Genomic DNA, 552,701 nt, shown 5'->3' with positions numbered 1-552,701 from the left:
CCCAAATCAGTTGACCCAAAATAAGGAAATCACCCATAGGGGGCCTGACCTAATCAGGTGAGATCTTAAAAAGCGTAGGGCTCTTCCTGGTGAAAGAGTTTTAAATATGGGAATTTGATGTGAGTGATATCCTTCATTGCTGGCTTTAAAGATAGAGGGGCTATGTTACAAAGAATGTGGTCATTCTTTAGGAACTGAGAGCATATTGTGGCTGACAGCTAGCAGAAAACCAGATACCTCAGTTCTATAACTTCAAGGAACTGAATTTTTCTAACAAGTTGAGTGAGTTTGGAAATTGATTCTTCCCCAGTCTCCATACAACACTCAACTCAGTTGACTCCTTGATTTCAAACTTCGAAACCTGAGCAGAGAATCCATCATGCCATGCTTGAACATCTGATCTACAGAACAGTAAGCTAATAAATAGTTGTTGTTTTAAGCTATTGTTTGCATTAATGTGGTATGTAGCAGTAGAAAACAAATCCACATGATATAGCTCTTTTTCATTCTTTTCTTTCAACTTATCTGTGTCCATATATTTAAAATGTGTCTCTTATAAACAGTACATATTTGGGTCTTATTTTTATCTAGTCTGACAATCTTTGTATTTAATTGGAGTATTTAATCCATTTATCTTTATTGTAATTACTTATATATTTAGGTGTATCTGCCATTTTATTTATTTTTATTTGTTTTATCTGTTTCTTTTATTTTTCTTTTCTTGCTTTTCTTTGGACTAGTCGAATACATTTCATTATCTCATTTTCACCCTATCTGATTTAGTTGTAAATTCCTTTATTATTTTGGTGACTACCCTAGAGCAGTGTTTCTCATAACTATTTTCATAATAATTCTAAGACATTATTTACCTTTATTACTCTCATTTTTCTCATGAGAGAAATATCATGCATGACATGATATTACAAATGACTTAATGCAAAAAGAGATCTGAGAAATTGGCTATCCTCTATTAAGCCATTGTTATTGACTGAATTGTGTGCCCCCAAAATTTGTGTATTGAAGTCCTAACACCCAGTACCTAAAAATGTGACTGTATTTTGAAATATGGTCTTTAAAGAGGTGATAAGTTAAGGTGAGGTTGTTAAGGAGGGCCCTAATCACATCTCACTGGGGTTCTTATAAGAAGAGGAAATTTGGATTCACAGAGACACCAGGGGTTCACATATACAGAGGGACAGCTATGCAAAGAGGCAACAAGAGACTGGCTACCAGCAAACCAAGGAGAGAGGAGTCAGGAGAAATCACGCCTGCAGACACCCTGATCCTGGACTTCTTACCTCCAGAACTGTGAGAAAATTAATATCTCTTGTTAAAACCACCTCTGGTATTTTGTTATAGCAGTTCTAACAAACTAATACAGTCAAGCATTAAAGAGATTTGCAAAAATGTAAAACCATGCTACTCTGCACCAATTTTTTGTCTTTGAAAATATTGTTTTTAGGGGCGCTTGGATGGCACAGTCATTGGGCGTCTGCCTTTGGCTCAGGGCGTGATCCCGGCGTTCTGGGATCGAGCCCCACATTGGGCTTCTCTGATGGGAGCCTGCTTCTTCCTCTCCCACTCCCCTGCTGTGCTCCCTCTCTTGCTGGCTGTCTCTCTCTCTGTCAAAATAAATAAATAAAATCTTTAAAAAAAAAAGAAAATATTGTTTTTATTAGAATATGATTTTTTCAATATCATGTCATTGTTTATTGCCAATTTTAATACATTAATCAATAGTTTTTATTTTTCCTACTTTAATTTCAAATGTGGTAAATATCAATAGATATAACCTACATAAATAAAAGCCCTTTGGTTTCCTCAATAATTTTTAAAATTGTAAGAGTATCCTGAGACTGAAATGTTTGAAAATCATTGCCCTTAAAATTCCCTATGAATCTTTGACTCAATAGAGCACTCTTGAAATTAATATTTTAACATGTCAAAGCAATGAGAAAACTAAATTTAATTCTATTTACTCCTTGACACTTGTTCCATCATTACATATTTTATTTCTGCATATGTTTTAAACTCCAAAAGATATTATTACTGTTACTGTGTAAGCAATGCTTATTGATATTTAATCACATATTTACCTAGTTTTCTTCATTCTTTCCTGAAGTTCCTTGTTCCAGGGAGGATCATTTCCCTTCTGTCTGGTTAATTTCTTTTGACATTTATTATAGCTTTCCAGTGGGTTATCTTAGTTTTTGTCTGAAATATTTTTATTTTGCATTAATTTAGAAAGGATATTTTCCCTTGGAATTGGAATCATAGGTTGGCATTTTGTTTTCTGTTGTCTTTTTTTTTTTTCTTTTATCACCTAAAATAAAATGACATTGCTGTCGTCTGGCTTCCACGGTTCTTATTAAAAGGTCAATTATACATTCTGTTCTTGCTTTTATCTTTCTATAGCTGCTTTTAAGATTTTTACCTTTGCCCTTGGTTTTTATAAGTTTTTTTAAAGAACACTTTAATTTTAAGTAAACACTACACCCAACGTGGGGCTCAAACTCATGACCCCAAGATCAAGAGCTGCATGCTTTCCTGACTGAGCCAGCCAGGTGTCCCCATTTTTATAAGTTTGAAAGTGATGTGCCTAGGTGGGAAGGTCTTTTGGTTTATGTTTACATCCCATTTACTGTTTGTAGAGCTTCCTGAGACTGCTATGATGTCTTTCATCAGTGTGAGGAAATTCCCAGCCAGTGATTCCTTAAATATTGCTTCTGCCCCATTTTCTCTCTCCCTCATTCTAAGATTCCAGTTATATATAAATTAGACCTTTCACGTGTTCCAGACGCCTTTTAAGGTTTTCTGTATTTCCTAACCTTTTTTTTTCTCTCTGTGCGTCAAACTGATTACTTTCCACTGACTTTCCTTTCCATTAACTAATATCTATTCTATTTTTATTTTGTTTTTATTTTTAAAATTTTATTCTATTTAAATTCAATTAACATACAGTGTTTCGTTAGTTTCAGAGGTAGAGTTCAGTGATTCATCAGTTGCATATAACACCCAGTGCTCATTACATGACGTGCCCTCCTTAATGTCCATCACCCAGCTACTCCATCCCCCCACCTACCTCTGCTCCAGGAACCCTCAGTTTGTTTCCTATAAAGTCTCTAATGGTTTTTCTCCATCTCTGATTTCATCTTATTTTACTTTTCCCTCCATCCCCTATGATCCTCTGTTTTCTTTCTTAAATTCCACATATGAGCGAAATCGTATGATAATTGTCTTTCTCTGACTGACTTATTTTGCTTAGCATAGTACCCTCTAGTTCCATCCACATCATTGCAAATGGTAAGATTTCATTTTTTGAAGGCTGAGTAAGATTCCATTGCATTATTCTATTTTTAATCTTACATTAAACCCGTCTCTTAAATTCTTAGTTTTTGTCAAATTTTTTGTTTCTGGAAATTTTTTTCTGTCTTTATATGGATTCTGGGTATCTGCTGAAATTTTCCATTCTTTCTCAAATTTCTTAAGTCTATTAAAAATGTTTACTTTAAAGTCCCTGACTATTAACTGCAATAGGTGAATCCCTTCTGGGTATGCTCCTATGTCTGTTGTTTGTCTTGCTATCTGGTCAGCTGATCCTTCTCTCTCTCTCTCTCTCTCTTTTTAGCATGCCTTCTAATATTCCATTTGATGCCAGACATTATAGATGACAAAAATTCTATAGATTTCTGATTTCTCTTTTTCTAAAGAGGGAGGGTCATATTTTAGTGTAGCAGACAGCTAGAGCACTAATGCATAACCTGACCCCATTTATGATTGACTCCAGGCTTTATTAAAGCTGATCTATTTCAGGGGTGCCCGGGTGGCTCAGTTGTTAAGCGTCTGCCTTCGGCTCAGTGTTCTGGGATCGAGCCCCACATCAGGCTTCTCTGCTAGGAGCCTGCTTCTTCCTCTCCCATTCCCCCTGCCTGTGTTCCCTCTCTCGCTGGCTGTCTCTATCTCTGTTGAATAAATAAATAAAATATTTTTAAAAATAAATAAACAAATAAATAAAGTTGATCTATTTCAGTTTTGCCCCTTACTTCTAGAGTCCCTCACTTCCAGTCTCAGTGGAAAGTCCAAGGTGTTTACTTGGTAGGGCTTGATCTTGAACAATAATCTCTGTCTTTCCAGTATCGGACAGATGTTGAAATCTGTGCTCATTCATTTGGCCTCTCCGGTGCTGCTCTTTTATAGGGTTTCTCTTCTTTTCCACCATGCACAGCTCAGGACTCAACTAAATATTCCAGGAAAATTGTAAGTTTTAGGGCTCTCTCCCGTAATATATTGCCCCTTATCTTCCAGTGACACACCCCTGAACTCTGACAGTAGAAGGGTGATTTTCTCAGACCCTTGGCAGCAAGTCAGCTCTGTTGGACCCCTTCTATTCTGGATAGCATATGCAGCAATGCACATGACTGGACTCAACCCATACTGTAGGTATATGTTTGCCTCTCCTGTTCTCAAGGCCTCCGACAAAAGCTCTGACTATTTGGGGGGTTATAGAGTGCTTGATTCCCTGGCATGGGGTCCCATATAACTTCACACCAAACCAAGGAACCGCCTTTATCACAGAGGAGGTAAAGGAATGTGCATACCGTCATGGGATCCACTGATCTTACCACAAACCACATCCCCCAAAAGCTGCCAGGCTGATAGAGTGATGGAGATGGAATGGCTGTGAAAGACACACCTGAGGTGCCAGCCCAAGGCAAGGATGGGACACTGTCTTCAGAGTTCAGTGTATATTTTAAATCCACTACCTGTTTATGGTTCTGATTCCATAGAGAGAATACATAGACTGGGAACCAAGGAGTAGAAGCAGGAGACACTTGGCTCACCCTCACTTCCAGTGACGCAGTTGAGGAATAGGTTTCAATTTCTCAAACCTGGGTGCTGTAAGCTTGGAAGGTTTGTTCCCCAAGGCAGAACAATTTGTTCAGAAAACACATCAACTCTGAGCTCTACACTGTGGCTACTACCAAGAGACCAGCCAGCAAGAAGAAGAGTCACCATTATGACAGGGATATTTGATCCTGATCCTTGGCAAATGGTAGGGCCATTGTTACACGGCAGGAGAAGGGAAGCATATGTTTGGCACCCAGATCACCCGCTAGAACACCGCTTGGTACTATCGTATCCACTTTCGTAGTAAACAGGTAGGGACACAAAGCCTGAGAAACACACTGGTGACCAAGGCCTCAGAGATGAGAATCTGAGTATCCTGCCATCTGCGAAGCCACCAAGACCAGCGTGAGGAGCATCAGAATGGATGTTAGAGAAGAGCAACAACGAATATAGTTGGCAGCCCTAGGACCAGTGCAGGGGGAGGGGAGGCTGGAGTTCCATCCTCTTATAAGATTCTTCCAGGAGAAGAGGCCCACCAGAATCCTGGAGTTGCTTCTCCAAAAACTAAGTCCAAGCTGTGAAAGGTGAGGGCTGCTGGGGAGCCTGGGTGGCTCGGTCGCTTAAGCGTCTGCCTTCAATTGGGGTCATGATCCCAGGGTCCTGAGATGGAGCCCCGGGTTGGGATCCCTGCTCAGGGAGCCTGCTTCTCCCTCTCCTCCCCACTCAATGCTCTCTCTCACTATCTCTGTCTCTCTCTCAAATAAATAATAAATAAAATCTTAAGAAAAAGAACGGTGAGGGCTGTGGTGGATGCTGCCTGGGGCCCCCCTTCAGAACTGAAGAATTTCTTCTCCAGGGGCTGGGAGTGTTACTGGCATGCAGCGCTCAGCTTAAGAGAGCTCCCTCCCCCCCCCCCCCGCCCCCAAATCACAGCCCATTCTTGGGACAGCCCACACCGAGGGCCGAGGGCCGGCTAACATTGGAACAAAGAACTGGCTCTTCTACACAATGCTGGGGCAGTTTTGAGGGACCAGCTCAGCCTCGGGGCATGTCGCAGGGTCAGCTGATACCTTAGCTGAGATGGCATGGTAGCCCAACTTCTCTGTCTACCCAGGCCTGCTTCCTACTCTTTTGCGTACGTGAGCCTCCGCGCGAATGGCCACCTCAGAGTTGGCTTCCTGGGCCACCCAACCTGGGACGTCTCCTTCCCTGCCTCTCATATTTATTTTGAAAATCTAGACTGTAATTATGGAACAAGAGCAGCTAAGATTTCTACTTTTTCACTATTACAAACACAATTTGGGTAACCCTACAGGAAAACCCTTCCAAACATCCTTGTTTTCATGGGGCCATAAAAGCCAAATTTCTGGGGCAAAGTACACGTATTGATAAGGCCTTTTAATACATAGGTCATATGCCTTCCAACAGCTTTGGACTCTCCCCAGTTGTGTATGAGAGTGCTTCCTGCCCACACATGTTTGCCAACATAGGGCAATCACATCCTTTTTAATAATTGCTAATTCAACATTGCCTTCTCTAAGTTTGGGGATTTTGTATCCCATAGAAATTGGGAGAGGAACCTTCTTCTTTCCATAGGGAAATGAGTTTGGGGGGAATATCAAAATTACTGAGGTGAGCAGGATTCAAATTTTTGAGAGGAAACTTTCAACTCCTGCCATCCCATCTGCACCTGGAGTTTCTCCAAATCTGTTCATATAAGCAGAACTCCACGCTGTCATTTGAGGTGATATTATTGCCATAGAAAACCCTGATGTTTCATATCCCCAGGCAGTAGGTATCTTAGGGAAACCCATATAGAAATTTGAGAATTTGGTGCGACAATATTACTCTTCTTTTCCTCAGGTGGGAAACTGGACTCTGGACTCATGTTTTCTGAGGGAAAAGTTGTCTCTCCCAAAGTGGCTTTTCTGCGAGGCCGATGCTCATGGCTTTACAAGGTTGAAGGGAAGGAAGTTAGAGGAGAGCAATGAATATAGTTTGCAGCCCTAGGTTTCAAGACTTGTGGTCCTTTATCCCTTTCTTATTCTCTGGGAGCTCTCTATGCAGTGAGGATAAGTGACCAGTGAAGCCAGGGTCAGCGCAGAGCGAAAGCAATGAGAAGATGATACGTCTGTAACCACTCTGTCCAAGGTGATGAGAGCTCGCTCCTGGGAGGGTCCCCCCAGCACATTCCTGGAATCCCCACTGTCCTGGAGCTCTGTCTCTGAAGTGGATGGTGACAGTGAGATCACCACTTTCAAATCCACAGGAGCCCTTTGGAGAAGAAAGACACCTTGATGAATCAAGGGATTCTAATCTAATGGCAGGATTTCAGACACAGGGTTTTTTTGATGTACGAAATACTTGAGGAAAGAGGCTTCTTCCTCTCAACCTCTTAAATTTCCTTCTCGGGCCACCATCTATCACACCGTTGGACATGCTTGACTTGTAAGACAAGGTCAGCATGGATGGCATGTTCTTCCCGCTGAAGTCATAAGACTGGAAACAGCGGAGAAGCTTGGCCATTCCCAAGAGAAATCCAGTAGCTTTTCTGTGCTAATACAGCATGACAAGATGACAAGGCCTTTGGTGATATAAATAAGAACACAGGAGGCATAGACCAATTGACTGGCAGACCCTCAGATGACGCAGTTGGCCACGTGATCCTCCCTATGTCATGGGAATTAGGTAATGTCCCAGATCCAACCCGACTCAGAGTTATAAAGATTTTATGACTCCAAATATAACTTCCCACGTCCTCTCTCCATTCCACTCCCCCTCAATCAGTGCCGTGACCAACCACATTCCCACAATACTGCGCCTTCTCTCCTTTTACCATCTGGGTATGACCTTCTTAGCAGGAGTGTGCTAGTGAGTCCGAGGTGATAGGCAGGCTTATTTAAGAGGCTTTAGGACTCCCTGAGCTGGTACAAAAGACACAAAGGGACCCCCCCACACACACATTGTGCACATATATGATCATTTGAGGCTGTCCATTAACACCCTCAGAATGAACTCAATAGAACAGACTCTGGTCTACCTGCCCTGTACCCTAGAACTGCATTTCTAACCAGGTCCTGTGCTCAGCTACATTTTCTCTCTGAGGACAAGAATCAAGCTTCTGGCTCTCCTCCTCCTCCCCCCTCCTCCTCCCCCTCCTCCTCCCCCTCCTCCCCCTCCTCCTCCTCCCCCACCCTCCTCCTCCTCCCCCCCCTCCTCCTCCTCCTCCTCCTTCTTCAAGCTTCTGGCTCTTCTTCTTCTTCTTCCTCTTCTTCTTCTTCTTCTTCTTCTTCAAGCTTCTGGCTCTTCTTCTTCCTCTTCTTCCTCTTCCTCTTCCTCTTCCCCTCCTTCTCCTCCTTCTCCTCTCCCCAACCCTAGCGGCCCATTCTTGTTTTTCTTTTGGCAAAAGAGTGGGTCACTCTACAGCTCTACCCATAGGGGATGGCAAATAAGAAAACAACCTGGGGACAAGTGGGACCACATTCATGTCTAACAAGACAGAAGCCAGCACTGGGTGTTACACTTAACTAATGAATCATTGAACACTACATCAGAAACTAATGATGCACTATACAGTAGCTAACTGAACATAATATAAATAAATAAACAAACAAACAAACAAGCTCTGGCATGGAAGGAAGTGTAGGGAGAGTGTTACCACCCACGGCCTCAGACAGAACCTGTGTTTTCTTCTGCATGGCCTGAGCCTGGTCCTGGATTCTTCTTCCACCAAAGCTCTTCCAGCCCAGCTCTGCTCCACTCTCCTGGGGCAAATAGGAAACCTATTGGATTTCAGTAACTTTTTAATTTATTTTATTTTTAAATGATGATTAAATGGATTGATTCCTATTTGTCAAAAACAGTTGAGACTATAATTATTTTTTAAATTTTTTGATTTAAATTCAATTTAATTAACATGTACTGTTATTATTGGTTTTATAGGCAGAATTTAGTGATTCATCAGTTGCATATAACACCCAGTGCTCATTACATCAAGTGTCCTCCTTAATGCCCATCACCCAGTTACTCCATTCCCCACCCGCCACCCCTTCAGCAACCCTCAGTGTTTCCTAGAGTTAAGAGTCTCTTATGGTTTGTCTCCCTCTGTTTTCATCCTTCTTTATTTTTCCTTCCCTTCCCCATGTTCACCTGCTTTGTTTCTTAAATTCAACATATGTGTGAAATCATGTGATATCTGTCTTTCTCTGACAGACTTATCTCACTTAGCATAATGCCCTCTAGTTCTGTCCACATCGTTGCAAATGGCAAGATTTCATTCTTTTTGATGGCTGAGTAAGTCTCTACACCCAGCGTGGGGCTTGAACTCATGACCCCGAGATCAAGGGTAGGCTGTTCTACTGACTGAGTCAGCCAGGCCCCCCAGAAGATTTTACTTTTGATAAGGATCAATTGATAATTTTTTTTCTCTTATTGCTTTCTGTGACCTACAAAACCTTCCCCTATGCCCAAACCATGAAGATGTTCTCTAATATTTCCCTCTAAATATTCCAGGGTTTTTGCTTTTGTTTCCCTCAGAGTTTTAGCTTTTATAGTTAGATGTATAATACGTATCAAATCAATTTTTTCAGTAGGGTGTGAGGTGATAGCCAATATTCACTTTTACTTCCATAGGAACATCTACTATCCCAATAGTGTTTAAGAAATTCCTTTCCCCCATTAAATGACTTCGTATCTTTGTTGAAAATCAAATGACCACAGGAGCACCTGGGCAGCTCAGTTTTTTGGGCAACCAACTCTTTTTTTTTTTTTTTTAAGATTTTATTTATTTATTCGACAAAGATAGAGACAGCCAGCGAGAGAGGGAACACAAGCAGGGGAGTGGGAGAGGAAGAAGCAGGCTCATAGCGGAAGAGCCTGATGTGGGGCTCGATCCCATAACGCCGGGATCACGCCCTGAGCCGAAGGCAGACGCTTAACCGCTGTGCCACCCAGGAGCCCCAGGGCAACCAACTCTTGATCTCAGCTCCGGTCATGATCTCAGGATCATGGGCTCAAGCCCCACATCAGACTCCACACTCAGCATGGAATCTGTTTGTCCCTCTACCTCTTCTCCTCCCCTGGATCATGTTCTCTCTCTCAAATAAATAAAATATTTCTTTAAAAAAAGAAAATCAAAAGACCATGTAAGTTTGGGTGTGTTTCTGTTCCATGACTGTATTCTGTTCCATTGATCTATTTGCCATCCTTATAACAGTATAACTTGGTTTGATTCTACAAAGTTTCCATCAGTAGGAGAATCAATAATCTATAGTATATTCATACCATAAAACATTAATGAGCAATAAAAAGGGGCAAACTACTAACATGGATGAAAACATACTGTGTGAAAGAAACCTTACCCAAAGAAAAGAACACATATTGTATGATTTCATTTGTTTGAAACTCTAGAATAGGCAAAAATAATCTATGGTGGGGGCCGCCCAGGTGGCTCAGTCTTAAGCATCCAACTCTTGATTTCAGCTCAGGTCATGAACTCCGGGTCTCGGGATCAAGCCCTGCATCAGGCTCCCCACTCAACGGGGAGTCTGCTTCTCTCCCTCCCCTGCTACCAAGCACATGTGCTCTCTCTGTATTTAAAATAGATAAATACATCTTTTTAAAAAATAATCTATGGTGGGGAAAAAATAAGAATAGTCATTCTACCTAGGAGTTGGGGTTGGGAATTGACTGGAAAGAACCATGAGGGAACTTTCTAGAGTAATGCCAAAGTTCTATAGCTTGATAAGGCTTGGGTTGCACAATGATACACATTTGTTAAAACTCCATCAATTTACACTTAAGATTTGTGCATTTTCTGTTATAAATTTAACCTAAAAGGGAAAAGAAGTTTAAAATGTTAGACTCTCCAAGAACAGGAAACAGGACTCCTTGGACAAATGGTTGATTCAAGGACACGCATAGGAATAGTACGGGATGAACCTGGCACATCTTGCCAGAAAGTAAGGAAATGCTGAAAAGAAGATGGTAGCATGTCGAAAAAACCCAAGCGCCAACCTGAAGGAGCTCATAATGGCCAAAGCTGGAACAATTTTGGAAACAATATAAGAAATGGTATTTTATGGATTAAATCCATAGAAATAAAAAGTACCCAGGAGAGGGGCACCTGGGTGGCTCAGTCGGTTAAGCATCGGACTCTTGATTTCAGCTCAGGTCATGATCTTGGCGGTCATGGGATGGAGCCCAGTGTCAGGCTCCGGGAGCAGAGTGGTGTCTGCTTGAGATTCTCTCTCTCCCTCTCTCTCTGCCCCTCCCCACGCTCGTGCTCTCTCTCTAAAATAAATAATAATCTAAAAAGAAAGAAAGAGAAAGAAAGAATGAAAGAAAGAGAGAGAGAGAAAGGAGAAAGAAAGAAAGAAAGAAAGAAAGAAAGAAAGAAAGAAAGAAAGAAAGAAAGGGAAAGAAAGAAGAAATGATATTCTATGGATTAAATCCATAGAATTTAAAAATACCTAAATCTGTATTGAAGCAAATGAGTAACTGAATATGTAATATATAAATAAATGGGAAGGAAAGCCAGCTCTTTCTTATAGAAGGATCACGATGATAAATGTAGAAGGAAAAAGGAAGTCGAAAATCACCATCAGTAATAGTTGCCGCAGGCACGATAGATGCTAAAATTAGTGGGTGCAAGCTTGAGGAGAAATACGGTATTTGCCTGGTTTCAAAGCATTTACCCCCAAATATTTATTAATTACAAAGCAGGAAACAGCAGGACAATGGAGAAACAGCAGAAACCATGTTAACTAAATGATCTAAGCTAACATCACCGGTCAGAAGACCTCCGAGCTAGGGACTGGGAAGGTCAGAACATCATTTCAGGGAGTTGGGGGGCGCTCTGAAGGCAAAAGGGAGGGATGGGGAACCCCATGAAAAGTGACTTTTACAAAAGGAAACTATAGTGTTATGGATGCACGTTTGAATGATAAAACTATAAAGAAAGGCAGTGGGGGGCGCCTGGGTGGCTCAGTCCGTTGAGCGATGCACTCTTGATCTCAGCTCAGGTGTTGATTTCAGAATCCCGAGTTCAAGACCCCGCGGGGCTACACGCTGGGCGAAGCCGACTTAAAAAAAAAGGGGGGGGGGAGAAAAGCAGGTAAGTAATTACCCTAAAGGTGGAGAGTGGTTGTGGACCCTCCAGAGGCTTTTGGGGGTGAGTGGTGGGCAGGTTCTGCTTCTTGACCTGGCTGGCGGTGGCCAGGGTGTTTGCTCCCTTGGTGATGACTCATTAAGCGATACCTTTGTTGTGTGCAGTTTTCTGAAACTCTGCGGTTCTTCGCAGTCACGCGATCATTGGACACTTGTGAGTACCTGGGAAGAAGGAAATGTGGAAATACATCAAAAAGCAATCAAAGAACTCACTGATTTCAAGTTTTATTACACTCTTCTATAATACCCAATTTTCAAAAATGAGTTTTGGTTTTATAACTGGGGGTGGGGCGGGGAGGAGGGGCTCACGACCATTGTTCCAAAGTCACTTGGATTTTTTTCCCTTTACTCCTGTCCGTGGGACGAGCGGGCTCCCAACCTTCGCTTCCTGGCGCCGAGTGGGTTGCGAGTTTCGCGGGCGCTACCTCCCAGCCGCCGGCCTCCCGGGGGCCGCACGCTGGTGGCCCCCGGAGACAGCAGCCCGGGCGGCTCCGGGGCCCCTGGGGCCGCCGCGCCCGGCCTGGAGCCAGACCGTCCCTGCGGAAGGCCGAGCGCCGCGTCCGGCAGGTGGTGGCGGCGGCGCCCGGGCATCGGCCCTGCGGCGGAGAGCCCCGGCCCTTGCGGGGTGCAGCCCCGCGTCCGCGCCTCGGTGCCGTCCGCCCTGCGGCTCACTCGGAAAGCGCAGGAGCGACGCGGGGACGCGACCGGGGAGGGGGGAGGTGTAGGAAGGAAGAGCCTTAAAGGATCAAAAGTCGTTCCTGTCCGCTGACCTCGTGGCGCAATGGTAGCGCGTCTGACTCCAGATCAGAAGGTTGCGTGTTCAAGTCACGTCGGGGTCACAAGCACCCATTTTCTCCCCCACGCAAGGAAATGGGGGGTTTAGGTCATTTGTCATTTCGTCCCTGCAAGGACGCCAAGGACCCTCCAGCCACTAACTCCTTCGCAGCAAGGAAGCCAGAGAACTGAACCTCAGGGGACGGGCCGTGTCGTTTTCCGAGCCCGCGGCGCTGATCTGAGCAACGCCAGGAGGCGCTGCCTCGAGCCTGGGCACCTCGGTGGGGACTCTCCGGACAAGGGACCCTGCCCACCTCCTCCTTCCCCCACCCCGTCACAAACCTTGCGACCAGAAGAACAAGTTTTTAAAAAGACCAACCACGCAATAGAAAACAGAAAATGAAACGTAAATCGTGTTGAAACGTGAAAAGAAACAACTCTCATCGTTAAAGCAATGCAAATGACAGGGTCAGCGAGATTTTCGCCTAGGAGACTGGTTAGCCTATGATCCAGGAATGGAGGAAACTGAAATAGTTCTAGAAGAATATTTTTCACTCGGCCTCTTTAGAAAAGTCTTCTGGTGTATTTTTCAATCTTGTTTCTGTTCTTTTTGTTCTAGCCTTTTTCCAGGAATGCCATTTACCCTTCCATACGGTGGATAAGCACCACCCAGTGATGGGTAATTGGGCTTCTCCGTACTCTGCATCTATCATCTCTCAAATTGTTGCCTGTGTTTTCCCATTTTCCGTGCATTTGAGGATATCTTTGTCCATCATCCGGGATCCCATTTTCTACAACTTCATCTCTGCTCTTTAAATAGAGGGCATTGTAGGCGCCTGGGTGGCTCAGCCCGTTAAGCGTCTGCCTTTGGCTCAGGTCGTGATCTCAAGGTCGTGGGAACGAGCCCGCTATCGGGCTCCCTGCTGAGCAGGGAGTCAGCTTCTCCCTCTCCCTCTGCTGCTCCCCCCGACCCCCACCCCCGCTTGTGCTCTCTTGCTCTCACTCTCTCTCAAGTAAATAAATAAAACTCTTTAAATAGAGGGCATCATAATCCTGCCACTGTCATTTTGAGTTCCTGCTGTAGTCTCCTCTCTTTTAAATTCAGCCACTTGCTCCATAAAGCTCTTCACGCCTCATTTCAAAGAGGCCGTATCTTGGAGGATGCCTCCTATTACTTTTCTGAAAAAAAAAAAAAAAAAAAAAAAATCTGAACCCTTTGATCATTTTCAGGGGTATGTTTTTCTTCTGCAGGGAATGATTCTCTTTTCCTGGCCCTGCAGAATTTAAAACAAAACAATATAAAAAACAAAGGAAACTTGCTTTTACCTCTTCCTCATCTGAAATTAGGCTCCGTGAGTCAGCTTGGTCACCGGAGGGCAAATCCTTTCTCAGATCTTAGTACTAAACACTGGAGATCCCACATTTCAGTGTGAGTTTCAACTTGAATGTCTGAAATGGATCTTACCTCCTTGGCTGGGACAGAAAACACCTTTCTATTAATTTAAATCTCCTTTTATTAACATTTTAATGTGATGCCAAACGAACACTTGGAAATCCCTTAGAGTTTTCCACCTTTCAAGAATTTTACAAAGAATCTGTTGTGTAGGTATTACAGCCTAAGAATTAGTTCCGTGCAAACTTTATTAGTTTTAAATTTTCAATAGTGTCCTTCAAGTCTCTTACATGAATTAATAAACTTCTCATTTTGTATATTTATAAACTAGATTTTAAAAGGGCTACATGTGGGGCACCTGGGTGGCTCCGCTGGTTAAGTGTCTGCCTTTGGCTCAGGTCATGATCTCAGGGTCCTGGGATCAAGTCCCCCAGTGGGGAGCCTGCTTCTCCCCCTTCCCTTTATCCCTCCCCCTGCTTGTGCTCACTCTCTCCCTGTCAAATAAATAAATAAATAAAACCTTTTAAAAAATAAAAAATAAATAAAAGGAAAGTAAACATTAAAGATGGCAGAGCCTTGCACACGATATTTGATACATTTTGTCTCCCCATTGTCCCTCCCAGTGTGGGCGCTTCCTTAGCTCCAGCCAACCTGGGCCTCGGGACCCGCTTCTCTAGCCAGACGGATGTTCTCGGGACAGAACCTGAGCCAACTGCTTCTTATCTCCAAGGAATTTGGATTGCAAACAATGGAACCCACTGTTTGCTTTGGAGGGCATTCTAAGCCAGTACACGTGTGAGATGAAATGGTAAAGTGACTTTGTTTCTTATCATTCCTTAAAATACGTATTGTTTGCTAGTTCTGCTTCTCCTGGAGGAGGGAGCTAAAGGGGGTGGGGGAGGGGAGAGAGGGAGGGACAGTTGCCATGACTTTCCGGGTCACTGTGATTACAGTGATTACAGCGTCCATCCTGTGTAATAGTCCCATCTCTGAACATGATTTTGCAGGAGGGCTTTTCTTTCCTCCTGCTCCCGTGTTTGTGTCCCTCTGCCCACAGCTTGCTAACTGTGTCTCTGATCCCTTCAGAGTCAGAGCTGGGGAGTAGGAGAAACAAGGGTAGGGAAAGTCTCCATGCTAGATAGTGTCATCAGCGGAAATCCAACTCTTGCAGACCCATGGAATTTTGAGCGAACCCCTCCCATATTGCACTTAGCCCTGCTGAATATATTTTTATTTCAGCTGGTTGCACTTTGCTGACTCAACATCTGACATCTAGGATTCTCCTCTAGGAGATCAGTCCACCTTCCAGGCAGCCCTGTGAATAGCTTCTTAAAGCCCACATGCACACAGATGGTGTCTAGACCATGCGAAGAACTCCTGCATCCCTTGTCCCCCAAGCCCCCTCCCCCAGTGGTCTGCAGATGCCTTCTTTCCACTTGACCATCTCTTGCTCTTAGGTTTGTTAAAGCAAAAATATGCATCAAGCCACTGAGCCTCCCAACTCCTGGAGACAAGTATCAAGCTGTCGGGGTAGCCTGTTAAAGCTTCTCTCACTAGGTCCGAACTCCAGGGCAGACATCCTCCTACCCCTTCCCTTTGTGAAGCTCTCCCCAGAAGTTCAGAAGCCATGTTCTTCTCAGAATTCTCTGATACTGTCAGAATGGGTGAGGACCTTAATCAGCTAACAGTTTCTCAGCCACTACTTTATTATTTTTTATTATTATTATTATTATTATTATTATTATTATTGCCAGCTCTGTGGTGGCTTGCTTCAGAACTCCCTTTAGCTATCTGTTATCTCTTGTTAGATCCTTAGCACAAAATTCCATTCCAGAAGCAGTGGAAAAGAAGGATTGAGGTGGAGGTGGGGACGACTCTCTTCTCTGCACAGCAGTGGGGTTCCCCCAAAGGATCCAGGCCCGGCGAGTGACTCCAGGATGGTTCTAAGAGGGTCAGAACTTGTCCACCATCCAGCACAGCAGGAGGCCCTCCGCGACCCCCCACCTCACCTCCCAGACCCAAGCTCTGGTAGAGGAGGTGAGGACACCTCTTTTTCGGGTGCTCGGTGCTGAGGCATCCGGGTTCTCTCGGCCCTTGAAGGAAGTGTAGCCTCTGCTGGCCCAGCCTCCGTTCCCATCTGGCCTGCAATCCAGACCTGGGCCACACAGGCCCAATTACCCGCGGTGATCCTCTCGGGCCTCAGCCCTTCTGACCACAGGGCCTTTGAACCAGAATCCCCTCGGGAGGTCGATCTTCCCTGGGGAGGCCCAGAGAGAGCCAATGGCTCAGTGAGAGACTCTCAGGGTGAGAAATGGAGGCAATCCCCAGTCCACCTTCCAGAACAGACCATGCTGGAAGGGTATCTTCACCAACCTCAGCCCTTTCTACCAGTTGTGAGAGAGGGCTGGGCCTGAGGGAGCTCCTCCCACTTTCTAGGGGCTCAACCCTTCCCAAAGGCCTCAAGAAAATTCCTAACTTCCTCGCATGCACCTTCCAAGCAGTAAAGACACCTCCCTCTCTAGTCCGAGCAACTGCCAGCTGCGGGGACATTCCCAGCCCCCACCCCCAAGTCCAGGTAGGGAGCTGCATTCAGGTGTCCTCAATGAAGGGCAGAGGAGCTCTGGGTCCAGACTCTGTCCTTGAGGTGTCCATGGCGAGGCTGCCCTGGGAAGTTTTGCAGAACCTGGATGGCAGTGATGTTGGGGAGCACAAGGAAGACCAGGACAGCTCCTAGAGGAAACAGCCAATTCAGAAAGGAAGGGCCTGTAGGAAGCCAGCATGGGCGCTGGTGGCCTCTACCGAGCCCCCCTCCCCCCATCCCCCGGTAATCACCAGCTCCCCTCTCCATGGCTGCCCCTGGAACCACCACCACCCCCCCGCCGCCCCGGTGCGGTAGCCCAGGCACCTCGCACCCCCTTAGCACCAGCCAGCGGTCAGTGTGGGACCAGGAGGGAGACGGGGGCGTGGTCGAGCAAAAAGGGTTTGGAGAGGGTGTCCCAGAGGAGACTGCATCGGGCTCTCAGGTGGCCAGGCCGAGGTCAATGTCCAGGCGGCGCCGGCAGCTCCAACCACCACCAGGTGGCGCTCCAGCCGGCGCTCCGACAGGTGCAAGCCGCGGCGCTCCGCTAGCCCCAGGATGAGATTTTGTAAGACGCGAGTATTGCGAAGCATGTTGCTGGACCCTCGCCGCCCGCACCCTTCTTTATCCAGGAGACCAGCTAGTGCGGAAAGAGGCGCTTCAGGAGTCCTAAGTCGGGGAGGCTGATACCAGCCCTACACGGGCAAAGAGGTCATTCAAGTCTTCACCCTCATCTATGTGGATCATATTCAGGACACGGGCTTCCTTACTCAAGCGGGCAAATCCTTTGTGGAGAAACACCTTGATATTCACCCATCGCCAGATGGTTATTTCGAAATGTATGATTTTGTTACACCTTAATATAGACGACTTTAGCAGTACACTTAAAGTTTTTAATTTAAAATTTTGTTTTTCTCGGCTCCATTGAGGTATCACTGATAAATCATTTAGCCATTTAGCCAAGTTTTTGACAGCAATTTTAGTGAAATGCTTGGCAATGGGATTCAGCAATTTCATGGCCAGGAATAATCATAGCATTTAAATAAAATTAACATATACCGGCATACCTTGGAGATATTGTGGGTTCTGTTCCAGACCACAGCAATAAAGTGAGTCAAATGAATTTTTTTGGCTTCCCAGTGCATATAAAAGTTATGTTTATGTTATACTATGGCCTATTAAGTGTATGATAGCATTATGTCATAAAAAACAAGGTACATACCTTAATTTTAAAATGCTTTATTGCTAGAGAATGCTAAGCATCATCTAAGCTTCCAACCAAGTCATAACCACTGATTACAGATCACCGTAACCAACAGAATAATGAAAACGTTTGAAATATTGCAAGAATTAGCGAAATGTCGGGGCGCCTGGGTGGCACAGCGGTTGGGCGTCTGCCTTCGGCTCAGGGCGTGATCCCGGCGTTATGGGATCGAGCCCCACGTCAGGCTCTTCAGCTGTGAGCCTGCTTCTTCCTCTCCCACTCCCCCTGCTTGTGTTCCCTCTCTCGCTGGCTGTCTCTATCTCTGTCGAATAAATAAATAAAATCTTTAACAAAAACAAAAGAATTAGCGAAATGTGACACTGAGACCCGAAGTGAGCAAATGCCGTTGGAAAAATGGTGTCGTTAGATTTGCTTGGACGCGGAGTTGCCACAAACCTTCAATTTGTAAAAAACACAATATCCACAAAGTGCAATGCAATGAACCATGCCTGTAGTGGTATTTCCATCACTGTCTGGTTTCCTTTTCCTTGGCTTATAAGGGTTTAAAAATTTGCAATGGCATTTAATAAATCAACACTTTACTAAGTACTAAGGTTTGGTTTCTTTACTTTTTAAAAGTATGTCTATTCCTTTCAAGCTGGCCTTGCCTGGTGTAATCATCCCCTCTGCACCCCAGATTTCTCTTGGGGTATCTGGAGGCACCCTTTTGTGGCAATAGGGTGCCTCAGGTGGGCAATACCATGTAACTCTGAGCTTGTACCTTGCATGCAGTGAGTTCACTGTGTCCCGATGTTTCTAGATCCTGGTATGTTAACTACCAACCCTGAAACCTATCAGTGCCTGGGTCTATAGATCGGAAACACCAGGCCAGGGGCACCTGGCTGGTTCAGTCAGTAGAGCATGTGACTCTTGATCTTGGGGTTGTGAGTTGAGCCCCACATTGGGTATAGAGATTACTTAAAAATAAAATCTTTTAAAAAAATGAAGAGAAAAGAAACACCAAGCCAACAGGTGCACTGACTTCACAGACCTGGCTAAGAGGTTGGAGCCAGAGATGGCACACGCATTCTTCATACGTGTGGGAATGGCTCGGCAGTCTGCAATGCTAGATGCTGATCTAAAGTTGTTGGTGCAACAGGTCTCAGCACATTTCAGTAGGTTTGTTTTGTGTAGTGTTATAGGTGAAGAAACTTCAAAACCATTTTAGGTGCAGTGAAGGATTGAGCAAATCGGTAAGGCAATTTTGTTGGGAGCCACGGGTGTCACTGAGAAGACAAATATGGAATGAACAGAGGCAAGGAAAGACTCTAGGGTGCAGAACATTTAGAAGAATTTCTATGGGGGACGCCTGGGTGGCTCAGTCGGTTAAGCGGCTGCCTTCAGCTCAGGTCATGATCTCAGGATCCTGGGATCGAGCCCTGCGTCGGGCTCCCCGCTCGGCAGGGAGTGTGCTTCTCCTTCTCCCTCTGCCCCCCCAACTCATGCTCTCTCACTGTCTTTCAAGTAAATAAATAAAATCTTTAATAACATGTATTTGTATGACTCTGACGTTAAAGAGGTAGACATACGTGTGTGTGCAGATACAACTGTACAAGTCTATGGAAATGCGCAGTTGACATATACATGTGTGCATCTACACAAATACACATATGCTTCAATGCGTGAATATCTGTATATGTGCATGCGTATGTATTTCCTAGCTCTGCCCACGCTCACTCTAAGGAAAGACACCCCACTGGCAATGAGCACACCTAGCGACCAGATTATGGTCTCTAATATTCCCCACGAATAAGTCAAGGCTCTTAGCTCAAGGGGCCAGCAGAATCGAATCTTCGAGTGCAGACTGTCTTCCTGGCTTTCTGACAACTGCCTTCTCATGTCCTCACATGGCCTTTCCTCTGTGCATGCACTGAGAGAGAGAGAAAAATCTGGTGTCTCTTCCTCTTCTTACGAGGACACCGCAAGGTCACCCTTATGACCTCATTTAACCTTCATTAGCTCCTTAAATATAGTCTCTCTGGGCTTAGGGCTTCAACCGTGAATTGGGGGGACAGGACTCAGTAATGCAGCAGGTGGCTAATTTCAGGACTGGATCACAGTAGATACTAGACAGCCCTGGAATGTCTTCTTCAGGGAAAAAGCAAAAAACTATAAGGAAAAAAAAACCACTGGGTAGGTCACAAGGAAGCCATCCAGCTTAAAGTGACAGGTAGTAGCCACAGCTAGAACAATCTGAACATAAAAATAATACTGATGATTATAAGATGATACATGATAGATAGATAGGAGATGTGGAGTGACTTCCACATAAAGGACAATACCAAAGGCCAACTTGTAAAGTCGAAGAGATTGCTAGTGTTGGAAAATTATCATTCTGCCATCATCATAGTAAACCTGGATCATGCAAGAATCATCCACGAATCTTAAACATCAGGGAACTAGGGGGAAATTATACTGAGGAGCAGGATATTTCTATCGTCTTGAAATATCTCCCCTGCACACTTCTTATTAGTTGTGGGTGAAAAGACATTATATCGTATAGATAGGGGATAAAACCTTCACTGGGTAATCAAAATTATGAGCACGAATTTTTTTTCTTTTTACCAACTACTGCGAGGGACAGAGGGACATATGGACATCTGTAGGGGAGGCAAAACTTTATCTCTGCCTTCTTAGGGTCTTTGGATAGGCCTGAGAATTAATTTTACACAAGACAGATTAATAGAGAAAAAAACCCCATAGATTCATGCAGCGTAAGTTTTGCATGGCCTCCGAGCTCTCATAAGGAAATGAAGACCCAAAGAAGGGGCAAAACCCAAGTCTTGTTTAACGAGGTTGAACAAAGCAATTGCGGAAAAGTAGCTAAAATATACTGGGAGGCTAAGGAAAGATAAGAATTGTAACAAAGTCTGTTTGCACAGAATTCTCTCAGCTTTGACTCCCAGTCTCTGGTGCTAAAAATGTTTCTTTCCTCCCCATGTAGGGAGGATATCTTTCACCTGGGATTTATCGCTTAATTCCAGGGAGAAAGGGAGAGGGGAGGTGTCAGTCTTTTACCTGCTGTTTTTTCGGTGTCTTAGCTCAAAATATGCCAAAGCAATCTATTTTGGGGGCGCAATCTGCCATCCTTCACCTCTGATTGTCAAACCCTGACAAAGTCATAGGGTCACCCCGTAGCCTTTCAACTAAGAATGAATAAACGGAATCAAATTATGAATGACATAAAATAAATCTTCTTTTAAAGAATGGGGAGAGGGCTGTGTGTTATTAAAATAGATCCATGTCCTCACTGACACCAAAAAGCTACGGAAATACTCCAGACTAAAGAAAACAAAAGACACTTAGTGGTTAAAAGTAGAGTAGGTCCTGTACTATAGAGAGGGGGCGAAAAGGTATCTGAAGTGATTTGATAAAATTACAGTATGGACAATAGGATTTATGAAACTGTTTCGTCAAGGTCAAATATGTGGTTAACAAGTCTATCAACCTCACATATTTACTGTGTGTGTGTGTGTGTGTGTGTGTGTGTGTGTGTGTGTGGACCCTTGGGTTATCTCGGCTCTTAGCAAAATTCAATTATATGATATAGTATTGTCAACTACAGTCACCATGTCATGGGGTAGATCCTGAGACCTTATTCACCTTATAACTGAAAATGTGTATCCTTTTACCAGCCTTTCCCTATTTCCCCACCTCCAGCCCAGCCACCACCATTCTATTCTTGGTTTCTCTGAGCACAATTGTTAGTTTGTAAAGATTCTGGGCGTAAGTGATACCAGGCAGTAGTCTTTGTCTTTCTCTGTCTGGCTAATTTCACTTACACTGATGCCCTCAAGTTTCATTTATATTGTTGCAAATGGCAGAATTCCCTTCTTTTTGAAGGCTGAATAGTGTTCCATGTCTGTGTATACACCACATTTCTTTCTCCATTCATCCATGAGTGGACACATGGCTGTCTCCGTTGGCTGTCTATTGCCGATAATGTCGTAATGAACATGAAAATGCAGGTATGTCATCAATACAGTGATTTTGTTTCCTTTGAATACATACCCAGAAGTGGGATTGCTGAATCTTATGATAGTTCCATTTTTAACTTTTTGAGGAACCTCCAGAGTGTTTTCCAGAATGACTGCACCAATTTGCTTTCTCTTTTCCCTACACTGCCACCAGCATTTGCTATCCTTTGTCTTTACGGTCATAGACATTCTAACAGGTGTAAAGCGATATCTCATTGTGGTTTTGATTTGCGTTTCCCTGAGGACTCTGACCATCTTTTCGGGACCCTGTTGGCCATTTGTATGTCTTCTTTGGAAAAATGTCTGTTCAGAACCTTTTGCCATTTATTTTTAGTATAGTTGGCACACGTTACAGGTGTACAACATAGTGATTCGACAGGCAATAATTTCTCTGACAGCGGCTGTAGCCACATTTTTCTAGCTATGTCTCCTAAGGCAAAGGAAAGTAAAGCAAAAATTAACTATTGGGACTACATCAAAATAAAAAGCTTTTGCACAGCAAAGGAAACCATCAAGAAAATGAAAAGGCAACCTGCTGGATGAGAGAAGATATTTGCAAATGATACATCCAATAAGGGGTTAATATCCAAAATGTGTAAAGTATTTATACAACTCAGCATCCATCCCCCGCAAATAATAATCTGATTTAAAAATGGGCAGAGGATCTGAATAGACATTTTTCCAAAGAAGACATACAGATGGTCAACAGATGCATGAAAAGATGTCTTCCCATTTTTTGAATTATTTGTTTTTCTGCAATTGAATTGTATGAGTTCCTTGTCTATTTCGGGTCCCTTATTGGATACACGGTTTGCAAACATTTTCTCCCATTCTGTACATTGCCTCTTCAGTTGTGGGTGGTTTCCTTTGCTGTGCAGAAGCTTCTTAGTTTAATGTAGTTCTGCTTGTGTATTTTTCCTTCTGTTGGTTTTGCTTTTGGCGTCAAATCCAAAAAAATCATCACCAAGATCAATGTCAAGGAGGTTACCCCCTATGTTTTCTTCTAGGAGTTTCATGGTTTCTGGTCTTATGTTCAAGTCTTTGATCCATGTTGTGTTGATTGTTGTGTATGGTGAAAGGTTAGGGTCCAGTGCCATTCTTTTGCATGGGGAGTTTTCATTTGTGTTTGGGCTTCTAGTCAAATCCATTTCTCCTGACCTGGCATCTGTCTTCCATACATAGTCACAGAGTTAGATATACTCTAAAATAAATTTTAGATACTCCGTATGAGGGGACTTACACAGTATTTTTCTGAAACTGGCTTATTCACTTAGTATAATGTTTTCGAGGTTCATTCATGTTGTCACAAATGATAGGATTTCCTTCTTTTTCAAGACTGAATAATATTCCCTTGTGTATCTACCCATGTTCTTTATGCATTGATCCGTTAATGGACATTTGGGTTGTTTCCATATCTGGGATATTGTGACTAGGCAAGTGGGACTATATCAACTACGAAACATCTGCACAGCAAAGGAAACCATCAGAAGAGTGACAAGGCAATCTACAGAATGGAGAAAATATTTGCAAACCACTTATCTGACAAGAGATAGACTCCTTCAACTCAAAAGCTTAAAGAAACCAAATGACCCAATTTAAAAAGCGCAAAGGAATTGAATAGCCATGTCTTTAAAAAGGAAAGAAAGAAAGAAAGAAAGAAAGAAAGAAAGAAAGAAAGAAAGAAAGAAAGAAGGGAGGGAAGGGAAGGGAAGGGAAAGGAAGGGAAGGAAAGAAAGAAAGAAAGAAAGAAAGAAAGAAAGAAAGAAAGAAAGAAAGAAAGAAAGAGAAAGAGGAGGGGAAGGAAGGGGAGGGAAGGGAAGGGAAGGGGAAAAAAAAGACATACAGGGGCGCCTGGCTGACTCAGTTGGTAGAGCACACAACTCTTGATCTCGGGGTCATGAGTTCAAGCCCCGCATAGAGCTTACTTAAAAAAAAGAGAGAGAGAGAGAGAAAGAGAGACATACAAATGGCCACAAGATACACAAAAAGGTGCCCTACATCACAAATCATCAAGAAAATGTAAATCAAACCTCAATATCACCTCACACCCGCCAGGGTGGATACTGACCCCCCAAAAAAGACAAAAAACAAGAGATAACATGTTGGCGAGAATGTGGAGAAACTGGAGCCCTCATTCGCTGTTAGCGAGAGTGTAAAATGGGGCAGCCTCTGAGGAAAACAGGATGGAGTCTCCTTTAAAAATTAAAAATAAAACTCCCATAAAAGCTAGCCATTCCCCCTCTGTGTGTATATGCAAAAGAATTGCAATCAAGATCTCAAAGAGCTATCTGCGTGCCCACATTCACGGCAGTGCTATTCGTAGTAGCTTAGGAGAATTCCATTTGTCTTTTTTATTTTTAGAGATTTCATAAGGATCATGTATATTCCAACAAAAGTGCAACACATTTAAAACTGGAAAAGAGGGGTGCCGGGTGGCTCAGTCGGTGAAGCGTCTGCCTTAGCCTCGGGTGATGATCCCAGGGTCCTGGGATCGAGACCCGCATCAGGCTCTCTGCTCATTGGGGAGCCTGCTTCTCCCTCTCCCTCTGCCTGCTGTTCCGCCTACCTGTGCTCTCTCTCTGTCAAATAAATAAATAAAATCTTTAAAAAATAAAATAAAATAAAATAAAATAAAATAAAATAAAATAGGAAAGAAATTCACGGTTGTCTTCTCCGGCCCCATCCTAGAGTCTCGCAGCTGCCCTCCCTGGAGCTCTCATTGCTCTCTCCCTACGGAAGACTCACGCCAGCACCTGACCCTGAGTTGGGCACTCCTGTAAGGTCACCTTCCCCACTAGACCCGGACACTCTCTTCACTCACCCCTGTCCCCTGCGTGTACCACACCCCTAGTCAATTGCACCCACAATTTGGTTACTTAAGGAAGTTTTCCCTCACCAAACCTGGTCTACGAGGCAAAAAGTCAACACTCTTAACCTTTCCTCTGTTCAAGACAGCCTTAATCGAGCTTGGAACAAAGCAGAGTCATGTGGGGAAGGAGACTGGTTTTTGATCGATGTTTGACCCATTATATATCCGAGGGTCCTGGGGAAACGTAACGGAACCTCAAATGCTTGAGCACTTCTAGGGGCCACTCTGAAGGCCAAGAGGAGAAACGTGCTCACCATTCACAACAGAGATGTCCTTTAGGAGCAAGAAAAGGTCCCCACTCACCTGGGGATTCACGGTCAGAAACTCAGCCACCAGTTGCCTTTCTCGGTCCTCACTTAGAGAAAGTTTGAGCTCTAAGAGAGCAAAGCTGAGCAAGGAGCCCCGTGAGAATCAGTCTTGCCCGCAGTGCCCAGACACGCCAACCAGGAATCCCCAAAGCTCCATCTGAGGGAGCCCCCCCTCCTTCTTAGGGTCAAAATTCAGAAGAGTTTGACAACTGCTGTTCGTAAAGAGCATATTAATATCCCCATTTTACAGATATGAGAATGAAAATCATAGTTTCGTGCTCTCACGTTCTCTGTTGTCAGAGGTATTATTCAATTCTCTCCCTGACCCCATATTCTAGGAGACCGTGACACATGTCCCCTATAGATACTGGCCTCCAGACACAAGAAACCATTCTCGAATTTCTCAGGTTTAACTGTTCCTGCTTTGGCCCATGAACACTGGTCCTCTAATGTCCTTCGGATGCTCCGGAGCCCCCCCATACCCCCCACCGTGGGCTGCTCCAGTCCTCTGAGCTCAACAGACCCCAGTCATCCTGGCTGCCCCCCCCATGAAGGAATCAGACAATAACAATGCCTGAGTCCCGACCCCCAGCTCTGCCCCCATGGATTAGAATTTCTGCCCAATAAGTGAAATAAGTCAAGCAGAGAAAGACAACTATCATATGATTTCTCTCATCTATGGAACATAAGAACTAGGATGATCGGTAGGGGAAGAAAGGGATAAAGAAAGGGGGGGTAATCAGAAGGGGGAATGAAGCATGAGAGACTATGGACTATGAGAAACAAACTGAGGACTTCAGAGGGGAGGGGGGTGGGGGAATGGGATAGACTGGTGATGGGTAGTAAGGAGGGCACGTATTGCATGGTGCACTGGGTGTTATACACAACTAATGAATCATCGAGCCTTACATCGGAAACCGGGGATGTACTGTATGGTGACTAACATAATATAATAAAAAATCATTTAAAAAATAAAAAATAAAAAAAAAAATAAAAATAAAAATAAAAAAAAAAAAAGAATTTCTGCCCAAGCCACAGTGGGATCTCCTTTAGGATTCATCCCGTGTCTCGGGATTCAGGGACTCCCGTAGGGCGAGCCTAGCTCCAGGATCCCTAGCACAGGAAAGTGGTACATAGATCCAGGTCACAATGCTTCTGGGGTGTTCCCGCAATCTCCAAATGGCAGCAAGTTCATAAATCACAGATTGAGGAAGGGGTTCGGGGGACATTAAGTGGCACCCCCTGATACCTTAGTAGTAGATGAAATCCTGCCCCATCAGCAGCAACACCCCACATTTCATGGTTTATATATGTGAAATATTTGCAAACTGCAGTCCCTCCCTAATACATTAAGAATGACCTAACCCAGGGAGCTTGGGTGGCCCAGTGGGTTAAGCAGTTAAGCGTCTGCCTCTGGCTCGGGTCATGATCTTGGGGTCCTGGGATCATCCTGCGTTGGGCTCCCTGCTCAGCGGGGTCTGCTTCTTCCTCTGCCCCTCCCCCCTCCCCCGCTCGGGCACGCGCTCTCTCTCAAAAATAAATAAATAAATAAATAAATAAATAAATAAATAAATAAAATCTTTAAAAAATCTTAAAAAAAGAAAGAGTTACAGAAACCACACAGGTGAACTGATAACCAGGTACCACAGTAAGAAGCAGGAAGGATTAAGTCAGCCCTTTGAAGCCGAGATGCACCAAAGTGGAGGAAAAAAAAAAAACAAAACGCTAACAATTCACATTAATTGAGACCATGTTCATGAAGATTTTATATGTATTTGTTTATTTAACCCTCAAAGTAAACCTGCCACTTAGGGATTCGCTGCTCATTTCCAAGTGACAAGAAGGACACAGTTCAGGGACGTTTAGTAACAGAATTACACGGCTAAATTATGACGAGGCTAGAGTTAGGATCTCACTCTGCCTTTCTCTGGGCTCAAATTCTTTTTTTTTTTTAAAGATTTTATTTATTTGACAGAGAGAGACAGCGAGAGAGGGAACACAAGCAGGGGGAGCGGGAGAGGGAGACGCAGACTTCCCGCTGAGCAGGGAGCCCTCTTCTGGGCTCGATGCCAGGACCTTGGGATCATGACCTGAGCCGAAGGCAGACGCTTAAAGACTGAGCCACCCAGGCGTCCCTGAGGCTCAAATTCTTAAACACCGGCGCCTTCACAGTGTACAGCTAACCCAGGTTATGCTGGGTTTTCACCTCTCCCATCAATCATCTTCGATCCCTTCTTCTTTCCATAACCTCCTTCCAGCTTATTCCCACAATCACAGGTTCTCTGACCACGTGGGAACTCCCAGGGCATTGAGCCCCCACCTCTCCTGGTGTTTTAAAAAAGATTTTATTTATTTATATGACAGAGGGAGAGAGAGAGAACAAGCAGGGGGAGCAGCAGAGGGAGAGAGAGAAACTGGATCTCTTCCAGCAGGGAGCCTGACGAAGGGCTCGATCCCAGGACCCCGGGACCAAGACCGGAGCCAAAGCAGACGCTTAACGGACTGAGTCGCTCAGGGGCCCCTCCGTGATTTCCTTTCGCGATCGTTCTATTTCCCAGGCTCCTCTGACATTGCAGGCTCCTGACCGTGTTCAAGCTACCATAAACACTTCCTGCCAGTGTCCTCCATGAGGTCGACCTCAGAAGGACTAGTTGAACCATTCCGAGATTGCCTCCCCCCCTGTGCTCTCCCCTGACCGAACAGGGTCTTGGAAATCTCGAGCATGTCTTCAATGGCTTAGTGTCTTGCATTGTTAGCTCTGTGCCGACAGTGTCTAAACACTCATGTCTCTGTTTCATTCCTGCGCTATTGTCTCCACTTGTATGTGCAACAGGAAGTAAAGAGGAAATGCATCTCAAACCGAAACCCTCAAACTTTCTCCGCAAATAAAAGTGACTTTTCCTCTTGTCTCCAATCTCAAGTAGTAGCTGCAAGAGGTCCAGTAAATTAATCCCTGACCAGCCTCTCAAAGTGCACAAACAAAGCGGCACTGCTGTTATGTCTACACAAAGCTCTGTTATCGGCAGTTCATTTCCACAAGGACACCCACACAGCACTCGCACCCCATACCCGCCTTGGCGTCAATGTCAATTCTTCGAACAATGCAACGGTTGGTATTGAAATGTAAAAGGAACTGTTTCAATCTCCAAACGCCAGCTGACAAATGTCGCTGACTTCTTTTTCCCATTAAGAAGTGGACTTAATAATGTAATTTCTAGGGGCGCCTGGCTGGCTCAGTTGGTTAAGTGTCTGCCTCCGGCTCAGGTCGTGATCCCAGCGTCCTGGGATCGAGTCTGGTCCTTCCTCTGCCTCTGCTGCTCCCCCTGCTTGTGCTCTTTCTCTCCCTCTCTCTGCCAAATAAATAAATAAATTAATTAAATCTTAAAAAAAAAAAAATCTAAATTCTACCCACCACCCGTCGCCTTGGGGCCCTGCAAGAGAGAAAGCTGAAATGAATGAACAAGCTTCTAAGACTGTTACGGGGTCATGAGCCTTTGTCAAACATGTCAATTATCTCAAGTGAAAACAAGATCAGGTGAGAAGCTGATTTTTAAAGTATTAATTGATGACTGTGCTTCCTTCCATTAAAGCCAGGAGGGTCCATTATATAATCCATTTTCTTTTGGTATAAGCTGAGCTGAACTTAAAATAATGTGATTTTTAACGCCCCGCCTTTGCAATGTTTCAATCCGTTTCCAACCACGGCAGCGTTCCACGGCCTGCTCCATTCCCCTCTGGCCCCGGGGCTCCCGCGGGACACGAAGGCACAGACACTTCGCCGGCTCCCTCCTCTGCATTCTGCAAACACTCCCTCACTTCAAATGCCTTGGTGAACCGCTGGCTATTGTAAAGCAAGACTTGCGAAACATTACACGGAAAAGTAAACAATAGGACGCATGGGGACACTCCGGACAATAAAAGCTTCTGCATTCGCTATTTAAGGAAAACGTCCCTGGAGACGCTGGGAACAAAGCCCCCAGCTGCGCCGCGGGGGTCGGGGACACCCGGCGCTTTCCTCCCCGCCACCCGGACCCCGCGCCAAGTCCCGGGCGGAACACGCAGGCCCTACGCCTATCAGAAAGGGCGGGTTCGCGCGCCCTCTTATGGCCATCAGGGCGCAGCGCACGGAGTTTTGTGGCGTTGACGTGTGCCCCCTGCTGGCCATCTGCCGAATCACTGGAACCGAATTTTTCATTTCTTCTAGATTACCTCATTTGTGGGTGTGCATTGGTCACACTATTCTCTAGATAATCCCTTTTCTTTTTGTAAGGTGGATAGCAGTGTTTCCACTTTCAATTCTAATTTTACTACTTTGTGTCTTCCCTCTTTTCGCTTTGGTCCGTCAAGGTAAATTTTGTCCATTTTGTTGAACTTTCCAAATGTTTGATTTTGTGGATTTTATCTACTGTTTTCCTATTCTCTATTTCATTTACCTGCCCTTTAATCTTTATTATTTCCTTCTTTCTTCTAACTGTGGGTTTAGTTCTTTTTCTAGTTCCTAAACGTGTAAATTAAGATGTTGATTTGAGGGGCGCCTGGGTGGCACAGCGGTTAAGCGTCTGCCTTTGGCTCAGGGCGTGATCCTGGCGTTATGGGATCGAGCCCCACATCAGGCTCCTCTGCTGTGAGCCTGCTTCTTCCTCTCCCACTCCCCCTGCTTGTGTTCCCTCTCTCGCTGGCTGTCTCTATCCTGTCGAATAAATAAATAAAATATTAAAAAAAAAAACACGTTGAGGATCATTAGCCATTAGGGACAAAATACAACAACAATAAGGTACCCCTGCACATCCATCCGAATGGCTAAAATTAGAAAGTCACCACTCCAAAAGCTGACAAAGAGGGAGAAAACCTGGATCACTGACACTTTGCTGGAGGGAATGTAAAATGGCGCAGCCGCTATGGGAAACAGCTTAGCAATTTCTCAAAAACGAAACATGCAACTATCATTTAACAGCTTCTGGAAGTTGTTCAGAGAAAAGGAGACATTAATGTTCACGGACAAAAAAAACTTATACTCAGTTTTTTTATATCAGCTTTATTTGTAGTAGCCAAGAACTGAAAACAACCCAAAGGTCCGTTTGTAGGGGATTACACAGATATCCATACTAATGGGACACTACTCAGCAATGAAAACAAATGAAAACTGACACAAGCAACAACCCTGGATGAATCTCCAGAGAATTATCCTGAGGGAAGAAAGGCCAATCACCAATGATTACATACCGCATGATTCAGTTGATGTAGAATTTATTAAATGATAGAGGCATGGCAATGGGAGAACAAATTAGTGGTTGGCAGCAGTGAAAGTGGGGGTGGTGGCAGGAAGGAAGGGGGTGTGGCTATGAAAGGACACAAGTGGGTTAATGTTCTATATCCTGATTGTATCAGTGTCAGTGTCCCTGCTGCCATATTGAACTATAGTTTTGGAGGACGTTCCCATTGGGGGGAACTGGGGAAAGGATGCATGGGATCTCTGTATTATTTTTCAGAACTGGGTGTGAAATAAAAGAACGCAAATAGAAACAACACAAATATCTAGCAGTAAGGTAAGCGCTTATTTACGTCACCTCAGTAAGGTGTGTTTTCTTGTGCATATACCTGAAAAATTCTAAAGGAAAATACATAAAAATAATGAGAATGGCATGGCTATAGGTGATTTCTTCTTTTTATTTCAATTTTTTTTTAAGTAAGCTCTATACAGGACTCGAACTCACAACTCCCAGATCAAGAGTCACTTGCTCTACAGACTGAGCCAGCCAGGCGCCCCTTGATTTCACTTTTTAAATTATCGCCAAATTTAGGGGGGCCTGGGTGGCTCAGTCGGTTAAGCATCTGCCTTTGGCTCAGGTCATGATCCAGGGTCCTGGGATTGAGGCCCACATCAGGCTTTCTGCTCAGCGGGGAGCCTGTTTCTCCCTCTCCCTCTGCTGCTCTCCCTGCCTGTGCTCTCTCTCACTCTCTCTCAAATAAATAAATTTTTTAAAAATTTAAGTTATCACCAAATTTAGTTTTATTAACACAAACAGCTTTTCCTCATTGTGATTTAAAAAAAAAAAAAGAAGAAGAAAATGCTGAAAATACAAACAGCAGGCATTAAGAATCCTCACCAAGGGAGCTGGATATCTCCCACGCTGTTGGTGGGAGTGCAAAATGATACAACCCCTTTGGGAAATGGTTTGACAGTGTCTTAAAAAGTTGAACATACACTTACTGTATGATCTGGCCATTCCAGACTGAGGTATTAACCAAGAGAAATGAAAGTGTGTCCCCACACAGTGACTTTTTCAGGAATGTCCATAGCAATTTTATTTCAAACACACAACAACTGGAAATAACCCAGACGTCTGTTGGTAGATGAATGAGTGAACAAACTGTAACATACAAGGCCATCAAGGCCAAACCAGTGACATAGGAACAAACATACATCTCAAAATGTTATGCTGAATGAAAGACGCTAGACATAGTACATGCTATATGGTTATATCTACTTTTTTACACCTGATCTTCACAAAAAGGCCAAGAAGCAATATATAGCTACTTTTTAAAATTCTAGTAAATGCAAGTTAATCAACAGTGTTGGAAGATGAGTGGTCTCTTGGGGAAGGGGGGAGGACACAGGGACAGAAAGAGACTACAAAAGACCCTTATATAAAAGATAAGTCAAATAATTATTCTCAAACAAAAAGCAAGATGAAGAAAGAGAATTTTATAGGATGCAGCCAATTCAGACCCCTGGGTGCCCTCCCCGGAGCCCCCGGGGCAGGCTGAACTCCCGACAGGCAGTTCCTTCTCCACAGCTGTGGGCACTTGGAGGGATTTTTCTATGAAGGAAGTGTTGCTATTTGAGCTGACTTCAGAACTTAGTCTTTATAAAGCAGCATAACGCAGCCTTTCTTAGGAAAACAAATTTCAACACCATCACTGCACAGACGGGGGCTGAGAGCACTAAGGATATCTTAATTCTTCTCCCTTTCCTGTTTCAGGCTGAACCTGTTAGCCCCAGGATCCTGGTTATCCAGGAACATCCCTGCCCCACGCCCCACACCCATGGCCGTACACAGCTGGAGAGGGACGATGGGTCCAGACACCCCCAGCCTAGATGCTGGCCTTGCCCCTGCTGCTGTGTGACTGTGGGAAAGTTCTCAACCTCTCTGGGCCTCCTGTATAAAATGGGGATCATTCCACCTACATTGTGGGGTTGATGTCAGAATAGAAAAAAACCTGAGTGAGGATTTGGTAAAGGCACACTGCCCCCAGGTTGATGCTGATTACCCAATATAATAAAACACATTTTTGTTTCTCAGTTTCCATTGACAGGGGCAGAGAAACTGGAGCTATAAAAGATGGGTCTCTCCCACAGTCGAGGGCAGGATGCCAAGCCTTGGGGTTCCTAGGAGCCTGACTGGTCCACTGACTTCCAGGGTTGGAATATTTCCATTTTCCATCACCACAGTTGGGAATTTTCCAGAGCCTCCTGGATTTTTAAAAATTTGCTATGTAAGTATCCTAGCATCTCCTCTGACCCTTCTTCTAATGAGTGCAATTAATTTACCTCCCCTTCCAGCAGAAGACATGATGGCCAGGTGTGAAGATTCCAAGGCCACCGTGTTTGTGGGTATGGGTACGCAAAAACAGAACAGGGCTATGCTCGGAGGTAGTACTGCGGGGTTCAAGGCTAGCCTCTGCCCCCCACCACTGGAGGCCTTGGCTAAGTCATATTCTCTCTCTGAGTGTCCCTTTCCTCATCTATAAATGGGACCAATGCCCTCAGCCTACAGCATGGAAGAAAATGCACGAACTGAACCAGTCCCATTACTGTGCAGACTTCACACCTCAGCAGAGGAGGGGAAAGGGTTTGTGTCCATGTATCCTCGCCCCCCTGCTCTCTCGCTTCCCGTCTGGGAGGTGGCCTTGGGTCCTGGTGCTCCTGGGAGGTTGGCTAAGGCTGCATCTCATTTCTACCGGACCTCCATCCAATCACATCGTATGAAGTATCTGCCGAAATACGTGCACATTATCCCTTAAGACAAACACTACAGAGCATAGGGACTGAAGACTTCCTACTGGGGAAACACTGCCGTCCTACTGAGACGGTTAGGGATCAGGGCAACGAGCACCAAGGGGTAAACATCAGGCACCGGGAGAGCTCTCCGCAGGCTGTTGCTAAACCGCGACCCTTACAGAGCAGAAGCCGATTGCGGTCAATGCTCTTCACACGCCGGACCTAAAACGGAGGACGAGGCTCCAAAAACCACCAATGAGCAGCCGGAGTGGCTTGGCAATCTCAACCAATCAGAGAGAGACCCTTCTGACCAATCAGGACGAGGCCCTTCCAGCCAATCAGGATGAGGCATTTTTTTCCCGTTCTCTTAGCAGCATATCGAACCCTTCGCGGGGACCTGAGCGGGGAACTTCGTTGTAAGCTGAGTCTCAAGTTTGTGCACGGGGGGTCAACTTTACTCTGTGTGAGTCCTGTGTCTCCTGCAGCTGTAGCCCCAATAAGGCCTTGCCTGCGCCTTTGATTTTGGGGTCCAGCCTCGTTTCAGTCGCTGGGCACAAGAACGTGACTCCGGTAACGCTACTCTAAAACTTTTATGTTTATATGTTTTATGCCTTTGTGTGAGGGTGGGAAGGTTTGGGTTATAATTTCTCTGTGTTGTTCTGATGAACTAAGGGGCTCATTAAAATACCATACAGGCTTTGCTCCCCATTATTTAGATAATCCTTTTTTTTTTCTCCAGATTTTATTTATTTAATTGAGCGAGAGAGAGCACGAGGTGGGAGGAGACGGAGAAGTAGGCTCCCACTGAGCAGGGAGCCCGATGGGGGACTCGATTCTGGGACACTTGAGACTCCGGGATCCCGGGGCCATGACCTGAGCGGAAGACAGACTTAACCGACTGAGCCACTCAGGCGCCCCTATTTAGATAATCTTTAATGTTTTTTAAAATCGTTGGCCAATTTTCTCCATTAAGTGTTTCCCCAGTGTTTCATTCATGTGTTCCTAGATTCCTGTTTTTGTTCTCATTCTTTAACTTTTTCTTTGACTATAAGATTGAAATTCTTTCCTAGGAAAAGATGAGAAAAAAAACATTGGAGTATCTAGGAATTCATTAGCAAGATATTATGCAGTGTAAAGTTTGCAAGAATAAGGATAGTACAAGGAATACTAGTATAATCTTTACCCGAATCCAATCATTTGTAATATTTTTATCTTTTTTCTTTTTAAATGTAAGCTTCACACCCAGCAGAGCCCAATGCAGGGCTTGAACTCCTGACCTGAGATCAAGACCTGAGCCCAGATCAAGAATTGGACACAACTGACTGAGCCACTCAGGTGCCCCTATTTTTCTCCTTTTTCTTTGTTATTTGTGTCTGTTTAATTTCTCCTTCCTGGATGTAAATACAGACACGCATGCAGTATTGTCCCCTGAATTATTTGAGGTTAAATTATATATGTTCTGGCCTTTAACCCCTAAATACTTAGGAGAGATTTTCCTAAGAGTTGAAATACTCTCTCACATAAAGTTCTGCAACTTTAGTCTCCATACAGTACTTTGATCTATTCCACAATCGCTCATGTAATTTGTCAAATGATTCGAACGTCCTTTTTGCCCCTCAGTTACAGATCGGGATTATAGTCACTTACACCAGTTAATTACAAAGTGACCTTTACCTTCCTTTAGTCTGGAACATTTTCATGCCTTTCTCTGGGGTTTATGATATTGGCATTTTGCTAGAATACCGATTCCCCACACACCTCATTTTGTAAAAGAACATTCCACGGTAATTTATCATTTTCTCACGCATAGATTCCAGTTATTCTCTCTCAGCTGAAATACCGGATAATCCTATGTCCTGTTCTGGATTTCATATTTGGAGGCACAGAATATCCGTCCATCCCCCACTGAATGTCAATTTTGGTTAATCGAGATTTGATCTGATTTCTCGAATGAGTAATCCCTGTTTGCCTCCCTGTAACTAGTAAGCTATCTATGGGAAACGCACAAACAGAGAACGGCCATCTGTGAGCCAGGAAGCAGGTTTTTCCTCAACAGGCACCCCATCTTCTGGTGCCTTGATCTTAGAATTCCAGCCTCCAGAGCTGTGAGAAATAAGTATGTTGCTTACAAGCCCCCCAGTGCTTGAGTTGGAAAACCAGCATTTGCCACCATCATAGTAAAGATACTATTGCCCGATCGGTCTTCACTGCGATGGTGGCTTCCAGCCCATCTACTCCCAATACTGCAAGATGGTCCCAGTGGCAGGGCTGTTGCTGAGCCTTTCCCCAGCCCCGGGCTCCACGCAGAGCTGACAGCCTTCCGTTCCATGTAGTAGATGGGTTGGAACAGCTTGCCCAGTGGGAACATTCTGCTTTCGGATCCCAGAGAGTCCTGTAGGTATTGTGTTTCCTGCTTAAGAGATGGGAGTGAGAGATAAAGTAGTCCGTCCTTACGTCGGAGGGAATTCCTGACATGCCCCATACCCCTGGACCCTGAAAAATTTTACCTCTGTGGCAGTCCCCTGAAACTTCAGGGATTCATCGCCACCTCCGTGGTGTGTGTCTCACCAAGGATCCAACGTGCCTGCCCATTCTTGCTCACATTTGCCAGAACCGTGGCTGAATGGCATCTTAATCCGCTCTAGCAAAGCAATCGGAGGGACTTTTTTACTGTATAAATGTATATTATGTATTTATAACAGATATATTTTAATAACCCACTGTCATCCTCTGAGATCCGTCCAGCTTTTGGAGGAGGGCTGATTGTTGAATTAAATGGGAACGTGATGAGGACCTCACCCTGTACCCTTTAGGTGATTAAGTGAGGCACAAATCTCTGCTGTTCCTTCTGGGAAGGGATGCTCTTTTTGATTTCTGTCTTAGCCAGGGATGGGGTAGGGAGGCAGTTTCAGAGCATTCCCCTTGGCCCTCCCAATTTGTAGAGCTCTTACCTACAAGCCAAGGCGTTCATTTCACTTGCCAACTACGAGAACATTTCCTGCAGTTACGCATTCAGTGCTTCGAGAACCTGTTGCCGGATGGGACAGTGAATCCTGCAGACCTGCTGTGAGGCGGACCTCATCATTATGCTCCAGGTCCCTAAATCTAGCCTTGAAACCTGTGGGAACTCCCCTTTTCCCAGTGTACCTGAGTAAATAGCCATAGGTCTGTTTGGGAGGAGGGCTGGAAAAATCATTACCAAACCTCTTCATCATGCACCTGTTATTTCATTTGATCGTGTGGATTGAGCACCAGCCCCTCTTATCTGCCCATACGTCTCACGCCTGTAGAGACACCACATCCCATTGTCTCCACAGCTCTCGGAAGATAGAGCACGCCCTCCACTCTTCCCCCTTCCTCCATCCGCTATGATCTCCCTGCTCATTGAGCTCACCGTGTTTCTGAAGGTCAGGTGAACTCTCTGGAAGCCCAGTTCTGTAACAAAGCCCCGACTGTCGGCCTCAGCCTGCACAGACAGCCACCACTGAGCTTCTCCATGCCCCCCTCCACCAGCACATTCTTTCTCTCCGCAGAGGCTCTTCCAGGCCTTCCAGTGAAGCAGTCAGCTGGCACGTTTTCCAGCCCTCCATAAACCCTTCGTGCACCTTTTGCCAAAGCAGTTCTGGCGTTTCTGCTCAGTGTGGAGCCATCTATTCTCCTACCCTCCCAAAGTCCTTCCAGCAGCGTGTGGGCACCATCTCCTTGCGTCCGTGCCAGGGTATTTCTTTTTCTTTCTTTCTTTTTTTAAATAACAAAACAGTATTTTTTTAAATTGAGATAGAATCTGCTTGAGATTGTCTCCCCCTCTGCACCTCCCAGCCCCTGTGTGTGCTGTCTCACTGTCTCTAAAATAAATAAATAAATCTTTAAAAGAAAAAAAAGTTGCTAAGAGAGCAGATCTTAAAATTTCTCATCACTAGAAAAAAAGTTGTAATGATGTGGTGATGGATATTAACTAGACTTATTATGTAGTCATTGTGAAATGATAACAAATAACGAATCATTATGTTGTACACCTGAAACTGATAAATCATTTTTTAATTTATTTTAGAGAGAGGGAGCGCGCACACACTAGGGCCTGGGAGGGGCAGAGGGAGAGAGAATCTCAAGCAGACTCCTTGCTGAGCGGGGCTCCAGTGTGGGGCTGGATCTCAGTACCCTGAGATCATGACCTGAGCCAAAATCAAGAGCCGGCTGATTAACCGACTGAGCCGCCCAGGTGCCCCTCTCTCAGCAACTATCAAATATACAACACAGTATTGTTAACCCCAGCCACCATGCTGTACTCTCATCCTCCCCAGGACGTATTTATTTTATAACTGGAAGTTTGTGCCTTTTGACCACCTTCACCCGTTTTGCCCATCCCCACCCCCACCCCCTACCCCGGCCACCACCAATCTGTCCTCTGTGTCTATGAGTTCAGATTTTTGTTTGTGGTTTTTTTTTTTTAGATTCCAAATATAAGTGAAATCGTACAGTAGTTGTCTTTCCCTGTCTGACTTATATCACTTAGCATAATGCCTTCAAGGTCCATTCAGCTTGTCGCAGATGGCAAGATTTCACTCTTTTGGTTTTTTTCACTCTTTTTAATGGCTGGAAAATATTCCATTGTTTTCTATGTATAGAATATATATATATACACACGTACGCATACACACCACAACTTATCTGTCCGTTCATCCACTGATGGACACAGGTCGCTCCCACGTCTTGGCTGTTGCAATGAATGCTGCAATGCACATGGGCGTGTATATATCTTTTTGAGTTAGTGTTTTCATTTCTGTCGGGTAAATACCTTCAAGTGGAATTGTTGGATCATGCAGTAGTTCTGTTTTTAACTTCTTGAGGAACCCGCATTCTGTTTTCCATAGTGACTACACGAGTTCACGTACCCACCAACAGGGCACAAAGGGTTCTCTTTTCTCCACATGCTCGCCAACGCTTATTTCTTGTCTATTTGATAATAGCCCTTCTTTGCCATTGAGTTGTATTAATTCCTCATATATTTTGGATATCAGTCCCTTATCGGGTATGTGATTTGCCAGTGTTTTCTCCCACTCACTACGTTGACTTCTCATTTTGCTGATGGTTTCCTTTCCTGCTGCAGAAGCTTCTTAGATCGACATCGTTCTGCTTGTTCATTTTTGCTTTTGTTGCCTTTATTTTGATATCAAATCCAAAAAAAAAAAAATCATTGCCAAGACCGATGTCAAAGGACTTAACTGTCTATGTTTTCTCCTAGCAGGTTTGTGGTTTCGGGTCTTATGTTCAGGTCTTTAATCCATTTTGAGTTAATTTTTGTGTATGGTGTGGGATAGTGGTTCCACTGCAATCCAGTTGTCCCAACACCATTTATTGAAGAGACTGCTGTGTCCCGGTTGTACATTCTTGGCTCCTTTGTTGAAAATTAATGGACCATATATGTGTGTGCTCCTTTCTGAGGAATTCTCCAGTACTCACTATATGTTCTGTCCTTCTTGATCCAGCATCCTCAGGATCCAGACCCATATACTCTCCTGTTCCCACAGATACAGGTGGTCGAGGGCCTGCAGCAAATGCAGGGAATAGTCCTTATCCTACCCCATCAGGACCAGCATTTGTCGTGTTAGGTTTTGTGATGATTTGACCCTGTTCATAATGGTCAGGAGGGAAGGAAAGACTAGCTCCTTAGAGGGACACGGGTTTTATTGCAAAGGAGAAGCGTCTGTGTGCATCATTTTCAAGCAAGACCAGAAGGAGTGGGCCACTTTGGCAGGCTCAGAGAAGTCAGAGGGATTATTGTTTCAAGCCGTTTGCCTGTTTCAGTCCAGAGGTCCCATCCTGAGTCTCGGGGTTCTACCGGGGTATTGTTAGGTAGTGTTCTCTAGAAAAATACCTGCAAAGGAGTGATGTAAGAAGGATTGGGCCCCAAGAAGAAGCTGAAATGCTATACGATTGCAACAGAGGCCTCGTATGATCCTACAGGGAACTCAAGCCAGGACAGCTCTTTAGAGAAGCTGCAAATTGAAGCAAGGGGTCCAAGGTCTTTGAATCCCTGCAGTGACACCCTTGGCTGTGGTCTGCTCTAGGGAGGAGAAGACATCTGTGAGAGGCAGCTCCCTTCAGCCAGGACAGTTCCCAGGGAGGTAGTCACTCACAAGCTGTCAGCCATGAAACACGCCCCCGAGGGAGCAGGTGCCCCAGCCCTGAAGGGGATCCCGGCAGCCCAGCACACTGTGCTCGAGAGGATGTGTGAAAGTTCCCAGCTTCAGTTGTTAATTTATGTGTTACCCCCTGCAGTTATCAGTTATTGCTTAGTATCTCTGGAGGCGTTACTGTTAGGGACATAGAGGAGGGGTGGATATATAGTCTGTCAGTGTTTCTATTTCTAAGTGGATACCATGCCATTCATTCCCTCGTGATTGTTTAAAGTTCCATTTTGTCAGTTATTAGGATTATTACCTGTACAGTCAGGGTTCAGCCAGAGAAGCAGAACATTTTTACAAGGAATTGGCTTAATTGTGGGGGCTGACTAGGCAAGATCAGAATCCATACGACAATGTCAGGAAGGGCAGGGGAGAAGCTTTGTTCACAGAGTTTCTTCTTCATCAGAGAAACCTCAGTTCTGCTTTTAAGGACTTTCAACTGATTGAATGAGGCCCACCCAAGTTTTCTAGGATAATCTTCCCAACTTAATTCAACTGGGTTTGTGGACTTTAATGATACCTACAAAATACCTTCACAGCAACACCTAAATTCGTGTCTCACTGAATGGCAGTAGACTGTAGCCTGGCCAGGTGGACACATCAAAGGCCATCACACTGCCCAATTTCTTTTTGTTCAAATGTGCCTATTATAGTAGTAGTAAGAGCCTCTGACACTACTCCCATCAAGAGATGGAGTCTACTTTTGCCTCTGTTGTTTGATCAAGTGTATGACGGTGTGATGCTATGTGACTTCCAAAGCTGTGTCATCATCAGCCATGAAGCTTCTTTCTCATGCACTAGAATATCTGCTCTTGAAGCCCAGAGATGCCATGGAAGAAGTCCAGCCAGCCTGAGTCCTTCACATGGAAAAGGCCACTGTGATCAAATCTGAGCTGAGCTCATCCTTCAGCCATCTCAGCCCACCCATTAAGACATGAGAGTGAGGAGGCCATCTTGGAAATGGACCCTCCCTGCTGTTAACTCATCTCAACTGGGCCCCCAGACACAGTCGAGCAGAGGAGAGCCATGCCCACTATTCCCCTTCCAAATTCCTGACCCACAGAATCCATGAGCATAACACAGTGGTTGTTCTTTAAGAACATGAAGTCTTGGATGGTTTGCCAACACGGCAGTAAATAACAGGAGCGCCTGGATTGTTTTTCTGTCCTTTTATTTTCAGGCGTTTTATGTGGGTTTGTTGTGTCTGTGTAAACAGCATGTTGTTGGATGTTATCCCTTTTTCCAATCAGAATCAGATTCCTGAGGAGGGACTCAGAACCTTTAACAGTGGATGTGTATGCACATTAAAGCCCGAAAACGCACTTTGGGTTGTTCTGCCTTTCGACCCACATCTTCCCTGCCCCTCCTTCCTCTAGAACTCTGGCACCAGGTTTTCTCCGGTTAATTAGGGCGGAGCTTTAACCGCTGCCCATCCGCACCCCCCTCCCCAAGATGCTAGTAGCTCCCGGACCTCCCAGTCATCTACCAGACCTGCTTCTGCCCGGGGAAACTTTAAAGTTCCCGTAGAACCTTGCAGGCTAAGAAGCAAGTCGCAGTGATGGGTGGAGGAGGTTACCATGGAGACAGGTCCACGGAATGAGGCTCGGGCGGGTGGGAGGGCCGGGACGCGCTTTCCGATTGGCTCAGCGGGCGCGCAGCGTTCTCCTTGGGCACATGCGCAGTGGCGCTGAGGCGAGGTCGCGGTGGAGCCGAGGCGCGGTGAGTTCCGGGCCAGGCTTCTGAGGACCGGGCTGGAAGGTGCGGCTCCTGGCCGAGACACGTCGTGCTTTCCGGGTTAGGGAAGCGGCGGAGCCAGAACCCCCTCCGCAGCGCGGGGCTGAGCTCGCCACGCAGGCGCCCGCGCCCCCGCCGCCATTGTTGCCCCGGGCCTCTCCGGCCGCTCCGGCTGCGCGTCCGCCGGGTCCCAGCGACAGGTAATGATGTCGAGGGCGCCCGGGGCGAGTGTCCGCGCGGTCAGGCCGGAGCCCTAGCCCGTCCCCGCGCGGCGTCCGCGCTCGCGGCCTGCGGAGAAGGCGAGCACGGGGTGGAGGCTGCTGCGGCGGCCCGGGTCCCCACTCCGCCGCTGCCCACGACCCTCCGGCTGAAGAGGAGTTAGGGAGACCCGAGCGGGCAGGGGAGGCGACGGTCGCGGCCGGCGCATATCCTCTGCAGGGCCTGTAAACAGTTGGCTTTGGTTACACGACTGAGCTTGAGGAGGGTTCAGAGCTGGAGCCCGTGGACAGGTGGTGTCAGGTCGCCGGGTCAGGCCTGTTCTGAGGTTTTCCTCGGGATCCTGGTTTCAAATTTATTCATGAGAAATTGTCTCCTGTAGAAGCATTTAAAAGGGCTTCAAGTCACACCAGCCTCTCTCCCACTTTTTTCCAGTCCGACCGGCTTGTCTCTTCAGCCCTTAGATAGGGAAAAGCTAGAAGAGACTGGCATTAATATGCAAAACAGGTAAATGGCTCGCCCTTTTTTCCTTGACAGTTTCCTTGGGAACGTTGAGCACTTTATTAGGAAGGATTCTCCCAGTTTGTTCTATAGATAAGCTCTGTTGTTACTGAGAGCCAGTTCAGTCCTTGATAGCTTCTGTAACATCAGAAAAATACCAAAGCTTTTCCCCCCTCTCTGTGAAAGTTTAAGTACTGTTTCAGCAAGTTAGAAGTTTGATCTATTGTTTTGCTCATGATTCAGGTCTTTGCTTCTGTTACCACCATTTGATAGCAGTCCCAAGCCCTGTCCCCAACAGATCGCATTTATCTCACAAGCCTGAGGAGGTAGGGGAGGAAGACCAAGGTAAAGTCTATGTGTGTTTATCTGTGCACACTGAACAGGCTATTACTGTTTGTGTGTGTGTATAGCAGAGAGCACCAGAATTCTTGACTTTATGGTCTATTCTTGTGTTTCAGGGTCTCTTAACCATCCCTGCAAGTTCTGGGCTCAGAATTTGTAACTAAGGCTGCTAACTGTACCTTGACCCTGTTCTGCCCTTGGCTGCAGCGGCCCTTGATCTAATGTCTTTGTGGCTCTAGCATGAGACTTCAAGCAGTTGGCTCACTACTGGAGATATAAAGGATATTGCCAGATTGACTCTCCCGTCTGTAGCCATGTTAGCCTCATGCAAGAGGATGACCAGTTCTTCACGCTCCCAAGTCTTTCTCATGTGGAAGCCAGACAAGGCTCAGAGTGGACCCCACAGTGTTGAGAAGGAAGCCCTTGCTTCAAGAATCTTGCGTGACACTGAGACCTGTCGACAGAATTTTAGGAATTTTCCATATCCAGACGTAGCGGGTCCTCGAAAGGCATTGAATCAACTCCGAGAGCTCTGCCTTAAATGGCTGAGACCTGAGATTCACTCAAAGGAACAAATCCTGGAGCTGCTGGTGCTGGAGCAATTCCTGACCATCCTGCCTGGGGAGGTTAGGACTTGGGTGAAGTCCCAATACCCAGAGAGCAGTGAGGAAGTGGTGACTCTGGTGGAGGATTTGACTCAGATTCTAGAAGAGGAGGAAGGTGAGAATTGTAGGGCAGAAAGGGGAGGAATCCTGGGTGGTTAGAGAAGTCAACCAGCCTATCACAGAGCAGCCCTTTAAAGAAATTGGGGGGAGCAAAGGGCAGTGAGTGAGAACAGGCTTTAACATGCACCCCATCCTGCGTGGTGTGCCCCTTCCCACTGCTTGAGACCAAACACTCATTGCCTAGTGTCCTAAAACAATGACCAGACACAGCCCAATTACCCGCTCATGAGCCCTCAGGAATTTTACCTGCAGAGGTTTGAGCCATTAAGTCATTGGCTTTGTGAATTGGATTTTATAATAACAGGCTTCCAAAAAGGTAGAAAAGGGTCCAGAGCACATTTCCGTATTAAGAGACAGCATACACAATTTACATCACACGAAGATTTAGTAGAAAATTGGGAATTTGGTACATATCCTTAGCAGTCCCAGAACAGACTTGTTTTTGAAGCCTGCATTGGTATCTTAGGACAAGTCATTAGTCCTTCCCTCAGATTCTTTGAAGTAGGGGTGTGTTTTTGGTTTCTTACTCATTTCTCACTTTAGGAAAGTATAGGCATCTGTTTGGTGAAGTTTCCTGGGCTGTTCAGATAGGACTAATCTCCATCATGGTCTCCCTTCCCTAGCTGCTCCTCAGAACTCTGCCCTTCCCCAAGAGATCCCAGAGGAAGACCCCAAAGGAAGACCTGCTTTCCAGGCAGGGTGGTTAAATGACTTGGTGACCAAAGTAAGTGTTAGTTTTTTCTGTGATTTTAAAATGGCTTCTTGGAGGTGTTTGTGTGAGGACGTTTTATGTCCTGGCCCTGTAACTTCTGTACCCCCAAAAGCCCAATCTAGGACTTAAACATCAGTTTCTGTCTTTAAATCCACCTTGGCCTGTTAAGATAAGTGACTGCCCTTTATAGGAAATAGGCTCTTGTTGCCTTCCCCTGATATGCCTTTCCTCAGTGTTTGATTTTAAGGCAGTAACATTGCATAGAGGTTAAGGGATTGACCTCCACGGCCAGATGAGTCAGGTCTGGTGCCTGATTCTGAACCTATAATTTGGGGCAAGATACTTCACCATGCTTAGCCTGAGTGATTAAATGCTAATAAATAGAATTTACTTCTTAGATTGTGAGGATTAAACATTATGAGACTCGGGGTAGCCTTGATTACAATAAATCATCAATAAGCAATAGTTCTAAAATTATTTTTCTCATTAACAAGTAATTAAAGGCCATGTGTTTTCTGGTGTTATTGTTGATTGTGAGTCTGTTCTATCAGGCCACCTTAAGAGAAAATTTTACTGTAAATAAATACATCTGAAATTGGTAGAGTAAAATTATTATTCTTGGACACTATGATTGTTTACCTGAAAACCCTAAGAAAATCAAGGGAAAAACTGGGAAACAGTAGAAAATTTGAGTAAGGCGATTACTACAGAAAACGGCATATGAGAATCATTTTCGTGGGTGGCTGGCTCAGTTGGTAGAGCTTGCGACTCTTGATCTCAGGGTCATGAGTTCCAGCCTCGTGCTGGACATAGGGCTTACTTTTTAAAAAGAAGAAAATTATTCACTTTCTTGCATATACATTAAAATCAGGCAGGTGATAAAATGAAAGAAAAGATGCTATGCATAGTTTTCCCCGCCCCCAAAATTTAAAATATCTAGGTCTAAACGTAGTATAAATTTTGTAGTACATCCAGGTCCTGTATCATACTGTAAGACATGAAGGAAGCTTTGAATGTTGTGAAATTGTCTCTTCTTCCTAAATTATTAACAGTGTAATTGTCAAAGCCCCAATACAATTTTTATAAGGAACTTACGAAGTTATTTGAAAAACATGTAAAAGGAATCGATTTTTTTTTTTTAACAGAAGGAAGAAAAAGAGAAAAGAGGGATACTAACCTTACCAGATTGTGAAATGTGTTAAAAGTATAACAGTTCAACAGTGTGGGTTTTGGTCCCAATTTTATTTTAAAAAGGAAGGAAGGAAGGGCTCTGCATTTTCATCCTAGAGCACACAAGTATATCTTAAAATTTCAGATTATAACACACTGAATTCTTAAGGCAGAGCTTGAAAAGCACCACCATTCAACTGCTAACCTGGGTAAAACCCTCCTTTAGGTTGGAGCCAATATATACACTCATACAGCTGAAAACATAATGACAAAGTCTCTATTTTCGGACTTCCCTGTAGGACCATTCGAGTGTGCTCATCTGTAACTTGGGTGAGGCTTTTAACTAGATCACCTTGAGGGTCTTACTAAAGGTCAAGATTCTGTGGTTCCCCCCCAGCACACACATCCCTGGTGTTCCCACTATCCTCCTCCTACCCGTTCTTGAACCAAGTTATATTGGCCGTTTCAGGAATCAATGACATTCAAAGATGTGGCTGTGGATATCACCCAGGAGGACTGGGAGATAATGCGTCCCGTACAGAAGGAATTGTACAAGACGGTGACATTACAAAACTACTGGAACATGGTTTCTCTGGGTAAGCATCCTCCGCGCCCGCTCTTGCCAGTGTATCCGCCATCTTTCTTTCCTCTGGTGTTAAAAATGAGTTGGCCTCTGAACACTTTGCCAAGAGTGGGACCTAGAGGTGAGTGTGCTCATCCCATTCGGGCATAGACAAAGCCATGTTCTCCCTTTTCCCAAATAAAAGGTTTCTAAGTGAAGGATCATGGAAAACTATGCCACACAGCTTCCCAGGGCTTCCACACAACACTGCACCTTGCCTACTCCATGCTTTTCCTGTGATCCTCCCGCCATGAGCTCTCTGCACATACCCTCCTGAGTAGTAGGACTTTGTTATCCCAGCACTAAAAAGCACAGTGATCTACTTCTCCCCCTAGATCACATCCATGAACCGTTGCTTTCCTGCAGAAGTCTGTCCTCACAGTTAAGTGGAAGTCAGGCAGTAAAATTCGAACAACTGTTTATCTCCAGGATAAAATTCCTTCTATTTCTCCTAAACAGGACTTACAGTGTACCGACCAACTGTGATTCCCATACTGGAAGAACCATGGATGGTGATAAAAGAAATCTTAGAAGGCCCTAGTCCAGGTGAGAGAATAACTGTCATGAGACTGTTTGCATTTAAAAACGTAAGTGCAGTGAGATCTGTTTTTTAAATATGGCCGAGTCACTCCGCAGAGACGTCCCGGCCTGTCAGAAACACTAAACTGTTTGGCATTGCTTCCTTGCAGAGGCCGCCTTCACTTCAGGAAGAGTTTCCAGACACCATTATTCTACTTTTCCCCAGTGTCTCTCACTTCATCCTTCCCTGTGACCCCTGCGTCCCATCCCCAGCTTTGTCTGGCACTTTCACTGTGCTGTTGTCTCCTCCCTCTTTTATAAGCATGTGTGAATGTCCCTAAAATTTTAAGTTTCAGACCTTCTTCTTTGTAAGTTTCTTTTATTCTGTTTACCAGCAAACCCCTGTAGCCTCCAGCCTCCACTTCCTAACTTCTTCTTTTCTTTATTTTCTAATTTTGAAAAAAAAATCTTCAAAAGATTCAAACATGTTCTCTTACTGTGTAGCGTAAGTTCCTGCATCTCCTAGCACCTAACCACTGATGCCTGTTTCTAGTTGTTTCTGTTCAGGTATTTTGTTTTTTTCCTGTTTGCATATAAAGTCAATATAAAAATGTTTTGGGGGCACCTGGGTAGCTCAGTCGGGTAGGTATCTGCCTTCAGCTCAGGTCACGATGTCAGGGTCCTGGGATCGAGCCCCACATCAGGCTCCCTGCTCAGCAGGGAGTCAGCTTCTCCCTCTGCTCCTTCTCCCTGCTCATGCTCTCTCGCTCTCTCTCAAATAAAATCTTTACTATGTACGTGTGTGTGTGTGTGTACATTTTTTCTTAAAAATCCTATATGTGGGATGCTTTCTTTATATCATTTGGGGGAAAAAATGTTTTTTCCTCCTTTTTAGATTTTATTTTTAAGTAATCTCTACCCCCAGTGTGAGGCTCGAACTCTTTTTTTTTTTTAAGATTTTATTTATTTATTCGACAGAGATAGAGACGCGAGCGAGAGAGGGAACACAAGCAGGGGGAGTGGGAGAGGAAGAAGCAGGCTCATAGCGGAGGAGCCTGATGTGGGGCTCGATCCCACAACGCCGGGATCACGCCCTGAGCCGAAGGCAGACGCTTAACCGCTGTGCCACCCAGGCGCCCCGTGAGGCTCGAACTCTTAACCCTGGATTGAGTCGCACACTCTACTAAGTCAGCCTTTTCCTCCATTTTCTAACAGAAATGGTAGCAAACTGTACACACGGTTTTGTACTTTGCTTTTGTTTTCTTAAAAGCATATCTTGAGAAGTGTTCCAAGTGAGGGTATAAAGAGCTTCCTCATTCTCTTTTTTTAAAGAGTTCATTTTATTGTGTGTCTCATAATTTATTGAATCTGTTCCTTGTTGGTGGGCTTTTTGGTTCTTCCCATTCCGTTCTTCCTCCAAAAGAGCTTCAAACCTACAGAAAAGTTGCAGAATCAGTGCATTGAACACCTGTGTAATTTTCACCTGGAACCACCAGCTACCATCATTTAGCCACTTTTGCTTTCTCTCTTTTTGGGAGGAGGGGGGGCAGAGGGAGAGAGAGAATCTCAGCAGACTCCCCACTGAGTGCGGAGTCTGACACAGGGCTCCATCCTGAGATCATGACCTGAGCTGAAATCAAGTCAAGTGCTTAACCGACTGAGCCACGCAGGTGCCCCTTTGCTTTATCTGTTTACACACACACACACACACACACACTTTGTTTTTGTTCTTTCCCCTTTCCTTCCCTTCTGCTTCCCTTCTGACATTTTTCTGAAGGATCCGGTCCAGGTGTTTTAGAATGACGCACAATCTGGATTTGTCCGGTTGTTTCCTTATATTTAGATTCAGACGAAATACGTTATCAAACAGACGACATAGGTGTGTGCTCTCCATTGCCATTTGTCTCATCATTGGTGATACTCATTTTAGTTAAGGTGCTGTTGAGCGGATCTCTCCATTTTAAAGGTGCATTTGTCTCTTCATAATCAATAAGTAATCTGCGGCGTGATACTTAGAGGCCAGGTGACTATTCCATTCCCTGGTACTGTTTTATTTAAGGATTTTTAGCATCCATTCTTGAGTCTTGCTTTATTACACTGCCGATTTCAAGATGCTGATTTTCTAATTCAGTCTTCACTTCTACAGGATTAATAGCTTTCTCCTGTAAAGATTCGTTTTTCCTTCCACCTCATTTTTGATGTGAACATGTCATTTTGGACTAATGGAATTTTTCCAGATTCAGCGTGTTATTAGTCCACTAATTCCAGTTTTGTTTTGTTTTGTTTTTCACGCTCAGTTGTCCCAAACTTGGGTAATACGACTTGAAAAGCTAATTCTTCATTCTTCTCATAATTTATAGCAGAATGACCTCTATGTACTTGTAGCACAGTAAATTCTCCGTGGGGTGATTTTGGCACACTCCAGCACTGAAGAAACACGCGCGACATAATGGAAACGGGCCTAGACTAGAGTCAGGATAGTCTCCTGGAAGGTACTGCCGGTCTGGGACCCCTTTAATTTGAGCCTGAGGGGTTTTTTAGATCATTCAGGCAGCATGCGTTGGGGCTGTCATCCCCAAGAGGGGGCATTTTATGGTTATTTTAGGGGGAGAATTTTCTCCCTCCAAAGAGCACCAGGGCTGAGAAAGTCAAGTTCCTTTTTGACTTCTGTAGAAGCGAGATTTTTTTTAGGTTTTGTGTTCTTTTTCTAGCCAGTCCTTAAGCAGAGTTTAACCCTGTATGCTCAGGAGTCCTGTCAGCCTCCCTTCCTTGTCAGGGCCCCAGGCTTTGTTTCTGGCCCCTGGACCCCTTGCACCCTCAAAATGGAAGTGTAAGGCCATTAACCAGAGTGAGGAGCTGTGTCAGTCAGCTCCTGCTGACCTCCATCTTCCTGCTTTTGCTTGATTTGTGGCCTCGGAGGATTTCCCTTTCTTCCCAGCATAGAGGCACATAACCAGTTGAACCTTTGGTTAGGATATCTAATTAGTCGTCCTTCGGGAAATGGAAACTTTGATAATTCACAAATCGTAGTAGTGGTCTTCGACGGCCATTCCTGTCTCCGGACTTTCACAGTTCTTTATTTAACCTAGCCATTCTTAAAGGTTCAACTCAAATCATACCTACCCTGAAGCTTTTTTGATTATCTGAGTCAATACCGATTTCATCTATGAGAAGTATTGTGCCACTCTTTGGCCCCGTTCACCAGTAGACACTTAACACTTCCCACCGGTCCATTCTGGTTAAATGCATATATTTATATGCTTAGTAATACTAACTTTTTGAATTACCAATAAACTGATTGGTTTAAAAAGGTGTATTTATTATAGCAATTTCTTCATTGTCATGGTTCACACTTGTTATTTTAAGCCTGTTATTCCTTTAGTGCTTTTACTTTTCAGGTGTATGGTACACTCTGCCATAGACTGATCCTGACTACATAGAATCAATTAATGGGGCACCTGGCTGGCTCAGTCAGTTGAGCGTCCAGCTCTTGATTTGCCTCAGGTCACATGATCTCAGGGTCGTGAGATGAGCCCTGAGTTAGGCTCTGCACTAAGTGTGGAGCCTGCTTAAGATTCCCTCTCTCCATCTCCCTCTGCCCCTCCCGCTCTCAAATGCTCGCTCTCATGCACTCACTCTCTCAAATAAATAAATAAATCTTTAAAAACAATTAAACTCAGCTTCCGGTACTATCTCATTTTGTGTGTGTGACACACACCCCTACCTATATAATCCATTAACATTCTCACTTTGTTCTTCTGGAAGGGACAGTAACAAATCCTGGTTTGAGAGAGTTGTTTTTAAATATTTTTCTTATGGAGCGCTTGGGTGGCTCGGTTGGGCATCTACCTTCGGCTCAGGTCATGATCTTGGGGTCCTGGTAATGAGCCCCGAATGGGGCTCCCTGCTCAGTGGGGATCCTGCTTCTCCATCTCCCTCTGCCTGCTGCTCCCCCTCCTTGTGCTCTCTCTGTCAAATGAATAAATAAAATCTTTTTAAAAACCTAAAAGCTATAATCCTCTTAGCTCTTTGATAATATTTTTCTAGTTCGAGTGCATTTTCATGCAAGCTATGGGATGACTTTTTTCATTTAACATACTCCCAAGCATTTTCTAATGTCAGCTCTAATTTTTGTATCTGAATCAAAGTACGTAAATCTACCTAGTTATTTTTACCAGTTATCAATATTCCAGTATTCCCTTACTCTAGTCCTTTATTGGCAAATGGCAGCTATCAATTTTAATGATCACATATGATTCTGTGGAATTGATATAAGGTTTTTCTATTTTGATCTCCATCTTAGAAAATTTCTGAACTATCCAGTACCATTTTCACTATATTATAAATTCCATATTTGATTATATTTCATTACGTAATTCATAATATTTGAAAGCCCTGTGTTTTTGATGTGATTTCAAGGGAGAAAGATATTATAATTTAAATTTGTTTTAAACCATCATACTGGAAACAGAATAGGCATGAATAAATACATATTTGATTGCTTTGCAGACAGATTTAAGGACAGGGATATTTTTTTGTTCACTTCGCTTTTATGTGTATGTGTGTGCTTTCATCTGGTTCACCTTTTTACAACAAATTATTGTCATTTATTTTACCAGTTCAGTTGAGTGGCCACCATATCCAGAGTCTTGGGCCATTTTCTGAAGGAAATGTGAAAGAATCATAGGCTGTTGTCAGAGTTTGCATCTAAGTTGGAAATACAAGAAGCACACAAAATGGTGAAGTAATAACGTAAGGCCATGTGCCGTCATGGCCCCTGGGTTGAATCACATGAGACTGCTGATACTTCAACCATGTTGACTTACAAAAAGGCAAGTTCATATGATTCAACCTAATCTGCACTTTAGGATTCTAAGAAAGAGGAAAACAGGAACTGGGTCATACATTTTTTTTTCTTAATAGATAGAGAAGTTATCTTAAGAGAATGCGTAAGTCTTGGGGTGCCAGGGTGGCTCAGTCAGTTGAGCTTCAACTCTTGGTTGTGGCTCAGATAATGATCTTGGGAACTGGGATCAAGCCCCATGTCTGTCTCCAAGCTCAGTGGGGAGTCTGCTTCTGCCTCTCCCTTTGCCCCTCCCCCTGCTCTTGCTCTCTCTGTCAAATAAATAAAATCTTTAAAAAAGAGAGAGAATGCCTAAGTCTGGAATTTGCATGGCACCCATAGAAGGCTATGAGGAGGTAGCTTGAAGTTATGTGGATAACTTTAAATTTTAAGCTAAATGTGAAGTTTGGCAGAAGATACAGTAGATTAGGAAAGGCTGGATTATTTGGGTACTAAATATGTCAAGTGGGGGTATTTTGAACTTTTAGCTTTTCTCCTTTAAGCCTTTGGTGCTCAAACTTCAGTGAACATCAGAACCACCTGGAGGGCTTTGTAAAACAGATTGCGTAGCCCTGTCTCCAAAGTTCCCTTCATTTATTTATTTATTTATTTATTTATTTGAGATTTTACTTAAGAGAGCATAAGCATGAGCGGGGAGTGGGAGGGCAGGGGGAGAGGGAGAAGCAGGCTCCCCGCTGAGCAGGGAACCCGACACAGGGCTCAATCCCAGGATGCTGGGATCATGACCTGAGCCAAAGGCAGTCGCTTAACTGACTGAGCCACTCAGGTGCCCCCAAAGTTTCTTTATTTTATTTTATTTACCCAGTTAATTAGCATATAATGTATTGTAAGTTTCAGAGGTAGAGTTCAGTGATTCATCAGTTGCATATAACACCCAGTGCTCATTACATCATGTGCCCTCCTTAATGCCCATCAGCCAATTACCCCATCTCCCCCACCCATCTCCCCTCCAGCAACCCTCAGTTTGTTTCCTGTAGCTAAGAGTCTCTTATGGTTGTCTCCCTCTTTAATTTCTTCTTATTTCATTTTTCCGTCCCTTCCCCTACGATCCTGTTTTGTTTCTTAAATCCCACATATGAGTGAAATCATGTAATTGTCTTTCCCTGACTGACTTATTTTGCTTAGCATAATACTCTCTAGTTCCATGCACGCCATTGCAAGTGGTAAGATTTTTTTTGATGGCCAAGTCATACTCCATTGTATATATATACCACATCTTTTTTTTTTTTTTTTTTAAGATTTATTTATTTATTTGAGAGGGAGATGGAGGGAGGGAGAGAACGAACAAGCAGGGGAAGCAGCAGAGGGAGAGGGAAAAGCAGACTCCCCTCTAATCAGGGAGCCTGACGTGGGTTTCGATCCCAGGACCCTGGGATTATGATCTGAGCCGAAGGCAGACGCTTAACCAACTGAGCCACCCAGGCGCCCCTTTACCACATCTTCTTTATCCATTCATCTGCTGATGGTCATCTGGGCATTTTCCATCATAGTTTGGCCGTTGTAGACATTACTGCTATAAACATTGGGGTGCAGGTAACCTTTCTGATCACTGTGTTTGTATCCTTTGGGTAAATACCCAGTAATGCAATTACTGGGTCGCAGGGTAGCTCAATTTTTAACTTTTTGAGGAACTTCCATACTGTTTTCCAGATTGGCTGTACCAGCTTGCATTCCCACCAGCAGCGTAAGACGGATCCCCTTTCTCCACATCCTCACCAACATCTGTTGTTTCCTGACTTGTTAATTTTAACCATTCTGACTGGTGTGAGGTGGTATCTCATTGTGGTTTTGATTGTATTTCCCTGATGCCAAGGGATATTGAACATTTTCTCATGTGTCTGTTGGGCATTTACGTGTCTTTGAACAAATGTCTATTCATGTCTTCTGCCCATTTCTTTTTTTTTTTTTTTAAAGATTTTATTTATTTATTCGACAGAGATAGAGACAGCCAGCGAGAGAGGGAACACAAGCAGGGGGAGTGGGAGAGGAAGAAGCAGGTTCATAGCGGAGGAGCCTGATGTGGGGCTCGATCCCATAACGCCGGGATCACGCCCTGAGCCGAAGGCAGACGCTTAACCGCTGTGCCACCCAGGCGCCCCTTCTGCCCATTTCTTGACTGGATTATTTGTGTTTTGGGTGTTGAGTTTGATATGTTCTTTATAGATCTGAAGACTAGCCCTTTATCTGGTAAGACATGTGCAGATATCTTCTCCCGTTCTGTGGGTTGTCTTGAGTTTTGTCGACTGTTTCCTTTGCCGTGCAAAAGCTTGTTATCTTGATGAAGTCCCAATAGTTCATTTTTGCTTTTGTTTCCCTTGCTTTTGGAGACGTGTCTAGTAAGGAGTTGCTGCGGCCGAGGTCGCATAGGCTGCTGCCTGTGTTCTCCTCTAGGATTTTGATGGATTCCTGTCTCACATTTAGGTCTTTCATCCATTTTGAGTCAATTTTTTGTGTTTGGTGTCAGGAAATGGTCCTGTTACATTCTTCTGCATGTGGCTGTCCAATTTTCCCAACACCATTTGTTGAAAAGACTTTTTTTTCCCATGGATGTTCTTTCCTGCTTTGTGAAAGATTAGTTGACTCTAGAGTTGACGGTTCATTTCTGGGCTCTCTGTTCTGTCCCATTGACCTGTGTGTCTGTTTTGTGCCAGTACCATACTGCCTTGGTGATCACAGCTTTGTCATAGAGCTTGAACCCCGGGAGTGTGATGCCACCAGCTTTGGTTTTCTTTTTCAACATTCCTTTGGCTGTTGGGGTCTTTTCTGGTTCCATAGCCCCCAAAGTTTCTGATTCAGCTTGTCTGGATGGGGACCAATAATGTAAAACATTCCCGAATGATAGTGTAGTTTATGCCACTGGTCTGGGGACTGTACTTTGAGAACTATTACTATGAGAGATTTACTAGAGCTATTTAAACATGGAGAACACTCCTTGAAATTGCTTTTGGAATATTATGTGGATCGTGAAGAGTAGGTTGGAAGGAGTCAATGAGAGTCCGTGTCTGCTTTATACAAATCAATCCATGAAGCCATCCCACGTTATCCCAGTCTTACCTGGTGTTCTCACATCTCTCCTTTTTTTTTTTTTTTTTAAGATTTTATTTATTTATTTGACAGAGCGAGAGCACATGCAGGAGGAGCAGCAGAGGGAGGAGGAGAAGCAGGCTCTCTGCTGAGCGGGGACCCCGATGTGGGGCTTGATCCCAGGACCCTGACTGGGATCATGACCTGAGCCAAAGGCAGCCGCTTAACCAACTGGGTCCCTGAGGTGCCCCTGTTTTCACATCTCTTAGCCTGGGCACTTGGCCTAACCTATTTTATTAATCTGTGCCTATGGTGAGTGGTGAGGAGCCTCTCCTTTTTCAGCAGTTTGGTCTTCTGGTTTTCTGCCCCTGTATTCTCTTTTTCCCAAGGTTTAAGTACCACGTTATGAGGTTGTCAGAGCCATGGTCTTTTTAAGCATTTTATTCATGTTCAGTATTTCGTTTCTGTTTTGGCAGTTTCCTTTCTCCAAATAGAGGAAAACTTTTTATATTGTATATTCTTTTTATCCCAGAATGGAAAACAGAAGCCCAAGAATGTACTCCAGTTACAAATACTTCTAAACTCACAAAGACTGGAACTCAGACCATCAAATTGGAAGAACCATATGACTACGATGAGAGATTAGGGAGGCAAGCATCAGATACCTTCAGGAAGATTCCCACTAATGAAAGAAATTTCGCTTTGAAGTCAGTCCTCTCGAAAGAAGATGACCCTATGGAAGAGTATCTTAGTAAATATGATATATATAGAAATAATTTTGAAAAGCATTCAAACCTAATTATTCAGTTTGGTACCCAATCAGATAATAAAACTATGTATGATGAAGGCAGGGCAACCTTCAGTCATGTCTCATATGGTATTGTACATAGAAAGATTTATCCCGGAGAGAAGCCTTATAAGTGTAATGTGTGTGGGAAAAAGTTTAGGAAGAACCCGTCCTTCGTGAAACACCAAAGTACCCATGCCAAAGAAAAATCTCATGAATGTGAAGAATGTGGGAAAGAGTTCAGGCATATCTCATCCCTCATCGCACATCAGAGAATGCATACTGGGGAAAAACCGTACGAATGCCACCAGTGTGGTAAAGCCTTCAGCCAGCGTGCACACCTTACTATACATCAGAGAATTCATACTGGAGAGAAACCCTACAAGTGTGATGACTGTGGGAAGGACTTCAGCCAGCGTGCACACCTTACTATACATCAGAGGACACATACTGGAGAGAAACCGTATAAATGCTTGGAATGTGGTAAAACCTTCAGCCACAGCTCATCGCTGATTAATCATCAGAGAGTTCATACCGGTGAGAAACCTTACATCTGCAATGAGTGTGGGAAGACGTTCAGTCAGAGTACACACCTCCTTCAACATCAAAAAATACATACCGGAAAGAAACCCTATAAATGCAATGAGTGCTGGAAAGTGTTCAGTCAGAGTACTTACCTCATTCGGCATCAGAGAATTCATTCTGGAGAGAAGTGTTATAAATGCAACGAGTGTGGAAAAGCCTTTGCTCATTCCTCAACTCTCATTCAGCATCAGACTACTCACACTGGGGAGAAATCCTATATATGTAAAATATGTGGAAAAGCCTTCAGCCAGAGTGCAAACCTTACTCAACATCACAGAACACACACTGGGGAGAAACCATACAAATGCAGTGTGTGTGGCAAAGCCTTCAGCCAGAGCGTCCACCTTACTCAGCATCAAAGGATTCATAATGGAGAGAAACCCTTCAAATGCAATATATGTGGGAAAGCGTATAGACAGGGTGCCAATCTTACTCAGCATCAAAGGATTCATACCGGAGAGAAGCCGTATAAATGCAATGAATGTGGGAAAGCTTTTATTTACTCCTCATCACTTAATCAACATCAGAGAACTCATACTGGAGAGAGACCCTATAAATGTAATGAATGTGATAAAGATTTTAGCCAGAGAACATGCCTTATTCAACACCAGAGAATTCACACAGGAGAGAAGCCGTATGCGTGCCGGATATGTGGTAAAACCTTCACCCAGAGTACGAACCTCATTCAGCATCAGCGTGTTCATACAGGTGCCAGACATCATAACTGATAGATACGGGAGACTTCAGTTTGGTTTCACGATTCATTCAAATTTTATTTTGTACTCCGTTACAACATTATTCAAAACAAGCCCAAAAGAAGTGCAATATATGTTAGATATCGTTCAGCAGAAGTATCGGAATTAGTAATGTGGATATAAGCTATTTAAATTTAATGTGACATTTAAAAAGAAAACTTCATTCACTTCTTAACCTTTATTTGATATCAGTTCAATTCATTCCAGAAAGAAATCCTGTAAAAGTAAGAGTACTCAAAAATCTGTAACTCCTCAACTTCGTATTTCAAGTACTTCTCAATGAGACCTTATGAATGTAACTTGGGAAAGCTTCCATCAAGTAGGGATTTCACGCCAGTGAGTAATCTTGGGATAATTGAAAAAGCTGCTTTCAGGCCTTTATTTCTTTCCAGCTTTGAAGCCTTAAATATGTAAAGGGTTCCCTTCCCTTTTCCTGTTATTGCCATAACTGCCATGTGGAGCCAGTAGGTTTGCAAAATATATGTAGTGGAAAGTATCTTAATTTTTATGTGACCACTGTTAATTACATTTTCCTTTAAATATTGAAATACTCAAGGAAGAGAGCTTTAGGAAAGATGATCTGTTAGGATAAACTAATGTATAAAGAACCCTTAGACATTTGTACAAATTTAGTTAAACAGGTATAAATTAAACACCCAACCTTAAATTCATCTTTAAAACATACTATCCTTAGTTTCTTTAGGTTTCGACATCTGTCCTCCTGAAGAAAGAAATAAGAATAAAATTCCCATTTTTTCCCCTGACTCCTAAATTCATAACTTAAGGTTCTCCCATGGCTGCTTTACCATAGAAAGCCCATTTCTGTTGAGACACGTTTCTTGAGTGCCTACTGTGCGCAGGGCCCAGACTTCCTAATTGGATCCTTTCAGGACTTCTTATCGTGCTGAAAACCACAGCTAATTTAAGCAACGGAAAGCTTCTAAAGTAGTGAAAGATGACAGAGGACATGTCACGGAATGAGCGTAAGAAGCCTACTAAACTGGGTTGCCAAATGTGAGCCTGTATCCCAAGACGAAGAAGTGGTGAAAGCAGCTATTTACAAAGTGAGGAAAAGATCAGTAATGGAAAATAGATGTAAAGTTCACTACAGAAAGTGGGTCAGGGAAACAAGGGTGAAGACTTAGCAGTTAAGACAGAATACACAGGTAACTTACAACCTGAACTGTTGTTAGACTTGCTTTACCGAAGAAAGTAAGAGAGTGAATAAGACCAGATTCAGCCTGTTGATAAGAAGGAACTAAAAGTGAAGTGACTGATTTTAAAGGAATAATTGGAATTGGTACTTTCTCATACATACAAGTAAAAATGGGAATTGCTCTTAAAATGTCAGAAAACATTGGAAAAAGCATTGATGCAGAAACTACCATTGATGCAGTAATTATTTAAACGGTAACTAAGTTTGTGGGGTCCCAAACATAAAAGGAAAACTGGCAGAAATGCAAATAGAAATAGGTAAAAATACTATTTTATTTAATATCCACAGCATTCCACTATCAGAATATGAGACCATATTGTGAAAGCTGAGATTTCATCCTGCTCTTAATTTGTTTCTTCAGTGCCTTGCATATGGAAAGTGGTCGGTATATGTTTGTTGAATTAATGAATAAGTAGGTAAGTTAGAGTTGAGTAATAAGGTGGAATTAACAGATACGGAGTGAAGTTGGTTGCATTGAAAATTCCTTTTTGTACATGTGTGCAAAGAAATACTAAACAAATAGTGGTTCTTTATTGGGTAATAGGAACTACTTAAATTGAAGAATCAGAAACAGTGGGGAATATTCCTAAACAAATTATGGGACATCTTTGCACAGGAAGTTTTCCTGAGCTGGATGAAGAAAAACTGATAGAAATTCCAGTGCCATAAATAGCAGTTTAAGCATATGTTGACCATGCAGCTTCACTTGGGTGTTACTGCTGATAGGAACACCCTACAAACAGGTGCCGAAGACACGGGGTGCTGGCATCTTCAAAGCTTTCTTGTTGAGTGTTTTCGTCAAGAAGTTATTGCTTTCCCTTGTCCTCACATCAGTTAACCCTGATGTCCTGGAATCCTTGACAAAGTGTAGGTTGTCTTCAGGTTGCATAATCAAGTTTATGCCGTAGTTACCATGTTAGAAAATAACCGTTGTATTTAAGATGCAATTTTTATTTATAATGCCACTTCATACCTTACACAACACTTTTTTTTCCCCCTCCTGGCATAAATGTATGGAGTGTTACAGTCCATAGCGCCTTTCTTTGCTTTAATTTGTATTTCCTGCCTTTGTGAGTTTTATGTAAATAATGCATTTATAAAGTCTTCCATTGATACACTGAGGCAGTTGATGCCCTTAAAAATAACAGAATGGTAGAGAACCATAAATCTTTGTGTATTTTTCCCACTTTGACAGTTGTCTGATCCACATGTAATCCAAGTTTTTTTTAAGTCTTATTTTCCACAACTTTTTTATTACAAAGGTGTTGAAATACACAGAAAATGTAATAAAGCGAACTGTATATCTACCACCTAGCTTTAAAAATTTAACATCTTTTACTGAACAATTGGAAAGTTAGATGTGGCATTTCACCCCTAAATATTTCAGCATGCATCTTATAAAAGTAAGGATGGATTTTCACATAACCACATACCATTACATACCTTGAAAAAGGAAAAATTTTCAAATATCTAATGCTTCATCCATGTTTAAATTTTCCCTATTGATGCTGTCGAGTTTCACACATGATGTTTACCTGTTAATCTGTTTCATCTATCAAGATGTCTCCCATCTCTGATTTTCTCCAGGACCTTTTTTTTTTTTACTATAGCAGGTCAGTTGTAGGATGTCTCACACTGAGGATGTAACTGATTCTATGGGGTTTATCTTGCCCCCGTCTCCCCTGCGTTTTCTGTAAACTACCATTTAGGGCCAAAGCCTTGGCTGGCTTCCAGTTCGACGTGTAACATGAACACTTCACAGGTGTGTTCCGTGTTGCACCACATCCAGTCTCACTAACATTTGGTTGACTGTCAGTGATGGGAAACCCGACCGCTTGGTTGACGTGGTAGCCACCATACCCTTCCAGTGTGAAGACAGGGTTTTCCTGTTGCGGTTCGTCTGTGGACTGACACTTCGGCAGCGTATGGATAGCCTGGTTGTCAGCAGCCCAGCAGCCGGTGGTTTAACACCCAGTGAGGATGATCACTCCCTGAATCAGCGGTTTCATTACGATTTGCAGAATGGCAATTCGTACGTTTACTGACGCATACTTCTGTAAGGCAGAGCTTTCTGTCATCCGCTGGGAACGCATGCGACGCAAGGTCATACTTACATTCTTCTCCTTGAGAGTTTTCAGAGTAAGGGCTTGGCAGTGACGACAGGCAGTTCCATGTATTGAAAATCGATTATGGCCATTGTTTCTGTTGCTCAGATTGTCCCAAATTTGAGGTGGAACCCTTCTAGTAGCGCTCATGTCTTTTGACAGTCCTTCTCTAGTGTTTCGGGACTTCATTTCCTTCTGACATCTCAGGTTCAATGCCCCAGATACGGAATGAGCCATTTCTCCAGGAATCTTGGGCTAAATAGGTGACTCTGGAAACAGATCTGGGCACAAGGCATTCCCGTTGCTGTGGGGGTAGCAGTAGCGAGTAGCCTTTGAGTCCTTCCAACCGTTCAACTCTAAGTCTCATAAAGGCACCTCTGCACTCATTTCGTCAGTTACACAATTCAGGAGACATGATTACATACTGGGACAAACTGGGGAGCAAAAAACTAAGCCTTATTAAGCATACGACTAAACTGGAGAGGACGGAAATGTTCGGTGTACCAGAAAGCAAGTGAACCACGCGAGGTCTTGTGCCCAGGCCAGCAGATGTTAAGGGAGCTTGGCAGGTAATCTGGCAGGCGGGTTAATTAGCAGTTAAGACAGCAGCTTAACATACGATACCTAGTGTGTTTTAACTATTACAAGTCTTGATAATTTACATATTTATAAGCCAATCCCTTCCCCCTCACATTGTTTAAAGCAGGCTTCTGATAAGATCTAAATTTGAATCCTGAGGATCTGTTTCATGCAAATCTAAGTGCTAATTTTTCTTGCTAAATTTTTTAATTTGGCCTTCAGAACTTGAAGAGTGTTAGGTTTCACTCTTCAACTTTATCTTCCGGTGACAATTCACTTGCACGTGCCTGTAAATGTACTTCGTCCTCTCTGTTATTCTCTTCATGGCTCTGTTTTTCACTGCAATTATTAGGCCCTTAGAACACTATAGCCATTAAAACTGGCAAGCATGTGCACTCTAGTGATATGTAGAAATACGTGTGTGAGCTTGCAAGCAACCCTGAGGTCTCCGTACGGATGCGGAAAGTGATGCCCGCGACGCCGAAGTGACTTGCCTGAGGTCCCGTAGTCCTATGGCGACAGAAGGAGGGTTGGAACCCATGGCTCCAGCACTTAGTGGGATTCTTCTTGTAGGATTAATGCCAATGGAAAATCAGAGCACAAACAGTATGTATCCGCGATTTTATAAAATTATGTATTTTGATGAGATTAGAGCATTGAAAGTTTGTTTTGTCTCCCTCCCTATATAGCTGCTTAAACTCAGATCTTTAGATGAGAACAGCCCGACGAAGAAGGTACTGCTTGCTGCCCCCACTGCAGTTGTGGTCTCCCACCCAGGTGATCTTCCCCCACGTTTCAGAGCCATATAGTCAATGTTACCACCTGTCTCAAAAGTACCTTCAGGGATTTGATCTAAAACAGAACTTTCACCCCCAAATCTTTTTTTTTTTTAATTCACAGTAACTTCGGCAGGGAGGCTAGAAGCCACTCTGTTCTTCACCTGTAGTTATAGTCCTATTGGTTTTACTGTCTGTATTTTCCAGTTTGATCTCTTCTAGATCCCCACTGCCACGACCTCATTCCAGGCTTTTAAAAAGCAGCTCTTGGTTAGATTATTTCATAACCAGGTAAGTGTTCACCCTGCCCCTGATCTCACCCTATTCAGTCATCTTCCACACTTTGGCTAAAGTCACATGAAAACATTAAGGCCACCACATATGGCGCTACAGGTTAAATAGAGCATTTGACTGTCGCCATTTGCCTGAAACCCTACAATATCTTCTCATTGTCAACAGCAGTGGATCTCGTTCTTAGCTGCAACTGGAATGACCTGGGAGCTCTTAAAATTACCAGTGCCGGGGCCCCACCTCAGGGGAAACGGAGTGATTTCATTTGGGATGGAGACTGGACATCGGTACTGCTTCCGTTCCCCAGGTGATTCTAATGTGCTACAGTGCAGCGAGGGCGGAAGCAGGAAGCTATTAGATTCAGAGGAGAAACGTGTTTGTGGCAGCAGGGGCGCTGAGAAGTGGTGTACATTTCAAAGGTAGAGTCTATAGGACTCGCTAATGATTTGGACTGGGTTGTGAGAGAGGCATCAAAAGAATGAGTATGAATAGGGGCGCGTGGCTGGCTCCGTTGATCGAGCATGCGGCCGGCTCTTGATCTCAGAGTTGGGAGTTTGAACCCCGTTGGGGGTAGAAGTTACTTTAAAAATAAAAGTTTAAAAAAAGAAAAAGACCTTCAGAAGAATGACCCTCTTTCATACTAAAGAATATGCTCCTAACAAGGGAGAGACTGTATTAGACTCACTTCTGTGTCTCCTGTACCAAGCACAGCACTTGGCACGTGGTAAATAGACCCCTCAATAAATGATTAGTACAACTCTGCAGGAACTTTTGCACAATAATCAACATTCTGTTTTCAGAGGGGGGAAAATTTTTTTTTGCATGTCCAGACTGTAAAGGTTCTCAGATTTTACCTTACAAGATGATAAACTAGCCTGTCGCTATTTCATAGATGGAGAAGCTGGGGCATAGACAAAGAAGTTCATTACTTACGGCAAAAGCAGCCCAATTACTCTTGACTCGCACCCCCACCCCAAGTTGCAAGATGGTGACCCTAAATGGGCCTAGATAAATTCCAACACCAACAGTGGGGTGCCTTATAGGAAAGCAACACTGAGCCCAGGGAAATCGCTACTTTTACAGTGAATTGTCAGCAAACATGCTCTTTGTCTCATCGCCACCACCCACCCGCGTGCGTGTTTGCTTCCTGTAAACACAAGGCTGAGAAATGGCCCAGGTGAGTAAAAAGACCTTGCATTCTCGGCATACCCAGCGGGAGCATGTAGGGATGCGCGGAGCCCTTAGCCTGTTGCCTCTCCCAACACTGACCTTTCCAGTGTAGAAGACTGGAAATCTCCCACCAAGAATTTGGGGGCCTTTACCGCTTCTATGTAGAGAAGGCAGAAACTCAAATGAAGTTGCCTAGTCCAAGCTTAGAGAGTAGAGGTGTTTCCCTGAAGAAAAATCTTAGGTCATTCCAACTCTGATTGATACCCAGAAGTGGAAAAGTAATCATCTCGCTCCACTCTACGCTGATTAAAAACTACACCTGGTGGGGGCGCCTGGGTGGCACAGCGGTTAAAGCGTCTGCTTTCGGCTCAGGGCGTGATCCCGGCGTTCCGGGTTCGAGCCCCACGTCAGGCTCCTCCTCTATGAGCCTGCTTCTTCCTCTCCCACTCCCCCTGCTTGTGTTCCCTCTCTCACTGGCTGTCTCTATCTCTGTCAAATAAATAAAAAATCTTTAAAAAAAAAAAAAAAAAAAAAAAAAAAAACTACACCTGGGATATTACATTCATATTTTACACTGCAGTAGAATACATTTAAATGGTTGGAAAAAATAAGACTTTCCTGATACATGAAATAAAAAATTCCAGTGTCAATAAAGTTTTATTGGAACACAGCCATATTCACTTAAGTATTCTCTTTGGCTGCTTTCCTGCTACAACCGCGAAGTTGTGAAACACAGAGACCGCAGAGCCTAAAATACTGACCCTTTGAACAAGCTAGCCAACTAAGCCCCTACACAGTGGTCTACTGGCTGAGCCGAACACCCGGCAAAACAATAAAAGGAGCAACGCTCACTGGATGTGTGGGAGGGGCGTGAGAGCGTCAGGAAGTAAGCGTCAGTCAGGGAGAGCTCCGAAGCATGAAAGTAAAGGGAAATGGAGGCACAAGGCCAGGAGTCCGGGTGAAGAAGGGCCGAACCCTGGTTCTGAGGAAGCAGGCGGTCGATGCGGAGAACGCTGCGCGAGCAATGGTGCCCTCTGCCGGCCACGCCGCGCCTGTACGCCGCCGTCCTAAATCCGTGGACACACCCCGCAGGCGGGAATGTGGATTGAGACGTTTACTTAAGCGGGTCCAGGAGGAGGTCTTCCCCTTCTGCAGTCGCCAGTGTTCGTGTACTCTGTTTTCCAGTCTTGTTTAAGGGAACGTGGCTTCAAGCTAGCGCTTTGTTCCTAACCACCGTGTGACTCGGGCATCCCCTTCCTCTTACTTCGCTCGATCACTCAAACAAGACCGCAGGGAGGGTAGCTTCTCGGAAAGGAGTCCTCTTTGAACTCCGTACTCCTCGTCGGCGTCCAACTTCCTCCCGCCTCAAGGGGCTGCAAGTCCACCCTTGTGGCGAGGTGAGTCCCCCTCGCCCGCCCCGGGGACGGCCCGCCCTCTGGAGTGGGAGGTGATAGCCAAAGGACCAAGCTCCCCTCCTGCGGACCTAAAACTCGTTCAGAAAGGGCCTTCGGTGCAAGAGCTGCACCTGCCTGAGCTAAGATTCGGAGCCAAGAGCACAGACAGCTCCACAGCCCACAGGAGGCCCAGGTATTAGCGCCTCGCTTGAAAGGAACTCTGGTGCATTGGGCGGGGCCGGACACGCCAGAGTGCCTGGGTAATGTGGCCCGCAGCCTCCGCGGCGCATGCGCAACTCGCCGTCACAGTGGCTCTGCTCCTGCGTATCTGAGCGCACCTGAGCGCCCTCCCCTGGAGAGGAAGAGGGGCGGCGGCGGGAGCTGAGGTCGGGAGCTGAGTGTTGGGAAGGTGTCCGCAAGCCGCTGTAGGTGCACACCAGGCCGCCTCCAAGTGAGCTGCTTTAGGAAGCTCAGCTTTCAGGGACAGAGGGACTTGTTGACGCGGCTTCTTCAGGTATCTGCGTTGGCTGCCATTATAGCAGCTACCATCATATCCCTCCAAGAAAGCCGCTGCTGTCTCGTTGGTCTCCACGTGTACCCTCGTACCTGTCCACCAGCTTCCACGGTCATCCTCTCTTTTCGGACCTGTAGCCCATCACACTTCCGCCACCGACACACACCGCCCCGTACGTGGAAGTACATCTCAGCGTGATATTATCTACGAACACTTCAGTGTGCGTTTCTACAGATGACTCTCTTTAAACACAGTGACACATCTTTATTGCCTTAAAAAAGTAAGTCCAGGGGCGCCTGGCTGGCTCAGTGGTAGAGAATAACGACTCTTGATCTCCTGGCCCTGAGTCCAAGCCCCATCTTGGTCCTAGAGCCTATTATAAATAAATAAATAAGCCCTAATATTATCAAAAATCAAGTGAATTGTTGAGATTTTTCCTGCCTGGTGTAAATTTCTTTGCACTTTTCCGTTTGAGTCAGGATCCAAATAAGTTTTACACTTTGAAGTTAATTGATATGTCACTTAAGTCTCTCTTTCAAAATCTCGAAATCCCCCTGACATTTCTCTTTTATTTCTTTCAATATATTTCTTGGAGAAACTGGGTCTTTTGTCCTGTAAAGTTTCCTACAATCCCGATTTTGCTCAGTAACTGGGGAGATATTTTAATGTTTGCTTTCATGTGTTTCCTATTAAATGATAACACAAGAGCCTTGATCCTATTCAAGTTCAATTTTGGGGCAAAAATTCTTCATAGGGGGTTTGTGTTCTTCTATCAGAAGGCACATAATATCTGGATTTTTCTTTTATGATGTAAGCACCTACTGATCATCCTTACCTAGATCTATTAATACATTAGGAGTTGCAAAATAGTAATATTCTATAATCTGCATTTCTTTCATTTACAAATTGGATTATTCCTATAAAAAGAAACTTCCCATCAACTCTTGGGCTACCCTGGGGTATGGTTTGTTCCCTAGGATACTCCAAAGGTGACCAGTGAGGTTTTTGTTCATTTGCTAAGTGTCATTGAGTTCATGCATTTAAACTGTTTAATGTGTTTCAAATTTATTACAGTGAGTATGGTTATTGATGTTCAAATTGTCCCACCTTTGACCTTCATAGGTTTTTCCTATAAAGTCTTTACAGGTTGGTTCCTGAGCCCTTTAACGTAACTATCTCTGATACACTTTGTATTCGGAAGTGGTAAGACGTACCAGGTTCATCTTGCCCACTTCCCGCCCCAGACCTGGATTTCACCATTTCTTCAAGGACCCCTGGTTCCTTTCAGTGGGAGCTGGTATTTAGAGACCACAGTCTGGGTACTAGGGAGTGTCAACTCCTCCCAAAAGGCTAACCATTTAAAAAGTTTTTTATTTACTCTTCCATTTTTTTAATATAAGGAAATGTGTGCTCATACTCCCCCACCCTCTTTCCAACAAGCTGTAGCATTCTATACATACACGCCTCACCACTCTTCCATATAAAAATATATCCTGGGGCGCCTGGGTGGCTTATTTGGTTAAGTGTCCAACGGAGATGATAGATAGATGATAGATAGGTAGATAATCTCCTGGAGATCACAGAGATGGTTCCCTTCTTTCTACAGTTGCATATACTCCATTGTTGGGAGGTACTTTAATGCATTCAACTAGTCCTTTAATGGTAGACATTTGGTTTGTTTCTAAAAGGGGGCAAGAAAGGAGAGAAAAAGAAATTCGGTGAGACAAGTAGAAAACAAATAGCAAGAAGGTAGATTTAAACCCACACACATCTATAAATACATCAATATATAAATGGAATAAATACTTCAAGTGAAAGCAAAAGATTATCGGGCTGGAATTTTTTAAAATTATTCTGTATTCAAGAGACACACTTTAAAATAAGGACACGGGGGTGCCTGGCTGGCTCAGTGGGTAGAGCATGCAACTCTTGATCCCGGGGGTCTTGAGTTCAAGCCCCAGGCTGGGGGTAGAGCTTACTTCATAAAAAAATAAATTAAATAAAATAAAAAATACGGACACAAAAAAGTAGAAAATAAAAGCATAGAAAGAGATGTACCATGCAAACACTAATCAAAAGAAAGCTGGGGTCACTGTATTAATATCAGATGAAAGAGATTTTAAGGCAGGAAGTATTACTAGAAATGAAGAGCGGGGGGCGCCTGGGTGGCACAACGATTGGACGTCTGCCTTCGGCTCAGGGCGTGATCCCGGCGTTACAGGATCGAGCCCCACATCAGGCTCCTCCGCTGGGAGCCTGCTTCTTCCTCTCCCACTCCCCCTGCTTGTGTTCCCTCTCTCGCTGGCTGTCTCTATCTCTGTTAAATAAATAAATAAAATCTTTAAAAAAATAATAAATTGAGTAAACTGTTTAAAAAAAGAAAGAAAGAGCGGTATTTCATAATGATATAAGGGCTAATTTACCAGAAAGATATAAAAACCGAATTTGAAATGAGGTTAACATAACCTCCAGATATATTAGGCAAAAACTCAAAACTGAAAAGAGAAACAAATTCTCAATCACAATGTGTCATAACATATGCCTCTAAGGAGCTAGTAAAATAAGCAGATAAAATAATCACTAATAATATAAACAATTTGAAGAATATTATACTACTGCTACAATTGCATAATTTGCAATGTCATTTAGACCCTTGTAAGCTGTTGGAATTTTTACTTCCACAGAAATGTATTTCTTTTATAAAAACAAAAGCTTTGAACAAACACATATAAATTACCCTATCAAATGTACAAAATCATTAACTTTTAATGCTCCTTTCAGTGAAATAAGGAATTCAGTATTTCCCCCCGACACCTCACAACTTCTCACTCCTGTTCAGTTCCCCCAGCCTTCACTGTTCTGAGAGAAAAAAACCTACCCTTTTCTTCCCCCAACATTAAAAAAAAAAAAAAAATCTTTAATCTCTACACCCAATGTGGGGCTTGAACTCATGACCCTTAGAGTCACATGGTCTAGCAACTGAGCCTGCCAAATGCCTCATCCCCCAACATTTTTTTTTAAGATTTTATTTATTTATTTGAGAGAGTGCGCGTGCGTGTGAGCAGGGGGAGGAGCAGAGGGGAAGGACAGAGGGGTGGGAAGAGGGAAAGAATCTCAAGCGGACTCTGCCCACTGAGTGCAGAGCCCCACGCTGGGCTCAGTCTCAGGACCCTGAGATCATGACCTCAGCCAAAACCAAGGGTCGGACCCATAACCAACTAATCCACCCAGCTGCTCCTCCCCCAACGTTTTTAAAAATTACGTTCTCTCTTGGATTTTTTAAGAGTTCAGAGCCCTGTGTGGGGCTCGATCTCACGACCCTGAAATCATGACCTGAGCCCAAACCAAGAGTCCAGTGCTCAACCTACTGAGCCGCCCAAGTGCCCCCGGTGGAAACGTGTTTAACCAATCATTCCTAAGAGAAAAGCGTAGCTTTAAGTCTGCAAAAAAAATTTTTCATCAAGTATAGGACATTCTGGGAAAACACCTCTGATAACTTTAAAAAGTCAGAGCAAATGAGAATCAGCAGCGTTCAGGAGTGGCTGCGTTCAGGTCTGTGACGTGGAGCGGGTGAAAAGTGCTGCTGCCAGGCTGTGAAAGAGAACCGGGAATACAGCTAATCGGACTGTTGATCTGGAACTTGAATTCAGCCTCACTTCCAAGGTTTGCGAACACCACTTGCACTGCAACAGTCCGGCCCCAGAATGGAGCTCATTCCCACTTCTTAGGGCGGCCATTCCTCTCCTACCCTTGCTGACCTGGCGGCGGGTGTGTCCACAGTGGCCTGGTGTCAGCCGGAATGTCATTGCGCTGATTGGCCCCTTGGCCAGAGGCAACAGTACAAAGTTACCCCTAAGGAGGGGGGGCGTTGGTTGCCAGAAGAACCAATCATGTGATTAGAGGGTTGGAATCTTCAGCTTCCCCCCCAGACCTCTGGGGAGGAGAGAGGCACGGGAAGTTGACTTTATCACCAGTGGCCGATGATTTAATCAATTCTGTGAGGGCTCCATAAAAACCTTGAACAACAGGGGTTCAGAGAGCCCCAACCCTGAGGTGCTGGGAGGGTAGCATGCCCGGAGAGGGCATGGAAGCTCTGTGCCCCATCTCCATACCTGGCCCCACGCATCTGTCTCTTCCATTTGGTTGTTCCTGGGTTGTATTCTTCATAACAAACCAGTGAACATGAGAAAATGTTTCCCTGTGTTTCTGTGAGCTGTTCTAGCAAATTATCAAATCCTGTGATTGTAATGAATGTGGAAAATACTTGTATTCGTATTTTATTCAACACTAGAAAACCTACTCTGCAGAAAAATCTTTTCAGCGCAAAATATGCAGAAATCTTTCAAGCAAAATACACACCTTATTCTGCATCACAGGACTTGAACAAGCAAGGATCCTTTTGAATAAAAGGAATGAGGGAATGCTTTCAGCCCAAGCTCAGCTCTCCGGCACTATCAGAGAAATCATGCTGGGACGTACGATCCTAAAACAAGTGTAAGAGTTGTGGGAATGGGGGCGCCTGGGTGGCTCAATCAGTTGGGTGTCTGACTTCATTTCCGCTCACGTCGTGATCTCAGGGTCGAGCTCTGTGCTCACGGGGAGTCTGCTTGACATTCTCTCTCTCTCCTTCTCCCTCTCCCCTCCCCTTGCTCTCTCTCAAATAAATAAATAAAATCTTAAAAAAAAAAAAAAAGAATTGAGGGAATGCCTCAGGCCTAGATCATCCTTACACTGACAGAGAATTTAGTACACAGGTAGCCTTTGTACTAAATACGGGGGGTGGTCTAAAAGGTCATCTCTTACTTTCCATCAGAGAATGCAAACTAGGGGAAAACTCTGAATACCATGAATGTAGGATGTCTCTCCATGTTTACAAAATCCTATTTGACCATTAGGAAACGTATAAGGGGGGAAGCCGTATGAACGCATCACATGTGAGCCAACCTTCACTTCGAGCATTGAATTCATTCTATGTTTGAGCGCTCACGCCAGAGAGAGACCTTATAAACGTAGTAACTGTGAAAAGCCTTAATTGTAGCTCCTCCCTCAGTGCCATCAGAGGAGTCCTAATACGGGAGGACAACCCTGTGGATGTCCTGAATGTGGGACAGTCGTCAGAATAGACATCTTATTAAAGACCGGAGCAGAGAGGGTGCAGCCATTGTAGAAACAGTACGGAGGGTCCTCAAAAAATTAAAAATGGAACTACCATATGACCCAGCAATTGCACTACTGGGGATTTACTGCAAGAAAATGAAAACACAGGGCGCCTGGGTGGCTCAGTTTTAAGCGTCTGCCTTCGGCTCAGGGCGTGATCCCGGCGTTCTGGGATCGAGCCCCACATCAGGCTCTTCCACTATGAGCCTGCTTCTTCCTCTCCCACTCCCCCTGCTTGTGTTCCCTCTCTCGCTGGCTGTCTCTATCTCTGTCAAATAAATAAATAAAATCTTTAAAAACGAAAGAAAGAAAAAAAAAAGAAAATGAAAACACTAATCTAAAAAGATATACACACCCCAGTGTTCACTGCAGCATTATTTACAATAGCCAAGATACGGAAGCAACCTAAGTGTCCATCCATAGAGGAATGGGTAGAGGCACCTGGGTGGCTCAGGTGGTTAAGCATCTGATTCTTTTGATTTCAGCTCAGGTCATGATCTCAGGGATCGAACCCTGAATTGGGCTCCACGCTCAGCAGGGAGTCTGCTTGAGATTCTCTCTCTCCCTCTGCCCCTCACTGCCCACTCGCACACTCACTCTCTCTCAAATAAAAGATAAAATCTTTTTTAAAAGTACAGGAATGGGGGCGCCTGAGTGGCTCAGTCAGTTAAGCATCTGCCTTCATCTCAGGTCATGATCCCGGGTCCTGGGATCGAGCCCCACGTGGGGCGCCCTGCTCAGCTGGGAGCCTGCTTCTCCCTCTCTCTCTCTGCCTCTGCCCTTGTGCTCGCTCACGCTCCCTGTTAAATAAATGAATAAAATCTTAAAAAAAAAAAAGTAGAGGAACGTATGAAGATGTGATATGTGTGTGCACGTGCATGCAGGGTCGCATAATGGAATATTACTCAACCACGAAAAAGATGGAAACCTTGCCATTTGCAACAACTTAGATGGACCCAGAAGTTATGCTAAATAAGTCTGACAGAGAAAGACGAATACCATGTGATTTCACTTATATGTGGAATCAACAAACGAACAAACAAACAAGAAAAGCAGAAACAGACCCATAAATTCAGAGAACAAACTGGTGGTTGCCGGGGGTGGGGGGGGTGCAAATTGGTGAAAGGATGTGGGAGGTCCAGGCTTTCAGTTACGTACTAAGTCATGGGGATGAAAGGCGCAGCATAGGGAATGTCGTCAATGGCATTGCAATGGCACCGTGCGGTGACGGCATAGGGCAGAGTTGTCCAATCACTATGTCGTACACCTGAGCCTAATGCAACATTCCGTCCAAGAATCACACTAGAAAAAGATCTCACCAACGTCAAAACTGTGAGGAAATCTTTCGACCAAAGTACACACCTTCCTAAAGGATCGGAAATTCATAGTAAAGAAAAATCGTACGTTTTTTTTTTCCTCCCTCTCACTCCCAGCCGCCACCTTGTGCAACGCCTCCAGCAAAATGACGGCGAAACCCACAACTAGGACCGCACACCAGCCGTGAGGTTCACCCACACACTCCACTCTCTGTTTATAGCTGCTTCCCTCTTCCTTCTCCGCTGCCCGACTCTTATCATAGATTTTTGTCTCCAGAAATAATATTTGGAGAGCAGCGCCAAAAGGATATGCATTCCATCTACTTCTCCGATGCTTGCTAATATCTGACGGTCTACCAGACACTTACATGCTTTGACCAAATTGCTTTGAGCCCTTGGGGGGTCGCTTTCACTGACCTGCGTTTGGCATCGTGCTCTCAGTGAGCATCCAGGAGGCAAGAAGCCGCGGTCGTAGGAAATGACCGTCGTTTTTATCGAAACCGTGTTCTTCTCTGCGTGGCTTATCAGTGTCGTCTTTAGGACTCCCCAAAGAGACATTTCTGGTAAGCTCAAGCCAGGAAAAATTGTCCTCCTGAGCAAGGAGTGTTTCTATCTTACAGACAGCAGGCATCTTGTAACTGCCAACTCAACAAATATTCAAATAAACACAATCTCTTGAAAGAAAAGAACCAGAATATGTGATTTTTACGTTACTGCCAATTATTTCATCAAATAAATGGGCTACAATTAATCTTGGAGTAAAACTGTTCTATTGCCGATCATGAAACCTTTCAGAGACTTTAAATGCTGTGGAGAAAATTCTTTGGTTTAAGCATTTCCATTCACAAGAGATATTTATGCTTCCAAGTCGATGAGGAGGATTTATTTTTAGGAAATTTTCCCACCTACTTTTCGTTTTCTAACCTACTCATATGATTTCAAAGATTTTTACTTTTAGTTAATTGATAAGAAACTGAAGGTGATGAGAGGTAAATAATGATTTAGAAATTCTGCTTGTGGTAAGGCAGAGCAATTTCTCAAATAAAGAAAATAAATCTCAGGGGCGCCTGGGTGGCTCAGTGGGCTAAGCAAGCGTCTGCCTTTGGCTCAGGTCATGATCTTAAGGTCCTGGGATCGAGCCCCCCATCGGGCTCCCTGCTCAGCGTGGAGCCTGCTTCTCCCTCTGCCTCTGCTCCTCCCCCGTTCTCGCTGTCTCTCCTGCTCTCTCTCAAGTAAATAAATAACATCTTAAAAAAAGAAAAAAGAAAAGAAATCTCAGGGACTATGAGGCTCCAGAGATTTTACTCTAAGTATTGAAATGTTAGTGGGCGGGACGCCTGAGTGGCTCAGTTCGTTGAGCGCCCCCTGCTTGTGCTCTCTCTGACAAATAAAAAAAAGAGAAGACAAGAGAAGAGAAGAGGAAAGGAAAAGGGAAAAAGGGAAAAAGAAAAAGGAAAAAGGAAACTTAGTTGGCTAATCTACTTTATATCAATAACAATTAATTAATGTGCAAAAACTGGCATGATCATTTATGCCCAGTTTGACCTCAGAAAATCTGTACTGGAGAGAAATCCCATGAAGTACATGCAAAAGCCTTCAGCCAAGATTCATATCTCACCGTGTATCTGAAGATTAATTCATATCCATTGCTTATTATCATATAATATATGGTGGAAGGAACTTTTAAAATGGTATTGAGGGGGGCACCTGGGTGGCATCTGCCTTCGGCTCAGGGCGTGATCCCAGAGTCCTGGGATCGAGCCCCACATCGGGCTCCTCCACTGGGAGCCGCTTCTTCCTCTCCCACTCCCCCTGCTCGTGTTCCCTCTCTTGCTAGCTGTGTCTCTGTCAATTAAATAAATAAAATCTTAAAAAAAAAAATGGTATTGAGGGACCTGGCTGGCTTAGTCAGTGAAGCATGTAACTTTTGATCTCAGGGTTGTCATTTTGAGCCCCACGTTCGGTGTAGAGTTTTTTAATTTAATTTTTTTAAAGGTTTTATTTATTTATTTGACAGAGAGAGAGCACAAGCAGGGGGAGTGGCAGGCAGAGGGAGAAGCAGACTCCCCGCTGAGCAGGGAGCCTGATGTAGGACTCAATCCCAGGACCCTGAGACCATGACGTGAGCTGAAGGCAGATGCTTAGCCAACTGAGCCACCCAGGTGCCCTGGGTGTAGAGATTACTAAAAAATAAAATCTTTAGGGGTGCCTGGGGGCTCAGTTGGTTAAGTGGTTAAGCATCCAACTCTTGATTTCTGCTCAGGTCATGATCTCAGGGTTGTGGGATCGAGCCCTGAGTAGGGCGCCACACTCCGTGGGGAGTCTGCTTGAGATTCTTTCCTTCTGTCCCTTCCCCAGCTCACACTGTCTTTCTCAAATAAATAAATCTTTAAAAAAATAAAATGAGGGGCGCCTGGGTGGCTCAGTCGTTAAGCGTCTGCCTTTGGCTCAGGGCGTGATCCCAGCGTTGTGGGATCGAGCCCCACATCAGGCTCCTCCGCTGGGAGCCTGCTTCTTCCTCTCCCACTCCCCCTGCTTGTGTTCCCTCTCTCGCTGGCTGTCTCTCTCTCTCTGTCAAATAAATACATAAAATCTTAATAAAATAAAATAAAATAAAATGAATAAAATATTTAAATTAAATTAAATTAAATGCTATCAAATGTGAGAAATCCTCAAAGATTTTCCTCGTCTGTAGCACCCAACACAAGCCAGCCACGTTGGGGAACACAAAGGCACATGCACACATCTCAAACAGTGCCCGCCCATCCATTCTTGATGTGACAACTGTCCGTCCAAGTTCAGATAACCCTCCCTCCACCACTTCACAACAATCAAAGCTGCACGCACCCTTTGGATGCCCAGTTCCACAAGCAAACTTTTGCAAGGTAAGGAGCACCACGTATTGTAGCGCTGACGTGTTTCCTAACCATTGAACACGTGTGAAACGGAGCTACCGCTGTTGCTATTGGATTCCTCTCCCCCTTTGCATCCGGCGCCGACGGGGTTTCAGAGTGCGGTCTCCCGCCCCATCTGCCCGCGCGCGATGTTGTGCCGCGCGGTGAGATTGAGGAACAGGAGTCAACGTTACAGCAAACCCGTGCTGTTACTGATGGCGCTAATAAAACTCACGGGCTTTCAAAGGATCTAGTCATCTGGATTCAACTTTTTGCGAGGCTGAAATGCAGGCCAAAACTTGAGTAGAATTAAACTTCTATAACGTCCTAAAACCAAAGGCGTTATTCTATCTTAGAGACTTATTTTCGCAATAGGATTCGCACATGCCCATCACGGGAACAAACGACCTGAAGGTGTAGCTCCTGACTGTCCCGCAGCCCCGTGCAGTGTCCACTTTCTCCTGGGAACAGATTTCATGGTGTGGAGTCATGCATTGCATGCTGGGCGGGAGGAAGAGAAACCAAAGAAGACCAGAAGAGGGCATCTTCCAACTGAATGCAATGAGCCACCACCTTAGTCCAATGTTTATAGAGAAGTGGTCTTAAGGCTGTTTCGAGCAGACTTTTCTATTAGTAAAAATAATTTCTGACCACTCACCTTCGATATGTGTCATATGTAGATTCTATTACGCGATACATTCATGCGCTCACACCTGCTTCCAGCCTTTGACTCTAGGAGGGATCTGGAATACGCATAGTGCTCCTCCTACCACGTCTCCTGGTACAAGAGGCGGAGCCCAAGAGCAGGAAGGAACTGGAAGTTACCTTATTTTTGCACACATATATTCGGAGGGTTTTCTCTCACTGAGATGAATTTCGGAAATCTCGCAGGCTACGCTATGTACACTGTTGAAGCAACAAGTTTAGGGAAAGACCAACAAACGCTCGTAATGTGCAGATGTTAAAAAAACAAACAAACAGTAGTGGGTTAAGCAGTGTGCTCAGACCCACACAGAAGATGAATCTGATCGGGGCACCTGGTGGCTCAGTCCGTTAAGCAGCCAACTCTTGGTTTCAGCTCAGGTCACAATTTCAGGGTCATGAGATCCAGCCCCGTATCAGGCTCCATGCTGGGCGTGGAGTCTGCTTGAGATTCTCTCCCTCCCTCTCCTCGTACCCCTCTCCCTGCTCACACTCTCTCTCTCTCTCTCTCTCTTAAATAAATAAATCTTAAAATTTAAAAAAAAAGGAATCTGATCAAAGATGTCAGACATCTCCCAAGTGCATTCATCATTGCATATCTACACTTTTTTTTAAACATCTGCCTTTATCTCTTTTTTAAAAGATTTTACTTATTTATTTGAGCAAGAGAGAACGAGTGGGGGGGAGGCAGAGGAAAAGGGGGAAGCAGACTCCCCCAGCCTCATGAGGCTCCATCCCAGGACCCTGGTGTCATGACCCGAGCTGAAGGCAGACGCTCAACCGACTGAGCCACTCAGGTGCTCTGCGTATCCACACTTCTTGAGGCCTCCTGCAGCCCGTGGCTTGTCCAGGAAACTGGCATGAACCCAAGGGACACTGTTCTGTAGAAAGGCTGGTGGTCCTAAGCCCGGCAAAGGTCCCACTAAGAAATGAGCAGGACTGTTGACCCTGAACATGAGATGGCCCAACCAAGGGATAAACAGGGATCTGAAGAGGGAGTCATCTACAGGGACTGTGAAAATCCAGGTAATGTGAGCATGTTGATTTTTTCCAAAAGGTACAAGCAATTCATCTCCTTGTCCATTTTTTTTTCTCTTCTTCAATTCACCACTTTTCTCTCTTCGTCTGCCAAATGTCAAGTTTACCCCATGTGTAATTTCTAAAATTTCAATGACTATTTTTCTTTCCAAGATTTGAAGATTTCAGTCTGTTTCTTTTTACTATCACCTGTTCCTGCTTTCTTTTTTTTTTTAATTTATTTTTTAAGATTTTTTATTTATTTATGTGACAGAGAGACAGCCAGCGAGAGAGGGAACACAAGCAGGGGGAGTGGGAGAGGAAGAAGCAGGCTCCTAGCCGAGGAGCCCGATGTGGGGCTCGATCCTGGAACGCCGGGATCACGCCCTGAGCCAAAGGCAGACGCTTAACGACTGCACTACCCAGGCGCCCCCCTGCTTTCTTTCTGATTACTTTTTTTAAGACTTTTTTTTTTTAAGATTTTATTTTTAAGTAATCTCTATACCCGACGTGGGGCTTGAACTCACAACCCCGAGATCAAGAGTCACATGCTCCACTGACTGAGCTGGCCAGGCACCCCTCTGATTGCTTTTTAAGTAATTTCTTGCTCTTTTTCAAAACAGAAGTTATTCCTTTCTGTATCTCTCTGAGCATGCCACACATTTATTTTGAAGTTTTTATCAGTCCGTTCCAGAGTGTGAATTCGGAGTGGACTCACATTCCAATTTTTTATTTTCTTGGAAAGTTTTTGTTTTTATTTTTTTTCTCTCTTATTCTGTGCTCACATCTCCACCCATCTCGTGGTTTTGCAGTTGCTTCCCTCCGCCCCCTGGCCAAGCCATAGTCTTACAAAGACATTTTCCGATCTCCTGCCCCATCATGGTCTTAGATTTACGCAAAATCAGGTAATATGCCAACGGATGACTTGGTTGTGAAACTCTTCTCCAACTTCCTACCTCCCCAGTCTTGCAGCTTATGAAATGCCATCCCTCCAGGTGGCGGTCAGCCCTCGCTGTTTACTTTTTCCCAACTTCCTCTCATGACCTATTCTGCCCCTCACTTCCAGCAGTGACCTTGTGTGGAATATTTTTAGTTCTCTTCATCCCATAGGATTCAAACTCCTGGTCATTCCCACTGACTTCCGACCAGAGCCCAAGAAACCCATGGCTGCATTTCACTCTCTGCTTTACCTTTCCGCTCTTGGAATAGTTCCTCTCTTTCCTGCTTGATCTTTTCTACCTTCAAGCATTCATCTTCCCTTTGAGTTTATCCCGGTATTTGGGGTTTTCTGTTGCAATACTTCGTGTGTCACTGCTGTATGTTTGGAGCAGAGAAGGGCTCAAAGCACGGGCTCTCTGTCTTCTCCCTTGCCTTTCTTCTCTGCCCTGGGTTTTCACGTCTAGTGGCTACTGTGCACGCGCAGTTGCGGCTGTATGGACGCAGGGGTCTATCTAAGTGTGAGCTGATAACCCTCCATTTACCGGATAGTTTAATGAGCTGCCAGATCTTTAACGAGATAGATGGGTAAGGCTTCTCACAGATAGATTCTTTCTGAATGATTTATTAGATTATGAACCGACTCTCTCTTTCATGCCTGGAACCACCACCAAGAGATCTTGGGTAAGAAAATCAGAGCGATCTCAACCAGATTTAACTGATCTCCCATATTAAGTCATGACTTCAGAGGAATGCACAGCAACCAAGTTGTTTTTGAGTGATTCCGTAATCACCAAACTCGATCATGAGTTCGTTAGGTCATCTTGTCCTAGGATACAGAACACCGAGATGCACGTTACAGCCTCCAAGCCTGCGAAGGACTGGGGTGAAGCTAGTCACAAACAGCTAATCTTGGTGACCACCTACAAGCAGGATGCCTCTTATTCACGAAGTTCCTTTTCCCCAACCCAAGGCAGGGCCTTCACCCACCAGAGCGAGACAGCCCACCACCCTTCTGGAGAAAAGCAAATGCGGCACAGGACTCAAAAGCATGAATTTGGGGGTCTAAGTGTCTGAGTCGCAATCCCAACTCTGCCACTGGTTGGCTTTATGAAACTGGGCAGTCGCTTTCATTTTTCTCATCTCTTGAGAAAGGAATAGTAATTGTTCTCCCTCCTAGACGCGCCACGAGCATGTAGCGAAATCATGTGTGCAAGCTGCTCGCCTGAAACAGCATGTCTGTTCCTTTAATAAATCAGTAAACACAGGTTTATCATAGGGTCCAGCAATTCCACGTCCAGGTACGTCCCCAATAAAACCGAACGCAGAGACTCAAACAGGTATTGGTACACTAATGTTTACAGCAGCATAATTCACAGCAGGCAAAAGGTGGGAGCAAGCCAGGTGTCCCTCGATGTATGGACGGATAAACACAATGTGGTATGTCCACACAGTGCAATATCATTCAGCCTTTAAAAGGAAGGAAATGCTGACACATGATACAACGCACATGAGCCCTGGGGACATTGTGCTCAGTGAAAGAAGCCACTCGCAAAGAGACAATAGAATATGATTCCACTTATACGAGGTACCTGGAATACGGATCTGTCAGATTCACAGAGACAAACAGTAGAAAGGTGGTTGCCAGAAGCTGAGAGGGGAGAGGAATGGGGGGTTTGTGCTCAAGGAGTGCAGAGTTTGGGTTTTACAAGATGAAAAGAGTTCTGGAGGCGGATGGTGACTAAGAGGGTAAATTGTATGTTATGTGTATTTCGCTACAATTAAAAAAAAAAGCCACATGACAGAAATTTCTGTTCATTTCTCTGTTCAATAAACTTGTATTGACCATTCTCGAGATCCTCTGTTAGGCACGCTTGCTCCCAGGAAGAGCTAGTTAGACACTGGCCCTGCCCTCAGAGGAGAGGCAAGTCAGACATCTACACAATGTGTGAAATCCAGGGCAAACAGATTCTGGGCGACAAAGGCCTATGGATGACGTGACTCGCACAGGGGAGCGAGTGGCCAATTCTTCTTGGGCGGCCGCAGTGAAAGTCAAGGAGGCTTTCTAGAAAGTGTAACATGTGACCTGAATCCTGAAACCCCAAAAAAGTAGCCATCAAGCTTTTGGGGTTTGGGAGGGAGACATCTGAGCAACGCTGGGGGCCTGACATGCCCTGATGTATTCCGTGGCCTTGCACTTGGCTCTGCTGGTTCTGGTGGCAGAGAAGGTCTGCACCAGCAGCCAGACAGGGCTCAGGAAGGAGCCACAGCGGGCTTCTGGGCCTGGAGAGGTGTTTGGACACTCACTTGTAGGCACTGGGAAGTGCCGAGCAGGAGACCTGCCGGATCACACTGGAATAAGAACAATCACGTAGCAACAGATCAGTGATCCTATTTGTTCATTGTTGTCTCCAGACTACCTAGCAACTGGTAAACAGCCAGAAGTCGCGTGCTTTCAGGCCTGCTCAGAAAGAATGATACACATGGGTCTGTGAATCTTCAAATGCTTTTTCAGACCCAGATTGCTTATCGTCGGAAGGAATACTTAGCTATTTGCGCACAAATCTCAGTCTGACATAAACCTGTTCCTTTGGGCCACTCCAGCCCCAGAGAACATTTCTCTATTCCTCTCTCTCACGGGGTTTCACATTGAGCTTTATTGATTACGGCCTTGTATCTCATCTTAACTGAGCAGCTTTGAAATTAAAAAGACATGACCATCGTCGCTTGGTGTTCAAGCACCTTGCACACTGCCAGCGAATCAGGAAATGAATACTTCATGCCGCCAGCTACACAAAAAGCTAGAGCTCACTGTCGGGGACTACAGCCCAAACCCTGAAGCTCGGCCCAAAGATCCCCATGGAATGTGAAGGAAGACCCATCAGCTGTAGCCAGAAAAGCTATTTCCCAAGAAGTCAGAACATCACTGTTGGGTTTCTAGAAGTAAAACAAACTATTGGTATATTGGCACCCTTAGTGCTTTGCTGGATGATAGTACTTCCTGTTTTTACCGGGCTGCAAGGAACTCTCACCAGTATTTCCAGGACGACCCATTTCGTGAAAACAAATATCCTTCTTGGGCATCTCCCTCTTGTTCGCCCTGTCCATACAGAACAAGAACTTGCCAGAAAGGGACGCCTGGGTGGCTCAGTCTGCCTTCGGCTCAGGTCATGATCCCAGGATCCTGGGATCAAGTCCCACATTGGGCTCCTTGCTCAGCAGGGAGCCTGCTTCTCCCTCTGCCTGCTGCTCTCTCACTCTCTTTCTGACAAATAAATAAAACCTTAAAAAAAAGAACTTTCTAGATGCTTACACACATTGTCTCATATTAGGCAAGATACCCCCCCAAAAAATAACCACAAAAAGCAACCAAACCCTATTTCTCACAGAAATTTCAGAGAATCTACACCAACTAACTCAGAAAGTGTGTTCTTGCAAACAAGCTGGTATGGTTTTGAGATCTGTATTGAGTGAAGTGAAGAGACTTAACAGAGCATGTCTCTGTGTGCGGGTGTGACAAGCACCTGCAGGATCTCCGGCATGATTCGCATCCTGGGCCCGGAGAGTCTGAGGGCTGGGGTTTGTATCGCTCAGTTCGCTCTGCAACTTCAAGTCAGCACCTCAGCTAAGCTTCTGTCAATTTTGTGAGCAAAATCTAGCAGCAACTCCATGAGCTTTCCAAGTGACAAAGTGTGGGCAGGTTATTTCGCTGCATTTCGTCCTGGTTGACAGAAGATTCTGACCCTTGCTCTCATTGTCTGGAACAATGGTTCTCAGTTGGGGATGATTTTTGCCCCAGAGATACTTGGCAATGTCTGGAGTTATTTTTGATATCATGATCGGGGCTGGGAGAAGTGGGGAAGGGGTGCTACGGGCATCAGGCGGGGAGAGGCCAGGAATGCTGCTGAACACCCTACGAAACATGGGGCAGCCTCCCTCCCACCCCCAAAGAATTATGCATTCTCAAACAGTGATGGTGTCAAAATTAAAAAATTTTGGTCTAGAATTAGAATCCAAACACTGGAATGCCTAGCATTTAGTCCTCTCAGAAAGTCAAACTTTTCTGCCCACCAAAATCATTCTCTCTTTTTGTAGTCATGGGGATTAGAGCAAAGTGCAAGGTTAGACTACACTTCCCAGCCTCCTTTGCAGTTCAGTAGGACCATGTGACTAGTTCTCACCAATAGAACGTGACCTGCGGAGATTGCAGGCTGAGGTTTCGAAGAATTGTCTTTCCCCTTCTGCCGGCAAGATGTAGATGACCACTAGGCTATGTTAGAACACATATTGGATCCTGGGTCCCCGAATCACCGTATGGGAAAGAGCCACCCATCAACTAAGAGCACACGCTGCAGCCTGTTATGTGAATGAGAAACTTTTCTTGTGTTTGAGCCAATACATATCTTTGGGTCTTTTTGTCATGGTTGCTTATTCAGCCTATCTAACAAACAGCCATTTCCCAAAAGCCCATTTTGGCCCTAGGTGGCCTGGGGAGCTGAGACCTCCGTAATGGGGCCAAAATGGTAGGGATCTTTGCCCCTAAAGTTAGCTTGGGGTTCCTCCTCTTCTAACTGGTAGGGCTGCATGTGTCAAAGCCCACTGTTGAGGGGCCCTTGCTTTGCTCGGTGCAGCACTGATTCTGGGAGTAAACTGTTATGATCCCAGCTCTGTGTGACTTCAGTTACGTTTGAAAAATCCCCCAGGAGGGATGTGGGTGGAGCATTCCTGCTGTGGCCCAGCAGAATGTTATCAGAAGTGAGGACTGGGTGTTGCTCTGACAGAAACCACAGCCATATGCACATTCTCTTGAATCGAAATCTTCCCAGTGGCGCATCTTGCCTCTGATCCCTGCTGCTCTGAGCCAGGGAATCAGGGTGTAGCCTCAGGGTGTGAGCATTTCACACAATTCTGTTCCCCCAATCCCTGCCCCACCACTCCTACCATTGGCAGCGAGGGTTGTCCAAAACATGACAGGAGAAATTTCTCTGTGCGAGACGTGACAAATCATAAAACATGATGGCTCCTGAAATCCTCTGTGTGTTAGAGTTGGGAATTTTTCAGCAAGATAAACCGACTACCATATATCTCAGTTAATTCCTCTCCACTTTCTACGGGCTCATCCTTGTTTATTTTGTTCCTGGCATTTATCGCACTTGCTTGTTGTCCATCTCTCCTACTAGAATGTAAGCTCCCTGAGGACCAGGATGGTATCTGTCTCGGTCCCCACCTTGTCCCTTACCTTCAGGACCGTGCCTGGTGTGACCCCTGCTGGTGATGTGTTTGAGAGAGAGCACCTTTTGCCAAAGCTTGCAGCATGCCGCGTTTCCCTGAGGGTCCCTTCCACTTTTTCTCCCCATGTGGTGACTTAAGCGTCTGTGGACACTTCTTTAAATATGTTCCTGCTTGTGTCAACCCTTGCAGAAGCTCCTTGAAGTCTCTGAGACCAATGCAGCTTTCTCCAAATTCCAGTGTGATTTCCCACTGTGTTTCGTTGTTTCAGTGATAACTGGAGAGAAGGGGATTCCTGGTAAAACAGGAGTCAAGAGTAGAGAGACATAAACTGATGACAGTGGCCCCTCTTCAGAGACGGTGTTCATAGTTTCTCCTCCCAAATTTCTTCCATACATTCCATAAATACTTATTTATGGGCAGGGGCTCAAGTCACTCTCTGAAAGCCAAAGTTCCAAGTCCTCTTGTTGACCTGTCAGCAGCATTTGCCACCAGTGACTGCTCTTTCCTATCTGGGACTTTCTCCTTTGTTGGCTTCCACAGAGCAATTGTCCTAATCCCTGCTTCTTCCTAATTTTGTTGCAGGGTAGACTGGGGAGACCCTGGGGTCCTGGGGCCTTGGCCCAGCCCATCCCAAAGGTGTCACTGAAGGTTCTCGGTCCAGTCACGAGAAAGAACTCAAGGACAGATGCACAACACAGCAGACAGGTGACAGAAGTGGGAAAGTTTATAAAAGCAAAAAGTACACTTTTGAGATGCGAGGACGAATGAGGGAGAGAGAGAGGAAGGAGAGAGAGAGATAGGAGAGAGAGAATGTGAGCTGTACACCCTGGGGACTGGGTTTCTATCTTTTATTGACATTTGTTAACTAGGGGGCAGAATATTCATTACTTAGGGTGGAGATGCAGGGTTTCATGCTTTTTCTTCCTTATTCGGTCAGCGGGTTCCTGTCAGGGCAGCCGCCATCTTGGGGCTGCCTGGGTTGATCTGGCTTCCTGTGGAGTGCTGCCCCTCCAGGTCTCTGACCTTCTGAAAGCTGGCCATGATTTCCTCATTGCTGGCCTCCAGGTATCCTGTTAGAACCTAACTAACTGCCTACCCTAACAGGTTTGCCGTTTTCCTCTTTGACATCGCCTTCAGATTCTCTTCAAAGCTTCCCCTTTCTCCTCCAGCACATGAAATGGCACAATGCCCCACTGACCTGTCCTTGTCCATTTTCTTATCTCAGATCACCTCATCCACTCACCTGTGTGTTCAGTTACTGCTAAATGTGGATGTTCTCGACTGCATGTGTCCAGTAAGATCGGGGTCCTGCACTTCTGCAAGATGTATCCCAAGCTCAACAGGTGTGGAACAGGAGCCATTTTCTCCCCACTCTTGCTTACTCCTCCAGCTTCTTCTCTTTCCCTTAACGATTCCCTGCCAACCATCTGACTTGTAACCAAGTCCTGCCAATTCTGCGTCCTCAGCACCTAACACTACCACTCCATCCTGACTACCCTTGCCTCGGTTCCAGCCTGCATCTCTATCTTCTTACCTCTAGTTCTGCACTCCCATTAGCTACCTCCATACCTCCTCTACAATTTTCTTCCCACAACACAGCACTGTCATTTCTCTCTCTGACTTGAACTTTTCAACACTTCCAATACCTTGACTGCAGGATTAAGTGCTAAATCCTTGTCACCTAAGGATTGGTGGCCAGGCCCCCATCCACCTCTCCAACCTCCCCTCCATCCCTTGCACTCATATTCCACTCCATGGGACCACTGCAGGTGCCTAAAGTGCCAAGCTACAGCATGTAGCTTCCTCATTGCAGAATGCCTCCCCTTAGCCAAACTGGAAAATTCCACCCATCTTCAAAGTTTTATTTTTTAAGTAATCTCTACCCCAACATGGGACTTGAACTCACAACCCTGAGATGAAGGGCTGTATGCTCCACCAACTGAGCCAGCCAGGCACCTGTCACCCATCTTTAAAAAGCAGTTCACTGGGGTGGGGGGCGCCTGGCTGGCTCAGCCGATTAAGCATCTGCCTTTGGCTCAGGTCATTATCTCAGGGTCCAGGGATTGAGCCCCACGTCGAGCCGCACATTGAGCCCTTCTCCCTCTCCCTCTGCTCTCCCCCCTTGCTGCTCCTGCTCTCTTTCTCAAATAAATAAAATCTTTTAAAAATTTAAATTAGACTAAAAATAAATAAACAAAAACCAGCTCATTGGAACACCTCTTCAGGCCCCTCTTCCTCCTTTGTGACTCACTGCACCCCACCCTGAGTTTATCTCCATCAGAGGCCCTGTGACACTTTATTTTATGTATCTGATTACAAGTCTGTCCGCCCTGCCAGACTATAAATTCCATGACACAGGGGCGCCTGGGTGACTCAGTCAGTTAAGTGGCTGCCTTCAGCTCTGGTCATGATCTCAGGGTCCTGGGATCGAGCCCCACATCGGGCTCCCTGCTCAGCAGGGAATCTGCTTCTCCCTCTGCCTCTCCCCCCACTCATGCTCTCTCTCTCTCAAATAAGTAAAATAAAATCTTTAAAAAAATAAATAAAATAAATTCCATGACACATAGTAGGCTTTCAATATGTGTCCCATGAATATTATACGCACATGAACTCCATGAAAGGGGGACCTTGTTTTCCAGAATGTCACTGTATCCTCAGGGCCTAAAACAACGTCTGCTACATAACAGCTATTCAACATATTTGTTGAATCTCTGAGTGAATACAAATAAAAATGTACACACCAAATGTATATCACAGACACAAATTCTAGAGATCGACTTTCCAGGAGGCTATGAACGCATGGAATTTTTTCTGCAAAGCAAGCCCAAGGAGACATCACTTCTCTTTCCGCTCAATGGCCAGATACCAGCCCAGCAACGTCAACTGCCTCCTGGGCCTCCCGGATGACTCACTGGAGAGCTTTCTTGGGGAGGAGTGGGAGGAGATGATGGTTGACAAAAATAACCACAAACACTTGAAACATCATCAAGCCTCTGTCTGTGGGGTGAACAACAGGGGTGGATCTCAAGGTTTCTCCCAGGCAGGGCAAGGCAGTATCCATCCTTCCAGCACAAGTGGTTATCAAACACTCACGTGGTCAGAGAGTCAGACAAACGTAGGGTCAATGAAATTAAATAGCCCTGCTCCTCAGCAGTCAGCCACTAGTGTCATATGTGCACATTCTTGTAAATTGTGAAGGAAACACACATGTGAACAGTGATTATTAAACATCATTCAGTTGATAATTCCCTCTTGTGTCTTTTTAAATTTTTACCAAGAGCTTTCCCATACATTATCGCATTTGAGGATCACATCAACCAGGAGAGAAGGGGAACTTTACCGATGAAGAAAAAGACTCAGGGAGAATCCATGACTTACATAGAGCATACTTCTCAAAGTGGTCCAAAGACCAGCAGCATCAGCATCACCTGGGAACTTGCTAGGCAGGTACCAAAAGCCCAGAGAGGTTAAACCACCTACTGGAGGTCACACAGCTGGTAAGTGGTTGAGCAGGAAGCTACAACCAGGCCTGTGTGATTCAAGCCCTGACTCATAACCCTGGAGCTCTCACCACCTGTACCACGATGGCAGGTTAAGAAGGAAGGTTGGGACAGGGCCCTGTGACAAGTCACATGGGTCTTTCCCCACACGCCCAGGCTTCTGGGAAGAATCCCAGGTTGGGGGTTAAGAGCCTAGGATCTGTTAGTCTCCAACTGGCTAGGGAGCTTCCAGCACAGTCACGCCATTGCACCCGGCCTCTGACAGCACTGAGAGTCAAGACAGATTACGGATGGGGAAGTGCCTTGGAAAATCATAACATACATCAGAAAGAAGTGAAGTGGTGTTTGGATTTTCAAGACTGGTGCATAGATCATGCCTTTGTCTCCCGGCACCTCAGAACTGGGATTGGCTCATAGAGGGTCTGGGGTGGTGGATGTCTTTCTGGAGGTACTTTCTGCTGTGTCACCTCAAACACCCACAGGTGCCCCACAGAGGGGGCAGGGAGTTGCAGCCCGGTGCAGGCCCCTTGTGGGGACTGGCCTCTATTGCCTGGTGGTGTTACCTGGCTCTTCTTATACCAATCCATGAGAAAGGACAGAGCGCAATGAGAGAGCACAGGCAGAAGAGTGGTCTCCCAAAGATGTCCACACCCCGTTCCCCAGAACTGCTCAGTATGTTACCTTACAGGACAAAGACACTGCAGATGGGATTAAGTTAAGGATCTTGAGATGGGGAGATTATCCTGGAATATCTGGGTGGGCCCGACGTAATCACAGGAGTCCTTGTAAGAGGGAAGTAGGAAGGTCAGAGAGCGAGGAGATAGGACAACAGAAACAGACGTCCAAGTGATGTGATTGCTGGAAGGGTGGCATGAGCCAGGGAATGTGGGCAGCCCCTAGAAGCTGCAAAAGGACACAGATACTCCTCCTAAGCCCCCCGAAGGAACACAGCTCTGCCAACACCTTGATTTTGCCCCGTAAGACCCATGTCAGACGTCTGACCTCCAGAATTGGAACTTAATAAAATTATGTTCTTTTAGGCCACCAAATTTGTGGTGATTCATTATAGTAAAAATAGGAAATGAATACAACAACCTAATAGAAAATGGACAAAACACATGAACAGGCGTTTAACAGAACAAGAAATGCATGGGCCCGTAAACCAATGAAGAGATAGTCAACAACACATCTTAGCTCGGGCTGCCATAACAAACTGCCATGGGCTGGGTGGCTCAGAATAGACGTCGCCATTCCAAAAGGGGGAAACAGGAAAAAGGGGCGGGGAGACAGGTCCTCAGCAAGTCCAAAACCTAGTCTAGGGTACTTTGTGATGGCAGCCTAAGCTGACTAGGACACCAGTTATTGAGGAGAGGCAAATGAAGGCACCAGCAAAATCCCATTTTAATTGGCAAAGTAATTGGGGGAAAAAATGCACATGCCTATCAATAACCAGCATGGGAGAGAAGAAGACACAGATCAGGGGAGGGATCTTTCATATGGTGCCGCGGGTAGGGCAGCACTTTGGCGGGAAACAAGCCAGCATTAATCCTAAAGCTAAACAGTTTCACTCGAAGGGCTATACCGGGTGTATGACAAGAACCCACAAGACCCGTTCATAAAAGCACTCTCCAGGGGCACCTGGGTGGCACAGCGGTTAAGCGTCTGCCTTCGGCTCAGGGCGTGATCCCGGCGTTGTGGGATCGAGCCCCACGTCAGGCTCCTCCGCTGTGAGCCTGCTTCTTCCTCTCCCACTCCCCCTGCTTGTGTTCCCTCTCTCGCTGGCTGTCTCTATCTCTGTCAAATAAATAAAATCTTAAAAAAAAAAAAAAAAACAAGGATGATGCTTACTATGTAACCGTAAGTGAAAATAGTAGCCCTGGGAATTACGTAGGGCTACATACTGTTTTATAAAGTTAAAGACAATGGAAATGAAAAATACCCCTTTAAGAACACATATAAATGCAGGGGCGCCTGGGTGGCACAGCGGTTGGGCGTCTGCCTTCGGCTCAGGGCGTGATCCCGGCGTTGTGGGATCGAGCCCCACGTCAGGCTCCTCCGCTGTGAGCCTGCTTCTTCCTCTCCCACTCCCCCTGCTTGTGTTCCCTCTCTCGCTGGCTGTCTCTCTCTCTGTCGAATAAATAAATAAAATTTAAAAAAAATCTTTAAGAACACATATAAATGCAATACAACCTCCTCCAGGATGTGGAAATAGAAGGAATGGGCAAAACAAGATTGGGCATGATTTGAAAAGTTAGAATCTGGACAACAGAGACATTTGGGTTCAGTATACTAGCCTCCCTCATTTCGTGTATGTTTGACATGGCCCATTATACAAGCAAAGTTTAAAATAATAAAAAGAGGGGGATGCCTGGGTGGCTCAATCAGTTAAGCATCTGCCTTCGGCTGGGGTCATGGTCCCAGGTTCCTGGGAGTGAGTCCCAAGGCATGCTCCCTGCTCATTGGGGGGAGCCTGCTTCTCCTTCTACCTGCCACTCCCCCTGCTTGTGCTCTCTCTCTAAAAAAAAAAAAAAAAATTTTTTTTTAATAATATAAATTGGAAAGCAGGGAATGATGAACACGGGAAATAGGAGTTGGGACAAAGGGCTGGAAAAGAAACCAATCATGAAATGGTTGGCTTGGTTTCCTTCTGTTTTGGGTTCACAGGCACTGATTACATAACTAACTAACTAGCTAGATTAAAGCAAACCATGCATGGGGCAACGGAAAAACAAAGAAGCAGAGGGAGAGGCACCTGGGTGGCTCAGTCGGTTAGGCGTCTGCCTTGGGCTCAGGTCATGATCTCAGGGTCCTAGGATCGAGCTCCAAGTCGTGCTCCCTGCTCCCTCTCCCACTCCCCCTGCTTGTGTTCCCTCTCTCTGTGTGTCAAATAAATAAATAAATAAATAAATAAAATCTTAATTAAAAGGGAAAAAAGCATGAAGTCAGCTTTGTACACAGTTCCCAGCGGCACAAGGTGGATGTGTCTCTCTGGTGTCCTGTTTGCATGGGGCTACTTGGAACTAACGGAGACCTGGCCCCTTGCCCCGCCGCGGGCTCTCCTCCTCGTCAGAGGCCACTTCTCTCATCTGCGTTCCTGACCGTCCAAGAGCATCCTTTCTGGAAAAGGGCCGGGCAAGGTGTCCCAGGGCTTCGAGGTTCCTAAGAAGAGCTCGTGGAATGTTTGGGATCTCACAGAGGTGGTTTCCGACAAACATGGAGGGGTTCACGTTCGTCCCCGGCCCGCGTCACCATCAGGGACTGGAACGCATTTACCTGGTCGCGGAAAGAAGGCACCGGGTGTCGGGAAAGCTGCTGAGAGAGAAGTAGGCTACCTGGGCCCCCTAGCAAGGACGAAGATCTTCCTTGGAAAGAAAATGAACGGAGACAGGGCCCCCTTTGGCGCATGCGTGTCGCCGCACATGCGTGTCGCCGCACATGCGTGTCGCCGCACATGCGTGGGTGCGTGGGTGCGTGCGTCCAGGGTTCCCCAGGGCCAGTTCTTTCAGAGACGCCCTAAATTCCTCAGAGTCAAGAAATGGTTCCGTCCCCTTTTGCAGCCTTAATGAGACCTCAGGAGAGAAAATTTTACTTCCTTCCTGCTGGCGCCCCAGCTCCTCCACCGCTTCTCAAAGTGCGGTCCCCAGATGCACACCTGACTGGCAGCATCCGTATCCCTGGGAGCTCATTTAAAATGCCCCTGGCCCTGATTTACTGAAGCGGAGACTCTGGGGGTGGCGCTCGGGGATCTGTGTTTTAACAAGCCCCCCGGGGCACTCGGATGGTTCCTCGAGGTTGAGGATTCCTGGTTGATGTATCCCATCCCTGGACTCCCAGCGTCTTCTCCTTCCCCGACAATATTCCAGAGGTCACTGCTTCCAGGACCTCCCATCACCTAACTCGCCCTAAGAAACCCCAACACCGGTCACTCTAATCCCTCCCTTCTTGGCTCTGGTGTTAAGCTGCCAGGAACTGCTGGAGCAAATCTCATGCAAGAAGGCTGCCGACCTGTCCATCCAGCCCCATGACTCTGCCTCCATCTGTCCCAGACAACTCCCTGACCCATTCCTGTCACTGCGGTCCCACCGCTGGTGCCCTGCCTTCTCCCCTGGCTTTTTACCAGGGAGTTTCTAGGTCACTGGGGAAAAAAAAAAAAAAAAAAAAAAAAAGAACACCCATTCTGTGTCACCTCCCACCCACCTTACCAGGGGTCTCGCACCTGCCCCCCCCACCCCTGCCTCCTGTCCCATGCTCCTACCTGCGTCCTCCCCCCAGATTCAAAGACAAAGAGCAACTACATGGCAACAACATTTTCAAACAGAAGTATTTAAAATATGTCTATATTCTCTAAAGCAGTGTGAACTCGGTTTTGAATTCCAGTTACTGTCAAGGACAAATTCACCAAATTCTTTATTTTATCTAAACTTCAGCTTCTCTTTAAAAGGGGGTATCATATGGGGAGCCTGGGTGGCTCAGTCGTTAAGCATCTGCCTTCAGCTCAGGGCGTGATCCTAGAGTCCTGGGATCGAGCCCCGCATCGGGCTCCTCTGCTGGGAGCCTGCTTCTTCCTCTCCCACTCCCCTTGCTTGTGTTCCCTCTTTTGCCGGCTGTCTTTCTCTCTGTCAAATAAATAAATAAAATCTTTTTTAAAAATAAATAAAAGAGGATGACCGAAAGGATAAATTCCATGATCTTCTCTTAATAAAGTGATCTCTCTCCCTTTAAAAAACAACAACAAACAGCAGTCCCGTTCACAAGTTTCTTGAAAGAACAAGCTCCTTGAGTCTCTGCAAACTGATTTCCTGAGGCTCATCAGTAGCTTCCGTGACAACAAATCCCACTGCATTTTAGTGCTCTTTGTGGTTCATCCAATCATTTTATTGAGCGCCTGCCATGTACAGACTTCCTGACGCTAGGCTAACACATTGGAGGCGGCCATGTGTACCTTTGTTTCATTCAACAAGTATTTTGTGAGCTCCTCCAATGTGCCCGGCTCTGTGCTCTGTAGGCACTGGTGGGCAACCTGCCCTTGGGGTGCTTATAGGTCACTACAGCGATGGCTGGCACAGGCAGTGGGACTTGAAGAACACGAAAGATGGACACCTAACTTTAGCTGGTGGGAGGCCAGAGAAACTCAGACGCCATCCCTGAGGAAGTGACGTCCAAGTTTAGTCTAAAGGATAAGACCAACGAGGAGATGAAGAAGGGTGCTCCAGACAGAACCGCACAGGTCAATGAACAGTAGAAACAAGGTACAAGATAGGCTGTGGTATTCGCAGGGAATTAGAATCACACAGAGGAGGGCATGGGAGGCATTCACACTGGATCTTCAGGGTGACTAGGCATCTCTTAAGGAGGTGAAGACGTCCCAGGAAGACGGTGCTGTATGTGCAAATGTGCAAAGTATAAGACATCTTTGGAGAGCTGTAAGTAATATGGGATGATGGCTGAAGCGAAGGGCATGAGGACCGCGTAGCACCTGGGGGACATGAACGCCATGGTCAGTAGTTTGGACTGAAAGTGACAGGAATGACTGAGGAGGGGAGAGAGGATGAGAGAGAGATAGAGTTAGTTTCCTTTTATAACGATGGCTCCAGCTACCGCATGGAAGACACATTAGAAAGAGCAACACTGGAGGTGGGGAGACAAGTGAGAAAGAAGACTCTTGTTATCCACTGATTGGGGTGGAAAATGACAGATCCTCAACAAGGCAGTGGCCGTAGGATGTCATGGTTAAACAGCTGGATCAATGACATAAAGTGATATTAACAACACAGGCTTCCGAGTCAGACAGACCTAAGCGTGAATCCCAGTCCTGCCCCGCACTATCTGTGAGCAATCGTAACCTGAGCTTCCACTGCCTCACCTGTGAGATCAGGACAATAAAATGGGCCTCACAGTTGTCGAAAGGGTGACATAGCATGATATACACAAGGAACACAGCCCGAGAACAAGCACACCGTGAATGTGCACAATGAGAGCCACCATCCTTGGCCTCATTAACTGGATGTGGTTGACCAGATGTAGATCTTGAGAGAGACCAGAGACCACAGTGACTCCAGGGTCTCTGGCTGGCCGCAACTAACAGAAAGCAGAGAGAGGAGTAGTAGGCAGGTGGGGAAGGAGACCTGGAAGAGGACGTGCTCATTTGTTGAGTACAAAGTGCCTACGGCTGGAAGAGCTAATCTTCCAGTGGTCTTTTTTTTTTTTTTTTTAAGAGTTTATTTATTTATTAGAGAGAGAAAGCACAAGCAGGGGGAGCAGCAGGCGGAGGGGGAAGCAGGCTCCCTGCCGAGCAAGGAGCCGGATGCAGGACTCGATCCCAGGACCCTGGGATCACAGGGCCCAAGCCGAAGGCAGACGCTCAGCTGACTGAGCCACCCAGGCGTCCCCTCCAGTGGTCTTCTGCACTCCGCATCTTGCTCTGTGTGCCAAGGGGGCAAGACCCTGACCCCTTTTGACCTGGGCCACTTCTCAGTGTTGTCTTTGTAGCGAGCAACGTTGAGAGATGAGCTGGTGTCTCTGTCTAGGCTTGCTTACTGCTTCCTGTATGAGCAGTGCATTCCCAAGCTTGGTGTTCCTCGGTGATACCAACCCACTGCCTGCAGAACATGCATCTGGGCCCACTGTGCTGCCCCCGTGGGACTCAGAGGCAAGGGGGATTGATGCAAACATGCTGCTGCTCATGCCATGTGCTGTGTGTGCCTGAGTATAAAGTCCGTGTCTCTGACCCTGGAGTCTCGTGTCTTCTGCCAGCATCAAGGAATCAGTGACAGGTTAACTTACGAGCTTCTGAGTCGGAAAGAGAAACTTGGGAGTCATCATCATGTGAGTGGCAGACAAAGCCGTGAGTATAGATAACACCACCTGGGAAGAGGTCAGGGGCGCACCCTGGGTAACACCAACAAGGAAAGGATGAGGGTAAGAAAAGGAGCTCCCAGATGACCTCAAGAAAGAAACTTAAGAGGGGAGTAATGCCTTACAAGCCAAGGGAGTAGTGTTTCAAAGAGGCAACAGGAAGAGATACTGCTTCAAAGTCGAATAAGGTGAAGACTGGGGGCTCTGGGGTGGCTCGGTCAGTTAAGCATCTGACTCTTGATATTGGCTCAGGTCATGATCTCAGGGTCATGGGATCAAGCCCTGCCTTGGGCTCAGGTCTGGGAAGGAGACTGCTTAAGATTCTCTCTCTCCAGATGCCTGGGTGGCTCAGTCGGTTGGGCGTCTGCCTTCAGCTTGGGTCATGATCCCAGAGTCTTGGGATGGAGCCCCGAGGTGGGGCTTCCACCTCATTCTCTGCCCCTGCCCCCCACTTGCTCTCATTCTCTCTCTCAAATAAAGAAATGATATCTTAAAAAAAAAAGAAAAAAAAAAAGATTCTCTCTCCCTCTGCCCTTCCCCCAACTCATGCTCTCTCTCAAATAAAGAAATGGAATCTTAAAAAAAGATTCTTTCTCCCCCTTTGCCCCTCCCCCCACTGCACATGCTCTCTCTCAAAAAAAAAAAAAGGTGGCCACTGAACTTAGCAACTAGGTCACTGGCAGAGACATTTCAATGACATAGTGCGGCCAGAGTGGGCGAGGTAAACATCTTAAATAAATATGTTTCCAAAAACCTTAGCTGAAAAGGAAAGAGGGAGGTGGGGCATTGGCGACCAGAGGGGATGGGGGCAAATGAAAGTTTTCTCCGTAAACAGACGGAAGAGATTTGAGCAGATTATACACTAAAGAGAACAAACCAGGAAGGAGGGCAATGTTGAGTAAAAAATGAAGAGGAAGGGGCGCCTGGGTGGCTCAGTCAGTGAAGCATCTGCCTTCGGCTCAGGTCATGATCCCGGGGTCCTGGGATCGAGCCCCACATCAGCTCCCCGTTCACTGGGGAGACTGTTTCTCCCTCTCCCTCTATGCCTTCCCCCTGCTCGTGCTCTCTCTTGCTCTCTCTCTCAAATAAATGAAATCTTTTAAGATTTTTTTTTTAATTAAGAGCAAGGAGAAGAAAGATGGAACCAAGTCTCTGCAGAAGAGGAAGAGCATGGCTTTCAGACCCCAGGTGAGGGACTGGCTGGGACCCTCCTCTACTGACATGGCATTTGCCCGAACCACACACCCTCAACCTGCCAACTCAGACTGTGGTCTGCCTCCAGGTGAGTGGAGCCTCCAGGGTCCCTAGGGAGGGGCCTGGGCCGCAAGTAGCCCTGGTGCCCCCCTTGCCTGGCAGTCCTGCAGGCATCCCCGTGTTTCCCAGCCTGGGCTCTTTGGAGAGGCCCACAGCTGTATCCTACACACAAAGGGTCCAGGCAAGTTGGGAAGGTGTTGCTCCCAGGCCTGTGAAGCCAGTTTCCAGAAAGACTGAGTGCTCTCTGCTGGCACAGATGGGCATTTGGGAGCGGGGCATCTGAAGGAGACGGAAGCCTCTGCAGATACAAGGCTTCATCCTCCAGGTACTTGGGGTTGGCGGCACAAACACCTATGGCAAGACCCAGGGCTGCTGACAGAGGGAAAAGAACCATCCTTTGCGCCATACCTGCACTCTGTTTGGAGTTTCTGCACCCCCTCATTGTACTCTCCCAATTCTCGACAGAGTGTTCTCGGCTCAAGAGGACAGAGGAAGGAGCTGAGGGCTTGCCCAGCGCTCACACTGTCCTCTCCAGGAAAGCATCAGCCAGCACCTGGGTCAGGGGCAAGCGCACACCACTCCTAGCCCTCCTGCACTCCACAGATGACACCAGGGCAGCGACCACCGCCTCCCAGCATGCTCTGTGCCCTGTGCCAGGGAAGGTCCCCCGAGTGCCCTAGCCTTCTCTCTGGCAGGGCCCTGGTTGGCTTCCCAAGCACCATCAGACGGCAGGGGGTCTGATCCCTGTGGGCTAGGCCTGGCAGGGGCAGGGTGGGGCCAGCAGCACTGTGCCGTGGGGCCTCCCTGCAGGCACGCCTCTGCTTTTTTGCACCTGATGACCACGAAGAACCTTCCGCAGAGGTGAGAGAGTAAGAAAAAGAGGAGACAGCAGTTCTCGACACCTTGATGGTCCAGACCGTTTAAGAGACTGAAGGAAGCACCAGACGGACTCCCTCCATAAAAGGGCACGCACACAACACACAACCTTGCACAGAGTTTCCGGCTTTGAACACCTCACCTCCAACCACGGCCGCCATCACCCGGCCCTCCCTCTGACCCCCGGGGCAGGTGAGGTGTCAAAGGAGCGTACATCAGAATCAGCCCAGAGCCTGGCGAAAAATGCAGATCTCCAGGCGCCACGTTGGAGATTCTCACTCAGGAGACTCTCAGGCCCCGGAGCCGGCGGTTTTAACCAGCACCTCAGATGACTTGGGCGCCCGATGCGCAGCGGAGCCCACTTTGAGAAACCCGACTCTGGAGCTGAGACCCACCCCCACCCCAAGCTCCAAAGTTTTCCCACCTCGTCCGGCGCACGGGCCGCCTCCCCTCCCCTCCCGCGGGCCTCACCCTCGCGCGCGGTCGTGGAAGCATCTGGGGAACCTGGCGGGGACCCAGAGCGAGCCCCCCCCCCCTCCCCGGGGTCAGCTCGCCGGGGTCGCCAGCGCACCACGGCCCCGGGGAGGCGCAGCGCGGCGGCCGGCAGGGGGCGCCGTGCGGGGGGGACGACGCCGGAGGGGTGCCCGGAGGCCCCAGCCCCGAGCCAAGCGGCGGGAGGGAGAGGGGCGGGGAGCGCAGGGGAGGCGGGGAGGGAGGTGCGCGGCGGCGCGGAGCCGGGAGCGGGCGCAGGGGCGGGGGCGGGAGCTGGAGCCCGAGCCGGGGGCGGGGCGGGCCGGGGCGGGGCCGACGGGCGGGCGGGCGGCGAGCGCCCGGGGAGCGCGCCCGGGGAGCGCGGAGGGAGGAGCGAGGGGAACGCGGGCAGCCGCTCGCCCCCGCCCCCGCGCCGCCCGCGCGCAACAGTTCCCCCAAAGTTGCCGCGCGAGAGGCGGGCGCGCCCGGGCGGCCGAGGGGCGGGCAGCGGGCCGGGGACGCGGCGTCGCGGCCGGGCGCGGGCAGGCGGGCGGCAGCGGCATGGGCACCCGGCAGACCAAGGGCAGCCTGGCCGAGAGAGCCAGCCCCGGCGCGGCGCCCGGCCCCCGCCGCGAACGGCCGGACTTCTGGGCGTCGCTGCTGCTGCGCGCCGGGGACAAGGCGGGGCGCGCGGGCGCCGTTGCGGGGCTGCCCCCCTACCACCGGCGCGTCGGCATGGTCCAGGAGCTGCTGCGGATGGTGCGCCAGGGCCGGCGGGAGGAGGCGGGGACGCTGCTGCAGCACCTGCGCCAGGTGAGCGCGGGGAGGGGGCGCGGGGGGCGCGCCGGACCCGGGAGCGCCCCGCCCCTTGCGGAGCAGGCCCGGAGCGCCGAGGGCACCGCCCAGGGCCCCCTCTCCCGGGGATGGAGCGGGTCTGGCAGCAGGTGCCTCGGAGCTCCCGCTGAATTTGAGGCCTCGGGGCGGGGCGGAGGAAGGCTGGCCGGGTGAGGCCCGGCGGAAGGGGACCTGTTGGAATAATGTCCCCGCTTGTCTCCTCCACAGGCAGACAGGGAGGCAGGTCCCAGGGATGGTCGGTGGGAGCGGATGCGGGGAGGGATGCCTGGTCTGGGCCAGGGCGCTTTTCTTCCTCTCTACCCGCTGGCAGTCACCAAGGGTCCTCAAGGACTGCGCAGTCGTCAGTTTCCCCAGGGGGAGGCCAAGGGCACAGCCCTGGGACTGGTGAGGTGCCAGTCCCGAGGTCATTTGCCCACCCGGGAGGCATCCTGGTTTGTGGTTGAGGCGGGAGGCATCCTGGTTTGTGGTTGAGGCGGGAGACAGCGTTTATCTCCCCTTGCTTACTTTGGCAGGTGCTCAGCCGGGAACCCCTGCTGAACAGTGGAGATGGGGGGGGGCGGGGGGCTGGCTTGGTTTCCTGTGTGAGTACCTGGCTGCAGGCACTTCAGGAGGCAGCCAGCACTCTGCCTTCAGCCTGTTCCTGTCCCTATCCCGTTGGTTAGGAACTGACTTTGCAGATCTGGCCAGTCCCCTTTGCTTTGGGGCTGGCCTGGGTGGATGCTGTTATCCCCGTCTCTGGCTTATTTTCCTCCTTCACTTTCTTTTGAGGGAAGGGGCCCCCTGTTCCATGGATTTCGTTGAGAGAGAGGCAGGAGGGTGTATCTCCTGGATCACCAAACAAGTTGTCTTGGCCCAGCTTTGGGGGTGTGTGACAGAGTTCAGGCCCCATACGCCTCCTCGATTGACCTCCAACAGTGGTAGAGTCTACTGCAGAGCCGGGAGGGGGGACCTCAGGTGGCCTTTCTGAAGTTTCTCTATCACTAGTGAAAGAGGCTGCAGGAGAGCCTTCCTTGTAGGCGCTTCCAAAATCTAATCAGACACACATCCCTCCAGGATTTTGTAGCACCCTTCCCCGCCCCCTCCCCCCCAGACACACACCTTTGGTGTCTGGTGGGCTGTTGCCGAGGAGTGTGTTCCCAAGGTGTGAGCTGCACAGGGAGAAGGAAGCAGGGGCTTGGGGACTTGGGAGGACGCGGGGCTGCTGCTCTTGCCTCCACTTTTCCAAACGGCATCCAGAATAGTGCCTGAGATGCTGCTGGATCCCTAGGTGTCTTCTCTGAATTCAGTCATTGAAGAAGGATGACATTGTGCACGACAGAACTTCAGCAGTGTATATTTCTCTGTCTTTTGAAAATTGGAAGCCAGCGGATGGCCTCTATGGAAACTCTGTTGCTTTCAAACAGAATGATGGATTTTCCAGACCATCCTATCCCATTGTGCACCCCAGACAGTAAGAAGGTTCTGCTGATCACGTGTTATTCCCCCAGCACTGGGGTGGGTACTTCAGGGGGTACAGAAGAGTGGAGAGGGCTGACAGGTGGGGGTCAAGGATAAAAGAACGGTCAGGCCAACATTCCCCAGGGCCGTTCGCGTAGGGCGCGCAGGTGTTGGCAGACACCGTGGGCCCCTCCAGTCCCTCTGAAACTGAGTGGGTTTCCACATCATGAGGCTGAACTTCTCCCTGGTGTTTAGAGGGTAGATAAGCTCCTGTGGCCTCACGGGGTCCTTGAGACAGGGAGCCTTTCCTGGGAAAGGTTGGTCTTGTTTGCCGTCTGACACCCTTCCTAGTGGCAGGACTGGGAGGGTTGATGGGGGCATGATGGGGGTTAATCAGAATCGCCCCTTTTCTGTGAAAGCAGCAGGATAACTTGCCTTCCAGCTCCTGTGTCAGGCTCCCTTGACCTCTGGCTTGTGGGTGAGGGCCTCGGGCCTCTCCGGAGTCAGCGATGGGCCTGCCCGAGGGGTCTGGAGAGCTGCCCAGTAGCCTGGAACATACAGATCAGGGCTCCTCCCAGAAATGGCCATGGGCCCTGAGCAGTGCGAGAGGAGAGCCCAGGTGTCCAAATGTCCGTGAGAGACACAGAGAGGCGGTTTTCTAGGACCTTGAGTTCCTTTAGAGGACTGTCAGGCTGGATCTGTGCAAAGAAGTGGCTCTTTCTCCCAAATTGTGTTTCCTTTCCAGTTGGCTCCTCTAGTCTGGGTAGGCCATGAGCTCTAGGGTTGGAGGGGACTTGGGTCTTCGACCCCTGTTGTTCTCTGCCTCAAGTCCCCGAGCATTTTGAGCCCTGAATGAGCGACGGACACTCTTCACAGACCAATGCACCAACATGTACAATCTTGTGAGAATTCCAGAGGGTTTGCAGACCCCCAGGTTCAAGATGTGCTCCAGTCTGGTACCACGCCTCCCCTGCTATGTGATTTGGAAACAGGGACCTCAGGACCTTGTGTGGCAGTTTGTGGCGGCCGCTGGTGTCACTTGCTTCTGATCGCCCCCCTTTCGCCTCTAAGATCTGGAGGGTTGTTTCCCTGATTGGAGGCTCTGAGGTCACTTGCTGGAGCGGTATCAGGAGGCTTTACTTAATGCTTACGATCCTGAGCTAGGGTTCAGGGGTTCAGGCAGAATACCAAGAAGCTGCCGGAAGGAGTACAGCAACCCTTCTTTCTGCAGGAGCAGTGGAATCGCGAGAAGAGCCTGGGGCCAAGGGTCGGCTCAGGCAGCTTGCCTCTCCGTCCTTAGTCCGCTTTGACCTTGGACCAAGCAGATAACCTCTCTGAATTCTATTTCCTCATTTCCCAAAGACTAGCTGGGGGCCTGAGCAGAGCAAACGCTACGAAGTACGTGAAGCTGAGTTGGCTGTGCAAGTCAAGATACACTCTCATGGCAGTGAATAAGGAACAGGAGACTCGGCCCTACTTAGGGGCCGGCCAAGGCTACGGGCAGGGTCTTGGTATCCTTTCTCAGGCCAGGCCCAAAGAGTTTTTGGATCTTGCCAACCTGGCCGGAGCTCCGTCTGGATCAAAAGCTCAGTGCAAGTTCAGAAGCAGTCTGGCGTGGGGAACGTGTGGGGACAAAAGAAGCCAGCTGTGGATAGAGGAGGCCACTCCTCTCCCCATCCCTGGGCTCCATTCCTGCAGGCCCGACCCTTCCCCAGACGCTTCTCCCTAAGCTTTGGGCTCAGGCCGCCATCTTTAAGGAGCTCTGGGAAAGAAGTGCCTTTAGGCATGGAGAGAGGGCAAATGCCAGGCTGTGTGGGAGATGGGCTGTCCCCTCTTGAGCCCAGCAGGCTCTCTGAGGCCCATAGATTGCCCACTGGGTTGCTGGCCAGCTTCATGGGACACTAGAATAAGGAGTTAGTTTCCCCGGGATGCACCAAGCTGAACAGGCCCGCCTCCTCATGTTTACCTGCCTCCCTGCTTTCCCCGAAAGACAATCTGATTAAGTCAGTTTATTGCCGTTCAATATGGCACAGCCCTGCTGGGCAGAGCTGTTCCAGGGTTGGCCTGTCCAGTCCCACCCAGTGGTGTGGCTTGGGCCTGGACGCCTGGTTCAGTCAGCTGGCTTCACTCTGTACCTGGGAAAATGAGCCATGTCAGATAACGCAAAAAACGAACCCCACGCCAGGGCCCAGGGAAAATAGCGGACAAGCACTGAGAGGCTCCCTGGGAACCTGGGCACTGGACAGGTGTTTCCTACCTGGAGTCAGAAAGATGAACAGAATGGCCTTGAAGGTCACCTTTTTCCTCTGACACCCCACCTAAGAAAATCTCTTTCAGTGAGTCGCTTGGAAGGCCACCAGACACCAAACAGGGAGCCCCCCCACCCCCACCCTTGGCCTCGATCTGAGTCTTCCCTGACCTGGAATGCCTTTCCTTGTTTTCAGTGAATGTTCCTTGCCTTTCCGAGGCCAGCTTCCATGTCAGCCCTTGGCTCTGAGATTCACTCGCCTTTTAGGTCCCGCGACACCAGGGAGCCATTAATCATCTGCATATAGTTTTTCACCTGACATAGATTTTGTTGGTCAGACTAAGTCATTGTGCTTCCTGAGCGCGGAGACCCCGCCACCACCGTTGTCCCTGGCACGGTAGTGAACACCCACAGGACTGTGACATTCTTTAATAAGTCTTTGCGCTGTGAAGCTATGCATCAGCCCCCACTGTCACCGTGTGTCCTCAGAAGGCTCTCGAATCCCCAGCCACAGCTGTACGTCTGGGGGCTTATTTACTAGGCCTTAGTAGGGTCGTGAGATCTGACACGTTTGCCTCCTGCATGGCGGGATGTCTGGGAGCAACGTCCTCGGGGCCTGGCTGTTCCTGGCAGCCTGCCAGGTGGTGGTGTTCTTGGAGAGAGGAGTGGCCCGGTGCCCAGGCCTCTGTGGGCACCCTGGAGATCCCGTCCTACAGGTGCAGTCCGGAGCCTCTGTCGAGGTCGCAGGAGGGGAGCCGAGCCAGGAGGGAGAGCCTGGCCTCCCCGTTCCTGATCTGGTGCTTATGCTGAATCATGTTCCTTTCGTCCACAAAAGAGAAAGCTTCCTTTTTAAAATCCACCGCTCTCTGACTGCGCTGGGTGCAGGCATTTCCAGTTTAGAAAGCTGCAGAAGGAATCCCTTGCCAGAGCCTGCTTTGCTGGTTTACAAGACGGGAGACGCGGCAGCCTCTACGGCCAGCCACCGCAGCAGGGCTGGGAGCTGGGCCAGAGAGCTCCTGCATTCTGGAACAAATGCCCACCTCCTCAGAGATAACCAGCCTCTGCTTTGCTGTTCATCTTCAGGGCTCCTAAAATACCCTGGGGTCCATCTGTGGACACCCCACCTTGGTGTCCCCCTCTTTGGTGCATGGCGACCACCCCCCTTCCCCAATGTCATTTCACTTCCCTTCACACTTTCCTGGGACAGGGGCCATAGATCGCCTACTGAGCACGGTGGGGTTTCAAGAAATCCTCATCGAATGGATTTTAAACTTCTTCTCGGGCACACGTCTGTGCCCCAGGCCACTGCCCCTGGAACTCTCTCTCAGGAGCCAGCATGGTCTGGCTCCGGCTTCTGGAGCGTTTCCACTCCAAGCATGGGGCCAGGTTATCCTTCCAGCAACCTGCAGAGTTGACACCGCCACTGCCCCCCCCCCCATTCACAGGCTGCCAGCGGCTCCTCTGCTCCCCCCCCAACACTCCTCCTGCAGGTGAGAGCCACCTTGCAAAAGAGTCACAGGGGTGATGAGGGCCTTTCTCTGGCTTCCGCACCAGGATGCTCAAGGGGTGGGGTCAATGGCGGAGGAGATCCCCTCCTTTACATGGGGATCTCCGCCAGCCATCTGCCCCCTCTTTCCCTCCAAGAGCAGCGCTGTGGGGGACCCGTGAGAAAAATGACACACACAGCCACACGCTCCATCCACCCCCCACCCCCGGCTGTACCACAGCCTCATTTATTAGGAGAAATGAGGGGTGGGAGAGGAGCCCAGCTGTCCAAACCAGACTCAATCACTGTGTCTTGGGCTCACTGTCACCAGGAGAGCTGGCTGTCCTGATGAGATCGGTGACCTTGGCACAGGGAGCAGGGGTTGGGGGGGCCCCCCTCGCTCCGTGCCTGTTCTCCTCCCCACCCCACCCACCGGCCCTGAGCTGTGCCCACGTGGCTCTCCGGGAGCATTTCCCAGCCTTTTTTTTTTTTTTTTTTTTTTTTTAACTTTTATTAGCTCCAACTCCTGGCTGCTGCAGCCATATGGAGTTCTGCTGACAGCCGCTGCTCAAAGGGATGTGGCATTTTGATGTTTCTAACTTTATCTTAAGCAGCATAGATGCAGGAGTCCGGCTGGGAGGGTGGGGTGGGGGGGGTGTCAGAGCGCGTCACCTGCAGAGGTGGCCTCACTTGGGGCCTGGGGTCGGTGCCCACCTCCAGGCTGTCCCCCTGCCCCTGCTCAGCCCTCGGCGTCCATCCCTAGCTTTCTGCCGGCGTCGGCTTCTCTTTGTGCTTGTGTGTTTCTCTCCGTGTCCTCGGGGCCGGGGAGCAGACTCTTCACCTCTTGTTAGCCCGCCGCCCCTGGTCAGCTTCCTTCTGCAGCTCGCCCCCAGCCTCCCTGGCAGGAGGACAGAAGGGCTGGTGGAGGTGGAGAGTGGGGTCCGGATCATTTCAGTCATCTGCTGGGCGCTCCGGTGCCTTGAGCCAGGGGGCAGGCAGCTGGAGACACCCCTCCTGTCTGCACGTCGCTTTCTAGTCCATACAGCGTTTTCCCGTGTTTATTTTGCTCCTTAAATAGTCTTGGGAGGTTGGCAGGATATTGCTTACAGTAAAAAAAAAAAAAAAAAGGCAGGGGTTTTTAATATTATGAAAGCACTGAATAATCATCGTAGCAAAAGATGAAAAGGCAGATGAGCAAAAAGAGAGCGGGAATTAATTCATCTCTTCCACAATCGCGGGCCCGTTCTTCCAGGCACTGTTCTAGGCACGGGGGAGGCAGCGGGCAACCAAACCGCAGTCATAATGCTTCTTCCTGGCGCTTGGAGGGATTGTGAGGACCCAGGAGGCTGGTGCTGGGGCAGCCACTTAGCATGGCCCAGAGGAAGGACTCTGCAAGGCTAGCCCCCTTCGCTGGCAACCAGGAGCCCTTGGTTCTGGTCCGAGCTCAGACCCTACCTTGCCCACTTCCTTCCCTTCTCTGGCCTGAGTGCCCCCATCTACAGAATGTTGGGGTGTGTGGTTGAGATGGCCCTGAGGTCTTCTGCCACCACACAGGTTCCAACCAGGCTCCCGAGGTTTCAGAGAGACCCGTTCATTCCCATCTGTGGTCACTTATTTCTTCCAGGCTCGGAGCCAGATTCACGTTCAGGCCCCAAGGTCACTCCCTTGTCCCCAACCAGTGCGAGCGAGAGCCGGGACACAGGGAGGGGCTTCTGGAGGGAAGAAGCCCCCTGGGGCTCTGGGGTCAACCCCTACACACACACACCCCCACGCTGGCCACGGCAGAGGCCGGCCTGTCATGCATACAGCAGTCTTAGCTGACCTACCCCTCCTCTGACAGAGGACAGTAGTCACACAGCATCGGGGGCAGAGGCGGAGCAGGGGACCCGCAGACCTTCACATAGCTCCCGGCCACAGTGCGTGAGCAATGACCAGTGTTGACAGAGGCCTGCGTTGTCCTGTGAGCCCTGCACCCGGGGTGTCAGGAAGGAGAACAAGGCCTGTCCCCAGGCTTGGCCAGGCCCTGCTGGGACCTGCTTCTTGGGGGAGTCATTCAGGCTTCCCCTCCCCCCCCACCTTGTCTGCCCCCAGGAGGCTGCCTGGGCCCCCCTCACATCTGCCTCTCTCCCCTCCCTCCCGCAGGCCCCTCCTTGGTGCCTGTGTGCTGCCCCCAGAGACCCAGAGTCCCAGCCCAGGCAGAGCAGGCGTGGGGGGGAGACTTGTCCTCGGGGCAGGACCCCCCCAGCCCCTTCTGCAACCTGGCCACGCTGCTGCTTGGTTCTTTGACCCAGCAGACTCCTCCTGAGCACCCACGGGGCGGGCGGCCCGGGAAGAAGTGGGAAAAGTCAGGCTGGCCACGGTGCTCATTTTAGAGGGATCAGAGGAGCCGCTATACCGCGGATGGTGGCGAGTGAGTGTAGAGCCAGCCGTAGCCGGTCAGATGCCCGCTCTGCCACTGACTCTGGCCACAGATGCAGGGAGGCTGCGCTGGGCAGAGAGCCAGAGGAGTGGCCTCAGGGGGCGGCAGTGGGGGCATCCAGAGGGGCAGGGCCCACAGCACTCCCGCAGGGCTCCTGCGTGGACGCCCGCCCCGAGCCTGAAGGCGCAGAAAGCCCAGCTCCCTGTCCGCTTCCTAGCTGGGGCTTTGCCTCACCTGCCCCGAGCGACCCTTCCCAGCAGCCCTGGTGCTTGGGCCTGGCCTGTGCATCCTGCCCTCCTCCCATGCCCTCAGCCTAGGTTCCCCATAGAGCGCACCAGTGCCCCCACAGGGAGCTCCGGCCCTCTCTGTGCCCCTCCAGGCACCCCAGCTCCCCACAGCTGCAGGCTGCCCAAGGAGGCTTGTGGGACACCGCGGGCCCACTGAGGACTGCTAGGCAGGGGGTAGGACCCCCAGGGGAGACGGGAAGCCCTCCCCACACAAGCGTACCATCCACCTCCAGGGAGCGGAGGCTCACAGCCTGGGAAAGCAGCCGTCTGTGAGCAACCCCCCGCTTCCTCCACAGCCCCTGCTGCCCTTAGTTCTGTCCGTGCAGTCACTGCCTCCTGGAGCTTCGGGCTCAGACCCCACACAGGCAGGAGGGGGGCAGGATTCGTCCCACGGGGCTGGGGGCTGACGGAGACTGGGAGAGTCCACCCCACCCTGGACGTCAACCTGTCTGGCGCAGCACACGCTGTACCGCAGCCAGCTGGGCCCGGCATGCCTGGCAGGGACACACACACACACACACACACACACGCACACACTGTGCAGACCAGACCCTGGGGAGGGCTGGAGGAAGAGAAGGACAGGAGCCACAGGGGCTGCTGGGGAGGGACGGCTCTGTGGTCAGCTGGGTGGTCCCCGAGGAATCCCAGCTGGGAACAGAACATGTCTTTCTGGTTTTCACTCCTGGTAAATGGTCAGACTGCAACTGTCCATCCCACTGTCCCGGAGGCCTGCACCCATAGCTGGGATACCGGACCAGGGCGGACATTCCCCTGCTGAACGCCAGCCTGCCTCGCCCTGCCCAGCCCTGTCCGTCCTGACAGTGTCACCACCCACTCACTGCCTGACTCTGCTCCCCTTCCCACCCCAGACCCCGCTCAGGCCCGCCACCCTGCGAGATGTCCTCCTTCACGCCTGCCAGGACCCAGGTGTTGATTCAAACTCCAGTGTCATACAGTAAACTCAGTGTGACTCTGACGGATTTGCCGAGATTGGTTTATATTCTCTCCTCTTTTTTAAAGATTTTATTTATTTATTTGACAGAGAGAGAGCACAGCAAGGGGGAGCGGCAGGCAGAGGGAGAGGGAGAAGCAGCCCCTCCACTGAACAGGGAGCCCAACCCGGGGCTTGATCCCAGGACCCTGGGATCATGACCTGAGCCGAAGGCAGTTGCTGAACTGACCTGGCCAGCCAGGCGCCCCAGGTTTATAATCTCTTACTTAGGGCTCCTGATGGCCTTCCCATGGGGCTGTCTCTTTCTCCCTGGGTAGGTGAGAGAGTGAGAGAAACAGGCTACAGAGGAAGAAGCATGGGAGGGGCTCTAGGCCCACCTGGCACCAGGCGCAGGGCCAGGCTGCTGGCCTTCTAATGGGCCACCTGACCATCTTGCCTACTGTGGTCCCGTTGGCTTACTCCTGGCTGTGATGCTGGGTCCCGGCCACCAGAGAACAGGAAGGGCTGGGGTTTGAATGTCCTTAGAGAATCAAGGGGCTTGGGTCTGCCCCTTCCCCCTCCCTGGAGGACTTGGACAGAGAGAAAGGGGTTCCTGTGGTTCCTCTGCTCCTGGCAGCCTAAGGAAAGCAAGGACTTTGTTGGTGTGGAGGCCATTCAGTGAATCCAGGGGACCCAGGGACACCTCATCACCTTGCAAGATGTAGGGCATCTCCTTGCCCATACAGTTCCTTTGTGAGAGGTAGAGGACACCCCCTGGTTGGCAGAGCCAGAGTCAAATCTTGGTGAGTTCAGCCCCACCGGGACACCTTTGTGCAGTACACGCCCTGCACAGCTGTACTCGGCAGCCTTGGCGAAAGTGCACAAAAGTTCAGTCTTTATCAGCTGAGGCCAGTCAGAAGCCTCACCCCTTTCCCATTCATGTCCTCAAAACAGCCTTCCCAAATCACCTAAGGCAGGGAGTAGTAAAGTGTCAGCCAGCATGTGATTTCTGACTCTGAGCCAGATGCTCGCCCTCTTCTTCCTAAACTGGGGAGTTAGAGCGGTTGGGCATCTTCTATAAGGTTCCGGCTCAACACTCCTGCCTCTCAAAGCGTGTCAGACAGAATCAAAAACATCCTGATGCAGGGGCATCACGGTGTCCTTCCTGGCTGGGCTCCCAGGGGCTCTGGCCCCTCCTGTGTCCCAGGGATCCAGGAATTCCCCTCCAGTTTCCCAGACTGTTTCCGTGCCTCCCCTAGTTCTAGGGGAAATAAGGCCTGGATGCCTCCCATCCCCTGTAAATATCCCCCACATCTCCCCATAAAATAATTCCATCCGATGTAGCTTGTCCTAGGATGTGCCGGTCTTCTGAACTTTTTGTTATTCTCGACTGCACTTATATCTTCCACTTCCTTCCAGAGTTGTGGAGTTTTGTGGTGGATACACTTTGAGGCAGGATCCTTGCCCTTGGGGTTTCCAGACTGCTGGTGGCCCAGAGACCATTGGCAGTGTGGGGGGCTACAGTTCCTGGATATGGAAACTCAGACACAAAAAAGGTTATGGGACACCTGGGTGGTTTAGTCAATTAAGCGTCTGCCTTTGCCTCAGGTGATGGTCCCCAGGTCCCGGGGTCCTGGGATCAAGTCCCCCATCGGGCTCCCGGGAGCCTGCTTCTCCCTCTGCCCCTCCCCCTGCTCATGCTCTCTCTCTGACAAATAAATAAATAAAATCTTAAGGGGAAAAAAAAAAAAGGTCCCAAGGTACCTGTTCCAAGAATTCCCATCTCTCCGGAATTCACCTGCTGGTAGAGAATCCACCACGCAGGGCGAGAAGAACAGAAATGTTTTTGGTCTATGACGTACCTCAAAGAGAGGCTGGTGCATGAGCGAGGACCCAAAAGTGGGCATTCTGGGGGCAATGGGGAGAACAGGGAAGGGGGAGGGGGCCATGCCCAAAAAGGAGAGGGGTGTTGGGATGGAAGTAGAGAGGCTGTTCTAGAAACTAGCGAGGGGCCGGCCAGGAAGCCCAGAGGAGCAAGAGAAGGGGTGCAGCACAGGGCTCCCAGGTGTCCCGCCTGGGCCACGGTCTGGAGGGAAAAGGTCCACCAAGGGAAATCCTGTGGGCAGAACGCAGGGATGTAGGATGGAAAGAGAGGCCTTGGACCCTGCTGGAGAGCTCTGAGCCCGCGCAGGGCCTGCGGCTCTGGGCCTCTCCCCTCCACCCGCTCCCCTCCCTCTCATGGTCCCAGGAAGCCGTGGACAAACTCAGTGACCTCCCAGAAACCATGCCAAGGCCCCTCCTTCCTTTTCAGCCTCTAAGTCCCACGGATTCCTTCTTGCTACTGCTGGTTGAGGCCCTGTTCCTTCCGTCCACCCTGAGGACCAGGGCCTCAGGCCAGGGAAGATTCTGTGTGGCTGGGGCCCCAGCTGGGGGAGCCACCGAGAGCACAGCGGTGGCTCCCTTCCCCAGGCCAGCGTCTGTCCTCCCCTCTGCCGGGGGGAATGACGTGCAGCTCCTTAGTGACAGGCCCTCGAAGTCACCGATTCTGAATGGAAAGTTCTTGGGAGAATTGGCTGATGCATTGGCTGATCGTGGAGGTGAAGGAAGGCCTCACACTGGGCCCTGGACCCTGGGGGATCTCCTCCTCCTCTCTCTGCGCCACTTCCTGCTTGGAGTTGGGAGCGAGCTGGATTCAGGCTGGATCCCTTCTCCAGCGTGACTCATCTCTGCTCAACCAGATTCTTGGAGGCTTTGCCTGGGCCTTGGCTCTGACCTAGAGACTTAAAGTGGTAGAGACCCTTAGTTTGTCGTGGTGGTTACTTTTACGTGTCAGCTTGGCCAGGCCATGGTACCCAGTGTTGGTCAAACAAGAGTCTAGATGTCACCACAAACGGGTTTTTAGATGAGATTAATAGACTTTGAGTAAGGCAGATGGCTCTCCAGAATGTGGGTGGGCCTTATCCAATCAGTTGAAGACCTTGAGAGACAAGGTGGGAAGGAATTCTGCCTCCAGATTGCCTTCAGACTCAAGACCACAACGTCAGCTGTTTCCTGGGTCCTCAGCATGCCAGCCTACCCTACAGACTTCAGATTTGCCAGATCCCACAATCACGTGAGGCAATTCCTTCTCTCTCTCTCTCACATACGCACACATACACACATACACCTTTATTGGTTCTGTTTCTCTGGAGAACCCTAATACCTTTGTCCTCTATGGGTTGGTGCTAAAGAGAAGAAGTTAGAAACTTCAAGGGACTCTGAGGCCCTCCCATCCCTGCAACTCATTCACTGTATGAGACAACCCTCCAATCCTCAGCTTCTCACTCTGAGAAATGGGCTGTTTCTGGGAAGGCTGTCCTACTTGGGAAGCAGGATGGTAGGAGCCAGAAGGAGGGTCTGACTCGTGCCTCCACCTCTTTGTCATTGCCTGCGGTTCCTTTGACAGTGGACCAGAACGTTCATCTCAAACTGACAAAATTGACCGCAGAGAGGGACAAATGCATTCACCGGAAAGCATAAACAACCCAGGCAGACTGTTTCCCAAGCAGAAAGATCAGGAAGGCACTGGGACGATGACAAAGTGCCGAGAATTCTGGAATGTAGAAAAGCTAGGGGCCCTGGGGGACCCTCTGGCCCCAGGCTTCCTGCAGAATCCCAGCCCCACAAGATATGGGGAAGTGGGGAGGGGCTCGGAAACTAAGTTTGGGAATTAGCGCAAATGCCACCTGCCTTTCAGAGAGTAAAGCTCAGTAGCTCACACGTTCCTCAGACAGGAGAAAGGAAATGGCTATTTGTTGAATTCCTGGTGTTCCAAACCTCTGGGGGCCAGGGCCCCCTTCCGCTCTCTCCCACTTTCTGCTCCCTCTTCTGGAAGTGCGGTCGTCCTTTGTAGGAGAGCTTGCTGCCCGGTGCAGGGGATGACTCGCCCGGAACCACACAGTGACTTAGGGTCTAACCCAGGACACGGACCTGCGGTGCCTCCTGTCCTACCCTGAGCAGAGTCTAGGTGGAGATGTGACCAGGGGGGAGCAGACCAAACCCATTTCAGGCCTGCTACACCTCCCAGCTGACTATATTTTTCTAAAGAAAAAGTATCTTTTTTAAATTGTTTTGAAGATTTTATTTATTCCTTTAGAGAATGTGAGCAGGGGGAGGGGCAGAGGGACAGAGAGAGGGGGAAGCAGACTCCCCACTGAGCTCGGAGCTTGACCAGGGGCTCGATCTCACAACCCCGAGATCATGACCTGAGCTGAAACCAAGAGCCAGACTTAACTGACTGAGCCACCCAGGCACCCCCAGAAAAAGTATCCTTTCCCTATTTATGTGTTGCTACTGCTGTTTCTTGGATTTTAATTAAATCACACTTGGCAACAGCCAGGCATCTGTTTCCACGGCCCTGTTTCATGCAGAGGGTCATTTTGAAAGACTTCGAAGTTAAAACACAAACACGCAGCCGGGAAACCCCTCACCAGGGGAAGGTCCGCCCAGCCCCTGCATCCCGGTGGGGAGGGCGGACGCAGCCGGACCACTGGTCAAGGTTAAGGAGGGCCAGCCGGCCAGGATGCTGGATTTCAAAACCCTGCAAGGGCCAGGTGGCCAAGGAGGAGCAGAAGAGTCACCAGCCACCCCTGCAGGGACCAGAGAACCCACTCCTTGCCCCTTGGCCCTCAGCCAGGCGGGCAAGCTGGGCAGGGAGCATGCGCGTGCATACGCACACACCACATACAGAGACGCACACACATGCATACACACCACATCTACACACGTACATGCATACACACACAACACACCACAGACGTATACACATTCCACGTGCATATACACGTATCACATACACGTACACACACATACACATATGTACATACAAACAGACTCAGCCTGGATGCTTGGGTTTTCTCAATTACTACTTAAAATATTGAAGTGGAAATTTTAAAGCCTGCCACGATTTTATGTTTAACTTACAAATAGCATTTTTCTGGGACACCTGAGCGGCTCAGTCGTTAAGCGTCTGCCTTCGGCTCAGGGCGTGATCCCGGTGTTCTGGGATCGAGTCCCGCATCGGGCTCCCTGCTCGGTGAGGAGCCTGCTTCTCTCTCTCCCTCTGCCCCTCCCGGCTGCTTGTGCTCACTCTGGTGCTCTCTGTCTCAGATAAATAAATAAATAAATAAATAAATAAATAAATAAATAAAATCTCTAAAAAAACCAAATACCATTATTCTGATGAATCTAGTAGATTTAAACCGCTGTATGTAAGGGTGTGGGACTTATAACTTCAGTAAGTCCATTTCTTTAGATATATCTTAGTGTTGTTACTGATTTAACACATTAAGCTTTCTTTTTTTTTTTTTTCTTAAGTTTATGCACAGCCTTCCTTAAAAGCAGGACTTGTCCCAAGTTCCTAAGCGGTTCTTAAAATTTAACAGATTAAGGTTAGGAACAGGGCGCGTATTAAGTTCTCTTGAACATTCTGTTTTAAGTAGGCTCCCCGTCCAACGTGGGGCTCGAATTTACAACCCCCAGATCAAGAGTCGCACACTTGGGGCGCCTGGGTGGCTCAGTCGTTAAGCATCTGCCTTCGGCTCAGGGCGTGATCCCAGAGTCCTGGGCTCGAGCCCCGCATCAGGCTCCTCTGCTGGGAGCCTGCTTCTTCCTCTCCCACCCCTGCTGCTTGGGTTCCCTCTCTCGCTGCCTGTCTGTCTCTGTGTCAAATAAATAAATAAAATCTTAAAAAAAAAAAAACACAAAAAAACAGTTGCACACTCCACCGACTGAGCCAGCCAGGTGCCCCAGAGATGGAGTTTTTCGTGTTTTGCAGTGTTTTTTTGTTGTTTTTGAGTAGGCCCTACACCCAAAGTGGGGCTTGAACTCGGTACTCTTGGAACCCCGAGATCAAGAGTCACATGCTCTCCGACTGAGCCCGCCAGGCGCCCCATAAGCTTTTCGAAACTGTCCCAAACTCGGCCAGGTCCTCGCTGAGCGTTCTGCTGGAAATCAGAAGCCTGAAGTCCCATTACTCATGGGTACATGGTAAATTGGAATCGCCAGGCTAATCTGTTAGGGGCTCTCGTGTATCTAATCCTTCTAAATATTGCAAATGTGTCAGATACGAGATGTGTACATACCTAAGGTTATCTGCTCGTGATTCGCTCCCGTATCGGTTTAATTCAGCCCTTTCTGGGTGAAGGACACTTTGTTGCCACGGAAACGGTTTTCCCCCTGGGAGCACAGGAGCCCGGGGTCTGGTTGCTGGGGCCGAGACACTTCAAGTGCCACCAGCAGGGGGTGGTCTGAGCCCCCTTGTTCCCTCTTTCTCCAGCGTCCTCCCCCAGCCCAGCCCCAAACCCCAGCTCCTCCGCTCTCTTGGATTGTACCTGTTGTTTCCTATAGTCTATCTTGTAGATTCTGCTTCACAGATTCTGAGTTTTTTCCCCATTCTTCCTGCCCTCGGGGCCCCACCTCTCGCAGCTATTCCTGGCAGCCTCTTGAATGGCGCACACTGTCACACCCTTGGCCCCTTGGCTCCTGGATTTCACGTGGGGGGCTGGTGGTCAAGCTAATGACAAGAGTCACAGGGAGCCAGAGGGAAGATTCCTTAATGGTTACCTTCCCTCAGGGCAGAAATCCTGCTATAGCAGTGCTGACTGATTATCTCTCTGCTTACATACCTCCAATGACTGTGAGCTCACCACTGTGGGTATTTTTTTTTTCAATTATTGTGGTAAAGCATACATAACGTAAAATTCACCATTTTAGGGGCGCCTGGCTGGCTTAGTTGGCAGAGCATGTGACTCTTGATCTCGGGGTGGTGGGTTCGAGCCCCACGTTGGGTGTACAGATAACTTAGAAATAAAATCTTTTTTAAAAAATCACTTCTTTTTTTAAAAGATTTTATTTATTTATTTAACAGAGAGAGAGACAGCCAGCGAGAGAGGGAACACAGGCAGGGGGAGTGGGAGAGGAAGAAGCAGGCTCCCAGCGGAAGAGCCTGATGTGGGGCTCGATCCCAGGACTCTGGGATCACGCCCTGAGCCAAAGGCAGACGCTTAACGACTGAGCCCCCCAGGCGCCTCCCAAAAATCACTACTTTTAAATGTTCTTTCTCACATGGAGCAGGGAATCATCCCAGTGCAGGTAGTCCTACAGGGAGCATCTCTGACCAGCCAGTCCCACCTCAGGAAGCAGACAGCAAAGAGTGTGTCAGGGATACACGCACCCAGAGAGGACCCAGGGCTGGTAGAAATAGGAAGTCGATTTCTGGGCACATGGTTCTGGGTTGCCCACAGCTGTGCTCCAGGCAGGGCTGGGTGAGGGGAGGGGTCCCAGCCCACTTGCCCTCCTTGGCACATCCCCTGGGGAAAAATGCCCCCTTGGTTTTGAATTGGGTGTATTAGTTTCCCGGGGCTGTCATAACAAAGGATCACCAACTTGGTAGCTTAGAACAACGGAACAACTCGGTGGCTTATTCTCACTGCTCTGAAGGTCAGAAGTCCAACGTCAAGACGTTGGCAGGGCCAGGCTCCCTCCTAAGGCTGTACAGGCGATTTCATGGTTTGCCTCTTCCAGCCCCTGGCGGTTAGGACTGCCTCACTCCAGTCTCTGCCTCTGCCTTCCTGTCACCTTCCTCTCTGTGACTCTTACAAGGACACCTGTCGTTGGATTTAGGGCCCACCTGAATAACCCCGGCTGATCTCATCTTGAGACCCGTGACTTAAGCACATCCGAAAGGACCCTTTTTTCATGTGAGCTAGCATTCGCAGGCTGCAGGGACTGGGAACGGGGACGTGTCTTCTCGGGAACCACCGTTGGGACAATGCATCCTCCATCACTTTCTCACACTCAGTGTGGACACCCACCCCAGGGGCCCCTTCCGTTCCCTGGGGCGCTTTTAAGACCCCTTCCTGCTTCCTCAGAGACTCTTGTCTTCCCTCAGCCAGCCGCCTGAAGTCTGCACCAGGCCCCCTCCCTGGCTCGGGAGAGCTTCTGGCTCCTCTCCCCCGCGGTTTCCTGGGGCCGCATTTCCCGAAGGGCACCTGATAGCTGCCTTCTCTCCCCTGGGAATCCCCTGGAAGGCCAGCCAGAATGTCATGGGGGAGGGCCCACAGAGGAGTTGGTTCAGCCGGGGAGGCCAGTATTCCCCGGACCCTGCCCATCCCCTCCCTCAGGAGGGGCTGCCTATGATGTTCTGGAGAGCCAGGGGGGTGGGGGGTGCCTGGCAAAGAGAAGCCAGCTCTGCTTCCTGCTTGCCCTCTGGACTCTAATTAATCTCCTTCTGGTGGACTGTGTTTGATTACAACCTCATTAAGCAGCTTTGCACATTCGGGCTCTGGTGGTTTCAATATTGAAGCTGTCTACCTTGGCTGGTTAATATTCAGGGCTTGCAGCCGGCCTCCCTCCCCTACTCTGCTGTCGCAGACGCGGTGGAGTCATGCCTGGAGGGGAGAGACAGAGGCAAGCTAATTTCCCGTGGGGCCTTCCTTCTGGGAATGGGTTTAGAACCTCCATTTAAAAGGGAAGGGGGGTGGCCGTGGTTTAAAATAGCGTGCGCCTGGCAGCCTCCTGTGTGGCTTCCCCCAGCCTTCCCCTAAAATACCTAAGAAGACATGCCAAAAAAAAAAAAAAAAAAAAGATGAAAAACGCTGAAAACAGAGACAGGTGGACAGTCTGGGAGGAACCTCCTCTCGCTCTGAGACAGACAGAGCTGGCCCCCAGCTTCCCATCAGGAATCTGGGGCCTCCCAAAGGAGGGAAGCCCCTTTCTTCCTCAGTCTGAGGATTTCATGAATCAGGAAGTCAGGCAGAGGCCCCTTTCCCACTCAAGCCGTGATTTGGGGGCAGAAAGAGTGGTGCTTACAGCCTCCCCGCGGCACACCCCTCCCCTGCACCCAGGAGGCACGGGCGGGGGGGGGGGGGGGGGGGGGGGGCTGGGTAGCCACCGGAAGTGCAATATGGCCAGCGGGCTGGGAAAGTGCTGGGACTCAGACACCACTGTAGATTTTCACAGACTCCCCTCGGAGGCCCAGGCTGTGGGGGTGGGGGAAGATGTCCCTTCCCAAGGTCAGAGTGACATTGGCTCAGCGTCCAAGGCTGGGCCCTGAGCTGGCTTCCTCAGCAAGCCAGAGCCTGAAAAGGTGGACTGGACTCTTACCCAGGAAGCGGCCATGGGACAAGGTCAAGATTCCGGTTATCAGTTCCAGTGTGTGGGTGCAGTTTTCCACCAACAGACAGTCCTCAGACACCAGCTGGCTGGGTGCTGTGCCACTCAACTCTTTTCTGACACTGTCTACCTGGAGAGAGCATCAGATCCCACAGGGTGAGGGCTTGGTCCTACAAGATAGCCCCCCATCCCCACTTAAGATGCCATTTGAAAGTCCGGATTGTCACCTGTGCTTCTGACCCATGGACTATAGGTTGAAGGTTCCCCTAATCCTCTCCTGGGGTTCAATTAACTTGCTAGTGCCACTCATATCGGGGGAAAACAGTTTACTTACTAGATGACCGTGTATTACAAAGGATTTAGCTCAGGAAGGGACCATAGGGCAGGGGATGGGGAGGGAGTCGGAGCTTCAGGGCTGAGCATGCCATTCTCCCCCATATGTCTTTGGGTTCCAACCCTGCAAGCTCTCCAAACCCCATCTGAGGTTTTCATGGAGGCTTCATTACGCAGTCATGATTGATTAAATCATTGGCTGTTGGCGACTGCCTCAACCTCCAGCCCCTGTCCCCTCCCCGGAGGGGGGGGGACTGAAAGTCACAACCCTCTAACCACAGCAACCAGCCCCCTTCACTAGGTGATCCAGGGGCTTTCCAAAAGTCACCTCATTAACATGACAAAAGACACTGTCACTTCCATCACTTAGGAAATTTCAAGGATTTTAAGAGCTCTGTGCCAGAAATGGGGACAAAGACCAAATATATATTTCTTATTATAAATCACAGTGTCACACGAGGCAGATGATAGACGCGGGTCTCACTAGATTGCGCCTCCTTCAAGGGTGAGCAAGTGAGGGGAAAAAAAAAATCCTGGGTGTAGGATACATAAATGCTATGGAAGCTGAACCTTGACCTCCGAAAAGGATCTACACCGCACGATCTGGAAGAAATGAACTTGGTGGGAAAAGAACAAAATGCCACCAAAAGAGGCCAAGCTGAGATGGAAAAAAAACAAGAGGGTGAGATGGAAAGCGAGATTAATGAGAAAAATAAGAATTGCTGGGATGTGAAATCCTAGCCCACTTGCGGTCCTTACTGGAGGCAGTGGAAGCCAAGCCTGGTGCTACGGAACAGGGGCTCAAGGCCAAGGACAAGGAAGGCAAACTTGAGACCCTCTGTGAGAGTGTATTGTGGAAAGGGGTGCCTGGCTGGCTCAGTCCGGAGAGCGTGTGACTCTTGATCTCGGGGTTGTGGGTTCGACCCCACACTCGGTGAGGAGATTACTTAGAAATAGAATCCTTAAAAAAATAAATAAACGATGAAATCAGAAGACGCTGGGAGCCAATGTTGGTTTTCCTGATGAAGAGACAGGCTGAGAAAAGGTTCTTGTTTGGAGATGGAAAGATGGACAGTGGACACACAGCAGCAGAAACTTTTAATAACCGAGTGTGATAGGGAAAAAAAGTGGCCAGATGTGCCTGTCCCCTTCTCCTGATGCCGCCTCCTATCTCTGGAAGACGTCTGTGTTTGTCTTCCTGGGTCTTTTCTTAAATTGTTGCAAAACACACAGAGCATAAAAAGTACCATCTTAACCATTTTTACAGGTCAGTGTCGTTGAGTGCATTCACATAGTTGTACGATCTGTCTCCGGAACTCTTGTCATCTTGCAAAGCTGAAACTCCGTACCCATTAAACACGAACTCCCCATTCCTTGTCCCCACAGCCCCTGGGAGCCACCATCCTACTTTCTGTCTCCGTGAATTTGGTGGCTCTTGGAACCTCGTATAAGTGGGACTATCCCTTTGTGACTGATGTATTTCACTTAGCATGATGTCCTCAAGGTTTATCCATGCTGTGGCATATATGGGATGTCATTCCCTTTTGTGACTGAAGAAGACTCCATTGTATGTGTCAACCACACTTGGCTTCTCCATTCATCTGTGGGTGGGCACTTGGGTTCTTTCCACCTTTCGGCGGTTGTGAATAATGCTGCTATGAACACAGATGTGCAAATATTGGCTTGAGTCCCTGCTTTCGGTTCTTTGGGGGCATATATGGTAATTCTATTTTTAATTTTTTGAGGAAGTGCCATACTGTTTTCCACAGTGACTGTACCATTTTACATTCTCATCAGCAAGCACGAGGGTTCCAATTTCCTCCCATCTTTGCTAACACTTGGTATTTTCCAGTTGGCGAGGGGGGTGATCTAAGATCTGGATCAGCCAGAGATGTTGATTTGTATCAGGAAGGGGAGGGCCGGGTGCTGAGAGGGTTGGCAGCTTGAAGATGTGACGCTGAGGGGCAGGTGGGGTCAGGGGAGAGATACTGGGAAGGGATTTTTGGAGTTTTGAGGGGTATCACGAAGGGAGGCCCCTTTGGTGACTTTGAGAGATTGTTACAAAGACATCAGTGAAGGGCACCTGGGTGGCTCTGTTGATTAAGCGTCTGCCTTCGGCTCAGGTCATGATCCCGGAGTCCCAGGATCGATCCCCATATTGGGCTCCCTGCTCGGCAGGGAATCTGCTTCTCCCTCTGCCGCTCTCATGTTCTCCCTCACTCTCTTTCTCTCTCAAATAAATAAATAAAATATTAAAATAAAATAAAGACATCAATGGCTTTGCAGGTCCCCCTGTATGTTGAACTGGTGTTCCCAGGAAAGGGACAGTGTGCTGGGGCTGTCTAGGAGAGGCAGCTAAAAGTTCGTGGCAGAACCATCCTGTGGACCTTGGGCAGAAAAAGCAGCGAAAGACAAACATCGGGTGACTCAGAGTCATTCGTGGCGCTGAATCCCAAGGGCGGCCAAGTGATGAGTAGTGACTGTGGCATTATCCAGCCAGATTGTCTGCAGGTGTGATTTCAATATAAAAAAGTTTTCGGGGACACCTGGGTGGCTCAGTTAGTTAAGCATCTGCCTTCCGCTCAGGTCATGATCGCAGGGTTCTGGAATCGAGCCCTGCATGGGGTTCCTTGCTCAGCAGGGAATCTGCTTCTCCCTCTCCCGCTCCCCCTGCTTGTGCTCTCTCTCTCTGACAAATAAAGAAATAAAATATTTTTAAAACATTTTTTTTTGGATAGGCTAGAGCTCAGAAAACAACCCCCCCTCCCGTATTCCGAGGGGAAAACTCCTCCAGCCCTGCAAGAACACAAAGGATGGATATGAGTCCAGTCATGGGGAAGTACTGAGGACAGGTAGCAAACACTCCAGCTCGGTCCCCAAATCCATTTCCAAACCTGAATGCAGAATGCCAAATCTTATTGTCAACAGAGTAGTTTTAACATTTAAAAAGAAAAAATGGAAGAGCAGAAATTGGATCTCCAGCTATACCCGCAAAGACCAAGCAGGGGTGGAGCTGGCGGGCTGGTAAGTTGAAATTCCCAGTGACCCTCCTCCCTCCCAGCCCCACAGTGCCAGTCCTCCAGAGCCATTCATCACTAGGTTGAAAGTCTGGAGCCAGATCCTTGAACTGAATGTCGCTCCTTCTCCCAGACACCAGCCGTGGGCATGTGAAAGCGTCCCTCTCCTGGACCCCTCAGCGTCAGCCCTCAAAGCTGCACCCACACAGAGAGCCTCACCAAGGGGTCAGGGTAACTCGAGAAAGAAGGAAATCTTGCTATGTACAGAGTAGGAGTTTTCCCTAGGACCCAAAGGGAGGGCCTTGGGCAGATAAACCCTTTTCAAAGGCTCCCCAGCATCTAACCTGGCTCCCCAGCCCTCAGGTTAGCCCATTTCTCCAGAGCACCCCGATATTCTAACCCTGAAGTTCTCAAATCCCTTTCGGTATCAGGATTCCTTTATACTCTCTGTTTTAATTTCTTTTTAAAACTGAGGGGTGCTTGGCTGGATCAGTCAGAAAAGCATGCGACTCTTGATCTCCGGGTCACGAGTTCGAGCCCCACGTTGGAGTAGAGATTAAATAAACCTTAAAAAAAAAACAAAACCAAAACCCTGAGATATAATTGATATTGTGTTATTTCATATATAATTATTGTGCTTATCATTGAAATACAATGTATGAAATTGAGATGTCATTGTCACTGTGTAAGTTTCAGATGTACAACTTGGCTTTGATACATTGATGTTACGGTATGGTTGCCTTCGCAAACACCTCTGGGCATCACATACTTGTCATTTCTTCTAGCAGTGGGAACAATTAAGATCTAGTCTCTCAGCGAGGTTAATGTTCGTAATAGTTTTGTTGTCTCCAGTCACGGTACTGTGTATTAGATCCCCAGGACTTTTTTTTTTTTTAAGATTTTACTTATTTATTTGATAGAGAAAGCAAGAAAGAGCATGAGCAGGGGCCGGGGAGAGGGAGAAGCAGGCTCCTCAAGGAGCAGGGAGCCCAATGCGGGACTCAATCCCAGGACCCCGGGATCATAACCGATCCCAGGACCCTGAGATCATGACCTGAGCCGAAGGCAGACACTTCACCGACTGAGCCACCCAGGCGTCCCTTCCCAGGACTTATGTATCTACTAGTTGCTAGTATGTACCCTTAAACCACATCTCCCATGCACCCACCCCCAGCCCCTGATCACCACCTTTCTACTCTGTGTTTCTCAGTTTGGTCCTTTCTAGAGTCCACATACTAAGTGAGATCATCCAGTATTTGTCTTTCTCTGTCTGACTTTTCTCACGTTGCATAATGCCCTCAGGGTCCATCCATGTTGTCGCAAATGGCAGGATTTCCTTTTTTCTCACGGCTGAATAGTATTGCATGGTACGTACCACATCTTCTTTGTCCGTTCATCCGTGGACAGACACTTGGTTGCTTCCGCCCCTTGGCTATTGGGAATAATGCTGCAGTGAACATGGGAGTGCGTATTAGCTCTCCGGTGGCCCGTTTTCATTTTCGTTGGGTATATATCCAGAAGTGGGATTGCTGGACTGCATGGTAGTTCTATTTTTAATGTTTTGAGGAAACTTTGTGCTCTTTAAAATTATTGAGGACCTCAAAGAGAGATTTTCTCTATGTGGCTTATATCTAGTGGACGCTAGCTACTATATGAGAAATCGAAACAAAGCTGTGTTAAAGATTTATGTATTCATTTTGGGGCGCCTGTCTGGCTCAGTCGGTAGAACATTCGAGTCTTGATCTCGAGGTCGTGAGTTCAAGCCCCACGTTGGGCGTAGAGCTCACTTAAAAATTTTTTTATTTATTCATTCTTTTAAAATTAATAATCTCGCATGTGAAAGAAACTTTCACAAAAATAACTACATTTTCCAAAAGAAAAACATTTTTTTCCCCCTGAAAGAAAAGCCTTTTAGTGAGGAGTGTGACACTGTTTCACACTTTTGCGAATCTCTTTAATGTGCGGCTTGAACAGAAGACAGCGGGATGCTCATACCTGCCCTTTCCACAGTGGGTCTCTGGCTCTGGGCTGTTTCGGTTGAAGTCTGCAAAGAACAAAGAAAATCTAGGTCGCGCAGATAGGTCATGGGTAAAGAGGAGCTCGCAGGGCCCCTGAAAGGGACTAGAGACCACACTTTGAAAAATGCCAATCTAAAGCTGATCTATGTGGGTCTCTGCTCACTTTTTGGAAAGCTATACCCCTAACCTCAAGCCCATCGTCTCCCCTCCCTCTGGAGTGAGTCCTTAAACCTGGTTCTTCACGCTCAAGTAACACGGGGACCCCACTTACACGGGGTGGAGTGGGCTGGCCCCCTCGGTTCCCTGCGGGTGGCACTGTCCAAGGAAAGTTGCCTCCAGCAGACACCCAGACACGGGGTCTGATGATCCCAGGTTTTCTGATGAGGAGAAACCCTACATGCAGAGTTCCCAGCGATGGTGCTGCTTAGACCATATTGAGGAAGTGCTTTTCCTCGCGGCCTGGTACTTTGCAAAGCGGACCAGCCCCTCCAAGGCCAAAGCCGTGCCCAGGGTGGCCTGGAGGAGCTCCGTGGATGCAGTGGGCTCTGCTCACCTGCCCCCCTGCTTTAGCCCTTCCTGGGAGCCAGGGCAGACTGGTGTTGGAGGTCCCTGTTGGACAGCATTAAGTGGGGCCATCTGGAGGCAAAGTTGTGACACAGTTGTCCCCAGTAAATTCGCCTTGGGGAGAGGGGTGGGGAGGCCACCTGGGAGGCTGGAAGTGCCGCGAGGTCCTCAGGACCCGTGAAATATCCTAGAGCAGGACAAGCATTCGTGGGCCTAGGTGGGGTCAGAACAAAGAAATACGGCAGCGGCATTCGGAGGCCGGTTTTCCCTGTTACAGCTTCTCGGTACCTCCAGCCCTGGGACCTTCGGGAGACCCACCCCGGCTGGAATTCACAGGGAGGGTGGTGGCCTGACTCACAGCCACCCAAAGTGCAGTGAGCAGGGCCACGTCTGCCTTCCTGGGGGGGACCCTCCTCCCCATCCCCCTCCTTCCTGCTCCCCGCCTGCCCCCACCCCAAGCAACAGCTGAATGAACCCTGACAACAGCAGCCCAGGGAGCTGGAGACACTGTCACCAGGCCCAGCACCCAGAGTGACCACGAGGACAGGAGGACAGGGAGCAGGGGCTCTGGGAAGAACATTCTGCATCTTCCCAGACCTGCCCCCCTAGCCTCTGGGGCTCACAACGAGGCTTTTCTTGGTCCTGTCCAGATGGAAGGGCCTCTACCGGCCTGGAGAGGAGGGGAATGGGAAGACAGGGCAGGGCTGGTAAGAGGGCAAGAGCCCAAGCAGTCAGCCAGGCCAGGGTTTTCAAACCTCGCTTTGGCCACAGAACTACTTTTGGGGGTTGTTTTGTTTTGTTGGGTTTTTTGTTTTTTGTTTCTGTTTTTGTTTTTTTAACCAAAGTGTAGCCAGCAGAGCTGCTCTGTCGAGAGCTGGGCCCAAAGCCCTGCGGACTCTTCTGGCTTCTCTCGTGTTTGCCATCAGCCCCAAGATCTTGAAAACACAGTTTGGTAACTACGAGTGTGGTTCATCGGCCCATTTCACAGATGGGTCAACAGAGCCCAGGAGGGAAGAAGTCTCTTGCCCACCGACTGACAGCGTGTCGGGGACTGGGTGGAACTGGAATGTGGTGCTTTCTGGAGGAGCCCTCAGGGACAGGGAGCAGAGACAACTGTAACAGGAGACCAGCATGGGATGGGGTGCATGCTGAGCATTGGGGTACACGGGGGCACGGCAGGGGAGGCAGAAGCTGGTGTTCAGGCAACAGCTCACAGAGGGGCAGCCCAGCGTGCGGGACAGACAGGAAAGGAAAGACAAACCTACCTTCTTTCCTTCTCCCGTGACCACAAATCCAGCCTCTGACCATGGCAGTCACCACCCCTCCATTTCCATCCATGGGACCCTGTCCTTCCCTTACCTCCCCGCCCCAGGAAAGGGGAGCCTCAGCCCTGTGACACATGGGACTTCTAAGACCCTAGAACAGAGGCCCTTTGACGCCCCTCCTTCCTACATTCCCAGCCTCTTCCTGACACAGGGAGGGTGGGCCGCACTTCTGCACATTCCTGAGAGTTTGTGTTCTGAGATCCCACGGGTCCGGGCCCTGCTGACCATGAGGCCTAACTCCCAGGTTTTCCAGAGAGGGAGGTCGTGGCTTTTGTCACATTCTTAAATGTGTCTGTGGTCCAAAAAAGGTCAGGAACCTCTGCGTGAGGAGAGGAGGGGTCTTGCAGAGGGGAGGGGATGGAGGGAAGGACTGTGGGGTGGGGAGAGCTGTGTCAGTGATATTCTCTCCTGCTGGAGGCTTAACGTGTTACTTGGTTTTATTTCTCTCACCTACCTGTGGTGGGGGGTCACTGGCTCCATTTTACAGATGAGGAAACTGAGACTCAGTGACCTGAGCTAGCTTGCCCAGGACGCAGCCGTCCTTTAGTTCCACAAAGGCCTTCAGCTCGGGAACCGGGCAAAGCCGGCACTTTAGAAGCCTCCCTTTGCCAGCATCCACACGAGACCTTGAGCCCCCGCATCTAGGTCCCCAGGAAATTATTTCAGCAGCCAGAGAACCCGACACAGGGTTTCTTGCCTCTGAGGGTCATTCCTGCTGAATGGAAAACAAGGCCCCCAAGACTGACCCTTGGTGTCCATTCCTTTCTAACAAGGAGGAGGGAGCAAAGTGTCCCTACCGTGGCAGGTAGGACCAGGCCGGAGGGCAGGTGCAGCAAGTCTCCTCACCGGGGCAGACGGCATGGCGCCCAGGCCCCTCCCGATCCCCCCAGCAAAGACCCTTTCTTTCTTCGGCCTTAGAAATGTCACCTGGGGCGCCTGGGTGGCACAGCAGTTAAGCGTCTGCCTTCAGCTCAGGGCGTGATCCCGGCGTTCTGGGATCGAGCCCCACATCAGGCTCTTCTGCTGTGAGCCTGCTTCTTCCTCTCCCACTCCCCCTGCTTGTGTTCCCTCTCTCGCTGGCTGTCTCTATATCTGTCAAATAAATAAAATCTTTAAAAAAAAAAAAAAAAAGAAATGTCAGCCACCAAACCTCAGGGCAGCATCTCTACCCTCCAGCCCACCTCCTGCCCCCCTCACTCCAGTGCTAAATCAGACCAGAGCAATCCCAAAACGGCCCCCCGGCTGAGGCATAGGCCCACCCCACCATTCCTGAAATTCTTCTTTAAAACACCTTTATTGGGGCACCTGGGTGGCTCAGTTGTTAAGCGTCTGCCTTTGGCTCAGGTCGTGATCCCAGGGTCCTGGGATCGAGCCCCTAGCCCCATATCACATCTGCTCTCTCTTAAATAAATAAAAATAAAATCTTTTTTAAAAGTTTAAAAATAGGGGCACCTGGGTGGCTCAGTCGGTTAAACGTCTGCCTTCAGCTCAGGTCATGGTCCCAGGGTCCTGGGATCAAGTCCCACATCGGGCTCCCCGCTCAGCAAGGAGCCTGCTTCTCCCTCTCCCTCTGCTGCTCCCCCTGCTTGTGCTCTCTCTCTGTCAAATTAATAAATATTTTTTTTAAATAAAATAAAAATAACAACATCTGTATTATATGTGATTTTTTTCTTTCACTGTTATTGGGCTATAAGTGAGTTAGAACACTGTTAAGTTTAAGGTCCGCAGCATAATGGTTGACTTACCCACGCTGTGAAATGATGACCACAATAAGTTAACATCTTCACCTCGTGTACTTGGGGGGCGGGGAGAAAAAAACATGTTTGTTTTTTTTTTGCGATGAGAACTTTTAGGACGTGTGCTGTCTTCGCATCTTTCAAATCTACTACACCGCAGTGTTAACTGTAGTCCTCGTGTCGTACGTTCCATTCCCGAAATCCTGGGCCTTAGTTTCTCCATCTGTAAATTGGGCATCATGATGCCCAGTCTACTTGCCTTACAGGGATTTCTGAGAACCACACAGGGAAAGTGTTTGGGAAACTTCAGGATTCCCCACCGACATGACAGGGAGCCAACCCCTGCTGGGACTCACCCATCAGCCACACATGTCGCGTCCCCGGGGTGCTGGATCCTGGCCACCCAGGCTGGGACCCTTCCTCTGGGCTGCGCTGGGGCAGCTCCGTGTGCAGCTTGGGTGCCTTGGGGCCCGGAGGGTGAGGGCAGCAAAAGTAGGTCGTCCTTGCTTTCCCTGCCCACGCTCAGTGGCTGCCTTGGTCCTCGGGGTGGGTGGGGGGCAGGAATGTTATTCCTATCACGGCCTGATCTGGGTCATGCGCCAAGCTGGGGACAGGAACCACAGCTCCCACCCGAGGACAACAGAACCAGGGGAGAGGTGTCTGAGAAAGGACACAGTGTTTACCCATGTTCTTTCACATCTGGAGGGTATAAAGTTTATTCCAACCCTGTAGGGTGGAAAACCATGTTTCTTTGCTTCTCTAAAGCGATTAATGCTGTTTCAGCTTGACCTGGTGGGGAATTCAAGCTTTGGTCATGTTTGGGGAGCCTGCTTTTTCCCTAGGGTTGTGCGAGAATCTTGGGGGGTCTTATACAGTCCAGAACGTTTGGAGTAGGGCCCCTAATCCACACTGCTGGGTCCTTCTCCACACTGGTGACTGTTCTTGACCAAGTCTGTGGGGTCCCTTGCTAGTGGGCTGGGGGTGTCTGCAGAAGCTCCCAGCTGGGGTGCTCAGTGTGTGGTGCCCCCCAAACCCTTGTCCCTCCTCAGGCTGGGGGAACCTACCCCATTCAGGGCCCCTTTCCCCCATCCTCCCTCCCACTTGATATCCTTTCTAAGGGAGCCCTGGTGGGGTTTTCTTCTAGGTGCCTGGCAGCTTTTCCTTTCAATCCCACAATCTAGAACCCCCGCCCCCTCTAAGGCAAAGGAACACTGAGGTTGGGTCATCTACAGAAGGAACAGTAAAAATGACCTCAGAAGCATGAAAAAAAACAAATAAATATCAGTAGATAGGACCCATCAGAGAGCAGGGATTTACGATGCGTGCCGTTTCCAAGGTTTGCTCTATGTGGAAAAGCAGCCTCTAGTACATGGCCAGCCTGCCTTTGGCTTCGTCCTGGGCTGGGGGTGGGGTGGGGGGAGGTCTTCATCCAGACGTTGGAGGGCCTGGAAGACATGCCCGCACTGGGAGGGCCGTCTCTACAGGAGTTTTCCTGGCCCTCTGGGGGAGGTTCTGAGCTGCTTTCTTGCAGCTGGGAAATCTTTTTGAAGCTGGGAGGGGGGAAGGTCTCCTCCCTGGCCAGGGTGCTGGAGGCGGGGGCGCTAAGCCACCTCCAGGGGGCTGTTCTGGGCATGTTGGGTGGGACTCAAGGGTAGGGCCGGGCCGCCCCTGACCTCTGGGCGTCCTTCACTCTTGCAGGACCTGGGCATGGAGTCGACCTCCCTGGACGACGTTCTGTACCGCTACGCCAGCTTCAGGAACCTGGTGGACCCCATCACACATGACCTCATCATCAGCCTGGCCCGCTACATTCACTGCCCCAAGCCGGTAGGGGAGGGAGCCGGCCACCTCTGGGGGTGTGAGGCAGGCGCCTTTCCCGCCAGAGCAGCTCGGTGTCCGGGGAGGGCTGGTCGATACTGCCCAGGGCCCAAGGAGGACAGGCCAGTGGGGACTGAGGTGCCCGCCCCGTCCTAAGTAAGGTCCAGCATCCATGGCGGGGGACTGCACATGGGCACTATCAGCCCAGGTTTTGTTTGCCCCCCCGGGGGTATTAAATCTGGACTCATTGCCCACATTTAAAACTCAGACTATTTCACACATTCTCCGTATTCGCTGCCCTTGAACAATGGGACGCTCCATCAAGCCCTCATTTCTGTGGGACTGGAGCTGAGTCGCCACCCCTGCAATGTGGGGGCAGGACTGCCCTGTACGGTTGTGTGTGTTGTACCTTGCACAAAGACAGGCAGACGCCGAGGTGGCAGGAGACAGGTCAGATCCAGCCCTCTCTCCGCCACCAAGTCACAGGAGCAAGGCTGTGTCCATCTAGACGTGGACTTTTTCCTATGTGCACAAGGGCCCCACGTAAATCCAGCAGTGACCCCGCGTGGTGCTCTCCAGAGTGCCTCAGCCCCCAGCACTCCCAATGGCCTTCCTCTCCGAGGCTGAATGTCCCTTTACACCCACTCACTTTGCTCATGCCCACGTCTGCCTGGCCTCCAGAGCTGAGAAGGAAAAGCTCCGTGGGCAGGCGCTGCTTAGCCAACTTCCGGATGGGAGGGCCTGCCCCCCTTCCTTGCGGGGTCCCGAGCCAGCTTACCCAGAGCTGCCCATCGTGATCCTGGCAGGGAAGGGGAGGGCCTGTGGGGGGCAGCTCCCCTCGGGAGCGTTTCTCTCCCATCCTGCCATTTCCAGCAGCTTCCAAAAGAAGGGCTTCCTCTTTGACGGGGCCAGGAAGCCAGAGCAGGACCCAGGAGAGCCTGAGGGAAGCTTCTGCTTGCAGAGTAGGACTGAGGATAAGAGGGAGGAGGTGGTGGTCAAACGCACCCCTCCCTCGGACCAAGTGCGGACATGAGCACGCAGCAGCATTGCTCAGGAGCTGAGCCTCCATCCGAGCCTTAGTTTAGGGCCTTCTCTCTGGCTCCTGGGGCCGGCTGTCGCCAAGGCTCTGAGGTGAGGAGCGAGCTCTGAAGGGCTGGGGGCCAGTCGGGGGCAGGCGTGGGGTAGGGGAAGGTTGGGGCTGGCGGTGGGATGCAGCAGAAAGCAGGGATGTTGGGCTCAAATAGGGGATGGTAGGAAAAAGTGGGTGGTGAGGGTTGGCAGACGGGGAGCCTCAGGGCCTGGGGAAGAGGGGCTGGCGCCAGCAGCCACAGGTGAGCCAGCTGGGTTTGGAATCACCTTCAGTCCTCATCCAGATTCTACCTTGCTCAGCCCGGGGATGCTGCTAGCAGGGTCTGTCCAAGGCCTTGCAGGGGCCAGACCGCTCTGCCTTTTCTGGAACATGACTTCAGATGCCCACAGGTGACGGGCTGACAGATCACAGGGCACTTGAAGCAGCTCCATAGGAGAGATGTTATTTTTGTGCCCATTTTAGAGTTGAGGAAGACCAGATTCAGGTAATGAAGCCATCTGATAAAGGGTACGGCGCAGGTGTGACGTGGGGCCGGTTCCAGGCAGAGTGCTCCCAGTGCTCTGGGGGAGGAAGGGGGCTTGTGGGGCTGCATCTGGCCTGGAGGAGGAGGGCCTGCCTCCCTCCACACAGGAAGGGCCTGCAGCTGGGTCACTGCCCTTGCCAAACCACAGGACACGGGAAGGAGAGGTGGCCCAAGGGGTTCTGGACTGACATCTATCCCCTCCATCTGGGTGGGACCTACAGAGGCCGTACGTGGGGGGCGGGGAGGGAGGGTCTGAACTCAGGCTCCTGCAACACATTACCCCTGGCTGGGTGGCTTAGAAACAACAGAAATGTGTTGCTCACAGGTCTGGAAGCCAGGAGTCCAAGATCAGGGTGCCAGCACGGTCCGGTTCTGACGAGAGCTCTCTTCGCAGTTTGCAGACGGCCACCCTCTCGTTGTGGCCCCACGTGGCAGAAAGCAAGCCAGCTAGCTCTCTGGCTTCTTCTTCTTTTTTTTTTTTTTTAAAGATTTTATTTATTTATTCGACAGAGATAGAGACAGCCAGCGAGAGAGGGAACACAAGCAGGAGGAGTAGGAGAGGAAGAAGCAGGCTCATAGCAGAGGAGCCTGATGTGGGGCTCGATCCCATAACGCCGGGATCACGCCCTGAGCCGAAGGCAGACGCTTAACCGCTGTGCCACCCAGGCGCCCCTCTGGCTTCTTCTTATAACCCTCATGACCTCATCTAATCCTACTTCCCCCCCTAAGGCCCCACCTCCAGACACCCCCCAAGTTGGGGGGTGGGGGACCAAACATTGGGTCCCCTGCATGGGTGTAGCGTTCTCAGGGCACTTCATTAGCTGAACTTCGTTTTCCTCAACTCCAAAGGCGCATAGCAATACCCTCCCCTAGAGAGCTCTTGGGAGAGTTCAGTGAACTGATTCTTGAGAACGTGCCTGGCACGGCTGAGCACGCTGTATACAGAAGCTAAGCTCTACCTAGTCCGCGAGCACCCACCGTGGGCCCAGCAGGGTCCTCAAACCCAGCGGGTCCGTGGTGGGACACTGAGGCAGGGAGTGAGCTCAGAGTCTTGGAGAACAAGGCGCCGGCCTCTGATTTCCCGATTTCCAGAGCGAGCCGGGGGTGTCAGCCCTGTGGGAGGCCCTGGGGCCTGGCTGGTTCCCCTAGCCATACCCGAGGCCATGTGGCAGGAGAGGCCAGGGAGGGGGGTCCTGGCTCTGGGGCCCCAAAGCTGATGATAAGGACAGCCCCTGATTGCACCCACCCCAAAACGTGAGCTGGCTTGGGGCTGGCCAGGACTTCCTAGTCTTAGCTCTGTGATCTGAGAACTTCAGATCAGAGATGTCAAGACCATCAGCCATGAGGGGCTGTCTCCCTCAGTGGTGAAGGGGGACAAAGGAAATAGCCCCTCCAGGTCCAATCTCGGTGAAGCATCCACCAAACCAAGAACCCCACCACTAAGATGACCCCTCAAATGAGTCCCAACCTACCCAAAGCCCTCTCCTGTATCCCAGCTGGGCATGGGCCTAGGCCCTAGAAAGGGGTGGGTCTGTGCGTGCCCCAAGAAGGAGGGGACAGGCAAAACCCCATCCCGCTCATGACTGTGTTGACTCATCCACAACCCAGCTTCCAACTCCAAAGTCCTCTTGGACATTTCTGCCTGGGTGTCCCCTCCCCCCCCAAAACTCATCCCACCATCAGCACCGATCACGTGGCGGGAAAAGTTCAGAGACCCCTTCCTTCCCTGGGCCCCAGCCCCGCACATGCCACCATGCCTCCCAGCCCTCTGCGCTCTGGGAGCAGCCAGGGAGCAATCTGCAAGGTGAATTGGTCACCTAAGTACCTCGCTGAGAAACCTTCCATGTGGGGTGACGTCGTGGTTTTACTAAAACCCAAACCCTGTACGTGGCCCCGCCTGGGTCTCTTATCTCCTCCTCCCCACTCTGCTCACTCAGCTCCAGCCACATGGGCCTCCAGATCCTCTCCTACCTCGGGGACCTTGCTGCCGCTTCTGCCTGGGCTCCCCTGCTCTTCCATTCAGACTCAGCCTCGCCGTCACCTCTCTAGAACCCTCTGTGACCGGCCTCGTTGACACAGCTCCCCCGGTTAGCCCATGCCCGGTTGACGGCTTCATTTCACTCCCTGGTCTCCCAAGTTATCTGGCTTATTTATTTGTCAGCTAACATATTGTCTGCCTTCCCCCCACGAGAATATCAGTTCCAAAGGGGCCGGAGGTGGCATCTGTCTAGTTCGCGGTTACATCTTGCATCAGGCAGGGCCCTGGCGGGAAGCAGGCCAATGCAATCCATTGTGAATTTTTGAGAGTCTAATAACGGGACTGTTTCCAGGGTTGTGGGCAGGAGGAAGGAAACCAACGGGGGATATTGAGACACCCAAGGACTAGTAGCAGCAGGAAGCCGTTACCACAGAAAGGGCCGTGGGTAGAAGCCGTGACCCGAGCCTGGCTGGAGCCGAGAACACCTTTTCCAGAGCCGTGCTGTATTTTTAGTTGCTGTGTAAGAAATGACCCCAGAACTCCGTGGCTTAAAACAGTCGACATTTATCCCTGTGCAGTCTCTGTAGGTGACTAGGTGATTGTAGCTTAGGGTCCCTCGAGACAGTGGCCGGGGCTGCAGGGATCTACAGGCGTGGCAGAGAGTGGCAGGCCCCCTTCCGGGCTGGCCCATTCCTTAGCTGCTGGCAGGAGGCCTCAGTTTCTTGCCACGTGGGTCTCTCCATAGGACCACTTGAGCTTTCTCCCGATGTGCCGCTGGAGCAGGTGATCCAGGAAAAGAGCAAGGCAGACACCACGGTATCTTTGTGACCTCGCCACATTCCATGCATCACCCAGACCAACCCTGAGGCCGTGCAGAAGGAGACTATGGGAGGGGACAATGACAGGAGGCCAGGATCCGTTGGGGGCCGTCCTGGAGGCTGGCTGTCACACGTGCTAAAGCTGGGAGGGTGAGAATGGGAAGGATCTTTCCTCCTGCCCTCTGATCTCACTCCCCTTGCCCTCATTAGCTGAACCCAACGGGAAGCCAGGGCAGGAGGGCCGGCGATGCTGTCTATAGAGCTCAGCGTTCCAGGCACCCTAAAAGAGCAGAGAATGGACTCAGGGCGGGGAGTAAAGGCCCAGCAAGTCTCACCGTATCTGGAGCAGCACTGAGCTTGTAGGAGGAAGGACAGTCGGTATCTGATGAATGAATGAACTTATGAATGAGGGAGGGAAGTTTGGGCACGCAGGAGTGGAGGGCTGTGCTTGCTTGGGGCCTGGGGGAGCCAAGATGGCAAGTGGGAGTCACCATCTGACAGGTGAGAGGTGGGGCAGCGTCCGGTGCTGTGGCCCCTCCTGGAGGGGACTGCGATCTGCCTGGAGCATCTTTCCTGACAAGTCAGGGAGAGTCCCTCAGGGTCCTCTCCAGGGCCCCGGTCCGAGGCAATGTGGGGCCCCAGTGCTGCGGGGCCCCTGCTCCACCCCAGACTTGCACCACGCTCTTCTCCTTCCTTTGCCACGGGCGGGAGGAAGAGCCGCAGAAGTGATTCCACAAACTGCCTTTGAGCCTCCGGTGTGCGTGAGGACTCTGTTGCGAGAAGCCCACTGGCGCTGCCTCAAGCTAGGAAGAGAATTGATCCCGATACCGAGGGGTCTCGTGGGGCGCATAGACAGCCAAGCTTGGAAGGAGGGGCTGAAAGTGCAGACATCCCTCCATCCCTCCTCTCGGCTCCGCCGGGCCTTACTCTCCATTCCCGGGGCTCCGAGTTTTTTACTCGGCGACGTGCAGCCCTGGGAGCAGACGGGGGGGGGGGGGGGGGAATGTCTCGTCCCCAGGAGAGGGCTGATTGGCTGCGCTCGGCCAGTGCGCGCGTCTGGACCAATCAGCGGCAGCTTGGGATGGGGTCTGGTTGCACAAAGGGGCTGCTGGGCCTCACCACCTTGAACAGCAGAGAGGGGCCCGCCGACCGCCGAGTGCTGGCCACGGGACGCACGGACCGGGTAACTTGCGGAGCCGGTGGTCATACCTCTCGGCCAAGGTTGCACGAGGGGCGCGTGGCTGCCGTTTCTGGAAACCACGCAGAAACGACACTTTCTCCTTCTCCTTCGCCGCCTCCCTCCCTTTCCAGCCTCTGCCTTCCCCACCCTCTCCTTCTCCAGCTCTGGGCCAGTCCTGCCTTGTCCTCTTCTCCGCGGAAGGGAGACCTGGAGGGGGCTTCGAACAATACACCGAGTTGGGGGGAAATTACATGGGCTTGCTTAAGGCTTTTGCGGGTGCAAATGATAGAAACACCTTGAACCCACCTGAGCAAGAGATTTATCACCGGGAGGGCAGCGCAGGGCGGGATGGCAGGTTTGGGGATGCCAGCCTCAAAGCCGGGCTTTGCGTCCTGATTCCATCTTACGGGTTGTGGGGCTTGCCAGTCTAGCCAGCTTCTTTGTCCCTCACTTCCCTCATTTGTAAAGTGGGGATAATAGTAGCGCAGGTTTCACAGGATGGTTGTGAGTTACAGGATTGTGGTGAGCTCGTGCGTGCGTGCAGCGCACGGTGGCGACGCCTAACATAGGAGAGGCGCGGTAAACGTTAGCTGTTGTTTATGGAGCCCAGACAAACGGAAGGGAGCTCTCACTTCTGTGAGGACACTAGCTCACGTTGAGTGTCAAATCGCCTGTGAGGTGACCCTATCTGTTGTCCTCGTCGGTGAGCAAACAGGCTTGCTCAGTCTCCCGGGCCGGGAACGGCCGTGTGCGGTCAAACCATAGCGGCGCCTTGCACACAGCTGCCCCCTTGTGGCATTACTGGCACTCTGCAGCGGCTACTTTGCCGCCTTTTCCTCTTTGTTTCAAGTTCACCGCCCAGCTGCTCAGGTCCGGAGGATGACAACCCCCCCCTCCCAAGTGGTTGAAAGGAGCCGCCGAAGCCGAAGGGCTCGGTGCTCGGTTTCGGAGAAGGTGCCGATGGGAGAGTGGCGATGCTCTGGCCCCTGGCCGCCCCAGGAGTGAAGCTGGACAGACCACCCAGTCCCACCCGGCCTTGGTCCTTGTTGTCTCTGAAGCTTTTGAGCTGGTGTTTCTGCAGCTTGGAGACACAGGAATTATCCGGGGAGCTTTAAAAAAAAAAAAAAATCCCTGCATGCAAGCTGCCCACCCATGCTGGGGGTGGGCCAGGCAGGTTTTTTTTTTAAAGCTCCTTGGTGATTCCAAGGTGCAAGGACCCCAAGTGAAGAACCACAGCTCTCAAAGCACCATCTCGGCTGTCACCTCCCATCCTCCCTTTGGCCTCCACAGTTGGCCTTCACCCAGGCCCCCACCGTGACCACCCCTGCCAACCCTTCTTCTCCATGGTGCCCATGGCTACACTGTGCCTTCTCCATCCCTTTGGGTCCGGTGTGTCCTCCCCATGCCTCCTGCTTTCCCCCTCAGCTCATTCCACGTCCGGTGGGGGGTGGGGTGGTTGATCAGAGGCTGATGAATGCGTCTTGAGCTCCAGGCTCATAAATCCAATCGCATCTCCCAGGAGGGGTGCATAGACCCCCTCAGGCTCCAAGTGGCTCCAAATGAGCCGCTCATTCCCCCGTCCTGCCTTTTCATCCCCTTCTCTCCCGGAGCCCCTTGCCTTCTACCCAGGTCCCAAGCCCAAAGCCTGGATCTTTCCCCATCCCCGCCCTGCCCACACCCTCGCCATCCTGAGTGCTGTCAGTCCAGTGTGGGGGCCTCCCGTCACTTTTGGGGCTTTCGCAGCCCTAGCAGGGCTGCCCCAAACCGCACAAAGCAGATGGGCCTGGCCCCAAACCACTCTCGGTCGAGGGACAGTCCCAAAATGCAAATGTGATCCTGCTGGTCTCCCTCGGTCAAGCCCCTGCCTGCTGCCCCTGCCTCCTCACTGAGGAGGGGCAGCAAGAAACTAAGTCTAGAATCAGAAATGGCAACCCAGGGGTGGCGAGTGTACTTGCCTGGGCGACAGGTGATGTTTCTCAGACAGGCAGGCTGGGGCAGGAAGAAGTGCGATTCTGGGAGAACCAGACACCAGAGGTGCTGTCTACACCGATCTCTTCCGTCTTGAGCCTCTGTCTCCCGGATCCCTGCCCAGATGCTTCACGTCTTCTGATCCTCAAAACCCCCTTTTCCTACCTCTTCTCTCTCTCGTCACCCACCCTCAGGGTCGTCTTCTCTTGCCTTTCCAACAGCTCCAGGCCTGCTCTCTGTGCCTCAGTTCCCTCCTCTGTAAAATGGGGATAACGAAAGCAGTTCTGCTCTGGGGTGTTGGGGGCATTCCATTAAGTCCTAGCGTAAGGTCCGCGTACAGCAATCCAGGTGACAGATGACAGTGGCTTGGACCAACGTGGTAGCCGTGGAGGTGGCAAGAAGTGACCAGACCCCAGATTGTCATCTGCTCCCGCGCCTGTAACACCCCTGCACAGCCAAACCTTTGCCCACGTTTTCTCCTCACTCAGGGATGCCTCTTGTCTCCTCTCCCCGTGCAAAAATCACGAACCCATCCATCCGCCCTGAAAACCCCAACTCACATCTGAGCCTTGGGAGGGGCCACCCCCTTTACCCTGCCGGAGTTTTGCATGTCTGTGTGGCTTTTCCAGTACGGGACGTTGTGGACGAAGTGAGCATTCCTGGAGAGCTTGCTGTGTGCTGGGCTGTAGTCACAGCCCTTGCAGATAGTGACTCGTTTCATCCTCACAAAATGCCCCGTGAGTTGGGTTCTGTTAGCCCTTCACAGAGGAGGAGTGAAGGTCAAGTGACTTGCCCAAGGTCACAGAAGAGGTAAGAAAGCAAGGGGTGAAATCCACACTGTTTGGCTCCAAGTTCATGCTCTTAAGTACTTAATACGTTGCGTCTCCATTAGCTTGATGGTAACAACCATCGAGCTGGCCTTTTACTGAGAGCCCACTGTGCGCCAGGCCCTGGACGTGGGTTCATAGTTGAACCTCACACAGTCTTGCCCCCCCCCCCCCGGGCTTGGGGACTGTCTGTGGAGGTGACTTCCTTGGGACAGAGGTGAAGTCTCTCCAGCATGTCTGCTGCACCTTTAACCCCACGTAAGTTTGTTAGGGCCACCATAACAAAATGCCACTTACACAACAGAAATTTAGTTTCTCGTATCTGTGAAGGCTGGAAGTCCGAGATCGGGGTGTTGGCAGGGCCGGTTTCTCCTGAGTCCTCGCCTGGGCTTGAAGATGGCTGGCTTCTCCGGGGTCCTCCTGTGGTCTTTCCTCTGTGCCTGTGACCTAATCTCTTTTCACAAGGACACCAGTCATATTGGATTAGGGCCCACCCCAAATGACCTCATGTTAACTGAATTGCTCTTTAGAGGCCCCATTTCCACATACAGTCACAGTCTGAGATACCTGGGTTTGGGACTTCAGTTTAAGGACTTGGGTGGGACACAATTCAGGACATAATACCCAGGGTTTCAGACTCAAATGCTGATGGGCCTGTAGCATGTGGCTCAGCCAGTAGAGTGTGTGACTCTTGTTCTCAGGGTCGTGAGTTCAAGTCCCACATCGGGTGTAGAGCTTATTTAAAAAAAAAAAAGTGCTAATGGGCCAGATTACAGTAGACGAATGAACTTCACTGGAAAAGACTTGGACTCCTTATTTTTTTATTTTCCCACTGTTGACATTTTCCCACTTGCGACATCATAAAAATATTTCCGTTTTCTTCTTGCCTAGAACAGCTGCCTGACACCTAGTGAGTGCTCAGTAAACCTTTGTTGAGCAAACGAGTGAGCAGAAGGGCCCTGGCCGCTGGGGAGAGGCAGGGACCACGGTGAATATTGGCTAAGGGGTCAGCCAGCACTCAGCTCCGGTCAGTTGTCAGATTGTGAATGTAGAGTTTTATGCAAATCTCAGTTTTGCCGCGATAGCAAGGACCTCACGGAAACTAGAGAGAGCCATTGCGTAGATCAGTTTGCAACCAACTGCTTTCTGCTAAGAGGGTCCTGGGGGTGCCGTGCTCATCGCGTGGACACCGGAAGCGGGAGGGGAGGGCCTGGTGTCCCCGGCCTTTTCCAGTGACTCAGGGCCTCCTGCCCGTGGTTGCTTCCGCAGGAAGGCGATGCGCTGGGCGCCATGGAGAAGCTGTGCCGACAGCTGACCTACCACCTGAGCCCCCACTCCCAGTGGAGGCGGCACCGGGGGCTGGTGAAGAGGAAGCCCCAGGCCTGGTGAGTCTCTGGCACCTGAGGCGGACCTGCCCTGCCCCCGCCCGGCCTCCTCCTACAAGGGCGGCCCAGAGCGAATCCGCGCCAGGCTGGGCTACCCAGTTCTCCCTCCCAGAGGTAAAGGGAGGCACTGGAACCAGAGGGTTTGCCTTGGAAGGTGCCCGAAGGAGGTGAGATTGAAGGAGAACTCAGCGTTAGAAAGAAGGGGTGGGTGGGGAGGAAGACATGCGGAGTTTCTAGTTCCTGGTGTGCCGAATGTGGGCACTCCCATTGGATCCCCAGTTCTCCTGGATGTCTCCTAGGGGGCCCCAGACCCCAGCCGTGCCCCTGGGCCACGCAGCAATGAGAAGCCTCGAGGGTTTTATGGCCCCCTGAAGAAGACTGAGGGGATTGGGGGTACATGGGGCACAGAACCTGTGGGCCGAGACAGGTAGCACCATTGGAAGCAAGTAAAGGGGAGCCCAGAAGTGAGGCCTTCTGGAGGGAGCACCCCTGCCTTTCTTGCAAATGACCATGGGGCAGAGTGGCTTGTGTCCTTCCCCTAGACTGGGTAGGGGCAGGACTGCCCTCCCTCACTGACAAGAGCTCTGGTTCCTCTTTCCCTTCTGGACTCTTCCACCCCAAAGCCAGGAGAGGAGCCGGATCCCGGAATGCCTTCCCAGGTGAAGGAAGAGAGTGAGTCAAGGATGGGGCTCCAACTGGGCTGCAGTCAGGGGCTGTACGTGGGGACAGAGCAGAGCAGGACCCGTGGGACCTGGAAAGCCATGAGGAGTGCGTGACCTGGGTCTTTGGGATGGAAAAGCTAGAAATGTGAGCTCTGCTGGAATCCAGGAGCCTCCTCTTCTGTCTCCCCAGCACACTCGCATGCTTCGCCCATTCTTCAATTCAAAAACCTCATTCCCCTCGGGTGGCTTCCCGTCACACTTGCATGAAGTCCAAACAGCGTCCTCCGTGATGAGCCCTCAGCCCCTGTCTGGTCTCTCGCCTCCCATTTCCCCTCGCTGCAACCATGCTGGGCTTCGTGCTGGCTCACAGACGCCTCAGGGCCTTTGTTCATGCCCTCCTTCTGCTGCAACTTTTACTGGACTCTTCTGAGGGCCCATTTTTTCTTCAAATGTCAGCTTGAATTAAGTCCTCAGAGAAGCCTTCCCTGAGTGGCCATGTCCAAGCTACTCTCACTTCAGTCTCTTGTTCGTGGTCTGTCTCGCCCCTCCCTGGTAGAGTGAAAACAGGGATCGTGTCTGTCTTCTCCATCCTGTCCACTACTAGGACCTCAGTGCCTAGGACAGTGCCGGGCACATAGTGGGAGCTTAAAGACACTTGCCGAAGGATTGAATGAAGTAGGGGATATTACTGTCGCCATTTGACTGGCCACGGTCACCCAGCTGCTAAATGGCAGGGCTGGATTCAAACCCCAGGCTCAGGTTGTTAACCACATGCTACCTATCTCCCAGGTGTACCGGGTCTGCTTTATTAGTATTAGTGACATTGACAACTGCCAGTCCTTCAGTCACCCGCAACAATTGCCAGGCAATGTTTCCAGTGCTTCGAGGTCACGCCCTGAGGGGCAAGATGAGGAAACTAAGCAGCCTTCCAGCTTCAGATCTCAAGGACAGAGACGGACATTGTTTTGCCAAGAGAAGGTCCAAGCCGTGATCCTTGGGCTGCTAATACTAACATATGCTCTTGAAACAGGCTGTAAGCCCCGTCTGCCTTCCTCCCTTTCCCACCATTGGGGCCCCACGGCTTGCCTGGGGTACCTGGAAGTGGGGAGCTCTGGCCACAGAGCAAGGAGTTGCAGATGGCAGGGAGTGGAAGGGGGTGCACAGCACTGAGCCTCCAGGAGTCTGCCGCTACCCACCCCCAGGCTCAGAGCCCCTGCGCGCTCCCCTGCCTGCTGCCCTACAGGGCTCTCCCTAAGGATTCCCCACCTGGTGGGCAAGCTTGTCTTGGAACCCAGGCCTCAAGGGACTTCGTGCTGCTCTTGGGGAAGCAGGAAGCTCAATCTAGGTGATTCATAAGGACAGCAGCAAATATTCGTTCGTCACTCTCATATACAAGGGACTGTTCTGCTCTGCCTCCATTACCTTATTTCAGGTAACAGTTCTGTGGTACTCAGTCAGCTCCACTGTTCAGGTAAATATCAGGCACAGAGAAGTTAAGGAAGTGACTAGAGCTCACCCGAGTAGGAAGAAGAGTTAAGAGGCAAACCCAGGCACCATGGCCCCAGAATGTACCCTTCATCACTGCAGAAACCTCTGGGCTTTTCCCCTGTGGTCCCTCAAGCTCTGGGCGGGTGGGCCCAGCCAGGCTGAGATATGAGGTAGTGCCAGGGGTCCAGGGGTCTTTGGTCTCTCCCACCCCTGGAGCCTGGTGGCGGCCGCTGGCTGCCTCCGGAAGGCCGGCCCCACTTGCTTGAACCTGGCTTGTCCCTTCTCCCCTGCAGCCTCAAGGCTGTGCTGGCTGGGAGCCCTCCGGACAACACCGTGGACCTGTCAGGCATCCCGCTGACGTCCCGTGACCTGGAGCGGGTGACCAGCTACCTGCAGCGCTGCGGGGAGCAGGTGGATAGCGTGGAGCTGGGCTTCACAGGCCTCACGGATGACATGGTCCTGCAGCTGCTGCCGGCACTCAGCACACTGCCCCGCCTCACCACACTAGCGCTCAACGGCAACCGGCTGACGCGGGCCCTGCTGCGTGACCTCACCGACACCCTCAAGGACCCCAGCAAGTTCCCCAACGTCACGTGGATCGACCTGGGCAACAACGTGGACATCTTTTCGTTGCCCCAGCCCTTCCTGCTCAGCCTGCGCAAGCGCTCTCCGAAGCAGGGCCACCTACCCACCATCCTGGAGCTGGGCGAGGGCCCGGGCAGCGGGGAGGAGGCCCGGGATGGGACAGTGGGCCAGGAGGACCCTGGGGGAGGCCCTCTGGATCCTGCCAAAGACCACGAGGGCGGGGAGACCGTAGGTGCAGTTCAGACCTGACACAGAAGTGGGGTCCTCACCAGGGAGTCCCGGTGGGGTAGGATGACTGAGGCAGGCTAGGGGACCCCCGCCAGGGGCCTCAGGCGATCACCCAAAATTGGCCTGGGCAGCCCCACTCACCGGAGCCAGATTGTAGCATCTGGGAAGGGGCCTGTGTAATACTTCTCTTCGGTCCTCTCCATTTCCCCCTCTTGTCCATCTCATCTGCCTTTTGGCTCCTGAGAAGTCATGTGTGGCTTGAGAGGCAGCAGCCCTCGACCTCCCCAGATTTGTGGGTGGTCTGTCTGGAGAAGAAAGCTTGAGCTAATGTAAGAACTTCTCCCCAGGAATGGAGTGTATTTCCAGCCGTACATCTAACCCAGTATTTCCTGATAGAACCTTTTTACTCTACCCCAACACCTGGCCGAAGGAGGTTGGGGTAGAGGAACTGACCAGCTCCCCAGACTCCCAAGAGCCTAGTCCCCAGAGAGGTGGTCTGCCTCCTCCCTGGGAAGCCCTGATGGCTCCAAGGAGCCACTTCCCAGGCTCAGCCTCCACTTAAGCCCACATGTCCACCTGGGATTTCAGGCCCCACTCCTGGGACCAGCCACCCTGTACTCTATTGAACTATTGAAGAGCATCCTAGAATGCCTACATAAACGGCATGCACCCAGAAACCCCCCCACCATCCCCCCCCAGCCTAAGACTACCGGACCTTCATGCACCCAGAAACACCCCCCCCCAGCCTAAGACTACCAGACCTTCACTAGGTTGCAGCGTTGCAAGTCAGAGTGCTTCAATGCCAAAGGATTTTAAAGACCTTCTTATAGTTTCTTGTGGAGTCCCCAAAGTCATCAAAGGTACTGGGCAAACTCCCAAAAACCTACTAAAAAACCCAAGACCATGAAAATGAGGTCGGATTAGAACTCTTGGCAGATCTAGTGCCTCCCAGCGAGATAGCTAGGAGATGGGGAGACACTGGAAGGTCCCAAGGAGAGTGAACAAGTGTTTTCACCCTGCCTTTCCCTTAAAACCTACCAGATGAAGATCCCTTCTAGGTCCCATAAGCCCTAGAACCAAGGCAAAGAGTTCAAGTCTGGGGAGACTGGAGACCAACCTTTCATCAACCTAAGAAAATTTACAAATGCCCACAGTGGTGACCAGACCATTCAGGCAAACAGCAGACAGCTGGGAAGCATGGCCTGTCAGGCCTCTAGCCCAGTGACAGGTAGGCGAGATCCCAACTCAGAAAGGCACCAAGACGGGTCAGGTGAAGAGCCATACTATGGGTACCTTGTCTGCCACTGCCCAGGTGTTTGGCCAAGCCTAGTGCAAAGCTTCAGGAGGTAGAAGGCTATGCAAAAGGACACAGCCCAGAAGCAAACAAATCAAAGGTGTGGATGCCTTAAATGCTTTGCAACTTTTAAGTCTAAAGTTGTTACAAAGGGGGACAGCTTAGACTGACCATGGAGAAATTGACAAGTGCTAATACTTGGACTGCTTATCTGACAGCAGTGACCAAATTTTTTTTCTTCAAATATACATTTTTAAAAACCAGTACTAAAGACCATCCTTTATTGCAGTTTGTGGTAATTGCACAGAGAAATATCAGTTCCAGGAAGAAATATATCTGCAGCTTTAAGAACTCAGACCCTCACCCAATAGAACAAATTTATACAAAATTTACAAGTATAGCAGCTCTTTGGGCAGGGGAGCTAAAAATACAGTTATTTGTAATACATTATTAGAAAACTCATGAATTCAACGACACCAACAGTGCCTATCCTAGAAAATTTGCCAAACACATTTGTTGGTTCTGTTGGTTAAGAGAATGGCCTTTGAATCTCCGCACAAGGTAAGCACTGCTTCCACACCCACTGTTGAGGCCTGGGTTTCCAGTCCAAACTGATGGCGACCACTGGTCCTCGAAACAAGTTCTTCCCCTGCTGTAGCGTGGCTGACCGTTCTCTGGGAAAACAGCCTGCAAAGAAACTAAGTATGAGTGTCACTTTCTACTCCAACCAACAGTTAATCACAGCATAAAAAGGTCATCTTCAGAAAACCATACGTTCACCACTATACAATCTGCCGGTAATTCCAGCTATTTTGGGTGATTTCATCATCTGATATCCTTTTTCTGAAAATCAATTTTAACAAAACTAGGTGCTTATTCATTCTACCACGGGGGGAGGTAAGGTGAAAGCTTACCGCTCCTTGGGCTGAGCCGCGGCCACCGGCTTTAAAACTGCACGCTGCACATCACCATTCTTCAGCACCTCAGCGCACAACCTGGGGGAATGAATTAAGGCACCCCTAGACAGGCAGCAGATGCCAAAGGCAGAAGAGCAATTCTGACTACAAATTCCAGTTCATCCTCAGAGGAGCCCTTAAGAACCTACTGAAGGTGGTTCTTTGGTAAATGAAGCCATGTTAAGCCCCCAAGTCCTAACTGGCTTCTTTGGGTGCTGCAACCTCATTTTATCCCATCATTTTAAACCTCACACACCTAAAGCTGTCATCTTCAAGGATGAGGAAAGGTACATCTCAGCCGATAGGCAATTTGTGCAGGATTTTACAGCAGTGAGGTAAAAAGAACTCCCGGGCTTCCTCTGCACTCTGCTTCACGGCCACCATGAGCCATAATCAGTATCTCTGGGATCCTGTCGATAAAGGTCAAGGGCTACACTGATACAAGTTATTAGGTTAACCAGATCAATGTGCTACTACTACCTAACCTAACCGGAACTTCGCATCACCTAACAGCTCCACAATCTGTCCCACACACCAAAGCTTACCTCAAGGCAGGCCAATGGCTCATCCCTCGAACACTTGGCTGCTGCTGATCTGATCACACTGGCGACCCCACGCTCATCTGCAACCTGGGCGAACAGACGAGAAAAGGTCACTGTTCCAACCGACCTACTCCAGGGCAGCAGCAGCTAGGGAGGACCTGCTGTTGACTGCAGTCAGCCAGGAATGGTTATCGTCAGTTATCGCATCTGACGGCACTTCCTATAAGAGATTTCATCAGAGCAGTCAACACCTCCCCGCTCCCCAGTACTGCTCCAGAAACCTGGAACGGTACCTGGGATTAAGCCGTAATTGCTTGAGAAATAAGCAGGACGCTGGGTTGTAAACGAGACATTTTAAGTGGGAGTTTATCTCTGGCTGTAACTGCGGTGGAAGTAGTTCCAGGTTAGGAGAACCTCCTCCAACTTCCACTTGAGGTTCCATGCCATGTATGCAGTGGGGCCGGGCACAATCATTGCCCATTGCCTAAAACTGTAAAGGAGCAGCCAATGCCAGTGCATTTAAGCTAACAAAGACGAAAGAACACAGTAAGGTGTTACAAGCGCTGCCTAGACTGGGTCCTACCTCAGGGTGGGAGGCCGTTCCCGGCTTGAAGGCGCTGCAAGGAGGCATCTGCCACCTGGAACACGGAGGGCGACACGCGTTAAGGGCAGGTTGCAGCAGTGATGTTCAACTACACCGTGGAGGCTTCGGCGACTGCGGTCAGGCAGGCATCAAAGTCGTCAGTTATCGCTTCTGACGGCACTTCCTAATCCCAGTATCATCAGCACAGCCGGGCAAGCCCTCCTCGCGGTCCGGTTCCCGACCTCCGCCGGGCCGCACTTACCCAGTCCTCCGGGGTTGGCGCACCTCCCACGCCGGGTCCGGGGAACGGGGGCCCGGCCTTCGGGGACCGCAGGGTCCTGAGACGGAGGCGGCGACCCTGCCGGACAGACACGCGCGCGGGCCTTGAGCCTCGGCCCTCTTAGGCCCCACGCGACTCTCCCCACCGCCGCCCCGAAGGCCGGAGACGCGCCACAGGGAGCCGCCTTGCGCCCCCCACTGAAGCTTCCCGAGAACTTCTTCCCAGGAATTAAGAAGCTTTTAGCTCCTTCGCCTTTGCCGCCTGCTACTGGTCCCCAACTACAAACACCACTTACCTCCATTATCATGATAATAGAAAGGTCGCTTCTGTGGCGTCCCGGGCCTTTAAGGACTCGGAACATTCCATTCCTCACAGAAGGGAGGGTAATCCTGGCAAAGACTCACGGGAACTTCCTGCCCGTTTGACGACACAGACTCCGCCCCACCACCCCGGGACGCCCCCCTCCGTTAGAGCCGATGGTCTCTCCCATGGCCCCGGGAATTCTGGGTCCCGCGGCGCCCCCGAGTGTTCCAGGGCGCATGCGCAGGGGCTGAAGCTGCGTTGCGAGCGCCGTCAGTCCTTAGCTGCGTGGTTTGGAGCAAATTGCTCAGCCTTTGTGAGCTTCCGATTGCTTATGTGGTAGATGAACACCGGAACCGCAGAGGTTCTGAGGATCACATGAGATATCACACTGGAAACCCTGCAGAGCTTTGGCAGGCAGCAAGCATTCATAAAATAGTGGCTGCTTCTAATTCTTGCTGCCAGTCTGCTCTCTCCCTACGGCTATTTCCGAATATCCACGGAGCCTTTCAGAACCTCTGCGCGCTGACAGCTCTCATCACTCCCCTTCAGAATGACCTCTAAGGAGCGAGCTGACGTCTTTGGGGATCCACTTCCATCCTTCCCTTCTTTCCTGATGCCTTAGGACTCCTGTATCCGTTCCCTAACACCGGCGATGGAAACCTCTCCCTCTCCGCAAATGCTTTCCTTTCAGCCTTTGCACATGCGTAGGTCTCTGCCACTTAAAAACTATTCGGTGCATACGCATTTTATAAACACTCATTACACCAAGGGAGAGCAATTCATCTGGACTGGAGAAAGCTGGAAAAGCTAACGCGGGACAATTTTTGAGCTGGCTTAGAATTTTAAGGATTTTAATGGTGGGGTGGGGGCTTCCAGCAAGAGCCAAGTCAGGGGGGTCAGATTACACAGGTTCATCAGTCTACCTGAAGAATTTGGTGAAAGTGCTAAGGAGAGCATGGGGGACAGCAGGGGTATTGGGGTTGAGGTGTCTGGAAATTCGGAGTTAAAACCGTGGAGGACTGGGGATGCCAGCTAGGGCGTCCTCTTAAGCCTTCAGGGCACAGAAACATCCTAATGTTTCTCTCCATTTTCCATCTTAGGAAGGTCCCTGTGGCTGCCCTGCAGAACAGTTTGGAGGGGTAGGAACTGAGCAGGCAGCCCAGAAGGGAAAGTAACCAAAAATCCAGAGCCTGAAGGAAGCCACAGATCTCAAAGGCCTTGAGAGAGATCTTGGAGGTGGCTTTAAGGGGTCTCCGGAAGCTGTGGGAGAGGGAGGAGTGGTGGCTGTGTTGCCTGTGTCCGCCACACACATCGTCATGACAGTGGGCACAGCACCCAGGAAAAGGACCACCCCGAGGCTGGGGCCAGCAGGGAAGGGTCCCCTGTGCCTGAGTGAGGCTGCAAGTAGCCCAGCCCCAGACAGAGAAATGCTCACAGAGACATGCAGATAATCTGTCAACCAGCCCAAGAGCCCACGAACTTTGCTTAAATAACATTTCCAGGAGAGTTAGTGATGAGAAAATATTTATTTACATTTGCCACCAAAGTTCCCTGGAGCCACATAGCCAGCAGGTAGGGCTGAGAAGATCACTGACTCTGTCCTGCATCCGGGCCATTATTGGGACTTTAGGAGCTGGAGGGGCAGTTGATCTTCCTCTGAGGCAGTGTCCTCCTCCAGTTGGGAGGCTGGGGCAGGATTCTTCAAGGTGCCTGTAGATAGGATGGAGAGCACTATGACTTGGCCCTTGGGCTGTGTCCCCAGGAGGCAGGCGCCAGGCAAACAGGAGGAGGCCACAGCCATGAAACCACATACTCTGGGTACAGTGGGTAATCCTGAAGTTCCCAGCAATCCCTCTCCCTCCCTCCCCCTTCCATAAGCATTTCCTGAACCCCATGCTTGGTGCCAGTCAGGGGCCTCCTCCCAGGAGCTCAATGTCCCTTGTGCTGGAAACCAGAACACCTGAGACTGGCTGATGGGCTGGAGGAAAGTGACAAGTGGGGTGCTCAGGGAGCTCTGAGGAGAGAGGGAACCCAACCGGTAAGGAAAGCAACAGATTTGGACCCCTGGAGGAGCAGGAATGACACTTCCATAGAGAGCCAAGGAAAGCAAAGAACAGGGGGCACTGTGGAGGGACCGGCCGTCGCATGGAGGGAGGTGTGGGAAAGGAGTCGGACTACGGCACTGGATCTTCACCTCCACCCTGAGGAGTGAGGCCTTCCAGGCAGTGGGAGGCGTAGAGAGTGGGCCTCGTGTAGTTTCTGTCTGCATCAGAGGGATAAGCCTGGAGCAGAAAGACTTGTCTAAAGGAGAGGGTGCAGACCGAGCCCTGCAGTGGTGCAGAAGGAGGAGAAATGAGGGGTGGGGGCAGAGGGGTGAGCGGATGGATGCCTGGGAGGTCCTGAGATCTTCAAGGCCTCCTGCCTGGGGGGAGGTGTGGGGTTGCACACACACTACCCACTAGGGCAACCCCGTGTTCGTTCCTGTTGGGGTGTCCAGTTGGGAAGCCCCAGCAGGCAATGGGTATGGGACTGGGGTGTGGAATGCTTGGGGCAAGATGAGGGGCAAGGTGACTTTCGGAGTCTTGGCATTGAAGTGATGGGGTGGCAGGACTCGGAGGAAGGGAGACTCAAAGAGGCCACGCAGAAAAGCTATGGGTTTGTGAGGGCCGTGGTCAGGGACCCAGAAGCCTGGGAGACCAGCAGGCTTTGGAGCTAGAGTCTGGAGGAGTGTCCCTACACAGGGGTCAGTGGTTATGCACATGCTGTCGTGGGGAGGGGACGGTGCCGCAGGCACAAGCAAGTGCCTTTTGGTGTTGGAAAGAGAAAGAGAAAGGAGAGGAGGAGAGCCAACTGCAGATGGAGTGGGAGTTACTGAAGATTCCAGAAAGGGCATGCTGTGGAGAAAGTTAAGCCTCGGAACGGGCCTCTAGGTGAGAGGAAGGAGCCAAAACCCATCTTGGTGGAAGGCAGCAGGGTAGAGACAGGAGGGGCTGTCCCCACAGTAGAACGTACAGGACGCAGCCCAAGACAGTGGGGAAAAGCATCGGAAATGACTTCTCGGGGCGATGGGGACTGGAGGCTCATGTAGTCGGGGAAAGGTGGGGATCGACAAGGCCGGCCTATCAGTGGGGGCTCAGGGAGATACCCCCAAAGCTGCGGGATAGGTAGGGGGCCCTCTCTAACCTGTTCCCCCACTGGGTCCCCAGGCTCAGCCCAGGCCTGGCACTGGAGGACCCACTGATCAGGCCAGGAGGCAGGAGGTGAGGGCAGGTTTAAGGCTGGAATAGCACGAACAGCCTCAGAGTGTCTCCCAGGTGACTGCCTGAGGCAGGCCAGTAAGGAGGTGGGGGTGGAGACGAAAGGTGGGAAGTGCTTTTTAGGGCAACCCTTGGACATGGAGGAGGTCCTGCCCCAGACTCTCCACGGCTGTGTGGCCGAGCAGACATACACACACACTCACTCTCTCTCTCTCTCTCTCTCTCTCTCTCTCTCTCCAGGGCAGGGGATCCAGCTACTCACCAGGGACGGCCGGCCCTGATGGCTCCTCACACACGGTGGGCAATGTCTGATCCCAGGCGGCCCAGTTCACTTCCTCCACCCTGAGGGCAATAGAGCGGCTCTGAGTCTCCAGGAAGCCACGTGTGCAGCGTGCTCTGGCCCAGGAGAGGGGCCCGCGTAGACACGGGTAGCCACAGGGACCGGGAGGAAGATGGGCTTTCACCACCCTTCTCACTGCACACTGGGCCACCACCGTCCCGCCCGGGCCGTCCTTGCGGCTATCACCCTGCTGCCCCCGGGCCACGTGTCCCCCCCAGCGGAGAAACAGGCATCTGTCTCCTCAGACTGTGCATGGTGACCCGGCTTGCCCTCGACATCCAGAGAAGGGTTTCGGTCAGGTGTGTCTTTGCGTTCCTGGCTCCGGAGCCCTTCTACGGCTGCTCCGCAGGCCGCAGACCCCTCTCCTGTCCCTGGTCAACTGCTATCTCATGACAGCGTGTTTCTGGCTGTGCATTTCTCACCAGGTTCTCTCTCCCATGGAAGACTTGTTTTCTGTGGGAGGGTTGTCGCCTCTGTGGTCAGGCTGGGGGAGTCGGGCGGGCAGAGCAGACCAGACAGGGCAAGGCTAGTGTGCTGTAACGTGAGGGTCCCTCTGGCTTCCTGGCCTCCTAACCAATTTCAGGCCAGAAGGTCAGGGACCACAGGGAGGGGACAGGAGGCTGGCCGGACAGGCAGTGAGTGGCAGGCCTGGGCCTATGAGATCCAGCATCCCTGGGGCACCTGGGTGGCTCAGTGCGTTAGCCATCTGCATTCGGCTCCAGTCATGATCCCAGGATCATGATCCCAGAATCCTGGGATCGAGCCCCACATCAGGCTCCTTGCTCAGCAGGGAACCTGCTTCTCCCTCTGCCTGCTGCTCCGCCTGCTTTTGCTTGCTCTCCCTCCCACCCCGCCCCTGTGTCAAATAAACAAATAAAGTCTTTAAAAAAAAAAGAGAGAGATCCAGCATCCCTGACCCCGCCTGCCCCAGGGCAGAGTGCAGAGTGCCTGGGGCGCCTAGGCCCTGCCTTTCCCACTAGACCTGACCTCCTGGCAGCTGTCTCCTGGCTTTTTTTTTTTTTTTTTTTAAGATTTTATTTATTTTATTCGACAGAGATAGAGACAGCCAGTGAGAGAGGGAACACAAGCAGGGGGAGTGGGAGAGGAAGAAGCAGGCTCATAGCGGAGGAGCCTGATGTGGGGCTCGATCCCATAACGCCGGGATCATGCCCTGAGCCGAAGGCAGACGCTTAACCGCTGTGCCACCCAGGCACCCCCTGTCTCCTGGCTTTTAAGAGAGTAAGGCTGGAAAAAAAAAAAAGATAGAGAGAGAAAGAAAGTAAGGATGGGGGCGCCTGGCTGGCTCAGTCAGAAGCGCATGTGACCATTGATCTCCAGGTCGTGAGTTCGAGCCCCACATTGGGTATAGAGATTACTTAAATAAAAATTAAAAAAAATAAAATAAAAAACAGAGTAAGGCTGGTCTGCCCCATGGCACCCTCCAGGGATCTCTGGGTCAGCAAGGCCCCCAGGCCGCCCTCCCCTGCCTCCCTCCCTCACCTGAAGCACCAGCGCTCGTCCGGGCTGCCATCCGGCCTGGTGCCAACAGTCAGCTTCACACCGGCCGGCTGCTTCTTCCTCCTGCACCACCAATAGCCATTCTCCATCTCCAGGACAGAGATGGCTTTCTGGGGACAAAGGACACATCAGACAGTAGGCAGGAAGATACCTCACAGCACCTGACAGCATAACCCAGAGTCTGCTAAACAGGTTGATGGAATGCTCTCAGCGCTCCCTGAATCTCAGTTTCCCCACTTTTCCCCACTTGCAGATGGACGTGTGTTGGGAAGGGGGCACATGACGTGTGCTCAACAATTACTTGTATAGTTACAGATTCCAGAATTCCACACTACCAGGTGCAGAAGCTTGTTTGCTCTGCCCACACATGCACCTGCCCACTGGCCCACGAGCAAATTAGGCGGGGCACGGAACTTGCCAGTGAGGACGCAGGCTCAGAGAAGTAAGGGGCTTGCCCAAGGTCAACGGTGAATCGGTAAGAGTCCAGCCTTCCCAGCAAGGCTCTCTGAGCACCAACGGCCCACCCCCACCCCAGACCCTCCTCTGGTCACGAAGCAGCTACTGCTTTCACGGTCGGCAGGCGTCCGTCCCATCAGCCCCCAGCTACAGGGGCCACTGCGCCCCGACTCCCCCAGGCTGGCCCAGTCCCAGGACTGCACACCCTGCCTCACCCACCAAGCCGACCCCATTGACTGAACACAGAAGGGGAACGGCACGCGGGCAAGGCTTCTATCTCGTGCTCCGCTGTGTGTTTCGCACCTAGAACCGAGCCGAGCTTCGTGGCAGGCTCCCAAGGAATACTTGATCATGATCGTGACCGTGATCAGGTTAATGCACTGAGCACCTACTATGTGCCAGGCACCGTCCCAAGGGCTCCCGATCCGTGAGCTTATCCGAGCCTCACAATAGCCCCAAGAAGGATAGAATGGATGGCGGGGGCCCAGCTTGGCTGGGTCCTGCACGCTCCCCACGGGGCCCAGACCGCGGCACCTGCAGCTTCCAGATGCTCCAGCTGTCGGTGGCGACGCTGTTGACGGTCTCGCTCATGAGGGCGATGAGCATGTTCAGCAGCAGGATGTAGGTGAGCAGCACGTAGGCCAGCAGCAGCAGCAGCACCACCCCGCGGAAGCGCAGCTGGTCCTGGAAGGCCAGCTCGCCCATGCCGATGGTGAACTTGAACAGCTCCAGGGAGGCGTCTAGGATGCCGCCGTAGGGGGGCGCGCTGCCCTCCTCATCCGTCTGTCCTGCCCCAGGCTGCGCTGCCTCCGTGACATTGGGGCCGGTGGGGACCCCGGGGGCCCGGGCTTCCCGGCTCAGGCTCACCAGGGCTGCGGGAGAGAGGAAGGGGATCCTCAGCCCGGGGAGGCCAGGGGGCGGCCTCCAGGGTGTGCAGAGCAGGCAAGGGAGAGGCAGGGGCTGGGGGGGGGGGCCTTACCTACAGCGAAGCCGAAAAGGAAGACTAAGTAGACGAGCAGGAAGCGGAGCAGGTCCCGCAGGATGACCTAGAACACATGCCCCCAGGAGCCAGGGTGGGCGGCTGGGCCGTCGGGCCTGACCCCCAACCCCTGCCGCAGCCCCGAGCACGGGTTCCCATGTCCGCACCTCACACATGCACGAATGTGTGCATACACGAGGCCCCGTGGAGCCACGCGGAGTGGATCAGTCTTCAAAAAAAATCTAATCAGGGGCACCTGGGTGGCTCAGTCAGTTAGGCGTCCAACTCTTGATTTCAGCTCAGATCGTGATCTCCGGGGTTGTGAGATCGAGCCCCCAGACTGCTTAAGATTCTCTCCCTCTGCTTCCTCTCACCCACTCTCTCTCTCAAAAAAATAGCAGATAGCAATCTGTAACGTTCTCATCTGTCTGTCTCGGTGTTTTCCTGTCCCCTCCGGGAATGCCACCTGCCGCAGAGTTGAGGCCTTGCCGAGTTTGTTAGCCACCAAAGCCGTGGATTCCAGCACTTAGAACAGGGCCTGGCCCGCAGGACACACTTCCTAAACTTCTGTTGAATAAATGAATGAATGCAGAAAAGTCCCTAGGCCCGGATGTCCCAGGGCACAGGCCCACAGATGAGCTTAAGGGCACGATGTATGCTCCTCCGTGGTGCGAGGACGCACGTACTCCCTGGGGGTCACGTGTTTGCTTATCCCTGCACAGCACAGACCCCGAGGGCAGATTCCTGCAGATATCTGCCTTTGTGGGCCCAGACAGACTTGCTCTCGCGTTCTCCTCCGGCCAGGCGAGCTGTGGAGGAGGGCGCCTGGCTGCTGAGGCCAAAAGGAGTCCTGCCGGAGGGTTGTACCCAGCTCTGTCTACACCGGGGCCACCCCCGTCTCTCACCTTCTGGATCATGACACTGTAGATGCCGGTGTGCTGCAGGCCACGGGTGTAGTAAAGCAGGTTCAGCCAGCCCAGCACCAGCGAGGACACCAGCAGGGGCAGGTACCACTCCACGGCCAGGAAGCACAGCACCTGGGACAGCACCGTGAGCAGGGCCTGCGCCAGGCTGTGGAGGGACAGAATTCGGGTCGGGTTGCAGGCCGCCTGGCAAGGCCCCCCAACCCCCACTGGCCAGCGCAGACTGACGCTGCCTGTCCCACCGCCGCCCGATGGATGAGAAGCTCCATCCATCTGGGACCGGACCCGATCAGGTGCACAGCGAGTGCTCAGTCCAGGGAACTCTCAGGGATGGGGGCGGAAGGGCCCTGGAGCCCCAGGCGAGGCAGCCCGGGCTTTGGTCCCAGGCCCCTGGCACTCCCTCCCTGGCTCCGGGTCCTCTCCTCTCAAGCCAGCCTGGCACCTTCTGCCACACCAGCCTCTGCCCGGGGCCTGAGCAGGGGAGGGGAGGGAGGGCACACGTACAAGAGCAGTTCAAAGTAGCTGTCCACGAAGGAGATCCAGATGAACAGACGGCGCCTCCAGAAGTACCACAGCTGTGGGACGAGGAGCACAGGGGGTATGAAATTTGAAATTTGCTCTCCAGGCCACCGAGCAGCCCTGCTGCCTTAGCCTGGGCTCCCCACTGTGCCCCGACTACTGGCCTGGCTCTGTGACCTCAGGGGCTCAAGCAGCCTCTTGGACTTTGGCGGGGGGAGCTCATGAATCCTGCTGATAGCTGAGAACGCTTGGAAGCCTGTTTCTAGAAAGCGTAGCCACCCACAGACACCCAGACAATGCCGGGGGGGGGGGCCTCTGAGTCCCCCCTGTGGATCCAGATGAAGAACTCACTCACCAGTCCTGGTGAGGGGAAGAGCTCTCTCCCCTCCCCAACCCCCACCCCCAGCCTCACAGGGACCCCCCTGTACTCTAGCCAACCTGGCTCTGGTCCCGAAGTTATGCCCACTCTGAGACAGGCTCAGTGTCACAGTGCCCAGCCTGTCTCCTGCGTTTTCACCTCAAAAGGCTCTGCTGGGGGAGTCGGCCTGAGCCTGCCTGCCCCAGCCTGTCTGTGGTCCCCAAGTGAGGGATGCCCCAGCCAAGGGACCTGGGGGTGGGGGCTTCCAGCTCCGTTCCAAGGGGAGCAGAGTCGGCACTGCCGAGGAACCACAAGAGTCATGTGCTACTCCACGGGCACCCCAGAAAGCACAGCAGGGAGGTACCAGCCCCAGAACCCAAGGCCCTCAGCTGCCCTGAGGCTGGGAGGAGTGGGACTGGGTACAGGATTTGGTTTCTGTGGTTTCCAGGAAAATGAAGGGATTGTGGTTAACTCACTCTAAGGCCCCTCCTGGAGGGATTCTACATTCGCTTCTGGGTGGTCTGGGAGCCCATAGAGTTGTGGAGTCATGGGGTGGGGGTCCGGGGAATGGGAGGAGCCTCACCTGGCCCACCAGGAGGTAGACCCCCCCAAGCAGGATCAGGATGTGGCCCAGCAGGAGCATGGAGTCTCCAGCAGTCACTTTCGGTGGGAAGAAGGCCTGCGGAAGAGACACTCTGGTAGGACCCAGGGCCTGGAGTCCAGCAGGGAGACTCTTCGCCAAGGGCCCGATCTGAGCATGCGCTGTGGCGAGGCCATGCAGAGCAACGCAAAGGAACATGGGCTCCGGGGCAGGACCCCCGGATTCTAGCCTATGATAGAGGCACACTGTTGTGGTTTTGAGGGTGGGTTCAAATCCCATCTCCCCCACTTACGGCCTGTGTGACCCTGGGTAAGTTACTTAACCTCTCTGTGCGTGCCTTCCCTCAACTCCCTTCATCTCCAACTGGAGATGGTAATATAGTTCATCACCTCAGAGGGCTGTTGTGAGCACTGAGTAAATAAATTATGGCGTGTCACTTCCTTCTCACAGACGGTGAGCATTCGGCCAATATCATCCTTGCTGTTTCTACGGTGCTGGCTCCCATACTCTCACCAGCTGTGGCAGAGCTCGGGCTTATCACTGAAGGGGTTCCTGCCCCATCTTCTTCCAGGAGGCCTCCCCCAGGATGCGCCCCTCCCGGGCCTTGCCTTCTCCAGGGCCGGCTGGTGGTAGGCAACAGCGGTGAAGAGAAGCATGTAGGTCAAGTAACACAGGAAGTTGAAGAAGAATTTGGGGATTAGCAGATCCCATTTCGCCTGCAGCAGCTGGTTCAGCGGCTCCAAAACCACCATTCGGTGTCGGTGCTGGGGGTGGGAATGCGGGAGGGGTGCATTCAGCAAGGGTATATAGGGGGCCGGCTCAGGTCAGGCTCAATGCAAGGGCTGAGGGAGATGGGGAGGGGAACCCCAAATGAGCCCTCCCCACCAACCTCCACCCCACCCGTATGGCTATGGGCTCACGGAGCGCCTCATTCTCCAGCCCAGAGCAGGTGCCAGTCAACAGAGAGGCCCTCAGTGATTGCCCCCGGGCCCCCTGCACGATCCCCAGGTCGGGGGGGCTGGTGTGTGGAATGAGCATGCGCCTGGCAGCCGGGGTTAGGACAGGCGGCCACATCCCCGCTGGCACAGTCCCGGGGCAGCTTTGGTCCCGCGGGCAGCCCTGAAGTAGGGAGCTCTGCCAGGTCCCCTCACACACCCCTGCCCCCGTGGGCTCACCAGGCTTCTGCAATGAAAGGCAATGATCTCCAGCACTGAGTTCTCCTCCCAGCTGTCCACGGAGGCCAGGTCATACAGTGACACCCGGACTGGCCCGTAGCACCACTCGGTAAACTTTCGGGAAAGGGACTGGCATGGCCCTGAGAACTCCCGCTGCAGGATATGCCTGAAAATCTGCAGGGTGGGTCCCATGAGCTTGGCCTGCAGGGCCACCTCCCAGCACTGACCTGGACGGGGGGTGCTGGGAAACACTCAGCACCCCGCAGAGCTGCCCACCACCCACAGAGCTGCAAGCAGACCCATGCACACACCCTGGACACAGGGGTCCTTGTGTGTATAAACGCTCACACATCCCACAGGCTCAGCCACGATATAAACACTCCCATCCACTCACAGACGTCCAGGTCTGCCAGTGAACCTGGCTCTTCCTTCCCCACCCCTGCCCCAAGGCCTCTTTCCTGGACTCCTTACATGGCAGCCCAGGGCTCCTGGAGGTCCCTTGAGATCCGAGCTACACGTATGTGGACACTTCTGCGGTCAGAGCGCAGAGCTTCCAACAGACTAGAAAGCTTCCCTAAGTGGAACAGGTTAAGAGGCAATTTGGTTTGGGCACACCTGGCTGGCTCACTCCGTGGAGCGTGCGGCTTTTGATCTTGGGGTCGTGAATTCGAGCCCCACGTTGGGTGTAGAGATTACTTAAAAAAAAAAAAAAGGAAGAAGAAGAGGGGCGCCTGGATGGCTCAGTCGGTTGGGCGTCTGCCTTCAGTTCAGGTCATCATCTCAGGGTCCTGGGATCGGCTTCTCCCTCTCCCTCTGCCCCTCCCCCTCACTTATCCTCTCTCTCAAATAAATAAGTTAAAATCTTTAAAAAAAAAAGAAGAAGAAGAAGAAGCAGCAATTTAGTTTTACAAATGAGGAATGGGGAAAGGAAAGGCCCCCCAGTCATGCCTCCAGACAACAAAGGGAGGTTCCCACACCCCAGGAACCTTGGGGAATAAAATAGTACAATTTCCGTTTATGTTCGTTTTTAGCTTAACCTTTAAAAAGGCCTGTGTTGTTTTTTGTTTTTAAGATTTTATTTATTTATTTGACAGAGAGAGAGCAGGAGAGCACAAGCAGGGGGAGCGGCAGAGGGAGAAGCGGGCTCCCTTGGGGCTCGATCCCAGGGCCCTGGGATCATGACCTGAGCCAAAGGCAGACGCTTAACCGACTGTACCACCCAGGTGCCCCAAGGCCTGTGTTTAAAAAGCCCGGGGCCCTGTGTGAAATGCCCCGGTCGCACACCAGGAAGACCCCTGATAATAAGGCTCAGACGACCAGTAAACCATTTGAAAAAAAAAGTACAGCTAGTCATGCTTACTGTTTATACCAAAATCCTTCCAGACAAATCAGCTTTAGGCATTAAAAATAAAACTGCAAAAGTCTGGAGGAAAGTATGGATGCAGAATACATATGTCTATGCACACACACAAGCCTAGATATACAACCTCACAGAAGGGATTAATCAACCGCGAAACCAAGGAACTCCAAAGGAAGAGATAATCACGGTTGTATGTAGTAAAACGTAAAAGTTCTGCAGGGCAAAAACATCCCATAAGAAATGTTTTTATGGGGCACCTGGATGGCTCTGTCGGTTAAGAGGCTGGCTCTTGATTTCGGCTCAGGTCATGATTTCAGGGTCCTGGGATCGAGCCCTGCTTCTGGCTCCGCGGTCAACAGGGAGTCTGCTTGAGATTCTTTCTCTCCCCCTCCCTCTGCCCCTCCCCCTGTTCTCTGTAAAATAAAAACCTAATAGCAAATCTAATTGCACAATAGGAAAAGATTATGAAAAGACCGTCTCCTAACCAAGGAACCCAAATGACTTAAAAATCCCAGTGTTTTATAATGTATCAGTTCGATCGTTCATATATAACATATCAATAAACACACATATATTAGAGATGCGTGCTGAACATGTTCTTACTACCAGGAGAGTTCAATCAAAAAGGGAGGACTCTGGGGGCGCCTGGGTAGCGCAGTCGTTAAAGCGGCTGACTTCGGCTCAGGGCGTGATCCCGGCGTACCGGGATCGAGTCCCACATCAGGCTCTTCCGCTATGAGCCTGCTTCTTCCTCTCCCACTCCCCCTGCTGTGTTCCCTCTCTCGCTGGCTGTCTCTCTGTCACATAAATAAATAAAATCTTTAAAAAAAAAAAAAAAAAAAAAGGGAGGACTCTGGGGCGCCCGGGTGGCTCAGTCGGTTAAGCGTCTGCCTTCGGCTCAGGTCATGATCTCAGGGTCCTGGGATCGAGCCCTGAGTGGGGCTCCCTGCTCAGCGGGGAGCCTGCTTCTCCCTCTGCCTCTCCCCCTGCTCGTGTGCATTCTCTCTCTCTCTCAAATAAATAAAAATCTTAAAAAAAAAAAAAAGTGGGGAGACCGGTGATCTAGAACACTGTTCCAGGCTCTTTCTGCAGCAAAATGAGAGCAAGTCCTGTTGCTTCCTGGAAAGGTGGGCGATGGAGGCTAGGTACTCACCTCGATTTTGCCCTCCTTGGCGGCCAGCTTCAGGGGTGTGAGGCCCTGCAGATTGGGGATGTCCTCGAGCTGCACGGTGGGACAGAGGCGGGCCCCGGCGCAGAGAAGCCCATCATACATGCGGATCACCAGGGCACTGTTCTCGGCTGAGTTGTCTGCGATCATCACCAAGGCGTGCAGCACCGTGTTGCCCAGGGAGTCGGCCGCCTGCAGGCTGGCGGGCTGATGCGGGTTCTCCAGGAGGTAGGTCACTACGTCCCACTGCTTGGTGCACGCGGCCAGAGAGAGGGGCAACTCACCTGGGGACCAAGGGGGGCAGCTTGAGCCTCAGGCCTCCTAGCTTGCACCTGCTGACTCCTCAAGCTCCTAGGACAGAAGGCCAGGCCTCCTTCAAGAGAGTCAGGTGTCCACAGGAGAGGAGGGAATGCTGCCCTGGGATCCCAGGCCCACCTAGGCCTGTGCTATGAGAGAAGATGGTCCCAGGCCCCATGGTAAAGGCAGCCCTGTCCAGCTCTTGACCCAAGGGAGAGGTGACCAAAGCTCTTTACCGTCCAAAGGAGCAGAACATGGGGCACTTGGGTGGCACAGTCAGCTAAGCTTTCAGCTCAGGTGGTGATCTCAGGGTCATGAGATCAAGCCCCGAGTCAGGCTCCACATTCAATGAAGAGTCTGCTTAAGATTCTCTCTACCTCTCCCTCTGCCCCTCCCCGGCCATGCTCACTGACTCTCTTTCTCTCTCTAAAATAAATAAATCTAAAGTAAAATTAAATTAAATTAAATTAATTAAAAAGGTCCTATCTGGTCAGGTTCCGCACACACCAGTTCTGCCAGCCTCTTCCCCTCCCCTGGTCTGGGTGTGGATGTGTGGGGAGCTTCCTTGCCCAGGCAAGGCTAAAACATCTCCTAAGACAAACTGCCCTTGCAGACAGCCCAGTGATTAGAAGCATGAGCCCCTGGGGTCAGACAGATCTGGGTTTAAGGGCCAGCTCTGCTGCACATTCACCGAGTGACCTTAAGCAAGGCCTTGTCCCCCCTGCACCTCAGTTTATCCAAGAAAGTCTCCTTACCAAAGTAGAAGCAAGTCCCTTGGCTCTTTTTTTGGAAGAAGTGGCCGCAGGCCCGGGCATGCACATTGGCCCCATTCTCCACCAAGAGCTTCACACACTGCAGGCTCCTCTTCTCGATGGCAATATGAAGGGCACTGTGGCCTCGGTAGTACTCATCTGTGCATTGGGCATTGACTAAGGGCTGGGGATTGCCAGAGTCCCGGTCGATCTGAAGCAATGGCAGGATGCAGGCGTTGGCCCCATCCCGAAGGTTCAACACGGCCTTCATCAGGCACGTCTTCCCGGTGGAGCCCTCTGTGGGAGAAGGGGAGGGGAAGGGGCACCAGGGTGCTCAGGCGTGGCTCAGGAGAGGCTGGGCTTCCCACCAGCCTGTACAGTGAGCCCAGGCTCCAAAGTACCCCTTGGGAGGATAAAAAAAGATTGTCAAACATGACTGGTAGAAGCAGAGTCATGCTGTAGGGTATGAAGCCTCCAGCCAACAGGTATTAAAATACCAACAGGTATGACTACAATTTCTGCCCTAGAAAATAAGTTTCTAAGACCTAATTTGTTGTACGTGCAACATGGCCCACACGAGAACATTCAGAGCCATGTTTGTTAAGTGTCTCCACCCCTTAATGGTTCTGTCTCCTTGGGCAGGTCATGTGGCTGGCATTAACCTCAGTTTTCCTGACTATAAAATGGGACTATTCCAGACTTGTTCTAAGGGCCAAGGGGAATTATATACAAAATTTTTAGCAGCCAGTGGGCCTGGCATACAGTATGTGGGGCCCAAAAACAACCCACAAACCTAAATGGCCATCATTAAGGAATTAGTTAATTAAATTGCGGTAAACGTACGCAACGGAAAACTCTGTGGTCGTCAAAGTGACTGACTTAGAGGTCTATGTACTGAAGTGGAAAGTACGAGATGTAATATACAGCACGACCCGTTACGTAAATATATACCTAATACATTTAAACACTTTGAAAAGATATACCCCAAATCATTAACAGGGATCCAGGATGTCCTGCCGTTTTTACCCTCCCCTTTATACACGTCATTACTACCTGAATCTTCTAGAATACACAAATGTTATTTTTCTAATCAGCCCAAATGATCAAGGTACTGCGATTTAGGGCAAAAAATGTTCTGAGATGGTTACATCTCAACAACACAGGTTAAGACGAAAAGAAAAGAAAAAGAAAATAATGGACTGAGGAAGCCAGTGAGTATCCATTTGGTAACTGAAATGGGCGGAGGACGGCTGAGGTAGGCCAGGAGCCCGTGGGGCGGGTGGACGTGGGAGGCACGGCCATGACCCAAGTGAGGCATTCGGGCCGGAGGGTTGCTGAGAACACTGGCCCCCTTGGCTCCTGACCGTGGTCAAGGGCACCCCGTCAGCCGAGTCTCAGTCCAGCGGGCAGGACGCTGTGGCTCCGGCCCACAGGGCAGGCCTACCTGTGTACTCCGAGTCGGTGAGGTACTTGCTGGTCCGGGACAGGTACTCTGGTAACCCAGCCAGATCCTCGGGGACACCCCGGGCAACCGCGGTGAAGAGCCGATCACGGTCAAAGCGGTTTGGGTCCGGTTGGCTGCGGGGGTGTGATTTCTGTCTGATGCTGTCAAAGAACCATGCCCCCCCCTCCAGGAAGCCTCCCATCCCGGGGAGCCCTTTCATGGAGTCCTGTGAGTACTGTGCACCTTGCAGGCTCAGGAGCCCCATGGGAACCTTTTTGAGGACCTCTGCCCTCCCAGGGCCAACCAAGCGCTGAGCCCCGGGAAAGGGAGGCCGCCTGTCCGGGGCACTAGCCTCCAGAATCCCCACAACTCCATGCAGTGCCTGTCTCAGTATCAGCGGCTTCTCATTTGCTAGGTGGCTTGGGGATCTCACAATAGGCTCCTGACCCCAGAGGGAGGATTTCAGCACAGGAACTTGTCCCGCTCTTGAGCTGGAATCCGGGCCAGGCTGGGACTACATGTGCAGAACTGGGGCTCACGTGGGTAGGGGGGTGTCTACCTAAGCCCAGACCCTGGCTGCTAACCCCCAGGGAGATTCTGGGGTAGCTGAGAGACGTTTCTCCGAGACACGGGGGCCTAGCGCTGAAGCCTATCTGATGCTCACCAGAATTTGATGGAGAAGCCACACTTTCGGGAAAGGCCTCGGAAGAGGTGCTGTAGCTTTTTAGCATCTAGCACTTTCTGGTGACAGGGAAGGGGAAGGAGCGTGGGGTATCCCTCCAGGGGATGCCCCCATTCACAGAGGCCAGCCCTCGCCTGGGGCTCCTCGAACCGGGGCCGGCAGATATGAAGGGACACACAAAGGTGGGGGGGCTCTTTGATGTTCCGGGGAGCCTCAGGTCCCAGCTTCACCAAGGAAGGCTTGGTGACTGTCTGATGAGTGGGGGATTGTCGGGCTCCGTCACGTGGGAAGCTGTAGCTGTGTGACTGATAGAGCCAGGCCCTGCCCCCTCCACCCCAGGAAGCTGCATGTCTGCCTGGCCTGGCCGGACACACCCTCCTCTGCCCAGGAGGCCACGTGGCCACAACATGACCGAGTGGGCCCTGCGGCTGACTAGGGAGCCCTATGGGCAGTCCGGCCAGGGGAAGTGGCCGTTTGGACAAAACACTTCCTGTCACAGGGTGGCATCACTGTCTTGGGGTAGGGCAGCCCAGCGAGAGCACAGGTTGGGCAGAGGGGGGCTATTCTGCCTGTCGGGCAGGCTACCCGGCTACCAGAAGCCTCACGGGCATCCTCTCCTGGCCTGCTCTGAATCTGACCATGGTCTTCCAACACCAACGATACGGGGTCTCTGGGCTGGGAAGCCAAGAGCTGGTACCATGTCTCAGGCATGAGGACGGAGGAAGGGGCTTTCCCGACAGAGTCCTGCCTCGTGCATCGGACTTCACACTGAGAGGGGGAGGCCGGGTGAACCCCATGCATGCCCGAAGGGGCACTGGGCCTGGGCCAGGCCACCAAGTCTGACTCAGGGTGCTCCACTGCAGGGGAGCGGCCCCCCGGGGCCCCACCCCCATTTGCTGCCTCACCTGACACCTGCTCGTTTGCGATAGTTGAGGTTCACCTTGATCTGAGGGGAGGAGTTCCGGTCCTCCCCCTGGAATGGTGACTCCATGGGGGGTGGCCCATCTCCACGGCCTCCTTTGTCCACCTCACCGCCATCTTGGCCTCCATCCGATGTCTGGAGCCTGAACGCCAGAGGGCTGGAGGGCGAGGCCATCCTAAGGGAATGAGGCTGCTTTGTCCAGCTCAAACCTCGGTGGACACAGAGCTGTCAGGGGCTCGTCCTTCTTCCCAGCCCTGGGTTGGGGTAGGAGGTCTGGCTGAGGACTGCAAAAAGAAGTTTAGAAGCTGAGTCCAAGGAGACCCACCCACCGAGTCCACCCAACAGGACGGGGAGCGAGCCATGAGGGAGGCAGGCAGAGGGTGAGAAGAGGGAGGGAGGCCCCTGGTGTGAGGATGGGAGGGGGAGGAACAGGGACCCAGTGGGTCTGCCTATTGACGTAGTCCCACAGGAAAGGTTGAGATTGTCCCTGACTTTCCCTCCAGGACTTCCTGATATCTGAGAGACCGCAACCGCTGATTCAGGGTAACAAACGTGTGAGTTCACAGCACGAACCTTTCTCTACATCACATCTTGTCCAGTGGCCAGTATTCGCAGCAGATAAAATGCTGTTGCAGCTAGAGGCGGGTCGTTCAGACCTCTTGCCACAGAACGGGAGCATGCTGGGGGAAACGGTTGGAAAACCGGTCTATCAAACCTCTCATTCTGCTACCAGGACAGCTAAGGCCCAAAAGGGGAAGTGACTTTCCCAAGGATGTCAGCAGTTGGCGGAGCCTGGTCTAAAACCACAGCACCCTACCATGACAATCTTCTTCAGCTTTCTAGATCTTTCAGGGCCCATCCCTGTTTTCAGTCTGACTCATCTCCAAAGGCATCAAATGCCACCTCTCTCTGTGCTTTAGGGTCTCTGGGGGCTTCAGAGTGGGGAGGGAGACCCCACGCTGTCGGCCCAAGCTCCTCCTGACAGGCAGCCCCACCTCAGCCCTAGGTGGGGCTCTGGGCCCTGACACCTCTTCACGGGGAATGGAAACCACAGCCCCCATTGCATGGCAACGAGTGGGGCCCCAGTCGGGTGGGGGGGTTGGAGGGGAGGCCCTGTGCCCCCCAGTGGATAGGGAGCAGAAAGAAGGAAAAGAGTTGGCAATGGGTGGGGGGGACAGCCGGGTGGCAGAAGGGGGCAGGGAGCAGAGAAGAGCATGGGAAAGGAAAAGAAGGGCCAGAAGTAGAGAGGGTGGATGGTGGCAGGGCTTGGGCTGTGTCCCCTCCAGCTTCAGACTCCCACAGCCCTCAGGGACCTAGGGGGGGCCCGGAAAGGAGGCATTTTCCCACAGAAGCAGGGGAGGCTGGGACCTGGCTGATTGCCTTGACATGCAGGGTTTTTTTGTTTGTTTTCGGTTTTTTACTTCAACGTAGGCCACCATCTTCCTGTCCAATCTGGGGCGTCCTCCCCAAGCCACACACCATTTAGCCTGGCATATGTCCTTAACCAGCCCCCCACCCCCCAATCTGCCTCCCCGGCTGCCCTCCAGCCCACTATTGCCAAGCGTCAGCAGCAACAGCTACCTGTCCGGCCCCCGCCCCCCTGTCCTGGAGCCTTGACCCGCACCGGCCGGGAGGAAGGGTCTGGCCGTCCAGGTGGAGGCTGGAGCCCCTTGAAGACCCTGGCTCTGGGCTGCAGAACCAGGGAGCCCCCGCCTTCGGGTTTCCCTGCCCTGATCAGCCACTGTCCGGCTCCGGGCCGCCCCCTCCCCAGACGTGCCCTGATCGCCCACCGACTTACCCCGCAGCAGGCCGAGGCTAGGGCGCGGCGGCCGGGGCCGCGGACCGCTGGGTTCCCGGGCCTCCGGGGCGGCGGGGGCTGCGGGAGGAAGTGAAGCCGGGAGGGCGGCGGGCGCTGACAGCCGGGAGCCGCAGAACCTCCCCACGCCTGCTCTGAGCTCAGCCAGCGGGCCGCGATCTCGGGGTGTTCCGCACCCTCAGCCCACCCGGCCCGCCGGCATGGTGGGGAGTAGGGGGAACTCTCCCGGGTCGGGACAGGCTGGCCATCAATGAGTGACCAGCGGGACCACTGGCCACACCCTGCTCTCCGGAGACACGCCCCGCCTCCCCACCCCCACTGTCTCGCCGAGGAGGGCCCAGGTGGGGGTGGGGACAATCAGAGGCAACCCTTGGGTGCTGGGGCCTTGCCTCAGGTGGGAGCCGGCATGGAGTGGGGGGGTTCTTGCCCCACTGTGCTGACATCTACGTCCTCCCTTGCCCCACCACAGGACTTCCAGGGGCCCTGTGGCTCCGACTGGGAACTGACAGACCCATACAGGGCAGATAGAGTTAATATGGACCGGCCCCAGGGAGAGGAAGAGACAGCCCAGCACGCGACCCTGGGAATGCACGCCACCAACCAGCTAGCAGTTTGAGGGGATTTTCCCACCTGCCCGGGCTTCCCCTAGCCCCCGAGCCGGGGTGGGGGGTGGGGGCCTGTCACTGGCACATTTTATTGAAAGGCTCTTCCAGCACCAACCAGCAGGGGGGGACAGGGAAGCTTCCAGGTACTGCCGAAGTCAAAACTCCCGGCCGCGCCCTGGTAGGGAGGGATTCCACCCTAAGGCTTAAGGACTCGGTCACCCTCCAAGTAGACCTAGGACACCTTCCTCTTCCTAGCTCCCTAAAATCCAATCCCTGCCCCAAACCTACCAAATTGTCTCTTTCTCCATTTGGTTGAAACAACTATCATCTCTCCCCTGGGAGACTGCAGCCACCCCCTAACTGGTCTCCCTGCTTCCCACCAACCCCACCCTAACCCTCCTAATCCATTCTTCGTACAGCAGCTAGAAGGATCTTTCGAAAGTGAAAACCAGATCACCCCCCTCCCCCGCTTAATCCCACCTCCCACCCCAACCGATCACTTCCCTTGGGGCTTCCAATAAAATGCAAACTCCATACCATAACCCTGTGCAGTCTAGATGCTTTTCTCCACCTTCATCTCTCATTGCAACCCTGTCTTGCACGTTACACTCTAGACCTGCGCTGTCAGTGTGGTAGTGACTACCACAGCGACTATTTAAATGTAAATCAGTTATAACAAAATACAATTAAACATTCAGTTCTACAGTCACGGTAGCCACATTTCGAATGCACAATAGCCACATGTCGTTAGTGGCTACCATATTGGACCACACCGATAGAGAACTTCTCCATCATTGTAGAGAATGCCATTGGACGGCACTGCTCTAGACATCGGAACACATCTCAGTCTCTCCAGCATGCCATGCTCCCTTCTGTTGCCTCCAGGCCTTTCACAAGTTGGTGCACCTGCCAGGAACAACCCTCCCCCACCCCCAAACACTGCCCTCGCTCTAGCCAACTCCTACTCATCTGTTGTCTCTCCATTTAAGCATCAGTTCCTCTGGGTAGCCTTTCCTAGACCCTGGACTGGGTTGGGGGTCCCTGCTCTGTGCTCCCATGACCCTTTGTACTTCTCCAATCATAACTCACTGCCCATTATTGTTAGCCTTTATTTGTCTGGCTTCACCTTTAACGATCACAAATGCCTACTAAGCGCTCAGCACGGGCCAGACACTGTGGGTAGTGCTTTACATGTAACTCTCAGAGCAACCTTATTTCCCAGACTGAAAGTGAGTCTGGGCGAGGTTAGGCACTTTGTCCAAAGCCACAGAGCTTGGGGGTGACAAAGCAAGGATTGAAATCCAGGGCCACACCCTTATGCGCCAAGCTCTACAAAGGGCAAGGGTTTGCCCTCCCCACACACCTTTTTTTCCCCTGTATCCTTAGGACCCAGCAGCCAGCTTGTGCTCAAGAAGACTCCCCCCCCCCCAAGAAGGCTTTGAATGATTGGGTGGCTAATGATAATGCAGAGGTCCTTACTGAGTTGTTGGGGAAAACTGAAGAGTAGGTGGACACGCTCATATCCTTCAGGGGCATTACCACATCAGGTGACAATGACAAATGGGCAGAAAACCCTAATTGCAAATGCAGTTTATAAAAAGTTCTCAGATCATCAGCCATCAGGGAAAGGCAAATAAAAACCACAATGAGATACTACTTCCCACCCACTGGCATGGCTCTAACCAAAAAAACAGATAATAACAAGTGTTGGTAAGCATATGGAGAAACTGGAACGCTCACATGCTACTGATGGATCTTAAAATGGTGCAGCCACTTTGGAAAACAGTCTCGCTGTTCCTGAAAAAATTAAACACATAGGGCGCCCGGCTGGCTCGGTTAGACAAGCATGCGACTCTTGATCTCCAGGTCCTGAGTTCAAGCCCCACGTTGGGCGCAGAGATTATGAATAAATAAATAAATAAACATGTAGTTACCATATGACCCAGCTATTCCACTCATTTCCAAAGGGTTGTAAATGTATGTCCACACAAGCCCTTGCACACAAATGTTTACAGCAGTGTTATTCATAATGGCCAAGTGGAAACAACCCAAACGTCCATCAACTGATGAATGGGTAAGTAACATGTGGTCTCTCCATACAATGGAATGTTATTCAGCCATAAAAGGGAAGGAAGCTGTTTCACATGCTACAACATGGATACACCTCGAAAAAAATTAGGCTAAGTGAAAGATGCCAGTCACAAAAGACCTCATATTGCATGATTCCATTTATGTGAAATGTCTCGAATAGAGAAATCTATGGAGACAGGAGATAGATTAGTGGTTGCTGAGGGCAACAGGGTTTGGGGGGATTAGGGGAGCTTAAATGTACAGGGCTTCTTTTGGGGGAAATGAAAATGTCCTCAATTTGACTGTGATGACAGTGGCACCACCCTGTGAATATACTAAAGACCATTGAATTGTATACTTTAAATCAGTGAGCTGTACGTGAATTCTTTTTTTTTTAAAAGATTTTATTTATTTGTTTGACACAGAGAGAGAGACAGCCAGTGAGAGAGGGAACACAAGCAGGGGGAGTGGGAGAGGAAGAAGCAGGCTCCCAGTGGAGGAGCCCGACGTGGGGCTCGATCCCAGAACGCCGGGATCACGCCCCAAGCCGAAGGCAGACGCTTAACGACTGAGCCACCCAGGCCCCCCCGTGAATTCTATCTTAGAAAGAAAGAAAGAAAGAAAGAAAGAAAGAAAGAAAGAAAGAAAGAAAGAAAGAAAAGAAAGAAATCCTCTGAGCAGGAAAGAATGCCTGTGTTTTTAGCGGAAGATGAATTAGGCAGAGAAGCAAGTCTTCCTCCATTCCAAGGTCATTGGACTTCTATTTCAAGAAACTTCCCCCAGTCCAGTCTCCATGTAAGGAAAATCTTCTCTAAGCAGCCTTTAGGCCTACGTGTTTCATTTCACCCTTAGCTACTTTTTATAAAGGCACGTTTCTTTTATTTGAATTTATTTTCATAATCGATTTTAACAAATGCAAGAGAAAGGTCACAAAAATGTGTAACAGAGGTAGCCTTTGGAGGAGGGAATTAAGTAAGGATCAATGATGGGGGACACCTGGTTGGCTCAGTGAGTAGAGCATGTGACTCTTGATCTCAAGATCCTCAGTTCAAGCCCCAGTTTGGGTGTAAAGCTTACTTAAAAAAAAAAAAGGGTCAAGGATGGGAAGGCAACTTCCTTTTACACTACTCGATTTTTTTTTTTTTTACCATTGGCTTTAAAAAAACCAAATATGGAATCTCTCGTAGAGTTAAAAGAGAATTCAACTCATATGTGCAAGATACAGCCAAACTCTGTGCATAATTAATGTAAATTCTAAAGAGAGGTGAGTAGAGGGGTTCAGAGTCTGGAAGGTGGGAATTCTTCTGGCCTTAGAGGGAAGGAAGGGTAGGACTAGGGGGAAGAAAGGTGGACAAGCCAGGGTCCGTGCCGAAAGCTTTTGCTTCTCCTTGTGCCAACCCCAAAACTTGGTCCAGAGGCCGACCTGGGCGATGTTTGCTGGCCAGATAGATGCAGCCTCCCTGACCAGCTCTGTATCTGGGACTGACAGAAAAGACATAGAAATAAGCCCATTTAAGGAGGCTGGCCAGGCTTCCGGAAAAAGGGAGACAGAGACTGGAGTTTAGCAAGCTCATAGTGGGAGAAAAAAACGCTAGGCAAGGTGACCCTGGTCTTCAGCGAGGCAGGGACCCTTACAGGGCCACCAAGGCCAAGGACTCCTCCCAGAGGAGAAGGGGACTGAAGTCCTGCTGGTGTGAGAACAGCCCGCTGGCCTGGGAGAATTCTCCCTCTCGCGAAAAGTGAGCCGCCCCTTCCCACACCGCCTCTGAGCCCCAGAGGCCACAGGTTGGCCAGACCCCGATGTGGGACTTCCCCCCCAGGACCCAGAACAGCCACATCCAGGCCCCGGGGCCAAATCTGGGAGCCCAGTCCCAGGCCCAGTCACCTCTGGGGAATTTCCCCAACCTTGGGCTGGAGCTGGGCCGGTTCTCAACAGGCTCTGCTATGAGCTAATGGATTTTTGATGTTACTAATGAAAAGATCACGAGAGGGCGATGTCATCTGGGAGACCAGAACTGAGAAAGGGGGGATGGGAGGGGAGCGGGAGGCTGAGTCTAGATAAAGATGGGGCAGAGAGAGGAAGCACGGGTCTTAGAGACAGGACGGAGAAGAGAGACATAGCCTGAGGCCGGACAGGCTAAAACCAGCGAGAGGGACGAGGCGAAAGAGCAGACGCAGGCAGGGTTGGTCTGGGCCGAGAAGCAAGAAGGCATCAGATAGGCTGACCGAGACCAAGGATGACACAGGCTGCGTAGGAGGCCGGCTCTAAAAGGCCGCGGTCGGTGGTGGATGAACGGATGCGGATCAGAAGACCGCACAGCCCCTCCGCCACCCGGGACTCCTCCCCCCGGGCCTCGGCCACGCCCCCGCGACAACTCCGGGTGCCGCAGGGACCCAGGCGGGGCCCCGCCCTCTTCCCTAAGTGAGCACGCGCCCCGCCCCGGACACGCCCCCCCGTGGCCCAGTCCCGCAGTCGGAGCTAGGTCTCCCCAGTACAGCATGGGGGCGCTGCGGAGCTTCCCTTTGGACGCGGGCGGCGGGCTCCTCAAGCCGCACTCCCTTCCCCAAGTCACAGCGCAGGACAGTGAGGGTGTCAGGGCCTCTGGCCTTTGCGTCCGTGAGGGAGCGGGTTCGTCCTAGAGGGACGCACCTTAGAGGTGGGAACACGAATAAGTAGCTTGGAGGGCGCTTGAGCCAGGAGCTTTATGGCATTTTCTTTCTTCCCCCCCCCCCCCCAGATTTTATTTTTAAGTGATTTTCCACACCCAGCATGGGGCTGGAACTCACAAGCCCGCGATCAAGAGTCCCACACTCCGCAGACTGAGCCAGCCAGGTGCCCCTGGGCATTTTCTTTCATAATCCTTATCTCCAGCCTGGAAGATAGATCTGTTGATAGTTCCGTTTGAGAGAGGGGGAAACAGAGTCAGAGATGAAGTCGCTTGCTTGCTCTAGATTATGGCACCGTTCTCAAGTGACCAATAGGATTTGAACCCAGACCTGCTAATCTCCCTTTGTCTTCCCATCTCTTTTCTCTTTTCCTTTTCAAAAGTCAGCTTTATTGTGGTATAATTTACATGCATTAAATTTTTAATTTACTTCGTAATTAATATATATATATACACACCCTTTTTAAACGGACAGTTTAAAAAATTTTGACAAAAGTGTGTAATCGTCTGACAACCGCAGGTATCAAGGTATAGAGCATTTTCATCATTCCGAAGTGGGTTCTGGTGCCCCTTCCCCCACCGCCATGCTCTGATAAGCACTGCTTTGATTTTTTGTCCCTATAGCTTTGGCATTTCCAGAATGTGAGGTGAATGGAATCTCACTGTACGTGTATCCCTGTGTGCCTAGCTTCCTGTTCCTGCTTCAGTTCCCCTTGGCAGTGTCTGCCCCTTCCAGAACCCTAGACTTGGAGGCAAGTTTGCTGCAGCTTCCTGGGGCTAATGCAGGCCAAGAAAAGGCAGGGCCAGCTTTTGAAGGTGTCTTAGTCCCTTCGGGGTAATATAACACAATACCACAGACTGGCTGGCTTATAAACAGCTGGAATTTTTTTATCCTAGTTCTGGGGCCTGGGGAGTCCAGGTCAAGGCCCCAGCATGGTTGCCTACTGCTCAGGGCCCTTGTCCTGGTTCATAGCCAGTGCCTTCTCCTCTGTGTCCTCACCTGATGGAAGAGGCAAGAGAATCTCTCTGGGTCTCTTTTATAAGGACACCAATGTCATTCATGAGGTCTCCACTCTCATGATCTAAGCACCTGCCAAAGGCCCCACCTCCTAAGACCATCACACTGGGCATTAGGAATCTGGGCGGGGGGGGGGGGGGACACAAACGTTCTGACCATAGCAAAGGGAATAACAGGTTGACTAAAGAACCAAGGGCAGGAGTTCAGAACAAGAGCTTAGGATCTGAGTGTTAGACCCTCCCTCAGAGCCTTAGGGTCCCAGGGGCTGCCTCATTGCTACAAAAGCCTATCTCTCTCTCTCTCTCTGTTGTTTTTTTTTAGAGTTGGGGGGAAGGGCAGAAAGAGAATCCCAAGCATATTCCATGCCCAGCATGGAGCCCAACATGGGGCTCAATCTCACAACCCCAAGATCATGACCTGAGCTGAAATCAAGAGTCAGAGGCTTAACCTCGTGAGCCACCCAGGCGCCCCTATAAAAGCCTATCTCAGAGGAGAAAAGTTGTCCAGACCTGGGTGTCCAGGCCGCACATTGCCAGAAAGTAGAACTTGGGGTCCAGAGAGTTAGCAAATGGTAAACATCTTCAGAGTTTCCTTTGAGTCTTCCTGTTGTCTCCTCTTATCCCTGTTTGTTTCGATAGGTTTCTGCCTTTCAGGGTAGAAGCTTTCCTCAAATGTCTGGTACCAGAAAGCCAGATGCATGGCTGGGGATTCACTAAGCTTCCCTCAAGGGTGAGGCTGTGGTTCCCAAAGTGTCCTATGTTGGGGCGCCTGGATGACTCAGCCGTTAAGCGTCTGCCTTCGGCTCAGGTCATGATCCCAGGATCCTGGGATCAAGCCCCACGTTGGACTTCCTGCTGGGCAGGAAGCCTGCTTCTCCCTCTCCCACTCCCCTTGCTTGTGTGCAGACCACCCTTTGGAGGTGTTTCATTATATAAGGAAGCAGTGAGGTCAGACACTAACAAGAAAGAGATGTGGGGTCAAGGTGGGGGCGGATTTTGTGTAAAGAAAAGAAAAGAAATTTCTCTTAGAGAAATCATATAGAATTGTAGGGCAGTGTTTTGTGTTTTTGAGTTGCGTGATTATGAATTTAAAATGAAGTTGAGTCCAGGCAGGGAGAAGGCCGGTGTGGGACTCACCCACACTTGGGTTTTTGCTAGGTGACTAGGAAAGAGCGGGAAGTGTATTTCCTTTTTTTTAGATTTTATTTATTTATCAGACATTGGCAGAGAGAGAGCGCACAAGCGGGGAGAGCAGGAGAGGGAGAAACAGGCTCCTCTCTGAGCAGGGAGCCTGATGTGGGACTCGATCCCACCATCCCCAGATCCTGACCTGAGGCGAAGGCAGACACTTAACCAACTGAGCCACCCAGGCGCCCCCCCCCTTAATTACTGGTTTTATGGATGTATTTCCTCTTTTTCTTTGATCTTAGCTATTTTTTAAAAAAGATTTTATTTATTTGAGAGAGAGAGAGCAAGAGAGCCCAAGCAGGGGGGGAAAGGCAGGGGGAGAAGCAGGCTCTCCACCGAGCAGGGAGCCCGATGCAAGGCTCCATCCCAAGACCCTGGGATCATGACCTGAGGCGAAATCAAGAGTCAGACGCTTAACCGACTGAGCCACCCCGGTGCCCCAACTGTCCTCACTCTGCCGTTTATTCAACAGAATATTTGAATATTGTTCTTTAGTCAATGACTATATATTCAACCTAGTATTTCTGGTTGGTTCTTTTTGATATCTTTGTGTTCTTGTGTTACAGTTCCAACATCTTCCTTGTATCTTTTCACATGCTTATTGGTCTAAAATTCTTATTCTGAAGAGAATACGGTTTATAGTTTTTCCTCTTCCAAGCGGTGATGCCCTTCCCCTGTGGGACCTGATGCTAACTCCTGTCAGATAGCATCAGACTTAAGTTCAATTGTAGGACAGCAGGCTGGTGTTTCGTTTCTTTTCTTTTAAGATTTTATTTATTTATTTGACAGAGAGACAGCCAGCGAGAGAGGGAACACAGGCAGGGGGAGTGGGAGAGGAAGAAGCAGGCTCCCAGCGGAGGAGCCCGATGTGGGGCTCGATCCCAGAACGCCGGGATCACGCTCTGAGCCAAAGGCAGACGCTTAACGACTGCGCCACCCAGGCGCCCCTAGGCTGGTGTTACTGAATTGGTAGGCACGGGAAGAAAAACCTGCATAGTTGGTGACCAGAAGTATCAGAAGTGAAGGACTGAGAGTAGAGGAGATGCCCCCCTTCTATAATAGCTCCTGGGAATATCCTATATGCGGAGTAGAGAATATCCAGAAATAGGCACCAGAAAAATACAGCCAGCCACTTCTCGCCCCACAAAGCAACTTTCAGGACACGTTTTCACGCTTTGCTCTCTGGGGAGAAGCAGCATTAGGACTCACCCCGAAAATGTCCTTCCCTGGATGTTTGGAGTGGGGGATGAGGAGGCAACCACCGGAAGTCAGTCGGTCCGCGCCTGTTTTTCTCGGCGTCTCCCAAACACTCCAGCCCTGATTTGACTCCGGGCACACCTGGAGCAGAGATCTGAGTCACTGCGGAGGTCGAGGCAGGGACTGTGGGTCCCCAGGTGATGGTGGGAGAGAAGCGATGGTGGGAGAGAAGCGATGGTGGGAGAGAAGCAAGAGCAGAACTCTGCTCTTTCGTTTTGTTTCCAGTTGCAAACAGCTCATCCCTCCCCAGGACCCCAAGGGATTTTCCACACCTTTCCCTGTCTTGGGGAGGAGGGGGCAGCTGCGTTTGACCCCGATCCAGCAGCATTCGGCATCCCAAATTACAAGTGTCTGTTGACTTGCCTGTTGCCCTCAGTGACTGACCGAGGGTATTTGTCTGGGTAGCCCTAGCACTTTGCACATGGTAAGAAAGACCAATCTTATTTCCTTTTTTTTTTTTTTTAAGACTTTATTTATTTATTTGAAAGAGAGAGAAAGGGAGAAGCAGACTCCCCACCAAGCAAGGAGCCTGATGTGGGACTCGATCCCATGACCCTGAGATCATGACCTGAGCAGAAAGCAGACGGTTCTCCGACTGAGCCACTCAGGTGCCCCTATTTCTATGAATATGAGGCTTTAGAGTAACTCTCAGAACAACAGTCTTGTTTCCTCAGGAGATGTTTCGGGGCCCAGATTCACACAAAGCTGTTTGGCCCCACCCTTCCAGAATGGAAGGGATGATAGTTATCTGTTTCCGGGCGTACCCAAACCATGCCCCACAGAAAGTTTATGTCTCTATCCCCTCCCCTTACATTCTGTGGTTTGGGGCCACCCGAGACAGCACGCTCAGATGTCCTATTTACTCTGTGGTATATCTTTAGACAGAAGCCCTTAATTTCATTAAAATTTCCTATGTTAAATTTTTTTTCTATGTCAGAAGACCTCTTTGAGGGGCACTTGGGTGGCTCAGTCATTAAGCGTTTGCCTTCAGCTCAGGGCATGATCCCAGCGTCCTGGGATCGAGCCCCACATCAGGCTCCCTGCTCTGTGGGGAGCCTGCTTCTCCCTCTCCAGCTCCCCCCCGCTTGTGTTCCCTCTCTCACTGTCTCTGTCAAATAAATAAATAAAATCTTAAAAAAAAAAAAAAAAAGAAGAAGAAGAAGAAGACCTCTTTGAGGCCATGCTCGCCTGAAACAGTGGACGGAGCTGGGAGTCTCTCTGTACTGCTCTGGCCTGAAATACAAGTGGGGAGGACAGAGTTGAAGGCAAAGCAAGTGAATCATTTTAGGCAGCTGCAGTCAGTCTGTAGGGCAGCAGCTACTTAGAGGAAATCATCAGCACATTACCGGAAGCCAGAGCATCCTCAGTTTGTGTTCTTGGAGAAAAGAGTAGACAGCTGACGCGTTGGCAGCTCCAGGAAGGCCGAGGCCCAGACACACCACTGAGCGCACCCTGCAGAATCTTCCAGCCCCCACTTGTGCCCCTTCAACCTCTGTATCCTTATCTCTGGAGGTCTCTGTTTTTCTAAGATCCTCTCGTCATGCCCTTGGATGGCTCCACGCCTCCTCCCTTCTCAAGGTCGTGGCTGGTGTGGGGACTGGAGCCATATTGTTCCAGTAAACCTTGCCAAGCAGCTTCCAGGAAAAGCTCAAGGGAGGAGGGAGGGCAGTAGGCTTACCTAAAAGGCCATGAGGGCTTCTGAATTAAAGCTTTGGCTGCTAAAGAGAGCAGGCTACCTCAGCTTCTAAAGGAAATTGCGTTCAGATCTGATGCTGGGAAAAACCACGTTCACAGGCGTGGGAGGGGCTGCGTCACCGGAAGTCAAGGGGAAGCAGAAGGTGTTGGAGCCTGCCAGCTGATCTGCAAAGTGAGAGGTGGTGACCTTGGTCTGCTGTCTGCTGGGCATGGTGGGAAGATGGCGTTCTCCCGTGGAAGTAAGGCCTTCCTCGGATAAGCCTGAAAGGTCCTTCTCTTCCCCAGGGATTTGCACATTCCCTTTGCTGAATGCTACCATCAGTGACTTCCACTCTGATTCAGGGTGAAAAGAGCAGGAAGGCCTGGACCACATATTGAAGGAGTCTAAAGGGTGGGCCTCTGTTCCCAGCAGAGCCACGTGGCCCCAGAGCTTCCCCCCACCCTCTTCCAGCAGGAAGTTCCCATCCATTCCTACAGCAGGCGGATGGATGCCTGGTTCTGCTCAGCCTGCCTTTCTTCAGGCTCCTTTGAATGCCAGCTGTCGACATGGAGTCTAGACCCTTGCTCCAGTGGCGGGAGCGGGAGGGAAGGGTGCAGCTCTGGGACCGGTAAATAAGACTTAATTATACAAATATCCGTTGGTGTGGATGGAAAACCATGTGCAAAGGTGGGATTGTGTCTTTAGGATCCTGGCAAACTGCCTGAAATGCCTCATAATTATGGGGAAATTCCTGAAATCCTAAAATGCAACCACTAAACAAAATTGTAATATCTGAAGCAAAGAGTAAATAATCTTTTTTTCAAAGATTTTATTTATTTATTTATTTGAGAGAGAGAGAGAGAGAGAATGAGTGGTGGGGAGGGGCAGAGGGAAAGAGAGAGAGAAGTGGACTCCCCACTGAGCAGGGAGCCCAACCCAGGGCTCAATCCCAGGACCCTGGGATCATGACCTGAACCGAAGGCAGACGCTTAACCGACTGAGCCACCCAGGCACCCCAAGAGTAAATATTCTCAACATTCAATGAGCTCTTACAAACCAATAAGACAGCAGAACAAAATTTTTAAAAAATTGAGGATATGAACACAGTTCACAGGAAAAAAAGGTGCTAAATCTCACTCATCAAATAAATGTGAACTTTTAAAAAAGATTTTATTTATTTATTTATTTATTTATTTATTTATTTAATAGAATGAGCACAAGCAGGGGGAGAGGCAGTGGGAGAGGGAGAAGCAGACTCCCCGCTGAGCAGGGAGCCCGATGTGGGGCTCAATCCCAGGACCCTCGGATCATGACCTGAGCCGGAAGCAGATGCTTAACCGACCGAGTCACCCAGGCATCCCATAAATGTGAACTTTTAATTATTTCTTCATTTGAATAGACAACATCTGCCCATGGTGAAAATATAAGCAGTTCAAAAGATACTACATATTGAAAAAGATGTATCCCTCCCCAATTCCCTTCTTGGAACTGACCATCATCAGCAATAACTTATGTATCCTTCTAGAATTATATTATGTGTATACAAAATCATTAAAGTATAAATATCCCCTTGTTCAGATACGTGGGAACACATTTACTCACTTCTATTCACATTTCGTGTGTTTTTAGTGTATTGCTATTATTAACAATACAGCAGGGGGGGCGCCTGGGTGGCACAGCGGTTAAAGCGTCTGCCTTCGGCTCAGGGCGTGATCCCGGCGTTATGGGATCGAGCCCCACATCAGGCTCCTCTGCTATGAGCCTGCTTCCTCCTCTCCCACTCCCCTTGCTGTGTTCCCTCTCTCACTGGCTGTCTCTATCTCTGTCAAATAAATAAATAAAATCTTAAAAAAAAAATTAACAATACAGCAGGGACCATCTGTGTTCATGCTCCTTTGTCCACATTTGTGAGAATATCAGTTCGATTCCTAGAAGTGGAATTGCATTTAGAGTGTATGTGCTTTTATTTTTATTTATTTTTTTAAAAAAAGATTTTATTTATTTATTTGACAGAGATAGAGACAGCCAGCGAGAGAGGGAACACAAGCAGGGGGAGTGGGAGAGGAAGAAGCAGGCTCATAGCAGAGGAGCCTGATGTGGGGCTCGATCCCAGAACACCAGGATCACGCCCTGAGCCGAAGGCAGGCACTTAACCGCTGTGCCACCCAGGCACCCCTAGAGTGTATGTGTTTTTAAAATACTCATATCTAGGGGCGCCTGGGTGGCTCAGTCAGTTAAGTGTCGGACTCTTGATTTCCGGCTCAGGTCATGATCTCAGGGTCGTGAGACTGAGCCCTGCACTGGGCTCCGCACTCAGCCCGGAGTCTGCTTGAGATTCTCTCTCTCCCTCTGCCCCTCTCCCCCACTGCTGGACCTCAGTCTCTCTCTGAAAACAAAATCTATGTTATCAATAGTTACTTCCAGGTGGTAGGAATTCAGGTACTTCAAGTCATTTTACTTTCTCCTTTTTGCCATTCCAGATTATCTCATTTTTTTATGATGAACATGTGTTGTGTTGTTCTCTTAATAAGATAACACATGTGAATCAGACTATTTCCATTTGGAAAAAAAAAAGTAGAAACTCAAACCCAAAAACATCAATAAGGACAAGGCAACAAATTCGTGCTATTTTTTAAAAAGGTTTTATTTATTTATTTGAGAGAGAGAGAACACAAGTAGGGAGGAGGGACAGAGGGAGAAGGAGAAGCAGACTCCCTACGGAGCAGGGAGCCCGATGTGGGGCTCGATCCCAGGACCCTGGGATCACGACCTGAGCCGAAGGCAGACGCTTAACCAACTGCACCACCCAGGCATCCCTAAAAAAAATGTGTGTTATAAATAGTTATTACAAGTCGTACACATTCACTTATTTTTCTGGCCCAGAAGTCATAAAGAAAAAGACTGCTAGATTCTTTTTCTTTTTTTTTTAAGATTTATTTATTTATTTTAGAGAGAGGGATCACAGATGGGGAGGGGCAAAGGAAGAGGGAGAGAGAGAATCTGGAGTAGATTCCCTGCTGGGCATGGAGCCAGAGGCAGGGCTTACACGACCCTGAAATCATGACCTGAGTCAAAATCACAGGTGGGGTGCTCAACCCCCTAAGCCACCCAGGAGCCCCACCAGATTCTTTTTCAAATTCAGAATTTCTGGGGGCACCTGGCTGGCTCGGTCGGTGGAGCATGCGACTCTTGATCTCAGGGTTCTGAGTTCAAACCCCATGTTGTGTGTACAGATTTCTTTAAAAAAATAAAACGGGGAAATGGGAAAGGTGGGTGAAGGGTTTTAAGGCAGGCACCTTTTGTGATGAGCACTGGGTGTTATGTAAGTGATGAATCAGTGAATTCTACTCCAGAAACCAATATTGGGCTGTCTGTTAACTGAGTAAAATTTAAATTGAAAAAAGAAAAGCTTAAAAAATTCAAAACTTCTGTTTTTACAAGACACCATAAGCAAAGGGTGAAAGAATAGTCCGAAAGACCCTGTTTACCATAATTATAATAGTTAAATTATTACTTTTTAGAATATATAAAGAGGTCCCAGAAATTAACAATAAGACTGGGCAAAGATGTGTACAGGTAATTCACAGTAAAAATTAATGTCAAAGGGGCGCCTGGGTGGCTCAGTCGTTAAGCGTCTGCCTTCGGCTCAGGGCGTGATCCCGGAGTTCTGGGATCAAGCCCCATGTCAGGCTCTTCCGCTGGGAGCCTGCTTCTTCCTCTCCCACTCCCCCTGCTTGTGTTCCCTCTCTCACTGGCTGTCTCTATCTCTGTCAAATAAATAAATAAAATCTTAAAAAAAATTAATGTCAAGAAACCGTATAAAAGGTGTCTACAGGGGCGCCTGGGTGGCTCAGTCAGTGAAGCATCTGCCTTTGGCTCAGGTCATGATGCCAGAGTTCTGGGATCGAGTCTTGCATCGGGCTCCCCGCTCTGCTAGGAAGGAGCCTGCTTCTCCCTCTCCCTCTGTCTCTCCCGCTGCTTGTGCTGTCAAATAAATAAATAAAATCTTTTTAAAAAAATTATGTGAATGTGGTCTCTCTCTCCCTCTTGCAATGTCGTATTGTGCTGTACCCACCCTTCTTCTGAGGATGTGAGGTGGTAAAACGCCTGTGTGATGAGATGAAGTGAGGTCAACGAGGTAGGTGTTGTGATGGAGAATTAGGCTACTATTTATCTCCTGTCTTCGCATCAGAAGGAGGTGTCTTCTTCCAGACTGAGGTTGACCAGAGGTAACTGACACCAAGGGAGAGCAAAACTTCAGATGGAGTTGGGGGGGGGGGGGCTACTGTAATCTCACAAATTTAATCAAGGACATGCAAATTAAAACAATAGAGCATCCTTTTTGCCCTTTAAATAATCCAAACTTGGAATGATTCATAATGTATATTAATGAGGGAATGGAGGACGAGCTACTCTTATGTAGTATTGGTGGAAATTTATATTGGTATGGTTTTTTATTGTGGTGAAAAACAATGTGAAATTTACTATTTTAACCCCCCCTTTTTTAAAAAAGATTTTATTTATTCATTTGACAGAGAGAGACAGCCAGCGAGAGAGGGAACACAAGCAGGGGGAGTGGGAGAGGAAGAAGCAGGTTCCCAGCGGAAGAGCCTGATGTGGGGCTCGATTCCAGAACTCCAGGATCACGCCCTGAGCCGAAGGCAGTTGCCCAACGACTGAGCCACCCAGGCGCCCCTGTTTTAACCCTTTTTAAGTGTACAAGGTGAATGGCATCATGTACACTCACATTGTTGTGCAAACATCACTACTATCGTCCACAGAACTTTTTCATCTCCCCAAACTGAAACTTCACACCCACTAAAAACGAATTCTTCTTTCCTTTCCCCCAAACCCCTGGCAACCACCATTCTACTCTGCGTCTATGAACTTGATGACTCTGAGTACTTCATACGTGTGGGGAATCATATAGGAGTTGCCCTTTTGTGAACAACTTATTTCGCTTAGCATAATGTCTCCACGTTTTATCCACACTGTAACATGTGTCAGAATTTCCTCCCCTTTGGGGGGCCTGGGTGGCTCAGTTGTTAAGCGTCTGCCTTCGGCTCAGGTCATGATGCCAGGATCCTGGGATCAAGTCCCGCATCGGGCTCCCTGCTCAGCAGGGAGTCTGCTTCTCTCTCTCCCTCTGCTGCTTTCTCGCTTTCTCGCTCTCAAATAAATAAATAAAATCTTTAAAAAAAATAATACTGGAACCAAGTACCATCAGCAATGCTAGTTACGGAGGCAGGGGAGAGGTCATGGCTTGAACTACGTTTCTCAAAGTGTAAGAATGTCAACTGATCAAAAAGGAAAGTGAAATTGGAAATTGGAAAACACTGGGTTAAACATTAAACCAGTTCTTCAAAGCAAAACTTCTTGGAGCCTTTAACACGCTAGGGCACATTCTAAGTCTCCAGGAGGGAGACAACCACCTCCTGAGCTCTTGTGACCACAGTCCTTTTCACAGTGGCCGTGGTTTGGAAGACAAAGTTTGGGAAACACTGAAACCAGAATTTTCTGAAGGTAAAAATATTCTGTAAAGTCCCGGTAGCTGTCGGGTGGTCAGAGGAGTAGATGCTGGAATAAATTCTAGGGGTTGGGAGAGACCTACTGGCTGGAGAGTGAACTTTACCACTCAGCTTCTGAGAACTCCCCCATCCCCCCAAATAGGAGGATAAGGATAGTGATGGGATCAAGAAAGTATGAAGAAGGGGTGCCTGGGTTAAGCGTCTGCCTTCAGCTCAGGTCATGATCTTGGGGTCTTAGGATCTAGCCCTGTGTCGGGCTCTCTGCTCAGCAGGGAGTCGGCCTCTCCCTCTCCCTCTGGTCCTCCTTAGCTTGTGCTCTGTCTCTGTCTCAAATAAATAAACAAAATCTTTAAAAAGTATGAAGAAAGAACACTTATTTTTGTTAATATTGTTGCTCGTTGCACTAAGCTTGTTGCACTAAGTTCAAGATCCTTCCCCCTATACCCCATTTGTCTAAAGCTTCCATTTGGAGTTGGCTGGGCCTGATTAAAGGGGAATCATGGCTTGTCCCTACAGACTGAGGAATGAGCATAGAACTAAAATGAAATGTGTCGAGGTTCAGGAAGTCTCATGAGATGTGGTTTCTAGAGGTCCTGGGGGATCCACAGAATGAAAGCAATTTGCGCAGTTTGACTTCAGAATTATATTGCTTTTTCAACAGGGGCTGCGTGTGAACAATGCTGTTGTGTGTAAATGACTTCAGTCTTCCCGAAAGCTGACAGGTGGCAGATTTGAAAACAGCTAGAAAGGAATTAAAATACATCCCCCTTTACACCTCTGAAGCAGCCAATGTTAAACAGGGGTCCACCTTTCCGCATGCATATGCACCCATACACATTATTCTCTAGAGCATTTTTTTTTTTTAAGATTTTATTTATTTATTCGACAGGATAGAGACAGCCAGCGAGAGAGGGAACACAAGCAGGGGGAGTGGGAGAGGAAGAAGCAGGCTCATAGCTGAAGAGCCTGATGTGGGGCTCGATCCCATCACGCCGGGATCACGCCCTGAGCCGAAGGCAGACGCTTAACCGCTGTGCCACCCAGGCGCCCCTCTCTAGAGCATTTTTCCCTTACTTGTTACTCCCTGTCAATTCCTACCTCCCGCATTCTTTACTGCATTTAATGTAACCACTCTCCTTTCATAGGCAATTAGGTCATTTCCAATTTTGTTATTGCAATACATAGCACTAGGCAAATTTTTGCATTGTTTTAAGCACTTCCACATGTAATGCTCCTAACTATTCTGAGGTAGGTCTAATTAACACCATTTTTATAGATGAGGAATCTGATGTACTGACAGGATAAATTAGTTGCCCAAGGTTACAAGCCAGTAGGTGACGAAGTGAACTGAGCTCAAGCAGTCTTGTCTCCAGAGCCACAGTCTGAATCAGTTCACTGCAACGTTTTTACACAGAGGGCATATAATTTTTTAAATTATATAAAATCCACTGTGCTTTTTCTTTTTTTTCCATTTCACCAAGAACTGGCAAAAACGATCTTGGAGTGGAATCAGGATAGACTAGCACCTGGGACCTACTGCCTTCAGTATACCAAGCAAGTATTTAGCACTGTTTTTTTTTTTTTTTTTTTTTTTTTGTCGTTGTTTTTTAAGGTTTTAAGTAATCTCTACACCCAACACGAGGCTCAAACTCACAACTCTCAAGAGTCACAAGGCTCTACTGACTGAACCAGCCAGGAGCTCCTCTTTTAGCACATCTTTGCACACAGGTATGAGCACTCTTTCAGGAAGAATGTATTAACAGAAACCCTTCTTTTATTGGATTCCTAAGTAGAAGAGAAACATTTCCTTAAAGGGCAGGTGGGGTACTTGCACCACAGGCTGTCAGCAGAAAATAGGTCTCTTCCTTCCCATGGGCTCTTTCGCGTCTGCACTAACACTGCAATTGAGAACTGTTACCTGTTAGATGGACTAACTCTGGGTGGACAAAGAACAGTTTGAACAGGTGATAAAAATGAGTTATCCTGGACTCAGGTTATCACCTCTCCCATCCCTTTCTAGAACATCCCAAAAGCAAAACTCCACTCCCAGTCACACTTCCCCCAGCATTGCTGGTACCTTACCAGTAGTCAAGAGAAGTGAACAGGAACCACGAACTACAATTGGCCTCAATTTCCTTCAGTGTGGAGCTAGGTTGGAGACCACGAGTGATCATTTCCCAAACTCAACTTACAGCAGAGGTTGTCGAAGACCAGACAGAGAGCATGCCCCTTGGTCAAATTTCCAGTTGTGGGCAGAGAGGATTTGCTAAACCCATGAATATGCAGGGGACCCTTACAGAAGAGACCCCGAGAGGATTAAACAGTGTAACGAGATTCACAAGACTACGAAGAGCTGCAAGCCTGTTGAGACAGTGCCATTTGGGAGAAATAATACAACTGTGCAAGTCCTATTGCCCAAACCACCAGCTTTTTATTCAGTGAAATACTTGGATTCTCAAGGTTTTCAAATCAAGGGTTTTATTAAGTGTAAAGCAAAGTGTGGGAAAGAACAAGACTCATCTTTGAAACCCAGGTTCACTAGCAAAAGGCCTGTTCTTTGAATATTCAGCAAAAAGCCTCCTTAAAAGCACTCGTTTGAGGACATGCTGAAGAGGGAAATACCTAAAAAAACACATGTGGATTTTATGAGGTACCTAACTCATAGCTGACAGGACACTTGGATTTGAGTTCCCGACTTGCTCGAACTAGAAATAGATGTTGAGCAAGTCAACTGTAAAATGTGGGGACTGGAAAGCAAGTCACTTCTCAATAGTGAAATCCTTCCCATCTAAGTGAATGGTGTGCCTTTAAATCTAAAAAAAGTATTTTTCATCACCACCTCCAAACATTTAATATAGCTTTTTTGCCCTTCCTGGCCCCAAGCATTTTATTACCACTCTAAGGAGTTGAAATATTAATTCACTAAAAACAGCCCATTAAATAGTAATTCCAGTGTCTAACTTAAAAAGAAACCCTTAGTTCAGTACTCCAACTTAGTATTTTATATTCAAATTTAAGTAATTTCTAGGGCAGAAACAAAACTACAGCTAAGAGTTCCGAAAATTACGCAAGCCAATGTCAGGTATACCTGGACTTTCAGACCTACTTCTAGACATGATGTACAGCTGCTTCTTTACGACACACCTCTGGTTGATTTAAGATGTTCTTACTCCCATGGGTGCCTGGGTGGCTCAGTTGGTTAAGCGTCTACCTTTGGCTGGGGTCATGATCCCAGGTAAGGATTCCCACCTCTGCCTCTCTCCCTGCTATGCTGTCAAATAAATCTTTAAAAAAAGGTCTACTCCTAACAGCACACTTGAAATCACGTTTCCACACCAGAAGTTACTTTCCTATAGTGTTAACTTGGGAAAAAGAGGGCTTCCAACTTCTCCCCCTTAACTGCACTCCCTACAACTTCCCATTCTGTCCCAAGTTGAAAACCGCATTCTCTATTTACTGAAGTTACATTACAAGAATCATGGAGAGAGCTAGAAAACTTAGGGTTATCATTAACAATAAAGGGTACCCTCCCATCCGAATAATTCTTATTCCTTCCAAAGTTTTAATATTGGAAATATACACCTAGTGTTTATTATAGTTGTTTAAAAACTGCTTGCGTCTGGCTCACAAGTCTCAGATATCTCATTTGCTGCGGCAATTTTACCTTTCTCCTTACAAAAATGTAAATCTATCCTTATCATTAAGCACCAATGGCAGGGGGGTGGGGGTGGGGGCAGACTGTTGGCAGAACATGCTACTTGATCTCAACAGCCTTGAGTTCAAGTCCCGTGTTGGTCAGAACTTACTTTTTAGAACCACCATCACTTGCTGCTTAAGACCAAAGTCAGCAAGTTGCCTTGAATCAGGACTCTTAAAACCTTTTCAGTTTTCAAACCTGTTGATTAGGACTCCACTTGATTCTTGGTTTGGAGCTCACGTACTGGAGAGAAGATTAGGGCTTCACAACCTATGGTCAGTACTTGTTATCGCTAAACAGCAAGAAGAGCAGTCAATCAATCACAATACTTGACAGCACAACCCAGAAGCCTCAACCTAAATTTCATTTCTATGACTGATTATAGTTTACCACTATTTGAGGGGAAAGAAGGCAAGTTTGCTTTCCCTCAGTAAGCCTATTAATTTTTAATTGTGCAATACATCTGAAATGATTTCCCATTACACCAGAATCATTAACTTATAAATAACCTTGAATGAAGGACAAATTTCCCACAACACCTTTTTCTTAACCAAAATGACAATGCTGATGAAATCGACAAACTAAATGCTAAGCCCCTTCCTTGAGTATGGTTTTAACCAGATTAAGAGTCCCCACACCACTACATAATTTCACGACAGACACCAAATATGCTACCATGCAACAAAACTTTTATTAACATTTTGAACAGCTATTGAGAAAACCAGTGATTCAGCTATTACTGAATCTGGTAATTTTGAAACTTAAATTGGGGCAAAAGGCTATAGTGCAGAGCAATGCCATCATTGGGCACTATGAATTCAAGACGAAGAATTAACAGCCACCCCTCAGACGGAGAACCAGGTGGAGAGTCGACTCTTTCTGGATGTTGTAATCAGAAAGAGTGCGGCCATCTTCCAGCTGCTTGCCAGCAAAAATCAGCCTCTGCTGGTCAGGGGGGATGCCCTCTTTATCTTGGATCTTGGCCTTCACATTTTCGATGGTGTCACTGGGCTCCACCTCCAGGGTGATGGTCTTGCCGGTCAGGGTCTTCACGAAGATCTGCATGCCACCTCTCAGGCGCAGGACCAGATGCAGGGTCGACTCTTTCTGAATGTTGTAATCAGAAAGAGTGCGGCCATCTTCCAGCTGCTTGCCTGCAAAGATGAGCCTCTGCTGGTCAGGGGGGATGCCCTCTTTATCCTGGATCTTGGCCTTCACATTTTCGATGGTGTCACTGGGCTCCACCTCCAAGGTGATGGTCTTGCCGGTCAGGGTTTTCACGAAGATCTGCATGCCACCTCTCAGGCGCAGGACCAGGTGCAGGGTTGACTCTTTCTGGATGTTGTAATCAGAAAGAGTGCGGCCATCTTCCAGCTGCTTACCAGCAAAGATGAGCCTCTGCTGGTCAGGGGGGATGCCCTCTTTATCTTGGATCTTGGCCTTCACATTTTCGATGGTATCACTGGGCTCCACCTCCAGGGTGATGGTCTTGCCGGTCAGGGTCTTCACGAAGATCTGCATGCCACCTCTCAGGCGCAGGACCAGGTGGAGAGTCGACTCTTTCTGGATGTTGTAATCAGAAAGAGTGCGGCCATCTTCCAGCTGCTTGCCTGCAAAGATGAGCCTCTGCTGGTCAGGGGGGATGCCCTCTTTATCTTGGATCTTGGCCTTCACATTTTCGATGGTGTCACTGGGCTCCACCTCCAGGGTGATGGTCTTGCCGGTCAGGGTCTTCACGAAGATCTGCATTTTGACCTAGATTTTAGGAAGAAAGTATTAGTACACCATCTCAAGATCTTTATATTACCGAGGGCGCCTGGGTGGCTCAGTGGGTTAAGTGCCTCACTAGATTTCAACTCAGGTCATGATCTCAGTGTCATGGGATGGAGCCCCGAGTCAGGTTCTGCGCTGAGCATAGAAGGAATCTTCAAAAAATATATATATTTGTATTACCTACACTTATAATCAATTCTCCAAAACAATTAACTTCAGCTTCCAAAGTGCTTTAACCCCATTAAAGTCCCTCACAAGCCCCCCCCATAACCTTAAATTAGCTGAGTACAAAATGTAGTCAAGGCTTCAACTTAAACGGGATAGAAGGACCAAAAAAAAAAAAAAAAAAAGCCGCGATGGATAATAACCAGAACCCTAATTATTCCAGACTCTTCGCCAAATCGTCTTCCCCCGCATCCCCGGGGTTTTCCCAAAACCTGAGAATACGTTAAATTAAAAAAAAAAAAAGCGCCCATGAAACTCGGTAAGTAAAACTGCCGTTTAAGCAAAGGTGAGGTGGGACCCTTTCACCGCGTCGGGATTCAAAATCCAGACCGTTTTCGGAATCGCACTGGACTACCTCTTTTCCGCCTTCCCCCTCTGAAGCAGACGCGATGGAATCTCCATTGGTTAAGTGTCGGTTAGTCTGTGTCGGCGCGCGCGCCAACCGCCCCCGCTCCCTACACGTAAACAAGGCCCACTCTTCCGGAAAGGCCCGGCGCCGCAGCGCCGCGTCACCTCGCCCGCCCCTCCCCCAACCCTTCTGCCTGAGGCGCCCCCCCGACCCCCAAATCCGCCAGCCAGGTCTCACTTAGAGCCCCTCTCCACTCCTGCTAGGTCGCGAAAGCCGCCGGCCAGTACCTGTTAGCGAACGCCAAGACACCGAATACAATCACGTCGAGTCACCAAGACGCTCAGACACCCACACCCGACAATGCCAGCCGCTCCTGAACGCTCGCCCCTCGGCGGGGCTGAAATTTATGCAGCGTCTGTTGCGTGACTCATCACTGCCGACGTAGCCGCCGTGTCCGTACGCTGCGGAAAGTAGTTCGCGCGGCCCCACCTCCCGCGGCCCAGTTAGACCCTCCCACGGAGCCCCCAAGTTCCTCACAGCTGAAGAAAGGACCCCCAAAAATCACTTCCCCTCTCTGCCAGGAGACTCTTCTCCTCCCTTAGGAAAAAGTGGGAAAATTATATGGCGGATGGATTTGAGTTAAGGGGACCTTCCTCGAAAGCTCTCGAAACTTCCTTGCGACGCCGGCGCTGATTGGTGAAGCGTGTGAAGGCGAGGCCAGCGCTGATTGGTGGGAGACGCGGCAGCTCGGTTGTTGCTGGGCTCCCAGCTGGGGTGGGTTAGCGCCGACGTTGCTAAGTAACTCAGTGCGCGTGCGCCACAAAGGCGCGCCTTTGAGAGAGAGGGGTACTTCCGGCCGGGGAGGGAGGAGGGGTACTTTGCTCCCGCCTCCGAAGTCCAAACCCCCCTAAGTCTTAGGTTTTTCCGGACTTAGGTGAGGAAAAAGGGTCCTCCGCGGCGAGTTTCCCGGGAAGGCCGCCCCGGTTCTGGTTCGGAGGCGCCCAGGAGCGGCGCGGCCCGCTGCTGTTTTTTGTCAGTGTTTGCCGTGGAAGCACACCCCCACCCCCATCTTTAACGCGAGCCCGTCCTGGCTGGTTTTATTTTTGCACTTGGTTATAGCAGGGCGAAGGAGCTCCAATGACACTTTTTTAGAGTCAGGAATGCTTTCGTCCTTTTCGATTCCCACAAGGGCTCCGAAAAGTCTGTCTTCGAGCTAGACTGGTGGCGGGATCGGGGTGGGGGGTGGGGGCTGGCCTCCGGCCGCGGAGGCCCAGAGAGGCGAGGCTCGTGCTCCCGGTGACGACGGTGGCGGGCTGAGGTCTGGCTCCCCGAACTCTGGTTGGGAAAAAAAGAGCTGCGGATCAGGAAGCCGAAAACCCGCTTTGGGAGACGAGAAATTCGTGTCCAAGAAAATAGTGTTTCTCCCATAAACGTGTTTGTTGTCCAAGCGACAGTAAAGGTGGAGTTTCCCAGCTACGACCCCTCTGGCTGGTTTCCCTACGCCCTGGGTGTGGCCCCCTGTCCCGCAAGGATGATAACCCCAGGAACGTGAGTAAGGCAGGGGCGTTGGGATCTCGGTGACACGTGGCCCAGAGTCTGAGTCATTGAGCCGGGGGTGTAAATAAACATGCAGACGGCTGTTTGTGGCGTAATACCAACCTTCCTAAGTAAGGAGTCGTCTGAAGATTAGCACGTTAATGCAAATCAGTTACGTACCACTTAGAAAAGGTCGTCAGCCATTAAAATTTAGCATTTCTAAGCATCGCATTAAAAAAAAACGATGTCAATGAGTTTATGTGTAAATGAACTAAAACGTGGTAAGATCTATTTACTTGAACAACAAAGAGATAAACGCAAGTTTCTTTAAGATAATTTTGGACTTGGAGGTTGCTGGTGAAAGGTTTCTTTTTATAAAGTATGAATTTTCATTTTTGTGAAACTAACAATGAGTCTGAGCTTGTGTCACCCAACTAGAGGTTGAGTAGTAGAATAATCTAGAATGGAGCTCTCCTGACGGATAGGATGACTTCAAACGGGGGTTCTAGCAACTGCCAGAACCACGTTAGTCATACAGTTTGCTGGTTTAATGTTTTCCCAAAGTGGGACGTTTGGTAACCTCAACAAAGCAAAATGTTTTCAGAAGGAAGACAAGTGCTGTCCTTGTAAAACAAGGTGAATTTTTTATGGTCTGTTTATAAGTGAACATTTTCATAATAACGTCATTTCTGGCAGTAAATTGTAAAAGATAATTTGAAAACAAATTAGAGAATAGAAAAACAAAATTCCAAAGACCAGGAATTTGGTAATTTAGTACAGTACTTGGAATTGTGTTCAATATCTGTTTGTTCATGAATGAAGTGCAATTTTACCTTTTGTTCAATTGAAAAAAGCACCCCAATTTCGTGACAGCTTCAGGTACCAAAATACAAAGCAAAAAGCCAGCATTTATTCTCCATAGGCAAATGTTTTTTGCCTAGGCAGTTCCTTTGAAAAAAAAACGAAGATTCTAAGTAATTTCACTTGTCTAGATGTCTTTTAATAAGAATCTGTGAGAAAACTGTGCTTCCAATGATAAATTCACAGTTGTTTTCGTGACATTATCTGATATTTAAAATATGGAGTTAGTCGGTGGTTCGTCATTTCCTCGTTTGGCTATTTATCGCGATAGAATTGTGAGCCTCCTGATTGATTACCAGCAAGTTAGAATCTTTAATACTGGATGTCCAAATGAACACAGGGAAAAATTCTGTATTGTCTTTACATTTGGGCCTTAAAATGATAAAATCTGTCCAATAAAACATAGCTATTTTATTTTATTTTATTTTTAAAGATTTTATTTATTTATGTGACAGAGAGACAGCCAGCGAGAGAGGGAACACAGCAGGCGAGTGAGAGAGAAAGAAGCAGGCTCCCAGCAGAGGAGCCCGATGTGGGGCTCGATCCCGGAACGCTGGGATCACGCCCTGAGCCGAAGGCAGACGCTTTAACGACTGCACTACCCAGGCGCCCCAAAACATAGCTATTTTAAAATGTTTATTATGGAATATTACATAAATGAAAGTTGGAGATAATATAACCAACACCATATAATCAACACCGAACTTTATTAAATCTGAAGATTTCATTATTTTGCTTCCGCTTTCTTTCTGGCAAAAAAAAATACTATAAAATTTATCATCTTTCCATTTTTTTTTTAAGATTTTATTTATTTATTTGACAGAGATAGAGACAGCCAGCGAGAGAGGGAACACAAGCAGGGGGAGTGGGAGAGGAAGAAGCAGGCTCATAGCGGAGGAGCCTGGTGTGGGGCTCGATCCCATAACGCTGGGATCACGCCCTGAGCCGAAGGCAGACGCTTAACCGCTGTGCCACCCAGGCACCCCTCATCTTTCCATTTTTAAGTGTACAGTAAGTGGTATTAATTATATCTCACATTATTGTGTTATAGATCTCTGGAAATTTTTCATTTTTTTAAAAAATATTTTATTCATTTATTTGACAGAGAGCACAAGCAGAGGGAGCCGCAGAGGGAGAGCAAGAAGCAGGCTCTCTGCTAAGCATGGAGCCCGTTTCGAGGCTTGAGCGGATCAAGACCTAGGCGGAAGGCAGACGCTCAACTGAGCGACCCAGGTGCCTCTAGAATTTTTTCATCCCGTAAAACGGAAACCCTATACCCACTTAACAACTACTCCCCATTTTTCCCCACCCCCAGGCTCTGGTAACCTCTATCCTACCTTCTATTTCTATGATTCTGACTTCTTTAGATACTTATAAAAGTGGATTCATACAGTATTTGTTTTTATTTGGCGACTGGCTTATTTCATTTAGTATAATGTCTTCAGGGTTCATCCAAACGTGACAGATGTCTTTGTTTTTTAAGGCTAATAGCCCATTGTATGTATGTACCACATTGTGTGTATCTATTTATTAGTCTAAGGAAATTTGGGTCTCTTCCACATTTTGGCTATTGTGAATAATGTCGCAATGACTATGGGTGTGCAAATATCTCTCTGAGATCCTGCTTTCAGTTCTTTTGGATATATACTCAGAAGGGGGATTGCCGTATAATTACTATTATATGGTAATAGTGTTTTTAATTTTTTGAGGAATCTCCATACCATTTTCCCTAATGGCTGCACCATTTTACATACCTACCAGCCATGTACAAGAGTTCTAGTTTCTCCATATCCTACCAATACTTGTTACTAATGGCTGTGAGGTGATATCTTATTGTGGTTTTGATGTGCATTTCCCTAATGATTTATTTTTTTATTTTTATTTTTTTAAGATTTTATTTATTTATTTGAGAGAGATTGAGAGAGAGCCTGAGAGGGGGGAGGGTCAAAGGGAGAAGCAGACTCCCCACTGAGCAGGGAGCCTGACGTGGGGCTCAATCCCGGGACTCTGGGATCATGACCTGAGCCGAAGGCAGACGCCCAACCGAGTGAGCCATCCAGGTGCCCCTATTTTTTTATTTTTAAATAATTATAGATCTACAGGAAGTTGCCAAAATAGTATAGAGAGGTCTTATTATACCCTTCATCTAATTTTCCCCAAAGATAATGATGTGGAAATGTTGGGGTTTGGAGCACACGGTCAAGAAAGAATTGTTGAGGCGTCTTTGGTGCAAAAAGATGGTTTTATTAAAGCATAGGGAAGAGACCCATGGGCAGAAAGAGCTGTGCTGGGGTTGTGACTGATTATAAACTTTCAAGTTTGGAGGGGGTTAGGGAAGCATACGTTTCTAAAGAATTTCGGAAGCAAGGTTTCCAAGACCTTGAGGGGGCTAGGTGTTGTTAGGAAAAGGTCCTTTATTACTGTTCAGTGAAATCTTTGTCATGAGACACTTCAGATGTGTATCAGGGGGCCACATGCTTGGAGGATGATTGCTAACATGTATCTCGGCGAGTGGACATCAAGGAAGTTTCCAAAGGCATTTCTGTCTGTTTAAAGTAGACTTACAGGACCCTGGAGGGTCAGGCTAAGATTGCTTTTCGCCCTTAGCAAAGGGTCAATACCGAGGCCGCTGAGCTCCCAGAGGAATGTTACTCTGCCTGTTTCAAGGACTTGTCAGTGGGCTGCAAGCGGTAAGGAAATTTAGTTTTTCTTTTGCCTTTGTTTGCCATATCAGTAGCACCTTCCATAACTCCAGCACAGTATCAAAAGCAGGAAAAGAACAGTACAATCTGCAGACCTCATTCAGATTTCAGCAGTTTTACATGTACTTCAGTGTCTGTGCAGTTTTATTACTTGGGTAGATTCATGTAACCATCACCAGGATCAAGACACAGAACCGTTTAGGGGCGCCTGGGTGGCTCAGTCGTTAAGCGTCTGCCTCTGGCTCAGGGCGTGATCCCGGTGTTCTGGGATCGAGCCCCACATCAGGCTCCCCTGCTGGAAGCCTGCGTCTTCCTCTCTCACTGCCCCTGCTTGGGTTCCCTCTCTCGCTGGCTGTCTCTCTCTCTCTGTCAAATAAATAAATAAAATCTTAAAAAAAAAAAAAAAGACACAGAACTGTTTCATCACAGTGATCCCTCCTTTCACTTCTTTATGGTCACAAGCTTCTCCCAACCCTTACCCCCAAGCCCAGGCAACCACCAATCTGTTCTGCATCTTTATTTTCCTTCCCTTATGTTCCTCTGTTTCGTTTCTTAAATTCCACGTATGAGTGAAATCATATGGTATTTCTTTCTCTATTTCACTTAGCATAATACTCTCTAGCTCCATCCATGTCATCCCAAATGGCAAGATATCGTTCTTTTTGATGGCTGAGTAGTATTCCATTGTATAGACATACCGCATCTTCTTTGTCCATTCATCAGTCTATGGACATTTGGGGTCTTCCCATAGTTTGGCTATTGTTGATAATGTTCTGCATCTTTGTAATGTTCTTATTCTGAGAATGATGGAATTGCTCAGTATGTAACTTTTTTTTTTTAAAGATTTTATTTATTTGACAGAGAGAAAGCACAAGCAGGCGGAGTGGCAGGGAGAGGGAGAGGGAGAAGCAGACTTCCCGCTGAGCAGGGAGCCCGATGCGGGGCTCAATCCCAGGACCTTGGGATCATGACCTGAGCTGAAGGCAGACGCTTAACCAACTGAGCCACCCAGGTGCCCCTCAATGACATTTTAAACTTTTATTTATTGTGTCTAGTAAGTGAAATTTATCTGCTATCAGTTCAAAGAGCAATAGCCAGACAAAAGGTGGAGATGGTTTTATAAGTTGATGTGTTGTTTTTGTGAGCTGTGGGAACATTCCAACATAGATTAGATTTATTGTGTGAGCTGTCTTGGAAGCAGCCCTTTGCCCCTTTTGGTTGGTTAGTACATCTTCTAATACATAATACAATCTCTGATACATAAAGGAATTTTCCTACCTCACATTGGAAATGCACCGAACATGCATGTGAAGTTAGCCTTTGTATTAATCAGTTCTCATTGGTATATATTTACTATAACAGATTTATATTCATTATAGTGATTTTCTCCAAGCAATTATTTCTGGGCACTGTATGCTCTTGAAGTTTGAGTCGTGAGGCAAGAAAAAAACACTGGGTCTGCTAGTTCATTCATTCACCCAGTAGACATTTGTTGAGCAATTTCTGGGTGTAGGAAGCATTGGGATTGCTGAGTGGGACAGGACATGGGCTGTACCCAAGAGAGTCCTGGTCTTAGTGCCACTAAAGGGGTTGTGATGAGGACTTAGAGTGTCTGCCTCAGAGAGCTGTAGGATTCAATGAGTTCATGTACATGAAGAGGTGAGAAGAAAGCCTAGCACATAGGGAGTGCTTGGTAAATGTTAGCTACGATTATCAATCTTGAAAGGCAAAAGGGGCTTAGTGGTTAAAATATAAACTGAACTGTCTGGGTTGAAATCCTGACTGCCATTTACTCATTGCATAACTGTGGACGAATTATGTGACTTCTCTGGGCCTCTGTTTCTTCATCTGTATTGTAGAGATAGTAAAAATCTCTTGCTCATAGAAGTTTCGAGGATTACAAATAGACCTGCCTCATAAAGTTGAGTATACCGGTGAAGTGCCCAAAATGGTGCCTGGCATGTAGAAAGCACTCAATAAATGCTAGCTGTATTAAAGAAAAGGGGAAGTACATACAGACTTCTGTGGAGGCACAGAGGAGGAAGGAGCAGTCTAGCGCTTGGCGGAGGGTGAGAGAGGAACCCAAAGTTTTCGATGGAGGTATTATTTAGAAACCCAATCACCAGGAGTAGGATGCTCGGGAGGGAGCAGGTGAAAAATGAGAAGGCATGACGTGTTGAAATAGTGGGGTAGCTGTGCATGTCTGGGATTTAGGGTGCCTCCATGTGGGTCTGTGTTTTGGGAAATGAGGCTGGAGAAGCAGGCAGAGCTCAACTGTCCAGCAACCTCTGTACCTTCCGCCAGACTGGCCATCCAAGCTTTTTCTCACCTCTGGACCTTGGTACTTGATGTTTCCCTTGCCTAGAACCCTTCCCATGGCCATTTCTTTGTCATAATTTAAGCAGTATAAACGTCACCTCCTCAGAAAGGCCGCCTCTGCCATCCACCCCTGCTCCCACAACTCAATCACAGCACCCTGGTTACTTAAGAACAATTTCATGTTTACCCAATTCATAATTACATTGCTCACATGTTTGTTTGTTTACTCTCTGTTTGTCTCCCTACTAGAATAGAAATCCATGAGGGTACAGGCCACCTCTCTCCAGTTTGTCACCATACCCCCACACTGAGCCAGCTCACATAGAGCCTGATACACAGTCAGAGCTCGGTAAATATCTGTTGAAAGAATGAGTGACTAATGACTTGCCTTATTATGCCAAGGACTTCAGATCCTTTGGGTAGGTGTTTTGTATGAGAAAGACATGATCGGATTTCTTCTGTAGAATGATAACCTGGTGACATCATAGCAGGTGGATAGAAGGGAGATGAGCTCAGAGACCCGGACCGTTGAGATGGTGGCAGCTGTCCAAGCAGAAAATGATAAGCATCTGTGAGTAGACCAAGTCAACACAGTCCTGCATCCCTAAAGAAAACAGGAAGAAAGAACTGATAAATTCAAATACAAACTGAGTGTTGTTTGGTTGTACTTTATCCTTGTTTCAGAAAAGAGCAGAGAGGACTGACTTAAATGTACGTTACAAAATTAACAGATAAGAAAATGTAGAAACTTACAACAAAAGAAGAAAGAGAAAATGAAGTTAGGAATGAGAGGAGCAACATGCTGGCGTTACAGTCTGTCTCTTTGCTAGAGGCGGGCTGTAGGATTAGTGTTTTGTTGGGTTTTTTTTCCCAGTGTGGAGAGAGATAATTACGTAAGTTCATGTGATTAGAAAAATTGTGGTATATCCATACAATGGAGTACTACTCAGAAATAAAAGGAAATGAGCCATCGAGACACATAACAACATGGATGAATCCCAAGATAATCCTAGAAAATGCAAACTAATCTATCGAGAGGGAAAACGGATCAATGGTCACTTCGGGATGGAGGCAGGAGGAAGGAATGGGGTGGGATGGGTTAACAAAGGCAGGAGAAACTCTGGGCGGGGGTGAGGGAAATGTTCCCTATCTTGATTTTGGTGCTTGTCTCATGGGTATAATCATATATCCAAACTTACCAATTTATGTAGTTTAAATATGTGCAATTGAACGTGCATTATTTGTACCTCAGTAAAATTAAATTAAGCAAACATCTGGCAAAGCAATCCCTGAGATAGCTCAGGTAAATCCTTGATGAGCATGAAGGTGTCTCAGGAAGGAAAGGAGACTGAGTCCAGCAGTAAAAAAAAGTTTAAAAATGGTTCTTAAAAAATAAATGTCAGCGTCTCCTTTTATAAAATTTAGTGACACCACAATAGATCCTCTCTGTTTGAACTTATTTGACCCCAAAAGGAAGCTAAAGAACAGGTTCCTTAATTACTTTGGAATTAAGAACTGCCCTTTGAATCCAAACAGATCTGTTGTCAGAGGACGCGTCACAAGACATTAATAGTAATGAACGTGTGATGACCAAAGGTCACCTTAAGTAATGAATGCCTGAAACAGGACATGCCCCTTTCCGTGTTTTCTTAATCCTGTGAGACATGTAAGATATGCTCCCTTGCATTGCTGTGTGTGTGTTGAGAGGGAGAACCTCCCATATGCACATTTAATGATCACATTTAATGTTCTGGAGACTCTTATCTATACCACCTCTAGAAAAGGGTATATATAGCAGATTTTTAAAAATAGCTAATCAAAATTGAAGTAATTTACACATTTCTGAGTGTGTGTATGTTTCTGCATCTTAGAGCACACAGAACTGCTTACCGTAAAGTGAAAATGATTACAATTTTGTTGATTGTTGTGCCAGGCCCTATGCTTAGCATTGTATCCCGTAATCTTACCGACAGAGTAGCTTCCCAAAGTAAATGCTGTGATTATGCCCATTTTTTATTTTATATATATATTTTAAAGATTTTATTTATTTATGTGACAGAGAGACAGCCAGCGAGAGAGGGAACACAAGCAGGGGGAGTGGGAGAGGAAGAAGCAGGCTCATAGCGGAGGAGCCTGATGTGGGGCTCGATCCCATAACGGCAGGATCACGCCCTGAGCCGAAGGCAGACGCTTAACCGCTGTGCCACCCAGGCGCCCCTCAAATAAATAAGATCTTCATTAAAAAAAAAAAAAAGTATACTCTGTGCTGAGTGGATAAAGCTCTCTGTTGGAGAGAATCAGAATTTTGCTGCACTAAGATGGATAAGTTCTGGAGTTCTGTCTAATGTGGAGCATGTTGACGAGAGTTAACAGTACTCTGTTGTACCCTTGAAAGTTGCTGAGAGTAGGTCTTAAATCATCTTAATCATCGTAAGTTATCATGTTCTATACCTTAAACTTATGCAATGTTGTTTGTGGATTACATCTCAGCTGGAGAGAAAAAAAGAATTTTACTACAGTGATTACCTGTCCTGGCCCTTGATAGAGACTTGGGCCCTGCTGACCCGTGAGGTTCCAACCCAGCTGGTCCAAAGTCTCAGATGGTGTGGCTTGGAACAAAGGAAACCTTTTATCTGGACGAAGCTGGGCCACGTATGCCCTGTGGTCAGTCCACCATCAATACTGTGTCAGAAGCAGTCTTTGTAAGGATGCGATAGCAAAGAATTGCTCCAGGAATAATCCAGATTTCCTCATATTTAAGGTTGTCTTCAATCACATCCCCCACGGATATTCGCCCAACCAGTCCTCTGTGACCCCAGCATACAACAGGGTTGAACAACTTGGTGTCTGTCCTCAAGTTGCTCAACATCCAGGTAAATAGAAAACATGTAAATGACTCTAATACCATATGAGAAACACTGTAATGGAGGAGCTTATGCAAAGGATCTACCAGCCACAGCTGGCGGGAATGAGGGAAGTTTTCCTTGGGCAGATGCATGAGTTGGATTCACCAGGATGTCAAGGTCAAGTTGAAACCTCCCAGTTCAGACACACAGCCCCAGTGCCGGCTGAGACCCGTATAAGTAGCCACAGGCTTTGAGGTCTCATTTATTGGGAGGCGTCCCCGATCTCACCATCATTGGACTCCCTAGCCCTGCAGGAGATGGTTTTTCTGATGCGTCTCCTGCGTTTCAGATCTCCCAGCCACAAGCCAAGCACTGTAACATCAGAATTGGCATGTTCCTTTGCTGGAGAATCCCAGAATTCCAATCACATCACTCACGGCCTGTCACTCCTCCGCTTCCTATTATACCTAGAGTAAACTCCAGATTCCTCACCATGGCCTACAGGCCCAGCACGGCCAATGCATACCTCCTTCTGCACCCCAACCACCGTCACATCCTCTTCAGTCACTTTAATCCTGCCATGACAACCTTCCTTCCATCTGGTGGACCCGCCAAGTTCATGCTCATTGTAGGGCGTGTGCTGTTCCTCGGGTTGGACTGCGTTGCCCTTTTTCTCACCTACTTGGGGAGGAAGAAATTTTCCTCTATCCAAGGCTATAGCTAGACTAAGAATTAAATTTACACGAGACAGATTAACAGGAGAAAATCAAATTTTGTTTTGCCCATATGGGGAATCCACATAGACATGTTTCCATTGCGAAAATAAAGACTTTATTTTTTTATTTTTAAAAGAGTTTATTTATTTGTCAGAGAGAGTGAGAGAGAGTGCACAAGCAGGGGGAACTGCAGGCAGAGGGAGAAACAGGAGCCGGTCGCTGGACTGGATCCCAGGGTCCTGGGATCATGACCTGAGGCAAGGACAGATGCTTAACCTGCTGAGCCACCCAGGTGTCCCATAAATAAAATCTTAAAAAAAAAAAAAAAGGATTGTTTTAAATGAATAGTGTTGGAGAAATTGAATATCCATAAGCAAACAAACAGACCTTGGCCTCACACCAGAATTAACTCAAGGCAGATCATAGACCTAAATGTAATGAATTACTTTAAATCTTCTGGAAGAAAACAAAAAACTTTTGTGACCCTGGGTTAGGTAAATTTCTTATAATACCACAAATGTAATCCATAAGATATTGGTGAATCAGAATTAATTAAATCAATCTGCCCATCTAAATATGGATGACATATTTGCAGATGGGACTCCAAAATCATTGGGTGGGGCACCTGGGTGGCTCAGCCAGTTAAGCAGCTGCTTTCAGCTCAGGTCATGATCTCAGGGCTCTGAGTTCGAGTCCTGCATTGGGCTCCCTGCTGAGCGGGGAGTCTGCTTCTCCGGTTCCCTCTGCCACCCCCCAACTCATGCTCTCTCTCTCTCTCAAAAAAAAAAAGTAAAATATTTTAAAAATAAAATCAGTGGGTGCTTAAATACTGTTTTTCCTGGGAAATCTTTAGGGATTGGGACAACTTGGATAGAGTTTTTATTAAAATGGATAAGCACTAGCCAAATATATTTTTTTAAGATTTTATTTGTTTATTTGAGAGAGAGACAGCCAGTGAGAGAGGGAACACAAGCAGGGAGAGTGGGAGAGGAAGAAGCAAGCTCCCAGCAGAGGAGCCTGATGCGGGGCTCGATCCCAGGACGCTGGGATAACGCCCTGAGCCGAAGGCAGACACTTAACGACTGAGCCACCCAGGTGCCCCTAGCCAAATATTTCCAACACTTTATTTTATTTTAAGATTTTATTTATTTGAGAGAGAGGGCTCGCGTGCGTGTGCTCAAGATGGGGGAGGGGCAGAAGGAGAAGCAGATTCCCCACTGAGCAGGGAGCCTGACACAGGGTTAGATTCCACAATCCTGAGATCGTGACCTGAGCTGCAATCAGGTCATGAGCTGAGCTGAAGGGAGACACTTAACCTACTGAGCCACCCAGGTGCCCATTTTCTTTTTTTTTTAACTGAAGATTTAATTAATTTATTTAAAGAACATCTGTGAGGGGGGTGGGGGGCAGAGTGAGACAGAATCTTAAGTAGACTCCTCTCTAAGCTCAGAGCCCTACGTGGGGCTTGATCTCAAGACCCTGAGGCCATGACTCCAGTGGAAACCAAGAGTCAGACACCCCAAGAGTCAGGCGCCCCATCAATTTATTTTTATTTTTTTAATTTTTATTTATTTAAGAGAGAGGGAGAGAGCGTGCGGGAGCAGGAGGGAAGGGCAGGCACCCCTTTAAAAAATTTATTTAAATTCAAGTTAGTTAACATACAGCGTAGTATTGGTTTCAGGAGTAGAATTTAGTGATTCATCACTTAAATAAACACCCACTGTTCATCCCAACAAGTGCCCTCTTTAATACCCATCACCCATTTAGTCCATTCCCCCACCCACCTCCCTGCCAGCAACCCTCAGTTTGTTCTCTATAGTTAAGAGTCTCTTATTACTCATTTATTTTTAAATCATATTTTAAAGATTAAAAAAATTTTTTTTTCATCTATTTGACAGAGCACCAGCTGGGGGAGGGACAGAGGGAGAGGGAGGAAGCAGGATCCCCGCTGAGCAGGGAGCCAGACTGGGTGCTCAATCCCAGGACCCCGGATCGTGACTTGAGCCAAAGGCAGACAGTTAACCAACTGAACCACCAGGAGCTGCGGGGGGCAGGCGATCTAGTTTTAATTGTGGTCACATATCGAAGGAGAGTTAGAAGAAAGGCAGGCAGGGACAAAGGTGTCCCCCGCCCTACGAGGAAACTACCCTTAAAAGGATTTTACACCACCCTGAAAGGAGCCCTCCACCCTTTCCCACGTGACAACCTGATTGGATGACAGGAGCAGGGAGGGTTAATCGGATTAAAATAGCCTGCCAACAAGCCCATAAAACCCCCTAGACACAGAAACTCCCTTGGCAACCCTCTTGGGTCCCCTCCCTGTTCAGGAACTTTGTACTATTGCTCAATCAACTTGGCTTTGTTGCCCACCACTCTTCGCCTGGGCTACCTCTTCATTCTTCAAAGAGGCGTGACCAAGAACCTTGGGCACTGAAGGAAAAGAAATCCAGTAACAATGTGACCAGCGGCTTCCATAATGGATGGCCCAGATCTAGGTGTAAATGACCGAAAAGAGGAAATAGGCTGGAATAAACACAAAAAGTCGCTCAATCAGATTGATAATCAGCAATACACCAGTTCAAACCATGACGAGATACCATGTGACAGCCTCCAAATGGACAGAAAATAAAAAGTCAGACAATATCCATTGTTGGGCAACAGGAACTCTCACCCACTGCGGTGAGGGCATAAATTGTTACAACCCCTTTGGAAAATAAAATAACACACGTGCATTTCCTACATCTGGCAACTCCACTTCTGTTAAAAAGAAAACCAAGGGTCCCAAATGGGGACGGTAATGCCAGGCCATGTCACCAAACTGGGGTTTAATACCCAACCCAACTACAGTCTCAACCTCCTCCAGAAATGTAGTCTTAGCTAGAAATTAGGAATTTTCAGGTCAGCACCAATGAGGTAATCTTGTCACATGTCAATCTTTCCACCCCCACCCACCCCAGGAAAGGAAGATGAAGGTAATCCACATAATGAGATCCCTGCCTTTCTTGCCAAGGGAAGGAGAACCTGCCTGAAATAATCCTTTCTTTTCTTTGGCCAATGGTCTCTTCCATTTTGTATAGCTCCTGGGAGCTGCCCTCCGCTTGCTAGATGGGATGCTGCCAGATTCCAGAATCGATTGATAAAGCCAATTAGATCTTTAAAATTTACTGGGTTGAATTTTTGTTATTTAACACTTAAATTATTAGAGAAGAAAAATTGTCTTAAACCTGGTATGTGGGGTGATGTTAATTCACCGCCCCCTCTGGGATGCCAGTAGCATTGCTGATAAAATAAGCAATTTTATGATAGATTATAATAAAATTACAATTTCTTCTGAGAAACTACCCATCTACTAAAGTTGACTGTCAGCTATCAGTCAGGGGTCTAAAGATTATTGATTGATTTAAAAGTAGGCTCCATGCCCAACGTGGGACTTGAACTCACAACCTTGAGATCAAGAGTCACATGTTCTATGATTGAGCCAGCCAGGTGCCCCCAAGAGTTTAAAGATCTTTAATGAGACATTTCTTTTGTATACAATCTAATGATGATTACTATGATGTGATCTATCACAGAAATTGGCCTTAGTCCCCATTCCTATCACAACTTTCCTAAAACCCTTGGAATTTTCTAAGTGGTCAGAGTGATAAAGATGTTAATGAGATTCAGGTAGGAAAGAACATTAGGGTTCGAAGCCAACAGCCAAGAAAGAATTCTTGAGACGTCTTTGGTGCAAAAAGGTGGTTTTATTAAAGCACGGGGACAGGACCCGTGGGCAGAAAGAGGTGCACCGGGGTCATGAGGAGTGGCCCATTATATACTTTCAAGTTGGGGGGGGATTAGGGATAGCATAAGTCTCTAAGGAATTTTGGAAGCAAGGTTTCCAAGGACCTTGAAGGGGCTAGGTATTGTTGGGAAAAGGGCATTTATTAACGTCTAATAAAACCTTAGTCGGGAGACCCTTCAGATGCATATCGGTGGGCCATATGCTTGAGGGATGATTGCCAACACGTATCTTGGGGGGTGGTTAGAGATAAAGGAAGTTTCTAAAGGAAGTTTATATGTTAAAGTAGACTTACAGGATCCGGGGGGCGGGGGGCGGGCGTTCAGGGGCCAGGATTGCCTAGTAACATTGAGGAGGTTGAGTTCCTAGAGGAACGTCACTCTGCTTGCTTCAAGGACTTGTCAGTGGGCTCTAGGTAGTAAGGAAATTTGATAATTTAATAATTTTTCTTCTGCCTTTGTTTCCCACATCAAGGTGACTTTTGGAAAACCCCTAAATTGGGGGGCTGATTGCATGGAAACCAACCATGTTGGAAGGTTGCAAATTTTAGCCCTACTTCCCCATCCCAGGGGAGGGGAGAGAGACTGGAGGTTGAATTAATCATTAATGGCCAATGACTTCATCGATCATACCTATGTAATGAAGCCTCTATAAAAATCCCTAAAGTCGGAGCGCCTGGGTGGCACAGCAGTTAAGCGTCTGCCTTCGGCTCAGGGCGTGATCCCGGCGTTCAGGGATCGAGCCCCACATCAGGCTCCTCTGCTAGGAGCCTGCTTCTTCCTCTCCCACTCCCCCTGCTTGTGTTCCCTCTTCCGCGGGCTGTCTCTATCTCTGTCATATAAATAAATAAAATCTTAAAAAAAAAAATCCCTAAAGTCATGGGGTTTGGAGACCACCTGGTTGGTGAACACTCAGAGGTGGGAGAGTGGTGTGCCCAGGGGGGGTCTCAGAAGTTCTGCACCTTTACCTACCTTGCCCAATGCATCTCTACCATTTGGCTATTCCTGAGTTATAATCCTTTGTAATGAACTGGTAATCTAGTAAATATATTGTTTTTTGTGGTTTTTTTTAAGTATACTGTTTTTCTGAGTTCTGAGAGCTGACCTAAGAAGTTAATCAAACCCCAGGAGGGGCTAGTGGGAACTTCTGATTTATAGCCAGTGGATCAGTACAGGCAACTTGCAGTTGGCATCTCACATGGGGGTGGGAAGCGGACTGTCTTGTGGCTGAGCTTTTTTTTTTTTCTTTTTAAGATTTATTTATTAGGGAGAGCACAAGCAGGGGGAGCGGCAGGCAGAGGGAATGGGAGGCTCCCTGTGGAGCAGGGAGCCCGATGCGGGGTTCAATCCCAGGAGCCTGGAATCATGACCTGAGCCGAAGGCAGACGCTTAACCGACTGAGCCACCCAGGGGCCCTGTTGTGGGCTAAGCTCTTAACCTATGGGATAACCCCAGTAGATGGTATCAGAATTGAGTTAAATTGTAGGACACCCAGCTGGTGTCAGGGAATTTCTTGGTATGGGAACCCCCACCCCATCTGGTGTCAGAAGCACTCAAGTAGTGAGAGTAAAGGAGAAACACAGAACACTTTTTTCCTTTATATTACCTAGTCATTTTTCTCCCTTTAGGTGTTTCTACTGAGAGAGAGATCTTTGACTTGGTTTGTCAGGAGTCTTTCTTATTACAGTAAGACCATAATAAAACCTTGACATGTGCTCATAATTAAATTGTGTGAAGAGATTTGTAAACGCTTTATATCCTAGAGAAGGCTTTGTGCACATGCATAAGGAGATATGAACAAGAATGTTTATATCGGGCGCCTGGGTGGCTCAGTCGGTTAAGCATCTGCCTTTGGCTCAGGTCATGATCCCAGAGTCCTGGGATCAAGCCCCATGTTGGGCTCCCTGCTCAGCTGGGAGTCTGCTTGTTCCTCTCCTTCTGCCCTACTTGTGCTCTCTTTCTCTCTCAGTCTCTCAGTCTCTCTGTCTCTCAAATAACTAAAATCAAAAAAAAAAGAAAAAAGAAATGGACATTGTGGAATGTTCGTACAATGGAATACCATACAACAAGGAACACATCAGTTCTAACTATACACATCACATGGAAGAATCGTGAAAGAATAGTCACAGAAGAATGCGCACCATGTCATTTCATTTCTACAGACTTCAAAATGAGACAAGACTAAACATCACATATATTTTTAATTTTTTTTTTTTTTAGAGAGAGCTCATGTGAGCAGGGAGAGGAGCAAAGGGAGAGGGGGTTAAACAGGCTCCTTGCTGGCTCGATCTCACGACCCCGAGATCATGACCTGAGCCGAAATCATGAGTCCGACCCTTAACTGATTGAGTCACCCAGGCGCCCCAAGACTAAATATAATATTATTTAGATATACACGTATGTGTGATAAAGATTAGCGAGTTTGAGCCCCACGTTGGGTGTAGAGATTTAAAAAACGAATCAGCACCAAAGTTGGGAGGGTAGTTACCTCTTAGGGGGCCAGGAGGGGGATGTGAGAGAACAGCAGGGAAACTGATACGGCTCCATTCCTTAAGCTAGTTGGACATTCTTTTTATTATTATTATCCGAACAGTACACATACATTATGTACATTCATTAGCATAACAATAAAGAGTTTTAAAAATCACTCTTGCTATAGTGAGGGGGTAAATCAGGAGGGGGCGGGGGAAGCAGAGAGTTCCTTTGGGAGCCTTTTGCCATAGCTGGGACTGCAGGAAGGGCAAGGGATGTGGGAAGAAGTTCAGGGCAACCAAGGCCGTTGCCCTTCCCTGTGGAGTGAGCTACACCTGCCAGTCGTGGGCTGCTTGCCTTCACACTCAGTTTCTCGTCAGAAAAACGTGGACAATAGTAGTGCTTGCCTCGTTGTGAGGATTATTAGACAAGATTAGACAAGCTGGGCAAAGTGCCTCTCAGGGTAGCCGGGGCGCAGGGGGTCCCAAACAGACCGGACTCCGCCGCTCGCTGCTGACAAAATCCAAAAGCAGAGAGTCAGGTGTGGGTGAAACAAGAAAGGGATTTATTTCAGCGAGGTCAGCGCCGCGAAGACAGCGGACTAGCCCCTCAAAGACTGTCTCCGAAGTGCTGAAAATACTTCCAGGTTCCACGTTGGTGGGGGGGTTATAGGTATTGAGGTAAGTGTCAGCAGAGGAAGAAATCAGGTCTGTACCACGAGCTGAGAAATCTGGGTGCTCCTCCTAGAGGTTCAGAGAGGACAGCATGGTCAGTCCACGCTAATCTCTGCCAAACGCATCTCCCACTTGAGGGTAGCTGGAGTGTCTGCGGGCCTCTGAAGCCTCAGGGTACAAAATGGTGCCCTCAGGAGCGTTCTTGTGGCCGCTCCCGTCCGATCTGTACCGCACAGGGACTCCTGCTCCCTGGTGGCCAATGTGGGTTCTGCACACTCCCAGGAGCTAAAGGACCCACACTTCTGTGGGCTGGGGAGCAGTACCGGGTACTACAGGGGAAGCTCAAGCAGAGACAAAGCATCCCTGAAAAATACGTTTGCATACAAGGGCACCGTTATTTACTCTCTTCTATATACTATGTCTTCCATATGCTTCTAGCAATTCTGTCCCAAATCATGGGAACGTATGCTTCAGAAAAAAGCAAATGAAATACACTATACTATTTTCAGATTCCGTTTATTTATTTTTACTATTTTTATTTTTTAAAGATTTTTATTTATTTATTTGAGAGAGAAAGAGAGAGAGGGAGCCCGATGCGGGACTTGATCCCCGGACCCCAAGATCAATGAGCTGAGTCGAAGGCAGAAGCTTAACTGAGCCACCCGGGCACCTCCAGATTTTTTTTTTTTTTAAATCCTGTACATATTTGCCCGGGTTATTTGTGTTTTCCCCTTGGAGCTGAGTGTTGTATGTGCTCTCCTTCTGTGAGCACATAACATACAGGATCTGTTTGTCCGCATCCTGAGTCACCAGAGACTTCATCATGTTTGAGAGGGCCTGAGCTAGAACCAAAAATGCCCACTTAAAACAACTTTTAAAAGTCATGGTAAAATATACAAACACAGGGGCGCCTGGGTGGCTCAGTCGTTAGGCGTCTGCCTTCGGCCCAGGCCGTGATCCCAGAGTCCTGGGATCGAGTCCCACATCAGGCTCCTCTGCTGGGAGCCTGCTTCTTCCTCTCCCACTCCCCCCTGCTTCTGTTCCCTCTCTTGCTGGCTGCCTCTCTCTCTATCAAATAAATAAATAAAAGCTTTAAAAAAAATATATATATATATATACACAAACATAAATTTTTATGGTTTTAGCCATTTTGGGGTGTCCAGTTCAGTGGCATTAAGTGACGTGGTTGTGAAAGCATCAGCACCATCCGTCTCCAGAACTCCTTCCATCTCCCCCAGCGGAAACTCTGTCCTCATTAAACTCATTTCCTAGCAACCACCATTCTGCCTTCTGACTCGATGAATTGGACGACTCTAGGCACAAAAATGCCCACTTCTGATTTTCACAGATGTGTTCTTGTATTGTGAATCTGCTCTCATATTTTGTATCCACCATGGGAAAATTCTGAGCTCCTCGCTTTATAGTTTTACTTGTGCTTTAAAAAATCTAAGAAGCATTTTTTCATTGCGGTAAAATATGCCTAAGATTTACCATTTTAACTCTTTTCAAGGGCCTAATTCAGTGGCAGAAGTACAATGTTGCACAACCGTCTCCACCGTCCATGACCAGAAGTTTCCCATCGTCCAGAGCGATACTCTGTCCCCATTACACAGTAAGACCCCATCTTCCCTGCCCCCCCAGCCCCTGGTAACCTCTATTCTACTTTCTGTTTCTATGAATTTGAATCCAGGAAGAACTTTAAGGTCATTTCTGTTCTGTTTTTTTTTTTTTTTAAGATTTTATTTATTTATTCGACAGAGATAGAGACAGCCAGCGAGAGAGGGAACACAAGCAGGGGGAGTGGGAGAGGAAGAAGCAGGCTCATAGCAGAAGAGCCTGATGTGGGGCTCGATCCCAGATCGCCAGGATCACGCCCTGAGCCGAAGGCAGAGGCTTAACCGCTGTGCCACCCAGGCGCCCCTCTGTTCTGTTTTTTTAAAAGGTTTTATTTATTTATTTGAGAGACAGAGAGAGAGAATGAGCAGGGGCAGAGGCAGAGGGAGAAGCAGGCTCCCCGCTGAATAAGGAGCCCAGTGCAGGACCCGATCCCAGAGTCCTGCCCAAAGGCAGATGCTTAACCCACTGAGTCACCCAGGCGTTCCATATTCTGTTCTTATTTTAAGTAAGTGCTATGCCCAATGTGGGGCTTGAACTCACGAAGCTGAGATCAAGAGTCACGTGCTCTACCGACTGAGCCCGCCAGGCGCCCCAGTGTCATTTCTGGTAGGGAAAGTTGCTCATGTTAGATTGGCTATAGGAGTGGCTAGGTTTCCCATTGTCTACATATGACGCTTTAGTTCAGGAAACAACCAATAATAAAAGTTATAATTTAGCAAGTCTTTTTTTTTTTTTTAAGATTTTATTTATTCGGCAGAGAGAGAGAGACAGCCAGCAAGAGAGGGAACACAAGCAGGGAGAGTGGGAGAGGAAGAAGCAGGCTCATAGCGGAGGAGCCTGATGTGGGGCTCGATCCCACAACGCCGGGATCACGCCCTGAGCCGAAGGCAGACGCCTAACCGCTGTGCCACCCAGGCGCCCCTATAATTTAGCAAGTCTTAACAAAGCCTACACAACCTCACAGATGCTACTAAAGGGTTCAATAGCCAGAGATGATGAAAATACTTTCCAGTTAAAAGCCTAAGAAGGGTCCTGGCTGGCTTAGTGGGTGGAGCATGTGACTCGATCTCCAGCTCGTGAGTTCAAGCCCCGCATTGGTCCCTGAGCTTTCTTTAAAAAAAAAAAAAAAAAAAAAAAAAAGAGCTTAAGAGAACATATAAGATCCTGTGATACGTCGTTCAGTTGTTTCTGTGGTTGTACATTTCTAATGTATAAATGTGTGCTTTGTTTTCTTTTTTTTTCTTTATCAGGCTTGATAAACTTTGTTTTTGTTTATCTTATTGACACCCAGATAATAATAATAATAATAATAATAATAATAATAATAAAAAAGACACACACATACACACATCCTGGCAAAATTCCTGAAGTTCATGGGTAACAGGAGAAGCGTACAAGTTTTCACACTGAAGGAAGAGGCTATTTTTAAAAAGGAAAGCAGGGGCGCCTGGGTCGCTCAGTTTGTTAAGCACCGGACTCTTGATTTGGGCTCAGATCATGATCTCAGGGTCGTGGTCTCAGGGTCCTGACATCAAGCCCTGGGTCAGGCTCCAAGCTGGGTGTGGGGCCTGCTTAAGATTCTCTCTCCTGGGGGCACCTGGGTGGTTCAGTCAGTTGAATGTCTGACTTTGGCTCAGGTCATGATCTCGGGGTCCTGGGATTGAGCCCCGCATTGGGCTCCCTGGTTAGCTGGGAGTCTACTTCTGGGAGTCTGCCTTTCCCTCTGCCCTACTCTACTCTCATGCTCTCTTTCTTTCTCTCTCTCTCTAAAAAAAAAAAAAAGGAAAGCAACTAAAACTAGCATGAGAAGTCTCATTTGCTGCACTGGAAACGGGAAGTAATATCTACAAACGGAAGGGAAACTGCAGCTCAGAGCCAAGAATCCTATACCAGGACTAAATGTCATTCATCTTTTGGGACACAAGAAAGACAATCTTAGATACTTAAGGGCTCGATATATTGCCCATGGATGTTAGCTGAGGAAAATACTCAAAGCTCTCTAATCAATTGATAATTATATTAGAAAAGAGATCTCAATATTGGGCAGATGAAGAGTACAGTACTTGTGAATAATTAATTTTGTAATGAATATCAGTATCTTTCTCCCCTTTTTTGACTTCTATTTTTCTTTATTTTTTTCCTTTAAAAATTTACTATTATTATTTCTTCAGTGGATAATTTATTCATCCAACAAACATTCTGAGTGCCAGGCTCGGTAGCAACTCTTGGCGCTGATGCTGTGGTTATGATATTAAAGAGATAAGGGATACATGGTGTAACTGTTAGGTAAGGATTTTTCACATAGATAATGCACGTAAGGGGAGTTGAGCATGAGAGTCGATGGGAAAATGAGGAAGTAAAATTGCAATTTCTAAACTTTTTAAGATTTATTTATTTGCTTAAGTAATCCCTATACCCAACGTGGGGCTCAAACTCATTACCTCAAGAGATCAAGAGTTCCATGCTCGGGGTGCCTGGGTGGCACAGCGGTTAAGCGTCTGCCTTCGGCTCAGGGCGTGATCCTGGCGTTCTGGGATCGAGCCCCACATCAGGCTCCTCTGCTAGGAGCCTGCTTCTTCCTCTCCCACTCCCCCTGCTTGTGTTCCCTCCCTCTCTCGCGGGCTGTCTCTCTCCGTCAAGTAAATAAATAAATATATCTTAAAAAAAAAAAAAGTTCCATGCTCTACGGACTGAGCCAGCCAGGTGCCCCTAAACTCTTAACCTAGGTGGAGAGGTGGGGGTGTGAGTGGGTAAAATGTTTTGGGAGCTATGTTCATTGATAAATTTTGAAATATTACTAGAGGAAGGCAGGTTTCATCATAATTACTACCTAAGGGAGGGAAACACCAGCATTATGCAGACGAACATTATAACTGTCAAATTAAGAAGAGGCAAACAGGGAAAGAAAATAAACTTTTCCAAGTCAATACAAAGAAAAAGAATCAACACAAGGTAAGATAAGGTTTAAAACCAATGTAAATTAATGGATAGAATAAGGCACAAAGATTCCAGCTTAGTAAGTGTAAATGAGTCCAATTCTCCTATTTAAAAAAACCCAAAACAACAGATTGAGTTGTTACAAACCCACCTGTTAATGATTTGCATTTAAAAGTGCTAAAAAGGGGGGCCTGGGTGGCTCAGTCAGTTAAGCTTCTGCCTTTGGCTCAGGTCATGATCCCAAGGTCCTGGGATGGAGCCTCGCATCGGCTCCCTGCTCGGTGGAGAGCCTGCTTCTCCCTCTCCCTCTGCTGCTCGCGCCCTGCTTATTCTGTCTCTCTTTGAAAACGAAGGCATGGACAGATACAGATCATAAAAATACAAATAAGAAGAGGTACCTGGGGGCGCCTGGGTGGCACGGCGGTTGGGCGTCTGCCTTCGGCTCAGGGCGTGATCCCGGCGTTCTGGGATCGAGCCCCACATCAGGCTCCTCTGCTATGAGCCTGCTTCTTCCTCTCCCACTCTCCCTGCTTGTGTTCCCTCTCTCGCTGGCTGTCTCTATCTCTGTCGAATAAATAAATAAAATCTTAAAAAGAAAAAAAAAAGAAGAGGTACCTGGGTGGCTCAGTTGGTTAAGCACCTGCCTTTGGCTCAGGTCCTGATCTCAGGATCCTGGGATCGAGCCCCACCTCAATCACTGAGTAGTGGGGAGTCTCCCCTGCTTGTACTCTTTTCCTCAAATAAATAAAATCTTTTTTAAAAATACAAACAAAAAGAAAGCAAGAATGAGATATTGTCATCAGATAAAATTTAAATTAAGACCAGATACATTAAAAAGTGCAAAAAGGCTATTTAATAAAAACACATAATACTGTATGTGTATGTATAACGTAACATAATATACATTTTTCATACTTGTAAGTAAAATTAATATATAATCTGTAAAGACAACCTATGAATCATAGATGTTTACTCACCAAACACCCATAAATGAATAAATAATATTCATTTTTACAATTCAACGGAATTTCATTTAATTTGGCAAACAAAGCAAATCATGGAGGAATTGAATTATACAGTTCGTAAGCTTAATTTAACACAAAGAGCACTTTCTAATCTACAGAGAACATATACTCTTTATGTCCATAGAAATCAATTATGTACCTGGCCGTAAAGAAAATGATGATAAATTTTAAAAAACCCAGGAGATTCTACAATTCAGAAACTTTAATTATACTATGACCCAGCCATTGCACTACTGGGTATTTACCCCAAAGATACAGACGTAGTGAAGAGAAGGGCCATATGCACCCCAATGTTCATAGCAGCAATGTCCACAATAGCTAAATTGTGGAAGGAGCCGAGATGCCCTTCAACAGATGACTGGATTAAGAAGTTGTGGTCCATATATACAATGGAATATTACTCAGCTATCAGAAAGAACGAGTTCTCAACATTTGCTACAACATGGACAGCACTGGAGGAGATAATGCTAAGTGAAATAAGTCAAGCAGAGAAAGACAACTATCATATGATTTCTCTCATCTATGGAACATAAGAACTAGGATGATCGGTGGGGGAAGAGAGGGATAAAGAAAGGGGGGGTAATCAGAAGGGGGAATGAAACATGAGAGACTATGGACTATGAGAAACAAACTGAGGACTTCAGAGGGGAGGGGGGTGGGGGAATGGGATAGACCGGTGATGGGTAGTAAGGAGGGCACGTATTGCATGGTGCACTGGGTGTTATACACAACTGATGAATCATCGAGCCTTACATCGGAAACTGGGGATGTACTGTATGGTGACTAACATAATATAATAAAAAAAATCATTAAAAAAAAAAAAAGAAACTTTAATTATAGCCCAATATAAATAGAAATCAACCACAGAGTGGTTTTCTAAAATTTTGCTTGGGAATTAAACAATTTCTCCGATCTAAGAGGAAATCAAAATTATTAGGACAAATACGTGAATTTAGCAAAGTCAGTGGATACAAAGTCAGTATACCAGAAACCAGTTGTTTTCTATATATTAGCAACAAACGGTTGGAGAATGAAACTTTCAAAAACCATTTATAATAGTATCAAAATATTTAGGAATAAATTTAGCGAAAGATGCATTTTTTAAAAAGATTTTATTTATTTGAGAGAGAGTGAGCGAGCAAGAACGCGAGCAGGGTGAAGGGCAGAGGGAGAAGCAGCCTCCTTGCTGATCAGGGAGCCCCATGCGGGACTCGATCCTGGGAAGTCCAGGATCATGACCTGAGCTGCAGGCAGACGCTTAAGCAACTGAGCCACCCAGGCGCCCCAGCAAAAGATGTACTAAATTTACTACAAAACATTGTTGACAGAAATTAAATTAAGTATCCTTATTCTCATAAATGGAGAGAGATATTTATGGGTTGGAAGACAGTATCGTTAAGAAGTCAGTTCCTTCCATGTTGATCTACAGATTCAACGCCACTTAACCCCAAATACTAGCAGGCTTTTCTCTCTCTTTTTTTTTTTAAGATTTTATTTTATTTCTCTCTCTCTCTCTTTTTTAAGATTTTTATTTATTTGAGAATGCAACTTAACCCCAAATACTAGCAGGCTTTTCTTTCTTTTTTTTTAAAGATTTTATTTTATTTCTCTCTCTCTTTTTTAAGATTTTTATTTATTTGAGAAAGAGAGAGCACAAGCGGGGAGGAGGGGCAGAGGGAGAGGGAGAAGCAGGAAGGGAGCCTGATGCAGGGCTCGATCCCAGGATCATGACCTGAGCCCAAGACAGATGTTTAACCGACTGAGCCACCAAGGTGCCCTTATTTATCTCTTTGATATAGAGAAAGAGCACAAGCAGGGGGAGCGGCAGGCAGAGGGAGAGGGAGAAGCAGACTCCCCGATGAACAGGGAGGCCGACAGGAGGCTTGATCCCAGGACCCTGGGATCATGACCTGAGCCAAAGGCAGACACTTAACCGTCTTAACCGCCACCCAGGTCCCCCTTTTCTTTTTTTGATGTAAAAATACATATAATATATATGCACACATATACATGAGCGGAGATACACACACACACACACACACACACACACACTCTCCCTGGTAGTTTCTACCTTGTACACTAGGTCTCTCACTTTTGGAGCTCTGGGCTGCCAAGTATAAAAAAATCTGAATTGTCTGAGGCTACCGTGTTATGAAGAGTCCAAGCCACATGGAGAGGCTGTGTGCTGATAGCCTAGTTGGTCTTCCAGCTATCAGCCAGCAGCCATGTGAGTAAAGCCATCTTTGATGTCCATTCTGGTTCAGCCATCAGACTTGACCCCAGTGGACATCTCCGTGAAATTGCATAAGGCACCCCAACCAAGAACTGTCCGGCCAAGTCCTCCCACAACTCCTGTATCATGAGATCTTGAGAAAAATAAAATGGTGGTTTTAAAAAAATTACAGAAGGGGCACCTGACTGGCTCAGTTGGAAGAGCGTGTGACTTGAGCTCTGGGTTGTGAGTGTGAGCTCATGTTGGGTGTAGAGATTACAAAGATTTTTTTATTTATTTTATTTTATTTATTTATTTATTTATTTATTTATTTATTTATTTATTATTTTTTATTTTTTATAAAGATTTTATTTATTTATTTGACAGAGAGAGAGCCAGCGAGAGAGGGAACACAAGCAGGGGGAGTGGGAGAGGAAGAAGCAGGCTCCCAGAGGAAGAGCCTGATGTGGAACTCGATCCCCGAACGCCAGGATCACGCCCTGAGCCGAAGGCAGACGCCTAACGACTGCGCTACCCAGGCGCCCCAAAGATTTTTTTTAAAAAATCACAGCAGCCTTATTATAAAAGCCCCAAACTGGAAACTAAATGTCTGTCAACAACAGAAAGAATAATAAATAAATAATAATAAATAAATATTAAATAAAATAATAAATAGATAAATAATAAATAAATAAAAGGTGGTACATTCCTATACTGGAATATTATATAACAATGAAAAATGAATGAACCATAGGTACATGGATGAAACTCACAGATAACAACACTGAATAAAAGAAGTCATAACACACGAGTACGTAGTGTGTGATTGCATTTACATGAAGTTCAAAATCATAGGGATGAAGCTAAGAGTAGTAAGAGTAGTGATTTTCTTTTCTTTTTTAAAGATTTTATTTATTTATTTGACAGAGATAGAGACAGCCAGCGAGAGAGGGAACACAAGCAGGGGGAGTGGGAGAGGAAGAAGCAGGCTCCTAGCGGAAGAGCCTGATGTGGGGCTCGATCCCATAATGCAGGGATCACGCCCTGAGCCGAAGGCAGATGCTTAACCGCTGTGCCACCCAGGCGCCCCTAGTAGTGATTTTCCTTAGGGAGGATTGACTGGGAAGGAGGACAAAGGACTGTTTTAAGATGCTGGGAATAGTTCATAATTTGGATCTGGGTGGTGGTGACAAAGCTGTGCATACATGTAAAAACACTTCAGGAGATGTAAGACTTAGCCCAATTTAAAAATCAAAAACACGAATAGGATTGATTGATTGATTGATTGATTTTTAAAGTAAATTCTATGCCCAAGATGGGGCTTGAACTCATGACCCCATGATCAAGAATCACATGCTCTGGGGCGCCTGGGTAGCGCAGTCGTTGGGCGTTCGCCTTCGGCTCAGAGCGTGATCCCGGCGTTTCGGGATCGAGTCCCACATCGGGCTCCTCCACTATGAGCCTGCTTCTTCCTCTCCCACTCCCCCTGCTTGTGTTCCCTCTCTCGCTGGCTGTCTCTCTGTCACATAAGTAAATAAAATCTTAAAAAAAAAAAAAAAAAAAAGAATCACATGCTCTAACGACGGAGCCAGCCAGGCGCCCCAGGATTTTATTTTCAAGACATCATAATATTATGTTGGCTTGAAGTGGAGAAAACAATTGAGAGTGATTGCACACCCAGAACTCAAGAAGGCAGTTAAAGAGGTGTGTGCCGGGGCACCTGGGGGCTCAGTCCATTGGGCGCCTGCCTTCAGTGCCGGTCATGATCTCACGGTCCTGGGATCAAGTCCCTCGACCGTCTCCCCACTCAGCGTGGAGTCTGCTTCTCCCTCTCCCTCTGCCTCCTTTTCCTTCTGCCCGCCTCTCCCTCTGACAAATAAAAATTAAAAAATAAAATCTGAAAAAGACTGACAGTGCCCGATGTTGTGAGGGTGTGGAGCAACCATTGCTAGTGGAGATAAAATGGTACAGCCGCTGTGCAAAACTGTTCGGCAGTTCTTATAAAAACATAATCCATGATCCAGCAACTCCACTCCCATGTGCCTACTGACATGGATTTACAGAAAGGCTTGTACACAAAAATAAATAGCAGCTTTATTCATTGTTGTCCCCAAATTGGAAACAACCCAAATGTCCATCAACAGGAGAATAAACTGTCATGTATTTATAAACCAAATATTATATGGCGGCTAAAAAAACCACAATCGATACACAAAACAGTACGGATGATTCTCAAGAAGATTATGCTGAGTGTAAGGTGTAAAACAAGCCGTTTTTATTTTTTTTTAAAGATGTTATTTTTATTTATTCATGAGACACAGAGAGAGAAGCAGAGGGAGAAGCAGGCTCCCCCTGGAGCAGAGCGCCCGTGGGAGGGGCTTGATCCCAGGACCACGGGATCGTGCCCCGAGCCAAAGGCAGACACTTAACCCACTTTGCCACCCAGGTGTCCCCACCCGGGCGCCCCCAAACAGGCTGTTTTTAAATGACAATAATAGGTAAAACCAATGTATGTGATAGAGGTCAGGATAGTGATCCCCTGTTTTCTCTGGAGCACTGGAAATGTTCTATCTTTGAATTGGTGGTGGTTACATAAGCTTTGCTTTCAAAATATGCATTTTGGGGCGCCTGGGTGGCTCAGGTCCTGATCTCCGGGTCCTGGGATAGAGACCTGCGTTGGGCTCTCTGCTCAGCGGGGAGTCGCCTTCGCCCTCTGCCCCTCCCCCCTGCTCGTGCACTCTCTCTGTCTCTCTCTCTCTCTCTCAAATTTTAAAAAAGTGCATTTTGCTTTATGTAAACTATATACACTTTCAATAAAGAAAACAGGAAAAACAAACTACAGACTGGAAATTTTTAAGAAAGAACATTTCATATGAAACACTAATGGGCCCAACTATAGCCATAATCCGGGGAAGAGCTAGAATCATTGATACTGTGATTACCCAAAAATACTAAAAATAAAGAAATTATTTAATTCAATAAACTATTAAAGTGTTAATGCAGAGGAAAGTTGAAATTAAGGAAGTAGAAAACAAAGCAGTCGAAAAGCAAGTAAAAGAAAATGTTATTTCTTTGAAGGTACCAGCAAAATAGAGCAGCGAATAGGTTTAGAAAATACCTGGGTTCCATCAGCGGTTCTTGTGATTTTTGTCTTGAAACTTTGGTGCTGTGTTCCCATAACAATGGAACTTCGTGCGGTTCACTCGCTTATTACATTTTAAAGAATCTGTTGCACATCGAAATTCTCAAGACACTATTTTATGATCTGGTAAGAGAGACCAAAAGGTACAGCGGATTTCAGCTGGTATTTGCCTAGCAGACAGCGGGTGCCTGGCCATTTACGCACGTTAGCTCATTTCAGGTGCACGATGGCTCCCGCAAGGTAGGTACTGCACTCATCTTGGAGACGAAGTTACCCCAGTCTGGCCGCTGGGGTGTGGGTGTGAATTCAGGGCTGCCCATTGACTCCCCAGGTCAGGAAGGTCGGAAGAAGCCCTCTGGATTCAGAGGCGACGGAAGCGCCTCCGCAGGTGCCTGTGGGCTCTGGGTTTCGGGAGCGGAGGCCGGAGGCGCGGTCGCGTTAGGCCTGCGGGATGGAGCGAGCAGGTGCAGGCCCCAAGGCGTGCGGCCGAGCTGGGGCTGTAATTTGCAGCCCGGCGGCAGCCAGGTGCAGCGGTCCGGGTCGCGGCCGCGGGTGCAGCGCCCCCTGGGCGAGCCGGTTGCCTGGCGGGCGGGGGCGCGCGCGGGGCGGCGCGGGGGCGCGCGCGGGGCGGCGGGGACGCGCGGGCGCTGAGGCCTGCGCGCCCGGCTGCGGGAGCCATGCGGCGGGCGAGGAGCGGTGCGGCCGCCAAGCCACGCGGGCAGAAGCGGCCGGGAGCCTCCGGGACCCCCGCGGCCACCCCCGCGGCCCCCAGCGCCAGCCGCGCCCGGCGCTCCACGGGTCAGGCCGGGGGCGACAGCCGGGCGGCGGCGAGGCAGCCGTCGGCGAAGCGGCGGCCGAGGCAGTCGTCGCCGCGGGCCCAGGAGGCGGGCCCGGGACAGCCGCCGCCGGAGCTGCCGCTGCTCCCGCCGCCGCCGCCGCCACCGCCACCGCCGCCGACCCCCGCCACCCCGGCTGCCACTCTGCCCGACCTGGGCGACCAGCGGGAGCGCTGGGAGACGTTCCAGAAGCGACAGAGGCTCACCTTCGAGGGCGCCGCCAAGCTGCTGCTGGACACCTTGTGAGTGGGGCCGGGCGCGGGAGCCGGCGCCACGCGGAGCCCCTCGGTGCGGGAGCGGCTGTCGCGGCCCGGGCAGCTTTTCCGCCCTGCGTCTTTCCCGCACGGTGACCGACGCGTGGCCCGGTGTTAGCACCGGGCGCGTCCCTCATTCGCACGGCCGCGTGCCTTGGCTTTGGTGCCGGCGTGCGGCCCGGGACCGGACACGGCGCTGCGCCCCCGGAGCGCGTGGAGAGCCGCGCCGCGTCCTGGGACACAAAGGGTCTTTCTTGGGGACAGCCATCGTGCTCGGGACGCCGTCTCTCGTCTTGCGCGCCGAGGGCGCGGGGGCTTTCCCAGTGAGGAGAAGATAAACCCCGAGACTTTGCTCCTACCTGACTCGCTTTTTATATTTGCGCACGTGTTTTTTGGAGAGTGGGTGGGAGGGAGAAGTGGCGAGGGGGGAGAGAAGCTTGAATAGTTTTGAAGGCATCGGGAGGCAAGATTCCGTTATTGTTCCTGGCGCTCCCTGGGAGGGAGCGGAGTGCGGGGGAGGGGGTATTGATCCCGGGGAGAAGCGCGCGCAAAGAGATGCTGGGTATTCTGAACAGCCGCGGGTACCCACGAGGAGGGGGGAGAGGGGGAGGCCTTGATCTCCGCCGACTAACGCTCCCGGGTGGCTCGCTTTCGCGCTCCCCCAGCTTTGCTCCTGCAGGAGAAGCACCTCCATCCAGGTCCTTAGATGGCCAGGGGAAGATTTCAGAGTGTCCGGGATGTTCGAAATGAGCTGTTAACTCTGGCAGGGGCTGGCTTGTTTTTTCTCCAAATGTGATAGCAGCTAGATCCCTGTCCTGTAGAACACTTGTGCTACGGGGAAATATTTCAGTACCCCCATCATCTAGCTCTGCGTCCAATATTTTGTGAATTACAAAGAGCGATCAAGACTACAGGCAAAAACAAGGATAACCCAACACTTGCATAACAACCTGAGGGCTGGTTACTCCTTTTCTTGAACAAAAATGTTCTTTTGTCCTTAATCCCAAAATTCTCTTAGTTAGGATGAGTCTTCTCAGAGATAAAATACTTGGTTTCCTGTGTGATTCACTTTCTGATGTATCATCTTGGATTACGGGCTGAACATTTTTTTATATTCATCATTCAACATTTTTGAGCCCCTGTGGTGAGCCACCAGTTGCTAAGCGTAGGGAATATAAAGATTCTCAGAGATGTAAAACTCAAATTTGAACTGAATTTTTACTTTAAAACAAACTTGATAAATGCTCAAGAAAAAAGATTTTTAAATGTTGATAAAAGACAAGATTTTTTTTTTTTTACCTATCGGATTGGCGTGGATGCGTGCATTTATTTAAATAACCAAAACTCAGTCACTCAACTTATATGCAAAAAGAATATACAACTGCACTGTTTTTGTTAAAATATTATCGTACAGAAAGAAATCTGGAGGAATAAATAGCAAATAGTTAACTGTGGATCCCTCCGGGTGTGCAGATTATCGGAGACTTTGCTTTTTAACATTATCAAGTGTTGTAATGTCTTCATTGTTTTACAACGAGCACTATTTGTGTACGCAGAAAGGATTTTAAATACATCAAGTGAACCGATTCAACTTGTAAGGAAACAGGGAAAAACATTCAGTCTTAATAATCAAAAAAATGCAAATTAAAACTGCCGCAAGCTTCTTTCCGGTAATGGTGCTCGGGCAGGTGCAGGGAAATGTTTTCTCAGTACTGAGAAGCGTTCGGCCCCTTTGGAGCGCAGTTTGACATTTTTCAAACTTCACAATGTTCAACTGAGGGCCTGGCTTGTATTTGTTTTAAAAAGATTAAAATAGTACGTAATGTGTCCGTATAGCTCTGTAAAGAGTCCTGTATATGCAAAACCCTGGAGGGGAGTATGGCAGAATTCCAAGAGCCTTTCTCAGAAGGCTTTTCCAACCCATCAGACTCAGGTCCTCTCGTCTTACGTCTTCATAGCAGCCTGCACTGCCTTGATCACAGTCCCTAAGTATTGCTTGGGTACTTTGTTTGATGGCTGCATAAGGTTGGTAAGGCCAGGAACCGCGTCTGCCGTATTCTTTACTGCTCTCTCTCTCGCCCGTGCCTAGCTCGCAAAACATCTGAGTAGGTATTTGACATGTAAATAACAACGTTTGAGTTTTGGGATTAGGATCCTCCACCCAACTCCCATTGCCCATAGTTTCGGAACGTTTTATTCATGCAACTTAACGGAACATAAGAAATAGAAAAAAGAGGGGTCAGAGAAAAGAAGCCACTGAATCCTTTCTTTTATTTATTCCTTGTGTTTATTTAATTGCCCGTTCATTCTGAAAAGCAGAAATTCATGGGGCCGTCATGTAGAGAAGACTTTTGTCCCATCTTTCTTCCTTCTTCCAACAAGGAGGGAGAGAAAAAGCAGGAGCTTAAGGTGCTGAGGTCCTGCCCGACTATTCAGAAATCCTCATCGTTCAGATTTTTTTTTTTCTTTTTCTTTTTGGTTTCATTCAGCGAATACCAGGGCCTGGTGAAACACACGGGGGGTTGCCACTGTGGAGCGGTTCGCTTCGAAGTTTGGGCCTCGGCCGACCTGCATATCTTCGACTGCAAGTGAGTGTTTTCTCTTCCCAAGGTGCTTGGAAGGACTTAAGAGCAGTGTCTGGGGAGTCAGGGTACCAATGCTACGGCGTCGGCCGGGAGCTGATAATTGTTGGTGTCAGGTGATGGGTATATAAGGGTTCTTTTTTTTTTTTTTTCCTCTTTTTTTTCCCCCTTCCGAATGTGCTAAATGTTTTCAATAATAAGCTTTCTTTATTTTTTTTTTAAGATTTTATTTATTTATTTGACAGAGAGAGACAGCCAGCGAGAGAGGGAACACAAGCAGGGGGAGTGGGAGAGGAAGAAGCAGGTTCCTAGCGGAGAAGCCTGATGTGGGACTCGATCCTAGAACGCCAGGATCACGCCCTGAGCCAAAGGCAGACGCTTAACGACTGCGCCACCCAGGCACCCCTATAATAAGCTTTCTTTAAAACATGGGGGGGGGGAGGCTAAAAATAACTGGATCTGCTCTGTGTGTGTATGTGAGAGAGAGAGAGAGGACGTTCACTCCTCCAGCAGAGCCCTGGGGGACACCGAGTAGGGTCCTCTAGCTTCTGCCTTTCAGCATCACTCCACAGACCCTACCGTTGGTGGGTGGATGGGGCGTGGTGATGGCTGGACGTCGGTCAGCCCGGGCACTGAATGGAAAGCCTTGGCTGGGCAAAGTCTTCGTAGGGGTTCAGAGTTGGGCGCAGGTGGAGGGGACATGAGCGGAGGGTGTGCACCCCGGGAAGTGTACCATGTTCCAGGCCCTCTGGCTCTGTTCCCAGGCAGATGCCCGGATCTGGGGAGGGATAGAACAAGGACAGTGACTTCTGAACCAAGAGTTAGCATAGACCTCATTGTTCGACAGGATCCAGTCCTTTCTGCCCCTAGCAGGTGTGGTCGCTGAAGTACACGTGAGTCATAAATACATGCGGTGGAATTGCTCCAATGGAGAACCGCCCGGGCTTCTAACAGCGGAGTCCAGATTGGAGCCCCAGCGCCGTGCAACAATTTGTTAGAGAATTCTGTACGCAATCAGCAATTGTTGTCAAGGCGGACTGAAAAGGGCATTTAGATGTAATTCTGAAGGTGATCATTCAGAGCCAGGCGTTCTGTGATTACAGAGGAGGGAAGCAGGAACCAGAAGCTTCCTTGCCCATTTTCGGTGTCAGGGTATCCCAGAGGCGTCGACTGTAGCTATGCCATACGTGTTTTGTAAGCGTCTCTAGAATCCAGCCGCTCCCTTCACTGTAGTAAACCGGGGGGGGGGGTGGGCAGCAGGGATGTGGTTGTGATGGGCCCGGTTTTCCGAGGGGTGTGTGGCCTTGACTGCCGAGCAGAGGCCCCAGGTGGCCTGTCCATCTGCCTGGGCTCCCCCTTCCCTGAATGGTGCCAAAAGGGGCTTCCCCTCCGGGGTCAGCCTCCTCTCGGGACGTGCTGGGTTGGGCCCGGTCGGGCCCTCGGAGGGTAGAGATGCTTGTTCACAACCTGGGAAGTCCGCTGTCTTTTTGTAGCTGCAGCATTTGCAAGAAGAAGCAGAACAGACACTTCATCGTCCCGGCTTCTCGCTTCAAGCTCCTGAAGGTTAGTGCTGAGAGCAGGCGTGACGAGCCCCTGGCCCACGGCAGGTGGCCCGTGGAGGGCAGGGTGGCTGGGAGCAGAGCGGGACCTCTGCCGGGGGCTCGACTGTCCTTGTCATCCTGGGTTTCACGTGTCTTTCTCAAAGGTTATGTTATTTTTCCCCTTTATATATTGGACGCATACTTGATATTACCGTGAAAACATTAAAAATAGAACCAAGAGGGGCGCCTGGGTGGCACAGCGGTTAAGCATCTGCCTTCGGCTCAGGGCGTGATCCCGGCGTTATGGGATCGAGCCCCACATCGGGCTCCTCCGCTAAGCGCCTGCTTCTTCCTCTCCCACTCCCCCTGCTTGTGTTCCCTCTCTCGCTGGCTGTCTCTATCTCTGTCAAATAAATAAATAAAATCTTTAAAAATAAATAAATAAAATAAAAATAAAAATAGAACCAAGAAATAAATATGATCACCCAAATCCTATCAGCCAAAGGTAACCCCTGTTATATCTGGGTGTATATCCTTGTGTGTGATTTCCTACCTGGGTGAATACAGCTAAATAATAATAATTAATAATAACAATAAATAATAATAATAATAATGACGACATTGTCTATCAAAGTAGGATTTCACCTTTTGTTCTGTTCTATGACGAACTTTTATCTGTTCCCAATGAAGAATATATGACTTAAACAAATTTTTTTAACGGTGAATTCAAGATTTTGTTGAGGTACAGCCGACATGTAACATTACTAGTCTCAGGGGTACATCAGAATGATTCGGTGTTTGTATGTATTGCAAAATGATCAGCCCAATTAAGTCTAGTGAACGTCTGACACCATACGTAATTACAAAATAATTTTTTTTCTTGTGATGAGGACTTTTGAGATTTATTCTCTTAACAGCTTTCAAATACGCAACAGCTCACAACTGTGTTCTTACCTGTCGTCACCGTGATGTACACATTACATTTCCGTGCCCACTTTATTTAATTTTTAAAGAATATTTTACTTATTTATCTGAGAGAAAGAGAGAGCGAGAGAGAGCACAAGTAGGGGGGAGGGGTAAAGGGAGAGGGAGAAGCCAGCTCTCCACTGAGCAGGGAGCCTGATGCGGGGCTCGATCCCAGGACCCCGGGGTCATGACCTGAGCCGAAGGCAGACGCTTCACCAACTGAGCCACCCAGGCGCCCCTCCAGGCCCATTTTATAATCGCAAGTTTGTAGCTTTTGATCTCCTTCACCCATTTTGCCCACCGCCCTCCTGGCTCTGGCATTAAAATGGGGAATTTAATGGCATGTGAATTATATACCAATCTAAAAAATCAAGTGCATGTCTAATACTACTGATGAATACTAAGAAACTGAAATTGAAACCATCATACCATTTCAAGTAATGCAAAGAAAATTAAATCGTTAGGTGTTCAGTTAACAACATACGTCCCCGATCTACGTACTGAGTATTACAGAAAGCTGATGACGTTACTGACAGACGTCATGTGTCTGTGGACTGGGAACCCCAACATTGTATCGATGTTCGTTCTCCCCAGATTGTGTGTACGTTTAATGCGATTTCTATCAAAATCCCAGGAAGGCTTTTGCAGGAATATACAAGATTACTATAAATTTTTTTAAAAGACTTATTTATTTACTTGAGAGAAAGAGAGAGGCTAAGCAGGGAAGGGGCAGAGGGAGAAAGATTCGCAAGCAGACTCCCTACTGAAAGTGGAGCCCGACTCGGGGCTCGATCCCATGATCCCAGATCATGACCTGAGCTGAAACCAAGAATCGGTGGCTTAGCCACCTGAGCCGCCCAGGTACCCCAAGATTACTGTAAAATTCATATGGAAATACACAGGCCCTAAAAGAGCTAAAATAATGTCCACAGAGAACAATGAAGTGGGAGAAAGTAAGTCCACTTGGTTTGAAAGCTTCTTATGGAACGGACGGTGGGGAGGTAGCCACTGAGACCCGGAGGCAGCTGGGAGGCTGCTGGGGTGGCCAGGTGAGAGGCGATGGGCACGTGGGTCCAGGTGGTGGTCATGGAGGGGGAAAGAAAACAGATGCTTGAGATTGGTGGAGTCAGGTGGCAGGTGCCCAGAATACCACGGGAATGGATGTCACTGAGTGACCTCCAGTGGTGAAGAAGCTGAAGTGTGGGGCAGCCCCTCACCCCCACTGCTCCCGATCGTTTCTTGGGGGAACGCATCCGATCAGAGAACTCTGGGTGGTTTAGGACCACTTAGCAAGAGTTCTTTGCTGCTTCTCTGGGTAATGGCTGTGGCATGAGAAGAGGCCCCTCAGAACCATTGTTACATGAGACACAGAGCTCCGGGGGCCTTTCTCTCCTGCGGTGGTGGGAGGCAGGCTGCGGGAACAGTGTGAGAAGGTCTAACTCTGCTAAGGACCTCCACCCCTGGCCCTTCGGCCACCCAGTTTCTCTCTTTGGAAGCCACTGTTTCTTGGGTGTTTCTTTATAAATACATATGTAAACAAACATATGCATATATATATATATATATATATGCACATATCAGGATACATCCTTTTTCAAAAAATAGAAATGGTAAAAAATAAATAGAAATGATAATATACTACACAAATTATTTTATACCTTGCTTTTTCACTTAACGTTTAACCTTTGAGGTTGTTCCATATTAGTATTTGGAAGTAGAACTGTCTCTCACTCTCTCTTTTTTTTTTTTTTTTAAGATTTTATTTATTTGGGACACCTGGGTAGCTCAGTGCGTTAAGCATCTGCGTTCGGTTCACGTCCTGATCCCAGGGCCCGGGGAGCCTGCTTCTCCCTCTGTCTGCTGCTCCCCCTGCTTGTGCTCTTTCTCTCTCTCTGACAAATAAATAAAATCTGAAAAAAAAAAAAAAAAAGATTTTATTTATTTATTTTTCAGAGAGAGCAAGGTGGGGGGGGTGCGGAGGGAGAGGGAGAGAGAATCTCGAGCAGACTCCGCACCGAGAGTGGAGCCCGGCATGGGGCTTTGATCTCATGACCCTGAGTCATGACCCTGAGTCATGACCTGAGCTGAAACTGAGAGTTGGGCGCTCAACCAGCTGAGCCACCCAGGCTCCCCGAACTGTCTCATTCTTTTTAAAAGTTTCAGAGTGTCCCAATTTCATGAGTGTCCATCAGTGCTTTGGCCAGTCTTCTATTGACGGGTGTTTTCAGTTTTTCCCATCTTAGCCTTGTGTTAAACAGTGTTAGAATATCTGTATACGTGTCATTGGATGCATGTGGAATTTTCATTATTGCCAAATTTTACCAATTTATATTCCCATGACTGACATTTGAGAGCATACGTGCGTCCACGTGCTCAGTACCAAGTTAACCAACCCTTACTTGTGCCCACCTGACGGCAAGAAGAAAAACAAAACAAAAAAACCCCTCCTTGCCGTTTCTGAGTGGGCATATCATTTCATAGCTCAAAGAGTGGTTGGTTTTCCTTCTCCTCTGTCACTTTGCCCAGTTTCCCATTTATAGCCTCCATTAAGGAAATTAGCCCTGTGACCGTGATGTCTGGCAAATATTCTCTTCCTGGTTTGTCCTTCGTACGTGAACTCAAGCACAGCCAACAGGTGTCTTCAGATCTCGAGCAGTGCCGTTCGGGGACGTGGAGAGCCCGTCCCTAGGGTGACCTGTCTCCCCTTGCAGGCCTAGGAGGCAGGCATTTTCATTTTCACTCCGGACACGGACAGGACGCGCTGTCTTGCCGTGGAGCTGGGACAGCTGGAGGCCGAGTCGTCCCGCGTGCACTTGACAGAGAGAAGCCACGAGCCGCTGTGCTCTGGACTGACGGGGCTCTGGGCAGCGTACATGGTGTCTGTCCTCGAGACGCCTCTGTCTCTGGGGGAGGTTGGACATGGCTTCATAACCCTGAGAGCCCTACGGAAGGGCGTCCCCTCCCCATGGAGCCTTTTAAAAGATTTAATTTTTTTGATGACCAAAAAAAAAAAAAAAAACCAACCCTCTTTGTAAAAGGAGAGCATCTGTTTCGCCTGTTCCCCCGCAGGGAGCCGAGAGCATAACCACATACACCTTCAACACGCACAAAGCCCAGCACACCTTCTGTAAGAGGTGCGGCGTCCAGAGCTTCTACACGCCGCGCTCCAACCCCGGAGGCTTCGGTAAGTGAGGGGGGCGGCCGCCCGCACGGGGGGCACGGACACCTGCGGCCGCTCTGGCTTCCTACCCGATCCTGCCCGGCTTGCCTCTAGCTTGGCCGGCCCGCGCACATGGGGCCATGGAAGACCAGGGCTGTTCAGCAACGGTCTTTTGCGATGACGGGATAGAAGATTGGCTCTGGTCACCCATCGAGATCCTGCCTGCCTTTGCTGGTGGCTGGGGGCTGACATTGAGGGGTGGACAGAGAGGGGATGGGCCTGGGGGGTGGGTGGGGGCAGGGTGGTCGGGGAGGGAGTTTTCACCCCGAGGATGGTTCAGGGAGTGAAGGAGGCAAGAGTGAGGAGTGTTGATGACGCCATTAAAAAAGATTCTGCTTAAAAAAAAATTTTTTTTTCAGTGTATTTAAAATATAAACCGTGAGAATCCCCAAGCCCCTCCTCTTCAGGTCCAACTTGGATCTGAGCCGGGAAAATAGCCCTCAGATGGTTGTTCAGAAGGATACCAATTGCGGTAGCAGTCAAGGAATCTTGTTTCCTTTTTTTTTTCTTTTTAAGATTTTATTTATTTGTCAGAGAGAGAGAAATAGAGAGCACAAGCAGGGGGCGCGGCAGGCAGAGGGAGAAGCAGGCTCCCCACTGGGCAAGGAGCCCGATGCGGGACTCGATCCCGGGAACCCTGGGATCATGGCCGGAGCCAAAGGCAGATGTGTAACCCGACTGAGCCACCCAGGCGTCCCTAAAATAAAAATTTTAAAGCAACCTCTACAACGAACGCAGGGCTCGAACTCACGACCCTGAGAGCAAGAGCCCGTGCTCTATGGACTGAGCCAGGCAGGTGCCCCTCCCCCGCCCCACTTCTTCAGCAGCTGCTGTGCGTCCTCAGCTGCCACCCGAGAGGCCTTGCTGCCCGCCTTGAGAATCAAGACAGGCTTTTGGAAAGTAGAAAATCCTATAAAGGTGGGCAGGTGTTTAATACTTAGAAAGTTCTATCGAAACCCCGGACAAGGCCGTGAATTCCTCAGGCTGCCCCTCAGAGGTTGTTTGAGGCCTGAACCTTGGCACTTTGTGCTCTCAGCTCGGTACCGAGTGCCGTCCAGCCCTGGCGGCCCTGGCTTGGGAAGTGTGCCCCCCACGCGACAGGAAGGAAGGGGAGCCGGGAGCTGACGTTGTGGGGTCGTGAGCTTGAACGGTGATCGCTGTCGATGCCTGCCCCTGTGGGTTTGTCCGCGGGCCAGCGCAGTACCTGGCCTCGTTCATACCCAGGACCTTTTGTTGTCTGTGTCACCTCCCCCAGGAATCGCCCCACATTGCCTGGATGAGGGCACCGTGCGGAGCGTGGTCATTGAGGAGTTCAATGGGACCGATTGGGAAAAGGCCATGAAGGAGCACAAGACCATCAAGAACATGTCTAAGGAGTGAGCTCCTGCTTCTCCCTCCCCGGAAAGGAGGCCCGGAGGGAGCCGGCCGCCGTGCTGGCCCCGCCGCGCGCAGGGGGTGCCCGCGGGCGTGGCTGACCCAGGCCGCTGGTCCCGCCGGTCCCCGGCCGCCCTGCTGTCCGCAGTTTGCTCAGCTAGCAGCTTCTTTACCAGCTCTTTGTCCTTTCAGCCCAGATTTTGATGTAGGCTTGTCGACATCCTTTCCCTTCTCAACTTTTGTGTGATCTTTTAGAAAAATAAATATTTTTAACATGAAAGCAGTTACTGTGGTCTGTCATTTTCTCTGCGCTTTGATTTTGGTTCCGAGGCCAGACATTTCATCGCAGGTATTTGTTCACCGCTGTTAAAATGTTTGCAAACAAACTGGCGGGGAGAGATGAGAAAACAAATGAATCGTCAGGAAACACATAAGATGGTGCGTGGTTGAAAGCCACGTGAATTGTGAAGATACGAGCCCGAGGAGTTCCGAGGAGAGAGAGGGCTGGTTAGGGAAGAATTGGACTATCACTGGAGTCTCTCTCTCTCTCTCTCTCTCTTTTTTTTTATGGTAAATCCGCTTCTGATTTTTTTTTTTTTAGTTGGGGTCAAATACCCATAGCATGAAATTGACCATCTTAACCTTCTTCTTCTTCTTCTTCTTTTTTTTTTTAAAGATTTTTAATATATTTGAGAAAGAGAACATAAGCAGGGGGAGAGTGGCAGAGGGAGAGGGAGAAGCAGGCTCCCCGCTGAGCAGGGAGCCCAATGCGGGGCTCGATCCCAGACCCTGGGATCATGACCTGAGCCAAAATCAAAAGTCGGAGGCTTAACTGGGCCACCCAGACACCCCAGTTTATGGAATATTCTATGTCCTTTATTGTCATTTTAACAGTCTTCCCAGCATCTTCACCAGGAGTAGATTTTGTCTCAGGAAACCACGTTCTTGGCTCATCCGTGAGAAGCAGCTCCTCGTCCATTCAAGTTTTAGCATGAGATTGCAGCCGTTCAGTCCCAGGTTCAGGGTCCACTTCCAGTTCTCTTGCTGTTTCCACCACATCTTCAGCGACTTCCTCCACTGAAGTTTCGAACCCCCCCGAAGTCATCCATAGGGTGGGAATCAACTTCTTCCAGACTCCTGTTCATGTAGATATTTTGACTTCTGCCCGTGACTCACAAATATTCCTAATGGCACCTAGAATGATGAATCCTTTCCAGAAGGTCTTCAATTTACTTTGTCCAGATCCATCAGAGGAATCACTGCCTATGGCAGCTGGGGCCTTATGAAGTGTATTTCTTAAATAAGACTCGAAGGTTGAAATGACTCCTTGATCAACAGCCTGCAGAGTGGATGGTGGGTTAGCAGACCCGACACGACATAAACCTCCCTGTCCATCTCCATCAGCGCTCCGGAGTGACCAGGTGCATTGTCAACTAGCAGTGATATTTTGAAAGCAATCTTTTTTTTCTGAGAATTAAGTCTCAATGTTGGGCTTTAAATATCCAGTAAATTATGCTGTAAACCGATGTGCCGTCATCCAGGCTTTGTTCCGTTGACAGAGCACAGGCAGAGTAGATCTAACATAGTTCTTAAGGGCCCTAGGATTTGGGGAGTGGCCAGTGAGCACTGACTTCAGCGTAAAGCCATCAGCTGCTCGAGCCCCTAGCAAGAGTGTCAGCCTGTCCTCTGAAGCTTTGAAGCCAGGCGTTGACTGCTCCTCTCTAGCTGTGGAAGTTCTGGATGGCGTCTTCGTCCAACAGGAAGCTGTTTCATCTGCGTGGAGAATCTGTTATTTAGTGTAGTGGTTCAGTGTAGCGTATTATCTTCATGAAGATCTAGAATCTTCCGGAGAACTTGCTGCAGCTTCTATGTCAGCCCTTGCCGCTTCACCCTGCACATTTGTGTTACAGAGACGGCTTCTTTCCTTAACCCTCCTGAACCAACCTCTGCTGACTTCAGACTTTTCTCCCGCAGCTTCCTCACCTCTCAGCCGTCACAGAATTGAAGAGCATCGGGGCCTTGCTCTGGGTGAGGCTTTGGCTCAAGGGAATGTTGGGGCTGGTTTGACCTTCTGTCCAGGCCGCTAACCCTTTCTCCACGTCAGAGCCTGCTTTGTTACCATTCGTGTGTTCACTGGAGTGGCACTTCTCATGTCCTTCAAGAACTTTCGCTTTGCGTTCACAACTTAGCTCACTCTTTGGTGCCAGAGGCCCTGCGCTCAGCCTGGCTCAGCTTCTGAGACGCCTTCCTCACCAAGTTCAGTCCTTTCTAGCTTTTGATTTCAAGGGAGAGACATGCGACTCTTCCTCTCTCTTGAACGCTTACTGGCCATGGTAGGGTTATTACTTGGCCTCATTTTAATATTGTGTGTCAGGGACTAGAAAGGCCCAGAGAGAGGGTGAGAGATGGAATGGCCAGTCATTAAGCATCAGAACATCCACAACGTGTATTGAGTTCACCATCTTACACGGGCACGGTTTGTGGTTGTCCCAAAATAATTATGGTGGTGATATCGAAGATCGCCGATCACAGATCACCATAGCAAATATCGCAGTAATGAATCTTTTTTTTTTTTTAAAGATTTTATTTATTTATTCGACAGAGATAGAGACAGCCAGCGAGAGAGGGAACACAAGCAGGGGGAGTGGGAGAGGAAGAAGCAGGCTCACAGCGGAGGAGCCTGATGTGGGGCTCGATCCCAGAACTCCGGGATCACGCCCTGAGCCGAAGGCAGATGCTTAACCGCTGTGCCACCCAGGCGCCCCACACAGTAATGAATCTTTTAAAAAAATCTATAGGGGCACTGGGGTGACTCGGTTAAACATCTGACTCTGGCTTTGGCTCAGGTCATGATCGCGGGGTCGTGGGATCGAGCCCCATACTGGGCTCCACGCTCAGCACGGAGTCTGCTTGAGATTTCTTTCCCTCTGCCTCTCCCCCCACTCTCTTTCTCTCTCTCAAATAAATAAATCTTTTAAAAAATCTATTATAATTACCTTTCTAAATTTTCTATGGTTATTGGGTCTGTTCTCTTTTAGTTCTAAAGTGCATTTTAGTCATACAGCGTTCCATGAATGAGGGGCCCTGCCACTGGCTATAATCCAGCTCTTGTCCCCTGCCTATTTCCTAGTCTCAGAGGTGGGCCGGCCAAGGTGTGCTGCAGTGTGAGTGTGGAAGGGGATTTGGAGGTGACCACCTGTTAGGGACAAGCTCAGTTGGAGAGCATTTTTTACTTCACAAGGGAACAGCGTGAGGCTTTCCGGTGGAAGGGAACAGCCACCATCAGTGTGTCCTGGGGTCCAAACCCCACACAGAGCCTGGCTTATCCCGCTTCCCTCCCACCCCTGCCTTGCAGCTGGCGCTGAGCTTCCTGCTACACGGGTGTCCCTCCCTCCTGGGAACCCCGATGATGCAGGGCTGTGCGGCCTGATGCTGAGTCCTGGGAAGATTAAAAAGTACTGGTTTTCCTTAATCTTGCAGTGATGCAACCCCAGATTTTATGGACTTGAAACACTTGGGCCCTATTTATGACACGATGATGGTAGAGTTCAGCGGTAGTGCAAAATTGATGAGGAAGTCATCCATTTCCTGCAGGTTTTCAATTTTGTTGCCATGGACTTGCATTAACATCTCATAATTTTTTCCGTCTTTTCCATTTTTGTGGCTACAATATCCATTCTGTTTCTAATAATAGCATTTGCGTGTTCCCCTTTTCCGAATTGGCTCTGCCGGGTGTTGGCTTATTTGATTTTTCAAAGAAGTCTTATTTACCTTTCCACTAGCTTTTTATTTTTCTCTTTCATCTGTATTAAATTCCTCTTGCTACTTTTGCTTGGTTTATGTTGTTGATTTCCTTAAACTGAATCACATAGTTCACTAATTTCAATCTTCTTAAAAAACAAAAGAGTACAACTTACCGGAATATAGGTCCCGTACAAAGTGTAATTTTTTAAAAAATATTTTATTTATTTATTTAAGACACAGAGAGACAGCACAAGCAGGGGGATCGGCAGGCAGAGGGCGAGGGAGAAGCAGGCTACCCACTGAGCAGGGAGCCCGATGCAGGGGCTCGATCCCAGGACCCCAGGGTCGTGACCTGAGCTGAAGGCAGATGCTTAACCCACTGAGCCACCCAGGCGTCTCACGAAGTGTAATTTTTATTAACTTCTAGATAATTTGTAATTTTCTCTTGATCTGGAGGTCATTTTGGAGAATGTTTCTTGGTTTCTAACTGGAGTTTTTTGGGTCATTTTATAAACTTATTGAAAGCTATCTTTAAAAAAGATTTTATTTATTTATTTGAGAGAGAACGCATGCGAGAAAGCATGGGAGGGTAAGGGACAGAGGGCAATGGAGCAGCAGACTCCCCGCTGAGTAGGGGGCCCATGGGGCTCGATCCCAGGACCCTGGGTTCATGACCTGAGCCGAAGACAGATGCTTAATGGACTGAGCCACCCAGGCGTCCCAAATAAACTCTTAAAAAAAAAAAATCAAGTGAAGAGCTTGGATTTCTGAGAGAGTCTGTTGCATGGATCTGGCTACTGTGATATTTGGTGCGTATCTTCTCGTGGAGTGACTCTGGTACCGTTCTGAAATATCCCCCATTGTTGAAGGTTGAACGCTTTTAGTTGCTTGGACGTGTGTTGTCACTCTTTTTGTGTGTCTTTACTTGGTACATGGTGGATGACTCATCCTTTTATTTTTAGCCTCTTTGTCACTTCTAGATGCTACATTTTGTTTTCGAACTCAGTTTTGGTAGGGAAAGTAGCCCATTCAGGGTTTTTATTTATTTATTTATTTTTTAATTAACTGATACCTGCTTTGATTATTTTTGTATCATTTCCACTGTATTTGTTACATTTTATGCTTTGTTTCCTGTCTTTTGTTTTTCTTCTTACTTTGCAGGCTTGTAAGTTTCTCTTCATTTCCTCTTTTCTCCTTCGTGAATGGGGCTTCTACACTGTTCAGGGCTGCAGCTGGTGCCCTTTCCTGTCCCAAAAACCCAGACGGAGCCCTGGACTTGTCTATGTCTTCAAGATGCTTCTCCTCCAGAGCTTTCCCTTGCACCCAGAGGAGACCTTTGCAATATTTTTATCCCCTCCCCCACTTGAAATCTAGGATTTTGCAGCACACGTGTGCATCTTTTTTTTTTTTTTAAGATTTTATTTATTTATTTAACAGAGAGAGAGCACCAGCGGGGGGCGCGGGGGCGAGGAAGAGGGAGAGGGAGAAGCAGGCTTCCCGCTGAGCAGGGAGCCTGGCGGGGCGCCTTCCCAGGACCCTGAAATCAACCCACTGAGCCATGCAGGCGCCCCCGTGTGTATCTTTTTAAAAAAATCACAGCTGGCTAGAATATGGTGAGCCCTTCTGATGCACTGACTCAAGTCTCTTTCAGATTATGTAAATTCTCCTTTCTTTTCCCCCATCTGTAACTATTTCTCCTTCTGGAACTCCCATTATTCACACGTTAGGTCTCCTGAATTTTTTTTTCCCCTAAGATGTATTTTTCAAGTCCCTTTTCCATCACGATTTCCATTTCTGAGCTAACTGCCCTCTGGGTTCTGAGGTATGTCTTCTGCCCGATATTCCAGATTTCTAACATGGCCACTCCTGAGAAACATCCTTTTTTTGTCTGGGGCAGGGCCTAATCTCTTGCTGTTGTTTTTGATGAAGTCTCCCATTAACTGCTCCTTCGGAGAGGGCTGCCCACTGCGGGGTGGGACTTCCTTTCCTGGGAGCCCCCTTGGGAGAGGATTCCCCTTTCGGACTGGGTCTGCTCACCCTTGGTCTCCAGCCGCCGCAAAGCAGTGAGCGGTGGGAGGACAGGTGGTTTCTGCTCTTCTGGGCCAGGGCTGAGAACTGGCAAAGCACCGGCCCTCTCTGAAGCCAGTGTGAGGGGCCTGCAGGTCTCTCTGACACGGGGTAATGCTCTCCCAGCCACAGAGAGCAGAAGAAGCTCACCGGCCCTGAACCAGCCAGCCTCCCAGGGCTCTGGACTAGTAGAGACGGCCGCTTCCCAGGGAATTCTTAGTTAGTTGAGATCTTGTGTGTGTGTGTGTGTGTGTGTGTGTGTGTGGTTGGCCCCTTCCTTCCTTCCTCCCCTTCCTTCCTTTTTTTCTTGCCCTGCTACTTGAAGAAACCACGAACATCTGATCTTTGCTCTAGGCTTCAGGGCTGCTGTACAGTTTCGCAGCTTGTTAACTATACAAGCGCGTGGCTCAGTTGGCGGAGTTGGTAGTCGGCGCTCCTCTCACCCTGTCACCCAGCTAGCTGTTTGTGCTCTGGTGAAGGCGTCTGTCTGCCTGGGGGAAGGGCTGCATTCTGACAATGTGCACAGAGGCATTCTTGCCAAATGTCCCCAGGGCTACGCTGCCCTCGGAGGGTACCTTTCCCTAACCTGAGCGCAGACGCTATTCCAGGGTGGCTTTGAGGGGCATCCTTGCCTCCGGTGCTGCTGTCCAGTGCTCTCTCCAGGCACCACAGAGAACCTAGCTCTGTTCCCATGGGGAACCCCGAGGGGAGCCGGCAGCCTCTCAGGAGCCCCAGGCTCTGCAATGCCCCGAGGGTGCTGGGATGGAGAGAGCCAGGGAGGGGGAGCTTGCCCTCCAGCATCGGGGACCAGAGTCAAGCTCCGGGCACCAGGAAATAAAAACGTTGGTTTGTTTTCATTTCCACCTAGACTTTTACTTAACTTATTCACCCCCCCCCAAAAAAAAGCCGGCGTGTGCAATAAAACAAAAGCAGAAAACAACTCCAATCCGACCACTCTGAAGCAACAACTATTGATGATTCTACAGAGCTTTCTCACTTCTCAGATTTGAAAATGTGTTTGAATAGGGAATATATGTGCATGTTATAACATTCAACGGGGACAAAAAATGATCTCCGCCCCCCCCCAATTTCCGTTTTCAGACAAGTACTGTTACCAGAAATATCCCATTTATTTACACACAATTGGATGTGTAGACATGTTTATGTATTTTTCCCCACAAATGGTTGCATTTCCAAACAGTTCTGGCTTCTAGCTTTTTTCCAGTTCATAGTACACCTTGGTGATCTTTCGATATCAGTGTCTGTCTTATTATTTTGAATAGTTTCATGGTATCTATTTTACTGGTGTGCCCACATTTATTTCGGCAATCCTTAATTGACAGACATCTGGACTGGCTCAGTATTTTACTATTATAAAGTGTTTCAGGGGGGCGCCTGGGTAGCGCAGTCGTTAAAGCGTCTGCCTTCGGCTCAGGGCGTGATCCCGGCGTTATGGGATCGAGCCCCACATCGGGCTCCTCCGCGATGAGCCTGCTTCTTCCTCTCCCACTCCCCCTGCTGTGTTCCCTCTCTCGCTGGCTGTCTCTCTGTCACATAAATAAATAAAATCTTTAAAAAAAAAATAAAATAAAATAAAGTGTTTCAGGGTCCCTTACATACCTCCTTTGACACACGTAAATCTATCGTGTAAATTACCGGAAGTGGAAATGGTGGATCAGAGGGTACGTAACTTTACTAGAAATTGCCATCTTGCTCTCCACAGAGTCTCTAACATTGCGTGCCTGTCCGTAGTGTATAAATAGCTAGCTTCTCTTTAATGAATCATTTCCATACAGAATTGAGACTAATGTGGCTATACACATTTAAAAAAAAAAAGATTTTATTTATTTATTTGAAAGAGAGAGAGAACACAAAAGCAGGGGGGAGGGGCAAGGGAAAGGGACAAGCAGACTCCTAGCTAAGTGGGGAGCCCAATATGGGGCTCGATCCCAGCACCCTGAGATCATGATCTGACCTGAAGTCAAACACTTAACCAACTGAACCATCCAGGCATTCCCAGCTATACACATTTTTTAAGCTTTACATTATATCAGAAGTGTTTAATCACATCAAAACTACTCATAAAGAACAAAATCCTTTAAAATTATACATGTTCATTTTAGGAAGATAAACTTACTAACTAGTAATTACTTCTTTTTTTTATTTTTATTTTTTTAAAGATTTTATTTATTTATTTGACAGAGAGAGACAGCCAGCGAGAGAGGGAACACAAGCAGGGGGAGTGGGAGAGGAAGAAGCAGGCTCCTAGCGGAGAAGCCTGATGTGGGGCTCGATCTCAGAACGCTGGGATCACGCCCTGAGCCGAAGGCAGACGCTTAACGGCTGCGCCACCCAGGCGCCCCCCCCCCTTTTTTAAAGCAAGCTCTGCACCCAACATGGGGCTTGAACTCAAGATACCCCAATATCAAGTCCCATCTATTTCTCTCTATCTATACACTTTTATGTATTTGTATACACACACACATATTTATTTGTGTATGTATGTTTATGTAACTAAAATGAGATTGTACCATTCCTAACCTGCTTTCTAAAATTTAATGTATCAGGGCACCTGGGTGGCTCAGTCGTTAAGCGTCCGCCTTCCGCTCAGGTCATGATCCCAGGGTCCTGGGATAGAGTCCCCCATCAGGTTCCCTGCTCAGTGGGGAGTCTGCTTCTCCCTCTCCCTCTGCCTGCTGCTCCCTCTGCTTGTGCTCACTCTCTCTCTGTCAAATAAATAAAAATAAAATCTTAAAAAATATTTTTAATATATCGTAAACACTCTTCCTTGTTACTAAATATGATTGCATCACTGGATTTTTCTCATTGTGCTATTATAAATAATACTGGGATGATGTCTGTATATATAATTATAATTTTAATTTTTAAAGTATGTCCTTAGGTCACAGGGCTTGGGTATTTTATAAGGTCTTAATACATATGGAGACTTGCAGTCCGGAGAGGCTGGTCCAGTGCCTGTCTTCTCAGGAGCAGGACGGGAGGCAACTTGTCCCCCCCGCTCCCCCACCAACCAGCATCAGGGGCTGATTTCTTCTTAGTTTCTATGGAGGCTATTAGGAGCTACTGACTGACAGTTTTTAAGTAGACAGATAACCAGATTTGCATTTCGACTCTAGCTTCAGGGCCTGATAGCTTGGTCGGTCCCATCTGGCCTCTAGGAGGCATTCAAGAGAGCAGGTCCCTAACCTGTTGCTATGGAGACAGCAACGCAGGCCTTCCTCCGACTGATGCACAGAGAGGACACTCCCTGGACAATGCACACCAAAGTCCTTTCTGTGTCAGGACTTCAACTTCTGCGAGTCCCTCTGCGTTAGGCCTGCTTATTCCGTAGATCTCGGAACACCAGCGGCTCATCTTTCCCGAGCCCTGACTGCGCGCCAGACCCTTTACCCGCCGCCTACCCGGCGTCATCCCCTCTGAGCTCGGTACCAGGACTGCACTCCATTCCGCACGCGAGAGAACTGAGTCAGAGAGAGGTTACACACCTTGTCCGTAGCTACATGGTTGGTAAATTTGGCCTCACACCAGAATGTGCCTGTGCCCTTGACCCCTGAGCGTCCCTGCCTCAGGCCACTTCCTGGACCGTTGGTGAGACCTCGGGAGTAGCTTCCAGGCCAGACCCCTCAGATGGCTTGTGTCTGTAGCACAATTTTAAGACACCAGTTTTTTCAGTGTTAAAAACAACAACGACAATAACAGCAACAACAACACACAACTGTTCCAGATTTCCCTTCCTATTTCCTGCTTCCCTCAAAAGACGGGGAGCTGAGATATTTGATCGTAAGCTTCTCCGGCCCGGGCCCCCATCATAACAGTCTCAGTAGGAGATGCTGGGCCTGGCGTTCGGACTCTGGGAGCCCCAGTCAATTGAACGACAGTGGTGTTAAGTAGAGAAGCTTCCCCTGGATTCAAATCTGATACACAGGCCACAACGTCAATCAAAGGAGTCATGGTTGAACTCATTCAATATATAGACTGTGCGCGTATGAGTGTGTGTGCACGCGTGTGTATGTGTGTGTGTGTGTGTTTGGCGAGCCTGCTTTGGAAACAACATAAATACCGCCTGGGGCACCGGCGCAGCGATTCCAGAGCACGTTTCGGAGCATTTACAATCAGCAGGTCTGTGCTAGGCGCCTGACCTACATCGTGCCATTATGTAACCTGTTCCTCAGGAGAACGTGAGAAGCTAGCAGGCTGGCTGTTATCATCCTTGGGTTCGTTTGGTTTGGGCTGCTGTGGGGTTTTTTCCCCAGAGCAGGAAGCCGACGTTGGGACAACCCATTGGCCTGCATGGCCCCCCTTTCGTTAGAGCCTCACAGCACGGGCCCGCAGAGGCCTCCCCACACGGGGATCTCCTTTGGTCCAGGGTGGTCGGCCAGCTCAGGGCCCGGCCCCAGGCTTTCCGGTCTCTGCTTCTCCTTGGCGTTCCTTGGGTCAGAAGACTCTCCAAGGCTTCAGAGGAAGTGCAGGGAGTTGATTCTCATGTACCTGGAGAAGAGCACGTAGAGGCGGCGAAACCAGAGCAGCTGGCTGCGATGGCAGGACATGGCTCTCTAGGAGAAGCAGAGAGGCCCCGTCATGGAACGCACGCACTGTCTCAGGCCTTCTTTCCTCACCTGGAGTTCCTCCTCCCACGAGCACACCTCACGCTGTAGCCTACTCCGGCTTCCCCCTGGGACGCGTGAACTTCTCTGGATGGGCCTCCGATTGCTGCCTCCCCTGTCCCGTCTCTTACTGACAACCCAGTGATACAATCACATGAGGCTAACGGCGGCCATAGCACGTGGTCGGTCTCCGTGCACGACCTTGATTTAGACAGCACAGCTGGTATCCGGAGCCAGAGCCACGTGAAGGACTCGGAAGCCCACATTCTTAATTACCGTGCTCCGCTACGTGGCACAGATCACACGTTCGGGGAGGGTTTATGGGAAGCAAGCTAGAATACTGTGCTCAAGGTCCTCTGAGTTAGGTAAGCTGGGAGGAAGAGGAAGAGGAGGAGCAGAAAAAAGAAGACATGGACACATTCACACCAACGAGCACACATGGGTATGGGGTTCTCTTCGCCACAATGTTTACTGTCTTGTTATTCAGACCCAGCATAGTTCAGCTTTTTTTTTTTTTTAAAGATTTTATTTATTTATATGACAGAGACAGCCAGCTAGAGAGGGAACACGAGCAGAGGGAGTGGGAGAGGAAGAAGCAGGCTCCCAGCAGAAGAGCCTGATGTGGGGCTCGATCCCAGAACGCTGGGATCACGCCCTGAGCCAAAGGCAGACGCTTAACTGCTGTGCCACCCAGGTGCCCCCGTAGTTCAGCTTTTAAACCACAGATCATAGCGACTGATGTAACTAGATATAACATATATAAATGGTTCCTGCCTGTTTTGCTCTAAGTACCAAAAGTAAACTGCCTCTCGGAGCTATTATCATTGAAGACCTTTATGTAAAGAACTCATTTTATTTTATTTTTTTAAGAGTTTATTTATTTGTCAGAGAGAGCGCACAAGCAGGGAGAGTGGCAGGCAGAGGGAGAAGCAGCCCCCTCCCTGGGCAGGGAGCCTGACGCGGGGCTCGATCCCAGGACCCTGAGATCACAACCTGAGTGGAAGGCAGAGGCTTAACCGACTGAGCCACCCAGGCACCCCAAGAACTCATTTTATATTCATTGTCAGAATGCATGTGGCTATAGAGATGTAAATACACCTGTTAGGATAACCACAAGCCGTCAGTGATAAAGGTTAATATCACCATACGATGTATTCAGGCAAAATATTATATAGCATTGTTTCAACAGGACATACAACTAAATTTTTCAACTAAAAGCATTTTCAGAAACGAAATGGATGTGAAAACTTACAGAAGAGTGTTCACATTTTGAAGACCATAGTAAAAACAAAATGTTTATTTTATTTTATTTTTTAAAGATTTTCTTTATTTGTTAGAGAGAGAGAGAGAGCACAAGCAGGAGGAGGGGCAGGCAGAAGGAGAAGCAGGTCCCTGCCAAGCAAGGAGCCTGACATGGGACTTGATCCCAGGACCCCGGGAACACGACCCAAGCGGAGGCAGTCGCCCAACTGACCGAGCCACCCGGGCACATCCCCAAAATGTTTAGTTTAGAAAAACACTGAGAGAAGGGATGAACTTTGTAGTCCAGACACACTCGACTTGTCTATTTGTAACCGCTGCCAAGTCACATGGGTTTCCTACGTCATCTTGCCCCAAGTGGTCTAATTTTTAGGTCCCCTAACTTTCCAATGACTTTTCAGCACCCATTCAATAAAACAGGCACTTATTGTCAATTTGGTTTTTTTACAAACTGTTTTTCTATTAGTTTTCCAATGGAATACAAAATATCAAAATTGTTTCTATCCACCCCCCAACTTGAAGCATTTCCACTACATTTCCTTCAAAGATATGATTTTGCTGGTTATCCAGTACTGTATCATTCATCTGCTCAATATTAGTTCCTTTTTGACTATCATAATTCAGGACTATCATAAAATATGAACATTCTTGCTCATAAGTCTCTGTTTTGTTTTGTTTTTTTAAGATTTTATTTATTTACTCATTTGACAGAGATAGAGACAGCCAGCGAGAGAGGGAACACAAGCAGGGGGAGTGGGAGAGGAAGAAAAGCAGGCTCATAGCAGAGGAGCCTGACGTGGGGCTCGATCCCATAACGCCGGGATCACGCCCTGAGCCAAAGGCAGACGCTTAACTGCTGTGCCACCCAGGCGCCCCACTTGCTCATAAGTCTCTGAATACAGCTTTGCTCATTTCTTTAGGATAAGGTCCTCCAAATTAAAATGATTGAGTCAGAGTTAGTACAAACTTATTGAATTATACAAGTAATACATGATTATTTTAGAAATATTTTTATTATTTAATTATTTATTTTTAAAGTAAACTCTGTGTTCAATGTGGAGCTCAAACTTATGACCCCGAGATCAAGAGTTGAATGCTTTACGACTGAGCCAGCGAGGTGCCCCTGTAACCTGTTTGTTTTTACTTAATGTATCAAGAATATCAAAAGGTGGGGCGTCTGGCTGGCTGTCGGATAAGCTTCTGCCTTCGGCTCAGGTCATGATCTCAGGGTCGTGAGATCGAGCCCCATGTCGGGCTCTGCATTCAGTGCGGAGTCCGCTTGAGATTCTCTCTCCCTCTCCCTCTGTCCTTCCTGCGAGCTCTCGCTCTCTCTAAAATAAATTAATTAATTAAAAAAAAAGCAAAAAACTCCAAAAAAACCCCACCCCACTTCGTCAAGGACTGAAATAATTGCATTCTGGACATTCAAAGGCTAAGTAGAAGAAAAACCACCTTAATGAAGAAAAAACTATGAAATTAAAAAAAAAAAGGAAGTGAAACAATAGGTGGACATAAAAGAAAAAATGAAAAATTTTGGAAATGAAAACAAAACAGAGAACAGATGTGAAAGAATAATTAGGAGCCACAAAGCACAGATTAAGAGTCCTCAGTGTACATTCAGTAGGAACCCAGGAAGAGAACGGAGGGAACGTCACACAAGGGCTGTTGGAAGAGATAATAGGTGAGGATTTTGAAGAAGTGCCGACAGACAAGGGTCCCCACTTCGAGATGCGAAGCAGAATAAAGATGAACAAAGCTACCCTACACGTACTGTAATAAGACTGCAGAACTCAGAAACAGAAAATGATCTTTTTAAAAAAAATATTTATTTATTTGAGAGGGGGCACAAGCTGGAGGAGCGGCAGAGGGAGAGGGAGCCCGATGCGGGACTCGATCCCAGGAACCCGGGATCATGACCTGAGCCACCCAGACGCCCCAAACACAAAGATAATCTTAAAAGTTAACATAGGGGCACCTGGGTGGCTCAACGGTTAAGCGTCTGCCTTCAGCTCAGGGCGTGATCCCGGCGTCATGGGATCGAGCCCCACATCAGGCTCCTCCGCTATGAGCCTGCTTCTTCCTCTCCCACTCCCCCTGCTTGTGTTCCCTCTCTCACTGGCTGTCTCTATCTCTGTCAAATAAACAAATAGAATCTTTAAAAAAATAAAAAAATATAAGAAAAATAAATAAAAAATAATAAAAGTTAACATAAAAGAGATTAACTGCACATGAGTAATAACATCACACTGACAGTGGGCTCCCGTTGCCAAAGGATGAGGACGGGAGTTACATCTTCAAACATGCAGAAGGAAAATAGCTCAAATTAAACCTTTATTTCCAGCTAGACTCATTCAGAAGAGGACATGCAAACACTCAAAGGCTAAGCGAAGTTGCCTTCCTTAGACATTCACTGAAAAATTGCTAAAGAATCTGCATCAACAAAAAGTGAAGGCAGAGGTAATATGCAGGATGTAAGAAATAGGGAGGGCCAGGAATCCACTGTATATCAGTAATGATATTGTAAAGTACAGTACCAGGGCGCCTGGGTCGTGCAGTCAGTTAAGCATCCGACTGTCGGTTCTGGCTCCGGTCATGATCTCAGGGTCCTGGGATCAAGGCCGATGCTGGCTCCCTGCTCAGCGGGGAGTCTGTTTCTCCCTCTCCTTCTGTCCCTCCCCACACTCATACTCTCGTGCTCTCTCTCTCAAATAGATAAATAAAATATTTTTAAAACATTAAGAAATGAAAATGACAAGAGTTTAAAGATAAAGGTATTAAAAAGTCCCATGTTGGGTGTGGAGCCAACTTAAAGAAAAAAAATAACAAAGGTATTTAAAGAAGATGAGCCAAGCGGATGCAAGTCCAAGAAAGCTATCAGAGCAATGTTAAGATCCGAACAGAATTTAAGGCAAGACCATTCATAATGAGAGACATAGCATAATAAAAGGAAGAGTCTACTAAGAAGATATAACAACCTTGATCTTTTTGTGCACCAGACACAAATAAAGCCAACACAAAGACAAACGGACAAATGCAAACTCAGGGTAGGAGACCTCATACTTGCATCATAAAGTAACAGATCAAAAGGTTTAAAAAGTAGTTAGAATGTACAAGTTGTGGGGCGCCTGGGTGGTGCAGTCGTTAAGCGTCTGCCTTAGGCTCAGGGCCTGATCCCAGGGTCCTGGGATCGAGCCCCGCATTGGGCTCCCTGCTCTGCTGGGAGCCTGCTTCTTCCTCTCCCACTCCCCCTGCTTGTGTTCCCTCTCTTGCTGGCTGTCTCTCTCTATGTCAAATAAATAAATAAAATCTTAAAAAAAAAAAAAAAAGAATGTACAAGTTGTGACCGAAATATGTACTAACCTTGATCTACTGGTTATATCTAGAATCTGAGATGCAGTCAGTAGAGCACACACATTCTTTTTAGATAAACGTGTTAACATTTACAAAAACTGATCATAAAGTAGGTCATTCACTAAGGAATTCTCAGTAAGTTTCTAAAAACCAGTATTACAGGAGTGCCTGGGTCGCTTGGTTGGTTAAGCGACTGCCTTCAGCTCAGGTCATGATCCCGGGGTCCCGGGATCAAGCCTGGCATCGGGCTCCGTGCTCGGCGGGAAGCCTGCTTCTCCCTCTCCCACTCCCCCTGCTTGTGTTCCCTCTCTCGCTGTGTCTCTCTGTCAAATAAATAAAATCTTAAAAAAAAAAAAAATAAACAGTAACATCATCAACAAAAAGCACAAAAATGAGAACAATGTGGCACCAAATATACAACGGAAAGGATACTTGTTCGCCATATGAGAGCTGCAACAAGAAGGCAGAGGGCACCTTGTTCAACTCAGTTGGGAACCTGCATGTGTGCGTCAGTGGCAACTTAAAGCTTTTCACTGCCCTGCAAATACTCATGTCCACAAGTGACCACAAAAGGACTGTATCAATTTCGGGGTAACAAGTAAATTTTAGCATGTGGGCACATTTACAAATATGGAACCTACGGATAATGAGGACTGACCCTATATAGACACACATACGCGTTTGTGAACTCTAAAACACACCCTTAAAAACCTCGTGTATTAAAGAGGAACTCACAACGGAAACTATAAGTTACTTATAACTGAGTGACAGTAGAAGTATGTATCACAACTTGTCGGGTGCAGCTAAAGGAATACTTCAAGGAAAATTAATAGTATTAGAGAGTATTTTTAAAAAATGATTGAAAACAGAAAAAAAAGCTAACCTTTTCACTCCAAGAAATTAAAAAAAAAAGTAACAACGTAAAACCTGAATAAAGTAGAAAGGCAAAAATAAAGAACAGACATGAATGAGCTATCAAATAAAACAGAGGAGAATTCACGTTTCTGGTCAGTGTTGCACTCTCAGTATCTAGCAAAGTGCCTCTTAGTAGGTATAAATGTTTATTGCAGACAGTCCAGAAAATAAAGTTAAGCAAAATAAATAATAATAATGATAATAATGATAATAATTATTATTACCCTCAGTTCTCTTAGTTTTACTCATTGCTATTCTGCCCTCCCCAGTAGACTTAAGGCAGCTGGGGTCACACCAGGAGGCAGACTGGAACAATTCTCCTTAACTGCTTGGTCCCTAACTCCATGGTTTTCAGAATCACCCGCCCGACCGATAGCTAAGAGTTTTCGCTATGAGGGCCTCACTGGACCTGACATTTCCTCAATAGGCAAATAAGCCTCTGGTGGTCTATCCTATTGGCTCTTTACAGAGGTTCCTGGCAGGTCTGAGTTCCTCTGTGAACCTCCATGCCGCGGAATGCAGGCACCCATTACAATGCTAATGCATCATGACATAGAAGAAAACGGTCATAATCTTGTTAGAACAGGTTTTAAACAGTAGGCACCATGTGATCCCATTAAAAAATACATATATATTAACAATGATTATCTCTGAGTGGTGGCATTCAGGGTAATTTGTATTGATTATCTTTATTTTCTTCTTGATGCTTTTATATAAAGTATTTCTACATGTTCTACAACGAGCATGTATTTTTACTTTTAAAAAAGCCTGTGTTCTGTTTATGATCAGAAAAAAGGGTGAAAGTCCTTGATAATCTATGACTGTCAAGGTCAAGCTGGGATAGTCCCAACACTCAGATGCTGAACCACTATGCAAGGTCTTTGTTTAGGGGTCATGAGGAGGCGGGGGGGCTCTGGGACACAGATCTGGAGGGAGGCTGTCTGGGAATTCACAATCCTCACCTTGGCCTGTGCCACTTCTTTGCTGGTGAGCACGAAGAGGACATCCCGGGTATGAAGCAGAGCAAAGGGCAGGTCCAGAAGGGAGATGTACTTACGGAACACATTGACTGACCGAAGCGTGAGCACGGAGCACCCTGGGTGGGGGAAGCAGAGAGGCGAGAAGCGAAGAGTCTAGTTGCTTCCAGGCAGATTTTTCAGAGCACCCTCCCCCTCCCTTGGGGCTCAGGGCAGGGCAGGGCAGGACCGTGGCCATGGAGTTGCTCTTTGCTCATCATTCTCCCAGACAGGAAGAGTGAAAGGACCACAGAACACGTGGCCGGCTGCCCTCTACTCGCGACAAGCCCTAGCAAGATAAGGTTGGTTGCTAGAGGTTGGAAACTGGCTACCTCAAGGTCAGGGGAAAGGTGATGAATACCAGAATTTCGGGATTGGGAGGCAAGAGACCCAGTTTCTGCTCTGACACTCAAGACCTGACAGACTCGGGAAAGTCCCTTCAGCTGAGACTCAGTTCCCTCATCTCTAAAGTGGTGTTGACAGTGTGGGAGCGTGTCTTACAGGGTTGATATCAGCCCACTCAGAAAGAACACGCTCGGCTGTGTTTTCACATGCTTCAACTTCATATCACTCCTGAGGGATGTCTACTATTCCCACTGACAGACCAGAAATTGGTCCAGAGAGTTAAGCGTCAGTGTCACACAGTAAATGGCCAAGGAGGGGTCAAACACCTTCTAACTCAAGCAGGTTAACCCATCAAGCACCCATTTACAGCCTGGCTAAGTAATTGGGGGCTGGGATGTGAGTTTAGATGGACAGACTGAAAGACCACTGGGGGTAAAAAGAGACCCACCTGGGGAGAAAGCTAGACAGATGAGCAGGCAAGGTCTGCTGAAGGGACAAGGGTGGGCACCTAATTTCATGTGTCCACTTGACTGGGTCACAGGGTACCCAGATATTTGGCTGATTATTTCTGGGTGTGCCTGGGAGGGTGTTTTTGGATGAGACTAGCATTTAAATCAGTGAACTCAGGAAAGCAGATTGCCCTCCCCAGTCTGGGGGGGGCATGGACCAATCCATTGAGGGCCTGAATAGAATAGGTGGAAGAAGGGTGAATTTGTTCTTTTCTGCTTGACTGTTGAGCTGAGATACTGGTCATCTCCTGCCCTTGGACTGGGATTTACACCACTGGCCCTCCTGCTTCTCAGGCCTTTGGACTCACACTGACGTACACCACCACCTTTCCTGGGTCCCCAGTTTGCAGACGGCAGATTGTGGGACTTCTCAGCCTCTGTACTTGTGTGAGCCAAGTCCTTATAATAAGTCTCTTTTATATATGTATCTCCTATTGGTTCTGTTTTTCTAACACATTTCGCCTCCCTTCACACCCAGACGCTGCCTGGCTGGCATGGCACTTTCCAACGGATACAATCTGGTTTTAAAGCCTGAGGACCCACACGGATAGACACAGTCAGCTGGGTCAGGAAGAGTGTGGCCCAGCCTCCCCAGCCCCACCTCGGCTTGACCTAGGGCAGTTCTCCATATATTTACAAATTTCACCCAATAAGTTTCTTAGAGGGATAGTGACTAGCAGACTTTTGCAAAAGAGACAACTTACCTTTAGGTAACTTCCCTTCTGAATGCAGGGTCCTGGTGGAGGAAAGGACAGGAGTGACAGGGAGCAAGAATTCCTTTGCAGTTAACAGGAAGAGCCTTCAGAGTATAGGGGTCAAGGGCAGGGCTCTCCAACATGGGCCATGATGGCATGTAGATTACTTTGAGTTAAAAGCAATCAAAACCCAGCAAATTCAGGAGAACCACTTTGCACCCCCCCCAACCACCTTTTTTTTTTTTTTTTTTAAAGATTTTATTTATTTATTCGACAGAGATAGAGACAGCCAGAGAGAGAGGGAACACAAGCAGGGGGAGTGGGAGAGGAAGAAGCAGGCTCATAGCAGAGGAGCCTGATGTGGGGCTCGATCCCATAACGCCGGGATCATGACCTGAGCCGAAGGCAGACGCTTAACCGCTGTGCCACCCAGGCACCCCGCCCCCCAACCAACTAAACTTACATTGGAAAGGGGGCCTGTACCAGGAAGAGAACTAGTTGTAGAGATTCCTTTTCACCTAAGACACTTATGTGCATAACAGGGCCACCTTTGTTTTCCAAACATCTCCTATGACCTTCCTGCTAATGGTCTTCCTCTCCTTGTATCCCAGACTCCCATCCCGCTCCTGAGCTCAGGATGACATACACACCTCATGTTGCCTGACAGTCTCTGGAATTTCATGTTTGTGTAGATTACCCACAGGACAAAACTAAATTTTGTTTTCTCCTTTTAATCTCTCATGGAATTTAATTCTTAGTCTAGCTAGAGGAACCTTAGACAGAGGAATATTTCTTCCTCCCCAATAGCAGTAAGGCCTGCCAGACCCTATGATCCCTTTGTAGGTTTCTAGGCAGTTTCTTTTGCATCAGTCACCATTGGTGTGCCATTGGTCTGCAATCCCAGAAACCTGGCTACAGCTGAAGGGACAAGGGTGGGCACCTTCCCCAAGGTCAGCCTATCTGGGGGCTGAGCAATGGTTATGAAATGCTCTGGTCCAAGCTTTGCACCTAAGACATAAAGGTAACTACAATGGACTCTTCAAAGTTTTTCTCTTTTGAAATTGTAATGTGAGTGTGATAGGAGACTATTTTAAAATATTAATTGATATTTCTTCCCTAATAGTTCTTTCTCCTTTTCAACCTCCCCTGCTCCCACCTTCTCATAGTGACGGCCATTCTGTATTCCTTGCCTTAAAGGAATGTGAGGCCAATCCAAGAGCAATGAACTCCAACTCTCTTGCCTGCTTTTGTTTGAAAGCAGAGACGGAGAGAGATGGGATAAGTGGTCCCACCCCACCACCAACACACAGACAACATACTCCTATGAAATGGATTCCAGTTCTACTTCTGCCATTGTTCAGCCTGGCAGTGCTGGAAAAACCACTTCACTTTCTCAGTTAAATGAGGTGGTTGCACTTAATGGTAGGTGAGATCATTTCTAACTTTACATATTTCACTGCTCTAGTCTGAGAATGTTGGGCATGTTTACAAGAAGGTTATAAAGTAAGTCCTTCACTTCAAGTTGCCCCTTCCCTTCCCCAGGGCCTGGGCCAGGTCCACCACTCCTCCACTCAGGGCACCCAGGAGAAGTACTTCTCTAGAGGGTGGGAAACATGGTATATGTTTGTAAGTCCCTCAATATCTTTGAGGTGCATTTTTTTTTTTTACCAGTAAAATACAGATGGCTATCAGTAATATAGGGTGACGAAGAAGAACAAAAATGTTCCTATTACATATGTATATCTTCCTTCTCCAAAGAAAGAGTTGATATAGTGTACAAAATGTACAATGGGTGGGGCGCTTGGGTGGCACAGCAGTTAAGCGTCTGCCTTCGGCTCAGGGCGTGATACCAGCGTTACGGGATCGAGCCCCACATCAGGCTCCTCCACTAGGAGCCTGCTTCTTCCTCTCCCACTCCCCCTGCTTGTGTTCCCTCTCTCGCTGGCTGTCTCTATCTCTGTCAAATAAATAAATAAAATCTTAAAAAAAAAATGTACAATGGAAGATAACAAAAGAAATTAGAATACAAGGAGGAAAGGGATGCCTGGGTGGCTTAAGCATCTGCCTTTGGCTCAGGTCATGATCCCAGGGGTCCTGGGATCGAGCCCTGCATCAGGCTCCTTGCTCAGTGGGGACCCTGCTTCTCCCTCTGTCTGCCACTCCCCCTGCTTGTGCTCACTCTCTCTCTCTTTCTCTGACAAATAACTAAATAAAATCTTTTTAAAAAGGGAGGAAAAAGAAGATGAAGCCAAGAGGCACACTGATTTACAGAACTCAGTCCTTCAAATCTCCCCCATGTACTACATGGGGTTGAGAATTTGGCCCTAAAGCTCTCTGTGGCCAAAGCAAAGAGAGAAATAAGATGTTACCCCATTTTTCCGTAGGAGTTGAGGAGACAAAACAATAATAACTTAGGAAGGGATTTCTCACACAGAGGGCGTGGTGAGATGTAGTGAGTAATGTGGCCAGCACTGGCTCTCTGTACCTCAGTGGTCAGTTCCATGAGGCTCAGACAGTGGCGGGGGCGGGGGCAGGGAAGCGCTTTAGAAACCATCACCCTGAGCAAATGAACAGACCCTCTCCCACCTCCAACATGCAGAGTCGTACCTCACAGCCGCATACAGAGCAACGTGATTGCGGTGACCACTGACTCCCCCTGCATCGAAAGTCACCACCTGTAGAGAAACAGGGTGGTCACTCCTGACTGAATTCTTTCTCCGCCTCAATTTCCACAGAGCATCCCCATCCCTTCGGCAAGAAAAGGAGCACTCAGAACCCTGAAATATTTCCAATTCTGTGTTCGGAGCGGATCAGTGGGGTATAACCACTGCGTTGGCCAGTTGTGTGGACTGTGTGCGTGGGTTTTACTATTTACTCTTGTTCCGGGCCAGTGGAGCAGAGTGGAATTCGGCCATGATAGAAACCTGGGTTTAGAGTATCTTGGTTTCTTATCTCCCTGGCCATTTATTAGCACATTTCGTTTTCCTGGCTGGCTGCTGTGTGAACTTCGTTCTTGTAGATGCTGCCTGATTTATTTGGCCCCTTTTCCTTGTGCCTTACTGAGGGCACAAAGGCTTTGAGGGACAACGTCCACCATGCCCTGGGGTTAAAATCACAGAAGTCTATTTACTATCTACTTATTAATGATAAGCTTAGTCTGGGTTCCAACATTTCATTTCTGCACAGATGGATTAAGAAAAAAACCCAAATAAGTTTGAATAATAATCATGTTAGTTTGGATAATAAAAAGAAATATAAAAAAGAGAACAGGGACTCAGAAAAAGGAAAAGGAGTGGCTGGTTAGGGGTAGTGGAAAGAGGCAAGCTGTCTGCAAGGAAAGAGGACTAAAGGGACCACAACTGGAATGGGTATAGGCTGAGAAGGACTTCCCCATTGGTCTTCCTATTTTAAATCATAAAATGTTGACTTCATGTATAGAGAACTCTCTGTTACAGTGAGAACAGTGAACCTCTACTGGGCACAGGTGGGGGGACGGGGGCTGTAAATTAAAAGAAAATTTAAAGTCCTGTCAACAGATCCTGATTCAAACAAGCTGTAAAAACAAGCACAAAAAAACATATTTATAACATGAGACTTTTGGAAATATAAAACACTGATATTAAGGACTTGTGAATGTTTAGATGTGACAATGGCATTATTGTTATGTTAATAAAGGACTCATTGTCTATAAGAAATGCATGCTAAAATATTTAAATATGAAATACGATGCCAGGGCGCCTGGGTGGCTCAGTTGGTTAAGCGTCTGCCTTCGGCTCAGGTCATGATCCCACGGTCCTGGCATCAAGTCCCACATCAGGCTCCGGAGCCTGCTTCTCTCCCTCTTCCTCTGCCTGCTGCTCCCCCTGCTTGTTCTTGCTCTCTCTCTGTCAAAATAAATAAATAAAATCTTTTTTTTTTTAAGATTTTATTTATTTATTTTGACAGAGAGAGACAGCCATCAAGAGAGGGAACACAAGCAGGGGGAGTGCGAGAGGAAGAAGCAGTTTCCTAGCGGAGAAGCCTGATGTGGGGCTCGATCTCAGAACGCCAGAATCACGCCCTGAGCCGAAGGCAGATGCTTAGCGACTGCACCACCCAGGCACCCCCAAAATCTTAAAAAAAAAAAAAAAAAAAAAATATATATATATATATATATATGGCCAAAGATTTGCTTCAAAATAATAGAGGAGGTGGGGGAGGTGAAGAGGTGTTTAAATGAAACTAATATTGACTGTGAGTTAATAATTACGGGAGCCGAGTGATAGGAACATGGAAGTTCATTAAACTATTCTCTCTAAAGTTGCAGGCTTGAAATTCTCCCTAATGGAAAATTAAAAAAAAAAAAAAAAAAGAGTTAAAGGGTTATAAAAAGTGAATCATGGACACGTGTCATTATTCAGTGGTCAAACCCCGTAGAATGCACAGTGCTAAAAGTAGACCCTCATGTAAACTATGGACTTGGGGGTGATGATGTGTCAATGTTGGTTTATCGATTGTAAAAAATTGTGGGGGACAAGGAGTTTCTGTGTACTTTTTGCTCAACTTTGCTGTGACCCTAAAACTACTCTAAAAAAAATACAGTCTATTAAAAAACGTAAACCGTGGGGCACGCGGCTGGCTCTATCGGTAGAGCATGTGACTCTTAATCTCAGGGTCGTGAGTTCAAGCCCCATGTCGGGCACAGAGCCTACTTAAAAAAAAAAAAAACCAAACCGAAAACAAAACGTGAAACCGTGTAACTCAAGTTACCTGTTCTGATCCCACTGTTGCATGGAACACAGTGTTGACTCAAGTCTACTCTTATCTCGGACCCTACTTAGCACCCCCCCCCCCCCCGCTGTTGGGTGGATCACAGAACCCCACTGCTGGAAGTTATTTCAAGGTTCAACTTGTTGGTCGTCTCATTTGCAAGATCAGAAAAGCAATACCTGCTCTGCCTTCCTCCCGGGGTTGAGGTGAAGACACAACAGCACATGGAAATGCTTACGAGTGTGTACGTACAACAGGAAAGCCTAGAGCGTCTCATCTCCAGGCCCGCTGCTGTCAGTAGAGTGTAATAGGGGGGCCAGTCATTACCCCGGCCATGCTGGAGAGCATTCCCTAGGTTAGGGGGGATTTGGGGCCCAGTGGCGCTCGGCTCAATCACTTTTGAAATTCTCCTAGGACTCTGTTTCTTCCTCATCCTGCATCTTCCTAGAGTCTCCCTCTTTCCTTCTGTCGCAAGGAGGGCTGAGCGGAATTGCATCCAGCTCCCTGGACTTTTGCAGATTTGTACGTTGCAACAGTGACCCTGCAGCTCTTTATAGAACTCCATCCCCCCCCCCGCCCCGAAGTTGTGGAAATCTCTGTTTGTTTGTTTTTTTAAAGATTTTATTTATTTATTTATTTATTTATTTATTTATTTATTTGACACAGAGAGAGAGACAGCCAGGGAGAGAGGGAACACTAGCAGGGGGAGTGGGAGAGGAAGAAGCAGACTTCCCAGTGGAGCAGGGAGCCTGATGTGGGACTTGATCCCAGGACTCTGGGATCACGCCCTGAGCTGAAGGCAGACGCTTAACGACTGAGCCACCCAGGCGCCCCTGGAAATCTCTGTTTAAATGAAATCTTACTCAGACCCCAGGAGGTAATGGTGGGGCTGCTCTGGTTTCTCTATGGTGGTGGTTCTCAACTGGGGGCAATGTTGCCCCAGGGACATCTGGTCATGTCTGGAGATAGATTTGTTGTGATGACTGAGGGGTGTTGCCACTGGGTAGAGAGGGGGGCTGTCAGTGGGGAGAAACCCACGATGCTGTTAAGCATCAGTACAAGGCACAGGACGGTCCCCCACAGCAAACAATGATGGGGCCCCAAATGTCACGGTGCCCTAAGGGAGCAGGGACTCGGTGTGTTTGGTTCACGGCTATCTCGCCAGTTCACAGCAAGTAGTGAATATCATATAGCAGGTGCTCAATAAGTATTTCTTGAATGAAAGGTCGAGATAGGGGTCAGGCCCCGGACCTTGCCTGCTTGCCACCGAAAGCCACTACTGAAGCCCTAGGCTGCTTTCTGTAGAGGGCAGCATTACAATGCTCTTCAAAGCCATGTCCTGGCAGCTCAGCAAACATGGCGGTGCCGGGACCAGATAGCACCCGGTTTCCTTCCATCTCACGGTGCTAACAACTGCAGAGCCAGCTTTCGGCTTGGACGGAGGAGAGCTTCCGGTATCATCCCAGCACAGCCCAGGTGAGAATCTATCTTCCCATATCTTAGCTCAGTGCTCCTCACTCTGTCTCTGCTTCCGTGTTTGTCTGCTCTCATTGTGCAGCCAATACTTCCGGTCTGGAGGGGGCACCTGAGCCCTCTGATCCTGCCACGGAGTGACTTCTCACCTGTCTACTACTCAGCCTTCGCCCCTGGCCCGGCAGGGCCTGTGGGACTGTGGGAAAGCCCATTTCCCTGCATCATGGGGGCCGAGCGTGATTATGGCCACTTGTGTCCACACTGGCAATGGTCACAGCGCGGCCTTACACTCCTGCTGTTGTATTAAGTGCAGGCCGGGGCAATCATTCCTCACTGCACCGTGATAGCCGAGAATCTCCTTATTCACAGCAAGGTGTGTGAAGGAGCTATTTTAAAATGGTTTCCTTCTGTATGGAAATTAAATCGATTCAGGATCGTCCTGACGATAAAGGCCCCTCACTCGCTGGAATGAACGTGAGCACCTCAGACAACAGGAAAGAGCCCCGGGCAGCCAGGTGGTAGCTAACCCCCTGGGCAGTCTGGGGACAAGCATGGTCTGGGGTCTGTTCTCGTTCTTGGGGATATAAAAATGTCATGGCGGTCCTTGCCTTCATGGGCCCTCCAACCTAGTTCAAAAGTCATGGTCTGTACTTCAGACCCCTCCCTGGATGCTCAGAGCTGTGGTCAGCTGTAACACGGTCTACAGTAGAAACCTGGCCCCTTGGCAAGGACCAATCCTGTGCACCAGTGTGCAGTACTCCCGGGCCAGACCAAAGGGGGCCAAGTTCAGAAAGACGGGAATTTATCTCACAAACGAAGTGACTGGGAAAACCAGCAGTTGTATGCACTGAAGCAGGGAAGGGATTAGAGTATTTGAGGACCGGTCCTGGGGAAGCCAGTCCTATGGGAAAACAGGGTCCCTGGGGGTATGGCAGCACAGTTCACACCCTCACCGTGTTCTTTCAGCCTGGCCCCCAAGACCAGCTCTGTCTCCACATCTGGGCTGTGGAGCCCTGATGAGTTCTGGCTGCACGGGCTGGGGTGGGATGGGCAAGAGAAGCAGGCAAACCCAGTCGGCAGGGCTGGGCCTTTGACTCTGAAGCCCGTGGACCCTTCCTTCCATCTTTCACACTCAGATCCTCTTGGAAAGTAAAGCTAGGAGGTGTAGGGCTGCCAGCTGTTGGTGGCCATTTTTTCCAGCCAGGAGAAAGAATGAAGCCAGAGTCCAGAGCACGATGGAGGACAGCCCCACCAGGAGCGGGGGCCCGCCTGCATCTCTGCCTGTACGTGAATCCGAGGGAGCCAGTCAGGTGCCCCTTTTGTCTGTGTGGATTATGTTTCAGTTGTGTTTCTGTCATGAGACAACAAGATGGTCTTCAGTAAACATAAATAAATAAATATAGGGGCGCCTGAGTGGCTCGGTGGGTTAAGTGTCTGCCTTCGGCTCAGGTCGTGATCTCAGAGTCCTGGGATCGAGTCCACATCAGGCTCCTTGCTCAGCGGGGAGCTTGCTTCTCCCTCTCCCTCTGCCTGCGGCTGCCCCTGGTTGTGCTCTCTCTCCCTCTGTCAAATGAATAAATAAGATTAAATTTTAAAAAATAATAAATAAAAATATGTGAACACCAAAAAAAAAAAAAAAAGGAAAGAGAAAAAGAAAAGAAAGGATGGAAGGAAGGAAGAAAAAAGCTACATGAAATATGCTGAAAGAAAAAGAAAAAAAACCAGAGCAGTCTGACCAATATGTCACCGAAAACCTGCTCTTAGGAAAGGTCTAATAGGGGCAACCGGGCTGGCCCAGTCAGTAGAGCATGGGACTCTTGATCTCAGAGTTATAAGTTCGAGACCCACGTTGGGTGTAGAGATTACTTTAAAAAAATCATAAAATCTGGGGCGCCTGGGTGGCTCAGTCGTTAAGCGTCTGCCTTCGGCTCAGGGCGTGATCCTGACGCTCTGGGATCGAGCCCCACATCAGGCTCTTGGCTGGGAGCCTGCTTCTTCCTCTCCCACTCCCCCTGCTTGTGTTCCCTCTCTCGCTGGCTGTCTCTCTCTCTGTCAAATAAATAAATAAAATCTTTTAAAAAAAAATCATAAAATCTTTAAAAAAAAAGAAAGTCTAATAAATCATTTCACTCAGTGAATTCAGCACTGTTTCTGCCAGCAGAACTCATGAAAACATAAACCAAAAGATTAGGGCTTTAAGTGGTAGAATTTTAGGCATTAACGCATGAAGGATTATTATTATCACTTTAGAGGTGGACAGTAAGTCTTCTCAGCGGCCTTAATGTCGACCACTGGGCAGGCTCGGTCCAGAGGATCCGGGCAGAGCTGAGATGGGGGCTCCCACCCTTGTTCACCTCTGCAAGGAAACATGAATCTCCACTGTTGCTCTAGCTCTGATATGTTCTCCCTGCAGTGCATGTGAATACAGCCTTGTGTTTTCCAGAATGAGAAACTGATGCTCAAAATCCTATCTTCACCCCTTGCTGACCTCAGGCAAGCTTCTCAGCCTCTGGAAAGCTGAGTTTCCTCAATGTCAGATGAGAATTCCAGTAATATCAGCCTTTTAAAGTTAAAACGGTCCCTTGCATATGAAAATGCTTGGTAAAAAGGTGTGAAGTTCTGTACAGAAAGGAGTCATACCTCGGGCTCCTGGGGCCCTGAGTTTTTCCAAGGCAGGACAGAGGTTGGGGTTGGGGATGGTTAAAGAGGACACAATTCGGAAAAAACCTCTTCCTCCACCTGAGACGGTTTGGTGACACAGTCTTACAAAAGGTGTGTTTGTTCCTCCGTAGGTTTATTTTTTTGTTTTTCTTTTTTAATATTTCATTTATTTTTATTATTTTTATTTTATTTCATATAAATATGTAAATCTATTTATAATAATTTATTTAAATAAATATATATTATATATAAATATATAAATAAATTTATAATTATTTAAATAAAATTTTTATTTATTATTTTCTAAAATACATTTTAAATATATTTATTATATTTACTTTTTAAAGATTCTACTTATTTATTTGAGAGAGTGAGCAAGAGGGAGAGACAGAACGAGTGGGGGGGAGAGGCAGGGGGAGAAGGAGAAGCAGACTCCTCGCTGAGCAGGGAGCCTGATGTGGGACTCAATCCCAGGACCCCGGGATGATGATCTGAGCCGAAGGCAGACGCTTAACCAACTGAGCCACCCAGGTGCTCCCTGCTCTGGAGGTTTAAGAGAGCTCTAGGGGAGGGCAGCCACAGGTAAAGGTGTGACCGGGATCCCAGCTTTGCATTCAGGGAGGGTGTCTGCTTACCAGGTTGATGCCGCTTGCTTCTATGTGCTGGAGGAGGACGCTAGCCACACGCTCTGTGTCCCACTGCACACCTGGGTCATCTGGGAAGTCCCTGGAAGGAAGAAACACCTTTTCTAATCAGGTGTGAACTTCTCCCTAAGCTCTGGTAGGTGTGTGCCTGTCCCGTGTTAGGAACTGTACGGGGCGGGGGGGCACCCTTAAGGATCCGGATTCAGTGAAAGAGGTAAGACTGAGAAACGTGACGCAAGTAGAAATCAGTGCACACCTCCACACAACACACTTTTGGAGCTTTGCGCTCGCGGCAGAGGGGAGGAGACAGACGCCAGGGAGACAAGGCTTGGATCTGAAGCTGGGGAGACGCATGGGTTAGGAACAAATGTGGACACACCGCAGAATGGTGTGAACCTTTACAAGAGTAAGAGCAATAGTGCCTTACGAGAAAGTACAAAGCTGTGTTACTTCATTTAAGCTCATGAACAGTGGGGGAAGGAGCCTTTCCAGGTGAAGTTATCTGACTTCAAGCCTGCTTGCAAGGTCGTGGGAGGTGGATTCGAACCCGGGCTTTCTGACTGTAGCGCCAAGATGTTCTAGCCCTAGGGAGCCAGCGACACCCTCCCTCCCACGGGGCTGCACCACAGTGGGGCTGGTCTCAGGGGCCGGGGTCTGCACTTTGTGTGTGTTTCCAGTCGGCCATACTGTAGCTCTATCCTCCTATGTCTCTTTGCTGCGCATCGACCGAGGGCATCACCTAGTATGAGGCCAAAGCCTCAATCTGACCTCAGTTGGAGGATATTATTGATGGTCTTTTTATTTGTTTATTGAATTTTAAAAATGTAATCTCTACTCCCAAAGTGGGGCTCGAACCCATGACCCCGAGATCAAGAGTAGCACGCTCCACCGACTGAGCCAGCCAGGCACCCCTATGCATAGACTTATAAATAGATACCCACCTCTCTCTGGCTCAGGTCCTGTGGCAACACCCACAGTGCTACTGAGAGGACACAGACTCTCTTTGCTCCCCACCAGACAAGCTGCTCTAACCTCTTTCTGGACAAAGACCACGCACTGACCGACTTCAGACTCTGTTCAGGGGAGAGTCACTGAAAGCTTTTCAGCAGGAAAATGACAGGAGCCTCGGCACTAAATAATGCATGTATTCCACCGCTTCACTGGCTACCTCTACCCAACCCCCGGGGTGCCTTCCAGAGAGGACAGCTTTATGCTTTTCTAAGCACTGTCCTGCCAGCCATCCCTGCAACTCTCATCATGTTCCTGCAGTGAGCAGGACAGACAGCTCGGCTGGTGGGGGGACGATGGGGGAAAGCGAGAAGGAAGGGAAGGACCTGTGCAAAGTCCAGCCTTGTTCTGTGGGAATGGAGCTGAATGTGGCGCGTGGAACGTGACTGACAGAGCAGAACAAGACTGCTGGACGGATACAGGAATCAGGGAAAACACCCTGGGGTGAAAACAGCTGCATACAAGCTCCTGGCTGGGAGGTCCACATGAAGGTATCCAGGCGTCATTTTGGAAAAGGAGTACATGGATAATATTCACATGGAGAAGCAGTCTAAGAGAAAGGGTGGGAGGATCGTTGCTAAGTCTACTACTTCTCAGTTCTGAGTGCTGAGAGATGACTCCCTGAGTAGGAAAGCTCATCGCCACCTTCATTTATCTTCAGAGAAGTGGGATCTGCTATTCTAGGGCTCTGTACTTGGAGTGGGCTCTGGGGCGACTCCATGCTATTCTGACCATGGATAAGGAAGGTGGTTATTTGGGGGCCTTTGGAATATAAATATCCCCTCGGGGCCCCTGGGTGGCTCAGTCAGCGAAGCGTCTGCCTTTGACTCAGGTCATGATCCCAGGGTCCTAGAATTGAGCCCTGCATCGGGCTCCCTGCTCAGCGGGGAGCCTGCTTCTCCCTCTCCCTCTGCCCCTCCCCTTGCTTGTGCTTGTGCCCTCTCCCTCTCTCTCTCTGAAATAAGTGGCTGATGTCTTTAAAAAAAATACATATATATATCTCCCCACTGTAATCTGGTGCATTTGATATGTCAGCATTGCTTTTGTGATGAGGTCCAAACCCCTCTTGGGCAGCTATTCAGCCCTTCAAGATTTTCCCCGATCTACCTCCCATTTTGATCCAGTTCATTTCTCTTTATTTGAGAGAGCAAATAAGGTAACACTTGAAAACCGTAAAGGGATATGTAAATGTCAGAGTAGTGGCTGCTATCAGAGCATTAGCTTAGGCCCTTCCAAAAAAAAAAAAAAAAAGGAAGACAGAAATCCCCCAACTCAGGAAGCCCCTTACAGAGCTCTTTACTGATTGTCTCCTGTAATGTTTAATGGAGACATATGAGATGACCCACTCAGGTAAAGCAAGAAATTACTAGAACATCTATCTTCTTCTATCTCTTTAAACTGCTACTTTGCAGCTATTTTTATAAGGTATCATATACTAACAGAGTTTAACACATATACAATTTAAATAAATAAGCCCACAAATATTGGAAGTGCGTACTCAGATTTTGTTTCTTTTGGGCAGGCGATCGTGGTCAAAAATGCTTGGAGATGACTAGTCTAATCTGTTCATCCTACATTTTACTTTATTTTTTCCTGGATATTTATTTATTTATTTTAAAGATTGTATTTATTTATTTTGAGAGAGAGAGATCTGCATGTGCCCGAGCAGGGGGGAGGGGCAGAGGGAGACTCCCTGCTGAGCAGAGAGCCCAACACCAAAAGATCCCAGGACCCAGGGATCATGACCTGAGCCAAAGGCAGACGCTTCACCGACTGAACCACCCAGGCACCCCCAATTATAATTTTTTACAGGGAAAGGGTAGAGATTAAATCAGCCAAAGGAAGAGATACATAGGGCAGACTGTGAGAGGGTTCTGAATGTGAACGATCTATTGTCCTCTCCCTGGGGAGTCAGGACACGTGGTTCTGCCAGCATTGATGTGTGACAACCCATGGGGAGTACTGCCAACCAGGGAAGCTCACTGCAGCTTTGGTGTTCAGAGTTTTTATCGGGGCTCCATTGCTTAGGCATGATCGATCAATTGATTGTCCATGTGGTTGACCTCAGCCTCCAAGCAGGCTGACCCTGCATGGCCCAAAGCCCCCGCCCTAAAACCCCAAAGATACTGCTATTAGGTTTGACTTTGCAGAAGTCAAAGGCAGATTACTTCGCAGAAGCCAAGGGCAAAGGCCAGATCTCTCTTTGGGCAAAGCCAAATTCTTTACTATCGGCCTTCCTTACATTCAGGAATCGTATTGAACTTTTCTATCAACTATGGCCTGGGCCAGGGACCCCTCTTAGCACCTGATTAGATACAGCATTTCTTTCTTTCTTCCTTTCTTCCTTTTTTTTTTTTTTTAAGATTTTATTTATTTATTTATTTGACAGAGAGAGAGAGAGAGAGAGAGAGAGAGAGAGAGAGGGAACACAAGCAGTGGGAGTGGAAGAGGGAGAAGCTGGCTCCCCACTGAGCAGGGAGCCCCATGCAGGGCTCGATCCCAGAACCCTGGGATCATGGCCCAAGCCAAAGGCAGACGCCCAACCGACTGAGCCACCCAGGCGTCCTGAGATACAGCATTTCTATTATTTTCTATTGCTTTCTGTGTCTCCCTTCCTAATGTCAAAATATGAGAAGAGACCTGTGTCTCACTCTTCTATTTCTCCTGTGGAACTGGGTACAATCCAAGTCAAAGAACAATTTATTTGAATAAACAATAAGTAAATGAGCTTCGGCCATGAGCAAGGAATTGTATCAAGGGGCTTAATAAGCACCAGCTGGTTGACAGAAGTAGCCTCTCTTGGGCTGAGCCAAAGGTGGCTATACCAGCCTTTGGGGCTGGAACACACGAGTAAGAGGTTTGGAAGACAGCAACTTTATAAAACAGATTAGGCGCCAAAAAATGTATGAATTGTGTACGGGAGCGAGGCGTCCCAGTGGGATCACCACCCCTCCAGACAGGGAAATAAAAAATTTGACACTGGGAACCTTCAAACAGATACAAAAATGACTCTTTCAGACCAACTACCCGAGTGTTCTTTGCCCAAAATCCAACCCTCATCAACTCAAGGCTTGAGTCCAAGTAATAACATTCGCTGTTCCTCTCTTGTCTGATAGATGAACGATTCTGCCTTAGATAAACATGCTGGCAGAATGTAAACAGAAGTCAGTCAGCCGTTGGACCCTTCCTTGAAGAGAGAGTTGGTGAACGACCTTTGCCCCATTTTTCTTTGTCCCGTCCATCTTCCTGCTGGCTGGAGTTTGTAGCCATCTTGGCCCAGGAAGCAATCTCGGGTATGAAAGCCAGACACAACAAAGTAACCGAAAAGGAGAAGCCCTGAGCCTGAGGACTTTTGAAATGAAGGCACCCCACCAGCCCCAGATGGCACAACTCCTCGGGTTACAGTTATTGTGGGTTTTCTGTCATTTGCTGCATACATAACCAAATCCTGATTTAGATACGCCAAAATATGTAAAACCTCCACTTAATTGATTATTTAGGTTGTTCACAACTTTTATTATTACAATAAGTCTGTACCAAGCATCCTTATACGTAACTTTTTTTTTAAAGTAGGCTCCACACTCAACATGGGGCTCGAACTCATGCCCCAAAGGTCAAGAGTCTCAAACTCTACCAACTGAGCCAGACAGGTGCCCCTAGACATAACTTTTTGTATGCATCTCTCAATATTCCCTTTGGATAAAAGTACAGAAATGTAATTTCTGAGTCAAAGGTGAACTGAAGAGAACGTGTACAGATCTCTCTCTTAAGAACCCTGTTACGAAGGGTACGTGGAAAGTGTGTTAACTCAAAAGGAGTGTTTTGTTTTGCTTGTTTTAAGTAATCTTTACAGCCAACACGGAGCTCGAACTCACGACCCTGAAATCAAGAGTCGCACGCTCCAGCCAGGTGCCCCAAGGGAGTGCTTTTAAAAAGGAGAGAGAGAGATTTGTGCATCTTTTTTTTTTTTTTAAAGATTTTATTTATTTATTGGACAGAGAGAGACAGCGAGAGAGGGAACACAAGCAGGGGGAGTGTGAGAGGGAGAAGCAGGCTTCCCACCCAGCTGGGAGCTGGATGAGGGGCTCGATCCCAGGACCCTGGGATCATGACCTGAGCCAAAGGCAGATGCTTAACAACTGAGCCACCCAGGTGCCCCGAGATTTGTGCATCTTATAAGCAGAAAGGAAAGACTCATAACTATAACTCATAGCAAGAACTCCATTCTTCCTAAAAATCTCAGGTGTTTTTATACCTATTTTCTTATCCCTGTGAGCCCCCTAAAAGTTGGGTTCATTTACTTTCTTTTACAGTTGGAAAGAGCTGGTCAGGAGAGAACCACGAGTTCCATGTGCAGACACACAGGTGCTCAGGGGGCTGGCTGATCGGGAATGTCACGGAATATGTCTCTCATCAGGACTCCAGTTTCATCTTGTTAACCAACCCTTCTCCTTGGAAATCCTGTTATGTAACTCAAGGCCAATGTGAAAACAGAAGTCAAGCCTCAAACAAGAGTCAATCTTTACCCTTAAGGAATGCTGGGGATTGCTCTTCCCATCTGTCGCAAATGTGAACCTGTGACAGATTCTCTTTGGCAAAGCACGTTTTTTCCCCCAAAGATTCTATTTACTTATTTGTCAGAGAGAGAGAGAATCAGGCAGAGGGAGAAGCAGGCTCCCTGCAAAGAAGGGAGCCCGATGTGGGGCTCGATCCCAGGGTCCTGGGATCGTGACCTGAGCCAAAGGCAGACGCTTAACCGACTGAGCCACCCAGGTGCCCAGAACACAGCTATTCTAAATAGCAGTTCTTTGCTGCTTCTTCCTTCCCTCAAATCCAGACCTGTCCAGGTCCACCAGGAATGGTAATAAAGTTATGGAGCTTAGAATTCCCAGGAACTTCCTTTAATTTTGGGGGGTTTTTCCTGCTATCTTAATGAGTCTGGAAATCTCTCAGAGCTGGCGTGCTTGGGTAAGCTCGCTAAGACAGGAAGCTAAGTAAGTGGCAGAAACAGAGGGATGTGGTGAACTGAAACCAAGTTTCTGGCCGGGGTTCACCCAAGTAGAGCCGAGATAACCACTTTGAAGAACAGAGGATGAGGAAAACCAGGGATTGCCCTTCCTTGGGGTGCCTATCTCTCCGTTCGGGAGAACTGCAGTCTGTCACGCCCTCTCTCAGCTCAGAAGTGGTAAAGCTGAGACAATGAAGTGGCCCGCAAGTTACACCTGGTCCCTAGACTTTCTAATCTAGGGACCACTCTTTCCAGCTCCATCTCACACCCGTCAGGTGGTGTTTCCCCACTAAGAAGCCAGCAATCGGGATCAGGGAATAAAGATGAACTTCCAAGGTCGTTCATAGAGAAGTCTGAGGACTGCATAAAACAGGAAAAAGGTCTGATTGTTGGAAGAAAACAGGCACTTTACAAAGCCAGACATGTAAGCTGCCAACATATATACTTCTGATTTTTTCAGAAAGAATCCAAGAAATGAGAAACGAAAGCAGGACGTCTGGGTGCAGGATGCTGTTCTATCCCCTTCTGCCCTGTTGGCAAGAGTTTCGGTTGCTGCATCTCAATGAGAAGGCAGTTTGGCCATACGTGATTACCTGTGCCCTTTGACCTTATCTTTCTAGAGATTCTTCTAAGGAAATAACTAAAGAGGCCTAGAAGATCACTTTCACTGCATTTATAGGGGAAAGTGTCTGCAGTTCTGAGGGTCCGCCACCAGGGAGCAGTTTCTCCAACTTCCTGAAGTGTGGCTCATGAAAAATGCTAAAGATAACACAGAGTTTTGGGGCAGGTTCAAAGCAAAAGCAGAGAAAGCATAGATAACCCAAGGTAAGGGATGTTAATGTGAAACAGGAAACAAAACAAAACAAAACAAAGAAGCACTCAATTTATTAAACTTTAATTTTGCTTCTGACTTCTCAGCCTGAAAGAATGAGACTTCTATGAAAGAGGAATAAAAATGTATTTAGAGGAACTGAATTTTGAAATTACAACGTTTCGGTGAGGAACTCTATATAAGGCCTCTGAATGTGTTCCGGTCTCCAGATACCCAGCCTAGGGCCTAGGGCCTTGACTGGGGAGGGTGTGATCCCCGGGAGTAGGAGTGAGCGACAGAGGGAGGGAGGCAGCGACAGAGGGACAGCCAACACAAGGATGGTCTTACATATGGACCTTGCTTGCGTGATCCTGCAGGACTGTATGAAAAGAACTAAGATGAAAAGCGTCTTAGTACTGTCCGTCCGGGAGGAAAAAGGCAGAAGTACTTATCTCCACAGGTGCTAACTCTCCAGTACTTTAGGGCTGAGCCTAGCGGGGGTGAGGTTTGCCTTGCTGCGGGATGACAAGGGATTTGCAGGGGTAAGGCGAGGGAAGGGGCGGGGCAGGAGGGAAGGAAGCCGGCCTGGGCAGCTTGCTCAGGGCCCGGCCATCAATCAGGGGTTGTTGGAGCTCATGAAGCATCACGTGCAGTTGAGGACCCTCTGCTGGGCTCAGAAGGCCCCTGAGGAGAACGAGATCAGTGTTTCAGACGCTACCAAAGGCAACAGAGAAAACCAGCTCTTGCCAATCTTTCGGCCTCACAACCCCTTCCCTGGGGTGTGTTTAGCAAACACGGCGTTATGACTGCTGGAAAATGCCCCAAACTTAGCCCTGCCCTAGACCTCAGTGTTCAGTAAACAAGCTGGGCCTCTCAGCCTGTGCGGGTTCATAAAAATAATGTTTGTTTTCCTCCTGGCCGAATGTCCTCCAGCCCTGACCTTTCCTACACATTCTAATGACTCACCCTGGTTGGCACTCTTTACGGCCGGCCGTGTCAAGAGAGTCATGGAAAGGCTCTGAAAATCTGTGGGCTGTCAGTGCCTGCAGTCAGAAGGCTCTGGCAAGGAGAGCCTCTCCCTTTCCGCCTCTCTCCAGGCTGCGAAAACCCGAGGGCCCAGGTCTTCCCTCCCCCCAGACCCAGCCTTGCTACCCAGAGTCCCTGCTGCTGGAACTCCACCAGGGTTGGGTAATAGCTTATCTCTCTGAAAACCGAGCCCCGCTTTTGCACACTGCACTCTGAACTTGAACACGGAGGTGCCTCGCACACCCTTATTTGGTCTTGTGGCTGGTACGGGCCGGGAGCTGGAAGGTTCAGCCCGCCCCTCCCCCCACCTCCGACACATTCTAAACGCGATTACTTCCTTTGTCATGCAAAGCGAGCAAAGGTCATTCAAGTTCAGGGCTTGAGCTGAGGCCCGCGGAGAGCCTGGAAGATTACCTGGGGCCCCAGCCGTCCCCGGAGGCCTCGGGCTGCAAGTACCGGCCCCAATGGGCCATTCTGGGAGGTCTCCTGTCCTGAGGCCAAGCTGGAGCGGGGCTGCTGGAGGCTGGAGAGGCCGCGGGAGTGCAAAGGAATTGCATCTATGACGTAGGGAGGTTGGAGGGGTGACATTCTAAAAGCTGGGCCAGGCAGCTTCTGGGGTGTCTCGGGATCACCAATGACTAGCCTCAGATAAACAGAGAGGAAAAGAAACACTGGGGTAAATGAGACCAAGGAGAAAGGAAAAGTCTGAGAAAAAGAAAGGAGACTGGAAAAAGGGGTTAAAAAAAAAAATCAGTCCGTTTTTATTAAGTGTGCGCTGACAAGGGCCCCCATCCTCAAGCATTTGGAGCCCAGACAAAGACCAAATGTCCCAAAAGACCTTTGTCCACAAAAGGCTTAAAGCCCCGATCCAAACCATAACATGGGGTTTTCCTTTCTCAGAGGACACAAAAGGGATTCCCAGATCGCGACTGTTAGGTATTGTACTGAAGGCAGTTACACTACCCCTGGGCTCACATGCCCTTCATATTACCCCCAAAAATAAAGTACGCAAATCCTTTAAAGCCCTTGAGAGAAATCTCTGTCGAGAAATTACCAATTTGTTGTCTAATGTGGCTACGGAAAACCAAAGAACCTGCTCACTGAACTCACTTCAAAGGGGTCAGAGAGTTTGGCTTGCCCCTTCCAGAAGGAGTGGCTTAAGAGGCATATGCCTGTACCCAACCCCCTCCTTTCCTCTTCCCCAAACCCTGCCGAAGACAGTGGTGGTGGGGATTGGGTTTGTAAGAATTCTCGGGTACACAGAAGGCAGAGGGCTCCCCTAAGCAGAAGGCTGGGTGGGACGATTTTGAATAGAGAAGCCAGAGCAAGGTGCATCACCTTTTACTGGTCGGGAAATCTTCTGATGCCTGAAATTTCTGCCTCATTGCTGTTTTTAAAAGAATCAAAATTAGAGTCACCTCAGAGAAAGGGTTCATCCGCGATTTTGGCCAGCTCCCCAAACCCTGTCATATGCCAGGAAACAAGACAAGACAGAAAGCCAGAGGGCAGGGCCTTGAATCCCTCTGGGCCACCCAGGGGCTTGCTCAAAATAAGCACCCACTGGAATCCCGAAGAGGGCAACTGGGCAGCTCTGGGAAAATTCTGAAGGCGGACATGGTACATTATCATTTACTTGACACTGAGCCCTCGGGCACGGTACGTTTTTACATACAGGATGACACAAGGGAGGCAAGTGGGCAGAAGGATCAGATAAGCTTTCAAATAATGAAATCCAAGACAAAAAAGCACTCTAAGGAAAGTCAAACAAATTGCTGTGGGGGTTCAGAGAGGGAAAATCAAAGAGGTTCTATGGTAAGGATCAAAAACAGTTTCATGAAGGGGCACCTGAGTGGCCCAGTTGGTTGAGCAGCTGACTCTTGGTTTCAGCTCAGGTCATAATCTCAGGGTCCTGGCATGGAGCCAAATACTAGAGAGAGGAAAACTGTGTGAGCTGAGGTGTGCAGGGTAAATGCAGGGCTGGGATTCGAGACTAGGAAGTTCCGTTTAGCGGGGGGAATCCTACGGCCCCTGTCACCTTATGGAAGAGTGGCGTACAGCAAGGAGTTCTGGAGAAGTTTCGGTAGCGAGTGGCCAGATCCGGTATGCTTTTGGAAATTCACCTGGAAACAGTCTGGGCAATAACTTGGGAAGCGAAGGATGGCTAGGTAACTACAATCTCAGTCCAGTCCAAAGGAAGTGGTCATAGGAATGAAAAAGAGCAAAGAACCAATGGCTTTGACAGAAGACGACTTCACCAGATTTAGCAGCTAATTAGATGGTATGAAGAAAGTCACATCAAAGATGACTCCGGTTTGGAACAGGAGGGACTCTAGTTTTAGAAACACTGCATTACGGTCAAATGCTGTCATTTCATTTAGTGATCACCTGGTGTGCCAATCCCAAGTGCCCGAATGGACTTTGAGATTGGTGGTACTCGATTCTAAAGAACTTATCCAGGGGATGCTTACTTTTTTAGTTTGTTTTAAGATCATCAAAATTCAAAGAGCACATTAAAAAAAGAAAATTCTCATAAAGAAGTTGTGGCCAGGGAGAAACTATCCTGGGATTGCCTCAAGGGTACAAGAGTCCTCCCTTGAAAAACTCTTGAGGAGGGAGAGGTGGGGGTGGGGAAGGACAGGGTTGAAGACAAGGAAGACAGTTTAGTCTAAGAGAAGTCAGGAGAGAGATTTAGTGAGGGAGCAGAGCAGTCAATGGGACCAGAGCTGCCAAGAACTCGAGGAAGATAGGTCTGAAGAAAAGGCCACTGGATTTTACCCCTTGAGAAGTCATTAGTGGGCCTCTGAAAGCAGCGCTAGTGAAATGGGGGGGCGGGGGCAGAAGCTAAAATACAAGGGCAGAGGACAGAGGGTGGTGAGAAAGCAGCACCAGAATCTTCTTTCATGAAGTCTGGGAGTGATAAGCCAGTGAGCGAGAGAAAGGAAGCCTAGGGTTCTACGATCTCGAGGATGTTTGAGGATGGAGGAAAAGAAATCACCAGGGCTGACAGAGGGACAAAATGACAGAGAAAGGACAAAAGGAGGTGTGTGTAAGAGCATGGGGCAGTTTATGGCTGCAGAAGAGGGAGCAATCAAACAGGGAGCAAAAATTCTCGGCTTTAACTGGGTCAGGCTGTTCCCACCTCACTGGGTGGCTGGGAGGATTAAATGAGATAATACTTGAAAAACACTTAAAACAGAGTTCGGCATGCAGTAAGTGTTCAATAAGTGTTTGTGAGTCGGCTGATTCTTTTTTTTTTTTTTTTAAGTTTATTTATTTTTACTAATCTCTGCACCCAATGTGGGGCTCAAATCCACGCCCCCAGGACTAAGAGTCTCATGCTCTTCCAACTGAGCCAGCCAGGACAACCCGAGCTGACTCTTGACGAGAAGATACTTCAGTGCTGAAGAATGAGATGAGCATTGGGGTAGGAGACGTCACAAACAAGCGGTCAGTCAAGAGAAGACAGCTCTGTGTGATTAGATCACAGAACACGAATGAGAACAGAGCCAGGCCACAGTGGGTCTCGGATACTCTGCTCAAGTAATCAGACTCTTGGGAGACACAGCAGGGGCCTTTAGAGGTTTTTGGGGGATTCAAACTATGTTTTAGGAAGGCCTACTCTGGGTCAGGCTAAATGAGGGAAAAGTCACTACGGAAGTCCAGCTAGGAGATGATGAGGGCCTGAACTAAGATGGTGGGAATAAAAAGAGGGAGAGAACTGTGAGCCGAGAGGCAGAGTTGGGGGGCTACATGACTAGAGGGTGGAGGCTCAGAGGGCCCCAGGCACCCACCACAGTGACTTCCTTGGGGAAGCCGGTGGTGTTGGCAACACCGATGAGAGAACTCTGAAGAAGATCCACAAAGAAGGGGCTAGAAAGGAGAGGAGACGGAGAAGGAGCAGCCGGGGGCTGCCTGTCTGACTTGCTCTGGATAGTTCATAAACATGTACCAAGCACCACCAGCACGCCAAGGATGAGGCTAGGTGCTGGGTGACTGAGCACAGGGCTTGACAGTTTATAAAAGCAACTTTCATGAGCAATGTCCTGGTGGCCATCCAGGCTCATGATGAGGCACGTAAAGGATGTTTTTCCCTTCTCTATGAGGAATTCTAGCAGCTTCGAGGAGCACAGCACACAGCCCGTGGTGAGTTAACTGGCTGACCAAGAGCAACTGAACCGCAGAAGGTCTCTGAAGTTAGGACTCCATAGCTGTGACTGACCTGAGGCCCACCTGACAGCCCAGGAGCTGACCTGTGAGGCTTGAAGCTTCGTCAGTGGATTCTGATGGCACCGATGTGGATTCCTACTCTAATTCAACAGTATTAATAATAATCGCTAACTTCATAAAGGTTCTTTAAGAGTTTCGGTATCATCAGTGATTTTTAATTTTTACAAAATCTCATCGCTCAATTGCTTAACATAGAATAATAATATCTCTCCTAAGAATGGTAAGTCTTGAATGAACGATTTTGCTCCTCACACATAATTTTTGAGGTAGGCATTATGTACTATTCGTGGTTGGTGGGCCTATAATGGGGCTGAATCCTAGGACCAGCGTGGGGAACTCGCTCAGCTTCCTGCTAAGAGTAAACATCAGGATATCTGCAGAAGCTGCAATTTGCAATGAGCCTTTCACCAACTAAATGAGCACTCTGGATTCCCTAAGATTGTTCATAGTTAGAGTGGTAGTTTGAGGAAGAAGACCTTCCTCCCAGGTGGTATTGTTGATCCATTAACCAGAAAATGGAAGAATTAGGGGCTTGAACAGCCATGTGAGCAGTCCTGTTAGCCTTAGAAAGAGTCAGTCTAGGGGCGCCTGGGTGGCGCAGTTTGTTAAGTGTCTGACTCTTGGTTTCGGCTCAGGTCGTGATCTCGGAGTCGTAAGATCGAACCGAGTTGGGCTCCACGCTCAGTGCAGAGTCTGCCTGACATGCTCTCTCCCTCTTCCTCTGCCTCTCCTGCTCGTGCTCTCTCTCTCTAAAATAAATAAACAAATCTGGGGGGGAAAAAGAGTCAGTCCAGGGCCCTTTCTGAAACCAACACTGACTTAGTATGTTTGAGAGGTAAAACGGTTCTGCTTTCAAGCTGTCTAGGTAAGGGTATTTAGGCTACATAGAAATATTTTCCGTAATAGTTTCAACCGTCTGGTGAAACAAAACCCAGGCCAATTATCTTCCCTAATTCAGCATTCTACTCTGCCAGCTCCTTCCTAAACTTGGGTTTTTCTAGAGTTGTAAAGAACAACGCTACGGATTCTATCTCTTTTCTGCACTCTCTGAGAGCCTGGTGATTGGGGGCTCGGAGGAATCTAAGCCAAGGGACCCTGTGCAGTTCCCCTCACACCCAGAACAAGAGAGGCTTTTCAGGGGACTGTGGGCAGGCAAGACTAAGGGGAATTTGCGGCATGTGACATGTCCCAGGAAGACCCTATCGGCTGGTGGTCGGATGGCTTCTGAAGGGCAAATTCTCCTAGGAAAGCAGTGGTGTCCAGATCAGGGCAGTCCACCACTACAGTGAGTCACAGTCTTGGCCCCACTGGCCGACCCCATCTTAGCAGTGCTCCCGTGGACACCTGCTCCTTCCTCCTCCCAGTCTCCGGTCAATACAGCATTTCTGAGAATGAGTGTCTAAAGGTTTTCATGTGGTTTGCTCCCTTCTTATCACACAGATGATGTAACAATGGGCGTCACCACTGGTATACACCAGCTGTTTCTTCTGAACTTGACCTAGGCTTTATCTCCCTCTCGCCATTGAAAATTCTACCATGGATCCTGTTTTCCTCTCCCTTCTCCTTTGGCCAATCTTATAAAAATTCGCCAATATCAGCATCCAAATCCTTCTAAAGTTAGTATTTCTTAGCCACTGGGCAAAGAACTAAACATTAAATATTGCAGTAGAAAATATACACAAGCTACTAGGCTGAGGATTTATAAGGAAAGCATGCAAGAAAGAATCCAAATCACTTCAAGATTATTCCCATTTGGGTTGATTCTGTTTGCTGTAGTAACTTGAAAGTATATATAAGGACACACTTGCTATGCTGGCCGGGAGATAGTCTTCGTTATTATGAATATTCTATTTGGCTCTGTAGATAGCAATACACACATTCTCAGGGATGGATGGCATTCATTTATTAATAACCGCTGGTACCCAGCCTCTGAAACATAAAAACAGTTGATATGCTTTCAGAGCAATTAAAAAATACTTAGACTTTTCTTGGGCAAAGTGGAATGCTCCTAGAATTAGCATCTATGACATGTCAAAATTGAGCTTGTAGAGTGAGTTCAAAATAACCATGGTTCTGCAGCAGTGTTTTCCAGCTGAGGTTTGCAAATCCCTGGGAGTCTGTGGCTAAATTCTCAAGGGCCCACGAGTTCTTACAAAAATGTATTTTTGCTTAGATAGCAATCTAAACACTTTCTGTGCTTATTTCATTGACAACAAAGCAGATGTGTTCCTGTGATTTTAGCACATGTGTTTACACGTGTGAGAATTCTCAAAGCTTTTTTTCTTTCAAAGAGAATTCAAGGGGGACCTGGGTAGTTCAGTCGGTTAGGCACCCAACTCTCGGTGTTGCCTCCAGTTGTGATCTCGAGGTCATGGGATTGAGCCCCACGTCCAGCTCCACACTCAGCACGGAGTCTGCTTGGGTTTCTCTCTCCTTCCCCTCTGTCTTTCCTGCTTGTGCTCTCTCTCTAAAATACATAAATAAATCTTAAAAAAAAAAAAAAAAAGAGGACCCAATACTGTATGTAAGCTAAACATGAATAGAAAATTAGGAGGAGGGGAGCCTGGGTGGCTCAGTCGTTAAGTGTCTGCCTTCGGCTCAGCGCGATCCCAGGGTCCTGGGATCAAGCCCTGCATTGGGCTCCCTGCAGGCCCTGCATTGGGCTCCCTGCTCTGCTGGGAGCCTGCTTCTTCCTCTCATACTCCCCCTGCTTGTGTTCCCCCTTTTGCTGGCTGTCTCTCTCTCTCTGTCAAATAAATAAATAAATAAAATCTTAAAAAAAAAAAAAAAAAAGGAAAAGAAAGAAAATTAGGAGGAAAAGAAAAGACCCATATACCCATATATCACTCAAAAGTTAACAAACCCTGCTCCGAAGTATTGGGGGTTGAAAACCAGTCCGTGTTCTCTAGGCAATCATTGTTAATCTATCTGTACCAACCCTCTCCCTCCTCAGCCTTAAAGGACCCTTGGTTCTGCTCATGTGAGGCATTAATATGGACTCAGGCAGGCACCATTCGGTAAGACCAATTCCACGAGCAAGTAGGAACTAGAATTACCGACGTTAAGGCATATTTTGGATTCGGTATCCAAGGTGAATCTTAAGCATCTATGTGCACACCAAGCACCAGTCTTCCCCTCAATGAGGTCCACGTGCTAGGCTCTGCCTTGATTTGCCTAAATGTTTCTCTACTGAGAGTGGAGTCAGCCCTCTCGGTCAGGACCCCATGAGGGTCTGGTGAGAGCACATGTGAAAGCCTAGCGACTTGCCCCAGCCTCCTGTCCTAGACGTTGGCTATGACCTGTCTAGCTCCAAACAGGAAGTTTGACTCAGAATCACCCCAAGGCCACCTGCCTGACTTTGAGCAACCCTGTTAGCTAGAAACTCTTGCTGCAGTGTCTTACCCACTAGATTGGGTCTCCTTGGAAATAGACTCTAGTCTGTTTCAAGCCTGCATTCACCCTATCCTCCTGCTACTAGAAGCTGATAACTGACCCGTTGGCCTGGCTATTGAAGTCTGCACCCGTGGTGGACATATCTGTCTGACATGAGAATCTGGAGGGGAGAAAGATGGAATGGGGACCAAATTTAGGCAGAAGAATAAGTTAATAAAATGTATAGAAAACCCTCTATTTGGAAGTGTAGTAAAAGAAAACAGAAATGTAACTTAAAATTTAGAGGTTAGGGATCTATGTGAATGTGTTAAAGGATGCTGAGGCTGAGACCACCCTAAGTGGGTCTCATTGGTCTCTTGGGCAAAACATCTTTTAATTATATATGCATAAATCTCGTCCTTTGAGGCCAGCAAGCCTAATCTTATGTCTTACAGAGAGGTCCTAAACACTGGCAGAATTGGCGTGTAAACTGTATCAAAATTTAGCTTCTAAACATGCGTTTCAATGAACAGCTGTCTTGCAGCCAGGTTTTCCAGCTGAGGCCTGCAAGAGAACTCTCGCCCTCCTCATTTCTTGGCCCCACGTCTGAACTGCTTGTTCTGACCCATTCCTTACGCCATGTTCCAACCTCCTCACTTCTGGCCTCGCTCCTGATTTCCTATTTCTGGCCTTGTCCTTACTTTCAGACCTGACACCTGACACTGTTTTTCTGGCAAGAACCCTGGTTCCCAACTCACCTAGGAGCCCTGGTCATGGCTCTGACACCCCTGCCCTCACCAGTTTCCAATGGCTCTGTTTTAGGGCAGGAAAAAGGGAAAATTCAGGCTTCCAAAAAATACTCCCTCTAGGCAGAGTGACACTTTCAGGGTCTGGTCTCATAGGGATGGTAGAAAGATGAGTCATTAAGCGAAGGTGATTCATGTGCTCAGTCACCTAAGTCCACACATCTGGGAGCCCCTCTGTCCTCCTCTCTCCCTTATTCTTTGACAGCCAATTGGACAGCACTAGAAACCATCTCTCCTCTCTGTCCCCTCTGCTGGTACTTTATTTCTGAGTCATGTTTCTCACCCAATTATGCTAACTGGTCCCACTGCATCAAGTCTGGACTCCCCCGCCCCCAAGCCATCTCTGAAATGTTGTCAGAGAGTTTTCTAAAATGCAAATCAGGGGCACCTGGCTGGCTGGGTGGTGCGTGTGACTCTTGATCTTGGGGTTGTGGTTTTAAGCCCCACGTTGGGTTGGGTGTAGGGATTACTTAAAAATAAAATCTTAAAAATTTTTTTTAAATGTTTAAAATTTTTTTTATTTTTTAAAGATTTTATTTATTTATTTGACAGAGACACTCAGCGAGAGAGGGAAGACAAGCAGGTGGAGTGGGAAAGGAAGAAGCAGGTTCCCAGCAGAGGAGCCTGATGTGGGGCTCGATCCCAGAACGCTGGGATCATGCCCTGAGCCGAAGGCAGACGCTTAACGACTGAGCCACCCAGGCGCCCCCCCCTTTTTCTTTTTTAAAGATTTTATTTATTTATTTGACAGAGAGAGACAGCCAGTGAGAGAGGGAAGACAAAAAAAAATTTTTTTTTTTAAGTGCAAATCAGGGGTGCTTGGGTGGCTCGGTCAGTTAAACATCTGCCTCCAGCTTAGGTCATGACCTCGGGGTCCTGGGATCGAGCCCCATGTCAGGCTCCCTGCTCAGTGGGGAGTCTGCTTCTCCTTCTCCTGCTGCCCTCCACATCGTTCGTGCTTTCTCTCTCAAACAAATAAATAAAATCTTAAAAAAAATTAAGTGCAAATCAGATCAAGTCATTGCCCAGTTTAATATTTTTTGAAGTTCTTTACAGCTTTCATTGCTGAAATTCCTTAATCTTTACCTAATCCGCGATCTCTGCGATCTGCATCTGCCCGACTGTCACTTTGCATCCCACCCCCAGGCACGGCGTACAGAAGCTACCTGGAAGGGCACGCTCTGCACGGAGTCCATGCGGCTGATATCCTCTTCCCTTCAAGACTCGGATCATAGGCAACCAGTCTATGACATCTTTCCTAACTCCTGCTTTGGCGAACGCGGCACCCTTTGTGGGCTGCCCCCATGTCATTAGTCTGATGGCCTTCTCCACCAGACAGTCAACTGCCTGAGGGCAAGGACTTGACTGTTCATTTTGAATTCCTAAGGCCTAGTATTTGAGAGATACCCTATGCTCAAAAAAGGATTCCTAAATGAACGAATTAAATAAACACATTTCAAAGATTAATCAAGAAACAAGCAAACCTGGGGCGCCTGGGTGGCACAGCGGTTAAGCGTCTGCCTTCGGCTCAGGGCGTGATCCTGGCTTTATGAGATCGAGCCCCACATCAGGCTCTTCCGCTATGAGCCTGCTTCTTCCTCTCCCACTCCCCCTGCTTGTGTTCCCTCTCTCGCTGGCTGTCTCTATCTCTGCTCAAATAAATAAATAAAATCTTAAAAAAAAAAAAAAAAAAAGAAACAAGCAAACCGAAACCCGGGTGCCTGTCACGAGCTCTCAAAACCTGTCCCGCCCTGACTTGCATGTGAACCCGGCTGCATGGGGCACTGGTGTTCTGTAAATAACCTCGCTCGGCAAGTGCAGAATGTGTATCAAACACTGAGAACACAGGCTTAGGGAGAGTGCAGAAAATATGAAACCTCCGGCATTTAGGGACCAGGCAGATGAAACAGAGTGGCTGGAGGAGACTGACAAAAGGGGACAAGGAAGTAAGGAGGTAGGAGGGCAGATAGGAACCAGTGCGGTTACAGAGGCCAGAGGCAGTTTCCAGACAGGGGGAGGGCGCTCAGCGTTGACCGGAGCTGCAAGAAGGTCCAGTTAGGTTAGGACTGAAAAGTATCCCACGGGTTTCACAATTAGGGAGTTACCAGGGACCCAGACCAAGAGCAGTTTCCACGACAGAGGGAGGAGGGAGGTTGGCAAAACCGTATTGTCCCGCATTGGGAAATGAGTAAGAGATGATGGTGAGTAGAGATAACACTGGATTAGGAAGGAACAGAGAGAAGTAGGGCAGTAGTAATGGGACGGGGGTGACTTAAGCGGAGGTGTTTTGGTTTGTTTGTCTGAATGATCAGAGAATCTTGACTCAAGACAATGAAGTAAGAACAAGTAAGAGGCAAAAGAGAATTTTCCCTAAAGCGTGCTATGGGTATAGTAACTTATGTGGCAGTGGTCAGGGTGACTGGTGAAATGTCAATCATGGGACGGTACATAGCAGATGCCGGCGTGGAGTCCTGGCAGTCAGATCTAGGAAACGGATCGCTGGCAACTGTCCTTTCCAAATTCTGGGAATTTATGTCGCAGGTGAGGCAATGGAGTAACCAGCAATTTGATAGTCAGAACTTGTGTCAGGCTAAGGGCCAGAGGCAGGAGGACACAAGCAGGCTCACAGGAGGGAAGCAGTGAAATCACTTTCATAAACGGGATGAAAGGGAATGGCTCTGGGTGGTCAATAGCCGATGCCGGCTAAGATTTGAACTTCAGAGAAACAATGAATGATCTTGCAATGTAACTACGTACCACATGATATTTGGGACATGCCGACATTACAACATTGGAGTCTATATAGAAGAATAAGGATTAGAGCACAGATATATATGCCTGCCCATTGTCACCTCGCTAGTCAGGAGGTAGACCAGGGGGGCCACATCATACGGTCCCCTGGGGCTGTCACAGAAAAGAAATTCCCATTTCTATTTCTGAGTCTAGCTCCAGGAGGCATCATGAAATTCTCTACGGTGCCTTACAGTCCAATTAATTTTAAAGTACTTTATTATTATTTTTTTTTAAGAAAGCAATTCTTGGGGCGCCTGGTGGCTCAGTTGGTTAAGTGTCCGCTTCAGCTCGGGACATGATCTCAGGGTCCTGGGATCGAGCCCCGCATTGGCTCCCTGATCAGCGGGGAGGCTGCTTCTCCCACTTCCCCTGCTTGTGCTCTGTCAAATAAATAAACAAAATCTTAAAAAAAAAGAGAGAGATTCTTTCTTTAAGATTTTATTTATCAGACAGAGAGAGCATACAAACAGAGAGAGTGGCAGGCAGAGGGAGAAGCAGGCTCCCCGCTGAGCAGGGAGCCCAATGCAGGACTCTATCCCAGGACCCTGGGATCATGACCTGAGCCAAAGGCAGACGCTTCACCGACTAAGCCACCCAGGCGTCCCTTAATGTACTTTATTTAAAAGAAGGAATATGACATCTATTCTACGACTTGAGGAGCTATTGAGGAAAAGGGTGCATTGTTACGTTGAGCAATCATGCATAACATATCCCAGTTACAAAAAGTTGAGAAATAATAGTTTGCATTGGACGTGAGTCCAAGGGAGAGGTTATGTCTGTTTAAGTTTTCAAGGGTAGTAGCTCGCTTGATTAGGTGGGTGACTGATAATCATCCAATGCAAAAAATGCCACTTAAATTCATCTCAGGTTCTGGCTAATCATTTGAAACGAATTGTGGGGTCACAGAGGATCAGTCAAAGAAACCACCTGCAAAATAAGAACATGGGCAGATGATGACAACTAGTGTAGGAATTAAATATGCCGCATGGCTGGGTCTGGGGGGGAGGGAAGGCCTGGGTGGCTCAGTCGGTTGAGTATCCAACTCTTGATCTCAGCTCAGGTCTTGATCTCAGGCTCATGAGTTCAAGGCCAGCGTTGGGCTCCATGCTGGGCGTGGAGCCTACTTAAAAAAAAAAAAAAAAGGGAAAATAAAAATACACTGCAATGGGAAGATGGAGACTGATGGCGGGGCTGGCGTCTGATGATAATCTCTTTTCCCACATGCTTCTATTCCTTTATTTTTTGTGTAATATTTTTTTGTATTGAGGTATAATTGACACATATGATTATAATCTTAAGAGTACAGATTAGTGCTGAGGACAACTCTATTAGGACATGGATTCAGCTCTGTAATTTTGTACAGGCTGATGAAATGCAGGATTATGAAGATAATCTTGGTTGAGTCTTTGAGAGATGCGGTGACTCATCCTTTGAAACAAATCCTTGTTTGACCCTGTCTAACCAAGATAGCTTGAGGGCCTGGAAGAACAGACCAAGTGCTTTGGCCCTAATCAGAACACCCCCTTCTCTGCACTCCGACCTGAAATCAATTCCCCAGATCCTATCTCCTGGCTCCTCCCCTCCTATCCCTTCCTGACTCCTTGGAGCGCTGGGAGCTTGGATTCCTGCATGTTTGTAGCTCTGTGAGTGCCTCTGCCCCTGGCATTTGACAGTCCCTGCCCTGACTTCTGCTCCTAAGGAATGCCATTCATTCCGGCCCCCCTGGAGGCTGAGGGGTTAAAAATGCACACGTTGTCTCCCTGGTAGCTCATGCTCCCTTAGACACCCTTGTTCAAGGGGACTTAATAGGAGTCGAAAGAGAGACATTTTGATTTCTTCTTCAGCTCGGCCAGGACCCATGAAAGACGGGGCTCTATGCCTTGCCTCATAGACGCAAGCCCTTCCTCTGAAAAATAGTGATTTCCAAAGCGAAGGAAGTCACTGGACTGGAGGGTGAGGAGGAGGAGGGGACGGCAGAGAGTAGACCCAAGTAGTGCTTTGTGAAAATACAGGAACTGCATTCTGTTAGGCAGAGGGAAGCCGAGATGTGGTGAGGGTCCCTATCCAAGGAGCCACACACAAGGACCCAGAACGAACTGTTGGTGGCTTCTGTCTCGCAAGAAGTAATTGAGGTCAGAGCTCTGGCTCTGTGACCTTGTACACTGGGTAGGGGCACGGCAGGCATCCTTTGGGCTACACACAGACGTGTCCTCCAGGAATGCCTACTGAGTGGAGACTCCAGTAATTTCTTCCCTGCTCTCACGGTCCATTCTGCTCTCGCATTCTTCTCAGAAAGCCTGCTCCTTTGCCTGCACCCCGAGCGAAAAGACCAAAGAATCCCACTCTCCAGACCACTTCCCCCGAGCCTGTTCACTCCAGTTCTGTCTGGCAGGAATCTGGAGTTGCCATTCAGAGAGGGGCCCAGAGGTTCTCAAACAGTACTGTCCCTTAGGATCGAAGACCTGGGAGTTGGTGAAAACACACGGATTCCTGATCCCCTACGGCATGAGATCTAAGAGGATTACAGTGGAGTCCAGATACGTGTTTTTAACAAATGGCCCAGGTAATTCTGCTGCACCTGGCTGCCAGATCCCAACCATGATTCACAAAATACCACTCTAGATAGTCTGTTTGGGTGGAAAGTGGCCACAGGCATAGGCTAAAGCGGAAAGGAGAGATCCGGTGGCCCGTGGTGTTCCCTGGGAAGGTGCATTAACCTCTCAGTTTCTTCATCTGTAAAATGGGAGTAATAACAGTACCTACCTCCGAGGATTGAGAATTAAAGAGGCAAATAAACTTACAGCATAGCATAGTGTCGGACACAGGATGGGGATATACCAGCTAGTACCATTCCAGCTGTTGATAAAGTTTCACTAAAAGGGAAAAAGGAAGTGGTGAGAGAGGGGAAATGCCTTGCTCCGTGCCTGGGCTACCATTCCTCCAGCAATCACGCCATGCGGGGTCCGGCCTCCGATACTCTGGGGTGTTCTATCTGTAATGATTTTCTGCTGCCTCTTCACCAGCCTGCCTTGTACTCAACTCGTGACTCGGCTCAGGTCATGGAGAATGGCCATCACCTTCAGGAAGACTTGCCCTGAATCTCAGGTGAGGCCAAGGGTCTCTGTTGAGCTCTTCCCCTGCACTCCCACTTGCGCTCTATCTCTGCTCATACAGCAGCATGATGAAAACTGATGTCCTCATCTCCTCACTAGCCTGGGAACATGAGGGCTGAGTCTTTTGTGTTCACCAGGCTGTCCCCTGCTCTCTGCACAGGCCTGGTGTAGAGTAGCACCTGCCTTCACTGGGAGAGGGCAGGATACTCTCTTCATCACAGCTGGTCTTGCACAAGCCTTCTAGTGTCCCCAGTTGCACCGCCAGGGCTGGCTCTCAGTGAAGGTATTGACTCTGAACTTGGTGGTCAAAGAAAGGCTAATAGCCAAACTGGAAACCACAAACTCAGGTTCATTCCTAAGACCTAAGCCCTAAGCCAAAGAACTTCTGTAATATGACTAGTTCCAAAAATAATTCAAAGATCTAACCCCCTTAAAAAAACACCTGCCAGGGGCACCTGCATGGCTCAGTTGGTTAAGCGTCTGCCTTCGGCTCAGGTCATGATTCCAGGGTCTGGGATCGAGTCCTTCGTCCAGCCCCTGAGCAGGGAGCCTGCTTCTCCCTCTCCTTCTGCTGCTCCCTCTGCTTGTGCTCCCTCGCTCTCTCTCTCAAATAAATTAAACAAAACAAAACCCACTTGCCAGTCTCCATACCAGGCCCTCAGGTTCCCAATTTTGCCAACACAAGAGGCCTGTGACGTGAGTTCCACCACGATTTCTAGCTACAAAGCCATGATTTCTGTCAGTTGCCCAACAGCACCTGGCAGGATAAATGAAGTAATGGAAGATCTCAGGTCTTATCCTGAAGATGAACAGGGTCCCGTAGGACAGCCCTGAGAGTTTTTCTAGAAAGACATGTTCAGCCAGACTCTAACTAAACCATCTGGGCTCTCTCCATCTTGGTGTATTTTCCAAATATGCCTAATCCCTTTTCTTCAGGATGTGAAGGGAATCCCATTCCCATTCCTCAGGGTGAGTGCCAAGGAGAAGCTGTTCAGGGTAGGGCTGATTCCCAACAGGAGAGTCAGGGTTTTTACTCTCCTGAAGTATAGCGTCTGTGATGCTCTTCATGGCCTGGGGCAAAATCTTGGAGACCCAAGCCCAGAAAATCTTTACTTGCTGGGCTTATTAACCCCAGCTGTTTCTAATAATTCTTTCGTTTCTCCTTCCTTCTCCTTCCTTTCCTTTCCTCCCTTCCTTTTTCCTTTCTTTCGTTCGTTCATTCTTTCTTTCTCTCTTTTTCTTAAAAGTTTTTATTGAAGTAGGGGCGCCTGGGTGGCACAGCGGTTGGGCGTCTGCCTTCGGCTCAGGGCGTGCTCCCGGCGTTATGGGATCGAGCCCCACATCAGGCTCTTCCGCTGTGAGCCTGCTTCTTCCTCTCCCACTCCCCCTGCTTGTGTTCCCTCTCTCGCTGGCTGTCTCTCTTTGTCGAATAAATAAATAAAATCTTTAAAAAAAAAAAAAAGTTTTTATTGAAGTAATCTCTACACCCAACGTGGGGCTCGAGCTCACGACCCCAAGATCAAGAGTGGCACGCTGCTCCGACCGAGCCAGCCAGGCACCCCAAGAATACTTTCTTATTCTTGATCCTATTTAGCTTACAGGGACTAGACGACCACTGTGGGCGGTCTAGAGCGTCTGCGAAGTCATCTTGTTGACATCTGAGGGAGCTTCCGGCCCCAAGTCATCTGTCCCAATCACCTCATGATCAGAATTTGCTCGCTACATGCTCTTTTGCATCACCCAGCCCGTTTATGAATATGGCCCCAGGAGCTCCCCTAAGGTAACCCGTAGTTACCTGACCACACAGTAGTACTCCCTAAGCGTTACTCCTATGTTAGCACTGTTCTCTTTGTTCCTAGGTGTTCTTCTCCAAGTTCCCCCTGTTATCTCCAAACGGTACAGCGTCACTTCCTCCTCACGTGGCAAAAAATAAAGACCACCACAACTGTGCGGCAGGTTGGCGAAATCCTCAGGAAGGCCTTCGTCTTCCTAAAAGGACCATCTCAGAAGTACCGCATCAAATGACCCGAAACAATATAAAACGAAGTTTGTCTGTTTGTTCACACCGTCACATGAAAGCAGCTAGCCAGGTTTCCACCAGTTTTGGAAAGTATGTTTGGGATGAGGGCTGTGACTTCAAATGGAGGTTAGGTGGCATACACGGAATTCCTTTCGAGAGCATTCCAGGTGAGACATCTCAAAGAGATAGGCAGTTAACTTTCAGAGAAGCTGATCTGCCTCACGTATTATATTAAGACACTACGGGCAGAAAAATGAAGAGTGGTTTTAAGTAGGAGCCCCAAAATGAACATGCCAAGAAACAGAAGCTTATGCTGCAGGGGCTAACATATAACTGACTAGCTTCTGACTCTACGTATCACTCCAGAGTGAGCAGTAGTAGGGATTTATTTATTTCACTACGGTTAATGATTCTTCTAGCAAGGTTAAGGGTCCTACTCTTGATTTTGGCTCAGGTCATGATCTCAGGGTCATGAGATCAAGCCCCACGCCAGGCTCCAGCATGGAGTCTCCTTGAGATTCTCTCTCTCCGTCTCCCTCTGCCCTTCCCCTCTCCCCAGCCCCACTCTTGCTTACTCTCTCTGTAAAAAAAATAATAAAATTTAAGAAAAATTAAAAAATCATAGCTTTATCAAAATAAAAGTCACATATGCTATAATTCCCTCATTTAAAGTGTACAATTCGTTTTTTTCTAGTATATTCTGAATCGAGCTACCATCACAGAAATAAACATTTTCATCAGCTCAAAAATAAACCCCATTATGAGTCGCTCCCCACTTCCCTCTCCTTCCAGCCCCCCCTGGCTACCACTGATCTACTTTATGTCTTCGTGGATTTGTCAATTCTAGACATTTAAAATAAATGGAATCATACAATTATGTGACTTTTTGTATCTGGCTTTTTTTTTTTTTTCCCCCACTAAGCATGTTTTCTAGGTTCATTCAGGCTGTAGCATGAATAAATACTCCATTCTTTTTTGTGGCTGAATAATATTCCATGGTATGACCACACCACATTCTGTTTGCCATTCACCAGGGGATGGACATTGGATTTGTTTCTACCTTTGTGCTATTGTGAATTGTGCTGCTATGAACATTCATGTATACTTTTTTTTTTTATGTATAAGTTTTTGCTTGAATATCTGTTTCAAATTCTTTTAGGCATTTTTGTAGGAGTAGAATTGCTGAGTGATGGTAATTCTATGCTTAATTTTTTGAGGAACTGCCAAACTGTTTTCCACAGTGGTTATGCCATTTCACATTCCCACTAGCCATGTATGAGGGTTCCAATTTCCCTGCATCCTTGTCAACAACTGGTATTTCCCTTTTTATTTTATTTTTTTTAAATTATGGTCAATCCACAGGGCACCAGGGTGGCTCAGTCGTTAAGCCTCTGTCTTCAGCTCAGGGTGTGATCCTAGGGTCCTGGGATCGAGCCCCGCATCAGGCTCCTCCGCTATGAGCCTGCTTCTTCCTCTCCCACTCCCCCTGCTTGTGCTCCCTCTCTGGCTGACTGTCTCTCTCTCTCTGTCAAATAAATAAATAAAATCTTAAATAAAATAAAATAAAGCAAAATTATGGTCAATCCAGTGGGTGTGAAGTGGTATCTCACAATGGTTTGGATCTCCATTCCTGTAATGACTAATGATGTTGAGCATCTTTTCCTGTGCTTTTTGGCCGTTAGAATATCCTCTGAGAAGTGCCTATTAAGTCTTTTGCCTGTTGTAATTTAATTAAATTTAATTAATTTATTTTTAAAAGTAGGCTCCATGCCCAACATGGGGCTTGAACTCACGACCCTGAGATTGAGAGCCACATGCTCTTCCAACTGAGCCAGCCAGGTGGTCATTTTTAAATTGGGCTGTTCGTTTTTTGTTGTTGAGTTGTAGGTGTTCTTTATCTTATGTATTACATATGTTCTCTACCTATAGATATGATATACATTATACGTGACATATTTATCTATATCTACATATCTATATGTGGATATTAATTCCTCATCAGATATATGATTTGCAATTATTTTCTCCTATTCTGTAAGTTGTCTTTTCACTCTCTTGATAGTGATTGATTGATTGATTGATTGATTGATTTATAAGTAATCTCTACACCCAACATGGGGCTTAAACTCAAAATCCGGACATCGAGAGTCGCACGCTCTTCCAGCTAAGCCAGCCAGGTGCCCCTTGATGGTGTTCTCTAATGCACAAAAGGTTTTAATTTTGATGAGTCCAATTTGCTTATTTTTTCTTTTGCTGCTTGTGCTTTTGGTGTCATATCAAAGACAACTTTGCCTAACCAAAGCTCATGAAAATTTATTCCTATATTTTCTTGAAGAGTTTTTTAGTTTTAGCTCTTATGTCTTTTTTTTTTAAAGATTTATTTATTCATTTTAGAGAGAGAGAGTGAGCACGAGAGGGAGGGGCAGAGGGAGAGGGAGAGAATCTCAAGCAGACTCGGTGCTAAGCACAGAGTCCGATGCGGGGCTCCATCTCACGACCATGAGATCACAATCTCAGCTGAAACCAAGAATCTATAGCTCAAATGACTGTGCCACCCAATGCCCCAGCTCTTATGTCTTTTTGAGATAATTTCTGTGTAAGGTATGAGGAAGGACTCCAGCTTTGTTTTTTAGCATGTGGATATCCAGTTGTCCCAGCACCGTGCGTTAAAAGGAGTATTCTTTCCCTGTTTAACTGTCTTGGCTCTATTGTTGAAAATCAATCGACTATATATGTGAAAGCAGCATATATTATTAAAAGAAAGAAAGAGGGGCGTCTGGGTGGCTCAGTTGGTTAAGTGTCTGCCTTTGGCTTGGGTCATGATCCCGGCGTCCTGGGATCGAGCCCCGCATCGGGCTCCCTGCTCAGCAAGGAGTCTGCTTCTCCCTCTCCTCTTCCCCCCATACCCCCTGCCCTAGCTCATGCTCTCTCTCTCCCTCCAAGAAAGAAAGAAAGAGAAAAAGAAAAAAGAGAATCTGAAAAGAGTAAAGACCATAAGAGATGACCAGCTTAGCTGTATGTCAGCCTTAGGAACTAGGTCTAACGAGCTATGACAGTCTAGCCAAACTAGAAGATGTAGCAGCACAGCATCTTAGATTACAACACATACAGGCAGCTGCAATTTTTCTTATCCCAAGGGCTCTCAAGAACATCCCACAAATGACTAAGAATTACTTCTTGGAACTTGGTGCTATGAGGAAATAATCTGAAGGACTGACCTAATAACCTTTCTTCTGGTCATTAACATTATTTGTCTGTAAGACTTTCATTTTAGAGAATTAATTGCCTCATACTCAAAAATTTTGGTTCCTTGTACAATTTTTGTAGATGCTACAGACTGAATATTTGTGTTCCTTCAAAATTTGTATGTTGAATCCCATTCCCCCAGTGTGATGGTATTTGGAGACAGGGCCTTTGGGAAGTGATTAGGTCATGAGGGTTCAGGCCTCATGAATGGGATTGGTGCCCTTCTAAAGGAGACCCCAAAGAGCTCCCTTGCCCCTTCTGTCATGAGAGGACACAGTGAGAAGACAGCAACTATGAACCAGGAAGTGGGTCCTCACCAGACACCAAATCTGCTGGTGCCTTGATCTTGGACTCCCTAGCCTCCAGAACTATGAGAAATAAATTTCTGTTGTTTAGAAACCACCCAATTTATGGTATTTTCATTATGTCAACCCGAATGGACTATGACAGTAGAGGTAAGGGTGAGCAGGCTAAAGTTATTTTGGTTAATCAAAGAAGGTTTTTTTTTTTTTCAAAGTTTATTGACCGATAGTAAAGTTTACTGAGTGATAGTACAAAGTTCCCGAAGAGGGAGGGGACCCGAAAGGGTTGCCCGAGGAAGGTCTACTTCTGAGTTTCTTCATATCCTGTCCATCTTTCCAATGAGAGGCCTCTAGCTTGTCACAATGGACATATTCTACTGGAAATACATCATTAAATGTAAAAGTGCTTAGTAAAATTTTGGAAAGCCCTTAAAAATGTCCAGCATATTACTGAGTTATGCACATGAACCTCCATTTATAGAATATTGTTCTTCTATAATGTATAAACATATCTTGCTCTGCTCCAGGGGATAACCTAGGAACCCTAGTCTCAGCAGCTTTTGGTAAAATGACCATCTCATTCAGTCATTTTACATATAAGAAATGAAAAGCTCGGAGAGAGGAAGTTATTTGCAAAGGATGCAGCTGGTTTGTACCTGAACTCACACTTCAAGACTCCTGGACCCAAGCTCTTTCCATAATACTGTACTTCCCTCATTTTCTTCTTTCTGGTCTTGATTTCCTCCTATTCATCCTTCCTTCGACTGTCAGTGGTAATCTGTCTAAAATGGAAATGTGGACTTCTAGTTATGGTGCTGATGACATTCTCACTTCACCCCCTTCTCTCAAATTCAACTGTTTGTTTTAACTGTTGTTGAAAGCAACAACAGAAATAAGAGTTATGTAGCATCAACTTCGATGAAACAAGAAAACCACCATATCAGAAAACCACACACCATGAAACATAACCTGCCTATTACTGTGAAATCTGCCCCAGAAAGAGGGGGTGCTGTGTGTTCGACCTTCAATGGGACTTGAAAATCCCTCAGAATCAAGCCTCACCATCCTTAGAGGCATCCAGTGATCTCTCTCTGTTTAGCAGCATGAGAACTAGAGACAATAATGGTCATGGAGAAACAAACTTTGAAGGAGAATCATGTTGATAAATTATTTCTAGGCTTACATCAAATCTTTTTGCCCTAGAAGAGTACCAAGAGGTGAATAAGAGAATACATAAAACAAACAAACAAAAAAACCCCACAAAAAACCCAGGTACCTCCATAGTAAAGGAAAGACAAGGTTTGAAGAGTTACTATGGACAATAAGATTCAGGAGAAGCTTCAGATGGTCCCAGCTTGATACCGGAATCATCCTCTGCTTCTCCAAAACTATTCTCCTGCAGGTACTGGCCCTACTCAAACATAGGAAACAACCTCAAAACAACCAATGGGGGAATATCCTCTATGCATGGCAACTTTAAAAATAATAGAAAGAAAGAAGGAAGGAGAAAAGAGTGTAAGCAAAAAAACAGCTGAAAGACCTATATAATTCCAAAATATCTTCCAGGGTCTCAAAGAATTACCAGCAGCATGATATTGGGGAAAAAAAAAAAGAAGGAAGAGGCACTTAAAGAAGAGATTTAAGGGTTTCACAAAGAGGTTTCTACATAACAGGAATGAAGTTAGTGTACCTTGGCAAATAAGCAAGGAAAAAATCAATATACAGCTTTTTAAAATTAAGTAAGAGACATGATGGAAATGTTGACAAGATCTCAAAATTGAAAGGGACATTGACATACAGATCACAGAGATGATAGTTATGGAAAACAAAAAGATCCAACGTACACATAATTAGTGTTTCTGAAGAAAAAGACAAAGCAAATGGAACAGAAAGAGAAAATGGAATCTACAGATTGAAAGGCTTACCATGTCCTAGGAAAATTTAAGTTAGAACAATCAATACCAAAATGTAACATGGTATGGGGCGCCTGGGTGGCTCAGTCGGTTAAGCATCTGACTCTTAGTTTCGGCTCAGGTCATGACCTCAGGGTTGTGGGACTGAGCCCCACATCAGGTGCCATGTTTGGAAAGACAACAAATAGATAGTATTGAATATACAAAAATACAGCATCTACGCACTGCTCTTCTAAAACATATTGGTGGATGAATCCAGGTCAAGTCAGACAAACCATAGTAAAACAGACTGATTGGACTAACACAAGATTCAGATGAAACAACTACGGGAATAGTGGTTTTCAAAAAGAATGTCATAAACCTTGATAAGGTGAAAGTAATAATATAATGGGAATTTGGGGAGAACGGTTTCCGGGGAAAAATCCAAATATGCTCACTTCTTCCAGGCAGTTAGTAGAAGGAGATACTCTGAAACATGGGTTAAAAACACCACCACCACCACCACCACCACCACCAATAAAAACTTAAAATATTTCACTATCTTTTCTTCTTAATTTTGGACAGATATTTTTAGGAATTAATCCACTGGAATTGAATTAGATGGAACATTTATCTGAAGTTCATCTCAAGTTAAAGTTCTTCAATTTTACTTCCATTTAGTTTCAGGTAACATTCAATTTCATGGCATCTATGGAATGATTTCCATTTTTCTAAAATTATAATATGTATTCATCTATCTTTCTGTCTGTAAATATGCATAGAAAGAAGGCTAGCACTGAGTATATTGACAGTGGCTATTTCCAAGTTAAGAGCATCTAGATGATTTTTACTTTCTTTTTATTTTTTACGAGTATGTATTATTAAAAGTTAATTATTAAAAATACATAATGTTCACAAATCTGACCATCTTGCTCCTTTGTTCAACGTCTCTCTTTTAAAAAATATTTAATTTTAATTTTAAAAAAGATTTTATTTATTTATTTGAGAGACAGACAGAGAGAGCATGAGTGGGGGTGGGGGGGAGGGACAGAGGGAGAGGGAAAAGCAGGCTCCCTACTGAGCAGGGATCCCAATGCAGGACTCAATCCCAGGACCCTGGGATCATGACCTGAGCAGAAGGCAGACACTTAACTGACTGAGCCATCCAGGCGCCCCTAACTTTCATTTTTTAAAGATTTATTTATTTATCCTAGAGAGTGAGAGAGTATGCAAGCAAGCAGGGGTGGGGTGGGGAGGGGCAGAGGGAGAGGGAGAGGGAGAGAGAATCCCAAGCAGACTTCGTGTTGATCATGGAGCCCAACATGGGGTTCCATGACCCCCAGGACCCCGAGATCATGACTCCGGCTGAAACCAGGAGTCAGACGCTTAACTGACTGTACAACCCTGGTGCCCCTTAAGCGATTTCTATGCCCAAGGTGGGGCTTGAACCCACAACCCTGAGATCAAGAGTCACGTGCTCCACCCACTGAGCCAGCCAGGTGCCTGTTTATGGTAGTTTTATTCATAATTGCCAAAACCTGGAAGCAACCAAGATGTCCCTCAGTAGGTGGACAGATAAATAAATTGTGGTACATTTAGATAACAGAATATTACTCAGCACTAAAAAGAAATGAGCTATCAAGCCATGAAAAGACAGGAAAGAACCTTAAATGCATATCACCAAGTGAAAGAAGGCAGTCTGAAAAGGCTACATACTGTATGATTCCAACTATGTGACATTCTGGAAAAGGCAAAACTATGGAGACAGTAAAAAGACCAGTGGTTGCCAGAGCATCGAGGATTTTTAGGGCAGTGAAAATAATCTTCATTATAATGATAGATTCATGTCATTGTAAATTTGTCCAAACATATGGAATGTAAACCCCAAGAGTGGACCCTAGTGTAATCTGTGACTTTGGGTGATTATGACTTCTCAATGTAGGTTCATCCATTGTAACAAATGTATCACTCTGGTGAGTGATTATATTGATACTGAGAGAGGCTCTGTTATGTGTGGGGTTGGGGTATGTGGGAAATTTTTGTACCTTCTTCTCAGTACTGTTGTGAGCCTAAAACTGCTCTACAAAAATAAAATTAAAAAATTTTTTTTAAATATAAAGGCTGAAAAAGATACAGTTGGAAATTATATACTTTAAAATAAATCTAATGAAACTTTTGGTTTATAACTACTGTATGCTCATCAAAACTATGGAAAAAATACAGGAAAGTGTAAACAAAGTATATACTGCTTTTTTAAAAAGATTTTATTTATTTATTTGTCAGGGGGGTGCACAAGCAGGGGGAGCGGCAGGGAGAGGGAGAAGCAGGTTACCTGCTGAGCAAGGAGTCTGATGTGGGATTCGATCACAGGACCCTGGAATCATGACCTGAGCCAAAGGCAGATGCTTAACTGACTGAGCCACCCAGGCATCCTTATACACTGCTATTTATTTATTTATTTATTTATTTATTTATTTATTTATTTTAAGATTTTATTTATTTATTTGACAGAGAGAGAGAGAGAGAGCCAGTGAGAGAGGGAACACAAGCAGGGGGAGTGGGAGAGGAAGAAGCAGGCTCCCAGGGGAGGAGCCTGATGTGGGGCTCGATCCCAGCACTCTGGGATCATGCCCTGAGCCAAAGGCAGACGCTTAACGACTGAGCCACCCAGGCGCCCCTACACTGCTTTTTAAAACCGGATATTGTATTATGAACATCTTCCTGCGTTACTAAATATGCATTAGAAGATTATGGTTTAATGCTCTGAACCATGGCTATGTAACTGATCATACACTGCTACACTTTAGTTGTTACCAATTTAAGATTTTATTTGAGAGAGAGAGAGAGCAAGAGAGAGAGCGAGTGAGGGGAGGGGCAGAGGGAGCAGCAGACTCCCTGCTGAGCAGGAAGCCAGACGTGGGGCTCAATCCCAGGACCCTGAGATCACGACATGAGCCGAAGGCAGACGCTTAACCTACGGAGCCACTGGGGCACTCCAGTTGCTACCAATTTATTGTTATTATAAATAGTGTTGTAGTAAATATCACAATACAGATTAACCTTGAATCCTATTTTTATAAAAGTTTATTTCTTTATTTACTTAAGTATCTCGATACCCAAAGTGGGGCTCGAACTCATGACCTCATACTCCTCCGACTGAGTCAGCTAGGCGTCCCACCTTGAATCCTATTTTTCTTAAAGATTTTATTTATTTATTTGAGAGAGAGAATGAGAACAAGTGGGGGGGAGGGGCAGAGGGAGAGGAAGAGGCAGACTCTCCGCTGAGCAGGGAGCCTGATGCAGGGCTGGATCCCAGGACCCGAGATCAAGATCTGAGCTGAAGGCAGATGCTTAACCAACTGAGCCACCCAGGTGCTCCTTGGATCCTATTTTTTATGGTATATTTGTAACCTCTTCCAAGGAGCAGTACTAGACACAAATGCAGCTTTGTGAAAGCCTCCCCTTGCTGGTCCCCACTTTACCTCTGTTGCAGTCCTTCCCCCAGTAGCCTCCCTTCAGTTCCTAGAATAATCTGCCTTTGAAGCAGTACTGAAACAGCTTTCGGTTTTCACATAATAGCTCCATATCGGCTAGGTCTACTTCAGTCTCCATCCCTGGTTTCTTTTCTAGGAAACATTGTTGTCCTTTGCGCCTTCTGGGAGGATGGGAGCCCTGACTTGCTCTTGCCAACTGGGCCTGGAATGGTGCCCTTGAGCCTCAGCCCGGTCACTTCTTTGTGTATCTGGAGAAAAGGACTGCAGGAGGCTTTATTTTAATCTCTTACAGTGAGAGGATGCTTGGTCAGATATACTTTGGCAGCCAAGCATACGGCCTTTTTTTGCTTTTGTTTTTTTGTAGGGGAAAGGCTCTTACTGGGTCTCAAGAGGAGAGGGGGTTTAATTACCCACATGACCCCAAGAGTCCCAGACTTTGCTTTGTGGCTTCTCTTTCACTGTATGATTTGTATGGATTTATTGGAAAACACAAAGACTTCCAGGAACTGCTAGCAAGCCAGACTCATTTATGTTTCCTAGTAGGTACTGGATTCTATTTCCCTGCTCAGCTAAAATTAGTCTGTAGAAGTCTTGGGCTTGTTAATGCCAAACTGATGTGAAGACAAGCACTGGGAGAAATGAGATTTTTATTGTGCTGCGACCTTAGGACAAATGGAACCAAATCTACAGGATGGCAAAATAAAGAGCTGTAGAAAAACCCTTCCAAGCCAAAGTACTCATTTAGCACTTTCTAGAAAGTTAAAAATAACTACGCAAGTCAGGGATCCAGACCGTTTTATTTAATTAAAGGAAGAGAAAACAATTTCAGTTAAGTCTCAGAGTCACCATTGCTGGGTAAATGAAGAGAAGGTGAGGAGAGGGGTTAGGGATGTCCAGGCGTCGCTCAGGTTCTTTGAGAGCACGCCTTTTACGTGCTGGCCACAGGAAGAAAGCTTATGGTATGAGTGGAGTCATTCATTTATTCGACAAATATGTATTGAGGGTTATGATAGAGGTTGGGGGTGCAGGAACAAAAGAACAGAGGGGCTTATGGTATAGAGTAAAAATTAGAGTGTATGCTAGGATATAACAGGACAACGAAATTGTAACAAAAGTGCCCATGAAAATCTAGGCAAATCAGGGATAGCGCCACAGAATGTAAGGTAACACTTGAGCTGAGGTTTGGAGGCGGAACAGAAGTTCGCTAGAGGCACCAGGCGAGGGGTTAGGGAAGAAGCCTGCTAGAGGGAGGGGCTAGCATATGCAAAGGTGTGAATGCACAAGAAAGCACCGTACATTTGACGCCCTGCCTAAATATGGGACCGGACATAGATGGGCGTACTGAGTCAGCTAGGCGTCCCTATGACAAAATGGGGCAGTCCTACCTATTTTGTCATGGGAATAGATGTGATGTGGGTATGAACACGTGTTGGCTGATGAGGCCAAGCGGGGAGATAGGGATCAGACCACGGAAAGTTTTGAGACCTTGCAAGTCTTGCTGAACAAGAGGTCACTAGGCTTCAAAGCACTTTCATGGGTATGGGTTATAATTGGGGGGATGGGCTTTGTTGTCTTCCATCATGATCATGCCTCTCTTGAATCCCCACCCTTTCCAGTCAGAGCACTTTGGAGCCATGTGGCTGACCTTCTTCCCACTCACCCTGCAGAATGAAGCCCATGAGAAGACCACAGTGTTTTTATAAAAAGGCTTAAAAACATCATTATATTTTCAAGGAACTCTATTCTATGGTTTGAATTTATCAAATCAAATCTTATCACAACGTACACAGAGTTATTTCTAATTTAGCATTCACTTGTATGGATGCAAGCTGAGTAGAGAGGGAAGAATATTTTATTAGATATGTGGGGTAGTCTTTAAAAAAATATATATGTATGTATATATATGTATGTATATATACATACACACATAAAATTTAGAAATATAGGGTTTCTAAAAAAAAAAATCAAACTACACAGAATTTTGTAGAATTAAAAAATGAAAGTATCCCTCTTCCCTGCCCCAATTAAGTAGCAGCTACTATTAACAAGCCTGGAACATGTCTTTTTTAAATTTTATTTTAAAGATTTATTCATTAATTTTAGAGAGAGCATGAGAGGCAGGGGCAGAGGAAGAGGGACAGAGAATCTCAAGCAGACTCCACGCTGAGAGCAGAGCTGGAAGGGCGTGGATCTCAGGGTCCTGATATCATGACTTGAGCAGAAACCAAGAGTCGGAGGCTTAACCCATTTTGCCACCCAGGCGCCCCTGGTATGTATATTTAGAAATTATCTCTGCATAGAAATATGTGTGTGTGTGTGTGTTTAGAGAGAGACAGACAGCGTGCAATGGGAGAGGGGCAGAAGGAGAGGGGGAGACAGAATCCTAAGCAGGTTCTACACTCAGTGCGGAGTCCAACCCGGGGCTCGATCTCACAACCCCGTGATCATGACCTGAGCCAAAATCAAGAGTCGGTCGCTGAATGAACCAACTGAGCCACCCAGGTGCCCCTGCGTGCGTTTTTTTGTTGTTTTGAAATATAAACAAAATAATTCTATGGACTCTTCCGCTACATTAAGAAGCACAAAAGGAACAAACGACTAAAGCTGTAGGTTGCATTTTCCAATCACACACAATTCCCAAGTACCCCGGAGAGGGTCTCTAATCTCCACCGTGGGCCTGAACTTCAGCACTGCACAGTGAGACAGCTTTGCACAAAAGCAGCAGCGATGACTGTCATGCCAACACCTATTCGTTAGGTCCAAAACCGTGAACTGTTCTCTTTCTTCAACATCTAGCACGGTATGTTGCCCATTCCAGGCTTTTAATATGTACCTGTTCACAATATCCAATTTAATATCATATGACTCAGTAAATGAGCAGAATATCTATGGCGGTATTAAGAACTGGGTAAAGTTGCCAGAAGTATTCATTCAGTTGTCTAATGACTGTGATTATGCCTTCTTTTCTTGACAACTGAATATTTGTGCCTCTGTAAGTGATTAGGTAAGTGGTTGACTGAGGTGAGCTCCTCTGGCCAAACGTTTCCCTGAAATCAAGCAAGGAGGCTCAGAACAATGGAAGAGAGAACTGACCACACGCAGTGCCCACAATACCAACCAAATGCACTCTCGAATACACACTCGTCACAAACGGGTGACCTACTTTCCTGCAGGAAGGCAGGAATCAATCCTGTCTTCCTTTCTGGTTTTGGGTCCTACTGCTGCCATTTATTCAATGTGTGACCTCGGAGAATTCTCTTAATCTCTCTGAGCTTCAGTTTCTTCGTGTGAAACAAAGCATAATAAAACCTATCCTGCACGGTTAGTCAAAGACTCAAAACGAGACGGCCTTTGTTAAAGTATGTGTCAGGCACGGGACAGATGTAAGATATGGTAGTTGAGGCAGAGGTCTTGGAGCCAGACTCTAACACTTACTAGCTGGATGACCTCAGGTGAATTATTCAACCTCTCACCAACCACGGCTTCTTATCCACAACATGGGAAGAATCATTGGACTATTTTGAGGAGTAAGTGAGATCATGTATTTAGCATGGTTTTTGGCACAGACAATAATGGCTGACTCCATATTTATCATTATCATTATTAGTGTAGGTCCTCCATACAACTTTCCTTTTTTCTTCCTCCCCTAAATTCTTCTGACTCCTCTGAATAACCTAAAGGAAGATTCCAAAGCTCTGCTTTTTCTGGGTTAGGAAATGTGAGGCTGAATGAATGAATAAAGATTATGTGTTGCTAGGGACTGGACTGTACCCTCCCAAAATTCATGTGTCGAAGCCTTATCCTCCAGTGTGACTGTATTTGGAGATAGGGTTTTGAGCAAGTAATTAAGGTGAAGTGAGGTCATAATTGTGGAGCCCTAATCCTGTAAGACTGGTGGCCTTCTTAGTAGAGAATGAGAGAGAAATTTCTTTTTCTTCTCTCCATGTGAGCATACAAAAGCAGTCAGCCATCTGCCAGCCAAGAAGCAAACCCTCTCCAGAAACTGATGCTCTTGGACCTTAATCTGGGACTTCCAGCCTCCAGCACTGTGAGATAATGAATTTCTGTTGGTTAAGCCATGCAGGCTACGGTATTTGGTTATGGCAGCCTGAGCTGACTAAGACACATGGTTTCCTTGAGTCTTCAAACTGGCTTCTTCAAGTATTTATTTTTGGCAGGTTGACTACCTCTCTACTGTAGCATTTCACAAGAGGAGATGTTGCTGAAGCTGCGTGATCTTCAGAATACATAAAAAAAATTAGTAAATTAAGATAGACGGTAAGAATGATGACCTTGATAACCAAGCTAAGATCTTTGGTTTGAGGGCAGTCTTCACCATTCAGATCGGGCCCTGAAAAAACATCTTGCATTGCTGGGCAAAGCAGACAGGGGGATGTCCGTGTGTAAAAACGGGGGGCTGGGGCATAAGCCCATTCATGTTATTACTAATCTTAATAGCGGGAAAAGAAATCACAACTTACACTGAGAGAGTAAAAGGGAAGTACGTTATCTTTGAGAAACAAGCAACTTCTTTCACTGATTCACTCAAAACCATGTATCTTTCAAGGTTTATAGAGGAGGAAGTTTAGGAGGAAGTTTAGGAGGTCAAGTCACTTGTGTAGGTGACAGTTAATAACCTGATAAAGCTGAGGCAGGTGGGGCACTCTGGCTCTAGACCTGTGTTCTTGAAAGCATTACAGAACCTACTGGCATAGATAGAGAAAAAAACTCCCCCATGACGACCCCAGTAGTTTACCCTGAGCCAAGGAAAATGGAGAATAAATTGAAACTTTTTTCTTTTTTTAAGTTTATTTATTTTTTTAAGTAATCTTTACACCCAGTGTGGGGCTGGAACTCACAACCCCGAGATGAAGAGTCACATGCTCTTCCGACTAAGCCAGCCGGGCAGCCCTGAAACTTTTTTCTTATCTCTTTATAGGGCACTGAAATGACAGGAGCCCCCAAATCTAACACAATGAAGGTCACTTCCCAACAAAGATACCTAACACAATGAAGAATATCTTTTTTAAAAAGATTATTTATTTATTTGAGAGAGAGAGAGAGAAAGAGCATGAGCAGGGAGAGGGGCAGAAGGGGAGGAGAAGGAGAGGGAGAGAATCTCAAGCAGACTCTGTGCTGAGTGTGGAGCCCTATGCAGGGCTCGATCTCACCACCCGAGATCATGACCTAAGCTGAAACCAAGAGTCCAACACTTCACCAACTGAGCCACCCAGGCTCTTCAAGAATATCTTTCATAACCGGCAGCCAACACAGTTAATGGTAAAACACTAGATGCGTTCTCAATCAATTCATTCATGCAGATCAAATTACCTGCTCTTACCACAATTGTTGAACACAGTTTAAGAAATTCCACCCAAAGAAATAAGAAGTGGAACATAAATAAGAGACATACATGGAAAGACAGAAGACTATATTAGTATTATTTGCAGATGCTACACCCATAACACTAAGAGAATCAAGTGAAATGTTCTTAGGTTCTTTAAAGAAGTTTCTTAAGTAGATGGAGATTAAAAAAAATACACATAAAAATCAGTAAATCTTCTCCATACCAGCAGTGAAGGCTTAAAAAATACGTCAGAAAAAGTCTTACTCATAACAATAACAAAAAATAAGATAAGCCAAAATAACCCAAGTAAGAATGTTTTTGGCACTCAGACGAAAGAAACTACAAGAAGTCCTGTCCTTTGTCTCTGTAATTCATCATCTAGGAATCTACCTAAGGACAGGGTCAGAACTTCAAAGATTTATTATCAGATTTTAAAATACTGGGGCTCCTGGGTGGCTCAGTCGGTGAAGCATCTGCCTTCAGCTCAGGTCATGACCTCGGGGTCTTAGGATCGAGTCCAGCATCGGGCTCCCAGCTCAGCGGGGAGTCTGTTTCTTCCTCTCCCTCCCTCGCCGCTCCTGCTCTCTCTCTCTCAATCTCAAATAAATAAATAAATAAATTCTAAAAAAAAAAAAGATTTTAAAATACTTTAATATCAGGGAAATTTAAATATTCAATAGTAGGAGAATGTTAATCAGGTTATAATACATCCTTGTGATCACATCTTTAAAACTATTCTAAGGACTATTTAATACTTGGGAAAAGGCTAAAAATAGTCCTTGTGAAAAAAAGGAGGATACAGATTTTTTTATAGCATCTGATGCTAATTTTGCTTAATATTGGTGTTCTTCTCTGAGCAGGCAATTCTCATTTGGTTCACAATTTTCTGAAATATCCCCATGCCCACTCCTCAGGTTACATGACACCAGATGCATAACTCTCCTCCTCCTCATCTGTGGTTTTCTCTTCTTGCCTTGCCTGATCTCCATACTCTCTTATCACCCCACTGATCCAAGGGCAACCGCATCCACTCCAATGGTTTTAATCTTTCTATGTGCTAAGGATGACTAACCTGTTCTTTCCTCTAACCCAATTCTCACCCGCAAACTATGCCAGCTAATCTCTATCTACCTAGACCTCTATGCCTGTAATTTCCGTTATTCCAGATTTCTTCTGTTCTTGAAATCCTGCCATTTAAATCTCTTCAATAAGACTCAAATTCATTCCCTCATCTCCATCTTACCTGCTGCACTCTAAACTGGGACATTCTCCTTTTGCCAGGACAAATGCATGAGACTGATTGTGGTCTGTGGTCCTAATCTCTCCAATCCATTCTATCATCAGAGTCATCGGAGCGATCATTCCAAAACTTTTATTTATTTTGTTTAATTTTTTTTTTTAGAGAGAGAGCACAAGTGGGAGGGGGTAGAGGGGCAGAGGGAGGGAGAGTGAATCCTAAGCAGGCTCCACGCTCAGTGCAGAGCCCAATGTGGGGCTTGATCTCACGACCCTGAGATCATGACCCGAGCTGAAATCGAGTCCCTCAGTGAACCAACTGAGCCACCCAGGCGCCCCAGAGTGATCATTCCAAAGCAAACAACCGATCATCTGTCTTCACTATTCATTGTTTCTGTTTCTGCTGTGATGTCATGAAGGTTCAAACAGTAAGAGGTGCATGTCTGCCACAGCTAATCTATCTACCGCTCATCCAAACTCCATCCCCCAACCTTTTTCCCTTGTGGGAGGAAGCAGCTAATTAAAGCAGGTGCTGAAATGAAAAAGGAAACCCAGGGAGAGTGACTCAGCTCATGGACAATGCATGGAGACAACCTAAGCCTAACAATCCATTGGATTTTTCTCACCGAAGTGGTCTTAATCAACTTAGAGCCATTTATAGTGTCTTCTCTTCCCCAGGCTCTGCTGTGGATCTTCCTGAGGTTTTAGGCATTTTCCAGGTACTACCCACAGAACCTAGTCTGTCTTTTTAGCCTGTTTTCCTTTGTTTACCTCTGCTTAACCTACCTTTTGTTCCTTGGTTTGGCTTGGACACTTGAAATACATCTCCTAGCTCGGCATCCTAAGCAGTCCAATACCTAGGACCCAGCCTAGGCCAATCCCCTAGACCTTCACTAACCTAACCAAACAAAAACACAGGCTGAGGGGGTACAAAGCATACAGGCTTTGTAAGATGGTGAGACAAAACGAGCATTTTTCCTACTTACAGCCTCTACTTCTGCACTTCCTTCCCTGTCCTTAACTGTGTATCTAGAATCTGGATAACAGAAACCACATAGCAGACAAGTGAGCTACATCTTTCTTATAGATTGCCCTTGTATGTCCCGGAATTAAGGCCAACTGTTAAGTAAAGTTACCAGTTCATGCTAGAAATTGGTTAGTGTTTACCTGCTTAAAGGTAAACTATCCAAATGGGACTCATTTCCTGGACAAACAGGATCTGAAAATTATGGTATAAGTAGATACGGGTTATAGTAACGATATAACTTCTCTAGTACTCCTGGCCTGTAAAAACAGCAGGGCAAATTTTGTTTTGTAGGAACGAGTTGAAAACATTAGCAAAATTACTACTTTGGCCTTTTTTTTTTTTTTTTTTAAAGATTATTTATTTATTTATTTGACAGAGATAGAGACAGCCAGTGAGAGAGGGAACACAAGCAGGGGGAGTGGGAGAGGAAGAAGCAGGCTCATAGCGGAGGAGCCTGATGTGGGGCTCGATCCCAGAACGCCGGGATCACGCCCTGAGCCGAAGGCAGACGCTTAACCGCTGTGCCACCCAGGCGCCCCACTACTTTGGCCTTTTATATAGTTTCAGGGTGATTGTTTTATTTCTTCTTTGCCTATACTTAAAGGAACTTGTATCTTCATCATGTTATAAGTTGTATTATCTCCTTCTTGCACATTACCCAATAACAGAAAAGGAAAACCTTAAAAGAAGGAAGCAAGCACAGTCTAATTTATAATAAATCCCGAGAGCCACGTTGCTGGTAAGGAACAGATATTTAAGCCCAAAGGGTAGTAATACTCATGAACTCTGTTGCTGTTATATAGACCTCTGATTTTTTTTTTTTAAAGATTTTATATATTTATTTGACAGAGAGAGAGAGCAAAAGCAGGGGGATGGGGAGAGGGAGAAGTAGGCTCCCCACTGAGCAGGGAGCCTGATGTGGGGCTTGATCCCAGAACCCTGGGATCATGACCTGAGCCAAAGGTAGACGCTTCACTGACTGAGCCACCCAGGTGCCCCTGATTTTTTTTTTAAATTGAAGATGAAGGTCAGTAATTATATATGCCAGAAAATAATCAGAGTTTAAGGCACATGTATGGTACTCGAAACTTTTTCTATTATAAAAATTTACAAAGAAGTTAAAAGAGTAGTATAATCAACACTCATGTATCTTTCATCAAGATTCAAATTGTTAATATTTTACTATTTTGGCTTAATCTATATAGGTATGCATTTTTTTTTATTTTAAAGATATTTTATTTATTTATTTATTTATTTATTTATTTATTTATTTGACAGAGAGAGACAGCCAGCAAGAGAGGAAACACAAGCAGGGGAAGTGGGAGAGAAAGAAGCAGGCTCCCAGGGGAGAAGCGTGATGTGGGGCTTGATCCCAGAATGCTGGGATCACGCCCTGAGCCGAAGGCAGATGCTTAGCGACTGTGCCACCCAGGTGCCCCTGCATTTTTTTTTTCTGAATCATTTTAGAGTAAATTGCAGACATCATGATCAGTCATATTATATTTAGCCTTGGTTTTCAATATCTGCTTTCAAGTATTTTTTCATTCACGTTTTATAAAATCCTTAAACAAGATTTAAAAAAAGAATAATTACGTTATGTTGTTAGAAAGCAAGATTTATGGTGTAAGAAAAAAGAAGATTCGATGTAAAAATCAAAGATATTAAACAAAACTCCTGAAATATTAACTCTACATTGTAAGAATTAGTATTTCTGATTTCATTTTCCTTAAAAAAAAAAAAAACCCAAAACATATTTACTAGCTCTGTCCACTATGAAGGTCAAGTAACAACAGGAAATAATAATACTGTAGCAATAAACACTCCTAGTAACTCTGGTTATGGTCTCTAAACACCACACCCTACCAAGAGAAACCAAAGCTCCCTGGAGGGACGGCTGATGCCAGCACTGGTGCAGGAAAGCATACAAGAAGGTGCTGGAAAATCTCGTTGTCCCTGACAGCAAGCAAATCCTACAAAACTAAAAAGACCATGCCAAAAGGACATAGGAGCTAACATTAAGAGGCTCAAGAACCAAAGACGAGACAACTGGAGAATCAAAGAACACGCCTGAAACGGAAACCCTGAATACATAAAAACACATAGGTACCCGATGAAATTAAAAAGTGCCCTCCTCTCCCATCTAAGTCACAATGGATTACCACTGGAGGTATGCAGGGCATTGACTCCTTATTCTGAAAATGGCAATTAAAGAATTAAGCATTTAGGGGCGCCTGGGTGGCTCAGTTGGTTAAGCATCTGCCTTTGGCTCAGGTCACGATCCCAGGTGCCTGGGACTGAGCCCTCAGTCCAGCTCCCTACTCAGTGGGGAGTTTGCTTCTCTCTCTGCCCCTCTCCCTGCTCCTGCTCCCTCTCCCTCTCTCTCTCAAATACATAAATAAAATAAAATAAGAATTAAGCTTTATCCTGTCTTTTCTTAAAGATTTTATTTGTTTATTTGACAGAGAGAGACAGCCAGCAAGAGAGGGAACACAAGCAGGAGGAGTGGGAGAGGAAGAAGCAGGCTCCCAGTGGAGGAGCCTGATGCGGGGCTCGATCCCAGAACGCAGGGATCACGCCCTGAGCCGAAGGCAGACGCTTAGCGACTACGCCACCCAGGCGCCCCTATCCTGTCTTTTCAGATCAAATTATATACTAGGGTAACTAAATAGCCCCAGCTGATAAAGTTTTGCTTTGCAGGAGAATTATAGCTAATACATTTAGAATGCAGGAGACATTTAGAAACTCAGCATTTGGCTATTTCTGGTTAACCAATGATTCAGGCAATCGTGAAAGCATTACATGAAAGGTGGGTGTGAGTCTTTAAAATGAAAGGAGTAGCCATTGCCATGTGAATTCACTGATCAATGGTAGAATCATTATAAGCGAGACAATCAGATAGCTTGCGGTCCCCTGAAATGATTCAATATGAAGTACACAGTACAGTTGATGCAGTGTTCTCTCCCCTGACAGTTCCAGCTAAGTTCTCATTTGCAGGAAATATGGATGATAGAAGAACAACTTAATACCATGAGGAGGCAGACAAATCCAGAATGCACGACATTCTACATGACAACTAAGCTTTTTCAACAATCAAAGACAAGTTGGGGAAGGAGGAAGGGACAACGGAGTGCAGAATGCCAACCAACTATCCTGTGTGGACTCCTCTAGGCCCTGATTTGAACAAACCAATTGAAAAAACACTCTGAGTTACTTGGAGAAATGTCAGTATGGACTGGGTGTTGGAGGACACCAATATTAACGAATTATTAATTAATTATTAACTTTGTTGGACGTGATAATAATGGCATTGTGACCATAGGGAAGAACGTATATCTTCTTAAGAGATGTGTATCTAGCTCTCCAGGGGTGAAACAACCTGATGGCTGGATTTTCTTTAGTAATGCGTCGCACACACAAAAGATGTGAAGTGGGGGTAGATGAAGCAAGTATAAAAAAGGCTGGATAATTACTGGGCTTTGGTAATGGGCATATGGGGGTTCATGACACGGTTCTTTATACTTTTGTGTAATTTTCGAACTCTTGTAACAATTTTTTTTTAAAGATTAAAAGAGAAGTAGCTATCTTCGGAGACAATCTGAACAGAAGTTGAAAACACTTATTTGCATTACACTGTCATTTAAAAACAAATGTGAAACTATTTTAAGTAGACTTCTCAAATAAGATGTTCTTATCCACCCACATTAGTTTTTTTGTGTCTTTTGAGTGTACCGCTGAGTATTTTTATTGCCAACCAATTTCTACATTTTTGAAGGATAAATTACCTGTTGTCAATAATCATTATACTGGAGGGTGGAATCCCCAAAACATCACAGCTCTGCAAAAGTTCTTTCTTACGCATCTCCCCTTGATTGTAGTAATTTCCTGAAGATAACAAATAGACAGTGGTAGATTTCTTTAATAGTGGAAATCCATCAGTTTACTCGTTCTTATCTCATCTTGTTCCCTAAGGGACTTAAGCCACCTGAAAACTTGTGGTTATGATAAAACGCTGAAGGAAACACTCCTATGAGAAGACTGACAGCAGCCCAATCTTTAGAATCACCACCATTTAATCCTTCCCCATCTCTGTATCTATCTATCTGTCCTTTTGCCTGTCTGTCTGTCTGCATTTTGGTTGCATGCTACAGGCAGTATTGCACATCACCAAGACCACTGGCTCTGGAGTTAAGCAGACTTAAAATTGCCTCTTCTATAACTGCCCAGAGTAAGCCAGGTACCTGGGCACGCTATTAATTTGGGCACCTTTAAATTGATAGTCCTCAAATATCTGTTGAACATTTATTTAAAGCAGAGGCTCCTACTCCTGAGTATTAGGGAAAATGTGTCCCTGGGGGATCTTGACCACATCAGTGTCCCAAAGAGCTTATATATCCCTTCTTTTCCCAACACATATATTCTATTTCCTAAGAATGGTTCTGCTAAGTACAGCTTCTCTGTATCCTTACAAATAATATACAGTGAAGTTTTAGTACCACTTAAACTGCACTTACGAGCAGTTGTCTAGCTAATGCATCCCTTAATTCGACTCTCCAGCAGATAACTGCATGTGTAATGTGCGGGAGTTACTTAACTTCATGCAGCCACGTCACATGTTCTTCACCTGTAAAGTGGAGAGGATGGCCATCTCCTCCCACGGCTTTCCTGAGGATTCCATGAGACAATGCATATCCACCCAGTTCAGTACGCAGTATGTTCTCTTTCCTTGACTTCTTTGGCTTTACCTTTCCCCTCCTCTGCTTCATTTCTTCCTGTATTACAATCCATTTTCATTGTCCTGACCAATTGGCATTCCCTCTGGGAAGCCTCCCATTTTTCCACGGCAAGAAATCATTTCCGGTACTCTGCTCAGACGTATGAACTTTTCTCCATAATTAGATTATTAATTCCTAAATGTCAGTGACCTTAAAAGTCACAGTCTCATTCAACTTTGTATCGTCCTGGAGTCCAGGACACTTCAGGCACTCATGAAGTGCTAAGCAAAGAGAGGCTTCCTTTACTGGCCTGATAACCCAGAGAAAAACTGCCACACGAGACCTTTCAACTTTGGCAGGAGTTAATCTAGTGCTAGTTGTGAACTGTTTGAACCCAGAAAGGAGGCAGTCATTACATTGTCTCCAACAAAGGGACTAACCCTAAAAAGACTCCAGATGATAGATTAGTTTTGTATTGTCCCCATCACAATATTTTAGTTACTTTTTTTTTAAGTCAGATAGAAACTATAGTCAATTTGATGATGGTTATTATATTTTAGGCTCCTCTCAAATCCATACACATACCCTCTCCTATTTCATCTTAAGCTTTCTTGATCTTCGGTGGTAAAGAGTCTAAGGAACACTAGTAGGTGATTCCTAAGTCCAGAGGCTGTGCACATCAGACTGTGATGATGATTCTGAGAAACGGCTTCGAGCGGAGGCTAATGGGTTTATGGACTTGGTTTTATGACTTTGTGTTTGAATTAAGGAACTTAAAATAGGTTAAGAAGTTGAAGTCCGAGATCATTTAAAAAATTTTCCCTAAGTTTGGTAAACATGTAGGCATTTCAACAGTCAGTGCCCGAGATCCTTCAGCAGCTCTTAATGAGACATTCTAGAACTGTGTTCAACTCGGGTAGGTGTACTCGGGATGCACAAGATTATTTGTGGGGGTGAGGAAAAGCTTTAGAACTTTTCCTCTTAATTTGTATACCTTGTCCTTTATGCGTCAGCTTTTGTGAATGTTCTATAATGTTCACATTCATTCAGTGGTCCGTGTACTAGGATGGCTATAGCAAAAACAAAACCAAAAAAAGAGCAGGGGCACCTGCCTGGCTCCGTCGGTGGAACGTGCAACTCTTGATCTCGGGGTTGTGAGTTCGAGCCCCATGCTGGGTGTAGAGATTACTTAAAAATAAAATCTAAAAGCAAAACAAAACAAAAAGCCATCACCACAAAAAATTACAAGTGTAAGTGAGGATGTGGGGAAATTGAAACCCTTGTGCATTGCTGGTGGGAACATAAAATGGTATAGCTGCTGTGGAAAACAGTTTGGTGATGCCTCAAAAATTTAAACATAGAATTAACATATAACTCAGCAATTCTACTCCTATGTATATACTCAAAAAAACTGAAAACAGGGACTCAAATAGATACTTGTGTACCTGTGTTCTTAGCAGCATTATTCACAATACCCAAAAAAAGGAAACAACCCAGGTGTCCAAATAAGCAAAATGTTCTATATACATATAATGGGGTATTATTCAGTCTTAAAAAGGAATGAAATTCTGATACATGCTACAACATGGATGAACTTTGAAAACATAATGCTAATTAAAGTAAGGCAGACATAAGGGGAGCCTGGGTGCCTCAGTTGCTTAAGTGTCTGCCTTCGGCTCAGGTCATGGTTCTGGAGTCCCAGGATTGAGTCCCACATCAGGCTCCCTGCTCAGCAGAGTCTGCTCCTCTCCTCCCCCTGCTTGTGCTCTCTCTCTCTCTCAAATAAATAAATAAAATCTTAAAAAAAAAAAAAAAAAGCCAGACATAAAAGGACAACTATTGCATGACTCTACTTATACGAAGTACCTAGAATACTTAAATTATTCTGGAGACGGAGTACACTAGTGGTAGCCAGAGGCTGGGGAGAGGAAGAAATGGGGAATTATTGCTTAATATGTGGAATTCTGCTGGGGATGATGAAAAAGTTCTGGAAACAGATAGTGGTGATGGTTACACAATATTGTGAATGTACTTCATGCCACTCACTGAATATTTAAAAATGGCTAAAATGGTAAATTTCATGTTATGTATGTTTTTCTACAATAAAAAATATTAAAAAATTAGATTTGCACTGAATAAAAATCTTTCAATTATTAGCTATCACCATAAAACAGAAATTATGTCTTTTTTTTTTAAGATTTACTTATTTATTTTAGAGAGAGAGAGTGCATGAGTGGGAGGGGCAGAGGGAGAGAGAGAGAATCTTAAGCAGACTCTACACTGACCGTGGGGCCTGCCACGGAGCCCAATCTCACAAACCTGAGATCTTGACCGAGATTAGGACCTGAGCTCAAACCAAGAGCCGGTGTCTTAACCAATTGTGCCACCCAGGTGCCCCAGAAATTAGGTCTTTAAAACTGGTAGAGGGGCGCCTGGCTGGCTCAGGGCGTGGAGCACGCGACTCTTGATCTCGGGGTTGTGAGTTCAAGCCCCATGTTCAGTGTGGATTACTTAAAAATAAAATCTTAAACAAAACAAAACAAAACAAAACTGGTAGAACAAGTTTTTAAAAGATCATTTAAAAAAAACCCAACAACCTGAGCATGTGTCTATGCAGTCAAGATCAAGGAACACTGCCATATGCTATTATCAACGAATATACTCATGCTTGTAAGTACTGTATTTTTAAAAAATTATTATTGAAGTAGAGCTGATACACAATGTTACTTAGTTTCAGGCACAAGAAGTACTGTATTTCCTTATTATTCCTAAAAGGAGTATTTTTTTTTTTTAAAGATTTTATTTATTTGACAGAGAGACAGCCAGCGAGAGAGGGAACACAGGCAGGGGGAGTGGAAGAGGAAGAAGCAGGCTCATAGCGGAGGAGCCTGATGTGGGGCTTGATCCCATAACACCAGGATCACGCCCTGAGCCGAAGGCAGACGCTTAACCGCTGTGCCACCCAGGCGCCCCCTAAAAGGAGTATGTTAATAAAGATGTTTACTAAGGGGAATATTACTTTTTGTTAGTTTCCTTGATCTCTGACTTACAGATAGCTTGTCATTAACAAGACCAAACATATGGGAAACTTCTTCTGAATATTTGGTCATATCTGTATCGGATGGAATGATCTATGTACTGCATGAGAATGGTGTCTAATTCACTGCAGTGAGCAGTTATAACAAGTATCTCCAATACTAAGCTCTTCAGAATGCATTGTTTTGATTATTCCCATTCTATACTTCTATCAGATGAGTTCTGCATTTTCCTTCTCTTTCACACTTGTGTCTTTCCTTTTCACAGTTCATGTCAATTTTTGTCACTGTGGGACTTCTCTTTGGTCTCTGACTTGATCTTCTTCCCTGATGTTTATTAGCATTTCTTTTATGGTTTCTCATAGTTTAAGCAAGTCCTTTATTTTTAGACTTAAAATTCTAACTTATTAAGTAAATAAAAGCTCTGAAAAGTGTGTAGCATTCTTTAATTGGGTAAATACTCAGCAAGACATAAACATTTTTACAGATACTTAAATACTGCTAGGTTCAGAATAGGGGTTGTGTAGAAATGGCATATAAATACTAAGCTTAATTATTAAAAAAAGAAGGTAAATATATATTTAGAAATATATAAAGTGCTCATAAACAGCTAACCTATCAGTTCACCCATCAGCATCAATGTCTATGAATAAGCATTGTTTCCAGTGAGTCCTTGGATGCCTATGTATTCTTTGGTTAGCATGATCATATGGAAATCCTATCAACCGAAACCTTAGGGAAAAACACCTATTTTATTGATATATACGTGTATTTATGTATAGAAATATAAAATTTTTATTTTTATAAATTAGGACCAGAAATATATGTAACCTTTGTGTCATGTTTTGAAGTTTCTGTAACTCCCTTAAAGAAACAGAATTCATGTTTTAATTTATTTTTTAACTTATTTTTGTTTGATTTTTATTGAGATATAACTGATGGGTGCAGTTTCAGGTGTACATAGAATTCATAATTTTAAATATTACTAATATATTCCATTCTCAACAGGGTACAGTGAATACTTAAGATCATACTTTTTTAGAAATCCCAAATGTACTGGATCAGAAAGAAAAAAGTGAAATGAGACTAACACCTTGAGGCTGGATCGAAATATAGCTCAATGAGGAAAATGCTGAAGAATTATTCATGGTTAAAAAGCAGTATTAAAAATATCCTGATAAGTTCTGTTTTAGGAAGTAAGGTGGATCAGATGTCTGGAGGGACCTTCTTAGCACAGAATACCTGAACAGGTGAAATGAAAGGCCAACATGTTTTAGGATGTATCGCTGAGGGGCACCTGGGTGACTCAGTCAATTAAGCGACTGCCTTTGGCTCAGGTCATGATCCCAGGGTCCTGGGATCCAGCCCCATGTCGGGCTTCCTGCTCAATAGGGCGTCTACTTCTCTCTCTCTCTGCCCCTCCCTGCCGCTTGTTCTCTCTCTTTCTCAAATAAATAAACTCTTAAAAAAAAGAGAAAAGAGTGTATGGCTGAATTAGTAGGAAAGTAAGGGCTATCTTTGGAGATCTCAAACAATAGGTAAGCACAAATCCAGACAGGTAGAGGGCACTGGAACCCAGGGAAGCTACGCCTGGTGGCCTAAAGTCAGGGCAGGAGGAGATAAAGGTTGGGTGCAAATAAGGAGACCTCTACATGAAGACAGGACATTTAAGAGGCCAAATCTACAGCAGGCGAACTAGGAGAAAACCCACTCGAAGCAGAGATGGTGGAGCTATATCTCTGTCTCAGGTTCCAGAGGGAAGGAAAATGAGGAAAACGTCATCCCCTACGAACTGTGAAGCACACGCTTGTTTTCACTTGGTGAGGCACACTGTGTTTTCCAAAAATAGCTACAGCAGTATTTCTAGTCCCACATGCACTTAGAGAACCTTGCTGTCCCTATCAACAGGTGGAGTCTATTTCTCTCCTTGAATCTGGATAGGACTTGGGATCTGCCCTGACAAGCAGAATGCGGTGAAAGTGACACTGCCTGATTCCCAAGGCTAGACCATAAAAGGTCATGTGGCTACCTATCCCTTCGTGCAGGCTTGCTCTCAGAATTCTTGCCCAGGAACCTGGCCACCAGCTTAAGAAGCCCAAATTACAGGGACTTACCATATGTGGATGTTCTGGTCAGCTCTAGCTGATTCAGGTGATTCTAGTCCCCAGCCTTTGGGGCTGCCAGCTGAGGTACTAAGCATTGTGGCGTGGAGACTACTGTGCTGTTTGAAGCCATGAGACCTAAGGAATCGTTATTGCCTTAAGCCACTAAGTTTTGAGATAATTTGTCACACAGCATTAGACAGTTAATGCACTTGGGTTTGGGCCCTGAGCTTACGCTAGCTCTACAGTCTGAAAAATCTCAATCTAAAATTCTGGTTTGGAGGGGCGCCTGGGTGGCTCCAGTCATTAAGCGTCCGCCTTCGGCTCAGGTCATGATCCCAGGGGCCTGGAATCGAGCCCCGCGTCGGGCTCCCCGCTTGGTGGGAAACCTGCTTCTCCCTCTCCCACTCCCCCTGCTTGTGTTCCCTCTCTCGTTGTGTCTGTCATATAAATAAAATCTTAAAAAAAATAAAATAAAATAAAAAATTCTGGTTTGGCATGATCTAAGGTGGGCAGTACCCTTTGCTGACTGGCTGAAGCAGATATAAATCATCAAAATATTATAAGTATGATTCCAAGAAACATGTGCTTATGATTAAAAAAAAAAAAAAAGACCCGCAAAATACACTTGGAAAGAAGTCACTCAGAAGGAGTTACTGAAAGAGCAGAATCAGACACAAAGACTCCAAAAACTAGAATTATTAGAAGCAGATATATATATTTAAAGAAATAAAAGAGAGGATCAAACTATGAAAATGTAACAAGACTATTCTATTTGCAAAGAGAACCTCTGGATATGAGAAACAGATTAAAGGACAACATTACTAATCATCTCAATACATATGTAAGACTGTTATAAAACATTTTATAGACATTAAAGCAGGCCAGTGTAAACCAGCAGACTGTAAAATCATAGATGGGAAGACTATATTGAAAATATGTCAACTTTCAAAAAAAGAAAAAGAAAATACATCAACTTCCCTTATATTGATCAACAGTCAGTGAAATTCCAATGAAAATGCCAGAAAAGTTTTTCCTTGAACACAACCAACCTTATTCTAAAATGTATTTGGGAGAAAAAAGGGTCAAAAACAGCAAACACACCCTGAAGAACCACAGATCAGAGGGCGTATCATACCAGATAACAGTGTATAAAAGCTACAGTAATTACGGGGTGCTTGGCTGGGGCGCCTGGCTCAGTCGGTTAAGTGTCTAACTTTGGCTCGGGTTGTGATCTCAGGGTCCTGGGATCCAGCCCTGCGTTGGGCTCCCCGCTTAGTGGGGAGTCTTCTTCTCCCTCTCCCTCTGTCCTTCCCTCCACTTGTGCTCCCTCTCTCTCTAATATTTTTTTAGATTTAGATTTAGAATCCCCTGAATTTTTAAAAAAATTTATTTATTTGAGAGAGAGAGCATGGAAGGGAGGGACTGAGGAAGGGGAAAAGAGAGTCTTAAGCAGACTTCATGCTGAGCCAATGGCAGAGCCCCCAAGGCGGGGCTTGATCTCATGACCCTGAGATAATGACCTGAACCTAAGTCAAGAGTCAGACCCTTAACCGACTGGGCCACCCAGGCCACCCCAATAAAATCTTTTTTTTTTTTTTTTTAAACGGAGTGCTTGGCTGGCTCAGTCTGTGGAATGTGTGACTCTTGATCTCAGGGTTATGAGTTTGAGCCTCACGCTGGATGTAGAGATTACTTAAAACAATAAAATCTTTTTCGTTTTAAGATTTATTTATTTATTTGAGAGAGAGAGAAAAAGAGAGAGAGAACACAAGCAGGGGGTGCAGCAGAGGCAGGGGAGAAGCAGGCTCAGCAGTGAGCCCAACATGGGGCTCGATCCTAGGACTCTGAGATCAGGACCTGAGCTGATGGCAGATGCTTAACCGACTGAGCCATCCAGGCACCCCGAAAATAAAATCTTACAAAGACCAAACCAAACCAAACCAAACCAAAAACTACAGTAATTAAGATAGCATGATATTGGCACAGGGATGTCAAAGTGACAAAGAGAACAGTATAAGATACAGGGAAATCTCATGTATGAGAAGTGGAGTACAGTCTGAGGGGAAAGGAGGGGCTGAACTGGTTTTCCCCAACTTCAATTTTTCCCTCTAAACCATTCTCCACATTGCCACCAGAATGAGCTTTCTAAAACACAGACCTCGTTGTGTCAATTCTCCACCAAAGATAATCAGTAACAGCCTACTGTAGCTACCATAGCAGCTTTCTCCCATGTGTAAATTAATAGGTATTTCGGTGGTTACATAAACTGGAGAAATGTTGGATGAAACAAAGGTAAACAGGCTCTTTTATAAGACTTCTCAAAGATGTTGATTTTTTTTTTAAAAGATTTTATTTATTTATTTGACAGAGATAGAGACAGCCAGCGAGAGAGGGAACACAAGCAGGGGGAGTGGGAGAGGAAGAAGCAGGCTCATAGCGGAGGAGCCTGATGTGGGGCTCGATCCCATAACGCCGGGATCACGCCCTGAGCCAAAGGCAGACGCTTAACCGCTGTGCCACCCAGGCGCCCCAAAGATGTTGATATTCTAATGAGGGCTGTGAACCTCTAAGTGAGGGACAGCACATCTGGTTAATATCTCCAAAATTTAATTTAATGGCAGTTTGATGAACTAGTGGGTCTTGGAACATATACTGGGAATCAAAATAGTTATTTCTTCAATTGATACAGCGTACTAGACAATGCGAGAGGCAGACTGGGTGTAATGGTTTAGAACAGGGTCCAGGGGGTGCCTGGGTGGCTCAGTCGTTAAGTGTCTGCCTTTGGCTCAGGGCGTGATCCTGGAGTTCTGGGATCGAGCCCCACATCGGGCTCTTCTGCTGGGAGCCTGCTTCTTTCTCTCCCACTCCCCCTGCTTGTGTTCCCTCTCTCATTGGCTATCTCTCTCTCTCTGTCAAATGAATAAATAAAATCTTAAAAAAAAAAAAAAAAAAAAGAACAGGGTCCGGGAGTCTCTATATTCTAGCTGGTCACTTTAGTCAAGTTATTTAACCTCCTTGTGATTCAGTTTCCATATTTGTAAAACAGGAATAACAAATGACACACACACAATGTTTTATATATTTAATAATGACTATCATGGGATTGCTGAAAGTATTAAATGAGGAACTAATAACAAAATAGTACATTTCTTTCCCTGCCCCTTAAAACTGGCAATGTAGTTAGAATGAATGCTCATTTAAGTCCAAGACTTACTGATGCTTGTACTACTGCCTAGAACAGTGTGGCCCATTTCCTATACACCTAGTTCTATTTTTAAAGACCAGCTCGGAAGAAAACCTCTTTGGAGAAGTTTCCTTTATCTAAAACCTTGAGATGAGAATTCATGCTTTTCTCCACTTGTGTCCATAGTATCTTCTCTATCAATGCTATTACAGCTTTCACCGTATCGTATCACAAATTACTAGCTTCCTGCTTTTCATGTTAAAGTAAATTAGGAGTGTGGGTCATGTTTAATCTGCACCTTTTGAATGAATTGGGGATTTTAAAAGTAATTAGAAAAATAAAAGAAATTTAAAAATCACAAGAGGGGCGCCTGGGTGGCTTGGTTGGTTAAGCCATCAACTCTTGATTTCGGCTCAGGTCATGATCTCAGGGTCTTGAGGTGGAGCCCCGCCATGGGCTCCGTGCTGGGCGTGGTGCCTGCTTAAGAATCTCTCTCTCCCTCTCACTGCACCCCCCACCCCCATGCTCTCTCTAATAAATACATCAATCTTTCTAAAACAGTTACAAGAGAACAATTTAAATGGCAAGTTCAGTTCAGAGGAAACACTTGCAAGACAAAGATACTGTATATTTAATATGTACCAAGGGGATGACTTATATTTTTTCATTTGAAAAAATTTTGGTTTCTGGAAGTTCCAACCTGCTAAAAAATAAGGAGAAATTTACTGAAGAAGCCATTGCACTTATAATACTTGGTAAATAAAATCCAGGTTTCTCTCCAAGAACTTGAAACAAATTTGTTACTATTTGCCTCCCGTGGTTGTACTATAAAACATAAAAGCAAACAATGAGGCCATTACCTCTACCTATTTACAATTAACATCCGTAACAGCACAAACTGAGAAGAAAAAGCTCGTAGACCCATATTCTCAATAAATATGAAAAATGGGTTTAACCTCACTGGCAACAAAAGATTTTGAGGGGAAAAAGTATTATGTCAAGAAGTAACACATAAAATACAAGTCCATGCTAGAAAGGGTGCTATTATTAAGGCAGATACTCTCCTTACCTGTTAGTGAGAATATAAATTGGTATGTTTTGGGGAATTAGATTTGCATACGAAGCTTTTTTTTTTTTTTTAAAGATTTTATTTATTTATTTGACAGAGATAGAGACAGCCCATGAGAGAGGGAACACAAGCAGGGGGAGTGGGAGAGGAAGAAGCAGGCTCCCAGCGGAGGAGCCCGATGTGGGGCTCGATCCCATAACGCCGGGATCACGCCCTGAGCCGAAGGCAGACGCTTAACCGCTGTGCCACCCAGGCGCCCCGTGCATACGAAGCTTTAAAAACAGCCACATTTAGAAATCAGTCCTAATGAAATACGATGAAATACATAAAAATGCTGTTACCTGTGTTAGTGCTAAACTGGCAAAACCCCCCTAAAGATACATACAATAAAGGGATGACTAAATTAGGGTTTATCTCAATGAAACCATTTAAAAGGCTATTATCCTGAAACCAATGTTACACTACACGTTAATTAACTAGAATTTAAATAAAAACTTGAAACAAAGGCTATTATTATCTAGTTCTTATTGACATGGGTAAATGCTTACATTATGTTTCACAAGGACATCTTGCGAATGAGTCTAGCTTGTTTCACTGTTTTATTCCTAGGGTATATAGAGTAAGGACTAGCATATAATTTTTTTAATTACAAAGTTATTTTTTTAATTAAAACTATGCTTTTTAGAGCAGTTTTAGGTTCACACCAAAATTGAGAGGAACGAATGGAGATTTCATATATACCCCTCGTCCCTACACAGGCACAGTCTTTCTCATGATCAACATCCCCCATGCAAGTGGTACATGTTCCAATGGATGAACCTACATTGACACATCATAATCACCCAAAGTCCATAGTTTACATTAGGCCTCGCTCTTGGTGGTGTACGGTTTGCGGGTTTGGACAATTGTACGATGACATGTGTCCCTTGTTATTATACCATACAGTATTTTCACTGCAGAAGAATCCTCTGTGTTCCTCCAACTCATCCTTCATTCCCCCCAACCCCCCCGGCAGCCACTGATCTTTTTTACTGTCCTTATAGTTCTGCCTTTTCCAGAATGTCATATGGTTGGAATCATACAGTATTTGGCCTTTTCAGATGGGCTTCTTTCACTTAGTGATATGCATTTAAGGTTCCTCCATGTTTTTCATGGCTCGATAGTTCATTTCTGTTTAGCGTTGAATAATATTCTAACATCTGGATGTAGTTTTAGTTGCTTTCAAGGTTTGGCAATTTTGAGTAAAGCTGCTATAAACACCTGTGGATAGGTTTTTTCGTGGACATGTTTTCAACTCCTTTCGGTAAATAACAGGGAGGGTGATTGCTGGACGGTTTGGTAAGAGCATGTTTAGTTTTTTTTTTAAAGATTTTTTAAAAAAAATTTATTTGACACAGAGATAGCCAGTGAGAGAGAGAGACAAGCAGGGGGAGTGGGAGAGGAAGAAGCAGGCTCCCAGCAGAGGAGCCTGATGTGGGGCTCGATCCCAGAACGCCAGGATCACGCCCTGAGCCAAAGGCAGACGCTTAACGACTGAGCCACCCAGGCGCCCCTGAGCATGTTTAGTTTTTTATAAGAAACTAATAGTCTCCCAAAGTGGCTGAAGCATTTTGCATTCCCGTCATCAATGAGTAAGAGTTCCTGTTCCTTCACACCCTCACCAGCATTTGGTGTTGTCAATGCTATGGATTTTGGCCATTCTAATAGTGTGCAGTGCACATAATTTTTCTTTAAAAAATGGCTTGTTTATTAATTTTTACATATAATTTCTTTTTTTATTTATTTAAATTCAATTAATTAACATATGCACATAAATTTTTAATAAATATTTGGTAGGGTCACCTGGGTGGCTCAGTCCTTAAGAATCTGCCTTCCACTGGGGTCATGATCTTGGCGTCCTGGGATCGAGCCTCTTGTAGGGCTCTCCACTCAGCAGGGAGTCTGCTTCTCCCTCTCCCTCTGCCTCTCCCCACTGGTAGTGCTCTCTCTCAAATAAATAAAATCTTTAAAAATAATAATAAAAAAACAAATATTTGGTAAATGAATGAAAACTAATGTTCAGTGAAAAATGTAAAATTGTATAAAATGGGATTTCTGTATAAAATGGGATTTCTGTACAAAATCAGTGTAGAAAAAGAACTGTAATGACACACAACCAAGTGGGAAAAGAGGTCATGGGCATTTGTTAAAAACAGCTTTATTGAGGTATAATTTTACATACCCACTGTCTATGTACAGTTCAATGTCATTTATACAGTTGTGCAAATACCACCATAGTCCAGTATCATGGTCAATTTTTGTTTTCCCAGTCCATCTTTTCTGTATGGTTAAGGAGGACTTACTCTTTGAGAGGCCTCTTCACTCAAAGTTGGTGGAACTGAACTCTAAAATTACCTATAAAATTACTTCCTAGTCTCATGATCCGAATCTCTCTTCAATTTGACATATGTATCTTTCTAGCACAAAATGGATTTTAAAAGCAGCAGGAAGGTCCTGTGCTACCTTTCGCAGTAAAATGTTAAGGGCTTGAGCAGGTACGATACAGCCTAGATTGTCTGGACGTCCCCAACCAACCTGGGAAGTTGGCCGATGCAGTCCACAGGCTGGGGCCACCATCCTCCGAGAAGTGCCCAGAGAAGGGACTTTCGTTGTATTCACTTAGCTCCCTAAACTTAGCTTCCCTTCGGGAAGAAGCCGACTGAGATCAGCACCAGAATACCCTTCACAGCCCCAGCTCCCAGCGCCCCGCCTATAGCCTCCTACCTGCAGAGAAGCAGAGCAACGACAGCCGGTGCCTCAGGCGGGCCAAGCCCAGCACAGTGGGAGCAAAGAACATGGCTTCATCGTCGGGGTGCGCGATCACTAGGAGGGTCCTGCTTCCACCTCCCGGGACGCCAGCAGGCTCCTGACTCTTCATTCTTTCCCAGGAGTCCCAAACCCAGAGGAACCCCCAGGCTAGGACCGCAGTTCCCAAACATAGAAACCCCACGGCTTCCATCCTCTCCAGGCGGCACTGCGCCTGCGCAGGAGGAAGGCTGCCGCACACCCAGCCTCCGGCGGGAAAACTGCACTCGCGGAAATTGCGTTCCGAGTTTAAGTCCGTTTTGCCGACCAGAGGCTTAAAACGCTGGGTTCCTGTTGTGGTTTTACAAGGACACCCCCCAACCGTTCTTTATCTAGTTCTACTTTCTGCAGCATCTACGACGTCTTTTTGCCTTCTCGATTTCGAGACGACTCCCTTGCCGTCCAGCTTTCTAGCCTTGTCCTTACAGTGCCATGGGTTTAAAAAGAAGCGTTTGAAAATACCCGCCCTCCCTATCTTGAATTCCCTCCTCTCCATTCACCATTTTGTAAATCATTTGTTAAAACCTGAGACTTTCTCGTAATTATTTGGCTCGCCCCTTCATCCGGATGAACCGACTTTGTTTATCCTTCATTTTGGCATGTGGAGTGGTGGCTCCTCTGAAGGAAAAGCACGCGGTTACGAGGAACCGTCCAGTGATTTCTCTAGAAGAGTAAGGCTGAGAGAGCGCACTTCGTAGTCGCGAGAGCCACGGGCTCCTCCGACGGGTGACTCTAGATTAAGGAAAGACATCACGGACAAATCAGCATCGCCTGACATGTCAGTGAAGTCCCGCTGCGAATTACAGCCGCAGCCCTGGAAACTATCTTGGGTAGGTCGACGTGCAGCCCTCCGGCTCCCAGCACTGGGGACCTGACTTCCCTCCGCGCAGCCCGGGCCCGAGGAGGCGGCGGCCATGGTGCCGCCGCGCCGCGGAGGGGTCTCAGGCCCTTCCCTTTCCCACGCCCCGGGGAAGGCCCCGAGCGCGCGGGAGCCGGCCGTGCGCGATGGCAGCGCGCTGTGTCCGGCCGGGCACAGCGCGGCCCCGGCCCCGTCTCCGCTCGAGGGGACCGCCGCCGCCAGGCCGAGGGGAGAGCCGAGGGGACCAGGCGCGGGGCGACCCAGGAAGCTCGGCCGAGGTAGGAGCCGCGCTCGGCCAGCGGAGGGAGTCGATCTCCCAGCCCTCCGGAAGGAGGAGGAGCCGGCGCCGGAGCCGTCTTAGCGGCGGCCGCCGGACCCGGGGGGGAGGGAGAGGGGTTGAGTCAAGATGGCGGCCAAGGTGGCGAAGCAGCAGCGGCGGCGGCGGCGGCGGCTGGAGTGAGCTCCCAGCTCGCCGCGCCGAGCGAGGTCCCGGGGTAGGGACGCGCGCCGGGGCCGCGTCCTGCTCCTCAGGCCCGGGGGCGCGCCGGCTACCACGCTCCGCCAGCTTCTGGTGAGTAGGCCCCGGCGCCCGCAGCCCCGGCCTCCGGGCCCCCCGCTCGCTCCGGGGCTTCCGAGGGCTCCCAGGGCGCCGGCCGCGGGAGCGGCTTCTCCGCCCGGCGGGGGGCGTCGCGGGCCCGGTAGGTCGGGTCCCGCCGCAGACGCCCAGCCTCTTCCCCTCGGCCGCCCGGGGCGAGTCGGGCGCGGCGGGGAGCTGGGGCTGGGCGAGTGGAAGAGGCTTATGGAGTTTGGAGGAAGAATGGGCTGCGGCCGGCCGGGTGCCCTGTGGGGAGGGGGCGTGCGGAGTCCTGCGGGCCGACCGAGGGAGCCCGGGAGGGCCGGGTGAGCCCAGGTGGGGCCGGCGCAGGTGGCGGGCCTGGGCGCACTCTGAGGCGGAGTTGGTGGCCGTCTTGGGAGTGTGGAAGGGCTTAGGGAGGGTGACAGCGATGGACAAGTGAGTGAAGAGCAAACTAGTTCACCTTCTGAGCAAACCACTTCGGGGTGTAATGGCGAAGGGTGGGTAGTGGTGGAGATGGCAAAGATCGGAACCCTCTACCTTCTGCCTTTTATTATTGGTGTTTGGGTGAAGTCAGTGAATTCTCATAGAGGAAGAGGGATTTGGGAAACTGTAATTGAGAAACCGGTCTTAATGGAGAGCAGACTGAATTCTTCGATTGGACTGGATTAGGTGTAGTCGTTATTGGAGGTGGACGTGGGACTAAGTGGTATTTGTGGAAAGTGTTTGCTCAGGAAGCGTCAGTTTTCTTCTACTGGTGTTGCATGCCACGGCGCCACTTCAACAGAGTTAACCTTGGAGAGCAGTGGTACAGGTAATTCTAATCTTTGGGATTAGTGTATTCACCTGCATCAGATTTGCTTCCCTAATCGTATCCTAATTAATATTGAAATTTGCGTTCCTTGTGTGCGTCGTGGTGAGGCAATGGTGAGAGGCGGAACACTGAGCCAAGAGCAACAGGCCCGGGATTTTAAAATGCCCACAAATATTCATTCATTCGTTCAGCATATCTTGATCAATAGCTGCTGCCAATAGGTCACCTGGGATTGTCCTTTCGATAACTGAAGAGCCCTTGGCGTTATTTAATTTTTAATAGTTTAAAAAATGTCTTAATGTATCCTTTCATAAAGATATTTATTGGATGAACCAAGTAGCCTGGGCTCAGGAGCAGATAGAACGATTTTAGAATCTTATTTAGAAATGGGTAAAAATTACCGAAGAAATAAACATAAGTTGTTGGAGGAAGAAACAGTGTTTGCATTCGCTTATTCTGTTAGATCCGGTGGAAGCTTATTTATTTATTTTAATATTTATAGTACACAGTTGCCTTCCCTTGCTTGAAGCACACCTGTCAATGGAAGTCAAGGTTAACACACGTATATATAAATGTGCACATACTTACATATATACATAAGGATGGGATTACTTGCAATACCAAAATACTCTTTCCTTTTGCAAAAGGCTTGCCATATGTTGAACTACTCCCCCAGAGAAAATACAATACAAAGAGTCCTGATTCTTCCTTTTACTATGTAACATTTTGGAACATTGGTCAACCTTTCTGTGCTTCCGTTTCCTCATCTATGATAGTAGGAAAACATCCACTCTCCTCGGGTTGGCTGCTGTGATCCTAAGAGAGTTAATAGTTATGAAATTGCTTTACACAGGTAGAAAGGGTTATGTTTCTGTGAGGTAGTAACAACTTCCTTTGCACTCCTGAATTGCTTATCTGCACCTCTCCCATGGCATTCACACTTTCTACCTTGTATTTAGGAACCAGTTTTATCTACTCTTGAGATCAGGATAGGCCCTTCTCAGATTTTATCTTTACGGTTAAGGCACCATGTAGGATTTTATTTTCTGTGTAGAATATTGACACTGCAAATGTTTGTTGAATGAATAAACATTGTATTCTAATTAGAAAAATGTATTCACATTACAACTTAACCTGAATAGGCCTGTTACCTACTATGACATGTATAGCTGTGATTCCCTCCATGGCCCCTGAGGAAGATGTATTTTTAACTGAATGCCTTGTTGAATTTAATCAGATAGTAAAACTTTAAGTATTTGGTATGCTCACATAATTTTTTAAAAGAAAGTCCTTGAAAATAACTTACGTTTCGTTGAATTTAATTGAGTAAAAGTTGGTTCCAAAGCTAGGTAAATGTAGTCAAGTTTTTGTAAGCTTTTTTTTTTTTTTTTTTTTTTTAAATTTGGGAAGTGGTGAGATTTTCTTGCCATTACTGCAGTAGGAAGTAAAGGCTTTTGAATAGGCCAGGGGTTGATGTAGGTAAATGTCAGGCTATTTGTTACTCAGTTTTTTGTTTTTGTTTTTGAATGTTTTGTTACTCAGTTTTAATTGTATTTTGTGATCTGTCTTAATTGCAAGTTCCAATTCTTACTGATGCCTGGGAATTGTGGAGGTCCAGCGTACTTAGTTACTTCTGTTTCTTCTCTTCAGACGTTGCATTTTACTAGAATACCTTGCAAAGAAGTAATAAAGATTGACCAGAATTTATTTTCTTTGGATTTATTTGTTGATTAGAAATTCATATGTAGTTCATTCACTTGTTCAGCTGGTGTGATGTGCCTTTTATGTTCAGGGTACATTACTAAATGCTGTAAAGGTACAAAGTTGAGCAGATCAATTAAGTACACAAATAAGGCAGTCTCTAGATTGCCTGATATTTTGTCCTTTTCAGGTCTGAGGATGCAAGAAGTACATTTAGATTGATGGTTAAGAAAACAGTTGTTTTTTTTTTTTTCCCTGTCAGGACTTCCTAGGAGTATTGAAAAGCTATGAAAAGCTTCTGTCATGTAGCAATAACTGTATGTAGGACATCTGTTTTTTATTTGGTATTCTTGTGGTGGTGGTTTTCCTTGAACATTTTTACTGTTCTTCTACCATTTTTTTCTACCCCAGAAGCTTGTGTGGTCAAAATATTACTTGGATAGTCTTCAGATACAGCATACTTATTTTTTGTTTGTTTGTTCTCTTTGCATTTGAGAGTGAGACCATACAAAGCCATGTTAATGTTTCTGTGGAGTTCTTCATTTGGATTCTTCCGTGTATACTACTGTTACTTTTACTTAAAAGTGATCGCAAAAAAAAAAAATTTTTTTTAAATTGGTTAAACTAAAATGCTAATAATTTATAGAATTATAGGATCTAGAGTCATAGATGATCTAGTCTTATTTTCCTCGTGAATAAGCTGAAGGTCACGGAAGTGAAGTGATTTGCCTAAATTGTTGCAGTTGGCCAGTGGTAGAATCCAGTCTTCCGACATCCAGTGTCGGACTCATTCCAGTGTCGGACTCATTCCATTACACCATCTCATCCATGGGATGATTCAGTGTGATGATTGACAATTAGAACAAAAATCGGGGTGGATGGGGAATGAGAGATTACTTGCTCAGCTTAGGTATTGAGTTTATCTTAACTTTAAATTTCCTCAATGAAAATATAGTTTGAAAAAAATTAGTATTGATCTATATCAGTAATATGATCCCTGGGAATTATTTGGTTTGCTTAATTTTTAATCTGTGATGAATATCTTCTTAAACGAAAATGTCTTTGAGGTTATCTGGACCTAGTGATATTTCTTGGAATTGAAGTATTAACAATAATAGAAATTGTATTATGTCAATGGTTAGGAACTTCTGAGACCCAAATAGGTTAAATTATTTTATAAAATAGCTATTGCTGGTTTTTCTCCCTTTTTCTTTTTTCTTTTCTTTTCTTTTCTTTTCTTTCTTTCTTCCTTCCTTTCTTTCTTTCTTTCTTTCTTTTTTTCAAAAGATTTTATTTATTTATTTGGGATAGAGCACAAGCAGGAGGGTGGATGGGCAGAGGGAGAGGGAGAAGCAGGCTCCCCACTGAGCAGGGAGTCCGATGCAGGGGCTGGATCCCAGGACCCCGAGATCATGACCTGAGCCTAAGGCAGACGCTTAACTGACTGAGCCACCAGACACCCTTGCTTCACTTACTTTCAAACTTATGGATTGTTTTTTTTAAGTATGAAGGACTTCAGTTGTTAAAAGCTTAGATAAATAGCGTAAATATGAACTGTGTTCTTAATGCTATGTTGAAAAGAGTACATGTAGTATTTAGTTTTCTATAGGTACTTATGCCATAAAATTTATTTTAAAGAAAGAAGCATATTGTTCTTCTTCAACTGATATCCTCACATGAGTACTGAAGCATGTCATATTTATTCCATTTGGGCTGTTAGATAATATGTCTGTTTGGCCTAATGTGCCATACTTCTGAAATCTACCACATCTAAATTCTGCCTATTTTTTGAGGGTTTAATCACATATTACTTCAGCCAGGAAGTCTCCCTCCTACTCCCTCTTTTCCAAAGATGTGTATTTCTCATTTTGGAAGTTCTTAATGCTTTACTTATGCCTCTACTATAATATCATAGTTATTTATGTACATGTCCATTTAGTCCCTGCTAGACCATAAGCCCGTTGTGGGCATGTCTGTATCTCCTATCTACCCCGACTCGCAAAATAACACTATACCCGGGAAGTGTGTAATAGAAATTTGTTAAATGCTTGAAAAACCTAGCTGCCGGAGATACTTGGTGCTGTTGTCGCAGAGGCCGGATTGATACACGCATGGGAACTTGATGAATAGTTTATGTAAATTTAAAAACAGAAATTTACCAGTATCAGCGAGAGAAAAAGTATAATCCGTGAATTATCAAAACATTTAAAAAATATTTTTGTCAGTTTACTGGGATTTTGGGGAGAAAGAGAAAGTAAGGATGGGATTGGTTCATCTGGCTGTATTTCCAGATAATGTTAGAACAAGAATATGTTAGTATATATATGGGGAATTTTGGAGTAGTTTCAGTGGTTAGAAAAAATTGTGAATCAGGAATATGGAATAGTTTGTTTATATGATTATTGAAGAATACCTTTGAAGGGTTCCCTTCGAAAGAATAGTACTGATTAGTTTTATATCAAAAATTAAATCTTTAAGTAGACTAGTCAAGAGCAAAGGAAAAGTCAGGATGACCAAATTATTTTGATTCCCCCCATCCACTGTCTACTTGAGGAATAAAACTTGGGCTGGGTTTTTTGTTTTCATTTTTGTTTTTATTTGGGTATATATGAATAAACTGATATCAAACCAGAATAAGTTGAGATTACATTTTTCTAGGAAAATTTGACACTTGGTTTTGCTTCGAGGGTCCCCTCTCTGGTTACAGTTCACCTCTCCCCCCATACTTCTGTTTAACTGACAGACCCTTCTTGACATTTGTGTTGTCGTGGACAGAGTAATTTGTTTTAGGCAGCTCATTTCCTTTGGCAATAGCGTGTAGATTTGTATAACTTGGAAATATTTGTTTTAAATTGTAATCATCATGTCTTTGAACTCCTGTTCAAAGACGTTTAACTTTGTATTACGTTTGATTAGGTTCTTTTAATTCAGTTTTGAATTACAATAACTTTTATGTATTTGGAATGAAACCAAAACTTGTGCTTTCTAGGAGTTACAGCCTAAAATATACACAGTGTAAATATACCAGATGTAGGGAGTATATAGTCCATTAACTCTATGTGTGTGTGGGTGTGTATGTGTTGGGGGGAAGAGGGAGGGAGGGAGGGGAAGAGGGAACTGAGCAGAGCAGGAGGGGAAGAGTAGAAGGAGAAGTGCTGTATATTCACACAAAACCATTTCAATGAGTGAAGGAGGATGTGTTATTTTAGAATCTTTGTCTTTCATCTATTATAAGTAATATGTTGTTTTACAGAAGTATAATATAGAAGTATATAAAGAAGTTGAAAGTACCACTTCCTAGATATAATCTTCTAAGTGTTTGTTGCATATTCTTTCAAAAAAAAATTTTTTTTTGGTGTGTGTAATTTCCTGTATTACAGGATCATAATATATTGTTCTTTTATGTACTACTGTTCCATGTTGGTATATTTAGAGCTACTTCTGTCATTAATGGCCACATAGTATTCTGTTTATGAAAATACCATGAATTGTTTAATCAATTTATGGCTACTAGTGTTTTTTGTTTTGTTTTCAGAAAAACAAAGCTGAGGTGAATTTTTTGTGTGTGTTTATTTTGTGTACTTGTGCAAGCAGCTGTGTAGGATAGTTTCCGGAAGTGGAGTTGCTGTTACCTGAATAGTATGGGTTTGGAAAGATATCGATACAAGTGTGTCAGTATGGTCCAAACCCTGGCCAGTACTGGATGTTACAAATGAAAACATCTTGACAGTTTCAGAAGTGGGGGCGGGGGGTAGTGATTCCGCTTGGCCTTTTATCAAATACTACAGAGGTTGGAATGTTTTTATGAGGGAAGTTGTATTTCTTTTATAAATTGCCCGCTTTTGGTTATTTTTGGATGAAGTTTTTGGTCTTTTTCAGATTGATCTGAAGAGCTCCTTGTATATTAAAGTATTTACTTTTTCTAACACACGCACTATCTCCACCCCCAGCTATTCTTTTGTGTGTTTGTTTTTGAGAGAGAGAAAGAGACAGACAGAGAGGCAGGGGGAGGGGCAGAGGAAGAGAGAAGCTTAAGCAGGCTCCATGTCCAGCACAGGGAGGCTTAGGCTTGATCTCATGACCCTGAGATCATGACCTGAGTCGAAATCAAGAGTCAGACACTGACTGAGCCACCCAGGTACTTCTCTTCTGTGTTATTATGTAGTCAGATATACCCAGTCCTGCTCTGTGCTGGCTGTGTGACCTTGGGCACATTACCTACCCTCCCTAAGCCTTAGTTTCCTTATTTTTTGTATTATTATTATTATTATTATTATTATTATTATTATTATTTAAAGATTCTATTTATTTGTCAGAGAGAGAGAGAGAGAACGCGCACAAGCAGGGGGAGCGGCAGGCAGAGGGAGAAGCAGGCTTCCTGCTGAGCAAGGAGCCCAATGCAGGACTCAATTCCAGGACCCTGGGATCATGACCCGAGCCGAAAGCTGACGCTGGACTGACTGAGCCACCCAGGTGTCCCAAGTTTGCTTATTTTTAGATTGGAGATAATATAAAATAACATTTAGCACAGTGGTTGACACATAGTAAGTAAATAATAAATGTTAGCTGTCTTCATTAGTAGTCCATAAATGGCTTCTGGGTTTCATGCTCTACTTAGAAAGACGTCCTTACTCTAAAATTTAAAATATTCACCCATTGATTAAACTAAAAAAGTAATGTGAGGAATATTATTGTACAGCATGCTACTCTGCTTGTTTTTTTTTTTTTTTTAAAGATTTTATTTATTTGACAGACAGACAGCCAGCGAGAGAGGGAACACAAGCAGGGGGAGTGGAAGAGGTAGAAGCAGGCTCCCAGCGGAGGAGCCCGATGTGGGGCTCGATTCCAGAATGCCGGGATCACGCCCTGAGCCGAAGGCAGACGCTTAACGACTGAGCCACCCAGGCGCCCCTACTCTGCTTGTTTTAAAGAGGAAAAATAATGTATACATATTTGCTTGTATGTTATGGGATATTTCTGAAATGAAACCCAAGAAACTGGTAATGGTGGTGGTTGTAAGAACTGAGTGACTGAGACATAAAAATGAGAGGAAGACTTTTGACATATGACTTTTTGTATTTTTTAGACAAAGAAGTCCCAGATTTTAATTGAACTTTAATTTTTTTCCTTTTCTTTCCTCTTTTTTCACTTCTAATTTTTTTTTGATCCATCTGGAACTTATTTCCGGGGTAGGAAGTGAGGTAGAGATATATTTTGGGGGAGTATATGTGTGCATGTTTTCTCCCCCGTTGTGTGAGCACCGTTTAGTGAATAATTCATCATTTACCCCACTGATTAGATTCACAACTTTTGTCATTTACTAAATACGTTTGGAACTGTTTCTAATTTATTTAATGTTCTTGATCTCCTTTAAATTGCTGCTGTTTTATAATTTTATTATTTATTTATTTATTTATTTAAAATCAGAGAGAGTGAGCACAAGTAGGGGGAGTGGCAGGCAGAGGGAGAAGCAGGCTCTCTGCTGAGCAGGGAGCCCGATGTGGGACTTCATCCCAGGACCTTAGGATCATGACCTGAGCTGAAGACAGCTGCTTAACTGGATGAGCCTCCCAGACATCCCTTATTATTGTATAAAAAGATTTACTTATTTATTTCGGTGAGAGAGTGCGTGAGGGTACACGCGTGCTGGGGGTGGGCAGACGAAGAGGGAGAGAGAACTCCAAGCGGGCTCCCTGCTGAACATGGAGCCTGATGTAGGGCTTCATCTCACCATGACCTGAAGTGAAACCAAGGGTTGAGTATTTAACAGAATCACCCAGGCGCCCCTGTTTTACGATTTTAATGTTGATGGGGTTAGTCCCCTGTTCATTACCCGTTCCCCCCCCCCCCCCCAGACTTTTACAATTCTGGTACATATATTCTCCCAGATAAACTTTAGAATTATTCTGTGAAGCTCAATAAGGTATTTTGCTGAGATTTTTATGGGTAATACTGAATAGTGTTTAGAAATATCGAATTTATAGGTTAATTTTGGAAGATTGTATGTACTTCCTCTGCTTTTGTTCAAGTAGACTTGTTTATGTTCTTCAGTAGGTTTTCAAATTTTTCAGATAATTTCTATCCATTTCTTCTTTTATTCCAAAAATATGGTAGGTAATCAAACAGTTTATATTCTATTGGGGCAGGACAGAGTATAATGAAGTAAAACAAATCCATTTCAGGTTGAGATTATAAGGGGAAAAAAAGGCTTATGTGGTTGAGAGTAACTGATGGGAACCCACCTTATAGGTGGTTGGGAAAGGCCTTTCTGAGGAGATGACATTTGAACTCAAAGGGTCAGTTTGATGAGGAGTCAGCCACTCGAATGAGCCAGGAAGAGCATTCCAGGCAGAGAGTAAAGAAGGACAAAGGCCTGAGGCAAGGCAGGTCCTGGCGCAGGATGAAGGGACTGGAAGGAAGCTCATGTTGCTGGGGCCCACTGAGCAATCTGGAGAGGAAGCAGGCCAGATCAGGTGGGGCCTTGTGGGCCATAGTGAGTAGTTGGGATTTTATTTGAAGTGCATGGTAGCCCCCTGGGGAGTCTTAAGCAGAAGAGTGACATGCTCTGATTTATGGTTTAAAAAGATCATATAGCTTTTTGAGTGGAGAGAAGTATTGAAGTGGGAAGTCCTGTTAGGAGTTTTTTGTAGCAAGAGGTAAGGGTGGAGGTAGTGGAGATGGAGAATTATGGGAGGCTTGGGGTGGGTGTGTGGAAGGAAGAACAGGACTTGCTTATTGGAATGGGTGTTGTTGAGAGCTAAGCGCTGTTAGGTGCCGGGAAGGTCACGTGAGCAAAACAGAGACTGTCCCTGCCCTCACATGTGTCTGGTGGCTTTGTTTTTTGTATAGAATTCAATAAATGTTTTAAGTCAGTTGCTTTTTCTCTACCTTATTGTGGTATATGCCTTAGAAGTAGTCTGTTCATTAGCCTTGTTATTTGCTTCGTAACCTTTAGCACTCTCTGTTAGTGGGTCAAAGGGAAGGCAACACTGTATAATCTTTAAGAGATCTGTCTCTGAGTTAAAAAAATTACTGTGGGGAAGTTACTAAGGCTCTTGAAAGCCTTAATTAGGGATAATAATGGAACTAGTGTTTTAGGTGAGCTCCTTGCAGGCCAAGCCTACTACATAACAAAGGCTCAATAAGTGGTAACTTGAAAAATTATTCTTTGTAGTTATTGTCCTACCAATTAATTCTGCAATATATTCATTTCTTATAGTTGCTGGAGTGAATATTGCTCAGAGAATTAGTTCAGTATAGTGCAGCTGTGCACAGAGTTCTCGGTTCTGAGTTGTCTACTGCTGCTGTCTTCGGAAACTTCTCCTTCCTCACTTTATGTACGGTGAAAGTAGCATCCCCCCCCCCCCAAGTTCAAGAGTTGTTTATTGAATGCCTGTATTCTTAGATTAATCAAATAATTATGCCCTTATTAATGTGTTTCTTTCAATATCATACTTGATTGGGGGTGGGATAGTTGAACCTGAAAGGCCTTTTTTCTTTAGCTCCCATTCATCTTTCTTCTAAGTGAGATGTTCAGAAGAGCCTACAAGTAAAACAAATACCTTGTTAATGGCATTCCCCCAGAGTAGCTCCTTTGTTTGTTTGTTTAAGGGAAGAATGCTTTAGTTTTACAGGAGAAATGTTACTCCTGAGTTCGACACCTCTCTGATCTCTTACAAATTACAGAATCCTCTTAGGTGATTTCTAGGGTTTCTGCTCGAGACTGGCCTCTGAGATGGGCTAAGGAGGTCTGCTTTCTTTTTCTCTTTTTAAAAACTATTTTATTTATTTAATTGAGAGAGAGTGCGTGAGAGTAAGAGCACGAAGGGGGGTGGGGGCAAAGCAGGGGAGAGGGAGAAGCAGGCTTGGGGCTCCATCCCAGGACCCCAGGATCATGACCTGAGCTGAAGGCAGATGCTTAACTGACTGAGCTGCCCAGGCGCCCCAGGAGGTCCGCTTTCTTTAAGTCATGGCCAGTCTGGAGAGTCTTAGGTAGCTGGGATAACCGAGGAGGGTGGTCCTTAGCCTCTCCTTGCTTAAAGTACTTTTGGATTTTGACTAGAGCTGGGCTGCTTTATGAGAATTAGTATGACCTGATTTGTCTCAGTTTAATAACTGTATTTTGTCGTCTGCAGTATCACAGAAGCCATTCTCCTATCCCATACTTTTGTATCAAAGGGTTTTATTCTTTGATCATTTAAAAGAAAATTGAATTGTGTATTTTGTCGGGTCCTTTTTCTGCTTTGGTAAAATATGGGCTTCTCCTCTGTTGTGACCCTTAGTGGATTCATTCCTGCTTATCTGAAGAGGCATTTGCAGTCCCGCCACAGTGAAGTATATTTTTAGCTATTTTTTCCAAGATAGCTTAGGCCACCTTGAAAACCTATCCAAGTACATTTTGGTTATGCAAAGATTGTAGGCCAAAAGCCAGGAGTTCCTGGTGAGAGAGAATTGGATTTTTTTGGGGGGGAGGGGATTATATTTGAAATTTTGTTGCAATAGAAGTTTCCTGTTGAGTAAATTGATGTGTGTCTTTTTTACTTTAATATGGGAAGGGATTTAAGTAGACAAATTTCATTTTACTACATTTTATTGCCTGTTTACAAAACATAGGAGGCTAGTTTGGGGTTTATTCATAAAATTCAGATGAAATGTGGGGCGCCTGGGTGGTTCAGTTTGTTAAGCATATGACTCTTGATTTCGTCTCAGGTCATGATCTCAGGATCATGTGATTGAGCCCCGCGTCAGGCCGTGAGCTGAACGTGGAGCCTGCTTAAGTTGTCTCTCTCCGACTCCCCCCGCCCCCCTTAAAAAGAGATGAAATGTGCTCTTCTCACTTATAATAATGACATCTAGTTTTAGTATATTCTCATCCTACAGTACTTTTATGTGTGTTTATGTTATGAGGGGGTTGTGCATAAACCTTCGGGTTTCATAAAAATTCATGAGTGGGGAATGTAACGAACCCTAAGGTAATGAGTTTTGGTGCTAAGGACCGAACTTAAAATTTGAAACTGCCACTTAAGGTCTCCTTTTGCCCTTCAGCCTTAACTTTAAACTGGATTTTTGTAAGAGGTATCTTGGTGAGCCCTGACTGCAGTGAATGCAGAAGGCAGGACTTGGGGGGGACTGAAAAGGTAGCTTGCGAAGATCCCCATTCTCACTGAATGGGAGTATTTCTCTTCTGTGGATTTTATACGTTTGGCTTCCACATAAGATGTTTAAGGAAAGAGTCCGGTTAAAAACCAAAAACAACTATTGCTCTCAACTATTGCTTTATGTCTCATGAGTAAGTTTTGAGGAAGGAAGTCATAGTGGTCTCCAAGCTGCCCCTCTTGTGGCCAGGAGTAGGGTCTGCTTTGACCCATAAATCTGTATGCCAGCGAGGGCTAATCTCTGATTTTGCTGATGTTTTCTTGCCACCTGTGTTGGGCTGATAGTACCTGACTCTATTTTATTTTTGAGATATTCAAGTTAAACTTTACTGAAATCACATCACAAAACTAGGATATCATGAAGGATTCCTGACAAAGGGGAACATGGACGAATCATATTTGAGTGACATTGAATTCAGGTGTTGAACTCAGGATTCATCATTGCTGAAAACTAAAAGAAAATGCAGACACAAACAACACCAATATTACATGGATGTCTCATTATGTAGACCACTGTTGGAAAAAATTTGGATGACCTTGAGCTAAGATCTTTCCTTTTGCCTCTCCATTCCATTTATAGCTTTATTTACTTCAGATGTCTGAGTTGGGAGGAGAGCTCAGAGATAGATCATGTAAGCATTTCTTTTTTTTTTTTTTCCTTTAGATTTTATTTTTAAATAATCTCCACACCCAGTGTAGGGCTTGAACTTAGAATCCTGAGATCAAGGGTCGCAAGCTCCACTGACTGAGCCAGCCAGGCGCCCCAGATCATGTCGACATTTCTTAGGGGTGCAGAGCATAATTACTTGGAAAACATTTATAAAATATTTCTGAACACTCATATTGTGAAATACTCTATAGCAATAGAAAGAATGAAGAAGCTCTTTATAGCCTCATGAGAATGATTGCTATATTGAGAATGATATATTAAGTAATAAAAGCAGGCTATAGAACAGTGTATATCTGCTGTACTACCATTTATGTAGGGAGGGTGTGTGTGTGTGTGTAGGATATTTCTAAAGGATACTTGAGAAACTAGTAACCTTGGTTGCCTTCTGGAAGGACAGCTGGGTAGGAGCTGGGGGACCATGGTGAGAAGATTTTTCTCTTTGTCTTTTGTGAGTACTTTTATAATACCTATTTCCAAAAACAAAGCAAATACCACCACCACCAAGAACCTCATGTGTTGGCTTTCCCCCTTCCACCTGGAACACGTGCAGGTGTGTAGGACGGGAATGCTGACCAGGTAGTTCTAATGTGCGGCCTGTTGCACTGCTGCGGTAAATACCTTCTGTGTGTAAGTACGGTACGTGAGTGTCTTCAGAGTGTGGACCAAAATTGCTGGGTTGTAATGGGACGGCATTTCAGATCAGCGTGGAAAGATAGACATGTTCAATAAGGGTTTTGGTGGGATACTTAGCTATTAATTAGTAAAGAAAATACAACTAGATCCCTACCTTACCATTTTTTTTGGAAAAAAAATTTAGGTGATTAAGGAGCTAAATATACCTTAAAGGAGCTAAGAGGGGAATGTAGAGAATACTTTTTTACTTTGGGGTAGAAAAGGTCTTCAGAAATGTGAGACAAAAATACTTGTAACATAAAGGTAGAAAAGGGATTAAAAATTTTAGTGTGATTTTAGGTGATTAAGGAGATAAATATATATATGTGTGTGACACACACGCACACACACACACACCTTAAAGGAGCATAAGAGAGGAATGTAGGGGATATTTTTTTTACTTTGGGGTAGAAAAGGTCTTCAGAAATGTGAGACAAAAATATTTGTAACATAAAGGTAGAAAAGGGATTAATATTCAGAATACAGAGGGAGATATTGCAGTTTTAAGACAGGTACCAGCAAAACCACATGCTGATTTCCCCCTGCCCATTCTCTGGCCTCTACCCCTACCACCCTCTCTCATTCTCCTTACGCCTCCTTGCTTTGCCTTAGGGCTTCTGTGGTTCCTCTCCAAGGATTGCTCTTGTCTCTTCTAGCTAGCTAGGGTAGCTAGCTCTTCCTTCTCATCTTTCAAGCTTTGGCTCAAAAGTCATCTTAGAATATAATTTGTTATCCAAACTGGGACAGTTTTGAGAAGGAAATGGAGCATAATTAATAGTTGCACTGGGACAATAGCTGTAAATTGGGTCTGTTTCAGGAAATCAGGGCATAGGGTCATCCTAGCTGAGATTGGCTTTCTATGATCACCCCATCAGAAATGTCTCCCTTATCCCTTCTCTCCCATCCTGTATTATTTATAGCACTTCGGTTCACGTATTATCTCGTGATTATTGTCTAGGTCACTTCACAATAAGACGGCATATCTCAGTCATCATTCTATGCCAGTGTTTAGAACCATGTTGGTAGATAGTAGTGTACTCAATAGATATTTGTTGGCTCTATGACATTTCTGCCTTTGGTCTTAAAATCTTGTCAAGATATGATAGATATACTTGACAAATTGGATAAAAATGTTATATACAAATCATACTTTTATAAAACAGTGTTCTCACATATGTGGACTTTTTGTGGCATACTCTACATTAAATTTCCCATTAGCTAAACATTTTAAAGAATGATTTTCTAAGCTGATGTATTGGATGTTTAGGACAGTTCCTTGAGGAACATTCTCAGGCATTCATCTTCGGGTATCTCTGTATTGAATAATGAATTCCTAGAAGGTGGTATAGGATGTGTGTATTTTCAAGGCTCATGGTGTATATTGCCATCCTTCTTCAGAGAGCGATTTGTACCCGTTTTACATACACACTGGTAGTCTGTAAGAGAGTGCTTTTTTTCCTCCAGACCTTCACCGTTACTAGGCATGATTTTTAATGTTTTGCCAGTTTGTCTGGGAAAAATGATTTTGTTTTATTTTTCTGTGATTATTGATGAAGTTGATGTCATTAATTTTATTTCCTTTGCTAATTCCATGTTTCTGTCATGTCTTATGTTTCTGTTGTAATCATTTTTTTCCTTATTGATTTGTAAGAAATAAATATATGCGTTATATCAAAATTTTGCTATTTTACTTTTTCTATTTTGTTTTCTTTTTTAAAAAAAATGAATATTCTTTTTTTTTTTTAAAGTAAGCTCAACATCCAATGTGGCGCTTGAACTCAGGACCCTGAGATCAAGAGTTACATGCTGTATTGACTGAGCCACCCATGCACCCGTACCTTTTTTAGCTTGTAGTTTGCTGTTTTGAGGTGTCTTTGCTGTACAGAAACAATTTATACATATATATATGTGTGTGAGTATATATATATATCTACATGTATATATGTGTATATATGTATTTATTTATTTTGTAAGTCTAAGAGATCAGTCTTATTGTTTGTGTTTTTGGGGTTGTGCTTAGGATGTCCTTCTCTGTCCTTAGTTTATGTATGTATTTTTTTTTTCTTTTAAAGATTTTATTTGTCAGAGAGAGAGCGCACAAACGGGGAGTGGCAGGCAGAGGGAGAAGCAGGCTCCCCACTGAGTAAGGAGCCTGATGCAGGACTCGATTCCAGGATCCTGGGATCATGACCTGAGCTGAAGGCAGACGAGAGAGCCACCCAGGCGTCCCTATATATGTATTTCTTTCAGGCTTTTTGAAAGTACTGTAAGTGTTACCTGTTCCTTTAAAGGACCTCAGATGGGAAATCACTTTGAGAATATTAGTGTCCTTACTTTTTTTTTTTTTTTTTGGCTTTATCCTAAGAGTCCAGGAACAAATTAAAGGGAAAAAAGCAAATAGTAATTTCTGTAATGTGAGCTCTCCAAGGGAAAATTTAGGCAGAAACCAGAGACTGGATGCAGTCTCTAATACTTTATCTCAGCAAAAAGATGTCTTTGCTTATAAGATAAGATTATTTACCTGTAAGATTAAAGAAAAAGTGCTGCTAATTAGACCATAAAATGCCATTGGTTGTAGGATACTTACTGAGTTTAGATTTTTTAAGATACGGACACACGTGGGTATTAGAATCCATGAAATGTGGCATATGTTAACTTGGACTGCTGCACAATCATTTTTACTTTTATTTTTTATTTTTTAAAGATTTTATTTATTTGGAAGAGAGAGAGACAGTGTGTGAGCATGAGCTGGGGGAGGGACAGAAGGAAAGGGAGAAGCCCACTTCCTGGTGAGCAGGGAGCCGGATGTGGGGCTGGATCCCAGGAACCTGGGGTCATGACCTGAGCCAAAGACAGATGCTTAACCGACTGAGCCACCCAGGCGCCTCTCATTTAAAAAAAAAAAATTTAAGGTTTGTGTGTGTGTGTGTGTTTTAAAGTAATCTCCATACCCAACATGGGGCTCAAACTCAAAACCCCAGGATGAAGAGTCGCAGGGCTCTTCTGACTGAGCCAGCCAGGTGCCCCTGTGCAATCATTTTTAAATCTTGTGGTTGCTTTGTATAGTTTTGTTTGTTTTGGGGTTGGTAATTTTTTAAAAACAGCTTTATTAAGATACAATTCATATACCGTGCAATTCATCCATTTAAAGTAATGGTTTTTAGTATATTTAGAGATATGTGCAAACATTACTACAGTCAATTTTAGAACATTTTTATCACCTCAAAAAGAAACTCCAGTACAATGGAATATTATTATTCAGCCCTAAAATGGTTGGTAATTTTGGTATATGCTACCACATGGATAAATCTTGGAGATACTGTGCTAAGTGAAATTACCCGATCAGAGAAGTCCAGATACTGTTTGATTCCACTTCTGTGAGGTGCTCAGAGTAGTCTGATTCATGGAGACAGAAACTAGAATGGGGATTACTGGGAACTAAGGGGAGGGGGAATAGGAGTTAGTGTTTAATGGATATGGAATTTTAGTTGGGGAAGATGAACAAGTTCTGAAGGTGGATGGTGGTGATGTTACAGAACAGTGTGAATGTACGTGATGCTACACAATTAGACACTTAAGAAGGGCTAAGATGGTGAATTTTATGTGAACTCTACCACAGTAGTTGCTGTTCCTCCATCGCCATCCTACTGGGGTCTCTGAGCGGCCATTAATCTACTTTCTGTCGTGTAGATTTGCCTCTTCTGTATTCAGATGAAAGGAATTGCACAGAGTGTGGGCTATTATGATTGGCTGCTTGTATTTTTGCATAGTGTTTTCAGGGTTTGTCCAAGTTATAGTGAGTACCAGTACTTCATTCTTTTTTGGTGGAATAATGTTCCCTTGTATGGATATACCTGATTTTATTTATCTATTTATTACTTGATGGACATGACATTTGGGTTTTTTCCAAGTTTGTGCAGTTATTTTAGGATTTAACTTGAGCTCTGACAATTCTAAGAAATAAAAACCTACTCCATCTATTCTAAGTAAAGGAGGACTCACTGTAAGACTATGTAGGTAGTTTAACAGGTATCCAAGGTCAGCGTAGGGAGTTCAGCAGCTTCTCATGGGACTGACCCTGGAGCAAAGGCTCAGGAGCCAAGGCAGTTGCTACTGTGTATCCTGGGCCTGCAAGGGCTCTTGGCTCCCCTTGTCTCTGCATGTCTTCTCTAGTTTGTGTCTAGACTCGCATTCTCTGCTCCCTCTGTAACCTCTCTGGCACATGCTTTAGCTCACCTTGACTCCTACTCTGGCTACTTTGCAACTCAGTTCCCTGTAGCTGAGTTTCTCAATTCCACATTCCGGGCGAGGGATCGAAGTGGTACATGCCTTGTGCACTAGGGGAGTTCATTGCTATAAACATAATGTCAGAGCTTCACCTTAACTAGGGGCAGATTCTCCAGAAGGAGTGTGTGCATGGACCTAGGTGTGACTGGCCTTTCTAGGTCACTAATGCTAGTCAATCTAGCATTACTTAATTCTCTAGGCTACTGGTCATCAAACTTGTTGGTCTCAAGAATCCTTTATACTCTTAAAATTATTTAGGACTCCAAAGAGCATTTGCTTATGTGGGTTCTATATGTTGATATTTACCATATTAGCTATTATAGTGGACATTTTAAAGATACTAATTCATGTAAAAATAATGTAAATGTACCATATGCTATTATAAATAACGGTTTTTATGGTAAGTAACTGTTTTCTGGAATAAAACAAAACTTGATGAGAACAGTGGCATTGATTTACATTTTTGCAAACCTCTTTGATATCTGGCTTAAAAAAATAGCTTTATTCTCAAATCTGTTTCTGCATTCAGTCTTGCAGTATATTGTTTTGATTGAAGTTTATGAAGAAAAGCTGATCTCATGCAGATATGTATTTGGAAAAGAGAGGGGTATTTTAATAGCCTTTTTAGATAATTGTAGATATTCTTTGATACCACACCCAAACCGGACAAGTGGCAATTTTTTAAACGTTAATTGCTATGTAGGATCTGAAACCATATCAATGAACTTTTCATATTCTATCACATTAAACTTTTATTGGGTTGTCTTGTACTTTATTTGTAGTAAAATGTCTTATACTTTAAATAAATATTACATTCATGAATAATTTTGTAACATTCTGTATTGGCCATTTGGAAAGTATTGATTCATTGAATTATACAGCTATTTCAAATGTTGACATATTTCATCATGTAATATCAAAAACTCACACTTGTTAGTATCACCACCAGTCTTGCCAGAAAAGTCTTTAATGGTGGGGAAGCTGTCAAGCTCATGGAAGCAGCTAAAAGTTTTTCCAAAATAATAATTTTTACAAATACTGGCAGTTGTTTTCCTTGAAGTGAGAAGCCTACTTTGTTCTTCCTTGAACACTTTCTCATCCTGAATGTCTTCTTAGGCCATTATTTGGGGGGCAGTATTATTTAATGAAGATAATATTTCTTTTGCACAAATGCTTGCCTTATAGGTACTCTGGAATCTTTTTAACAGTTGACTTTTTATAACCCCAAAACTTACACCCATAGATTTTGTTTCTGTAATAAATCACATTTGATTCTCAGACATTTATCCAAAAAAAGGACATTTGTTGAGCATTTGCCATGTGCAGGTCCCAAGCTGAGATTGTCCGTACACCTTTTTACTTTCTATAGCCACTGATGTTGTTTGTGATATATTAAAGAACTTTTTTTAAGTCTACAAGAAAAGACCCATTAATGTTTTTCGAACCCCAATAACTTCTATTATATTAAGTAAATACATGAGAGAAAGCTTTTACTGGTAATTGTGGTTTTATTTATGTAGCTGTAGTTGTAATTTATTAGAAGTACACCCGGTGCTTTAGTTCTTATCAATTCTATTTTTTCCCATCCTGTTTAGGTGGTTTCCTAGAAACATGATTGTTTGTTGGACTTGATCTCACAGCCTGGTGAGGACTTCTTTACTGATAATGTCAAGTTCAGGTTATCCTCCCAACCAAGGAGCATTCAGCACGGAACAAAGCCGTTATCCTCCCCACTCTGTCCAGTACACCTTTCCCAGCACGCGTCACCAGCAGGTAAGGAAAAATACTATGCAGTTGTGTAAGCTGTGTTTGTGTGTGTTTTACTTTCCTGTTTAATACATTTGTTGGTCAGAAACCAAATGTAATTGGTACATCTATTTATTTTAAATGTCAAGAACCATTCTCAAAGATGGGAAGCCAAAGATTAGGGATTACTTTGTCTTAGTATGGCTTTATGCCATATTTCAGGGGGTGAACATGTCTGTTTTTGTTTGTAGGAGTTGTTGATAGAAAAATACCAGTTGTCTAGGGTTTCCAGGTTAAGACCTATGTTTATTGCTCCAAGTTCTGGTTGGATATTAAGCTGGCCAGATAATTTGGCCTTTCTTGAGTGATGGCCAGGATAGGGCCTGTATCTTCTCGGGAGGTTGATGGCAGGAAGATTAAAGAGTGTGTATGCTGATTTACCTGGTGAAAAATAAAACATGAGGTGAAATTATTAGCTCAGAGTGGGCTAGGAACAGGAGTGTAAGAGGTTTGAAGAAAAAAGGGAAGAGGAGGATAAAATGGTCATCTCAGAGAAAAAGAAAGTAAATTTACCAGCAAAACCTGTTCAGTGCTACCAGAGACTCCTTTGAGTGTGGTCATGATTATGGAGTGAGAATGGACATTGTTACCTTGTTCCTATTTTGGGAAACATTCACTTTTCAATATTAAGTATGTTAGTTGAGTGTTTTTATAGCTGCCCTTTTTCAGTTACAGAAGTTGCTTTGTATTGCTAGGTTGAGGATTTTTATCATAATTGGGTGTTGGATTTTGGTTGCGTTGTCCTCTCTCCATCCATGTTCTTTGTCTGAATACTAATTTCCTAGATTATGGTTGCTTCTTTTTTTTTAATTGACTATTTAAATTTATATACAATAAAATTTTATTATATTGTACATTTTGACAGTTCATACACCCATAAAAGCACCCCCAAAAGGAAGAAGTTAGAGTATTTCTATCACACCATCCCTTCTCCTCCATCCAGGTCAGTCCTCCTTGCCTACTTTCCACAAACCTCAGCTCCCAGGAAACCACTCTTTCCTTTTTGTCATACCAGATTATACATGTTTTGAGTTTTATATGAACTCTTTTATTTGTGGCTTCTTTTGCTTCCCATAATGTCTTTGAGATTTATTCATGTTCTGGTGCATTCTTTTTATTGCTGTGTATGGATTTACCACAACTTACCTAGTTACCTATTCCAGTTTTTGGCTATTATAAATAAAATTATTCGGAAAACATGTGTCTATGTGTTTGTTTTATCTAATTATATAAAGAAGTATTGCCTTATTAATTGTATTGTTGGAGAGCATGTGTTTTAGTTTTTATCAAGTCCAGTTTATTAATTTTTGTCTTTTATATTTCTTGCTTTTTGTGCGTAGTTAAGAAGTTTTTGCTAAACTCCAGGTCACTAAGACTTTCTCCTATGTTTTCTTCTCTAAGTTTTATAATTCTAGGTTTTACATTTACATCTATCACCTATTTTGAATTAAATTTTGTTTATGGTGTGAGGCAATGATTGAGGTTATTGTTTTGCATACAGCTTTCCAATAGTTCTAGAAACTGGTAAAAAGATTCTTTTTTCCCCACTGAATTGCTTTGGCAGTTTTTCACTGAAAGTCAGTTGACCATATATGTGCAAGTTTGTTTCTCTATACGGTTTTCTGTGTACTGTTCTACTGATGTATTTTGTGTATCTTTAGCTCCATCTATGTATCTATGTAAACAAACGTGTAGTGTTTTAATAAAGCACTTCACACTGTCTTGGTTATTATAGCTTTATAATAAGTTGAAATTGAGTAGTGTGATTCTTTTCTGAATTGCTGTTTTGAATATTCTAGTTCTTAACATTTCTATATACATTTTAGAATCAACTTGTCAGTTTCTACAAAAAAAGTTGCTTTTTTTTTTTTTTAAGATTTATTTATTTATTTTGAGAGGAGGGGGGCAGAGGGAGTCAGAGAGAGAATCACAAGGAGACTCTGTGCTCAGTGCAGAGCCCGATGCGGGGTTCAATCTCATGACCCTGAGATCACAACCTGAGCCGAAACCAAGAGTCAGATGCTTACTGACTGTGCCATGCAGGTGCCCCTTGCTGAGATTTTGATTGGATTTGTATTGAGTCTAGAGATAAATTTGGGAGAGAATTGACAACGTAACAACTTTAATTTTTCTGGTTCATGAACAACATGGCATAACTCCATTTATTTTGGTCTTCATTAATTTTTCTCAATAATGTTTTATGGTTTTTAGTGCATAGGGCATGTACATCTTTTGTCACATTTTTCCCTAAATATTTCATGTTTTTTAAAAGATTTTATTTATTTGAGAGCGAGGGCGGGGAGGGGCAGAGGGAGAGGGAGAGGAAGAAGCAGAATTGCTCCTGAGCAGGGAGTCCGATGCAGGGCTCGATCCCAGGACCCCGAGATCATGACCTGAGCCGAAGGCAGACGCTTAACCGACTGAGCCACCCAGGCGCCCCGGTATTTCATATTTTTGATGCAATTGTAAATGTATTGCTTCTCGAATTTCAGTTTTCATCGCTACTATGTCTGTTGATCTTGTATCCTGCAACCTTACTTGTTACTTTTAGTTGGTTTTTTATAGATTCCACAGGACTTTCTATGTCGATGATCCTGTAATCTGAGAATAAAGACAGTTTTGCCTGTACCTTTCCAAACTGGATGGCTTTTCTCTTTTCTTCCTTTTTGTACTGGCTTTAATTGCTAGTAAAAGTGTTGAAGAGGAGAGAGTAGACACCCTTGACTTATTTCTGATCTTAAGAGGAAGGCATTCCGTCTTCGACCATTAGGAATGTTGTTAGCAGCTGATGACTATACCTGTCGTGGGAAACATTGAGTAATATGTAGAATTGTCAAATCAGTATGTTGTATACCTGAAACTAATATAACATTGTATGCTGACCATGCTTCAATTAAAAAAAAGAATGTTGTTAGCTTGGGAAGTGTTTTCTCCTCCAGTATTTTCTTTTTTTTTAAAAATTATATTGTGCCTCATTATTTTTTTATTATGATTAACATATGTGTTATTTGTTTCAGGGGTACAGGTCTATGATTCATCGGTCTTACACAATACACAGCGCTGTATTTTCTTGAAGAGTTTGTAGGATTAGTATTTTTTCTTCCTTAGAAGTTTGATAGAATTTTTCAGTGAAGTCATCAGGGCCTAGAATTTTCTTTGTGTGAAGAATTTAAATTATGAATTCAGTTTCTTTAATAGTTACAATTCAGATTCTTTATTTTTTTTCTTGAGTCAGTTTGGGTAAGTTTTGTTCAATATATTAAATTACATAAGTTGTCATACTATTCCCTTTATCTTAATGTCTTTGAGATCTGTTTTGATATTATTCCTCAGGTTGATAATGTTTTTCCCTTCCTTTTTTTCTTTATTAGTCTGGCCTAGAGGTTTATCAATTTAATTGATTCCTTTCTGAGAATAACTAACTTTGGTTTCATCCATTTTCGCTTTTTTCCTATTTTATTTTTTTCTGCTCCTTATTATTTTGTTCCTTCTCTAATTGCCCACATATACAACATTTCTGGAATCTTTCACTGCTTTGTGTATATTCAGGTTTCCTTTTGATACGATTTTCCTTAGGCCTGAAGAACATCATTTCTCTTAGTGCAGGTCTTTTGGCAGTGTACTCTCAGCTTTTATTTATCCGAAAAAGTTCATTTCAGCTTTATTTTTAGAGAATATTTTTGCTTGATACAGGATTCTAAGCTAACGGCTATATTCTTTTAGCACTTTAAAAGTTGCCGTTTGTTGTATTCTGGCTTGTATGGTTTCTGACCAGAAGTCTTTGGTCATTCTTATCTGTAAGTATCTTTTCCCCTCTTTGGTTACTTTTAAGGTTTTTTCTCTTTATCACTGGTTTTCAACAATCTGATTATGATGTGTCTTTGTTGTGCTTTTTGAATGTGTATGTTATTGTCTTTGGCATTCTCTGGAACTTCATGCTTCTGTGGATTTATAATTTTCATAAAATTTGGGCAATTTTCAGCCATTATTCAGATATGTTTTTCTGTCTACTCTCCCCCTAGGTTTTCTTTCTTTCTTTTTTTCCCCTTCCTGAAATACCAGTTACTTATATTTCCTATTATCCTACAGTTCACTGGACTTCATTTTATTTTTTCTGTGTTTTTCTGCTGCAGTTTCCAACCTATTTTTAATTTTATCCAGTGAAATTTTCGTTACAGGCATTGGATTTTTTTCATTTTTGAGTAGAATATGAACATTGTGAATTTTACACATTTTAGTGCTGCCTTTTGTTGTATTCCTTTAAAGAAAGTTGGATTTCTTCTGGTAGGCAGTTAAATTACTTTTGAGGTTTTTCTTTAAATTCTTTAAGGGCGAGTCTGGAGTAGTCTTTATTCTAAGTCTCATTTGTCCTCTACTTCTAAACTTGTCTCTTCTGGGGTATTTAGTGATAATTTCATGTATTCATTGAGGTTTCTTCCTGCTGGCTGGAGGAAATTTGAATGAGTTCTGGCCCTGTGTAAGCTCTGGGAATTGTTTTATAGTTCCTCCGAACTGTTCTTTCTAAGAGCAGCCAGAGATGTTTAGGACTGGACTGTGCTCTCCCCTGTGCATTTGCAGGTTGGAATTCAGCCAATGACCTAGGAGAACCCAAATTCACGTTTCAGGAAATCTTTCTATATGTAATTCCCTCTTCTCAGAAAGTCTGCAGAAATCCTGTCCATAGGACTTGATCAAACTAGTATGGTTGCTTCTTCAGTGAACAAGATTATAGGGCACTGTTTGGATTCCCTTCCCAGGGATGCAATGTGGAAATTGTCTCCAGGCAGAGAGCCTCGAGTGCAGTAGGACTCACCTGTTTGTGTGATTTTTCTCAGAGATTGAGTCCTGTGCAGCCTATTTTCCAGGGGTCTGAAGGTAGTTAACTACATTTTGCTCAACTTTTTGGCCGTTTACTGTGGGAATGTAATTCTGGAGAGTTATGTGCTCCCAGCTGGAACGTGCAATGCACTGTTGTCTCATTTCACTCCTTACTCTTAATTTGTCTTGCTGGATTCATCCATCCTTTAGAGATTCTTTCAGAGAGTCTGTGGTTGGTAAGTTTTCTGAGTTCTTGAATTCTGAAAAGTTTGTAGTCCTAAAATTTGAGATGTTTTGGTTATTGAATTTGTGGGTTCAAAGTTGTTTTGCTCTGAACTTAGAATATGTGATTTGTCTGTTTCCTTCTATATAGTGTTGCTCATGAGAATATTTTTTATTACGATCCTTATTACTTCGTAGGAAACCTATTTCCTGTTTCTTTTGACACCTAGTCAAGTTTTCTCTTTATCCTTGCTTGTCTGAAATTTTTGTTATGTCCATCTATTGTGATGGATTAATTTTTAAACTATGCCCAGCTTTTCTCTTAGGCCCTTTTAAATCCAAGGACTTTGTCTTTTTGAACTTCTGAGAAATGTTCTTGTTCTGTTATTTCTTAGAATATAGCCTCTTACCTTCGGGTATTGGAGGTTGGAACTTTTCACTCTAGCTACCATTTTCAGCTTTTCTTCTCTACTTTCTAGAGCTCTGTGCTTCTCTGTGTTCCAAGAGAACGCTCTGTTCTGTCTTTGCTTTCATTTGCTCTTCACCTGTTCTACTACCGCTTAATTTCACCGATCAACTTTTTAATTTCTTTGATTGCTATTTGATTCCTTTTTTGAGGATATCATTTATAGTTTGGTCTTTTTTACTTTTAGTCTTTTATCTATTTCTTTATGTAAACTATTTTTTGAGTGAGTTGTGGTGCTTTTTAAAAAGTGGCTCTGACTTGGGACGCCTGGGCGGCTCTGTCAGTTAAGTGTCTGCCTTCGGCTCAGGTCATGCATGATCTCAGGGTCCTGGGATTCGGCCTGGGTTGGGCTCCCCGCTCAGTGGGGGGTCTGTTTGTCCCTCTGCCCCTACCCCTGCTCATGTTCTGTCTGTCAAATAGATAAATAAAATCTTAAAAAAAGGTGGCTCTGACTTTTCTTTAATGTTTAGTGTTTCTTGATTATGTTTCCAACTTTGTATCTGGTATTTTTTCTTAGATTATGTAAAAATTATGTTTTACTATTATCTGCTTATAGCAGAGGGCTCTGGACCTCTTACCTATTCTGTGTTTCAGTCTGTACTGCTCAGTTTTATCTGCTTATGATTAAAATTTTTTTTTGTTGACATGTAATTCATATAAAACCATTTTAAAGTGTATAATATAATAGCTTTTAGTATATTCACAGTGTTGGGCACCCATTAACATTGGATTCCAGACTTTTTTTTTTAAGCATTTTATTTATTTGAGAGACAGAGTGAGTGAGAGGAGAGCACGCAAGTAGGGGCAGAGGGAGAGGGAGAAGCAGACTCCCCTGCTGAGCAGAGAGCCCAACGCAGGGGCTCTGTCCCAGACCCTGAGATCGTGACCTGAGCCGAAGGCAGACACTTAACTGACTGAGCCACCCAGGTGCCCCTTCCAGAACTTTTCTGTCACCCAAAATGAAACCCGTACCTCATAGTAGTTAATCTCAATTCCCCTCTTCCCTCCATCCCCTGGCAACCACTAATCTACTTTCTGTCTCTATTTTGTTTTTTTTTTAAAGATTTTATTTATTTATTCGACAGAGATAGAGACAGCCAGCGAGAGAGGGAACACAAGCAGGGGGAGTGGGAGAGGAAGAAGCAGGCTCCTAGCGGAAGAGCCTGATGTGGGGCTCGATCCCATCACGCTGGGATCACGCCCTGAGCCGAAGGCAGACGCTTAACCGCTGTGCCACCCAGGCGCCCCAATATTGATTTGTTTTTTTTTTTTTTTTAAGGATTTTATTTATTTATTCGACAGAGATAGAGACAGCCAGCGAGAGAGGGAACACAAGCAGGGGGAGTGGGAGAGGAAGAAGCAGGCTCATAGCCTGATGTGGGGCTCGATCCCAGATCGCTGGGACCACGCCCTGAGCCAAAGGCTGACGCCTAACCGCTGTGCCACCCAGGCGCCCCTGATTTGTTTCTTATAGACATTTTATGTAACTGGAATCATAAAATACGACGTATATATGCTATTTTTAGTTAGCAGTATATTTTCTAGGTTCATCTGGGTTGTACCCTACTTCACTCCTTGTTATGACCGAATAACAGCCCGCTGTACAGATACACTACATTTTGTTTATCCATCATGAGTCACTGGGCATTTGGATTCTTCCTGCTTTCTGGCTATTGTGAATAACAACTGCTCTGAAAATTTGTGTACAAAGTTTTGTGTGTGGACGTATGCTTTTAATTACCTCGTGTATATACATAGGAGGAGAATTCCTGGGTTATTTGGCAGGTCTAAATATAAGTATCTGTTTATGATTGTTAGCACTAATAGGTTTCTTTTGAAAAGAAGCTTTTGTCTTTTCAACAAAAAGTCAAAAGTAGGAAAACAAACATTGAAAACACCCACCTGGAATGATGGAGAAACTATTACTTTTAACTAGCAGGTTGAGTCTCTGGACTTCTGTCTCTTCATTTGTAAATATACATGGATTTAACTCAGTGGCTTCTGTGGCCCTTCCAGCTCACCCATTTTGAATTTCAGGTTGGATTGCTTTTTAGGATTTCCTATTGAACCGTGAGTTTGAGATCTGACTGCTTGAATAATATAGACTGGGAGCTACTGTAACGCATGTTATTAGGAGAATGAATCAACTGGACTGAACACCAAATTTCATTTTGAATTCTTTTGAGCGACATGCAGTTAAAATGTTGGTTGTTTTTGGGTGATGGGGAAGAATCAGAACAGTGAAGGATGGAAATCGTCCTTGCTGTTTCCTTCCGTACTCAGGGGTCCATAACTGCCTCTGTACAGTTACACTTGGTTTAGTTTCACGACGCCTTTCACTTTTTGGGTAGTAAGTAATTCATGATTCTTTTAATCCTAGGAATTTGCAGTCCCTGATTACCGTTCTTCTCACCTTGAAGTCAGCCAGGCCTCACAGCTTCTCCAGCAGCAGCAGCAGCAGCAGCTTCGCAGACGGCCCTCCCTGCTTTCAGAATTTCACCCGGGTTCTGACAGGTAACGGCGCGCTTCTGCATGTCCGTCTAGGACGGAACTTCTCAAGTGTGTGTGTACTTCGCAAGTGTGCCATTGGATTTAATGTGGTTTCTATTCTTATAATTTTATAACCAAGCCATGACGGGTCATTTATCGTTTGTACTTTGAGCTCTTTGATGTTTGTTGATCTTTTGCAGTAGTTCTCCTATAGTTAAACTCCTAGAACTTGTTTCCAGAGTTCAGAGTTCCTTCTGTGTAGTGGGAAGTCAGGTAGACCTAGGTTGCAATCCTGGTCAGCTTGTGGCCTTGGTCAGGTGTATAATAAACTGGTGGTCTTAATTTAGGCTGCATATTAGTACCACCTTGGTTCATAAACTTGATGCCCAAGCCCCATCTCAGAAGACTTAAATCAGTTCCTGGGATTGAGCTCAGGCATTCGTGTGCGTCTAGAGTTTCCCAGGTCATTCTCATTTGCAGCTAGGGTTGCAAATTACTAATTCAGACTCTTTAAACCTTAGTTTTCTCACTTGTAATAATGACAATAGTAATGACAACTTCCTCAAAGGAGAGTATTTGTTGGCCCTGTTCATGGTAGACATTCATTTTCCTCAATGTCCTTACCATCTCTGCTCTCTCTTATCCCTATCCTTGCTCTTAATCTAAAGTATTTTGAAATATAATAGCTACTTTTATTAAATCGCCTTTCTGGCTTTTTTGTTTGAGCAATTTAATAAAGAACCTGATTTTCTATTTTAAAAATATGTTTATTGTTTGGGTTTGAAGATGATAAAATGATTGAAATTATTTGGCTGTGTTTAAAATTATTATAAAATACAGTTCTTGGTGAAGGTTGTGGAGAGAATTCAGATCACTCTCCTCCGTAATATCTAGCAAATATACAAAAGTAGCTCTTCAAAAAGTGGCTAAAAATCATCCTGTATAAAGAAGGAAAGGCATACAGCTACTGCCATAAACTTGGAAAAGTGGCACTCAAGAAAGGACTTAGAAGAATCTTGTGTGGCTTAGCCTCCTAGTTCCTACTTCTATTCTCAAAGAAGCAGTGTTGAAGAAAGAAAGACGGCCAGTAAAATCCTAGGGTTTCTCATAAATACTCCCTAATTGAGAAAAACGTACTTGGTGAGGGTGTAGTGGTGGTGAATTGTCTGCTTGGGAATCCCCATCGTGCCATCTTGCAAGAAGGGCAGGCATGGTGTGCTTTTTGCCAAAGCGATGAGCCAGAGCCCTCAGGACTGGTTACATGTCTGGCTTGTGGAGGAAACCAGGATCCTCAACAAAGACTATCATAGCCCCAGCCAAGTTTTCATCTCCTTTGCCCATTTCTCTGTTCCCTCAGGCTGTAGAAAAAGAGAGAAAGCCAAACCCAGTCCTCTATCTGTAGACAAATGCCAGGCAGAGGAAAACCCCCACACACCATTCTACACCAAAGAGAAAATCTGGGTAGGGCTGCTCATGGTGTACCCGTGTAGTAGGGTAATGATGCCACAAATGGGGCCAAGGTATGCCTGGAAAAGAAAATTAAAGAAAGCAATACAGAGTGTCAAAAACAAAGACCCCCATGGATAAGAAGACGAAAACTGAAAAACTTGCCCCTAAGTGCTGTGCACTACAGGAGAACTTAAAATTAATAATAAGGTCTTTAAAAGGTACAAGGCAACCCAATTAGATAAAATGAAAGATTGGTCATTCCAGTGCTCCCAAGCTCACCATTATAAATATAATATAAGTAAGAACAAGGAATAAAACGTGTGGCTAAAAGTTAGACTTTTGTCGTGGAAGAAAGTCCAGAGATAGAGTGAATGCAGAAGAAAAGGATAGAAATTAAAGCGATTAGAAAGAAGTTGTTAAATACGGAGGATAAATTAAAATCATCCAACATGTATCATAAGGACATGTGTTTCTGAGATGGAGAACCTGCAAAGGAAAGGAAATAATATTCACAATTTTTTAAAAAGAATGCTTTTTTTCTTGGTAAAACGAAGGAAGAACTCTGTAGACTGATAGGACATGCCTCGCTCCAGGGATCACTTACGCAGAATGATCAACACCAAGACAGATCCTGGTTCAGTTCTTAAAGTTCAAGGATAAGTAAAAGAATCAGAAATCCAGGAAGCAAAAGAAATCCTTGACAAGGAAGAAAAAAGGAGTCTGGCTTCAAGCTACTACAGTGATAGAAGATAGTGGAGCAGTAGCCACAAAGTTCTGAGAAAATACACTGAGATCTAAGAATATTATATGCCACTTAATTTTAAGAGTAGAAGCAACAGGCAGATAGTTTTAGATGTGAAAGCGCTGATCATCTAAAACTTGAAGAATTTCTAGGTGATGGAACCCAGCCAAAGAGTGGACGGATGGACGCCATGATAGAAGGCCTGTAGTAAAGCCACATGCCCCTTAAGTAAAAGTCTGTGTGAGACACTTAGGTGAATTACGGTTCCATCCTGAACCTCAGTAGCAAATCTTGACAAAGTAAAAAATGATATAACTACAGGATCTAGAGGCGATGTAGGTATTGGGAGACTGGTTCGAGATACGCACTTGAAGAGTGCCCCGGGAGTGATTTGATACTTCTGAAATGGAATTGTTAGGTCAATAAAAAAATTCCCATCTTAATGCTTTTCATAGTTTTCCCCCCTTCAGCAGTAATTTTTTAGGAACTGATTTCTTGTGGTAAAGGAGCACTTACCTGAAGTACTGCAATTCCTTCCTTTTTTTTTTTCTTTTTAAAGATGTTCTTATTTGACAGAGACAGAGAGAGCACAAGCAAGGGGAGTGGGAGCAGGAGAAGCAGGCTCGATCCCAGGACCTGGGATCACGACCTGAGCTGACACTTAACCGACTGAGGACAGGCACCCCAGCAATTTCTTCTTTTAAGCTTTATTTCATTTTATTTTTTTCTCTTTATTTTTAGGTGTACAAAAACAAACCAAATAATCTTTACTTAAAAAAATACTGTATATGATTCTTTTGTTGCTTTATTTTTGCCTGTATATCCATCCATCCATATATACGAATATAAGTGATGACTGGGAATGGGATTCACCTAATTTTGGCATTGTTTTTGTGTGGTGGGATTTGGGGTGATTTACTTCTTAGGTTTGTTCTTTATCCCTGGAATTTTTTGGTTAGGAAATCTATACCATTTTATAAACAGTACTCTTAAAATATAAGAGTCATTTCTGGGTGAATATCATCAATGATATTTTCTAGATTTCATCAGAAAAATTAGTCTGCATAATTAAGAGTATTTGGATATTTAGATGAAAAGATGCAGAACAGTTGAGGTAGTTTCAGGTATTATAAAAGATTTATTGAAATTCAGATAATTGGTTTTTCTTTGAGCAATAAAAGAAGCCAAATCATGCTTGTAAATTTGAAAATTTAGGTGAAATAAATTTTGTTTCAGAGAATAGCCTTCCATAGCTAGGCATAAATAAAATTAGTTGATGTAATTCTAGATGATTTTTGTGGACCACTGTTTTTGAATAGCTATGAACTTTATGACATATTTCCTCTAATGAGGGTTATCTTGTCTTTAAAATTAAAATGATAAGGTATAGGTATATTATAGTAAAAAACCCAATTAATGACTTTAATTTGTTTTAAAGATATTTAAAGATGATATTAAGAGGTCATGGAAGTCAGTAGAATGGAAGAACCTTTAAGTTTAAAAATCTACAGAGATTTTTTAGTATGAAAATCTGATTTTTTAAAATACCTTATTTATCCATTCATCAGTTGATAGATACTTGAGTTTTCACTTTTTGACTGTTATGAATAATGCTGGTAGGAATATTTATGCACACATTTTTATGTGACCATGGATTTTCCTTTCTCTTTGGAATATGCCTAGGAGTAGAATTGCTTTATCATATGATAGCTCTCTGTTTGTTTGCCATTTGAGAAATGACTATACTGTTTCCGAAGTGGCAGTACCTTTCCACTGGTGTTAGTTTTTAGAAGGCAATATGTTCATTTAAAATGCAGATTTCACACTTAACTCCCCCAGGACTCCAATATAAAATTGCATTTGTTTTTGAAATTTTAAATGTTAAATTATACATTTACTTATCCATGAGTAGTTTGGGCAAGCTGAAATGGGAAATAGCCTGCTTTTTTTCTTTCTTTCTTTTTTTTTTTCTTTTAAAGGTTTTATGTATTTGAGAGAGTGAGCGAGTGCGCCCGTGTGCATGAGTGGGGGGTGGGGCAGAGTGAGAGGGAGAAGCAGACTCCCTGCTGAGGGGGGAGCCTCACATGGGGCTCGATCCCAGGACTCCAAGACCATGACCTGAGCCGAAGGCAGATACTTAACTGACTGAGCCATCCAGGCACCCCTAGCCTGATTTCTTGATGGAAAGAGAGTTTTCTATACTCAGTGTTTGTCTTAACTGTCCTGTGTCCTGGTAGCCTTATGTTTCTCTCCAGCACTGGGTGGCTTCGGTAAATCTCATAGGCAGGTTCGCTAGAGGTAAAATGCAATACAGGGAAGTTAACTTTTGTAGGTTGCGGGGACAGCTGAGGGTTGAAATCCTGCTTGGGCAGGTTGCGAGGCCTGTGTACCAGAGGGTTGCATTTGCTTATAGACATTTCACTCACAGTTTTCTTGCAGGCCAGCAGTGGCCCTGATTCTAAGTGCTGTGTTAAGTGGCTGGGGCTTTAGTCTAATGCTGAATGCTTGTTTTTGATAGATGACCTCTGGCTGCTCTGTGGGGGATGAATTTGAGGTGGATAGACTAGAAGCAGAGAGAACATGTGAGAGACCTGAAAGAGAGAGAGAGGGTGCGGGCATAAGGTAGGGTGGTGGAATGGAGTTTGAGACGAGACAGGCTGGAATCAGGAGGTGAGGCCGCCGAGTCCTAGCAGTTGGCAAAGGTGAGGGAGGAGACCTGGGTGAATCTTCGGTTTCTAGCTTGTCCGATGGCTGTTGGTTCCATCACTGTGACACTGGGATAGAGATCAAGTAAAGAGCAACAGGGAAAGACAACTTGAGTTTGGTATGAGTACGTTTGAGGTTCCTGTGAAGCGTCCAGGTGGGGTTGTATCTAACGTGCTCGGGGGAGGATCCAAATCGGTACATGTGATCCAGGGAGGGTGGAAAATGAGAAGCGCCAGAGTTTAAGGATGAACCCAGAGGGTCCCCAACATCTAAAGGTAGTATGAGGTGGAAGCCTCTGAAGGAGAGAGAGAGAAAGGAAAATGATTTTGAAATAGTGGTCTTCAAATTTGTTCCTTGCATATTTCTCAAAAGAATTTCGAAAAGCTGTATTGTACAATTTTAAGTTGACATCTGAAGTTTTTCAGATGTCTTAAAAGATGAATATAATTTGTCATATTGAAAGTAATTGACATTTTAAAGCAACACTGCTGCAATACATTTTTAAACTTATCTGATGTAATCTAAATACCATAGTGACTTGATACCCTCATCCACTTAAAATGATACTATATATGAACAGACTTTAACAGAGCTGCTTATTTTACTCCTTTTTTCCTTGGAACTCCTATGTTCATACTTTTTTCACAAAATGTATCCTGACGCGATTTGTTTTGATTACTCATTGATCCACCTTTCTTATTTCTACGTAACAAAAATATGGAAAAGTATGTTTCTAAAAGATCTATTTAAAAAACTTCTGGATTGAAATATTATTACAGGATCAAAACAGCAATCATTTAAGAAAATTGAGAAAAACAAATTTATCAAATATAAGTAAAATTTCATGGAAATGCACCCATGCATTAATGAGATAGGGCTGTTTTCAAGATATTACTTATTGTTCTTATTTTTTATTCTGGTATTTATCCAAGACGAAAGTGTTAGTTAACAACTTAAGTTCCTCAGTTGTGTTGAAGGCAGACATTTGGGAACTGTTGGCTTGCAAAAAGGTTTGTCTCTTTGCAGCCCTGGAGGTATTTACACTTGGGGGACAGCGCCGCAGTGTAAGGTCCAAGAAGGCTGAGCCAGAAGCGTTTTGTGCGGGCACGTTGAGAGAAGGGCAGTTGTGGAAGAAGCAGAGAGGGGAGAGCTCCAGGTTTGTTATTCAGTAGGTCAGTGTAGGTAAAGAGTGGATAAGCAAGCTCAGGATCTCTGGAAGTTGACTGTTTTAAAATGATCTGTGCTCGTATTCCCTGCGGAGAACCGTTGTGTATTGGAGCAGAAGATTGTTAGAGCCTGACAAGCAGGGAAGACAGTGTCCTGGAAACCTAGAGGTGGAAGAGTTTCAGGAAGGAAGGAGAAAGTAAAGGATAGCATGTAGCAGACAGGTCAGCAGATGTCTAAAAATATTCTTTTGCTTTCAGTATCAGGAGGTCATTGCTGACTTGAGCGAGTGGTGACCTCTTGTAATACGATGAAACGATGGGGGATTAAGTCAGAGTGCAGTGAGTTGAGTGAATGGAAAAGAGTAACTGGTGAAAAAGAGTGTAAATCATCCTTTCAAGTAGTAGTAACCTTCTAATATAAAATTTTGTGTTAGTGTTTCAGATCTCTCTCTAGTTCCTAGGCTAGTCTTTATTAATCATGATTCTAAGAATGAATTTGTGTGTGAACTTTTTTATTGTGGTAAAATATATGTAACATAAATTTACCATTTTAACCATTTTAAAAATGTTCCAGTTTAGTGGCGTTAAGTGCATTCCTGTTGTGCAACCATCACCACTATTTCCAGAACTTTTTCATTACCCCAGAGAGAAACTCTGTTCCCATTAGGCAATAATTCTCCCTCCCCCTCTCCTCCCAGTCCCTGGTAACCTCTAATCCACTTTCTTTCTCAATGAATTTGCCTATGAATTATTTCTTATAAATGGAGTCATACAATACTTGTCCTTTTGTGTCTGGTTTATTTCACTTAGCATAATGTTTTTAAGGTTTATCCATCTTGTAGCATGTGTCAGAACTTTCTTCCTTTTTGTGGCAGAGTAATCGTCCATTGGGTGCTGTATATACCATATTTTGTTTATCTGTTTATCTGTCCGTGAACGGGGGTTGTTTCCTTTTGGCTGTTGTGAACAATGCTGCCTTGAACTTTGGTGTACAAGTGTCTGTTTGAGTCCGTTTTTACTACCTTTGTATCAGAGTCCCTGTTTTCAGGACTTGTGGATATATCCCTCATACACCCAGGTGGAATTGCTGTGTCATATGGTAATTCTATGTTTAGCTTTTTGAAGAACTGCAAAATTTTTCCACACTGGCTATATAGTTTTACATTCCCAGTGGGAGTGGACGAGGTTCCAGTTTTTCCACATCTTTGTAAACACTTGTAAACCGCCCCCTCCCCCGCCCTGGTTTTTAAAACAGGTTAAGCCACTCTCCTGGGTATTAATGGGTACCCCATTGTGGTTTTGATTTGTGTTCTCATAATGATGAATGATGTTGAGCATCTGTTCGTGCGTTTGTTGGCCATTTGTGCATCTTTGGAGAAATGTCTGTCCTATCCTTTGCCCATTTTTCTTTTCTTTTTTTTTTTGGAGGGGGTTGTCTTTTTATTGTTCAGTTGTGGAAAGGAGTTCTGTATATTGTGGATATTAAAGGCTTTTCAAGGGGCACCGGGGTGGCTTAGTAGGTTAAGCGTCTGCCTTCGGTTCAGGCCATGATCCCCTGGGGATCAGCAGCGGGGGTGGGTGGGTGGGGGGGTTGTCTGCTGCTCCCTCTCCCTCTGCTCCTCCCCCTGCTTGTGCGCGCTCTCTCAAATAAAACCTTTTTAAAAAGCTTATCAAATACATGATTTGCAAATAACTTCTCTCATCTTCTGGGTTTTCTTTTCACTCTCTTGATAGTGTCCTTTGATGTACAAAAGTTTGAAATTTTGTTGAACTCGAGTTTATCTGTTTTTTTTTTCTTCTGTTGCCTGGGATTTTGGTTTGAGATCCAGGAATTCATTGCAAAACGCAAGGTCAGGAGGATTTCTCCTTGTGTTTTTTTCGAGGATTTTTAGAGTTTTCGGTCTTACCTTTGAAATCGGTGATCTGTTTTGAGTTAATTTTTGCAGGTGGTCTATTGTAAGGGTCCAGCCTCTTTCTTTAGCATGAGGATAAGTAGTTTCCCCAGCGCCGTATGTTGGAGAGTTCTTTCCCCCATTGAATAGTTGTGGCACACCTGTTAAAAGTCAACTAATGATAGATAGGAGAGTTTATTTCTGGGCTTTCAGTTCTATTCCCTTGGTCTGTATGTCTGTCCTTATGTCAGTACCACACTCTTGGTTACTGTAGCTTTGTAGTAAGTTTTGAATTGGCGAAGTAGGAGTTCTTCTAACTTTGTATTTCTTTTCCAAGATTGTTTTGGCTATTTGGGGTCCTTTGAGATTCCATGTGAATTTTATGGTGGCTTTTTCTATTTCTCAAAAAAAACACCACTGGTATTTTGGTAGAGATTACATTGGATCTGTAGATAGCTTTGTGTAGTATTTTCATCCTAACAGTACTAAGGCTTTTAGTACATGAGTGTGAGATGTCTTGGTATTAATTTAAGTTTTCCCTAATTTCTTCAATGTTTTGTGGTTTTCAGTGTGTAAGTTTTGGGCCTTCTTGGTCAAATTTATTCCTAACTTTTGTTCTTTTGGATGCTGTTATAAATGAAATTGTTTTCTTAATTTCATTTTCAGATTGTTCATTGCTGGTATATAGAAATACAACTGATTTTGCATGTTGAATTTGTATCCGTGGTTTTTGCTTTATTCATTTATGAGCTCTAACTTTTTTTTGTGTGTGGATTTTTTTTTTTTTTAACATTTTATTTATTTGTCAGAGAGAGAGAGAAAGCACAACTAGGGGGAGCAGGAGGCAGAGGGAGAAGTAGGCTCCTGATGCAGGACTCGATCCTAGGACCCCCCCCCCCCGCCCCGCCCCAATCATGACCTGAGCTGAAGGCAGATGCTTAACTGACTGAGCCACCCAGGCATCCCATTTTTTGGTGGATTCTTGATATTTTTCTACATATGAGATCATGTCATCTGGATAGAAGTACTTTATGTCTTCCTTTCAGATTTGGAGGCCTTTTGTTTCTTTTTTTTGCCAAGTTCTCTGACAACTCCCAATACTATGTTGAATACAAGTGGCAAAAGCTGCCGTCCTTGTCTTCTTCCTGAGGCTTTCTATTGCACTGTATTTTGTGACATCATTGTGAATTTTAGGAAGATAATGGGATTTATATCTTGAATGAGATTTCAGATTTTCTTTTTAAAGATTTTATTTATTTGAGAGAGAGAGAGAAAGCGTACAAGCAGGGGGGAAGGGAGGAGGCAGAGGGGGAAGAAGACTCCCTGCTGAGCAGGGAGCCAGATGCCGAGCTTTATCCCAGGACCCTGGGATCATGACCTGGGCTGAAGGCAGACACTTAACCAACTGAGCCAACCGGGCACCCCCAGATTTTTGAAATACAATAATTTTATAGACTTCAGGGTTTATTTCATCATCTCTTCTAAAAAGGAAACCCAGTGATGGGGTGCCTGGGTGGCTCATTCACTTGGGCAGCCGGCTCTAGATTTTGTCCCAGGTCATGGTCTTGGGGTTGTGGAATCGAGTCCCACATTGAGCTCCATGATGGGTGTAGATCCTGCTTGGGATTCTCTCTCCCTCTCTCTCTGCCCACCCTTCCCCTGCCTCCCCCCCAAAAGTTTAAAAAGTTAAGAAAAATAAGAAGGAAACCCAGTGATAATCCTTTTCATTGAGAAATATTTTGTGAGACATTTGTTTAAAGGTTGGCCACAAAGTTAAATGTTGCTTCTGTAAATATTTGGTAGGAAAGGAAAAGTGAAATTAATGAACGCCCACACACAGTACTCTGTACAGTACGTCATGTAAAGGAATCAGAGACAGATTCCTGACTTTCAAGACACTTATGTACTTGCAGAAACTAGACAGAATACGTATTTTGGGAGTCAGAATTTCACAGCAATGTTACATTTCCACTCGAGATTAATCTTTAAGTCTTAATACCTCACAACTCAAGTCATTTATGTTCCCATGTACAGTTGCTGGGAGATATGTTTTTTCCTGCTTGTTTTTATTATCGGTTCAAAATGGTGGCTTTTCTAGTTTAGATTGTACTAAATTGAATTATTATGGCATAGGTTTAAAAATAGTATTTTAAGGCTATTCCTCAGCAACTTCACATTTTCTGCAAGTTGAAATCTTTTGTTATGCCTTTTACTTTACTGCCACTCCCGTCTCCCCTGAAGAAACTTTTTTCTATTAGAATTAGAAGTTTAATAGCACTGGGGCGCCTGGGTGGCACAGCGGTTAAGCGTCTGCCTTCGGCTCAGGGCGTGATCCCAGCGTTATGGGATCGAGCCCCACATCAGGCTCCTCCGCTATGAGCCTGCTTCTTCCTCTCCCACTCCCCCTGCTTGTGTTCCCTGTCTCGCTGGCTGTCTCTATCTCTGTCAAATAAATAAATAAATAAATAAAATCTTAAAAAAAAAAAAAGTTTAATAGCACTTTACGTATATTCTTTGTCTGGGGTGGGGGAAGGGAGGACAGGGGTTCACTCTAAAAGTAAGCATAATTTTCGCATTTATTTCAAAGTCCAGCCAGGGATGTTAGCAGGAAGTTGTACATCGTTTTACAATTTTCAAGTGTTTCTTTTCTTTTTGTGTGTTAGGCCTCAAGAAAGGAGAACTGGATATGAGCAGTTTCACCCAGGGCCATCCCCCGTGGATCATGATTCCCTGGAATCCAAGCGACCACGTCTGGAGCAGGTTTCTGATCCCCATTTCCAGCGCGTCAGCGCTGCGGTCTTACCTGTAGTGCACACGCTGCCAGAGGGGTTGAGGTCTTCTGCAGATGCGAAGAAGGTAAATATTTGTTCTCTTCCCCTGTGGAGTTGTCGGTCTGTAATGTTGATTTAGCCATATCCAGGCACAGTGCCTAAAAGAAAGTCCGATTATGCCAGTCTCTAAAGGTTAGTGCTATGGGAAAGTAAAAATTTTGTTAAACAAAACTGAAAACCACAGACTTAGTGCTCCAGACTTTGAAAGTCAGTACTTTTGACTCTTTGGTAAATGAAAACAATCTGAGGACTGCTGTAAAGAAAAATTGCTATTGAATAACTCTCAAGCATTTTGCACTGGCTCGCTGGGCTGTAAAGTGTGGTCAGTGGTTCTCAAGACAACCACAGTTTTGTTAAATTTAAATTAAATTTAAAATAATCCCCTTAAATTCAGTTGCAGTTACCATGCTTGTAAGTTTTATACAGAAAATAAAATATTTTTCTAATCTATGTAAAAAATCGTTTCTTTAGAAAACTTGAAAAATACAGAGGAGAAACTATTACCCATACTTTTTTTTTTTAATTTAAATTTTCGTTAGTTAACCTAACATAGTTAACATAAGAAATAGTATTGGTTTCTGCAGCAGAATTCACTGATTCATTACTTACATGCAGCACGATTCCATTCGCTCATCACAAGTGCCCTCCTTAATCCCCTCACCCATCTAGCCCCCCCCCCCCCCCCCCAGCTTGTTCTCTGTCCTTAAGAGTCCCTTATGGCTTGTTTCCCTTTCTCCTTTTTTTCTTTTTCCCTTTCCCGTATGTTCATCCGTTTTCTTTCTCAGATTCCACATAGGAGTGCAATTGTATTGTATTTGTCTTTCTCTGACTGACTTATTTCACGTGGCATAATGGCCTCTAGCTCCATCTACATCGTTGAAAATGGCAAGATTTCGGGTTTTTTTTTTTGTCTGTTTGTTTTAAAGATTTATTTATTTATTTATGTATTTGACAGAGATAGAGACAGCCAGCGAGAGAGGGAACACAAGCAGGGGGAGTGGGAGAGGAAGAAGCAGGCTCATAGCGGAGGAGCCTGATGTGGGGCTCGATCCCATAACGCTGGGATCACGCCCTGAGCTGAAGGCAGACGCTTAACAACTGTGCCACCCAGGCACCCTGAAGATTTCATTTTTTGATGGCTGAGTAGTATTTCATTGTATATACATGCCACATCTTTTTTTTTTTTTTTTTTAAGATTTTTTTGTTTATTCATGAGAGCGAGAGAGAGCACCAGCCAAGAGCATAGCAGTGGGAAGGGTCAGAGGGAGAGGGAGGAGCAGACTCCCTCTGACCCTGAGCAAGGAGCCTGACTCGGGGCTCAATCCCAGGACCCCGGGATCATGACCTGAGCTGAAGGCAGATGCTTCCCCTGCTGAGCCACCCAGGCGTCCTGTGCCACATCTTCTTTATCCATTCATCAGTCGATGCACATTTGGTTTCTCTCCATAGTTTGACCTGTAATTCTGTTACGTTGGAGAGAACTACTTTTATTATGTAACTGTATTTTGTGACATTTCAAACAGTGTATATTGTGAATTTATGAGAAGGTTCTATTAAGATCAAACCTCTTCTTGTGTTTATTGTTGCTTGCCTTTTGTGAAATGCATGTTTGTGCAGTATGCCTCATTCTGTTGCTGGGTTTATCTTTTTTTTTAAACTGTATTTTGCTTATCATTAAATCTTCAGATTAGGAAGTGCCTGGCACTTAGTAGGTACTAAATAAATATTTGTTTTAGAAATAATAAACTCATTCTTTGATACTTTTTTAACAGTATAGCGTTAACCCTATTGCTATCCCTGCTTCCCCCGCCCCCCGCCCCGCCTTTTTTTGTTAGCAGATCTTTCTCCCATAATGTTTATTTACCTTCACGGTTAATGGTCCTTTCCAACTTGAGATCGGGTAAATAAGTACCCACACATTTTCTTTGGGTTTTTACGCAGGGAAAGTGGTTTAAAAGATAGTGAATATGGGGGCACCTGAGTGGCTCGGTTGGTTGAGCATCCAACTCCTGATTTTGGCTCAGGTCATGATCTCAGGGTTGTGAGATCAAGCCCCAAGTTGGGCTCTACACTGAGTTAAGATTCTCTCTCTCCCTCTCCCTTTGCCCTCCTCCACCTCTCTAAAAATTAAATAAATGAATGAATGAATGAATGAATGAATAAATAAATAAAAGATAGTGACTATGGGGGTGCTTGGATGTCTCATTCGGCTAAGTGTCAGACTCTTGATCTTAGCTCAGGTCTTGATCTGAGGGTTGGGAGTTCATACTTCACGCTGGGCTCTACACTGGACGTGGAGCCTACCTGAAAAAATAAAAAGAAGATAGTGAATGTGTCTTCAGTTTATTTTCAAATAGTTCTGGGGCGCCTGGGTGGCACAGCGGTTAAGCGTCTGCCTTCGGCTCAGGGCGTGATCCTGGCGTTATGGGATCGAGCCCCACATCAGGCTCCTCCGCTATGAGCCTGCTTCTTCCTCTCCCACTCCCCCTGCTTGTGTTCCCTCTCTCGCTGGCTGTCTCTATCTCTGTCAAACAAATAAAATCTTAAAAAAAAAAAAAATAGTTCTGCCAAAAAAAAAAAAGGATGTGTATGCATAGAGAGAGAATGCAAAAATAGCAAAATGTTAACCAGTGAAGGATAAGGGATAAATGCTTATCCATTATACTGTTCTTTCAACTTTTACATAAATTTGAAAATTTGCAAAATAATAGGTTAGGTGGGGAAAAGCTCTTTTGTGATCAGCTAGAAATGAGCTCAACTTCTGGGATTTTTGAGGCCTGCCTCACTGTGTGAAATGTACGTAGTAGTCTGTGTGTTTGTAAGAAATGTTTTGTAGCATTAAAAAAAAAAGATAACAGTGAATAAAAGTCTTCTTCCATGGCTGAATAAATTACTACAGATGTTATTTATAGCTGTAGAATTTTTTAGCAGAAAGGGATCTTCAAGTCTCATTCATTAAAATGTGACATGTTGGATCATAGTACATCCTATTTCCATTTGATGGTAGAGAAAACAGATGTTAAGAAAAATTAAGTGCCGTAGGTGATGCTTCTGGAGTTGGAATGAAAACCCATGACCCCTGCCTCCTGGTCCTACTCTCCTACTCCACTAAGTTGTAAACCATGACTTTTTTTTTTTTTTTTTTTTTGAAGAATTAGGGATTTTGAAAGAATTAGCATTTATTAGTTTAGTTTTGTTTTGTTTTAATGTTGTTAAGCCCAGGTGTATCTTTGATAGAAGAAGTAGATAAGCTTGAAGGAGAAAGTTAATTTACAGCCTCACCAGTTCGAGGCAGTTGCTAACTTCTGATACTTTCTTCTGTCTTTGGATGGGTATCTTAATGTGCTCACTTTGTACACTGTATGTAATTGTATTTTTGCTTAAGTATGTCATGACCTTCTTTTTTGTGTCAGTTAAGTCTGCAACTGTATTTTTTGGGGTTACTTAATATTCCATAGATGGATATAAAGTAATTTGTCATACATGTAATTTACCTATTTGTTCATTAGAGCAACAACATACGTTCTTTGGCTGATTTTTTTGGTGTTCATTCTTATTTCTTTCCTTAAGGTACATTCCTATTCATAGAATCAATTTCAGATCAGAGTTGACAGTCATTTTGTAGGCTTTCATGGTTATTTCCAGATTGCCCTGCCAGAGAGTAGGACCAATTTGTATTCCTGACAGCAGAGTATATGGTGCCCAGTTCTTGGGGAGCCTTGATGATGCCACATAGTTGTTGCTTTAAAAAAAGAATCATTGTTATGATAAATTTTTATCTGTATTTGCTTTTTAGTAAAATTTACATTTTTTCATTTGTTTATTGGTTGTTCATTTTTCCTGTTTTGTGAATTGTTTTTTCATATCTTCATTTTTCTAGCGATGTGTTTTTTTATATTGAGTTGTAGAGTTCACATTCTGGAAATGATTTTTCTCATTTGCCTTTTAAATTTCTTCTTCTTGATAAATAGAAGATTGTGTTTATTTTAAGCCATTAGTCTCTTTCTCTCTCTTTTTTTAAATAAATCGTTTGCTGTTGGCTTTCCTGAGCCCAAGATAACATGAATACCCTTTTTTGTTTGTTTGAGTCTCCCTGAGATTTGCTAATAAATCTCATGTAAATGTTTACTGTTATTTGGTTTTTACTGTGACATAAGATATGAGGTAGGAATCTAACTCTTTTCCCAAAATAGCTGTCAGTATGTTCCAACACAAGATTATAAGCTCTGTGAGGGTGAGCATGCCATGTTGTTTTGTTCACCCTTCTGCCTAGTGCCTATCACATAGTAGGCCCTCAAGGCATTGTTTTTTTGTTAAATATTTAACCAGAACGGAAGTCAGTGGAAAATACTGCTTTGTAATAGTTCTTAGGCATGCATCAGATCACCTGAGGAGCATTTCCAAAATATGCAGAATCGGAATATAATCCGTTTTGCTGTTGGACGTGCTCTGTAACACAAATGAACTTATATGCATATGGGAGGAGAATGTTTTACTATAACATGGAAGTCTTGGTGGCTCATAAATGAGTTTTCTCTGCATGTTAATGTTTCAAAGCTCTCAGGTTCAAGCTGTCTCGTAATTAAAAGAAGTAGCCTTCATGATGTCTGAAGACCTTAAGAAGATTTGAAAATTAGCGCATTCAAGAACTGCTCTGCTTTTCACTGTTAAGCAAACTAGTGGAGATTCAAGTGTCAATAAGAAACCGTAAAGATACGATCTCCTGTATTTTTTGTTTTTAAAGGTTGATAAAGATGGTTATACCCTGAATTGGATTTTTTATGTTGATGAAGCATACTGTTTTCTGTTGGAAGCAAATGACTTCAAGGAGTTACATCTTAACGAAAGCATGGACTAAGTGTAAAACTAGCAAAGATGGACTAGGCTGATTGCAAACGATACGGGAGTTTCAGTTGTGTTACTACCTCTATTAGAATTGTTACTCTTTCTGGTAGTGCTCTGCTTACAAAGTTGTACAGGTTTTAAGCAATAGCCATAATCCCGTTTTCCCCAGAAGTCTTCTATTTAGCATACCCTATTACAGAATATGAGGTTTTTCAGGACTACACATATTTTAGCTGAAATCTCTGTGCCAGGGTGTTTTGGAACAACTACCCAGGTATAGTTATGTGCATTCTTGGTTAGAACTACTGAGTTCTCAGTTACTTAATCGTTACTTAATTGTTACTTAATACATTTAGGGCTTGATAGTCCTATGAACTGCGCTCATTCTAGGCTTCTTATATAGCCTGAAGAAAACTAGGACCTTATTCTAAAATTCATCTGCTTTACAGTATTGCTTATATCTTCACCATAGATTGGAAATTAATAAACTCCGTGTGTGTGTGTGTGTGTGTGTGTGTGTGTGTGTGTGTGTGTGTGGTGTGTTGACAGGGTGGTAGATTTTGGGTGGAGCGGTTTTCCTTCTGCTGTAGTTCTCTGTTGAGCTGGAATGGATGACATATTTGGCTTAAGAGAGCTTATGTGTGCTGTGGCATGGGCAGGCCTACTTGCCCTTTATAAGGGTAGGCCTAGGTGTTAGTAGCCACAAAAGTTCGTAGGTCATTTCTGTATCTGATTATCGGCCCTTGGAGAATCTGAAAACTTTTTATTAGGAACTCTTGGCCATATCATAGCTGTTAAGTTGGGTGGGCATGCAGACTTTACATGGAGTTTGTAGTTTTCCAAGCCTACAAGTTCAGACCTTTTGAAGAACCATTGTAAGGAAATGGTTAAGAAATTGGTATCTTCTTTGTCATGATTGCATTATTATTTCCCCAGATACTCTCTACAGTCTCACTGTTGTTACACTAGAGGCTGTTTGGCCTCTTAGCCACCTCGTTCTGTATAGCTTTTAGGATATTCAAAATAGTGAATGATGCGCCTACACTGTGAAAGTGGTATAGACGTCAGTGGGGTGTGTTGTGTGTGTACGTGCGTGTGTGTATGAAAATTGCTCCTGTCGGACATCAGATAGAGAAATAGCATACATGGCTCTGCTGTGCTTTAAACGGACTTTTTCAGTTAAGAGAATCTTCACACTAATATTGGCTATTAGTGAGGAATAAATTATTGATTTTCTTCTCTAAAGGATCCAGCATTTGGAGGCAAACATGAAGCTCCATCCTCTCCAATCTCTGGGCAACCATGTGGAGATGATCAAAATGCTTCACCTTCAAAACTTTCAAAGGAAGAGTTAATACAGAGTATGGATCGGGTAGATCGAGAAATTGCAAAAGTAGAACAGCAGATCCTTAAACTGAAAAAGAAACAAGTAAGTGTTTGATTTTACTGGTCTTTTGTTGGTATTCTAAGAATGTATTTGTCTTTCTAAAGAAGATAATGTTGAGTTTTCCGTATTTTTCAGCTACGTACACGGAATCATGTCTCATATATTCTTTGACTTACTTTCTTTTGCTCTCTCTTCCCTTAGTTGCGTCCGCTCATTTCCCCTGCTGTGTTGTCTGATTGTAGATAGCAAATCTGGTTTGTCCATTCTGTTTTTGACCTCATCGGTTCCTGGTCTGTTGCTGTTTCATACAGTCGTGCTGTGTTTTTGGTTCACGTGTGAACCGATTTTCTAGGGCACGCGCACGTGGCTCGAGAGTACGCGCATCTTCGAGTGTATTAGATGTTACCAGACTTGCTACAACAGCAGTTCCGTCGTGCATGTCCACTGGCAGCCTTACGAGTTCGTTTGTGCATATGCTCGTCTTCTTCACCTGATCCTTTGTTTTCAGTGGGATGTGAAGTAAGCTCTCACTGAGGTTTTACTTTGCATTTCCTTTTTTAGGAATGACAGCTTACTTTCGCGTTTGCTTCTGGGTTATTGGTGTTCCTTACGTGGATTGTTATTTTGTCATTTTCTTAATTTTAGTATTTCTTAAAGTCTCTTGTCAGTTACGTGTATGGCAGCTGTCTCCTCATTTGTGGCCTGTCATTTTGCTTTTTGGGGTTGGGAGGAGGGAGGATTTTTTTTTTTTTTTTTGATATTGAAATAAATTCGCATACCACGATATTCATCCTTTTAAAGTATACAATTTTAGTGGCTTTTAACATATTCATAAAGTTGTGGCACTATCTCCTCTATGTAATTCCAGCACATTTTTATCACTTCAAAAAGAAACCAAAAAATAAAAATAAAAAAGAGAAACCACATATCTGTTAGCAGTTATGCTCCCCCTCCCCAACCTTCTGGCCCCCGGCAACCACTAATCTATTCTGTGTCTATATAGATTTTTATCTGGACATTTCAGGTAAATAGAATCATATAATATGTGACTTTCTGTGTATTCTTTCACTTAGCATGTTTTCAGGATTTACCCATGTTATATGTTGTATCAGTATTTCATTCCTTTTTATGGCTGAATAAAATTCCGCTTTGTGGATATACCGTGTATTGTTCATTCATTAGGTGATAGACATTTGGGATGTGTTCATTTCTTGGCTGTTTCTGGCTGTTGTGAATCATGCTGCTGTGACTTTCATGTACTAGTTTTTGTGTGACCGTATTTTTTTTCAGTTCTCTTGGATACATACCTAGGAGTGAAATTGCTGGGCCGTATGGTAAATCTGTGTTTAAATATTCGAGGAGCCATGAGAATGTTTACCACAGTGACGGCACCATGTTACACTCCCACCAGCGGTGTATGAGGGAGGGTTCCATTTTCTCTACTTTGTCAACATGTTTGTTCTGTTTTGTTTTTGTTTTTGATAGCCATCCTAGTAAATGTGAAGTGGAATCTCATTGTGGTTTTGATTTTAATTTCCTTAATGATTAAGGGTGAATGGCTTTTCATGTGCTTGTTGGCCTTTTGTATATTTTCTTTAGAGAAAAATCCAGATTCTGGCCCCATTTATTAGTTGGGTTATTTGTCTTTTTATGGTTGAGTTGTAAGAGTTCTTTGTATATTCTGGACACCCAGACATGTGATTTGCAGATATTTTCTCTCATTCTGTGAGTTGTCTTTTCACTTTCCTGATAGTATCCAATGGTGTGCAAAAGGGTTTTTTGCCCTTTTACTTGATTTACGTAAGTATTTGTTGAGCAGCTAGGGAGATACAAAGGTGAATAAAACATGGTCAAAGAGGTGAGTCAAATGCACAAGTAACAGAGAGCCAAGCATAAGGTTCCCTGGATCACAGCAGTCAGATGAAAGTGCTTTGGGAAGTCAGGAGGGAGATTGCTTCCAGCCTGGAAGGGGGTGTGGGTGGGTGGCAAACCAGGAACAGGGATTGAAATTAAAATAGAAGACTTTCGTCTAGATTGTTGATTTTCAGTATGGACTATATTTGTCTCTCTTTTTCTCCTCCCCATCTTTGGGCTTAATTTACCAGGACCGTTCAGTGTGCTTTTTCTAGACTTGCTTGCATTTTTGCTTTAATGTCTTCTACAGAAATAGATCCTTTTACTGTTTTAGGACGTTTTTCTTCTTCTTTTTTTTTAAAGACTTCGTGACCTTTTGATCTTGGAGTTAATGGTTTTGAGTCTTTTTCATTCTGGGTTTTTTTTTTTAAATGCCTTTTTGACTGGAGTATCGAGTTTAGATTTCTTCACTGGAGCTTTTTCCTCAGCTTCCTAGTACCCATCGTCATCAGCCAGTTTCACTTTTTTTTTTTTTTCTCCTGTGCAACCTTGCTGTCACTTACAGGAGCAGATCACTTTCCAGATATGCTGTGGAGTTTCACACCTTCATCTTCTGACTCTTCATCTTCCTCCGCAGCTGCTAGGTGCTGTCCACACGTATAGGGCCCGAACCACATTTAGATCACAGGTGGTGTTATTTCAAAGCCCCCAAGGGAAACCATTGGCTGTACAGATGTTTTCAAAGTTGCCAGTGTTACTTTAATTGGACTGCCTTCATCATTCACTGCCTCTGCTTTAACAATGCGCAATTCATCTTTTGCATCAGCCCCAAACCCGACCATTCTTAAAGGTAACTGGTGCTCATTTTCATCATTATCCACTTCAAAGTGATACTCTTTGGCCTTTGTTGGCCTCACAACTGAAAAGATATTTCTGGGGTTTCATGGGGCTCATGTCCTTGTCCACTGAATCTTCCGTGGGGTGGGGATCTTGTATGGAAGAGAGGGCAGCTGGAGATAAAAGACTCCTGTTATGGAGAACAGCCGTGTAGGACGGAATCACATCAGGGCCAAAAGTTTTTACTTGTGATGAAGCCTGGTTTATTTTTTCTTTCGTTACTTGAGATTTTGGTGTCATATCCAAGAAAGCATTGCATAATCTAAAGCCACAAGGATTTATTCCTGTGTTTGCTTCTGTAAGTTTTATTGTTTCAACTCTTAGATTTAGGTCTCTGAGGCTAACTAATTGTGTTTTTTGGTGAACAGAATTTGTTCAGATCTTAGATGAGACTACCCTGGGATCATTAAAATAGTTGACTAAATTGCCCTTTTAAAAGCTTCATAGTGGGATGCCTGGGTGGCTCAGTCGGTTAATCATCTGCCTTCGGCTCAGGTCATGATCCCGAGGATCCTGGGATCGAGTCCAACATCGGGCTCCTTGCTCAGCAGGGAACCTGCTTCTCCCTCTGCCTCCTGCTCCCCCTGGTTGTGCTTTCTCTCTCTCTCTGACAAATAAAATCTTAAACAGAAAATAAATAAAAGCTTCATAGTTTTGGGGTCCATGGGTGGCTCAGTCAGCTGGGCATGTGACTCTTGATTTTGGTTCAGGTCATGATCTCAGGGTCATGGGATCGAGCCCCACATCATGCTCTGTGCTGAGCCTGGAGTCTGCTTGAGAGTTTCCCTCTCCCTGGGCCCCACCCCCTGCTCGCACGTTCTCTCTCTCTCTCTAAATAAATAAAATCTTAAAAAAAAAAGTGTCAGAGTTTTGTTTCTTACGTTATTCTTAATCCACCAGAAATTGGCTTTTTTGTGTTTCTGCCTCAAGGTAGGGGTCACCATTCATTTATTTTATCTGTGGATAATTAATTGCAAAGTTCATCCTTTTCCAACTGTTCTACAATTTTAACTCTAATATACTTCAAGTTTGCATCTGTGTATCTGTTGATTTTTGGGCTCTGTGTTTTTATTTATTGCCCTCTTTGTGATATTCATGCAGAAATACAATAATATTCTCCTCATTACTAGAGCTTCATAAACTTTTTTTCCAGTAAGGTAAGCCCTACTTCTGCAGGCATATTTTAGCTATTTAAAATTTTTTTACCATCTCATGTAACTTTTAGAATCACATTTTTTGATTCTCTAGAACATCTTTCTGGAATCTTCATTGGAATCATATAGAATATAGACATCAGTTTGGGAAGGATGAAATCCCTCGGACATTGAGTCTTCCAGTCTATGAATATGGTATATCTATCCATTTATTTATGAAGTCTTTCATGTTTTATTTCTTTCTGTTCATAAATAATCTATATCCCTTGCATTTAATTAAACTCTAGGCACTTTATATTTTTGATGCTCTTGTTTGTATCTTTTTAAAAATTACATTTTTCTGTTGCATTTGACTTTTTTATATAGAGCAGCAGTTTCCCTGAATTATCCTTTTAATGCTGACTTCTTATTTGTAGGCTCTTTTGGGCTTTTTGTGTGGGTAATGGTCATATCAATAGTTTAAAAAGAAAAGACAGTTTTGTTTCTTTCTTTACAGTCCTTGAACCTTTTCCTTACTTTTCTGTTGCGTTATTGCTCTGGTTAGGACTGCAGTACATGTTGAAAGTGGTTATTCATGTTCTTTTCTGCTTTTAAAGGAATACCTTAACTTTTTACCATTGATTATGATGTCCAGTTTTGTAGACATCCTCTATCAGATTGGGAAATAACTCTTCTAGTGTGCTAAGAGTTAATCATGAATTTTATCAATGCTCTTCTGCCTAAGTTTGCTGATCATATAATTTTGTCCTTTAATATGTTAATATAATAAATGACATTATTTTTCTAGTGTTGAATCACCTGTGGATTTCCAGATTTAACCTTAGTGATGATGTATTAACTTTTTTTTTTTTTAATGCTAGGTTTGCTTTGTCAATATTTACTTTGGGATTTTTGTATCTTTTTATTTGTGAGAGAGATCAACCTGTAATTTTCTTTTCTTGTGCTCTTCTTGTCTGGTTTGGTAATACATCATGCTAATGTCATAACATTTCTAAACTCTGTAATAGTTTGAGGAAGACTATTTGTTCTCTGGGTGTTTGGTAGAACTTGGTAAAATCGGCTGGGTCTGATGGGTATTTTGTGTGTGTGAAGATTTTTAAAATTCAACTTTAAAAAATTGAGTTCTCTTTCTTCTGGATATAATTTTTCCCTTCATTTTTGTAATATAATTGTACGTTCTCTATCACAAGTTCTTCTCATATCCTTTCTTTGGTTTTATTCTACTTTTATAACTTTTTAACGTTAATTTCTTTAGCTTCCCCCCCCTTTTTTCCTTTCTCAGTGTACTAGTTTTAATAAGTTTTAATTTGTAATATTTTTTTATTATCCATTATGGTTTCTTTTTTGACCCCTGCATTAATTAAAATTATTTTCAATTTTTTAAAAAAGATTTTATTTATTTATTCGAGAGAGATAGAGACAGCCAGTGAGAGAGGGAACACAAGCAGGGGGAGTGGGAGAGGAAGAAGCAGGCTCATAGCGGAGGAGCCTGATGTGGGGCTCGATCCCATAACGCCGGGATCACGCCCTGAGCCGAAGGCAGACGCTTAACTGCTGTGCCACCCAGGCGCCCCTATTTTCAAATTTTTAGGTATATAATTTTTTCTTGATTACTTTTAGTTATTTGATTTCTAATTTTATTGTGGCCAGAGAGTGCGGTCTTTCGTACCTAGTCTTTTGAAATTTTTGGTACTTGAATTTTGGCCTAGTATGATGATCAGTTTTTATAAAAATACTTTGGTCATACTTGAGAAGAATTTAAATTCTGTACTTAAAAAAAAAATTACCTAGTCTTACTTCATTTTTGTCTGTAACTTCTGAAATTACCACTGTGATTTTGGATTTGTCCCTAGGAGTTCTGAGTTTTTTAAAAATTGAGGTAAAATTGGCATCCAGTATTGTGTTTTTTCGGGTACACAACATAATGATTTGGTATTGGTATGTATTGCAAAATGATCAGCACACCAAGTGTAGCTAACATCTGCCACCGTACATAGTTAACAGAATTGTTTCCTTATGATGAGAACTTTGAAGAGCTACTCTGTCAGCGGCTCTCAGATAAGCAGTGCAGTATTATAACCATAGTCGCCATGCTGTACATTAATTATATCCCCATGACCTTTTAATTTTATAATTGGAAGTTTGTATCTTACGACTCTCTTTACCCCCCCCCCCCCAACTCCTAGTCTGGGGCAACCACCAATCTGTTCTATCTGTGAGCTTGGTTTTCTTTCAGAGTCTCCATATAAATGAGATCATACAGTATTTGCCTTTCTCTGTCTTATTTCACTAGCATAAGTGAAATGCCTTAGGGTTTATCCATGTTGTTACAAATGACAGGATTTTTTTTTTAATTGGCTGAATAAGATTCCGTGTGTGTCTGTGTGTCTGTGTACACACTACATTTTCTTCATTTATCTATTGATAGACACTTAGGTTGTTTCCGCATCTTGGCTATTGTTAATAATGCTGCAGTGAACATGGCGGGGGGTGGTGGTGTCTATCTTTTCAAGTTCGTATTTTTGTTTCTTCAGATAAATATCCAGAAGTACGATTGCTACATCATAGGGTAGTTCTATTTCTACTATTTTCCATAGTAGCTGCATCAACTTACATTCCTGTCAACAGCGCACAAGGATTTCCTTTTTCCCACAGTCTCACGAATACTTATCTCTTGTCTTTTTGATACTAGCCATACTGACAGGTATGAGGCGATATCTCATTGCTCTTTTGATTTGCATTTCCCTGATGATGAGTGATGTTGAGCATCTTTTCATGTGTCTGTTGGCCTCTGGTTGTCGTCTTTGGAAAAATGTCTATTGAGATCCTCTTCCCATTTTTTAATCAGATTGTTTTTTGCTGTTGGGTTGTGTGAGTTCTTCATATATTTTGGGTATTCACACCTTATCAGATGTATGATTTGCAAGTATTTTCTTCCAGTTCTCAATTTTTATCCTGTGTATTTTTAGGCTCTTATTTTAGGTGTATACAAGTTTATAGTTGTTTTTTCCTGGTCAGTGAAACCTTCTATTATAAGGTAATGACATTCTATCTTTTGTAATGTTTTTTACCATAAAATTTGTTCTGCATGATTTTGATGTAATTAGATCAGCATTCTTTTGGTTGCTATTGGTTAGTTTATCTTTTTTCTTCCCCTCCCTCCCTCCCACTCACCCACCCTTCCTCCCTCCCTCCCTCCCTCTCTCTCTCTATCCTTCCTTCCTTCTTTCCTTCCTTCCTTGTTTTTTTGAGAGGGATGGGGGGCAGAGGGAGAAGGAGGATGCCAAGCAGGCTGTACACCCAGCATTGATTCTGACGCGGGGCTTGATCTCATGACCCTGAGATCGTGACCTGAGCTGAAATCAAGAGTTGGATGCTTAACTGACTGAACCACCCAGCCCCCCAAAATGTTGGGATTTTTTTTTTAAGTGGGCTCCATGCCCAGCATGGAGCCTAGTGAGGGGCTTGAGCTTAAAACCCTGAGATCAAGACCTGAGCTGAGATCAAGAGTCAGATGCTTAACCATCTGAGCACCCAGCTCCCCCTTTCCCTTTACTTTCTGTGCTTTTATATTTAAGGTATATCTCTTATCTAGGTATATAGCTGGATTTTGTTTTTTATTCAGTCTGACAACCTGTCTTTCCACAGGATAATTTAGTTATTTTAACCTATGATGATTGGTAATATCTCAATTATTTTTAACTATTTTATACTATTTGTCCTGTCTTTTTTATGCTGAATTTGGTATTCTTGTTTGTTTTTTCCAATCCTTATCTTGGATTGATTATTTGTTTCACTACATTTTCTTCTACCCCACTACTTTGGATTTTATCCAGTATTTTTTTTGTTCATTGTGCCCCCCCCCCCACCAGTTTATCAGCCTATTTAACTTGAAGCCTAAAACTAATTAGTATGTTAACCATCTTCTTGAGATGTATGAGGGCATAGAACTTCTTGATTTCTTTCTCTTTTCTCCCAACCTTTATGCTACTTTTATCATGTATTTTAGTTGTTCCTTATTTTATTTCAACCACCAAAGACATTATTTTATACAGCCAGTGTTCATTAGGTTTACCCCCATATTTGTCATTCGAATTTGCTCATCATTCCTTCTTGCAACACAGATCTTCCATTTGGGGGTACATGCTTCTGCTTGAAGGACATCCTTCGGAATTTCCTTTAGTGAGGATCCATTCATTGGCAAATTAAGTATTTGGTTGTTGTGACATAAATGTCTTTTATTTATGCCTATTTATTGAAAGATATTTTTATTTGTTATGTGCTTCTTTTGTCCCAGCAGACTGTCTTCTGGCTTCCACTATTAAGATGTCAGCCCTTAGTCTAATTTGTATTGTTTTGTGGATTGTCTGAATTTTCCCTCTGCCTGACTTCAGTATCTTTATGCGCTGTTGTTTTTAGTATGATGTATTAGGGATGGATTTTTGTTTTTAAATCTGTCCAGCTTAAGACTCATTGGGCTTCTTCTTCTTCTTTTTTTAAATTTAAATTCAATTAACTAACATATAATGTATTATTTGTTTCGGGGGTACAGGTCTGTGATTCATCAGTCTTATATAATACCCAGTGCTCATTACAACACATTGGGCTTCTTGAATGTGTTAGAGTTTTTCATCAGTTCTGGAAAATTCTAAGCCATTATCTTTTTTTTCCCCCACGAAATCCTTTTCTATAGTTTCTTCATTATCTCCTGAAATTCCTGTTAGATGTAACATCTTACACTCTTGTCTTCCATGTCTCTTCATTGTTTTTTCTTTCCCAGTTGTTGCTTCTTAGGGCTTCATTATGGGCAATTTCTTCATTTCTGTTTTTCAGTTTGCATTTCTCTTTTCAGTTGTATCTAATCTGTCAGATATATCTTCAGTTTCCATTATGTTTTTATTGCTTTAATTTCTGTTAGGCTAATTTTTAAATCTCATCATGTCAAAAAAATGACCTTGCTTTTAAAAAAAGTGCTCAGGGGTGCCTGGGTGGCTCAGAGGTTAAGCGTCTGCCTTTGGCTCAGGGCGTGATCCCAGAGTCTTGGGATCGGGTTCCGCATCGGGCTCCTCTGCTGGGAGCCTGCTTCTTCCTTTCCCACTCCCCTGCTTGTGTTCCCTCTCTCGCTGGCTGTCTCTCTCTCTGTTAAATAAATAAATAAAATCTTTAAAAAAAAAAAGTGTTCAGCCGTCTTTTATTTATTAAGTCATGTTAAATTTATAATAATATGCCTGACAATTCTTTTAAGTATCAGTGGGTCTGATTCTGCTCAGTTGGTCAGATCTGGTCTGTCTTCTTTAGTTTCTTCGCTTGTGAAATAGCAGTAATACTGGTAATAAAAACCGCTAAATGATGTGATCATTGTATGATATGTGGCATATAGTAAATGGTCAGTAATGTGTAACCCATTATGATAATTTAAAAAAACGAAATATGTTTATATGACCATTATGAGATATATAGGAGTTACAAATTTTATTGAGGACTATAAAGGGCAACTTGAGTAAATAAAGAAATATACCACAGATGCATAGTAACACAGTATTAGTAATTTTAATGTGAACATCATTAATATATATAATTGTATGTGTTTTATACAATTTCAATAAAAATTCTAACTCTTTTCACGTTTGCAAAATTATTGTAAAGTTCATGTTAACAAATAAATGAGGAAAGTTTTATCTTTTATTTTTGTTTGTTTTTAGTCTTTCTGTTACAATGGTTTTGTCCGGTACTAAGAACAAAATGTGATTTCTGGAAGCTTGTTTATTCCTTTCTGCGTACCCACTTAACAGGGATCCTAAAAGAAGGCCCTCTGAGCAAAGGAAAGAAAGGGAATGGTCGAAGAACTCAGTTCCATAGAAATGACTTCATAACTCCAAACATCTGTCGTTTGCTTATCTAGATAGCAGCCTGCAAAAGTACTTTGAATTCCAAGGTGGACATAGTCCTTGAAGCTTGTCTCTTGGAGGAATTTGATCCGTAGGTTGGCTGTGGTCCGACTTATTTGACTAGGAGTCTTGACCATCAATCTTAGTAGTACAGATAATTGTTTCCTTCAGACTTTAGTAGACATATCTATCTTTACCCAGTGTCTTTGCTGTCATCTCAGGCAGTAAACTTGAATTCACAGGCTATGTGTTGAGCATGTAGTGGGTACAGGCCATGGCTTAAGTGCTGAAAACTAAAAAGCAGTGAACCAAGCAAAGTCCCTTCTTGGTTCAGTAATAATTGTAGGTAATATTTACCGAACATGTATAGTTGTAATGTGCTTGATACATATTGAGTTATTTAATCTTCTCAGAAATTTATGTAGTAGATGGGATTCATATTCCTACCTCGCATATGAGTGGTTTATATACTTGCTCAGGATTGTAGTAAGACCTAGAAAGGATCCTAGGATCCCACCACTTGTAAAGGGTGACCCTAAGGCTCAAACCCAGGCAGAGCAATGCAGATCACGTTTTGTTTTAGAATTGTACACAAAGTTGTAGTTTTGCTAGTGCCTCTTGACTGCGGAATATAAAGATTGGCTGAGGGGCTGAACACGGTGCTGTTCTGAGTTAAGGATTAGTCTGTAAATGCGCTACCATACTCTTCCTGCCAGACATTGGTGCAGACTGTACCTATAACATAAAAGTGCTTTTCCTGTGTTACAAAAGTAGGTCATTGTGATGGAGGTCTATGGGGTAGCTTCGTATGTTTAGCTTCTCTTATGATTTTGCTTTTAAATGGATCAGAATTAAAATATAAAAGGATTTCTCTAATGATTATGTTATTTAGTTCTCAGTCAAAATAAATCTGATTGGATTTGTTAGAACCCTTGGGTCCATTAGACCCTAGTAGATTAGAAGATTACCCCATAGAATTGCTCCGTAGCGGGCTTTATCTCTGGCGATTAATTACGGGGAGGGGTGACTGCATCAGATGCCTGATTCTTCCTTTCTGGGTCTCCTAGCAACAGCTCGAGGAAGAAGCAGCTAAACCTCCTGAGCCTGAGAAGCCCGTATCCCCTCCTCCTGTGGAGCAGAAACACCGCAGTATTGTCCAAATTATTTATGATGAGAATCGGGTAAGCTCATGCCATTTCTTACAGCACAGGCCTTTGAAAGCACTTGGCTATGCCTTTTTTAATTACCGATGTGTTCTGTGGTAATGTTAATTGTATTAAGACCTGATTTCTGTCATAATTTTTAATGGTTTTAAACTTTGACTATGCTTGATGGGTTTTTTTTCCTTTGAGATTGAAGAAAAGTGGGAGGTGTATCTTAAATTAATATTTTATATATTATATTGCATAAATATTATTTAATGAGAATATAATTTTATCAACTGAATTTCTCTCCTATCATATAAAATTGTCAAGCAAGTTTGTAGCACATAATACGAAACAAGCCATTCTGTAGTTTTTCACTTTCTAAAGGATGTTTGATGTCAAATACTAATACCATCCTATGAGAGATGGGTCATCGGATGTGGAAATGACTTGCATTGTTAGTTTTAGAATTGATAGCTGGGCCTTAGTTTGAATCTTAGTTAATAAAGTGTGAGGCCATTGACCTTTAGGTAGGCTTTGCCTTTTTAGCTTTATTAAAACAATTTCGTCTTTCATACTTGTAATTAAAAGTATGCATTGATTTAGGAAAGCCGGGCCTCAAGTCATGAATAATTTTGTGATGGCAAAGTTAGTTTTTGGCTGGAATCCAGCCCAGGAACTAGCAGTTGAAGGGAAGTGGATTTCATCTTAATATAAAGAAAACTTTCCAACAGAGCGGCTTACCATTGGGCTTCTAGAAGTTCCCAGTGTAAAAAAGAATATGCTTTAAGTACTATGGGAGAGAAGAGGTCTGTTAGCTAAAGATGATCGTAAGGGAGAGGTTGAGATTGTTGTTTTCCCTGGTTTTCTGTGTAGTGAGTGGAGTCATCAGAATCAGTACATCTCATACAGGCAGGCTATACTTTATAATAACCCAGCTCCTAAAGGAGATTGGCCTTAAGAGAAGCAACTGTGAATTAATTATTACATATACACTTACAGGAATGATCTTAGACCAGATATACACGTATGTGTGTATATAGATAGGTAACTGAAAGTCATCAGATATATAATAGGATAGTGGTAAGTGTCACAGGTAGGTAAAAATATGGGCAATTAATGTTATTTTTGTGGCTGGGTTCAAAATTAGTCCAATTTATTGAATGGACAGAGCAATCTCCTTGGGGATCTGTTTGAAGATCTCTCCAGTGAGAATGAACTATACGTAAAGCAAATGGCAAGGATAGCCTTGTGGCTTTCCTGGAGGGGCAGTGACTCTGGTCAAGCCGGAGTGTGGCCAAGGTTGACAGGTGCTCCCTTGTTTCAGGAAAGCCAGGAACATGGCGTTTTCTGTGGAATCTCCTGCTTTTAAAAAAGTGCTCTGTAGAACAATAAAATACTTTCATGGGCTGATGGACTTCATGGCCAGTTCAGGACCTCAGAGATAAAGTAAATAGGGATAAGAGCTAACAGTGGAGAAGAGTCTTATAAAGTAAAATTTTGACTTCTTAGTGTGAGGCAGTTTTCAAAGAAGTTGAATTCGGTGATATTTATTACTTGATTGAATTTCTTTTTTTTTTTTTTTCCCATTTTTTAAAAAAAGATTTATTTATTTATTCGACAGAGATAGAGAGAGCCAGCGAGAGAGGGAACACAAGCAGGGGGAGTGGGAGAGGAAGAAGCAGGCTCATAGCGGAGGAGCCTGATGTGGGGCTCGATCCCATAACGCCGGGAACACGCCCTGAGCCGAAGGCAGACGCTTAACCGCTGTGCCACCCAGGCGCCCCTACTTGACTGAATTTCTTAATTAGCCTTGTCATTACTTGTGAATTCTGTGATTAACTAGGATGTGAGGACTGGAAACTGTTGAACAAGATCTGATGGAGAGTTTAATTTGTGTTCAATTTTTATAGATCTGAGTTTTCTTTTTAAAAAAATTTTTTTTAAATTTTTATTTATTTATTTGACAGAGAGAGAGCATAAGCAAGGGGAGTGGCAGAGAGAGAGGGAGAAGCAGGCTCACCAAGCAGGGAGCCCCATGTGGGGCTCAATTCCAGGACCCTAGGATCATGACCTGAGTCGAAGGCAGACGTTTAACGACTGAGCCACCCAGGCACCCCTAGATCTACGTTTTCATTAATTAGCGTAGTAAATGTTTCTTGGGGCCCAGCAAGAAAACTAAACACTTCTCTGAGACCTCTTCTTTCCACTTTGGTATATATATATTGAGTTTTGTGGTGTACTCTGTGAAGAATAGAAGAACAACTGAACTTGAAATCTATCTTAGTATTAGACGTACAACGAGGACTATTTTTAGCTCACAGTAGCTGTAGAAATCACCTTTTTACACATCTCCTCCTTTTGATTGCCCTGCTCCGAGTCGTCTGCAGTGTTGTAGAGCTGAAACAGAGGTTCCTGGCGGGGAGGCTGTGAGAGCACAGCTGGGCCTGGGGCTCAGGCTGTCTGTCTCACCGCTGCTCACCCCGCTGCCTTCTGTAAGGCCTCCATGGCCTTCTTAGCTTTCTTTAATGAATGACCTTATCTGTTTTGACACCAGAGGAAAGGAGAGATGGGTGAGGGCAAGAGGATATTTCTCTCTTGTTCCTTGTTTGGCAGCAGTCTATACGGTTGGGAGTTAAGCCAAATGTGGCTTATGAGATAGGGGCCATTATCTTGTATTAGGCATCTTTCGTTTCTTTAGAAAGTTAGTGGGAGGAAGAAAGCTACCCAAAAGTGACTGTAATTTTAAAGTTGGCTTCCTGAGAGAAAAATTGTCTTGCATCATATTTAAACTTTAGACTGAGATTCACTTAGTCTCTAACCAGACTCTTCTGGACTATTTTTAACTGTTCAATTTGCTGTTACCCTTCCCCGTTGTCAGTTCCAAAAATATTTATAAGTGCTCTAATTTCAAAATTCTAATACATATAGAAAAGGGGGTGCATGGAGTGTGGTCTTCAAAGATATCTTGTTTATTTTTTGATTGTGTGATTTGGAAGTTAAAGTGACAGCAGAATAAAGAAAGCATTGACAGGAGAAAGTATAGTTAGTGCCAGCAAGCTCTAGTCACCTAGGCCAGTGTCCTGGGCAATCTGTTTCCCTCTCTTTGCCACACTGTAGAGTTAATCAGTGAAGAGCATCGGTCCTGCCTGCTAAATAGTGGTCTCGTCAGTTGCTTCTCTCTTCCTCATTTGGCAATAGCTTGCGTGAGCCCTCATCACGCACATAGATAGTGAGTGTCCTTCCTTCAGTCTTTTTTCTTTCTAACTGGTTCTTCCTATCTGAGTCCCCTTACATGATTCTCCAAATAAAACCTTTTGATTATTTCCCACTTTTTGCAGAACAGGCTAAACTTTTTATCAGTGCTTACAGGCCTGCCTGAAGGCTGTCCTCCCAGAATAGTTTGAATGTTCCCCTGAAGTTGCTCCTACCTTTATCCCTGGATGTTCCCCTGCCTTCAGGCGTGCCGTTGTCTTGTCTTTCTTGTCTGTTGACTGTGCTCAGACTTCAACCTTGCTCAAGTTTCATTTCCCCCTATGAAGCTTTTCAAGACCCCTTTTCCTCCTACCTATCATTGTTTCTTTAGTGTCTACTGAGTGCCTGGCATATAGAACGTATCAGCATGTTTGAGGAATTAAGTACTTATGTCTATAGACTTAGGATACGAATTAGAATATGGAAATGTGAGGGTTTTAAATTAAATTTTTTTTCTGCCAAACTTGATAAGTTAATGTGTTCTTAGCAGTTAAGCCAACATGAAGTCAAATATTTAATAAAAGTTTGCATAACTTTAATCTTAGGGTCTGCAAGCATCTTAAATACCAGCTTTTAAAATTAGCTCTGAAAAGTCAAGTGCCTTTACGTGTTAGGATACTAGTAAGTATTTGCCGTAACATAATTTTACTCCATTGTCTCTCAGTGTTATTTGTGGACAGTTCCACTTAGCCTGCCTGTTCTTGGTATAGACTCTAACACGGAGTGCCTCGAGAAAGCAAATTTAAGGGGTGCCTGGCTGGCTCAGTCAGTGGAGCGTGTGGGTCTTGATCTTGGGGTTGTGTGTAGACATTACTAAAAATAAACAAACTAAAAAAAATGGAAAGCAAATTTAAAAAACTGGTGAGGTTGGGTCTGGAGAAAGTTAGTTGCAGGTGCTAGATATTTCCAAATTTATTTATGGTAATGTTATTTATGTTATTTAATATGTGTCTGTGGCTAATAAATTTGAATTTTATGATGGTTACGTTTTGACTTCTTGAGTTGTTTGTTCTCAGCTGGAGAGTTTTTTGATTGTTGTAACTTGGAGGAGAGATGGAGTGCTACTGGCATCTAGTGGGATACTGCTAATATCCTACAATACGTAGGACAGTCCCTAGAACACGTTTATCTGGCCCACAGTGGTAATCGTGCCAAGGTTGACAAATCTTGCCTTTAAACTATCTATAGAAATAAGATCTGCCATGCAAATTTAATGGATTTTTATGGTTTTTTATTGACTTTTTTGCTATATTTATTTCTCATCTTAGTAACCTTTTTAGTTTCTTGGAGTGTGGAAAGTGCTTTAGAGTATTTTGTGCTTCTTAGCCCTTCCTAGTTCTTTTCATGTAATATATGCTAAATAAATATTTGACGGATTGATTTTGATTGATGAGCAAGACGAAAGGAGAATATTTATTTTAAGGGAACATCTTTCTTTACACTCGGGGAATACTGATTAATACCCATTCCCATTTGTGTGTCCCATCAGAAGCCCTGGAGAGCTTCCCAGCAGCAAATGCATTGAGGTGGGCGTCTGCGTGGCAGACAGGGAGCCATTGTTACTAAGGGAATGTTTTGGTAGGAAGAGGGACTTGAGAACCACTGACACATTTGGGGGTCCTGTAATTCCAGTTTAAACATCTTTAGCTTCGAATTTGTTATATTCCGTCTATTAAAGGATAATTTCTGTTAGCACATTGGTCTAGATTAATTTACTTTTGAAAACGGACTGTAAAAAATATTTAATTCATCATTTATTGACTATTGAACACTTGAGAAATTCAGACTAGTTGCTTCCTCTTCAGTTATTACAAAGGTTTTCTTGTAGCTAGAACATAAGATCATTAGAAGCTTTTCTTCCAGGAGATCAGTTTGGCTACAACAGTGAAGACTGGCAACTTTATGGTATTTTATGTTTTTAAATTTTTATTAAAGACATTAGGAGTTGAAGTGTTGAGAGGTTCATTTCTAATAGGGAATCTGTGTCCCTCTCCCTAGAGTCTTGAGATCTGTTTGCTGTTCACAGTTCTTTAGGTATTACTTTCCGTACAAATGTGAAGCTTTCACTTAATTTGGTGAGGAAGCTATGAAAACAAAAGAGAGTATTTCAACTTGCCATATAAAAAGAGTATTTGAAAATAAGGAAAGTTCAACTATATAGTAGTTTTTAGGTAAATATTATTAATTGATAGTGATTTTGCACTTCGGTACTATGATTTTTAATTATAAAATATAATAATGTCTTTGTAGAAAAAAGCAGAAGAAGCTCATAAAATATTTGAAGGTCTTGGCCCCAAAGTTGAACTGGTAAGTAAGAAATTCCTTCTTTTTATGTCTAGTGTTTTTTTTGTAGTCATTTTTCTTGGGATAAGGTGGACTACAGTCTGTCTGCTTTGGGATGGGATCTGGGTAGTACGTTTGTGGTAAACTTTAAAATAGTGGTGCACAAACTTGGTTACTTTGCCGAAGTCTTGTCCTGAGCAGGCCATTTAATCACACGAGGTAGAAGCGGGAAGAAGTAAGAACAGAAATAGAGCTCTTGAGACCATATGTTCTTCGTTTGCCTTTGAAATTAAAAATCTGTGAATAAATGTATTTCTTACGGGATATGGTGAATTTATAAACATTTTTATGGGAGTGGCATTAATAAGAGTGGGGTAAAGAGAATTACTCAGGGAACCTGCAGGTCTGGAGATTTTGGTAGGGCAGGTATTGTGAAGATCCATGAGTACTAGGCTACATTAAAATATAAACCGTTTCTTCGTATTTTCATAGACGTGTGTACAACATTGTATATGTAAATATTTGATTTATTTTATAGCCACTGTATAACCAGCCATCGGATACCAAGGTGTATCATGAGAACATCAAGACGTAAGTATTTATCATCTTTGGAGTTCTTCAGTTAAAGACCATATATTCTATTAAAGAGATCGTTTTTATGTTATCTGCTGACATTATTATAATATAGTGTAGGTGTGTTTTAGATTTGTGTAATTTGCTGTCGTTTTACTATATGTTATCTTCCTCTGGCTTCTTGGGGGTTGGGGTAACAGCTTTGAGTTTCCGAGGCCAAAAAAAAATGAAATAAATTATTGCATAAAACTAGCTGGTTTTATGATCTGCTAGTAAAAAAGGTGAATACTTAACATTGAAATGGCTTACCTTGAGGCTTGAATTTTTTGCCTCCTGTTTTGTCTTTTTTTCAGTGGAGTACCTGCAAGGCGCATGATGAAGTAAGATAATGAAGCTTTTTCATTTAAGACTAGTGATGACACCGTCCCCCACCAAGCCACATCTGCCATTGCAAAGTAGAAGTGCCACGGATCATTTTATCATTATTCAAAATCCTATTCTAGGGAAATCCCTTCCATGACTCTTGCTAATGACGGTATTTGTAGACCCTTCTGCCATTTAATGTCCTGGTGCCTTGGAAGCGCTCGGTCACCTCACGTGGGTGAGGAGACTTCTCCAGAATGTAGTTTGCTTAGCCTTGCTCATCCTAGATACCAGGCCTTTATGGATGCAGATTTTGGAATAAGAAAATAAGTGAAAAGAAAATCTGATTTCTTGATCTGATGGAAGTAAGAGAGGAAGCTAGATAGGTATCTTTTTTTTTTTTAATTATCATACTTTAAGAGAATTTAGGTGAATTATTCTTAGTTTGTAACAAAAATGTGATATTTCTACTTTATGTCTTAAGAATAATCAGAACATTTTAATTATTTACTAGTATAGTTACTAATGAGCACATTGCTATTTATACATATTATATATATTTTTTCTTTTAAAAAATTTCTTACTGAGTATGTGCAATAGTTGACTACTTTGCAGAATTGGTGGCAAATATAATTTGCATGGTAGTATGCATGAACAAAATTGAAATTTGAATAATTTTAACTTTTGTTAAATAAGTGGTTTATAGTAAAAGTCATATACTTAGAATTTTTCTGTGAGATGCTACTATGGTCTTGACAACCCTTAGAAGTAGGCTTAGGCAAAACTCATAAAATATACCTTGTTCTGGAACTGTTTAGCTGTTTTAGCATTTTTTAAAAGGAGCATAGCAGATAAAATCTAGTTGGCTACTTTTAATGATTTTTTTTCCCCCCACAAAGCTTCAGTTATGTTTGTGTTCTGTCTTTTTCCCCTCATATTAGCTAGAGAGCAGCTCTGTCTGATTTATTTCATGCTGTCTACATTGCCCGACTGCAGTGCTTAGCGCACTGTCCTGGGATGGGTTACCGACTGGCTGACTTCTTAAATCCTAGGAAACATTTTAAATTTTATTTATTGATTATCATTTGCTTTTGAGTAGCACATAATTAAAATTAGAGCAAACTGAATATATGGTAACGCTTTCACTGTACGTCACCTTGTGAAATAACCATTTACTCAGTTGCATGCGTCCATATGAATCGTGTAGTAGCTCTTTTCTCATCACCGTCATTTGCTTTGTATGAAATAGCAAATATACCTTTTAATAATTCTTTTCATGTCTTGGCTACTTTTCCATATAGCCAGCTCCTGACTGTCCACGCTAATTTGAGTGGAGCCAGTGTCACTGTTAGTCCTGAGTGGCAGATAATCCAAAAAATTACTTCTACTTGCCTTGGCTTTGTATTTATATTTGAATAATCAGCTTGAAATCCTTTCTGGAAGTAGGTGGGGTATAAATATTTATATTTGAACCTGCATGTCATTGTTTTTTGAAGGTCACAATGCTTCAGATTTAAAAAGTGTAATTGTTTAATTAAGATATGAGAAGTCTTCCTGTCTTGTCACATTGCCCTCCATGACTTCTTAGAGTGGTTTGTGTCATTTCTGTGACTGAAGGAAATCTTCTGTGTAAAGCAGAAGTCCTCTCTCTCTGTTGGTATACATTCTCATAGAAGGGAGGTCAGCACCGTACCTGGGGTAGGGAGGTAACTTTAAAAGCTTTTCCTTCGCTTTTACCTCCCCTCCTCCAAGAGTGCACAGCGATGTTTATATCACCAGAATTCTTAAGAAGAATCAGTGACTGTGTAATTATAACTTGAAAATATTTGCCTTATACTTGGATGTAATAATTGAAAATGAACTGTTTGTATAAAATCTTGCTGTAGAGTGGGAGGAATTTTAGTTCTAATTATTGCAAAAGTCTTATTTTGCAGGGTGAAAAAATTAGGATTAACTTTGATTACATCAGATATTCCTAAGTGATCTTTGCTTGTTTTTCAGTGTCTCTGAAAAAAAAAAAAAAAAAAGTGAATGCATTATTAAATTGTGCTTTTTCTTAATGTCATACAACCATATTTTTCTCTTCTAGAAACCAGGTGATGAGGAAAAAACTCATTTTATTTTTTAAAAGAAGAAATCATGCAAGAAAACAAAGGGTGAGGTCCTATCCTTTAACTGAAATTTGTACAACTTTCCCATTCATGCTCATTTAGGCATTCGCTTTCCCTTTCTTAGTGAGAGTGATTCTTGATTATATTTGAGAAAAGGTTGCCGATTTAGAAAGTAACTATAGAGATGACTTAAATATAAATCTACTTCTAGCAGCAGTTGCCATTTAATATCATTATCAAATTAATTTCTTTGGTCATCTGTGTAGAACATTTTCATCTAGCCAAAATAAAGAAAATGGTGAGTAGTTAAAAAAAGAATATGAAAGAGAAATAGGATGTTCAACATTTAGTCTCTTAAACCCTCAGACCAATGTGGGTAAGTTACAGTCATGCTGAGTAGACATTACTGTTCTTTCTTATTAGGAACCGGGTCAGCTAAAGTTCAGCTTTTTGAAATTCAGATACTTTTTCATATTTATTATATGACTTGCAGTCCAGAAGTTTTGTGGTTCTAATGTTCATGGAAATGAAGTTACAGAAAATATAATGCCAATATACTTCTTTTCACAATATGTTCATACTAAATTCAGACAGACTGTTGATTCCTTTAAATTCAGTTGCTTACCAAATAAATGATGTTCTTTAATTCACATCAAAAAGGAGCCGTGTGCCTTGTATTTAGTGACGTGATAGTTGAATGAATTGTAAAGCTCAAGAGTCAGTGGCTTTTACTTGATACGTAATTTCTAATGTAATTTGCCAGTCTGGTCCTTCAGATAACTATCTTTAAATTACTGTTTTTTGTTTTTGTTTTTTCCAAAAAAACATACAAATATTAAGTAAGAAACTACTAAAGCACTTTTTTTTCTGTCCAGTAATTTGTTATAATTGCGGTAATTTAATGTCTAGTGATGCAAACATAGAAGCATAGACTTCGTTTTCATGCTTCACAGAGTCTTTAGTTACAACGTTTATGTGTTCACTGATTTGTTTAATAAATATTTATTGGCTGTTTACTCTGTCCATGTATTATTCTACAAAGGTGAGCAAGATAGCCGTGTGGTTTTGACCCTTGAAGCATACGGTGTAACTGGGGGCAGATGAGTCAGCAGGCAGTTACAGTATCGTGATCACACTGTGGGAAGGGACATACGGATGCCTGTGGGAGCATACAGGAGGGACAGCTCATGCTCCATGTATGAATCATAAAGGGAAGTTTGCAGGAAAACGAGAGACTCTGGAAATCTGCACAGGCACAGGGAGCCGCCGAAGCGAAGGTCTGGGAGGTGGGAGTGTGGCAGGTTGCCAGGAGCCCAGCAGAAATGAGGCTGCTGAGGGAAGAGGGTCAGGTCGCACACAGGAGGTCCACCTTCGAGACTTTGGGTTAGATCCCCAGGGCATCTTTTAAGTGTTTGAACTGAGAAGCGAAACGTTCAGGTTTGTATTTTAAGAATTTGCATCTGGCTCCACCATTAAGAAGGTCTGGGAGAAGGAAAAAAAAAAAGGCCTGGGAGACAGTTCAGAGGCTCTTACTGTGATGTAGGTAAGGGATGATGTTGGCCTGGACTGAGGAGCTAGCTAGAGCTGGAGCAAGTGAAGGATGCAGAAGACACCTGGGAGTTGAAAAGAATGGCTGGAAAGTGTCTGGGGTGGCACAGATCGTGAGGAGGGTAATATTCTCCTCTCTGGTGCCACTTTCTTGAGGGGACCGCTGTTAATGGTTTTTCATGAGTCCTTCTACACCTTTTCTATCCATGTGTTGTTGACACGTTCACAGTTCTGTGCTCATAATGGAGGCTTCTTGCCTCTCTTTTTAAAAAATGAGATCATACAATACTCATTTCTCTAAAAGGATTAATTCTTGGTTTCATGTAGTTCATTGCATTTCTTTCTATCATAAAGGACAACCAATTTCTGCCTTTTCCAGACTATCAAAAATGTTTATTAATAAGATAGCATTATTTATAATAGCAAAAACCTTCGAGTAATCAAAGCCTCCAGCAGTAGAGGAACGGATAGAGCATGAGTGTTTTCTCTGACAGATTGTAAGGAAAACACCAAAATGTCAACATATTTGCCGTTGGGTGATTGGGATTATGAACTGCTCACATGTTTCTATTACTAATTTTCCATTTTTTTGACAATGAAGACCTATATTGTTATCAGGAAAATAATAAAAGTAGCTGGTGAGCTACTGTAGTACCTCATTAATTAATTAATTAATGCTAGTCTAACGTTAACTAAAAAAATCTGGCCAAAATATGCGGTATATGCTGATCTTTGTAGGACAAACAGAGCTCTTTTCTCTCTCTCGTCTTTCAGATCAAGGACAGATTTTCATTCACAATTGAGCCCTAGGCCAAATGTACTTCTGACTTAGCCTTAAGAAGTAGCATTTACTTTATAAAGTATTAGGTTTGTCAGGACGACAGAGTTTAGTTTAATTATTAATTCGCTACGGGTATTTAATAGGAACAAAAAATCTGCCAACGTTATGACCAGCTCATGGAGGCATGGGAGAAAAAAGTGGACAGAATAGAAAATAACCCCCGGAGGAAAGCGAAGGAAAGCAAAACAAGGGAGTACTATGAAAAGCAGTTTCCAGAAATTCGAAAACAAAGAGAACAACAAGAAAGATTTCAGCGGTAAGTAGTTTGATGTTTAATGGCTGTGCTCTTTCCTCTCCGACAGAGTCCCACGCCTGCTCTCGCACAGTGTTAATGGTTACCGGACTCTGATCTTAAGAAAGTTCATAAAGAGCCTTTCATTTCAGCTAGCAAAGATTATGTCTCGGTGAATTTAATATTAGTTTTTTATACTTAATAATGCTGTTCAATCTCAATTTAAATGCATATTTTGAAATTAATTCTTCTGCTCTTGAAAATACCCATTCCTTTAGAAATGACAGTTAAAAAGAATAGACTTGAATATTTCTTAGTTTTTCATTACCGGCCAACATGACCAAACAATATCAAATAGATGGCTAATTAAGAAATTCTTTGACATTGGTAGATAGTTTCTGATTTGTTTTTACTCTAGAGAGCAAGTGTCTTGTTAAAGTAAAAGCTTTAGATTTCTTCTCCACTATCTCTTGTAAGAGTATATGTAAGCTTTAATTCTTTAATCACGATTAATCAAGTTTTTATGAGGGGTGATGGTTGTTTTTTTCCCCTCTGTAAAAAGATATTTAATGTATTTTTCTAAGTCTGCTGTCCTTTACTCTGGAAGGCAAAGAGTGCTATTTGAAGTGGAAATGTCACCAGTACATGTGGTTTTCCATAAGTTTCCCATAAGCTGTTCTACCATTTGAACTTGGACATGCAACCTTTAATTTTAATCTCAACATTTTAATCATTCTTCTATAGAATTCCAATCTTCAGGCATATTACTTAAAAGTAGTGGCTCAGTAGCATTTGTTCTGTGACTTCTAGTGGTTAAAAAAGTCCCATTCAGAGGAGTAATGTATATAAAAGTGACTTAATTGGTGTCTTCTTTATAAACTGCCTTTCTTTCTTTCCTATATGTAGAGTTGGGCAGAGGGGAGCTGGGCTTTCAGCCACCATTGCTCGGAGCGAGCATGAGATTTCTGAAATTATTGATGGGCTCTCTGAGCAGGAGGTAAGGAAATTAATTGACTTAGTTTTTTTAATTCATTGATTATGCAGGCATTTTAGCCTCATACTCCAGAATGTAAGGGCTTATTTGTACATAAACGAGGGAACATTTATAGAGTTTGAACTGTTCCAAAGACCGGCCAACCACTGAAGGTTTTTATACCAGGCAGTCCTACGATCAGATTGGCATCTTACACAGATGGCTTTGAGAGGTGAAGAGACTGTTAACATGAAAACAAAAGCCTGAATCAGGGTGTCGGGGGCAGGGATGTGTAGGAGCTGACTGACTGGAGAGATTGATCTGAGGTGGACATGAGGTGCTGGTGGGTTCCCCAAAGTGTGCTCTCTAGCCACAGATGCCTGGGAGACAGAGATGAGATGGCCTCAATAAATCCGTGCTGAATAAGAATAAATTTCAGTCCCTAACATGAGTCTTGTGAGCTGTGTTCAAACTGTCTCTAAAAGTTGGTCCAAAAGCCATCTCCTGTTTACTTAGTTGTTTCGGTTTTGATTTTATATACTGGCTTTTTAAAAACCTCATCTCTGGTGTCAGCTATACTTCAGTTAAAAAAAGTAATAATAACCCAACCCAGAAAACCTCATCTCTGAATTCTGAAGGTCTTGCTTATTTGAATGTGGTGGTCTCCTTAAGTAATGAGCAAAGACGATTATTGCTATATATTTTAAAACTTGTGGTCGTAATCCCTGCAGTGATGACTAAATCTGTGGTAGTTTTTTTTTTGCTTGCTTTCTGACTGATTCCATTAGGGCAAATCTGTAAGCATCCAAAACTAGGACCAGTTGAGGTGACCCAAGCTCATGTGTCTGCCCCAAATCGTGTTTTGGTGTTCAGATTGACTGAGAGTACCCCATAAAATTTGACACTTTGTAAGGACTTGACTGTAAGGCAGTATCTACTTCTATGAGGAAAAGTTTTAGGAAAAACCTAGCTTTGTGTTGAGGTCAATACCTGTAGTTTTGGTGAGTTTTTTCATAGAAATTTGTGCTCATGAACTTACTAAATTAAACTTTGGGAAAAACCGACTGTATAGATGTAAAGAAGTTTTAGTTGAAATTCTAAGGATAATAGTTTCCAGTTTTCAGTGGAAAAGATTACATAAGATGAGCAAGAAGTATTTAACACGTGAATTTAGTTAATTTAAAATCCCTGCCCTTAAGATTTTGGTGCCTGTTTTTTTTTTTTCCTTATTCATTGGTCTCCAAAATGACATTAAGATTTATTCTTTAAAATGATGTTAAGACTTAAAAAATGAGACTGTGTTAATATAATGAAGTGTTTCATAAGATCATTACTTCTATGAACTTGGCATTTCTTTGTGTCTCTTTAGGTCTAAAATTTACTATCTGAAGTATCTACTTCTTTTAAGTAAAGAACTCTTCTCAAATTGTAGTAGTGGGATCTAAAAACGTAACATGCATACCCTCTGCCTGTATGATTCACTTAACGAGTATTTATTAGATATATGAATAATTACCACATATTAGATGTAACGGTACACACTGCTGTTGACACATGAAACAACACATGTGGTTTTTCTGGCATATATTAGGGTAGCTGGTCTGTAGCCCTCTTTAAATTTTATTCTTCGAAAATTATGTTTACTTTCTTTTGCAGAATAATGAGAAACAAATGCGGCAGCTCTCTGTGATCCCGCCTATGATGTTTGATGCAGAACAGAGACGGGTCAAGTTCATCAACATGAATGGGCTCATGGAGGACCCTATGAAGATTTATAAAGATAGGCAGTTTATGAATGTTTGGACTGACCACGAGAAGGAGATCTTTAAGGACAAGTAATTTAAACTTTAAATTATTTTCTAATAGAAGCTTACATAAATTCGTGAGACGTCTTGGCATTCACTCGTAAATTGAACCGTTTCCCCAAAACCTTGGCCGCTTTTTGGCATTTGGGTGGATACTGTGGAAGGTAGAGAATATAGATTTGCTCTGACCTTCCCATAAGTTTCTAGGTGGGAGCATAGGTCACAGATGAGAACAGGGGTTATGGAGTCATGTTAGGCGTGGTACCCAAATTTAGGTGGTGTGTCAGTCACTTCGGGGTGCATTTTAAAAGTACAGATAATCTGTGCTCTACCATAGACCAGTCCCATCGATTCCTGGTGGATGGTGCCCAGGAATCTGTGCCCTTAAAAGACTCCAGCAATTCTATAGTTGGAGTCACTGGGAAGTAGTCTGTACTAATAGTTCTGTTCCTGAGGTTCCCCTCCACCCACCCTTTTTAAGTTGTTAAAATGTTTGTGTGTATGTGTGTATGTGTTTTTTTTTTTTTCCCCCTCTCTTTTTTTTACTCAGGTTTATCCAGCATCCAAAAAACTTTGGACTGATTGCATCCTACTTGGAAAGGAAGGTAAGAAATGGTTTGCATTGAGAATGTTTATAGGTTTGTGATGTTCGCTACTTTGAAGTTTTATGCTCTAATACACAGAGGTAGTTAAATAGAACTGATTTTTATAGAGGGCTTGATACAGAAAAGATTCTCAGGCGACCAGTATAGTGCTATTTATAATTACTTAACACATCACAAGCACAGAACGCAGTCTGATTTTCATGGTTAACAAAAAACGACTTGATACTGTATTTCCCTAAAAACACATAGATAACAATGCTTTTTGAACCTTACTGAATTTCTGATTAAAATATCAGAGTCCTGATTTTCCCTGATTTTTTTTCTTCCCCATAATGGATTGAGTGTGGTGTTTTTGAGTAACACTTAAAAAAGAGACGTTGTGAGTATTTACATGCATGCAACAAGAAAGAGAATTCAGTTACTGCTTAATAAGGAAGTGCTTGAATGTTTCTGATAGTTCCTGGTATCTTTTACGTAATTTGGATTAAGACCACTCTGTCCATTAAAATAGTAGATATAATGTGTGTATTTTTAGAGCGTAGATATCCCTTAAAATCCTAGCCATGTGTTGCTCTTTAATTTATACCTTGAGAATACCAGAGATTTCCCTTGAAAGTGTTGCTTGGTTTTTAAAAAATGGTATTTCTTTGGCACCTCAAAAATAATTTTTTTTCCTTATAGAGTGTTCCTGATTGTGTTTTATATTACTATTTAACCAAGAAAAATGAGAATTATAAAGCCCTAGTAAGAAGGAATTATGGAAAACGCAGAGGAAGAAACCAGGTGTGTTTCACAACTGTGTGGAAATTGTTTCAGGGTGGAGATACGGAGGGAAAAAATGGTATAACCAGGGCCTTGTATAAATACAATCATGTGTATTCTAGGGATTGACATTTTGTTAAATAATGAGGTTGCTATGAACGTGTTATTTTGAAATTAATATATATTTAATGTGTGACATCATCTATTGTGAATGTACTATAAGTTTCTAGTATGATCAGATCAGTGAGAGAAGTTCTATACTTCCATGTTACCTAAACTGTGCCTGTCAGCGTTATCAGTGATGATGTAAAGAAGGGGACCCATGACACCTCATTTCACACACCGACTTTACCAGTCCTTTTGTCTGGGGAGGGGGCAAGTAGAACACGGGAGAAATAGAGAGAAGGTAGCGTGGTGACGAGCATAGAGGCTAGTTTACCCAAACACCGGGGGCCCGATTTTGTTTCAGAGTCACTTCATTTCTGGCGTGTAGATTGTTTTTACTCTGAAAAAGCACTTGATCTTAAAAGACAGTTTTTAATACAGTGCAGCGGGTTGCAATTCAGTACTTTAAAAACTGTTTTCCCTCAAATAACCGATCAGCAGCTGTCACAGCTCACGTGTGCTCTACCAGCGCGGCTGCGGGCACGATGTGATCGCCGCTGCTCTCTGCGCCCAGGTTCATCTTGGGGTTTGGAATCGCGCGCGTGAACTTGCACCGCTGCTGACTGCCGACCAGGCTTCCTAAATCTCTCCTGGTTTCCCCGCACAGCCACCCTTTCTTTCCTCAGCCCCCCTGCTCACCAGATCCAGGCTGGCCCCGCGCTCTCATCATGTGTAGCCGTGCCCGTTAGTGTTCCCCGGGTCCTCGTTTCCTGCAGAATACTACTGCCTCACAGGGAGTGATTACGTATTCTTCGGAAACCGTGTTTCTTGGTCAGAGTACAGGGAGTGTTTCATGAGCCAACCGCGTGTGAAATGCTGCTAGAGGTCAAGTAAGCTGAGGTGCCCTGGGCCTGCATTTTCAGCGGTGAGGGGGCCAGAAATAAGATCATAGTGAGCGGAAGGGGACGTGGAAGGTGAGCCAGTGGCAGGCGGTAGTACAGGTGTGCCGGGGTCTGTAAGGTTTGCTCAGGAAGGGGAACAGAGAGATGGGCGGAGGGCCCGTTATTATCAGGAGGGAGGAAGAGAGCGCGCTTCTACACTGATGGGACTGGTGCCGTAGACACAGAGAGAGGGATGCTTGTGGAGCTCGGTGAAGAGTTCCTGCCTGACAGGGAGCAAATCGAATGTTGTCAGTGAGGCAGGAAATGCTGTTCCACCCAAGGTGCCGGGGCTTCCCACAGAGAAAGTGGAATCAAGCTCTTCTGGCTAGAGACGCTAGGGCCCATCTGCGTTTTAAACAAGTTTCAGCCACAGATTTTTAACAGTAGCTTTGTTTCTTATTACCAACTAGTATTTATAACTTCAGTTGAACTTAATTTTTAGAAATTATGTATTTATATTTATAAATTGTTTAAATTTTTCAATCCCTGATAATGCAAGGGATTAAGTTAGTGTGTATTGTATCTTACATTTGCAGGATTAGCAGTCTGTTGCTTGTGATGACAGAGCAGAAAGCTCTAGCAGGAAATTCTGTGAGACAGGGAATGTCTCTGTTACTCTGAAACATTAGTTTTCTATCCGAAAGTTATCTGGGACACCATCTCACTGTTCCTTGTGGCACACTCGTTCTTGCTAAGTTCCAGCCGTAGTAGAGTTTTCTTCTGCACATTCTTGTTCTGTATTCTCGTACCTCTAGCACGTCCCAGAGTGTATTTAACGGAACTGAGATTGTCCGTATGTGCTCTCACCTTGACCTGAACCTTAGTATGTTTGCCCCCAAGTTGGCTCAGGTTGGGGTTTGTCAGCCTTTCCATCAGTCTGGTCCTTCCCACATTAGCTTTTCAGTTATTACCTTGAAGATATTTTCTCTAGTTGTATATCTCTCTGTGTTCACTGCGAATTTGGGGAAGGAGGGGATTGAATGATGGAAATACAGCACCGTCTCAGACCAGAGGAATCTTCTCTGTTTCTTAATTGCTTATGTACTTCATTATGTTTGTGTCAAAATAGGTGGACAGGTTTTCTGAAATGAGGTGGTGTTAGTTTAAGGGCTCGGTTGTATGGAACTGCATGACATTGGAGCTGGTACCAAACGAGAGGAGCCATTGGACTTTTGAGCAGAATAGTATCAGATTTCAGTTGTGACAGGATCTTTCTGCCAGCTCTGTTGAGACTGGATGGTAAGGGAGACCAGTTAGGAGGTTACGTGGCTTGGACAGTCTAGACTCTAGTGGGGGAGGTGCGGAGAGCGGGTCCGTTTCTGGATGTATTTTTGAAGGTAAGGTAAACAGGTTTTGCTGATGGATTGATTGTGGGGGATTCAAGGACAGTTATCAAAGATAACCCAAGTTTTGGCCTGTGGGGTTGCCATTTACTGTGTAGGCATGATGGAAGGAGTGGCAGATTTTGGGGGGAAAGGTCAGGACATGCTGAATTTTGGATACATACTAGACGTCCAAGTGGAGATTTAAGGGGGGAAGTTAGATGTGGAAGTCTGGAATGTAGGAAACAGATCTGGGTTGGGAATGTAGAATTCGCTGTATAGAAAAAAGTTAAAGGTATCTTTTTTTTTTTTTTTAAAGTATCTAGTTACAAGTTAGAATTTTTAAATTGGTGTGTCTTGATTTTACCCTGAGAGATAATAGAGATCCAACTAATTTGAAAACCACTTCGCTGCTCTATTATCCAATCAAGTTTGAACCAGTAGGAATTACCTTAGGTAATCCCTGAGTGATTAGGGCAAATTTCTTTCAAGACTCCATAGAGTTCTGCTGAACTTTATGCCTGATCCTTTCCATTGTTATTTGATTGCTCCACCCATCCTCCCCTCCCGACCTCTTACCCCTAGGAAGTCATTGTTATTCAGCACAGGGATGTGTAGTGTGCTGTTTGCCCAGAGAGATTCCAAGCTTGCGGGGGTTTGATTTTTAACCTGCTATTGCTATAGGGAGCCTTGCATATTATTTCCTCTGAAAAGGAGTTTAATCTTAGAATCATAGGGAAATGAGACAGATAATCATATTTTTGTTAGATGTGTGTACAGAGGTTATTGTTGGGAAAAAATTTTTTTAAAAGATTTTATTTATTTATTTGACAGAGAGAGACAGCCAGCGAGAGAGGGAACACAAGCAGGGGGAGTGGGAGAGGAAGAAGCAGGCTCCTAGCGGAGAAGCCTGATGTGGGGCTCGATCCTAGAGTGCTGGGATCACACCCCGAGCCGAAGGCAGACGCTTAACGACTGCGCCACCCAGGCACCCCGGGAAAAATTTTAACTCAAAATTCTGTTAGATACTGTTGAAGCCATTTCACAGTTCAACTTACTAGCATCCCATGACGAGAGTGCATGGGGTTCTTTATAAGTTCTAGTTGAAGCAATGAATACATATCAAAGATCAGAAGCCAAAAGCCACTCCTCAGTGTTACTACGTGGGATCTAGAATTATAAGTAACATGCCAAGTAGTACTTGGATTCTATGTGTAACACTTTTGTTAGAGGTAAGAATTTCTTCTTACCTTCCAGGCAAACTCCCATCTGGTAAGTCCGTCACTGTGCAGCAAGAATTACTGTGGTACCTGCTCGTGACCTGCGATAAAGCAAGTCATTGTTTAGAAGCCGCATTCTTCGTTTCCAAATGCGCGATGACCTTTCACAAGAGTTTGTCCTCTTCATTCTGACAACATCTTCCTCTTTAAATATGTCAGCGTGTTTTTATTCCCCAGAGGTATTGAGAAAGCATATACTTATGTAAATGTAGTAATGTTTGAAGTTGGGAAAGCTTCTGACAGAATTGTTAGACAATAGTTAGACTGTTTCAGACAGGTTTAAAAAGTTGGGTAGAACAGAAAGAGCCTTAGACCCAAAAATGCTCTTCCTCTTTGTATCCTCTTTGTATGTGAGCCTAGATGTGTCCCTTCACTTGCTGAGTCCAGGTTTCCACATCTGTGAGTGTGGAAGCAGTAATGCTTACCTTGCAGGGTTAACATGAGAACTAGTTATGTGTGAAGTCCCTAGAGTGTTGTATCAGGAACAGAGTGAGCGCCCAGTAATGGTAGCAACTGTTGCCTTTGTCGCTTGCTGTTTTGTGATTGACAGTTTTTACTCTTCAGGAAACTAGTCTCAAATTCAGTTGGTTTAAAGGAACTAGTTTTTAAATATATTTTGATAAGATATTTTCTGTTTATTGCCTGAGATACTTAAAAAACTCAACGGCTAGGGGCACTTGGGTGGCTCAGTTGGTTAAGTGTCTGCCTTCAGCTCAGGACATGATCCCAGGGTCCTGGGATCGAGTCCCAGGTCGGGCTCCCTGCTTAGGGGAGAGCCTGCTTCTGCCTCTCCCTCTGCCGCTTCTCCTGCATGTGCTCTCTGTCTCTTCCTCTGTCAAATAAATGAATAAAACCTTAAAAAAAAATCCCCAGACAGCTCAATGGCTGAAGTAGGACTTCATTCTCTTTGTCTCTTGTATGTTTTTAGTTCACTAGACGCTTGCTCTTAAATTTCGTCGTTTCATTTCTTGGCAACTTTGTCATCTACCGAGTGGGAATTCATTTATGTTTTCTGAAGACGCGAGCACGTTAACAAATACACATAGAGTTCACGTGTTAGATATTCAGTCAGATATAGTAGAAACAAATCTCAGCATAAACTGTCCTTTGATCTTGCGATAGAGGACTCTGCTGAATTTCCTTGTTCTTCATTTATCATTATGAAATACAGAAAAACAGGGCATCTGGGTGGCTCAGTCGGTTGGGCATCTGCCTTCAGCTCGGGGCGTGACCCCAGGGTCCTGAGATCAAGGGTCGCATGGGGCTCCCTGCTCAGCGGGGAGTCTGCTTCTCCTCTTGTTTGTGCTCTCTCTCGCTCTCGCTCTCTCTCTCTGTCAAATAAATAAATAAATAAAAATCTTAAAAAAAGAGAAATACATAAAACTTAGTATTTTTTTTAATTTGGATTTTTATTTTGTCTTTTTTTTTTTTTTTAAAGATTTTATTTATTTGACAGAGAGAGACAGTGAGAGAGGGAACACAAGCAAAGGGAGTGTGAGAGGGAGAAGCAGGCTTCCCACCCAGCAGGGAGCCAGATGCGGGGCTCTATCCCAGGACCCTGGGATCATGACCTGAGCCGAAGGCAGACGCTTAACGGCTGAGCCACCCAGGCACCCCTATTTTGTTTTCTAATGTACTCTCACATTTATAGTACGTAGTTTCCTGTTCGGCAAACATGTTTCGTGTTACGAGATCCTCCGTAACAGAATTAAACTTTTTTAAATTGACTATCAAGTACTAGGCTTATGGAGGGAGAAACCTGGACAGGAAGCTGTGGGGATGCCTCTGTCTCTTAGGGGACCTTCGGATGAATTTCCTTTTGAAACTGCAGACTTCTACTCCAGCCAACCTGCTGAAGGGCGTAAGGCATGTAACTTGTACCCTCCATCCCGGACCATGGGGATTGGCACTTCCCTTTACAGATTTGCCTGAAACAAAAGCAGTTGCGATCACTTCTGGTGAAAATCAGAGGTTATTCCTGGTGTTAACAGGAATTCCAGGGGTAGCGATGGCTCTCGATGCCCATTACCTGAAGGCGAATGCTGGTTGCACATTCCGGCCTCCCTGGCTCTCCCTCTCCACCCACTGCTGCCTAGTCAGTGTGGATACTGCTCTGACGGAGGTCCTGCTCTGCAGCTGTCACACACTTCTAGAGACTAGCTAGCAACTCTGTCAGTTTCTTTGGATCGTGTCCACACACCTTCTGCAGAATTGGGGGTTGTGCTTCAAAAGACATCCTGCCTGCCGTCATCTTCCCATTGCCTGGTTGAAGCAGGCGCTACCTTGCTTCTCAGTCCCCAGAGCTAGGGAAGGGGGAGTAGAGTCAGCTGTCGGCTGGATTTCAGACAGCAGGGAATGTGTGGGATCGCTTAGCTTCTTCAGAACACTGGTTGGCATTAGAAATAGAAAAGTCTTAGGGAAACAAGTTATACGTGTCATCCGAGTCTAAGAACAGTGAACCTCTTGACTTCTCTTCTGCTGAGTTGATACCTCCTTGTGATTTCTTAGAGCCCTAAACCATTTTCTGGGTTATACAGCCTACTCGCTAGGCAAAGGCAGAGTTTATCGTTCGTATGCCATCTCGTTTTTTCAGAATGACTCACGGATGCCACGTATGTAGCAAGTGGGTGGTTTGAGGTTATTAGCATTTGAAACCAGTCTTGTGACCACTGTGGTGTCCTAGGGAGTCAAAGGTGAGTAAAACATTCCCAGTTGTAAAGCAGACTTAGTCATGGTTGGAAAGTAAACATTTGAAAGTCTTCCTGATTTTTTAATTTTTGTCTAGTAATAATAAATAGAAGAGAAGGAAACTGGCAATTAACCAGGGTGAGAAATTGGGAAAGTCTGATAAAGCAAGTGAGGGAACCATGGTATCAAAACGATTTAGTGAGGGGTCAGAGTGGACGAGTAGATACAGCCCTTCCTGATGGACTGTGAAATTTCATAGAATAAAGGGACCACGGGTCATGATGGGAACAAATAGCAGGACCAACAACAATGAAAATGTGGGATAGGTGGGGCATGAGTGGTTGTTGTAGAGAAGATTTTCTGATTTTAAGGTCTTGGAGGTAGAATAGTTCCCACCAATGATGGCAATTGTGACTTCACCTTTGGAGAATGAGCTTGACCTCAGATTGTAGGATATTATGCAGATAGAAAAGGCATTGATACGCATTTTAAAGTTGGAAGAATAATGGCAAGGCATAATGAACCATGTGATAAAATCATTTATATGCTCTTAGGAGTATGCGAGAAGTCAGTCCATAACACCAGAAGAGAAAAAAGACATCATAGGTAGATTTTGTGAAATTTGAAAAAAGCAAGTATTTTTTAAAATACCACAGTTCTGCAGTGTGGCAGTTGGGAGGAAGAAGGATACAGATTCTTTTTTATTCCTTTGTGGATTTGAAGAAGGCATAATATGGGACCTCTTGGAGAGGCCAGTAAGGTCTTTGCTATCTTAAGAAAAAAACCCAGATTTAGCGAGTAGGTGAAGACTTTGAGATGGCATTAAGAATTAAGGGAAATTTTACCTCATATTAATGAGTACTTCATGTTGTCTGGTGACAAAACAGGTAAGAGTTATTATGAGGCAAGTTATTATGAGGCAAGATTGACATTGGCCTGGATCCGAACGAAAGATGGAGGTGGGAGGATGGAACTTTTCAGAGAAGGAGAATAAAGGAACTTGGTTCTGGCTGTATCCAGCACATGCAGAGGCTTCTGTGGTCCAGATGTCTCCTAGGAACTTGGGATACTTAGATGATTAAGACTGGGCCCTTGTCCTTGAGGAGACTAACGCAGGGAGCCAGACAGACCCTGATAACCAGGTACGTGCCACCCCGTGGTAAGTGCCGCCGGCAGATGCGGACCGTGCAGGTGGCAAGCGAGGGAGACAGGGCCTGGAGCTTCTCTGTGGAAATCGGGAGATGCCTCCCAGGATGTAGCCTTTTGAACTGAATTTCAGAAGATATGTAGGAGGTCTAGGCAAGGAGCGCGGAGAGGGTGTTCCAGGCAACGACATGAAACGCTCGGCGTGTTGAGGTGAGTCCAGAGCGGCTCCAGCGTAGGAAAGGTGGGGGTTTGGAAGAGGCACACATGAGACGGGGGCCGTGTGCTGTAATGCCGAGCGGCAGTTCGAGCCTACCTACGTTAGACGGTCTAGATTTCTGATTAAATAAACTTAATTCCATTTTTTCTTTTAGAGTCACAATTTTAGCAAGGATAAAAGGGTCCATAATTGTCTTCTTGTCTTTGTTCATATTTTTAGTTACAGAGTTGTAATTATAGCTTAGGAATATTTGAGTGTTTTACTTCTTTTTACTCTGATCTCCTAACTATTTTTCCAAATTACTTTAGTCTTGATGATGACCATAGCCGTCTACTGTTCCATTGAGTGAATGTTCCGCAGAAGAGTAAAAGCATAAAGGTGTTTCTTGTAGTATCGTCCATAGTGTTGAAAAAGTTGGAAGCATATTAGGTATCTAATACTAGGGGAATGGTTTGGTAAATTATCGGTTATCAAATTTTAAGGTAGAATTGAGATGCTTGAGTGACAGATTAGATGTGGGAGTTACAGAAACAGAGAGAACCAACCCCAGACTTCAGGTTTCTAAGTGGAGTCTTACCACTTTTGCCTCTCTAATGGGTCCAGAGACTAGGAACATTTGTGCGTGTGTGTACGTGCGTGTGTGTGTATGTGCACGCGTGTGCTTTTAAGCAATACCTATGGAATATATTAAGGAGTGTTAGACTAATTTTTAATATGTTACTCCTAATTACATTGTAAGTGATCAGTAAGTTAATTGTTTATTAATTTTTTGCAAAGATCTATTGTAATTTGTCATCACAGCTTGAGGAGCTGTTTCTTTTAACACTGAATTTAACATGATGGTCCATTCTAGCAGCAAATTGCCCGACCCTCACAAGAAGAAAAAGTAGAAGAAAAAGAAGAAGATAAAGCAGAAAAAACAGAAAAAAAAGAAGAGGAAAAGAAAGATGAAGAAGAAAAAGATGAAAAGGAGGACTCTAAGTGAGTTAAATAATTAGATATTAGTCTAATTTTAAAATCATGAACCTGTCGACTCTCTCAAAGGTATAAAATTTTAGATAAAAGAGTGAATGGGATGTGTTCTTTGATCACCTAATGGGCTTTGACATAATTAAAGAACAGGATATTCTGGTAAATACAACTTCTGGCTTAATGGACTTATTTGCCAGACCTGAGATGTTACTTTTCAGAAGGGATGAGCTATAACAATATACACTCATCACTGAGATATATTGAATATAATTTAATTTTTGACTTGGAAGGTACCGCAGGATCTTTTTTTTTTTTTTGCACCTTTGATACTTTACACTCACGTAAAAATGCTGACAGATGGTTTTCTTTTCTATAATACCTTATATTACAGCTTCGTGGGTTTTATTTATCATATAAAGTGGGGTTCTTGGTTTGTTTGTGGTTCTGTTGCTGTTTGCCTGGTTATAAAAGTAATTCTTGTTCACTATAGAAAATGTGGAAAAGAGAGCAAAATATTAACAAAATCAGCATTCTGCCGCTCAGAGACAGCTCTTGTTGATGCCTTTGTGCACATATTGTGGTGAGGTGGGGGGCTTAGGGGCTCAGTTGGTGGTTTTTCCGCCAAGGATTGGCTCTCTTGAGGCATTATTTACACAGAATAAAATTCACCGATTTTAGGTGTGTATTGAATGTATTTTGACAAATATATGCATTGGTATTACTCTTGCTACAGTTGTGGTGTAGAGTGTTTCCGTCACTCCAGAAAGTTCCATGTGCTCCTTTGCTGTAGGTTTCCCCACACTCCCCTGCCATCCCCAGCCTCTGGCAACTACTGATCTGTTCTGCCTTTTCTAGAATTCCGTGTAAGTGGATTTATGCAGTATGTGGTCTTCTATGCATGATTTCTTTTACTTACCGTGATGATGTTGAGATCCATGCAAGTCGTTGCACGGATCAGTAGTTTGTTCTTTTCAGTATTTATTGTGTTATTTCTGTAATCCCCTTGGAAATACTGGAGGTTTATGTGCTTTTGTGGCCACTACAGCCTGAATCACTTGGTATGGTTGTTTAAGAGTTGGATCCTCATGCCATTGCCATTCTAATTTTGTACTTTAGGAAGATAATTATTAAAAACTTTTTTTTTTATTAGTTGTTTGAGTAAAACATTCATACTCCCATGTGGTCAATGGTTCTGCTCTTATGGAACTGCCATATCTTGGTTTTTACTTTTTTCCTGAAATCTCCATTAACAAGCATTCATTTATTGGGGATGTTGAGCTAGCTCTTAGGGAGGATGCAGAAGTCCCTAAGATACGTACTATTCCCAGGTAGTTTATGATCTAGTAGGGGAATGCTAGGCAAGATGCAAGTACTATTTAGGAAAAAGGAGAAAGCCTGGAAGAAATGAGCAGAACCAGTAAAGCATGTTGGGAGACTGAAAAGAGGTTCAGGGTGACTTCTGTCTAGAGAGTTTAGAGGACTTCATGCAGGAGCTAGGGTTAATGTGGAAAGAATAGGGGGAACAGCATGAAGAGTTGTGCTGCCATGAGAAATGGCAGATAATGGTTTGATGAGACTGGAACAGAGGGTGGCTGAAGAAGAAAAGTGGAAGGTGGATTGGGGTTAGATAAAAACCTTGATGAAGCTAAAATAGTCTATGTTGTGAGTTGTTTGGGAGTAGGTAGCGGTTTGAATGGATGGAGTGGTTCCTTTCCTTTTTTTTTTTTTAAGATTTATTTATTTTTTTAGAGAGCATGCATGGATAAGCATGTGTGAGTAGGGGGGGGCAGAGGGAGAGGGAGAGAATCTCAAGCAGACTCCCTGCTGAGCACAGAGCCTGACGTGAGGCTCGATCCCACAACCCTGAGATCATGACCTGAGCTGAAATCAAGAGTCAGACGCTTAACTGACTGAGCCGCCCAGGCGCCCCTGGATGGAATGGTTTTTGCCAAAGCTATTCTCCTAGAATATTGACCCACATAGCATGAATGGATTGGAGATGTAAGTCAGGGAGGCTGTTACAGGAGAGTGGTTTGGGTACCGAGACACTTAATAAGGATAATGGTAGTAGAAATTGAGGTGGTGGAATTAATGGGAGCACTGTTACTGAGATGAAATAACCAAATCTTGGCGTGAGATCGCATATAGGAGGTAAAGAAAAAGGGGAAAAGCTAAAGATGATGCCAGATCTGTAAACGTGAATGGATATGATCACGGTGGTACTGTTACTGGTGAATGATTAGAGCATGGGGGGAGCAAGAGGCAGAGTGGTGACAAGCATGTTTTTGGACATGTTGAGTTTGTATTGATGGGGAATCCAGGTGTATTGATGGGGATTTCCAGCAGGTATTTGGGAAGACAAGTCTGGATCTTAGGAGATTTAGGAGATGGGAGATGTGAGTCAAAAGATACAGACTGGCAGTCATCCCAGTGGAATGGATGCGAATGGGGTAACCTCACAGAGCTTTAAGGCCAGGGTGAGCCTTGGGAAATGCGAATGTGAAAAGGTGAGAGGAAGAAGGCAGTCCCCAGAAGAAGAGACAGAGTAGCAGTAGGGATATCGGGAAAGCATGAAGTCCTGAAAGTTGAGAGGAAGGTAAAAAGAATTGTCCTTAGGGTCCGTTGCAGCAGGAATCCGATCAGTGCGACTGTAATTGAGAAAAGGTCATCTGAATTTGCAGTCTGTAAGTCATTGGTGACTTTTTCCCTCCCATTGGTGACTTTTGACAAACGTCTTAAGATGAGGTTATAGCAGCAGCCAGATTGCTAAGGGAATAAAGAAGTAGAGAAAGAGGGCTGCATGGTAACTTCGAGGGCACTTCAGGACCGAAGGGAGAAAATTCTTAAAGAATTTTTTTTATTGGGGTAAGCTTGGTAAGCTACAACAGCTCCTTGCTTGAAGTGCATAAAATTTGAAAAAAATCAACACCTCCCATTAAGCAAGAGCAGTTGAGTCTTTGAGTATTGCCCCCTGTCCATTCATTTGCAGAAATGTACATTATTAAGGACCTTGTTTTTAAATCTTAACAACCCTGGGAGATACGTAGTACAGAGAATAGTCTTCCAGTGTTACATGCAGTACTGTTGCTACTAATAGTAATGACCCTTTACTTATTGATCGAGTTTTTCCGAAGTGGCTGAGGGAGGTGTAGCCCTGATAACAGCAGACACATAAGATGCTCTTTCTGTGTTCCAGGCGCAGTTCTGAGCATTTATATAAATTAAATCCTTTAATCATTGCAACAGCTCTATGAAACATACTGTTATTATCCTCACGTATAGATGAGAAAAACCAGAGGCCTGTGGAGGGGAGGTCTCTTGTTCAAGGTCACATGGCTGGTAAATCACACAGCCCTGGTACCACCCTGGGCAGCCTGGCTCCAGACTGTTCTCCGTTATAACGCCTGGGCCATACTGGCCTGTTTGCACATAATTAGTGTTGGGGATGCTTGAGAATACAGAGCCTGGTTTAATGAAACAGTATTGTAGATTATTACTACAGAAAGGCTATCTGTTTCAGCCTCTTCATTTCACAGAGGAGAAAACTTACCTTGGAGACAGGACTCCCGCCTTTTGGTGTACCCCACTGCCTCTGGATTGCAGCTCTAAGGGCTTTTCTCCTGCCATCCGTTACTTCCTTGTAGGGTGTTCTCATACGTAATAACGTGACTTGAAATGTGTCTAAATTTTGCGTCCATTAATGAGTAAAACAGACCTTTGTGAAATATCTTAATTTGAGCCAGTCAAAACCCTTCAAAATTGGGGCATGACAGCATTTTTCATCAATTTTGTTTTCAGTAACTGAGAAACTGGATAGTCTTACTTAATTTCTATTAAAAAAAATTCCAAGCCATAACCTTCTCAGATGCACGTGTACTTCTAAATCACACAAACTTTTCGTCTACTTCTCTTTCCAGAGAAAATACCAAGGAAAAGGACAAGACGGAAGGTACAGCAGAAGAAACCGAGGAGAGGGAGCAGGCCACACCCCGGGGACGGAAGACTGCCAACAGTCAGGGCCGCAGAAAGGGCCGGATCACCAGGTCCATGACCAATGAAGCAGCAGCGGCCAGCGCTGCAGCCGCGGCGGCCACCGAGGAGCCCCCGCCGCCTCTGCCACCGCCACCAGAACCCAGTGAGTGCGCAATGGGAGCGGATAGGCTGTGGTTTCGTGTGGGATTCTCCTGCAGTGCCAGGGTAGAGTGGGAGGTCCTTGGATATTGACGACCTAGAAATAATCTTAAAGTCTGGCCTTTAAATCTTTTTTTTTTTAAGGTTTTATTTTAATCACCCGATGATGCTCATCGTAGGAAGTACACTGCTTAATCCCCATCACCTATTTCACTCATATCCCTCCCCCCAGCAGCTCTCTCCTCGTGACTGCCGGTTTGTTCTCTATAGTGCAGAGTCTGTTTCTTGGTTTGTTTCTCTCTGTTTTCCCCCTTTGCTTATTTGCTTTGTTTCTGAAATTCCACATATAAGTGAGATCATACGGTATTTGTCTTTCTCTGACTTATTTCACTTAGTATTATGCTCTCTAGCTCCATCCATGTCATTGCAGATGGCAAGATTTCCTTCTTTTTTAATGGCTGAATAATATTCCATAGTGTGTGTATGTATGTGTATATACACACACCACATCTTCTTTATCCGTCCATCAATTGACAGATAGTTGGGCTGCTTCCATATCTTGGCCATTGTAAGTAATGCGCCAGTAAACATCGGGATGTATGTATCACTTTGAATTCGTGCTTTTGTATTCTTTGGGTAAATACCCAGCAGTGTGATTGCTGGATCACGTGGCAGTAGTGTTTTTAATTTTGAGGAATCTCCACACTGTTTTCCGCAGCGGCTGCACCAGTTTGCATTCCCACCAACAGTGCATGAGGGTTTCCACCAACAGTGCGAGAGGGTTCCTTTTTCTCCGCATCCTCGCCAACACCTCTTGTCTCTCGTGCCGTTGATTTTAGCCGTTCTGGCAGGTGTGAGGGGATATCTCATTGTGGGTCGGATCTGCATTCCCTCCTGGTCAGTGATGCTGAGCATCTTTTCATGGGTCTTTTGGCCATCTGGCTTTGGAGAAATGTCCGCTCGTGTCTTCTGTCCATTTTTAAATTGGATTATTCTGTGGGTGTTGAATTTTGTAAGTTCTTTATATATTTTGGATACTAACCCTTTATCAGATATGTCATTTGGAAATATCTTGTCCCATTTCCTAGCTTGCCTTTTAGTTTTGTTGTTCTTTTGCTGTGCAGAAGCTTTTTATTTCATTTCATTTTTTTATTTTTAAATTTTATTTAATTTTTTTTAGGGAGGGGGAGGGAAAGAGAGAGAATCCCACACTCAGCACAGAGCCTGATGTGGGGCTCGATCTCACAACCCTGAGATCATGACTGAGCCGAAATCAGGAGTCAGACGCTTAACTGACTGAGCCACACAGGCGCCCCAGAAGCTTTTTATTTTGATGTAGTCCCAATAGTTTATTTTTGCTTTTGTTTCCCTTGCCTCGGGGGACCTACCTAGAAAAACGTTGTTACGGCTGGTGTCAGAGAAATTACTTCCTGTGCTCTTTTCTGGGACTTTTATGGTTTCAGGTCTCACATTTAGGTCTTTAACCCATTTTGAATTTATTTTTGTGTATGTTGTAAGAAAGTGGTCAAGTTTCATTCTTTTGTATGTTGCTGTCTGGTTTTCCCAACACCATTTGTTGAAGAGACTTTCTCCCATTGGGTATTCTTCCCAATCTTCTTTGCCGAAAGATTAGTTGATCGTATAATTGTGGGTTTATTTCTGGGTTTTCTGTTCTGTTCCATTGATCTGTGTGTCTGTATTTGTGCCAGTACCATAGTGTTTTGATGACTGCAACTCTGTAATATAACTTGAAGTCCAGAATTGTGATGCCTCCAGCTTTGCTTTTTTTTTTCAAGATTGCTTTGGCAATTTGGAGCCTTTTGTGGTTCCACGCAAATTTTAGGATTATTTGTTCTAGTTCGATGAAAACTGCTGTTGGCATTTTGATAGGGATTGCCTTGAATGGGTGGATTGCTTTGGGTAGTATAGACATTTTAACAATATTTGTTCTTCCAATCCATGAGCATGAAATGTCTTTCCATTTCTTTTTGTTGTCTTGAATTTCTTTTATCGGTGTTTTATGGTTTTCAGAGTACTGGTCTTTCACCTCTTTGGGTAGGTTTATTCCTAGGTATCTTATTATTTTTGATGCAATTATAAATGGGATTGTATTCTTATTTTCTCTTTCTGCTGCTTCATTATTGGTGTATAGAAATGCAACAGCTCTCCTTATATTGATTTTGTATCCTGCAACTTCTGAATTCGTTTATCGGTTCTAGCAGTCTTTTAGGTTTTCTGTATGTATTATCATGTCATCTGCAAGTAGTGAAGCTTTTACTTCTTCATGGCCTTTACATTTTTTAAACTTTAATATCAGTGTCTTTTGAGAAAGATCTGCCCCAATCTTGCTGTCTTAATACAACTGTTTTTCTTTTTACTTAGTTGTAATCTTAGTGTGCATGCTACTTTTTCTGATGTTTTCATTTGGCATATATTATAAATATTATGTAGTTTCTATGTGATCTTCGGTTTTGCTTTATGATGACCGTGAAATGTTGGCATCGTGTTCCCTGAGGCCCGATTTCTTGAACCATTCCCTGTTGCTGAGTGATTAGGCTGTCCCCTGCCCCCTCATCTTTAAACTAATATAGAGAACACTGTAAGGAAAAACAGATCTTGACTCACGTAACATTTTCTTTCTGTTAAATTATTTTTTATAAGAATAAATTCTTTTTTTTTTTTTAAAGATTTTATTTATTTATTTGACAGAGATAGAGACAGCCAGCGAGAGAGGGAACACAAGCAGGGGGAGTGGGAGAGGAAGAAACAGGCTCATAGCGGAGGAGCCTGATGTGGGGCTTGATCCCAGAACGCCGGGATCACGCCCTGAGCCGAAGGCAGACGCTTTAACCGATGTGCCACCCAGGTGCCCCTATAAGAATAAATTCTTGAGGCGTTTTTCTCTCTTGTACTAAGTATTGTCTCATTAGTTTATAAAGGGATCATGTTAGTGACGCCTACCATCATTGCTTCAGTGGTACCAATTTTACCATAACGTGAAGCATAAAGAAACCAGGTTCTGGGGATGGCAAGAAGGATGCAAGGAAAATAACTAGACAAGCACATGGGGGTCATGATGGACCTTGCTTGAGTTATTTCCTGCTTTGCTTACAAAGTGGGAGCTCACAGAGGTTTTTAAATAGAGGAATGCTGTAATAGATTGGTGTTTTAGAAAGAGAACTGGTGAGAGTCATGGAGGTCAGGTTGGAGAAAGTAAGGGCTGGAGGCAGAGGGACCAGCCAGAAGGGTGTCACTTTGCACGCAGTGCCCCAGGCAAGAAGAGGATGGATTCGGGAGATTAGAACCGACACACATCGTTGGATGTGAGTAGTAAATGGGAGGAAGGATTAAAAAATTGGTCCGAAGAGGCTGTTAATAATTCGAGTGACTGGGCGGATGATGGTACTATTAATTGAGAAGGGGAATATGGCAGGAGCTCATTTCATGCCTGATAGTCTGAATTTCCTTTCTAATGTAGAAGAGAGAGTGTGCAGTTTGTGATCCGTCTGTGTTTACTAGGTGTCACAGGGCCTCCAGGAGTGAGTTCGAGATATGGGGGATTCAGAGAGCAGGAGAGCACTGTGCCTGGACAGGAATGGGGACTGTCATTTCTTCCTTTGACACCTCAGAGAGGACGGATGGGGCTCAAATAGTGGGGATGTACTGGGTGAGGTGGGACTTCATAGAAAATAAACTAATGATGGTCAAACATGTAGACATGGGTTCAAAGAACACTGAAAAAGATCCTGAGAAGCCTTGAATATGTGCCTTTAGTTGGTGGGGGAGAGCCTGCCACCATCCTGGGTCCATAGTTTGCTTCACCTCATGCTTCAGACAGGCTTTGTGTCAGACAAACAGGTCAGTGTCATCTAATCTGTGAATGAACTTAATATTTCTTTGCCTTACTGGATTCTCTCTCTTTATTTCAGTTTCCACAGAGCCTGTAGAAACCTCTCGATGGACAGAAGAAGAAATGGAAGTCGCTAAAAAAGGTAAGTTATAGTTCTTGAGATTCTTCAGGGTTTTGGTTGGGTTGGGTTGGGCTTTTCAGGGTTATTAGTAGTAAGTCAGATGGAACGAATTTTTTTTAATTGAAGAAAAGAAGAAAGTTCTGTGGTGGTAAATAGAATTTAGAGGTAGACTTGAGTTCTTTATGATGGGGTGATACCCTCTCAGGTAACCCCGCTGTGCCTTGCCTAAGAGGCCCACTTTGAGGGATAGAAGATTCTCTGCAGTTTTATTTTGAATGTCATTTTGTTAGAGAGCAAGTGGACTATTTTCACCTTTCCAGAATAGCTGCGATTCAGTGTTCTAGAGGGCATTTTAATATAAAGGGTCTATATTTTCTGTTATTTAAAAGTTGGATTTAATAGCATGGTACATATCTCCTCAGTTTGTATTTTGTAAGGCATTTGGTTATAAACTTGTAAGAAATTGCACTGCGATTCAGAGGAGAGGGCGTGAACTTTGGAGCCAAAGGTTTGAATTTTGTCTCTGCCACTTGTCACTGTGTGGCCCTGATCTTACTCTGGAACATTATGAATCTTGTGTTTTTCTGTTGTTGCTCGTTAACATAGTATGATTTGAAATTGAAGTAAAATTTCTAATAGGATAAATAATTGGTTTATAAATAAAAAATAGCTTTAGTTTTAAATAAAGTAATTTTGAGAACCATTAGCCATTTACCATATAGTTCTAAAGATAAAATTCTTATAAATAAGTTGACCTTTTAGTGACACATTTCAGATTTATTTTCTATTTAATAGGTAATGAATGATGCATTTAAGTCATACAAACCAACTTTACCAAAAATATGGCACTTTAATGTGTTGTGTTTAAAATATTTTTATTTGACGTTTATTTGCTATGATTAGCAAATTTATAACTTGTCATGATTACATGTATAACTTTTTAAAAGATCTACATTTAAAAAAGAAAAGATTCACATTTATTCTCATCTGATTCTCAGAATGTCACAGTGGAGTAAGTAGATATTAGTTGTATCATAGAGTGATCTTTTTCAGGTAGATACACCCCCATAGGACTGTTTAGTCTCCACTCTTCTCAGCTCTGTTCATGTATCAGAAGGATTTGCAAGTAATCTGCCAACTGTCATTATTAAGGAAGTGACTCGCATTAACCACGAAAAACTCCTATTTTCCTATAAATTGTTAAATTTGTCCTGGAAATTCATGCTTGGATACACCTGTATCTAAAATATGTCCCTGTCTGTGTAGCTCTCTGTGTGTACGTGCATTTATATACCCGTATTCCTTGCCTGTGGGTACGTGTATGTATATACATAATTCGGTTAAAAAGTGTCAGATTGCATAGATTTCTGTGACGCGTTGTATTACCGCAGGTTGGTTGTTTTTTTTAAAACCGGTTAATTTTTTTGAGGGCATTTCTTGATTGTGAATGGAATGAAGACCTGCTGATTCTGTATATAGTCATATATATCTTTGTGTTAACTATTTATAAGGTTACCTTATTAACTGTATATTGATACACTGTTTCCAAAGATGTAGAAGTATCTGGTGACTCAGTTTACAAGTGTTTCAGTTATTACTGTGTGTCCAACATTGTCCTAGCTCTCTGGGAGACACATGACAAAGATAAAATTGAGCCCTTCCATTAATGAGCATGCTTTAAATTTGGGTGGCAAAGTAGAGCTGTCAGTGAATTTCGTGTCAGTACGTATTTAAGTAAGTATTAAAATATATCAGTAGTGTGAACGATTTTGAATACTGTAATTAAGTTGATTTTATTATTTCTCTTGTTTGCTCTGTCGGGTGATTGCTCAATTAATCTTTGGTCTGTTTTTCAAATCCAGGTCTTGTAGAGCATGGTCGTAACTGGGCAGCAATTGCCAAAATGGTGGGAACTAAAAGTGAAGCACAGTGCAAAAACTTCTACTTTAATTATAAAAGGCGACACAATCTTGACAACCTTCTGCAGCAGCATAAACAGAAAGTGAGTATGTCCCAGGTCGCGAGTCTTTATTTATTTATTAACGGATTTCATTTTTAACCAACAGTTATTTTGTTTTGTTCTGTTTTTGACCTTCAAATTCTGGTTTTGAGAGAAAGTTTTTTGTATCCCGTATTTTTATTTATTGCATTTATCTGTGAAGAATCTGCTAGTTTCTCCGCACAAGTTGACTTTTTCTCTGATTACTGCCCAAGGAACAAAATTCGCGTTAGTAGTAACGACAGTTCGGTAATTTTTAGATGGGATTTGAAAAACAGAAACATTTTGGAGTTTGAATTGAAAAGTTTAGTTGGAGTTCTGTTGACCTTGTTGAATGAATTGATATGGCATATTAAAACCATTTCCATTAATATTATTAATATTAAATATTAAACATTTTATTTAATATATTAAATATTAAAAACCAGAAAGTATTGATTATTGAAAATTCCTTAATGAGGAATTGCCAGTGTTCTCAATGTCCGCAGAGTTCTTTGAGGATTCCATGAGGCCAAAACTGTTTTCGTAACAATATGAAGATGTGACTTACTTTTTCCCACTGTGTTAGATTTGGATGGATGGTGTCAAAGGAGTTGTGAGGGCAAGTGCTGGTGCCTTCGCATGGGTCATGGCAGGGCAGCCCTGTACTAGATACTCGGCATTCTTCGTCTCCAGATGTTTGCTGTTTCACAACAAATATGCCAATTTCGCTTGTCCTTGGCGGAGCAATAAAAATGAGCTTTATTAAGTCCTGACCCTTGAGTACGTGTGTGATGAAACGAGAGGTGTGCATAAAGTCCTTCTGCTCCATACCAAAGTGTGCCGGTTCTGTCGAGGGAAAGTACTTTTGCAGTTGTTTGCATTCCAAGCTGAACTAGCCTTCCTTTTTTTATGGAGTTTCAGTTTTAATTGGAAAAATGACAGAAAAACTATGGTTTTTCAGACTTGGATCCTTGGCAGACATTTTCTTGAAAATGAGTGAGACTGTCTTTCAGAGAAAGCAAGCAGGAGTATCTGTTGCTGCTTTTAAATTTCAAGCTTTTCAGCAAAAATTAGAATTTTGGAAAATTTGTCTCCCTCACCATAAGCTTATATCTTTCTAATACTCAAAGGCTTTTCTGATGAGATCAGTGGTAATAATAACTAGTATGTTATTTTGATATACAGTGACATGCGTGCAGATTTGAAAAATCCGTGTAACTCCATAATTTCCACATGACCCATTTGTGATGTCACAATGGATGTCATGTATGGATAAAAGATGTATAAAATATTTTTTAATATACCAAAGTTCTAGATAGATAAATGGATTTTGATAGAGTACAAAAAATTTATTGATATGGTTTCAGATTTCATATCACGGTTACCCTTTAAGAGATGACTGCTTGCTGAGTTCTGGTACAATATCAAAGAATAATATCCATGGTTGTTTGAAAAGATTGTTAAAATACGCTTCCCTTTTCAACTACATGTCTCTGTGAGGCCAGACTGTGTGTGTGTGTGGTTGGCTCCACACCCAGCGTGGGGCTTGAACTCACAACCCTGAGATCAAGAGTCCCATGCTCTACTGACTGAGCCAGCCAGGGGCCCCCAGACTTTTTTTTTTTATATATACTTCAGCCAAAACAGTACTATGTCTGCAGATTAGGTTATACGTAGAAGCACACTTAAAAATTGTGCTGTCTTCTGTGAAGGCAGACATTAAAAGGAATTTCCAAAAACATAAAAAAAAAGCTTTTTCATGAAATTATCCTTTTGTTTTGGAATATAGTTATTTTTTTTTATAAAACTTTTTTATGTTGACATGTAATGGGTTTATTGTTATTTTTAAATGGATTAATAAATATTTTACATGTTTCTGCTTTAATTCAAATATAGTAAATATCATTATGTATAATCTCATGAATAGAACCTCCTTAGGGTCTTCAGTGCTTTTTAAGAGTGTTGTATCCTTAGACCAAAAAATTTTGACTAGGGGCGCCTGGGTGGCACAGAGGTTGAGCGCCTGCCTTCGGCTCAGGGCGTGATCCTGGCGTTCTGGGATCGAGCCCCACATCGGGCTCTTCAGCTGTGAGCCTGCTTCTTCCTCTCCCACTCCCCCTGCTTGTGTTCCCTCTCTCACTGGCTGTCTCTATATCTGTCAAATAAATAAATAAAATCTTTAAAAAAAATAAAAATAAAAAAAATAAAAAAAATAAAAAAATAAAAAAATTTTGACTAACTGAAGAATGATAGAGTGGGTAATAAAAGGTAGATATTTAAATTTGTTAGGGTTTGAACTTTTAATAAATATAAATGAAGTATAACATTGACTGATTTAAAAAGTTATATAAAAGACCTTTTAATGTTAAAAATGAAAATGTAAAGGTTAAAAATGTGTTGTAGCAACTAAAACTAAGGAAAGAAAGCAATAACAAAAGGTCTGCTGACAAGAGAGACTTGACTTCATCAAATACCACTTAAAATGTTTGGGGAGAAAATCAAGTAGAGAATGAATCAGACATGTTTTCAAAAGATCAGTCAGGGTTCTCCAGAGAAACAAAACCAACGGGCTCTGTGTGTGTGTGTGTGTGTGTGTGTGTGTGTGTGTGTGTGTGGAGAGAGAGAGAGAGAATATGAGTTAGTGATTTATTTTAAGAAATTGGCTCTGTGATTGTGGACGCTTGGATCTGATGGTGAAGGCTGGCAGACTGGAGACTCAGGAAAGAGTTGCAGCTGGAGTCCAAAGGCGATCTGCTGGCAGATTCTTTTCTTGCTGGGGGGGGGGGGCGTGGGGGGTGGAGGGGGAGAGCAGGGGGCCGTCAGTCTTAATTCTATTAAGGCCATCAGTTGATGGGGTGAAGCACTCCCCCACCCCCTCCATTCTGGAGGGTCATCTGCTTTGTTCAGAAGTCCACTGGTTGAATTGTTAATCTCATCTAAAAAACTCCTGCACAGAAACATCCAGGATAATATTTGACCAAATATCTGGGTGCTCTGGCCCAGCCAAGTTGACACATAAAATTAACCATCACAAATATCTTTAAAACTTCTTGTTCTAATCATTTTAGTTACAATCGAAGTAACAGGGACAACAGGCTTCCGTTTTTTAAGAGTGTTTTATCATTTTCAAAAAGGTTTCAAGAAAACATGACAAAATACCTTATATCAAAACACGGTGCAAGACATATAGGTATTACATTTCTGTAGGTTTGAATTATTACATTAAAATTAGTGAGTACTGTCATATAGTGAAGAAAATGCTTGGAGAAGTAGCAGGTGATTGCAGGTGAACAGAGGAATGTCATGTGGTGGTGAAACATGTCTCTTCTATATTCGTCAGTGGAAATACCAAACAGCATGGGTGGATATTGGCAAAGGAGGGAGATAGCCTCGACATTGGAAAAATCCTTTTAAGAGCTATTATCTAACGCCTAAAAATATTGCAGCCTTCATGCAGTCTTCCTAAAGCTTTCTAAAGAGTGTGGCCAGAGGATTCTCCCCTTGCATTCCTCTAGGAACATAGTGATGCATTTTTTTAGCCTCACAATTACACCTAGTTCTACAACGGACACTGGGACATGATTTTTTGCTCTTGACTTAGTGCTTTAATTGGATCCTAACATATACTTTTAACAGTTGGGATAGCAATAATTTATTTTCCTCTTTGAGGAGTGTCCCCGGGAGAGACCTGTAGCTGAAGTCTGGTGAGTACAGGTTCGGTAAGGGAGAACAGAGCAGTGCCAGGGCCGGGATCCTTGGGTCTACAGAGACAGGAGACCTTCAGTTTCATAGTTAGAACATGCGATTATAAATATAATAAATGGCTGATGTCTTACACTTAAATATATCCACACATGCTCTTACAGATCTCTGATCCCAGTAGAAGAATGAGCAGTTTTATGTAAACACGTTGTTTGTGGAAGGAAAAGTCCTGTTAAAGAAAAAGGGAATTTGTCCTCATTAATAGTAAAAGAAATTCAGTAACACCAATGATGATTGGTAACACCAGTGATGAGTTGTTGCTTATGAAATCACATAATTCTTAATGTTAGGGAAGGGAGGTTATTGCAGCTTTATTAACAGCGCAAAACTTTAAAATTGCCTAAATACCTTAAAATAGGAGAATTTTAACTATCTGTTGGTACAGAGTGTCTTTATGGAATCATTAATAATTTGAAGAATTTATAATGTAGAGGTATGTTCAGTTCATGATTACATAAGGTTAAAAAAGTAGGATATGTAACTACATTGGGCAATTGTTTTATTTTCATGTGCTATACATAACGTATTCATACATGCATATAAAAGACTGAAAGGAAATGTATCAGTGTAGTTAGAATCTCTAGCTGGTGCGATTATGAGCCATTATTGTTTTGTTTTTCTTGACAGCTTTCTGTGTCCTCCACATTTCGACGACTATCTTATTTTTAATAGAAAATAAATGCATATGTTATTTTTACTAGAAAGATACATTATTTGGAGGGGGTGAATAGCAGGAGTTTTGTGGTTTTTGGCTCTTTGTACATGTGTGGTGGCGAGTAGTTCAAAAAACGGTCCACACGGAACTTGATCGGTTTGATGAGAGCAGTCCGTCTACACGAGAGGCCAGTTAGTGGTTCCCTAGCGGCGACCGCACGCCCACCAGAACAGTTGTCAGACATGCAGCCTTCTTGTTTAGTGTGTGTGTATCGGCGTTCCGTGTAATCTCAGAGGCGAGAACGTTCCTTTGTTTCCTCTTAGCTGTTTAAATCATAAATCATTCAATTCAGTGCTCTTCTCCTTTAGACTTCGCGGAAGCCCCGTGAAGAGCGAGACGTGTCCCAGTGTGAAAGTGTAGCTTCCACTGTCTCTGCTCAGGAGGATGAAGATATTGAAGCTTCTAATGAAGAAGAAAATCCAGAAGACAGTGAAGGTGACTTAACATCTTAAATTCAGTTGTGACTTCCACTAGTGCAACTACGTAACGTTAGCTTAGTCATTTTATTTAGGAACTGCTTCGTGAAGCAGACGGCACTGGCAGTGTTTTCATAGAGACCTTACACTTGAGCACCATGTGTTTCTTCACTCAGTCAACAAATATTTATGTAGCGCCTGCGATGGTCCAGTCGCCACAACCTGAAGATCTTTAAAATGGCCGTTCAGGGGCACCTGGGTGGCTCAGTCGGTTAAGCGGCTGACTCTTGATTTCGGCTCAGGTCGTGGTCTCAGGGTTGTGAGATCGAGCTCTGCATCGAGCTCTGCGCTGAGCATGGAGCCTGCTTAAGATTCTCTCTCTCCCTCTGCTCCCTTCCCACACTCACTCTCTCTCAAAAAATAAATAAATAACATTTAACAAATAAAATGGAATAGAATGGCCGCCCGGCGTCAGTAAGCTGCCCGCTTCAGTGTCACTGCCACAGTTACGTGTCCAGTTAGTAGCGTCGGTTACGTTTCTTCCTTATTGCAGTGAGTTTGGTTTATTTGTTTTTATGGTGGCTTACATGTGTCATATGTATGTTTTCATGTAAAAAGAGTTAATGACGCTAGAAGCCCCAGTAGGAAAGAAGTTCAACCCAAGAAACTTAAGAACAGAAATAAAATCCTATTTGTCACTTGAACAAATTAATGACCACTTCCCGAAAAAGTAAATATCTTCTTGAGTTTTTGCTAATTGAAGTTTCTAATTTATTTCAGTTCGCATTGCTGTTAGTTTCTGTAGATTTTTTGTGAATTGACTGCTTCTGAAGTGGGAATTTTCAGTGATTTTAGTAGCTCTTTATATGTAATATCTTACACATGTTCATGCTTTGTGTACACAAATATTTTCTCCATCTCATTTGCTTTTTGTTTTATTTTTAAATTACCAGAGTTTAAATTTTGTATGTAATTAGAGCTACTTAAATATGTTCCTTTGAAGGCGCTCATATTTTAAGCTTAGGAAGTTCTGTACCTTCCAGGGGTTTCAGAAATATTAGATTTTGTTTTATTTTTTTTCTGCAAGTTGTTGTTGGCTTTGAAACTTAAATTTTGTTTTGAATGGGTTTTGGCTTTGAACATTAAGTAGCTTTTTTTCTGTGAGGTTTTGTGGAAAATGAGGCCCGTGTGGCAGGAATGAAGAGAATACTGGAGCAGCAGAGTTTTGGTAAGATTTGGCTTTTAAAAAGCTCCCTCTGGCGTCGTTGTGGACACTGGTCTGAGGGGGAAGATAGGAAGAGTTGTTTCTGGACTACAGGGGCAGTCGAGCAGTTGAACACAAGTGGATGGACTCAAGGGGTATTCTGTGACACTTGTCTACGTAGGATATGGGGATAAATGAGAGGAGAATTAAAAGATTACTCCTGATAGGGTCTCTGGTTTAATTAGATAGTAAACACTGGAAAAGAACCTGATTGGGATGTGTTGAGTCCATAGACTTAGTCTAGTGTAGGAAATCCTGAATTTGTGATTCCTCTGAAATACCTAGGTAAAGATGTCAAAGATTAAAACTGTATTTACAAAGTGGAACCAACGATGTGGGGAAAGACCAGGGTTACAATGTTACATTGAAATTCTATGTAATGTTATTCTAGAATTTTGCTACGTAGTATGGTACCCACTAGATACATGTGGCTAGTCCAAATTGAGATGGGCTGAAATGTAAAATATAATGAACTTAGTAACCAAAAAGGTAAAAATTTTACTGCTAGTTTCTATATTATTATATTTCCACATGATTACATATTAAAAAGATAGTATTTCAGACCCATTGGGTGAAATAAAATATGTTGTTAAAGTTAATTTAGCTCTTCTTACTTTTTTAATGTGGCCCCCGGAAAAACGAAAATTTTAGGCAGATGTAACTCATATTATGTTCCTGTTGGATGGTGCTGTTCTAGGCTGTCAGGCCTCGTGGGTCAAGGAAAAGCACAGCCACAGGCTGGTAGAAATAAACCAAATACCATTTATGGGAATGGTTTCTGGTCAGTTTTGATTTTGCATCTGTCTTCATTTTTCAAAATTCATATAAATTTTATTTGTTTATTCATTTATTTACTTATTTTAAAATATATTTTTAAAAGTTCTTATTCATTCACATAATCTCTACACCCAGTGTGGGGCTTGAACTCAGGACCCCGAGATGAAGAGTCGCATGCACCACCGACTGAGTCAGCTAGGCGCCCCTCATGTAAATTATTTTTAGATATCAAAAGCTTTTACGCTTTCAGTTTCAGAAGGTGAGGACCATTTGACCTCTCCCTTTCATGCTCTGTGAACACTCGCTCTGGCTTCCCAGTGGCCATGAGACTTCACTGAGGCCATGTAAGGAGTATCAATCGTCCCAAACAACTACTTTCAAGCATGGCTTCTGTCACCACCTGAAACATGTTCATTATCAGATTTTTATGCTGTATCATTATCTTTAAGGTGCTGAAAATAGTTCTGATACAGAAAGTGCTCCTTCTCCTTCACCAGTTGAAGCTGTCAAGCCCAGCGAAGATAGCCCTGACAACGCGACTCCTCGAGGCAACACCGAACCGGGGGCGGAGCTCGAGTCCACCACGGAACCTGCGCCCAGCGCGTCTCCCTCCTCAGCAGTGCAAAGTGCAAAACCAGTTGAAAGTGAGGGTGTGGAGCCGCAGGCGAACGACAGCATCACCGTCGAGGCGGCAGAGCCAATGGACGTTGACCGTCAGGAGCACAGCGCCGAAGTGACTTCTGTGCTTGATCTCCCCACGACTGCCAAATCAGACTCTGTAGACGTTGAGATGAGGGCGCCGGAGAGCAATCCATCTAAAGTTGAAGGTGATACCAAAGAGAGAGACCTGGAGAGAGCCAGCGAGAAGACAGAGCCTAGAGATGAAGACTTGGTGGTGGCCCAGCAGGTCTGCGCCCAGAGGCCCGAGCCCCAGTCTGACAATGACTCTAGCGCCACCTGCAGTGCGGATGAAGATGTGGATGGAGAGCCCGAGAGACAGAGGTGAGACTCGCTGCTCTAATATTCTGTTCCTTGCTCTGCTGGAGGCTGACCGAGTCACAGGATGGTGCCGGCTGCAGAGATGACTCCCGTATGAATGTCGGCAGTTTAGAGGTAGTCCACATGCTTTTAATATTGGGGTATGATGCTCTTCATCTGGTTTGATAACCAAGAACGATTGTGTGATCATTCTTTTCCAATGAAAGGGATAATAATTTTTTCTGCATCAGTTGTTAACATGCATTCCATGTGTAGCAACGAGGGGGATTTCTTTTTCTTTTTTTTTTTAAAGATTTTATTTATTTATTTGACAGAGAGAGAGAGAGACAGCCAGCGAGAGAGGGAACACAAGCAGGGGGAGTGAGAGAGGAAGAAGCAGGCTCCCAGCAGAGCAGGGAGCCTGATGTGGGGCTCCATCCCAGGAGCCTGGGATCACGCCCCGAGCGGAAGGCAGACGCTTAACAACTGAGCCTCCTAGGTGCCCCGTGGGGGATTTTATCTAACAAAACTTGTGATCTGAACCTCGGATGACTGCCGTTCCTGGTGTTGGAAGTGGTGGGATGTGGGATGTGGTGGTGAAGCAGAGGCATTGGCTTGTTTGCTCCAAGACCACACGGCCTCAAAGCAAGGCCTGCTATACCCTGTACCTGTGTATTAGATAGAAAATGTTGACAGGAGAAACATGTTAAGTGTTCTGGAAGTATTTTAGAAAGCATAATTTAAATACAAGATAGTGGTAATTATCTTGATCACTTTGTATAATTTAAAATACATAATACAGATTAATATAGAACTACTTTTAGTCATTAAAGTAATAGCATAAAAATATCCTATCTTTATGGTTTTTATAAAAAATTACAGTAAAGATTACAGTAAAATTACAGGAATAGATAGCTCTTTATTTAACACGTCTACTTGCCTTGGGATTTCCTTTTCCTTGAAAGAAATAGAATCACCTAGACTCGTAGTAGAATGTTTGATTGGCACACATTCTAGAAAGGAATTTGACTAAAACATCATTTAATCGGAAACCCAGTTCAACTCTTTTTTCTTTTTCTCCCCCCCCACCCCGACCACCTACTTTTTTTTTTTTTTTAAGGATTTTATTTATTTATTTGACAGAGATAGAGACAGCCAGCGAGAGAGGGAACACAAGCAGGGAGGGAACACAAGCCCCTATTTTTCATGTTAAATGTTGTTTTCTGGGGCGCCTGGGTGGCACAGCGGTTAAGCGTCTGCCTTCGGCTCAGGGCGTGATCCCGGCGTTATGGGATCGAGCCCCATGTCAGGCTCCTCCGCTATGAGCCTGCTTCTTCTTCTCCTACTCCCCCTGCTTGTGTTCCCTCTCTTGCTGGCTGTCTCTATCTCTGTCGAATAAATAAATAAAAAATAAATGTTGTTTTCTTTTATACATTCTTATTTTCTTATTGATCCGTACTTTTTAAAATGTTCATCATCCCCCAGGAACACTGGGGGGTCTGGTCCAGCCTGAAAGGTATAACGCTCGTGTATGATCTCCCCAGTTCATATGCTGGGTGTCGTAAACGCCAGTGTAGGTACTGAAACCGAGTGAAGCTTGGAGGAGTGTAGGATGGTGGGGGCTGCGGGGGACAGAGCAGCACGTGCTGTTGGAGAGGGCACCTGCTGCCTCAAGGTCAGCAAGTGGTTGCCGTGTGCGCATGCCGCTTCTGTGTGGCCCTTTCTTCCCACTCTTGATGAGAAACTGAGAGTCTGAAATTTGGGGTGTAATTCTCAATTTTGGAATGGTAGTGGGCAGATGTTTGAAAAAATACTCTCTGATCCTGGCAATATATCCGTAACAGATAACTAGTTTGTAAACTATGTGTTTGTAAATTAGTGGTATTTTAGGACCTGATCTTTTATAATGGAATTTATTCAGACTGGATGGTTAGATGCAGATGATTAAATTCAGATAAATTTCAACCTATACATCAATATGTGGTTTCTTTACTTGGAAAATTAGCATTATAGTTTCCCTTTCCTTGCTGTTCAACTCTCTTCTAAGGTTGATGTGTTGCGTGTGTGCACACACATTAACTTAGAAGGAATATGATTAGGGGTGCCTGGGTGGAGCAGTTGGTTAAGCGACGGACTCTTGGTTTTGGCTCATGATGTGATCTCAGGTTGTGTGATCGAGCCCCATGTCCGGCTCTGCACCCAGCACAGAATCCGCTTGAGATTTTCTCTTCCTCTCCCTCTGCCCCTCTCCTTGCGCACTCTCTCTCTCTAAAATAAATAAATAAATTTTAAAAAAAAGGAATTATGATTGTACATTTAAAGTCTTAATATATTGATTTATCTTTTTTTTGTTGCCGATTGCAGAATGTTTCCTCTGGACTCAAAGCCTTCATTATTGAACCCGCCTGGATCGATACTGGTCTCATCCCCAGGAAAACCAAATCCACTGGACCTGCCGCAGCTTCAGCACAGAGCTGCGGTTATTCCACCAATGGTAAGTTTTCAATGTGAGTAAGAGAGGTGAAGTTGAGGAACAAAGACCTTTTTTTTTTTTTTTTTGAAGATTTTATTTATTTATTCGACAGAGATAGAGACAGCCAGCGAGAGAGGGAACACAAGCAGGGGGAGTGGGAGAGGAAGAAGCAGGCTCATAGTGGAAGAGCCTGATGTGGGGCTCGATGCCAGAACGCCGGATCACACCCTGAGCTGAAGGCAGATGCTTAACCGCTGTGCCACCCAGACGCCCCAAGGAACAAAGACCTTTAGAGACATTTCTTCTCTTTTTTAATCAGTACTTGATTTTTTAAAAAAATTGTGGTAAAAAACACAACGTAAAATGTATCATCTTAACTGTTTTTAAGTGTATGGTTCAGTAGTGTTAAATACATTCCCGTTGTTGTGAAATAGATCTCCAGAACATTTTCATCTTGCAAAAGTGAAACTGTCTTCCCATTTAACCGTAACTCCCTCTTTCCCCTCCCCCCAGCTCCTGACAACCACCGTTCTGCTTTCTGTCGCTTTGAATTTGGCTAGATACCTCATAGAAGTGGAATCATACGCTATTTGTCTTTTTGTGACTGGTGTGTTTCACTGAGCATAAAGTCCTCAAGGTTAATCCAGGCTGTAGTGCCTGTCATAATCTCCTTCCTTTCTAAGACTGAGAATATCCCTTTGTGTGTATGTACCACATTCTGTTTAGCCATTTGTCTGTCGCTCTGTTTGCTTTTTCAAATGGATTCATTGTGATGGTTGATTGAAATGGCGATTCCATTTCAGGAAAAAAAAAAACACCAAAGAAGTGTAATCTTCTAGCCATAAATATTTGTAAGCTTTGTTTTTGTTGGTTTTGCTGTGAGACAGTAGTAGAAAAACGATATAACTAGGTTTTGAATAATTAGAATGAATTCTAGAGATTATGGCTAACTTCAGTGTACATCTCCAAATCTAGTTTTATTTACATTTTATTTTAATAATCTCTATAAGTTTGATTTTCTTTTGACACTGAATTCCAAACCAGGGTATTGCTCCTTTACTTAGTGATATTTTAGCTCTTGCTGTACTTGAGGGGATAAAAATTTGTCCTGTCTCACATGATAATTGATAAAAGTTAAGTGTGTGCTCATGATAGACTCATAAAAAAAATCATTAAACATTTGTTCATTCACTGATTTACTCAAATGGACTTTTATTAAGTGTGTGCCCAGTTCAAGACAGCATTGTTAATGCTGTATAGAATATTGATAAATCATAGTCTCTGACTGCAAAAAACAGGGATTGCTCTTGATAATAAGACATAGAAAAATATTATAAACTTAAAATGAATTATAAAAATGTGATGCTCTGTTAAGTTAAAAAATACAGTATGGTCATTTCAGAGAAAGGAGAGCTTCCTTCTTAATGAGACAACTGAAAAAGACTCCACATAGGAAATAATGTTTTGGTTGGACCAAAACAATTCATTTAGCTTTATAGCAAAAGGAGGAAGCGCCATGTTTATATATAAGCCAAAGGACAAAGGCAAGAAAATGACGTGTATGTTTTGGGCTCAGTGAAAACTTCTACTTATAGTAGTGGAAAAAACTATGGAAGTCTTTATTTAGATAATAGGTTCTACAAAACTCAGATCTCTACTCTTTCCCACAATTTTTTGTATTCATGAAGTAATGGACTGTGTTAGAGGCTGTTTATTTAGTATTGAACCAAACAGGTCGGGTTCTTTCCTTCCCGAAGTGAGAGAGACAGAAAAGAAACAAAGAAGACAGCCATTATTGTGAATTGTGCTGTTGGAAGCGCTGTGTACCCTGAAAGAAAGAAACAGGGCTGCCGCAAGGAGGAAAATGGGGAGGGACGGTTAGGGATGGCCTGTCCGAAGACGTAACATTTAACACCCATCCCGTTGTGTTCGTGACTTGATTGTGGGAGGTGAGGCGGATCAGTCAAGGATGTCTGCCGGGTTTCTGGCTTAAGCTGTTAAGGTTCCATTTTCTAAGACGGAGGTCACACTGAAGGAGAAGCATTGAATGTAGCAAATGAACAGTTCCCATTAAATGTAAGTTTTGAGGTGCTTTGAGATACCCGAGTAGAGTTGTTAAGCAGCTGTTCTGTGAGTATGGAACTTGGAGCAAACGTCCAAGAAATAGAAATTGGAATAGAAATGTCATCTAACATGTAGATGACATTTAAATGCCTAGAAGTGGGTGTGATTACCTAGCGAGAACCTGGAGAGGAGGGGTAAGAGCCAGGGCTGAGCCACCAGGGATCTGACCATCGGAAGTTGAAAGCAGACAGCAGTATTTTAATTTCTGATCTTGATCTCTCATCACAGCTTTTATGATTTATATTGTGTTCAGTTCTGAAAGTGATTGTTCAGCATTTTAAGCATTTTATACTTGATGATTACTTTGATCAAAAAATGGCAAAATCACATCAACCAGTACGTTACGGAAATAAGCATTATTTGCAACAGAGGGTCATTGTTATGTTGGTCATTGGTGTATTTATATTTTTTTTCTTCCCGTAGGTTTCCTGTACCCCATGTAATATACCGATTGGAACCCCAGTGAGCGGCTATGCCCTCTACCAGCGACACATTAAAGCAATGCATGAATCCGCACTCCTGGAAGAACAGCGGCAGAGGCAAGAGCAGATAGATCTGGAATGTAGGAGTTCTACAAGTCCTTGTGCCACCGCCAAGAGTCCAAACAGAGAGTGGGAAGGTAGGTAGAGCTGTCCCCACAAAGAACTTCTCTGAAGGGAAACAAACTATGCTCCAAAGTGTCGTGTCCTTTGTGCTTTGTAGTTTATCTGCATGTCAGTTGATGAATTCCTCTTGTCCCCAACACAAAATTCCTTTGTAAACTTTTGAGGAATGTTAGTATTATTGACTCCTCACAGGCGGCAGTGTAACATTTGTAATGGTTTTTGTTAATACAAGTTTCCTGATATTGATCTCTCTGCTGGAAGACTGTAAAAGCCATGCTTTCTGCTCCATTCATCTGAGTTTTCAGAGCAAGTGAGAATTGTTATCCTGTCCTCCAAGCAAATCCCATGTAACAACAGGGTAATACTCATTCCGTGATATGATGGGAGACAACTTTGCATATAGCGCCAGTCCTCCTCAGCGGTACTCACCGTGGTCCACGGTCCTGACTCAGCCCTCACCCCAGCCTTCACCACTTGTGTGGCCAAGGACAAGTCCCGTAACTTTTCTGACTTTTAGTTCTCTCATCTGTAAAGTGTAAGTAATAGATCAGTCAGTCAGTCTGTCTATTTCTATCTTACTGAGATTACAACCCATAAGAAAGAATCCCCATTCAGTATTGTTTTGTAACACATGGCTCAGTGTTATTCTTTATATAATACATACACAATTTATAATAATAATTAGTGCACCAGTGTATGCATAGTATAATAGATACCACAGAGGTACTGTTAACATTGTTATGTCACTGTTGTTATTTCAAGTGACAGATTCGAGTTGTGCATGCTCTTTTCTTTTTTTTTAAGATTTTCTTTTTTTTTTAAGTAATCTCTGCACCCAACATGGGGCTTGAACCCCCAACCCTGAAATCAAGACTCCCACGCTCCGCCCACTGAGCCAGCCAGGCACCAATATGCATGTTCTTTCTAGTTGCACTCAGTTTCTTTTGAAAGTGGGGGAGGTGATTTCTAAATTGTAATAAATTCTTCAGGCATGGTTAGGAAATGGCACACGTGTTCCGGTTGATAGTTGACTTGTCGTATAACATGCTTAGAATAATAAGACTATAAGTAAGGTCTTTGTTACTTTGGTTTAGGTTTTTTGGTAATGATTCAGAAGACTCTTTGCAATACCTTACAGGGATAAGTAAGAACAATTAGCTGTACAATGTCATGCATTTCAAGGACTATTTAATATAAAATAGGAACTGTGGTACTTAACGGATCTTGACAACCCCCCCCCCCCCCCCGGCCCAGTTACACCAGTAATGAGTTATTAGTTACATGGCACACTGAACCTCTCATGTTAGAGTTTTAAATATAAAACTGCTGGTGTTTTAAGTATAAATCTTACGCTAGTAAAAATGTGAACCAGAGTAGTAATACCCAGCAAGGCTGGGTGTATAATAGGTGCTAAATGAGTATTTCTTGAATGAAGGTAATAAGACTGATGATTCAGGAGCTTTCAGTATATTGGGTGTGGAGAATCCTCAGTAATCGACGCAGTGTGTACTCAGTAATTACATGTTGAAGGAATGAATTAAATAGAGTATAAATGGACTTAGCAGAAGTGCATGTCTTCTAAGCAGTCCAATTATGAGAAAATCTGTCATGAGAATGATAAATTATAGAGTACTTTTAAAGTCTATTGATGTATTCCTTACATAAATGATTTAGAATAAATGTTGGGAGAAGAATTAAAACCTAGAAAAAATAACATTCAAATGGTATTTGCCAGAGTCATGCTAAAGCTGAACATTATTTAGTTAATAATATCTGGATCATTCTATAATATGCAATATCAAGTGGTTATTTTAGGACCCCAATATCTTTTCTTGATCTACTCTGCAAGTTGGGTTGTATTTGGAAGCTGGAGAGAACTCAATCAGGCTAGAGCCCAAATTCTGAGACTCTGAACAATGAACTGCATTTCTCTGTGGTTAGTCACATTAATCCATTTTAGATGGATTAGATCCATCGTTTAGATCAGAGTGGTATCCTAATTTTTAATCATAATGCAGTGGTCTTAAAACCATACTGTAACTATATTTTTTATTAATGTGATACTGAGGTGTTTATTAATAAGATAGCAGTTTTGTTCAGGGTAACTCTAGAAACCAGGGTGGTTGATTACATTTGATCTCAAGGTTAAGTTTTGTTTTAGCTTGTCTAGTATGTTTGTGTAGTTTTTTTAACCAAATGCCTGAAGACTCTCCTGAATTTACAGCTATCCGTAGTTCAGTGTAAAGGATAATTTCCCTTATACTTACACATCTCTCTTGTATAATCATATACTTGCCTTTAAATGGCTTTATGCAGAATGTTTGACACAGATGTTTTCAGTGCAACATCACAGAATAGTTTATAGAATGTTCAGTATAGTGAGAATGTGGATTGACCTGTGAACCCATCACCACACTGGTACAGTTCGCTTGAATGAGGACCGGGGTTTTGACTTTTCCCTTCATGGTCTCATTTAGAAATTAACAGGCAGCATCTGTTCGATTGTATTCGTCGTAATGTGAGTGAGTGGCACAAATAATCACCGTGTACCCTTTTTAAGTGGTGTAAGCCTTGCCATCTGTAGATGAACTTGGGAGAAACCTGAGAAACCTGCGAGAACAGTTGTTCTCACTTTCCAGGAGCATTTACACAAGGGAACCCCCACTTCACTGTGAAGCCTTTTCCCTGCAGTGAGGGAACTCAAACGTAGAGAGAGTTAGAATTGAACTTCCAATGCAGGTTTAACCATCAGTTCAGTCCAATACTTCCCTGCAACATGAATCTAGCCTGTTTATTTTGTTGTTTATTTTTTTCAGCTTTGAGTACATGATGATTTAAATACCTGTATTTAGAAACATGTAAATTTCTGCTTTTTCTTTAACACTACCTTGACAAGGTAGTTTCCACATTATTAGAAACTTACTGGAAATGGTAAAACAGTCACACAGAAGTTATAATAATAATTTTACCATGTTAAATTCTCTAGAAAGGAAGACAAGATTTTCTTTTGTAGTTGGTTTGCTTTATAAATCTGCACGGCATTGGGACACTTAATCTAATTCATTATATTAATACGTCTAAGAAGGGAAGAGTACCATCGTCTTGACAGATACCCCAGAGGCATCTGCATTTCAACACCCAGTGCTTCAGGGAGACATATTGCCATGTGGTTTCGAGCTCAGAGTCAGGCTTACGCTGCATAGCGTGACCTTGGCTGGGCAGTATGGTGTGATTCTTTTGAGGTTCAGTTTCCTCATCTGTGAAATGAGGTTAATAATCTCATGGATGATGAGGGCTCTGTGAGATAATTCATGTAATTCATAGCGCTCCGCACAGAGTACATACTTCATTATTAGCTGGTATTATTAGAATTGTTTCTGGTTTTTAAAAATATCTTAGTAAGCCGGAGAACTCTTTATACCTTGTGCTAATGAATTTCTCACCAATTACAAACCTTCCACCTACTAGTGAAATGCTAGAGAACTTCTTCTGGGATAGAAACTATCAGGTACCAACCACTTACAGTGCAGTAAAGAAAAAAAGAAACAAAAATAGATGTAGCTATTTGAAGGGAGAAGACAAATCATTGTTCACAGGATAAGATTATCCATCTAGAAACCCTACAAGAATCAACTGAAGTGATTAAAACAAAAAGGAAAGTTCATTAAGTTTCTCAGAAAAAAATGGTCTACAGAAATCCACATCTTTCTTTCCTATAGATCTGCAATAATCGTTTATACAAGTAAACTCATGCATATGGAAAAAGATGGCTTTCCTAGCAAGAAAATGTAAAATACCTAGAATTATTTTTAATGAGGAATGTATAAATAAGACCTATATGAAAAAGTCTAGATTCCTCACTTAGAAAGCTCATTATTACAGAGCATCAGGTCTCCTGTATTCATACGTTTAATGCAAGTCTAGTGAAAAGTCCAGTGACATCTTGTTTGGAGAATGATTTTAAATTTCAATTTATCTGGAAGAATAAATGGGTAAGACTAGGTAAGCAAACGGATAATAAAATGAATGGGAATTTGTTCTGGCAGACGTTAAGATAGCCCACATCTAAGTGGTTTGGGTTATGGATGATTTTCATTTTCCTCTCTGTGCTTTTCTGATTTTCCAAAATTACAACGTCAATTTCATTTTATAAAGGAAAGTATATATATATAATATATATAATTGTATGTATTTTTACATCTTAATGTTACTGCATATCTGATCAACTCTTTAAACGCTCAGCTTTTTTATGCTTTACGTAGAGGTAAATTATATGGAATACTTTTTATTAGCATTACGGTAGTAGAATTCATGGTTTTGTAAGCTTGTGTAGTTTTTTGGATTAGTTTGATCTGCATCTTCTAAGAAAGGCTTCTTCCATTTCTTAATTATGTTTATTTCTCCGAATATTAAGTGGTGGGTTTCAGCAGGCTAAATATAAGAGTTGAAATTCTCAGAGATATGACTAACTCACGCAACACTTGAATTCACCAAATGGCTTGATAATCTGACTCTTGCCTGTTGTGATCTTTATTGAATGTGAAAACACTTGGTTTTCCTAAGAAGAAGAAAGATAAATTCTTTGTCCTTTAAAGGGAAAAATTATAATTGAATTTTTGAGGGTTTTATTAGGTCATAGTGATGGTGCGTACACAGAAGATTTAGATTTATAGGGTTTTTAAACCTCTCTCTGGGTGGACTCCCCCCACCCCCAAGAATTTTAGATTTTGATATTAGTATATAGTCAGATCTGCCCCTGCATGGTGTGGGCTTGGTCCTTTCACACTTACTATTTTAATTTGGGGTTCTTCCCTTATTTCGATGACTTTAACTTCCGTAGGAAAATCGGTCGCCTGAATGCCTTATGCTGAGGTCACAGGTGCTCCAGAACAGGAAGTGCAGAGGCAGGTACCGCAGCAGGTCAGCGTCACTGTGCAGGCTCTCCGCGAGGAGTCAGTAAAGCCGCTCCGTGGCCTGGTGGGAGCGCGGCCCGCTGTGGTGTCCCGCCAGGTAGATATCATTCCTCTGCGCAGTGGCTGCCGGCCGTGTCCCTGCAGGTGCTGGACAGGGATGGTTTGATCTCGAGAATGAGCCGCCTTTCCTGGACATGTCCATCCTGTTTCAGAATGACTGTGTCTCTGCATCCCATCGTCCGTTGTATTCAGTTGAGACTGACTGGACCACTGGGAAATTTGTACTCACACATTGATACTGCGGCGCCGCCTGGCTTTTAAGGGTACCTGTACTTTGAAAAGTCTTCCGATCCCCTCCCCGACCGTGAGAAGTGCGAGTCTTTGAGAGCCAGAGTCACTACCCGTGTCTCAGAGTGCGCGAGATGTAAAGAGGGCGTCCGTCGATCGTCGGCCACGTCTGTCCGCTCTCCGGGTTGTAGTGTTGGCTGCCCCTCGGAAGCACGTCCGGAGAGCGGTGGAGAGAGAGAAACGAGTATGAAAGATTGTCGTTTGCCTGTGCTAAGCAGACATAGTTTGACGTGAGCATCAGCTCGGCAGCTCTGGTTTGACAGGGAGTTGAGTACTTCGGCCTCACAAAGACCATGTGTGACCTGAATATGTGTATGGGTTTAATTCAAGTGAAAGAGAAATTTGAAACAGAAACGTTCATCCTCAGCCTCATCTCGCACTTACAGTTCTGTGTGTCGTGTGAAAATTCAGGAATGGCTGAGATAAGTAGAGTGTTGCGGACAGTGAAATTGACGATTTTAAATCATTTCTTCTTCCCTTTGAAAGTCCTGCAGCCTGCTCCACATCAAGTGATCACTAATCTCCCTGAAGCGGTTCGGCTTCCGACAACTCGACCCACCAGGCCACCCCCTCCTCTCATCCCGTCATCCAAAACCACAGTGGCTTCAGAAAAACCATCTTTCATCCTGGGAGGCTCCATCTCACAGGTAAAACGCCTTCCCATCCCAGGAAATTTCTGTTGAGTGTTGCTTTGGTTAAAGTTTTCCCTTTTTGTCGCTAATTTGTCAGAGTCTTAATAAACCAGAATCTCTCTGTATGTGAAGAGACGATGACCAGAAAACACGGCAGTCATCGTACTCCATGCTGCACACAGGAAGTTGGTGTGAGTTGGGTGCCTGAGTGGCCCCGGCACACCGTCTGGTTTAACTTAGGAAAGTCACTTCTGTGCCCTGAGGTTTAGTGTAGTGTAGACGGAAGAGGAATCTTTTCAAGTACTAGCATATATGCTGACTAGTATTAGAAAGCCTCTAAATACTGATTCGTAGGTGATCGATAAGTCCCAGGTCATTCTGACCTCAGCCACTATATCTTTCTTTTTCCCCCCCTTAAATATATATGTATTTATTTTTTAATGGTCTTATCTTAATGGCTGAAAAGCTTTGACAACTGTGCACGATCAGCAGTGACCACTCTCCTGTCGGGTTATAGAACCATTTCATCCCTTCCGAAGGCTTTCTTAGCCCCTTCTGCCTGAAGCAACCACTGGTTTGCTTCTTGTTGGCACAGATTAGTTCTGTCTTTTCTAGAACTTCATATAAATGAAGTCATACAGTGTGTACTCTTCTGGGTCCGTCTTCGTTAACTTAACACAACGGCTTTAGGGATTCATCCAGGGTTTTGTGTGATCAGTAGTTTCTTCTTTTTTATTGCTGAATAATCCTACGCTGTGCGAACACATACCAGTTTGTTTATCCGTTTTCTCATTAGTGGAATCTAGAGCTATTTCTTTTTTTTTTTTAATTAATTAATTAATTAATTAATTTATTTTTTTAATGATTTTTTATTATGTTAGTCACCATACAGTACATCCCCGGTTTCCGATGTAAGGCTCGATGATTCATTAGTTGTGTATAACAGCCAGTGCACCATGCAATACGTGCCCTCCTTACTACCCATCACCGGTCTATCCCATTCCCCCACCCCCCTCCCCTCTGAAGTCCTCAGTTTGTTTCTCATAGTCCATAGTCTCTCATGTTTCATTCCCCCTTCTGATTACCCCCCCTTTCTTTATCCCTTTCTTCCCCTACCGATCATCCTAGTTCTTATGTTCCATAGATGAGAGAAATCATATGATAGTTGTCTTTCTCTGCTTGACTTATTTCACTTAGCATTATCTCCTCCAGTGCTGTCCATGTTGTAGCAAATGTTGAGAACTCGTTCTTTCTGATAGCTGAGTAATATTCCATCGTATATATGGACCACAACTTCTTAATCCAGTCATCTGTTGAAGGGCATCTCGGCTCCTTCCACAATTTAGCTATTGTGGACATTGCTGCTATGAACATTGGGGTGCATATGGCCCTTCTCTTCACTACGTCTGTATCTTTGGGGTAAATGCCCAGTAGTGCAATGGCTGGATCATAGGGTAGCTCAATTTTTAACTTTTTAAGGGACCTCCACACTGTTTTCCAGAGTGGCTGTACCAACTTGCATTCCCACCAACAATGTAGGAGGGATCCCCTTTCTCCACATCCTCTCCAACAATTGTTGTTTCTTGCCTTGTCTATTTTTGCCATTCTAACTGGCGTAAGGTGGTATCTCAGTGTGGTTTTGATTTGAATTTCCTTGATGGCTAATGATTTTGAACATTTTTTCATGTGTCTGTTAGCCATTTGTATGTCTTCATTGGAAAAGTGTCTGTTCATATCTTCTGCCCATTTTTTGATTTGTTTATTTGTTTCTCGTGTATTGAGTTTGAGAAGTTCTTTGTAGATCTTGGATACCAGTCCTTTATCTGTAGTGTCATTTGCAAATATATTCTCCCATTCCGTGGGCTGCCTCTTAGTTTTTCTGACTGTTTCCTTGGATGTGCAGAAACTTTTAATCTTGATGAAGTCCCATAAATTCATTTTATCTTTTGTTTCTCTTGCCTTTGGGGATGTGTCATGAAAAAGGTTGCTTTGGCCGATGTCGTAGAGGTTGTTGCCTATGTTCTCCTCTAGAATTTTGATGGATTCCTGTCTCACATCGAGGTCTTTCATCCATTTGGAGTTTATTTTTGTGTATGGTGTGAGATAGTGGTCAAGTTTCATTCTCTTGCATGTAGCTGTCCAATTTTCCCAGCACCATTTATTGAAGAGACTGTCTTTTTCCCACCGGATGTTTTTTCCTGCTTTATCAAATATTAGTTGCCCAAAGAGCCGAGGGTCCATTTCTGGGCTCTCTATTCTGTTCCATTGGTCTATGTGTCTGTTTTTGTGCCAGTACCATGCTGTCTTTGTGATCACAGCTTTGTAGTACAGCTCGAAATCCGGCATTGTGATGCCCCCAGCTTTGTTTTTCCTTTTCAACAGTTCCTTGGAGATTCGGGGCCTTTTCTGTTTCCATACAAATTTAAGGACTGTTTGTTCCATTTCTTTGAAAAATGTCCTTGGTATTTTGATCGGGATAGCATTGAAAGTGTAGATTGCTCTGGGTAGCATGGACATTTTAACTATGTTAATTCTTCCGATCCATGAGCATGGAATATCTTTCCATCTTTTTATGTCTTCCTCAATGTCTTTCAAGAGTGATTTATAGTTTCTAGAATATAGGTCCTTTACGTCTCTGGTTAAGTTAATTCCAAGGTAACGTATGGTTTTTGGTGCTATTGTAAATGGGATGGATTCCCTAATTTCTCTTTCTTCGGTCTCGTTATTCGTGTATAGAAATGCAACTGATTTCTGAGCATTTATTTTGTATCCTGCCACGTTACTGAATTGCTCTATAACTTCTAATAGTTTGGGAGTGGCTTCTTTTGGGTTTTCCATATAGAGTATCATGTCATCTGCAAAGAGAGACATTTTGACTTCTTCTTTGCCAATTTGAATACCTTTGATCCCTTTTTGTCGTCTGATTGCTGTTGCAAGGACTTCTAGTACTATGTTGAATAATAGTGGCGAGAGTGGGCATCCTTGTCGAGTTCCTGATCTTAAGGGAAAGGCTTCCAGCTTTTCCCCATTGAGAATAATATTTGCAGTAGGCTTTTCATAGATGGCTTTTATGAGATTGAGAAATGTACCTTCTATTCCTACACTCTGAAGGGTTTTAATCAGGAAAGGATGCTGTATTTTGTCAAATGCTTTTTCGGCATCGATTGAGAGGATCATATGGTTCCTGAGTCTTTTCTTGTTGATATGATGAATCACGCTGATTGATTTGCGAATATTGAACCACGCTTGCATCCCAGGTATGAATCCCACCTGATCGTGATGGATAATCCTTTTAATGTACTGTTGGATTCTATTAGCAAGTATCTTGTTGAGGATTTTGGCGTCCATATTCATTAGGGAAATCGGTCTGTAATTCTCCTTTTTGAGGGGGTCTTTGCCTGGTTTGGGGATCAAGGTAATATTGGCCTCATAGAATGAATTTGGTAGCTTTCCTTCTGTTTCTATTTTTTGAAATAGCTTTAGGAGAATAGGTATTATTTCTTCTTTGAATGTTTGGTAGAATTCCCCAGGAAAACCGTCCGGGCCTGGAGTTTTGTTATTTGGAAGGTTGTTTATCACTGACTCAATTTCTTCATAATTAATTGGCCTGTTTAAGGAATCAATTTCTTCCGGTTTCAATCTTGGTAGTTTATAGGTTTCCAGGAAGGATTCCATCTCTTCCAGATTGCTTAGTTTATTGGCATATAGCTGTTGATAAAAATTTCTAATAATCCTTCCAATTTCAATGGTGCTCGTCGTGACCTCTCCTTTTTCATTCATAATTTTAATAATCTGGATCCTTTCTCTTTTCTTTTGGATAAGTCTTGCCAGTGGTCTGTCAATATTATTGATTCTCTCAAAGAACCAGCTTCTAGTCCTGTTGATCTGCTCTACTGTACTTCTGGTTTCTGCTTGATTGATTTCAGCTCTAATTTTGGTCAACTGCTTCCTCGTGCGTGGATTAGGCCTGTCCCTCTGTTGCTGTTCCTGCTTCTTGAGGTGAGAATATAAAAACTGCATTTTAGATTTTTCTATTCTTTTGAGTGAGGCTTGGATGGCTATGTATTTCCCTCTTAGGACTGCCTTTGCAGTATCCCATAGGTTTTGGACTGTTGTATTTTCATTCTCATTGGTCTCCATAAATTGTTTAATTTGATTTTTGATTTCCTGGTTTATCGAGTCATTCCTGAGCAGGATGGTTCTTAGTCTCCAAGTGTTTGAGTTTCTTCCAAAATTTTCCTTGTGGTTGAGTTCCAATTTCAGAGCGTTGTGGTCTGAGAATATGCAGGGGATAATTTCAATCTTTTGGTATCGGTTGAGACCTGTTTTGTGTCCCAGAACATGGTCTATTCTTGAGAATGTTCCATGGGCATTAGAATAGAATGAATATTCTTTGGTTCTGGGGTGTATTGTTCTATATATATCTATGAGGTCCAACTCGTCGAGTATGGCATTCAAAGCCTTTGATTCTTTGCTTAGTTTTTGCCAGGGTGTTCTGTCTATTTCTGATAGTGGAGTGTTGAGGTCCCCTACTATTAATGTATTTTTATCTATATGTCTCTTTATTCTGGTTAAGAGTTGGCTTGTGTATCTTGCTGCTCCCCTGTTGGGGGCATATATATTTATAATTGTCATATCTACTTGTTGAATACTTCCCTTAAGAATAATATAGTGCCCTTCTGCGTCTCTAACTATAGTCTGTAGTTTAAAATCCAATTTATCTGATATGAGAATTGCTACCCCAGCTTTCTTTTGAGGTCCATTTGCGTGAAAAATGGTACTCCAACCCCTTACTCTCAGTCTGAATGCATCTTTGGGTTTGAAATGAGTCTCTTGTAGACAGCAAATGGATGGGTCATTTCTTTTTATCCAATCTGCAACCCTGTGGCGTTTTATGGGATGGTTCAAACCATTTACATTAAGGCTGATTACTGAGAGATATGATTTTAATATTGCCATGTTGCCAGTAAAGTCTTTGTTTGTATTGGCTGTGACTTTCTGTTCTGTATCACTCTTGGGTCCTTTTTACTTTTATAGAACCCCCCGTAATATCTCCTGTAGGGCTGGTTTCGTGGTTACAAAATTGGTTAGTGACTGGCGATTCTGAAATGTCTTTATTTCTCCATCAATTCTGAATGACAGCCTTGCTGGATAAAGGATCCTTGGCTGCATGTTTTTCTCTGAAAGAGCTTTAAATATGCTCCCCCAACCCTTTCTCTCATTCCAGGTCTGTGTAGACAGGTCTGACGTAATTCTGATGCTTTTGCCTTGGTACGTGAGAAATTTCTTTGCCCTGGCCGCTTTCAATACTGTATCCTTGCATCTAATATTTGCGAATTGCACTATGACGTGACGTGGCATAGGTTTGTCGTGGTTGAGCTTGGGAGGGGTCCTCTCTGCCTCTTGGACACGAATGTTTGTTTCCCTTGCTAGATTAGGGAAGTTTTCAGCTACAATTTGTTCAAATATCTCTTCTAGACCTCTGTTTTTCTCCACCCCCTCGGGGATGCCGATGATTCTGACATTGGATCGTTTCATTGAGTCAGTAATCTCCCGTAACGTACATTCGTGGGCGTGGATTTTTTTAAGACCATCTTCTATTTTCATTTTTTCCTCTATTAACCCATCCTCCAATTCACTAACCCGTTCCTCTGCTTCTGCGACCCTGGCCGTCAGAGCCTCTAGTTTTGCCTGCATTTGGCTCATAGAATTTTTAATTTCTGTCAGATTCGCTCTCATTTCTGTCCTTAGGGATTCTATATTCTCAGTAACCTTTTCGTTAATACTTTTTTCAATTCTACTCATCATTTTGACCATTGTTACTCTGAATTCCATTTCTGATAATTTGGTTACATCCATATCCATTATTTCTGTGGCAGAGGCCACAGACTCACTGTCTTTTCTTTGCTGGGGGGGGCTTCTCCTTCTTGTCATTCTGATGAAGAGAGGTTACGGGGTTTCCAGAGCCCAAATTATTGACTGGGTCCCAGGCCGTGCCCCTTGTTTTATAGGGATCTTAGGGATGTGGGCTTCTTCTTTAAAGATTTTATTTATTTATTTATGTGGCAGCCAACCAGCGAGAGAGGGAACAGAAGCAGGGGAGTGGGAGAGGAAGAAGCAGGCTCCCAGCGGAGGAGCCCGATGACGGACTCCTTTCCGGAACGCCGGGATCACGCCCTAAGCCGAGGGCAGGCGCTCAATGACTGCGCCACCCAGGCGCCAGGGTTGTGGGCTTCTTGATTTTTCAGCCTGCCTTCTGGGGGAGGGGCCTGCCGCGCCGATACTCAGGCAGCCCTGTTTGGGTAGAGTCTCGGCGTCCCCTGCGAGGGGGGATGGGGATGGGCACTCCCTGAGCCGGTATTTCCAGGCTTTTGTTCTCTGGCGGCTTTCCCTGGTGGTTTGCTGTGCCTCTTCTGAGAGTCAGAGCAGCAGCGGCCAAATTTCAGCCTCTGTCACAGAACAGAGGGATTGCAGCCCGTTCTCTACTAATGTTCTGGCCACTTTAACTCTGTTACTGTTGGTGCTGCTCAACCCTGCAGCGACCCGGGATGTGCGCCCCACACCCGGCGTCCCAGCCCTCACTTCCAGGGCCGGCGCGTCTCTGTCCTTTGTGTTTCTAATGCCGCCAGCCGCCCCGCGCGCGTGCTCCCGGATCTCCCGGTCTCAGTCTAGATCCAGTGAGCGCACCGGGATTCCGGTGTTCCGCAAGATGCCTGGCGGCGCGCGCGCACCCAGCTCACGGTCTCAGTCTGCTGTTTTGCGGGTGCCGTTCGCGAGCCCTGCCCGCTCCCCCGTGCAAGCGGCTACTGCTTCCCGGCACCCGAACATGGCGGCTCCCTCCCCCTTCCGTTTATCTTCCGATATCTGTGCACAGTTTCATGGCTCCCCGCTTCGTACCTCAATACTCAGCGCTGGAGATGTTCATTTGTAGAGATCCAGATGCGTCTTCCTGCGTCTCAGGCTGGTTCCGTGGTTGTTCAGGCTGGTCTGGTACCTATCCAGCTCGACTCGGAGGACCGGCTGAAAACGGTGTCTCCTACTCCTCCGCCATCTTAACTCCCTCTCCTCTAGAGCTATTTCTAGTTCTTGGCTGTGGTGAACATTCTTGTACTGGCTCTTTAGAGACAATCGTTTTCATTTCTCTTGTGTAATCAATCCCCTGAGAGTGGAATTGCTAGATACATGCGTGTTTTACTTATAATTTCCCAGAGTGGGTCTGCTGCTGCCCGCAGTGTGTGAGCCTTCGTGTTGCTCCATTTGCTCTTGGCGGTCTTTTTTATTTTTGTCGTATTTCACTGTGGCACTTAGTTTGCATTTCCTTGGCAGCAGATGATGTCAAGCACTTGTTTGTATGCTTATTGGTCATTTATACTTCCGATTGCGAAGTGACTGTCTTATTATCTGTTTTTATTGGGTTTTTTGGTTAGTAGATTGTAGAAATTCTTTATAAATTATGGATGAAAGGTCTCTGTTATATGTTAAAATATTTTCTCTCTTTTGTGGCTTGTGTGTTTTGTTACTGGTGTGTTTTGATGAGCAGAAATTTTAAATTTCGATGAAGTCCACATATAAATTTTTTTCTCTTACGATTAATTCTTTTTCTCTAAGAAATCTTTGCTTCGTTGTTGCGGAGATAGTCTTGCATTTTCTCTGAAAGCTTACAGGTTGGGCTTTTACGTTTAGGTCTGTGATCCATGTGAAGTTAATTTTTGTGTGCAACGTGAGGTCAGGGTCAGCATTCGTTTCTCCTTTTGGATTCCGCAGTTCCGGTAACACCGGTTAAAAAGTCTTTTCTTTCTCCTGTTTGATCACATTAATGCCTTTGTCATAAATGATTTGGCTGTGTTTGGCCTGTTTCTGGACTTTCTGTTCTGTTCAGTTGATCTGCTTGCCGGTACTTAACCAGCCCCACAGCTGCGACTGTTGCAGCTCTGTGGTGAGTCCTGAAATCATGGGGTAGGAGTCCTGCGAGGGCTTTTATTTGTCAAGATTGCTTTGGCTCTTCTGTGACTTTGGCATTTCCCTATAAATTATAAATGTCCGTTTCTAAGAAAAATTCTGCTGGGATCATGGTAAAGGATTGATTTAATCTTTAGATTATTTTGGGTTAGAAATGAAGATCTTAAGAATGTTGAGTCTTCTAATCCATGAACATGTTTATATTTCCATTTATTTAGGTCTTAAATTTCTCTCCACAATATTTCATAGTTTTCACTATAGAGGTTTTGTTAGATGTGTTTTTAGTTTATTTGATGATTTGTAATATATTTTGTTTTTATAAATATTATTTTTTTAAATTTCATTTTCTAGTTCTTACAGGTATATAAAAAATTGATTTTTTAATCTTCACTTTGTCTCCTGCAACATTTACTTATTTGCTGCTGCTTTTTTTTTTTTTTGAAGGGAGAGTAGATTTCTTAGGATTTTCTATGTGAGCATGTGATCTGCAAATCAAGGTAGTTTTACCTCTTCCTTTCCGGTCCTAGTGCCTTTTCTTTTTCTTGTTTTATTGAACCGGCTAGGGTAGAACTTTCAGTACGATGTTCATTTATTTATTTTTAAGATTTATTTCTTTATTTGAGAGAGAGGAGGGAGGGAGGGGGAGAGGGAGAGAGTAAATCTTATGTAGGCTCCCTGCTGAGCAAGGAGCTAGGAGCCTGATGTGGGGCTCAGTCAGCCCGATGTGGGGCTTGATCCCACAACCCTGAGATCATGACCTGAGCTGAAATCAAGAGTCGGATGTTTAACCAGCTGAGCCACTCGGGCGCCCCGTAGTACAGTGTTTAAGAGAAGTGGTGAAGAGGATATGCTTTCCTTGTTGCCCATTTTCGGAGGGAGGCATTCAGTATTTCACTGGTAGGTATGTTAACTATAGACTTTTCACAGGTGCCTTTCATTAGATTGAAGAGGCTTCCTTATATTCCTTTTTGCCGAGAGTTTGTTTTTTTTGTTTTCCTACAGTTTTTGTACTTTTCGACTTCATTTCTGTACAGTTCTTTTTTTATGATTTCTTTTTGTTGATATTCTTTGTATGGGGAAACATCATTTTCACACTTTCCTTTAATGCTTTAGACATGATTCCCTGTAATTCTTTGAACATATTTACAATAGCTGATCAATGATATAACAGCCTTTTTCTAGCAAGTTTAAAGCCCAGGGACAATTTTTATTCACTGCGTTTTTTTCCCTCATGTGGGTCATGCTTTTTTGTTTCTTGTAATTTTTGGGTAAAAACTGAACATTTTATGTGATTTGGCAACTGTGGAAATCAGATTCTCCTCTCTCCCTAGGGTTTGCTCTCATTGCTTTTGTTTTTGTTGATATTTGCTTTGTGACTTTTCTGAATGAACTCTGTAAAATCTGTATTCTTGTGACATGTGTGGTCATTGAAGTCTCTACCTGCTGGCCGGCTAAGGCTTGATAGACGTCAGTGCCTGGAATGCCTGAGTGTCCCAGTCTTTACTGAGTGGCTCTCTGTGTGTTTTGGGGCACACCTTCACATTCAGCCAGGCAACTGGCAACTCTGCCTTAGTCTTCACTTCCTACTTTCACAGAGCTTTAAGGTCCGCCAGAGTTGAGAGCTTAAGTCCTTCTCATGTCTTTCCTAGGCGTCTGTACAGCCTTGTACATTGATATGGCCTTCTGGATTCCTAGGAATGTGTTGGAACTTTTCAAACCCCCTTTGAACATCTCGTTCCTTAACTTTTCCTTTTAGGGTTTCTGGTTATCCTGTTGTTTGCCTTAGTGGTTTATCTACCGCCTCAGGCAGTGAGGAAGTTAAATCATTTGACTCTGTTTTTGACAAGTGTGCACCTTCTTCCCCACCACAGTCAGGTCAGATAAGGACAGCCTTGCAAATGGGTCTCCCAGAGAACCATCAGACAAGTCAACTAATGACAGTTACCTGGGAATGAGGATTTTAGGGAGCTCCAACCCTCTTCTTTCCCCTTTGGTGGCTGCCAGGCTGCCGGTTTTCACCATGATTGTAGTCTGTTGATTTTCAAGGCTACCAGTGAGCTTGGTGGGGAGCATATGGGAGAGGAACTAGAACAAGTTCGAATGCCACAAAGCTTACTCTTCTTACCTAGATTTTGCTAGTCTTCTTGAAAGATGCACTCAGATTTCTGTAAGCCTTTGGTTAATTTCCAAATTAAAAGGTTGATTCCTACAATTTTTGCTGGTTTTCTGGTCGCCTTCATAGAGGAGAGTTTTCAGAAGTCCTTACTCTGCTGTTGTCACTGATGTCACTGTCTTTTGGCAACTTTAAGAGGAATGAATATTGTTAATAATAGTAGCTTACATTGTGAGTGTACTATTAAGTTCTTTATTTATGTAATTTGTTAACAATAAATATGAAATTTATGGTGATTTCAGAAGACACATCTTGCTCCCTTTAAAAATATTTTTAATGTAAGCAAACTATGATAAGGATTTGCTTACTTTGCAGATACTTGTTCTCAATTTTGGGCAGTGGGGATATAAATTCTTAGAAACACGACCATTCAGTTTATTGTTGACCTTATGAAAAGACAATGTTAGTCTTTTAAAATTATTTTTAGGGAACACCTGGCACTTATTTGACGTCTCATAATCAGACTTCCTACACTCAAGAAGCAGCTAAGCCCTCGGTGGGCTCCATCTCTCTCGGACTGCCGCGGCAACAGGAATCTGCCAAATCAGGTCAGTGAGTAAATACTGACAACACATCTGCGCTTGCGGCATCGCGGTCGGTAATTCAGCACTTGATCTCTTCCTGTTTCTCTCGCTTTGGTCCACAGCTACTGTGCCCTACATCAAGCAGGAAGAATTTTCTCCCCGAAGCCAGAACTCACAGCCTGAAGGTTTATTGGTCAGGGCACAACACGAAGGAGTGGTCAGAGGTAAAATACGCTGTCTGGCAGAAATAGTGAACTTTTGTTCCCAATAAATGTATTCGAGTAAGTCATTAAGATGTCTTAATGTTGGGTTTTTAAATTAAAGCCTTCACATTCTAAATTTTTCCTTCTATAGAAAAATACTTAAAACTTTGAAATTCCATATTTCAGCAGCCCTTTTTAATAATTGCAATTATTTAAAAAGTGCATTTCAGTAAAACACAACTATTCTTTTTGTACTGCTGTTTTCCTTCTCTTACCCCTCCTCCTAGTAGGGGCTGAGTTTTGTGTTTGCAGTGGTACAAGGGGTAACGTGCTCATTTCGGTTTCATGCAGGTACCACAGGAGCCATTCAAGAAGGGAGTATAACTCGGGGAACACCAACCAGCAAAATCTCCGTGGAAGGCATCCCGTCCCTGCGGGGCTCAATCACTCAGGTTAGTTGTGATCGTTCCTGATACACTGGCCAGTAGCTAATGAGAAAACTGGAAGTCAAGTCTCCAGAGCTCCAGCTGTTCCAGCAGTATCGTTCTGTGGTTAAGTCACTTGTTCTGGATTACGGGTCTGGTCTCAGTGGTAGTAAACCCAGATCCGTAACCTGTCTGCAGAAAGACTTTAATGTGATCACTTTGACCACCAGCTATATTATCTATTCTGTGGGTCATTTGAAAAGCTCAGTGATTTGCAAATTGGTAGAAAAAAAAAGTTCTGATTGATGCGGCTCTTACTGTCTTCCTGGCAAAACTCGTATCAGGTGTGCAGCTCAGGTGGAAATGGAGAAGAAAATCCTTATAAATTATTTGCTTACTTTTGCCCCCGTGGAGAAGGTCTGCAGTCCCAGCACATAAGGCACCTGGCTGGGGTCTTGTGCTAAACTGGGAGATACGGGCGACGTTGATAGAAGCTCCAGAAGTCAAGTATCTTCTTCCAGTTTCAGGCTCAATAAATTGCCGGTTTTGATTAGGAAAAGGTCTTTCTTTTCCTCAGTTAGATGAGTTAGATGTTAATTTCACTTGGAAATGTGACAGTCCATAGCCTCTTTATTATTGTTGATCTGGGAAAGGAAAATTCTCTTTTGGGAAGTCATTGTAAGCAGAAGCCTGTGCTTTTGCACATTGAACCGGTCACAGGTTTCTTGTTTTATTTTTCTTCCTTGTCTTTTGTCCTTGTCCCCTAGGCCAGCGGCTAAAGTGTGGCTCCCAGGCGCGCAGCATGTAACGGTCAGGCCCCACCCCACGTTTCCTGAAGTCTCCTCTGTGGGGGCGGGGCCCAGCAATCTGTGTTTCCCCGCCCTCCCGTGATTCTGCTGCGTGCCGTGTGAGAAGCCCGCCCTGGGACCTCGCTGATCAAGTGTAGTCTGTGTCCCAGAGCGTCAGCATCGCTTGGGAGCTTGTTAGATTAATGCAGAAATTTTAGTTCCCCCTTCAGACCTATGAATCAGGTCTCCATTTTAACAAGACCTGGTTTACGGAGTAGATGGCGTAGTGACCTAGAAAGTTATGTGTGAACTCTTCCCATCTCTCCTTCTGCATTTGACCCGAGACTAGTTTTCAAAACAAGCAAACACATTAGTAGTAGAGGCAGAAGAGAAGTAAATGCCTTATGCATGTTATCTTGTTCATTTTCACTCTAGTAACCAGGTTGTGGTAGGAAGACAGAATGAACTGGATGAAGTGAGGCTACGCTTTTTCCCTGTTTATTTTCAAACCAGTCTGTTCTCATGAAGTGAGCACTTCCAAAATGGGTGTTAAGGATTTCCAGATGTTTACTGCTCAGCCCATTGAATGGCCGGACAAGTAAATGTTTTGTTCTTGTCATTCTTCCTGCTCTAAGTGTGTCGTTTCAGATTGTCCTCATGAGAGTTTTGGGGACACCAAATGTGTGAATGGGCTAAGTCTGGGCCTGCCATGCCCATTGCAACCCAAGCAGCTCACTTTTACAAAGCGTTGTACCCAGTAGGTTCCATGAATGATTTCTCTGGAAGGAAGAGTTTACTGCTTAAAGGAGGGGTCAAAAAGAAACATGGCTGTAGGTAACCCAGAAGAGGACTAATTAATGATGGTGAAGATTGAGAGGATGTGACCTAAACTGAATCCATAGCACAGGATGGGGGCATCTGAGTTTTGTCGTTCCTGTCGCCCCCTCCCCCACTGGTGACCAGAGGTCGAACCCAGCAGACAGTTTGGGAACTGCAAGTTCTTTTTTCCTCTTAACACAGTGTGAGAGAAGGTTGCAGTATTCTAAATTTAAAACTTAATTTATCGTCTTATTTTTATTAGACATTTTGAAAAAACATTACACTTATATGATTTTTGGCCTTCAAGACAAGGTTGTTTTTTTTTTTTTTTTTTCCTGAGAGTTAAGAGGTTTGATTTCAAGGTGGGGAAGAAAGTTGATTTGACTCCTACACCTGTCCGCATTTTATGTTTTGTGGGGCAGAGTTCAAGGACGAAGGTACAGTATTTATGTTTATAAAAATTTAATGTTTGGTTTCCTCTTGTGTCTTTGTCCTTTCTTCTTTGAAGATATGGATGGATCTTACTCTCAGTGTGGTAGGTTAAGTTTTCTAAGCATCTCGTGTCTCCTCTAAACCTGAGTGTGTGTGTTTGATTTGATGGCAGGGTACCCCAGCCCTGTCACAGGCCGGCATACCAAGTGAGGCGTTGGTGAAGGGGTCCCTTTCTAGAATGCCCATTGAGGAGAGCAGTCCTGAGAAAGGCAGAGAGGAAGCCGCATCAAAAGGTCATGTTATTTATGAAGGCAAAAGTGGACACATCTTATCCTACGATAGTAAGTATGATGTCTGTACTCTAAAGCCAGTGCTGTGATGGGGGACTAGAAACATGGGCCCTGGTTCCCCACGTACTTGTTTGGGGGAGTTTGTTCTCCCTTCTTGTGAAGTTTTGTGAAAATTTAATTGAGACGGTCAATGAAAATGATAAACACATCAGCTATGGCCGGTTGACTTAGCCTAAGAAAAGAATCTTTAACTTTAGTAGAATCACTTTTATTTTATTTCATTTATTTTATCTATTTATTTTTGAGATTTTATTTGAGAGCGAGCGAGCAAGAGAGCGAGCACGAGTGGGGGAGGGTCAGAGGGAGAAGCAGACTCCCCACTGAGCAGGGAGCCTGATGCGGGGCTCCATCCTAGGACCCTAGGATCATGACCTGAGCCAAAGGCACATGCCTTTTTTTTAAAGATTTTATTTACTTATTTGACAGAGAGAGACAGCCAGTGAGAGAGGAAACACAAGCAGGGGGAGTGGGAGAGGAAGAAGCAGGCTCCCAGCAGAGGAGCCTGAGGTGGGACTTGATCCCAGGACCCTGGGATCACGCCCTGAGCTGAAGGCAGACGCTTAACGACCGAGCCACCCAGGCGCCCCCAAAGGCAGATGCTTAACCGACTAAGCCACCGAGGCGCCCCAAGAATTAGGGAGTAGATAATAATCTGATAATCCTGGAAAGAGTATTGAATTTAAATTTTTAATTTAAATTATTTTAATGTCTGTGTGTGTAAGCATTTTCTTCAGATGTATTCTTAGGTTACATTTTCTCATTAATGTTACAAGAAAGACTCAGTTATGGTTAAAAAAAAAAAGCCGAGTGAGGGACTGGATTTGAGTTCCGTTTGCGACTGTTTTTATGATCTGAGTAGTCAATAGTCATGTTTTATCTTTCTCTTTGAATACAAAGATGTAAGGTATGTGAGCACACAGTGCCTGATGCAAAACACAGGGTAACTTTCTCATTTCCTTCCTCCTTTCTTGTTTTAACATTTCTGGCCTATGCTGATTTACATTTTGCTTCTGGAGGAAGAAATTAACGCACATTGCCTAAGCCAGAAATGTAGATGTCATCCTCGACACCTTGTTCTCTTTCCACATCCAGTCAGTCACGAAGTGATTTCTGTTCTCTTTTCTGAATTCTCTGGAATCCATCCATTTCTCTGTGTTCCCCACTGCCACCGTCATCTTTTGTCCGAATACCTGGGCAGCTGCCCCTGACCTCCCCACCTTTAGTCATAACCCATATTCAGGACTGTATCACATCCCTTCCTGCTTGACTCTTCATTGCTTTAAGATCAATGCAAGCCCCTTACCTTGACTTGATCTCCCCCCCCCCCCCCCGCCACGATCTGCTGCCAGCTCCTCTCCCAGACCGTCCCCTTCCCACTTTTCCCTTGGTCCCCTTACACTGCCTTCCGTGCACGCTTCCTCCAGCTCCACTCTGCCCACTGGCCACGCACCGAGCTTGTTCTTTGACTTCCCACACTCTGTCTCGCCTTGGCGTCTGCGTGCCTCTGCCACCCCTTCCTCCCTTACCTCTGACGTAAGCATCTCCACCTTATCCTTCAGTTCTCGGTCTGCACATTACTTCTTGTAGGCAGCCTTACCGGGGCGTTTTAAGTGTTAGGTTCCCCTTCCAGCATTCTCACTGGACATCGTACCTCTCTTTCCATAGTACTGACTATGCTCTACAACAGTTCCCTAGTACTTGATCGGTATCCGCCACGATGGGGTAAGTTTCACGAAGGAAGGGACTTAATTTGTTAACCTTATCTGCAGCCTTGCTCATTTATGCCTGGCACTCAAATACATTTGAATTGATGAAAAAAATTTCATAAGTATCATCTACACAGTAGCATTTTGTAGGTTGACTGGCTTTTATATTTTTATTTTTTATAAGATAGACTGTGAAATTAAGATAACTGATTGACTATAGAGTAGGCCTTGGGCTCTGCCTGAACAATTCTTGTTTCTGTGTTCTGCAGATATTAAGAATGCCCGAGAAGGGACAAGGAGTCCAAGAACAGCTCATGAAATCAGTTTAAAAAGAAGCTATGAATCGGTAGAAGGAAATATAAAGCAAGGGTTGTCAATGAGGGAGTCTCCTGTGTCAGCACCGTTGGAGGGTAAAACGTTGTTTCCAGAACTTTATTTAAGATACATTTAATTTTGTACAGCAAATTTGCATGGTTGGGTTAGGTTATATTCGGTCTCTGTCATTTCTACCTGAAATTTATATTCATATTAACATATAAATGAAATTATATTAATGTATCATTATATTAATAATATAATTAATATACTAATAATATAATTAATATTATAATGTTATATTAATGATATATAATATAGTACAATTAACACTATATTAATATGAGCTTGTTGATATGTTTAAATTTATATCCGTATCTACATCTAAATCAAGTACGTGACAGTGGTGGAAGTAAACATTAAACATAATTGGCCATATCATAGGAAACTGGTAGAATTCTCATATAATTTGTAGACTATTCCTGTGAGGGTTAAGTGAGGTGAAAAGTGCAAAATTCATTCTAAATACTTTGTTTTATTGTGAGGCAGTTAAAGCGGTGTAATAGAACGAAGACCTGTATTTGAATTCTGGATGCACTGTTGTCTGGTGAATTTCACGGTGCGAGTTTCCTCCTCTGTAGATGAAGGAATTGTAGTTACTGTGTGACGATTTGAGACAGGTGTCCAAACTTGTGCTGACCACATGACAAGCAGTCACTACATCATACCTGTGGCTTTATTTTGTTGGTGACTCGCTTTCTTTAAGTCTTAACCTACCTCAACTGTTTTAACGTTAATCTAGGTGAAATACTAAAAACAGTGTAAGGATTCCTCAGTCTTAGAAATCCTGTGTAATTTTCTAAGAGCTGGATTTTCTCTGTATTAAAAAAAAAATCACTTCCCTTTACTTTAGGGTAATTGCAAGTGGTTATTTCCAATCCTTGATCAGATTTATTGTGATGTGACACGAAACTTCTTAAGAGATTATTTACAGCTTTCATTTTGACTTGCATGTTTTCGTTGATGCATTTCACCTGGTTTTGAGGTACCACGCCCAACCTTTGTGTTTCCCTTTCTCAGAGGTCTGTTTCAGGGCTAAACGGTGATTCTCAGCCCCTCTGTGTGTCTTCTCACCTTGAGAAAGAAGCATTGGATTTTAGATGTAGTTTTGAAAGTGTCTTTCCTTTTTGATTTTTAATAGATGTGTTCTGTGGCTATTTTCTCTTTAGGAGAATGTTTAAAAGGGAACAATGATGTCACTTTGGGTACTTCCAGCTTTTATTTTTTTCCATGATATTCTTCTGAATAGTTCACAAATTTAAGATGATCTCTCTTTCTCCATAGAGCTTTTATCAAAAAGTACATACTCTAAGGTCAGTATAAAGTATATGGGAAGTGACTTTCACATGATGTTTAATACTTGGATTGCTTTCTTATTTTGAAAGGGCTGATATGCCGAGCGTTACCCAGGGGGAGCCCTCATTCTGACCTCAAAGAAAGGACTGTGCTGTCTGGTTCCATAATGCAGGGTAAACTTTTTGCTCGTTTTGGCTTTTATTCACGACTGCCTCATTGGCAGAGTAGTTTGGCATTAATTTGCAGTGCACGAAACCTGCTTTTCAAGTATTTTCCCTTTTGAAATAGTAGATATTCAAGTCTTGATTTTAACTCTTCTGTTTCTGAGCTACATAGTTTAATTGAAGATGTTAGTTGCCTAGGCTCTGCATAGAGAGACATCTTCATTATGTAAGAACCATTCTCTGATTGTGATGAACAGTGTATTCAATCTTGAACCACCCGAAAAAAATGACGACTTACGAATATTTAAGGATGTGTTGTAAACAAAATTGATTAGAAACTGCAAGATGACAAGGTATTCATTTTTTTAAATAACAGAAAAATATATGTATCAGAATTTACTGTTTTAGCAATTTTTAAGTGTGCAGCTCGGTCGCATTGTTATGCAACCATTGGCCTTATTTTAATAAGCATGTTTCTTGAATTCTTTCTTGAAGGCACACCAAGAGCCACAACAGACAGCTTCGAAGACGGTCTTAAATATCCCAAACAGATTAAAAGGGAGAGTCCTCCCATACGAGCGTTTGAAGGCGCCATTACCAAAGGAAAACCATACGACGGCATTACCACCATCAAAGAAATGGGGCGTTCCATCCATGAGATTCCACGGCAGGATATTTTAAGTCAGGAAAGCCGAAAAACTCCAGAAGTGGTCCAGAGCACGAGGCCGATAATCGAGGGCTCCATCTCGCAGGTAGCCATGTCGGGGTGCTGTTTGTTAGCCGTTCCGCCCCACACTGTGAAAAATTCATGGAGCATCTTAAAAAGCATGACTTACTAATTATAAGTAGTTCTTACGATGTCAGAGCTTTTGGAAGTAAATGTGAAAGTTTTATGTATGCTTCATTGTTTATCTTGTGTCTGTACTGTGGAACGTATGTGCGAGAGAGTGCGCAGCTCTGGGACTGTGAGCATGTGACTGAGACAGCCACACCGATAGTGAAGATGGCACGTTATTGCCGTGAGCCGGGCTGACCTGAGGTGGAAAAATCTTCGGACGCCTCGAACTGCCTGTAACGTGTGTTTTCTTTCCTTTTAGGGCACACCAATAAAGTTTGACAGCAACTCAGGGCAATCTGCCATCAAACACAATGTCAAATCCTTAATCACGGGGCCCAACAAACTCCCCCGTGGAATGCCCCCCCTGGAAATCGTGCCGGAGAGCATCAAAGTGGTAGAGCGGGGAAAGTACGAGGATGTGAAAGCAGGCGAGCCAGTGCGCTCCCGACACACATCGGTGGTAAGCTCCGGCCCCTCCGTCCTTAGGTCAACGCTTCACGACGCTCCCAAAGCACAGCTGAGCCCAGGGATTTACGACGACAGTAGTGCGCGGCGGACGCCTGTGAGTTACCAGAACACCATGTCCAGGGGCTCGCCCATGATGAACAGAACTTCTGATGGTAAGTTACTCTTCGGTCCTTGCTGGCTCCTTTTGATTGTGCTTTCCCGCCTCCGGCAAAACGTCGACGGCAGACTGTTAGCTGCGGATTACCCTGAGATCTGTAGGTCGTGCTCGATATGAGGGCTGTATGGAAAGTACCAAATGAAAAGTAAGGATAATTGTAGGTAAACTAGCTACTATCTTAATCAGGTGCAGAGGATGCTGGAGCCCAGAAATGCTCTAGAATAAGTACATTCTGAGAGGGGCTTCTCAGCTCCTCCTGCAAGGTGTTCTGGAAGTCGGCGTTGACCGTTGTTTATTCAGCAGCATGCAGGCCGCGGAGCAAGACTGCCCGGACTCTAATTAAGGTTCTTCTCACTGTGTGACCTTGGACGAGTTTCTTCACTTTCCTAGGCCTTAGTTTCCTCATCCGTAAAACGGCAATGCGGTGTTCAGACGTGCCTCACTAGACCGTTGGGAAGCTCAGATGAGGTCATGTGTTGGAAGGGCTTGGGAAGGAAAGGACGGCGCTTGGCGCCATGAATGCGAACTTAGTGTTGCCGTTGCTGCTGTTGTCGGTACCCGCGCCCCGCCTCCCCTCGCTTTCTGCTGCTGGCAGGACCGCGAGTAACACAGGAGAGGCTGAGGTGTACCAGGTGGTCCCTGGAACCGCCTGCGGCGCTAACAGCGTGCCCGCTCATCCTGTCTGGCGTTGTTGCGGTCCGTGTTTGTTGAGGGCTCCCGTGCGAGGTCCTGGCTGGGCGCTGCGGGAGCTGGGAAGGTGGAGCGTGTTTTGCGCGGGGGGAGAGGAGCAGCCTGGAGGGAGGAGAAGAGGGAAGCGTCCGCCGGGGAGGTGGGGTGGTGAGTGCAGAGCCTGCTGAGGGCGCTCACAGGGGTGTGGTAAGTCCCCACGACTGGTTTTGTGAGGCGGCTTCGCGTAATGGTGGCCAAGTTGCTGTTATCCGTATATGAATGATGAGGTGGTGGTGGTGACTGCACAACACTGAGTGTATTAATGCCCCTTTAAAATGGTAACTTTTACGTTCTGTGTGTTGTACCACAATTGTTAAAACAGTGCAGGGTGATGGCCAGTAAGTGTCGGGTTATGGTGTTCATGGGGGGGGTGATCTAGTAACTTCCGAGTCACATCGTTGGAAAAGAAGAGGCTGAGGTAGGGAGGTGGTTGGTACTGGCGAGCTCACGAGAAAGGCTTTGTGGAGTCCAGGGCAAGGAAAAACTGCGTACGTAGTGACTGGTGGGCAGCAAGGAGGGGGCGGCACAGGCAAAGAGAGGGAGTTGTGACTTGGTACACGGGGGATCGAGAAGAATTTGGAACGGTCAGGTCATTTACAGAAAAGAGAATCATTTATGACGGGATTTAAAGAGGAGTGTTGAACTTCATTTTTAATCTTCACGTTAGGTGGTAAAATGCTGGTGCTGTGACCCACAAGGTGGTGATCTCCGATTCTCAGGAGCCTCTGCTCGTTCTTCGCAGTTGCATGTTTTACAGGATTGAATATTAATTGTTTGGTGGAAGCAGATAAAAATATAAATACAGTCTGTATTTGGTTGGGTGAAAAATGGATAAATACAGTTGACCCTTGAACAACACTGGTTTGAACTGTGCAGGTCCACTTAATGTGGATTTTTATTTTTATTTTTTAAATTTATATATATATATATATATATATATTAAGACTTATTTTTTTAGAGAGAGCACATGAGCAGGGGAAGGGACAGAGGGAGTCAGAGAGAGAGGTAAGCAGATTCCTCACTAAGCGTGGAGCCCAGTGCAAGGCTCGATCTCACAACCCTGAGATCATGACCTGAGCTGAGATCAAGAGTCAGATGCTCAACCAGCTGAGGCACCCAGGCGCCCCTCTCTTAAAACTTTCCAATACTTTCTTGTCTCCAGCTTACTTTATTGTAAGAATACAGGATATAATACGTATAACATAGAAAATACGTGCTGGTTGACTGTTGATGTTCTCAGTAAGCCTTCCCGGTGAGTAGCAGGCTGTTAGTTTCGGGTGAGTCAGAAGTTACGCGTGGAGTTTTGGCTGTGCAGAGGGTTGACGCCCCTAATCCCTACGTTGTTCAAGGGTCAGCTGTATAATCTTACTTCCCAAGTTTTCTTAGGAAGTTGTGGTGTTGGCTTTTTCTTTTTTTTCAGTTACGATTTCCTCTAGCAAGTCTACCAACCATGAAAGAAAATCGACCCTGACCCCTACGCAGAGGGAGAGTATCCCAGCGAAGTCTCCAGTACCTGGGGTGGACCCTGTAGTGAGCCACAGCCCCTTCGAGGCCCATCACAGGGGCAGCGGCACGGGAGAGGTTTATCGGAGCCATCTTGCCACACACTTGGACCCGGCCATGCCGTTTCACAGGGCTCTGGATCCTGGTAAGCACGGGGTGTGGCAAAGAAATAATACGCCTGTATGACCTTTCAGCCCCGATTTATTAAAGTATAATATGCAGACTGTTGCATTGATCATTAGTGGGCAGCTCATTGAACTTTCGCACCCTACACACCCCCACGTTAGCGGTTCTAAATCCAGAAACAAAATGTTACCAGCACCCGTTACAGAACTGGGAAAAAAAATAGGTATGGCAGTTGGCTAAGCTGATTGAAAAAGTGAGTCAGTGTGGAGAATTATTTGTGAATGACACAGACGTACCTTAAACGTTTAAATTTACAACGTAGCTACTAATTTACGAGTGTTCCGGTGGAAGGTCAGGGTCTACTGATGAAATCTCTCCCTGGTCTTCGTGACGTAAGTGGTACTCACGTTTCCTTCCAGGTTTCATTTTTTCTTCTTGTTCTTGTGTTTTAAAAGATTTTATCTATTTGAGAGATAGCACAAGCAGGGGGAGCAGCGGGCAGAGGGAGAAGGAGAAGCAGACTCCCCCCTGAGCAGGGAGCCGGATGTGGGACTCAGTCCTAGGACCCTGGGATCATGACCTGAGCTGAAGGCAGACGCTTAACCGACTGAGCCACCCAGACGCCCTTAGGTTTCGTTTTTTAAGTGAAGCTAGAATTTAAAGCCACTTCAAAGCAATTGAAATACAGAATTCCTACAGATTTTTTTTCTCAGTCTTTCAAAATTGTCTCGTCCATACCTGATTCAACTTCTATATCGAGTCTTTCCAAAGCAGTCAACTTAGTTTCCAAAGAAACCATTCTTTTCATTCTTTCTCAGCAACCTCCAGATGACTTCATTAAGTTACATAATTACACTAGCAGGTACAACTGGAAGGAGCTCTTGAACAGACCAACCCCTCTGACTGTGCGTGGACATACTTATACGTGTTGGAGGTGCAGGAGTCTGTAGGTTTTCTGGAGAGCTGTCTGCACTGGGCACGGGCAGTGGGCTCCCCAGAGGGAAAGGAGCCCTGTCAGCACGTCGGTGGCTGACTCGACCCATCCATGTGCCAGCGGCACTCTGTCCTCCCCGTCTTCATCCTTGCTCCTCTTGCCCGCTGTGCCCTACTCAGATGTGTGTTCTCTGCTCGTACCTCTTCTCCGACCTAACTTCCTTGTTTGTTACATCCTTCAAATTGAAATTGGGACACAGGACACCCGTGTTTTACCGTGGTCCTTAGGGAGGAGGTTTTCAGTAGCAGTATGCCAAGATTTCTAAGGGTTACTTACATTTTATAGAAGCAAGGTACCTGTGGAAAATATTTGTTTTTTTTGGAGGTTGTATCAGTGGCATCAAATTGTCTATCACTTGAGAACATTAGGTTTCAGACGAGTTTACACGTAATTCTTCAGGGACTGTCTCCCAAAACTGAGGCAGAAGTTCCCACAGAGTCCCCTGAAAGACTTACCCTGCTGCGAGTTCTGGGTGAAGAAAGGGGAAGCAAACATTCCAGAAAACTTATCATTTGTTTTATATATATATATATATATATGTTTTTAAATATATTTAAATATATAAAATAGTTCACTCAAGTTTTCTGGCAAAATTGAAAGTGTATATTTTAATGTAGTACTTCTCATGGTCCTTCATTTTATTTGCTTGTTATTTTTGAGCTTGAGCTGAATTGAAATGTTTTGAGCAGAGAGACGTCACCTTCTCCCTTTTGCCATACATACCTACCCCTTGCTAGCAACTCGTGTCGTGCTCTAACCCACGTTGTCAAACTGTGGCCAAGAGGCCAAGTCCCGCTGCGGCCCATTTGTGGGAGTAGAGTTTGGTGAGAGCACAGGCACACGTCTGTGGGTGTTCGGTCTGCGGCGGCTTTCATGCAGCGGTGGCAGGGTGGAGTAGGTGAAGCAGACATATGGTCCGTGGAGCCTGAGATGTTTACCATCTGGCCTTCTGTGGAATAAGTCGGCTCATCTCTGCTCTAAACACACGCACTAATTCAGTGCTTGTAGACAAATCATTTTCAGCCCCAGGAAAGCCATTATTTGTCACAAAGTGTACGCACGTGTCTTTACGTTTGGTTGTGTCGAATGATCAGTACTCCAGAAATTATTTGCACACGCAGCTCTTGGGAGACCTAGGTGAACGTGTAGTGAAGTGGCGAGGATCGAAAGCGCAGCTGCTTGAGAAGTTCCTTAGCTCCTGTCCTCCCAGCGAAAATGTTCTCGCTTGTCCTGGGCCTAGTTGTCCCCCCTTTACCGTGACGTCTGACGTTAGAATGCGTGTACTCGTCTCGCTGACGAGTCCGGGTGCAGCGGGAATCTCCGTCACTCCCCGCGGCGTCCTGGCCACGCTAGAGCTGCCCGCGCGTGTCTCTCTGTGGGCGGTGTTCAGCGCACGAATTGCCCCTAAGTGCCTTTCTCTCGTTCTGTCCGCCAGCAGCCGCCGCTTACCTGTTTCAGAGACAGCTGTCCCCAACCCCCGCCTACCCCAGCCAGTACCAGCTTTACGCCATGGAGAACACCAGACAGACAATCCTCAACGATTACATTACCTCACAGCAGATGCAGGTGAACCTGCGCCCGGACGTGGCCAGAGGCCTCTCCCCGCGGGAGCAGCAGCTGGGGCTCCCGTACCCGGCCACCAGGGGTGCGTGTCTTTCCCTTCGCGTTTCCCGCGGTGCGTTAGGTGTACCGAGTACCGAGGAGTATTTGCTGAGTGAACAGTGGAACGAAAGAAAAGGCAGCCCTGTCCTTGCCTCTGTAGCTTGTAGCCCTCAGGGGCGGACAGAGAACGCGTCAAGACGGAGTTTCGGAGAACACTGCCGTAACCAAACTACCTGAAGTCCTTGTTTTATCAGTTCGCTGTCTCTCCTAATCTGTCCGTGCTCCGAGGTGACTCATATGGGGCACAGGATGTCATAACCTTGCGTAGATTCAAAGAAGGTCTTACAAAGTCACGATGATCTGAACGGTCTTTATTTATACTGTATGCAAAGTATCGTTGGGTTGTGGAGAGAAACGGTTTAGAAAAGCCACGTACAGTTGTGTATCTCTGGAAAAACGGACATTTAACATCCTTTTATTGTCTTTGTCGTCCGAGCAGGAATCATTGACCTGACCAACATGCCTCCGGCCATTTTAGTGCCTCATCCCGGGGGGACAAGTACTCCTCCCATGGACAGAATCACTTATATTCCTGGCACACAGATTACTTTCCCGCCCAGGCCCTACAACTCTGCGTCCATGTCTCCAGGTAAGAGGCCGGTCGCACCCCCCTCTGACAGGACCAGCGTGCCTACATGTTGACAGCGTAGCCTTTGAAGGCGTTTGGGGCACTTTCCCCCCGTTTGGTCCGCTGGGTTTTTTTGGTTTTGGGGGTTTTTTAAAGAGAGAGAGCGGGGGGGTGAGCAGGGGGAGAGGGACAGAATTTGCTTAGGGGGGAGCCTGACGTGGGGCTCGATCCCACCGCCCTGAGATCACGACCTGAGCTGAAATCAAGAGTCGGATACTCAGCCAACTGAGTGCCCCTGGTCTGCTATTTTTCACTTAATACTTAATAATAATTGTTACATGCTGTCTGTCACCAGATACGCCAGAAACATCCCAGAAGCTTGTGTTAGGTGTCACTTGTCATCCAAGACTCTTAAACTGTCTACATCTTAAGTTTGGAGTGTTTTGAAGAATTTTCACTTAAAAATGTGGAAGTTGTTCATATCTGACGGGTTGGTGTTCTTGTCTCTAAGTTGCCGATTTTTATGTTTTACAGGCCACTCGACACACCTTGCGGCGGCCGCAAGTGCGGAGCGGGAGCGGGAGCGGGAGAAGGAGCGGGAGCGGATCGCGGCGGCCGCGTCCTCAGACCTCTACCTTCGGCCAGGTGAGCGTGCCGTTGTTCGTGCCGGGGACACCCCTTGGTCATCGGTACGCCGGGGCGTCGGGTGATCTTAAACGCAGGAATGAGGAGCTAGAAAGTCACCTTGCGCCTTAAGTGAGGTACAGGCCAGAGGGCCGCAGGAGTGGGAATGGCGCAGACACGAACTTCGAGCAGGAAGCTGAGGTTTTCACGAGGAAGGCGTCGTTGTTTCTGGGCCCCGGCATTTGGCTACAACTGCGCCTGAAGGTCCTGGGCGCGGAGCGCGGTAAAGCTGAGAGTGGCCCGAGCACAGGTGGCATGTGAGGAAGATGGCCGTACAGGGAGAGGGTGGGGTGACATTGGGAATCACAGGCGCTGCCATTCGGCAAGGAGGCCGGTGACATGATGAGGGGCATTTACGCGAGAGAGGCTTGAGGGGGGTTAGAAGCCTGGGGGGTGGCGTGGGCTGGCACCAGGAGGACAGCGAGGCCGTGTCTGTGGTTCGTGTGCGCTGGTGGCGGTGAGGTTCGTGGCTGGGCAGGGCTGGAAGGGAAGTGCCGGGAAGAACGCATCGCCGTGCATGCAGAGGACTGGGCCGTAACTCAGTGGGTAGGGGGTGTCTGCACAGAAGATAGAGCGGGAGTAAGGAAAGGAGTAGGGAAAGGAGAGGGAGGGAGTTTCATTGTGGGACGTACTTTGCCCCGTCTCTGGAACATTCGTTGTAACCCGTGGTAGATTTGTCATTTTGCGTTCTGTTCCATCAGTGAAAGGAAAGTACTTCCCATGTCTGTGTTGCCAGACAGATCTGGCACTTAGGAGAAAAGACAGGCTGAACATGGTGACCTAGGAGTCCCCTGCAAGGGCCGTGACTCTGGCTCGGATGAGATTTCCAAGCATCCAGCGTGTGGGGAGGTGTGGGCTCAGTCCATAGGCGTTACTGGCAGGGGTGTTAGAGGTGCAGGCGAGGGGACCAGAGACTCGGTCAGAGAGGTGGGTGCAGACGGAAGGAGGGCAGGCAGGTCTCACAGTCACAGTCAGGGGGACGTGGTGGCAGTATAGAGCAGGGGCCCAGAGCTGGTCTTCGTATCTGACCCAGTAACGTCATTCCTGAGGATTTATGTGGAATAAATCAGTGGTTTGCAAAGCCTGGAGACAGTGAGCCATAACCTTATTGCCTGTATATAGTAAAAAATCCCTAAGTGTCTGACCACAGGAAAGGCTTTAGTGAATTGTGAAATAGCACCCTAACACCGATTATATGTTGGCGGCTTAAAAACCGTGGACGTTGATTTAATTAAAGAAAGCATCACTTTGGTAGGAACTATATTTTAAAAATGCTCGTGATCCCATTAACGAATAACATGCAGATTCAAGGTGGTATAATACCATCTTACTCCATCAGACATTTAAAAAGTTGGTAAGTAATCTGTGTTGTCGTGTCTAAAGAAATGGGCTCTCACACATCGTCAGTGGCAGTGTAAATAGGGATAGTCTTTGCAGGGGCACAAAAACTTACTAGCAGTTCCTCCTCAAGAATACAGAAATGCTTACATAAGCTGTTGTGTGGTCAGAAGGGAGAAGATGGCCCAGAGGCTTGTGCTAAGTGGTCCGTGCTGTGCGTGTAGGGGCGTAAGCCAAAACGGCCAGCCCTCTGAGGACAAAGGACAGAGGAGGCAGAGAAGAAAGTGATTAGAGAGGGAGGTTGAGATCTTCGCAGGGAGTAGTGCTGACCGAGTCCCAGCTGTGGCTTTGTTATGGGAGAGCTGAGGACATTGAACAAAACCGTCTCAGGGCCGGGGAAGTGTAGTTGCGGAGCTGAGCCTTTGGGGAGGGCGGCGTGAGTGACGCGTCGGAAGAGAGCGCGCTGAGAGAAGGGCTTCGCTGGGGAGGGCAGAGGCGGAGCGGGGCAGGGAGAGCTGCGGTGAGAGGAAGCTGCTCAGACCCCGGGCTTGGCGGCAGTGTGCCGTGTCCATCATGGTACTTAGACGGCTGTACCGAACGGGATTCTGGAAACGATCAGCACACCAGAGTCTGAGGAAATATCTGAGATGAACTTATCTGATTGGAGGGAGGGCAGCTGACACCACCCCCCTGCACTGGAAAATACAGCCATAACTCTGACTCCCCAGAACTTAACTGCTGACAGCCTGCTATTGGCCGGAAGCCTGACCGAGAACAGAAAGAGCTGACTGACACGTATTTTGTATGGTCTGTGTACCATGTACTGAATTCTTACAGTAAAGTAAGCTAGAGACAAAATGAGAAATCGAAGGGAAGAGAAAATACATCTACACTCGTACTGTGCCGATTTTTCAAACCACAAATCCACGTGTAGGTGGAGCCGTGCCCTTCAAACCCCTGTTGTTAAAGGACCAACTCTACGTGATTGTTGGTGTTCCTTTTGTTTCTCTCAGGAGTCGCTGTAGAAACTTGTCACGTAAATGGAAGTGCCAGTAAATGATAGTTGATGTTTTCGTTTCGAGTTGCTAGTATGGTTTTATTACATCTTTATTGAGAAACTCTTATAGAACATATTTCTAGAAAGGCCTCAAGACAGCGTATCAGGTTTCTTACCTTTTTTCTGTTTAGGAATATTAGGAAATGAACAGCCCCTAAATGTCGCTGTCTCTAGCTTCTTCCTTATGGCTTGTCTTTTCTTCTTTTTTGGTTTTGGTTTTTTTTTTGGTGTTTTGTTTTGTTTTGTTTTGTTTTGTTTTGTTTTGTTTTGTTTGCCTTCGCAGGCTCAGAACAGCCCGGCCGACCTGGCAGTCATGGATATGTCCGCTCCCCGTCCCCTTCAGTGAGAGCTCAGGAGACCATGCTGCAGCAAAGACCCAGCGTGTTCCAGGGAACCAATGGAACCAGTGTAATCACACCTTTGGACCCAAGTGCTCAGCTCCGCGTCATGTAAGTCCCGTGCAGCATTCTGACCGAACACAGCGGTCTCTGGCTCCCGCCCGCTCGGACCTGTGACTGCGGTGGTATGACCTGCTGCCCGCCCCACACGCCTTGGGGTTGCAGCGTGTCCTTCCGCCGCCCCAGCCCGCCCCCAGCAGAGCCTGCCCTTCACGGACTTGTGTGTGGTTTGCTTTCGTTCGCAGGCCGCTGCCCGCCGGGGGCCCGTCCATAAGCCAAGGCCTGCCGGCCTCCCGCTACAGCACCGCTGCGGACGCCCTGGCCGCCCTTGTGGACGCCGCAGCCTCCGCCCCCCAGATGGAGGTTTCCAAAACAAAAGAGAGTAAGCATGAAGCTTCCAGGTTAGAAGAAAATTTGAGAAGCAGGTCAGCCGCAGTTAGTGAACAGCAGCAGCTAGAGCAGAAAACCCTGGAGGTGGAGAAGAGATCTGTTCAGTGTCTGTACACCTCTGCAGCCTTTCCAAGTGGCAAGCCCCAGCCTCATTCTTCAGTAGTTTATTCTGAGGCTGGGAAAGATAAAGGGCCTCCTCCAAAATCCAGATATGAGGAAGAGCTAAGGACCCGAGGGAAGACTACCATTACCGCAGCTAACTTCATAGACGTGATCATCACCCGGCAAATTGCCTCGGACAAGGATGCAAGGGAACGTGGCTCTCAAAGTTCAGACTCTTCTAGTAGCTGTATGTATCTCAATCTGAGTTTTGCAATGTGATATCTGAGTAAAGAATTACTTTATTCTTTTGGTAAAGCAGAACAATATGATACAAAGAAAATCCTGATCTGAGAGTAAATGTAACGGGAAGGTTTTGTGGGTTAGTAGTGCAAAAACGTCTCTTCTATTTGTCATGATGATTTAAACTTCCGAGTTTCCTAAGGATGCCTGTCAAGAGCATTTTCCATGAAAACACTGTGTCCTGTATAGAGGTAAAATTGGAAAGTAGGGCGGAGTGCATGAACATTTCTGGGCCTCTGAGAGGTCAGAGGGGCTACCAAGGCCTCTTACGAAGCGTTTTCTGGGATGAGGGTCAGTATTTAGGTTGATACCCCAAAGCCTCTTATATCCTTTTTCTAAGACACAAATTTTAAAAAAGTGAGACCACTGTATTGCTGGTCATTGGTATTTACGTTACACCTTTTTTGCAAGCTGGATCTGTAAGAAAAATTTTTTCATGTATGTATTGGTGATTTTTATTCCTTCTTCATAAGCATATCGTCCTCTCTGTGCTCATTTTCTACAATTGTTTTCATGTGTTTGTTTCTTTTTATTTTAAACTGTTTTAAATTTTACTTTCATCCCAGTATAGTTAACAGAGTGCTGTGTTGGCCCCAGGTGTATAACATAGCCATTCAGCACTCCCGTCCGTGACTCACTGCGCACCGCGCGATAAGTGTGCCCTTCCTCCCCGTCCCCGGTTTCCCCAGCTCCCCTCTGGTGACCACCAGTTTGCGATCGTTGCAAGTTGGAGTTCGATCAGGTCTCGTTAGTCATTTTGACGTCTACCCTGTGAGTCCGTAAGAGTTCACAAATCTACAGTAAAATGCTGGAAGAGTTATTTCAAATTTATTTTTAACGACTGCCTAAATTCTGTATAGAATTCCTGAAGGAAGAATCGGGTATTTAAGCAAGTATCTGCTAATACTTGAAGTAATTTAACCATGTGTGGCCATCTCTCTGTTGTTCTTGTTAATGAAATGGAGGAGAGTTGGCGATTTCTTATGCATGAGCAATGCAATGCGTAATTCTTGGTACCTCTCCCTGTGCCTGCTTAGAATCTGTTTGGGTAAATATCTACCCCATGGCTGAGCTTTTTGGAAAGAAGGGGGCAGATTGGTAGTCTGCTGTGTAGACAGAAAACTTGTGTTCGCCTGGAAGGACGAACATCTGCAAAACAGATATTTCACGCACAGAAACTTGCTAGCCGAGGATCTGTCGTTGCAGGAGCAAGCCTGGAGGGGGTCACCAGCACACCTGGTGACCCATCCAGCCCGTGGCCTATCGGGTGCCGGGGCGCACGGCGCTGTAGTCACTGGCTAGCACTCCTCTCAGTTAGCGTCACAAACCAGACCTTGCTCTAGGAGTCTGACCTTCAGAAGGTCTGAAAATAGGTTTGTCTTTTCTGAGTGGGGTTATCTTTTTTATCACTGGGCGAATGACTTGCGTGGAGTCCACAGGCTGTTTACCGTTTCTCAGTGTGGTTTTCAGTTTTCCCTTCAGAGCCTCCTTCCCCCTCAAGGGGAAGACAGTTTAGCCTCAGACTTTCTAGGGAGTGTATATTGGATGTGATGAGCAGATTCAGGGTGCTGGGGACATAAACAGTGATGAATGCCAGTGGATACCGAAGTCGCAAGTAGTCTAAATTACTTGGAAAATGGTTATTTATTTTAGTTCCTGAAAGATCATTTCCGTCCCGATTACCAGGTTTCTGTTCTCCTGAGTGAACTAGAAGCTAATTGCAACCTGCCTGGCTTGGTGAAGGGGTAGGAAGAAAGGGCTGCTCAGTCGGGTGCTGGAGGACCTTGGTGGGAGCCCGGTAATAGAGGTCATTCCGAGCTGCTGTCCCTGTGTCCAGGACCCACTGACTGATCACCCTTGCTGCTCCAGCCAGCGCTGCATAGACCCTTTGAGCCTCTGAGAGTTTTCTCAGATTTTGCAGCCTGTAGATGCGGAGCGCATGCTAAAGTCAGAAGGTTCCAGAGCAGGAAGTTCCATGTGCCTGGCCCCTCGCTCTGAGGCCACGGCAGGACTGTGAACAGCGGCCTGGACCCCTGCTGCATCGACCCTCAGTCAGGCTTCCTGGGAGCTTCTGCTTAGAGGGGCCTTCTCTGATGTGGGCATCCTTTGAATTTGCTTTTCAGACATTCCCTACCATTTCTGTGTCTTTTCACAGTGTAACCGTGCTGGGAAATCATTTGGAGTGATACTTTTTGTCTGCAGTAATCCAGTGATTTATGAAAACTGTTATATGTTGTTACTTCATCTGTAGCTCTGATAGGATCGTGGTAATGAAGCAACCGTGTAGCCTGAAGGTTTTTATAAGAGCCGACTGTCCCCCGGAATTTTAATCATTGGAGATGGTGAACTGTGATCTACTCTCTGATTTGTTCGGCCTCCTCTGAGGAGTGTCCTTCCTGGTGGCAGTGTTCTCCAGCTCCCAGGAGAGCGTCACAGATCTGTTGCCAGCCCGCCTCTCCTAACGGTCCTAGAGGCCACCCAGCGTCCGAAAGCCCCGGTCCCTACAGAGACTAGGAACCAGGGGGAGCACTTGCGGACCGCTGCGACCAGTGCATTGAGCTGCTTGTTTTTTTTATCATCGACCATTTCTGAGAATAAAAACCAAAAACGTGTGAATAGGTTTGAAGAATTTGGACTTTTGAAACGTTTCCCGGGATTAGTTTTAAAATCAGACTCTTTGCTTTTCTTCAAGTATCTTCTCATCGGTATGAAGCCCCCGGCGACGCTATCGAGGTGATCAGCCCCGCCGGCTCCCCGGCGCCGCCCCCAGAGAAGCTGCAGGCCTACCAGCCGGAGGTGGTGAAGGCGGCGCCGGCAGACAGTATGTATCCGTCAGCCGCCGGCTCACGTGCTTCCGTACCTGCTCTGTCGTCGGCTTCTGATTATCCCGTCCGGGCCATGCTAGGAAGGAACTGGTCTGGTTTTGTTCTCGAGTCATCGTTACAGGCGTCTGCTTTAGAGACAGGCACAACCGCACTCACAGAAAGTTGGTTTTCAGCTTTTCTTGATCACCCCTTTGTTCGTATTTAATGATACAGGAAACGGTTGCTGGTTCGTTCGCCCACTTACGCTCTCACGGTTCATTCTACACTAGTCCTGATTCCCGTCAGTCAGTGTTTTTCATTTCGAGATTCAGATAACGAATTCTGTGTAGAGATAGGTATCCCATCATTCGCATGTGCTCCTCTGAGTTCCGCTCGGTGTTTGATGATAAGAGGAAGGCTGGGGCATCTCTGAGTAAGACATCTGTCTGTCCTCCGTTAGGTGAAGCCACCAGACAGTACGAAGGACCATTACATCACTACCGACCGCAGCAGGAACCACTGTCTCCGCAGCAGCAGCTGCCCGCCTCCTCACAGGCCGACGCGGTGGGGCAGGTGCCCAGGACCCACCGCCTCATCACGCTCGCTGATCACATCTGTGTAAGTGATGCTGTTCCTGTTTCTTTGGTCAGTGCAGAAAGCACGTTTCACAGAGAGTCACAAAAAAGATGTCCAGGTTTTTTTATGCTACGTTTTTTGGCAAGTACTCAACGGGTTTAACCAGCTCCTTCTTTTTTCATTCACAGCAAATTATCACACAAGATTTTGCTAGGAATCAAGTTTCCACACAGCCTCCCCAGCAGCCTCCCACTTCTACATTCCAAAATTCACCATCTGCTTTGGTGTCCACGCCCGTGAGGACTAAAACATCAAATCGTTATAGCCCAGAATCCCAGTCTCAATCTGTCCACCATCAAAGACCAGGGTCAAGGGTCTCTCCAGAAAATCTTGTGGACAAATCCAGGGGAAGGTATGGCTTTTATTTCAAACTCTGTGTTCATTTCCCAGCAGTAAAACATGTTGTTTTACTGTTACTCTCTACAAATAACCCTACCAGATAGGGGATTCATTACGTACACCTAAAATTTATTTGCCTTCGTTCCTTGGGAAATGCAAATGAGGATTTCCCCTCTGTATATTCTTGGAATGTTCACTGTCTGGGCAGTTGGTACCGTATCTTTTTAACGTATATTCAAGTCCAGTTCTTCATCTTTCAATGAAGGGAGGTGATAGATACTGTTTCAAGTTTGATAAATCAAGAAAAGTATAAGATTTTTTTAGAGTTTTAGAGGTAACCACCAAAGAACTCAAAGAAAAATGGTTAGAAATGGCCACCTGTAAAAACTGGATGGGGTCGATTGGGAAAGGAGGTGACAGGGCGTATACCCATATATAATTATACTCAAAGGTCACAGGTGGCTCTTAAATGTATAATCACTCAGCCAAAAACTTTTTTTTGGTCTAAACAGTATGTGTCTCTCACATTGTTCTTACCAACATGGTAGCCAGAGGAAGACCATTAAATTGCAGAGAACCACTTAGCCCTACAAGGCTGTAACTCGAGCCTGTCTGGACTTCCTAGACAAGCGCTCAGGGTTCAGTTTGGTACTCCAGCCCTTTTTCTCTTAACTTAGTGGGGAAAGACCTGGTAAGCAGTGAGAGCCTGGAGGGCTCACCGGAGTAGCTGGCCAAGGGTGGGGTGGTGGGGTGTGATGGCGAAGCACACAGTGACCTTGACCTCCCAGCGGAGCACTGCCTGTCCAGGGGTGCTTGGTGTGCATGCGTGGACAAAGCAGCAGCAACAGACTTTTTGGTACCCAGGTGTATAATGAAAACCTGAGGCATCTTTTTGCTGATAAAAATTAGCAGCTTTTATTCCTTCTCCTCAGTGAAGTAATGAGTAAACCAATTTGTTTCGGGTAATTTGTAGGTGGGCCCTAGGAATACAGTCTAATACTTTCTGTGTTACAATGTCAGGCCTGGAAAATCCCCGGAGAGGAGTCACATCCCTTCTGAGTCCTACGAGCCCATCTCTCCGCCCCAGGTTCCAGTTGTGCATGAGAAACAGGACAGCATGCTGCTACTGTCTCAGAGAGGAGCAGAGCCCGCGGAACAGAGGTGAGGGGCCGGCTGTCTTCCTGGCTGGCAGCTCCCACGTGTGTGTGCGCGCGCGCGTGTGTGTGTGTGTGTGTGTGTGTGTGTGTGATGTGCTTTCAGTTTTCCTTAGGTCGGTGCCTCTTCTCCCTTCTGCTTGTGTGTCAGGATAGGAGTCTTGAAGGATCCTGCAGTCTGTTTCCCTGGTGATCTAATGCTAGCACATTTTAATGAAAAAGTGATACTTAAATAGGTTAAAAAGTGTTCATTGTTTTTCTTGAAATTAAGCCTTCTAGATGGTGGGTTTTTTTTTTTTTAAGATTTTATTTATTTATATGACAGAGACAGTGAGAGGGAACACAAGCAAGGGGAGCGTGAGAGGGAGAAGCAGACTCCCCGCTGAGCAGGGAGCCCGATGTGGAGCTCGATCCCAGGACGCCGGGATCATGACCTGAGCCACCCAGGCGCCCCTAGATCTGATTTTTTTAAGAAAACGTTTTTGTCTGTGTGGTCACCCTTTGATCCAAGCACTGTTTGAGTGCGAGGCATGTACCGAGCCTTGTGGACTGTACGTGGAAGGGAAGTAACTGCTTCACATGTTTTCCTTACCTGTTTCTAACCCTAACCCGACCCCTGTGAATTCTTACTGGATTTTTATTCCCATGTGGATTAGCCGCCTTCAGTTCGGCCTCGACCTGGTCCACTTCCCCTAGAGCCTTTGTCTAAACTCACAGACTCCAGCGCCAAGTCACTGGGTTGGCATTTGAGTTTCTCTGTGAGCAGGTTCTTGCCACACCTAGTTTCTGCCACTCCACCCTGACCCTTCTTTGTCCACGACCAGCTGCTTGCTGTCCCTGGAACGCCTTTCAGTCCCTGTGAATGTGGTTTGCTGGGTGTATGGCACCTGTGATGTTCTGAGAGGGGAAGACCGGATTTGCCGCGGTCAGATAGACAGGGAGGGTCCAGCTTTACACCGAGGTCTCACTGCCGTTGCTGCGTTCCTTACAGTGTGCTCTGGGATATTTACATGTTGTACGTGCTCACGGGGAGGCAAATAGATGTTGGTACCTCTCAAGGAAATGAAGAAAATCCATTTTTGGAAAGGGGGATGATGTTACATCTAATGATATGTTTACATGTTTTCCCTTAAGTTTGGGAGTTTTTTGAGGACAGGGCCACATCTTATTTTTCTGTTGCGTATTTGTCTCTCTTGACATGCAGAAGGGATTCTTAGGTTTCAGTGAATCCACATGACCAGATTAGCCTTCCACGTGTTCTTTGCTACCGTCTCCGGCTCTAGCTAGACCCCTGGTGGTCTTGAGCCGGTAAGGAAAGTTGTTTAAGATGGGTTAGCATAGGAAGCCGCGAATGGATCGTGAAATGTTTTACATGAAGCTCAGCTCATGGGGTGGGAGGCCTGAAATGATGTAGTGGAGGCAGTTCTATTTCTACGTGGTAGCTCTTTTCTCTTGAAGTCCGCACGGTTGAATTGCTTACGATTGAGCTCTTGCTGTTTCACAGGCAAATAGTGCCACTAGTTCTAATGTGTTGTGCTTCAGAGGCGTTCTGCTAGTGGAGTCGTCCCCGGTCTGCGGGGCAGCTGTAAACATACCGTGTCTGCGCTCTTAGGCAGATGGCGGGGTGAGCTGTTTCTGCGTTTTCCCATGAACATCATTTGCTGCTTATTGGGTCTTCGTTAAGAATCTCTGTCCTGGATCATCCCCATCCCTGTCCTGATTTTGTGAGAGCGCTAACGTATTAGTTTGTGTCCGGAAATCTGACGTCCGGGTGTCACCACACACACGAGGTGGGGAAGCGGTAGTTCTCCCACATAGTCCACGGAAGTCCCCAGGGTTAGGGGCACATGACGAAACAGAGCTACTAACAGACACAACTGTGTCCCCACAGGAATGATTCCCGCTCGCCCGGGAGTATAAGCTACTTGCCTTCATTCTTCACCAAGCTTGAAAACACGTCACCCATGGTTAAATCAAAGAAGCAGGAGATTTTTCGTAAGTTGAACTCCTCTGGTGGAGGTGACTCTGATATGGGTAAGTGGGATTTCTTTCATGAATCCCAAAATAAAACCTGCATTAATAATGATCTCTCCGGTGTTGCTTCTCACGCGGTCCTTGAGTTCGCAGGCTCTTATAGGCATCTGTCCAACCACATTTGAGCTTAAAGCCTCTTCTCAGACGTTTGCCCGTGAGTGAAGATTGCCTGCTAGCGAGCAAGAACTTGCTGCTTTCTGAAGCTGCCTGTGTTCTCTCTGAACAAGTGTGGGGCCTGGGAAACTTCTCTTCTGTGGGGCTGGATCAGCTCCTTGCATTTTTTTCACGCACTGGTCTTAGTTTTACCCTTTGGGCCTTCTCTCCGTGACCTCTCCTCCGCCATTTGAAGACAAGTCATGTCCTTCAAGTCTTATCTCTGGAAACATCCCGTTTCATCCGCTGTTCATCCCACGCTGGTTGCCATGTCAGATGCTCTCCACAGAAAACCACCTTCTTTAGCTCCGCCTGTCCGCAGGCTGTGAGCAGTGTGGGATGATCGCCCCCAAACGTGTCACTTAATAGTAAGGGTTTTTGGCAAGCAGTACAGTTAGGTTCTAGTGCACTTAACACCAGTAGAAATATCAAGGCCTCTCCGAATGTGCTGCTCTTGACCCAGACCTTTCCCTCGCTGTACCTCTGTAGTTACTGGCTCCAAGTACAGGCCACGGCAGTCCGTGCTTGTGCTGTGCAGTGACTTTTCCTGCCCTAGCACAGTCTTTCTGGATCTCGGTTCAGTCACTCAGCATCCGTCTGCAAACGTGATCCATCCACCACGTAAAAGCAGAACGACAGTCATTTTGGTAGCAAACGGCTGTAGAGTCAGAGAGAGGGACAACTCTAGGCACTTGTAAGCCCGATAAACTCATTCCAGCCTCACAGACAGCCCTACGCGCTGCAGCGGAATTGTCTCCAGAGCGCAGATGAGGAGAGCGAGACGTCTAGGAACGTGCAGCCTGCCTCACTAGTGAGACGCCGGCCCACGCTCCTCCAGCAGCTCTCTGCTCACAGCGTCGCCCCCGCGTCGTTGGGAGACACGCGGTGGGCGAGAGCTCTGTGGCATCCGCACGTTCCCTCGGGGGCGACGCCGTGCGTTCCCTGGGCGCCTCCTCGCGCTCCGTTGCTGGCGCTCACTGCCACGATCGCTCTGTCCCACTTCTGCCTCTTTCGTCAAGCGTATCTGGGGACGCGGCGAGAGTTGTTGGGTGTGGGCCGTCCCCACTCTGCTTGTTTCTGTGACCTGCGACTGCTGGTCTCCTGACCCCGTCACGAGAAGCTGGGGGCTCTGAACTCCGGACTGCCAGGGGGGTGCGCGTCTGGATCTGACCCTTCGTGATCAATAAAGGTCGAACGTCAGAGAGAAAAAAGGACGAGCCCAGTGTCAGTTACTGTTTGTGACCTTTCTCTTTCGAAGTGCCAACAAATCATCTGAAAGAGAAACCTTTTCGAATTATCGGCCAGAATTGCTATCAGGCGTACAGATATCCTTTCTTTTTTAAAAAAATTATTGTGACATTTTTCCATCTTGTCACTGGTTTCATCTGTTATTTACGGTGCCTCAGATGTCACCAACAAAAGTCTGGCGCGCTCGTCCTCTGACTCTCAGAACCGGAGGGGGGTCTGCCCGAGCACGGACGGCAGCCGGTGCAGAACTCTGTCCCCTTCGTGTGGTTTGCATTCATCCTCTCTGGTCTTGGTCTTGCCACGTTAATGGGGAAAAAACTCTTGACAGGAAAATGCCACGTGACTGGAGGCAGCCTACTTTCTGGTTTTGTCTTCTGTCTTCCGTTGTCCTCAGGCAGTGGCTCTCTCGTTCGCCCATTCAATTAGTTACTGAGCAGGGTCCTGTGCTGGGTGCTTGCAGGATGACAGATGGTCTCGACTCTGAAAACGTGTAAGGAAACAAGTACCTAACTTTAACCCAAGATAAAATTTATGAACGGCTTAAGGCAAGTACTAACGAAATTGCTGGAGGATTGTTTAGATTGCCAGAACTGTTTTCGATTGTGGAAAGGGACTGTTAAGGAATTGTATTAAGAATCCAGTGGGCCGATGGGTCCCCGGGACACGTTCAGTCGTCCTCGGGAAATAGAACTGAGAAATCCAAGCCATCAGCAACCAAGACCACTTTGTTTCAAGTCTGTCAATTCAGCGTGCCCACCGAGGACATCGGTGACTTTATTCTTCAAAAACCGTAATGCTTTAAAACTTACTTTGTTTGACCTCCCATGAACCATTCTCCTCTTCCAGAAATATTCTCTTCTCTTGCCTTTCAGATACTATGTTCTCTCGTGTTTTTCCTCTACTTCTCTGGTCTTGTGTTATGTCTCCTTAGCAGCTCGGTCTTGCTTTGCCTGGCCCTTGGATGCTGGTTTTCCTAGTGTTCTGCTCATGCGATAAATCCTTGAGTCCTGTCATCCACTCTGGGAGTTCAGACTGTGTGCCGAGAACTCCGAACTCGTATCTGGACTTCAGCTTTTTCTACTAAGTTTTACTTACTTACCTCTGCAGACCTCATGTCTTCTCGGAATATCTTGCTTCTGAAACGTCTAACCCTGAATTAACATTCTACCTGTCCACACAGAGAAGTCTCTAGCCCCTCCTCCCCTGCCACGCTTACCGCCACTGTGGCTCCACTGTCACTCTCTGGCATCGTCCCCCGTCCCTCTTCCTGTCGAGTCTGGCTCCCAGACAGCTCGCACACGCTGCTCTTCCTTGTGTCTCATTTCTGAACAGTGATCGTGATCTCTCCCAAGCTTGCCCATCTCTTTAAACTTGGTATCTATCACAGTCCCTGGAGTGCAGGTCCCAGGACTGTGGTCGGCACGGTTACTGAGGCACCCAGGGGATTCTGTTCTGTTGGCCTCAGGAAGAGCCACACTGAACTGTGAGCTCCAGAGGTCAAGGAAGGGCGTTCATTTTAAGCACAGGATCTTCGAATTCTCATGGGTTGAAAAATGTGAAGTTGTCTTTATCTGGCCATCTCGATCAGTAAGAAGGTGATTTTATGATGATTCAACCAGATAATTGTTCGGTAAATATTTGTCAAACGAATGAATGAGTCCTATTCCACAAACTTCTATGAGGACTGCGAGGCTGTATCCGTCACTTGGTATTTGTTCAGGTTCGGTTTCTTTACTGTAAATGTCACCGGACCCGTAAGTAGGGAGACGGTCCTTATTGTGTAAGCTCTTCCTGGGGATTTCTCTCCTCCTCCTCCTGTTGCCAGTTTACAGCTTCCCTGATCAAGAAAGTTAGTTCCTAGGCCCGTCTCCAGAGCCCAGTCTCATCTCCAGGGAAGGGTCCATCCTGCTGCAGACGCATCCCAAACGCCACATCCTGCCCTGGGACTGTTTAGCCGCCCACCTCCTCCCGGCAGTCTTCTCTCTCTTCCCAATTCTCAGCATCAAGTCGGAGGTTGGGATGAAAACACCGTTTGTGTTCCCAGATTCCTCCCGTTCCCACGCTGTGCTGCCTGTCGTCAGACTGTGCCAGTGACAGATCGCAGGCTTGGCGGGAATCTTTGTCTCTTCCCGGGACCGTGAGAGTAGTCCACAGTGACCCACAGCCGGGAAACCTCTGGTCATTTTCATGCTCTTCCCCGCGGGGTCAGAGGTCAGGCCGCCTCACACCTGCTGGCATTGGCCGGGGTCACCTTAGGTCCAGGTCTCTTCTCCAGCAAACTAGCCTCCTCTCCTCCTCATGCTTCTCCAGCAGCACGGCGTCTTTCCCGCCTCTGGGTGTATCGCTCCTGTTCTCATCTCCTGACCTCATCCAGTTTTCTATTGCCCGAGTTTTTTAAAAAATTATTTCTTTCACTTTATTTTCACTTAACTGGTGAAAAATAAGATTGAGATCATGGAAAATGAAAAAGGTGAATTTTATTGGAGGGTTTTGAGACTTTCTCTCTTCCTGCGTATATGATTGTCACGCGTCAATTAACGTGGATGTTTGTTTAAATACAGCCGCCGCGCAGCCGGGAACGGAGATCTTCAACCTGCCGGCGGTCACTACCTCAGGTGAGCCTCTCCACACAGCGCGTCCGCCGCTCGGCAATCGGCGTCCGGTGGCAGTGACGCCAGCAGACACGTAGGGTACCGACTGCACCCCAGGGGACGCTCCAGGACGCACAGATGAATAAATTCGTGTCATCGAGTCAGGGAGGAGATAGTCAGTAGCAGTAAAAAGGGAGTTGAGATTCAGTACATACTTGCTGGAGAGAGAAATGAACAAAGAGTTGATCAAAACCATTAAAGACCAGCATAGAAACTAGGGAGCTGAAGTAGAAGAAAGCTGTGGAGTGACTTTGATAAAAGTGCGTGACTGACGCAGCACTCGAGTCCCTCTCGGTGGCTGGAGGTGGCGTGCGCGTGGGCCCTCAGCTGCGGCAGGCAGTGGCCGACAGCCTCTGCGCAGACTGTTCTTCTGGTTCTCAGCTGCCTTTCAGAACTAAGCAGAAACTCTGTGCTCGTCTCTTCCAGGCTCCGTTAGCTCTAGAGGTCATTCTTTCGCCGACCCTGCCAGTAACCTCGGTCTGGAAGACATCATCAGGAAGGCGCTCATGGGAAGCTTTGATGACAAGGCGGAGGAGCACGGAGTCGTCATGGCCCAGCCCGTGGGGGTGGTGCCCGGCGGGGCCAACACCTCCGTCGTGACCGGCGGTGAGGCACGGAGAGAGGAAGGGGACCCATCGCCTCATTCAGGTACAGTTTTCACTTTCGTGCTCTGCTGCTGCCTTTCCCAAGAAAAGCCACTTTCTTTCCAAGTTGTAATGCTTCACCAAGAGACTTCATTTTATGTGCTCTCAGACTCTCTGCTCAGGGCTTTACTTACAGAAAGCTTTTTTTTTTAAACCCTGTTCAGACATTTTAGTAACATGAACAGAAACTTTCAAAGGACGGAAGTCTTCACGCAGAACGTCGCCATTCAGGGTCGGGTGTTATCTCTGTCTGCGTCTAACCCTTACCTGGGCCGACACGTTTTAACTGTAACACAGGTGCAGTTTCATCGTCTGCTTTTGAGTTAAAAAAAAAAAAAGTGATAGGCTCAGCAGAAAAGAATTTTAAGCCATAGAATGAAGAGTAAGGAAAAACAAAAACCCTTCAGATCACATCATCCAGAAAGCTGGTGTTCTTTTCTGAGAAGCTCATTCTGGAAGTGTCTGTGGTCACATAAAAGGACAGATAAGACGTTACAATGAGCTCATTCACACATCCTGGTAGAAGCGAGCACACAGAAAACCGGGACTGGAAGCTTCAGGAACTAGTGTCTCTTGTGCTTAAAAATTTACCTGCAGGTCCGAAGTATTTCCAGTTTAATTTAGGGTTTTTTCTTCCTATTATCGTCAAGCAAAAGATCTCACTAAGGGTAAGGAGAAGAGCAAAGAGATGAGAGGTGGCTGGTTTGTTTTGTTTCCAACCTACATCTGTTAACGTCAGGACAGTACGGATTCACTCCCCGCTCTGAAAGAGGAGCGTGGTCTTCCCCCTTCTGCTCTTAGCTCCTGATGCGTCCTGACTGGAGTGCGTGTACTTGAAGGTTGGAATGCTGTCGATTGTGGTTGTGTGGTCCTCCCGCTGCGGCATTCGGTATGGCGTTCACACCCCTTCCCCTCGCAGAGGGTGCTGCACTCAGACTCAAAAATGTCTTCTTGCTGCCTTTATATTTGAAACGACAGCATGGCACTTTTCTCAGAACATCCCCAAGACACGATTACCTTTCTTTCCTGGCATCAGTTGTAAGAAATAAGATTAGACGCCCTCCTTTTTAGCAGGTGACGGTTTATCTGCCCAAAGAATCCTCTTTTCCTCAATTTCGATAAGTTAACTGATGTGTTACTGTTCATTCTGTGTCCGATTTTCCTGGTCATAGAGAGGCCGTCTGCGTCTGCAGGTTGATTTCTACGCTCATGGAAATGTTCTATTTTCTTTGTTGGGGTTTTCCATTTCAAAAACACAGTTACATTTTTGCTGGCTGGTCTTCGTCCTCTCTACCTGGTACCTTCTAATGATTTTCAGTCCCCTTGATCTCTTTCTGTTGCTTTTCCCGTATCTCATTTTCCCTTTGTACTATGACCCTTCTTGTTGTGTCTGTTCTGATACTTGCTGTATTTTGTGTCCTAAGCTTTTCACCTCATCCTTTTCGGTTACTGTCTGTACTTTGAGCTCCTTTTGTAAACTGGCTTCATAGAGTTTGAAGTTTCTCTTCCGTACACGAAGCACCTTTCCCCTCATCCTAAAATATTCGCTTCCTTACCATCGGGGACTTGCACTTGTCCCTGCAGGTCGTTCAGGGTTTTGTGGAAGGCTGTCTGCCCACCTTTCCTGTACGCTGCAGGATTTGGGGTGAAGTTGTTCTGCGGGGGCTGAGGAAACTGCTGCTCACCTTGGCTCTGATCTCTTCGGAGATCTTTTTAATGTGTTGTTCTAGAGGGGCCATCCCACTCCTGTGAACTTCTAGAAACAGAGCCTGGAACAGAAAGGGCCACCAAGACTGGCCAAGCTACTGCTAGGGTCCAACAGTGCTACGAAGGGGCTTCTGTTCTACATTTTTTTTTTCTTTTGACATAAGATTTCCGTGGGTGTTGTATGAACTCCTGTGCTTCTAAGTTGGTGGGCAATGAGGTAGTGAGGATTTAAGATTTTTGTCGACCTGCTTTAATTTCCTTAGCCGTTTCTGTGCTCCAGGACCAGGAAAGAAATGGCGTTCCAGAAATTGTGTTTCCTTCGTGACATGTTTTTAAGTTTATGGCACGAGGACATACCCGTTTTGCTTTAGTTGCTACAAGTAAATTCTGGCTTTTAAGTATTAATTTTTTAACTTTATGGAGTAGTAGGATCCGGATTCTTCATGCTATCTATCATTCTTCTTCTTTCTCTTAGCATTATATAATCATCAGCATTTTGGTAGGTTTTTAAGTTGAGAACATAATTACTCTGTGTCAATAGTTAATTTATTTCACTTTTAGGAGGAGTTTGCAAACCAAAGCTGATCAGCAAGTCAAACAGCAGGAAATCTAAATCTCCTATCCCGGGGCAAGGCTACTTAGGAACTGAGAGGCCCTCTTCCGTCTCCTCTGTACATTCAGAAGGGGATTACCACAGGCAGACACCAGGGTGGGCCTGGGAAGACAGGCCCTCTTCAACAGGTGAGGAACTTACTGCTAGAAAAGGAGTCTTCAAGTGATTTCTTGGTCAGTACTTCTTGTAAAATCAGCAACTTTGGTAATCTCAATACTGTATCAGTAGGTTCCACTTTCCAGAATAGAAACTGAATGCGTAGAATCTTAAAAATTGAAAGAACGCAAGGTCTGATTACCAGGAACGAAGGAAGAGCTGGGGAGACTCCCCACACCCCTCACGTACACCCCTCACGTCCGTGCCACGCTGGCAGCGGCACCTGCTACTTGCGGGGCAGAAAGTCTGATTTCAGTCCCTCTGAACTGCACCTGACTCCCACGGTTGCCTGGAGCCTCTTCTGTGGAGTGTTAGAGAAGGTTCTTAGGGAAATACTGAGAAATCAAAGGAAGAAGGGGAATAGTGTACAAAGCCATCCTCTCTCTTGCAGGCTGTTTATACAAACTGTTGAAAGAATACTGTTTTTCATAAACATCCTAGAATATTGTTTAGGATACTTATTAATGGTTTCCATTTTGTGCTTACTTGTAAGCTTTTTTTTCCAAGCCTAACAACCACAATAATGGTAGTCCTGAGAGGGAACAGACTTGACTTGTTTTTGTTTAAATAAAACTGGGATATTCGGTGTAGATTTAAGGGTTTCACAGAATTACAAGCCATTTTTTTAAAGAAGTTAAATACACACGTCAGTGGAAAATAACTGTGCTCTTCCCCTTAATTTATTAGTATATAAATCTCATATGGATATTATATCAGCATAACTGAAGGCCTCTGCTTTATGAAATTCTCACATCACATGTAACGTGTGTACTAGTTTGAAAACCTCTCACCTAAACCAATGATTGTTCTCCCATCACTTTTAGAGAAGGAATTAATTCATGAAACTAACGACTTGGTAAAATGGTACATTTTCCATTTTTAGGGTTTCTTAAGCTGTAAAAGGCTTTCCAGGGACAGTGGAACAATCTAGGTAGTGGCAGAAGGTAGCAGTGGTCTTGGGAGGTTCATATACCCCTCTTCCGGAGCTTGGACCTGTTACATCTGATGGCGCATGTCCTGCAGCCCCCCGGACCTTCGTCCTCTGAGCCTGTACTCCTGCCTTTAACTCTAAGAGTCCAGACGTTCTCGGCGTAGACTCTTAGAGCTTAAAGTGCGGTGGTTGTACTTGGGCTTCTCCATAGAAGCACCCGTTCTAGACCTCACTGGCAGCCCAGCCCCGCGCTTTCGCGTCCGGGCTCAGCCCCGCTAAGCTCGTGCTCGTACTGGGGTCACGCGTCCCTCCTCGAGGCTCCCGGGTGGGTGCCTCCCCATCGGCCACGCTGTGTCACGAAACCTCGGCCCTCCCGCGTCCTTCCGGTTGGCTCCTGGTGCCCCAGGGCCGTCTCGGTAGCGTCATCGTGTCCTGCCCCGTCCCGGGAGGTGCTGGGGCAGTGAACGCGCTTCTCCTTTTGTCAGGCTCGACCCAGTTCCCGTACAACCCGCTGACGATGCGGATGCTCAGCAGCACGCCGCCGACGCCGCTGGCCTGCGCGCCCTCCTCCGTGAACCCCGCGGCGCCGCACGCGCAGAGCCGCCTGTGGGAGCGGGAGCCGGCGCCGCTGCTCTCCGCGCAGTACGAGACGCTGTCCGACAGCGATGACTGACGCGCCCGCCGGGCCGGCCTTGCTTGTCGCGGCGGGTCGCACACCTGTCCTCCTCCGACTGTGCCCAGAGACTTCGGGAGAGCCCGGACCACGGGCGATGAAGAAATGACGGAAATTCATGTGGCCAGTCGCACGGGGGGAGGGGCGGGGGCTGCCTTCGACGCAGGCAGTTCGGTGGATCCTAATAGTGGAGGGTTGAAATGTGGAGCTTTTAAAAAGTGGACAATTCCTGTTCTTACATCTGTTTGTAAAGAAAACCATCATGTCTTTAAATCACTCTTCTGTAAATAGAGGACCTTTTTTGCAGTGTTGCCCCTTGCTGTAGTATCTGGTGTACTTACGTTCAAATCAGCGCATCAACTTCGGGGGTAATTTTAAAAACAACAGACTCCGCACCTATCTTTTTAATCCTCGCCTTCTAAACGACCTCATACAGCCCAGTTACATAATGTTGGCTGTCACGGGCATTGTACTTTTATCCACTTTTGTTTCCTCTAAATTCAGATTTCCGAGGATGTTTCAGATCTTGTGGAAATGTTTAGATTTTTAACACAGACCCTATCATAAAACCTGTACATTACGTTATTAGGGTCAAAGGTAAGAGAAACAAAATTCTGCCATACTGTAAATTTCCAGTGCAGGCTTTAATTTTTTTTCAATTAGTAGCACTGAAAAAATATTACTGCATGGGTATGTTATAGTTCAGTTTTTAAAGTTAAAAAAAGCGGCTTATTTGAGGCATTCCTCACTGTTATGCACACTGGTGACTTAGCCATGCCCCTAAGTATTCCTTTCCTTCTGCATCTGATGCAGCCCAACAGAGCTTTTGTTTTGAAATAAATTTGACTACCCTGTCCATAGCCACATAGATCATGCGTGATTTAAGGCTCTTGATGTTTCAGGTTTCTAAGGAAAAACTAGTATTTTGTCTATAGGTTGCTCGGTATTGGCTGAGTTAGAAGGTAATGAATGTTCGTCTGCTAGCTTCGCTGTGTGCTGTATCCCGAGGCCTCATGGCGAGCGTGCGGTTTGGTTCCTTCCCCTTCGCCACATGCCAGTGCTCCCTTTGACTCCTAGTGGGCAAGGGTTTATTGTTGAATCTTTTCATTTCACTGACTCTCAAGGAGCAAATACTTTAAAAGAGTGAATTTTAAACTAATTATGGTACTAGAATGTCCGTTTCGTCCTTAACAACTGTCGAAGTGTGAGTCTTCTCCCGGACAGCTTGAGCGGGCCACTGCAGCACGCTCCTGCCGCAGGAGGCTGGGGCTGTCTGGGAAGGTGCCACTGACGTCGGGAAGGCGAGAGAGGGCTCTCCGAGTCATTCAGTTAGCACTTTATGAACTAAGTAGATCTAAAGTTTTTAACAAAAGTACTGCAGCCTCTCGAGAAGGCAGGCACGATAACCACTGACCGGGTGCCTCCTTCGTAACGCGCGTTTCACAGGCGCGCCGGAGACCCCCACGTGGCCCTTAGCGCTGGGGCTGATCCCTGTTGTGGTAATAAGGGCTCGGTCGGGCTCAGGGCCTTGCCCACAGTTACGTGAGCGACCAAGGCACGAGTCCATGTTTGTCTGAAGTTCAGGCCTTCACTCCCGGACACTTCAGGTCCTCAAGATGAACTTTGGAGCAGGGGTAGTGACCCGACGCCTTCTACGTTGCAGGTGGGTCCTGCTCTAGCATACGTACACGCCGACTGTTCCCGTGAATGAAAAACAGTAAATGTGCTACAGAAGTTACTATTTGAGATACCGTTAGTAATTTATAGTGTCAACAGACCCAAAAGAGACGACGGTGATATTTTTCTAGGACCCTGAAGGTCCTGAGCTTCTCCAAATCAGAATGGTTTTTGTGAACATGTTGGCTGAGAGCCTAACTTTCTACTTTCGCAGCTCTGCTGGGGGACCCCTCCCGCCCTCCTCCTCACGCTGCGGGCGCGTCACCACTGCACCTGCCACGGCGTGGGGAGGAGAGAACGCAGGACCCTTTCTTAGTGCAGAGCATGGAAAGGACAGAACTCGCACGTGGCTTACCTACGGAGCAAAGCACCTGGGAGGGTGGCCATCCACTGTGATGGGACCGAAATGGCACCGAGAGGGACCGAGGACTGGCGGACGTCGGCTGTAAACCCAGGTGTGGCCCGCTGCAGGCTGAGATTCCAGGGTCCCGAAGCTGCCGCCTCATGCGTGCGAGTTCAGCGCCCCACAACTAGACGAAGGTCTTCCCCGGTACTGTTCGGAGCGCTATGCTGACGGCCAGGTTTCCAGTGCATATTCGTGATGGGAAGTTTCATAATGCTTTAATTTTGGTATGCTGGTTCATTTTTTAAATATTTATGCCCTGAAAACTCTGGTGACATAGCTCAAACATTTCAACTATGCTATTTTTAACAACTCACTTTTGAGTTCAGACCAGTCGGCCAAGGGGTTGGTCCTCCTGCTTCACTCCATTGTTTTACAGCTGTGCAAATGAACTTTCTTGGAAATACCCACAGGAAGAGACGGTCTTTCTGAGAACACCTGCAGTTTTTCCAGCACCGGGACGGGACCATGAGCTGAATCATTGTGGAGGATCAAAAATTCTTAAATAAAACCTGGAGTGACAAACCTAACTTTCAGTAACCCCTGCAACTGTGGAAAGGTAAAAACATTCTCAGTGCAGACGGGGAGTAGTTGACTGGTTGACAAGAATAACTTTTCAGAAACCAACCAACCAATAAATTAAGTCTGGGTTGCACTGAAAATCTGAGTTATATTCTATTTCTCATTAGACCTGAATGAAGGAGCTAGCTGGGTGGTAAGAGATGAGCTTAGAAAGCAGGAAGATATACTTTATATCTGCAAAATATAAAATTCTAGTTTTAGTCTAATCCCTGAGGATTTGGACCTCAAGGTTTCTAATATTTTGTTTTCTTCTTGACTCCAGTAAGTTATTTCTTAGGAGAAATTCAAAGATTCCGGAATACATACAGTGTGGTTGTAGAGGCTCTAGTTTATTATGAAAGGATTCTTCCAGTATGTACACAGGAAACAAAAATATCTGTTTATCATTCCCACTCACACCCCCACCCCCAAAGGCTTACCAACAATAGTGTTCCTTCATGGCACCTACAAAAACTGCCTTTCTCCTAGGCAGACGGCTCTGCACGACTTCGGAGGTCCAGACGCCCATCTGCCTAGCTCGTCTGTACTGTACGCACTCTGAGGCAGCGTGATAAGGCTCTTCCAACACAGTAGTCGATTCATTTACGGTCCTCTGACCAAGTACGTTCTCCCACAAAGAGAACCTCATCGGTCCCCTATCTTACAGATGAGGACACCGAGACCCAAACACAAAAAGCCAGGACTAGGACCCAGACCAGTGATCCTTCCTGGGGAGACTCGACACATTACACTTGCAAGGCCCTACCCTGAGACCGAGGGTTCGGGGGGTGCAGCCTGTGCAGGTGCAGGGACCGCGGCTGCAGGGGAAGTGGAGTGCTCCAACAGCATCGACAAGAGTTCCTAGCATTCATTCCCTTTTCTCCTTTTTCACAGTCGTATGTAACCAGATATAAAAACATACAGTTCACTTTTACTTATAATTAAATGGTATATTTTCAAGGGCCTAATTCCTACTTTAAGACTTCATGCTGGACGCTGGCGCAAACCAAGACAATACTTTTGCTCCACTACGCATCACATCCCACACTGGGCTTCATGAAAGAGAGAAGAAAAATAACTCACCATAATCCCCCTTTGCCGTGAGACAGGTACTCTGATCTGCCCGATACCGATGAAGTGAAAGAGAGGGTAGCGGATCAATGGATGAGAATCTGAGGCGAGAGATGCCTGGCTGACTCAGCACACACCCACCCGAGGGAGACCTGGCCCACTTCCACCCACAGTTACACTGAGACCGGCACGGACGGCACCTCACCACAGGTCACGACTGAGAGCACCTGACCTCTGTCCTTAAGAGTCACAACCAGCCAGGGGTGAAAGCTGTGTGTCCTTTACAAACACAAAGTGGCAGTGTATACAACTTGTCCTTCACCACAGCTACGTTGACAAAACTTGAATATCAAGGAGAAAGGATCTAAGCCATTGATTTGGGTGTCACTGAGACCGGAATAATCGCTGTTGCTGAAAATTCCCTACAACAAAAAGGCATTTAGCGCTTCATAAAATTAAGTTAAAGGTCTGCTTTTCCTTGACAGCTCAGCCAGCTCTTCCCTGATGTGCTGTATAGAAACCTCATCTCTTTTCAGCTCTGCTTGCTTCAGCGCTTCCTGGTAGATCTCTTTTGCTTGTGCATATCGCTCTAAAATAGCCCGGAGAGAAGGGAGAATAAAGAGCAATGTAGGTTTTCCGAGTGATTCTGCCAGACTCCGCCGGGCCAGCACCGGGGCGCGCACGCGGCTCACGCCCTGGGCTCCCGAAGCGCGGCGGCCGCGGCCTCCTCCCCTCCCGCTCCCCCGGCCCGGCCAGCGCCGACACAGCGGGACTCGGGGGTGCCCCCGCAGCCGGGGCTCGAGCTTCCTGCGGCCCGCGGGGCTGGCGCGGCACTACGGAGTCCTGGCAGCCGAGCACAGCGACACTGCAGCCACACGCGCGTCCTCTCCGGGCCCTTCCGCCAGCCTCCTCCGTGCCCTCCCTAGAACCGCCTCACAGGTGCCGACCTCCAGGGACCCCCCCCCCCCCCCCGAGCCCGGCGGTGCCCTTCCGGGGCGCCCTACCTCTGTGCATGAGGATGGCGGCGAGGTTACTGAGCAGCATGTGCAGCTCGGGGTGCTCGATCTGCCGCGCCAGGTCGGACGCCCTCTGCACGTACACGCACGCCTCGTCGAAGCGGCCCTGAGCGTCCAGGGTGGTGGCCAGGTCACTCATCAGCACGATGGTCTATACGCAAGAGAAAGCGGGGCCATTAAAAAACAAAACAGCTATACAGGTCGAACCATCTGGAGTTTGGTCAACCGAATATATGCGTAGGATTTCCTGGTTCCTAGCTTTCCACAGAAGGCGAAGGGCATCAGCCTGTAACAAGCCACGGACGTTTATCATTCACACTGTACCGTAGACAGCATCTGTGTGACTCAGGAAAATAATACAAATCTAGAAACCTGGGAACAGGATATTACTTATTAATCTAATGATCAAGTTAGAAACACACACACACCCACCCACCAGCAAGCAGCAGCTGTAGCAATGCATTTAAGGCTCAGCAATCCCAAGAAGCCAGCCTCCAGCGCCTTCTAATATTCCTACGCGGGACTCCGAGACTCCTCAAGAAGAAGAAATACACGGATTATTGATTTTAGGAAGATTCCCTTTACGGGTCTTGAATGTTAAAACTCCCAAAATCAACATTTTAAAATGGTGAGACTAAGAGCAGCAGACCCACCTCATCCCCTGAAGCCACACTTTAAGCCTCAGTTCTAGGACTTGTGATTTGAATTCCAGATTTGTCGTCGTCTTCCTCCATGATATCCCGTGAAGGGGACTCTGTCACCTAAATCCCTTTCCCGAGGGTCATTCACAGCCCAATACCTTGCCCATCGACCCCAGCCTTGGGACATGTTCAGTCCGGTTAAAATCTGTGTCCTATGCTGGGGGTACCAAGCATCACAGACAAGCGATCCAGTTCTCACCTCTAAGAACTTAATCCGATAAAGGAGAAACACACAGATTTCAGGTCAGCGTGTTCGCTGTTCGAACAGAGAGTTCTGCACGCTGTGGCTAAATTCCATGTCAGTGGTTCTGACTTTTCAATGCAGTCCCCCCCTCCCTTCTTCCCCCTCCCCCCGCTCCCCGTGGCAGTTTACCTGTGGGGGAGGGAGCCAAGAACCTTCACGGGTTAACCTGTTCCTCCTAAGATTCTTACTGAGGCTCAGGATTCCAAAACACTGGGCGTGTACCCTGAGGGCCTGGAAGCACCCAGGGGGCCTGGTTAGACCTACTGTTTGGAAAGGCTGCTCTGTGTAAGCCAATACGCATGCAGGGCGCTCTGGACAGACCCAGTAATTGATGCGGGGTCTCAAACCCTTTCTTAAAAAAAATTTTTTTTTGAAAGTCATCTCTGTGCCCAACGTGGGACTCAAACTCTCGACCTCAAGATCAAGAGTCGCACGCTCTACCAAGCCCGCAGGCGCCCCTCAGATCCTGTCTGAAGCAAGCCGCCGGGGGTGGGCGTGCGGACGGGAAACAGCCGGGACCGTCCGCTGAGATCCGTCCCCAGTGAGTGTGGCACCTCACAGCCGGGAATTCTGAACGCTTTGTTTCCCAGCTCCTCTCTCTGCTCTCCTCCCTTACCTGGGGGTGTCTCTCTCCTAGCATTTCTTCGGAAATCTGCAGAGCTTTCTCGTACATCCTCTGGGCCTGTGACGGCTGCTTGGAGAACAGAAGGTAGCGAGCATAGGTGTCTAAGCACATGCCGAGGAGGAGGTGGGTGCTGGCTTTCTCTTCCACTAAGAAGGAAACAGAGCAGTGCTGGCGTGTAACAGAAGCCCGAGAGAGAGTGAGGCAGAGAAGCGGCCCAGCTGCTTCAGCCGCCCGCTTGTTAGCAAGGCCCACAAACGCGTTCACAGTGCGGGACCCCCAGGGCGTGTCCTGTCTTCGGGAAGTACCTGACCTTCCGCTTTGTTACACGAAGGCGCCGATGCAGGCGCCCTCACGTCCGAGCTGTTCCCGGGCCCCTGGCAGTGTGTGCGGTGGGGGGAGGGGGTGTCCCCGCACCGACGAGCCGTTCTGGACACCAGCAGGCTGTGTGAGAACGCCCTCGATCGTGACACTGTCTACCCAGGTAGCATCGGATGCCACAGGCTGAGGGTTCAGTCCTCCTGGACCGCGCCCCCTTCCTCCATCAGACACCAGTCACGAGCCCCGCGCTTCCCACGGCAGCTGGCGACTGTGTTTCCAGGCCGACCCCCTCCGACGGAGGTGCCAACAGCAAGTCCGGGTTATGACCTGTGCCGCTGACCAGGTGGCTTAAGTCTGAGCTTCCCGGGCCTCCCTCCTTCAGTTACGTTAATTTGCCAGATGAACTCACAGAACTCAGAACATGTCACTTCCTAGGTTACTGTTCATCATAAGAGGATAGAACTCAGGAACAGCCAGATGGAAGAGACACATAGCGCGAGGTACACGGGAAGGGGCGCGAAGCTTCTATGCCCTCTCCAAGAGCACCAGCTGTCCCAGCACCACCACGTATTCGCCAACCCAGAGTCTCTGAGCTCTGTCTGTCTGGGTTTTTATGGAGGCTCCACTACGCAGGTGCGACTGGTTAAACCTACGCCCCCCTCCCAAGGTCAGGGGTGGGACTGAATGCTCACCTACCCTCTGATTACAGGGCCCGAAGTCTCCTCATGAGCATACCAAAGGACACCCTGATCACTCTGAACACTAGAAAGTCCGCGGGCTTAGGGAGCTCTGAGCCAGGAACTGGGGACAAAGCCCGAGCACACATCAGAAAGAGATGTGGTCATCTGAAGGGCCATATCTTAAAATCACAATATTGCAATATCCAATTAAATGACAAAGTTTTCCTCACGTTTTTCTTTTAAAGATTTTATTTTTTTAAAGTAACGTCTACACCCACCGTGGGGCTTGGAATCCCAGGGCCGGACCAAGAGCGGCCCGCTCTCCCAACTGAGCCCGCCGGGCGCCCCGCTTCCCCCACACTTTAAGTAAGAGCCTGCGCGTCAAGGGACGGAGCACTATTTCTTAGGTCGAAACTGTAGTTAGTAGAAACAGGTAAAGGTAAATTCCAAGAATGAGTTAACAACAAAGAAAGTATAGGGCAAATCAAAGTTTTCAGGTGCAAAAAGGGCATGCGCGGCAAGGAGCCAGAGCACACTCAGAATCCTGAGCCAGAAAGTCACAAAGCGACTGAAAGAACAGTCCACCTGTGTCTTGAAGAGGAAAGGCTGCAATGATACGGCAGCTCCGGAACCAGTGACAGTACTGACGACACAACGTCGGGAGAGGAACGAACTTCAAACACCTGGCGCCACAGGAACAGAACACGCAGACCCCGAGCACAGACACCGGCCACGAGGCGCACAAGCCCCAGGAGCGATGACCCGAGGGCCGCGGACACGGGGACGACCTAGCTAGAGTGCGGGCAAACGCCACAGAAAGGTTCCCCTCCGAGAAGCTACTAAGCGAACGAGGGCACACGCACCGATGACGTGCGGTCGGGCTTACGAGCAGCGAACTCGCGTGGAACACCGCTCCTTCCCTGCCTCACAGGTTCCGGAGACTTAAAGACGACCACGGAACCAAACAGCAGGATGAGCAATTACTGAAGAGAGAGGCTAAACAGGCCCGTGAACTCGGGGTGGACAAGACAGCTGCTGACATGTGATCAGAGGGTGAAAGTTAAGAGACAGCGCAAAGCAGAAATCTGAAGTTACTTGCTTTGACCTAATCATATACAAAAAGTATATATTCCTCTTCGTAAAATCAAACTAGGGATAGTTTTAAATAGATCGCCTTACAAACACACTTTCAAAAACCATAAATAAAAGTTATTTGCGTAAATATCTAGAGTATATTCGGGTGTCCGGATAAATACAGAAAAGCCAACAGAAGACGGCCCCGGCTACCTACCACAGGTAAAGATCCCGTATTTCTCTACCAGGAAGAAACGCTGAAACCAAATATCTATGAGCAAAAGCTTATATAATTGAGGGGCTGTGAACAGTACTGTGAGATAATCTAACGAAAAAAGGCAGTTGAAAATGAGAAGAATGAGACAAATCTCTGTGTCCTCAAGTACAAACAAAAGTCCAAGAAGATAAGTAATTTGTTACAGAAGACTCTGAACTAAAACACACGTTCTTTGAGAATATTTAAAGACAAAACCTGTTCGTCATAACCCCAAAATACCATAAAACAATGTATAATTATTCCAATTCTAAAAATTCTATGCTTCAGAAATGACTGCCAACTCCTATTCCTGGGATTTCTATTAATTCTCTTTAAATATTGCTAGATTTTTAAAAAGTCCTTTTTATATTTTTCAATTAGGAAGTACAATAAAATGACAGGTAATTCCAGTGGAAAAATCATCACTACTGTTATCAACAACGGAAATTAACCAGAATGGAAAAAAAGATAAAGATTTTTAGAAATGATTACTGAGGTAAGATTTTAGCTGTAATATTTTTTCATTGTGAAGAAAAATGCATTTCAAATTCATATCACACTCTGTAATACGAAAAATGAAAATAATTTTTGGAGAATCTACTTCTCTAAAAACAAGACTAAGGGAGAAACAAAATGGCTCTGCAACAACACCTTTAGCAGACCGCCAAATTAAGAGAAAATGTCACAGCTTTAATGAAGTACCGAAAGAGTTCCTTTTCTAAGCAGTAACATTTAAAATAGTTTCTTGAAATATTACTATAAAAACTGCTAGAAATTAGACACGAACAAATCAGATAGCCAGTAACAGCTGAGAAATACACTGGGATGGTTCAGACAGAGCCTCCCTCAAAGGATCATTTGAATCCGAGAGGGAGGTCGTATTTATTTCTTCGAACTTAGATAAGTAATTCTTTTTCACAATGATTTCTAACCGGAGAAAAAGAGAAGCCACCTCAAATCTGCCCATGAAACAAACAAGACTCAGCGCAGAAATTTTTACTCAAAATATTAGCAAATGGCATTGGTCAAATGCACTAAGGAAAGGACCACGCAGCATTTGTTCCAGGAACGTGAGAATGGATCAGTGTATTTAATGTATCAATTTATCAAACACAGAGTTACATGGACGCAGACTAAAAAGGAATGTGATAAGATACTGGTTCTGAACAAGGCTTTGGTTCCACTAATGATGACCGATCATCTGAAAACCCTTCTGCTTCGAAAGTGAGATCAATTCTGTCCTTTTACACGCACAGCTGAGCTCCCGAGAGAAGGAAATCCCAAGGGCCAAACAACAGGAGTAAGAAACCCAGAGCAGAAAGCGTGGGACCTGCCACGAGAGCCCAGTTTGCGTTGGTCTTGTGGGGGTGGCCTGAGCGGCTCTGTACTCCAGAACTGAGTTCTTCACCTTCTGCCAACCAGAGAATCCGATCTGAAGCCCCTTGCATAAAACCAGATGCCCGTCATAGGCATCGCGCGCCCCTCCCCAGACCCTGTCCCCACCGGGGACCCCGAGGAGCTTGCACGGGCTAGCCCGGGATCTAGGGGGAAAAGGACAACCACGGAAATCTATGTCACGGGCCTGAGCCGCGTGGAGCTTGACGTCTACATTCGGCATCCACTGCGGCTTGGACCTGAGTGCCTGGAGTAAACAAAACCACTCCAGAGTCTCATCTTCCAGGTAAGACTCTGCTGGGCTTTTAGATCAATTTATCGTCCAAACGTGGTAAGCATGGACATTCACAATAAATGAGAACCAGCAGACAATAAAAAAGGAGCCTCGCCCTCAAAAGACGTTTAGATAATCGACTAATCCAAGACTATGAACGAAGCAGGTTCTGAATAATCACTTACACGGCCAGTATGATCCATCTGAGAGCCTTGCACGGGTTCCTCCTTTGCCTAGAATTTTCTTTAGAGACTGCCGCTTGGCTTATCCCCTCCCATTCCTCAGGTTTCTTACCAACGAGGCCTTCCCTGACCCCTCCTATACAACGACGTACAGCCCCTACACGTGCCCCGTACGCACGTTCCCTCACATACATGTCTCCGAAGCACTTAATCATCCTTGGATACTATCGTTTGCTGGAGAGCGTGTGTGTGTTTTTCCTCCACTAGAAACTGAGCTCCAGGAGGCAGCAAATTCCTTTTATTTACAGCTGTCTCTCCATGTCTAGTAACATGCATGGCACGTGACAAGCATTTAAAAAATATTTCTTGGAGGACTGGTTGAGTGGATGAACAAATAAGAAAATTAAAAACATAAAGGTACAGAACTAAAGATGGAAAAGAAATAATTAAACCAAAAATTAATTTTAATTACAGAATTCAACAACACTGGTGCTCCACGATTCTATGAAAACTCAACAACAGATGTCATCACAGATCTGTAAGAAAAGGATGATTAATAAAATAGTCCTGAGCTATAACCCTGTCGATGAAGGAGGAAAAATTCTCTCATGACTTCAATTCACATTAAAAATTCTAGGTAAAGACTAAATGTAAAAAAGCCTAATATTTAGAAAAGACTATCTTTCTGACCTTAGAACAAAGAAGTATTTTTTTCAACAAGACACAAAAGGCACGGACTATAAAGGAAAATATCAAAAGATTCGACTACATTCAATTTTTAATCTCTGCATGTGAAATGCCCCCAAGTGAAAAGACAGGGACACAAAAAGATACGTAACCTACAAAATATAAATTTTTATATTTTGTTCAAATACATAAAGAACTCTTATAAATCATTAAGAAAAAGACAACCCTTCAAAAGAAAATAAGCAAAGGATATAAAGAGACCATTTTCAGAGCAGGAAATCCACATGGTCAGTACGTGTACGAGAAGATAGTCTGTATCTCACTAGCATCAGAAAAAACACTGAAACCCCATGAGATTCCATCTCACACCCACCAGATCATCAAAAAACAAAGTCCAACAACAACGAAGGTACAGAGCAACAACACAAACACACTGCTAGTGAAAATGTTAACCGGTAAAACCACACCGATACGCAACTTGGGAATACCTAGTGTACGCACGGCAGCACTCCCGCACACAGGGACATTCCCTGCGGAGTAGCTCACGTGTCTGCACAGAGACACCGGTCCGAGAGCGTTCAAGGAGCTCTTATTTTCCATAGTAAAACAGGAAGAACCTTCACGTCCATCTACAGGAGACCTGTAGTGCCTTCATTCAGGGGGATCCTAGACCACAGCTGCGGGGAATGGAGCCATCAGGGCCACCACGAGCCTGTGTCACTCTTTACCCTCACCCCCTACCACAGTGGACCAATTAGAGGGAATCACCTCTTCTAGACAATGCAACCCAGCAGACATTTGGTTCGGCAAGGAAACCGGCCTTTGTGACCGGAAAACTGATGCTTCAGGTATCAGCATGGATAAATCTCAACAAAATAATGTTGCGTGAGAAACTGCAGAAACAAGTGTATAACACATAAAGTTTAAACACACACTGGGGCACCTGGTCACTCGGTGAAGCGTCTGCCTTCGGCTCGGGTCATGATCTCAGGGTCCTGGGATCGAGCCCCACACTGGGCTCCCTGCTCAGCGGGGAGTCTGCCTCTCCGTCTCCCTCTCCCTCTGCCCACTGCCACACTCGTGCGTGCTCTCTCTCTCAAATAAATAAACTTTTTTTTTTAAAGTTTAAAAACATACTAGTCCTGTTGTATATTGTTTACTGATATATACAAGTGTAATAAACAGGACTAAGAATGACAAAGATCAAAAACAAATTAAAAAAACAAACCAAAAAACACCAAATTCAGAATAGTATTTACACCAAGTGGGAGTACACAGGGTTTAAACCCAGAAAAAAGAACTCCGAAGCACAGACGGTAAATACTCCGGCTTGACAAAGCTGCGGGGAAGGTCCACAGGAATCTGTTAAAGTCACTCCACTTCATTTTTGCTTGAAATCTTAAAAAAAAAAAAAAAAAAAAAAATCCAGAAGAAAGGCACAGAACTAACTTTTCTGAATGGTCAGACAGTAATAGGGATGACACACTGGAGAAATTCCCAAAATAGAGACAAGGAGACTGAGGGGGGGACACATACAAAGGACAGAGGAGAAGCGGATGTTCCAGTAGCGGACCTGCCTGAACAAAAGCACACACCTAGTTCACAAAGATGTATTCGGAAGCTCACGAGAACTGCATCTTAGAAAAGAGACTAAGCCCCCTAACCTCATGCTGACAAAACCCCCAACTCCTACAAAGCAACCCAGCACGAGAAAACAGGCGACCTCCAAAAGAAGGCAAGTAAGTTGGCTGCAAAATTCTCTGCAATAAATCCCAGTAAGTCTAAAATTCCAGACTGTAGACAAAAAACAAGTAGGGAAAGGCAAAAGAATGCTTCATCGTACTCACCTCATCTCACAGAAGCAACGGAAAACCCTATGTATGCCTTCCCTCCAAATTGTAAGTGGAAGTTTTAGCGAGGAAAAAGTCCCTATCAGAGGAAACGGAAAGGGGTGCCTGGGTGGCTCAATGGATTAAGCGTCTGCCTCTGGCTTGGGTCATGATCTCGGGTCCTGGGATCAAGCCCCGTGTTGGGCTCCTTGCTCAGTGGGGAGTCTGCTTCTTCCTCTGCCTCTGCTGCTCCCCCTGCTTGTGCTCTCTAATAAATAAATAAAATCTTAAAAAAAAAAAAAAGAGGGAACTGAGAACAAAAAAAGTAACAAAAATGGAAAGCATTTTAAAAAAAGATTTTATTTACTTACTTGATAGAGAGTACAAGAGAGAGCATGAGCAGTGGGGAGGAGCAGAGGGAGAGGGAGAAGCAGACTCCCTGCAGAGCAGGGAGCCCAACGTGGGGCTCGATAACAGGACCCTGAGATCATGACCTGAGCTGAAGGCAGATGCTTAACCGTCTGAGACATCCAGGCGCCTTGGAAAGCATTTTTTTCAATGCAAAATATTAGATAAATATCCCTCTCAATACTAATTTTAAATAGGCTTTTTTTGTTTAACAAGACAACAATATTCAGATTAGGTTTTAAAAAAATCCAAACATAGACTTCTACAAAAGACACACTGAAAATAAAATGACTTAAAATCATTTTTCTAACGAAGGGATAACTCACAATGAAGATACCTATCTAGGACGTTTAAACAGCATAAAAACGTGTATGAAGAAAAAAGAAAATCACAAAGCCAAATTATCTTGTCTAGAATTAGACAAAATCAGCAAGGATATAGGACTTGAACAATACTTGAAACCAACTACATCTATCCAACATATATAGAACATTCTACCAACAACAAAGAAATACACATTTTTCTCAAATGTACGTGGAACAGTCTCTGGGACAAACCGCATACTATACCATAAGACAAGTCCCAGTAAATTTTAAAGGACTGAAATCAGGGCACCTGGGTGGCTCGGTTGGTTGGGCGTCTGCCTTTGGCTCAGGTCACGATCCTGGGACCCTGGGATCCACACTGGGCTCCCTGATCAGCTGGGAGCCTGCTTCTCCCTCTCCCCCACTCATGCTCTCTCTTTCAAATAAATTAAAAAATCTTTAAAATAATAAAAAAATAAAAGGACTGAAATCATTTTTTTAAAAAGCATGTTTTCTAATCACAATGGGATGAACTTAAAAATCAACAACAGAAGGAAATATTGGTAATTCATAAATATGTGAAAATTAATCAACACTGCAAAATATCCCAAAGATCAAAGAAGAAATCACAAGAAAAATTAGAAAATACTTTGAGATAAATGAGACTGAAAACGCAACAGACCAAAATTTATAGGACGCAGCTAAAGCAGTGGAGGGAAATTTATAGTTGCAAATGCACATATCCGAAAAGAAAGATTGAAACCAACAACCCGATCTTCCACCTGAGAAACTAGAAACAGAGCAAAACAACCCCAAACCAATCAGGGGAGAGAAACCGAACAGTCAGGAAGGTCCTACATACATCGAGAGTGGTAAACATGTAAAAAGCCAAGACATTTAATAACTTCACGAAGGCATCCCATTCAGCAAACTCTTCCAGAGTCCTTAATGAGCGCCAGCCACCGTCCTGGAGCGCTTACCTCCCCTGACAACTCTACAAGGTAGACAACAGTTCTACTCTTATCCCGTTTCATGGATGAGGAAACCCAGAAGAGAGGAGTTACGTGACTTGTCTGCAGTCACACTGTGACGAAACGGAAGAGCCAGAATTCAAACTCAGGCCCCGGACGTCGAAGATTTCTGACGCCAGAGAAGCAACCAAAAACAGTTCCACTTTCAGAAGTGTTTTGATTATTTAAAATATGAAAATGAATGCAACTTTCAGCTCAAGAAAAGGAGGAGAAAGGAGTCTACGGGGGAAAAAAATCTCTTAAAGAGAGGAAATAAATCCATGAGATTAGGAATTAGAAAAGAAATATGAACTCGTAACAGAATGCTGTCAGTTATGCTTTAAAAACATAATTCTATTTATTTTTTTAAAGCAGGCTCCACACCCAACGTGGGGCTTGAACTCTCGACCCCAAGATCAAAAGTCACATGCCCTGCTGACCGAGCCAAGCCAGGCGCCCCATTCAAGATATTTATTAACACTGTGTTCTTGGTACTGTCCTCCATACTGAAATCAAATCAAGAAAATGGAAGAAATTTAAATATATGAATACTGATCAAGAAAAGAAGAAAAAGAGTTACCAGAGAATCCCCTTTAAAGGAGATCTGGCCCATATGGTTTTCCATTTCTCTCTCTCCTTGGGCCTCCCTCTTCCCTGAGACATAATAATATTGAAATCAGGCCCAACTAATACTCCTATCACGGCCCCTACGTGGTCAAATGAAAGGAAGAGTCGCATGTCTCTCATTTTAAATCAAGAGCTATAAATAACTGAGCATCTCAGAAGCTGAGCCAGGCTGAGCGCAGGGCCTTTTGCACCAAAGAGTGAGACAAGTTGTGAACGCAAAGCAAAAGTTCTTGAAGGACATGAGAAGTGCCACTCCAGTGAACACACGAATGGTAACAAAGCAGGCTCTGACATGGAGAAAGGGTTAGCGGCCTGGACAGAAGGTCAAACCAGCCCCAACATTCCCTTGAGCCAAAGCCTCACCCAGAGCAAGGCCCCGATGCTCTTCAATTCTGTGACGGCTGAGAGGTGAGGAAGCTGCGGGAGAAAAGTCTGAAGTCAGCAGAGGTTGGTTCACGAGGGTTAAGGAAAGAAGCCGTCTCTGTAACACAAATGTGCAGGGCGAAGCGGCAAGGGCCGACATAGAAGCTGCAGCAAGTTCTCCGGAAGATTCCAGATCTTCATGAAGATAATACGCTACACTGAACCACTACACTAAATAACAGATTCTCCACACAGATGAAACAGCTTCCTGTTGGACGAAGACGCCATCCAGAACTTCCACAGCTAGAGAGGAGCAGTCAACGCCTGGCTTCAAAGCTTCAGAGGACAGGCTGACGCTCTTGCTAGGGGCTCGTGCAGCTGGTGACTTTACGCTGAAGTCAGTGCTCACTGGCCACTCCCCAAATCCTAGGGCCCTTAAGAATTACGTTAGATCTACTCTGCCTGTGCTCTGTCAACGGAACAAAGCCTGGATGACGGCACATCGGTTTACAGCATAATTTACTGGATATTTTATGTCCACTGTTAAACCTACTGCTCAGAAAAAGATTGCTTTCAAAATATCACTGCTCGTTGACAATGCACCTGGTCACTCCAGAGCGCTGATGGAGATGGACAGTGAGATTTATGTCGTGTCGGGTCTGCTAACCCACCATCCACTCTGCAGCCTGTTGATGAAGGAGTCATTTCAACCTTCCAGTCTTCTTATTTAAGAAATACATTTCACAAGGCCCCAGCTGCCACAGATAGTGATTCCTCTGATGGATCGGTCCAAGGTAAACTGAAAACCTTCTGGAAAGGATTCACCATTCTAGATGCCATTAAGAATATTCGTCATGCATGGGAAGAGGTCAAAATATCAACAGGAAGGAACAGAAGTTTGGAAGAACTTGACTCCAACCCTATGGATGACTTTGAGGGGTTTGAGACTTCAGTGGAGGAAGTCACTGAAGATGTGGTGCAAACAGCAAAAGAACTAGAAGCAGAAGTGGAGCCTGAGGGGCACCTGGGTGGCTCAGTCGATTAAGCCTCTGACTTGATTTCAGCTCAGGTCGTGATCTCAGGGACATGATATCGAGCCCCCAGTCGGACTCCACACTCAGCTTGGAGTCTACTTGAGATTCTCTTCCTCTGCCCCTCCCCCCATACGCATGCACACACGTGCTCTCAAATAAATAGATCTTTAAAAAAAAAATCTTACAGGGCTGCCTGGGTGGTTCAGTAGGTTAAGTGTCTGGCTTCAGTCCAGGTCATGATTCCGGGGTCCTGGGATTGACCCGAGTTGGGCTCCGCGCTCAGCGAGTCTGCTTCTCCCTCTCCTTCTGACCCTCCCCCTGTGCTCATGCTCTCTCTCAAATGAATACAAAAAAACTCTTTTAAATAAATAAATTAACAAACAAATAAATAAAATCTTATTTAAAAGAAAAAGGTGGAGCCTGAACACGTGGCTGAACGGCTGCAATCTCATCATAAAACCTGAATGGACGAGGAGCTGCTTCCTACGAATGAGCAAAGAGTGTGGTTTCTGAAGATGGAATCTACTCTTGGTAAAGATGCTGTGAAAAATCTTGAAATGACAACAAAGGATTTAGAGTATTACATGAGCTTAGTTGGTAAAGCAGCAGCAGGGTTTGAGAGGACTAACTCTAATTTGGAAAGTTCTACTGGGGCTAAAACGGCATCTCGTGCTACAAAGAAATCGTTTGTGAAAAGAAGAGTCAATCGATGCAGCAAACTTCATAGTTGTCTTATTTTTAAGAAACTGCCACCATCACCCCACCCTTCTGCACCACCACGCTCAGCCGGCAGCAGCCATCAACACTGAGGCAGGACCCTCCCCCAGCAAAAAGATGACAACTTCTGAAGGTTCAGATGACGGTTAACAGTCTCCAGCAATAACGTATTTTTCAGTGACGGTGGGTACATTTTGTGACCATACTGTGATTACACACCGTAAACATCAGTTTTATGTGCACCAGGAAACAACGTCATTTGAGGCCCTGTATTACGTGATCACGTAATACCCGTGATGCCTCCGAGGTGTGTCTGTGTCGCAAAGATATTGGAGAGAGGGACTTTGGCTGGCAGAGCTGCTGTCTGTTCCAGCATCCACGCTTTTGTCACGTAATTCAAGCAGAGGAGAATCCCGCTGGTTTTAGAAAATCATGCTACTCCCACGTCTCCCGTCAAGGATGGCGTCAGAAATGCCATGTAACCAAATTCCAGCCAATGAGAAATAAGGATGAATCTACTTGGGAACTTGCAGCAAAGATCACCTTGATTCTAAGAGGAAACACCAAAGAAGTTTCCTTTTCCTCTGCACGGTGCCGTTTCTGAATGAGATTCCTGGGACCTAGTACAGTCACTTTTCAACTACAAGGGGGAGCATGAAGAGAAAACCAAAACACACTGAGAATGAAGCAAGAGGGGATGGGAAGAATCTCCCCCTTCAGGATTTCAGTGAGCCGCGTGTCAAGTAACTCAACAGCCAGAGCCTTTTTGCCGAACTGCCAGTTCCATGAGAGAGTAAGTGCTCTACTGCTTAGTGTAAATTAATTGAGATTTTTTGCTATTTGCAATGAAATGCTTACTTATTCAGATGGCAATCTCCCCAAATTCATTTAATAACATAATACAAATCTAATAATTCAAAGCACTTTAGGGATTGGACAAAATGATATAAAATTCAGGTAAAAACCGAGTGAAAAGAAAATGGAAATTTTACAAAAGCAGCACGTGTGAAATCGGTTTACTACCATATCATTCAAACAACGTATACTGTTCTAAGAGCCATCAGATGAATGAATCGAATGGAAAACCCCAAAAGAAATGCAAGCGTATACTCATCTATAATAAGCACGTAACGTTGACCGATTACCATCTTCAAGAAAGTAGTTACCAGCATCACACCAAAATTTACTGCAGATGTGTTAAAAAGTTACATTAAAAGAGTTTAGAAATAAAGAAAAAAATTTAAAGGAAAGATGGCTGAATATTTATCTGATTTCAAAGCTGAAAATACCTTTCTAAGCCTTAAACCCCAGAAGAGCAGGGACTTCACCTCACTTGCCTCTACTTGAATCCTAGAATACCTGGCATAGAACAGCTATTCTAAGTAACTCTAGATAGCTATTTAAGATTAATAAAAGCAAGGAAAATACACATGAATGAATTTAGATCTAACCCTAGAAAGATGAAAGGCAAGTGCGAGTCATACTGTGTGATTCACTTATATAAATTTTCTTTCTTTAAAGATTTATTTTCGAGAGAAAGCGCGTGCGTGCGCAGGGTGAGGGGGAAGGGGCACACGGAGAGGGAGAGAAAATCTCCAGCAGACTCCCTGCTGAGTGCTCGATCCCAGGACCCTGAGATCATGACCTGAGCTGAAACCAAGAGCCACACGCTTAACCAACTGAGCCACCCAGGCGCCCCATTTATATAAATTTTTTAAAGAAACCTGCACAAACTACCCAGGCTTCAGCAGAGCAGTATCTCTGGGGTGGGAAGGGGAATGCGACTGGGGCCAGACACACAGACGGTGCAAAGGTGTTGTTAGTGCTGGGTCATTGCCTGTTCTCATTATTCCTTAAACTATACAAATGTCAGTTTCACATTTATTTTAATTAAAACAAACAAGAAAAACACAAAACTATGAACTCTATAGACACAAGCAAGGGAAAAGAAAAAACCTGACGGGACAGAGTTAATATTCTTTTTTTTTTTTTTAAGATTTTATTTATTTATTTGACAGAGATAGAGACAGCCAGCGAGAGAGGGAACACAAGCAGGGGGAGTGGGAGAGGGAGAAGCAGGCTCATAGCAGAGAAGCCTGATGTGGGGCTCGATCCCATAACTCCGGGATCACGCCCTGAGCCGAAGGCAGATGCTTAACCGCTGTGCCACCCAGGTGCCCCCCGAGTTAATATTCTTACCAAACACCAATAAATGATCAACCTCACTGCTTACCAAAGAAAAGCCAGTTATGCATCACGGCCATATCACCAATCTGGCAAAGGTTATACAAATCAGTGAGTTGGGGCGCCTGGGTGGCTCAGTCGGTGAAGCGTCTGCCTTCAGCTCAGGTCATGATCCCAGGGTCCTGGGATCGAGCCCCGCATCAGCCTCCTTGCTCAGCGGGGAGCCTGCTTCTCCCTCTCCTACTCACCCTGCTTGTGCTCTCTCTGACAAATAAAATCTTAAAAAAAAAACAAAACCAGTGAGTTTTGAGAAGGGGCACACCGCCTTATTACAATAATGAAAACTAACAATGGTTAACACTGGAGTAGCTACTCTGTACCAGGCGTTGCTCGAAGTGCCTTACTGATACTGACTCGTTCAATCTTCCCACCAGTCTTACGAGAGAGTATTACTCTTATTCCCATTCTGAAGATCAAAAGCGCATAGGAATTACTTAATTTGACCAAAGTCACAAAGCAAATAAATTCGCAGAACCAGAAAATGTAAATTAATACAGTCCTTTCAAGGGCAAATTTGCAATATTCATCAACGATATTAAAATGTGCTGCTTTTGACCTGGAATTTGTCTGAGACACTAACCTAAAGAAACAGATCTGGACACCACCTATGTCGTCACAGAACACTTCCTTTCCATGCAGATACGCCATCCTGGGCTGAACACGGGCACGTATCTCTACTCCCTCCCAACGCATCGCTAAAATTGAGGTTAGAGGATGAAAAAGATATAAAGCTACAATGAAAAAAAAAAAAGACCAACACAGAAGAATCGAGAGGGCAAAGATCAAAAGCTGTGGGAGATGACCAGCAGAGGAAGAAAGGCGGTAAGTGACTAAGGCCATGACAGGAAGAGGACTGAATGCTGCAGATAGCTACGCCAGGAAGCAAGCCAGCCGACAGGCGGCCCGGAGCCCCAGAGAAGCTTAGCAACTAAGAAGAGCAAGTACTACGGGTAACAGAACAATCATACACATAAAAAACAAGCAACAAAAACACCTCTGACTTCAGAGGAAACAAAAAGTCGTACACAGGGGCGCCTGGGTGGCGCAGTCGTTAAGCGTCTGCCTTCGGCTCAGGGCGTGATCCCAGCGTACTGGGATCGAGCCCCACATCAGGCTCCTCCACTGGGAGCCTGCTTCTTCCTCTCCCGCTCCCCCTGCTTGTGTTCCCTCTCTCCCTGGCTGTCTCTCTCAGTCAAATAAATAAATAAAATCTAAAAAAAAAAAAAAAAGTCGTACACAAAAGCAGATGCGCTCACGTGACCATGTGACTTGGCTTAACAACACGCACTACTGATATATCCGTAATAACGCAGACACAACCAAAGCCGCACTGCGTCTTCACTTTTCCGTAAGTTAACAGATTCTAAAAATAATAAATCAAGAAATAATTTTATGTTATTTGGGAATATGAAGGAAAATACCAGAGGACATTGATTAAGAGCTGACAACGAGGGACGCCTGGGTGGCTCAACTGTTAGGCGTCTGCCTTCAGCTCAGGTCATGATCCCGGGGTCCTGGGATGGAGCCCCGCATTCAGCTCCCTGCTCGGCGGAAAGCCTGCTTCTTCCTCTCCCACTCCCCCTGCTTGTGTTCCCTCTCTCGCTATGTCTCTCTGTCAAATAAATAAATAAAATCTTAAAAAAAGAAAAAAAAAAGTTGACAATGACTCCAGGAAGCCATGTGGCAAGGAAATGCTATTTTTAAATTAATTCTTAGAACATTCCTTGACTCCTTATACTATATAGGTAATAAAATAGTTTAAAAAATAATTTGTTCTAAGAAACTATAGAATATGCAGAAAAACACAAATAAGACATAAATCCCCTATAAATTTACCAACCTGAGATAATCACTGTCTATATTTTGGTATCATGCAACCCAACTCTATATCTATATTTAATGTACATATTCTAGAAAATTAGGCTCCTCTTAACTATACTGTTTAGTAATCTGCTATTTTCACTTAATTTTTTATAGGCATTTCCTCAGAAATTACATACATATTTACAACATGAGGAACAAAATGAGTACCCTAGCCCAAGTTTTTACGCGAGCTGAAGTAAACACTTCTGGGATAGAGTTAGTCATGTCAATTAAAAGCATATGAATTCAATAATGGATTTACTTTGTTTAAAATGGAATGGGGGGGTCGCCTGGATGGTGCAGCTGGTTAAGTGACTGACTCTTGGTTTCAGCTTGGGTCGTGATCTCGGGGTCATGGGATCAGGCCCCACGTCCGGCTCCATGCTCAGCTTGGAGTCTGCCTGAGATTCTCTCTCTTCCTCTGCCCTTGCCCCTGCTCATGCGTGTGTGTACACTCTCTCTCTCAAATAAATAGTCTTAAAAAAATAAAATAAAATCGAGTGGAATATATTTCTTTAGAAAAAATAAGATTAAGGATAACGTAACACATTTTCTGTATCGTCTAACTAGTAAAATATAACAACGTTTATAATAGAAATTAGTTTGCTTTCTCTAACAAGAGTTCCTTCGCCTGGAAAAAAAAAATGTTTTCACAATACCTTACTAAATTAAAAAAAAAAAGCATATACAGTATGATCCCCAATTTATTTTTTAAAATGTAAACAGCATAGGGGGAAAAACAAGCCTGCAAAGACACACACTAAAAAATCAACAGTAGTTTTTTTCCAAGTACTATTATGGATGATTTTTATCTTTTTCTTCCTAATGCTTTTCTAAATTTCCTTAATTGCACTCGTATTACTTGTGGAGTCAGAAACTTTTAAGAAACAGGGGCGCCTGGGTGGCACAGCGGTTAAGCGTCTGCCTTCGGCTCAGGGTGTGATCCCGGCGTTATGGGATCGAGCCCCATGTCAGGCTCCTCCGCTGTGAGCCTGCTTCTTCCTCTCCCACTCCCTCTGCTTGTGTTCCCTCTCTCGCTGGCTATCTCTCTCTCTCTGTCAAATAAATAAATAAAATCTTTAAAAAAAAAAAAAGAAACTTTTAAGAAACAGTCTAGAGTCAATATTACAAATGAAAGAAAGCAAGGGTGTGAGTAGTTCAAAAGTGACTTATTTGATAGCTAGACTTGTTTTTACATCTTTTGTGAATTCCCTAGAAGCACTTCCATATCACACTGAAACCCTCCCTGGTCTACTGTTCTTATAGTCAACAATTACTGAGCCTCCGTTACGTGCCAGGCACTGTTCTAGTGCAAAGAATTCAGCAGTGAAAAAAAAACAGATGAAATCCCTAACCTTCTTTGATAGGGAAGACAAATAAAAAAACACTTGGAGCAAAAGTATACTTTTAGTGGCCACATAAACGTGAGCACACAACAGACACGCACACACTTCTACTTTCAAGTGTGAAGAAGAAAAGTAAAGGATAGGTGGGAAGAGATCATTCTTTCAGTCAGCACAGGCCTCCCGAGAAGGGAGCAAGTGAGAAGGCCTTGAGATGGCAACAAGCTTGTACAGAACAGCAGGGACAAGACCAGTGTGGTCAAAGTGGAATGAGCAAGGGGGAGAGCAGATGATGTAGGAGTAGGCAGGGGTCAAAGCATGCAGGGCCTTACAGGACAAGGGGTCCTGAAACTTACTCTAAAGGCGATGCAAAGGCACTGAGTTTTAAAAGACCACTCTGCCTGCTACATGGATAACAGACTGTGTGAGGGAAAGAAGCAGGAAAACCTTTGAGGAGATTTTACAGGTGTTCAGGCAAGAAACAATAATGGCCTGGACCAAAGCAGTAGGGTGAGAGGATGAGACGTGGTCTGACATGGATACACCTTGAGGGATGATGACTTCCCATCAGGAGTGAGGCAGGGATCATAGGTGATTTGTAGGTTCTTGGCTAAAGCAACTAAGTGAATGGCGGTGCCATTTACTGACTGGGCTGACTGGTAGAGAAGCCAGTATGTAAGGGGCAGAAATCAAGAGACCCAGGACGCCTGGGTGGCTCCGTCAGTTAAGTGTCTGACTCTTGGTTTTGGCTCAGCTCATGATCTCAGTCAGGGTTGTCAGATCGAGCCCCACATCAGGCTCCATGCTCAGCTTGGAATCTGCTTGGGATTCTCTCTCTCCCTCTGCCCCTTCCCCCCAACGTGCTCTCTCTCTCTCCCCAAAATAAATAAATAAAATCTTTAAAAAAAAATGAAGAGACCCGTTTCAGACATGTTAAGTGAGAAATGACCACTAGACATTCAGGTCAAGTTGTCAAGTAGACAGTTTTACCCAGTTCATGTCTGTAGTCCATGTGTAAGCTGGGGGTGAAGGTGTGTAACTGATATTTAAAGGTATGGGACTAAATGTTATCTCCTAGGGTGTGAGCCCCAAGGTCTGCTAACTTTAGAGGTGGCAAAGGGGAAGGTGAGTGACCGGTGAGGTGTCCCAGAAGCCAAGTGAATAAAGTGTCTCCAGTACCGGGGTCAGAGCTGCTAGTAAGCAGAGCAGGCAAGGTAACGACTGAGAACTCATGACCTTGATAAATGCAGCTTCAGCAGAGTAATGGAAGAGAAAACCCGGTTGACGTTCAAGAGAGAACCGGAAGAGGGGCACCTGGTTAAGTGTCTGACTCTTGGTTTCGGCTCAGGTCGTGATCTCGGGGTCACGAGACCAAGCCGTGTCAGGCTCTACGCTCAGTGTGGAGTCTGCTTGGGACTCTCCCTCTGCCTCTGCCCCCACCCTGGCTCTCTCTCAAATAATAAAAATAAATCCTAAAAAAAAAAAAAAAAAAAAAAAGAGAGAGAGTGAGAAAACTGAAGACAACAGAGTACAGGTAACTCTTTCAAGTCGTATGTATTGCTTTAGGGACAAGGGCTGGCCACATTTCGCTAGCATCTTGCTAGCTCTTGGCACAGAGTACATGTGAAGTAAGCATTACCAATGCTGAATCTGAGAAGTCCCGATATTTCACACCATGCTAAGAAACCTGAACAGTTGAGAGCTAGAGAGCATCCTGACCACCCCGCTCTGTTCCTAACATCATTCCTGATGTTCTTCCCGCCATAATGAAGATGAACTACAAAAACCTGAGTTTCTCGAGGCACCGGGGTAGCTCAGTCAGTTAGGCATCGGCCTTCGGCTCAGGTCATGATCCCAGGGTCCTGGAATCGAGCCCCACGTTGGGCTTCCTGCTCAGCGGGGAGTCTGCTTCTCCCTCTCCCTCTGCCCCTCCCCCCGCTTGTGCTCTAGCTCACTCTCTCTCTACATAAATAAAAAACTCTTAAAAAAACAAAAAACCCTGAGTTTCTCTTCACCTTTTGTAACTTGGTACATATCTAAGACCAAAAGGTAATCAATCAAGCAGCATTGTGACTGGTAGCTGAATCAAGAGAAAAGAAAAAGACCTTCCCTTTCCGTGCCCCAATTTTCTAGAGAACATATACAGTAAACTCAACAAATAAATTATGAACATGTCACCAAAGGGTTAAAAGAACAAACAGTGATCAAGTCATTTAAACAAAACATCTTATTCCAAACCTTCTGCTGAGATCTTAAAATAGCCACTTAATTCCCCAAATGGGTAACTCGCCCTCCCCCGATTCAGGTACCTTTCCCTCCATTACAGTGTAACAGTAAAGCTCTGTGGCAAAAAGGCAACGTCCAGAAAACAGTCAGGTTTCCCTACCTGACAACATGTCTTCTGCTAATTCCTTTTCTCTTTCAATTTTTTCCTCTAGAGTTGAAATGCAGAATTCATAGCCAGCAAGAGCAAATTCCTGTCTGTAAAGCAAAGATCAGCAATCGGCTGTTCACCTCTTCACAAACTCCTCTTTCATTCGCATTTTCCGGGCTTGGGTTCGAGCTTGGCAATACAGGAAGTGTACAACGGGAAGAGGGAATGGTGCTTCAAGTTTCTAAGGAGTATCAGTCTGCCATGTCGCAGAAGTTTTTAGTCACCCTAGCTTAAGACATAAAAAGCTAAGCATGCTGCTGTGATCTTAGTAAATGACAGAGCCAGTAGCTTCCACCATCTCCCACTAATGGCTTCCAGTGAGTCAGTGTCTCCATTTGGGAAAGCCTTACCCCCACTCAAAGTAATACTAACATGAACAGAGGCTCAGGCCACCTGCACGAAGGACGCTAACTACTGATCTTGTGCCATTTCTGACGAGGTTTACTAGCTTTGTTTATTAGCTTTCCAACCTGTTAAGTCTTTAAGGAAAGCTTCTTTTACATGAATGGAATCCCTGGCTATGGCACTAGAAGGCATTTAGCCTGAATCTAGCTCAGGACCCTCAACCAATTGGAGAGGATACCCAAACATCAGGCAGACGGACTCTGGAGGGAACAAGTGACAACCGCTGGTTTCTAGAAAGAGATGCACAGACACAACAGAAATTCCTTTTCCATCCAGAAGCTCAGCCCTGGTTCCTGTCTTCTGTTGTGGCTCTGGTTTCTTAGCAGAAGTGGCACTTCAGAGCTCGCCCCTTCTCCTCTAGTGCTTTGCAGGGGAGAACAGATGACCCCACTGTTGTACTCTGTTCTCAGAACAGAAGCTTCTCCAGACCACACTTTGGCAGGAGGGACCCTATCCAGCCGGGACTTGGAGCAGGGGGAGGCTGCCCACCAGATGTTTCTAGTCAGAGCAAAAAGTCGAGAAACAATTCCCTTACTAATATCAGCCTTCCTAAGCCCAAGTCTAATTATATATATTCTGGTCTCCTGCTTCTCTTAATAAAACTAAATGAAAAAATACTTGTGACAAGAGTACAGAGTAACTAACAGGCTAATTATCAGGGGCTACTACTTTCACTTGTATGAGAACATGAATTCGTCTTACTCTCCACTGTGCTTAGCTTCGGGCTTCTTTTTATCCCAGTTCATATCCTATCGACCTCCAGTTCTGTTTGTGACCCCTCCAAGAGGGGCTGATCCCAGCTGTGATGCCCCCCCTCATGGGCCAACCTCAAAGCTCCTCAAAAGACTTGAAACCAAAGGCCCGCAGAAGTTCTAGCCCAATAGCGTCCACCCAAATGCAGGGAACCAGCAGGTTCTGTTGCTAACGAAGGAGCTGGTGCCTAGGGCAGCTGGGACCAGTGCCAGGGCCCCTCGCCTCAATGAGCCCTGTGGTTACAGCATCAGGTCTGATGTCATTCCAAACCTCTGGTACCCAACTGCTGTAGCAACTAAAAACCTAAGGAAAAGCCACTCTTGGGTCCTCCCTGAAATGCACTCCAAAGTATATAAATCTCTAGGAGTTCTTTGCTTACATCCCAGGTGTTTCCTCTTTGAACTCCACCTAGAGAGAATGAAAGGCACCAGGCCTCGCTCGTCAGTGATCCTGGGACCTTCACAACACATCCAAATTATTTTCTAGAGCCTTTCCTGAGTAGCAGGAAGATTCTTCTTCACAAGATTTTAGACTCATCTAATACTTTTAAATTAACACCAATTTCCTATCTTACTTATGCAGAGCTCACTCCTCGACTCGGAGGTGTGTCCCCTTCTTAAAATTCGCTACCTGATCACCTTTATACGCTTTAAAGACACTGCCAGCGGTCTAGCCATGGAGACACTCCCACAGCAGCTCCTGCATCACTCAACTATGTATCTACTTTCCCGGTCTGTTGACACTGACATCCAAACACAGTTCCTTCAAAGTATATTACCCCAACAGCTTTTACATTGCTCCCTCCTCTTCTAGGGAGAGCTAAACTAGTTCTAACTATAACTTCCCTTCCCAGTTCAAGCAGGAACAGAAAAGTTGATTAGCTCTGTCACAGTGCAGCCAGAGACGTGAGGGCGGTATGCCCCACTTAACAGGCTACTGGAAACGGGGGGGTAAAACTGAAAGACTAGAGATTTCAAACATGGCGGGGGTGGGGTGGGGGACGGGACACTCTGTGTGCAACACCCAGTTTTTTTGAGACCCAGAAGCCAAACGAAAATTATATAACATCCTAGGGTTAAAGTTCTCTGCCCATAGCCCAACTTCCTGGCTGCCGCCACACCTAGATTCTGATTCTACTCACCTATTTTGAGCAGCATAGATACTGGCCAGCTTCAGAGAGATTTCAATTATTGCATTGTCTTCCTGTTGGGAGAAAGGAAATGGAGAAAATTCATAAGTTAAATTAACTCGTGGATTATTTCTGATTAACATCTAGAATAACTTTGGCCTAAAAGCCATAGTTTTTATCCTTCTGGAGGAATTAGGCAACTGGATCCCTCAGTAATTATGTTTTTGCACAAGTGAAAGACTGGTAGTTTTTATATGGGTCCAAGAGGAAAAAAAATAATCCACCTTTTTTCGCCAAAGCACATGGTGGGGGCTGAGCCGAGGTTTCAGGAAGCAAAACGATTGTGAAAACTGCTTCCACCAGGGTCCAATCCTAGGCAATGTCCTTACCTGTTGCATGCCCCCTCCAAGCAGGTAACTCATTGTTGCTTTAAAAAGTTTTTCCGCCTAAAAGCATAAGGAAAAGATTTTTCTTTTACTTGGGACCCTGGATTCTAAGTACTAGTCTGATGCATCATCCCCTTGTAAAACACAACGCAGTCACTCATATACACCGAGAAAAATACCCTTGTGATGGGAAAACAGACAAAAATACCAGGACCCCACCTCCTCTGGGCACCTTAAAAACTACTCTGTGATGAACAGAAACCAACTTCAGAAATTAACTTTTCATCTAAACCTACTGTGGCAGAGACAGCAAACTATCCCCTAATTGTTCACTGTCCCATCCTTTTAGTTACATCTCCTCAGTTTTTAACAGGTCAGCCTCCTTTGCACTTAGGTTGGGTCATGTGATGAAGATTTGGCCAAGAGATGTGGGTAGAAGGAACGTGATCAATTTTTCAGTTCTATTTTATAAGGAAGCTGCCTGACCGCCCCTTCCTCCTCTTCGTCCTTCCGGGAGGCTGGGGGAGAGCCAGCTCACTGATGCAGACGAGAACACATCTTAGCACAAACTCAGGCTTGTGGGCCACTTCATGGAGCAAAGGTAACTACTGTTCTTCAGGGCCTAGCTGTCTACGGAATAATGCATTAAAGGAAATACACCTTCTTGTTTGAGTTCCTCTATTTTGGGGTCTCTTTGTTCCAGGAGCTGAGCTTGTACCCTTACTAATAAGAATTCCCTTCAAGCTAGTCCTTCACAAATTCAAGACACCACGAAGTGATTTACTTACTTACATTTTCAAGTTGACCCCGTATAAATGCTAAGTTGGCCATCTGAAAGCAAATTACAAATTGTTTTTCAGTTTAGAGCACTGCGTTCTACTCAATTTCAAAACCTTTAAGCTAACGACTCCCTTTTGCTTTTACCCTCTAAATAAAAAACACAGTTCAAAGAAAAAGGTATTTAACTAATTTGCTAAAATCAAAGTACAGCAATAGTGTGAATGTAAATAGTTGCACAATCTTTGCTGATGACAAACCAAATCTAGGTCCATTCATCACTGGAAAAAACAAATACTAATGACATTTACTTTTGGTGTGAGATTTAGACTTCATATAGGTGAAGGATAATAAAATGTTAGTACCCAAGGGTAATAAAAATTGAAAACAAAAGGAGACACAGTAAGTACAAAAACCAAAGAGCTTTACAACATCCTGAAGGTCAGGAGCGTAAATCAGGAGAGGGAACAACCCTTCTCTTGAATCCACCCTTCATCATCAGTGGCTCAGCCTGGTAAGAAGAGTTACCAAGTCATAAGTGTAAGTGATGGCCTTCCTGTTATCGCTCTGATAGGCAAGACGAAGAGCGTCATGTAAAATTAGCTCAGCCTCTTCTGGCTCATCTTTCATGATGCTCAACTGAAAAGAGAAAACAAAGAAAGGAATAGAAAATGAAATTTAAAGAAAGAAGATGTATGTGGTACCAGACAGAAGTGGATATGGCCATATATCCCAAGACACAGAAGACAGCTATCCATTCATTCATCAAATATTTATTGAATTCCAACTCTGCACCAGGCTTTATGTCTACAACGGTGACAGGGCGGTCAGCTTCCCTTGCAGCTATGTGTGGCCACGTGACAAAGGTCTGGCCGACAGATGCAGACACCAGGAATGTGTGCAATTTTTGCATCCCATTTTATAAGGAAGCTGCTTGTCCTACATCCTCTTTTTCCCTTCCTAGAGGCTGGAAGTAACCCTGTAGGACAAATAAACTTAGTAACAACTAATGATATAAACTACGAAGAAAAGTAATGAGAAGGAACAATAAGGAGTCCCCTCTAAAGGAGTCAGAGAAGCCTTCTGAGGAAGGGAGGAAGTGACAGTTAAACTGAGGTAGGAAGGATGACAGTCAACCAGGAATTACGGGGAAAAATGACCCAGAGAATAAGGGATGAATAGAGGCCCTACAGGCTGAAGAGAATGGTTTTCAAAAACCATTCAAGAAACAAAAGGAAACACATGTTGTGAAGAGGACACAGAGTGAGCCAGAGGATTACTGCTAAACGGGTGGCCAAGGCACAGTGGGGTAGGTTAGGTAGCGTCTTGCAGGCCTTGGCAAGGAGTTTGGATTTTATCATAAATACAGTGAGAAGTCACTCAAAAGTTTTTAGGCAAAAAGGTTAACACAATCTAATTTATATTTTTTTAACTTAAATATTTTTTTAAGACTATTTAGAGAGAGAGAGAGAGAGAGAGAATGCACATGATGGGGGGAGGGGGTCCTCAAGCAGACTCCCCACCAAGCAGGGAGCCCGGAAGTGGGGCTCGAACTCACAATCCTGAGATCATGACCGAAGCTGAAATCAAGAGTCGGAGGCTAAACCGACTGAGCCACCCAGGCGCCCCACAATTTACATTTTTCAAAAAAAGTATTCTGGCTGCTGCATGAAGCATGGGGCAACAGGGCGGACAAGACTATCAGATGGCAGGCCGTGGCAGTGTGGCCAGGATGGCAGCAGAGGGCACACAGAAAAGGGCAGATTTCAGAAATACTTTGCATCTGGTAGCAACGGGATTTGTTGCTGGGCTGGGAAGTGTACTGAGAGGCAGTGGTAAGGTTTAGGAATGCCTAGGAGGCTTCCAGGCTGAAAAACTAAGTAGATGGTAGCAAAGAGAAGATGGTGAAGGAATGTGCTGGGGAGAGGTCTTTGAGATCAACAGTCAGGTGTGAGAGGCAGGTGAGGCCTCAAAGTGGAGAGGGCATGTCAGCAGCACACCGCAGTACAGGGATATAAATTTGGATGTCGTTAGCACCGAGGTGGTAGCGAGCCCAGTGGCAGAGATGACATAACCTGAGGAGGACAAAACAGAAAAAAGAATGTGGCAAAAAGGAAGACTTTACAAAGAACAGAACCAAACCGAGCACAACCAACACTCAAGTGCGTTTTCTGGACGCTACATACATGCCCAATTCTCGAAGCCAGGCCCATCGGCTTGGCTGGCCCCCTGATAAAAACAACTACATTTCCGCTAATTTTGCTCGGATAAAAGAGCGATGCCCGTGGTGCCACCTCCATCTGCACTGGGGACTGCAGCGGTTTGACTGCGGGCTCTGGAGTCTGACAAGCCTGGATGGATGCCAACGCCGCCCCCCCCACCCCCAACCATGACCCATCGAATTTCGGGCAATTCTACCCCCGGAGCCCCCATCCAGTCTTGGGGAAACTGGAGCGAGCACTGCGCACCCCCAGGGCCAACGAACAGGCCTCGCTCACAAAGGCCGCCTCACCTTGGCTCGCTTCAGCAGCTGGATGATCTCGGCCTCGGCCTCGTCCGCCGCGCCCTCGGCGGCGGCCCCGCCCGCTCCCTGCCGCTCCTCCTCCTGCTCCTCTGCCGCAGCGGGCCTCGAGAACCAGGCGAGCGCTGCGGGAAGGGGCTCTGAGGTCACCGGGCCCGGCCTGCGCCCCGGTCCCCGCCCGGCCGGCCCCGCCCGGCCCGCGCCCCTCACCTGCCAGCAGCGGCAGCAGGCCCGGGCCTCCGCCGCGCGGCGCGACTCGAGATGCCGGCACCCCCACCTCAGGCGCCCGGCCTCCTGCCGGCCCCGGGAGCAGGCGCGCCGAGCAGGCCCGGCACCGCCGCCCCGCGGCCCGCAGGAGGCCTCGGCCCAGGTTGGGGCTCAGGAGCCGGTACATGCTCGCGCGGCGTCCTCGGCGCACTGCAGGCCCGGCCGGATCCCAGGACGTCCCGCCCCCAGCGCCGAGCGCCCTCCGGATTGGTCGGGCCGCGAGGAGGGAGGAGGTGTCGTCGTGGCCGCCCGCATGCGCGTGACGCGCGATGACGTCACTGCGCCTCGCCCCGCCCCCGGCCGACGGCGGGAATTCTCCCTAGAGCCGTCGGAGCGTCGCACCTGCTGGGCTTTTCGGGGAGGCTAACGGCCTGTGACGCCATGGCCGTCGCCTTACCGGGAGTCACGTTGCCCTCAGTCGTCGAGGAGCTCCTGAGCGAGATGGCCGCGGCGGTGCAGGAGAACGCGCAAAGTACGGGCGGGAGGGCGTGCGTAGCTGCGCTGTGGGCGGTGGACCTGGCCGGGACGCGCGGAGACTGGAGAGGCGGAGTTCTCTGGGCCGGCGGGGCGCCGGGTTGGGGGCGCAGCCCCTGCGCTCTTCGTCCTGGTTTCTCCGAGCTTTTTCTCCTGTGGTTCTATTCCCAAACCCCAGTTCATTAAAAATAAATAAATAAATAAACAAAAAGAAAGAAAGAAAAGGAAAGGAAAAGGAAAGCCAAATTTGTTTAGGGAGCAGCGCAATAGTTCCCTGCAGGCCGGCTGGGCAGCAGGGACAGTAGTGCTGGGCGCTGCCACGAAACCCGTGAGAAGGGGCCTCGGGCCAGGAGGGCGCAAGGGACGGGAACTTGCGGGGACATACGGGGAGGGGAAGTTCTGAATTATTAAGCTTGCCTGTGGTCTTTTTTACCCCCCCTCAAAATCTTAATTTAAAGATTAATCCACGCGTACATTGTGTGCACCAGATAAATATTTTAGAACCATAAAACCCAAATGCATACGCAGTGACTGGAGTAAATAGGGATATTGTGCAAGTAAGGGCTATTTCTCTGACCAGCAGAGGATGCTCTGTGACTGTGCTTACCAAAATCACCGAGGTGATCTCAAGATGTGTTCAGGGCATGCTAGAATTAAGATGGTAATTCTAATCAAAATGCATTGACCAATTAGAACTACTCGGCCAGTGTAAAAAAAATAATAAAAATGGCCGCTTAATAGCAGAGCAGACCTCAAAACTGCCGCTGCTTTTTCACTTGGATGACTTTTGTTTCAAAAGGACTGCACTTTGAAAGCGTTTATCTTGAGTTACTGTACTTAAAGGGTTGAGAAAAGTAATCCGTACTGACACAAGGATCGTATATATGTTGAAAAGATTAGGCCAGCCAGGTATTCAAATATATTTGGATCCCCAAAAGGATGGGGAAAAAAAAACAATCTGTCAGCTCAAACAGTGGTTGGCAAAATGGGCTCTGTCTGAATGGGTTAATCCATGCACTGTGATACTCTTGGCTCAGGCAGAGGGACCTTGCCATTGATTCGTGTTTATTTCCAGCAGAACCGTTTCCTGCTATTTTAAAATATTTGCTCTACATAGTAATACACTATTCCTGATCCCTATCCTTCAATGATAATATTTTTAGATCGAGATTCTGAGTTTACACTTGTATGATGATGTGATATCTAATCACAGCTGGGCCACGTAGGAAGCTGTGGTTACTTTTCCTTTCCTGCATAACTTTGTTTTCCCTGGAATTACAACTGTTGTGGTTGTGTTTTTTTAGTTTTCTCTGTATGTAATTCAACCTCAAACTCTTTACCAGTATTCTAAATCTCTACTCCATATGTTCAGATGAGTGAGATGTCAGTTTCATTCTCCTGTGGAAATCTCTTCTAGAGCCTAGACTTGCTCTACTATGGCCTGACTGCTCTCCTAGCTGTTTCCTGAGATCTTCCTTCACCATTATTACCCTAGGAATTCCCTTTGCCTATGTCGAGTGGTATGTTTAGTATATCTGCAATTTTCTTTTTCTGGGTTTACGGCCTTATTTTATAGAGCACATCCTCTAGTAGCTTCCTGAAGAAGAGTGCATGAGGTGTACTTTTTGAAGCTTCAGACGTCTAAAAAGTTTTTTCTAACGTCACCCTTAAATGATAGCTTGGCTAGGTATTGAATTATATGTTGGAAATAATATATTTCCTCAGACATCTGAAAGCATTATTCCACTACCGTCTATGTCCTTAAATTTACTTTTAAAGAATCTGTATTAATTTAACCCCCTGGCTTCATCCCCACCTCCAAAGCGATCTGGTGCCACAGATTTCTGAGGGTTTTAGGGGGAAGAGGGTACTGGATTTTGGAGTATAAAATGAGGTTATTGCTTGGCTCTCCATTGCTAGCTTAGGATTCCAGTTTCCTTAGGTCTTGTAAATTATTTTCCAGTGTATCTTAGCTGTTGCTTCTCCCTGTCCTTTCATCCTGGGGAGTTTTATGTTTAAAAAAAAAAAATCCTTTTGTTATTGTTTAGTGGAGTATTTGGAAGGAGTAAAATTAGATGCATAGACTTCACCATCTTATACAAAAATCTTTTTGGTTATAGTCTTCTAAAGATTTTGTGTGTGGCCACTGGTTTAACATGATTACCTTTCTTCCCATTTGTGTTTTACAGTTCCTGATGAGCATCTGTTATCGTAAGTATATATCCTGTTGTAATTGGGGTTTTTTTTAACCGTTAATGTGGTTTTTAAAATTTTATTTATTTATTTAGAGAGCTGGGGGAGGGGCAGAGACTAGAGGGAAAGAGAGAATACCGTGCAGACTCCAAACTGGGTGCAGAGCCTGACCCAGGACTGGATCCCACCACCCTGAGATCATGCTGTGAGCCAGAATCAGGAGTTGGATGCTTAAGGACTGAGCCACGCAGGCGCCCCAACCATTAACGTGTTTTAAAGGCCAGATCCTTTCAACACCAACTCTTGATTTTTAAAAATACTTACTAAACTAAGAACAATGTTTTCTTGATACAATTGTTAAAAATACGTCCAAAGCCATTCTTGACAATGCAAGGTATTCTTGTGTTGTCCTATTTGCCACTTTTCTTTAACATTTTCTAGTAGGGGTGCCTGGGTGGCTCAGTGCCTGGGTGGTTCAGCATCTGACTCTTGATTTCAGGTTGGGTCATGATCCTGGGGTCCTGGGATTGAGCCCCGCATCCAGCTCCCAGCTTGATGGGGAGTCTGCTTGTCTCCCTCTCCCTCTGCCCCTCCCTCTGCTCATGTGAGCTTGCTCTCGCTCTCTCTCATAAATAAATCTTTAAAAAACAAAACAAACCCATTGTTCTAGTAGTTGTAGTTGTTACACTGACACATGAAAAAGAAATTAGAAACATGGCCTATCTGCAAGGAAAGACATTTATCATTATTTGTAGATGATATAAATGTTTAAAAACCAAGGGAATAAAGGGTTTTTTTTATTACAGAGATAAAAAATTGTTTTCCCTCATACACAAAGTTCAAAAATATAGCTACATTCTCAGTAGCAACAAAAAAGTGAAAGCTACCTAGGAATAAGTGACATTTAATTTATATGCATATGTACACTTATATTTAATAGTCTAGAAAAATATACACCAACCAATACCAGTGATGATTTTAGAGCAAAGAAAAGAGATGGAGTTTAGGTTTATAAAAGGGTTTAACTTTTTCTCTGCTAATGTTTTATAGAGATTATGTATTATTAGAAAACAATTACTACTTTTAAAACAAAGAGAATAGGCAAATAATAAAAATGTAAATTAGCAAAAACATTGGGGAAAGGGGTAAATCTTCCTAGTGATCATAAATATACAAATTAAAATAATGACATAACTTCCCATCTATAAAACTGGCTATCACAGAAAAGATGTTGGTAAGAATGTCCCAGATGTTGACAAGAACGTGGAGAAAAGGGTAATTGATACCCTGCTGGTAGAAGTGTAAATTGGAAAGTAATCTGGCAACAGGTGATAGGAGCTTTAAAACATACATATTCTTTGGTTAACAAATTCCACTATAAGAGTGTATCCCAAGGAAGTAATCCTGCACGTTCACAAAGATTTTACAGTGAGCGTACTCATCCAGTGTTGCTCACAGTAGCAAAAACAAAAACAAAACCACCTGCAAACAATCTAGTTATTCACATGAGATTTAAGAAACCCTAATTATCTAAAAATAGAGTTTGGGGAAAAGCAAGATAATTCATTTCTACAGTGGAAGTCTTTGTAACCACTAAGAGTGAGTAAAAAAAAAAAAATATTCAGGAGGTGTTCACAGTAAGTTACAAAGTTACAAAGGCAGGTTTAAACATTCTTCCTAGATTCTTTTTTTTTTTAAGATTTTTTATTTATTTATTCGACAGAGACAGAGACAGCCAGCGAGAGAGGGAACACAAGCAGGGAGAGTGGGAGAGGAAGAGGCAGGCTCATAGCGGAGGAGCCTGATGTGGGGCTCGATCCCAGAACGCCGGGATCACGCCCTGAGCCGAAGGCAGACGCCTAACGACTGCGCCACCCAGGTGCCCCATCATTTTTAAAGTTAACTGTGATTAATTGATAAAGTTATAACCAAGTTTTATTTATTTTTCTTTGTCCATAGAGAGTCTTCATATGTTTAATGTAAAAAATTTAAAACTCTTCCCATTCTAGTAGTTTGTTGTATCAAGAGACTAATTTGTTGGAAAATGAAGAAGTTGAACATTTTAATTTTGAAGATAGTAGCTCTGTCTTCATGTTTTAGGTCAGATCACATGAGTTCTTTAAAACAATAACTTCCCCAATTTAGTTCAACCCATCCATTTTATTTTCCAGTTTATAAAAATACTCCTATTCCTAAAAAAAAAAAAAAAAAAAGGTTCTTGGTTGGGGCGCCTGGGTGGCTTAGTCGGTTAAGCATCTGTCTGCCTTCGGCTTGGGTCCTGATCTCAGGGTCCTGGGATAGAGCCCAGGCTCCCTACTCAGCAGGGAGTCTGCTGCTCCCTCTGCCTCTCACTCATGCTCTCTCTCTCTCAAATAAATAAATTTTAAAAAAATGTTCTTGGAAAATAAAATATGAAAAGCATCAACAATCATACCACCCAGTGATAATCACTGTGACAGTTTGGTTTATTGCCTTTTTTTTTTTTAATTAAAGTTTTATTTTGAGATCATTGTGGATTTTCTTTAAAAAATTTTAACATAATTGAGAGTTTCTAAATACCTAATTTTGTGCCCAACCATTCTCACCTATCATAAGAATTTTCCCACACACCAAATTTTTTTCTGATCTATCGTTTAAAGGTGGATAGCCTTTATTACTAATACAGAAAGTACAAATTAATACCCATCGGGTGGTCAACATGAAAATCTCTGATAATACTGGTATTGGTTAGGATGTGGGGAAAATAGGACTCACACAGTGCTGGGGGGACTGCGGTTTCCACTGTGGAAAGCTGTTGGCAACACCTCTTAACGCTGAAGAATGTCCGCATCCTAGGGCTCAGCAACTGTACTTCCACAACCAGGAAGAATTCTCATGTGCATCCAGGGACGTGTGCGGGGATAACTGAGTGTCATTTGTAATGTAAAAGAGAAACAATGCCTTTCAGGGTTCCTAAAAAATAAAATGTATGTACGTACAATGGAATATTACTCAAAAATTAAAAGCATATATCAACATGCATCATTTTTAAAAGCACGTTGAATAGAAAAAAACAAGCTGCCAAAAAACCCTACAATACCTTTTTATGTTCTAAAACTTAAAAAACAAGACCATAGGTACATATGTATATATGTGTGTGTGTGCTATGTGTTGATTAGTGGGGTTTTGCTGTATTGTCTTTTTTTCCCAAATTAAAAGGAATTGTTTAAAAAATGCCAATGGGGATCCTTTGGGTTAAGTTCCCGAGCTGACTGTTCGAGCAGGCAGTCTAATCTGAAGCCTCTCTATTTCCCAGGCTGAAGTTCATCTTCGGCTCATCAGCCGTCCAGGCCTTGGACCTCGTGGACCGACAGTCCATCACCTTAATCTCATCGCCCAGTGGGAGGCGTGTTTACCAGGTAGAAATCTAGAGGTGGGGATTATCTCAACAAGGAACCCCCTTAGGACAAAAAGTTTTCGTGAATCCCGGTATTTCCTGGGCTACTGAAAAGCAAATGACCCACCTTCATAAAATCGGTGAATTAGTAGCAATGTATACAACGAGCAATGATGCTTTCTCAAGTCTAATGGAGTAGAGTCGATTTTTTGCTTCCCTGTGTTTGGTAACAGGCACTTTTCCCCAAAAAAACTGTGCTGATACTTTCACCTTGTTCATTATCTCTTGCCTACAAGCAAAAGCCAAAATGCATTTTGAGGTCCTCCTACATGCTCACGTTCACCTATCAGAAGTGATCTTTCAAAACTGTTGTCAGGAAGTATTTATTAAGGGTCAGACTATGCCGAAGGCAGTTGTCTACTTGGACTTTAGTTTTGCCCTCTAGAATTTAAGATGCGTAGATCCGTAAAGTAATACCTCTTATCAGACTCTGAAAGACTCAGATTTCCATGTGTTGTTGATAATTCCCACAAAAAGCCCAACCAGGTATTTATCTTGCAGGAAACTGAGATGCAGAAAAATCAACTCCTCTGGCAGCTGGGATTTGTAACTGCTGTCCCACACTGCCTCTCTATAAACAGTGGGCCACACTCAAACCCATTTCCACTCCCCCACCCCCAGTGTAGCTGTATGAGACCAGGGTAAGTGCCGTGGGATTGAGGGAGGGGAATCTTGTGAATGAAATAAAAATATTGGCAGTGTTCTCCTAAAATTTTGAGTCTGGGGGCCCCTGGCTGGCTCAGTCGGTAGAGGGCATGACTCTTGATCTCGGGGTTGGAGGTTCGAGGCCCACGTTGGGTGTAGAGATTACTTGAAAATAAAAATCTTAAAGAATAGTAAGATTTCCTTAAAAAATTTGTGTATGTGTATATCTGGCTTGGAAGGAGTAAAGAAGCCATCGGCTCTAGTATGTAATCTAGGTCTTGCTGAAGACCAGGAAGGGGGAAGTTTTTCAGCATTTGGATTCTGGTTTATTTATGATCAACTTCTCACCGCTGAGACCATGTCAGTTAATTCCTAGTGAGCGAGCAAGGCCGACTTGGGCAAATAGGTGCCTGTGCTTAGTGAAGTAACCGGCCATCCCACATTGTAGCATAACTTAAACAGTCTGGCAAAATCTTCTTCCGTTTCTTCATTAAGGAAAATGGGGTAATTAATGTTGAGTGCTGGAGTTAACACTTTTGGATTGTAATTACCTAAAAGAAGCTACCTGTTAGAATTTTGTCAGGATGGGGCGCCTGGGTGGTGCAGTCGTTAAGCGTCTGCCTTCGGCTCAGGGCGTGATCCCGGCGTTCCGGGATCGAGTCCCACATCGGGCTCCTCCGCTGGGAGTCTGCTTCTTCCTCTCCCACTCCCCCTGCTTGTGTTCCCTCTCTCGCTGGCTGTCTCTCTGTCACATAAATAAATAAAATCTTTAAAAAAAAAAAAATTTGTCAGGAAAGCAGTTAAATGATATTGTGCCTGACGAAGTATTTCCATTCTACTTCTTAGTGTTTTTATTTGGGGTTTCTATGTAGCTGAAGTACCCGAACAAGAAGGGCCTTTGAGTTTTTCCCACATCTTTTAGTTTCAGAGTTTTTTGTCTCCATTCCAGTATTAGCATAACAGTTGACCTGTGCAGACTTCTAACTGCCCTCTAGTTCTAAGATCTAGTCATTAGTTTGTCTTAAAGATTTTGTTTGAAATATTTCTGTTGTTGACTTTTTGTTTCTCCCAAGATTGCCACTTGTTTAACTTTCATCATTCCCATCCTGTATTGTGTTACCTTACTTTACTCATCATAAAAATGCAGACTTCCTGGGGCGCCTGCGTGGCACAGCGGTTAAGCGTCTGCCTTCGGCTCAGGGCGTGATCCCGGCGTTCTGGGATCGAGCCCCACATCAGGCTCCTCCGCTATGAGCCTGCTTCTCCCTCTCGCACTCCCCTGCTTGTGTTCCCTCTCTCGCTGGCTGTCTTTATCTCTGTCAAATAAATAAATAAAATCTTTAAAAAAATTTTAAAAAAATGCAAACTTCCTAGTCCTGTGGCTTTCAGCTTGGACTTTGAATTAAATGACACTGTAGAAAATTAACCGTAATGGTCTCACTATATACCAGTAGAGTCCGAATTTGGCTCAAGTCGGAGGTTCTCTGAGATGATAAAAGTTGAGTCAGACACCCTGATACCTGCTGGTCATCTTTCCATGGGTCCACCTTCTGATACTGTTACCGTCGTCCAGGTCCAGTGGTAATTATTCCAAAGCCACCCCTATGTTGTTGTCACCTGAGTTGCCTTTCTGTAAATTTTTGGGTTCACCTAGAAAGGGGCGATGCATCACTCAAGAGAGGGTGAGTTACAGTGTGGCAACAGTGACCCCCAGATGTCAAAGACTTACAAAGTTTTGTCTCATTCATGCTTCACATCCATTCGGAGTGGACAGCCACCGCACTCCAGAACACCCTCACTCAGGGATCCCAGCTGGCGTAGCAGCCCATCTCTGGAATACTGTGCGTCTCGCAGCGGAGAGAAAGGAGGATGCGGTCCGTGCCCATCGCTAACGTTTCTGCGTGGCTGCTCCCGTTTCCTGGCGAAAGCAGGTCCCATAGCCAGCTGGGATTTAATAGGGCAGGAATGTAAAATCTTTCAGACGCACGGAACACAGGGAGCAATAAAGAGTACAGCTGAGCACTGTGACGGCTCCTGAGAGGCGGGCAGCAGCCGTAAAATAAAAGTGTGCCTGCGAGTGGACGGCCGTCGGGGGGGGTCACGCTCCTCAGAACCCAGCCGGAACCACAGCGGACTTCCTCCAGGGGAGGCTCCTCCGAGTCTGCTCATGGGTCTCCGTTTCCTATTCCCCAGCTGTTTCTTTTGAAAAAGCGCTCTCCTTCTGGGGCTAAACATCGCAGACCGTGAGCGGGAGCAGTGGGCGCAGTTCCTGGGAGGGGAGGGCGTTTTCCACTGAAGGCCGAAGCCGCTGAGCGAGACGATCCCGGAGGTCAATTTCCGGTAATCATTTCTAACTCAGATTTTTGCCTGATGATTGGGTTCATTAGTCATCTGATGGCTAGATAAGGAAGGAGCAAATTCAGAATTTACTATCTCTTGATAGTATTTACTGCCTCAGGCGGTTGAACGTTGTACTTTCAGTCTTAGCCAGCCCCTGGCAGAGGCAGGCGAGAGAGCCCTCCCTCAGTCACCGGGCTTTGATTCAGCATAGTCTGGAGTGTTCTCGCGGATTGGGGACCCACAAAAAGGAGGAACCAGGGAACGGTTCAAGTCACCGTAGAATTCCAGAGGCTTATGCCTGCTTCAATTTAAATCTAGAGAGAAGAGGTAGAGGAAAGGATGAAATCTAACGTTTTATTCATTGGTAATGGTTCAGAGACCCACGAACTGTTCTTGTCACTGCTGGATACTGGGTTTTTCCCAGGATTCAGTGGACAACAGTCTGCTTTCGGACCATTGTCAGTTTGACAGTCAAGCACAAGGCTGGAACACTGCTCTTCGGTCGTGGCCTTCCCTGTCGCTTTAGTCTTTGTTGGGGAGAAAGAGGGAAGAACCTCAGGAGTGCTTTTTTTCTTTTCTTTTTTTTTTACAGTCCTGGCCTTTTCATTTCGAACGCCATCTCAGAGCCTAAAACTAAGCTGAAAGCCCTGTGGCAGATTCCTAAGTGGCAGGCCATGGTAAAATACCCCTCGGGACACTTCTACTTACGTGGATACTGATTTTACGCTTCCGGTTTAGAATTTAACTCCAGGAGTGGAGCCCTGGACATTTCTGGTTTTGGCTGCTTGGTGGTGGAGAGACAGCAACAAGTGATTTCTCTGACAAGTCTGCCCATCCACGCCACAGACACATCCTAATTTCCCTGTACGCCTGTCTCCCTTTTGTCCCCTGACTACCAACAAGACGGTCTGTTCCGGGACCAGGCCTCTTACCAGCCCCTCAAGTGTATCGTCCTTCCATCCTGCTGGACGAGTAGGCAGATCCAGGCTTGCCTCTTCGGAGACCTCCCCCCTGGGCCTCTGAGTCACCCCTTTTGCAAGCTTCTCTGCTTTATTTATTCTCCCTGTTCTCAAACGTTTTTCAAGAGCCCTCTCCTTCTTTCTCGCAAACACCGGTCTTCCTGCCTCACTGCTTACTCTTTACCTATCCTCACACTTTAGGTGTGCGGTGGGAGCTGCAGAAATGCACGCACCTGTTGTGAAATACCGAAGTTAAGAAGCACCACGATAAGCTGTGTCTGAGGGGACCTTCCCCCTCCACCTCTTTCTAGGCCGCTCATGGAGTGGGCTCTAACTCTCGAGGTGGAGGAATGAAACGGGTGTGTGTGGTTGGTTGAACTAGTCTGAAATTCCAGTTTCGTTGTATGGAATCCTTGAGGGCAGAGCCCCAAGGAGGAGAGTCTACAGGCAGGGAAGTGGCGTCTCCACTTTTGGGTAAAACATGACAGTGGGTCCTCCCAGTGTGATTTGCAGGGCAGCACTGAGCGCTCAGATGGGTAAACTCAAGGGAATGAAGCAGTTTCCTAGCACGCGTATCGAAGTCTGATCTCACCTGTCCTCTTTTTTCTAGGTACTTGGAAGTTCTGGTAGAACATACACATGTCTGGCTTCTTGTCATTACTGTTCCTGTCCTGCCTTTGCCTTCTCAGTGCTGCGGAAGAACGACAGCCTGCTGGTGAGGATGGGGAAGGCTCTTCCCGCTCTGGTCAGATTAGGAAATTCTCGGCCCTTACCGCGTGGCTTAAGAGTTGTACAAAATGGGAGTGTTTGCTGTGTCGAAACAAATAGTTCATTGTCTTTGATGGCCGTCCGTCGTCTCTTTTGGGTTTACCCTCCCAAAATGCAGTGTCATTGTTAGATCTATATCCATTACCTGATTTTTTTATTTAAAAGGTCACAGATGAAGCTTTGGGGAGGGCAACAAGGTAGTCTCGAAGGCTGGCTCTGGGGAATTAGACGGGCCAATAAAAGTATGAGCTGAACTGACTGTTGGCAACTTTGCGTATCCCCTCCTCCAGTTGTGAGGTGTTTCTGCCCACTGCCCGTAGACAGCCTGGCAGTTAGCCATGCCGGCCACGCACGTGGGGCAGAGAGCACACGGAGACTCGTGCCTATTTCACAGGCGCCCAGAGCATCAAGCAGGAGCAGGATATACTCACGTAACTCCTTATTTCAGAGGAGAAAGCACTGCCCACCCGAGAGCAGGTAGCTATTTTATAAGACTTGCCAAGGAAAATTATAGTACCCACTCCATTCTTCCCCTTTCTCTCACACTGTGAACTTGGTAAGCATCTTGGGAACGGGGTGGCTGGTTGGGTATCTCGTTGTAAAAAACCACATTCACAGCTGACGTGTCCTAAGTGTTTCACCTGTGAAACCACAGGATTAAATTTCGGGCCACTTCGGTATCTAAAGCTGTGCGTGTTCTGTGACAGAGGGCCCGGCTGTCCCCAGAGGCGTGTACAGGCCGACAGAGGGGAGGGTTCTACCACCCACCCCGCCTCCTCCCCCTGTAGGACAGCACGGCGGTGGAGGGAGCAGACCGCAGACTCAGTGTGTGGGTGAAATGGGGATAAGACCCGTCTTCGTGGGGCAGGGGACAGATTTAAGTGAGATCATCTGTGAGAAGCACTGAGCAACACGGTAGGTCAAGGATGTTCAAGGAATGTTCGCTGTCGCCGTGAAGAGCTTTCCGAAGGGTGGAAGGAAGCAGCAGAGCTGAAGATGAAAATGCGGGGCCTGTCTTGGTTCTCACTGTGCGTGATAAAGCCTGTGCCAGCTGGGTCTAAACTATTTCCCGAACAACAGGCAAAGTAAAACTTCCTCTATCCCCTCTGATTTCTAGAAAGAGTACATCGTGTCGTCTTCCGCTGCAGTTTTTAGGCAGGGAGTCCATAACCTGTGAGCCCCACTCCTTTCCTAGTAAATGTAGCCAGGGGTCTTGGTCCGCTTCGGCCCTGCCGACCTGTAATGGGCGTGTTTTGTGTTCCAGTGCAAGCATCTCTTGGCGGTTTACCTCAGTCAGGTAACGAGAACCTGTCGACAGCTACAGGTCTCTGACAAGCAACTGACTGACATCTTATTCACGAAGAAGAAACAAGAAGCATGAAAGGTACAGACTGAGCATCTATCTTTGAAAATAGGGGTCCCACCCAGAAACACATTTACCCTACCAGGGTTCACATGGAAGCGAGGTGAAATTTCTTCTGGAGGCTTCTTGTCACCGTCCCTTTTCCCTCCTGGACAAGAGACCGTGCGTTGCGAGCTGGGATGTGTCTATACTTCGAAGCTCTACAATTTCTCCTGAGAAGTCGGAGCCAGCCTCTGAGCCCCGTGGGTCAGCTGTCTAGCTGAATCAAGCATTTGTCCCAAACAAAGCCTAACATCATGTCCTATCTGCAATTAGATTTTTTTAAGATTTTTTTATTTGAAAGAGGGAGCATGTGCCGGGGGAGGGGCAGAGGGAGCAGCAGACTCTGCGAGCAGGGAGCTCGACGTGGAGCTCAGTCCCAGGACCCCAAGATCATGACTGGAGCCAGAGGCAGACGCTTAACCAGCTGAGCCACCCAGGCACCCAGTGAGTCGGATTCTTAAGTTACTGAAGTACTAGTAATTTTTAAGAGGTTGGAACGGTAGATGAAACTGGTCAGATGAATTTTGTAACAAGCCAAAGGAAGGAAGGGACTGAAGGTCATGCCCTGAAGGAAGCAAAGAAACTGCGATGGGCCTCAGCTGGACTCGGAGAGAGTGAAGGAGCCGTGACCGTGCAGGTGAGACCCTGTGCAGCCCAGGAGAACTTAGTAAGTAAAGCTGTTCCGGGCCAGGGTGGGAGCCTGGAGGGCCAGGAATGCGCTGGCTCCATGGGGACTCATAAAATCAGCAGCGTCGGGGCGCCTGGGTGGCTCAGCCGTTAAGCGTCTGCCTTGGGCTCAGGGCGTGATCCCAGAGTCCTGGGATCGAGCCCCACATCAGGCTCCTCTGCTGGGAGCCTGCTTCTTCCTCTCCCACTCCCCCTGCTTGTGTTCCCTCTCTCACTGGCTGTCTCTCTCTGTCAAATAAATAAATAAAATCTTTAAAAAAAAAAAAAATCAGCAGCATCCTCTTGCTCGCGGGGATACCGCAGGAGGAAATGCGGCAGTGAACAAACAGAAGTGACAGATTGTACAGCCCGGGGAACACCCGCCCCGGGCCCCCAGAACCCTGCGGCGGGGACTCGAACACGATGCAGAAAGGGCGAGGGGGGCGCCGTGTTCCCTGGTGCGCAGAGCCTTTCGTTGCCGCAGATAAAACCTGTCAAGACTTGACTCCTTGGGAAACTTGAGCTGGGTATAAACTTCTCTTTTTAAGCAGTCTTCATAATAAAGATCAGAATGTGGATGCAGCACCCTAAGCTTGTTGGGAAGTTTTATTTTTATTTCACCTAATAGACGTACACGGTTGTATGATTTTTACTTATGAAAATGTTCACACTTGGGCTCCAGCAACTTGAAGTTCATGGCCGAACTTCAGCTTGGTAGAGAAAGGCACCTGACTACCTAACTGTGGAAGGGGCAGATGCAGTCGGGGAAGAGGAGGGATCCCATCCCTCCAGTTTCTTCCTCCAGGGTGGTTTGCAGTACATGGAAAAGAATGTTACCACAGAATGATATCCTGCTTACGAACTTACAAGAGTAGCACTTCCCCCAAATAAATAGAGCAGTTTGTTGACTGAAGAATTACTTTTAATTTTCCTGGTCACCTTCCTAGGAACAAGTATCTATTTTTAGTACATTCAACTTTTATTCTTTCACTGCCTCTGAGTTAAAAAAAAACATAATAGTTCACAGTGTTTCACAGTAAAATAGTTTCATTTTCTACCATGAAAGAGGCAGACTCTTAAAAAAACAAAACAGTCTTTTACAATCCATTCAGGCCATCGGCATCATCCACACGGAGCAGCCAGAAAGAACCAGAAATACATCTGTGAACCTTTGGAGCCGACTAATAACGTGCGTATTAGCTAGGTATGTGGTCACCACTCAGAAGAGGCAGCCCACGCGCGTACAGCAAGGTGTAGCCGTCTTTAACAACGGGGATCAGCCAGTCATGTCCCATCCCTTTGTTGTGAACGTGTGCCTTCTGGAAGAGGCCAGGCCCTCGGTCATAGGCCCACATCAAGGGCAGGCTGTGCCCCTGCCTGCCCATTCCCACTCTTGAGGACATCTGTCTGGCAGAGAACGTACCTGGAGATGATTTTGTGAAAAGTATAGCGGAAGTCTCGGTTCCGATAGGCATAGACAATGGGATTGACCATCGAGTTGGCATGTGACAGGAGGATGGCCGTGTTCATGGCCCACTTGGGCCTATCCTTAGCCCGAGCTGGCTGAAAGAGAGTGACACAGTTGATGGCATGTACCGGCAGCCAGCACAGAGCAAAAATGCCAACGATCACGGCCAGGGACTTGGCGGCGTGGATCTCCCGCTGGATGACGGTCCTGGAGTGGTCCACGAGCTCCGTGCGCTGGAGCTGCCTGCAGGCCACCATGAAGATCTTGGCGTAGATCACCAGCATTATGAGCAGCGGGGGCAGGACGCACCCAAAGAAGTTGAAATACACCATGTAGGTCATGGGGACCACGTTCTCAAACAGACACTTGACGAGGCAGCAGCTTTCGTTTGTGGTTCCATGCCAGGGCTCCGTGCAGTTTTTGGTGGCACTGTTCTTGTTCCATCCCAGGAACGGCGTCAGTCCGATGCCGAAGGCAAGGACCCAGAGGCCAGCAATGACTCCTCTCGCTCGAGTCCCAGTGACCAAGCTCTTATACCTGTGCAAGAGAACATCATCTGTTATCGTCAGCGCGCAGCACTGTAACCAGAGTCCGACGCCCCCGCTTTGCTTTGGCCCCGTGGCCTTTACCCCGACAACCTTGAGGGGTCAGCCGCGGAGGGCACCGTGCCTTTCCCCTCAACGTGAAGACATGCAAATAGGTGTGAACAACTTCGCTCTAACAAGCTCAGGGAGAGTTTCGTTCTTGACTTACTAGCTCATCTCTGCTGAGTGACAAATCGTGGTCAGTGAGAACAAGTGGAGAAGTCTTCGCTTTTTCTTACCCACATCCCGACCCGTGAGTCTCGGTCTTCTGGAAGGCACCGTTCTAGGTGGTGAGCCGCACCAGTGAACAGAACACCCGAGATCCCTGCTTTGAAACCGCTTACATTCTAGTAGCGGGAGACGATAACAAGCACGTTCGTAAATTACACGGTGTGTGAGGAGAGGCATCGTATGAAGAGAGAACAAGCAGAGTCAGGAAGGTCAGCACTGGCAGGGACTGGAGTTTTCAAGAGGTCAAAGGAGGCCCCACTGACACGGTGAGACCGGAACACAAGCCTCACGGGAAGTGAGTCCAGCGGCACTACCTGGCGGCTCCGGGCAAGAATCCTGGCCTCCCACAAGCACACGAGAGGTCTGGCTCAGACTGCGGGAGCAGTCACCCTGAAGACTGCTGGAGAAGACGACTGCCGGCGATGTCTGTCGCTGCTAGAGTAAAGCTGAGGAAAACTGGGAAGTACCGTAGCAAATATTAAACAACCCTAGCAGTTTTAGACCTTGAAATCTTGTTTAAAATTGCTAGAAATCATAACACACAATTTAGACGTTTTGCCACAAACTAGTCTGTATATGGTTTATAGCAAAGCTATCAGGCTTGCTGTTAGTAATTGGCCCACAATATGTAGTCAGTGTTATGTACTGAGTAAATGAAGGAAAACCTTTCCTTAACCTCTGGTAAGAAAACTGGGAAATAATTTGATACACATTACCGTAAGACCTGTCTCTGGACACTGTCCAGTTCCCTGTACCCGCAGTATAAAGCCCGGACTTCTCAGCATGGCCCATGGCACCCTCCCCCCAGCCCCGCCCCCCAGTGCCTGCCGTCCCTAACCGGTGGCTCCCTGCTGGCTCATGCTGCTCTCAGCATCAGAAAAAACACCTGTTCCTGTTCCAAGGGTCACCTCCTTTCCTGATCACCTCTCAGGCTGGGGTGGCCACTCCCTCCCCCCTCTGGCCCCAGACACACACCTGCCACAGAGCTTATTTATCTATTATGTGTGTTTTCCCCCCAACCAGGATGTCACCCTCTTAAGGACTGGCACCTTGTCCCTTTTGTATTGGTATCCCAGGACGTGGCGCTTATCTAGTAGGTTCTTAATGATACGGCCATTATGAATGCATTCCTTATTTGTTATCTGATTTGTTATCAAAGGGCTTTAAAAGAAGATTCTACTTATTAGGAATACCTGATGCTACGGGCCTGGACAGGCAGAACTGGTACAGTTCGCTGAGAAGTAACAGAGATCTTGCCTCCTAAGTGACAGTGATCCCTAATCTTTTCTCCTCCCTACGAGGGCAGCTCTCCGCAATGGGCAGCCGCGGGGCCTTTACTACAAATGACCTGCTGGGCTCCGCTGCTCACTGAATTTTCCTTGGCCAATAAATCCATGTTTCTAAATCCTTTCTGCTTCCCTCCTCATTCAGGAATGTACAGCCATTCCTTAAAAAAAAAACAAAGTTATTCCTGTCCATTACCCCACCAGAGAATACAGTCAGTCCCTGCAGGGTAACCAGATGGCCTCCCCAAGCGCCGGGCACTTAGAATCACAGGAATTTAGATCTGTGAGGCCACTTCCTCAACAGCCTGCCCTTTCTCACAGGACTCAACGGTACTGAACTGAGGGCAGCGGAACACACGCCGGTCCGGGGCCAGGATGAACCGTCTCTGGGGTAAGCAAATGCTCTGGTACATGAGGTGGTTCTGGCCAATGAGACACAAACGGAAGTCTGCTAGTGTACTTCCAGGAAAGACTTCTTTCTTGATAAAAGGAGAGAGACCCATGAGCAGGGCTCTTCCCCACACCCAGCCCTTCCCGCTTCTGCTGCCGCTATGGGAGGCCGTGCAGCAACCATCTTGGGACCATGAGGGGCTGGCCTGGAGACGAAGCGGTGGCAAAGCAGAAGGAAGGAAAGAGCCTGGGTCCTTGACGACCTCTCTGAACCCCTGCGCCAACCCTAGAACCATCGTGGCTCCACATTCGAGTTCAAGAAATCAAAGTCTTGACTGCTTAAGCCACTGTTCACCAGCAGCCGAAAGCATATAAACTGGAAGGGACTTTTCTCTCTTCTAATCAAAACTCTCCTATTTTACAAATGAGGAAACAGAGATACCAAGTCTCTGAGTAACAAAAGCAATGTAAGAACCAAAGACCAAAGCTAGGGCAGGACTCTCAAGCCTGTGCTCCTCGGACCGCGGTAGGCGGAGGCTTATTTTACTCAACTTTTTTTTTTTTTTTAAGCCACATGAGACACTACATGGACAGGTCACAGGGGGTGGCTTCCCACCAGCGTTCAGAACAGCCACTGGAATCCACCTACGTCTGAACTCGAAACTGCTGGATCCTGCATGTGTGAAAAACTACTTTTATGCTCAACTGACTTAGATAAAGCCGAGGACTTCCATCTGGGGGGCAGCTGGTCCCCACTTTGTGAACCTCCCCAAACACAGCTCTTCTTCCCTGTAGGTTCATTATTTCATTCAGAGCCCTCCCTTCGGACCAGGCCCTCTGTGAGTCACTGGAAGCATAATCACAGCCCTCCTGGCTTGTAAAGCTAACGAAAGAGAAAGTAAACACGTAAACACACAAACGTGTCATTACAAATCAGAAGGCGGTGGGCCCAACCAAAATGAACAGGATGCAGGTAAGAGAAAAACAGGAGGACTTTGGACGGAGGATGCTGGGGAAGGCCTCTTAAGGTTCAGAAGGAGTAAAAAGTTTGCAGAGTGGAGAGGAGAACATTCTAGTCAGAACAGCAGGGTAAGGCTTTCACACAGGAGAGGATTTTACTTTCCTAAAGAAGCAAAAGGAACTGAGTGACCCAAGACGAGGCAGGGGCCAGCTCAGGCCATGGGAAGGAATCTAGGTTTTGATATTCCTAGTGCAGTGGGAAACTGCTGAAGGCTTATTTTAAGCAAGGCAATGGGGCTGATTTATGTTTTGTAAAGCTCACCGTATAGAGACTGAATTTTAGGGAAGCAAGAAGAAAAACAGATCAATCAGGAAACTCGGTGGTTCATTCAAGAGAAGACGTTGACGTGGACCAGGGTGACAGGGAAGATGGTGCCCTTTGGAGGGGGAATCAACAGGTCTTTTTTTTTTTTTTTTTTAATTTATTTGACAGAAAGACAGGCAGCGAGAGAGGGAACACAAGCAGGGGGAGCGGGAGAGGAAGAAGCAGGCTCCCAGCAGAGCAAGGAGCCCGATGCGGGGCTCAATCCCAGGATCCTTGGATCATGACCTGAGCTGAAGGCAGACGCTTAATGACTGAGCCACCCAGGTGCCCCAACAGGTCTCGAAAACGGACTGGATGTAGGAAGATGAAGAACTGAGCATGACTCCTAGGATCTTTCCCTCCCATGCACTAACATTTTAATTAATTCGTTATACTGAGACAGTACCAAGGGGGTTAAGAGCAAGAGAATGGTGGATGTTAGTATCCTGATGAAAACGAGAGAGAGAGACAGACAGAGAGACAGGATGTAGAAAAAAAGGCCAGACCACTAAAGTGGCTGAGGATCCGAGGCAGTGGGAGGATGGGGGTCCAGGGCTCATGTGGCAGAGGGGAGGGGGCGGCCAGGGCAGGACAGGGAGGGCCAGGTGGCTAGAAGACCTTCGAGAGCTGCGGTCATCTCAGCCACGGAAGAAAAGCCGTCCCCTGAGGGAGCGGGGAGGCCACGGCGCTGGAGGTGACTCAGCGAGTGAAAGAGGGAGCGCGTTAGACACGTGGTGGGACGCCGGCCCCTGTGGTTTTGACATCCGGCAGCCTGTTGAGGATGAGGTGCAGGCTGCCTGAGGATGTGCGAGGCCGAGGCCGGGTGAGAAAGCCGGACAGGAACTCAGGCCAGGGCGTGGCCGCCCGGGTGGGTGGCAGGTGCCACGGCGCACACCAGGGGAGCGGGGGACAACGGAACATCAAAGGCTCTTGTCTTTTGCAGGAGGGAACGGGCTATTACTCTGGAAAGGAGAGTGGAGAGAACCAAGAGAAAGTGCTGGAGCCCGAGTCCCCACCTGGGGTCCCGGGTGTAGGCAGAAATACAGGAAACTGTGTCCTTGGGGGGCCGGCCTTGGTCAAGGCCAGGTGGCTGAGGGAATGTCCGCAGAAGGGGTCAGAGAAGATTCAGGGATCTGGTGGTGGCCCGGGGAGCACAGAGCTTGGGAAGGCGACAGGGGGACTTCGGGTCCAGTAAAAGCACTGCGGGGTTGAAAATGAGCTGAATTCTTCCGAGGCCCTAAGATACTCCGCTGAAGGGGAGACTAAAGCCACGTCTCCATTTCCATCTTTAATGTGCCAAGAGTACTTGAAACTTTAAAGGAGAAAAAAAGTTCATCATTTCTTCCTTCATCTAAAACAAGTTTTCCTCCCTCATTTCCTCCTAACTGGTGGATTATTTCCCACTCTGGCGGCCTTTAAACCACATGAGAGCCCCCGCCCCAGCCTTGACACGGAGCCTGCTCCCCGACACACCTCCTCCAGGCAGCCTACCCGTCACGCTCAGACCGTCGCCTCTCAGGTCACAGCTGCGCTCTCTCCGGTGTACAGACGAGGAAACCGAGGCTCAGAGGGCTCGCGTTACTGGCCTGCTGCCCCGAACTGCACTTAGGACACAAACTCCATCTGACCTGACTCCAGTTTGGCCGAAAGTAGTCATTTTCCTGCTCGGGACCAGATGGCTCCTCTCTCCAGTCCCGGCTCCCGCCTCGGCTGGTCACCCCACCACAGGCCCACGTCGGGGGCAGCCAGCCACGGGGCAGCTGCTGCGCCTTCTTCCCCGGACACGTGTGCCCTTGCCGGAGCCGCTCGCTGGCTCCAGGGAGCCTCCCGCCGGAGCCGGCCTCATGGGAACAGGGGGCTTGAAGCACGAGCCCCCACCACTTTCTTGGTAAGCAGCCCTTAATAGGCAGCACAGAGACTTCCTTCACGGTGCTGGAGGAACAGCCAGACCCCCAGGAGAAGCATGGGCTCCAAAGACAAAAGCACTTTAGCACGGGCGCTCCAGCTCCCTTATGGCACACGGTGTCCACGAGAGCCAAGCCTGGACCCGGGCCCCGGCGGGAGACAGTCGGGGATGCTGGAGAGAGCAGGCAGGTGTCCCCGCACTGGGCAGGATGCTACCAGGGATGACCCCTGGGCTCCCTGGCGTCTCACAAAGGCTCTAGTAACCTCCTGCCTGTCTTCTCATTTCCTACTTCAGGGGCTGTGGCCCCTGTCCCTTTCCAGAATGCCTGTCTCCTTCCCTGGCCCCACCTCTGGCCTGCAGATTCCATGCTTTCCTCCTTCTCCACCAGTGGCTCCCACAACATCCTCCTGTGTGCGTGCGTGTGTGTGTGTGTGTGTGTATGTGTGTGTGTCCCCGAACATTCCCGAAAGGCAGGGGTCGAGTTTTTTCTTCCATCTGCCCCTGCGCCAGTCTCTGCCCTGCTGTGGGGGGCACTGAGCACAAGAGTAGGCCAAGGAAGCTGGACATCGGCCCCAAACGTAGGAGGTGTCAATAAAATGCAGAGATGACTAAAGGAAGCATAAGCAGCCTTATTATTCCGAACAAGCAGGAGCAATTCTCTCGCACACAAAAGGGGTGTTCTGGGAAAGTCGGCGCTCTGGGAAGCGGCTACGCGGCACTGTGGGGCATGAGGTTGGGCTGTGACCCACCCATTCTCCCTCGAAGGGGCTCTTTAGCTCAGGAGATTGACAGAAAAACCAGTCACATGGAGGGACTCAACAAAGGGAACAGTGTGGACACTGAGCTTACATAACCGAAGTGGAACGGCCAAGTTCCGCACAACAAGGGCTGGCCTATTTCTGGGGCAGGGTCTCCTCCCTCCCAGCCTTCTTGGCCTTGGAAATCCCGACTCCCAGCTCGCCCGGTGCTCAGAGATCAGCATATGCCCTCGGCGGGCTGCCCCGGGTGCTGGGGGGGAGGGCTGTCCGGAGTCTGCCCTCGCTCTTCTGAGAAACGGGGACAAAAGTGGCTGCAGGACCCACCCCCATGCGCTGCCCGGGATTTCAGCACAGACAGAAGGTGTTCAAAGCGCTTTATGGACGCACAGCTCTAGGGAGGAGAGGGGGAGTCCTGTCGCCGGTTCTTAAACTGTTTGTTTACGGACTTTTCTCTTTATATTCTGTCCAGCTCGCAAGTGGAACTCCTCTGTAATGCGAACAGTCCTGCTTTAAAGCATGTGTATATATGCATTTTTAGGAAAACTTCCTATTCTCCAGAAATGCACACGAATAACAGCAGGACGTCTATCAAAATCGCGTTGGGACAGACCCTCAAAACCTACAAATGTCATACCTAGAACACTACCGACTCGGAGCGCCCGGGCAGGCAGCGTGGCGGGCTGCAGGCTGCCACGATGAATATTAAAAACGCACCCAAAAACTCTAGAGGCAATTCTGGCAAACCCTGAATGAGAGCAGGGCTGGGAAGTGCCAGGGCGAGGCGGATGAAGGGCTGTCCGGAGCCGGGGGACCGTGGTTAAGTAGGCCACGGCGGGCAGTGGGGCCCGGCTGGGGCTGGCATGCGGCTTTGGGAGGAAGCAGGCCCAGATGCAGGCGCGGTGGGTTTTTCCTTCCTCCTCGGTCCCCTTGGGGCTCCCGCGCCACAGCCATGGGACAGAGGGCTTTTTCCTTTCCTGCCGATAGCTCCACCCGCGACCCCAAACCGAGATAAACCGAAGCAGGTTGCGCGGGGACCAGCATCCTCCCCCTCGTCCCCCACGCCATGGCCATGAGCTCACACTCTGCAAGTCCACGTGGAAGCAGACCAGTCTATTTGTCCTGAAGTACAGCGCTGTGCTCCCGGGGGGGCCCCGCGATCCCCACAGCGCCCCCTTCCCCCAACCTCGCACGTAACTGTCTTTTGTGTCTCCCTCCACCGAAGCATGCGCTCCCTAAGGGCGAGACCACCCGGTTCACTGCTGACTCCGGAGCACCCGCCGTGGGCCGGGCACCCCAGTGCCGACCAGGAGCCTGAACTGACAAGGAGAGAACAGGACTCTGGTCTTCACCACACAGACGAGTTTCACAGCCACTCGGCAGCTCTCGCCAAAACGAGGCAAGGGGCATGGGGACGCGTCTTGTCTTGCTGGAGCTTGGGCCTATAGTCCACAAGAGGCTGTGTGCACAGGAGGGCCATCTCTGTGCTGGGTAGCTGCCTCAGATTTCTCCGGAACCAAACGAAAAGGGTTTTTGAAAAGTTGTCACGGACAGAAAAACAGAGAATTTGAATGGCGCTGTCCCTGTTAAAGAAATAGGATACAGGGGCACCTGGGTGGCACAGCGGTTAAGCGTCTGCCTTCGGCTCAGGGCGTGATCCCGGCGTTCTGGGATCGAGCCCCACATCGGGCTCCTCCGCTATGAGCCTGCTTCTTCCTCTCCCACTCCCCCTGCTTGTGTTCCCTCTCTCGCTGGCTGTCTCTCTCTCTGTCAAATAAATAAATAAAATCTTAAAAAAAAAAAAAAAAAAAGAAATAGGATACAAAGCCACAAAGCTTCCCACAAAGAACACTGAAGACCTGGATGCCTTCAGTAGGCATTCTAGCAAACATCTGAGAAAAAAATACAACCAGCTTACACAGAAAGAGTAGACACTGTTTAGTTCTCTGTATGTGAACTTGGGGTCTGGGAGCGGGAAGGTCTCCCGTTGATCATGTGCGGTAAATGCACAGAGGGCTATCTGCCTTGTCCCCACCACCTGCCATGGTCCGAGCTCTAGTGTGGAGGGCGGCCTGACCTAAGGACAGCGCCTGCCCGCCCGCCACACGGCGGCTGTGGTCACCAGAGCCTACCCTCAGGCTAAGCGCTTCCCAGGAGGCCAGGACCCTCGGCCACGCTGGCTCCTGGGGAGCGTTCTCATCTACTCGAACAGGTTCGGATGTGTCTGAATCCCAGTGGCAGACCTGGCAGGGGCCTGAGCTGGGCCCACTGCCACCTGTACAGGTGGCGGGACAGGATGCCAGTTGTCCTTCGAAGTCACCCAAGAACAATGGAGGATGAATGCAGCTGGCCGGAAAGAAAGCTGTCAGCACTCCCCACCAGCTTCCTACGGCCAGGAGACATTCCACCGTGGTGTGACAGTGACTCAACCCACTGAGACTGAAGATAAGGACCAGGACCAGGTCTCCCAGAGTGCACCTTGGAGGCTGTTCTTTTGGTGAGTCTCACATTTTGGTTTTCACTTATCAGGGGGAACTCAGGCACAGCCCGCGGTTGCCGGGCTCCAGACTCTGATTTTCAAATGAAATAAGAGTCCTTAAGAGAAAGGGCCCCTGCCTGAAACCAAACCTGAGAATAAAAAGATACCTCGTCTTCTCCCCCATGAAGTACCCTCCCACGGCTAAGGTTAAAACACACCACTGCAGACACAACATCAATCGTCAAAAGCATCGGCCTCTGTATAGACAAGCCATCAGTCGAGAAGATATCAGGAGGCACGTAATATCTGTATGTCCCATTACCGGTGATGTTAGCTTGGATTACCTGGTTACCGTGGTGTCTGCCAGCTTTGTCCACTGTAACTATTTTTCCCGTTGTAATTAGCACGTATCTTGGAATAGATACCACATATCTTGCTCCTCATCAGACTTTCACCAATGAGTTTGACAATTCTTGCCTGAACGAGTTATTACTATGAAAGCTGCCAAACTGTGATTTGCTTAACTCAAGCATTCCTACTCATTAATTAGATGGCATTCTCCCGTAAGCAAGAGTTCTTCCAACTCATTATTTAAAAAAGGGAAAATCTCCTAGTTCTTTCACCTTGAGGGCCTAGAAGAAAGGACGCCCCAGTAACAATGAGCACACCGACCCAAATCTTGGTTTCTAAGTACCATTCTCCACTGAAGGAAACAGGGCTCCCTGGAGAAACGGCTGATTCCAAAGCCAGAAAATACAAAGTGAGCTTGAAAAACCTTTCTGTTTTTTTGAAACAAAGTAAGGAAGTGCTCAAAAAATTGACGGGAACGCTTCTAGAAGTGAACTTGAGTGGGCTCCCATTGGCTCACTTTGGGCGTCAAAATGAAAAACACGAATGGATTAGAACACACAGCATGAAAGTAAAATTCCGCAAGTCCGTACCGATAGTTTAAAAAATAAGTTTTAAGGAGGAGCAAGGAGAAGGTAAAACTCTGTTTTATGAAGAGTGCCAACTGATGAAGACGGAAAGAATGAAAAGAAACAAAACTGCCATGTTACATGGTAATAACTGACTCAGGCAAGAGTCATCGCTGGAGGAAACACCCTTACAGTGACGAGCACCGGCAGCCACAGCTGTAACCAAGTGATCAGAGTTGACACCCCACCAATGGGACACGTGGAGATGGCACACCTTCTCATGACAGATCCTAACGGACATAACATCAGGTAGACAGTACTCGCCCGGTGGCAGAGCTGGGACCTTATCCTAAGGCACTGGGAGTATCGGGTAAAGGAAGGAGGTGAAGTCAGGTTTATTTTAGAAAGACCACTGTCATGTAAGGACGAGCTGGGAAGGCAAGCTCTGACGCAGGGAGACTAGATGGGACCGAAGAGAAGTGACTGGGGAAGGATTTAAGAATCCCAAATGGGAAAAAAAAAAAAACACAGGCAACTGACAGGACCTGTTCTGTAACGTCTTTCAATAAAGCTTTAAAGTTCTCTATGGGGGCGCCTGGGTGGTGCAGTCATTAAGCATCTGCCTTCGGCTCAGGGCGTGATCCCAGGGTCCTGGGACCGAGCCCCACGTCAGGCTCCTTGCTCCGCTGGGAGCCTGCTTCTTCCACTCCCCCTGCTTATGTTCCCTCTCTCGCTGGCGCTCTCTCTCTCTCTCTCTCTCTCTGTCAAATAAATAAATAAAAATCTTGAAAAATTAAAAAAAGTTTAAAAATAAAGTTCTCTATGATAAATAAATAAATAAAATAAAATAAAATAAAATAAAATAAAGCAGCTGAGGTTTATCCCGATGCAGCTTTTTCTGTAGACCTACACCGCTGGGAACGCCTCAGACAGAATACATGTGGTTTCCTTCATTCACAGAACCATTTAGATCTGTGGGAAAGAACTACAGGACATCGATCATCTAAAACTACGAAAGACCTGACAGCCACATTTTTTAAACCTCAGGCACTGGCGTATCCCTACAATCCGTGCAATTCTAGGGAGTGACAGTCTAGGGGTGTCTGAAGCAGAGAACCAGGCAGGTCCATCTACTCTGACCCTAAACGTGGCCCTAAAGCACAGAAAGTGGATCCCAAAGATTATAGGTGGGGGATTTCTGAAATATGTCCATATTCAAGTGGAGAGCGAAGAAGCCCAAGTGAAAGAAGTTTATTTTGAGAGAGCACGAGCACGCGTGAGCAGGGGGAGGGGCAGCGGGAGAGAGAGAGAACCTCAAGCAGGCTTCCCGCTTGGAGCAGAGCCCTACGTGGGGCTGAATCCTGCGACCCTGAGATCATGACCCGAGCCAAAATCAAGAGTCGGACACCTAACCGACTGAGCTACCAGACACCGCAAAAGTTCTTTCTAAAAGGGCTATTTTGAAGATTATGATTCTGACTTTGGAGGATCTCAGGTGATTGGCAACAGAAAGAATCACATATAAAACTCCTTAAATAAAAATCTACTGACTTAAAAAAAATTTTTATAGGAAATTTTTTCCTTTAGTTTTTTAAAGGATTTTATTTATCTGAGAGCAAGAGAGCAAGCATGAGCTGGGGGAGGGAGAAGCAGACTCTTCACTGAGCAGGGAGTCCAGGACTCTGGGATCATGACCTGAGCCGAAGGCAGACGCCCAACCGACTGAGCCACCCAGTTGCCCCCCAAATTAAAAAAAAAAAAAAAAAAGCAAGCAGATTTGACAGTGTATTGAAGTCAGCACTGGAAATCGAGAGGTCATCTACAGCAAGCTGCTGTGGGAAGTGTGTGCGTTGTAGGGCTGGGCCAAACAGTCAGTAAACCGAAGACGGTGAGGCTCAGAGAGGGGGAGGAGCCTGAACACGTTCAGGGAGGGCAAGAGCTGCAGAGGAAGAGGCTGGGGAACGAACAAGGCCAGACCCCCGCAAAGCCGGCGGAGCTGGCTCCAGAGCAGGGTGGAAGGGCCACCCGGCCCACAGTCCCCAGTCTCCCAACTCGACCACCCACTGTATCCCTCGACCGTAACCTGTGCACGTTCCCGAACCTCCCCCATTTGTGGGCGGACGGGGCCACCCAGCTGCCCAGGAACCTCAGGGTCACCCTGGATTCCTCTGTTCTCCTCATGCCCAACACTCAACCAAGTCAGCAAGTCCTCTGGAAGCTGTTCCCAACGATCCCGTCTTCTGGCCCCAAGCACCTCACTCAGTGCGCGGCGTCAATACAGATCCCCTCGCAATCACGCAGGCTGGCTGCTTAGTTCACACCCTGAGTCCCACCCCTGCCTGGCCCGACCCGCCACGTCCCTGGTCCTTGCTCGCGGACTACGGTCGCAGGGCCCATATTTGGTTCTTAGGATTCTTTCCTGTCCTGGTCTCTTGGCGATGTGGCTTCAGCTGTGCCCCCTCTGCCTCAGACTGGGCCAGACCTCTTGCTGGCTTTAGACATCAGCCTTCCCCCGTGCGGAGGTTGGGAGCTGACGCATCTCAAATATCTCTAGACCCTGCCGCCACCTCCATGGCCTCTGCCCCAGTCCTGCTTTCCTTCGCACCTACAGGACAACTGGCAACCCTACACAATCTTGTCCCATCCGTCCCCAGTGCTGTCTCCCAGAGGGCCTGTTCCAACCACATCGAACTGATTAAGTCCCTACACTGGCCTTCCAGGCCCCACTTGGTTATCACTTCTCAGAAAATCCATTTAAATGACAGCAGAAAAACAGAGAAGGAAAATAATTCATAACCATCCTAAAAGTAGAAGTGGAGGGTGACATCAGCAAACCAGAGATTTTGAGGAGTTTCCAGAAACCAGAAGGCAGGCAGGATCATTGGGATGGGGCAGGGCCCTACATCAGAAGCAGGGAGGGCCAGGAAGAGGGGCTCCAGTCTAGCAGACAGCAGGTACCAGAACGGGATTTACAAGAGGAACGGAAATCAAGGGAAAGACTGCTTGTGGACCAGCTTTGCGGGCTGTCTCCCTCCCTCCCTCCCTGTCATTGTTGCCGCATCTCCCATGGAGCATGGACCCCCTTCGCCCTCTCCCCTCTCCGCAAGCTGCAGCGTGAGAGCTCGCGATGAGGAGGGGGGACGGGAGGGAGTTCTGCTTACATACACTGTGTGCCACGTGAAGGAGTCTGAACCACGAGTATCCAAAAAAGGTTTTTCAAAACCGACTCAAAAATTGTTAACCTCAAATCAAAAGTAAAAATATGAATGCTAACATAAAAAAAAAAATAGAGGGGCGCCTGGGTGGCACAGCGGTTGAGCGTCTGCCTTCGGCTCAGGGCGTGATCCCGGCGTTATGGGATCGAGCCCCACATCAGGCTCTTCAGCTGTGAGCCTGCTTCTTCCTCTCCCACTCCCCCTGCTTGTGTTCCCTCTCTCGCTGGCTGTCTCGATCTCTGTCAAATAAATTAAAAAAAAAAATAAAATCTTAAAAAAAAAAATACGGAAACTAGAGAGGGAAAGTCAAGGAATTCTTCCAGAGGAGAATAAAAAGGTAAAGTGTTGGAAACTCATAATATATAAGAGAACTTTTAGGAGACAAAGATCAGTCAAGGAGGAGAAGTCTCCACCCGTCGGTTACGACCCCCCGAAGGAAAGAATAGAGAAAGGGGAGATAAGAAAATGATCACGAGTGTTCTATAGTTTTCTGAGTACAGATCCTTTGCTTCTTTGGTCGGGTTTATTGAGGAAGACACAAAGAAATGGAAAAATGTTCCATGCTCACGGACAAACAAACATTGTGAAAGTATCTATGCTACCTAGAGCAATCTACACATTCAATGCAATCCCGATCAAAATACCATCAACTTTTTTCAAAGAGCTAGAACAAATAATCCTAAAACTTGTATGGAACCAGAAAAGACCCCAAATACCCAAAGGAATGTTGAAAAAGAAAACCAAAGCTGGTGGCATCACAATCCCACACCTCAAGCTCTATGACAAAGCTGTAGTCATCAAGACAGTACGGTACTAGCACAAAAACAGACACAAAGATCCATGGAACAGAATAAAGAGCCCAGAAATGGACCCTCAACTCTATGGTCAACTAATCTTTGACAAAGCAGGAAAGAATGTCCAATGGAAAAAAGACAGTCTCTTCAACAAATGGTGTTGGGAAAATTGGACAGCTACATGCAGAAGAATAAAACTGGACCATCTCCTTATACCATACATAAAAAACAGACTCAGAATGGATGAAAGACCTAAATGTGAGACAGGAATCCATCAAAATCCTAGAGGAGAACTACAGGCAGCAACCTCTGCGACCTCGGCCGCAGCAACTCCTTACTAGACACGTCTCCAAAGGCAAGGGAAACAAAGGCAAAAATGAACTACTGGGACTTCATCAAGGTAACAAGCTTTTGCACAGCAAAGGAAACACTGAATAAAACCAAAAGACAACCGGCAGAATGGGAAAAGGTGTTTGCAAATGACATCAGATTAAGGGCTAGTATCCAAAAATCTATAAAGAACGTATCAAGCTCAACACCCAAAGAACAAATAATCCAGTCGAGAAATGGGCAGAAGACATGAACAGGCATTTCTCCAAACAAGACATACGAATAAATGGACAACAGACACATGAAAAAATGCTCCACATCACTGGGCATCAGGGAAATACAATCGAAATCACAGTGAGATAGCACGTCACAGCAGGGAGAACAGCTACAACTAACAAGTCAGGAACCGACAGATGCTGGCGAGGACGCCGAGAAAGGGGATGGATCCCTCCTACGCTGTTGGTGGGCATGCAAGCTGGGGCAGTCACTCCGGAAAACAGTGTGGAGGGTCCTCAAAAAGTTGAAACTAGAGCTACCTATGACCCAGCAATTGCACTCCTGGGTATTTACCCCAAAGATACAAACGTAGTGATCCGAAGGGTACCTGCACCCCAATGTTTATAATAGAAACGTCCGCAAGAGCCACACTGGGGACATGGGCTCAGACTCGGGCAAAGGTTGCACCTGCCGCCAGTTTCATGTCACAGCTCGGGGCCGAGGTGCACACGCACCGTGGAGGGTTCGGACCAGCAGAGGAGGACCCAAGTCCCTCCGCCCCAGTCCCGGGTGACTTTTCCGCCAGCCCTAAGAGCCCTGTTCCCTTCTGCAGGTAACAGGCTGGCCCCAGAACTACGCATGAGGGCCAGGAGCTGCAGGCCATGCCTGGTGGCCTGCTGCCACTGTCCTGGGACCCGCCCTCACCCACAGCACCTGCCGGCTTTCTGAGCGCTTCTCCTCCCCATTCTCCCTCGGGCCTGTGAGAGCCCTTCAGAAGAAGGTTTCCCCCCTTTACTCCATTAAAACATCAGACCATCCTTCCTCTGACATCATTTCACCAGACTGCTCTGCCCATTACTGGCATCTGCCATCTGGGACCCTCCCCCAACACACACTCTTCACCCAGTCACTCACATGCGCACCCAAAATACGGGTGCCTCCCCCATGCTGGGCATCATGCCAAGTCCTGGGGCCTGGAATTTAAGAACAAGCCCCTCCTGGGAATCAAAGAGCTCATACCAGGAGTAGGTAAAGACCATAACCCGCGACCAGGTAAAGACCTAGTCAGTGATAGATAAATGAAGGCAGTGGCCGGGAAAGAGGGGGGGGGGGGGGCTGCGGTGGGCGAGGTGGGGAGGGGCCAGTGTGGGTGGGCACAAACCAGACCGTGCTGGGCCCTGAGGCCTGGGGGCCACAGTGGGATTTTACTCCTAGACGCCAAGCAGGGCAGTAAGCAGGGGAACCAGGCGATCTGATTTAAGTCTCAAAGCCTCCTCTCCGGCAGCGTTCTGGAGAATGGCTACGGAATGAGGCGGGGGGGGGGGGGGGGGGGACGACTGGAGCTGGCCAGGAGCTGCTGGGAGGACAAGTGTGATGAGCTCCAAGAAGGGACCGTCAGATTCCACCCACGGGAGGTCAGCTCAGTGGAGGCAGCGAGGGAAGACGAGAAGCTCACGGTGGGGGGGGGGGGGGGGGGCGCTGTTTCAGTGCGGTCACCGGTTCCTGGCGGTTTCCCGGGGCAACTGCAACAAAGGTCCCGAGGCTGGTGGCTGGCCTCACAGCGCTGGAGGCCAGAAGCCCACAAGCGAGCCGCAGGGCCTCGCCAGAGGCTCCAGGGCACAAGCCGGCCCAGGCTTCTCCCAGCTCCTGCGCCGCCCCCAGCATCCTTCAGCCGTGGCTGCATCCCTCCCAGCCCTGCTTCCGTGTTCACATGGCCTCAACCTCCCTCTCCACAGGTCTGCGGGTTTCCTAAGGATGCGATCGCTTTCAGGGGCCACCAGACCGATAACCCAGTAATATTCATTCCACATAAGGTAACGTTTACGGATTCTGGGGATGAGAACATGGACACCTTTCAGGGGCCACCATTCGACCCATGACACTGGGAATGATCTGGAAGCAGAAGAGAATACGGATGCGGAAGGAGGGAGGACTCACAGAGGAGTGGCCCTGGGGCAGCTGGAGGGGAAGGACCCAGAGCTGACTTTCTTTCCTAGCTTTATTTCGAAACAACACGAAAAGTGAATTTTCTCATATGGGATTTGTAGCTCAATTTTAAAAAAGTTTTGTAAAAACACCCAGAATCCCCTGCCAACTCCTACAGTTCAGTCAGCTAAGGGAGGCTCAGTGGAGGCCACACTGCCACCCAAGGCACAGTCTTACTAAGGTATCTTCAATACCTACCGCACAGACCAGCCACGGGTGGGATGGACAAAAGGCCTCCAGGGAGCAAAGTGAACAGGGAGGCTGACAGGGTCAGGGTCCAGGGTCAGGACACACAGACACGCCCCCTTCCCTTCGGTTAGCCGATCCAGCCAACCACTCCCAGGAAAACACCCTCTTTCAGCTCCACTGGGAAAACCAATGGCCTTGGCCTCCTGGAGACTCAACACCACTGGAAACGGAGTCCAGGAGCAGGGTCCAGGAGCAGGGTCGGGAAGGCCCCAGACAGAGGTGACTCACATAGTCACCCCACCCCCACCCCCACAACTCAGTGGGGGTTGTGGCCCGAAGGGGAACAGGATTCGATTAGGGAGGAGGAAATGCTCCTGCCAGAAATGGCCAGGGGGTGAAGAGTGGGGGGTGGGGAGAGCAGCTAAGGGCAGATACCACCCCCTCCACCCCCTGCTTACTCCCAGCTCTGCTGTGCTGCCCCCCATGACTGCACCAGTGCAAGGAGACCCTCTCCCGGGGCCAACCGCAGAACTGTGTGGACTTGAACTAGAAGCAGCGGCCTTTCTTCTGTGTGTGGACACCCTTCACCCTGAAGGCCCAGGACAGTGCCTGGTGTGAACAGACACTCCTCTTTTTCAAGTCCAGCCAAAGTTGTCATTTTTGTGCCCAGCACCACCTTGGGGTCCCTAAACACCTCAGCAACTGGGTGGCAGGTGGGGCCTGCAGTCTCTGCGGCCTTGGGCTCTGCTGACGACTGGCTGACCACCCAGGCCTCGCACTCAAGAGCCTTGGGGCACGGATGCTGTTGGAGCCCGAGACACCCGTGACCTGGGTGGAATCGAGGGCAAGTCCAAGGACTTGCCAATTCCCCAGTTAATGATACTGACACTGGAATCCCCCCCCCATACCCACCCCAGAGATCCTGACTCAGTAAGGCCCAGCAGGGCCCGGTAATCTGCATCTTAGCCTGCTCACAGGGGCCATACTCCCCAGAAGCAGGAGTGCTAACAGCTGAGGGATCTTCCCCCCAAGAGGGCTCGGGAGCCCTGAGAACCTGTACCCTCTCCAACCCACGAGGGTGAAGGTTGGTGCCAGAGACAGGTCAGACGCCAGAACCTTCCTGGGGCGGGGAGCTGGGACTGCGGGCACACACTTCTTCCAGACCTCTGAACTCTCGCGGACAGACGGAGGGGTCAGAGGGGATGAGCTCCGTGGCATCTCCCAATCCTCCCATCCTACACCTGCATCTCCCCTCTTGCCCTCGGCAAATGCAAAGGAGAAGTTAGGGGCCTGCGATTCACATGTCTTTCCCCCTAACACACCCACAGCCATTTTTTTTTTCAAGACCCCGCCCAACACAAACCAGGACAAGAACTAACAGATTTCCACTTTTATGGAACTTCCTGCTCTGAGATTCTTCCAGTAACTCCTGGTGAGCTGGGTCTCTCCGGGCCTCTGAGTGGAGCAAAGCCAGGGGGCTTCTGTGAAATGGGCAACTCGGGCTGGGAGCTTGTGACCGCCTGCCTGCTGGATGCAGTCCGAAAGGCCATCAAGTCACCAACATGAAGACCAACAGCCAGGAAGGGGACCCCTAAGAGGCTATACACCATGCTGCCCCAAGCCTTGGAAATCTCGGGGCTTTGACACCTAATGGGATGCATGAGGTCTCCCGGTCCCATGCTAAGGGCAGCAGCAGGTGGAAAGGCCCGGACACAGATCAGGCCCACACCCCCGCCAAGCACGAGGTTCCTGTTCCCACCGGGAGCCAGGGCACAACCCACAACTACCAGGTTCAACATGTCTGCCTGCTCAAAAGGCTTCTAGGAGCATTCTCCCGGCCAAGTCCCCCAAACACATTTCCCTTACACCCACCAATTAACTGCAGATTCTGCTTCCAGAAACAGCAGTATGCTTTCTACCCGCATCCCAAACACGGATACCACACACAGCCCTGTAAGACAGCCTGATGGCACAGTGGGAATGCGGTGCCAACTCTGCATGAAAGTCCTGGCTCCGACACTCGTTCCAGATGCATCATCCTGAGCGAGACTCTAATCTCCCAGAACCACCACCCCCCCCTATCTATAAGGTACCAGGACCTACCCTCTGAGTTACAACAAGCATGACAGGATAAAAGGATAATATAAGCTGTCTCTCAGACTTGGCACACAGTTGGCACTCAATATATTCCTTCCCTTCCCTCCTGCTCCCGTGACTCAATTTCCCTTCCCAGAGCCAAACCCAAAGAGATCCAAAGCTCACCCAACTCAGAAATGCCAAAAGGGCCCAGGCAGTAAATAATATCAATCAGCCCTGAGGTCCCCTGACCGTCTGGGGCTTTCGGTGCTCAACTGTGAATTCCATCATCAGCGACAACTGGGGCCGCACTCCCACGGCTGGCTGGCTCCATCCCCCGAGACCTGCATTTTCTCACTGAAATTCTCCGGTTTTCTGAAATCCTGGTGGCACTTCCCCAGCGTGCTGGGACAGGGCGGTGGAGGGTAAACAAGGTTACACAACGGGCATGGGGCTCGAAGGCTGTGCGTATTGGCCAACGGGGCAGCACTCTTTTTAAAAAGTGTAAGTAGGGGATTTGGGTTACTGCTCAGCACTCAGGCACAGACGTCAACTGGTCCTCCCCACACCCCTGGGTCGGCCAGGCCCTCATTTTGTGGCAGGTACATTCTGAAGTAGGGTCTTGAGTAGTGCCCATTCCGACAATGCAAAGTCGCAGCGTCCTGAGCTGCCCTGGGACCTCCCCAGCCTCCCGGACCCCCCCAGCCTCCCGGACCCCCAGCACTCAGGGGCCGCGTGCCGCCGCTGCTCTGGACCCGAGCCTCGGCCGCGGGGGGCGGGGGAGTTGGAAACAGTTTTCGCTACCGAGAAGATAGCATCACGAAACCTCCTGAGCCCCGGCCCTCAACCGCCTGCCGGGGGTGGCGCCTTCCCCGAAGTTTCCCCCGCGGGCGGGCGACCAGGGACCGCACTCCCCACAACTAGAGCTGTCCCTCCGCAGACCCCCTTAAAAACACGTGCGCATCCGGGGGAGCAGAGGCCTCCAGGATCCGGCCCCGGGCACCAAGAGGGTCTGGGCAGCCCGGGGCGCACGTGTCTCCGGGAATTGCTGGCGCGCTCCACGCTGAGAACCGGGGCTCCGAGCGCCCCGCGCGCGCCGGCCAGCAACCTGGGCCTGGAGCGGGCGCTCCTCTGCGGGGCTTCGACGGTAGCCCGGGGTCGGGGGCGCCGCGCGCCTCACCTGAGCGGGACGCGGATGGCCAGGTACCTGTCGACGGCCACGGCCAAGAGGCTGAAGATGGAACTCTGCGTGAGCACGAGCACGAAGCAGGCGAGGAAGAGGCAGCTGTGGAAGTCGGTGCAGAACCCCAGGCTGATGGTGATGGCAAAGGGGATGGCGAACAGCCCCACCGCCACGTCGGCCGCCGCGAGGGACACCAGGAAGTAGTTGGTGGGCGTCTGCAGCGCGCTCGACGTGCCCACGGCCGCGCACACCAGCACGTTGCCCGCCACCGACAGCGCGGCGATGGCCAGCTCCAGCGCCACGTACAGCGCGTCCTCCGCCTCCAGCGGCATGGCCGGGCCGACCCAGCCCCTGCGTCGCCTACCCGGGCCGCGCTGGGCGCGGGGCAGCCGCGTGGGCCCCGCCGGGCACGGCCGGAGCGCCCGCACCGCGCGTCCACCACTCGCGTCTGACCGGCCAGGCTCGCGCGCTCCGACCCGGGATTCCGGGGGCGGGACCGCGGGGAGGCGGCGACGCCCATTGGCCGGCGCGCCCGCCCGTCTCGGACCCCCGGCGGAGCACCGCCCCTTCTCCCGGGCTGTGGACCCCTTCTGCGCCCGCGCGGGGCCCCTCGGGGCTCGGCTGCGCACGCCGGGGCGCGGGCGGCGGCCCCCAGAGCGTCGTACGGTGGCGCTCTCCGGCAATGTCAAGTTCCCCAACTTTCCCTTAGGCTCCAACTCGGTGGGTGTGTCCCGAGCGGTCGCACTGTCTGCCAACCGGCGGGGCGCACGCAGAGCCCGGGCGGCCCCGGGGATTGGGACCCGACTCTGCCCCGGGCGCCCGCCAGTCTCCCCAACCACGCCTCCCAGCCATTCCACCGCCGGGCGCGGCGCGTTGAGAACCTGAAGCTTTTGGGCTTCCCCCACCCGGACCCTGGGCACCCCACTGGTCAGGCAGGGCTCGCCTTGCAAAGTGGACGACATGCCGCAGGGAGGGGACGAGGGGCCTGAACTCGCACGTTCCCACCTGGCGGGTCCCTTCGGGTCGCGATTCCCCGACGGCAAGGATCGCTCTGGAACAGTGCAGCTCTGCGCCGCCCCTCCCCTGCACCCGCCAGCTCCCCAGCCTCACCTGCTCCTCTGTCCTGGCCACCGCACGGGGCGCTCCAGCTCTGCCTTCTACCTTGCGACCAGCTCCACGTCCTTCGTCTACCCCACCCCATGCCAGTGTTCCCCAGGCCCTCTCTTTGTCCTTCACGCCCACCCTGGCTCAGCTCAGGCTCCCAAGGTGTCACCCGTTGTCCTTATACCCTTACCTACCAAGCCTACCCCGGCAGCCCTAAATGCCCCCCTGAGTGCCAGGCCTGAGCGCCCCACTGCAGAATATTGAACTCGGTCAGTAGAGCTCGAGGGCCCCCAAATCCAGCAAGTCCAAAATCAAACTCCTTTTCATCTCTGCCCCAAACCTGTGCCCTCTCCTCCTTCTGGGACTCAGTTATTGACCTTACCACCCACCCACCTTCACCCACTCTAGGAAGTAATGCTAACACCCCACTCCATCCTTCCTGACCCCCAAATCCGCAGTGTTACCAATTCTGCTTCCAGACTTTTGCCTCTCTTCTCCCCGGAGCCCTGTCTCAAGCAGGTTCCTCCTCACCGACGGCTCCCATCATCCCTCCCTCACCTCTGCCCTCAGTCTCACCAACATCATCATTCTGGAACACACCTGGCCAAGCCATTCCCGCACCCCAAATCCTTTGCTAGCAGTCACCAGACAAGGTAGTTAAAAAGATAGTCAGGGTAAAGAAAGGGGGGGTAATCAGAAGGGGGAATGAAACATGAGAGACTATGGACTATGAGAAACAAACTGAGGACTTCAGAGGGGAGGGGGGTGGGGGAATGGGATAGACCGGTGATGGGTAGTAAGGAGGGCACGTATTGCATGGTGCACTGGGTGTTATACACAACTAATGAATCATCGAGCCTTACATTGGAAAGCGGGGATGTACTGTATGGTGACTAACATAATATAATAAAAAATCATTAAAAAAAAAAAAAAGATAGTCAGGGGGCGCCTGGGTGGCACGGCGGTTGGGCGTCTGCCTTTCCGCTCAGGGCGTGATCCCTGCGTTGTGGGATGGAGCCCCACATCAGGCTCCTCTGCTATGAGCCTGCTTCTTCCTCTCCCACTCCCCCTGCTTGTGTTCCCTCTCTCGCTGGCTCTGTCGAATAAATAAATAAAATCTTTAAAAAAAAATAGGCAATGGAAAAGATGCTTGTAAAATAATGTTAAACAAGTCACCTCTGTAAGTCACTTCATGGAGGAGACTGCCAAAGGGAGGAGGAATTCTTCTGGGGGTGATGGAAATATTCTAAATGTGGTGATGGTTGCACAGCTCTGTGAATACACCGAAAAACCACTGAACTGTACATTTCAAGTGGGTGGATTGTATGGTATGTGAATATATCTCAATGTAGCCATAGGAACAACAACAAAACCCCTGAGCCTCCAACAGTCATGACCAGTACTAACTGCCTCTCTATACCGAGGGCAACACATTTTCCAAAAGTATTCACAGCAGATGTCCTGGATGGGCGAGGTTATTATGAGGGATTGTTTTTCTCTGTTCTCCAGGCAGTTTTGTTACTTCTATAATGGGAAAACAAAAAACAAAACAAAAAAAACCCTTGATTTTATGTTAAAATATTACAGGACTCACAAATGCCATGCCCTGGCTATCTGAGATCCTATACCACGTTTCCCACCACCCCCATTCCCATAGCACTTGACATAAACTACTGTTACCACATAGATGGTAAACTGGAACCTTGGAGAGATCAAGGGGCTTACTTATCCAAGACTGTTTCCTTGGGGTGGCAGAAGGTGAAGGAGTCAGGGGAGGCTACTGGCACAGGTGACTTCGCAGAGTGGGCAAGACGTGGCATCGGGGAGGCATCCAGGTGGGGAGACGTGCTGGGCAGAGGTGGGCACAAGGGGCTCACTCAGGGACAGCCACGCTCAGGAGACTAGAGAAAGGAAAACGGCCTGGGCAGGAAAGGCTTCAGCGGCGAAGAAGGAGTGTTGGGTTGTTCTCTTGGAGGTCTGGGGCACCAGTCCCAGGAGGTCTCTGAGCAGAGTGATGATGGATCAGAGCATTATCTGGCAGCAGGAGCTGGAGAGCTGGCAAAGGGAGAGGAGGCAGCAGGACAGATGCCAGCTGGTTGCCGTGAGTGCTTCCCGAACACTCTGCAGCCTCCAGGCCCTGGGCTCAGCTCCAGCATTTTCTGTGCCTGGAATCCCCATTTCCCTTTTTTAGAGCCCAACCTCCTTCAGGAAACTTTCCCCAAATCACCCGAGCAGGAAGGGTGCCCCAGTGCAAGGCCAGCCCCACCAGCATTGCAACCTGCTGAGTTCCATGTGACTGGTGTCCACCTCTGGACACCCACCAGCAGGGCCTCCCTCCTCTCTGTCCTCTCCCCACCAGCCCCCACCCGGCACAGTGCCCTTCACTCCATTAACCCCCAGTCTGGAACTCACGCTGGCATTTGAACTGAACTCACAGGGTCCTTGACGGTGACAGTAATGGCAGAGTCACTTGTTGTTGAGAAAACAGGAGAAAAGGTGGAGTCGGAAGGAGTCATGAGGTTTAGTTGCTAAAGCAAGTGAGATGAACAGAGCTCATTTCTCAGCAGCAGAGAACCCAGGTTCGATTCCCAACTCTGAGGTGGACCTTGGGCATGTTAATTCATCTTTCTAAGCCACAGTTTCTTATGCATAAGACGGGATAATAATACCTACCTCACAGGGATTGGGCTAAAAAGGGGGCAGGAGGAACCATCAGCCATGTGAGTACCTGTTGCAGCTAGACTCCTTGAAAACTACTGCAGTGATTGGGAGCATTTGGACAAATCAGGAGTAGAGTTCTAGATATCCAACTGGGTCTTTAATTGGTCAAAGTGGAAGGGTACATTTGTGAGCCAAATGACCGTCCGTGAACTTCCGGATGGCTGACACCCATTCTCCTATCTCCCACTCCTGCTCCGTCTTGCCTGAGCTGCCAGAAAAGAATCCAAGTGGCATCCAGAGGGTCCCAGAGTAGGTGCAGTACTGAGAGATGTTGTCAAAGACCCAGACTCTGTCTTTTGGCTTTGCCATGTTTCATCTTAGGCTTATTGCCTCATGGTCACAAAAAGGCTGCCACTACTCCAAGCATCACTTGCTCCACACAACCACACTGAAAGCCTTAAGGGAGCTAACTTCCCTGTCATTTATCATGGGGCAAAGTCTTGGATCACACACTACTCTAGAACTCTCATGAGCACAGGAAAATGGAATTATCATGCCTGGCTCAGACCAAACATGGTTTAATCTGTGGGACAGAGGAAGAGGCCCACCTGCCCCAGATATATTGCCATCTAAATAATCCTGAGGTTCTGTAAACTAAACAGAAAGAAAGGACAATGCATTGTCTTCCACTGTCTCTGTGACTGTCTGAGGGAAATTTCAACTTAGAGCCTGAGGGTCCCAGGCCTCACTGGCTTGTACATAAAGATGGGGGCACATCAGGAGTAACAGGCTACACTTCATTGGTTCTTACTTTTCCCTGACCTCAGTTACCCCATTCCAGCAAACATTTCTGGGAGTCTACAGAGGGTGTCTTCCTAGTTCTGGAATTTCCAACTGTTCAAGTTGGAACTGGCTCCATTTTTTCCTTAGGATGAGTCCTGTCCCCGGAGGCTCTTCAGCCTCTGGTCAGTGAACTTCTGTTGGATAGGTTTTTGTTTTATTTTTTTAAGATTTTGTTTATTTGAAAGAGCACGAGAGAGCACAAGCGGGGGAGTGGCAGCAACAACAGCTAAGAGCGGCAACTACACACCCTGCGGAAGGGAGAGAATTTGATTTTCAGAGTTGTCATGTTACAGAATTTAAAGTGTCCACTTTTCAACAAAAAATTATGAGATATACCTAGAAACAGGAAAACATGGTCTATATAAAGGAATCACAGTCAATAGAAACTGTCTCTGAGGAAGCCTGGATGTTGGATTTACTAAACAATGATTTTAAATCAGCTATCATGAAAGTGTTCTCATGAAAGAATTAACGAGAATCATGTCTCTAAAGAGTTAAAGGAAAGTATAAGAATGATGTTTCACCAAACAATCTAAATAAAGAGATAGAAATTATGAAAAAAAAAAAAAACAGAGAAATTCTGGAGTTGAAAAGTGCGATAGTGGAAATAAAGAATAGAGGGGCTCTACAGCAGATGTGCATTGATGGAAGTAAGAGTCAGCAAACTGAAGGAAGGTCAATTGCAATCATCCAGTTGCAAGAACAGGAAAATAAAAGACTGAAGAAAAACGAACAGTCTCAGAGACCTGTGGGACACCATCAAGTGTACTGACATATGCAAAATAAGAGTTCCAGAAAGAGAGGAGAGAGAGAGAAGAATAGAAAGAAAATTAAAAGGAATAATGGTGGAAAACTCCCCAAATTTGATGAAAAAAATAAAACGAGAACTACACATTTAAATACATTAGAGCCAAACTGTCAAATCCAAAGTCAAAGATAGAACTGTAGTGGCTATACTAATATAGGGCAAGTAGACTTAAAGATAAGAATATCTTGGGGCGCCTGGGTGGCACATCGGTTAAAGCGTCTGCCTTCGGCTCAGGGCATGATCCTGGCGTTATGGGATCGGGCCCCACATCAGGCTCTTCCGCTATGAGCCTGTTTCTTCCTCTCCCACTCCCCCTGCTTGTGTTCCCTCTCTCGCTGGCTGTCTCTATCTCTGTCAGATAAATAAAATCTTAAAAAAAAAAAAAAAGATAAGAATATCTTGTAATAGTCAATCTATTATAAATACATATGCATCTAATAATGGAACTCTAGAATACATAAAGCACAAATTGTCAGAACTGAATGGAGAAATAGACAAATCAACGATCATAGTTGGAGACTTCAATATTCCATTTTCCATAATGGACAGAACAACGGGACAACTAGACAGAAGATCATCATGGAAATAGAAGATTTGAACACTCTAAACCAGTCACACCTAACGGACATCTGCAGAACACTCTATTCAACAACAGCAGAATGCATATTTTTCTCAAGCATATGTGAGACATTCTCCAAAATAGATAATATGGTATTCCATAAAACAAACTTCAGTGAACTTAAAATTATTGAAATCATACAAATTATGTTCTACAACTAAAACAGAACAAAAGTAGAAATCAATGATATTTGGGAAATTTGCAGATATTTGACAATTAAATGACACACTCACAAATATCAAATGATCAAAGAAGAAAGCCTAAAAGAAATAAGAAAATACTTTGACATGTTTTGAGAAGACAAAGAAGAGATCATAAAATAAATTAGAAAACTGACATGTTTTGAGAAAACAAAAACACAACATACCAAAAATATATAGGATACAGCAAAAGCAGTGCTCAGAAGGAAATGTATAGGTGTAAATGCCTATGTTAAAAAAGAAGAAAGAGCTCAAATGAGTAACCAGACCTTCCACCTGAACAAACTAGAAAAAGAAGAGCAAACGAAACCTGATGTAGGCAGAAGGAAGGAAAGAATAGACTAGAGCGGAAAATAAATGAAATAAAGAATAGAAAAACAATAAAGAAACTTAGCAAAGCCAAAATTTGTTTTTTGGAAAAGATCAATAAAATTGACAAAACTTGAGCTGCACTAATCAAAAGGGGGGTGTGGACAGACAAATTTACTAATGTTAGGAATGAAAAAGAGACATTACTACCAACTATACCAAAATAAAGAGGAGTATACAGTAATGCTGTGAACAACTGTAGACCAATAAATAACGTACACAAATTAGACAAATCCCTAGAAAAATGCAAACACCAAAACTGACTCAAGAAGAAATTAAAAACATGAATAAATTTATAACAAGAGACTGAATTAGTAATAAAAGACAAAAAACTTTCCACAAAGAAAAGTCCAGGCACAGATGGCTTCACAGGCAAATGTTACAAAACATTTAAAGAAGAATGATACAAATCCTGACAAATTTTTATAAAGGAGTTTCACAAAAAGGGGTGGGAACACATCTCATTTCATTCTATGTGTCCAATATTATCCTGATACCACCCCAGAGAAAGGCATAACAAGAAAAGAAAACTACAGACCAATAGTCCTTATGAATATAGATACAAGAATTCTAAAGCCACAACTGAATCTAGCAACATAGCAAGGATTATATACCATGAACAAGCAGGATTTATCCAAGGAATGCAAGGTTGGTTTAACATATGAAATCAATCTGTGTAATACACCTTATTAATAAAATAAAGGACAAAAATCACATGATCATATCGATACAGAAAAAGCATTTAATAAAAATCTAACACCTTTCATGATAAAAATCAATCAACAAATAAAAAAATAAAGATAGAAGGAAGCTTCTTCAATCTACTAAAAGCCATCTAGGGGCACCCAGGTGGCTCAGTCGGTTGAGCGGTGGACTCTTGGTATCAGCTCAGGTGGTGATCTCAGGGTTGTGAGACTGAGCCCTGTGTTGGGCTCTGCACTCAGTAGGGAGTTTGCTTGAGATTTTTCTCTCTCCCTCTCCCTTGCCCCCCAAACCCCGCTCATGCTCCCACACCCCCTCTCTCAATAAACAAACAAACAAACAAATAAAATAATAAAAGCCATCTATGGAAAACTCATAGCCAATAGCATATTTAATGGTAAAAGACTGAAAGATTTCCCTCTAAGATCAGGAGTAAGTGCTGGATGTTCGTTCCTGCCACTTCTATTCAGCATTTTACTGGTGGTTCTAGCCAGCACAGTGAAGGAAAAAGAAAAATAAAAAAAAGGAATTGGGGGGGGGGGGTGCACCTGGCTGGCTCAGTCAGTAGATCATGTGACTCTCGATCTCGGGTAGTTGGGTGTAGAGCTTACTTAAAAAAAAAAAAAAAAAAAAGGAATAGGAGGCACCCAGATTGGAAAGGAAGAAGTAAAATTATCTCAAATCACAAATGCCATTATCTTAAATATAGAAAACTCTAAGGGATCCACACACACACAAAACCGCACAACTATTAGAACTAATAAATGAGGTTAGCAACATTGTAGTATACAAGATTGACATCTTGTTCAAAATATAAAATCAACTGTATTCTTATTCAATAGCAATGAACAATCCCAAAAATGAAATTAAGAACACAATTCCACTGGGGTGCCTGGGTGGCTCAGTCAGTTAAGTGTCTGACTCTTGGTTTCAGCTCAGGTCACAATCTCATGGGTTGTGGGATCAAGCCCTGCATCAGGCTCCTAGCTCAATGGGGAGTCCGCTTGAAAGATTCTCTCCCTCTGTCCCCCAACCTTCCACTCCTGCTCTCTCTAAAAATAAATAAATCTTTTAAAAAAGAACACAATTCCATTTACAATAGCATCAAAGAGAATAAAGTTCTTAGGAATAAATGTAACTAAAGAAGTATAAGACTTGTACAATGAAAACTATAAAACATCACTGAAAGAAATTAAATAACACCTAAATAAATGGGAAGACATCCCATGTTCATGGATTGGAAGACTTAAAATCTAGTTAAGATGGCAATACTACTCAAGTTGATCTGTATGTTCAATACAATCTCTGTCAAAATACTTGCTGATTTCCTTGCAAAAATTGACAGGTTAATCCTAAGATTTATATGGAAATGCAAGGGATCCGGAATAGCCAAAACAATGTTGAAAAAAAAAAAGCAAAGTTAGAGAACTGACACTTTCTGATTTCAACACTTACTGCAAATCCACAGTAATCAAGACCATGTGGTACTGGCATGAAGGCAGACATACAGATTGCTGGAGTAGAACTGAGAGTCCAGAAATGAACCCTTACTTTTATGGTCAGGTGATATTCAGCAAAGGTACAATGGCAATTCAATGGGGGAAAGAAAGGCCTTTTCTTTTTTTTTTCTTTTTTTTTTAAAGATTTTATTTTTATTTATTTATTTGGCAGAGAGACAGCCAGTGAGAGAGGGAACACAAGCAGGGGGAGTGTGAGAGGAAGAAGCAGGCTCCTAGCGGAGGAGCCTGATGTGGGGCTCGATCCCAGAACACTGGGATCACGCCCTGAGCCGAAGGCAGACGCTTAACAACTGCGCCATCCAGGCGCCCCTCTTTTTTCTTTTTTTTCAGAAAGATCTTATTTATTTATTTATTTATTTATTTATTTATTTATTTATTTATTTGACAGAGAGAGAGAGAGGCGGCAAGAGAGGGAACACAAGCAGGGGGAGTGGGAGAGGGAGAAGCAAGCCTCCCATTGAGCAGGGAGCCTGATGGCAGGTCGATCCCAGGATCCTGGGACCACAACCCGAGCCCAAGGCAGATGCTTAACAACTGAGCCACCCAGGCGCCCCAAGAAAGGCCTTTTTGACAAACGGTCCTGGGACAACTGGATAGCCACATGCAAAATAATGAAGTTGGGCCCTTACTTCACACCCTACACAAAAATTAACTGCGAATGGGTCAAAAGGCTAAACATAAGAGTAAAACCTATAAAATTCTTAGAAGTAAACACAGATGTACATCTTGTGACCCTGGATTAGACAACAATTTCTTAGATATGACACCAAAAGCCCCAGGAACCAAATAAAAACCAGATAAACAGGACTTATCAAAATTTAAAACTTTTGTACATCAAAGGGCATTATGAACACTTTGAAGAGACAGTCCACAAATTGGGAGAAAATATTTGCAAATCATAGATCTGATAAGAGTCTAGGATCTAGAATACATAGGGGACTTTTACGACTCAATGACAGAAAGACAAATAATTCAATTTTTTAAACGGGCAAAGAATTTGCATGGACATTTCTCCAAAGGAGATACACAAAAACAAGTCCCATAGCTTATAACTTGTTGCTACGCAGAGAGGCAAAGTGGCTGAGGCTGAGTGACTGGACGCCTTGCCCAGAGCCACCAAACACCACTGGCAAGTGGCAGAGCTGTCTCTTAAACCAGGTCTGTCTGCATTCCAGCTGCCCTCCTGGCAATGCCCACGTCTGCCCCACGCAGAGGCAGATCTCCCTGAAGATCCTTAGTAAGGAAAAGGCCGCTTAAGTTTTTCTTAGACATGTGGTTCCTTTCCAAGATCAGCAGACTTTAAGGATATCAGATCTCCGGCTACACAGAAAGGGTGCTGGGGAGGACCTGTGGACTAGGACGAAGAGTCGCCCCCGGGGGTGACTTCCGGCTCAGGCCCTTAGGAAAGGTAGGTGGTTGAAGCACTAGGCTCCAGGGTGAAAACGCCTGGTGAGATACCATGGAAATTAAATCTGGACACCCGACTTCCCTCCTCTTTTCTCTCCTGCCAGTGTGGCCCCAAGACTGTGCAGAATTCTTCTCATTCTGCTCAGGGTCCAGCCCAGCGTGTAGGATGGAGGACCAGGAATGAGGCTGACAGTCACCATCCTGGCCCCGGGCAGGCCGACCGCGTCTCTCTCCTGTCATCTGTGAGCCTCCTGCCTCTTCAATCTCTTTTCTGGGAATCTTGTTCTATTTTCCACCAAATGCTTAAGCTGCAAGACTGTATCCTGTCTCTGGGGACTTCTGCAATTCCTTTATCTGAAATGAGACACTTGTTTCTGCAGCTGACTTCAGGGACCTCAGGTGGAAAATGTCATTTTTTCACCAGTGTGGTTTGCAAAACATGTCATGTGAGCAGGTTGAAAGAGTCCTCAGGAAATTTTCGAATCCATTAATCGGCTCTTCACTGCATATTGGAGCTATTCATTCTCCATTTATAACCGTTGGTTTCTTCACGGCTCCCAGAAGGGTGGGCGTTACCTCAAGCCAAGCGCTCAGTACAGTCACTACCAAGAATTAGGGGTTTGGCGCATTGTTGCTCTTTAGCTCCCCAGTGATGATCCCCCTTTCTCGGTTGCCCGCAGAACTCCAGCGCGGCAGTATCAGCCACACCGCGGAGCATGAGCCATGACTGGTCTAAGCCAATCAGACGATCCCTTTCCCCTCTGTCGACGATTCGTCTAAGGAACGGTCACATGACTTATTCTGGCCAATAGGATGCAAGGGGAATTAGGCAGTGAGGTTTGGACCACCTCCTTCCTTTCTTGCTTAGGACGCTAATGTGTTTCTAGAGCTTTGGCAGCCATTTTGCAAACATGAGGTAACAAATCCGATGTGAAAACCAACACACTGAAGGTGATGGGAGAAAGATGGAGGAAAGAGTGTGGGTCCCTGATCACCTCTTTGAACATCCCAACGAACCCCAAGAACAGCTCTCTCTGGACTTGTTGTTCTTGTAACACTATAAATGTCCCTAAGGAGTCAGCCACTGTTGGCCCATGTTTTTCTGGGACTTGCAGTAAAGCACCCTATGGAATTCAGAGCTACACAGATGTTTTGGGTCAAGGAAATCTTAGTTATTGGCTCGGCCATTCAGACAGAACCTCTTGGAAGAGAAGGAAGGCTGGGACCCCAGAGCCTAGACTCTGGGGCACAGCCAGCTCTGCGGGCGGGACGGGGATCATCGTTTCATCTCTTTGCACCTTCATTTCCTCAATCATGAGACAAGGTTCCCTGCAATGACCTCTAAGGTTTCTTGCCTCTCCTACCTCCTGTTAATCAGTCCATCACAGAAAGCTGCCGGAAGCATGACAGGACACAGTGAGGGCCAGCACCTGCTCCAGCCTCCGCTGGGCTCCTGCTTAGTTCTTCCTGGTATCTGGGGTGAGAGCTCGGATTTGGGGGAAGATGAGAAGATAATGGAAGGAGAATTGCCACCCCTTAACAATAAAGGGGGAAAGTAAAACTGGTCTTCTAGAGGCTCAGGATAAAATCGAGTGGTGCTGGCCAAGTCCGCTGGGTCTGTTATTAATGTTTTGGTTTTATATATTGCAAAAATGACATGAGCTCTCAGTACAGAGGTAAACTTACAGAAATGTTTCAGATGGTGAAAGTGCCCCTCCCAACCTCCCCAACTCTACCCTCCCACGGTTGGGTCTTGACTATTTTTCCAGATATATCTGTGTATGCTTATACAAACATAGTGCCATGTATTACAGAATCAGAGATACCAGTGACGACATATCCTGTTACAACGTGAAAAGGACACACAATCTGGGATTAGTGAAATGGAGCATACGCACTTACACACACAGATTTTTGAAAAGCAAAAGTAGACCTACACTTTAAGAAGCCTGTTTTCAACAACTGTATCTCGTAGACATCCTTCTGAAAACAACGTGCCCTTGTCCTTTTGGTACCTATTATTCCATATTGATTGATGGATTGATTGATTGATTTGGGAGAGAGAGAGAGAATGCATGAACAGGGAGAGGGGAAGAGGGAGACGGTGAAGCAGGCTCCCCGCTGAGCAAGGAGCCTGATGCAGGACTCGATCCCAGGACCCTGGGATCATGACATGAGCTGAAGGCAGATGCTTAACGGACTGAGCCACCCAGGTGCCCCACACAATTTATTTTTTTAACCACTCTTCTGTTCATGGAAATTCCTAGTTTATTCACATAATTTTTGCTGTTACCCTTGTCCGTAGCTCTTTCTGGGCAGAAGTGGGGTAAATTTCCAGAATTGGGGACTCTGTATTAAAAGGGTCATATAGGGGCACCTGGGTGGCTCAGTCGGTTGTGTGGGACTCTTGGTTTCGGCTCAGGTTGTGATCTCAGGGTCTTTTCACTTTTGATTTTGGTAATGGCGTCTTTTGTCATACAGAAGTTTTTCATTTTATGTGGTTAAACAGGTCAGTCTGTTTCTCCATTTACGGCTTCTGGGTTTTGCGTCTTACTCAGACAGTAAGAATCTAATTTGCTTCTTTTTTTTTTCCTCTCCCCTCCAGCAGCTGCAAGGTGCCCGCCCCCACAGTGGTGACGGGTCATCTTCTGTCTTTTCCTTATGGGTGGAAACACTTCCTTGCTCAGATCCCATGTCCCCCGTCCTAAGTACTTAGGCCTTTCTGGATTCTTCTGATTGACGAATCTATTTCCCCCTCTTCCCTTGGTGGTACTAACCTCTTTAAAAGTACTGCATCTTTACAGCATGTTTTGATATCTGGCAGGGCGTGTCCTCCATTATCGTTAATCAGAATGTTCTCAACCTTATTCTCTGTGAGCTCAGGTTCCCAGCAGGTGCTGTCAGGCCAGCCCGTGCTGAACACTCCAGGTGAATATTATGGAGGTGAGCAGACACTGTTTTCCCTAAATGAAAAAATCTGGACATTTTAATGATAGTTTTGAGATCTGGCACTTGAGACTGAGGTCAGGAAAATCACCATAGTGCTGGGGCCTGCTGTCTGTGAGCATTCGGGCTTGTTGCTGATTCCCAAGCTCAGCTCACTGCCCATGGGGCCCTACTCCACCCGATGCAAATCACCACCCTGGAGAATTCAGATGTCTCCGGCTGAGAACCAAGGGTGGCAGCCGAGTAAGCAGAAGTCCTTCCTCAGAGGCACCCATGAGCAGCCCCCCCCCCAGGGTTGCCCTGGGGGCGCTCATCTCCTGCCCTCATTCCTCCTCCTGGGCCAGAGCCCCTCACAGAGTCCTGGGGGCAGGAGACAGATTCTGATCCCCAGTGTGGCCACAAGGCCATGGAGTAGCCTTGGTTTCCCCAAGTTGACTTTTTTAATAAACCATTTTTACTCTTTCTTTCTTTCTTTCTTTCTTTTTTTTGTTGGTCACATGGATGTAATCTTTATTTCATTTTATTTATTTTTTAATGACTTTTTATTATATTATGTTAGTCACCATACAGTACATCCCTGTTTCTGATGCAAGGTTCGATGATTCATTAGTTGCGTATAACACCCAGTGCACCATGCAATACGTGCCCTCCTTACTACCCATCACCGGTCTATCCCATTCCCCCACCCCCTCCCCTCTGAAGTCCTCAGTTTGTTTCTCATAGTCCATAGTCTCTCATGTTTCATTCCCCCTTCTGATTACCCCCCTTTCTTTATCCCTTTCTTCCCCTACCGATCTTCCTAGTTCTTATGTTCCATAGATGAGAGAAATCTCTTTCTTTCTTTTCTTGAAAAATATTTTTTATTTATTCATTGGAGAGAGCGAGCGAGCACGAGCAGGCTGGGGGGCAGAGGGAGAGGGAACACAAGCAGGGGGAGTGGGAGAGGGAGAAGCAGGCTCCCTGCTGAGCAGAGAGCCCAATGCGGGGCTGGATCCCAGGACCCCAGGATCATGACCTGATCAGAAGGCAGAAGCTTAACTGACGGAGCCACCCAGGTACCCCCCCCCATTTGAACCATTTCTAAATGTACAGCTCAGTGGCATTAAATACACTTGTGACGTTGTGCGACCGTCACCATCACCTACCTCCAGAACTTCTTCACTTTCCCCAACTGATACTCTCCCCACCGAACACTAACTCCCCGGCTCTGGCAACCGCCCTTCGACTTTCTGTCTCGAGGAAACTGACAACTCCAGGCCCAGGGCACCAGGGTGGCTTTCAGGCAGGATGGAAGGGCAGGGGCACGATGCTTCTTGGCCACTGCCACAAGGAAAGCAGCCCCTCAGCCAGACCAGGCCCCCCACAAGTTGGGCAGCACGCTCAGTATCTTTGATGATGGATGTTACAGCCCAGGTTCCTCTTGGAATCCACCCCAGGGCTGCCGGGCTTGCCTGGGGGTTCCATTCCACTGACTCTTCTCGAAAGTGCTTCTGATTCTCCAGATTTGGGGGAGATTTCCATCTCGTGTTCCACACTGTTGTGATTTCCACCTGGCTCAAAACATTCTACCAATCGATCCAAACGTCCACCACTTTCTGACCCTCAAATTTTTACCAGGCCCCTGGGAACTCATGGTGTCACCAGAAAATGCCCCAGATCTTCTCTGAACGTCCAGTCCTTCTCTTACTCTGAGGCACCGGCTCCCCCCCTCCGCCTGCGGCCCTGCCGCTCTCTCCGGAGGGGACCCAAGCTGACCCAGTTCCCCTCCTCACTCCCCAGGAAAATTCCTCCCCTCTCCTTCCATAAAAAGGAAGCATTTCTCTCAGAAAAGTGGGCCTCAGGCCACAGCACCCTCTACCCTTTCTTCCTGCAGCAATCGTCTTACCTTCTGGCCACTTTGCCCACTTCCCACATGGGCTTTGACCCCACAGCCCCCGCACTGTCTTCCTCTGACCCACATGCCCCCGTCATCGTTCTCTGTAGTTTTAACAGTGTCCTTCCATGGCTCTTCTTGCCTCTGCTTCCCAGCTCCCTGGTCAGCCCTCCTTGTCTCCCTGGGCCACGCGAGCCACCTCCATCCTGGTCGTCCCACTGCAGAGTCGCTGCCGGTAGCTTACCGAGGCTCCGCAATCTCCGTTCCCACCACTGCGTGCTCGCTTCCAGGCCTTTCCTCTACCCCTCCCCCCACCTGCCCTCTTGGCGCCAGTTGTGGAATAACCACGTGTGTTCTCCCAGCTTGGCTCCGGCCCACCGCCTGGGCCTCCTGCGTGATCTCCCCAGCTGCCCTGCGCCCACACCCGGCCTTGCCCCTCCCTGGCGCCCCCGCTGCCCGAGAAGCTGCCGCTTCCGCGGCTCCCCGTTCCCCCTGCACCCCCACATTCTCCCTTGCTCCAGGCTTGTTCCCCACGAGCAGCCAGATGTGCTGTCTCCTTCTGTCCTTTAAGAAAAAAAAAAAAGGAAAAAGGAAAAGCCCTCCCTGACCCCACTGCCCTTCCAGCGATCTCACCTTGTCTCTGTTCCCCTCCAAAGCGGGGTCTCCGCTGGCCTTCCTGTCCTTCCAGCTCACCCTCCGACTGGCATGGACACCAGCAGCGCGCAGAAGGCCAGAGCCAGTGCGCATGCGCATCCTGGAAGCGTCGGTCACATGGTCACTGCCCTGCCCCAGCCCAACACAGCTAGCGGGTTCCTGCGACGGTACCTTTGCACGTGCTGTTCATTCTGCCCATCAGGCTCTTCCCGCCATTGTCCTATGGCTCCCTCTCCTCTCTTTCAGGTATCTGTGCAAATGTTGTCACCTACTCAAAGAGGCTTTTTCCCACCATCCTTCCTAGAAGAACACCGGCCCCCCGCGGCAAGCTACGTTTTTTCTCCTTCTGCTCTGCTTTCCCTCCTGGCGCTTATCAATACCTCAGTTTCCCATTTGCCTACCCTACCATAAGGTGACTCCGAAAGGACCCCAGCTGAGTCCGCCTGATTCACTATTGTATCCCCAGCACCTGGCATTCTGCCCAGCCCGGAGGAGCCCTGGGGCACATTTGCAGATGAATCCAGGGTTGCTCAGAAATGTGAGGCTGAAAAGCACTGAAGTAAAGAAAACAAATACCGGGCTCTTGCTTATTCAGAGACAAATGCAACCAGCTATCGCAAACGATAAGATAGTGAGTTCTCGCCTCCCACGCTTTACCTGCAAATATCTCCGGTTTTTATACTTTTGCAAAGGAGGTTACGAGTGAAGTGGTTTGAAGTGTTGCTGAGGTCCGGAGCGGACGGCCAAGAAGGAGTTCTTGAGAGGTCTTCGGTGCAAAAAGGTGGTTTTATTAAAGCACGGGGACAGGACCCCGTGGGCGGAAAGAGCTGCACTGGGGGAGTGAGGGGTGACGGATTATATACTTTGGGGGAGGTAAGGACAAAGGGAGTTTCCAAAAGGACTTTCATATGCTGAAGAAGACTCACAGGATCCTGGAGGCCCGGCTATCATCAAGCTAAGGTGTTTTTCCCTCTAGCAAGGCATTAACATGAAGACAGCTGGGCTGGGCGGCTCAGTCAGTTAAGCGTCTGACTCTTGATTTCCACTCTGGTCATCTCAGTGTCGGGAGATTGAACCCCGTGTCAGGCTCAGGGCTCAGCAGGGGATCTGCCTGAGGTTCAGTCTGCTTGAGATTCTCTCTCCCCCACTCCCCCTCTCTCTCCCAAATAAATCAATAAATCTTAAAAAAAAAAAAAAAAAAAGACAGTTGGGAGTTCCTGGAGGAATGTTCTACTCCGCCTGTCTCAAGTATTTGTCAAGGGGCTGCAGGTTATAAGCACGTTTAATTTTACCTACATTCCCTTCCGCCTTTGTTCCCCACATCACTGTGGAGGGGAGGGTGATGTTTGGGTGCAGGAACCTGAGTCTATGGGTTTCTAGAAGTTAGGCTATCGATGATTGCTTTTTTTCTTGTAAATCACTAAGACATTTGTAAACGGAGGGAGACTCCTGTCCTGTGGGACTGTGACCTCTATCAGCTAACCATTTGTTTTCTTCCCTTCCCTTAGTTCTAGGGCGGCCTGGAGTGCCTGGGGTGGGGGGAAGGGGAGGTTGTGGGGTCTTAGCTTGTGCTTTGCCCTCGGCCTGCCTTCTGCTCCTTCATCGCGATGACTAAATCAGGTCATTGAAAAAATGAAAAGTTAAAACGTTTTTAAAAACAGGGAGGGGTGCTGGGTGGCTCAGTCGGTTAAGTGTCTGCCTTTGGCTCAGGTCATGATCTCGGGGTCCTGGAAGCAAGCCTGCGTCGGGCTCCCTGCTCAGTGGAGAGTCGGCCCCTCTCTCAAAAATAAAAAATAAAATAAAATATTTAAACACACACACACGCACCCACACACACACACAGAAACAGAACATGGTCAAATGCCAGGACCAGAGGCCTGGTAAGTGTCATATCAACACCCACAGGGACTTGGGGGTGGAGGCCTAAGATTTAAATTCTCACATAACATGAAACAGAGAGTGCTCAAAAGTGATAAAGTGAATACAGAGCAGTGTACGTTACTATTGATAAATATGAAGGTAAATATCAAAAGAAACTTTGGAAAAACTGGGAAATAGCTAGCGATGTCCAGGGCAAACTGTGGCGCAGGGCTGCTTAAATACATACTATGACTTTCTAACTATGAGCTTGTATTACTATCGAAAAAAGTAAATGTAACTACTAAAATGTAGATAATTTCATGCCCAACACGTACACCTGATAAATCCCAAACGCACCCAAGATTTAAAATACAGCAATGAAGGGGCCCCTGGGTGGCTCAGTCAGTTAAGCGTCTGACTCTTGATTTCAGCTCAGGTCATGATCTCAGGGTTGTGGGATCGAGCCCTGTCTTGGGCTCTGCACTGAGGGCGGCCTCTGCTTCAGATTCTCTCTCTCCTCCTTCTGCCCATCCTCCCGCTCACGTGCGCTCTCTCTCTCAATAAATAAAATCTTAAAAAAAAAAAAATACAGCAACGAAACTTCTGGAGGAAAACCTGGGAGCACTCCTTTATAACTCGGGGCCAGGGAAGAACTTTTAAGCTCTGACTTAAAACCCAAAGACAAGAAAGAAAAGATAAAAATTAAAAAAAAAAAAACAAAAAAAAAAACCCACCAAAAGCAAAGACAAATAAGCGGTTGGGGAAACTATTTGCATCTCAAATCACAAACATCATCTCTTTAACATACAAAGAGCTCCAAGATGAGATTTCTAAACACTCAGAAGTAGCAGCAAAGGATAAAAGAGGACGATTGACAGAAAAAGAAACACAAACAGGATTTTAAAGCACAGCCAGCCTCATTCAAAATAGAATGCAAATTAAAACTGAATTCTGATATCACTTCTCATCTATCACAGGGGCAAAACGCCAAAGATCTCACACCACCTCGTGTGGGCCGAGCCGTGTAAATGAGACATCTCTTCCGCTCCTGATGGGAGAAGCGAGCCCAGCTCCTACAGAGGCAATGTGGCAGCTTCTCTCCAAAGCCCAGATGCATGGACCCTTTGCCCCAGCAATCACACGTTTGACACGCGGATGATCCTATCTGTACACGCCCATAGGCATAATCACAGCATCGTTGTAATTAATTGCAAGAGGCTGGAAACAACCCTGACGTTCATCGCCTGTGGGGGTCCTAGCTCCCAGTTCGCTTGGGAAAGTGTACACCTTGGCTTCTATATAATTAATAATAGAGACCCCCACTTTCACTCTTAAAAGTATCTCGGTTTGGAGGCTAGATCATAGGACCACTCCTTTGGGGGCTAGGTAAATAATTTATGCTGCCCGAGTACAGAGAAGTACCAGACAGCAGAAATAGAGTGAGAAGTGCTCTCTGTGTATCGATAGGGAAATGTCTCCAGATACATCGCCAAGGGGAAAGAAAAAGCGAGATACAGAACAGCGTACCCAGCACGCACTTTTCGGGTTAAAAGCAGGGGTGGGGCGTGGGGCTGGGGAGATGTAATAATATTCCCATTTGCCTGTGCATGCGTGACACTCTGGAAAGGAACACAAAATAACTGATAACAGGCGTATCGGTGCACGTTTGTATGGAGAGGGGAGGAGAGACTGAGTAGCTGGGGGATTTTCCACTGTTCATCTTTTCGTAATTTTTTATTTTTGAAGCCAAGTAAAACTAAATTTTTGAACCTATTCAAAGACTTAAACTTTAAGATGCAAAAGAATATACATGGTCACAGAGGATTCTAGGGGCCCACACAGTGTTGATTCTTCCCTTCCTTTTAGTAATAGACCCCCAGTTTTTAGCTAAAAGACTACATTTCCCAGCCTCCTTTGCAACTAGGTATAGCCATGGGACTAAATTCTGCCCGATGAAATAAATGTGTTACATAGGTTTTCTAGAAAGACTTCAGAGGGACAGGGCAAGTCTTCCTTAATCCTGTCACCTGGAACACAGCTGTGATGGCTGGAACTCTGACAGCCATTTTAGATCACGAGGACAAATGCCACCCACTCAGGGATGTCAGCGTGGAAAGGAGCCTGGGTCCCTGATCATTTTATGACTCTAACATCTATGGACTTTCTACCTCTGGACTTGTTTTTTGTGTGTGTGTGAGAAATAAGTAAGCTTTTTATCTTGTGTGACGTAGTATTTTTCAGGTCTCTCTCCCTGCAGCTTAACTTAATCCTAACCGATACACCAGTACATCAGCACACCAGCAAAATACTGAAAAGATGTTAATTTCGGTAAAACGTTTTTACTATGATGCCAAGAGATTTTTATTTTCTTTGTGCTTTTTGGTGTCTTCTGTACCAAACACCGATTTTCATAACAACTGTCACTTGAAAATACTAACATCTGCTCAACTCTAGGAAATGGATCTTCCGGCTTCTGGTTTTGTGGCAGGAGGACTTCCATTTCAAAGGAGATGGTGATGATGAGGGGTAACGTGCCTCAGAGTCACTCACCAGTAGCCCCTTCCTTGCAGCGGAGACCCCACTGCCTCTCTGCTGTTGTAGGACACGCTCGAGGCCTGCAAGGTGAGGACGGGCCGCCTGTTGCTTTAACTCGTGAACAGGACCTAGAAGATAGATGCTTGATGCCAGGTCCGATTCAGATTTGCCAAATCCCCTGGCTCTACTTGCCTGCTCTCTGCTGGGAAACAAGGTTCCATTGTCTTGCAGACTGTAGGAAGCAGGGGGAGAATCCTCCGTGGCCTGTGGACATGGACGATGACCTTCTTGTGCATTCCTGGCTGACTCAGTCTGGGAGAGGAAGGCCAGCACACATTCTTGGAGCCCGGCGTTGGCTTCCCATATTGCCGTGTACGAACGGTTCCAGAGCGAGAACCTTTCCAGAAACGTGTCGAGAGGGGCTCTGAGGCCAGTTATAACCACACCACCTGATTTTCTGTTCCCAGATGCCCCTGACTCAATGTGTGAGTCACCCTTTCGGCCTGGTGCTTCTCCAGCTGGACTCCTGTCCTCTGAGGGGTCAGGCCTGTCTGGGTTCTCAGCACCACGGGGCATATCTCCACGATGAGACGATGAACCTTCCTGGCGGGTTATATTCACTCAAAGTTCTTTATGGAGAAAGGCACCATTTTTCTATTCAACTATTGTGGATGAGCTTATGAAGGGAATATGGAATTCTGAACATTTTTAAGACTTCAAATAAGACTTGTAAGCCTTCAAAATAAAAGACCTCTAAAGAGTCTTGCAGTGCACAGCCTCGACTTCAGCTCTGAGACCCCCGTGGGGCTGTTTGGGTGCGCCTGGGTCTATGGGAGGAGGCCTAAAACCCTGGCTTAAAGGATTTCAAGCTCAGACTCATTGCAAATATCCTGGCATTGGAAAAACATCCGATCTTGTCTAAACAAATCTACCCAATCCCTTCATGAAGATAGGGCTTTACAAAAGGTGGCTGGAGAAACTGGGTCTTTCCCTTCCCGTATGTCCAGCTAGCTGCCACCGCCTCCTCCTGGCTCCCACCCCCACCCCACGAAGACCTGCCTTCCCTTCTACCCCCCCCTTTCCCCTCCCATACCTGATGGCCCCTTGCCCGCCTCCTGACCCTCCCAGTCCCTCCAGTGTGCCTGCCATGGGGCTCCCAGGCCCTCACTTCTTGCAAAGACATAGCAGCAGACCAAACTCAGGTGCCTGCCCTGGGATAGCTTGTAGTCTGTGGGGGTGGGGACAGACATGAACCCCAAAATGACACGCGTGGCCGGATTCGCTGTACCATCTGACAGCGGCCCTGGAGGAAAAGCGAAGGCTGCGTGGAGAGGTTATTTCAGGGGGACATGATTTAATCTAGGCGGGGTGTGGATCAAGGGAATGCCTCTCGAAGGCAGTCTTACCTTATTCAGGCGACCATAGGGCAAACAGGAGTCAGGCAGGCAGAGGGCGGAGGCAGAGATCCTTCAACTGACTGCCCTGGCCCTGGGAGGTGCGTTGTGCAAGGCTTCGGCTGGACAAGCTGGGTCAGACAATCCAAACGGAGTCCGGATGTGGCCGGCAATGGGCCACTGGGCATTTAAAAACAAGACACCTCCAAGGATCTACTGTGGCTGCATGATGGGACAGTGCATTTTCCTTCCCGGGGAGGAGAAGCAGGTGGGAAAGCCACACGCCATGAAATGCATGTGTTCATAGCCGCCAGTTAGCTCCACGCCTGCGGGAGCAGCTCAGAGAGCAGAGCAGGAACGAATCTTCGTAGTGAAGACCAGGAAGGGACATGGGCCAGGCGCTGATGGCGGACTAGGGCCCCGCGTGGTTTGGTTCACTCAGGGTGGTAGGTGAGTTTGGGTGAGCTCCTCCAGGCAGCAGGGAGCAAATAAAGATGCCAGACCCTAGGGGCGCGTGGCTGGCTCAGTCGGTTAAGAGGCTGCCTTCAGCTCAGGTCAGGATCCCAGGGTCCTGGGATCGAGTCCCACGTTGGGCTCCCTGCTCAGAGTGGGGGGGTCTCCTCCTCCCTCTGCCTGCTGCTCCCCCTGCTTATGCTCTCTTTCTCCCTCTCTCTGTCAAATAAATTAATAAAATCTTGAAAAAAAAAAAAAGAAAAAAGCAAGCCAGCAAGCAGAGTGAGAATTTCAGGTGAACAACACGTGTTTTAGACATGTAAGCCTGCCCTACGTATTACAGGTGTACTTGATGCTAAAAAGTTATCCCGTATTTAACTGAAATGCCAACTTCACAGGGCGTCCTGTGTTTTATCTGGTGACCCTAGTCAGCCTACAGAGCAGGCCACCCCAGCCCTTCACTTGGGCCTGGCGGAAGAAATTCTGTTGAAGGCCTCGCAGCCCCGAGATGCCCGGGCCTCACTTCCCTGCTGGTGAGGGCAAAGAAGCAGCATTGTAAGGCTCGAACTCCCCACCTGTGGACAGGGTTAAGCTAAGACTTTTAAGGGACCGGAAGCGGCAGGGAGAAAGGTGACCCACCTAGAGGAGACTAAGGAGGAGGAATCCAGGAATCCCAGGGGATGCGGGTGATGTGGGGGATGTGGTGGTGGGAGGCAGAGTCGCACTGGGGCTGAGGTCTGACCCTCGGCCTGGGTAATGGGGGCGCCGGGAGCCCTACTGCCCGAGAACGGAGGGTACCGAAAGGTGGTGGCAGGGGCTCATTGCACATCTGCACACACATATCTCCCTCCTTCTGTCCTGGACTCAAGGACAAACAGTCCCCAAGAGGGGGACAGAAAGGATTCAGTGCAGGAGCTCCAGGACGCTGGACAGCCTCCAGAGCCCACCCACGTCCCCAAGTGCGGCCTTCTCTCTGATTCCTGTGGAAAAGAGCAAAGCAACCCCCAAATAAGGACATACCCCTGTCAGCAGCAGCCTCTGGGGAAGTCCTTCTAGAAATGGAGATCCTGCTATAGGCCGCCAGCGCGGGCCAGGCAAGGCAGGCTGCCCCGGGTCCCAGTGCAGAGCCCCTCCAGCTGCCACCGCGCGAGGGGGTCCCTTGTCAGCAGGAGCCGTTTCACGCCGGGCACCCCCATACCACTCGTAAGGCATCTCACTTCTACCGTCTGAGATGTTGGCAGGGCATGGGGCCTGAGGGCCCTGGTGGGTCTCAGGTCGACCTGGTGTCAGCATTTTGGCCCCGCCAGGTGCCCGACCCCTCCGGGTGCCTTTGAAGGTGACCCCCACTTCCTGGGTGGTTGTGAGGACAGAGGGGACGTTCCCGTGAAAGTTCAAAGCTTGCCCGGTGGACGTGGCTGTCACTCACACCTGCTTCCAGGTAGGCTGCTCTGAGGGAACCCCGAGGACACATCCCTTGAGGATCTGAAGGTGCCAAAAGGTATCACTGTCCCCACCAGGGATGCCCCCTTGAGGACCACTCGTGCAATGACGTTGGCATGTGTGGTGCCCACTCAGTGACCCCCAATATTCCAGGCTCACCGAACTCTAATTTTGTTCAGGTGAGGGGTGTCCTGAGTCAGGGACGGGGACCTCCTCCACTCCCAGGACCAGTCACGGGAGACCACTCTGTTCCCTTTTGCCAGTGGCAGATTGGGCAGGGGCAGGAGACACCATTTTGGCCAATGGGATAGAACCCGAGGGGGTTGGCGGTGGGTTCTGGAAAAGGCTTTTGACCTGTCTTTGAATGCGGATGTTCCCGAACATAAATTTAGTCCGCCATCAAAAAAATATATGTGTGAACTCCCTTTGGCTAAGACGCATTTGAGGTCTCCATGCAGGAGCTGATTTCTAAACTTCACGGGACAGGAACTATTTCGCTGCTTTTCAAAAAATAAATCACAGCAGGTGCACTAAACAGCATCACCCTGAGGGGCGAGGCTCCCCAGGACGCTCCTCCTTCCCCAGGGAGAGGCTCAAATGAAAGTTGGAAGTAGAGGCTTTGGGGCTGACTGCTTGCGTTCAAATCCTTACACTTCTCCGAGCTGAGTTATCTCAGGCAAATTATCTAACCTTCTGTGCCTCAGTTTCCTCTTGGCAAGATGGCCTGGTATTTACTTCCCTCACTGGTGTCCCAAGCCCATTGAATCAGCATGCCAGCACCCTGCCGTCCCACTCACCACGGCATTTGGAGGGAGACGGCTCTCAGTGGCAAGAGGATTGGCTTATTCTTAAGCAGGTCCCACGGGATGCCCGCCCCCCACTGATTAGCCAGGGACAGGCAATTGTACAAGGGCAGCTAACTACTGGCTGGTTAGTGACCCGTGAAAGGATCCGGTGTGAAAACCAGGGCCTGAAAAGCAGGATGAGGAGGCCCAGTGGTAGGCCAATCTGATTCTCCAGCTTGGTAATTATAACTAGGAAATACAGAAGGATTTCACCGGTTGTTAATGGGAGGACACACGAGATGGTGGTGGAGAGAAAAATGGCCACAAAGTTTGTGGTGTCTTGTTACAGCAGCAATGGGAGACTAATACGATTGTGTAGCAGAGGCACGGTAGGACGTTGACCCCGGCCTTAGGTGGGGGGCAGACACAAAGTAAGTGCTTCCTTGGGGCCTGACAGACCTGAATTTGAGAGGGGCCTCTCTTTAAGGAGTTAGGATCTGAAGTCAGCAGAGAAGTTGGAAATCTCAGGAGTGCCCAGCTGGCTCAGTCGGAAGAGCGTGCGACTCTCGGTCTCGGGGTCGTGAGTTTGAGCCCCGTGTTGGGTGTAGAGGTTACTAAAAAAATAAACAAATAAAAACTTAAATAGGGGCGCCTGGGTGGCACAGCGGTTAGGCGTCTGCCTTCGGCTCAGGGCGTGATCCCGGCGTTATGGGATTGAGCCCCACATCAGGCTCCTCTGCTATGAGCCTGCTTCTTCCTCTCCCACTCCCCCTGCTTGTGTTCCCTCTCTCGCTGGCTGTCTCTATCTCTGTCAAATAAATAAATAAATAAAATCTTAAAAAAAAAAAAACTTCAATAAAACAAAAAAGAAGTTGGAAATCTCTTTTTGTCAAAGTTACCCTTGAGAAGATCCCATCTTGAACATCTACAAATTCTCTCGAATGAGCCCAACATGGTCAAGTTTTCCGCCAGGGATGGGATGAGCGTCAGCTGAAGCCCTTGGCTGGCAGTTAGGGGTCCCACTGTATCCAAAACAAACAAGTGGGGAAGCGAAGACAGCTTAGGACACTGACGTCGCGTTCTGTCCTGAGACACCCCCACCAGGGGAGGCTCACGGGAACCGAGACAGTCGAAGGGAACGACACCCGTCCCATGCCTCATCCTTGCTCTGGGCCACACGATCATTGACTGGCATGGTAGGTGGCAAGAGTCACGTGTTTTTTTTTCCAACCTTATTTTCCCCCCAAACATACGTGGTAGACTTTGTGGGAGTTACATGTGAGTTTGAAATGCCTCTCCAGAACTGAGCATGTCTCCGCTTCCTCAGCCACGAGCATCCCTGTCGGGGTTGGCCCGCCTAGGACTGTTCCTGCAACTGGTCCTCGTGGCCCGAGGACGTCTGAGAGTCCGCCTTCGTCCTGCCCTTGACACATCCTCTCAGGCAAGGTTCCTTCTCTGGCGGGATGGGTTTTCTAGGACAAGGCTTTTCAAAAGGTGGCCATGCCTTGTGAGGTCACGTGCAGTGGTACAGGGCAGCTGTGTGGCTAACTTTTCCCATGGTCCATTTTCTGTTTTGCTCCATTTTTCTGATACAAGGGTAATGACACGTTTAAGGAGTGGTATAAATAGTAACCCAGATGGACAAGTGGGAGCGGCCACGGGGCTCTGTGGCCAACCCTGCGAGATGTCCAGGCCAGATCTTTTTATGGCTCATTTTTTATCATCTGGAACCATCTCACCGAGGTTTTGGTAGGGCAGGTGGGTTAAGTCAGCATTCATTTAAAGAGTTGGGGAGGCTAGATTCTGCTTGGAAACGTGTGGTGTCAGCCACACGAACGGACACGAGGCTAGCAAAGAAAGAAGGGAAAATGACCAAGGTCTTCGGTCAGGTTGCAAGTTTCTCCCCAGGGTCTTTCCATTTGTAGTTCTGGGATTTTTACCATCGTGTTGAAAAGCGCTGGAAAGGACTGTGCGTGACCAGCCGCAGTACTGAAACCCCCCTGGGTGCTGAGGCGTCTAGGCGGAGCTCAAGGAGGAATTCCAAATACGAGAGCTCGTGGTAGCTGGATGTTTCCACCAATGGATCGAAAGTGACTTATCCTGCAGTAATGACGCGGGAGACTGAGGCGTCATGAGCAAAGAAGGTTGTGACTCTGCCTTCAGGGCGCTGAGGGAGGGGGACAGAGGGACAACAGAAGCATCGGAAGCAGAGAAGGGGGCCGGCTATGCACCAGGGGGGCCCAGGGTGGGCCGAGGCCTCGCGGCCTGCAGTTTCCAGTCCCCACGGCCACAGGGCACCCCCCCCCCCGGCCACTGACTGTGTGACTCCACACAACCCGGGTCAATGCACAGGACGCGAATGTTGGGGGGATGTGCTTCCTTCACAAGAGGGGTCCAGGCTCCCAGAA

At 46.1% G+C, this 552,701-nt stretch overlaps 10 protein-coding genes, 3 long non-coding RNA genes, 6 other non-coding genes and 1 pseudogene across 58 annotated transcripts; 8 read left to right on the top strand and 12 right to left on the bottom strand.

The window, feature by feature from the left end:
- The first annotated feature begins 12,782 nt into the window (after nucleotides 1–12,782).
- On the top strand, nucleotides 12,783–12,854 carry TRNAW-CCA (transfer RNA tryptophan (anticodon CCA)). Its single transcript has one exon. It is a non-coding gene; the product is annotated as a tRNA-Trp (tRNA).
- Nucleotides 12,855–41,031: 28,177 nt separating this feature from the next.
- On the top strand, nucleotides 41,032–58,449 carry ZNF287 (zinc finger protein 287). Of its 6 annotated transcripts, none has more exons than XM_057311304.1 (7): nucleotides 41,032–41,084; nucleotides 42,060–42,161; nucleotides 42,275–42,878; nucleotides 43,507–43,607; nucleotides 45,235–45,361; nucleotides 45,847–45,933; nucleotides 54,327–58,449. In XM_057311304.1, the coding sequence occupies exons 3-7, from the start codon at nucleotides 42,473–42,475 to the stop codon at nucleotides 55,892–55,894; spliced, it is 2,289 nt and encodes a 762-aa protein (XP_057167287.1). In that variant the 5' UTR covers nucleotides 41,032–41,084; nucleotides 42,060–42,161; nucleotides 42,275–42,472; the 3' UTR covers nucleotides 55,895–58,449. The 6 variants fall into 6 exon arrangements, with proteins under 6 accessions (XP_057167287.1, XP_044247721.1, XP_044247722.1 ...); XM_044391786.3 differs by having other exon boundaries at nucleotides 41,032–41,299; XM_044391785.3 differs by lacking the exon at nucleotides 41,032–41,084 and adding an exon at nucleotides 41,361–41,822.
- A 36,153-nt stretch (nucleotides 58,450–94,602) lies between these two features.
- On the top strand, nucleotides 94,603–138,095 carry LRRC75A (leucine rich repeat containing 75A). Its single transcript, XM_026521062.4, has 4 exons — nucleotides 94,603–94,989; nucleotides 123,684–123,812; nucleotides 133,457–133,572; nucleotides 136,016–138,095. Exons 1-4 carry the CDS (start codon nucleotides 94,738–94,740, stop codon nucleotides 136,554–136,556), a joined length of 1,038 nt encoding a protein of 345 aa, XP_026376847.1. The 5' UTR covers nucleotides 94,603–94,737; the 3' UTR covers nucleotides 136,557–138,095.
- On the bottom strand, nucleotides 138,094–140,490 carry LOC113271252 (uncharacterized). Of its 3 annotated transcripts, none has more exons than XR_008959017.1 (5): nucleotides 139,911–140,490; nucleotides 139,331–139,414; nucleotides 139,042–139,195; nucleotides 138,744–138,824; nucleotides 138,094–138,516 (listed from the first exon to the last, which is right to left on the bottom strand). It is a non-coding gene; the product is annotated as an uncharacterized LOC113271252 (long non-coding RNA). The 3 variants fall into 3 exon arrangements; XR_007191781.2 differs by lacking the exon at nucleotides 139,042–139,195 and having other exon boundaries at nucleotides 139,911–140,042; nucleotides 140,173–140,472; XR_006411876.3 differs by lacking the exon at nucleotides 139,042–139,195 and having other exon boundaries at nucleotides 139,911–140,463.
- LOC113271357 (small nucleolar RNA SNORD65) lies at nucleotides 138,588–138,660 on the bottom strand. The gene has a single exon (XR_003322127.1). It is a non-coding gene; the product is annotated as a small nucleolar RNA SNORD65 (small nucleolar RNA).
- LOC113271351 (small nucleolar RNA SNORD49) lies at nucleotides 139,500–139,570 on the bottom strand. The gene has a single exon (XR_003322121.1). It is a non-coding gene; the product is annotated as a small nucleolar RNA SNORD49 (small nucleolar RNA).
- On the bottom strand, nucleotides 140,047–140,117 carry LOC113271352 (small nucleolar RNA SNORD49). The gene has a single exon (XR_003322122.1). It is a non-coding gene; the product is annotated as a small nucleolar RNA SNORD49 (small nucleolar RNA).
- Nucleotides 140,491–142,000: 1,510 nt separating the features above from the next.
- Nucleotides 142,001–159,370, bottom strand: TRPV2 (transient receptor potential cation channel subfamily V member 2). Of its 4 annotated transcripts, none has more exons than XM_057311303.1 (16): nucleotides 159,043–159,358; nucleotides 157,818–157,924; nucleotides 157,263–157,528; nucleotides 155,641–155,774; nucleotides 154,200–154,493; nucleotides 153,133–153,431; nucleotides 150,620–150,793; nucleotides 150,053–150,208; nucleotides 149,427–149,522; nucleotides 148,471–148,541; nucleotides 147,949–148,114; nucleotides 147,044–147,110; nucleotides 146,599–146,936; nucleotides 145,591–145,718; nucleotides 144,013–144,092; nucleotides 142,001–142,203 (listed from the first exon to the last, which is right to left on the bottom strand). In XM_057311303.1, exons 3-16 carry the CDS (start codon nucleotides 157,370–157,372, stop codon nucleotides 142,109–142,111), a joined length of 2,208 nt encoding a protein of 735 aa, XP_057167286.1. In that variant the 5' UTR covers nucleotides 157,373–157,528; nucleotides 157,818–157,924; nucleotides 159,043–159,358; the 3' UTR covers nucleotides 142,001–142,108. The 4 variants fall into 4 exon arrangements, with proteins under 4 accessions (XP_057167286.1, XP_026376848.1, XP_026376850.1 ...); XM_026521063.4 differs by having other exon boundaries at nucleotides 157,228–157,528; nucleotides 159,043–159,356; XM_026521065.4 differs by lacking the exon at nucleotides 157,818–157,924 and having other exon boundaries at nucleotides 157,228–157,528; nucleotides 159,043–159,370.
- Nucleotides 159,371–179,432: 20,062 nt separating this feature from the next.
- Nucleotides 179,433–181,810, bottom strand: UBB (ubiquitin B). Its single transcript, XM_048227045.2, has 2 exons — nucleotides 181,398–181,810; nucleotides 179,433–180,518 (listed from the first exon to the last, which is right to left on the bottom strand). The coding sequence occupies exon 2, from the start codon at nucleotides 180,510–180,512 to the stop codon at nucleotides 179,595–179,597; it is 918 nt and encodes a 305-aa protein (XP_048083002.1). The 5' UTR covers nucleotides 180,513–180,518; nucleotides 181,398–181,810; the 3' UTR covers nucleotides 179,433–179,594.
- A 125-nt stretch (nucleotides 181,811–181,935) lies between these two features.
- Nucleotides 181,936–200,625, top strand: LOC113271256 (uncharacterized). Its single transcript, XR_008959016.1, has 4 exons — nucleotides 181,936–182,658; nucleotides 184,613–184,740; nucleotides 191,290–191,401; nucleotides 200,527–200,625. It is a non-coding gene; the product is annotated as an uncharacterized LOC113271256 (long non-coding RNA).
- Nucleotides 186,637–210,491, bottom strand: LOC125283800 (uncharacterized). Its single transcript, XR_007191806.2, has 3 exons — nucleotides 209,926–210,491; nucleotides 203,969–204,134; nucleotides 186,637–189,132 (listed from the first exon to the last, which is right to left on the bottom strand). It is a non-coding gene; the product is annotated as an uncharacterized LOC125283800 (long non-coding RNA).
- Nucleotides 210,492–210,601: 110 nt separating this feature from the next.
- Nucleotides 210,602–221,002, top strand: CENPV (centromere protein V). 2 transcript variants are annotated; one of them, XM_057311302.1, is made up of 5 exons: nucleotides 210,602–211,027; nucleotides 213,529–213,627; nucleotides 215,097–215,184; nucleotides 219,198–219,312; nucleotides 220,604–221,002. In XM_057311302.1, the coding sequence occupies exons 1-5, from the start codon at nucleotides 210,627–210,629 to the stop codon at nucleotides 220,726–220,728; spliced, it is 828 nt and encodes a 275-aa protein (XP_057167285.1). In that variant the 5' UTR covers nucleotides 210,602–210,626; the 3' UTR covers nucleotides 220,729–221,002. The 2 variants fall into 2 exon arrangements, with proteins under 2 accessions (XP_057167285.1, XP_026376852.1); XM_026521067.4 differs by having other exon boundaries at nucleotides 210,605–211,027; nucleotides 215,115–215,184.
- An 8,390-nt stretch (nucleotides 221,003–229,392) lies between these two features.
- Nucleotides 229,393–306,712, bottom strand: PIGL (phosphatidylinositol glycan anchor biosynthesis class L). 3 transcript variants are annotated; one of them, XM_026521083.4, is made up of 7 exons: nucleotides 306,373–306,712; nucleotides 293,287–293,386; nucleotides 248,768–248,858; nucleotides 241,857–241,924; nucleotides 239,259–239,290; nucleotides 237,647–237,780; nucleotides 229,393–231,107 (listed from the first exon to the last, which is right to left on the bottom strand). In XM_026521083.4, exons 1-7 carry the CDS (start codon nucleotides 306,605–306,607, stop codon nucleotides 231,009–231,011), a joined length of 759 nt encoding a protein of 252 aa, XP_026376868.1. In that variant the 5' UTR covers nucleotides 306,608–306,712; the 3' UTR covers nucleotides 229,393–231,008. The 3 variants fall into 3 exon arrangements, with proteins under 3 accessions (XP_026376868.1, XP_026376869.1, XP_026376870.1); XM_026521084.4 differs by having other exon boundaries at nucleotides 237,742–237,780; XM_026521085.4 differs by lacking the exon at nucleotides 306,373–306,712 and adding an exon at nucleotides 294,126–295,322.
- On the bottom strand, nucleotides 274,729–274,801 carry TRNAE-CUC (transfer RNA glutamic acid (anticodon CUC)). Its single transcript has one exon. It is a non-coding gene; the product is annotated as a tRNA-Glu (tRNA).
- A 437-nt stretch (nucleotides 306,713–307,149) lies between the features above and the next one.
- On the top strand, nucleotides 307,150–461,194 carry NCOR1 (nuclear receptor corepressor 1). 27 transcript variants are annotated; one of them, XM_057311285.1, is made up of 48 exons: nucleotides 307,150–307,283; nucleotides 326,781–326,958; nucleotides 334,878–335,011; nucleotides 345,606–345,798; nucleotides 351,865–352,047; nucleotides 362,866–362,979; nucleotides 368,449–368,505; nucleotides 369,020–369,072; nucleotides 369,408–369,434; nucleotides 371,507–371,573; nucleotides 374,001–374,173; nucleotides 375,056–375,146; nucleotides 376,779–376,957; nucleotides 377,478–377,532; nucleotides 378,214–378,315; nucleotides 386,847–386,974; nucleotides 390,883–391,100; nucleotides 395,026–395,088; nucleotides 396,930–397,069; nucleotides 401,834–401,960; nucleotides 403,107–403,169; nucleotides 404,432–404,984; nucleotides 407,325–407,454; nucleotides 409,981–410,176; nucleotides 415,910–416,070; nucleotides 426,615–426,735; nucleotides 426,834–426,935; nucleotides 427,266–427,366; nucleotides 429,551–429,719; nucleotides 431,704–431,844; nucleotides 433,195–433,278; nucleotides 433,765–434,021; nucleotides 434,367–434,727; nucleotides 436,882–437,109; nucleotides 439,520–439,729; nucleotides 440,186–440,335; nucleotides 440,849–440,959; nucleotides 443,677–443,842; nucleotides 444,037–444,530; nucleotides 447,276–447,404; nucleotides 447,848–448,005; nucleotides 448,152–448,375; nucleotides 449,383–449,523; nucleotides 451,408–451,550; nucleotides 455,513–455,566; nucleotides 456,029–456,250; nucleotides 458,515–458,694; nucleotides 460,139–461,194. In XM_057311285.1, exons 2-48 carry the CDS (start codon nucleotides 326,851–326,853, stop codon nucleotides 460,324–460,326), a joined length of 7,449 nt encoding a protein of 2,482 aa, XP_057167268.1. In that variant the 5' UTR covers nucleotides 307,150–307,283; nucleotides 326,781–326,850; the 3' UTR covers nucleotides 460,327–461,194. The 27 variants fall into 27 exon arrangements, with proteins under 27 accessions (XP_057167268.1, XP_057167275.1, XP_057167273.1 ...); XM_057311288.1 differs by having other exon boundaries at nucleotides 307,151–307,283; nucleotides 386,850–386,974; XM_057311287.1 differs by lacking the exon at nucleotides 307,150–307,283 and adding an exon at nucleotides 307,686–307,883 and having other exon boundaries at nucleotides 386,850–386,974.
- Nucleotides 354,117–354,996, bottom strand: LOC113271259 (nucleophosmin-like; annotated as a pseudogene).
- Nucleotides 461,195–463,296: 2,102 nt separating the features above from the next.
- On the bottom strand, nucleotides 463,297–492,055 carry TTC19 (tetratricopeptide repeat domain 19). Its single transcript, XM_026521081.4, has 10 exons — nucleotides 491,849–492,055; nucleotides 491,630–491,763; nucleotides 489,646–489,756; nucleotides 489,133–489,171; nucleotides 488,344–488,400; nucleotides 487,967–488,028; nucleotides 485,620–485,714; nucleotides 466,616–466,770; nucleotides 465,043–465,205; nucleotides 463,297–464,627 (listed from the first exon to the last, which is right to left on the bottom strand). Exons 1-10 carry the CDS (start codon nucleotides 492,030–492,032, stop codon nucleotides 464,494–464,496), a joined length of 1,134 nt encoding a protein of 377 aa, XP_026376866.1. The 5' UTR covers nucleotides 492,033–492,055; the 3' UTR covers nucleotides 463,297–464,493.
- Nucleotides 492,056–492,205: 150 nt separating this feature from the next.
- ZSWIM7 (zinc finger SWIM-type containing 7) lies at nucleotides 492,206–505,376 on the top strand. The gene is made up of 5 exons (XM_026521086.4): nucleotides 492,206–492,377; nucleotides 494,569–494,590; nucleotides 497,868–497,970; nucleotides 502,563–502,667; nucleotides 503,985–505,376. The coding sequence occupies exons 1-5, from the start codon at nucleotides 492,287–492,289 to the stop codon at nucleotides 504,099–504,101; spliced, it is 438 nt and encodes a 145-aa protein (XP_026376871.1). The 5' UTR covers nucleotides 492,206–492,286; the 3' UTR covers nucleotides 504,102–505,376.
- Nucleotides 505,371–526,586, bottom strand: ADORA2B (adenosine A2b receptor). Its single transcript, XM_026521088.4, has 2 exons — nucleotides 526,118–526,586; nucleotides 505,371–506,796 (listed from the first exon to the last, which is right to left on the bottom strand). Exons 1-2 carry the CDS (start codon nucleotides 526,450–526,452, stop codon nucleotides 506,133–506,135), a joined length of 999 nt encoding a protein of 332 aa, XP_026376873.1. The 5' UTR covers nucleotides 526,453–526,586; the 3' UTR covers nucleotides 505,371–506,132.
- On the top strand, nucleotides 517,002–517,129 carry LOC113271354 (small nucleolar RNA SNORA18). Its single transcript, XR_003322124.1, has one exon. It is a non-coding gene; the product is annotated as a small nucleolar RNA SNORA18 (small nucleolar RNA).
- Nucleotides 526,587–552,701: the final 26,115 nt, after the last annotated feature.

The sequence above is a fragment of the Ursus arctos genome, unplaced genomic scaffold (genome assembly GCF_023065955.2).
Source record: "Ursus arctos isolate Adak ecotype North America unplaced genomic scaffold, UrsArc2.0 scaffold_14, whole genome shotgun sequence".
NCBI classification, from domain to species: domain Eukaryota; kingdom Metazoa; phylum Chordata; class Mammalia; order Carnivora; family Ursidae; genus Ursus; species Ursus arctos.
The sequence above is the reverse complement of the archived record's forward strand: the minus strand, read 5'-3'. Positions and strand labels throughout refer to the sequence as shown.

What these genes read in the sequence shown, in the direction of transcription:
- ZNF287 (XM_057311304.1), top strand. Translation starts at nt 42,473, where the DNA reads ATGTTAGCCTCATGCAAGAGGATGACCAGTTCTTCACGCTCCCAAGTC. An exon ending in TAAATGACTTGGTGACCAAA is followed by an intron (nt 43,608 to 45,234) that starts GTAAGTGTTAGT and finishes TGGCCGTTTCAG; the next exon opens with GAATCAATGACATTCAAAGA. An exon ending in CTGGAACATGGTTTCTCTGG is followed by an intron (nt 45,362 to 45,846) that starts GTAAGCATCCTC and finishes TCTCCTAAACAG; the next exon opens with GACTTACAGTGTACCGACCA.
- LRRC75A (XM_026521062.4), top strand. Translation starts at nt 94,738, where the DNA reads ATGGGCACCCGGCAGACCAAGGGCAGCCTGGCCGAGAGAGCCAGCCCC. An exon ending in TGCTGCAGCACCTGCGCCAG is followed by an intron (nt 94,990 to 123,683) that starts GTGAGCGCGGGG and finishes TCACTCTTGCAG; the next exon opens with GACCTGGGCATGGAGTCGAC. An exon ending in ACATTCACTGCCCCAAGCCG is followed by an intron (nt 123,813 to 133,456) that starts GTAGGGGAGGGA and finishes TTGCTTCCGCAG; the next exon opens with GAAGGCGATGCGCTGGGCGC.
- TRPV2 (XM_026521065.4), bottom strand. Translation starts at nt 157,418, where the DNA reads ATGGCCTCGCCCTCCAGCCCTCTGGCGTTCAGGCTCCAGACATCGGAT. An exon ending in CGCAAACGAGCAGGTGTCAG is followed by an intron (nt 155,775 to 157,227) that starts GTGAGGCAGCAA and finishes ACACCCCCGCAG; the next exon opens with CCAACCGGACCCAAACCGCT. An exon ending in CCTTTTCGGCTTCGCTGTAG is followed by an intron (nt 146,937 to 147,043) that starts GTAAGGCCCCCC and finishes TCTCTCCCGCAG; the next exon opens with CCCTGGTGAGCCTGAGCCGG.
- UBB (XM_048227045.2), bottom strand. Translation starts at nt 180,512, where the DNA reads ATGCAGATCTTCGTGAAGACCCTGACCGGCAAGACCATCACCCTGGAG.
- CENPV (XM_057311302.1), top strand. Translation starts at nt 210,627, where the DNA reads ATGCGGCGGGCGAGGAGCGGTGCGGCCGCCAAGCCACGCGGGCAGAAG. An exon ending in CTCGCTTCAAGCTCCTGAAG is followed by an intron (nt 215,185 to 219,197) that starts GTTAGTGCTGAG and finishes GTTCCCCCGCAG; the next exon opens with GGAGCCGAGAGCATAACCAC. An exon ending in CTCCAACCCCGGAGGCTTCG is followed by an intron (nt 219,313 to 220,603) that starts GTAAGTGAGGGG and finishes CACCTCCCCCAG; the next exon opens with GAATCGCCCCACATTGCCTG.
- PIGL (XM_026521083.4), bottom strand. Translation starts at nt 306,607, where the DNA reads ATGGAAGCCGTGGGGTTTCTATGTTTGGGAACTGCGGTCCTAGCCTGG. An exon ending in GTTGCTCTGCTTCTCTGCAG is followed by an intron (nt 293,387 to 306,372) that starts GTAGGAGGCTAT and finishes TGTTATCTTCAG; the next exon opens with GAAATTACTACAATCAAGGG. An exon ending in ATAATGATTATTGACAACAG is followed by an intron (nt 248,859 to 293,286) that starts GTAATTTATCCT and finishes TCTTCCTTCCAG; the next exon opens with GGACTTCCCAGATGACCCAG.
- NCOR1 (XM_057311285.1), top strand. Translation starts at nt 326,851, where the DNA reads ATGTCAAGTTCAGGTTATCCTCCCAACCAAGGAGCATTCAGCACGGAA. An exon ending in CCTGCAAGGCGCATGATGAA is followed by an intron (nt 369,435 to 371,506) that starts GTAAGATAATGA and finishes TTTCTCTTCTAG; the next exon opens with AAACCAGGTGATGAGGAAAA. An exon ending in CTGCGGTTATTCCACCAATG is followed by an intron (nt 407,455 to 409,980) that starts GTAAGTTTTCAA and finishes TTCTTCCCGTAG; the next exon opens with GTTTCCTGTACCCCATGTAA.
- TTC19 (XM_026521081.4), bottom strand. Translation starts at nt 492,032, where the DNA reads ATGTACCGGCTCCTGAGCCCCAACCTGGGCCGAGGCCTCCTGCGGGCC. An exon ending in TACGGGGTCAACTTGAAAAT is followed by an intron (nt 488,401 to 489,132) that starts GTAAGTAAGTAA and finishes TTATGCTTTTAG; the next exon opens with GCGGAAAAACTTTTTAAAGC. An exon ending in TAGGAGAGAGACACCCCCAG is followed by an intron (nt 465,206 to 466,615) that starts GTAAGGGAGGAG and finishes TCTTGCGTATAG; the next exon opens with ACCATCGTGCTGATGAGTGA.
- ZSWIM7 (XM_026521086.4), top strand. Translation starts at nt 492,287, where the DNA reads ATGGCCGTCGCCTTACCGGGAGTCACGTTGCCCTCAGTCGTCGAGGAG. An exon ending in CCTGATGAGCATCTGTTATC is followed by an intron (nt 494,591 to 497,867) that starts GTAAGTATATAT and finishes TCTATTTCCCAG; the next exon opens with GCTGAAGTTCATCTTCGGCT. An exon ending in GGAAGAACGACAGCCTGCTG is followed by an intron (nt 502,668 to 503,984) that starts GTGAGGATGGGG and finishes TTTGTGTTCCAG; the next exon opens with TGCAAGCATCTCTTGGCGGT.
- ADORA2B (XM_026521088.4), bottom strand. Translation starts at nt 526,452, where the DNA reads ATGCCGCTGGAGGCGGAGGACGCGCTGTACGTGGCGCTGGAGCTGGCC. An exon ending in GCCATCCGCGTCCCGCTCAG is followed by an intron (nt 506,797 to 526,117) that starts GTGAGGCGCGCG and finishes TCTCTTGCACAG; the next exon opens with GTATAAGAGCTTGGTCACTG.